Below are 576,716 nucleotides of genomic sequence, written 5' to 3'. Positions count from 1 at the left end.
AGCGAGATGTCCGGATGTAAGTTGTCCTAAGGTTGATTCTGCACCTTAACAACGTCATCCAGCACCCCGGCTCTTCCCATCTGTGTCAGTCAGCTCAGGCGGCTATGACAAAGTCCCATAGACTGGGTGGCTTATAACAACAGTCTGGAGGCTGGAAGTCTAAGACCAGGGTGCCAGCATGGTCGAGCTCTGGTGAGAGCCCTCTTCCAGGGGGCAGACCACCGACTTCTCCTTGTATCCTCATATGGCAGAAAGAGGGCAAGAGATCTCTTGGGCCCCTTTTGTAAGGGCACTAATCCCATTCATGAGGGCTCTACCCTCATGATCTAATTACCCCCAAAGACCCCACTTCCTAATATCATCATCTGGGGGTTTATGATTTCAACATCTGAAATTTAGGGGGACAGGAACATTCAGTTCATTGCACAATCTTCCACTCCAGGATGCTCAAAATGTTGGTACTTGTCCCTAGGCTTGACATCTCATGATCGAAAGACGGCTGCCACAGCTCCAGGCATCACATGCTTACACAACAGTGTCCAAAATAGGAAGAGAGGGAAGGGAGCAGAGGAGCCTTCTCCTCATGTGGCTTTCTCTCCCATCAGAGAGGGAAATCTTTACCTGGAAGCATACCGCCACTCACCACACCCTCCGGAGATTCCCCTTTATATTATCATCACTCTGAACTGGACCACAGGCCCCTCAAGACCAACGAGTGGTAAAGAACAGAGACTGCCATGATCGCCTTAAACCAATTGGGATTCATCTCCCAGTGCTCTCCTGGATTGTGTGCAGTTCAACCCAACGAGCTTCTCTTAGTGAGGAAGAGGGCAGACAATGGCTGTGCTGCTCCATCGTCTCCTGGGAGCCTCCCAGCGCCCTGTGGGAAGGCAGGGCTACCTATCCAAGGCCCCAGGGCTTTTTATTTTTCTGGTCATTTGGGGAAGCAAGGCTCAGAGAGGCTAAGAGACGTGCTAAACCTCACACAGAAAACTAGACGGAAGTAGAACTCAGGCCCCGTCTCTCCCCTCATCCCAGAACCTGGGTTCACCCGGGCGCCTGTGCTGCCCACTCTGTCACCCTTCACTGTGAGTGCTTTATTTGGCATCTTTCCCACCAGACTTCCTGCGTCCCAAGTGCAGGGACCTTGGGTCTGCCCACCACGATATCCCCAGCACCGAGAGCAGGGCCTGGTGAATGGAGGAATGAACAGGTTTTTTATTTTTATTTTTAAAATTTTTTTATTGAGGTCACACTGGTTTATAACATTATGTAAATTTCAGGTGTACATCATTACATTTTGGCTTCTGTATAGATTACATCATGTTCACCAAAAGTCTAGTTTCCATCCGTCACTGTACACATGTGCCCCTTTACCCTTTCGCCCTCCCTCCACTCCTTCCCCTCTGGTAACCACTAATCTGTTCTCTGTATCTACGTGTTTGTTGTTGTTGCTGTTGTTTTTTTATCTTCCACATGTTTGTGGGATCATATGGATTTGTCTTTCTCCATCTGGCTTACTTTCTTTAGCATAATGCCCTCAAGGTCCATCCACGTTGTCAAAATGGAAAGGTTTCATTTTTTTATGGCTGAGTAGTATTCCATTGTATATATACACCACATCTTCTTTATCCATTCATCATCAATGAGCAGTTAAGTTGTTTCCAAGTCTTTGCTATTGTGAATAATAGCAATGAACATATAGACGCATACATCTTTTCAAATTCGTGTTTTCACATTCTTTGGATAAATACCCAGCAGTGGAATAGCTGAATCATAGGGTATTTCTATTCTTAATTTTTTTTGTGTGTGTGTGAGGAGGATCAGCCCTGAGCTAACATCATGCCAATCCTCCTCTTTTTGCTGAGGAAGACCAGCCCTGAGCTAACATCTATTGCCAATCCTCCTCCTTTTTTTTTTGTTTTCCCTTTTTCCCCCCAAAGTGCCAGTAGATAGTTGTATGTCATAGTTGCACATCCTTCTAGTTGCTGTATGTGGGATGCCGCCCCAGCATGGCCGGACAAGCGGTGCGTCGGTGCGCACCCAGGATCCGAACCTGGGCAGCCAGTAACGCAGTGCGTGCACTTAACCGCTAAGCCACGGGGCCGGCCCCTCTATTCTTAATTTTTTGAGGAACCTCCATACTGTTTTCCATAGTGGCTGCACCAGTTTGCACTCCCACCAGCAGTGTATGAGGGTTCCCTTTTCCCCACATCCTCTCCAACACTTGTTATTTCTTGTCTTGTTAGTTATAGCTGTTCTGATGGGTGTGAGGTGATATCTCATTGTAGTTTTGATTTGGATTTCCCGAATAATTAGTGATGTTGAACATCTTTTCATGTGCATGTTGGCCATCTGTGTATCTTCTTTGGAAAAATGACTGTTCACATCCTCAGCCCATTTTTAATTTGGGTTTTTTGTTTTTTTTTGTGAGGAAGATCAGCCCTGAGCTAACATCCATGCCAATCCTCCTCTTTTGTCGCTGAGGAAGACTGGCCCTGGGCTAACATCCGTGCCCATCTTCCTCCACTTTATATGGGACGCCGCCACAGCATGGCTTGCCAAGCAGTGTGTTGGTGCGCGCCTGGGATCCAAACCAGCAAACCCTGAGCCGCTGCAGCGGAGCGCGTGCACTTAACCACTTGCACCACCGGGCCGGCCCCTGTTTGTTTCCTTGTTGTTGAGTTGGATGGGTCTTGAGTGTGTGTAATGGAGGGCACCCTTGCCCGCAGTTGAACAGCCCTGGCAGCAAACATGTCGTGCGGAGCCCGTGGGCCCTTAGATGGTGCGGGTTGATGGCACTGGGGATGAATTCTACTTGCACGTCTGCCCTGTGGGAGATTACACAGGTCAAACTCATCCTCAGTGCCCAGCAGTCCCCAAGGTGGTAGAAGAAGGCCTCAGCTCTCAATTAGAGCTATTTCAAAGTGGAATTGGCTGCTTTGTGAGATGGTCAATGCTACTTTCAGAGGCGATATACATCCTTGGGTGTGCTCTAGAAGAGATGCACACAATGAAGAGTGAGTGAGAATCAAAAACCCCTTGAAGTCTTTTTGCTTCTAAGATATGTTGGCTTAAGAGCATGTAATAACAGCATTCACAGAACCCTCGTGACAGCCCTACTTTGATTTTACAGCAGGGGAAACTGAGAAACAGAGAAGTTAAGTAACTTGCCCCAAGTCACACAGCTAATCCAGTGGAGACAGGATCAGAACCTAGGCGTTTAAGTTCTCTCTTAATCACCGAGCTGACTGCCTCTCAATGTCCCTTAGAGATCAAGGCTCTGTGATTCCAAGACTTTTGCCTCTAGCACTGTAAGAGTGTGTTTCTCTCAGATTCTGTAACTCCGAGCCTGCTCTGGGATTCTGAGATGCTCTGAGTCTCTGAGGTTCTGAGAGCCGACTGCGCTGCCCTGTTTTGCAGAGAGCCAGCACGGTTCTTCTCGTCAGCTGTCTTTAAGCCTGGGTTAATTAAAAATTATTGGCTTTTTTTGATGTCTTTGTTACTTTGTATGGGAAAAAAACCCCAAACCTCAGCAGCGTCTGGCCCTGTCCCCCTGCCTGCGGGCCTGGCCATCCATCCCGGAACCGGCTGCAAGCAACCTGCCCAGTTTCATAACAGTGACGCAGGGGAGACGCCAGCATCACAAAGGACTCGACCAGCCTCCAGCCAGTGCTGCCCTGGGTGGGGGCCGGGGGGCCTCCCTCGCAGCTGCCCAGCCAAGCAGTGACTGATAGGGGGGTGCTCCTCTGCGGGTGAGGAAGGGGTGGGAGCAGAGAGGCCCGGAATAAGCAAGACCGCTGGCACACAGCAGTCTCTTCCGTGTCCACTCCTCAGACCCCGTAGGAGGCCCGCAGAACTGAACCAACTTTAGGTTCCTGGTGAGGAGCCTCTCCTGGGAGGCCTCACAGGCAGCCGATGGAAGAGAACAGACTAACTGGGACCCTTCTACGCGCCAACACTGGGCTAGGGCCTCTACATGTATTGATCATTCTAATCAACACTTCTGTTTCTAGGCAGCAGCACTCCATGCCCCACGCTCCTGCAAGACAGCCAGACTCCGCATATGGGCTGGGTCCCTCCCATCCGCCGCCCAAGAGCATCACCTCCTGGCTCCTGCATCATCAATCTCTCCCTCTCTATCACGGTTCCCACGAGCCCACAAAGGAGATCTGATCTCCCCCAACGAGAGAGACAGAGACAGAGACAGAGAGGGGCCTCGTGTCCTGAGGCGCCTCCGGAGAACGCTCGATTTTCAATCCTGCTTCTTAGCAAAACTCCTTGGCAGCTCGACAACCCCCTTTTCTACCTCCTTTGCTTTCTTCAGCCTGTGCCCGTCTGGCTAATGTTTTCGGTCATTGGTGACCTCCTGCCGAATTCTAGTGTCGCCCGTTGAGACAGCCCCGCACGGTGATTCCTCGTCTGTCCTCAGACACGTCCCTCTCCTGACTTGGGTGGCATCCACTCTCCTGGTCTCCTCCTGCTGCTCCTTCTCGGTCTCTCTCCCAGAGCCTCCTCCTCAGGCCCATGTCTAAGTGTCAGCATTGCAACCAGCCTAGGGCCCCTTCCCCCCTCCCCTCCTTCACACTCTCTCCCTTGCTGATTTCATGCACCTCTTGACTTTTAATTTCGCTTCTAAGCTGACGTTCCCACATCCCCAGCCCAGCCCAGCCCTCCCGCGTCCCACGCAGTCGCATACTTGACATCTCCCCGAGGCCGTCTTGCAGGCAACTCCATCTCAACTCGTGCACATCCGAACCCCTGCCTCCCCCCGCGTCCACATGGTATCTGAGTCCCTGTGTGCACCACCAGTGGCCTCGGCAGTCACAGGCCCTCGCCCTTTAGGAGACTCTTTTCCACGTGCTGAGACAAAAAGTAAAAGTTTGATTAAAAGCATTACTGAACTTCTAGAAGCCTGGTGATATCATTATTATTATATTATATTATGATTTTCTCCACTAATGAATACTTGAAGTGAAACTTATCATACGGGAGTCCTTAAAATCCTTTAAAATTATGAAGTGTTCTAAAACTGGAAATTTTTGGAAGCACTTCCCTACATCACTTATAGTTTATTCAGTCAATAACTATTTATTGGCTCATAGCAGTGCTGCGAGTAGGGGATTTTATTGGCCTATTTGACAGATAAAGAAATGGAAGCACAGAGAGATGGAATAACTTGGCCAAGGCCACACAGCTCATGCAAGGTAAAACCTCTGTAAACCTAGGCAGTCTGACTGAGAGGCTGCACTCTTGGCCGCGGCTCTCTCAGGATGCAAACAATGTTATAAATAAAATGTGCAATTACCGACTGTGATACGTGCTATGGAAGAAAAGCTTGAGATGCTGGGGGAGCAAAGAGAGGAAGCTCAGCCTAGTCCCAGGGGCCAGGGAGGGCATCTTGGAAGACGTGATCGTTTCCATGGACAGAGAGAATGAGTAGACATAAACCAAGCAAAGAGGTGAGGAAAGGACATCATAGGCAAAGGAAAGAGCCTGTGCAAAGGCCCTGAGGCAGGAAAGTTCAGCTAAAGCCAGTGTAGCAAGAATAAAATAAGAGAATGTGTGGTGGGGAGTGGGGGCAGCAGGAGGAAGGAGACTTGGGGCAGATGGGGCTGAGCTGGCACACACTGGAGTTTAGACTTTATCCATCCTGCAGCAGGAAGGGTTTATAGCAGCGCAGGGTCCAGATGATACACTCCTGCCCCCCTGCCCCCGGGGAACACGCAGCTGTTGGCAGGGTGGGACTTAGGCTGGTCTCAACATCTCTTCCCCTCACTCTATCACGCGTCCTGCAAGTCCACCGCTGCTGATTCTGTCTTTGGGGTTGTGAAAAGCAATTCCTGACTTCAGTTTCCTGTGCAGAGTCAGACATCTCTGAGAGGGGTAAAGCTGGGAGCCTTTGTCGTCTGTGACCTCAATGACCGGCCTCTTCATCAAAAATGAGCCCCTGCTTGGGCCAGACACCCTGCCAGGCACAGCGGCTCCGGGGAGAGGATTTTGCTGGGATTTTTCGCTCTCTGGGGGCCACGGTGTGATGGAGAGGCAGCCAAGTGAAAGATCCTGTGATGGGGGACTTAAGCGGTGACCCAGGGGTGGCTAAGGCCAGGTGGTATTTCCAAATTAGGAGTGATATGCCTCGTGTAGCAACATGAGGGTCAGGGAAGGTTTCCTGGTGGAAGTGATATTTGCCCTGGAGCCCAGGGCTTACCAGGTGAAGGGGGGAACGGCATTCCACATAGAAGGCACAGCGTGGGGAGGGGAAGACGCATGTGGGTCACGGAGAGGAAATAGAGGAGGGCAGGGAGGTTCTGCATCCCTCTGAGACCCTGACCCAGGCGTGGATCTGGGGAGGTGGGCTTCTGAATCCAGGAGATGACTAGGATCACCATCCCCATTCACCAGATGGGGAAACTGAGCCTCAGAGGTGAACTCATTTTCCCAAGGGCGCTCTGAGTGGCAGAGCTGGGATTCAAACTCCCTGATCCAGAGGTAGAACTCAGGACCTCCAAGCTACGTTGCTCCCTGAGTTATTGCAAATACCCCTGCAGAGCTGGACAGATGTTGACAGGCAGTAAAAGAGCATGAGATCGGGGAACTGGAAGGTTCTAGTCCAGCACAGCCACTCGCTCTGTAGGTCTCTTCCCCTCTCGGGGCTGCATGTCCCTCGTCTGCGAACAGCCCCCTGCCCTTGCTCCACCGCAGGCTGCTTTGAGGGGCGGAGGAGATGACAGAGGCAGCAAGCCTCCAGCACGGAAACCCTGGGGGCCCCTGGGAGGGCTGAGATGCCAGACAAGGTGGCCTGAAGGAGTCTGGGAGGAGGGCTCCGAAATGGACGGGTGGCTGCTGCTCCCCCCACACCCCCGCGCCGGGCCAGCGTAATCAGGGCTATCCATCACCCTCCCTGGGGGGTGCCAGACTTCTCAGCAGCGACACCACTGCCAGCTCCTCCATATTTCATCAGCCTGGAGAGAGAGAAGCAAGGGAGCAAGGGAGGGGGAGATGGAGCCAAAGGGAACCAGCCCCCTCACCCCAGCCAGCCCCCCAACACAGGCTCAGTCAACCAGCTCAGGCTACAGGCCAGGTACCCTTAGTGGGGGCTCTGTGATGGGGGTTAGGGAGACGAGGCACAGTAGAAATAATGGCGATGATGGTGATGGTGATGATGGTGATGATGGTGATGATGATGATGGTGATGGTGATGATGGTGATGATGGTGATGATGATGATGGTGATGGTGATGATGGTGATGACGATGATGACAACGGTGATGATGATGGTGCAGATGGTGATGACAATGGTGATGATGATGGTGATGACAATGATGCTGATTATGATGATGATGGTGGTGATGGTGATGATGGTGATGGTGATGACGGTGATGGTGATGACAATGATGGTGGTGATGAGGATGGTGATGATGATTTGTCATCACTGTGGAGCCCTTGCCTGGTGCCAGGTGCTGTGCAGGCACTCTCTGTGCACTACATCCTCTCAACTACTCCACACAGAGGGCTCTGTCGTGACCCCCACTTTATAGATGAGGAAACTGAGGCCCAGAGTGGTAAGTAGGCTGCTGAGGCTCAGCTAAGATGTGGCCAAGCTGAGGCTTGACTCTCAGTCACCCAGGCTCCAGTTTCCTCGCTATAACCCCAACCATTATGCTTCCCTGTGTGGGTTCAGAATCAGCGGACTTGGGTTTGAATCCTGTGTCCACCACTTACTGGCGAGCACCTTGGGCTGTACCTTCACCCTCTGAGCCTCAGTTTCCTCATTTGCACAGTAGCTGACTCTCGGGGCTGCTGTGAGCTTTGGGTAAATTATTGTGGCTTGGAGTCAGCCCCCCAAAATCCTTCAAGTCTTTGCTCAAACGTCACCTTCTCAACAAGGCTCAGCCTGGCCTCCCTATTTAGAATGGCAGCCGCCCTGTTCCTCTTGCCCTGCGTGACTCTGTCTTGTCTTCTGTGTCACATGTCACTTCTCTTCTGTTCCATCTATTGTCTGCCTCTGCCGTTGGCATGCAGCCTCGGGAGGCGGGATTCCCCACTCGCTTGTACCCCAAGTGCCTAGAACAGGACCAAGGTGAGCAGGTAACGTGCATTTTGTCAGGGCAGGAATACGTGGATGGGTGTTCTCTTCCCTTCCTCAGGGCCTCTTGGAGACGAGAGGACCCAGGGTGAGATTTAGCTGGCTGGAGAGGCTGGGAGGAAGGTGTCTACAGAGGGAGAAAGAAAACACTGGATTCTGGAGGTGAAGCGAGGCGCAGGTAGGGACGGGCATCTGCAGGGTGGGGGCTGCCATTTCAGGGCTGTCTCCCAGCACCACCCCCACTGCGATGGTCCATCCTCCTGGGTCAGCTGGTCCAGAGCTGGCCTCTCCCCTCCTCTGCACTCCCAGTCCCCTCCTCTCCCAGGCGGACATCCTGAGGCCCTCAGGGCCCTTGCTGTCCCCACACCTGGCCTCTCCCTGGCCTCACGCTCAGCCCCTGATGATTTAGGGAAGGTCATTCCAACCCTGAGTCATAGTGTCAGAACTTCATGGACATTTGGAGATTCCGATCCTCTGAGGAGGGAAAGAGCTCAGAAAGGAAAAGTGACGGCTCAAGTCAAACAGCGCGGTCAGCGATCCTCTGTCCTGGACTCGGGGGATGAGCAGTCCGGGCATACCTCCCACACTGCGCCCTGCGGCCTCCCCAGCTCCCGTCTGCTGTGAATGCAGCCTGGCTTACAGGCCCCTGTGAGAGCCAGGTGCCTCCCATCCTGATCCCCAGCCCCTCCCCTTCCCCTGCCCTGGGTGTGCCCCGAGCCCCTGGTGTGCCCCTGCCCTGAATGTGCCCCCGCCCTGAGTGTGCCCCCTGCCCCGAGGTGTGCCCCCTGCCCCAGCTGTACTCCTGGCTCCAACCACTGCTCAGGAACTCACTCTGCCCCTGGGCCTCTGCACATGTGATTCCTCCGCCTGGGATGCCTGCTCTGCTCCAGCCAATTGTCTCCCCATTCTTAGGACCCTGCACGAGTCCCCTCCTTGAGGAGGCCTTTTGTATCTGCCCTGTGGTTGACTCTGCCAGCTTTGACTCACAGGGTACCACATGTTGTGTTTTTTCAGATCTCTGAGTTTTAAGGGATTTGGAGGGGGTGTGGAAGGAGACAAGGCAATAGGCTGGCTTGTATCTTCCTGTTCCTACAAAGCTCTGTGACCTCGGACCAGCTACTTCACTCCTCTGAGCCGTGGTTGTGTCCTTGTCTACAAAACGAGCCCACTGAAGGATCCCTCCCTTGGCCGACATGTGGGGCCCACGTGAGGGCCGGGGGATGATGAAGGACAGTGCACATGTGAGGCTCACCCTCATTCTTAGGGGTCAGGAGCTGCGGTGGGCCCCCATTGGCCTCCATCAAGAGGACAGCCCCCTTGGTTGGGGTCCGTGTTCTTCATCATCTCCCCTCGGGCCTGGCCCTGGGCGGGGCGCCCGGGAGGACTCAACACGTACGGGAGCACTCACCTCGTGGTACTGGGACCATCCCTGTGACTGTCCGTCCGCCACAGCCCGCACCCTCCGTGAGGACAGGGGCTGAGTCTTCTCTGGCTTCCTCTCCTCAGCGCCCAGCACGGGGCCTGGCACGGGGCAGGTGCTCTGCTCCTGACCCCAGAACTGAAGAGCGATGTGTGTGACTCTGGGAGTGTGCTCCACACCAGGACAAACTGTAGAGATCGTCTCATCAAACAGCATCCCTGTACAGATGGCGAAACCGAGGCCCAGGGAGGAGGAGGAGCATGCTGAGCTCAGGTAGTGGCACCTACTTTGGGGACAGACAGATCTGGGTTTGGATCCAGTTCTTCAATTCCTGGCAGTGGGACCTTGGGCAAGTCATTTGTCTCTCCGAGACTCGGTTTCCCCATCTGTAAATAGGGCTAGTAATGAGGGTTGTCGTGGGGATAACGTGAGATGGGGTCTATGAAAGCGTGTAGACAGCGCCCCACATGTGTGAGGTCTCCAGTAAAGGCATGTTCTCTTGCCCACAGTCCTGCATGTTAGGGGCAGATCTGGGGGGAGTGTGTGGGGAGTTGAGGGGGGTGGAGAACCAGGTCACCTGTTCCCCCCTCAGCTACTTTCCACCCCTTTGATGAGGAGAAGCTGGCTGGTTTCCCCTCTCAGCTGGCCCAGCCCGTCAACCAATACCTGATTCTGCCCCGCGCACCTTATCTAAGGAAAGGAGCTACTGGATCTTCCCAGGAGGTTCTAATCAACACAGCTACAGACCTTTTCTGCCAAGATCTAGATCCGGTTTCCACACCTTCTCCATTACACTGGCACCACCACCACCTCTCAAGTCACTTCCAGCTCCGAAACTCTGCTCATTGAAGGTCAGGTCACCTCACTCCCCAATCCCCAAACAGGTCCCTGCCTCCCTCCTTCCCAGAGAGGGCTCCCCTCCCACTCTAGGCATCCTTGGGAGAAGGAAGAGACACATTCTAGGGACCACAGCTGGATCAGTCGAGCCCGGATGACAGTGCCCCAGCAGTGGATGCCACCATACCTGGGGGCAGCAATGTGGTGGAGGGGAAGGCACTTTGCAGCCAGATAGACCTGGGCTCGAACCCCAGCCCTGGCCTCACCAGCTGCACAACTCTAGCCCAGTCACTCCACCTTCCCTTGATGGGGACCAGAATCTCTGCTTTGCATTTTGTAGATGAAAACACCCAGCACACACCTTCTTCCCTTTTGGCTACTCTTGCCCCGTGTTTGGCAGCCCCATCCTCCTTTGAGGAGGCCCCACTCTCTGGCCCTGTCCTCTCTGGCTGCCCCAGGCCCTGCCTGTACCGACCACCTCCACTGGCCTTCTCCATCCTGCATCCACGCTCTCCAGGGTCAGACTGTCTGGTTATATTGACAGGAATGATTATTTAAGTAATGTATATATCTCACTCTAAACTCTATGCTCCATGAATATAGGGACATTATCTCTCTGTTGTCATTATAGCCCCAGCATCTAGCACAGGCCTTGGCACATACCAGGTACTCAAGAACTGTTGAGCGAATAATGAATGAATGATCCAGGCTAGAGTTTGGGCGGCTCGTTGGATCCCTGGATACAAGGTTCCCTGGGGAGGGGCTACCAATTTCTAGAGCTTGGAGGCCAAGTTTAGCAGTTTAGATCAGAACCCCAATTCCCAATTCCCACTTTGAGGTGTATCCACGGAAAAATAATTTTTAGGAATTCTAAAATACTAAATGGGCTGAAAAAAACCAACAGGTGTCCCAGAGGAAAGCTGGCAGGGCTCAGGGGCTGCCCATTTTTGGGAATTACTCATCAGGTGCCAGCCGCTCTCTGTTGGCACAAAGACCTGAGCCACAGCCCTGGCTGTTTTGTACGCAGGGCCTGGATCTGAACCGTATGTTAAATAAAGGCTGGAACGAAATGTACCACATTTCCAACCCCGAATGCATCTCAGAGTTGACAATAATATCTATGATTTTTTTTTTACTAAAGTACAAAGCTAACAAGATTTTCTCTTGAACACCCAGGGAACCAGCTGAAACTAGAAGCCTGATGTGATGGAGAGAGCTTCCACCCAAAGCTGGTCTTAACTTTCATGCCAGCTTCCCTCCAGGACCGCTCTGGGATCACCTTAAGTCACTTTGCTCCATGAACCTGTTTTATCATCAGTAAAAGGAGGTGAGTATCCTCTCTCCCTTCAGCTCACAGGTGTGGCGGAATGTTGGATGTGAAAGTGCATTGCAGACTGAATGGCACTGGATAAAAAAGTGGCATGGCTTAATTAGGCAAAAGGATGTACCTTTCAAAGCTAGGAAATTGAAGCATCTGTATATCCTCCCAAGCTTTGTGCGTACAGGTGAATACTGTTTCTGTTCTGCTCCAGCCCCATTCTCTGCATTTCCCAGTTCACAGAGAGAATCTGATGGGCTCAGCTCATCTTCTCGCCTCTGGTCACATCATAAGCCCCTGGCCAATGGGCTGGCCGCTTATGTGGGGGCACCCGTCTCTCCTCCAATCAGCTGCAACCAAGGGCTCATCTGACACTTAGGCGGCCACGCTTTCCAACACGCCTTCTAATAGTCCTGGGTCGGTGCTGTTACGTCCATTTTATAGATGAGGAGTGTGAGGCACAGAGAGGTAACTGGTTCATCTCTGTTATCTCCAGCGCTTAGCAGAGAGCCTTGCACATAATAAGCACTCTGTATGTGTTTGCCAAGTGAGAGTTTAGGAAGAATAAAATTACGGGCTTATTATGAAAATTAAAGAAGTTAGTAATAGTGAAAGCCATCTGGCACACACCCTGGGACTGAGCGGTGGTGAATAAATATTGGTTTAATTCACTCGTGGATGCATTCATTCATCCTTCCTTATGGCTTGGGGCCCTTGCTCCTGGAAAACAGGCGAAGAGGGCAAACCCAGTGTTTCCTCCCTCAGCCCCGCGTTCCGCGGACTGCCTCGGCTTCAGAGCCTGGGGCTCCTTCTTTCCCTCTGATCATCCTGAGCATCTGCAAAACCTACTCGCCAGGCGAGTTCATGGTCACAGTAAGCTCCTCGCTGACCAGCCTCCCCAGGCCCGCCTCCCTCCCGTCCCAGGCGACCTTCCCGGGCCCCCGCCAACACTCCAGCCACAGGACTCGCTCCGGGCTCTCTCTCTCCTGTGCTCGCTCACACGGCCCTGCTCCTGTCCAGCCTTCAAGGGTCTTTTCTTCTGGCCAGAAATCCCCTCTCCCACTCACCGCCCGCTGCCGCTTTATCCGCACCTCTCTTAGGGCACTTGGCACTGGGGGCGCCAGATTGCCCCAGACAGCTCACGGATGCTGGGGTGCGCATGCGCGGCTGGGGGTCCGCCCTGGCTGTGCGTCTTGGGTAAATCCCTGCTCCTCTCTGAGAGCACCTTTCCGACAGATAAAAACGGAGTTGAATCATCCCCACCTCGCAGGGCTGCTGTGAGGGTTAAATTAAATGATTAAATTGGAACAAACAATAAATATTAATTCCCTTCTACATATTGTGCTGTAGAATGTCAGACCTGAAAGGGACTTGAAAGGAATATCAGAGCCAGTGGTTTTCAAACTTCTTTTTCGCTCAGCGAAGCCACTGTTTCCCAGCGAAGTTGAGCAGAAGCTCAGTGTTTAGAAACAGATCAACTGGGACTGCTCTGGGGGGGCAGGGCCCGGAGCTCCGCCCACTCGGCTTCCCCGCCCTGGACCCCCGCCCCGCAGGACCCCAAGGCGCCTCTTGCGAGGCTCCAGGACTCTCAGCGCTGTCTGGAGGCGGCTCCAGAAGGCTAACGTGTGACTGGCTGTTCCCAGCCTTCCCACCCAGACCGTGCCTTTGGGGAGGTTACGATGTGGGATCAGCAGGCTCAGAACGGGGAGATGGGGGGCGGTGCTCCAGCTGGGGGGAAGTTTCTTTTCTGTTGCTGGGAGACTACATGTCCACAGAGTTTGAGAAAAACAAGTGAAGGACCTGCAGGGATTTTTTTCCCCCCAAGTCAGGTTTATTGAGATATAATTTACAGGGTGTAAAATTCACTTTTTAAAGTAAACAGTTTAGTTAGTTCAGTGGGTTTTAACAAATGTGTACAGTCATGTAACCACCATCACAGTCGAGATATAGAACATTTCCATCCTCTTAAAATAATACTTGTTCCTGTTGCTTGCTGAGTAATATTCCGTTGTGTGGATGTACTACAATTTATTTATCCGTTTACCAGTTGACGGATGGTTGAGTTGTTTCAAATAATGCTGCTATGAACATTCCTATAAAAGTCTTTGTAGACTTTTATACAGATACGACAGATAGTGTCGTTTCTCTCGAATAATTACCTAAGAGTGTGATCGTTGGTTCAGATGATAAGTGTATATTTAACTTGATAACAAACTGCCCAACTGGAATTACCTTTTTGTTAGTGAACTGTGTTCCTTTGTCTGTGACCATGGGGCTCACAGCTTTATAAGGGTTGCTTTGCACTTTTGCTGAATGAGTAATAACTTTCTGTGTTGTCTGTCCCAAGGACATTTGCATTTTAACCAGAAGTCAGCTGCCACCCCCCCATAGCCTAAGTCAGGGGATTCGCTTCTTCCTCCATGAGGAAGTGTTGCCCATGAGCTGGCCAGTAGGAGGCGATCACCTAGGCAAGGGAGATGGGACTGCCATGTGGGATGCCAATCAACCGTGTGTTCATCTAGAATACAGGTAGATGGGTCCCCTAAGGACTGACATCCAGAATTCTGCAGGGGAAGGTGACCAGTGAGGAGAAAGTTCCAGAAGGAAGAGGGCTGCCGGAGTGGTCCTCCCCTCCTAACACTGTCCCTTGCTCTGTATGCTCAGCTCCTAGGGTTGTCCCTCTCAGAGTCCACTTCTGCCGCCAAGTGCAAAACAACCACCTTTTAGACAAAGCAGGGATGGAGGGGAGCTCTCTGGGGCACAGTCTCTCCTGCCTCAGATTCTCCCCATCCATTCACTCAGGGGCAGAATCAGAGCAGAACGCGTCGTCAAGAGGATTCAGTTTTACTTCGTGCATGTCTCTGATTCCATCCGCTTCTCTCCCCTTGCGCAGTCTGAGCCACCAGCTCCTGGTTGATGACTCACTGACCAGCTGACGTTGACGCTCGGCCCATCGGCCCGTTCTCCAACAGCAGCCAGAGGAATGCTTTATTCGTAAACTTTTGTTTTATTTATTTATATCAAGAAATACATGATTCAGAATGAAAAAGGTACAAAAGGGTATGCAGAGAAAGCCTCCTTCCCATCTCTCCTCCCAGCCACCGGCTTCCCTCTCTGGAGACAGCTAATGTACTAGCTTCTTAAGAATTCTTCCAGAGTGTTCTGTGCACATATGAATATATGGATGTCTATGTATTCTTTCTCTTCTTGCTGCCTCACGCAGATGGGAGCCTATGATAAACACCATTGTACTCTGGCTCAGTTAATGTATCTTGGAGGCTGTCCCCTCTCCAAACATGAAGAGCATGCTTCCTGCCCTTTTTAAAATAGCTGTAAGTCTCCCATTGTGTGGATGTATCATAATTTCTTTACTTGGGACCCTGTCAATGGACCTTGAGGTTGCCTCCAATCTTTTGAGAGATTTCTTCTTAAATTGCAACAGTGATCGTGTTATTCCCCTGCTGATAGCAGTTGAATGGCTTCCCATTTCTCTGAGGATAAAATACGAAGTCAGTGCGGCTCCAGGGTCAGGCCTGCTCTGTCCCCCCACTCCCTCGTGGGGATCTCTCCTTCCCACTCAGAGTTCAGACCCACAAGCCTTCCTTTGGTTTCTCCAGCGTGCCATGCTCCACCCCACCTCAGGCTTTGTACACACTCTCCCTTTGCCTGGAATGTTCCCCCACATCACCTAGTTAACACCCCTCGTCCTTCAGATCTTGGCCTGAAAACTGCTTCCTCCGGGAAGCCTCCCGTGAACCCCACACCTGGCCAGGTCCTGTGATTCTGCTTCCGATCTCTTCCCACCATTTATTACTGTTCTGTTTCAAGTGGTTATTTGATCAATGTCTGTATCCCCCACTGGACTGGAAGTGCCAGGGTAGTAATTCTCCTGTTTTACTCCTCAGCACACCCCCAGGGTCCTGCACGTTTCCACGGCACATGAAGACAGTAGCTAACATTGACCGAGCACTCACGGTGGGCCAGGCCCTGCTGTGAGCACTTGACATGTAGTAATTCTTTCCATTCACGTGAACACCGGTGAGGTAGGTACAGTGATCGACTCCACTTTACAGACAGGAAAGCTGACGCCCCTCTAGAGAGGAGCAGCCCAACCAGGTCATTCAGTGAGGCCGCGGTGGGGCTGGGGGGCAGCGCAGGTGCCTGGCTGGGGGGCTGGATTCTCCCCCTGCCGCACCTGGCCTCCCAACCCCTCGCTTCTCTCACTGGGAGCCCCAGAGTCAGCCCTGCTCAGCCCAGACCTCACTGCCTGTTGCCTCCTTCCTCCGTGTGGCTGTCCTCGCACTTTCCCTAGAGCTTTCCGAGGCTTCATCCCGGGCGCCCCTTCCAGAAAGCCAGCAGGCAGCTTCTGAATCCCCCGGGGCCCCCGCTCCTGCTCTGACAAGCCCGAGCACCAACCCCCACAGCCAGGGCTGCAGGCTCAGCCCACGGGTCAAGCCACACCTCCATCCCCCCATCTTTTCAGTTCTTCCCATTTATTCTCGTCCTCTCTTCAACACTTAAGTCTCTGTGTGATTCTGGGAACTCCCTCCTCGGATTTATTCCACCAAAGAAGCTTTGTCTGTGTTAAGTACAAATGTCTCTTAGCAACATCTTGTAGCTCATCTTTTCATAGAGGGCATTTGTCTAATGATCAAAGGTCTATTTTTATAGACTTTTGTCTTCTCAGGATTGCAAGAATAACATTCCCACCTCACATCGGTACAGAGGGTTTTGTTCAATGATCCTCATTGTAGCCATATGTGGAGGCTGTGAATTATCCCCATTTTACAGTTGAGGGGCTGCAAAGAGAACCCTGCAACCTGTCTAGCTTCAGAGGTGAATCCTGATTGGTCTAAACCAAGCCTGACGATCTCATTCCCCTTTGCCAGTGATTGAGGTGGGGGGCATGTGACCCAGTTCTGGCCACTGAGATGTAAGGAAAGTTTTTCTTCCCTCAAAGAAGAGAGGGCTACCCAGGGAGAAGGCAGCCTTTCTTTTGTTTTTTCTGGTAGCTCCTTCTAGCTTTGGATACTATTTATGAAGACTTGATATCCAGAGCTGTGGCAACTATTTTGTGACATGAGGCATTAAGCTTGAGGATGAAGTCAAACTGCTCAGAACAACAGAGTGGAGTCTGGATCCTTTTTGACAATGCTGAGCCAACAGCCCAACCCTGGGACTACCTCCTTCTAGAGTAGCATTAAGTAAACACTCATGTCCTTACAGTTGAGCGGCCATCGATCTGGTTTTCTGTAACTTGAAGCTGAAAGCATTCTTTACTGATAACAGTGAGGATGCCCTCACTGACCCCTCTGAGATGCCTATGCCTCCCTGGGATGTGCCAGAGGAATTGTAGACACCAGGTACAGGAGGAAAAGCGCTGACCTGGGAGGGAGCCGGTCATGGGCTCCAGGCCCGCTCCACCACTAATTAGTGTAGCCCAGGGCAAACTCACTTCCCCTCTCGCCCCTCTGTTTTCTCCTTAGTAAAATGAGGGATTGCATGACATCAGGGGCATCCCCTAACAATGACCCACAAGCCCCCAGAGCCACACGGGACTGCTCGCCCTTGTCTGGATGACAGTGATGAGTGGAGAGGGTCCAGGTTCAGCTCAGTGGTGAGAGCTTGGCGGTGACTCAGTGGGGAGTCAGACGGCCTCAGTCTTTATTCATCCCTCTGCCCCATTTGTCAGCAATCCTTCATCGTGCCCCAGTTTCCGGGTGTATTTTTAGTGGAAACAAACTCGAGTGGCTCAGGGTGACACCATTTCTTGAGGAATTTCAGCATTACCTGCTGATGAAGCCCAGCTGGCGAGCAGGCCCTGTGGCGGTGGGGAGGCCTGCTGACCCAGCGGTTCAGGCCGGTGGGATAACTAGGGAAATCACCTAATTTTGCCATAAAAACAAAAGGTCTCCCATGGCTGCTAGCCTGGGGTGAAGGAGCGCATTTCTTCTGGGCTCCAGAATCACTGCCTTCAAGGTACCCGCCGTCTAGCTAGGGCGACAGCTGCTGTTTGAAACCCTGTTTGCCTTCTAAATTCGGGGCTGAGTGCTGCTTGTGTTTTGCTGAGCACATTGCTAAGTTTGGAAAAGCATGTTTAGGGGAGTTTAAATCCTCTGCCTAAATAAGGGAGGAGAATTTAGAGTTTCTAGAGGCCATGCAGAAGGCAGAGGGTCAGAGACACTGTTGGTGACCTGCCCAGACCCCCTTTGCCGGATGGTTCAGCCAGGCCCTCCCACTGCGGGTGTAGACGATACCCTTCAACTGAGAACTGCCCCCATCACAGACGCCTGGAGTCATCCTGCCCACCCTCAGCCAATGAATGACCGACCCATACAGGGGTCTAAAGGGCCACGTCCCTTGGCTCAAGGTGGGATAATTCTGGAGCCTTCCACACTCCCGAGCTCCCCGTGGGACTGGGCTAAGGCTAAGCTTCCACCGAACCCACATCTCTGCTCAGCCCTTTCCTCTGCTCTGTCTTGCTCCCCCACTCCCTAACAGTTCCTCTGAAGCAGTCACTCAATAGATCATTCATGCAAGATCCTTATCTCAGATGCTACTTCTGCAGAATGAGACCTGCGATCCTGGACATGAGGAGAGAGGGGCCACTGGGCTGCCCCTCGCGTGGGACAAAATGGCCAGAGTCCAAAGCCTTTTCGGCACGTGAATATTTAACGTTCTATTTGAATCGCTACTTTTTAGGTGGGCAGGCACGTGCAAGTTTTGTAATCTCTTGCTGTGATGTAACCTCTTAGCCTACCCTCTCCAATCTTGTGTGCAATCTACTATACACAGAACTGCCTCGAACGTACGGATTTGTGTGTGTGTGAACATGGGGTAAGGGATTGGGTTCCACAACTGGATTGACCCAAAACAGAGACTGAACAGGCAAGACAGTGAGGCGATCCATAAGTGGAATTAACTCAGCGGAAACAGGAGCCAGAGGTGGCTATGAGGATGTAGAAACTTTGGGGATTTGCATAAATGTTGGGAAGGGTTTGGGACTTCCTTGGGGAAAAGAATGGGGTTTGGAATCATTCTTATCTAGATCTGAAGGAGCAGAAAGGCCCTGGCTGGGGTGGAGGACACTACCAGTTATATGAACAACATCCATTCTCTCTTTCTTGCTTGGTAACAGAGCATTTGCTTTTATTCTGGACAGCAATGTGCCCAGCTAAAAGAATACATTTCCTAGAGCAGTTGGGGTGGCCTATGAGACGTGAATACAAGTTTTTGAGTGGGACTGCTCAGAAGTCTCCTTAAGAAGAGCACAGCATGAGCCCTTTTTGTCTTTTTCCTTCCTCCTCCTTCCTGCCTGAAACATAGATGTGATGACTGGAGCTCCAGCAGCCATCTGGAGCCATGATGTGACCTTGAAGATGAAAGCCAGAAAATGAGGATGGCAGAGCAGAAAAATCCAAGGATCCTGAGTTTCTGAAGACCTCAGGGAGGTGCCATGCCAGCCTCTTTGGGTTTAAACTACTGAAGTTGGAACTCTGGTACTTGTGGCTGCACCCGATTCCTGATGAATATAGGTTTTCATGAGCAGAGCCTTTGCCAGGTCTCCCTTTTTCCAGGATCATCACTATTGCTTATTACCATGTTTTCCATGGAAATGACTTTGGGAAGCAGCAGGGTGAAGGGGAAAGAGCATGGGCGGTGGAGTCAGACGGTGCTGGTTTGCGTCTCAGGCCTCCTGCTTCCCCCCTGCTTGACTTTCGACAAGTCAGTCTCCTTGATGGTCATTCATCTTCTGTAAACTGGGTATAAGTTTTTAGGGTATTGATTCCTTTTCATTAAATGCAGTTGCAATTTTGCAGTAGAGATTATAGGGGATTGCATATATATATAAGGCACCTATCTCATGGTCTGGCACATAGTAGGTACTCAAAAAATGTTAGCTACCTTGATCCACCAGTCCTTCCATCTGTCTGCCCTGATGAAGTCTGAATGAAACAGACTGAGAATGTTGCAGAAAAATAAAGTGTCCAGACCATTGTGATGGGGGCTTGGGGCTGGGAGTTGGGTTAAGTGAGTGGTTCTTAAGACCCTTTTGGTTCTAACACAATGAGCACCAGAGCTGAGGGGGTGGAGCGGGGGGAAAGAAGGTGAGGGACTGGTTTTCCTCTCTTCATCGGCATGAATACAGCTCCCTGCCTCGCTTGTTCAGCAGCTGCTCTCGAAAGAGCCGCGATAACTGGAGAATTCTCCCTCATGGCTCCAGGCGGTTGGGCAACAAACAGAGGCCCCACAGCTGGAGACCCCGAGTGTGTTGATGTAAAGTGGGCGTTACTCTTCTCCAGGGACTGGGGGTGGGGAAGCCCAAGGGTTGTAGCCATCGCTTGGGTTTCGCCTCGGTCAGCCAAGGCTCGGTGAGCTCCATGAGCTTCCGCCATCTTGAATTAGCAACAGCAGGGCAGGACCATGTCAAATCCTTCTATTATAATCACAGCAAAGACTTATATAGTGCTAGCTCAGTTCTTGATGCTTTATAAATATAGACTCATTTAATCCTTATAACACCCTGTAAACAGGTGCTGCTGTTATCCCATTTTATCATTGGGTCCATCAACCAAGACAGAGCGGTAAGTGACTTTCCCAAGGTTACGCAGCTCTGAGGGCCACAGCTGGCTCCCGAGAGGTGGCCCCTAGTCTCTGTGCTGTCCTTTCCCAGGGCTGGAAGGGGGCGCTCTGGAGAGTACCAATCCAGCCCCCTTGCTTTATGCCTGGGGAGACCTGGCTGAATGCACCTCCCTCCTCCGCCATGCAGGTGCAACTTGCTCACTAAGAACCTCAGCACAAGGTCAGACTCAGGAATAGTCAGATCACCCTTGACATTTCCATAGGCATCGTCGTCACAAGGCAGCCCCGCAGACTGTCTCTAATCAGACCTGTTTTTCCTCCAGTGCTGGCTCTGATACCCGCCTCCTCACCTCTGTCCAGATGTCCGGACTGGAGTGCGTTTAGGGTCCAGGTAGCATGAAAAATGTGGATCTCAAAACACTGGATTCCAGCCCCAGGAGGCGCGCAGGAACAGAGGCTGAGGGAGAGAATGTTCGAGAGGTGCAGGCGCTCTGGGGGCATGTTGCTCGAAGGGGGAGGGGCCGTGGCCTTTGAGGTGGGCAGGTCTTTGCTGTGTGGGTCTGTCCTGCAGCTGCAGAATGTTCAGAACATCTGCTCCCACTCGCTAAACGCCAGTAGCACCTCCATCCTGGAACAACAAAAATGTCCTCACACATTTCTAAACGTGCCTTGGGGCTGGTGGTGGGGGTAGGGGACCCCCGACCTGGGCTTATGCTCACTGAATGACCCTGGGTGGAATTGCCATCATCCTCTCTCTCTCTCTCTCTGCCCATAGGGTTAAGTGCTGTAACTCCATCCGACGTGGGGTTGCCTACTGTCACCCACACGAGTAATAGCAAAGGAACATTTATTTGACTTTCTCGAGGGCTAATTTGCACTGATTGTTTGTGCAGTTTTTATAATATTTTGATTTTGAAAATTCTTCTTACTTCAGAACAGCTGTTCAGAACGTTGAGGAACACGCCAGCTTCCTTCGCACCATGCCACACACATTCTGTTTTGGTCTTTGGTCCACGCATTACTCACTACGCTAAGATTATTTCTACGCCGGCATTTGGGATGGAACTTAGTGCTTCCCAAAGAAAATCATTTCAGCAGTCAACTCGGAGGAAACAACCTGAGTGCGTGGTGGAAGTTGAATGCTCCGTGCAGGGCAGTTCTCAACCCCCGGAGCGCGCATCCAAATCTCCGGGGGGCTTGTTGAAATGCAGGTGTCTGGGCTTGCCCCCGCAGGTGCTGATTCTGTAGGTCTGTGGGGGGGCCAGTGGATGAGCATCTCTAACAAGCTTCCAAATTATGCTGATGCTGCTGGTCTGGGGCCACCTCATTCTCATAGCAACCATGCCACCCTAATTATAAAGTCTCTTTCCTGTCAATAACTTGAAACCTATGTGCTTCATATGTGTATTCATTTCAACACATGGTTCCTTCATTCGTTTGACAAGTAATTATGGAGCAGCCGCTGTGTGCCAAGGTCTAGGCACTGGGGGTTCAGCCGTGGAGACAGCAAAGCCCCTGCCATCAGCTAGGAAGCTGACATCCTAGTGTGAGAGGGGGCAGTGACAGACTGTCGATTAAAAATATGATAAAGCAACAGGCAGTGAAAAATACTACAAAGCAAAATAAAACAGGGTAACGGGCTGGGAGTAATGGGAGATGCTGGTTTAGAGAGGATGGTCAGAGGAGGACTTTTTAAAGAGGTGACATTTGCAAAGACTCAGATAAAAAGATTATGAGCAATGCAGACATCTGGGGAAAGAATATTCCAGGCAGAGGGAACAGCAGGTGCCAAGGCCTGGGGCAGGGAAGCGTTTGGTGTGTTCAGGGACCAGCAAGGCCATCTGCAGGGCTGGAAGAGCGGGAGCAAGGGGGAGACATGGGAAAGAGGGCCGAGGGGTGGGTGGGGCCCAGCACATGGAGGGTCTTCCAGGGCACGGGAAGGACTTGGGGTTTCCGTGGAAGGAGAAACCGCTCTATGCAGAATAGAATGTGGAGAGCCAAGAGTGGAGGCAGGGAGACCAGTTAGGGGCTGCTACTGCCACCCAGGCAAGAAATGACGGTGGCTGGGCTGGGACAGGAGGTGGCTAGGCAATGGAGGTGGTGATGAGTGGACAGATTTAGGTGGGCAGGGCCAGTAGGGTTTGCTGACAACGTGGATGCGTGGAGTGAGAGCCAGGTTGGAGTCAAGGGCCTCTTGTAGGTTTCCAGCTCCGGCAGCCAGGTCCGTGGTGGTTGTTCAACAGTTCTTAGGAGCCAGGTCTGGTTCCTGGAACGGCCACCAGGGAAAGACGACGAAGAGATGGTGTCTACCCTCAGTATCTCACACCGAGTGAAATACTCAACATCCATCAAGGGTCTGGGTGAGATGATTGCCCAGAGCAGGGGCCATCCTGTGTGGGCCAACTTTTGTCTGTGTATCTGATTAGATCCCTCTCTGGGCTCCCCTTGTGGAATGGACATCATGGGGGAAGCTGCCTTGGCATCAAGAACTCAGCTGGTTGGGCATTCTCATGGGTTAGAGATGTCTGGTTTATAAACTCGCTAGAATTAGAAAGAACCAAAGAAATTAGTTGAGGAGAATCAAAACAGCATTCTGGATGGACTCTATATAGGCTTACTATAATAACACAGTGCCTGTAGAACTAATTAGAGCCGAGACATCACAGGTATGGTATGCTCTAGCAGATTAGTAAACACTTCTGGCCGTGAGTAGCCAGAGGCTGTGTTTTAGTCTTGATTATTCATCAGTTGCCAGCTGGCAAGAGAGAGGATGGGGAGCTCAGATTTTCTTGGCATTTTTTCTGGTAGTCAATTATTTCTGTGTAATTCAAATGTCAGATAGAGCCTTCCCACCCTTTGAGAGCTTCAAAAATATTAGTAGGAACTCTCCAATTCCATGCCCACTGAAAGTCTAAGTAAAAATTTCTGCAAATTTGGGGGGAAGGTAGGGACTGCTGTTATCAAGCTCACTGCTGTCTCCAGGCTATTTCTTCCGTAGTATTGTCCTCATCCTGCACCAAACTGATGAGACGTGAAGCTCATTTCCTTCCTTATTTTCTACTGTAAACTGTTGATAAGCAAGGGTCCCATGTGGCCCAGTGTCTGGATGGAGTTGTATTTGGTGCACAGCCCAGCAAACAAAGGTAATTAAAGAGTCATTCCAGAGCCAGCCCTGATGGCCTAGCGGTGGTCAAAGTTCGGTACTCTCCACATGTGTGGCATGGGTTCGGTTCCTGGTCGGGGAACCACACCACTTGTCTGTCAGTAGCCATCTTGTGGTGGTGGCTCACATAGAAGAACTAGAAGGACACACAACTAAAATATACAACTATGTACTGGGGCGTTGGGGAGAAAAAAATAGAAGATTGGCAACAGATGTCAGCTCAGAGTGAATCTTTCCCAGCCAAAAAAAATTTTAATTTGTTTAAAAAAAAAGTCATTCCAGTCTTTATTTTCATCTTTCCCATCAAACTGAAAAGGATCTCAATCAGATTCCATGGTTTCCTTTCTCAAGACTGCCCTCGTTGTCTTAGCAGTTCTTGTTCACATTCCCATGTGCTCCTCTACTTTTCACCTGCCAAACATTTCCGACTTTCTCCTAAGTCTTCCCCCTTCTCTTTGGCCTCTGTAGTCCCTGTTTCTTTATTGCTGACCATTCTTCAAATTAAGTATCACAAAAGGCTGTAAAAGAGGATGCAAAGATGAAACTTGCATTAGAGGGTGTGTGTGTGTGTGTGATAGAGGCAAGCTTCATTGATGTTTTTCATACCCATCTCCTCTCCCCTAAGCTGCCTACTAAAGTACTAAAGATAATTGTCTCTGTGCACTTAATCTCTCCCCTCTCCTGCCACCCTCACTGTAAGCAGTCGTTAGTGTAGAACACTTCGCTGGAGATGTGGTGGGAGAAGGGGAGCGGGAAGAAAGCAAGGATTTCTATCACAGAAACGCAAAGAACCTCAAAATGCACACTCGGCCTCTGTGCTCTTAAAAGACCTTCCAGCCACCTGCCACTGGGGGCTCCCCCCACATTAGCCCATGTCGACCCATTTTGATGGCTTCTTTGTGTCGCTTGTCTGTACTGATCTCCGGTGTCTCTCCTCTGCTTCTCCCAGGAGCAAAACCGAGAATTACATTCCTTGTCTGAGGCAAAATATTTGAGCTTGTGAACAAAGCAGGTGAAAGCATGGACCCTGGAGCCGGTCCTCCTGGGTTTGAATCTCGCCTCTGCTTATTAGCTGTGTGGCCTTGGAAGAGCTTCATAACATCTTGCCCCTTAGTTTCTCCATCTGCAAAATGGAACTAATACGCATACCTTCCTCATAGAGTTGTTGGGAGGGTTAACTGAGTTAATCACTCTAAGTACTTAAGGAAGTACCTGGAGCACAGCGGGTGCTCCTGGAGCGTCAGCTCATATGACTCAGTTTCCTGGGCTCTTGGGCTCATGTGTCACCTTCTAACAGAGAGACTTGTCCAAGTCTTTTCCAAACAAAGGCCTTTTCCTTTTCCTCCCTGGGAAAGATTTTAGTGCCATCTGTTAATGCTGTTTCACCTTGTTGCTTCTGTGAAGGGCTTTGGGTTCGAATCCTGACTCTGCCATTTCTAGCTCTGTGAACTTGGGCAGACCCTTCAACCTCTGTGAGCCTCAGTTTCCCCTTTAAAATGGGGATAACCATGGTACCTGTTTCCCGTGATTGTTAGGAGATTGTATGTGAAGCATCAATGATAATAATGGTTTATTGAGTATCAGCTACAGGCTGGGGGCTGGGTGCTCTCCTGTTTGTTAGTTCTTAGCACAGTGAACAGCACCCAGCACATGGCCAACCAATGTTATTGCAGCCAGCCCAAAAGAGCTGTGGGATGGTAGTTCCTGACAAAGGACAGGCGCTCCCAGGTAACCTACGGTTAGGGTTGGGGTCAAGGAACAAGGTGAGCTCAAAGAAGGGCAAGATCCCTGTGGGCTGGGAAGATTTCCCCAGGGAGGGAGTCCTTGGGTCGGGCCATGGGATCTGGGAGATTTGAACAGGGGAACATGTGGAAGGACCTTCAGACGGAGCGAGCACATGAGCAATGGCTCGGGGGTGGGACCGAGCTTTGGTACGATGCTGGCTCCCCAGAACCACTGTGCCCTTCTGATTCAGCTAAGTGCACAGACAGGGAGCTGAGCAGACGGCTCTCGTAGGGGCTGGGTGCGTGTCAAGAGCAGAACAGAGGGCTGTGGAAGGTTCCCTGGCAGGCTGAGGTGTTTGGCCTTCAATGTTATTGTTAACAATAATAACAAAGCAATAAGAACGAGCATCATTTGTTGCACTTCGAGATACCAAGCACTGCATCACAGGGGCTGGATTCTCTCATTACCCCCATTTTGCAGATGAATGAACTCAGGTTCAGAGAGCAAAGGCCACACGTGGAATCAGTGCCAGGGCCTGGACTGAAGCTCAGGTCCACCTGACCCCAAGGCCAGGCCCTTGGCTGCAGTGACAGCTGGCATCGTCCCGGGGTAGCCAGCAGCCTCTGTGTATTCACAGGGGTCACCCTTTATGGACAGTCCTCTCCCAGCACGGGGGATGTGTGACAGTCTTGTCCTCTCTTCCCTCCCCCTTTTTCTCTCCCCGACTCCTTCTACACAAAGTTGCAACCGACTGAGGACCCCCTCAGGCATCCTCAGCCCCCGGTGGGTCTGTCATCCGCAGAGTCAAGTTTAATGGCCTCTGCAGGTCCAAGTGTCCCAGAGCCCCCTCCTCCCGCCCCCAGCTTTCTTCGTCTAGATGGGACCAAGCAAGTGGAGATGTCGGGGCAGGGGAGGGAGGAGAGCATCTTCTCCAGTGGGGAGGACTGCACCTCTCCAACCCTGGTTTGGCATTTTATGTGCCAGGAATGAGAAACTCAGTGTTGCCATGGAAACTGCCATCCCCTGCTCCCTCTGTCATTCTCTGTGGGAAGTTCCTTGCGTAACAGGGGTAGATGTGTAGGGGGCACCCCTGCTGCACAGAGCGTTGGCATGCAGAAGGATCATCTCTGGGGGGGGATGCGGGGTAGATGGGAGCTGGGACAGGGGCGCCTGGGCAGCCCTGCTCCTAGGAGGGGCTTCAGGGCTTCCGACTTCACGGCAAGGCGAGGGGCAGCCCTGGAGCTCGCTTGCTTCTCCGGAGCAGTCCTGGTAACTGTCATTCACACTTGAAGGCAGAGAGCAGTTTGCAAAGTGCAGCCAGATGGGCTGTTTGGAAAGAGCTTGGGCCCTAGAGTTACTGAGACTGAGGCTTGAATACCTCACAGCTGGCTTCCCTGAGCTTCCGTCTCTCCACATCTAGAAGATGTGCCAAGTGACAGCAGCCTCATCGAGTGGTCACACGGGACCGTGACTCTATGCACCTGTCCCCTGCGTGGTGTCTATATCGGAGGCAGCATCCGATTAAGGGGGTCCCTTCTCCTCCCTTCTCCATCTCGCCTGATCCTGCTCAGATAGGCAGTATGAGCCCCACTTTACAGGTGAGGAGACTGAGGCCCAGCCAGGGGAAGGGAGGGGCTCACAGTCCACAGGGAGTCAGGGCAGGACAAGGGACCGAACCAGGGGCCTTGAGCTCTCCCTGCTTCCGGCAGCCGGGTCGGCCCCACGGCCTCTTGACGCTGTCATAGGGGGACCAGGCCTGTGGCAGAAACAACTCCCTTCTGGCTTTAATATTAAAATAGAATAAAGTACTGTGCTTTCTCTGTGGGAAAGAAAAGATGGAGGTGGGGAGAAAAACAGCCCTCTGAGCCCTGACACCCCCTGCCGGCACCCGTCTCAGCTCCCAGAAAGGAAAGAGTTTCTTCCAGGTGATTTGTTAGCTCTTTCTGGGGCAGAAGAAGGTGGAAAACTAATTTTAACTTCTCAGGGATTTTTTTTTAGCTTTCATGTTTTTCAGACCAGGGGTAGGGCGTCAGTGCCCCCTGAATCCGATGAGTTGGGGGAGGAATTGAAGCAGGTGGGAATGTTGCCTCCACCAGCCGGGGCAGCAAGTCCCAGCAGGGAGAGATGCCACGCAGAGCAAAGACCTGCTGGTGCTCACCATCCCCCCTCCCCAGAGAAGCTCCTGCTCCTCCCTCCCCAAAACCAGGGAAAGTGTCACCCTAGGAGTTAGGAGGCTGAAGCCAGACGCGTGAAGCTGTGAAACCTGGATTTGCTGTGTGGCCTTGGGCAAGTCACTTCCCGTCTCTGGGCCTCAGTGGCCTCATCCGTCACAGGGAGACGATAATTGCTGTCTTGCCCACTTCCCAGGGTAGCTGTGGAGGCTCAAAGCAGTACTGGGCTGACTTCTCGGCCCCAGCATTTAGAGGGACATAGCAAAACTGGAGGGGGTCCCATGAGGAGTGATCAGATCTAGGCAGGAAGCCCTTGTCTGGCCACTGGAGGGGAGGCCCAAGAGATCAGGCTCCATTTTGTGCCCAGCCCAGTGCCTGGCATGTGGAGGGTCGTCAATGCATATTTATAAATGACAAATCAATGAGAGTTCCCACTGGGAATGGTGATGAAGGTTAGCCTGAAGAAGAGGTTCATGAGAAACTGGCTAATTGATCTTGAAGCAGCAGAATAGCTGTGACGAGACACAAGGAAGAGATGGTTAGAGACAGGTGCTGGGGATGAATGAGGGCAGATTTCAATCCCATACGAGGGCCATGGAGTAGGAGTGGGGGAAAGGAGCTTGCATTAAGCTTTTGTGATGCGTCTGGGTACTGAAGAGAAACAGCTCAGTTTTATTAAGTCTTTGTTGAGAGGCTGTAGAGATTAGGGTGAAGACCCAGGGTCTGGAGCCACGTGACCTGGGTTCGAATCTTGGCTCTGCCACTAATGAGCTGTGTGATCCTGGGAGAGTTACTTCCCATCTCTGAGTCTCGGTTTCCTCATCTGTAAACTGGGGATGATAATGTTACCTAACTCAGGAGTTGCTGTGGGGATTACGGCATAGGTACAGATATACGTACAAATGTCAACCCTAGAACAGAGCCTGGCAGATGGTAAGTGTTTAGTAAGTGCTGTGTGAGTGCTGGTCAGTATCATTACTTTCCCTTGGTCCCAAGCTACTTGGCTTTATTTAATTTTCGTGATGATCCTAGAAGAGGTGCTTGTTATTATCCCTATTATCCAGATGGGGAAACTGAGGCTCAGGCAGATTCAGCGATGTGCCCAAGGTCACCTGTCTTGAAAGTGCCAACACCAGAACTTGAGCCCAGCTCTGCTCACTCTGCATTCCTGGTCACTGTAATGCTCCTCTCAGCCCTCTGAGGAAGATGCCTCCATCCCTCACTTCCCAGCCCAGGAGGCGGAGGCCCAGAAAGAGTGCGCACATAACTCAAAGTCACAGAGCTGTCTAGAGGCAGAACTCAGGTTTGGCTCCAAAGCCCACAGGCTTGCTTTCCACTGCACCACACCTTCTACCCCTGGGTGCCATCTATGGCTGGACCGGGCTGCCCCGGGTGGAGCGAGGAGCTGCCTGTCCCCACCACAGGCCAGCACAGTGAGATGGGCCCTTCGGGAGAATGCCAAGATTCGAGATGGCACAGGGTGACCTTTCTGCTCTCTTGCAGCTTGAGGTTGGATGATCAGATGAGATGATGGATGTCGAAGCTCTCGAGAGGGTGAAAATGTGACCCACGTGTGAGAGAGGAGGGCAGGCCCACTACTGTTGCTCTTGATACTATTGCCAGAACGCCCAGATTCATGGGGGAGCAGGAAGTCCCAAACATCATCCTGATCATCCTCCCCCCACACCCCATACCTTGTCTCTCTCTGTCTCTTTGTCTGTGTTTCTGTCCCTCTATCTCTCCATCTCTCTGTCTCCCATCTTCCATCCCTCCCTCTCCAGAAAATGAATCGCCCCCAACCTCACCAGCAGCACTCAACCAAGATGAGTCATTAATCCTCGAAGCTCCGTCTTTCTTATCTGGTGCTCTCAGATTTTGTTACTTTTGGCCGAAGAATATTCAAAGACATGTGATATCCAGAGTAAGTTACAGAGTTTCACTGAATTTCTCTGGATGGAAATGTGTAGCATTTGAAAGATCATTTTCTAAAGGAATTACTGGGTCAATGCAACGCCACGTCAGCTTGATGGCTGTGTCAACGTAAGAAACCAGGGCAAAAATAGATCATCTAAGAGTTATTGACTCGTCTGTGTCAGGCATAAGCTATTTATCTTTTCTGGAATTGAGTTAAAACTGTTCCCAAGGCATTTCAGACAAGGATCCTGATATAAAGAGTGGGATAAGAGATGATAATTGGAAGATGCGCTGGCTTGGGGGTTTCTTAGAGATTCCATGAACTGGAGGAGTCTGGAGACTTCCGGCTTTCATCAAGACAAATAATACGCCTATTCATTCCTTCTCTCTTTGATTCAGGATGGAGGGTTTACTCTGTTCCAGGCCCTGGGAATAGAAAGGAGATGGAGATAGACGCTGACGGGCAATGGGGACGTGTCCCTGCTCTCCTGGAAATTCGGGCCTGGGGGAGGACAAGGCAGGTCAACAATTTATTTGGATGGAGGGCATGGAGAGCTGTGATGGGGGCATGTGGGGGCCGTGGGGGCTGCGGGACCCGTGTGCTGGCACTGGGCCCGTAGGCACTGCCCTAGAGAGGCGCATCAATGGGACCAATAGCATATGGGGTTCAGCTGACAAAACCCAGCCCTGTGGGTGCAGCCCTTGGAATGGCCCAGAACCAGGGTGGGCTTTAGACATGAGAAGGAGACCATTGTGGGAGTGGATGGCATAAACAAAGCCACAGAGGTGCACACGCGTGTGGAAGGGCTGTCAGAAGGCTACGTGACTCCAGCAGAGGTTCGTTTAGGAGAGTAGTGGGAGAAGGGGTTGGTGAGGATGGGGGGCCACCTTCTGCGAGTGGTCGGCGGCCTGGGGGGCTTCTGAGCAGGGAGCAGCATGGACAGAGCAGCTGTCTGCAGGGCGTTGTGTGGATCACTGCAAAGGCTGCTTCCAGCTCGAGCAACGCAAGCCTGACCAGGTGGAAGGCATTCCCCTGCTCGCCATCTGTTGAAGAAGGGTCACGTAAGTGCCACCTGGCTTCCTGAGGGGAGACGGCATCTGGGAGGCAGAGAGCACTCCTCTGAGGGAAGATGCTTGATTGGGCCTGACCATGAATTATTCAGCGGTGTCAGACACCTGCAGCCTGGGGCCGGCGCTGGCCTTGGTCCTTCTCCGGGACTCGCTCTGGGTGCACACGCCTGTCTCTTTGGATGACCAGAGCACGGCGGGGTGGGAGACAGAGGCCAGCCCAGAGGGAGCAGTCTCCTCTGTCTTTAGCTGGCTGGTGGTGATGGTGCGGCTCACCTGGTGGCCAGTGCTGCCAGCAGCAAGGGGCCCCGTGCCAGTTCTGTTCCCTTGGGAGTCGTCCTTCTCAGCTCACCACGGGACTCGCCATTCCGCGAAGCCACCTCCAAGGCCTCCTAGACAGAACTCACTGGCACCAGCACCCTGCAGACACCTTCCATGTTGTGTGTCTGTGCTCGTGCCCACACACGTGTGCATACACGTGCACACTGTGTGCTTGCAAACCAGAGGTGTGCCAGGTTTCCATAAATCCGAACTAGCGTCATGTCAACATTGACTGAGTAATGGTACATCGTCACTGATAAACAATAGCTAGCATTTGCAGGCCACATTGTGTTTTTCCAGAACCTGCTCACATCCGTATTTTCCACGTTGGTCTCGTCGTAATCCTGAGCGGTAGAGAGGGCAGGGAGTAGGTGGCCCAGAGAAAGGTTGCGCAGCTGGTTAATGACTGATCACGGAGAAGCCAAATCTCCTTGACCCCATGTTAATAGTACAGCTTGAAGAAACAAGAGTCTCTCTTTATCTGCCCGCAGAGGTATGGCATGTAGTTCCCCAGGCCATCCCAGCAGTTTTGAACACTGCTAATTTAATGATAATTTTGTTTAAAAAATTGTTTTTATTTGGCTAATGGTTTAACAGTAACCTGGGAACTGAGTAGCTGGTTAGTGTTATGATCAGTCACCTAATGTTGACATTAGCCAAAGTTTGAATTTTCACCCTGTACAACAAAACCCAGCACTCTTTCCCTTTTATGCCCCACCCTCTTTGGATGTGTGGCTGTGAAGGCCCAGCTGGGCCACTCACTTCCCCTAATGACAATCACCTTTTTTGGTAAAGCAGGCTCTGAACTAAGTACTTTGTAGGCATGATCTCAATGAATTGTGAAAACAAACCTGTAAAGTGGGCATCAGTATTATTTCCATTTTGCAGACGAGGAAACTGAGGTTCAGAGAGGCTCAGGGACGTACTCACAGTTACACAGGTAGGAAGTGTGGTGCTGAGGTCCACATCCAGGCTGTCTGTCCCCAGCGCCTGGGGGAGTAACCATTAGGCTTTACTGCCTCCCTCTACTCCAGCTTCTGTGCACAGCGGGGTCCCTCCTCCACTGCCAAGACCCCAGGGTGGGGGAGGACCATGGACTTAGGAAGTGGACGGGGAGGGAGGGTGAGCTCTGACTTGCAGCAGTGACCAGCCAAGACCGTGGCAACTGGGCGATTAACCGCATTAGGCTCCCACCACGGCTGCCCCCTCCAGCTCCTCATTACGGTCCTCCATTACGAAGTAACAGAGGTCCCCAGCGGAGGGAGAGGGGGAAGAGTGGCAGAGCGAGCATCCAGATGGCCCCTCTGGCGTGCGTGGGCTTCCTCTGCTCTTTATGTAAGTTACCCGCTTCCCAGATTGCCTTCGAGGCAGACGTTTAAACACTTGTTTTGTGTTTATGATACAGAGGAAGAAATTAAAAGGCCCCCAGGGGAAAATGTGAAGAAAAAAACCAGGAATGATTCTGGGGGCTTGTCAGGCAAGACAGAGAGAGAAACCAGGTCTGGGACTCGTTTCAAGACTCTGGTGTGCAGGTGGTTTCCCTGGGCTTGGGCGGCGAGATGCAGGATTCCACCGCTGAGAGCGGGGAGGTGGGGAGCACCCTTCTGGTGACAAAGCAGAAGAGACTGCCAAGGATTGAGGGCCTGCTGTGCGAAGCTCCGTGCTGGACTTTATGCCCTTTCTCTCACATTCTCTCCACATCCCTGTGTTACAGATGGGGAAACTGAGGCTGGGAGGCTTCAGTGACTTGGCCGATGTCAGATTGTCTGACAGCCAGACCTGACTGGGACGGCTGGAAGGTTTTCCCACTTGGAAGGCCCTCCCCTGTTCAATCCCTCCTCCTGCAGGAAGCCTCCCAGACATCCTAGCCCAGCGCACAGGCCTCTCCTCCAACTTCCCGTCGTCACAGCTTCTGAACCGGTATCTTACTGTGTCTGGCCTTTGCTTGCTCTAGAACTGTTCACAGCCTCCTGGAATCTGTTGGAAGAGGCCTCAATGGCCATCACTCCAAGCCACCACTGGGATTCTAAGTTCTCTCTAAGGCACCCGGACCTCTGCTTGCATGAACACGGATGAGCCCACTGCACCTTTGGACGGAGCTGGCTGTTTGAACTTCTCCGTTATACAATCTTCTAACGGACAGCACCAAGGCTTTTCTTTGCTTGTCTACACCCTTCGGGCGAGAACAGCTGGATGCACTCAAGAGTTGGCAGAAGCACGGATGGGAGATCACCATCTCTTTACAGATGGGGAAACTGAGGCCCAATGCTGGGGTTTGCCCAGGTCACACAGCAAGTAGGGACTGAACTGGAACTAGAATGCAGGCCCAATTCCTAGCCCGTTCTCTCTCCACTCCTTGCCCAGCCCCAGGTCTGCTCCTCCAGGCAGACTGAGATGCTTTGTCCGCAGTGCCGTCCAGAGAACTTGCGGGGACCCCCCTGAAAAGCACCACCCAGGCTCTCTTGTCCGACCTGTGGGCAGACTGTTTTCACGATGGACTCAAGGATTTCTCACACAGGGCTGGCCCCAAGAGGCAGCGGGAAATGTTGGAGAAATGCAGGTGGGGAGAGACGGGGTGGGGAGGATGGAGGGGTAGCAGGGGACGGCAGGGCCTCCACCGTGAAGGTTCTCCCGAGACAGCCTGTCATCAGGGGAGAGTCAGAAAGGGCTGTTTCCCGGCTGACTGTGAGCAGGAAGTTGTCTGAACGCGGCTTTGTAATAATCACAGCAATACTGAATCCACAAATATAATCCGCTTTATGTAATTCCAAGTGCTTGTTGCGTCTGATTCACACAACAAAGTAGGCAGGAGCTGGTATCATCCCAATCTTGTCGATGAGAAAGCTGACACTCAATGAGGGCCTGCTGTTACCAGAGACAGAGCTTGGACTCGAACTACTGGAACTCACAGTTGCCAGTGTGCAGCCCAGGATTGCTTCTACCGTGACCTATTTTATCCACTCTTCACGTATTCATTCTTCCCTTTTCTCCTTTATTTACTTGTTCACGCTCCCCTGAGCCTCCTTGCTTTTCCTTGAACGCACCAAGCACACACCCACCTCAGATCATCTGCACCTGCTGTTCCCCCTGCTGTTCCTGAAGATGTCTGCCTGTCTCGCCCCCTTGCCTCATTCTGCTGCAAGTCACCTCCCAGAACACCTGTCTACAGTAGCCCCCCATCAGTGTCTCACACACCTGGCCTGTGTCATTTTCTTCATAGCACCAAGCACTACCTGACCTTTTATTATATTACATATTTACTGTATTATAGTGACTATGTGATATCCTACTTTATAACTATTGATCATCCCCTCTCCACCCATGACATCATTTCCTTGAGAGCAGGAGTTTTGTCTGTTTGGTTCACCATTCTACCCCCAGCAGCTAGATCAGTGCCTGACACATAGTAGGTGCTTTAATATATTTCTATTAACTGGATGTCTGAGAACCTATTACGTGCCAGACCCTCCTCTGGATGTTGAGAACACTCACATGACTAAGACTGTTTCCTGCTCTTAAGAAGCTCATAGCAGGTACACAAAACTGGGCCACCAGGACAGGAATGGTGGGCTGAAGTGGGATCCCCAAATACGAGGGTTCCCTTAACTGTTGAGGCAGAACCTGCTGGATGACTCTCCAGCATCAGTTCTCCCCTTTTTCCTTATTTGGGAGGAATTCCTATAATACTTCCCGAATTTAGCTGGACACAACGTCATTCACTCAGAATAAAGGCCACCCTCCCCAGCTTCCCTTGCAGCCTGTGTGGCCATGTGACTCAGTTCTGGCCAATTTCCAGGAAGTATCCTTAGAGAAAGGGGGTGTGCCCTTCTTCACCCCTTCCTCTGCTTATCAGATTGTGAAGTGATGGCTAGCCTTGAGCAGCCATCTTGCACCATGAGGATGAGCTCACACCCCAGGGATGGTGGAGCAGAAAGCTAGAAGAAGCCTAAATCTCTGACCCTGTGGAACATCAGCCCCCTCGCCTCCAGAATCGATTTAGCTGAATGAGAAATAAACCCTCAGCTTTAATCCACTTTTATTTGGCTTACAGTTGAATAGTCCTAATCCTAACTGACACAGCCTTGGATGGAAAGAGGAGAAAGGGTCTAGGAGACTCGTTTCTCCACACAGATAGAGATGACCCCATCGCCCATCAGGGGCAGAAGTTGTGGCTGCAAGGTGTCTGGGTCTGGGCTGTGGCATGGGACAGGACCTGCTGGCCTGAGGGGTAAATTAGCCATGGTAGCATTCATTTAGCTCCACTCATTCATTTACCTTTCCATTCATTTATTCAATCATCCTACCACATTCACTTGTATGGCTCATTCACTCATCTACGCATCCATCAAAACATTCTGCGAGGCAGGTGCCCACAGGGTTGGGGCTTGAGTGCGCTGGGCAGGGAAACAGTTTGCAAGAGAACCTCCACCTGGAGACTGGAGCAGGCCCTGGGGTCTGGAGCCCCCTCTCTGAGGCAGAGCAGGGCTTGCTCGTTCCCCACTCCTCAGCCCTGACTGGAGGTGTCTTTGAGGGGTGGTCACAGCCTGGATCGCGGGACCATGCAGTCCTGGGGGCAGGGCACAGGGCCCTCCAGCACCAGGCCGTCCCCTCATTCATCCTGTGGCTGGGCAGGCTGTTCCCCTCTGGCCCTCATCCCGTAAGAGAGAAGGAGAAAGACTTTTTAAGCACAACCGCGCATTTGTTATGTCCTGGTAGGTGGCAAGAGAATGGTTCATGTTTCTTGCAACGTCTGAAAAATCTATAAGGCATAAGGCCTCTGCTTAGGACACAATGCTAAGAATATTCTAGAAGAGAGTCAGAAACTCATAGGCTTTGTACATTTTTTCCAGAATTGAGCCAGGATCCCAGGGGAGTATGTGGTTAAAAAGATCGTAGGATTTGTTGGTGTGAGTAAGGAGAAGGAGCTGAGAGGCAGAGGGATACTCTTCGGAGGCATATTTGATATGAAACCAAATATGTCAAGAAAATATAAGACTTGGTGAGAAAAATAAGGACTCACTGCTTGTTCACGGTTGGCTCAGAATAAGCCAGTTTTCTTTCTAGTATTCGATGGGCCTGTACATCCTTGCAGACACTGTGGTCAAAATTGAGGGTTACACGACAGAGACAAAGCAAATGGATCTATTTCTGTTGTCTTTTGTTATATCACAAACCATCCCCAAACTTAGTGGCTTACAAGAGGAATGGTTTTGTGATTTCTCATGCTTCTCTGGTAGGCAGGGCAGGGCTCCTGCTCCACACTGCCATGGCTGGAGGCATGCACCTGCACTGAGCTGGTGGCTGGAAGGTTCTAGAATGGTGTGTCAGTTTTCCTCCACATGGTGTCTCATCCTCCATAAGGCCTTTCTTTCCACCTGCTGTCTCCGTCCCCTAGGACAGCCTGGATTTCCTTACTACACGGTGACTGGATTCTGAGAGAGCGAAGGCGGAAGCTTCCAGGCCTCTTGAAGCCCAGGCTTGGAACCGGCACAGCATCACTTCCACCACGTTCTGTTGGTCAAAGTAAGTCACACAGTGTCCCAGACTCCAGTGGGAGGAAACGAACTCCACCTCTTGAGGGGGGGATTTGTGCGTGGCCATATCTGCAGACAAATTCCACAGGAAGTCGACAGGGATTGTGGAACCCAGAAGGAAAGATGTGATTCACACAGATTCGACTCAGGCACAACTTTGTGGAAGCACGTTTGGTGCGTAAAGCGAGGCTCACCGTCGTCTGCACGGACTGGAGCTGGGGTTCTGCGCGGCTGGCTCTGCCTCTCTTCCGCTCCCCTCTTCCCTCTTCTTCAAACAGCCCGGGCGGCTGGAGACCACTAACGGGAGGGAGAACTACACCGAGGCCACAGTCATTAGCATCCGGAACATCGCACTCTATTTCTGGCGGATCCGAGGTAGTTGGCAAACCTCTACCCCCCGCTCCCCCAGCTCAGCACTCGGAGGTAATGAGCCCACTGTATCATGTGGCGTTAGCAGAAGTGCCGGGAGCCGACCAGGAGAGGAAATAGACTCCCGCACTCTGCGAGGATCGGCCCGCACCTGGGGCCTGGGGTTCGGCTCTGGGCTCAGGGGAAGGCAACTCACACTGATTGGGAGCCCACTGTGCGCCAAGTGCTGCTGGGCACGTCTGGTCCCCGCTTCCCTCTTGAGCCTCATCTTGTACTATTTTCCCTCTCCCTGATTTCCAGCCAACCTGGGTATATTTCAGTTCTTCAAATGGGCCACTCTTTCTCTTCCAGGCCTTTGCCTGTCCTGTTCCCTCTGCTTGAAACACTCGTTCTCTGGTTAACTCAAATCTTGGGCCCTCTGCCTTCTCTGCTAGACTGTAGGCCCCTCCAGGGCGTGGCCATGCTTGGCTCCTAGCCCTGTGTTCTCTAAGTGTTGGTTGAATGACTGAATGATGGAATGAATTAATTCTCACCACAGCCCATTTGACAGATGAGGCAACTGAGGCTCAGAGAAAATTAGCTTGTCCAAGGCCAAGATATGCTGAGAAGCAGAGCCAGGATTTGAATCCAGGTCTCTTTGTGCCCTTTCTACCAAACCTGGCTCATGAGGGTAAAGGAAGGGGTGGAGAATGGTGATGGGGAGGTGGGGGAGGATGCTGGAGGAAGAAGTGAGAGCCAAGGCACCTCTCTGCCCCATTGCTTGCAGGGAGGTGGAGCCCGGGGCCAGGCTGCTGAGTCACACAGTGTTTGGCTGAGCCTCCATGAGTCTGGCCTCCCTCAGTCTCCCTTGAATTGAGGGTACAGGCACCTACCCCGTAGAAGAGAGGTGCTAGGCTGGTGCTCAGCTGGCTGTCAGAATCCGGAGAGTTGTGCTAACTCCCAGGGTCTTTGGGGCCCTCTGGTTAAAGGGGGCCAGGGCAGATTCCAGGTCCGAATCGGGAGGTGTTACCCCCAGAGGGGCAGTCAGAATGCTGCCCCAGAGGTGCCTTCCTGCAGTGGAGAGAGCACTGACTTCAGAGTCCCAGACAGACTCAGGATCCCAGCTCCACCAATCAGAGCAGAGTGACCTTGGCCCAGTTACTTCACCTCTCTGAGCCTCAGTCCTTGTCTAGAGAAGGAGGATAATAAGACACTTGTTGTAGAGCTGTTGAGCAAGTTAAACGAGGTAATTGTGTAGCACGCTTAGCACAGGGCCTGCCTCCCCAGCTTGAGCCTCACACAAGGGAAGCAGCTGATAAATGTTGGGCTGGGAGGCCTGTTGTCCTCCCACTGCCTGAACCTCTCCTGCCGCAGCCTCTCTTCCATGTAACGCTTTGCTCTGCGCATTGCCTGGGGCTGTGGGAGATCAGATGTGGTGGAGGGTGGAGAAGACACCTGTCAAGTCCTGCCCAAAGGGCCAGACGAAAGGAAGTTGCATTGCCCTTGTCTCCACCTGGACCACACCAGGCCAAGGCCAAGGGGCCCGATAAACATCTAGAGAGGAGCAGAAGTTCCACGAGCTTGGAGATGATGATGATGATGATGATGGTGGTGGTGATGACGGACATGATGATGATGATGATGACAGTGGTGGTGGTGGTGATGATGGAGATGATGATGAGAATGATGACAGTGATTGGTGGTGATGATGATGGAGATGATGATGATGATGATGATGATAGTGATTGGTGGTGATGATGATGGAGATGATGATGATGATGATAGTGATTGGTGGTGATGATGATGGTGATGGAGGAGATGGTGATGATGATGATGGTGGTGGTGGTGGTGGTGGTGATGATGGAGATGATGATGAGAATGATGATAGTGATTGGTGGTGATGATGCTGGTGATGGAGGAGATGATGATGATGATGGTGGTGGTGGTGATCATGATGGAGATGATGATGACAGAGATGCTGATGGAGATAAGCAGATGATGATGATGATGGCGGTGGTGGTGAAGGATGGATGGATGGATGAGAGGCCCTATAATAGTATGCGCAGGCCAAGCCTTAAGAAGACAACAGAGTGTCATAAAAAGATTACAGGACTAGTTGTTCAAAGACCCAGATATTTTTCAGTCCAGGCTCTGCCTCTTACTAGTCAAGTGACTTTGGGCGAGTCACTGAGCATCTCTGACCTTCAGTTCTGTCACGTGTACAATGGGGACAAAAGCCCTGCCCTGCTTACCTCACAGGGAGCATCCATGGAGAATATGGCCATGATCATTTTCACACACACAAGCAGCTGTGGTTGTTGCTGCTGCAGGCTCTGAGAACAAATCCTAGCCCTGGGCAGCCATTGCCATCAAGCCGACTTAGTTCCAGTGCAAGCTCTGTCAGCTCCTTGCCCAGCTGTCTTTAAGCCAGTTAGGTCCACCCCAGCCTCAGTTTCCTCATCTACGAATAAGGCTAATAGTGCCACCCCCACATAGGGTTGTGGCCTGGCTAAAATGGGAGCCAATTCCCGTTAGCTACAGGGACCAACTCAGTGCCTGAGAGGAACAGGGGCTGCATGAACAGTCCTCATTATAATTAAAAGCCTCTGGTCCATTCGTGCTGTTTCTTTTCTGGCCACACCCTCAGCTTGGCCCAACCTGGTGTACGGATCACACCCTCCTGGTCATCACTGCTCCCTGCAAAACCATCCTGTGGTACATTCTTCAAGGACTAGATGAGGTCATGCAGGGCTGTCCTGTATGGTTGTTCAGGTTGCTTACTGTTCAAGGGCACTCAGCTAAGGAAATTCAGCTTGTGCTTCCCCCTCAAAGCTGTGAGACTTAGAGTGGGGCTGCCTCTGCCTGGAGCACCTTTTTCTAATGTGAATAAAAATTGCCTATGGGCTAGAAGGCACCTGAGTCACCGGTAGTCGGATTCATCCAGCTTAGAAATGTGGAATCGGATGGGGCCTCCGAGAGGATCTGACCCAACATTCTTGTTGCAAAGAAGAGGAAACTGACGACTATTCATTCATTCATTCATTCATGGAACTTTTACTGAACACCTGCTATGTGACAGCTACCATCTCTATGCTAAAGAAGGTGAGGACACACAGACAGACCATTAAACCGCACGCTTTCCAAATCTATTTGGATATTGATTCTGGACATTAGAGTTTAGACTGCAAGTTCAGAGAGTGAGGGATGCTGCGCTAGCCTCATCTATTTGGATGCTGAGTTTCGGATATGAGTAGCAAGAGTTCTGACACTGAGGGTTGCATACAGAAATATATCTGAATTTGGATGGCACGACTCTGGAGAGTGAGGAATCCCTGCAGAGCAGCTCCGTGGAGCACAGATGAAGGAGCAGCCAGGGCTTCCCAGAGGCAGAGATGCTTGATTCCAGAAAGAAAACTAGGAGTCTGCGTGGCAGCTCAGAGAGAAGAGGGCCTCCCAGGCAGAGACACAGGCGTGTGCAGAGGCCTGGAGGTGCAGACGTCTGGCAAGCTTAGGGAGCTTCAAGCCGGTCTTTTTGGCTAGAGCATAAGAGGTGAGAAGGAAGAGTGCTGGGAAATGGGGATCAGAGAGGTTAAGAGCCCATTCAAAGGTCACACAGCAAACTTCTGGTCTAGCTGGGATTAGAACGTAGGCTCCTGACCGAAGTTGGGTAATGAGGCTCCGAGGATGGAGAGGGGGACCGCAGTGCAGGCAGCAGGAGGCAGAAGCGGCCGAATGAGGGGAAGCGCACAGGGCATGGCTGGTTCCACTGCGCTCCTGCTGACCTTTGGCCTGGGTCACCGTCCTTGTCACTCTGCCTCTGGGGATGTGTGGCGAGGCCCTGTGATGCCAGGCACGGTGCCAGTCTATTCCAGCTAACTGTTCTCTGCCCTTGCCGGTGCCTGACCCTGTGCTCCTCAACCAGCTGGGCTTGTGCAGCTGGTGACCCACTGACCTCCACCCAGATGCCTGGGCCTACCGAGGCTGGAGACCCAGTGAGGGGCCGTGCAGCCCTGGATGGTGCAGTCAGCAGGAAAGAGCACTGTGCTGGGAGTCAGGACCTGGGCTCTGGGCCTAGCCTGCCATTAACAAATGTTGAACTTGGTCAAGCCAAAAACCATCTGTTTGTCTGCAAAACAGGAAGGTTGGGCCACATGACCGCTAAGGTTTTGCTAAGTCTACTCTTCCAGTCAGTAGTTCTCAAACTCTGGCGTCATCAGAATCACCAGGAGGGCTGGTTAAAACCCAGATAGCTGGGCCCCGCCCCAGAGCTGCAGATTCAGTGGTCTGGGCTGGGACCTGTATTTGTAACAAGTCTCAGAAGACGTTGATGCTGCTGGTCCAGGGGCCACACTTGGAGAACCACTGCTCTGGCAACTCTGGCTGCACATTAGAAACACTTGGAGGAGCTTTAAACAGTGTGGGTATCAGGCCTGCCCCCAGAGCAATTAAATCAGCATCTCTGAGTGGGAACCTGGGCTTTGTTATCATTTAAAAGCTCCCCAAGGTGATTCTTATGCTCACCAGGGATGGGAATCACTGTTCCAGAAAAGCTGCCGGGGATGTGACAGGACATCGATTGGGCAAATACCTTATTTCCCTTCGGAGAAATGTCTTTCAGATCCCAGCTCACCTTCTATGAGCTGCCTGGCTTTCAACAGCCTCCCTGAGCCTCAGCTTTCCCTTCTGTAAGTGGGGCTGTGAGGAGGACTGAATGCAACTTGGCCTCGCTGTGTCTGCCCTCCCCTTCCTCTTGTCTCCAAGGAGAGCTTGTGCATTTCTTCTGCTCCGAGGCTGTTCAGCCGAGCACAATTCAATAAGCATGTATTAAAAACTCACCATGTGCAAGACGCTGCCCTTAATAACGTGGGAACACGAAGATGAATCAGGCTTGGTCCCCACTCCAAGGAGCTCACGTGCCAGTGGGTGTGACAAGGCATGTGTCCAAAGCGCGAGGCAGGATGTGACACGGGCCACAGAGGAAGTAATCATGACGAAGGCCACTGTCTGCAGGGCCCCCAATGCGAGGCACTTTACCGTATATTTTAATCCTCCCGACAACCCAAGAGGTAGCTACTATTATAACACCCACTTTACAGGTGGAGAAACTGAGCTTAAAGGGGTGGTGAGTTACCCACAGAGCAAGAGCCAGGTTTTGTTGTCATGGGAGCCAGAGGATGCGATTCACACCGAAAGACTAGGAGGCTTTGGGGGAAAAGCGCGGACACTGCTTTGAAGGATGTGTGGAAGTTCAATGGGTAAAGATAGAACAAAAGTTATCCCAGACAGAGGCATCGGCACACACAAAGGCCCGGAGGAGGGAAGTGCCAGCTTCTTTAGGGTCCCGGCAGTGGTTTGATTTAGCTGAAATGCAGGCTGATGGTGGATGGTATGGTCCTGGCTGGAGACCTTGTATACTGAGCTAAGGACTTTAGATTTTACATCTTAAGCAACGGGGAGCCATTGAAATTCTCAAGCAGAGGGTGGCACGTTTAGAAAAAGATGAAAGTGGTCACAGGTTATGGGAGAGGGGGGTGACAGGGAGCCCAGTCAGGAAGGAGATGGCGACAACAAAGGGTCCATGTGAGATGAGAGGCTAATGAGGGGAGGATAGAAAAGCGGGCACAGGGAGGTGCACTCTTGCCACGTGGAGCTTCCTCGGGCATCAGTCCTTCATGTGCATCTGCTTACTGACTGCGCCATTCTGCCTGGGGGGCGGGCAGGGGCAGGTGAGTCTCCTGGGGCCCCACAGCTCCACGTGCAGCTCCCCTCAAGTGGGGATATGGTCAGTGGAGCGTGACCCAGTCAGGGTGGAGGACTCGGCTGAAGCAGCAGGTAATGGGTTCCTGCGCCGGCTTGGAGCTGGCCGCCTGCCACGTTTCTGGGGTGGAGGTGGGGGAACCTGCCCAGTGGCCTGAGTCCTCCTGACCCCAGCCCTCCAGGTGAAGCATGCCACCCTTTCTGCCTCCCGCTGCCAAGTTCACAGCCAGCTCAAGGCTCACAGCCTCTGTGCATCAAGCTGAGCACAAACCCTCCTGGGCTGAAGCCAGTTCCTAGAAGCAAAGTCTGCATGTGGAAAGAGCGCTGGGCTGGAATCCTGCCACTTGCCGGCTGGGCGACCTAGGGCAGGTCCCTTAGCCCCTCTGAGGCCTAGATTTCACATCCTGCGGTTAGGAGATTAAGCAAAGTAGAGCAGGCAGGTGCTGTGCCCCCCACCTCTACCTGCCCAATCTTCTCTAACTTCCCTGGAGAATCTCAGGACCTCACCGGGACAAGCAGAGCAAGCCACTTTCTACAAAGTCCAAGGCCATTTTAGCACTTCCGTCACTCTGTGGACTAGCATATCATGCCCATTTTACAGATGACACAGCCAAGGCCCAGAGACTTTCCATGACAGGCCCAGGGCCAAATCTTTGGGTGGATACAGAGGGAGAACTTGAATGCCAATCTCTTACCCAAAGGAGCTGGACCCTCAGCTTGGTGTCCCCTAGACCCCCACTGCCTGTCACCAAGAGGGGAGGATAGGTCTGGGGGCGGGAAGAGATTGGCAGACTTCCCCGGGGAACCAGGTTTCTGGAAGTGAGGAACAGTTCCCCAGCTGGTACAAAATATGTTTGACAGACACAGTATTGCATCCCTTTACTGCATCACACAGTGAGAACATGCTCTTTTAAGCCTCCTGATACCCTGAAGGAGAAAGTCTCTGTTGGGTGCCAATAGGTCTTTAACGCCTCACCCAACCTTGCCAATCTCCCTTTTCCACCAAGGGCACATCTCAAGCCTTGGCAGGTCACAGCTTCCAGCTAGAGCTTAATAATCTTGCTTTGTTTTCCTTGTGCTTATTTTTATTCTTACCTTCTATTTATGGCAAGTGATACTGGTTTCCCATTTAAGGCAGTGATATAACGATTCTCTAAAAAAAGCGTTTAAGGGGGAAAAAGTGGGTCCTGGATTTAAAGAAAATACGTATCAAGTAATAAGAGGTGTCTAGATATGGCACAAGAAGAAGGACTGATGCCTGCCCTGGTTCAAGGTGGGGAGAATGGAGGCAGAGAGGCGCTGTCCAAGGGAACCAGGTCCGTCCGGGCAGGGCTTCTCTGCAGTGCTCTCCCAGACCTGCACACCACGCAGACCTCCACCCAGGCGCGCCAGGCCAAGGTGACTCCGCGGCCCCTCCTGGCGGCACGTGGGCGGTCCATGTGCCAGGCCATGGGGTTCCGCGGGCACCGAGACCTCGGGAGGGAAGCGGCGGGTCGGGGCGGGCAGGCTGGGCACCTGGGAGGGCGCCCAGGGGTTTCCGCGAAGGAGGAGAGCGCGGAGCCGTGCGCGCGGGCTGCGAGCCCACCCACCGCGAGCGGCTGGGGCCCGGGCGTCTGGTGGGGACACCCTCGCGGGACACCTGCGGCCGAGGCGGTGTGCGTGCGAGTGCATGCGCAGATGTCAGTCTCCCAGGGCCGTGCCGCCTTCCGGCCACGGTGCGCGCGCCCCGCACCCCGGCCGCCCCCGCCCCTAGCGGCCCCGGCCCCACGCGCCCGGGCACGCGGAGCTCCAGACTGCGGCGCCCGGCGGCCGCGGGTGGGCGGGGTCAGGCCTTGGGACCCGCTGCCCATTGGCCGAGCGCCGTGAGGGGCGGGGCTCCGGGAGGCAGAGGCGGGCGCGGGGCGGCGGGACCCGCTGCTAGCTGGCCGCGGGGGGAGCCGTGCGGGCGACGGGCCACGGGGCTGCGGGGGGCCGCTCGCTGGGGCGGCAGAGGGCGCCCAGGCCTGAGCTGGGCTTCTGTCGCTAGGACCGCCATCGGGAGGTTGGGCTCCCACCACTTTTGGGAGGGACCCTTGACCTCGCTCTGCGGGAGAAGGAGAGGCGTTCGCCTCCGGGAGAGAGAAGGAGGGAGGAGGCGGGGCCCCGCAGAAAGTTCGCTTTCTCCGGGGGCCAGAGGGGGCACAGGGGGAGGAGGAGCCGGTGTGAGGCTAACTCGGAGCTGCGAAGCCTTGGGGCGGCGTTCAAGGCCCCCTCCCACACGCGCGCGGAGCTGAGCGCCCTGCTCCTCCTTCTGCTGGCGTCGCCTCGCAGGGAGAAAGGAGCCTTCCCTGTCGCGGGGCGAGCTGCAGAGCTGCGGGCAGAGGAGGAGGCCGCGGCTGAACCCCCCCCAACCCGAGCGACTCCCTTTGGGGCGGGCAGAGAAGGGAGCATAGGCGGCCAGGGTGGGTTCGCCCGCCCGGGACACGCACACACGCACGCACACACAGTCACCTCCAAAGGACCCTCCAGGAGTCTCTGAGGACCCTCTTTAAGCCCCGGAGTCGCCCCTACCGCCCTCCCCCCCGCCCCAGAGCCCCAGGCGGGGACCCCAGCATCGGACGTCCCCGCTCCTCTGGGCACCTGGCGCAGCGGGAGTCCCCCGGGTCGGGGCAGGGCCGGGCCGGCGGCGGCGAGCCGGAGCCCGCCCGGCGCCCGGGCCCTGCCGAGCCCTCGGAACCCACCCATGGGGCTCCGGCTCCTCGTGCCCCCTCGCCCGGCCGCGCCCAGCCCGGCGCCCCGAGCCGCGCAGAGGAGAAGCCCGGCGCAGTGACTCGGGAGCCGCCGCAGACCCCGGAAAGCTCGGCGGCGGCTGCCGGAGAGGCAGGCGGTTCCTCGCACCTCCAGGCGCTTCCAGGCAGCCCTCCGAGCCGTGCCAGAGGCCCGGGCCGCCGTTCCCAGGTAGGAGCGAGACACCCCGCCAGAAGTGGGGAGCGGGGTGAAGTGGGAAAGCCGGGAACAGAGGTTTGAGGCTTGTCGGAGGAAGGCTAGGTGACGCTTTACATGGCGAGGGAAAGTTAAACTGATGCAGCACCTACTACGTGCCGGGATCATCCGGGACCTCTGCATGTCTAGAGAAAATTAAGTTCGTTGAGCACTTACTGTGTCAGGCTGGGGGCTAGGCCCTTTACTTATCCCAGGCGAGAAAGACTTACTGAGCTTCTGCCGTGCACCAGATTTGCTGCTGGGAGCTTTCCATTTAAGAGATCTGGAGTAATAGCCCATTTAAGTGTGTGGAAACTGAGGCTCCGGAGGAAGAGACACCTCGCTTCCCCGAACACCCCCACCCCGCTTCCTGAGCCAGCTGCAGCCTGCAAACCTGGACTGGGGGTGGGCTGGGATGGGGCCAGCTGGTGGCCCCCCAGCCCTGGTGAGCACCTCCTTTGAGGAGGGAAGATTAAGGAGCGCCTTCCTTGTCCACAGTTCCTTGAGCTTTTTTCTGGGTTGGTGCAAGGAGTAAGGTTTCCTTCCCAGGAAGGGTTTCCTGTGCTCAGCTGGTCAGAGGGCCCCCGCCTCTGAGGGGCTGTCTCTGACCTCTCCTCCCTCTGCCCACAGCACCGGGAGGATGACAAAGGATGTTGTCCAAGACATCATGGGAGATAGGAGGCCGGGCTGGGAGGGCGCTGCCAGCTCAGGAGCCCATGATTCAGGCTTCCCCTGGCGTCAGAGAGACAAGACGGGGTCCCCCAAGACCTCTGCCTGCGCTCCAGGCCCGCCCCACCTGGCGGCCCCGGACAGCCCCTTGATGCCAAGAGGAAGTGCCACAAAGAAAGGAGCCTGCTTGCTGGGTGCCAGGGGCTGTATGAGCCTCTTGACTTCCCCCTGAACTTTCAGGGCCGCGCTGTGGGGTTGTTTTGACTGTCACGTGTGATAGATGACCAGCCCCGTCAGGCCAGGCCGTTTCCCCAAGGTGGCTGAGCTGGCGAGAGGCAGAGCTGGTCTGCCGAAAGCTGATGCCTGCCTGCTTTCTACCATCCCGTGCCGTCAAGGGTGGTGAGGTTGGTTTTGCAAAGCCCCCAGGACTGCCCTCAGTGTGGGCCTGGAAGCCGGTGAATACAAGTGTGTGCAGAGAGGCTGGAGTGTGGGCTGATGGAGGAGGCTTGAGGTGTGTGGGAGGGAGGGAGGGAAAGGGGGCCAGTGCCGGGAAACTAGCTCTGGGGCACTCACGGGGAGGAGGACGCGTCCACTCTCGTCCTGCCGTCCTCGACCATCTCACCCTTCTGTATTCCAGGCAAGCCCTGGGGGAGGGGCTCGAGGGCGGAGAAGCAGGTAAACCCACAGATGCATTTGCTGGGAGCTGGTGGGCAGGGTTTGGGGGAGAGTCCTGGGCAGGGTGCCGCCCCCAGCTGCTTGCAGGGAGAGAGAGGGAATGAGCGTGGAATAGGCCTCAGGGGTCCCTCCCTGCCTGACACCAGCTGAGGCTCACTGAGTCAGACACTGTTTTGAAAAAGACTCTGGTTTTGGCCAGGGGGTGGGTTTTCATTGAGGTAGGAGCCCAGACTTTGAAGCCGGCCTGATTCTAATCCTGGCCCAGCCAGTCATCTGTGACCTGGGCCAGTGACTCAGCCTCTCGGAGCTTCAGTGTCCCCATCGGTCCAGAGGGTCGATGGCGGTCCGCTCTTGATGGGGCTGTTGTGAAGTCATTGGAATGAGGGACACAAAGCACCCAGCATGATGGAAGCTGCCTGGCTGTGGCTACTCTTCGCCCAGGGTGGCCCCACTACATCTCTGCTCCAGGACTTTCTGCCTCCCAGGTGCCCTTAGAATGGCCCTGGGGTCCCCGTTAACCACTCTCTGGGCCTCCAGGGTGGACTCTATACTCTCCAAGGGCTCTTTGAACTCTGATGCCTGTCTGCTCCTCACTGTGGGGTCAGCCTGGCTGAGGATGGAGAGAGGAGAGCAGGCAGCAGAGGAGGAGGGAAGTTGTGCCCACAGCGCTGCCCACAGGGCCTCCTCTGGGGGAGGAGAGGGAAGAAAGATGTGGGGGTGGGAGGCGGAACCCACGGTGGCGCTGTCACCTGGTGTCCAGGTGTCTGGGCGCCTCACACAGCCCCACGTGGCTGGGGCCATGTGAAACTCACAGTCCTCTCAGAGATGAAAGCCGCATATTTTTTTTTCTCCTTTGCCTCTCTTTGCCTTCCTGCTTCCTCTCTCTGACTGGCTGCCTCCTCTCTCTGACTGGCTGCCTCCTCTCTCGGACTCCCGGTCTCTTCTCTCTGGCTCCCTGCCTCCTCTCTGACTTCCTCAGGCCCCTTCAGTCACTGGTATTAGCACGTCTGTCCCAGAGGCTCTTGGCTAGAGGCTGGGGCAGGCGGTGATGGAGACAAACACTGTCCCTGGGGGCTGCTGGTCTCCTCCTCTCTCTGTCTAGACAGAGGGGACCAGCAGCAGAGTGAAGCTCCCTGCTGAGGGACCTGGGGATGGGGCTGTCATGGCGTGGGGCTACTTTTCCCCATCTCTGCTGGAGGCCCAGGCCAGCTTGCCCAGCCCCGAAGGAGACTGAGAAGGGTTCCCTGGTGATGATCTTACAGCCCCCTCTCCCCACTGCCTGCCCATGGGTGTGCCCAGGGTGCCGAGACCCTCCTCAGCACAGCTCCTGGGCCAGCAGGCAGGGCTGGGATCGAGGGAGAAGGCCCCAGAAGGAGGCTTCGGGCAAGCTCCAAAGGCAGAGCCACTTGTTCCATTCATTCATAGATCATTTATTGAGCGCCTGCTGTGTGTACGGCACTGAAACCCTGTGGGATAAAGTGAGAGATGGCTTCAAGCATAAACTGGGAGGGGATGTGGAGGTCTTAGTCTTGGCGTGGCTGTCCCTGCTCCCTTGTTAACTAAATGGGCCAGTCACGTAGACTTCTAAGCATCAGGGTCTTTATTTGTGACAAGAGAGGATGATATGTACCCGGTAGGGAGGTGGTGGGGAGACTCCATAGCACGGGGCTGACTGCCTGGGCTCAAATCCCTCCTTTGCTGGTTACTGGCTGTGTGACCGTGAGCAAGTCACTAAACTTCTCTGGTCCTCAGTTTCCTCATCTGTGAATTGGCATAACTCCACCTACCTTCTAGGGTTACTGAAGGGTGAAGTGGGTTATTACATGTTCGGCACTTAGAGGACTCTGGCATCTATTAGCTGCGAAATAAATGTCAGCTTTTATTACTGTCCTATCCTTAGCACAGTGCTTGGCACGTGGCACAGGCTTGGTCAATGGTGACTGTTGTCACGACTCCAGGCCAGGGTCCACGGGGTGCTGAGCGGGCTCATGGCATGCGTCCCTTCATTCACGGAGGTCATCCTGGTAGCTGGGAGCTGGCCGTGGTGGGAGGATGTAAGCTATGGAAATTGACAAGCACTACTGATCAGAGCTTTCTAGAAATGTGTTTTTGAGAGCTGGTTTACTGCACAGCGGCTCTCAATGGGGCAGGGCAAGCAGGTGTGGAGGCCTGAGTGCCCTGAACAGGACTCGCCCGCAGAAGGTATCGCCACCTCAAGTCTCTTAGCCTCATGGCAGACATACAACATTATGGTGTTGGAGAGAGCCTTGAGGTGAACGGGGGAGGCACTCCAGGCTCCTGACCTGGGGCCTCCAGGCGTGGGGACCAGTCGTGGTTAGCACAGCCCTTTGTGCAAATTGAAATAAAGTGCCTTCTCTGAGCAGATGAACTCTGCAAAGACGGCCCCCACTTTCCCACCCAACCAAGTGCCTGGTGCAGTGCCCAGCCCACACAACCACGTATGGCAGCCCGCTGAGAGCAGAGGGGATGGATATTTCAGCAGGCCTCTACCCATATGTGGTTCCTCTTCTCTAGAGAGGGGAGAGATTCTTGCTGGGGCGGGGTAGGAAGTCAGGGAAGCCTTCAGGGAGGAGGCGGCATTTGAGCCAGGGCCTGAAACATGAACGGAAGAGGGTGTTTCGGGAGGTAGACTGGCATAAGCTAAGGAGCAGGGGCAGGTTTCAGCAGAGCTCACGCTAACTAGGGCAACTGGGGCTCAGGGGTGGTGGTTCTGGTGGGTGCTGAAATGGGAAAGGGGGCTGGGCTGTGAATGGCCTTTGGGGAGGGCCTGCTGGAGCCTCCGGAGCTTTGCTTTGTCTCCACTTGGGGTTTGGAGCTTGGATCCATTTCAGCTCTTCCGCAAGGCCAGGAGGCTCTCATGGAAAGTTCTGGGTGTGCTCCAGAACCATAAACCGTTGGAGCTATGAAGGACTTGAGTCACTCACGGATCATTTCTCTGACCCACATCCCCTAGCCCAGGTCTCTGGGTCTCCTGGAGGTGGGCAAACTCCCAGGGCCTGGGGGGCGAAAATCGTGGGGCAGCCCAGGCCCTGGGCGTGGAGGAGGTGGTCTGGACATGGCCTTTCCCTTCTTCCTGGGGGGGCTAAAGGGCCTTGGCACCCACGCTCGTGCTGAAGGCAAGCTCTCTGGTGCCGTCCCTGGGTGGTGTCCTGCAGGCACGGGCTCCCGGGAGGCCAGAGCTGGAAAGGATGGAGACACCAGGGAGAGAACGGGTTCTACTAGAGTTAGCATTTTTGAGACCTTGCCGTACACTGAACGTTTTACCACAGCCCCGTGAGTTGAGTCCATTTGACAGACGAGAAGAGTGACTCCCAGGGAAGTTAAGCACTTGCCCAAGAGCAATAGGGAGTTAGGGGTAAAGTGAGGAGCTGAGCCCCAGAAGTCCCGTGCTGGGGTGAATAAGGGAGTGAATGAATGAGTGGGTGAGGGAGAAAAGCAACAAGAGAGGGCATGAAGGAATGAGCGGGCAGAACTGCAGGCCCCTTGGAGAGCCCCTAGTGCAGCGTTCCCATTTTACAGCCAGAAAACTGAGCCCCAGACAGGAGCCGTGCAGAGGAGGCGGAGGCCTCCAGCGATCCAGGGCCTCCTGACACCTGCTCCCGCTCTCTGTTGCAGCCCCGAGCCATGATGAAGACCTTGTCCAGCGGGAACTGCGCGCTCAGCGTGCCTGCCAAGAACTCCTACCGCATGGTGGTGCTGGGCGCCTCGAGAGTGGGCAAGAGCTCCATCGTCTCCCGCTTCCTCAACGGCCGCTTCGAGGACCAGTACACACCCACCATCGAGGACTTCCACCGCAAGGTCTACAACATCCGTGGCGACATGTACCAGCTGGACATCCTGGACACGTCTGGCAACCACCCCTTCCCCGCCATGCGCAGGCTCTCCATCCTCACAGGTGGGTGCCTGGGGTGGGGGTGTGTGCTCGGCACTTTACAGTTTGCAGAGCACTTGTGTATCTGTCGTCTGAGATGAAGTGTTGCTGCTTGGCCAGGCAAATGGTGGAGTTGGGGCCCGGAGTCCATTCTGTCTTCCTGGATCGGTTACTCATGATGCACGTGCTGCCTTCCGGATCAGGAATGCTGCAGAGGTGCACTGGAGACAGTCCTCTCTGGGAAACCCAGGGGCTGCTGCTTCCTCCTGTGGGAGGTGACTCAGCAGAGCTCCGGGGCCTGTGGTCAGTCTGCTGGGCTCAGGTCTCTTGACATCCCAGACCTTTGCCACCTCTCAGAGAGGTAGGGGCAGGACCGGGCAGTGGTCAGCCAAAGGGCAGCCAGGGGCTCTGCCCGTGCTGGGGGCTCGGTAGTAATCACAGTAGCTAACACTTATCAAGAGCCATGTGCCCAGCCTGTTCTTGGAGCTGGGCATGTGCTTATGTAATCCTCACGACCAACCAAGGAGATAGGTTTTTGCCTGCATTTTACAAGTGGGGAGGCTGAGGCCCAGAGAGGTTAAGTTACTCCAGGTGGTAACACAGCTGGTAGATGGCAGTCTGGCTCTCATGCTTTACCACCAAGCTTTCCTGTAGCCTCTTGGTCCTGCTGGGAGGGGGGCAATGGGGAGGGAGAGGGAGACTGTCTGGATTGAGGGAGCAGGGGGAGACTTGGGACTGGGCCATCCTTACATTACTCCAGCACCTCCACGTGGAGCTAAGAGACCCGCGGTCTGCATGGGTCCTGTCGTGGTTCCACTGCTCCCTGGTTTTGTACCCCTGGGCAAGTGGCTTTATCTCTTTGTGCCTCAGTGTTCTCGTCTGTACATTGGCATCACACTGGCACCCATCCCAGAGGTCACTGTGAGAGTGAAATGGTCACTATCTGTAAAGAGCGTGGTGAGCACATAGGAGTGCTCAGTAGCTGTTGGTCCAAAGGTAACCAGCATTTACAGTGTGCCTGCTACGGCCATGCAGGGTCCTTTCCCAGCTGTCCCCTCCCACTGCTGGGCAGTGATGGAGGGAAGGAAGAGTGAGTAACCCTCCAGCCGTCACAAAACAACCCCCCAAATAGAGATACTTCTGCACCGAGAAACTCATGCCATGCCTGCCCCACCCCCACCCCAGCCCAGGCCCTCATTGAGTGTCCCAGGGAAGACACTTCCTCTCCAGGCTGTCCTTGCTGACCTCTGACCCAGATTGCACTTGGACCTCCCCCAGCCCCACCCCGTATTTTGGAGAGGGAGTGTGTGGGTAGGAGCCCTGGGATGACCTGGGTTCCAGTCCTGGCTTCACTGCGTGGTGGTTCAGACGTGTGACCAGAGGTCTGGCTCTCAGTCTCCCCAGCTGCACGCCTGGCATGGCCCTGCTCCTCCCCAGTGCAGCCTCGAGGACTGAAAGGAAGGGCGTGGGGGGTGCTTCCAGCACGTGGTGGGTGTTAGAGGGATGTCAGCTCTCCCTGCCTCGGGGAGGGGACTGGGCGCCCACCATATAAACTAGGCTAATGTCAGAGGGAGGGGAAGGAGAGGTGGGAAGGGACCATGTGCATACTTCCAAAATTAATTATTATCATTTTTTTTTGCTGAGGAAGATTGGCCCTGAGCTAACATCTGTGCCCATCTTCATCTATTTTGTATGTGGGACACTTCCACAGCATGGCTTGATGAGCAGTGTGTAGGTCCGCACCCCGAGATCCGAACCAGCGAACCCTGGGCTGCCGAAGTGGAGTGTGCAAATTTATCCACTACGCCACTGGGCCGGCCCCCCAAAATTAGTTTCTAATTACACAAATAATACACTCACACCTTCCTTTAAACATACAGATGAGGCTATAAAGCCCGCTTGCCCCATGCCCCCAACCCCGGGCTCCTGCCCCGTCCTGGGAGGTGGCCACCCCGTCTGTCTGGTGTGGACTCTCTGGACCCCCCATGAGCACACTGACAGTGGTATTTGTATCCTCATAATAGAGCGTTTTCGTCTGTCTTTCTTAACATGCGCACATCCTTCTGAGCACATCTGTCAGCTGCCTGCTTTCTTCCTTCCCCGACCCCGGGCCTCATTTTCCAGCCTGGTGCTGGTGCACAGGAGATTCTGAGAGCCATCAATTCTGCCGCCAGCTTTCCTTCCAGCTGCCAGCCAGCCGTCTCTGCAGCTTGGCATCGCGGTCTTGCATTTGAATATGTCAAGGCCACCGAGTCCTCAGGGGCCCAGGATTAGCCTATCGGGATAGGGTTTGGCAGCCCGAGCAGAAACAGTTGCCAGGCTGGCACTGCCTTTCTAAACAGCTCACCCTGTCATTCATTCCCCCCCATCCTGTCCATTCATCTGGCTTTGTGAGCACCTACTGTGCGCTGGGCTCTGGGAGGCAAGGAGGGGTGATGAAGTCTCCCTTTGCCCCAGATCTGACTGTTTGGAGCACACCATTGGCCAGACACAGTGCTGAATGTGGCATGTGCTACTATGGGGGACAAATGGCGTGTTCTGGGGGCCCAGAGGAATGGGCAGCTTGCTTCCCCTTTTGAGAACTAGGGCCAGTCACCAACGCCACTGAGCCTTAGTTTCCTTGTCTGTGAAACGGATCTTGACATCTCCCCACAGGTGCTTAAGAGTTTAAGCTAAAGTGTGGAAGGTGCTTTGAGCATGAGGCTATGCTCACTGTAGTAAGATCTGGAAATTGGGTGGGGGCACCAGCCCTCTCTTGCCCTCCCCGCCGCCTCTGCCACCTCTGCAAATTGTCCCTGTTTCAGAGTCAAAGCCCCGTCTTGACAGATGCAGTGAGCTGTAGCAGGGATAGCGTGGGCCTTGGAGGCCAGCGTTCACTTATTCATCCGTGATTTATGCAAGAAGCAGAGAGCACCCACTGTGTGCCTGGCACGAGCTAGGTGAAGACAGAATCGGGTCCAAATCTCGGCCTGGCCACGTCCGAGCTGTGTGATCTTGGGCAGGTTGCTCGCCCTTTCTGAGCCTCAGATTGCTCACCTATAACAGGAGGGTAATGAAGTCTTCCTCTCAGGGGTTTTGGGAGGAGTCAGGGGAAAAAGTGGGCACACAGCCCGTGACCCATGCGGGCGCTCACAGGGGCTCATTCTCATCGTCATTGTTGAGACCTAATATCGCTGAGCATGCCTCGGCCCATTTGTTATCTTGTGAAACCATCAAAATCATCCTGCAAGGCAGGATTTCATCCACATGGGACAGATGGGGAAACTGAGGTTTAGAGAGGTTGTGTGACCCACTCAAGGCCGCGTGGCTACTAAGTGGAGGAGGCAGGACATAAACCTAGCCTGCCTGATGCCAACGCTCTGAGGTCCTCCCATGCGGTAGGTGCTATTCCAGGCCCTGGGGATGTGCATTGAACAAGACACCCAAGACCCCTGCCCTCATGGAAATAGTCTTTATTATTATTCAGACACACTGTGCACAAGTGCACAGCTCACTCACCCGTCTCCAGCCCTGCAGGGGAGTGTAGGGTGAATTAACTGTGTTTGAACCAGGCTGTGCCCCATACTAGCTACGTGACAGGGGATTTAATGCTCTGGGCGTCAGTCTCCTGCTCTGGAAAATGGGAGAATAACGCACCTCTTCCCTAGAGCCACTGGAGGATTAAGTGACGCCATGTGAAGGGCTCAGCGCATCCGTGAACATCAGCTGTCAGGACGATCGGTCAGGCAGAGCGGGCAGTCGAGAGAGTGGGGAGGGGCGGTCCGGAGCCGGCTGTGGACTCACTGCCTGGGTTTCTCTCCCGCAGGCGACGTCTTCATCCTGGTGTTCAGCCTGGATAACCGGGAGTCCTTCGATGAGGTCAAGCGCCTCCAGAAGCAGATCCTGGAGGTCAAGTCCTGCCTGAAGAACAAGACCAAGGAGGCGGCCGAGCTGCCCATGGTCATCTGCGGCAACAAGAACGACCACGGCGAGCTGTGCCGCCAGGTGCCCGCCACGGAGGCTGAGCTGCTGGTGTCGGGCGACGAGAACTGCGCCTACTTCGAGGTTTCGGCCAAGAAGAACACCAACGTGGACGAGATGTTCTATGTGCTCTTCAGCATGGCCAAGCTGCCACACGAGATGAGCCCCGCCCTGCACCGCAAGATCTCCGTGCAGTACGGTGAGGCCTTCCACCCCCGGCCCTTCTGCATGCGCCGCGTCAAGGAGATGGACGCCTATGGCATGGTGTCGCCCTTCGCCCGCCGCCCCAGCGTCAACAGTGACCTCAAGTACATCAAGGCCAAAGTCCTTCGGGAGGGCCAGGCCCGAGAGCGGGACAAATGCACCATCCAGTGAGCGGGAGGGAGGCCAGGCAGTGCCTTACGAGAGGTGGCTCCAGATGCCCACTGCCCGCGTCCTCCCAATGAGACCCCACGGCAGTCGTGTTCAAAGACCTTTGGTGCCAGGCCAGAGGACCCCAGCCTCTAACCTCTGTACATTCTCCTGCCTTCTCTCCACTTCCCTTGGATCCCTCTTCTCCACGGCGGCCCCGCGGTTTCATCTCCTCCATGGGGAGATGGGTCTCTGCGGGGCGGGAGACAAGGTCGGGAGACATCTGGGCTTAGGCAGGGACCCCAGTCTGAGCCTTCCTGTCCTTGGGTTGTAAGAAATGCCGATGCCAGAGGGGCCGTGATTCCTGCATCCAACAGAACCTCCTGGAACAGTCACAGAATAAAAACAATGCCCAGAGCCAGATGGGGGAGGTCGCTGCTGTCCTGGTGTAAGACCCAGCTTAGTTTAGGTGGCAGCTGGGAGACACCCCCCATCCTGAAAATCTTGCCCTCTGACTCAGCTGTTTCTACCCCCACCCCACAAGTTGGCCCCTAGCCATCCCTGACATTGAGCAGGGGCGTTTGTGTGTCTGAAGGGAGGCGGGGCCACGTCTCCTGGACCTCATCCATCTCCTGGACCGCCTCCCTCAGCCTCTCCCAGTTTCCTCTCGTCTGCTGGTTGTGCTTTGTGGTTGCAGCTGTTCTCATGTCGTGTGTAGCGGTAGAGATGGAGATCGTTGTCTTGTGAAAGCCCAGTGACCCCTCGTTCAGATCCACGGCCTCCCCTGGGGACACCTTCCTCCCCACTCCCAGGTGGGGTTCCCGTGGCCTGTCTGCAGCTGGACCGAGCTTCACAGTTTACACTGGCACGGGCGGGGCAGGCAGGCTGGGCTCCTCCTCCTCCTGCCCCCATTTCAGAGGAGGCAGCTGGACTCAGGGGACAGTGACGAGCCCCAGCCCCGGCTCCGCTGAGACTTATGCTGTCCTCCACTGTGCTTGTTCCTCAAGCATTTATTGAGCACCTGCTGGGCGCGGGGCCCGCCGTGTGCTGAGAAACAAAGACGGTGAGCGACGCACTTTATGCCCCCAAGCCCAGGGCCCTCCCTAGCCCTGCCTCTGCCCCTTCACTCACCTGGCCTCTGCCCGTCCCTGCTGTCCACTGCCTTCTGCACACCAGCTGTTGGGAGGCGTGGAGGAACAGCTGAGCACCAGAGCTGAGCCTGGGAGAGGGAGGTGAGAAAAGCTCCCCGTGTCTTTCCCTCGTGCCTGGGATTGGGCTGTGCTGGGCACCAGGCACAGGGATTTGAACCTGTAGACCAAAATCTCTTGTCATCAGCTCTTAAACACATTTTATATCTTAATCTCCTTGAAAATATTGAAGTTTAGGGCTACAAGGAACCTTAGTGTGCATCTAGTGAATATTTCTGAGGCCCAGAGAGGGTAAGTAACTTGCCCCAGATCACACAGCGAGTCTGTGAGTGGCAGAAGCAGGGCCGGGTCTGAGCATTCACACACACCGTGATGTGCCCCCTCTCCTGAGGCTGCCTCAGCCCCTGGGGCCTTCAGAGATTTGAGGCATCTTCTCCTTGCCACTCTCCCTAGATCTGGCTTTGAGGGCTCCTGTGGGTCCTGTGTACGTTGTGCCCAGGTATATACATGTACACACACGTGAACACACAGATATGCACACGCCCCAGCCCCAGCTCTGCACACCTTGCACCCCTGCCCTGGTGCCTGTTGCTCAAGGTAGCCCCCCTGCCCCTGCTTCTGTGTCCCCGCCCGGCCCCAGCCTGAACCCTGGAAGCAGACCAGGTACCTTGGCCAGGACAGGTGTGTGGCCTGGTCTCACCCAGCCACGCCCTCCCTGCCCTGGAGCTCTGTGTACACTACTAATTAAAGTGGGTTTGTTTCTAAGCTGTGTCCTCGACCGTGTGTATTTTCTGTATTTCCAAGAGGAGGTGTGCCCCCTGCCCCAACCAAAGCTGGCCTTTCCCTCCCTGGGTTACACCTGCCTGGTGCCCTCACCCTGTGTGTCAACACTGGGTCTTCAAGGTTCGCTGTGTGGAGGAGGGGGCACCCCAAGATAGGAGGTTGTGCCCCTCTAGGCCCTGGCCCTTCTGGGCCGTCCAGGGGTTATGTGTGCTGAGCTGTCTGTGTCCCTCTGGAGGGGGGGCCAGGTCACACCAGAAAGGCCCCCCACGGACTGTCAGCCCTTTGGGCTCACCATGTGTCGAGTTCTGTGTGGCTCCTGGAGAGCATCGCTTTTTTTCCCCCAGGGGACATTTGGCAATGCCTGGAGACATTTTTGGTTGTTAAGATTTGAGGGGTGGTTCTACTAGCATCTGGTGGGTAGAGGCAAGGGATGCTGCTGAACCCCCTCCAGATCCCAGGAGAGCCCCCACAATGAAGAATGATCTGGCCCAAATGTCGCTAGTGGGCAGCCTCACTTGAACTGTTGACCCTCAGGGTCGGAACACAGCTCACGTCTGTGCATGGCTGATGCAACGCACAACTTTCCAAACAGTATTTAATAAACACTGGAGAAGCAGAGTGTGCCCTCCTGTGAAGTCAGAGGATGTGGGTGGGGACGGCAGGTGGAGGTAGAGGGAGAAGTTCTTGTCCCTGAGCGTCCCTGAACATGCCACCTCGGCCGAGGTCCTCCCTGGGTGGGGGGAGGGGAAGGGAATCAGCGCACACCTGCTGCGTACTTTACACGTCGCATCTGTGCCGTCCTCCTATCTTCCAGCTCCACAAGAAACATGCTCCTCAAGTTCACCCTGTTTTCAGTATCTGTCCAAGATGGCATGGCTGGTGAAGTGCCAGACGGGGGATTCGAAACCAGAGGCTGTCTTAGCTCCATGTGGATGAGGAAGGGGTTTGGCATCTGGGAGATGGAGATGGGTCTGTGCTTCTGATCAGTCAGCAAATGCCACTGAGCATGTAGATGCTAGGCCTGGAGATGGACCAGTTCAGAGATAAGTCCATGCCTGCCAGGAGCTCGTGACCCTCCCAGAGGGAGAAGCCTTTGCATGCACCTTCACAAAACAAGATGAGTCTGGCGATGGTGGAGGCACAACCAGGTGGGGCTGGGGTGCCGGGGAGCTGGGCTCCCCAGCTCCTCCCTCTTCCTACCTGGGAGCCCAGCTCTTTCCTCTGCCTACCTGGGAGCCCGGCCCCTCCCCCTGCCCACGTGGGAGCCCAGCTTTGCCTCCCATCTTTTGTCCACACCAGCCAGAGAAGGTCAGTGTGGGAGGCAAGTCACTCTGATGCTGTCCCAGTCCTGGTTTCCGTTGTCGTGGGATGTGGAGGCGAACACTCCCTTCCGCACTGCAGGCCAGCGCTGCACCATAAGAAGGGCTGACCAGGGAGGCAGCTGGGGGCACCAAAGCAAGCCTTCCGCGAAGTGTCAGAGGTGAGTCCAGGCCCGCCTCTGCCGCCCACTTCCTCCAGGTGGGACTGTGAATAAGTCATGTCTTCTTCCCGGCTTCAGTTTCTTCACCTCTACATGGGAGATGGGGAGGAGGGCAGCTGGACCAGACAACACAAGAATGGCCCCTTGCAGGCCTATGTTCTCTGCAAGAAGGAATTAATATTCCTATTACATAACCCACAGCATTCCGATCGTTACTAAACAGAACACGCTCGCCCCAGCCCCGGCCCCAGCCCCACTCCCTGCATCACACAGACTTGGCCTGGAATGGGGTGAACGAACAAAGGGCGTCGGCAGAGGAGGAAGACTTCTCCGACAAGTCTCTTCTTAGCCTGGGATGGAGGGTGGAATAAGATTGTAGGAATCTTCCTCACGGGGAGACCATTCAGAGACAAGCCCAGGACAGCCAGCTTCATTCCCGACCCCACACAGGGAGCGTTGGGAATCTGATTTCAGAGAATTCTGTGCTGCGAACTCTAAGTACTTGTTCTGTTCCACCTCTCTGAACCTGTCACTTACTCAAAAGAAAAACTAGCCTGCGTCAGGGCTTGGTGGGGGCTGACGGGAGGCCAGCCGGGGCTCAGCGGCAAAGGCTGCTGGAAACGGGGGAAGGGAAAGAGAGCTGATCTCTGTTGAGGACCTACTGTGCACCAAGCAGTGCACTGGGCCTGTTACCTGCATCCTCTCCTCGGATCCTCACGGCAAAGCTATGTGGAAGGATTATGAATCCCTTTTTACATATGAGGGGACTGAGCCTCAGAGAGGTAAAGCCACTTGCCCGAGGTTGCACAGCCAGTAAGTGGCAGAGCTGGGCTAGAATCCACGCCAGATTGCAAAGCAGGTTTTCTCCCCAGAGCTTTCATAACTGAGCCAGCTGAGGGGCTGCTACCTGGAGGGAGAGGCCAGCCAGGTTGTGGTGTGATGTCTGAACATGGGTCAGAGAACTTGGGCGGGTGTGATTCACAGGAGTGAGATGCCCTACCGCTCATAGCAAAAGGCTTGGCCACTGTAACAGGAGAACTTGGCTTCTTTCTCGTGGAAAAGTCCGAGATGAACATCCTGGGCCAAAGGGTGGCTCTGCTCTGCCTGGTCATTCAGGCATCCAGGTTTCAGGCTCCTCCATCTCTAGGACCTTGTCACCACCTGCAAGGTCGAAGCCACCACCACATTCAGGTTCAGCCAGAGGGGTAGGGGAAGAGAGGGCAGAGGATGCGTATCTGCTGTTTTCAGGGCCCCAGACACATCCCTTCCACTCACTTTCCACTGGCAAGACTCAGTCTCATATCTCCCTATGAGAAGGGCTGGCAAGTGTAGTTCCTTGCCAGGTGGCCCCATGCCCAATGGCGACTGGTTACGGGAAAAAGAGGAGGCACAGTCTGGCTGGCCATCTCTCGATCTCCACCCAGTCACCCTCATACATCCGGTCCAGGCTTCAGGACACCATATGCAACCTGACTTCGGCTCAGTAGATGCAATCAGAAAGCAGCTCTGACCTCCCACTGCTTCTTTAAAACAGCCCTGGGCTTTACTTTCCCCTGCCCTTCGATGAAAACTTGGACTGTCCCATGATTTTTCTCACCTCTACCAAAGGCACTTCAGGTGGCAAATGCAGCCTCAATTAAAAATCCTTGGCCTGTGTGACGATCGACATTTCCATCTTCATTCGAAGGAAAGCCTTTCCCTCCTTCCACCAGCTGAGGTCTACTGTGCACACAAAGCTAGAATCAGGGGAAGACAAGAGCTGGCAGATTCTTTTTGTTCACTCTCTGTCTTCCCTTTTAGCTAATTCCAGTTTCTCTCTCCTCCATTCTTGGGAGGTGGGTCTGGTGGTGGAGGGGAAGAGGGCAGCGGAGCAGGGACGTTCTTACCCGCCTGGTACCATGGCATTGCAGTGAGATGGCGTCGTGCTCGGAGCATAGTAGATGTTTAAGGATGACGTTAAAAGCTCAGGGGTAATTCCGTAGATTTTTCAGAGAATCCCTCACTGGGATCACTGGGAATCCCTCACCTGTAGGCGTCTTGATGAAGTTCTATGCATCTCTATTTGGGTTGCTCACTTAGTCCTTCCGCAGCCCCTAGGAACGTTCCGGTACCTGTAGATTCCCTGTGCTGGGGCTTCTTGCCTCTCTTGGATAGGCATCCCCATGGCAGCTTTCTCTCATGGTTGTCCCACATCTGGTCCGTATGAAACTCACATCCTTTGCCCCAGTCATCTCTAAGAGTATAATCTGATCTGAGTTCAGTAAGGATCTTTAGCATCTAACGCAGTCTTCACCCATTAGATTTATCAGGCCGAGGACAAACAGAGGTCCACAGAGCCCTCGGCTACAGGAACATGCGTCAAGCACTCTAGGCTTGAGATTAGGGACAGACACTCTCACAGCACACCATGGCACTTTCCAAAAATTCTCTTTCCCAAGAAATTCTCTTTCTACTTTGACTCTTTTATGTCTTTGACATGGGTGAGAAGTATGAGGGTTTTTGGCCACATACGTTGAAAATTTTGTCTTTGGTTTGGCACCTTGCTTTGGAATCTGAGATCAGTCTCATTAGGGTCTCAGCCAAAATGAAGGAGAGAGAGCCAGGATAGTCTGCCAGGTAGAAGCGGGATGGAGAATGGCACTGAGGGAGAGACCCCAGCCTCATCTAGGAAATGGAACACTGAACAGGAAAGTGAGTCAGAGCCCAGTGTAAGGACTGAACTAACCCAGGATGGATTGAGTTCCCAAAGGATGTGAGTTTCATATGGACCAGATATGGTGGACACATCCCATAATATGGATCTCAACAGGAGAGGTAGAGCATTTTAACTGTTAATAACATAGACGCTGGTCTGAGACAGCCTGGATCCAAATGTGAGCTCTGCTATTTGCAGGTTGAATGTCCTTAGGCAAATTACTTTTTGTAGCAGTCAGCTATTGCTGCAATAATGCTGTGTAACAAACCACTCCCAAATTCAGGGGCTCGCAGCAAGCATTTCTTCTTATGCTTACCAGACTCCAGGTCAATTCCAGTTTGAGTGGTCTAGGCTGGACATTGCTACTCTTGACTTCAATACTGATCCTGTCTTTATCTAAAATTTTGATATTTTGTTCATTGTGGATGTCTTATTCTGTTTCAGCTGCTATAACAAAAATACCATAAAGTGGGTATTAACAACATGCTCATATGACAACATAAGCTGGCTTACATAAAAAACAGAAATTTATTTCTCAGAGTTCTGGAGGCTGGAAAGTCCAAGAACAAGGTACCAGCAGATTCGATGTCTGGTGACGGCCCACTTCCTGGTTCATAGATGGCCATCTTCTTGCTGTGTCCTCACATGTTGGAAGGGACAAGGGAGCTCTCTGGGGTCTCTTTTGTAAGGGCAATAATCCCATTCATGAGGGCTTCACCCCCACAACCTAATCACCTCCCAAAGGCCCCCTCCTAATACCATCACACTGGGGGTTAGGATTCAACATATGAATTTGGGGGGACACAAACATTCAGTCTATAGCAGGGGATTTTTTGCATTACCTTTTTTTTTTTTTTTTTTGCTGAGGAAGACTGGCCCTGAGCTAACATCTGTGCCCATCTTCCTCTTCTTTATATGTGGGACACCACCACAGCACGGCTTGACAAGCAGTGCACAGGTCCATGCTCAGGATCTGAACTTGCAAAGCCTGGGCTGCAGAAGCGGAGCACATGAACTTCACCACTACACCACTGGGCCAGCTCTGCATTACTTTTTATCTTTAAAATATTACACAAAAGTATTATTTAGCTTGATTCCTGAGTTTTTTGGCATCTCCTTAAATTTTTGCCCTAGAGGCAATTACTACACTCGCTTCACCCTGGTCTTGGCCCTGGCTCCAGGCTAGGTATGGATTGGGTTCTGGTCTGTTCCACGGGTTTGTTCTGGGAACCCCACAGGCTGGAGAGCCTGCAGCTGCCCAGGGTACTCACCTCTCATGATGAATCATTGGAACACAAAAGGGTGGGCGGAGACACGAGATGCCTCCTGAGACCTCGGCCCAGGTCTGTCTGTCACTTCTGCCACATTTCGTTGGCCAAAGCAAGTCACCCAGCCAGCCCACAATCCATGGGGTTGGCAAAATACACTCTGTCCACTTTAGGGGAAGGTACCGTGGGCTCACACGGCAAAGGGCTTGCATGGACGTTCTAACGTAGGAAAGGCGTGAGGATTGTGAACGTGGCAATCTAACACTCCCAGCTTCTCTGTGACTCAGTTTCTTCTTTTGTAAGACAGGGATAATAACACTGCCATCTCGTTGGAGTGCAATGAGGATTAAATGAATTAATACTTGTAAAATGCTTAGAACGGTGCCTGGCATATAATAAGTGCAGCCCTAGTTGTTTCTGTGTCAGCGAGACCCACTGCGGGCCCACTGGGGGGCACGCTCCCGATGTGGCCCTGCCCTTCAGCATCTGCTCGGGCCATGCGCCTCTTAGGAGCCCACCTTGGATGCATCAGCTCTCTGCACCTCCGTGTCTTCATCCTGAATCTCAGTGAGGACCACACGAGAAGGGGCACGTGAAAACACTCGGCAATTTGTAACACAGGCGCAAACCTCGATCATTTGACACGTGTTCATTGCAGGGTTTTAAGCCAAGGTGCCCAAATTCTTTGACACACCTCCGTCTGAGAGGTGGGGTCTATGTCCTCTCAATCTGGACAAGTTTCTGACTGCTTCAACCAACAGAGCGTGCTGGAGTGACGCTATGTGCCTTCCAAGGCCAGCTCAGAAAATGCCATGTGGCTCTGCCTGGTTTTCTTGGAACGTTCTCTTGCTCTCGGGGTGCTCCCTCCCAGAACCCAGCCGCTGTGCTGAGAAGCCCGATCCATGTGGAGAGGCCACGTGCGGGTGCTCTGGGCACGGTCCTAGCTGAGTCTGCTCCAGAGGCCAGACATGTGCGTGCAGGAGCCTCCAGGTGGCCCCAGCTCTGGGGCCATTCGAGTCTGCTGGACATAATGAAGCAGAGACAAGCCATTCCCACTGTGCTCTGCCCGAACTCCTGACCACAGGAGCCGAGAGCAGACTAAAGTAGTCACTGTCTTACGCCACTAAATATGGAGTGGTTTGTTAGGCAGCAAGACATAGTTAAAACATTCACCAAACCCCTCTTCACTCTCCGGGTCTCAGGGCACAGAAATGAATCAGACGCTGTCACCTGCTATGATAGGGGCTCAGAGCAGGGGCCCCTCACCCAGCCTGAGTGAGCTTCTGGACTGACCTCTCCAGGGGAGATGGCGATGGAGTTGAAGCTAACGGATGAATAAAAGCTAACCAGGAGAACCAGGGAGCAGCTTTCCAGACGGAGTGTGCAAGGGACTTGAGCTCAGTGTAGCTCTGGAGTGCAGAGGGCAAAAGCCTGCTATTCTTTGAAATGCCCTAAATACCCAGCTGCCACTGGGCCTTTGTATGTGCAGTTATCTCTGCCTGGAATGTGCTTCCTCTACAGACCCCACTGGCTCACTTGGTCACTTCATTGATCTCTCTGCTCCAATGTCACCTACTCAAAGAAGCTTTTCCTGACCTCTCTACTTAAGATCCCCACCCCCTGCCCCCCATCCATCACTCTTCATCCCCTTTCCTTGCCTTATCTTTCCTGATAGCATTTGTTACCACTTGACTCTTGGTAACATGTTCGTTTATTGTAGGTCTCTTCCACTAGAATGTGAACCACACAGACTAAGGCACAGTCCTCCCAGCGAGGCATAGTTCCTGTCACACAGTTGGTATATCAGGAGTGATGAATGAATGAAGAGAAAGGCATAATCAGTGACACCGTTTGGAAGCCCACACTGGCTGCAGGGAATGGGTTGGAGGGCCAGGACAGCAGACAAGGAGAGCAGGTAAGAGGGGTGCAGTGGCCCGGGTGGAACTGAGGGACTGAGACGTGGTGTGGGGATGGTGAGGAGAGGGCAGCTTCCAGGGGGTGGAACTGAAGACCGGGGATCCGCCGGGCGTGGGGTGTTGATTGGAGGGAGAGTCAGGACTGGCAGTGGGGCAGCTGAGTGGTCAGCAGTGCCAGTCACCAAAATGGGGCTCCAGGAGGAGAGGGTGCTGGTGGGAAGGCCATGTGTGGTGGGAAACGGGAGGGGGAAGACGAGCTGAGTTTGAGTTGTGCAGAGTTTGAGGCGCCCGTGGGACCTTCAGGTGCAACTGAGCAGCAGGATCCCGGATGTGAGCCACTGAAGCTTAGGAGAGAAGCCCGGCCTCGAGCGATAGATCCGAGGCTCCTGCCAGCCGTGGGGAGAATGTCGACTACGCAGACCAGGCAGTAAGAAGAGGACCCAGGGGAACACTACAGTTTAGGAAAAGACAGAGAGTGGAGGATGGAGAGGGAAGAAAGGAGAGGTGGGCGGAAAGCCGGTGTGGGGCCGTGGAAGCCAGAGAACGGGACGATTTGAGAAGGCGTAGGTGGGTCCCGCTGCCAGACACGGCCAAGAAGGGCTGAAGAGCGTCCGAGGGACGCCGGAAGACGCCCAACCCGGGCACAGACCGCGTGTGAGGAGGCGGCGCGCCGTGCAAATGGCGAGGGTAACTCTTTCTCTTCCTTTTTCATTTTTCAATGAGCACGGCTGTAATATGGTGCAAAACCAGAGGGGCTGAGGGGTTCTGGAAGGATTGTTGTGAGTATTATCATCATTTTTTGAGATGGAGACGCTTGAACTCACTGAAATGCTCTTGAGAAAGTTCTAGAAAAGGAGGATGATGGGGCCAGCCTGGTGGCGTAGTGGTTAAGAGCGTGCGCTCCACTGCAGTGGCCCAGGGTTTGCACGCAGGTTCCGATCCCAGGCGCACACCTATGCGCCACTTGTCAGGCCGTGCTCTGGCGGCGTCCCATATAAAGCAGAGGAGGATGGGCACAGATGTTAGCCCAGGGCCAGTCTTCCTCAGCAAAAAAAGGAGGATAGGCATCGGATGTTAGCTCAGGGCTAATCCTCCTCACAAAAAAAAAAAAAAAGGAGGATGACACAGGAGAGATGGAAGGGATGATTGCTGGAGGGGGGTCTCTGACAACGTGGGAAGGGTGGGGATCCAGGGCACAGGCGGACGCATTGGCTTCAATCAAGAGAGAGGATGACCTCCGAGGGCTGGGCAGAGAGGTGAGCAGAGCCTGCGATGGGGGTGATGGGGCCTGGGGCCGAGGGGAGCTGCGGGGCAGTCTTTGTCCTGCCCTCCAGAGCAACTGGCGTCCTGATGTGCTGCCTGCTGGGGACGGAAGCCTGTCCCAAGAGAGAAGTTCTCAGCTCCCTAATGTTTTTACAAGAAATTAAACCTGAAGTAGAAAAGCCTGAATCAATTTTATCCAAAATGAGCAAATGAGCAGAGATGATGGCTGCAGTCCAGGAGGGTGGGAGCAGAGTTCCCAGAGACAGCTGAAAGGCAGGAGCCCCTGTGACACTGAATATGCACCAGCCCAGGCCCCGGCGCTAGGGGCTGGGGACAGACGGATGCGGTTCTCAGGGACAGGGGACAGACAGGAACGGTAATTCCGGGAAGTAATTGCTGACACGGGTGGGCAAGGTTTCTCAGAGGAGATAACAATTTTAGCTGCTTCTGAAGGATTTATAGAATTTTACCTGGAGGTGGAGAATTATATTATTCTACTGAATATAAGTGTAATTATACTTAATATGAAAGTTCTTAGCTCAGTGCCTACGATATCGTAAGCTCTTGATATAGACGAGCCATTAAAATATTATTACTAATAAGTTTCATGCATTTATAGGTTTGACTCCACCCAACTCGCCCCAGTTTTTTTCTGATGCTTACAGTTACTGAGGTCCCTTAACGTGCACAAGAAGTAAGATGAGAGATCTTTAAGAATCCCCCACTGGGAAGCACGGTCTCCAGCCTAAACTCTCTCTCTGAAGAGGAGCAAAGTGAAAGCAACATCTTAAGCTTCTGTCTGGGCGGTTTAGTGACTGTGGAGTCGGGACTAAAGCGGTTTCTGCGGTTATTAGCGTGTCATCTCTCACTTGAGCTGTTCTCCACGCTGGCGCAGGGGCTTCAGAGCCCGGTGGGGAATCCCTTTTCCTGGTTTCCACTGAGACAGCATATGGTGCGCTCGCCCGGAGCCCCAGATCTAAGCCGGGCCTGAATTCAACTCTCCACTCTTTAATCCACTCCTCGCTTCTGCTTTTCAGACTAAAAGCCAGTGTCTCAGATGTCTCCGTCTTTCTTTCCATGATTAGCTTGAGCAATTGGAATTCTTTTGAGGCCATTTTCCTGAAAGAAGCAGTGTTTATTCCTGGGTAGCCAGGCAGGCTCTTTCACTAGCTCAGTTCCAGGCTGACATTTTTGCCTCATCAAAAATATAAACTCTGACAAGCCATGGGCCTTTGGGTCACTGGAAATGAGCCCAAACTTCGTGCTAAACCTTTGAATGTCAAGGACTTTTGGGCTTTCCAATCTCCCTTCCCTCTCCTGAATACAGCGTTTAAGCCACCTAATGTTTCACACTGCCTAACACACATGCACACACACATGAGCACACAGGCACACGAGCACGCACACATACACAAGCACACAAATGCACATACAATGCACACGTAGTGCATGCATGCACACACAGGCATATGTGTTTGCTCATGTACACGTGAGCACACACATGCACATACGCACACCACAAGGCACATGTGGCACACACAGGCTCACATGCATGCTTGCACACACAGACACTTGTACTCACTCACATAAGCAGACATTCATGCATGTGGCACACAGGCATGCAAACATCTACCACCGCTCATGCATGCATAAACACAATGGCACAACACCACACACAGAAACACATACAATTATAACCATGCACGAAAGCACACACACAGACACACAAATGCTTGCACACACAACATGCATGCACGGATACACCCTCATATACATGCACTCATGCACACACAACATGCATGCATACAAGGCACACACTTGCACATGCACACATGCACACACACACATGTACAGGCACACCCTTACATGCAAAGCACGCACACGCACACACATGCATGGGCACAGCAGGCACAGGCATGCACAACACTCTGCCAAGAACAAGTGAGGAGGAGGAAGAGAAGGAGGGTAGACACATCATTCTTTTCCCTCTAGTTCAAATGACTTGTCTTCCTTGGCACCAACTTTTGTTTTGATACCTTTTGTTATTTTTTTAGATGACAAAGACATGGGACTGCAACCAAATTCCCAAGTTTTACAGATGGGAGATACAATTTCTAGCGATGACTGCTTGAACAAAATGACACATCAGAAGAAGAGCTTGGAGACCCCTTGGAGCATTTGTTATATCTGCAGCAGTCCCGGTCCCCCCGCGAGGAGGCAACACAGCGGAGGGAGAGACACGGGGCTAGAAGCCTTGCTCTTGCTTCTAGCAGCTCATCCCCTCTTTTGCTGTGTGCACTTGGTTAATTTGCTCCCCATCTCTGGTCCTTCCAGCTTCGACATTTGAAGGTTTGAGTATCCCCGTATAACAGATGGAGAGGAGCGTGGCTGAGAAAAGTTAAAAGAACTTTCCTAGGGTCACGTAACTAGAACTCAAGTGTTGCAGCTTCTATCCCAGGGTCGTTACTAGCAGGCTTCCCAAATTTGAACATGCATGCAAATCACCTGGGGGTCTTGTTAAAATGCAGCTTCTGAGTCAGTAGGTCTGGGGTGGCCCTGAGATTCTTTCTAACAAGCTACCAGGTGACGCCGATGCTGCTGGCCCGTGATGACACCTTTACTAGAAAGGCCTCACTCTTCCACACTTTTTTTTTTTTTTTGGTGAGGAAGATTGGCCTTGAGCTAACATCTGTTGCCAGTCTTCCTCTTTTTGCTTTGAGGAGGACTGTCCCCGAGCTAACATCTGTGCCCATCTTCCTCTGCTGTATATGTGGGATGCCGCCACAGCATGGCTCCACCAATGACTGTATGTCTGCGCCTGGGATCCAAACCCACGAACTCTGGGCCTCTGAAGCGAAGCACATGAAATTAACCACTATGCCACCAGGCTGGCCCCTCTTCCACACTTTTTTAAAAGGTAGCGGTCCCCCCAGGTGCCACCGCCTTTCCCAGCCAGCTCCTCATGCCACCCCCACCTCTGGAGCTGTGGGGTGTCAGAGGGATGGAGAAGATCTGCATTGTGCCGGCCTCGGAGCTCCTTACCACCTGGGAGGCCCAGGGCAAGTCTCTCCTCCTCTTGGAGCCTCAGTTTCCCCATCTGTATGGAGAAGGGGGTGCACTTGTTCTCAGCCCTGGCTGCACTTCAGCTCTGCAGAGCTCTTACCATGTACCCTGGCGTGGGTGCCACTCTCAAAGATTGTATGTAATTGGACAGGGGTGAGGCCCAGATGTGGGTGTTTTTTTGTGTTTTTGTTTTTGTTTTTTTGGTGAGGAAGATTAGCCCTGAGCTAACATCCATTGCCAATCCTCCTCTTTTTGCTGAGGAAGACTGACCCTGAGCTAACATCTGTGCCCATCTTCCTCTACTTTATATGTGGGACACCTGCCACAGCATGGCTTGACAAGCGCTGCATAGGTCTGTGCCAGGGATCCGAACCTGCCAAACCTGGGCCGCCGAAGCGGAGCGTGTGAACTTAACCGATACACCACAGGGCCGGCCCCTGGAGGTGGGTGTTTTTAAAAAGCTGCCCCTGTGGTTCTAACGGACGCCAGGGTTGAGAACCACAGGTCTGGTGCTCACTAAAGGTGAGCCCAGCGCCGATTGTCTGTGTGGGTCCAACGGCCGGGTCTGCACACTGACCCCACATGGTCAGACGCAGGGCTTGGGAACAGATCAGCAAAGCCTCAGGGGGATTTCAGCCCAACTGTTAGACAAGGTCACAGTTGGGAAATGGGAAGAGCTCTTGAAAGGATGCTCAGGATAACGACCCTGGCTTCGAGTTAAACTTTCTTTTCTTCTGACTGGCACATGATGCACGGTTTAATTAAAGACTCAACCCCACACGTCAATCACCCACAGCCCTGCCCCACCAACGCACCTTCCCACGAGAGGGCTGGAAACAGCACCTCTGGGTGTGCAAGGCAGGGGGTAGGACTGGTCCAAGGCTGCTGCTGCGCACCAGGAGTTAACCTGACGTCCTGGCCAGACAGGGGGCCCAATTAGCTAGAGCCCCCTTGGCCGCCTCACAGCAGAGCCCCAGATGGAGCCGTGAAAAGGCTTCCTTGAAGCCAGCCGCTGGTACAGCTGTAGAGTCCTGTGGTTTCCATAGTAACCTGTCTCTTTCTTAGAGCTGACAATGGGCTCTATCACCAGGGGGATGCTTTTGGGGTTGGAGAAGCCCAGCCCGGAGTGGGTCAGCCAGGCCTGTCTGATCTCGGCTCCATGATGCCTGCTGGTGGCTCAGGGCACATTCTTGCAGCAAAGGATGGAGATGTCAGGTGGGCAGCAGCCCCGTCCCGTCGGCCCCCCAGAGGATGGGAAAGCAGTCATTAGGATAAGGACAGTAAGTGGTTACCCCTCCACAGTCACTGGCAGTGTAGGGTGGTGGCCCGGCACCGGATGCCGGAGCCAGACTCCCTGGGGTTCAAATCCTGGCTCTGCCACCAAGGAACTGGGTAACTGTGCAAGTTACTTGATAGCTCTGTGCCTCAGTCTCCCCATCTGTGAAGTGGGGATAATAATACCATCCTTTTCATGGGCCTCTTCTGAGGATTACGTGAGTTGATTAAAGGAAGACCTTACAACAGTATCTGGCACATCATAGCCCCTGGGTTTTCTCCCACTATTTTTAGCCCCATTGTCCTAGACAGTGAGACAGTCTCCAGTGTCCAGGTTAGCAGGGCTCTGCCAGGGCCCCAGTCTCCCCACCGGCCAGGACAGTGGTTCTGAGGCTTGGCCTGGGGGACTTTTAATTATCCTGATGTCCAGCGCACCCCAGATCTACACCAGAAGCTCTGAGAGTGGGACTCAGGCATCAGCTTTTTGGAAAACTCTACAGATAGTGCTGATGCTGAGCCAAAGTTGAGAACCAATAGAAATCTGGAACATTTACCCCTGCAAGTTTACTCAGCTTGAGTCCTGAGTCCCCGGGGGAACTCCTGAAGTCAGAATGGAATTCGGGGATGGGAGGAAGGGATGGAAGCTAATATTCGCACAGTCATAGGCACCCTCTGCTCATTCACTCATTCCACACAAGCACTTAAGCTCCCACACTGAGTCTGTGCTGCGCATACAGCCAGGAATACAGTGCATACAGGTGGGCCCCTGCCCTTGCGGTGCTTACCGACATGTGGGGAGGCAGACATGTATCTACTTATTACACAAACACACCTGTGATTACAGACGATGGTGAGGGCCGTGACGTGTGGTCAGGGAAGGCTTCCCATTAGAATTGAGAGCTGAAGGTTACAGCGGCCGGCCCAGTGGTGCAAGCGGTTAAGTGAGCGCGCTCCGCTGTGGCAGCCCAGGGTTGAGCGGTTCGGATCCCAGTCGCGCACCAATGCACTGCTTGGCAAGCCATGCTGTGGCGGCGTCCCATATAAAGTGGAGGAAGATGGGCACAGATGTTAGCCCAGGGCCAGTCTTCCTCAGCAAAAAAAGAGGAGGATTGGCAGATGTTAGCTCAGGGCCGAGCTTCCTCACAAAAAAAAAAAAAAAAAGAAGAGAGCTGAAGGTTACAGAGAAGTTAGCAAGTCGAAGCGGGGCATATTCCAAGTGGAAAAATCCAACACGTGCCACAGGTCCGGTGGGCGGATGGAACATGGCACGTACAAGAAACCGGAGGACAGCGGTGTGGTTAAAGCTGGGAGAGGGAGGGCAAGTAGGATGAAGGAGACACTGCATGCTGGGCAGGGGCCGGTGCAGGCCAGCTGGGGCTGTGCGCCTTCATCCTGGCAATGCGAGGCCACTAATAGGTCTTAGGCAAAGGATGACATGATCGGATTTGCAATTTAAAAAGATCCAGTCTGGGGAGCAGACTGTCAACCTCACAACGGCGCTGTCAGCTAAGTCAATTAGATGAACAATGAACTGGAGGCCTAGGAGGCCGAGTCACCTGTCAGGGTCACGAGACTGGCAAGTGACAGAGGCCGGACTCCAGCCCAGGTCTTCACACTCAAGTCTGGGATCTTTCCACTCCCCCGCCCCCCACTGCTCCCCCTTCTGTCCTTCACAGCCCTTTCATCCCCACAATCTCATTAGAACTCCAAACTCCCCATGAGACCAGCCTGTTAACCCACGTTGGATGACATTGTTTCCCAAAGCCACGGTGAGGGTGAGTCTTCATTCTTTGGGGATCGATCTGATTTTGAGAAGCAGCCAAAGCCAGCAGCAGCCACATTGGGCAGGATAAGGTGGGTGATTATATGAGCCATCTATTGCTGTGTAACAAATTACCCCAAAACTTAGGGGCTTAAAACAACAATAAACATTTATTATCTCACACAGTCTCTGTGGGTCAGGAATCCGGGAGCAGCTTAGCTGGGTGGTTCTGGCTCAGAGTCTCTCATGAGGTTGTAATCAAGATGTTGCCAGGGCTGCCGTCATCTGAAGGCTGGACTGGGGCTGGAGGCTTCACTTCCTAGATGGCTCCCTCATGTAGCTGACAGTTGACGCTGGCCGTTGCCTGGAGGCCCCAGTCCTTGCCATGTGGGCCTCTTCAAGGCTGCTTGAGCATCCTTACAACATGGCAGCCAGCTTGTCCCAGAGTGAGCCATCCAAGAGAGAGCAAGGAAGAAGCCACAATATTGTTTATGACTCACCTCAGAGGTCACATACATCATTTCTGCAATATCCTGTGGGTCATTCAGTGTGGAAAGAGACTACATAACAGGTGAATACCAGGAGGCAAGGATCATCGGAGGCCCTGTTGGAGGCTGCTACCATGGTGACCCTCTTGGGGATGTGGTTTGGGTTCTAAAACTACAGAGACTGGTTTCTTGGGCATCGACACAAACTATTTCATCTTTTTCTTGTGGAGGACTCAGAGTGTCACTCAGGAAATCAAGCAGTCACTTTTGATTCAGTTCAGATCCACCAGCATTGATTGGGCACCTACTGTATGCCGACCCACATTTGGTACCTCGTCTCATCCTCACAGCCCTGCTTGCAGTAGGCATTTTGATTTCCCCTTTTTCACAAATGGGTCTGAGGCCCAGTGGGGACACTGGTCAGGGACCAGGTGCCCCCCTTAGGAGCACAGTGGCCAGGACTGCCCATGCTTGGAACCCATGCTCAGAAGGCAGAGAGAGAGAGAGATCCCCAGGCACCAGACTATGGGGGAGGAGAGAGCGGGAGCTCAGTGCTGTTTTCTCCCACAACCATGGGACAGGGTGGGACTCCTCCAGGCTGCTGGGCCGACAGCTGGGGTCCTGACGGAGGCAGAGGGTGCACAAATGGGCTCACTGGGCAGCATTCAGTAGAGACTCTTCTGAGGTGTAGACAGGGTTAAGGGAAATTGACAAGGGATGGCGAAGCACCCAGGGTCCAGCAACAGCTGGGAGCCATTATCAGCCCAGCACTGGAGGGGCCAGGGAGGGAACAGGTCCCATATCCAGAGGGAGTTGTCATTGTCAGAGAGGACTGCCCGGCAGGAGCCGTGGCCTTGTAGCTGATGGCTGGGCCCTTTATACTTACCTGCTGGAAAATGCTAGACATGAGACCCCATACCTGAGGTAAGTTCAGAACAAAACCCCAAAACAACATCACCCAAGACCAAGCCTGTAAGTGGTGTCCGTGCGTCACAGACGCTGTTGCGAATCTGCTGCAAATTTACTGACTGCTCTTTGGTGTCTTTTCTTCAGATGCTTTGAAGCTCCGAGTATCTAATAAAGAACATTGCAGAACGAGTCAGCAATGGATGGATGGAGAGCAGCCAGTCACATCTGCTGCCCTGTGACCCATCCTGGCAAGGGGCTCTCAAGAATGAGGTCTTCCCTGTATGAACGGCCAGTCAGCACATGAAAAGATGCTCAACATCATTGATCATTAGGGAAATGCAAATCAAAACCACAATGAGACACCACCACTCATTAGGAGGGCACTGTCAAGAAAACAGAAATAATAAGCATTGGTGAGGATGTGAGGAAATCGGAACCCCTGTGCACTGTTGGTGAGAGTGTAAAATGGTGCAGCCACCGTAGAAAACAGTATGGTGGTTCCTCAAAAAATTAAAATAGAATTACCATATGATCCAGAAATTTTCACTTCTGGGTATATACCCAGAAGAATTGGAAGTAGAGTCTGGAACAGATATCTGTTCATCCATGTTTAGGCAGCATTATACAGAATAGTTAAAACCAAGTGTCTGTTGATGGATGAATGGATAAGCAAAATGTGGTACATCCATACAATGGAATATTATTCAGCCTAACAAAGGGAGGAAATTCTGACATGTGCTACAACACGGACAGACCTTGAAGACATCGTGCTGAGTGAAGTAAGCCAGTCACAAAAAAAACAAACAGTGTAATCCACCTATATGAGGTGCCTAGAGTAGTCAACTTCGTAGACACAGAAAGTAGAATGGTGGCTGCCAGGGGCTCAGGGGAGGAGGAAGGGGGAACCATTGTTTAATGGGTATAGAGTGTCGGTTTCACAGGACGAAAAGAGTTCTGGAAACGGATAGTGGTGATGGTCGCACAATGATTTGAATGTACTTAATGCTACCGAACTGTACACTTAAAAATAGTTAAAATGATAAATTTTATGTTATATTTTACCACAATAAAAAAAATTGGGAAAAAAAAATCTCCCCAGGACCCCAATTCCAAGACAGCTCCTGGCCATCAGGTCCTGATCCTTGGAGGAGACAGGACTTGAAAACACCCCAGAGGCAAGAAACTCGTGTTTACTGAGTTATTATGTATCCGGGACTTGCAGGAGTGGGGAAGACAACGGTGACCCTCCAGCTCACCCCCAAAATGAAAGAGCCCTTGCAGAGCTCATAACTGAGTGGGACAGATGGACATCAATCAAATAACCACAGAGGAAAAGGGAAGCTTGCAACCCCCAAAAAGGCTATGGGAGGACATAATGGGGGGATAAGAAAGTGGGGGACGCTTGGGAAGGCTTCCCCGGGGAAAGGACCGTTCACTGAGGTTATAAGGAGATAATTGTGTAAAAATAAATGAGGAAGAGAATATCTACCCATCCAAGGACCTCATTTACTTTTTCATGGGAGGAAGTGGGCGAGGAGGTTGAAGGAAAGAGGAAAGATCGGGATGAAGTAGGTGGCAGCTGGGTCCCGAGCGTGGTTAGAATCACAGATCAGTGGTCCCCTCACCTGGGTGATTTTCCTGCGAGGCCAGCGCCTGGGAGGCATCCCCAGCTCAGCCGGCGGCCGGGGCAAGATTCCAGCCAATGGGAGCTCGCAGAGCCTTGGCACCACCGCGGGAAATGCGCTCTTCCGCTGTCAATCACTCCTGGAGGCGGGCCCCGCGCCGCTCATCGGTTCCAGCCCCCGCCTGCTGCCCCTGGGGATGGACGTGCGATGTCCTGGCTCTCTCCCCGGGCTCTGCCGTCTGTGAAGTGGGGTGAAGAGTGGGACTGTCTTGGCCACACGCAGAAACCGCCCGCAGCCCCTCTGGGCCGCCAGCAGACAGTGGCAAGAGCCCCCTTCTTAGGTCTCCCTGCCCTGGGTTCTTCATACCGTGTGCGCCTGGACAACGCGGCAGATCTGACCTCTCCTCTGGTACAAACCATCCGGAGGCTCCCCACCTCATCAGCAAAAGACTCAGTCCCTTCCTGGGGCCTCTGAGATTCCAGCCACATCTCCGGCCTCGTGCCCCTCCACACCCCCACTCAGGCCTCTGCTGCCCTCCAATGCCCCAGGTGTGCGCCCACCTCAGGGCCTTTGTACCTGCTCTGTCCACCGCCTCTTTTTCCAGACATATGTGGCCTCATCTCTCACTTCACCCAGGTCTCTGCTCAGATCTCATCTATTCAAAGACACCTTTGCTGGCCACTCTGTCCAAAATGACCTCTCTGGCACTCTTTACTCCTTCTCTCTGCTTTTTTTTCCTTCATAGTACTTACCACATTTTGTATATATATAGTTTATTTGATTTATTATCTGTGTCTCCGCTAGAACGCAAATTCCACGGGGTCAGAAAATTGATTTTGTTCACCGCTGTATCCCCAGTGCCTATAGCATGGCCTGGTGTAGAGCAGGCCCTCAGAAAATAGTTGTTGAATGAATGAATGAATTAGGCACCCACTAAGTTGTCAGAATATAGACCGAATGAAAGACAATGCTATGATTCCCAAAATTTGACCAAGAGTTACTGGGTGGTAAATGTTTGCTGAATGAATATATGAATACGTATTGACCTGGGTGCTGTCTGAAGACTTCTCTTGCTGGTTATGTGTCCCAGCTCTGCCACAGATCAGCTTCATATATGTCTCCTTTTGAGATCTCAGTCCCCTCTCAGTAATATGGAGGACTTGTATTAGACCAATGATTTTTTTTTTAAATGTATCTTTTTTAAAGCAGCTTTCAAATGAATATGTAAGTGGCAACCCAGCAGACACAGTGGAGGTGGTGTTGCTGAAGGTGGCGGTCCTCGAGCCCTGTCCCCTTGCACCCCTTACTTCCCCTCATTCACTGTGGCCCAAGGGATTGGAGAGTGCTTCTGAGAACAGTTTAAAGTCCACCGGACTCAGGGGACCCTAATCCCAGTAGTGAATTATACTGTTGTTTAGCAAATATTCATCACCAGCCCTGCCCGTCGCTCTTGGTTTGGGCCATGTGACTTGATTTACCCCCAAAATGTGGGCCTAAGTGACCGTGTGATAGTTTGCAGTGGGGGCTTTAAGAACCATTGTGAGTTGTCCCCGTCCCTCTCGAGCTCCTCCCTTCTGCCGTGAGAACATAACAGCCCAGATCAGAGCTGCTTCTTCAGTCTGGGTCCTGGGACGACAGATGTGGAGCCAACCTGACCCTGACCCTAGCCTGGACCAGAGCTGCAGCACTGGGCCCCCTGTCACTGACATGCAACGAGAGTGACAAATAAATCGTTGCTGTTGTAAGGACCTGAGATTTGGGTTTGCTTGTTATGCAGCATAACCCGGTGACAACTGACTCATACAGGTCCCTTCTAGCAATGATGTACTGGGATCTTAGCTCTGGACGGGGGATCCCAAATTAGGAATTTCTTTTCTCAACCTTTTGGCTGTTTCCTGGCCTCACGATCTTCCCCTAGAAATACGACTTCTCCTCATTACCCTAATGCAGAGGTCTCAAACTGGTGATTCCTGGCTACATGTAACCTGCAAACATGCCTTTTTGGACCCAAATTCATTCGTTCATTCATTCATTCAACAAATACACCATATGCTGATCCACCTGCATGTGAATAGAGAGGACCACACAATTATAGGTTTCTGAGGGGCCGCTCAGGAAAACTTCCTCTCCCAGGGCTGCAGAGATGAAAAAGAAACAGTCCTTGCCTCCCTGAAATTTAGGATATTACACTCAGGGTAGGAAAAGAGTCTGATATGAGTAAACCACCAGCGACAACACAAAAAACCCCTCTTCATCTCAAATTCAGAAAGTATCCGTCATTTCTCGTTAGGGAGGCTGGATAATTTCGGAAATTGATGGATGCTTATAGCATACACAAGAAGAGCATTTTTGCAAAAACAGAACCTTTTATCTGGCTTACAGGCAGCTAAAAACATCTCCAGCTCATGCTTTTTAGCTGTCTTTACTGAGACTAATTTGCACAAACATCATTTTGAAAGAGGGCTGAAGCATGCTACAATGGGAAGCGTGCGTCTCGGGATACAGGCACACTTGGTGGCTGGGTGTCCCCGGGGGAAGTCATTTCTCCTCTCCGAGCCTCAGTTTCTTTATCTGCAATGTGGGCTTGTGTGAACAAAGGGGGCTGGACCAGACGACCTCTTATTGCTTTAAGGCTCTTAGGCTGAACCCAGAATTTCCAGAGCATGTTCTTGCCCAGGTGCTAGGTCCAAGTGGCTTACTGCAGGGAGAGGGGTCTCAGAGGAGTAAGCCCCAAAAATGCCCCCTCCTCCCAGCCCGGTGAGGCAAGGCTGGGCCTGCAGGCCTCCTCACCAGCCCCTCAAGCTCAGGACCCCAAACCAGCTTTCATGTCACCTCCCCTGACCCCACCTTTTCCTCTCTAACCACATCCACTCTCCTGGCTCACTGCACGCAGCCCCAGTGCCTTCTTGATGATTCTCAATCCTGACAAGCAGATCAGAGCCTCAGGGCTTTGCACTTGCCCTGCCCTCTGCCCAGAAGGCACATGCCCCAGATATCCACATGGCCCCCTCCTGACCCCTCAGGTCCGGCTCAAATGTCTCCCCCAGAAGAGGCCTTCTCTGACCCTCTACCTGACGAGCACCCTGGTCACTCCACGTCTCCTCCCTCTGCTTTATTTTCCTTCATAGGACTCACCACCAGCCAGCCCTGGTGCTCTAGTGGTTAAGATCCAGCCCTCTCACTGCTATGGCCCGGATTAGTTTCCCAGTCAGGGAACCACATCACCCAATCTGTCTGTAGGTTGTCATACTGTGGGAGCTGCGTGTTGTTGTGATGCTGAAAGCTACGCCACCACTATTTCAAATACCAGCAGGGTCACCCCTGGTGGACAGATTTCAGTGAAGCTTCCAGACTAAGACAGACTAGGAAGAAGGACCTGGCCACCCACTTCTGAATAAATTGGCCATGAAAACCCTGTGAACAGCAGCAGAGCATCGTCTGATACAGCACTGGAAGGTGAGAGGATGGGGCAAAAAGCCTGGGCAGGGTTCCGCCCTGCTGTCCACAGGGGCACGAGGAGTCGGAATTGATTTGACAGCACTAACCACAAACTCATCACTACCCGCCACGTGGAGTCTGACTACCCGCACCAGAATAGCAGCTTCCTAGGATCTGGTCTTGTTCATTGCTGTGCCCCCAGCACCTAGAACCTACCACACAGTAGGTGCTCAAAAAGTAATTGTTGGAAAAACAAATATGCAGAGTAGGGAGAAGGCTTTGAGATGCCCGCCAGCCCACAGGATGATCAAGCTGGTAGAGTCCTTGGAGACCCAGCTGAACAAAGGGGAGACTGAGGCCTGGAGTGGAGAAAGGGGCTCATTTACTCAGCTCCTCAAGGTCGCAGAGCAAGGTGTCCTGACCCAGTTTCCTGACGTCCAGTACCCATGGCTCCGTCACCTGCACAGGCCACTGCAGCCCACACCGGGTCTCCAGCCATTGCCTCAGCTAAACTCTTGTCCCCCAGACAAGATGCTAAAGGATCCACTTCCGGTCTCAGACCAGGAGTCCGTCTTAGCCTCCAGAGGGCACAGGACGGAAAGGACGTGACAGTGTTGAGTGTGCTTGGGGCTGGGTATTTTACATCCATGCCCATTCTCCTGTCATCTTCCCACAGCCCGGTGGGGTAGGAGCAACTGTCCCCATTTTATGGATGAACAAAGCAAGAAATGAAGAAGCCTTCCCAGGTCCCGCTGAGTTAGGAAGTGGTCCAGCAAAGCACATCTCTGTTTCTCGCCTAATAAAAGCCATCTGGGGTAGGGCTGCAGCCCCGGGAGCTCCCTGCGCCGGAGGGAAAGCCGTCAGTCAGGGAGAAGCTGTCTCCTCCTCCCTCCCACACCACCCACAGGTGTCACACGGCTCCGGGAGGGAGCACAGCCTGTGGGGGCGCCTCTCCTGGGAGGCTGTGCAGGGAGCCCTGGGAGCTGCACCCTGTGGGAGGCTGGGGCGGGGGCAGGGATGTGCACACGTTCAGGTGTACGCACGTGCTCTCTGCGCTCTCGCTCTTTCTCTGCGGCTCCTCTGGAGGCATGTCAGCCAGCGAGGTCAATGGCCCGCAGACGGGGGGCTTGCATGGAGAAGTCTCCAATGTCAGAATGTCAGGGAACCTTGGAGACCAGCCAGGCCAGCCCCCCTCCCCTGTCAATAAAATCTAGAGCCTTGTATGTCAGAATTAGGGCTGGCATAGGGTGAGGTCAGGGTCCTTTCAAGAACATACACTGAGCATATCTGTTAAATGCGAGGGCCCCAGTGTCAGACCACCTGGCTTAGAATCTGGGCTTTTTCCTCGTTGGTTGACCACAGACAAGTTCCTTGACCATTCTGAGCCTCCATTTCCTCATCTACTTTAAGGCAATATTTACTGAGCTCTTGCTTAGTGACAGGCATGGTTCTAAGCTCTAAGCTTTTGTCATCTAATTTAGATCTGAAGAAACTGAGGCACAGAGTGGTTAGGTAACTTGCTCAAGGTCACACAGCTGGGAAGCAGTGGAGCCAGGATTTGATCCCAGACAATGAAGCTCCAGAGTCCCTGAGCTCAATCGCTATTCCATCTACCGTCTACTGAGGATTAAGTGAGGTGAGGTGTACTGAGCGCCTAGCACTTACAGGTACTGGCTCTGAGTCAGCACTCAATAAATGATTATTATTATCATTAGCAACAAAGTCATGGACCTTTTGAGAATCTGATGAAAGATGCACACCTTCTTGGTAGAAGACTGCACATGTACACACCAAACATTGCCTATGATTTCAGGAGGTTCCTGCTCCTGAATTCCGCCACAAGCCCACCTTGGGAACCTCTGCTTGAGCCCAGCCCTGTCATTTACACGCCAGGGAGGGAGAGGAGAGGGCATGTCGAGTGTGTTCACATCACATTACTTCATTTGCTCCTCTAAGGTGGGTATTGCTAGCCCATTGGGCAGATGAGAAAACTGAGGGGAATGTTGAGATCTCACAGCAAGCTGGAGGCAGACAGGACTCTCCTCTTCTCAGGGGGCCGCCCCCTTCTCCCTGGCTGCGTTGCCTGGCCCTGAAGCCAAGGTAAGGCGTGGAGTCCCGGGGGCCATGCCCTGAAGGGGTACACACTCAATGGAGGATATTTGTGGAGCGAGTGAGTGAAACGGGGTCATGAGAGGGTCCACACTGGGCCAAGCCATGTCCAAGGCCAGGGTCTCAGAGCTCCCCCTGGCCCAGCTTCTCTCCCGGTCCTTCACGGCTCTTCAAGAGGAGAAGGAGACAGAGGAGGAAATGAAGGGAGGCTCGGAGGAATCCTGGTGTGTCAGAAGTCACTCCCACAGCCCCTTCTATTACAGGCAAGAGAACTGAGCCTGAGGCTGACTTGACACACAGTCACACACCGGGGTGGCAGCCAGGACTGGACGTCCGGTCTCCTGACGCCCAGGCCAGAGCCCAGGCAGTGGTGGTCAGAAGGAAGGAGGACTGAACTCAGAGTCAGAACACTTAGGTCCAAGTCCTGTCATTCATTAGTGCTGTGACTTAAGGCAAATTGCATGGCCGCAGTTTCTACATTTGCAAAATGACAATAGTATCTACCTTATAAAGCTGCTCTCAGAGTAAAGCAATTTGACGATTGTCTAGTTGAGGTCGTCCAGCATGTTCCCTCATTTGTCAAATGAGGATAGGTGGTTGGGAGGATTAAGTGAGAATAGAGGCCGAGTGTCTGGGATAAAACAAGTGTCCAGTCAGTGGTAGCTATTACCATGAGTGTTATTGTTACCATACTGAGTACACAGGATGTGCCTCCATGAATGCTGCATGAATGGATGGATAGACCAATAGACAGGCCGACAAGTTGGTTGGCAGAGCAGTGGGAAGTGGGGTGGAGAGACGGACGGATGGGAGGAAGGTGAGTGAATGGATGGATGGGTGGGAAAGTTGGTAAGGGGATAGGTGGATGGACGGATGGGTAGACCAATCAACAGGTAGAAAGATAGGTTTTTGGGCAAAGAATAGGTGGATGAGAGAGAGCATAAGATGGCTGGGTGGATGGATGGATGGATGGAGTGGATGGATGAAAGGATAGACCAATAGCAATCAGACAGAGACTGGTGGCTGTTCAGACCAGTGGATAGACGGATAGACATGTGAGTGGGGTAATTGGGTACGTGAGTCTAAAGATGAATCATGGACCAATGGGCAGTGAGATAGAGAGATGGATGGATGGAAGACCAGAGAGTGGATGGATGGTGAATGTTCCTGCCCCTGGAACTGAAGGTGAGGAGCTGGTAGTGGCAGATACAGAACTACCATGAACATCCATGGGATGGGGAAGAAAGAGAGGTCAGGAGCTTCTTGCTCCAACAGGACAACCCCGGAAGTGGGCAGTGAGCAGTTGCTTATTGTATCCCAATGTCTGGGCTTGGGATGGAAGCCCTGGGAGCAAGGTGAGTGGGAGGAGGGCAGGCACAGGGGCCCGACCCTCATGTGCATACACACTCTTCAATGTGGTGCTGGTGGGAGGCCTGCCCTAGGAGGGCACAGCTTCTACTATACATGGCGGCAGCACCACAGCCTAGAAGGGACCCTTAGCTAGAGAGGCCTTTGGCAAAGGCAAACCCGCAGTGTGTCCCTGGGGACTCCTTGGATCTGGGCCAGAAGAACAAAACGTCCTGTTCACTGAGGGTTCTGCAGCAGGAGGGGGCCTGCTCTGGGAGGGAGGAGACTTGGCCTATATAGCTGGCACAGCCCAGGATGCCCTGAGTGGCCTTGGACAAGCCCCTTCTCCTCCTCCACCAGCCTCCTTTCTTCATCTGTAAATGGAGCCAAATGGCCTCCAAGGTCCCTCTGAGAGCCGATGCCTTATGACTACCTGCTTCTCAGGTTTACGGAGCATCCTAGGGAGGGGTCCTGGGTGGAGGAGTGTGGTCAGGGAGTGGCCATTCCACTCCTCAGATGGTGACCCAGGGTCTGAGGGCCTATTTTAGGCTTTGAGGGTTTGGTTGACAACGAGGACACTTGCGATGGCTCCCACCTCGCTCAAGGAAAGCGGAAGTCCGCCCAGTGGCCACACGGTCGGCGTCTCTGCCCTACCCCCACCACCTCTCTGGTTTCTCCTCCTGCCACCGCCTCATCGCTCCCCCACTCGGCCACACTGGCCTCTTCGGTGTTGCTTGAACATGCAAGGCAGCCCCCTCCTTGCTCTCGTGATCACTCCCTCACATCCTGCATGACCTGTTTAAATGACACCACTTGCCCCCCCACCACCCCAGTATGCCCAACTGCCCACCCCCCCCCCCCCCACTGGCACTTATTACTTTCTTAATGTGTGTTTATTGGCTGTCTTCCCCCAGCCCCGAGGGCAGGGGCTTTTGTTCTGGGCTCCTGGCACCCAGGGCACACGCAGTGTTATTTGCAGTTATCCACTAACTGTAGGCTGATCATGATGGGGGTGAGCAATGGTGGAGCGCTTACCATGTGCCAGGCAGGGCTCACTCGATTATTTTCCATGGCGCCCCCATGAGGTGGACACTGTTATTACCTCCTAGTTTATGGAGAGAGTCAAGGCTCAGAGAGGAAGGAGATTGCTCAAGGCCCCATCGCAAGGCTGGGACCAGAACGTGTCATAGTCAAGTCCAGGGTCATCCCACGAGAGCTCATGGAGTTAGTGGAGTCCCAGTGCTGCCACCATGGGACCTTGACCTGGGGCAAGTCCCTTCCTCTCTCTGAGCCTCAGTTTCTCCATCTGTAAAATGGGACAGTAGCAGCCTCACCCTCACAGGGCTGTTGTGAGGACTGAGGGTGCCAGGGGGTGTGAATGCTTTATGTAAGAACTCTGCCTGTGCCACTGGGTGTTATGGCGCCACCCGAGCCCCCATGTGCCCTGGTGGGGAGTGCCGTGGTCCCCCAGACAAGCCCAGGGCCCCGGCTTGGTTTAGGATAACCCAGGATAATGCCGCTAACTGGCTCAGGATCAGGGGTCAAGCCCCTCCTTTCTGGCGGCTCTTCCCTCCCCTCCACTGGACATCGCCTCCAGGCCACTTCTCACAGCTGTCCCCACAGGGCTGGCGGGAGCGGCAAGGAGGGCGGAGACAGGAAGGCCTCGGAGCTTTCCCAGGCTGAAGGCCACCAAGGAGCTGCTCTCGAATTCCTGCCCCACAGCTGGGCTGCTCCTGCCGTGGCTTTCCCAGACCCCGCTGGCCTGTCTGCTGGGGATACACATGGAGGACTGTGCTCAGAAGCGGGAGGGAAGGGCCTTGCGGAGAGGAGACCCCCCTGGGGGCTCGGAGCCTGCACATGCCCTGTCAGCTTGGGGCTCGGGTGCAACTCTCAGGCAACTCCAGGCCTCAGCTTCCTCACCTGGAAAATGGGTTTGGACTGGAGGATGTCGCCCAGGCTGCCTAGTGTTGCAGTCCAGAAGAACAGAGACAGTAGCCCCAGGACCTGCCAGGAGACAGCGCCCTCCCCCACTCTTCTCGGTGAGATGCCGGCAAGTGGTTCCTAACTCCGGCCTTGGGCTCCACGTCATTAAAATGGGCTGCTTGAGCTGGAAGATCCGGGAAGTCCTGTCCCCCTTCGTTATAGCTGGAAGAGGAAAGAGGGTTAGGGCTGGGAAGGAAAGAGCATTTAGTGAGCACCAATTGTGTGCCAGGGGCTTTTTGCACATTATCTCATTGGTCTGTTTATTGGTTTCCTGTGGACGCTGTAAATAATTACCACAAACTTAGTAGCTTAAAACGACACACATTTATTACCTGACAGTTCTGGAGGTCGGAAGTCCAGAATCAGTCTCACTGGGTGAAAGGTGTCAGCAGGGCTGGCTCCTTCTGGGGGCTCCAGGGGTGAATCCTTTTCCTTGCCTTTTCTAGAATGGATGCTGTCTTCACTCCCGCATCACACAGCCTTTCCTGCCTCTGCTTCCGCTGTCCCATCTCCTTCTTCCCACTCTGACACTCCCACCTCCCTCCTAGAAGGATTCCTGCAATGACATTAGGCCGCCCTGGATCATCCGGGATAATGTCCCAGTCCCAAGATCCTTAACTTAATCACCTCTGCAGAGTCCCTTTGCCATCAGAAGGTAACATTCACTGGTGTTTGAGGGATGAGGACGTGCATCTCTTTGGAGGGCCAGTGTTCAGCTTCTACATCTATCAACAAATCTGTCGTGGAGCTCAGTTTCTGCCACTCTGTATTGGCGTGACCTTGGACAAGGATCCGACTTCTCTGGGCCTGTTTTCTCACCTGTAAAATAGAATAATGACAGGCTCGTTAGAGATAAGACAGGGAAAACTCTGAACACAGTGCCTGCTACTGTTGTTGGGTGAATGTAGGTAGTAATCGCAATAGTCATAATAATGGCTCTCGTTTACTGAGGACTGACTTTGTGCCCAACCCTGAGCTGAGTGATGAGTTTAGTAGGTAAGCTAAACAAACATGATCCTGGCCCTCCTGGAACTTACAATAGAGCCGAGAAGACAGACTTAGAACAAATAATCACAAACAATTAGGTAATTACCAGAGAGGCCCAAGGTCACACAGCTGGGAAGAGAAGTGGGCGGATTCACACCAAGTCTGCCTGATTCCCAAGCCCCTATTTCTCCATGGCACTCCCAGTCTCTCCTGGTTGAGGCCAACAGAGGACTGGAGACGAGAAGGGACTTGCTAAATCCAGCCCCGGATCTCTGGGCTTCCTGCCCAAGGTTCTTCCCTGAGGAGACTCTGAGATGTAAAGTAGTAATGGCTGGTGACAGACGTGCTCACTGAGGCTTGCTCTGGGCCAGGAGGCGGGATGGACATATTATGTGACTGAGGTCATTTGGTCTCCAGGATGCCCCAAGAGAAGAGACTTGTTATCTTGTTTCCCAGGTGAAGAACCTGATGTCTCAGGTCGTATGACATGCCGAGGGTCACCAGGCAAGTTAATTGCCAAGCGGAGATCCAGGACACTCACCAAAAGGAGGGCCTGGAGTAGAACCTCCAGGTTCAAGTTTGCCTGACCCTAAAACCCGTCCGTAACCCCACACACCCTGCCTCTGCCAGCTGGCCAGTCTGCAGGGTGAGGAGGTAGGTGGCTGTGGTCCTGTGGGCTTAATCCTGGGTGGAATTCCTCCTGACAGCCTTCAGGGAGACCGGTGACCCGCTGGCACCACCTAGTGGCTTTAAAGAGACATGCCGCTTCCCCCTGGGAGCCTCAAGGACCCAGAGGCACTGGGAGAGAGATTAACAGAATTTCCTCATCCTCCATCCTGCTGGATCCTTGTAGCAAATTGACGAGACTGAGTGATCAAAATGACTGTGCTCATCTTGTTGTTGAGGAAACTGAGGCCCAGACACACCAGCTAGTCAGAGGCAGACACAGGTGTCCAGAGAGACTGGCAGGGTGGTAAGGCTTGTCCTGCGCCTGTCCAGACTCTGCGACATCAGAACAAATGAACTCTTCATGGTGCCTCTGTGGAGGGTGTAGACACCGAGGCCCAGAGGGGACAGGGGCCTGCCCAGGCTCCCACCAAAAACCAGAGGCCAGGCTGGGACCCCAGGGGGCCTGTCCCCCTTCCCTTGCTCCATGCAGACACAGGGGCTCCAGGCCCACTGGTGGGTAGGCCGCGGCCGACCACAGTGGGGGGATGTGCGCCTCCGGATTTGGCCAAGGAGGGCAATAGCCTAGGACTAGGGGGAGGATGGCGCTGGCAGGAGCTGATCGTGGGCTGCTTCCTGAGGATGGCGGAAGGAAGGCGGGTAAGAGAAGTGGACTGTCTTGGCTGAAGTGATGACCAAGGCTCCTCTCAGAGAAACATCTCATGATTCTTAGGGGCAACCACGGCTGGAGGAATCCCATGATTCTCAGGGACAACCACGGCTGGAGGAATCCCATGATTCTCAGGGACAACCACGGCTGGAGGAATCCCATGATTCTCAGGGACAACCACGGCTGGAGGAATCCCATGATTCTCAGGGACAACCACGGCTGGAGGAATGCCATGATTCTTAGAGAAACATAGTCCTTGCCCTCAAGGAGCTTGATATCTCCTTCATTCATTCAGCAATCACAGAGCACCTACTCTGTGCCTGCCCCATGAGGGGTGCTAGGGACCCACAGACAGACCCAACCTGGTTCCTGCTCTGCAGGATCCCAGAGCCCAGCGGAGCAGACAGAGAGATACCAGACCATGAGAACTGAAGAAGATGAGTCAGCGAGGCCCCCGGGGGGATATGGGCTCTGCAGCCAGGCAGATCTAGCTGATGGTAATAACAAAAGTGGTGGCTAGCACTTATTGAGTGCCTACTAGCGCCAAGCCTTGGTGTAAGCACTTTCCGGATATCAGCTAATTTGGTGAGATCCTGACTCTTACTAGCTGTGTGACTTTGGGCAAGTTACTTAACTTTTCTGATCTTTGATGTTCTCATCTACAAAATGGGAGCCATAATGTCCACCTTGCTAGGTCATTGTGGGATTTAAATGAGATGGAGTGTGTGTGTGTGTGTGTGTGTGTGTGTGTGTGGTGCCTGGAATACAGCAGGTACTCCACAAATGGTAGTCACCATCAAAATAATAAGTACTATAATGGAGGGATGCTGAAGAGGCCTCACACAACCTCGTGCTTATACTAGGTGTTATCTTAGGGTTGGAGACAGTTGTGGCTGAGGTCGGGGAAAGCAGATTAGGACAGACCCCCTGGAGAGGAGGGGAGACTTGCCAGGGCCTGAAAAGGGTGGGGGCCCTGCTCTCTCCTCCTCCTCCTTATCCTCCTTGGCTCCCTCTGCCCTTCTGGGGCTCCCTCCCTCCCCTCCATTCCCACGCCCACTGCCGTGGGCCAGGCCTCACCATTTCCACTGGCCTCTCCTCCCGGCAGCCAGAGGGAGCTTCTAGAACACAATCTGTCTGTCCCTGTCTCTCTCCTGCTGATTGATCCCCACCCCACAGGAAAGCCCATTTGAATGTGATGTTCCAGACTCACTTCCCTCCTCAGCGGGCCAGTTTCCCTCACCTTCTTCCTTGTGTCCAGAGAGACCCAGAGTTTCAGTGACCTGAAGCCACACCGAGCTACGTGCTGTTCCCTAACAGACCCTGCCGGCTCCGTCCCGGTGGTGTCCCATGCCTAGAATACGCTCGCCTCCGCTCTTTGTCGCCAGCCTCCTCTTTCCAGACTCCCGTGTGCTCCTGGGGGAAGCTTCCCCATGCACCCCTCCTCTGTAGTTTCAGAGAGAGCACCCCCCACACACCAGCTTTGCTCCCACCCCCCAGGCCACAGGGTACTGCATGCTGGCTCATTAGTCCCTCTCCCTTCCTAGATGGTGACATTAAATGAAGCGAGACCCTCATCACGAAATGCTCAGGAGAGCACCTCAATCAACATTAGACATTACAGTTTCAACTGGGGCCAGGTCTTGTAACGATCCTGACACTCATGTTCCAAGCACTCACTCAGTGCCAGGCCCTGCGCTAAGGGCTTCCCTTGTAGGAACACCCATAGGAGGTAAGAGCTGTTATTACCTGCTTTTATGGATGAGAAAACTGAGGTCAAACAGGGACGCACGTGAGCATTAGAGTCAGGTGGGCAGGCCCAGTGGCCTCTCGTGGCACACAGGCGCTGTTCCCTCTGCCTGGGACGCCCTTCCCCCTGCCCTGCCTGTGGCTGGCTGGGTTGACCCTAGGCCTCAACCCTATCCCTCCTCCTGAAGAGGCCTCCCCTCTGACCACTCTGTTACACGCCACCCCATTCGATTTCTTCATAGAATGTGTCTCCACGTGTTTCTGTGGGTTTGCTGTGCTGTTTTTTGCATTCACCCCCACACACACACACATGCACACATAGTTGTGGGAGCAACAACTGTGATTTTGCTTTCTGTTCGTCCCTGAAGCACAGCATAGTCCAGCCGGCCTCCACGATGGCTCCCCAGAGACCCTCGCCTCCTGGTAGTCACACCTGTGTCACACCCTCCCACACCGAGCAGGGCAGACCTGTGTCACCAATAAGATATTGCATAAGTGACAAAGTGTCATTTCCAGGCCTGGGTCATAGGAGACATGGCAGCTTCCACCTAGTTCTTGTGGGTCACTAACTCTAGGGAAGCCAGCTGCCGTGTCTCGAGGACACTCAAGTGGCCCTGGGGAGAGGCCCACGAGGCAAGGGACTGAGGCATCCACCACAAGCCAGCCTGCACCTGCCCACCAGGTGAGGGAGCCACCTTGGAAGTGCCCCCGTGTCTTGATTCACAGTAAATCATCACAGCAACCTTATGAGACCACCACCACCCTGTGCCCATTTTGTGGATAAAGGACCAGGCACAGCAAGGTTGAATAACTCACCATCACCCCAGCAGGGCCCGGGACTTGCTCCCTGGATTCGCTGCTGCACCACACTGCCTGGGTGGCTCTAGCCCCATCCAGTCCTCCTCGTCAACCCACGGGGCCAGGGGGGTCCCACCTGCAGGTCGTGGGGTTCTACAGAGGCCAACCCTGGAGCTGAGTGGACGCGGGAGGCAGAGCCGGGAAAGGCAGAGCTCATGACCTGGAGCCGGCTCCTCTCGTCCAGCTGCTGGGGGCCCTGTCCTGTCCCCACCTGTGGATGCCAGCTGGAAGGGACAGGTGGGGGAGGGCAGCTTCTGTCGAGTCACTCCCAGTGGAACAGAGTCGCTGTGGCGGTGGGGTGGGGGTCGGAGAGCTCAGGTTCCAGCCAACTTGTCATCGCTGCACTCCTTACCAAACTCGCTAAGGTTACCCCCTCCCAGGCGCTGGCTGGGCACACAGAGGACCTCGGAGGCTCCCTTCTCTGGATCCAAAACAATATTCCGGGTTCAGAGCTAAAAACAACAGTGGAAAACCACCGGCCCCGCTTGCCCCCTAAGAAAAGGATCTGCCGGCTTCTGGAGAGCATGGACCGCTCATGCCCACACCATCGTGGGAAGGGAACTGGGCTGCACTGAACCCCTTGTGAGAGGTGTCAAGTTCAAGGTGGACAGGGGACCTGGGCATAGGCAGCCAGGGTCCAGGTCGGGCTCCACCTGTCATGCTCACTGTGTGACCTCAGGCTAGTTCCTGCACCTCTCTGTGCCTCTGAAAAGTTCATCTGAAAAAATTGAGATGACAGCAGTAAGAGTGCTCCCCAAGAGTGATGAGCCTGGCAGGAGACGAACGCTCCCATGCCCCAGGATCTTCTGCTTGCCTGGGTGTTGTCTTTCCAATGACCTTACAACATGGGTGCCGTGACTGCCATTGGTAGATGAAGGAACTGAGGTCAGGACTCTCTCAGGGGCCACACAGAGCTAGTAAGAGGTGGAAACAGTCAGGGTTCAAACCTGAACAATGTCCTTGCCTCTATGTCATCTTGCCCCTATTTATTTTTGAGCCTTCAGCGCCTGTCAGTGTGTGTGGCACCTGTTAGATGCAGTCACTGTTGTCAAGCAAATGGATAGAGGGGTCGGGGGGTAGGTAGTGAGCTCCCCGTCACTCCAGAGGTATGCAAGCACAGCCTGGGAGTGGTAGGAGTCCTCAAGTGTTGGGTTTGGGGTTGAACCCAGCGCCATTTAAGGTCCCTCCCCGCCCCTAGATGCTAGAGTTCATCACCATCCTCCCCAGGAAGACAAAGGGATTAGTAGGCTTGTTTTACAGTGGGGGAAACAGAGACCCAGAGCCAGCTTTTCCCAATGTCACTCATTCAGCCCAAGGTGAATCTGGGTTGGGGCCTCAGTCAAGGCAGATGCTCAGTTGAGCCCACCCTGCACCACACCAGCAGAAAGGTGGGCTCCGGCCTCTGAGGGACTCGAGAGGCAGGCGGGTGACATGAGGACACAGGACACGGGGAAGGCAAGGGCGAATCCTAGGGCCAAAGGCAGGCGCTCGGGGGCATCTGGGCCAGGGGGTAGGCGAGGCCATCAGAACCAGGGACCTTAGACTTCTTTGATCCAGTCCCCTCATCTGACAGACGAACAGATCAGGAGGCCAAGAGGAGATTCCCTTGCCCAGACCTGTCACATCGCGCGGGAGCAGGACGGCTGAGAAAGGGGAAGTCGGAGGTCTGGGCTAGGCAAAGCCTGATGCCCTAGCAAAGGAGGGGATCATTCACGTGGGCAGGAGCAGGAGTGGATTGAGAGTCATCTGGCCTCACTCAGCCGCCAACCCCGCCTGCTCCTCCCTCCCACAGGACAGTAGAAACAGCCATTATTTTCCAAGCACTCAGGATGTGCTAAGCCCTATTCCAGACGTTCTGCACAGATCACCTCATTTATCCTAACAACAGCCCTGTGGTAAAGACCGGGAATTTCATCACCGCCATTTCTTCAGAAGAGGAAACTGTGGCCAGAGAGGTTAAGTAACTTGCCCAAGGCCACAGTGCCAGGGAGTGGCAGACCTAGGAAGGAAAATCTTGACAGTGGTTGCTGAGTCCCAGGTCTTTGTTCCTGGCTCTGGTGGCCTCCTTCTGAGGCTGGAGGATGGACCACCCTTCTTTCCCTCCAAGGTCATCTCACCTGACCTTCAGGGTGAGACTCTCTCAAGCTCAGCGTCCATCACGCGTGCTCTGGCCAACACACCACAGCCCGTGCCCAGGACGGGGGCAGGTGGCACAGCAGCCAACAGGGTGGGCGCTGTAAGCCTGGAGCACCCACATGTGCCAGCCACCCAAAGCCACCTCCTTTGTCACCAGCATTTTGGGGCTATAACTCACATTCTGTACACTTACCCATTTAAAGTGCACAACTCAGTGGTTTTAGTATATTCCCAGAGTATCCATTTTGGAACATATTCATCACCCCAAAAGAAGCCCTGCACCTCTCAGCAGTGGCTCCCCATTCCCCCCTCCCCCCTGCCCTAGGCAACCACTTGTCTCCTTTCTGTCTCTATGGATTTGCCTATCGTGGACAGTTCTGTATATGGAATCACACAATGCACGACCCCTCCTTTTGAAGCCTCATGCAGTAAGACGGTGTTCTCTCCATTTTATAGCAAGGGAACTGCAGCTCAGAGTGGTCAAACAACCAGCCTGAGGTCACCCAGCTCAGAAATGGTAGGCGGATTTGGACCATGTCTGTCTTGCTCCAGAGACCCCGGGCTACACTCTGAGGCCTGCAACCTGGAGTGGCCTGACAGCTTTGGGAGTCTGGGGTCAGGGGCTTGGGGGTGGGAGGGAGGCTGAGAGAGTGGAGGAGTTTGTGGGTCTGGAGGGCCCCGAGGAGGCACTGGGTCTGGCCAGCAGATAACAGGGTCACGGGAGAGGAAAGAAATGTGCAGGGCAGGGGGTGGGGAGGGCGGTGGGGCAGGTGGACAGGGGAAGGGGCGACAGTCTGGCCCTGGCTCTCAGTCCTTCCCCGTTGACTGGTCCAGTCACTTCTCCAGGATGACTTCCCTGGGGATGCCTCCTCTCCCTCTGGAAACAGCCCTCTCCCCTCACGCCCCCAGACCCCAGCCCTGTAGGATGACTCAGCCTGAGCCCAGGAGCCAGCTGCCGCCCTGCCGCCTCCTCCTCCTCCCCACCTGTCCCTCTCTGGCGGAAGTTCCCAGGACGTGAATTATCACCAACACCAGGGTGGCTGTGCCAGGACAGCCTCGGCCAGCACCCGAGGGCGGGGCAGCTCTGCCCGCACGTCCTCTGGGCCAGCCTCAGGCCCGGGCATGTATGCCCTTTTAGTTAGGGGGCTCCGCTCACCTCCTTACTGGCCAGCCCCCTCTGGATAAACATAAGAACCTCGGATCCTCCTGTGATGCTCTTTGTATTTTTAAAGTGATTTCTACATCTCTATCCAATTTTAGCATATTCTCTTTCAAGCTGCTCTCAGCTTTGGACCCCAGTCTGGTCCATCCCGCCAGCCTTCTCGGGAATCATCAATTTACTGAACCCCTGATGCATAGGCAAAGTTTCCCCTTTGATGAGCAGGGAAACTGAGGCTCAGAGGGGGAAGGGCCTTGCCCAGGGTAACCCAGTGGGGAAGGGGCAGGCTTGGGGGTGAGGCCACCAGCACCAAGGTCCCCAGGAAATGGAATTTGGAGGGTCTAGGTGTGGGCCCGGCCTGCCAGGGCAGGGAGGCGGGACTCTGTGACCCTGGGTGGCCCAAGACTCAAACGATAGCAGCAGCTACTTAGGGTGCTCGAGTCCCAAACCTTTATCCCCTTTTTCATCCACTAATTCATTTAGAGCCTGGGTTGGAATAGCAGCTCCACTAGACCTAGTGCTCTGTGACTTTGGTCAAGTCAGTTAACCTCTCTGAGCCTCGGTCTCCTCATCTATAAGATGGGTGTGATGATCATAGTCCTGCCTCCCGGGGCTGGAGGGAAGGGTGAATGAGTCACCGTGTACACAGGGCGTGGAAAGCGCCCAGCAGTGTTGGGGGCCCGATGAACGTGAGCTGTGCTTGTGGTTGCTATCCCTGGTGAGGGCATTAGGTGGCAGAGCCAATGCCTTTCCCCTGGCCTCCAGGAGCTCACAGGGAAGTGTGGGAGACAATAAGAAAGTGGGGCTGCTATGGACCAGAGAGCTGAGGGCCGGGATGCAGTTCCTCTGTAACTGGGACCCCGCCCAGCCTGGGGCCCCTGGGGAGGCCCGCGGTGCTGCGAGGGCGCTGGCTGGAGTCAGAGGCCGGGTTCCGGCTCAGCTCTGCTGCCCGCCTGCTCCGTGACCTTGGGCAGGTCCTTGCAGGTCCCGGCTCAGGTCCTTGCTTTGCCTGCTGGAGGCGCTGGGCTGTCTCTCTCGAGACCCGGGCAGCCAGGCGTCCGGGAGGCCAGCCACGGCTCCCTGGGCTATTTTTACAGTCACGCCACGCCTCTTGGAATCAGAACCAGGGCAGGTGCAAGGAGGCCCAAGGTCATGCAGCCCGACCCTTCCTGTGTCTGAGGCCGGGCTCACCCCTCAGCGGCCTCCTCGGGCCCAGTCTCGTCCCTCCTGCAGGACTTGAGGTTGGGGCATAGCTGGACTCCACCTCAAGTCCCCGATGATTGCAACCCATTCCCATCCCCACTCCGGGCTCATTAACATTTTTATTTTTATTTGAAGCTCTTTAGAAAATCACAGGAAAGTTATGGGATTGGAGATGGGGAGAAAGGGAGGGATATAGACTGGCTGCTGAGTGACAGAGGGGTAGAGATACAGGGACAGAGATGGAAAAAGACAGACAGACAGACAGAAACAGAGAGAGAGAGAAATGGAAAAGAGATGGATAGTCAAATGCAAGGAGACAGAGAAAGACAAATAGACAAGGATTTAAAGAGAGAGAAGACAGACTCAGGGAAAGAAAGAGTGAGAAGAAAGAGCAAGATGGAGGAGATAGAGAGACAGACAGACAGAGGGCGGTGGCCAGGAGGGGCCAGGAGCGGGGGCCTGACCCAGGTTTATCTTCTCTGAACCTCTGTTTTCTCATCCGTAACACCAAATCTGAGCTAAGTGACCCCCAGGGGCTCCCTGGACTCTGATGTGCAGATGCTCTGGTGGGAGGCGTCTTGAGAAGGGGTAGGGGAATGGTCCCAGCAGCCTCATGATTCTCCGGAGTCGGATAACGCTTTAATATCCAATGCCCCTCTCTGGCCCTCCAGCCTTGGCGGACGAGCGCAGAGGTGACCCAGCCGCACCCGCGCTCTTCCCATGCGTTCGGTGGCCCCTCTCCCGGCAAAGAGCAAGGCAGACACGTGTGCTCCTCACCCGAGCCCCTCTCCTCCCTTCCTCAGGGAGGAGCTGCAGCCTGGGCCCCCTTCACCAAGGAAGGAAAGCAATTCAGGGAGATGGGGCCCGGTTCCTGCTCCAGCCCCCGGCGAGGCTGTTCCCGTACTCACGGGTCACGGGTGACGGCGAAGGCCAGGCAGGAACTGGGGCTCTTCCGCATGCTCGATGTGCGTTAACTCACTTGATCCGCATGAAGACTTCTGGGGCGAGGAATAAGAAAGTTATCATTTTCATTTCACAGACGAGGAAACTGAGGCACGGAGAGGTGGAATAACTTGCCCCCAAACCACACCCGGGAGGAGGCGGGGCTGACTCGAGAGCCTGAGCTGAAGATGACTACGGTTGTGTGACACCGTCTGCTGTTCGTACATGACATGAGGCTCTTCAAGCGTGACGGCTCACCCCCTGGAATGTCCCCACGTCCCAGTGCTGGGCCACGTGCTTCCTGTGGATCACCTGGTTTCAGCCTCATGGCCAACACTGTTGTCTCATTCTCCTTGTCTCAAGAGTCTCATGTTGGTTTGAGGGTTCACCCTCAATAGTGCTCAGGGAAGATGACTCCAGCCCTGGCCCCAGAGGGGAGTTACAATTGCTCTCGGCTCATAATAGTGGTCTTGCCCGTGATTGGCTTAGGCATGGGCATGTGACTCAGTCCTAGAAAGTGGGAGCTGAGAGAGAATCTGTCAGAGTGGAGGGAGAGGGGCTCCTAGGAAGTTCTTCCTTACTTTCCAAAGGGAACATGAAGCAGAGACTTGCTTTTTCCTGCTTTTGTATGTTGGGTAAGGATGTGATGCTTGGAGTGGTGGCAACCATCTTGTGACCCTGAGGGGAAGGTGAATTGTAGAGAAGCTGACCTAGAGCCTAACACCTTTGAATTGTAAATCCCCAACTCTAGGGCCTCCCTACCTCCAGATTTTTTGCATGACATTAAATATCCGTATTGCTTAAGCCAATTTTAGTTGGGTTTTCTGTTATCTGAGGCTGAAAGCATCCTAACTGATATGACCCTCATAATCCCATGAGGTGGATGCTATTAGTGTGTCCATTTTACTGAAGAGTAAACTGAGGCCACATGAATAGTAAGTAACTCACCAGTTAGGAATGGGCAGGGCCATGATTTGAACTGGGTAATTCTGACTCTAAGCCTACACTCTGGACTATTTGCAATCTTGTTCAAATCACTGCCTGGTGAGTGTCTTTCAATGGCTCCCCATTGCTCGAAGGATAAAAGTTCAAATAACGCGGCCTGACCTCTCCCCTGCTTTTGCCTCCTGACACCTGCTTCTAGGCTCGCCCTGCAGTGGTTGTGCCCAACCATTTGCTGTTATATCTTGGGCTCTCCCATGTCTTCATCACTTTGCATGCTTTGGTCCGTCTTTCCTTCCCAAAAGAGGGACTTCTTAGGCAGCTCTGACTCACTCTTGAAGTCCCACTTTGGGGAACATGTCCTTACCTCCCTGCCAGCCCAGCCTGGGACAGGCCCTGCTCTTGCTGGCACGACCCCCCTTAGGGTACCACTCACGTGGTGCTCTCTCCTTGGTGCCGTGTCAGCCGGGGCCCCAGCAACAAGGACTGTGCACAAAGTGTGGGCAGAGGCATGGGATCCACGGCCAGCCACAGAGTGCAGCTGATTCCGCCTCCACATGCAAGGGGGGGGGCAGCTGCGGGAACGGGAAAGGGGAGCCCCGCAGAGAGGCCCCTGCGGGAGACGTGGGCTTCCCTGGAGGGATGGAGCCCACCTGCAGCCACACAGGGGCTCAGGGGGTCAGGGAATAGGCAGTTCAGCTCCATCCTTCCCCAACTCCAGCCCCCAGGCCTTCCCCAGCGGAGCCCGAGGGCAGGGAGCCCGTTGGTGCTGTCCAGCGGTCGCCCGTCCAGGGGGAGCAGCGGAGGGAGGCGAGCGGGTCTGGGGGGCGGACAGCAGGCCCTGAGCTCTCGTGTCTGTCTCCCCCTACCCCGTGAGGCCCAGCGCCGGGCAGAGAGCAAGTGTGGAGGCTTTAACGTGTGTCTGCACGTTCTCGGGCTGCCCTCCCATCAAGGAACAGACCCAGTTCTCCTCCCCTTGAAGATGCCTGGCCTCAGAGACCCGCTCCTCAGGAACAGAATGTGGGGGAGCTCACTCTGCGTGACTCCCTGAGGGTAGGTCACAAAAGCGAGGCAGCATCTGCCTGGCTCTTTCTCTTGGGTCCCTTGCCCTTGGCACCCAGTTGCCGTGTCCTGAGGGAGAGGAGTGACCACGTGGGGGTCTTCCAGCCCACAGCGGGACGTGTGTGGATGAGCCTTGAGACGACAGCTGTGGCCCAGCCCCGTGAGCGACCTGAGCCAGTGCCCCCGGCTGAGGCCCATCAACCCCAGAGCCAGGAGAGGCCATAATAAAATACTGAACTGTTGTGTTTTAAACGATTACATTTTGGAGTGAGTTCTTATGCAGCATGAAAATCAGAATAGTAGGTGTTTCATAGATATTTGGTGAATGAAATGTATTGGGTACCTGATTAGGTGGGTTTTTTTTTTGTACGAGAAGCTGCCATGTAAAAGCATCAAGAGTTTCCATCAAGTGGTGGTGACCTCAGGTGCCCTGGAATGGTTCACCTCTGCTCCAGAGAGTCCCCCGGTGACCTCTCAGAAACATTCTCACGAGGTGAGAGGTGACATACGAGTGACCTGGATCTGGCCAAGCCAGTAGCCTCTGGAACAGCACCCCTGCTTAGGATCCCCGCCAGCCCAGCCTGCAGACACTTAGCGGGGATTCGGTCGCTTGGCATCAACTGGCAGATGAGTGAATCCTGCCTGGAGGACATCATCAAATGTCATCGGCTCTGCCTCAGGGCGCCTGCAGGATGGAGGGCGGGACTCTGGACGGAGGAGCGTCAGCCTGCCCAGGAGAGCTATCAAGAAAATATCTGTCGCCAGGCTGATGAGGCATGCCACCTGGTTACGTCCCATGTCCCACGAGGCCGGGATCCACAGAGAGTACAGACCCCCGGTGCAAACCCCAACACTTCTCAGTTGGGTGATCTTAGGCAAGTTGCTTAAACTCTCTCTGCCTTAGTTTCCCCATCTGTAAAATAGAAATGACGATGGCATTAGTCAGGGGCCTCCAGAGAAACAGAACCAATAGGACGTATAGAGAGAGATTTAGTTTAAAGAATCGGCTCACGAGATTATGGAGTCCGGCAAGTCTAAGACGTTCAGGGCAGGCTGGGAGCTTAGAGAATGCCACCCCCACTCCATCCCCACCACCTGCATCCTTCCATCTATGCAGTGCTTAACATCTCTTCTGAACACGAGGGCGTCTCAGCCTGGCACAGAAGTCACCCGACTCCCAGGATGAGCTAAAACCACCGCTCAGTTCGCCTTCATGCTACGGGCTCCAGCTCCACCGAGGTCTCCAAGTGGGACCTGCTCCATCCCGGCTGGGCACCATCCCACACGCTCATCTCTCCTACCCACTCCCCGCTATGGGGCGATAGACTCCTGCCCACCCTCCAAGACCCAGCCTTCCCAACCCCCTCAACACTGATCACGTCTCCCCTCTCTGCTTACCCCTGTCCCCTGTAGACACCTTCTCTCTCTCCTGCCCTAGATTGCAAATTGTCTGAAGCTGGAGGTTTTGCCGTGTTCATCATTTTGTTTCTTCTCGTCTAGCTGTGCCTGACACAGAGGCATTTGGTGGCTGAGTGATTTGAACGGTCCCAGCAAGTGATCATTCAGCCCATTCTTGTTTGTGTCTGACGGGGAGCTCACTTCTCTCCAGGCAGCCAGTTCCATTTTCAGAAAGTCTGACCCATTGTGATGGTAAGAACAGTGTGAAGGTGGGACATTGACAGAATCTCCCTCTCAGACCTGACGGAAGACTCTCTCTCTCGCTCTCTCTTTTTTTTTTTTTTTAATATTTATTTATTTATTTTGTGTGTGTGTGTGTGTGTGTGAGGAAGATCAGCCCTGAGCTAACATCCATGCCAATCCTCCTCTTTTTGCTGAGGAAGACTGGCCCTGGGCTAATATCCGTGCCCATCTTCCTGCACTTTATGTGGGATGCGGCCTCAGCATGGCCTGACAAGCGGTGTGTTGGTGCGCGCCTGGGATCTGAACCCCGGCTGCCAGCAGCGGAGCGTGCACACTTAACTGCTATGCCATGGGGCTGGCCCCCGAAGACTCTCTTTTTAATAATAGTCCATTTTTTGCCCTCTCTCTCCTTCTCCTAAAGAGGAAGGCCGTTTTTTAATTGCTAGGAGAGAAGCTAATTTGATGTATATAATAAAGTCGTGGGGGATGGAGAGGAAGAGGGGAAAAAGCTGTGTTGGCAAGGAGTTTTAGGAAGAGAAGTTCTCCAGCAGCATTGAGGCTCGAGGGAAGTAGGTAAGAAAGGGAAGACAATTCTAAAAAATACTGATGTGGACTATGTATTGGGGGCTCCTTTGATATCCTTCAAGAAACCCAAGAATGGAATTTCTCCTTATTTACTCTTGTTTCTTGAGCTGTCTTCTTTAGACATGACGTTGCTCTGAGACTGAGCCACGTGAGTCTCTGAGTTTCATAGGGTTATGCACTATATGCCCAGTTAGTGGGAGATTAGTTTGTGCTCAGATACAGGTTTCTCTTTGATGCTATGACCTTTCCTTGTGTCAATGCAGGATCACGTGGATGAGCATCTAGCTTAGAACCAGTCCATGCACTTTCTGAAGTTTAATTATTATCTCAGTATCTTGAGACTTTTCTGAATATTCTCCCCCACACCTCTCACCCCCGCCCCCTATACTGTTTGAGCACCAGAATAGGAGCAGCACCAAAGCAGAAACCCCTAGATCAGTAATTATCAATGCCATCAGACAGTGCCCCCTCTTTATAAAAAATACTTGGTGACACCCCTTTACTACCCTGAAATGAAGCTCACTGATAATGTAACCTACTCCCATCTATAATTTGAAAATCCATCACGTCCTAACTATAATATGTATAAAGATAAAAAGAAAGTTTTTTTTATAATAAAATAAAATGTTTTCCTATATTTCAGTGCTCGGGCATGATGGCACTAGAGGACACGTGGAGAGGTTGGCTGCTCGCACCCATTCACAGACTCGCCGAGTCTGCCACGCCCGCCAGCACAGGTGTGTGGGGCCCGTGACCGCACGGTCGGGACAGGCTGGGTTACGCTGAAGGGATGTGGAGAATATTCACTGGCTCTTAAAACCTCCACTGGAAGGGACACACGTCCGCTCACATTTCTTCGGCCCCCTCAAGCCATAGGGCCACACCAACTTCAAAGGATCTGGAGAAATGCCGACCTACGTGTGCCTGAATGGAGTGGACACCGAGTACTTACAGACACCCACGACGGCCACGGCCACTGAGGTCCCAGGTGGCGCTGCCTGAGGGCTGCCGTTCTCTGAAATGGTGAACAAGTCTTGTAAAGTAAAAAAATCTTTTTTTCCCCCAATAATACAACATATTTTTAAATAGTTCAAATATAATGTATTCATAAGTAATATTTATAAGTTCTAGAGTTAGGGTCTAGAACATGGGATAGATCTCTATTACGTGTTTTTTTCCCGAGTATTCTAGAACACCCAGCATCCCTTTCTCCCCCACCCCCCACTAAATTTCAGCATCCTCATCACTGCAGCAAATCACTCCCAGGGATATCCAAAACACTCCCTCAGGGGATGATACGAGCCCCAATGAGAGCCACCAATCTAGGCTAGTGGTTGGAGCAAACCTCTTCCAGCAGAATTGCCCCATTTGGCCTCTTTCTAATGAAATATCATGCAGAACCCCAATATACACATTGACTAAAATCACCACTGCTCTGGTTGAAGCAGGGACACCCATTCTGCCCAGCCCTCCTCCCCCATATTCCACCCCCGACATTTGTCAGAAGACCCCTGAGTCCCCAGTGCCCAAAACCTGAGGCTCCCAATAACTCCGTTTCATAATCCACTAGGTTCACAAAGTCACCTCCTCTCTCTAAAGCGTGTGGGAGCGAGGGGGCAGTGTGCCCTCCGAGGGTTTTGAGTCTGGTAAATTCTGTGAAAACTTTTGATGAGCTGGTTCAAGTCTACACTCACCACGTGGGGGAAAGGCCACCGGCCAGACTACGAGAGCCCCGGGCCTCGGCCAAGACGTTCATTTTCCTTGAGAAAACAGCATCTTTTGATGAGTAGCAATATTTTCAGCAAAGACTCTGCCCTTCTAAATATGTTAACACAGGTTCAATATTTTGTTTCTGTTTCTGTACAAAATGCCAGCACAGAAAGAATTTTTATATTTGGGGGTCATTTTTGGTCGGACAAAAGCAGCAGAATTGATGCGGGTCCATAGGCGAAGGTTTTGTGGCTATTTTTGAAAAAGATATACCTTTCACTTGGCTGGGAACACAAAATAAATGGGGTGTGTGTGCGTGTGAGGGAGAGAGAGAAAGAAAGACCACATTGAAATATAAAATACAAGATATAATTTAAATTATCAATAAAATGGGAAATTTGTGCGTGCGTTGTGTGGTATGCTTTGTGAAGCTCGTCCTATCTTTTTTTTTTTGACATCACCTGACACCTCCAGCTCTGCTTGGCTAAAGGTTTGCCAGGTCAAGAGCTCAAACGAGTGGCCACGCACACAGCTCTTCATGATTTATCGCTTGTGCTGTCTCAGATATTCTCTGAGCCTGGGTCTCTTTCATGTCCTTCCAAGTTCTCAGCCTGTCTCCACTCAGAAAGCCACAATCCCGTCAGAGCCATTAGGGCTGGCTTGTAGAGGCCCCAAAGAGGTCACCTCGGCTGGCCTGGGGGCATGACGATCGTGGATTTCAGAGTAGCGGGTAAAATGGACTGAAAGCTGAGCTCAGACCCAACAGTGGAGGAGTTAGATGTTCACGCACTGTATCTCACACACACACACACACACACGCGCCCACACGCACACGCGCGCGCGCACGCACACGTAGAGCCCAAATCAGGAACCAGATATTCAGAGCCAGGCTCCACTGGGGCCTCCTGAATCACTTAATTTTTAAATGTTCTACAGTTTACAGCATGCTTGTATGTCCACAGGAGGAACAGTGTGGTGTAACTCGTGTATTCAGCTAACACTGATTGAGCTGCTGTGATGGACTGGGCATTGGGCCAGGGGCCAGGTACACGATGACAAGAAGAACAGAGAGGACCCTCGCCCTCTCTGTCCAGTAGGGGAGAAACAAACAAACAGGGCCCGCCAGGTGGTGCAGTGGTTAAGTGTGCGCGCTCCGCTTCGGCAGCCCGGGGTTCGCGGGTTCAGATCCTGGGTGTGCACTGACGCACCACTTGTCAACCCATGCTGTGGCGGCATCCCATATAAAGTAGAGGAAGACGGGCATGGATGTTAGCCCAGGGCCAATCTTCCTCAGCAAAAAGAGGAGGATTGGCAACAGATGTTAGCTCAGGGCTGATCTTCCTCACCAAAAAAAAAAAAAAAAAAGAAGAAGAAGAAACAAACAAACAAAACAGGTAAAAAAAAAAACAACAAATTTTGGGGCCGGCCCCATGGCCTAGTGGTTAAGTTCAGTACTCTCTGCTTCAGTGGCCCAGGTTCGGATCCCAGGCGTGGACCTACACCACAAGGTGGCGGCCGTGCACTGGTGGCAACCCAGATACAAAATAGGGAAAGATCAGCACAGATGTTAGCTCAGGGCTAATGTTCCTCAGGAAAAAAAAAAATTTATAATTATAACTTGTGATAAAGATTTCTATTTCTAGAAGTAGAGCAGATCAGATATTGTGAAATACGCTCCACTCTTAATATCATAAAAATTATGGATCAAAAACATTAAAAATGTATAACTGTGCAAGCAAAAAGTGAGGAAAATCCTTCCCAGAATGCAAAATAGCAAAGAGGTGGAAAATCGGAAAGAGTCACGGAGGACAGTGTGAGTCAATCTAAAACATCTTCCACGAATTCCAGAAGGAGATGACAGCATAGATGTAGGAAGGTCAGTATCTGAAGAGGTATTTTATAGATATGAAACATTATATACATATAATATTACACATTGCATTATATATTGTATATAATATATTTTTATAAAATATGTATTACCAATATTATATATAATATATATTATTTTATATATAGAATATATAATATGTCTTCTATAATATTTAACACATATATAATATGTAAACTATATAATATATGTATTATGTAATATATAGTACAATATATAATATTTTATATAAAAATATATGTATTATATTATAGATATATATTTATATGTATTATGCCACATATTTTATGTATATAATATATATTATATAAGATCATATACTATGTATAATAATTCATATATAAAATATACATATTATATATGTATTATATTATATATATTTATATATAAATATGTATACATATAAATATATAAATATATAAAATATATATAAATATATGTATTATATTTATATATTACTTATATAATATGTAATATTTAACATATACAATGTATTATATATGTATTGTATTATATACATTTATGTATCTAATATATATTATATATCTATATAAATCCCATTGGCTCTGTGTCTCTGGAGAACCCTGACTAGCACACCCCCATCTCTGTGACTTTAGCCCCCATGGCTGGGCCCCCGTCCCCCCTGACTCCTCAGGACTCAGCCTCCCCCGTCTCCCTCCTCCCAGAGCCCTGAACCTTTGAGCTCCGGGTTGTCAGGGCCCAGTGACAGCTTCCTCATGAAGCTGTACAGGCCTTCCTCATGTACAGGCCTCGGTACAGCTCAGTCTGACAAATGCATCGCTGCACTGCTGGGCGAGTAGGTTCTGAGAGCTGCTCTTCGGGCAGTTCTCTGCCCCTGAACCCCTCTTCTTCTTTTGCCACTTCTCAAAATCCCCACTGTCCCTGAGGCCTAGCACAGACCCTTTCCTCTTCATCCCCACACCTGGAAGCTTCATGAGGGCAGAGATCATGTTGGCCTTACTCTCGGCTGGGACCCTAGTCCCAACCTGGGGCCTGGCCCCTAGTATTTTCTCAATAAATATTTGTTACATTGATGCAGAATAAACACCGTCGCAGGATCACATTTTAAAAATATTAGCCTGTCTGCCTGTATTTTCCCTCAGGATTTCCTTTCTTCTTTTTCTTTTTCCTTTTCAGACAGCAAGGCATTTCTGTGAAAGGATGTGACAGCTGAACGCGAGAAAAACACGTTTCTTTGCAGATTTGCAGATTCAAAACCTTAGGCCCTAAGAGGACCCAAAAGAACACACAGAACGAGCAAAAAATTCGGAGGAAATCTCAAGGAGTCCCTGCTTCCCAGGCCGGAAAGTCATTTTCAGAACTGTCGGAAAGAAGTCGAAAAGGAAACAATAAGTTTGCAGGTGGTGGTGGTTCCCAGACAAAGTGGTTCTGTCCCTGCTTGAGGCCACTGCTAGCTCAGAGAGTACCCTCGTGTGAATTAGGAAAGGGCACCCCTTTTGGGCGCACAGCTTGGAAACTGGAGCACAGACTGGATCCCGCCCTTAATAGCCCCCTCTGCTAGGCACCCATGTGCAGTGCACATCCCATACCACCATACAGGGTAGCCCTGCACAAGCCCTGCCAAACCCTGGAGGAGGCTGCAAAAGCTCAGACAGGCCCGTGGGGTCTGAACACAGAGGAAACTGTGCCTCACGTCCCAGATGGAGCCCGCAGGAACAGGGGGGTCCCTGAGAAGAAGTGGTCCCAGGCAGAAGGAGCCTTGGGCAGCCTCAGAGTTTCAAGCGCCTGAGGAGGTCAATTACTGAAGACCAGGTGGAGTGTGGCATCCCTGAGGACACCCCTGGGGACAGATGACAGCAACAACCAGGTTGCCACCTCCCCGCCCATACACACTGTAATTTGGACACGTAAGCCCCTTGGAATTAGCCAAAACCCCAGGGAATTCTGGAACTAGGGAAAAACCTCAAAGAGACTGAGATTAAGTATCTGCCACCCAGCCACAACAAGGATTCAGACAAAAATTCAGCTGAGTTATAGAAAAAAAAAAAAGTTGTATTTTGTGCACACCAAAGGTATAAACTGAGATTTTTTTCACCTGCTGTCCTCAACAAATATTTGCTGAATGAATGAGGAATGAAGGGTAAATGACTGGCACTCCTCTTCTGCAGTAATTTTATTCTGCCCTGATTTAATTATCAGAGCACATGTCTCCCCGTCGAGACTGTCAATGGCTTGAGGGCAGGGACCGGCTGACTCAACTTTAAATCCTGCACACGTCTCCTGTACAGAAGCGTTCATTGCCCGGGTATTCAGCTGCATTACTACAGAAATGCCTGGAATTTTTCTCCAGGCTCCAAGATCAAAAAGCTCCCCCCTCCTAGACTCTCCTCCCCTTCTCTCCCACCTTCTCAGATAGCCTAAGAATTCCCAAAGCCTGGAGCGGCCTGGGAGGAGGTGGACACATTCAAGCCATCCTCGGATGCTGCAGCAGGGCCTGATAAATGAGCCTGTTAGGATCTGGGACGTGTCCACATTCAGTGGATGAGCTCTGCCCTGTTCAGCGGCCGTGAACCTTGGCATAATCGGAGGTTTGGGGCAGTGAGGACGGCTCATCCCAGGGGCCTGAGCCCCAGGACAGACACTTGAGGGCAGGGGGCACTTGGGAGCCCCTGGAGATTTATGAGGCTGAGGACATCGGCTTCCCAGAGATGGTGCCCTGAGTCTTGGGTGCTGTTCATGGCCCTCATGGCTTGGGCGCCCAGACCGACCCAGACCCCCAGATCCTTTTCCGTGGTCCCGTTCCATGGCCTCTGCGCCAACCTGCTTCCTGGCTGCCGTGGTCACACGCCGATGTTCTATTCTGGATCCTCGCGGCAATACTGGCACATTCCGCCCATGCGCTCGGCCCTTGTAGATACGGATTGTGTCCCTGGTCTGTGTTTGTAAGCTATTCCCCATGTGTCTGTCCTTGCTGTACGGCCAGAAGGTCAGGGCCTGCCACCAGCTGGCCACCTAGCTGTTTCCCCAGCTGGAGTCTCTGCTGCCTTCCAGGCCACAGTTTGAGCCCAGCTCTGCCACTTACTAGCTGGTGTCCTTGGGCATGTTAAATAAATTGCTGAAACCACGTGACAATCTCCCCTGGTTCTGGGCCCCCACAGCCCCGTGCTCCTGGCACCGATCACCCCAGGTGGCAAAGGTCTTGACCTGCCCGCTCCCCCACCAGACGAGGCCCTCCCCTCCACTCCTCCTGCCCAGCGCCATCCCTGCCACTAAGTAGTGGCCCAAAGGAGGTGGTTCCGTCCCTCTCTCCCTCCTGCTCTCCTCCTCCCCACTTCTGCCTGCTTCCTCCTCCCCTCCTCTCCCTCCTCCTCCTCCTCCCACAGGCTCTCACACACACAGGCCCAGCATCTGCCTTCCCACCATTTCTCCCTCGGAGCCCTTCACTTGCCCTTGGGGATGCAAATCACCAGGCCGAGACTGCGATGTTGCAGGGTCTTTATTAAAACCAGGTAAGTCACTCCACTACCCAAGAGGGCACACTTATGTTCCAGACGCCCGACACCTCCCTTGGTCTGGGTCTGGCTGTCCTCCCCCGTCCAGACCTCCTTCTCATTGCAAAGGGACATTCTGCTGTCTCCAAGGGGCAGGGTGATGCGTCCGAGAATTATTGTGGCTGGGGCTTACTTTACGGTTTAGATTTGGGGTGAAAGGTGAGGGTGCAGGTGTGGGTCAGTTTGGAGGTTGGAAGGAATTTGGTTGGCATTTAGGAGAGAGGAGAATTAAGTATGACCCAAACTCTGCAGGCCACTGTGAGCATAGGATCACGATTCTCCTGTTTCCCAAGGGGATGACCCTCCACGGGGAGCCCGGTCCCCAGGCGTGTGAAGCCGTCTTGAACATCCTGCCCCCTCAGCCCCTCTGCCTCTCCTACCCACCTCTCATGAACAAAGCAGACACTCAAGCAAACTCTACATGGCTACACAAGATTCAGTCCCCAGCCTCCCCCGCGTCCCGGGCCCAGGTGGGTGGGGGTGGAGGCTGTGGGGGGCTTAGCCCTGGAATCCCAGCTCCTTGTACTGGGCCGCGATGTCGTTCCGGAACAGCTCCAGGGCCTTCTTCATGGCTCCCTGGGCGTCAGCACCAAAGTCCCCAGGGTGCTTGCTCTGCAGAACGTGGATGATGGCGTCTGAGATGAACTGCAGAGACAGGAACAAGAGGGGAGCTGGTCACGGGGCGGGACAGGCCAGGAGCCAGAAGGGAATCAAACCGAGTCCCACCTCTTCATTCCAGGGCTGTTTTTTGAGCCCTTACTGTACACCAGGCACACTTCTGACTGATCTCCATGGATTAACTCCTTTAATCCCCACTATCTCGTGAGACAGGTACAGACGGGAAAACTGAGGCCCGTCTTGGTACAGACAAGGAAAGGTTAAGCCATGTGCCCAAGGCCATGCAGCCAGGTGGGCTGGCTCACCCACCACCCTCCTCAGAGGCTGCTCAAGACGTGGACCCAACGCAGCCAGGCAAGAGGTCAGGGCACGGCCACCACAGGGGCAGCGGAAAGGAGGAGAAAAGCTCGCATTCCATGGTTTTATCCAGGATTTTTCAATCACGAAATCTAGAAGGAAACTATTTCCATGTGTGTGTACTTAATTTTTACATTTTAATGGCTTAGTATGGTTATTGCTTTAAATAGCCTATTGGAGAGCTGGGGGAGAAGAGCATCATGTTTTCTGTGCCAAGCACAGAGCTGGTGCTCAGAAACATCAGTTGGAGGGGAGGAGAGAGAGGAAGAAGAAAGGGACGAGGCAGTGGGCTTTCTCCCGGGACAGTAACCCCTGACGTCAGCCTCACGGAGCAGTTTGCCCTTATGTCCGCAGTTTCATTCCAGGAAAATGGAGACAAGAATGTGCACAGCACGGGGCTGCGTTAGGGGCTGCAAGAGCTCATGGATGTAAAAAGCCGCTGGGCTTTTTCAACGGTTCATCAGGATTTGGTGCCAACCACATCCCTGGCCAGTGGACCAAGTGGTGACATTTTGCAGAGGCCCAGACGGGAAAGTAGCCAGACTGAGGTCACGTAGCAAGGGAACAGCAGAGCTGGAATTTGCACCCAGGGGACTGTGGACAAACAGCGGCCAGAGCCAGGGGCAGAGGCAGAGACTGTGCCACGGCTGGGTTTTCCCATGTTCTCAGGGTGCCCGGGGTGCAAGAGACAGAAGGCAGGTGGGGGTGGTGTGTGCTGAGGGAGCCGTCAAGAAGCCCAAGTGTCTACACCCAAGAAACACCACGGGGCTCAGAGACAGGCACAGCTCCACGAACACCCACCTCTGGGCATTGATTTGGACATATGCTTAAATTCACCTTTAATTTCCTAAAAGCAACAAAACAAGGTGGGGGCGCGGGCGCCGTGAAGCAGTCCTGCCCTCAGAGAACTTGGGGGACCCGAGTTCCAGCCCAGCTCTGCCCTGACCCCCCTGGGGGACTTCACCTGTAAGATGGGGCTTTGATGACCCCATCGGGCCCCCACTCAGCTTTCCTGGGTCTACGGCAGAGCCACTAATATCTTGAAAACTGTGGAATGAGGCAGCTGGGCGACTGAGAAGAGACTGGGGCCCCTCGCTCGCAGGTGAGAAGGAACCATTTCTCATGCAGAGCGTGGAAGGAGGTTCCACAGTGAGGGAAGAGCAGACACGGGGCTTGGTTTTAATGTTTTGCAAGGATTTGACAGTAAATTGCACTTGTTTTATTAAACCTGGCTCTCATCTACTAGCTGGTGGCGCTCCCTTGCCTACATCGTTTCCTCTCTCCGAGCCTCAGTTTCCCCATCCCTAGAGAGGGCATCGGTCATTCGGATTGTATGGTGATTCCACTGCGCGCCCCTGGGGATCAGAAACGGGAGAGAGCCAGGGTCTGCCCTTGAGGAGCTGTGTCCCAGCCTGGAGACAGCTGGGTAAAGAGATCAATTACACGACGGCCGGGCAGGCGCCATGACAGGGATGAGGATGAGGTGCCTTTGCGCGGGGAGGGCTGGCGGGTTGAGCAGCTGACTGCCCCGTGGCTGGGGCTGGAACAGAGGAGGTGGCTTCTGAGCTGGGCCTTGCAGGATGAAGAGGGATTTGCCAAGAGAAGACGAGGAGGGCAGGGACCACAGCACTGGGGGCAGGTGCGGGGAGGTAAGGCAGAAGGGGGTGGTGGTGGTGGTTGTTGATGGGAGATACTGTACTACAGGGATTAAGAATTTGGGTTCCAGAGTACCATAGGTTGGACTGTATCTTCTGGCTTATTAACTGGGTCACCTTGGGCAAGCTACTTAACCTCTCTGAGCCCTCAGTTTCCAAATCTGTAAAATGGTGATGAGAAGTGTAACTGTCTGGGGCAGAGACTGCTAATTGCCCGCCCAATGTCCATTTCTCCTTCTTCCTCAGTAACTGAACGCTAGTTGTATTCGGAGTGCCAATAGACTGCATTTCCCAGTTTCCCACGCAGATAGGTTTGGTCTTGAACTAACTTCTGGCCAATGAGTTGTAAACAAAATTCTTGGATGAGATTTTTGGGACTCCTTAAAAGAGAGCCTTCCTCTCTTCCTCCTGCTGCCTGTTTGGAATATGGACCAGATGGCTGGAGCTCTAGCAGCCATCTTGGGCCATGAGTCAACTTTGAGAATGGACACCACATGCCAAAGACATGGCAGAAAGAGGAAGAGCCTGCATCCCTGGGGCTCCCACACCAGCTCTGGACTCCCTTCCTCTGAACTCGTGTGAGAGGAAAAGAAAACACTGAATTCCTAACCTCCTGGGGTAATTTTGAGAATTCTGTGCAGTGACTCAGGCAAATACTGTCACCATTATCCTTATCCTCATTGCTGGACCAGCCAGCCTGCTTTATCCCTCAGCTCCTTAGTGCTCCTTGTCACCACATCCCGTCCCCCCATGACAACTGAGCTTCTGTCCCTTCATCTCTAAAAATGCTGAAACCACTAGAACCAGCCTGCTGGCCACCCTCACCCCGGAATCGAGCCCCAGCTGCTGAACTCCTGCATGTCTCAGACTCCCAATGGCACGGGGTTAGGACCCAGGTGCCAGACCATAGAGACCTAGTCTGAATCCTGGCTCTGCCATTTGCTATCTTTGTGACCACGGACAAGCTGCTTACCCTCTCTGCACCTCAGTTTCCTCATCCGTCAAGTGGGTGTGATGATGGTACCCACTTGTGGAGAGAAGGCAAGTCGTGCACCCATATCCACTCTCACCCTTCTTCCTTGGTAACGAGGTACGAATTTTGGGAACAAATATGTTTACTGTCAATGACCCCAGGAGGAAGGCAAAGTGGGTGACAGCCCACTTTACAGATGGGGAAACTGGGGCACGGAGAGGAGTGACATAGGTTGCCCAGCAAGTCCGCGGCTGAGCAGGGCCTGGAACCCAAGTCACATCCCTCCGAGGCCTCTCCTTCACCCCCGCCCGCCCCGGCCTGGCCGCCCACCTCCAGGTACTTGATGGGGATCTTGTGCTTGGTGGCGTGCGAGTGGGCCAGGGGCTTCAGCTCCGCCTCGTGATGCCCCTTCTTCTTGAGGATGCCCCCCAGGGCGGTGAGCACGGTGTTGCCGTGCTTCTTCAGGTCCTCGGAGGCCTTCATCTCCGCCTCTGTCTTCAGGTGCTTGAACTTGTCGAACTTCTCCAGGGTCTCGGGGTGGCCCGTGAAGAGCCTGTGGGCACACGGAGGGCTGGAGTGAGACGCGGGCACGCGCGGTGGGGTGTGGAGGTGGCCGGCCTCCCCCCAGCGCTTCCCAGCTGTGTGAACTTGGGCAGTTCACTTCACCTCTCTGTGCCTCAGCTTTCTCATCCAAGGAATGGGGATAACTAGTCCCTACCTGTGGAGGCTGTGGGGATTAAGTGAGATGGTCTATGCCGAGTGCCAGCAGGGCGTCTGGCCCACAGTATGTGTTGTATAAATGCTTGCTATTGTTATTTTTATCGTCATCATCGTCACCTTCCTCTTCTTCATTGTCACCGTGAGAGGCAGGAAGGAAAGACAGCCGTGCACTGCACCCTGGCTGCACCCCACATTTCTCTACGCTGTTGGACAGTAGATGACAGAGTGGCATCAAGGGTACAGCAGGGAAGGGGGGAGCACAGGAGCTGAAGGCCCCTAGAGTTGTTGAGCACCTACTGTGTGCCAAGCTCTGCACCTGCACTTCCCTTTAGGGGCATAGTATCCCCATTTCACAGATGAGGGAACAGAGGCCCAGAGCTGTGAAGTTCTAGCTCAGTGTTACAGGGCTGGCATGCAGAAGAGCCAGACTGAAATCAGGTCTCAGAAAGTAGTCCAGTCCGGGGACCACAGCTGCAGCTTCCTGCCTAGGAATTATCCTTCAGCTGATTAAATACTCCCAGCAACAGGAGGCTCATGACCACCTCTGAGAGCCAGTCCACTCCAGAGCAGCTCTGAGGCTCAGAAAGCTCTCGCTTATTTTGAGCCCACGCTCCAGCTCCCTGCACCTCGCAGCCCCACACGGTACAGATGGCGAGGGCACTGGTGGGAGGCTCCTGCCAAAGACCAGGTCCCCACTCCTGCCAGGGACCAGGGAGCTGGCCGCAGAGGGACTCTGCCTGTGAGTCTGAGCCACCACCTCCATGGACCTCATCTTTCCTGCTGTGAAAAGGGGGTGTGGTTACAGGGAGTCCTGGGAGGGAGGGATGTTCCCCATCTTCTTAGAGGTAGGTGACCAGCCCAGGGTCACACGGCCTGTTGGTGGCAGAGTTCAGACCTAAACCCAAGACTGGACGGTTCCATAACTCAGGCCCTCTCCCCTGGGTCACCCCCTGAAGTGTTTGCAGAGCTGACCCTGTCTGCCCGGGCTTTCTCTCCTTCCATCTAACAGCTTCAATTCCTCGAAAGCCTCCTCTTCTGTAGCTTCCCGGCTCTGCGACACCCTTAAAGCCGACTGTGGACACACGCCAGTTTGTGTAAGTGTCTCGCAGCACACACCTGTACTTGTGCACGCAAACACAGACACACATACGACCATGCGCCATGTAGCACGGACAGGGAACACTCCCGTCCCCTGGGAGCACATGCCTCCTGCTTCCCCAGAACACCCAGGCCTGTCCACAGCCACGTCCAATGTCACCACCTCGCCCTGGGGCCCTGGCCAAGCCTTGTGTGTCACTGACAGCTCATCTCTGGCACCCTTCACCCAAGGGTCCCTGGGCTCCTGACTATTATTATCTGGTGACAATGATCCTTGAACTCTTGCCTGACAGCTGCGAGACCTAGCACCCACAGGCAAAGGCCCGAGGTCGGGATGCTGGAAGGGGACTATCTGCGGCAGAAGAGAGCCAAGGGCCTGGGACCCAAGGGAGCCAGTGATCTGAGACATTTTGGGAGCCTCTTAGATGTATGGGAGAAAGAACGTGGGACTGAGAATTACCCAAGCTGAGTTCTGGCCCCAGCTCTGTCTCCAATGTGCTGTGTGACATTGAAGAAGTCACTCTACCTCTCTGGGTCTTGGTTCACTCACCTGTAAACCAAAATGGTTGGTCTAGTTGATTTCTCAGCCTCCAAATTCTAAGGCTTTCCCCTGCCACTCTCAGCCCCAGTCAGCCAGAGAAGGGGCCCAGATTTACTTTAAACAGCGTAGGAAAATTGGGGTAATTAGTGCCAACCAGACCATTCTGGTGCCACATGGCTGTCACCCTCCCTTGGCCCTAAGTCCTGCAGTTGGGAGCCCCAGGGCAGCCACAGAAGGCCATACCCAGATTTGCCTGACAGCACCAACCTGGAAAAAGAGCAGACGAAGCCCCTCACCCTGCGGAAATGAGTGGAGGGATTTCTCCAGTGTTCCAGAAACCCTCAATGCCTCGTGTTTTCATCTTCAATCCTATTTGTCAGCCTGCCTAGTTTATCACAGGCCTACAGGCAAGTCAGAGAGAAAGGAGGCCATTTCCCAGCTGTCCTCTGAACTGAGGCCCAATCGGACACCCACACAGAAGACTGGGGACTCTCTCAGATCTGTAAAAATCCTTTTCTGCTCTAGAACAAAAGAACCAGACTGAAGATGGGAACTCATCTCTAATGTGCCAAGATGGTGGGGCGATATAGCTTAGCAGTCAAGAGCAGGCACGCTGGATCCAAGCTGCCTGGATTTGAATTCCAGCTGTGTGACTTTGGGCAAGTTACTTCCCCTCTCTGTTAAATGTGGTGATAATCATATCTACCTCATAAGGTTGTTGTGAGGCTTAAATGAGTTAATATAAGTGAAACACTTAACACAGGGCCTGGCAATCAGTGTGTACTGTATAAATATTTGCTGTCCTCCTCCTCCTCCTCATCATCATCTCTACCACCATTATCACCATCACCATCTCCATCACCACCTCCATCACCATCTCCATCACCTCCATCACCATCTCTATCACCACCTCCATCACAATCTCCATCACCACCTCCATCACCATCTCCATCATCACCTCCATCACCATCTCCATCACCACCTCCATCACCATCTCCATCACCTCCATCACCATCTGCATCACCTCCATCACCATCTCCATCATCACCACCACCTCTATCATCATCATCACCTCCATCATCATCACCATCATCTCCATCAGTGGCAGCAGCATAATCGTTAGGATAGGGAATTTTCGGTTCTGCCTGTAGCCGCCATTGGCTGGCTAAGACTCTTGGGCCATGTCTGCCTGTAACATGAGAAGTATTGGCCACCAGCAGTGATTTTCAAACTTTTCATGGCCTCGAAATCCTCTGTTCAAATGCAGAAGTAAACAAAGCAGAAAAGGTTTGAGCAAGAGAAGGAGAGGCAGGGGCCTGGAGCGCACTCAGCAGCCCCTCCCTCCTGAACGCCACTCCTGGAACCAGAATCTCCAAATGACCTTGCAGCTTTTATGCTCTAGAACTTTATGATCATGTTGTTACAGTGAAGCCTCGGCACTTTATTAACAGACTCAGCTGAACAGTTTGCCCTCTTTTGTCATCAGAGGCGAGGGAGCAATGACCTTTCCAAGGTCAGGAAGGAAGCCCAGGTTCGGCATCTGGAACAGAACCAAGAGGCCAGCTCCTGACAGGGGCATTTGCAGCCCTGGGAGTCAGCATCCTCTTCCCCTACCCCAGCCAGGGAGGCCGTCCTCCCCAGACCCTAAACACGGAGAGCACAGAATCAGTTGGCGTGATCCCTGCACGTCCTACAGCCAGAGAGGTGACAGGGCATTGGGCTCTCTGGGCCTTCCAGGGGCCAGCCGTCTCAGGGATCACATCTCATCCCTGGCCCCTGGCCCCTGGCAGCTCTCTCTGGTCCACCCTGGGAAGGGAGGAAATATCTCTCCTGATGACGCAATACCCCAAGTCCCCTTCAAGACATCCAGGTCACTGCCTTAGGGCTGGCAGCCCCCAGATCACCTTGGAATGACTTCTGTTCTACAAACTGGTCTCCCACCCAACCACCTGCCTCCTCTCCAACAACAAGGGAGGATCATGGACTCAGAGAATGCCAAGGAATGGGAGCAGGAGGGGATCACAGAGACCATGGCAGACAATCCCTTCATTCAACCAAAAGGCAAATAGGATCCAGAGAGGGGCAGTGACTTGTCCAAGGTCAGACAGCAAATTGGCAGCTGAGGAGTTGATGTCACCTTGGGGGGAGACTTTCATCCAATCAGACAGGACCTGTTGCAGCCCCCGCTGCTAGCTGACAGGGACAGGAGGAGAAAGACCTAAGGGAACACCCAAAGATGGCAGTTAGAGTCAACAAGAACTTGACTGTCCTTCCTCAAGTGTTTCTAGCGTGGACCACTAGGGGCTCGAACTTCAGATAACAGAGCTCACAGGACTGGCCGTTCTCCCCAGACACAGGAGCCAGGAATGGGTGACGCCCAAGGCAGACCGAAAGGGCATCTGAGGGAGAGAGGAAAACCTGCCCCGGCTCATAAAGAAGGAGAAATTCATCTGTAAAGTAAAGTGTGAAGGACACTCGGTTCACTCGAGGCAGCCCTGGGGCCCGCCTCCCCCCTGGAGCGGGAATGTTGACTTACATCCCATTTGATACCTGACCCGCGCTGGCCTGGCGCCTGAGAGAAGGGGAGAGTCTGTCACCCTTTGGGGTAGAGGGCAGTGGGAAAATAAGATTCTATTTACAAGCCACAAGCCATCCTCTATTTACAAAACTCAGAATTTTGTTTTGCTTTATTCAGGAACCCCTTGCTATAGAAGGCACCACACCATTCTGAGCTCTCAAACTCAAGACACACACAGCGTCAAAAGTCGCTGATGGGCCTCTGTCTTGTTTTCTATTTATAATACTTTAAAGGTCTCTAGTCTGGGCTTCATCTACAACGGTGACTAACGTCTTCTAGAACTCACTATATGCCAGGAAATCTGCCGGGCCCCTTCCATGCCTCATCTTATTTAATTCTCACTTCCCCTCTATAATGTAGATATTAGGAATTTCCCCCATTGTGTAGGAGAGGAAATTGAGGCCCAGAGAGGTTGTGTGCCTTCCCAGAGGTCACGCAGCTCCTCATGGCAGACCCGGGTCTAAAGCTACACATGTCATCTTGAAGGCATGTCTTAGCCTTGACACTTTACAGACTTTAATGGGCTTGTGATTCCTTCCCCTCTCAGGTCCTTTCTGGCCACCTGCATTAGGTGAGGTGGCTGGACAAGATCTCTCAGGACCCTGGTTGACTCTGACTGTCTACAACTCCAGGACATCTCCAGGTGCCCAGAGTTTGGTCGTCAAGCTCTCCCAGCCGCTGACACAGGTGTGAGATGGACCCCTTTCCGTCTCCTGACTCCAATCCTGGACACTCACAAGCAAAGGAGATCTGAGCGGGGGTTTTAACAAACTCAACGAATGCAGCCAACTGGTCAACCCGGGGTGAGCAGTCCACCTCGCCAGCAAACACCCTTGACCTTTGGGAAGAAGGTGACAGGGACAACGGGATCTCTTCCCTTTACCTGATGAGGACCTCCTGCCCATGGCCCGGGACGTCAGCCTCCACCTTCCCCCAGACGTTCAGCACCAACTGCCACTCTGCATCGCTGAGCCCCATGGCGCCGTCTGAAGAACAGAGAGAGCAAGTGCGGGCTGACTGGGTGTCCTGGCCCTGACAGCTGAGGTGTGAGGCCGCCTGGCCCCAGAGGGGTTTTATACCTTCCCGGATGCTTGACACAGATCACTTGACGGCTGGCTCACTCCCCTCGCCCGTTTCAGGCAGGGGTCTAATCTTTTCCTTTTCCAGCCCTCACATGGGAGCTATTTTGGGGCAGGTGTCATTGTGGGGAGGTAGGATGCCACAGGGGGTGGGGGTGGCTGTGTGTGTGGAAAGAGTGGGGAGGAGGCTGGGCCACCATCTGGACTTTCCGAGGCCAACAGAAAGGGCACCACCAAGGCTGATGCCAGCAGCTTGAAATCCAAGCTCTCTGCTGTCAGCCACCCCAAGAGGAATTGTCATGTTTCTAAGCTTGGGCAGCAGGCGCCCCGCTGGCCCTGGGATGGTCCTGGCCCTTAGCCGCCTCCTCGTCCACATTGTGCCCACTTTGCCCTAATGCCCCTCTGCCATCCAGAAGTGGTGGGAAGGAGCCTAGACGGTTTCCTGCTAATAGCTGGGGGAACCCAGGCAAATCAGTAACCTCCTGGACTCTGAATTTTCCCACTCCACCCAGAAAACCCCTAGCTTTGTGGCCTTGCTCACATATTTCCCTCTGAAAAGCTTTGCTTGACGTACCCCCTCAAGGCACCATTAAGTGCCTACTCCCTCCACGTATCTGCATGTGCTCCTGTTGTATGCCTTAGCTAGTTGCACCATGTTTCTTTGCCGGCTCCTCCATTGGTATAACAGCAGCCGATGCTCACAGGGACCTTGCTGGGAGCCTTGCCCTATTCCAGCACTTTACATTGGGTAACCGTTTTAATCCCCCAATAGCCCCATAGGATAGATCCTGACATTATCCCCATCTAATTGAGGGGAAGTTAGGGAAACTTGCCACGGTCGCACAGCCAGTTGATGGCAGAGCTGGGATTTGAACCCGGAAAGTCAGGCCCCTGAGTCCATGCTCCTGAACAGCTTATTTTGATTTTCATGTGGGCGGGGGCTCTGTTTTATTCATCTGTGTATCTCTTGGACCTCGCATAGTGCCCTGTACCAAGTTTGAACAGAATAAATGTTCATGAATAAAAAGATGGATGGCCTTGCACGGAAGGCAAGTGGAGGAGGATTGCCTTTATTTTATATCCATCCATCACCCATCCATCCGTCCATCATCCATCCATCCATCCTCCCACCTACTTACCCACCCATCCATCCATCATTCCCTCTACTGAACCACTCGTTCATCCTCTATCCATTATCCATCCATCCATCCACCCACCCATCCTCCATCTACCTGTCCATCATCTATCCACCCACCTACTCACCCACTCATTCATCCATCCATCCGTCCATCATCCATCCACCCACCCATCCATCCATCCATCCACTCATCCCCTGTCCATCCAACCACTATCCAAACATCCATTCCTCCACCACACAGTTATATGAGTACCTACTCTGTGTCGGAAACTGTGCTAACATGCTGAAGACAACAAAACCAAGTAAAACACATCCCTGTGTTTGAGAAACTCATAGTCTCCTTGGGGAGATAAGCAAGAGGAATAAAATTACAGTAGTTTATTTAGTGCTACGATCAAGGTACACACAGGCCCTTCCTCCCATCTACACGGCACTTTAGTTTACAATGTGCCTCCTTGGGCAGGAACACGTCTTCACAATGCCCCTGCGAGGAGTGAGCATCACCCCATTTTACAGCTGTGGACGATGAGACTGAGAAAGGATCCGCAAGTGTCCTGGCTGTCCTGCGTCTGTGTTGGATATGTCAGTTATGACTCCCCACGTCTGTAGCTCTTCCCAAAGGGAACCGCCCCGTCCCAGTCCCTGCTGAGCAGCAAGTGTAGGAGGTCATGCTCTCCACCCCCACCTGCTGCTGGTCACCGCTGATGGACCAGGGCTGGCACCTAACCTGACGCAGCCAATGGCAGGGCTCTGTCCAACAGCCAGTGTCTATTAGCCACACCAATCAGATCCCCGCTTCAAAATGTGAAACAGGGACATTTGGTGAGAATTGGCTAGGTGGTAGAAATGGAGAGCCAAAGATAGTCTGTTTCAAGGCCAGCGCTGGGTAAGCGGCCCAAACTTAGAGGCCCAGTGCAGCCTTGGGTCTGGAACGCCCTCCATTCTCATCACTGTAAAGCCCGCCCCAGTGACCACTCAGACATTACTGCGAGCTGCCACTCCCCATATGACCCCTTGTGTACCCTTTTAGTGAGCCCCATTTATTGAGTCAGCTGATTCCTAATGACCACAAGGGTCAGAGGCACACAGGTTGCGTGTTGGGTGCCCCTTCCTGACAATGGGCCCCAGGAGTCACGCACGAGGCTCCACGTTAACCCAGGATGCCGAGCCGGGAGCCTCGGAGCCCATCCAGCTTTACCAGTGGAGGATGAGTAGCTAGAAATGTCATAGGGATTTTCAGGGGGCCTGCCTTCGTCCCTCTCTCCCTCCCTTCCTTCCCCTTCCTTCCTTCCTTCCTTCCCTCCTTTCGTCCTTTCTTCCTTCCTTCCTCCCTCCCTCTCTCCCTTCCTTCCTTCCTCTCCTCCTCCTTTCCTTCCTTCCACAGCCTGGTACTGAGGGCCTGCTCTGTGCCAGGCCCAGGATCAGAGGGGCAGGCAACTCTGGGGGCCACAGCAGCTTCAGCCCCACTCTGGTCACTCGCTGAAGGGCAAGCCCGGCGGTGTGGGAGGGGAGGGCAGAGGAAGACAGGAGGCAGCAGCGAGCTGCCCCAGGCCTGGCTGGCCGCTGGGCACATGGCTGACACCACCGAAAGCATCAGCATCATGAGGTCCCGACTTAAATCTCAGCACTGGCAATGCGGGTTTCCAAACTCTCTCCTGCCTGTGCCTTCCTGAGAGCCTCAGAACAATGCTGAGGGGTCACAGGGCAGGGCCGATGGCTACCCCACCGGGCTGTGAGCAAACAAAGACGTGGAGAGCTTACCCACCGCTGCCCAAGGCTGTTAATCGGCAGAGCTGGAACCCACACCGAATCCACGGCTCTTCTCTCATCTCTAGGCTCCTCAGTTGTCTGGGGACAGCCTGAGTATTTAAAATCTCATCAACTCATTACTGATGCTAAAGTATTTAATACGAAGCTGTCACCCCTTGGCAGGCACTCCATTAACAGACATCTCATGGAAACCTGTGCTTTGAAGTTGATGCACCTTTCAAGTTTTGCCATTTAAGCTAATAGGAGGGAACTGACACCTGTTTGTACTTACACATCTCTACGACAGTGCAGGCGGTAACCAACCGTTGCTATGGCTACCTCCAGTCGCCGGCTTTGTTTGGGGGCTATAATTATCCCTGTGACAGCCTTCCAATGGCCGGAGCAGGGAAGCTGGAGACACAGGAAATAGGAAAACCAGGCTGCCTTTGCGAGCAAAACTTTCTGCAACTTTACACTTTCGTGTCACACACACAAGCACACACATGCCCGCACACGCACACACACAGAGGTGGGTTAGTTTGACACCCGATGGGCAGAACTGGATCCCACCAACTGAGACCTGTCCCCTCCTCTCTTCCCTTTCATATCACAGAATCATTTGAATGTGAAAATCTGAGACTCGTAGAATCATCCTGAAGTCTTCAAATTCTGGAGTCTCTGTTTTTTTTTCCGGTGAGGAAGATTGGCTCTGAGATAACATTTGTGCCCATCTTCCTCTATTTTGTATGTGGGACGCCACCACAGCATGGCTTGATGAGCAGTGTGTAGGTCCGCGCCTGGGATCCAAACCTGCGAACCCCGGGCCACCGAAGTGGAGTGCATGAACTTAACCACGACGCCACCAGGCTGGCTCCCAAATTCTGGAGTCTTGAGATCCCAGAATTCAAACTCTCAAGTGCCAAAGTTTTCAACTTTCAGCTCTCTGGAAACTGGGGTTCTAGGTTTCCGAATCACAGAGAGCTAGAGATAGAGAAGTCTAGAACAATAGGGCCACAGTATCTTGAAGCTAAAAGAGGCCTTCAGTGGTCCATTGTCCAAGTTCCCAGTAAACGCAGGAATTCTCCCTACAGATCATCACCCAGCATCTGCTTGAATACTCCTAGGAACAGAGAGCTCATTACCCAAAGCTTTAAAGATTCTCCTTTAAACAGAACCTAACACTCCTTCTTGTCACGCTCAGTCCCTTGTCCTGGCTCTGCTGGCCCCCTCGAGATATAGAGGGCAGGCCGAGTCTCTCTCACGAGGGAAGCTGCAGGCTCTCGTCCAGACTAAACATCCCCAGGACTTTAATCAAGCACCGTCCCCTGGCAAGGCGAGCCAGGAGCCTGTCAGGTGGCAAAAGACCAATTCTGCCATCTTCAGTGCCTGGTGACTCTCGCCTCTCGTCGCACACACACACAGAGAACTCTCTAGCAAGGGGGTTCCAGCACCCCCACCCCCACCACCAGTTTGAGTCCCCAGGTGGCTGTACACTTGGCCCCTGTCTTTCAAAGGCCGCAAATTCAGTCTCGGTGACCTGGGAATCTGCTGGCCCCTGGCAGCTCACAGTGCCCTCTGGTGACTCCAGAGGTCTGCTTTCAGACTCTACAGAGGGGGACCAAAGATGGAAAGAGAGACTTGTTCTTTGGCTCTTCAAAGCCGGGGGTCCCCTCAACCTTGACGCCCTCCCTTCCTCCTCCTCCTGGGAGCCGCCCCTTTGGGACCAGCCCAGGCAGCGCCTCCCCCTCACCCGGCTCAGCTCACTCTTTCCTGGCAGAGTCTGCCCCCTGGACCAGCGCCAGGCCAGACGGAGCAGGGCTGGGGCCTGGAGCTCACAGGACTAGGCGGCAGGACCTCCGAGCTTGCCCCAGATCCCATCGGACCCACCAGCCCCTCCATCCCAGCCCCCGCGCAGCCACCGTACCCACCCGTCTCCCCTCCTGCCCAGCCATCCTCCTGGAGCCTCCAGCCAAGTTGGGGCTGGGGGTAGGGAGGGGTGTCTTATAGCAGCTGGGGCGAGGCCCAGGGAACTAAAAATACAGTTTACAGGTGGGGCCCCTCCTCTCGCTGGAGGCCCAGGGGGGCTCAGTAGGGGAGGGCTGCCAGAGACACATGAGTCCCACATTCCAGTCAACAGGTGTAGCCGGGGGACACCAGCCTTCCTCCCCTCCCCTCCCTCCCCAGCCTCAGAGTGGCTCCTCCAGCCCCACCTTACACCTGTCACCTGTCACCTGGACAGAGCCCAACCCCACCTCCACAGCCGTCCTCCCTCCCTCCCGCTGGCCCTGTCTCACAGACACAGCTCCCCCTCCAGGAATCTCTCCCTCCCAACTCTACCCCCTTCCCAGCAGGTATGCTAGGAAGCCCTCCGGGCTCCAACACGGGTGCAGCCTTCTCGTCTCTCTCTGCTTTGGGGTGCAGCTCCCCATTTCTGCCCTGTGAGCTCCTCAGAGGCAGGAAGAGAAAAGCCACAGACACTAGCAGTGCACCCCAGGGCCACTGCCCCTCCCAGCAGCCCTTTTCGATAGACACTTTGATAAGCCCCACTTTACACATGAGGAGACGGAGGCACAGAGAGGTTAAGTAACTTGCCTGAGGTCACACAGCTAGGAAATGCCAAGAATGAAATTCGAACCTGGGCAGTCTGGTTTCAGAGTCTGCTTCACAGCTAGGAATTGAGCTAACTTTTGGATCCTTCCGTCTGCCATTCTCACCTTTCTGACAGCACCTAGCAAACCAGGTCAATAAGATCTTTGAATTTTTATTTTATTGAACTGAGTCCATCCCCGGTCTCTGTTTCTGGAGGTTAATGCAGTTGGCAGCTCTCCGGGAGGGCTGACAATCGGGAGGCCCTGCTGCCATCTAGTGGCGGCAAGGAGAAGCGCCTCCCGCTCTGGCCCTGCCCCTTGCATCCGCGTTCCTTCATCCCCTCGACCAGCCCCTCATCCGGCGCGGGGTCGTTTCCGTCCCCAGGGACGGTTTTCCACATTATTAAAAGATGAGTAAGCCATGGTCCCTGCTCTCAAGGACTCAAAGTCGAGTGGAGGAAACACCCCGGGGGATGCGGAACACAACAGAGATTTGAGCCCAGGGCTATGGGAGGGTGAGAAGGCAGCCCCAGGACCACGTGGAGACCTGTCTGCAGAGGTGACAATTGGGCTGGATCTTGACGTAGGAGGGAGGTTCGCAGGGTCTCCTCAGCAGAGGTAACACTGTGTGTGCACAGCCCAAGGGATTCGGGGGACATGTGGGGAGAGGGTGCCGTGGGAGGTGAGACCCCCTGGGTAGGGCCTCCTGTGCCAGGACCAGGATGAGGGGACTTAGCACTCACAGCTCAGTCCACAACACTCGTGCTCACCAGGTGGAGGCCCTGGGCTGGGCCCCAGGGAGACCAAGGGGAACCCCACACAGTCCCTGAGCTTTAGGGGTGATGGGAGGGAGGGGCGTGTAAACAGATGGTGGCAACACTTGTGATGAGGGCAAACACAGAGGCGGTTCAGCCTGGGGTTAAAGGCTCTGGAATGAGACACCTGGATTCGACGCTTGGCTACATCACCTATTACTTTTGTGATCCAGGGACAGTATCATCCCTTTCCAAGCCCTTTGTGTTTCTATCTGTAAACTGGGAACTTTGAAAATAATTACCTATCTCAAATGTCATCATGAGGATTAAAAGAGGGAGTGTGCGTACAGGACTCAGCATGGTGCCTGGTACACAGTGAGTGCTCAATAACTGCTCACTGTGACATAAGGCACAAAGAAATCATAACAAAGGAAGTGGTTAATTATACCAAGGAATGTGTAACAGAGAAGGTGATGCCTGAGTAGGAATTTGAAGGATCACTAGGGGTTTGCTAGGAGCAAACTGAGGACAGGATAGTCCAAACACAAGGACCAAGACATGCAAGGACACAGAAGTTGGTGTGTTAGGACTAGGTTTGGTTGTGGGTGAATATTCATCTCTCTTTCATATAGAAATCCAGAGGTAGTGGTCCAGGGCTGGTATGGCATACAACAGTGTCAGGGACCCAGCCTCAGTCAACTTTAGTGCTCTGCATGGCCTCCACCTCCTGATCCAAGATGGCTGCATGAGCTCCAGCCATCACATCATCACTCTAACCATCAGGAGGGCAGAAAGGGTGAAGACAGTTTGTGCCCCTTACCTTTAGGGACACTTTCCAGAAGCTGTAATCAACACTTCCTCTCACAGCCACATCTCTCTGCAAAGGAGGCTGGGAAATGCAGTGTTTATTTCTATATGGTCATATCTCCAGATAAAAATCAGGAGTTCTATTACTTAGGAAGAAGGGAAGAATGTAAATTGGATGAAAACTAGAAATTTCTGCCATGGGAGTTGTAAAGAGCAGGAAATATGCAGGGAAGTACAAATATTTTAATGTTTCTGTGGTGGAAAAACGGAGGGAGGGAGTAACAGAAGACGCAGCCGGGGAAATGGACAGAGGCCACCACGATGGCCCTGGGAGCCACAGGAGTCAGGTTCCTCCCCAGGAGAGAGCCACGGAAGGGCTCCGAGCAGAGGGGGGCCGTGGTCTGATTTCCTGTCCTGGAAACACCACACTGGTTGCAGGTGGAAATAACACAATGGAGGGGACGCGTCTGGAGGCAGGAGATGTTTCTCCCCGACATTTCATTCTGAAAATTTTCAAACATGCAGCAAAGTGGAAAGAATTTTAGAGTGAACACCGTCTACCCACCACCTAAATTCTACCAGTGACATTTTACTAAACTAGTTTTATCGCATTTCTATCCACGTATCCATGCATTCTCATTTTTGTGGCATTTCAAAGTAAATTGCAGACATCCGTCCACTTCCCCCTAAATATTTCAGCATGCACATCATCAACTAAAGTTCAAAATTTGTTTGCATTTTTTTCTTTAATCTAAAATTGACATCCAGTGAAATGCACATGTCTGAAGCGTACGCTCTCTGAGTTTGGACAGATGCATAAACCTGTGTAACTCAAACCCCCATCAGGATACAGAACACTATCGTCACCCCAAAAGGTTCCCACATGCCCCTTCCTGGTCAACCCCCACCCCCACCGCCTCCCAGAGGCCACCAGTGTCCTGATGTTTTGGTGTTTTTCAACCACAGATTGGTGTGGGGAAGGGAGACATTTAAGAGCCTGCTGTGGAGCCCACGTCCAGGGTGGAGGTGGGGGCTCTGAGCTGAGCGAGAGGCAGGGCAGAGGGACCAAGAGCAGAGGGGACAGGCTCTGCAGGGGAGGCTGGGGGGGGGGGGCGTGAGTTGAGCCCAGCACTGTGCCAGCAGTGGGAGTTGAGTTTCTGGCTGAGTGACTGGGCAGACGGTGGCGCCATTTGCTAAGGTGGGCAGGGCACCCGGCGTGGGGCGGGGAATGAGTCTGTCTCGGGACAGCAGCATCTGGACTGTCTGTGGGACATCTGTCTGGCAGGCGTAGGGAGACACGTGCCCCGCTGAGGCTTGCCCTGTCTTCTGTCCAGGTGGTGTCGGGGAAGGGACGTTTCTCCAGCTTCTGCACCCTCCCCCAGCCCAGCCCCAGTGTCCACAAGTCTTCCACCACTAGGAAGGCAGAGGGCCCCTCCTCCACTTTATCTGAAGGCTGCTCCCCAGGTTTCCCCAAGGCAGCCAGTGGGCGTGGAGATGGCACAGGGTTTGCAGGACGCAGAGAGAAGCCCTCACTCCCTGCGGGGGCCGGGGCGGGGCAGGGCCCACCATGGCAGGACTCCCCACGCTCCTTCCTTCCTCTCTCATTAGCATCCTACAGCTGTGTACCCTTCTCTCTCCCGCTACACTGCCCACCCATTTCTTAATGCCTCCTCCCTTCCCTTTAAAAACAATCAAACCAGGTCTTAGCTACTGAAAGCCCCTCCAGGGAGGAGGGCGTCAGGTCTGCCCCAGAGAGGGCGGCGGAAGCACAGAGACAAAGCGGAACATCGACCCACCGCCCCAGGCTGTAGTCATGCTCTCTCTGGTCTATCTGAAATCAAACACAACTCACCACAGCAGAGAGTAATTTCTTTCTTAAAAACCCATTTGGTCCACGGGAGACATTTCTACTCTTCCCCTTAGCATGGCTTCGACTTATTCCTCGGGAATTAACGCCCTGACCTGGTTCTGCTAAGAGAGGACTTGCCCCCCACCCCCACCTGGAGTTGTAGCACGGAACACCCTGAATTTATCTGGCAATTTGGAGAAGTCTCAGTTTACCCCATCAGACACAGGACCAGAGCGTGAGTGAGTTGTCATGCAGGGGAAATGGAGAGATCGCCCCGGGGAAGGATGTCGAGGGAAGAAGGACCCTGAGGAACACCCCAACATTTAAGAATTGGGAAGAGAAGAGGAGGTGGAGAAAGTAACTTCCACAGACAATGGGGAGCTCTGAAGGTTATAAGGAGGGAGTGAGAGGGAAGCCGTGTGGAAAGTGAGGAGAAACACTAAGGACTTCTGTACTGGGCTGAGTGATGGCTGGAATACACATACGGTTGCGTTAGTGTGTTAGTTAGAACACCGGCTGCTGTAACAAACAACACCCCATCTCTTTAGTTCTTAACAGTGGCTTCATGAGTTTAGGTCTCATTTAGCCCACAATCCAATGCAAGCTGGGGAGAGGGCTCCACTCCACACAGTGACGCAGAGACCCAGCTCCGTCCCAAGGACTTCCGAGTCCTCTGACCCCTCCGTATCCGGAAGGCAAACAACAAGACAGAAATGAGTGAGGGGTTTCAGAGCCCACGCCTGAGAGAGGTGCTCATCATTTCCGCCATATTCCATCAGCCGATCGCAGCCACGTGGTAACGCTGATTTCCAGGGAGACTGGGCGTGAAATCTCTGTGTGTCCAGGAGGAAGTGACACAAGGCTTGGGGAACACACACACTGTGTCTGCCGAAGTCCTGGCCTGAGATGATGAAATGGTTTATAAACTAGTGGAAAGATGAGAAAAAGGATCTGGAAATAAAACGTTCATTGAAGTAATACCTTAGTATTAAGTAACGTCTTAGCACCCCACAGAGCACGTGGTGGGTGTGCGATATTTGTTAAGGTTGCTCAGATCCTCCTCCCCCAGGTGAGTTTACCACCCCTGATAAACTACTTGGCAGGTGGGGAGAGGGCAGTGATGATGAGAAAGGATCTTCAAAAGGGAGCGTTTGAATATGGACTTGAAAGATGGTCACAGAGAGTTAGGGAAGCAGGAATGTACATGGAATATTCAGGAAACCCTGAGAACACCAGTTTGGCCAAGTCAGAAGTTTTGTGGAGCGGATTGCTCATGGAGGAGGTTGGAACTCGGGCTCGGGGCGGAGGAGGAATGACTCTGAACTTGAAGACTTCTGCCGGTTCTTCAGCAGGCCCTGAGGAGTGGCTGAGGTTGCGGCTTGCGGTGGGGCTGGGGATGGGGGTTTCCAGCCACCTCCGATGAATCAGCAGGGTCAGTTAAAATTAGTCACGAGGGCCCAGCGGTGAGGAGCCGACAGGGAAACAGTGGTGCTGGCTCACGTGGCAGCGAGGGTCCAAGTCTCGGGGGAACCCTGGCCTTCCTGGTCTGGACTGGGGGGAGCTCGGGGGTCAAGGTGATGTCCTGGCCTGTCCCAGGGACCCTGCTTTGGGCTTTGGGGCAGCACCTCCAGGTTGGAAGCAGGTTGGACCTTGGAAGCAGAAGGGGAGGTGGGGGCTAGTTTGGCCCCACTCCCCGGACCACCTTGGCCTGGAGTGGTCATCCCTTCACCGTGCCAACCGCTCCTTCAGGGAAATGCCTGCCCCCCAGGACCAGGTAGATAAGGGATGGAAAAACGCTTTGTAAACTGTAAAGTGCGCAACTTGTGAGGATGTAGCTCTCTTCCCCGAGGGCCTAGAGTCCCATTCTACGTTTGGTTTAGCTGGAGTGCCTTGGGGAACATACCCTGTGTTCTAGAACTTTCCCTCCACTTGCACCTCTATCAAAATGTAGTTGTCTTGGCAAAAGATAACAAGTGCTGGAGAGGATGTGGAGAAGAGGGCACCCTCCTACACTGCTGGTAGGAGTGCAAACTGGTGCAGCCTCTATGGACAACAGTATGGAGATTTCTCAAAAAATTAAAACTAGAAATACCACAGGATCCAGCTATCCCACTACTGGGTATTTATCCAAAGAACATGAAATCAACAATACAAACAAACTTATGCACCCCTATGTTCATTGCAGCATTATTCACAATAGCCAAGACACGGAGGCAACCCAAGTGCCCATCGACTGATGAATGGATAAAGAAGATGTGGTGTATATATATACAATGGAATACTACTCAGCCATAAAAAAAGACAGAATCATCTCATTTGCAACAGCATGAATGGACCTTGAGGATATGATGTTGAGTGAAATAAGCCAGATAGAGAAAGACAAACAGTGCATGATTTCACTCATATGTGGAAGATAAACAAACTCATGGATAAGGAGAACAGATTAGTGGTTACCAGAGTGGGAGGGGGTGGGGGGCACAGTGAAAGGGGTAAAGGGGCACATGTGTATGGTGACGGGTAAAAACTAGACTATTGGGACAGCAGCTAGAAGGATGTGCAGCAATGACATACAACTATCTCCTGGGGCTTTGGGGGGAAATAAATAAATAAATAAATAAATAAATAAATAAATAAATAAATAAATAAATAAATAAAACTAGACTATTGGGGGTGAGCACGAGGCAGTCTATACAGAAACTGATAAATAATAATCAGAAATTACACAATGTTATAAACAATTATGACCTCAATAAAAAAAAATTAAGCAACAATAAAAAAAATAATGTAGTTGTCTTGGGTATCATTTTCCCTCATGACCTGTCTTTAAGGTCACTGGGGGAGTTCCACCCCCCCACCTGAGGGACTTTATTTCAACAAAAGCCAGCACACGCTTGATCCCTGACCCCAAAGAAAGGCTCTTTACTCCCGTTCTGCCCTAGACTGGACTCCGTGACGTTCTTGTATCGTGCTTTGTGGTCTCATTCGCCTCCACCCATCCCCGGCTGTGCTAAGCCCACCCTTCTCACGTGGCGCCTCCTCCAGAAAGGCCTCCATGCAGAGCCCTGGCACCGTGTAGTCACCTCCCTCCAGGCCCCATCCCATTCTTCCTAGCAGAATACTAAATCTGGCCCTTATTATAGCTCCGTGGGAAGAAAGATTTTACCCATTGATTGACTGATTGATGAAGCAATTCATTCATTAATTCACACCTCTTCCATATCAGCTACTGTAGCTTTTTTTTTTTTTTCCTCCCCAAAGAACCCAGCACAGCGGCTGGCACACTGCACGGGAAGAAACAACACCTGAATTTCAGGTACTGAGGCCAAAACGTGGAGGAGATATGTAGGGAGTTGGGGATTCTTTCTGACTCTGCTGATGCATATGTTGCCCAGGGGGAAGGTGGTGGTGCTGCTTTCTGGTTTATAAGGAAGGGAGGGAGGGAGGGAGAGATGAGGGGTGTGTGTGGGTGTGTGTGTGTGGACACGCTTATGTGAGCATGTGCGTGGGATTGTGCATGTGTCTGTGTAAGGGTGTGACACTTCAAGGGTGTAGAGAATTCCCCAGGTTTCTGAAGAAAACGGGAGAATTGACTATAGGGAAGAAGATGAGCAAAGTCCTAGTGCTGTGAAAACTTGGACTGGGTTTAGGGAGCAGGGAGAGCCTGGATCATAGGGCGCAGGGTGGTGAGGAGAAGGAGATGAGGCTGGATAGGTGGGCAGGATCCAGTTGTAGAAAGCTCTCACATCATGGCCAAGTCCTACCCATCCTCCAAGGTCTGACTCCAAGGCCACCTCCTCCAGGAAGTCCTCCATTGTAGATCTTTGTTATTCTCCCTGGCACCCTCCCCTTTCTTTTCTATTGGGAATTCATTGCATTTGGCTGACCTTGCCTCTGGACTACAGCAACTGGTTCAAAGATAGGCATGAGATCCAAGCTAGACAAATCAGATTCTCCTCAGGGACCTTTCTGCCAGACCTCTTGGAAGGACATTGCCAAGTAAGGAGGATGTGAATCTGGGGCTGCTGGTGGCCTCTGGCCTGAAGAACAAAATCAGGTCTAAGAGAGCCAAGAGATATAGTGAGGCAGAGCCCTGATGAATTTTTCTGAGCCCCTGGATCCAGCTATGCCTGAAGCCAGTTATACCCTGGAACTCCCAGTTACATGTATTCAATCATTTGTTCATTCAACAAATAGTTATTGAATGCCTACTATGTTAGTCAGGGCTCTCCAGAGAGACAGAACCAATAGGAGATACATAGATGTGTATATATGAAGAGATTTATTATAAGGAATTGGCTCGTGTGATTATGGGCTGTGAAGTCCCATGATCTACAGCTGGCAAACTGGAGAGCCAGGAAAGCCAGGGGTGGAGTTCCATTTGGAGACCGAAGGCCTGAAAACCAGGAGAACTGGTGGTGTAAGTCCCAGTGCAGGGGCAGGAGAAGACCAACGTCCCAGCACCGTCAGTCAGGCAGAGAGTCAGTTCCCCCTTCCTCCACTGTTTGTTCCATCCAGGCCCCCAGTGATTTGGATGAGACCCACCCACGCTGCGGAGGGCCGTCCGCTTGACTCAGTCTGTGAATTCAAATGCTGATCTCATCTGGAAACACCCTCACAGACACACCCAGAAATCATGTTTAACCAAATATCTGGGCACCCTGTGGCCCTGTCAAGTTGACACATGAAATTAACCATCACACCTACTATGAGAAGGGCACAGTTCTAGGTAGTGGAAATACAGCAGTTAAAGAAAAGACAAAATTCGGACTAGTCAAGCTTACCTGGTGGTGGGGGAGGGGGTGCGGGTAGAAAGATAATAAATAAAATAAATAATAAAAATAGTGTATTAAATGATGATAAATGCCATAGAGAAAAACAAAGCAATAAAGCCAAAAAGAGTCATAGAGTGTTGGGAGGGAAGTGGGGGATAAATTTTTAAATTTCATTTTAAAATGTAATTTAAACTTATTTGATACAGATTTAAAGAGGTAAAGGAGAGAACCGTGGAAATATCTGGGGGGAAAGTGTTCCAGCACCAGGAACAGCCAGTGCAAAGGCCCTGAGGTAGGAGTATGTTTGCATATTCAAGATATGGCAGGTGTTACATGAGCCAAAACATTCTGACTTGTGCACAAAACAGTTTGAGTTGTATTTCTGTCACTTGCAATAAGAAGATTCTACTAATGCAGCTTCCTTGATCACCCTCCAAACGGCAAACGCTCCCTCTCCTGGCTCCACTGCCTGTTGTCTGTACCTCTCACCACCTTCACCATCAGCGCTCATGCCTCCCTCGGCCGCCTTTCTTTTAATTCACGTGTTATTCAGAAACGTCCTCAAACATCTGCTGTTTGCCACCAGCTCACACCCTGGTGTCGATATGATCTCCCATTTATGGGTTCGGTCAGGGAAGTTCAGAGAGGGTAAGTAATTCTTCCCGGGGCCACACTCCCAGGAAAGGGCAGAGCTGGGATTCGAACGTAGCTGTGCACCTCCAAGTCCTGCGTTCATAGCCCTGCGTCCTCAGGGAGAGAGTGAACTGCCCCTTTGGAGCTCGTCCGCCATCATCCAAGCAGCTGCTCCTGAGAGGCCAGTGATGCCTTGAATAATAAATGAAATAAAGGGCTTCATTTCATAAAGCCCTTGTGAGGCAAGGATTGCTGTGCCCATTCTCAGGTGAAGAAAGTGAGGCTCCGGCCACCCCGCTGAGGCTCACCGCCGCCTGGCTGGTCTTTCCTTGGCTCCTGGTTCCCATGATCTCTTAACTCCCTCCTCTGAGGCCTGCAAAGCCCATTGCCCTGGGTTAGGCCCTGCTGTCAGCACCCCCTGCTCTGAGCTGGGCAGACTGGCACCTCCTGCGCTGAGACCCTGCAGCCCAGAAGCCCCTCCACAGAGCCACTGCAGGCCCTAGAAAAGATGCTGGCCCAGGGGGACTTCAGCCCGGCTCCCACCCTGACTGGGAGTTCCCTGGAGGTGGCCCTGCCAGGGCTGACACCGCCCCGCCCTGCTCTGCGCCCTGTGGTTCCCTGGGGCCAATCCTTCTCTGTGGTTTGAATGTCCGCCCTCCGCTGGGCCTGGCCGGGAGCCCCTCAGCCTGGGCAGCCTGGATTCTACGTGCAGAAGGTGCATCAAGTCAGAGTTTGAAATGTGGTGATTTGGTGCAGGTTTTGGCTTCTCCACTCAACTGTGAGCTTCTCAGGGCAGGGGCCAAGTTTGAGTCTCGTATTTACCTTTCTCACCCCTGGAGACCTCCTGGCCCAGTCGATACTCTCAGAGGTGATGTGTTGGCTTCCTAGAGTTGCTGTGACAAGTTACCATAACTTGGTGGCTTAGAACAATAGAAATTTATTCCCTCCCAGTTCTGGAGGCCACAATCCGAAATCAGGGCATCGGCAGGGATGGTTCTTCCAGAGGCTCCAAGGGAGAATCTGTTCCCTGCCTCTCTCCCAGCTTCTGGTGGCTGCTGGCAACCCTTGGCTTACGGCTGCATCACTGCCATCTTTGCCTCTGTCTTCACCTGGCCTCCCCCCTGTGTGTCTCTGTCTTCTTTTCTGTCTCTTTTAAGGACACTGTCATTGGATTTGGGGCCCGCCCAAAATCCAGTATGATCTCATCCCGAGATCTTTAATTTAATTACATTGGCAAAGACCCTGTTAGGGCTCCATTCGGGAAAGACCCGAATAAGGTTGCATTCACAGGTACCGGGGGTTGGGACTTCAACATGTCTTTTCGGGATCAACAGTCAACCCAGTGCAGGTGGAAAACGCAGGCCCAGAGGAGAAGGGATTTTTCGGGATCCCACAGTGCCTAGGGCAGCCAAGGGCCTGCTGCTCTCCCGACGCGGGCCAGACTCTGTCCCAGCCCACACTGCCCAGGTTCCCAAGATTCCCCAGGAGAGTCTTCAGTGGAAAACCATCTGGAGACTGTCTGGGTTTCGGGGGCCTGCCCTTGCCTGCGCAGAATGGCCCAGAATGTGGTCATGGGACGGAGTTTCCTTTCTCGGTTGGCTCCGTGCCTGGGCCCCTGGCTGGCGTGCAGGTCTCGCTCCAGTGAGGAGTCCCCGTCATGCCTGATCGAGAGCCACTGCTCCCGACCCCTTCTCTGTGGAGGCCAGAGGTAGTGCTGGACACAGCGGGGATGGGGGGAAGAGTGGGGTCCCCCTGACCTCAGGGTCGCTTTCTTTCCAGGAGACGACTCCTGCCTCTTTGGAGAAAGTCAGAGGACATTGCCTGGGATTTAAACTGATGAACCCACTCTAAGTCCTAAGAGGCTAAAGAACCTAGTGATTAGGATTCTGACCCCAGAACCCAGACGCAGGCTCAGGCCCCAGCTCTGTCATTTGCTGAGCGTGTGGCCTTGGGCACACTATTTTCCTCCCCAAGTCTCCGTGCTCTTGTTGGTAAAATTGGTGCCACAGCAGACCGCCGACCTCATGGAGTTATTAAAAGGATCGACCTCAGTGTCTGAAGCCGTCATCACAGGGCCCCTAGGAAGATGAGAGACGGCTGTGGTCATTGTGTGTGATCGTGGGTGCCACCGACCACAAGCTCAGGCCACAGATGAAGTCAAATGTCAACTGTGATCACGCGACTAGGACCTCTAGCCCCAGCTCTTCCAGCATGGAAGATTCTCTCCTCCTCCCAGGCATCAGCTAGCGCCGCTCAGCCCCCGGGTTTGCTCTTCTGTGCACAGCACAGTTCAGGTCCACACCTGGGGAATGGCCGCAGGCTGTGTTGAGCCAGTCCCGGTTTTGAGAACTTCTAAGAGAAAAAGGCGGAGAGCCATCAGCAGTCTGGTGTCCTGTGCGTTCAGTGCCGCTCAGGACTGTGAGACAAAAGAGGGCTTTTCTTGCCGTAATAATATAACCTAAGATCAGGCCCTAATACGTGTCACCAAGACAGAAGCCTTCTTCGAATGCACGATCCCCTCCACATGGTGGTCTGAGCACAGGTCAGCAGCCCAGATCTGAGGGCCGAGCTGCTGGCGGGGGCCGTGGGGGTCCGGTCTCCTCACGAGCAATGTACTCGTGGAGCTGATCACGGGCAGGAAGGAGCGAGGGGCCCGCTCCCTTCTCCCACAAGACTGCTTGGTCTCTGCAAATTCGCCCCACCCCTCGCCAGCAACCCTTGTGCTCTGCGTGGCCCAGGATGAGATGTGAGTTTGTATTGTCCTGGGTCAAGCCAAACACTTGCCTTCTTTCCCATAGAATTTTAGAACCTAAGGTTTAAGAGAAAGAATCTAGAACCTAAGCACTAAGCGTGGGGGACCCCTCATCAGCCCAGCTTTGGCCTTTTCCAGATGGGGCCGTGGGCCTCACCCTACCAGCGCTTCCTCACGGCCACATTAGAGAATCCAAACTCATAGACAGACAGAGCTGGTGGCGTCATCCTTACTGACGAGGTCACGGGGACCAGGAGGACATGGTCTCAACTGCACACCAGGTGGCAATAACCCGTTAAACCCCATTCGCCCTATTTGTTCTGCCGCAGTCCCACACCTAGCCAGTCCTTCCTCTCTGTCCCCTCCCACCTCTCCCTGGCTCTACACCTCCTACCTTGCCCGATCCCACGAGCTTCCCCTCCTGCCCCAAAATATGCTTCCCCCAAGGACCAAGTCTAGTGCTCCGCCCTGCCTGCTTTGCTCACGGAGAACCGGCCAGTCTATCACCGGGCCTACTCCATCCTCTCGGGAGTTCTGGTGTATTACGTTTTCTCCATGTCGCTTGATTGGAACCACATGTACTGTGAGCTGTGGAATTTAGGTCACTTGGGGCCAACAGGGGTTCACTGTGCTAGGAGCTAATTGCTATGGAGAAAAGAAGTCACAGACGCTGGCCCAGCCCTGGCATCACCTAGTGATGGGTATAAAAATAGGAGCCCTCACAGCCACCGCAAGAGTCCCGTCTCCTCTGAAGCTGAGTCCCATGTAGAAGTGTGTCCTCCCTTAGATGCGGTGGGGGCCTCATGGGAGAGCGCAGGAGAGACCAACATACGTTTTCTGTGGATGGCCTTCTTGGGTGCAATGGGCAGTCTGAAAAGGTAAATCAGTGGGGTTGGAGACAGAATAAGGCTTGGATCCAACGCAACAGTCAAGGACGTAAAATCATTGAGATTTTTCAATTCTAGGATCTCAGAATCACAGAATTTTAGATTCCAAAGGCCAAGGAATCATAGCCAAGAAAAGGACCCCAGCTCATCCAGTGGATTCCCTTGTTTTACAGATATGGGTGGGGATGTGGCGGTTTCGGTGGGGAGCCAGTCACATTCCGCACTCATTCCTGAATGCTGGGGCTCCTCCCTGTGGAAGATGTTCCCTGTGGTGATGAGGTCACAGGGGACCCCTGGCCAGCCAGCTAGAACCCAATCACCCACCAGCTCGGGGGAAGTGGTGCGCCCACAGCCACTGTAGAAAGGAGGCAGAACTGAGTCCACTGGTCCCCAGACAGGCTCTGTGGACTCTGGACTTTCATTCTTGGCCACAGCAGCACTTCCTGGCCACCCCCAACAGTTCCTTGGATATGTAAATAAACACTCCCGGTGAGACGTCACCACCTCCGGCCAAGCAGGAGGGCAAGTTCTGATGCCAGAGGGACCGACTTTCTGCAAGAGACATGGAAAGATGCCCACTGGGCATCTTTTCCCAAAGCCCAAGTCCAGAGAGGCCAGCAGACATCCTGAAATGGATTCTGTGGGAGCAGAGTGGAGGGCTCAGCCAGGGGGTCTGCAGACCCACAGGGGGCCCAGATCCCCCCACCCTAGAGGATCAGCTGCTTGGGAAACAAGCCACTTTGCAAAATGCTACCCAGATGGTCCCTGAGCCAAGTCAGCAGCAGCCAGCTTTTTGACACCTGAGCCCCTTGGAGAGGACAATCATCGGTTGACTTGTCCAGAAGAGCAGCCCCTTTATTTGGGCCTTGTTTCTTCCTTCTTCCAACCTGATGGTTCCAGTGAGGACTTCCAGAAACAGTACACTATTTTATCGCAGGAGAGGGAACGTAACCGAGGCTGGGGAATCAGAGAAACACATTCCCCTGGCCACAGGGACCAGTGGGACGTGGGACACAGGTTAGCCCAGAGAGATCTTCCCAAGGAATCTTCTTACTGGGTCTAGTGGGAAAAAGGCTCTCACAGCTCCAGTCCAGGAACCAGAAGGACATGAATTGGAATAGGCTTGAGGCTCTGTTCTCTCTGTTATGGAAGAAGCCTGCTTACGCTGGGACTGAATGAGGCTGGTACCCCGAGAGGAGCACAGAGTTTGGGGGAAAAGAGAGAGAAATTGGGACCTAGGACCTATGACGGGGTCCCTAATCTCAGGACCTCAAGTTCACGTGTGTATGTGTGTTATGATTATATGTATATGATTTTCATGAAACAATACTTATACCCTCCTTATGTATGATGCATTCTGATCTTTCCGTTCTATTTCATGTCACTTTCTTTGACTACCACTTGAGACCCACTACGTTGATTTCATGACACACGGAAGGGTTGTGACCTGCACTATAAAAACAACCGAGCTGGATTAATAGCCTTCCAATAAATCCTTGTTTTTGCCAACACTAGTTCAAGTTGGGTTTGTCACTTGCAACCCAAGAAAATGCTCGTGAAATTCACCCCTTGCTGCTCTTTGCCTTCAGTACCAGCCCTGCCCACCCCCACGCCTGGCCAGGGTCCACAAGGAGTGCAGTTAGCAAACTCGCTTGTTCGTACAAGTGTGCTGGGGGCTTCTGGGATGGGCTTTAGTGGAAGGAGAACAGGGAGTTAGACAGATCTCGGTTCTAACCCCAAACCTAGCACCTACTAGCAGGTCAGACACTGCGTCCTTGGGTAAGGTACTCAAACCCGTGAGCCTCAGTCTTGGCAACTATAAGTTGGGCTTCTGTTCCTGCCTCTTGGGAGGACCATGTGGAAGAAATGAGACCTTGCATGAAACTGCCCAGCACAGGGCTCCAAGTGGAACGTTCTGCACTTGGCAGTTCCCCTCCCTTCAACCCCACAGTCACAAGAATCTTCCTTTTAGTGGGGGCAGGAGGAGGGGGAAACACGCCTCGAGAGTCTCTCAGATCTCCCATGAAAGGCGAGTCCTGTGTATATAGAAATAGTAACGATGCCAAGAGTCCCTGGTGACAATCTTTACCGTTGTCAAAATAAACTCATTCGATCCTTACAAGAACTTCTGGGAAGTGGGTGAAATGGTGCTGGAGGATTATCAGGACAAGCAGCAGGGGCCTGGACCCAGGGGTCACTTCTCTCCCCAGTGACCACTGCTTCCGCTCCAAGGTGGACTGGGCTCCTGGATCCAGGGGCTGCTTCCAGGCAAAGCTACGGAGCAGGGATGGAACTTTCGCTACATTTGGCAAATCATGCTCTCTGGGCAGCATTTGTTCAAACGTCCCCTAAATGCTGTAGCCAGGGAGAAGGGAAAAGATTCCTGGTATCCAGGAATTTCAGCGTCAGAGTTCCTCAAGGCCACTTCTACACCCCTCATGACCGTCACTGCCTGAGCCGGGTTTCTGAGATGGAGCAACACAGAACGCCTTCTGGGCCGGTGAGCGTGGTTTGGGGTTATTATAACCATGGGCGTAGAGCGCCCTGCTCTGAGCAGCCCAGCTGGATTTTGTGCTGACTTTCCAGCTGCCTCAGGGTCAGAGGAGCCAGGCAACAGCTTGGCTGTCTTCCATGTGCCATCCTGGCAGCTCTGGGAGGGGAGGGGGTGCCCGTGTGCAGCTGGGCCCTTACTAAACAAGGGATCTCAGAGAGCAGAGGGCAGCATGTCCTATGGGAGGTCCACATAAAATTTACCATCCTTACCATTTTTAAGCGTGCAGTTCAACAGCATTAAGTACATTCACGTAGTTGTGCAGCCAGTACCACCATCCAACTCTAGAACTCTTCATCCTGAAAACTGAAACTCTGTAACTCTGTATCCATTAAACACTCACTCCCCATTCCCCCTCCCTCCAGTCTCCTGGCGACCACCAATCTGCTTTCTGTCTCTATGAATTTACCTGTTATAGACTTTTCACATAAATGAAATCATGCAATATGTGACTTTTTGTGTCTGGCTTCTTTCATTTAGTGTAATGTCTTTGGCTATTGTGAATAAGGTGCTATGAACGTGGTTGTACAAATACCTCTGAGACCCTGCTTTCAACTCTTTTGGGTGTGTACCCAGAAGTGAGATTGTAGCATGTATCAGTACTTTATTCCTTTTTATAGCTGAATAATATTCCATCAAATGGATATGCCATGATTTATTTATCCATTCATCCATTGATGGTATGTTTATCTTTTTGAGGAACTACCAGACTGTTTTCCAGAGTGGCTGCCCCATTTTACTTTGAGCTGGCCTTTCTTTTTTTTTAATTTTTAAAGATTGTGGTAAAATACACATAACATAAAATTTACCGTCTTGACAAAGTTCAATAGCACTACGTACACTCACGTTGCTGGTGAGCTGCCCTTTTTGAGCTCCTGAGTCATGAGTCAAATAGGTAAAAAGAGGATTACGTTGTTGGCAAAAGTGGCTGGCCACATTCATCAAAGGGAAGCAGCCTTGCCAATACACACCAGGTGCAGGGAGGGCGATCCGTGCCTGGTTGCCCCACCATGGCCAGGGGGAAAGGCTGCCGGAAGGCTACCACCACTCGATTCTGGACGACGTGAAGCTTAGGGTCTTCTCTGTGAAAAGGACTCCAACCTGCTGAGGAGCTGGCTGAGGCTAAGGGGACAAGGTGATGGGTAATCTAGGAAGAAGTCATGAAGACCCGCTACGACCTTGAACTAATACTTGTAAAGCCCTTGGAACAGTACCTGGCACATGGCACACACTCAGTAAATTCTAGCTATAATGATAACTACTAACATTATCACTAATATCTTCCCAAAACTGGTAATGATAACATGAATACTAGTTTCAGAAAAAGATTATAACCAAAAGATTGTAACTCCTTGCTTGCTGTGCTGTGGAATAATTTTTCAGAATTTTCCATCCCTCTCCTCTTCATTCCCTTTACTATCTATGAGTGGTGGTTAACTTTGCCCCGTAGGCCATAGATTCAAGAATGTCAGTCAGGGTTGTGACAGAAGGAGAGAAGGCCAGAGATCCTGGATTCAGAGCCCAGCGGCTCCAGTGGGGATCCACTGCCTTTGGATACACTCACTGCTCATGACTGCAGGACACCGACTCCTGGAGAGGAGTGGGGACATTCAGTGCTTTCTCTTGGTTGTTACATCTCATAAGAAGGCATTATTTAATCGTATACCTGGAAGAAGGGGTGTGTGTGTGTGTGTGTGTGTGTGTGTGTGTGTGTGTGTGTGTGATGGGCAAAGGATGGGATGCAGTGGCCACCTGTTGCTTCCACCTGCCCAACACCCTCTCTTGGCCTTTTCTAGGAACAGCGCCCCCTTCCTTTGGTAGCTGCCTCTCCTCCGCCCATGTGGTTCTGGTGGGTGTACCAACCAACAACCCTCACCTTCCCTCCCACCACCTTGCTAGGTCTGAATGTTTGTGTCCCTCCAAAACTCACATGTTGGAATCCTGCCCCCCGGTGATGATATTAGGAGGTGGGGCCTTTGGGAGGTAATGAGGTCATGAGGCTGGAGCCCTCGTGAATGGGATTAGTGCTTTTGTAAAAGAGACCCCACAGAGCTCCCTGGCCCCTTTCATTGTGTGAGGACACAGCGAGAAGCCGACAGTCTGCACCCCAGAGGAGGGCCTTCACCAGAGCCCACCCATCAGACAGCCTGACCTGGGACTTCCAGCCTCCAGAACCGTGAGAAATAAACTTTTGTTGTTTATAAGCCACCCCGTCTGTGGCATTTTGTTACGGCAGCCCAAATGGACTAAGACACATCCCCAAAACAGAGGTGGGCACGTGACCTCAGCTAGGCCAATCAGATTCACAGGAATACTTAGCTAGAGGGGCCGAGAAGGGACAGCGGCTGAGCCACCTGATGGAAGCAGCCTCGTGAGTCGTCCCCGGAGCTCCTGGCCAGCTGCCAGCCTCCTGCTTCCAGATCTTTCCCAGGCCTGCGGTCCCGCCATACCTCTGAGGCTGGAGCTGCTGCACGGGCTTCCCAAACAATTCTTAAGTTTAAATTAGCCCGAATCAATCTCTATCGCTTGTGTCCAAAGAACTTAATACCATCACAACTCAGCGCAGCCCAAGCGGGGTGATGAGGAGAGGGCAGGGGTGACGCGGAGATTCTGACTTCCCGCAATCAGACTGATGAAACGGATACTCCTGCATACGCATTCAGGTGATGAAAGTGAAAATGCTGTTGGTTTGTTTGTTAACGGTACAAATTCTCTAAGCCTTGGACAAATGTGACAGAGATGTTTTTGAAACACCTGCCAATGAATAGTTCCCTTTACAGTATTTGCAAATTGCGCCCTCTCCTCCATTGGCTAAACCATGGCGCCCAGTCTCCCCAGGAACAAGAACAAAGGGCAAGTCCTTCATGGCGCTGGTGGGTGTGTCATGGAGCGTGGTAATGCGCTACAATGAGCGTATAATGAGCTTCGGGGTCAACAGCACGTCAAGTCAGACTGCCATGTTGCCTTCAACTGGCGTTAACTGGTGTTGACTATATGTCGTAGCCATCTCCTCCTTCCTCTCGTGGTTTCCTGTAAGTTAAAGAAAATACGTCAGGCTTGTTGTTCTGAGCAGGGCTGCGGTGCCTGGCTTATGGGGTGAGTGGGCCAGGTAACACTTAGGGGAGGGGAGGTGGGGATAGGACCCGTGGAAGTCCCCACCAGAGAAGGGTGTAGGAGAAGCCTTCCAGGATGGGGAGGGACAAGAAGAAAGTCAGAGGGTGGCGTTCCAACCGCGGCTCCTCCCCATCCTGGTCAAACTCTGTGGCAGGAGCGGTGAAGAAGGCAGCGAGGGGCAGCCTCCTGAGAACCTGGCCTTCTGAGAGCCGAGAAGACCGTGTGGTTGTTTGGGTGGAGAAAGCGGCTGAGACACCACCTCCGTCCCCTGCCGCTGTCCACGGGCTGAGGGCTGAGGGCACGGGGACCTCACGGAGAAGTGAGAGCCTGTTCCCAGGGCGGGTGGGATGCAGGTGTGGCTGAAACCAGGCACCTGCAGCTCCTCAGAGCCGAGGTGGCACCACCAGCTCAGCAGAAAGATGAGGCCAGGTGGGCTTCAACAGCAGGAGGCAGGGCCGCCCAGTGGGAGGGTGGGACGAAGGAGGCCTCCGTGCAGGCCGGTGAGACCCAGAGCATCCACATGGGCACCCACACCCAGACGCCATCTTGGAGCACAGCAAACCTCTAAGGGGAGAGAAAAAGCTCTGACAGAAACTTTGAACCTGAATTTGCCTAAATATTCAGCCCTTAAATGACTGACTTTACCTGAAAGAGTGCTTTAGATGGCAGGAGACTGAGGTCTCTTAAGGCCATCTTGTTTCCTTTCAGCAGGGTGGGGCCCTGAGGAAGGTGGGTGGGCTAGGAAATGAAACAACTCCATCCTTGTGCTCATCTGAGGTACAGGGCCCTCAGGTATAGGCCCGTTTTCCATCTCCCCACATAGGCGGCCTTCCCTGCATGTGACAGATTATTTTGTCACCCAGCATCTCTTGGGGCTATGGTCTCACCAGAGCCACTGTAGTAGAAACCACCCCTAGTCCAGTGGCCGGCGGGTCCCCAAGGCTCCTGGATCTGAGTAGATGCCATGAGCTCTGGATCTGTTGCCGGGAAGACAGTGGGGAGGCCCAGGTGGCACGGCTGCCCAGGTTGGCCAGGTCCACCTCAACAACAGCCTCTGTTCAGGGCAACCCCAAGTTCAGGAGGCCAGGATGCCAGGGCTGAAAGGCTCCTGTGAGTCCCCGCTCCGAGACCCACCAGCCTCTCATTCCTGCTCGTAGGGCCTGGGGGACATTAGTCAGCTCCTAACCCCCACAGAAGACTGACTGAGTGGGCCACACCTTCTGCTAGGCAACAGCCCCCGGTGTGGCCTCAGAGAGGACTGGGCGAGAACCTGCAGACTTCCGGGCATGTAAATACGAAAAAACTACACGGCCCCCGCTCCCGGCTTGCACACACATGGAGAGACACAACCTCAACCCAAACTGCACTGTAGGCTCATTCCCACAGATGTGGAGTCTAGAACCGGTTCTGCCATTTCTTAGCTGTGTGACCAAAGGCAGGTCACTAACCCTCATGAGGTCTCAGTTTCTCATCTGCAAAATGGGACAGTCAGGACCACAATCCTGTATCTCCCATCACTGGGGCCAGATGTGTTTCCTAGTTTCCAATTTTTTGGATTTTTGGAAAGGTGCAGATATTAGATCTTATGTAACATCCCCAGCAGCTCTCCTTAGTTAAACACTATTTATATTTCTGCAGTGAAATTATGAATATTCACATTCAGTGGAATACCTAAAAACTACAAACTTGCACCAGTTCAGGTCAGGTTCTACCACCAAATGAATTATGGAAAATGCTTCAGTTTGCAGAGCATTTTGCATTTCAGAATTACAGATAGGAGGTTTTAGACCTTTAATGCCATCCACCTCATAGGGTAGGAAAAGGACTAGACAACAATCATTGCAGCCAGCGCTGATGCATTTGTTGGGTGCTCGTTCCACGCCAGGCACTGCATCACTTGCTCATGGGCTCCTCACGACAGCTCTATGCCACAGAAGCTATTCTAATACCCATTTCACAGATGGGGAATCGAGGCCAAGGGCAGTTGAGGAACCGGCTCACGGTGACACAGCTCCAAGTGGTCTGCTCCACTTGGGAGGCCTTGCATGATGTAACCACCCTTGCTGTGCCCATGACACAGCTACGAAAGGGGGAGGAGAGCCTCAGCCCTCTGACTTTGAATCGGCTGCCCATTTCACTGCACATTTATTAGAAAAAGAAGCAAAAAGGACAGTAAAAATGAAAGCTGTTTCTCAATAAGCTCCTGAATTCCCAGAAAAGTTGTGATGGGTATTGGCATTTTTGGTCTGCAGCAGTTAGCGGAGAGCCAGTTGTGCAATCCCTGCACAGAAGAAGCCAGCAGAGCCTCGGGCCTTTTCGCTGGGCAGCAAAACCAGCTGGAGACTCCACACTTTGTGTTTGTCGTCCTGTAGCCCGGACGCTCACAGCCCCTGACGGAGCAGAGCCCCCGGGAGAGGTGAGAACAGAAGGCGGGGAGTCCTCCTCTCCCTCGGGACCTGAGGCCACAGGGAGAGCTTCCCTGAGAGCGGGTGGGACAGCGGGCAGTGGAGGGAGGGCTTCAGGGCCCCAGGAGGACAAGGTGCCCAAGGGGTTGGCTACAGGCACTTGGTTCAGGAAAAAGAGCTGCTGTCAGGGCCACCAGGGTTCAAAGCCCCGTCCAGCCAGTTACTAACTCCGTGAGCTTGGTAAGTGTCTGAAGATCAACTTCTTTCCATGATAAATCAGGACAGGAATCACTTCCCCTGAAGGCTGGAGCAGAGAATCAGTCCTCCCTGCCCCTTGCAGCTTCTGGTGGTCCCAGGCAATCCTTGGCTTGTGACACTCTAACTCCAGTCACTGCTCAGTCATCACATCACCTTCTTTTCTGTGTTTCTCTGTGTCCTCTCCTCTTCTTGGAAGGACACCAGTCATTGGATTGTGAGCCCACCTGAAACCTAGGATGAGTTCATCTCGAGATCCTTAACTAATTCCATCTGCAAAGACGGTATTTCCAAATAAGGGCATGTTCTGAGGTTCCAAGTGGACATGAATTTTGGGGCACACTAGTCAATCCACTACAGGGGACAAACAGTCTTTAAAATTTTTTACGGTCTCACAGGCAGGGCATGGCAAAAAACATTGATACAAAAAGTATCAAAGGGAACAGAGTGAAAAGAAAGCTTCCTTCTCATCACCCTTCATCCAATCAGTGGCACTGGCTTCTTGTCTGTACAAACACATGTATCTTTTTTGTAACAAATGGAAGCATCTCTCTGGTGTTCTGTACTCTGCCTTTTTACTTACCATTGTATATAGGAGAGCCTTTCACATCTGCTCATATAGATTTGCCTCATTTAGCTTAATGGTTACATATTATTTCATTGTTAGATAAACCACTATTTATTTGACAAGTTCACTTCAAATGAAAATCTAGGTGGTTTTCAGACTTTTTTTTGCTATGAATAATGCTGCAATGCTTCTTTTTTCTTTTTTCTTTTTTTTTTTTTTTTTTGGTGTTTGCCTGCTATGACTTTTTTAAAAAAATATGCTTTTATTTTTTAGAGCAGTTTTAGGTTCACAACAAAATTGAGGGGAATGTACCGGGATTTCCCATCCATTCCCGCCCCCACACATGCGTAGCCTCCCCCATTATCAACATCCCCACCACAGTGGAAACATTTGTTACAATTGATAAACCTATATGGACACATCATTATCACCCAAAGTCCACAGTTTACATTAGAGTTCTTGGTGTTGCATATTCTATGAGTTTGGACAGATTTATCATGACATGTATCCATCATTATGGTATCATACAGAACAGTTTCACCGCCCTGAAAATCCTCTGTGCTCCGCCTCTTCATCCTCACCTCCCACCCGCCCTCCACCCCACCTCCCATCAACCCCTGGCAACCACTGATATTTGTACTGTCTCTACAGTGTTGCCTTTTCCAGAATGTCATATAGTATGTAGCCTTTTCAGACTGGCTTCTTTCACTTAGTAATATGCATTTAAGTTTCCTCCATGTATTTTCATGGCTTGATAGCCCATTTCTGTTTAGCACGGAGTAATATTCAGTTATCCAACTGCACCACAGTTTATTTATTCCTTTACCCACTGAAAGACATCTTGATTGCTTCCAAGTTTTGGCAATTATAAAGCTGCTATAAACAACTGTGTGCAGATTTTTGTGTGAACACAAGTTTTCAATTCCTTTGGGTACATGCCAAGCAGCACAATTGCTGGACTGTATGCTAAGAGTATGTTTAACTTTGTAAGAAACCTCCAAACTGTCTTCCAAAGTGGCTGTACCATTTTGCGTCCTCACCAGCAGTGAATGAGAGTTCCTGTTGCTCCACATCCTTACCAGCATTTGGTGGTGTCAGTATTCTGGATTTTGGCTATTCTATTAGGTGTATGCTATGGTTTTTTTGTTTGTTTGTTTGTTTTAATTTTGAGATAATTGTAGATTCACAAGCAGTTGTAAAAAATAGTACAGAGAGATCCCATGTTCCCCCTTTGCCCAGTTTCCCAAGTGGTAATATTTTGCAAAGCTATAGTACAATATCACAACCAGGAAATTGACATTGGTACAAACCCCCGACCTTATTCAGATTTCACCAGCTTTACTCACACTCATATGTGTGTGTGTGTGTGTGCACGTGTGTGCATTAAGTTCTATGCAATTTTTTCACATATGTAGATTTGTGTGGTCACCACCACAATTAAGAATCACAACAGCTTCATTACAAGGATCCCTTGTACTCCCCTTTTTGAACCACAGCCACTCCCTTGCCTGCTATGATTTTGTTCACCCTTTTAGTGCCAACTTTTCTGAGTCACTATGTTTCAGCTGATTCTCTTGTGAGAAATATATATGATTGGGTTCTGCTTTCTGACCCAATTCGAGAGTCTTTTCCTTTTAATAGAGGATTTTTATCCTGTTTATAATTATGGAGAATACAGAAACTACTGTTCCTTAACATTTATTGAGGTAGACATTTTACTAGCTATTTCACAGGAAAGGGAAACAGAGCCATGAGTTAATTTTCTTGAAATCACAGAACTGGTGACAGAGGTGGCTGAATCCACTTTACCATACAGTTGCCATACTAATTATAGGGCCTGTTTTCTCCTCTAAAAGGGTAAAACAACATCTCTTCCCAGCCAGACAGGCTGTCATTCTGAATATGGAAAAGAGCAGAGACACCCTTTGGAACATTGCAACAACAGAGACATCTCAAATCTGCCAAGGTAAGCTTTCTTCCATCCCGGCCATTTTCATTGGAGGGTAAAGCAGAATCCAGCGATGTCTTTGTAAGAGAAAGATGGAAAGCAGAATGACCCAGAACATTTCAGGATACACAAAGACGTGACCGTCATACTCAAACATTTCGTTATCAGACCAAACATGGGTCCCTTCTTGGGAGTCAATCGAATTGCACCATAAGAAGCTGTTTCACAAAGTAGAATTTTTATTTGCAGCATGCAGCAAAGAAAATGGAGACCCTAGGGAATAATTTCACAAAGCTATGGCCCCCTGAGCTCAGAGAAGTGGATATCTTTATTTGGGGGAGGCAATGAATATTCAAAGGGGAAGTTTCATCGTGGCATGGAAGGGTGGGCATAAGCTTGCACATGCGTGGTTTGAAATCATGCTTCTACATACATCACATGACTTAAAAATGGCTGCTTCACCCATCCTAGAGGAGGGGAATTTACGATGTTAATGAGAGCAGGTTACTTTAGTACAACTCTCTGCCTATCTGTGCCGGTGCCAGTCCTGTTGTTGTGGTCTGGGCGAGTCTGGGACGGTTCAGAGCAACTGGGTCCAGGGCAGTTGTTGCTTAGAGCTTCTTTCTGGAACATAGCTGAAAACCACATAAGCTCAAGGCCCCAAGGTGTTAGATAAAGGAACACCTGCACCTTTCAAGAAGACGAAAGAATTAGTCAAACACAAAGATTAGAGTTTAGACAGGACAAGAGAAGTGGGTTAGGGTCCACGTCTGGTGACAATTTCACTTGGATTCCACAGTGTCATTCTCTGCTCTCCTTGTACTTCACCAGCTGGTCCTTCTCCACCTCTTGGTGCTTTCTTCTCTTGTTCCTGGGCTTAACTGTTGGAGTGCTCCAGGGCTCAGTCTTGGACCATCCTTGGCCTCTATGATTACTCTCTCCCTGGGGTGACCCCATTTTAAGGGCTTTAACTACTTTCTACACTGATGACTCCCAAATTTTAATCTCCTGGCCAAAACAAGACTCTTATATCCCCTGCCTACTCAACATCACTTGGACGTCTAACTGGTATCTCAAATGTAACCTGCCCCAAACTGAACTCTATTACCCACCCAGAAACCATTCGACTCTCCCCATAGCAGTAAATGGAATCTTTGCTGTAACAGTCGTTCAGGCCCCAAACCTGACTCATCTTGAAGTCATCCTTGACTCTGCCCTCTCACCTCCCACATCCACTGGTAAATCCTATGGATTCCTGCAAATCTAATCATTCTCGTCACCCCTGCCAACCGGGTCCAGGCGGCCATCACCTCTTGCTCCAACTACTGCAATAATTTCCTAACTGGTCTCCCTGCCTCCTCTCTTGCAAACCTAGAGTCTATTTTTCAGCCTGAGTGATCATTTTAATAGACAAGTTAAATCAGGGCCACTGCTAGCCCAGATGGTGCCTTAGGGCTTATTAGAAAAAGCCCAGCCACGCCCCCACCCCCAGGGGACAGAGCTCTATGGACACCTGGCTCTACAAACGGATGGCAGCTTTGTGCAATCAAAGTGTCCTTTCTCCAGATAGACACAGCACCTCCCCCACCCTTGGCCCCTAGGGCTCACCACTCGGAGAGTAGATTCTGGATGGACTCCAGACCCCACCTGTATGCTCAGACAGGGCCTCTTGCATTTCTCGTAATAGTAATATGTCCTTGGAGGTATAATTTGTACAAAGGAGCCTTATAAACTGTTGCCTCATCCTGTGAAGGTGATCTTTTGATCATTATAATCAATTGGTTCATCATAGCCAATGATTGGAAACAAACCAAACATAGTCAATCAACAGAGGTATAGATAAATTATAATGTATTTATATAATGAAATACTACATAGCAATCATTTTTAAAACTACTGATGCCCACAACAACACGAATGAATGTCCCCGACATTATATTGCGTGAAAGAAGCCAAACAAAGGAATTCATTTATATGAAGTTCAAGACTAGGCAAACCAGGGCCGGCCCCGTGGCTTAGCGGTTAAGTGCGTGCGCTCCGCTACTGGCGGCCAGGGTTCGGATCCCGGGCGCGCACCGACGCACCGCTTCTCCGGCCATGCTGAGGCCGCGTCCCACATACAGCAACTAGACGGATGTGCAGCTATGACATACAGCTATCTACTGGGGCTTTGGGGGGAAAATAAATAAATAAATAAATGAAATTAAAAAAAAAAAAAGACTAGGCAAACCAATCAATGGTTATAGAAGTCAGAATAGTGGTTACCTCTGGGTGGGGGGGTGAGTCTTGACTGGGAAGGGGTAAAGGAAACCTTCTGTTCCATATCTCGATCTGGGTGGTGATTACTCAGGTGTGTGTGTATGTGTCAAAATTTTTGAGCTGAGGAGTTCATTTTGTGCATTTATCGAACGTAAGCTACACCTCAATATGAAAGGTAAACACAATAGTTTGCAAATATTTAGTACATTCAAAGTGTTTCATTATTATTTTGATTCCGCATAATCTAAAATCCCTCCGCACTTGGATTTCATAAGGTTTCGTGGCACCCTCAGTGAACTTCTTTCCCATGTTCCCAACCAGAAAATCATTTGACTCCTGGGGTCACCTCTTTTCCTCCCACAGACACGGGCACGGATTTGGTGCCAGAGAAGCTGCCAGACAACCAGATGGGGAAGGAATGCAAGGCTGGTGTTGGTTTGCAAAGGCACCCCAGAGAGCTTTGTCCCTGGGGAAAGGACTACTTCTGTGGAAATGTTCTCAGCATCCTCATGATACGCAACAAATGTATTCCACTAGCATTAACCATAAAGTGGGCTCTGTCTTCCCGCTGGTCTTCATTATGCATAGCAAGATATGTTCTCCTTGGAAAAAAAAATATTCCACGGGCTAAACTAAATATTTTGGAGAGCAAGTTAGGATCTAGCCAGATGCACGGCATTGGGCAATGGGATTCTAAGGACAGAAACTGCCCCACCTGAAGGCCTCACAGAGGTCTATGAAGCAGGAACTCAGTCTTTTTGGCTCACATATCATCAAAAAGCCCTTTAGTGTTACTGCGTTGATGAATTTAAGCCCGATTTTCTGTTAATCAGCAGATGTGGAGTCACCAGCCTCCAGCACAATGTGGACAATCAACAAGTGTTCTCTGAGTGAAGGAGGTGGACTGTGTGTGTTGTACCTCGTAGAACTAGACCGCAATTTCACACTATGTCGCTGTGTTGCTGCCTAATGCAGGACGTGCTGCGACAGAAACGACCATAGCTGAGGCATTTGGTTTAATTAAAAAACACACGAAGCCAAGCTTCCTTAGCGCTCCACCCTGTTCAAGACAAACTTTGTAGTTAACGCAAAGTGGAGTTGTCAGTCTTTGCAGCTACATATCTATCTATCGTTTCTCTTTGGCCCTACAAGCCTAAAGGAATAGAGATGGGGGGTGCTGGATGTGGCATCTGTAAATTTGGGGTTCCTCAGCAGGGTCTCCCTCCTCACCTTCATCCCTCCCCTTCCCCACTGCAAGCCCCTGGCAACCGTCTGCTCTGTCAGTTGATTTACAGCTGCTGATTAACTGATAACTGGGCCTAACTTCACTAATTCATTAACACTAAAGGGTTTCCTCGGTGGTACATTTGGTTTTTAACTTTTTCCGTTGAGGAATTCTGTGTGTGTGTGAAGGGAGAGAGAGAGAGAGATTTATTAAAAGGCATGCATAGATATACCTCAGTGAGGAATTCCTGACATCAACTGACAGACGAGAGAGGAATAGCTGAGAGTACCGATGGTCTTGGAGCTCCCAGTCTCCCTTCAAAGCTCCACGTCTACCTCACTTGTTCCTTTGGGTGAGTCCCCTTTCCTCTCTGGGCTTCCATTTTCTCTATAGAAAAGTGAGGGCAGCAGCCCCGATCCTCTCCAAGGCTCCTTCCAGCTGATACTCTCCTTTGGGCAGGGAAGCTCTGTCATCCCAGGCCTCCTCAGCTCGCCCCGAAGGAAGTGCACCGATGGCACTTGGCATAAGGAAAGTGCCTGAAGGGGGAGGCTTGGCTCGTCCCCTGATACTGCTCTCCCATGAAGGCCACACTCAGCCGGGCTGGCAAAGATTCCTTAATACTTCCCTACTGTGAGAAACTGGGGGGGGGGGGGTGCGTGGGTCCCTTTATCCCTGACTTCTTCTATGAAGGACCAATCTCATCTGCTGAGGGGGGTCAAGTAATGCTGGCCAAGTGCCAAGGAAAATGTTCAGAACATTAGTGATAATTTGTCTCGGCCCTCTCGGTGTGTGACACCTGAGAGAAGCAAAGGCAGCCCACAGTAGCCAAACTCAAGGTCGTCGAAGTGGAGGATGCATTATACAATATGGTGCCTCCTTCCTCTGACTCATCCCTACGTATACTGGACTCCCAACCTCCCGTCCAACACCTGGTCTCCTCTTTCTCCTACTTTTCCCGGACCACTCCCTCCATTGTCCCAGTCTCCTTATCTTGACTAGAATGTTAGCATTTCCCCACTGCTCTCCTCCATGACAGTTCCACAGTCTCTCTGAGCAAGGCTGAAAACGTCCCTCAGGACTAGTTTACCTTCTCCATCTCTTTGGCCAAGGCTGCATTTCTCCCATTTGTCCCTCCAGATGCCCTTCTTATATGTTTCTTGTCTTCCTGGAACTAGCAGCTCCCAACAAGGCTCTGGGGCTTTTCGAGGTCAGGTCAGAGGTAATGGAGGTGTTAGAGAGATGCAGGGACGATTCAAATTTGGGAGTGGCAAGCACATCCAGAAACTACATGGGCCTGACTAAGAATCTGGCTTTCCCATCTGGGACATGGAAGCAAAATCTTTATTTCACTCATCCACAGGGACAGGGATGACATTCTTCTGTGTGAAGAAGTGGAGGAACAAGATCTGTCAGCTGAAGAAAGAACATTTTTGGAAGAGTTTCTCATCTTGAAGGAGGAGCTAGAAGAATACATCAGGAAGTTACATGCCCTTGCAGACCACATCGACAAAACCCACGAAACACTCACCAAGGCCAGCGTGGGGACCAACTCCGTGGCCGTCATGTCAGGAGCCCTGACCTTCCTGGGCTTAGCTCTTGCCCCAGCAACAGCAGGAGGAAGCGTGGTGCTCTCCACTATTGGTACAGGTTTGGGGACAGCAGCTGGGGTCACCACCGCCTTGACCAACTTTTGGGAACAAGATCACAATCAAAAAGCCCAAGATCAGGCTAGCAGCCTAGGGCTAACACAAGATCAACAGGTCGAGGAAGCTGGGGGAGATGGTCAGAAGCCATCCTACTTCAAGCTTGTCGGCAAGATTGCCTATTGTTTTGGAAGTGCCATCAGGAATATTAAGAAGCACATCCATGACTTTAAGACAGCCAGAGTTCAGCCACACCTAGCCCCTGCTGACAAGGCTCTCCTGACCACTGGCCAAGTCTCGGCCCAAAGGAGCAGGCAGGTGCAAAATGCCTTTGTGGGTACAATAGGAGCGGTGACCAGAAATGCTCACTTGCTGAGTAGTGCGGTGACTGGCCTCTACCTCGGGAAGGACTTGGCCGCCCTCCTGAAGGTCTGGAAGCAACTGAAGGAGGGAGCAAAGTCAGAGTTTGCAAAAGAGCTGAGGGCCAAGGCTGGGGAGCAGGAAAAGAAGCTGACAGAACTCACGCAGTGCCATGAGAGCCTGCAGCAGAAGGTGACGCTGTGATTTCCCTCTTGGGTGGGGCTGGAGGGAGGGGGAAGCTTTAACTGGGGCTTACAGGCACCAAGGTTCACGGGAAGGATGTTAAGGAAACCAGTGTGTGTGTGAAGTTTACATGGATCTTCCTCAGGACGTGGGGCATATGGTGGCCCTGGAGGTCCGAATGGTCTCTAGTACATCTTGGAGATTACGGCACCTGTCCTGGACCCACCTGGGCATGCCTTCTGTTTCTCCATTGATGCTTCTTGAGGTCCATGTGCCAGGAAGAGGCTCTTCCTGGTTGTACAGAAGAGAACACTGAGCCACAGGGAGTGTTATGGACTGAAATGTGTCCCCCGAACATTCATATGTTGAAGCTCTAAGGCCCAATGTGACCCTTTGGAGATGGGGTCTTGGGAGGTAATTGGGGTTGAATGCAGTCATGGGGTGGGGCTGTAATCCTATGGGACTGGTGTCCCTATAGGAGGAGAAAGATGCACAAGAGGACTCCCTCTCTGCCTGCGCTGGCTCAGAGGAAAGGCCGTGTGAGGACACAGCCGGAAAGTGGCCAGCTGCAAGCCAGGAAGAGAGTCCTCACCAGGAACCACAATCAGCACCTTGATCTGAGACTTGCAGCCTCCAGAACTATGAGAAAACACATCCTGCTGTCTAAGCCACCCAGCCTGGGGTATTTTGTTCTGGTGGCCCAAGCTGACCGAGACAGGAGGCTTATGTAATTCGCCAAGTCTCGCAGCCAGGTGGTGGCAGAGTCGGGAAGACAAAGCCAGGACGCCTGGCTGCAGAGCCTGGCCCGGGTCCCCCCGCCGCGCTGCACGGAGCCCTCTGTCGCCTCCCTCGGATTGGTGCTTTTGTTCCTTTACAGAAACTCTTGCAAGAAAAAAGGCTTATGAGCTCCTCTTCGGAGGGAGCCGTGGAGACTCTGCCCCAGCCCCCAGACGGGCGCGCGGAAGCAGGATCCCAAGAGGCAGGAAAGAGCAACACAACTGAGCCCAGGGACCTCTGAGCGAAATCAAAGGGGCCAGGGTGGGGGTGGGCAAGGTTGGCAGAGGAGATGCCTGGAGACTTACCAACCGGGAGCACACTGTCAGAGAAGGAGTGTTGGGAAGGTCAATCCATCTCCTCCCTTGTTCTTTCACTGGGGCACAAACTCATTCCCTCCACTTCTTCAGTCCCCCATTCATTCTCACACACACAGCCAGTCCGTGTCAAACACGTGTTGACTCATGCTGGGCTGGATATTAAGTGCTGAGGATAAGTCCCCTGGGTAAAGGGATGTTGTGCTCTCTCTTCTACATCAACTCAGCTTCAGCTGCCTCTCTGCTCTCTTCCTCCCCCTCCTGGGTTTGCACACAAAATGGTGTCACTGGAACCTGCTCAACCAGATTCCATCAGGAAGGAGAGAGGCCCGAGCCCCTCTCTCCTCCCCGCGACCGTCTCCTGGCTTCCCTGTTCACCTACCTTAAACATACTTTTTCTTCTCTATATTTTAGCTGCTATTTTGAAAGTAGCACATGAAGCTTAAACACAATTTTTTAAAAATTCAGGAAAGTAAAAAATAGGGGGAAAAATAATGTACCAGCCATGAGTGACAACTGTCGGTATTTTGACGTGGAACTTTCTCCCGTGCTTTTCATGCTTTGGGTGGTAAAGTCGTGGCTTCGAGTCCTTGTCTAGATCACTTGCCGGGGACCCTCCCTCAAGGCGGCATTATAAAATAGGTTTTTTTTCCTGCAATCCACTGGGTTTTCTTTCTTTCCCATTCTCCATTCCCTCCTTTGCCAACAGACCTGTAACTTTCCATTTTGCTGTTTTCACTTAGCAATATTTTCTACCATTCCATGTTTCACTTCATTTTTATAGACACTGTTTCTTATGTTGCAAAATATTCTCTTGACTGTATGTACAGTCTTTTTTTTTAATTTTATTTATTTATTATTTATTTTTCCCCCAAAGACCCAGTAGATAGTTGTATGTCATAGCTGCACGTCCTTCTAGTTGCTGTATGTGGGACGCCGCCTCAGTGTGGCCGGAGAAGCAGTGCATCGGTGCGCGCCCAGGATCCGAACCCGGGCCGCCAGCAGTGGAGTGCACGCACTTAACCGCTAAGCCATGGGGCCGGCCCTGTACAGTCTTTTAATTAGACATATATTAGTCATCACTCTTTCTGTTTCAAGTGGCCAAAACCAACTCTAACTGGCTAATGCAAAAAAAAGGAATTTATTGTCTCACATGCTTAAAAAGCTTAGAGGTGCAGTGGGCTTCAGGTGTGTCTGGATCCAGAGGATAAAAATGATGTCATCAGGGGCCGGCCCAGTGGCGTAGCGGTTAAGTTCATGCACTCCGCTTCCGTGGCCCGGGGTTCACAGGTTTGAATCCTGGGCACAGACCCTCACACTGCTTATTAAGCCACGTGTGGGGGCGTCCCATACAAAGTAGAGGAAGATGGGCATGGATGTTAGCCCATGGCCAATCTTCCTCAGCAAAAAGAGGAGGATTGGCAACAGATGTTAGGTCAGGGCTAATCTTCCTCAAAAAAAAAAAAAAAGATGTCATCAGGTGTCTGTCTTTCCATGTCTCAGACAGGCTTCTGCCACCTGCAGGAAAGACGGCCCCAGCATCCCCAGGTGTGCCCCTCCCAGCTGAGGGCTCCCAAGTGGAAAGGGGCAGAGCAAAGGTCCAGGGACCACTCTGATTGGTCAGGACGGGGTCACATGCCTTTGCCTGCGCCAATTGCTGGGATGGGCTATGGGAACTACATGGTAGATGAATGAAGAAAGGAGCTAGAAGAAGAAAAGGCAACAAATGGTGTGCTAGTTGCCCGTCCTCTTTCAGCAACATTTAGATTGTTTCAAATTTCTCATTCAACATAGTGGTAAAATGAATATCTGTGTGCGGAAAGCTTGTTGCATTATTATTAGAATTGTTTTCTTAAAATAGATCCCTGAACTGGGATATCTAAGGTTAAAACACAACCTTGTGAAGGGAAAGGAGGAATTCCCGCACTCCCACACATCACCATAGTAAGATATATCTTAGGAAATTTGGGAAAGATTTAAAAGTTGGAGTGGAGAGAGAGCCACTGTCAACACTTTGGACCACAGCCTGCCAGTCCTTGTTTTATAAATATTATGACCTAGGCGTTTTAGAGAGTTGTAATCTCTCACCTAGGCCATTGTGTTTCCTGCTTTTATCATGCTCATTTCCTTGTTATAATTTTTTCATGAGCAAATTGTAAGTAAACAGTTTTCTCCACATTTAATATTGTTCTCTTAGGGTATGCACATCCTTCAAGTTTTGAATAAACATTATCAATAAAAATATGTGACACAAAATAAGTAGTCACTAAGCTTGGAGCTTTGTTTGTTTTGAGGACTCTCTGGAAGAACAATAAAGAAGGCGTCAGAGAATGGAGATGTGAGAATCATCTCTGACACTTACTTGCCTGGGCCCGTTTCTGAGTTTTCCTGTTTTCAGCCATGAAATAATCGTAACCCAGATGAACCCCAGAACTCCATCTGGAGGCAGATTTGTAGTGCCCACTCACAGAACGACAGTCTGGGAGAAAATACCCTTGACAGAAATTCCCGTCCTCACTGAAGTTCTTGAGCCAATATCAAAGGGGAGGGAGAGGTTCGTTCTTCACTCTTCACCTACTTCTCTCTCCTTCTAGACTCTCTTCCATGAAGGCAGAGGCTCCTCAACAGGCTCTTCCTCTTTCCTCTCCCTCTGGCTTCCTGACTCAGCCCAGCAGCTCTCAGCTCTCTCCCTCTCTGCAATGCCTTCCACCCCAAGATTCTCTCCGTACCACAGTCTACTTCTGTGAAGCATGATCGCCTATACCATCTGGAATTCTGGTGAGCAAATGCTGTCATCTCATGACCTCTCCCCACTAGTTCATCTTTGTGCTCCTCACCGGGAAGCCTGTTAACTATCCGTGCTACTCAGGGCAACCCAACCCCTGCCACTGTTGTCCTCTCTCTTCTGGGTTGAGCGAGGTTCTTCATGGGTACCCCTGAGGTGGTGCCAGACCCTCCACCATGATCAGTCAGGAGTTCTGAGAAATTTATTAGTTCTGAGATGTGAACTTTATTTGAGTAAGGTGAGGAAGATGCACACATTCACATGCCCCAAGGAGAATGGAGTAATCAGCCATCATATAAATGCCCCCTGATACCACAACCAACACAAGTGCAAGGCGTTTCCAAAGTCTTGGGCCTTCCAAAGTGGCTAGTGAATTTGTTGCGCCCATGCTGAGGTCTGTGACCGCAGCAAACAGGTGGTCAACAGTCCTGCTCAAGACCTGCCCTCCCATAGTAGAATCCGGTTAGGGATTCTCAGTCATTAAGCTGAACGCCAGGATGGCTGCGGAAGGGGGAGAGTCCCTAATTAGGTTTGAGAAACCTCACTTACCCAGGTCCATCAGCACCTGACTAGCTATGAGTGGCCTCAAGGGACCTTCATGTGTCATTTGAGCTTGTCCAGGTCCACCCTCACCACCCTTGAGCTTCAGGTGGCCCTTGAATTTGTGATGAAATATAAGCTCTTGTCAGCTATAAATCACACTCCCTTGGTTCTAAAATCTAACTTTCAACCAAAAGAACACTGAAAGGCCATTGTGTTCTAGTCAATGCACAATACTACATTTGAAGAAATTGCTGTCCAAGGAAAAGTATATTGGAAAGCAATTTGAACCCTTTCTTGGTCCCTCAAGAAAACTAAAAAGGTGAGTGTTGGAGGTGGGGGTGGGGTGGAGGGAGATAATTCGTCTCGACAAAATCTCAGTGGAAAACTAGCCTTCCTGTCTCTGATGGGCAAGATCATGTAGATCTACACTATTCAATATGGTAGCCACTAGCCATGTTGCTATTGAGCACTTGAAATGTGGCAAGTCCAAATTGAGATGTGCTATAAGTGTAAAATACACACTGGATTTCAAAGACTTTTGCTATGAAAAAATATACAAAATACCTAATTAATAAGTTTAATTGATCACATGTTGAAATGATAAGATTTTGGACATATTGCATTAAATAAAATACATTATTAAAATGTTTCACCTATTTATCTTTATTTTTTTAATGTGACTATAGAAAATTTATAATTACATATGTGACTGCATTAGATCCTGTTGGACAGCACTGATGCAGACAATACAATAAAAAAGATGAAGATAATTTGAACGATGAGTTGGGGTTTGTGGGGCTAATAAATAGCACTTCTTTTCTCCCACCCAAGTTCAGAACCAGTGAAGAAGTAAACCAGGAGTCAGGCAGGTGGAGATGCAAGTATCAACTTGATTCAAGTTGTTGGAGGAAGTGGCTTTGGGTTGGTTGATCAAGTTGGCTTAATAATACTTCACTCCTGCATTAGGTGGTCTTAACCACCCCCCCGGCCACATGCAGTATTGGACAACCTCGGGCCAGCCCTGTAAAGCTTAGGAGCATAGCCTACTGAGTGTTCTTGGAAGGCCACCAGATCCTGAATCAACGCCAGTTACTTCTGGCCAACTTGCCCACCATGTAACTCTCTCATCCTTCCTTGGAGTTGGTAAGCAAGAGGACGGAGAGAGGCCAGGAGTGTTACCTGGATGGACTCCCTCCATGTGGAAACAGGTGTGGGGAATAAGTGGTCTTTCCACCACTTCCTGACGTTCTTTTAATTAAGCATTGGATTTAACCATCAAGTCCATGATCAGCAGGTGGCAAGCAACCGTCTAGCAGAACAGCCCTGCTTGAAACTCTGCCCAGCTGTTCCCTCCGTTCCAATCACTCTCTGAATAATGTTGGCTCTGCTGTTGGGCAGTATCAAGTTTGCTGCCAAGAGGTTTTGAAATGGGTCAGACCAGAACATTAACTAACCCCAAGTCTTGCTATTACTCTCTTCTCCCATAACCCAACTCAAATGATATCAAGCCATGTCCAATACAGCTCTTCAGAGATTTTTCAGTGAGATCCAGATTTAGCATAAAGATAGTCCAATGGTAAAAGGCCAAACATAAGAAGCCCCATATTGCATAGAAAACCCCTTTCCATTGCAAATTTCCCCTGAAGAAATACAAAAATTTGATTTCTTTGCAAATTAAAATTTAAAGGAATTAGTCTGAAATCAAATTGTGTCGCCCTCATGAGTGAAAAATTCAAAGAAATCAAAATCTTTTAAAGTCTCAAAGAATCAAAGTCCCACATCAAATTCTCTTCTAGAGTCTCATGCAATTTTTAAAGTCAAAAAAATAATCCTCCAAACATCTTGTTTTGGCCATTTTTGGCCAAAGGGGTTCTTTTATTTAAGTTTTTCAACTTAGGAATAATTCCAAACAGACAGAAGAGTTCAAGAATAGTACAAAGATCTCCTGGATACTTTCACCCAGATTCACAACTGTGAACCTTTTGTCCCTGTGCCAGTAATAATTTACTGCGTCTCAGCTCCAAATCCACTGTTGAGTGCACTGCTGGTGATCCAGGAGCTGGACCCTCTTGACTTTTCTCCTTTGCCAGCTGGCTCCAGGGTAAGCTTTGTCAGTAGATTGCAGGCTTCTCCTCCTGGCTCTGGTGTTAGGGGCTTTCCTCGTTTTTATGGAGCTCAGCCATCAGGTGGAACACTGTGGGGATCACCCCAAGTGAGTTCAAGAGGCAGCTTCCTGGTGAGTTCCATGGCTGCCCCAGCCATCTTCCCAGCTGAGGCTTTCCCTGAAGGTGGCTTCTGCCCAGCTGGATTCCCCATGAGGTCAACAGCACCCTCTCCATCTTGTGAGTTCTGTTGGAACCCCAGTTGGTGGGTTCCTGCTGACAGCCTTGGCCTGCAACACCACAGCAAACTTCTTTGCCTCTGTTCCTTTTTAAAAATTATTATTCATAAAATCGACCACCCTTCTCTGGGTGAAGCCACAGTTTGGGTATCTGAATTCTAAAATCGTAAGAGAGCTTCTGTGATGAACACATCCAGCCAGTGAAGCATGCCTTAGAACTCCTAGACAAGTCGGAGGAATTCAGTGTTGGTCCCTCCATGGTCTCTTGGTCCTGAAGGTGGATCAAAATAGTGTTTTAAGACAAAAGGAACAGAATTTGGGGGCCGGCCCAGTGGCGCAAGCGGTTAAGTGCACGCGCTCCAGTGCGGCGGCCCAGGGTTCGCCGGTTCGGATCCTGGGCGCGCACCAACGCACTGCTTGTCGAGCCATGCTGTGGCAGTGTCCCATATAAAGTAGAGGAAGATGGGCATGGATGTTAGCCCAGGGACAGTCTTCCTCAGCAAAAACAGAGGAGGATTGGCAGATGTTAGCTCAGGGCCGATCTTCCACACACACACACACACACACACACACAAAGGAACAGAATTAGGGGCAGCTGAATGAACACAGCTTACCCATGCATGGCACCAACAATTTTTTTTTAACTGGGTAAATGCAATTCTGTTTCTCTTTTTTTTAATTGAGGTGAAATGTACACAACATAAAATTTACCATTTAAACCATTTCTAAGTGTACAGTTCAGTGACTTTAAAGTACATTCACATTGTTGTGTAACCATCACCACTATCCATCTCCAGAACTTTTTCATCATCCCAAACTGAAACTCTGTACCCGTTAAACGTTAACTCACCAGTTCCCTCTCCCCAGCCGATGGCAACCAATGTTCTACTTTCTATCTCTATGTATTTGACTACTCTAGGAACCTTATTTAAGTGGAATCGTACAATATTTGTCTTTTTGTGACTGACTAATTTCACTTAGCATAATGTCCTCAAGGTTCATCCATGTTGTAGCATATGTCAGAATTTCCTTCCTTTTAAATCCTAAATGACATTCCATCAGACGTATACACCATGTTTTGTTGACTCATTCATCCATCATTGGTCATTTGGGTTGTTTCCCCCTTTTGGCTATTGTGGAAAAACGCTGCTATAAACATTGGTGTACAAATATCAGTTGGAGTCCTTGCTTTCAATTCTCTTGAGTATATTCCCAGAAGTGGAATTGCTGGGTCAAACAGTAATTCTATCTTTAATTTTCTGAGAAACCACCATACTGTTTTCCACAGCAGCTGTAGCATTTTACATTCCCACCAACAGTGCACAAGGGTTCTAATTTCTCTATATCCTTGCCAACACTTGCTGTTTTCTGGTGTTTTGTTTTGTTTTTGTGTGTGCGTGTGTGAGGAAGATTAGCCCTGAGCTAACATTTGTTGCCAATCCTCCTCTTTCTGCTGAGGAAGACTGTCCCTGGGCTAACATCCATGCCCACCTTCCTCTACTTTATATGGGATGCTGCCACAGCATGGCTTGACAAGCAGTGTGTTGGTCCACACCCGGGATCTGAACCTGCAAACCCCGGGCCACCTAACTGCTACAAGCAGAGCGAGCGAACCTAACCGCTACGCCACGGGACTGGCCCCTGGTGTTTTTTGTTTTTTATAGTCGCCATCCTAACGGGTGTGAGGTGGTGTCTCATCATGGTCTTGATTTGCATTTCCCTAGTAAGTAGTGATGCTCAGCATCTCTTCTTGTGCTTATTGGCCATTTGTATAACTTCTTTGGAGAAATGTCTATTCAAATTCATTGCCCAATTATTAATTGGTCTTTGGGTTTTTGTTGTTGAGTTTTAAGAATTCTCTACATATCCTGGATGTCAAACCCTTATCAGATATATGGTTGGCAAATATTTTCTCCTATTCCGTAGGTTGCCTTTTAACTCTGTTGATAGTGTCCTTGGAGGGACAGAAGTTTTTAATTTTCATGAAGTTCAATTTGTCTATTTTTTTCTTTTGTTGATTGTGCCTGTGTGTGGATATGATTTCGTATCCAAGAAATCATAGCCAAATTCAATGTTGTGAAGATTTGCCCTATGTTTTCTTTTAAGAGTTTTATAGTTTTAGCTCTTATGTTGGGTCCTTGATCCATTTTGAATTAATTTTTGTATATGGTGTGAGGTAAGGGTCTAACTTTATTATTTTGCAATGGATATCCAGTTTTTCTAACACCATTTGTTTAAAAGACTGGGCTTTCCCCTACTAATGGTCTTGGCATCCTTGTTGGAAATCATCTGACCCTATATGGGTTTGTTTCTGGGATTTCTATTCCATTCCATTGGTTGATATGTCTGTCTTTATGCCAGTACTGCACTGTTTTGATTACTGTAGCTTTGTAGCAAATTTTGAAATCAGGAAGTGTGATTCCTTCAACTTTGTTCTTCTTTTTCAAGATTGTTTTGGCTATCCACAGTCTCTTGGGATTCCATATGAAGTTTAGAATGTATTTTTCTATTTCTGCAAAAAATGTCATTGGGATTTTGATTAGGATTGCAAGGAATCTGTAGATCTCTTTAGGTAGTATTAATGTCTTAACAATATTAAATGTTTCCCATCCATGAACATGGGATATCTTTCCATTTATTTACGTCTTTGATTTCTTTCAGCAATGGTTTGTAGTTTTCAGTATACAAGTCTTTTGTCTCCTTGCTTAAGTGGCACTAGCAATTTAAAGGTTGTCCCTATACACTAGTGCCCTACAGCAAATGTAGAACATTTAATACTTACATTAAATATGTGGAATACATTTAATGTTCCACACACATTAAACTTTAAAGGTGCTGTGTGCAGCCCTGCGTGAGAAACTCCATGATAGAAGGGAAAAAAAGGATTTCCTGATCCCATCTGTTAGTATCTAAAGACCTCTAGACAGAGTTTCTTTTTCCTATAATTGATTCATTTCCTTTGCTGCACTGCTTACTGCGGTCAAAGTGTCTGGCATCAGCCAAGACCTAGTCCTGTAAACAAACTGAAAAAAAGCAGCCACTCATGAGGACAAGCCAACTGGCTCTGCGAGCTGCCGAGTTCATAACCCCTCCAAACCAAAGGCCTGAATTTAAGCTCAGGCAACACAACCTCCAGGTATTACTTTGCCCCTTAAATTACACTCTTTGCCTACTTTTCAAAGTTCTTGGCCCCCTGCAGCAACCCAGAGATAGACACAAGAATGAGGCAGATGGAGATCAAAATATCACTTATTTACTGATGTAGCTGTTGGAGAATGAAGTTACCCTTCTCTGCAAGCCACTTAGGCAGGCGTGTGAGTATTTCACCTCATGATTGGGCATTTTTACTTCCAAGGTGCAGGCATGCTGGACAACTGCCTGCCTCCACTGTGGGCTTCCCTCTCCACCATCTCCAGCTTGGAGGAACAGAACAATACACTTGCTCTCTTGCAAGCAGGCTGATCCTAAGGAGAGTTTCGAGGGAAGGGCTGAACTATGCATGTCCCTACTCCTGCAAAAATTAACGGATAAACTTCTCCTTCTCCCTGAGAAGATGAGGAGTGGTCAGGGTGTTACTCCAATGGAGTTCCCTCCACATAGAAATAGGAAAAGGGGAAATAAGCATTTCCTCCTGCATAATGCAATTTTAAAACTTGATATGCACCCATAAATTTGTTCCTAATGAGCTGAGAATGAATTTTTTCAAATGCTTAGGGAACATTTGCAAAAATACATCAAGCACTGTCTACAAAGAAAATCATAATAAATTAGGGAAAAAAAGAAATTTTACAGGCTACATTCTGTGACCATGTTGCAGTAAAACTATAACTTAACAACTAAAGGTAATGAATTGTTTACCGATTTTCTATTTTTAATTGGGTTTTAAAATATTAAGTGTACAGCTTAATTAATTTTCACATATATATATACACCACGTAACTTCCCCCTGATCAAGATATGGAATTTTCTAGCACCTCAAAATTCTCCGTTATTCTCCCTCCCCATCAATAGTCACTGTATTAGTTTTCTGTGGCTGCCATAATAAACTACCACAAATTCTGCAACTGAAAACAACACCCATTTATTATCTCACAGTTCTGCAGGTGACAAGTCCAGGTAGCTCGACTTGGTTCTCTGCTTAGGGTCTCACAAGGCCAAGGTCAAGGTGTTGGCTGGCCATCTGATGGGTCCACGGGAGAATCCACTTCCAGGCTCATTCACATTGTTGACAGAATTCATTTCTTTCTCATGCTCTCCACAACTGTGGCTCCAGCCCTTCTCACACTTTGGATCTCTCTAACTTCTTCTGCCTCCAGCCATGGAAAGTTCTCTGCTTCTAAGGGCTCATGTGATTAGATTAGTGCCACCTGGATCATCTTTCAACGTCAACTGATTAGTAACTTTAATCACATTTGCAAAGTCCCTTTTGCCATGTAACATAGCATTTTCATAGTTTCTGGGAATTATTAAGATTGGACATTTGTGGGGAGGGGAATTATTCTGCCTGCTACATCCCCGTTCTGATTTCCATCACTATTGATTAGTTTTGCAGGCTCTTGAAAGTCATGTAAATGAAATCATACAGTGTGTATTCTCTTATATTCAGAGGTATACCTGTGAGATTCATCCATGTAGTTGCATGTAGCTATAGTTCATTATTTTTTACTCCAGTGATTATTCCATTACATGAATATATCACAATGTTTTTATCCATTCTAATGGTGATGGACACATTTGGGGCTATTGTAAATAAAGCTGTTATGTACATCCTTGATAATACGTATTTTGGTTGGCTGTATACTAATTTCTCTTACATGTCTACTCTTAGATTGCGTCCATTTTCCTTCCTGTCAGTAACGTATTAGAGTTCCAGTTGCTCCATATCCTTGTCATCTCTTGGTGTTGTCACTTTTTAAAATGTTAGCCATTTTGCTAAGCATGTAGTGATATCATTGTGATTGTGACTTTAACGTACATTTCTTTGAATACAAATAATGTTGAGTATATAGTCACGTGCTTATTCGCCACTTGAATATCCCTTTTTGTGAAGTCCCTGTCCAAGCTTTTTGCCTGTTTTTATTGTGTTATTTTTCTTATTGATTTGTAGGAGTTCTTTATATTTTATACATATAAATCTTTCTTAGCTGTATTTATCACAAATATCTTCTCTCAGGTTGTAGTTTTGTAACCAAACTCAACAGGTCTGTCCCTTGGTCTGTGCAGAGCTGAAAAGCACAACCAAGGCTAAGCGGGTGAAGAAAAAAGGCTTGCACAAGCAATGGAAGACACCTGGGATAGCTCCCAAAGCAGCGCCCCCTGCCCCAGCTTACTGCAGTTGGAGACTTTATACATTAGTGTGCAGAGGATATGTTACAACTGTGTAACAGCTGGGCCTAATCCGGGCGCATCTGCAGGTCATTACATAATGAGTTCAATGCCATTACATGGCGAGCTCGATACAACATGCCATTACATCACAGGTCCAAGGTAACCTTTGGACGCTTGGAGCTGGAGCAATTTGCAGGGGTCTTGCTGCAACCATGTAAGTTTCACTGTAGGATGGCAACATCTGCAAAAACCAGGACATCAACTTCTGAAAAACAGCACCTTTGGTTTTCTCCTTGTCTGGAAAACATTTGACAGGGCTCTGTTTAGCTATGGATCAGATTTTCATTAACCCTTTCCTTGCCTGGTTTCTGGTCACAGCTTGACTTTCCCTCTCTTATTGGTATATATATATGTATTTTTTTTTTAATTTAGTTTTTCAAATGTCAAATATACATAACATGAAATTCACCATTTTAACCATTTTTAAGTGTACATTAAGTACATTCATAATACTGTGCAACCATCACCACATCTACCTCCAGAACTCTTTTATCTTGCTAAAGCGAAACTCTGTGCTAATGAAACACTGACGCCCCATTCCTTCATCTCCCCAGCCCCTGGCAACCACCATTCTACTTTCCGTCCATGAATTTGGCTACTTTAGGTACCTGATATGAGTGGATTCATACAGTATTTGTCCTTTTGTGATTGGCTAATTTTACTTAGCATAATGTCTTCAAGGTTCATTTACATGTAGCATGTGCTAGAATTTTATTTCTTCTTAAAGCTAAATAATATTGTATGTGTATACCACATTGTATCTATCCATTCATCTGTCGATGGACACTTGGATCGCCTCCACTTTTTGGTTACTGTGAATAACACCACTGTGAACATTGGATGTCCTCTTACTGGTATATTTTAATGTTCAGAAGTTCCTAATGTTAGTCAAGTCCAAGTTATACATTTTTTCTTTTATTATCTGTGGTTTTTATGTCATATATAATATTTGTGTATACCAAGGTCGTAAGCAATCTCCTATGATTTTTTTCCTACAAGTTTTATTGTTTTACTTTTAACACTGAAGTCTGTAATTCTTCAGGTATGATGTAAGGAACAGATCAAGATTCACTTTTCTTTCCATATGGATATTCAATAGCTCATCACCATTTGTTGAAAAGATCACCCTTTACCTACAGCATTTCAGTGTGCCTCTATTGTACGTGACCAATGGGACTGACCGAAGGTTAGAGAAACAGACCAACGGAACTTACACAACCTGTCCCTGGATCCTCTGTTTCGTTTCATGAGTCTGTTTGCCCAGCCCTGTGCAATACCACACTGTTGTAATTACTGTAACTTTATGATAAATCTTGATATCTGGTAGTGTAAGTCTTCCAACTCATTATTCTTCAAGATTATCTTTATTATTCTAGGTCCTTTGCATTTCCATGTAAATTTTAGAATCAGCTTGTCAATTTCAACAAAAACGCCTGCGGGGATTTTTATTAGGATGGCATTGAATCTCCAGACCAAGTTAGAAAGAATTGGCTTCTTAACAATACTGAATTTTTCAATCCGTGGTATCTCTCCATTTATTAGGTCTTTCATTTCTTTCAGTAATGCTCTATAGTTTCAGTGTAGGGATCTTGAAATTTTTGCTGTATATCTTCTGAGGTGTTTTATGCATTCTAATATGATTGTAAATTGTTTGTTTCACTTCTTACTGTTTGTTTCTTTTTCTATTGCAGTAACCTTGGCTTGTAACATTGTATAAACTTCAGGTGTACATCGTTATACTTCTATTTCTGCAGATTACATCATGTTCACCACCCAGATACTAATTACAATCCATCACCACACACACACGTGCCTAATCATCCCTTTCACCCTCCTCCCTCCCCCCTTCCCCTCTGGTAACTGCCAATCCAATCTCTGTCTCTGTGTGTTTGTTTGTTGTTGTTTTCATTTTCCACTTACGAGTGAGATGATACGGTATTTGACCTTCTCCCTCTGACTTATTTTGCTTAGCATAATACCCTCAAGGTCCATCCATGTTGTCAAAAATGGCTGCATTTCATTGTTTCTTATGGCTGAGTAGTATTCCATTGTGTGTATATATATGTTTATTTCTTAATATAAAGAAATATAATTGATGTATATTGATCTTAAATCCAGTAACCTTATTAAATTCATTATTAATTCTAATAGTTTACCTGTAGATTCTTTTGGATTTTCTACATATGTATCAATATCATATTGTGATATGATGATATGCTGTCAATATCATGTCATATCATCTGCAAATAATGAAAATTATTTGCTACAACTGGAAATTCACTCCTGGGCTATTCACTGCCCCAGCCTGGAAGTGACCCATGTATTTTCAGCTCACATTTCATTGGCCAGCACTAGCCACATGGCCCCATCCAACTGCAGGGGGCTGGGAAATGTGGGGGGCCAGTGAACTGTTTGTTGAGCATTTCTATTACTAGAATGAGAACTTCAATGTACTTAGAGGAACTGTCAACCTAGGATATGATACCCTGTGAAAATATCTTTTGAAAATGAAGACTTAAAGAGATATTCTGAAACAAAAACTGACTCTTCCCATGGCCTGTGTGATTCACCACCACCAAGCCCACCTCCATGTTATCAGTGGGGGTCCTCCCATGGAGCAGGCCCTAAATCAGAGAGGGGCCATCATCTGTCCCTCCCAGTCCAGGGAAACTTATTGAAGCCACATGGGGGAATGAAGCACAGGGGACCCGGGAATTCCTTGTCTCTCAATTCCTGGAGATGAGAAACAGAAATGAATGAGTTGCTGACAGTCAGATCGGCAGGAGATTGTTTTTGTTTGTTGAGATATTTTGTGTCTCGCCTTCTTGAGCAGGACACAGTTCTCTGATATCCCTAAGAAAGCAGAGGTGATCACACTGGGGAGGGAGGGAGAGAGAGGAAAAGAGAGAGAGGAGAGGAGAGAAACTGAGATTGACTCTGGCAGACATTTGTAAAACAGTTTGGCCCCCCTGCACTTGAAATACAGACTCGACCGGTGATCTCTGGATTGGAATTGGAAGCTGGCTTGGAGCTGGACGCAGTAACAGATTGTCTTGATCACTTTTTGAAAAGAGAGCATTTTTGTTTGTATGTGGGATAAGAGCCATACATAAAGGAAAAACATTTAACATTTTTTTCTGTTCGTTTATTTAAAAGCGTGTGTGTGTGTGTGTGTGTGTGTGTGTGTGTGTGTTGACGTTGGGCAGCCAAAGGGTTTGACTGTAATGAACATTTGTTATTCTTTTTACTCCTTAAACACTTTTCCTCTGTTGGGGGGTTCCCTGCATTATAACTCTTGAGGTGGAGAGACTGCCCCCCACCATAGAAATCAGATACTCCTTCCCAGCCTCTTTTGATGCAGGGTCTACCAAACAGATGGACTCGCACTAGACTTCAAATAGTAAGACCCATCCAGAATCAAGTTTGGAGATAACAGCAGCAGCTCCCTCCAGCGTCCACAGCCACAGGGGATGAGGCCCCCGCACTGGTGATGGTGGCACTGCAGCTTCTCACCTGCTTCTCAGGGTGTTTCACAGTGTTCCTGGAAGTGCTGTCCTGGATACAGATTGCATCAAGACCTGATTTCCTTCTCTCCTAGAGAGTCTCTGAGATATCTAATAGATCACTTTCCTGAGTTAACTAGTTTGGGTTCATTTAAGTTGTTAGAAGCTAGGCATGCTGACGGATTCAGGCATGCATTGGTTCATAGAACAGATCAGTCCAAGGGTGGATCTGCTTCAGGCATGGCTGGTTCTAGGAGCTCTAGCACTTATTACCAGAACTCTTTCTCTCTTCCTCTCAGGTCGGCTTCTCTCGGAGTAGGCTTCATTCTCAGGCAAGACCTTCATACGTAGTGGAGAAGATGACCACCCGAGACCTAGGTTTACACTGTCCTTAAAGCTAGCACATTAGAGAGAAGGAAATGCATCTTCCCAATTTCTCCAGCAGAAGTCCTAGGGGTGACTCTGATTGGTCTGATTTGGGTCACATGCTTCTGTCTGAAGCATCTAGATATGGCAGAGGTCCCCAGATTAGCCTGTTAGAGCCTTAGTGTCTCAGTAACTTTTTCTCCGCGTCCCTAGGTCAAAGAAATACCTAATAGTTCAATCGACTAAGCAGTTAGGTCTATACACTGTGTGAACCACTGCAAAATGGTCATGGGATGGGCCAGCCTGAGCCGGGCGCCCACCTGCAGCAAAGGAGGTGGGGCCAAATGGTTGACAGTGTCATTGAGCGGTGAAGCCACAGTTCCAGAAAGAAAATTCTGCTGGGCAGATGTCCAAATGATGTGGTGGACATCCTGATGGAATGGTCTTAGCAGGCCCAAGTCTGACGGGTATGTGAGGATGTGACTGTGTGGGAGTGGGAGGTGAGTCAGCAAGAGGACGGGACCAGGTGGTGGGGCTCTGTGGAGTACATGTTGTTTATTTATATGGTAATTGGACCCCCATACCTGACTCCAATGACTTCCCCTGCAAAACCAAGCCACGCCACCCAAAATGGAGGCCCAACAGTAGCCGATTCATGACCCAGCAGTGCTCCAGCCTGAGGGAGAGTGCCCACGACATGAGAATACTTTACTTTGGACAAAGGATGTGAAGCTATGGAAATGGATGATTGAGTTACATCTATCTTTCCTTTCTTTGTCCACAAAACCCAACGAGCAGACCACTTCCTTCTTTAGTTCCTGGGCTATGAGGGTGATTCCAGCAGGCCCAGAATTTAACTGAGCTGTTTTGCAGAAGCGCCTGGCGCTGACTTTGGTCAAGGCCTAAAACATACCGATGAATAGTGTCGCTTTGTGAACATGGGTCCAAGGAGGAGTTTGGGGGTGGTTTGTCCCAACTTGTCAGCATCGTTTATTGCTAACAATGAGACTGATCATTTGTTCTCAGTGAGACCCCCAGGTTCTGCTGATGAGGCTGGTTATGTAGGAGGAATTTGCCTGTGTGACCAGTGAGACATAAGACTCTATCTCGGTCTTCTCTGAAATGATGGCTTCTTCACACCATGTGCAGAGACCACCAGACTTCAGGCCACCTCCCTGAGAAACCAAGGGAGGTGGGTAAGCTATGTCCACTCCCTAACATCCTTGATGTTGTCAAGTACAAATTCAAACAACACCAATGTTTCATCTCTCAGGTTGGCACAAATGCAGAGGACAGAGTGCCTCATTTTTTGATGATGGTGTGGTGCAAAGGGCCTTTCCACACACGGCTGGTGCAAGTGTGGATTTGGCAAGATCTATACAAATTTTTAATGTAAATCCTCTATAAGCAGAATGGCACCCAGATTAGCTTGAGAAGTTACAGACTAACATACCTGTGTTCTCTCCAGCCCAATTAGAGGGAATTGAGCCACTTTAACATCACGAATTGCACTAAACGGAGTTTGACTGCTAAAGATTTACAAGACCCCAAAGACAATGTTTACAAATCTGCAGTTTATTCTATAGCAGCAGCATTAAAGTGAGGCTGTGCGTCTACACCACGGGAGCATTCTTGTGCATTCTCCCTCTCTCTGCATCATTGCACCTACTGGAGGTTTCAGTGCAGCAAGCCTGGCTGTGCCCACCATGCCTCTTCAGAGTCTTGGTCCATTTTCTTTCTGATTGCTTAGATTTTTCTTGTTGATTCGTAGAAGCTGTTTACATATTAGGCATATTCCCCCATGGTCTGTTACACGTGCTGCAAATATATTCTTCAGTCAGTCGTTTGTCATTTAACTTTGCTTATACTGATTTTCTCTTTTCAGAGTTTTAAAATTTTACATACTCAGATATATTCCTTTCAGGTAACTGGATTTCATGCCATGCTAAGAAAGGCCTTTATCAATCCAACATTATAAAAAATATTCTTCTATATTTTTTTGATATTTTACACTTTTATATGTTATGTTAAAGTGTGATTTTGCTGGTGGTTTCTGATAACCTTTATTTGATAGTTATTTCTTGTATTTCTAGCTTACTATGGATTTTTATTTGGATTTTAATAAACAACTTTAAATATTTGTTCTGTAGAGACTCATGGCAAGGAGGCCCATTGGGAAGGGGAGGAGGGCAGGGGAACTCCAGGAGGAGAGAGAGGAGGGCGTGGGGAGGGGGCTGGCATGTCTGGGTGACAGCAACAGGTGGGGTCTCTGGGTCAGAGAACTCCAAAGAGCAGCGGTATGCAGCCTTATAACAGCAAAGCCCTGTGTGGTCAATAGATAACAGCTGTCCCGCGAGGTTTCACAGGGTATGCAAAGTAGGCAGGCCCTATGTGGCTAAAAATCTGCTTCTCTGGGCTGTTTTAAAATCATTGGATGTGTGAAAATTTGAGTTTGGAGCCAGCGGGCTTTTGAGCTAACAGGTCTCAGCCTTGGGGAAGAAATAAACAAGCCAGGGGCCAATATTCAAGGGTGACCTTTGGTCCATTTACATGACAGGAGCTTAGAGACAAGCCCCGGTCTGAAGAGTTTAATCAACAAGGGGAGGAAAGGTTGCTCCTTACTCTGCCACGCACTGTGTGGTAGACAGAGGTGCTCTGCTTGAGGATGAAGAGAGGCAGGGTGAACTAGCATGGCCTTGACTGGTGATAAAGAGCTGATGGAAACCATGAAGGAGGATGCACTATGTGGGGTTACACATACTGTGACCAGTGGTGGCTGAATGACCCAGACAGTGCACATTCCATGTTGAAATTCCCTTCTGTGAAAGCCCAGAGGAAGATGCAGGGCTTGGAGAAAGGCCTAAGACGGCTGTAATAAAACAACCATAACCAAAATAATGCGGGCGATAGCTAACAATTATCTCATGCTTTCCATGTATTAACTCAGTTCTCCCTCTCAACAAATTGCTGAGGTGTCCTCCCATTTTGAAGATGAACCTGCAGGTTCAGAAAGGTTGATTCACTTTCCCAAGGTCACACAGCAAGTAAATGGTAAAGCCTGAATTTGAACCCAGGCAATCTACCTTAGAGCCAGTGCTCCTAACTCTACACAATCCACAAAATCAGGGCTGGGGGCGAAGAGATTCTGGGAAAAAAGAAAACGTAGACAGGGGATTAGGCAAGTGCTCTTGCTGGTGTCATCAAACAGGTTCCAAAAGAAGGTATCCTGACAAGTGGGATGCATTCTGCACTGTTGCTGGTGTATGGGGTCTGGAGAGACTGATGATGGGGAGGGCGGAACAAGGGAGGGACACTCGCAGGTGCTTAAGAAGGGAGGTTAATCCATCTCCACGTCTCTCTGTCCTCCTCCCCTAGCTTCGCCTTTTCCCCCTCACTTCGCCCCATCTGCAAAAATAAGTCACCTTTCCTTGGAGAAGAGCTCGCTCTGCTAAGCGAGAGAGCAAGAAGGGAAGCTCGGGCCGGGGCGGCCAGATGACCTCCGGGTTCACTCAGGCGGTCCCAGGACCAAGTCTCCAGGACCACTGGGCCCACGACTACCCTGCTGCTGCAGCGCCGAGTCCGGGGTGGGCGCCGGGGCAGGCGCCCGCCAAGCAGAGGCCGGGCCTCAGGGTTGCGCATCTCCGGGGGCTCCTCCCGGGCGCTCCCCTTCCCTCTCCCGGACCCTTCCGGTCGTCCTGGCTCTGCCTGGGGACCGACCACGCGGACGCCTCTCTCTGCTGTCCGAGCCCAGGGCTCCGCGGGGCGTCCAGGAGGAGGCCGGCCTGAGGGGCGGCAGCCCGGGGCGGGCCGGGCGGGCTGGGTCGGCCTAGTGGAGGAGGGCGGGTCTTCACCACCGGGGCCAGGGCGCGCGTGTCGCCCGCAGCCGGGACAGGCGTCCGTCGTGTCTTGCATCTGCATTTGCCTGATGGCTAACGAGGTCGAGCGCCTTTTCGTCTGTCTGCTGGCCGTGAGCGTCCTCTTCTGTGAGCTTCCTGTTCAAGCTTCTCATCCCCTTTTCGATTGGACTATTCGTCTTTTCTCGTTAATTTGTCAGGGTTCTGCGTGTTTTCTGGATGCGGGCCTTTTGTTAATGAAGGGGCGGTGCGGCGACGAAAGCAGAAGCAGAGGCCGCAGCTCGCGGGCTCCAGTCACGCAGCCGGGAAGCCGCGGTCAAACCTGGGCTTGAACTTGGCCGCCCGGGGAAGGCGCCAGCCCGCCTGGGGCCAGCAGCACCCGCGCCTCTTGGGCGTCTGGTCAGAAATGCAGAATTTCAGGCCTTGTCCAAGGTCCGCCGAAGCCCGGTGGCAGTGCGGCAGGTCCCCGGGGGCTCACGCCCACAGAAGTCTGGAAGCGCCCATCTGCGAGGACGCCTCGGGGCCACGCTGTACCTCGTGAAAGTCGCTGCGATGGAGAAGGAGGAAGGGGTGGAGCTGTGCATGCAGAAGGAGGAAGGGGTGGAGCTGTGCATGGAGAAGGAGGAAGGGGTGGAGCTGTGCATGCAGAAAGAGGAAGGGGTGGAGCTGTGCATGCAGAAGGAGGAAGGGGTGGAGCTGTGCATGGAGAAGGAGGAAGGGGTGGAGCTGTGCATGCAGAAGGAGGAAGGGGTGGGGCTGTGCGAGGACGCGGGTCTGTTCCAAGGTAAACACACTCTTTCCGCTAGAAAAGGTTTTTTCCAGATGCGAAGGCCAAAATAGTTCTCCACGCCCCCCCCCCGCCCCCGACCTGGTGACAGTGGCTATTTATTTACCGAGCTCTTTGTCCACTGCCCGGGGGGCACAGCAGACAGCCGGCAGCTGTGGCCTGGACCCTGGGAAACTCGGCTCAAAGCCACCTCATCTCATCTGCCTGAAATCCCAGTTAGAGACACATTCCTTTAAGTCGTGGGGACCCAGCGTGGGAGCAGCAAGTGGACCGATTACAGAGCCGGTGACCCTGCGTCCCCACGCTGCACCCAGGGGCACCCGAGTGAGTACTGCACCGCCCGACCGGGCTTCCCTGGGCTGTAAAATGCGGGAAACACAAATGCACTTCCCTGGTGAGGCTGTTTGGGTCAATATGGGAGAAAACGGATGGAAAGTCCTTTATAAGTAATATGCCAGTCAAATATTAGTCTGTCTGGTGATTATCATGGGTGGTGGAATCAAAAGGGATGTGTCCTCTTTTGTTTATCTGAACTATCTGCGTTTCTTCTAATGAACGTGTAAAAAGTGTGTAGGATTTGAATAAAATGCTAAAAAGATATGACCTTTATCAGTTTCCAGATAAATTCTAAAAAGTAAGTCTAAGATACTATGAATCCAAATGTCTTTTTTTTTATATAATTTTATTTATTTATTTCTTTTTCCCCAAAGCCCCACTAGATAGTTGTATGTCATAGTTGCACATCCTTCTAGTTGCTGTATGTGGGACGCCGCCTCAGCATGGCCGGAGAAGCGGTGCGTCGGTGCGCGCCCGGGATCCGAACCCGGGCCGCCAGCAGCGGAGCGCACGCGCTTAACCGCTAAGCCACGGGGCTGCCCCCCAAATGTCTTTTCTTCTATGCTGCTAAGAACCAGGAGCATGCCAAAATAATATCCTAGGACTTAAAAATTACACAATTATCTTACACACTCACGGATCCTCCGAGGGTGACCATCCTCACAGCTCTGGAGGCGCTGCCCCATTGTTCCCTTGGAGGGTGGTTCTCAGAAGTCTGAAGCCACGTGCTGGGTGCCCCACGATCCCTTTGTTCCATGTGGAATCTGGTAACTTTGCCAGAGTATGACCACTGTGTGACCATTTTTCCTGGGACGTGGTGTGCTTCTTTTTCTTTCTTTCTTCCTTTCTTGCTTCCTTCCTTCCTTCCTTCCTTGCTTGCTTCCTTTCTTCCTTCCTTTCTTTCTTTCTTCCTTCCTTTCTTCCTTTCTTTTTCTTTCTTTCTTCCTTCCTCCCTTCCTCTCTCCCTCCCTCCCTCCCTCCCTCCCTCCCTTTCTTTCTTTCTTCCTTCCTTCCTTTCTTCCTTTCTTTTTCTTTCTTCCTTCCTTCCTTCCTCCCTCCCTCCCTTCCTTCCTTCCTTCCTTTCTTTCTTTCCCCTGAGCTGACATCTGTGCCCATCTTCCTCTATTTTCTACGCGGGATGCCACCACAGCATGGCTTGATGAGCGGTGCCTAGGTCCGCGCCCAGGATTCAAACCCGCAAACCCCAGGCTGCCAAAGCAGAGTGTGAAAACTTAACCACTATACCACCAGGCTGGGCCTCATGATGTGCGTCTTGATTACTAGAAAGATGTCTTGAATTTTATCGTTAAATATTTGTTCTGTTCACATATTTCAGTTTTCTGCTTAGGGTATTCCAATTAGCATATGTTGGAGTTTGGTCTTTATTCCATTTATTTTTCCTGAACCTTTTTAGCACTTTGTTTCCATTTCATTTTGCTCACTTTCCTCATCTTTGTCTTTGGTGTCCCTTATTTTTTATTTCCGTTTTTTAAATAGTGTCCTCCTTCCCGTGTATGAATTCCAGTAAGCATGTATCTTTGCGACGGCTTTCCTTTTCTCTTCTCTTCTTTCCTGAGCTCCAGTTTCTACGTAATTTCCTCCTGTGGTCTTGCTGTGTCTTCCCCGAGCCCTCAGATCTCTGCTTTTTGCCCTTGCTTTGTAAAGGAAATTGCTTCGCTAACTTTTAAAAAATTAATTGCAAAATAATTGTTTGCGATTTTCATCAGCTTTTTGGCAACACTTTTCTGGTGAGTGTTCTTTATCTGCCATTTGTTTTTGTTGTTTTTGCTGTCTTCCTTTTTGTCTTGTAATACATATTTTTTTATTATGGTGAAATATATATAACATAAAATTAACCATTTTTAGGTGTACAGTTCAGCGGCATTAAGTACACTAACAGTGTTGTGCAACTATCAGCACCATCCATCTCCAGAACTTTCTCATCTTCCCAAACTGAAACTCTGTACCCATTAAACGATAACTCCCCGCTTCCCCTCCGCTCGGCTCCTGGTAACCAGCCTTCTACTTTCTGTCTCTATGAACTTGGCTACTCTAGGGACCTCATATAAATGAAATCATACAATATTTGTCTTTTGTGCCTGGCTTATTTCACTTAGCATAATGTCTTCATGGTTCATCCTTGTAGCATGTGTCAGAATTTCCTTCCTTCTTAAGGCTGAATAATATTTCATGGTATATATACCATATTTTGTTTATCCATTCATCCATCAATGGGCACTTGGGTTGTTTCTGCCTTTTGGCTCTTGTGAATAGTGCTGATATGACCACTGGTGTACAAATATCTGTTGGAGGCCCTGCTTTCAATTCTTTTGAGTATATACCCCAAAGTGGAATTGCTGGATCACATGGTGATTCTATTTTTAATTATTTGAGTAACTGACATGCTGTTGGCAGCGGCTGCACCATTTTACATTCCCTCCAGCAATGCATAACTGTTCCAATTTCTCCACAATCTCACCAACGCTTATTTACTGTGGTTTTTGTTTTTTTATAATAGTCATCTTCACGGGTGTGAGGTGGTATTTCATTGTGGTTTTGATTTGCATTGCCCTTAGTGATCAGTGGCGCTGAGCATCTTTTCCTGGACTTATTGGCCATTTGTGTGCCTTTCGAGAAATGTCGCTTCAAGTCCTCTGCCCATTTTGCTGTTGGGTTGGTTGTTTTTTGTTGTTGTTGAGTTAATATTTTTTGTGTAGACCTTGCATTGGTGGCTTTTTTTATGGACCAGCTGTTTCTGGGCGATTCCAATAGGGAAGAAGCCAGGACTGTGTTCTACACTGGAGAACTGTTTTTTCTGATCTACAGCCTTCTACGTGCGTTTTCAGTCTTTATTTCTCCCCAGGCAGTGGGATCGGGCGGTTTTCAGACTATTCACAGTGCAGATTCTTTTCTCCTCTCTGTCTCAAGGACAAACTGCTTCCTGCCAATGGCTCGTCTCACTCTGCGTCCTCCTTTAGTCGTGTCTTCACTGCTTCTCGGAACCCACCCAGATTTGGTGCCAAACTGTACGCCTTATTCTCACTATTTTAAACAAGGGATTTTACTTTTGCATTTTGGGAATGCCGTTCACCTTGAAGAGGGGCATTTTTTTCTGGAACCTGCAGTCATTGCCTGCTTTTTCTGAAATCTGCAATTATCGACCTCCTCTCTCCTTTTCTTTGCAAAGCCCTGCTCATTCCCATTGCTTTTGACATCTTTTTAATCTATTTTACCTATTTTCTCTAATTTCTAATGATGGTGTTTGTATCATTTTTCTTGTTGCTTTTGGATAATTGCCAAGGGCAGAGAAACTGATAACATGATCCATTCATCTTCACACCGGAAGTCCCTGCAGAAAGCTCTGAGCGTCACCATATTGTGATGGAGAGAGGACGGAGACTTGACATCAGAGGACACAGAGCTCTGCTTTCCTCTCTTTGCTTCTGCCTCTTGGGCAACTTTCTCTGAGAGTCTCTCAAGTGTTTCGTTTCTTTTTTTTTTTTTAAAGATTTATTTATTTATTTATTTTTCCCCCAAAGCCCCAGTAGACAGTTGTATGTCATAGTTGCACGTCCTTCTAGTTGCTGTATGTGGGACGCGGCCTCAGCATGGCCAGAGAAGCGGTGCGTCTGTGCGCGCCCGGGATCCGAACCCGGGCCGCCAGCAGCGGAGCGCACACACTTAAGCGCTAAGCCACGGGGCCGGCCCTCTGAAGTGTTTCTTTTATTCCTCAATTCCCCATATAATATTGGCATTTCCCAGGGTTCCATCCTCGGCTCTCTTCTCCCCTTCTAAGCTCACCATCTTCCGTAGATTTCATGTGTTTACGAATTCCCAGGTCTGAGTCACTAGGTCTCAGCTCTATATGAAGCCACTGCCTCTCTGGATGACTGTGGGGTCTGTTTTCTTCTTTACGAGGTGAAGCTGCATCTCTTCCGGCCCAGGAGCCATTGTCACCAGTGGAGAGGGAAGCACCAAGGAGAGCTGAGAGGCACCATGACTACAGCATGAACTGGAATCCACCCCGGTAACCCTCCCTTCCCTTGGTTAATTGTTTTGACCACAGCGTGCTGTCTTGACCTACAACGGGTGACACTGGAGATTGGGCCCTGAATGTGGGTAATCCCGGTTCCTAAGGTGAAGGCAAGGATCTAAAGTACCACTCCTGCCCTATTTCCCACAAGACCCTGCTCACACTCCCTCCTACAATTAGAGGCATCTCATCCTGGGCGCCTTAGCTACAGGGACCGTATTTTGTGAACCTAAATCAGAACATGTATTCAGATCAGGACACAACATCTGCGTTAGCCCCTCCCTCTGGCCCCTGCAACTCTCAACTGTAGGCTTTTGGGGTCAGGTTGGAGGTCATCGTCTGGCTGTGCAGTCAGGAACCCCAGAGGTGCCTGAACTCGGCCTTGGTCCAGCCCCTCCTCCTCACTCGCTGGTCCTTGAGGGAGAGGTGAGGACAAGAGACAATGTGAAGGGGAAAGCAGAGCAGCACCTCTATTCTCCTGGCTTGGGCCTGAATCTCCAGAGCAGAGTTCTCCAGCAAAATGGGTTTAATTATGGGGTTTAATCCAAGACAGCCTCTCCCTCCCTCTAAACCCAGACCCCAATCTCAGGAGCTCTCTGGCCTCCAGCCAGGAGCTGAGAGGGCCCGAGTGAGGAGAGATGAGGGAGCGAGAGAGGTGAGCTCGGGCCAGCTCATCGCTTCTCGTGAGTGGAGAGAGGAAGCAGAGGGAGGAGAGGGCTCCGTGCGATTGTGTGGCCCTTGAACAGAGGGTGACCGCAGCCTGTGCTGGATGTGGTCCCTCAGGGTCGGGGAACTGGAACCAGAGGAGGAGTATAACGCCCTCTTGGGGAGAAATGAGGCAAAGCGAGGTGCGAAGGGCTGTTATTTCTTTTTCCCAGGTAGAGTGATATTCTAAAATTTCCCGGCAAAAGATACATTTTTAACCACAGAAATGTGATGGAATATGAAATAGGATCATTCGTGAAACTAGCTGTGAAAGCAATGAAACCCAAGTCAGGGTTCTATTTGACCTCTAATTCTGTGTATAAATCTCGTCTCAGGGAGTATTTCCTAAAACTGGGAGGAGACAGGCCATCTCATGGAGACCCAGCACCACGCGTCCGTCCTATGGATCTCCCACCCCCACCATTTGATTTCACTCTGCTTCTGCCGTGCCTTACCCCGGTTCACGCCCTCCCCACGCCCTCCCCAAAATGAAGTACAGTCATCTCCCCAAGATCTATTCTAGACCAGGACTGGGGAGATAGTCAGCCACAATTTTAAACATTAAAACTTAGGATCATGAACTATTAGCCCTTATTCTAATGTGTCCCCAGTGTCTGTCCTTTACCACGTACAGTGTAGATAAGAAAGCAAAGACATTTCTGCCTTGAAGGATCTGTCCCGGGCAGCCACTCTAAACCCTCAGTGACTCGCCGTGAAACCTGCTCGCCGTGACTGTCTGTGTAGAGTGGAAGAGAGCGAAGTGCCTAAAATAATGTGACTCGAATCCAAGTGGAACAACTATGACAATAAGTAGTAATAATTAACATTAATAGCATTAATAAGTAAAGAGTATCACATTCGGTAAAAATCAGACTTGAATAATTTTCTTTCTTTTTTTTTTAAATTTTATTTTTTATTATTATTTTTCCCCCCCAAAGCCCCAGTAGATAGTTGCACATCCTTCTAGTTGCTGTATGGGGGACGCGGCCTCAGCGTGGCCGGAGAAGCGGTGAGACGGTGTGAGCCCAGGATCCGAACCCGGGCCGCCAGCAGCGGAGCGCGCACACTTAACCACTAAGCCACAGGCCGGCCCTGAATAATTTTCTGCATACAAGAGATATTCTGAAATACAAGTGATGCAAAAGGCCAAAATAACAGGCTACAAGAACTTGTCACATCTAAATTTTTAAAAACACGACAATATTCCGGGGTGGGCTCAGTAGCGAGTGGTTAAGTTCACGCGCTCCGCTGCGGAGGCCCGGGGTTCGCAGGATTGGATCCTGGGCGCGCACCAACGCACTGCTTGTCAGGCCATGCTGTGGCGGCCTCCCATATAAATTAGAGGAAGATGGGCATGGATGTTAGCCCAGGGCCAATCTTCCTCAGCAAAAAGAGAGGAGGATTGGCAGATGTTAAGCTCAGGGCTGGTCTTCCTCAAAAAAAAAGATGACAATATTTAACAACATTAATTTATTTGACTTTTGCTGGTCATACTATGCGATCAGCAGCATTACTGCTTAATGACTTACTATATAAGTTGGAGATTTTATAATGATAAAAAGATGAATAATATTGTTTTATTTTACTGGTTTTTATTGTCAAAATAGCACGTGATTCTTGCAACAAATTTCACTAAGACAGATGAATGAAGGGTACAAGTGTGGGTCTTCCCTCCCCTCAACCTTAACGTCTCCCTCCCCCAGGCTAAGCCTTGGTGTATTTCCTCCCAGAATTTTTCCCTAGTCCTATACCACATATATAATACTTTAAAAATATCAAGATCATGTTCTTCAACTTTTCTTCTTTTACTTAATATATCCCGGATCTCTTTTGAGGTCAGTTCATATGGATTTGCCTGGTTCTTTTTCACGTCCGTAAGCCTTTATTTTATATTAATGTATTTTTTTTGGTGAGGAAGATTAGCCCTGAGCTAACATCTGTTGCCAATCTTCCTCTTTTTGCTGAGGAAGGTTAGCCCTGAGCTAACATCTGTGCCCATCTTCCTCTAGACATGGCCACAGCATGGCTTGACAAGTGGTGTGTAGGTCCGCGCCTGTGGTCGGAAGCCACAGACCCGGGCTGCCGAAGCAGAGCGAGCGAACTTACCCACTACACCACCAGGCTGGCCCCTATATTGGCCTGTTTTAATGTCAACAGTCCCCCTACGTGGATATTTTGAATTGTTTCCATTTCTTTTTACCATTTCAAGGAACTGGTGAACATGCTCACACATGTTTCTCTGTGTACATACCATTGCGTCTGTGTAGGATGAATTTCTGGCGGTGGGGGGGGCGCAGGAATGCTGAGATTAAGATGTGTGTCCTGTTTATGTTGTGACTTACTCAAATCACCCTTTCAAAAACTCTGTCACTTTACGCTCCAACCCAGCATCTGAGAGTGCACGTTCCCCTCCTTCTTTCTCAGCAACATGGGATGCTTCCATTCTTTTTATTTTTGCCAAAGTGGTCAATGAAATGGTATTCTGCTTTGGTCTAAGTTTACATTTTTTGGCTACTAATGACGTTAAGCATCTTTTCATATATTTATTGGCCATTGTGTTTCTTTCTTCAAAGAACACGAGAAATACCTGTTTACCAAAAATGAGAACCAAGTGCAGCTGGAAATATCAAGGATTTTGTTGTTGCTTCTTTTTTTTTTTTTTTTTGTGAGGAAGATCAGCCCTGAGCTAACATCCATGCCAGTCCTCCTCTTTTTGCTGAGGAAGACCAGCTCTGAGCTAACATCTATTGCCAATCCTCCTCCTTTTTTTTCCCCAAAGCCCCAGTAGATAGTTGTATGTCATAGTTGCACATCCTTCTAGTTGCTGTATGTGGGACGCGGCCTCAGCATGGCCGGAGAAGCAGTGTGTCGGTGCGCGCCCGGGATCCGAACCCGGCTCGCCAGTAGTGGAGCATGCGCACTTAACCACTAAGCCACGGGGCCGGCCCTGTTGTTACTTCTTAACTCTTCAAAAAAGAATAGGCGTGGGGGAGAGGTGGGAGAGCCAGGTTTCAGGTGTGGGGAAGAGAAATGGAGTCATGTTCATTCATCACATTAAAAACTTTAAAAAATCAGAAGCATCCCATGAAGATGAGGCAAACATATGGAAAGCTGCAAGTTCTTTTAAGCCTTCAGAAAACAGGCAATTCTTGTGTCATATAAATTGTCCCAGAAACAGAAATCACAGTATGCTATTGAGTGTATTCTACGAAGCAAATATAACGCTAATAATAAAGCTTGATTATAGTGAAAGAAAACTATAGCTGAATATCATTTATGACTCTAAGATAACATATTGAATACAGTACTAGAGAATATAAATCTATATAACATATTGATACAAAAATCTGCAATGATCAAGTTGGGGTTTTCATGGAATATAAGGATAATTCGATACATGGAAATTTATGCACATAATATACTATATTCCTGGGATAAATAAAAAACGAAAATTATGGTCATCTGGAAATTCAGCACCTAACCCTAATAAAAATAATTAAATATAGGAATAGAACATACTGCCTTATCAGGATGAAGAGTGGCTTTTGTAAACCAGCTGCCAACAGTGAAATACTAGAGTCAATTTCATAAAATTAAATAATTTAAGAATTCAAGCTAATGCAATAAGGCGTGGAACCAAATAAGAAAAATAAGTGTTGAAAAAATAGGAAAGAAAATCAGTATTATGTATTCATGAATTATTCATTCAATAACTATTACAATTAGTAAAATTTCAGTGAAGCTCAGAGGAGTGTTAAAAGTGAATAATATTTCGATAGAGTAACAAAACAAGTCAGAAAACATTAAACAACATTAAAAGGTACTATTCATAACAGCATCAAAACAATTTCAAGTACCACGGAAACAAAGTTAGCACGAAGTGTAAAGAAGCAATAAATCTTACTTAAAAGAAAACTGAAAACTGGAACCCCTGGGAGGCCACACCATGCCTCTGGGTAGGAATATAGCAGATCCCTGGATTTAAGGGGGGATGCATCCTGAGACCTTCTCAATGGCCCGTGTTTGCCAACACTACAACAGCAAATAACTTCCTTGGTCATGTTTAACAGGAAATATAAGCCGCTCCCCAGCCCCTGCGTGGGAGTCCTGCACACAGACCTCCAAGAGGCCAGAAGGCAGAGGGGGACATGGGAGCCAATCACGGTCCAGTCCCTGGGCAGAGTGGAGGCAGCCAGGACAGGGTCGGGGCCGTTATATGAAGGACTCCTATGGGTGACAAAAACATGAGGACCCCAATGTGCCACAATAGGGGAGTGTGTCTACAAACATGAAGGTACGTCCCCGCTTGATGAAATAACATAGAGTCATCAAAAATAATCGTTATGACAACTATGAGGCAATATGGAAAACACTTGTATAATATTACATTTTAAAAATAACACACACTATGTTATAAAAGTTTGTTATAAAAACCATGTGAAAAAGAACATGCATTTGAAAAATAACTGGAAGTAAATGAATAAAATCAATGGTTATGTTGTGGCAGTATTCGGAGTGATTTTAGTCAAATTGTATTGAAAATAGACTTAAAGTGATTTTTGAGCAACAAAAGAATCTATACCATAAAAGTCTTTAAACAAGGGTAACTGAAACATTGCCTGGGTAGGGGAGGAAATGTAATTTTCCCGCTACCCTTCTGAGTTCTTAGCTGAGACACCTGTAATAAAAGGCAGATTAAGAAGAGAAAAACAAACATAGGTTTATTAACACGTGCACATGGGAGATACCCAGGGGAAAATGAGTAACTCACATGGGTGGCTTAGAATTCAGTCTTAAATACTATCTTAATAGGGAAAGAGGGGTAGGGAGATAGACCCCTTAGGGGGGAGTCGTGGATTTTTAGGAAAGATGAATGGGCCCTTAGAAGAGTAGATGGGAGGCATGGTAGTTTGTGACAAAGTTTGTCTGAGTGAGGTGTCGACTTCTAGTCTTCTCTTCTGTAGTAAGAGTCAACTTCCCTGGTTGATGGACCTCTCGGGGAGGGGATCTATGACCCTTGAGTTCCCTTTGGAGGATCTGTCTGTAGGCTGATAAGAGGGGTTCAGAGAAAGCACCTCTCTGCGTAGGCTGTTTTTCAAGTGCCTTCAGCTCAAAATAATCAATATATCAAAGCAGCATATTTATGGGGTAGTATGTTCTGCTAACCTTCACCTACCTGGTTAAAACAAACAACTCACCAACCAATGAACTCATCTCTAGGAGGGCTTAAGCAGAGACCTGACAATCCAGCCAGGATTGTGTAGATTGTAGAGGGCTCACTTGCTTTTGAGTTTACAGTATTATAAATAACGTGGCCCTGATCATCTTTGTGCCTATCGTTGGGTTATTGGATGATTATCTGAAGACTCTTGTGACTTAATATCAAAATTTCAAACGTCTTTCACCAATCTATTTTGCCACCAGAAACCTAAGAGATCACCAGTTTTACTACATGCCAGTTAGCATTGGGTATCATTATAGTTGAATTGTTTGGTTAAAATCATTAGGGAATAATGATGCGAAATTTTTGAGACCTTAAGATTTTTGATGTATTCTAACTTTGCTTTTTTTATTCCCGGATATTATAATTAGATAGTCCACTTTACCAGAGCATCGTTAACCCTTTTTGGGCCAAGATGACTAGAGAAGAAATGTGCTGGCTACTCTTTCATCCACAGGCTTGGGAGGAGATGGCGGAGATGACTGGCTTGGAAAGGTAATCCTAGAAAAATGATGTCTGGGGAAGAAATTACCAGAATGTGAGTTCTGTGAGGGCAGAGATTGGGCTGATATGCTCACAGCCATAATCCCAGCATCGAGAACCATGTGTGGCACAGACCTGGCCCTCGGTATTTGAGTGAAGGAATGAAGGGAACAAATCTGAGTGTTAATATCCGAATTTTGTTGCTGTGCTGTCGCCATCTGCATAGTATGAAACATACAAACGTGTTCCAACAAAGTTGGGGGAGGAGTTGATCACGCTCTCTCATTTACCTCCCTTTGCAATTAGAGATGTGCACAAAGGAAGAAAAAAGGATTTACACATCCTCATAAAAAAATTTCTTAGGAAAGTAAATTTAAAACCTTTGGTAAGCACATGACTAGATGCCTAGGCATGTGGCTTATTGGACAATAGAATCCTAGAAGCAGAATTCGCTCCATTTCCCCCAATCCAGGAACATTCCTTCCCAGCCTTTCTCCACCCTTGCTCAAGCCACGAAAATGCCTAGGTCTTGCCTTGAGGTCCAGACTCCTGAGGTGTACCTTTCTGTGGCGTTTGGCTGGGCACTCAGACTCTCCGACAGCTCGGCTGAAGTGTTATACTCATAATGATTCTGCTCCCTGACATAGGCTGTACTCGCTCTTGTTCAGTGCCCATAAGGTTCTGTAAAATGAGTTGCAGTGCCATCCCAAGCTCTTAGATTATAAAATCTTCCTCAGTCGTGCAAACTAAATTGCCTGCCCTTTCAGGACAGGAACAACCCATTCTACGTATCCCTGTCCTTGGCCCAGCCTCTCTGCACTGTCATCCCTCCCTCTTCCACCCTTTAGATTCCTCCCCACAGCTCCCATCAATCCTGAGATAGCTCAAAACAAAACCCTTTACCTTTGCTGCTGGCTGATGAAGCCGACTTGGACTAAGTTAACTGGGTCACTTCCAATGTGCCTGTGCACACATTTATCTTCCCTCCTTTGGTGAAGGCAGAGAGATGGTTTTTCCTTTCTTCTGGGAAGCTGGAGTTCTAGATTCTTACCCTAATTCCATCACTAACTGGATTGTAATCCAGGGCAAGTCACCCCCACCCTCCACCTTGGGGCCAGCTTTCTCCTCTGTGAAAGAGGGGGTTGGGCTCATTGATGGTGAAAATGTGGCAGATCACCACTTACCTTCTGTGCCGGGCCTACAGAACATCACGGGTCAACGGCAGCATTCTTTCTCAAAGAGCCTAGATGAGGCATCACACTTCTCCTTGTGAAAGTGGTCTAGACACGCTTACCAACAATGGCAGGGAGTTTACGCCTCTTTGCCATCCATGTACCAGATGATCCTGGTGAGGCTTCCAATTCTGACATCCCATAGCTCTAAGATTGAAGTTGGAGGGGACTGAGCTCCTGGGGTACAGAGACATCTCAAAGAAAACTCTGACTAAGCCTTAAGAGTGAATTGTCGCTGGAGAAGGATGTCAGAAGGCCCCTCCTTCTTCCCCAGGGAGGGGTCAGTTGGCTCATGTGCCTGAGGCTGCTGATGGCCTTGCTCAGGGAGCAGAGGGCTCTAAAGCCACTGTCAGCTGTTCCTCTGAGGCCTTGGGGCTGCTTGGTTCCAGTGTAGTGATCCCACAAGCCCTGCCTTCTTTCCCATCGATCCACTCTCCAATATCCCTTAAACGCATGCCCAGTCCGTTGTACATGCTCAATTAGGAGATAAAAAGGAACAAGCTTAAGGGTTATACAAGTCAGACTCTGTCACGGGCTGCAGGAGGTTGACTGCGGCATCCTGCACTGTCCAGTGGTGTCCACTTTGGAAGCCCAAATCCTGTAAGACAAATTTACTTAGAACAGTGATTCTCAAACAAAGACCCTGCAGAACTCTCGTGTTCCAGGAGCTGGAGGAAGTTGATTCCACAAAAAAATGAATAATGGTGGTCTTTTTCCCAAAATATAGGGAAAATTTGAGCTCATGGAGAGACTTTTCTCAGTTGTACATTTTTTCTTCTTCATCACTTTTTCTTAAGACTATGTGCTTCTCCTACTTGCCTGTTCACAAGTGAACAGAGTAAAACCCGCTGTTTCTACGTGTGACCACCCTTTCGTTAGAAATCGAGTTTCAGTTTCCAAAATACACAACACCATCACACTGAACAACAAACACTGAGCCCTCCCCTATGGAACAGGTGACATTTTGGTGTCTCATTGGAGGTCCCCCCAGCTTTTTCTTTGGAAGTGTAGGTTATTTTATTAACTTTTTTGGAATAATTCTAATACATGCACATGATGCAAAACTTTAAAGGAACAAAAGGGCAAACGGTGAAAAGTCAGTCTCCCTCAAATCTTTTTTCCCAGCTTCCTAGATTCTCTCCCAGAAGCAACCACAATTTCCAGGTAGGTCCCTTTTTAACATAAAAAAGGAAAACCAAGACATCTCCTCTGTAGGCTCTTAGTACTTTTATTCCCCAAATAGAATTGCTCACAATCTGTTGTATATGTGTAAATTATATATATATGCACATATATATTTATTAAGAAAAGATTTGGTGACAAAGGTCAGTAACACTTTTAAGTCATATTTTATTCATCACATCAGTATCCACATACAGTTAGAAGAGAGCTGGCTATGGGTGAATGGACCCGTAAGCCAGTCTTGATGAGCAGAGGGGTTGCTGGAACTATGCTCGGCCACCTGGGGGTCCAGGCCACAGGGAGGGACCCTCTGTCCTGCTGCTCCCCAATTGTACCTTGATTCCCAGGGTCCTGCTCCCTGAGTGTGTTCAAAAACTCAGATGACCTAGAAGCTTTTAGCCTCACTGGGGAACCTGTCCCAGAATTGGAAAAATAATCATGTGATATGGACTGTCCCCAGGGATGAGGCCAATGTGCTGTATCAGATCCTGTTTGAAGAGCTGACGCGACGTGAGCAAGTGTCCGTGCTAGATGGAAATCTGTCAGAGGAGGAAAAAATATTTCTCCTATGTTTTCCCTCGCAGAAGCATAAGCTGGAAAAGAGTATCAAAGAGCTTAACACCATTGCAGACCAAGTTGACTCAACCCACAAGATGTTCACCAAGACCAACCTGGTGGCTAGCTCCTCAAGCGCTGTCTGTGGAGTCATGAGCATCCTGGGCTTGGCCCTGGCACCTGTGACAGCAGGAGGGAGTCTGATGCTCTCAGCGGTTGGACAGGGCCTGGGGGCAGCTGCCGCCATCACCACCATTTTCACAAATGTCTTAGAAAATAGAAGCAATTCGGCAGCAAGAGACAGAGCCAGGATACTGGTGTCTATTCCAGCGACAGAGGAGAATGAAGCTCTTGGAGGAATAAAGTTGTCTGAGGTCTATGCTGCTGGGTTGTGTGTTAATAAATGTGCCAGCATCATCAAGAGCATCAGGCAACTTCATGCCTACCGGATGGCCAAAGCCAACTCTGGCTTCACGGCTATGGTTAAGAATTTCATGGCCACAGGCCGTGTCCCCTTCTGGAGGGCCACAGGGGTGCAGAGAACCATTGAGGGCCCAGCTCAGGCCATGACCAGGGGTGCCCGGGTGATGGGTGCTGCTGGAGCTGGCTTCCTTCTTATGCAGGATGTGAACAGCCTTCTGCAGAACTGGAGGCACCTGGAGGAGGGAGCGAAGGCCGGGACGGCAGAGGAACTGAGAACATGCGCCAAGGAGCTGGAGCAGCGGCTGGGCCAGCTCACCCGGCGCTACGAGCTGATCATCTGGAGGCAGCACTCTCTGAGGAGTTAGAAGGTAGGAAGGGGATGCGTAAGGCAGATGTGGTTGTGGTCTTCATAAACGTCCCACGGCGGGGAGGGGGGAATGCTAAAGAGGTAGACATATTAATAGACACATACAACTGTTCTTACTTCAGAGAGAGGACTCTCCCCACTCCCCCCACCTGAATGAGGTCCCTCCCATTCTTTCCGGCATCTCATTCTTTTCTCTCAGAGCACTGACCACACAGTTTTGAGATCACGTATTTGTACGTAGGTGCTCACTGTCGTTCTTCTGTCATGTACCCTCTGGGAGGGCAGGGACGTGTCCCCAGCATCTAGCAGGGCTTGGCACGTGGTAGGTGTGCCATAAATATGTGTTGAATGACATGAGCATGGCATTTCGTGATCAAGGGGATGTTTCAAATGAGTTGAAAAAGGATATTGATTTGAAAAATAGTTTCTATTTCTTGACTCTCTTATTTAAAGGCATTATATATCTAGATGGAAAAACTGAAATGAAAACTCCTACCAGGAAAATAAAGAATTTCAAAACTCCTTTTTCTTGTGTGAGGAAGATTAGCCCTGAGCTAACATCCGATGCCAATCCTCCTCGTTTTTGCTGAGGAAGACTGGCCCTGGGCTAACATCTGTGCCCATCTTCCTCTACTTTATATGGGATGCTGCCACAGCACGGCTTAATGAGTGGTGTGTCAGTGTGCGCCCGGGATCCGAATCTGCGAATCCCGGGCCGCCGAAGCGGAGCGTATGCACTTAACCACTACGCCACCAGACAGGCCCCTCAAAACTCCTCTTTAATTTTACAGAGAGGACAGAATGTGATTGGGGAGGAAGGCCACTGCCTGAGACCCCAGAAAGGGACACATAAGCCTTTGCTGAAGGTGTGAAGGTTCATCATTCTTCATTCATTTGATAGATTTTAATTCAGTGAGGCCTGTGATGAGGCCAAAGATTTAAGGAAGTGTTACCAAACTTGTCTGTATGTTGGGATGACCTAGGAAGCTTCAAAAAATAGTGATGAGTGGGTGGGTCCTACCCCCAGGGACTGGGATTTAATTGATCTGGGGTATAACCCCAACTCTGGAAGTTTTAAAGGATCACCAAGTAATTCTGTTGAGCAGCAGAGTTTGGGGATGACTGCTCTAAGGCGTGAGGTGCTTTCTTCTTACTTGACAGTATCAATACGCTTTTACCCTCTGGGTACAAAGTCTAGCTTCTTAATAACCAGGTGCAGATTTCGGGTGGTCAACTAGGAGACACTAGGATTCCTTTTCTAAAGGGTCTTGCCCACCTCTTCCCTTGCCCGTCATGGAGCACAAGCTTAGGCCAAGTCCCGGCAGGGCACTGAAAAACTGGTGTGAAAAGACACGGTTTCTGCTCTAATGGCACTTGGTGCCCAGGAGGGGGACAGACGCCAGATCAGCATTAACGAGGAGGAGAGGTAAATGGTATGACATTAGCGAGCAGGACAGGGTGCTGTGGGAGCCCTTGAAGGTGCACTTACTCCTGGGGTGGGCGGGCTGTGGAGAGAGGGGAGGGAGCACCTGGTGGTGAGAGAGGCTGGTGCCACGATTCTGCTCCACGCCACAAGCCCCGTGCATTCCTGGGCTGTGCCTCTGCCTCACCTCACTGAGCCCTCTGCACACTGCCTCTGTGCATTTCCAGCCAGAGGGGCCATTCGTGAAGTTATTCAGTGCACCTCACACCAGGCACGGCTGCGAACAAGCCACACAAGGCCTGGGTGCGTCCAGTGAGAGGACGACCTCGCCCAGCCCTGTGATGTCTGGGCGCTCAGGAGAACCTTCTGTGAGACCCCAATTATGCTGCAGAAGTGACTAAATGCCTTCCTTTTCCTTTTTGCCCTAGGTGGTCAGGCTGTCTCCACGGAACCTTGGTTTACGAGAGGCAAAATACAGGATCTCAGTTAAGAAAACTCGGGGTAGGGAAATTTCTGCTTGCCACGAGGCACCCAGCAATGATGACAGAAAGGGGACCTGCAGCGGTTGGTGGTAACCCTTGGGGACTCCGGAAATACCTGGGATGGAAGGGGAATTTGTCAGAGAGAGACCAGATTTTCTGTGTGTACTGGTGGGGTCGGAGACCAACAAGACTTAAATATTCATGTTAAGTTCAACTGAGGTCAGAACACATTTAGAATGTGTGTATTTCCAAATTGTAGATAACTACACAGTACCTTTATAATTAAAGTGAAAAAAATATCCTTTATTTTAAAATAAACTATGCTCTGTGACTCCTCCATTCCCCTTCTTGTGCTGCCCCCCCCACCCATCTCTCATTATGGTCATGCCTTGCCAGAATCATTGTCGTGGAGCCTATTGCTCAAGCTTAGATCTGATCTGCATTCCCAGTGCCCTGCAAGGTGAAAGTCAGTGATTTGAGAAAAGCTGTTACGGAGAGAAAGTTATCCTTTTATTGCTGCAGAATTTATAATCGTGAAAAATTGGACACCATTAAAATGTTCCAACACGAGGAAACTGGTTAAACACCAACTCTGCATCCACTTGAGAGAACATTATGTCGCTATCAAAATGATGTTCACGAGAGTCAATAATTGGATTGGCATGGAAAATGTTTATTTTATCAAATTAGGTGAAAAAAAAGCAGGATGAGAATTGTATATGCACTTTCTCACCTTTAACCTAACTGGGGGAAATCACATCTTTCAAACCTGTGTGTAGAAAAAAAGCTCCGAGGAAATACAGCAAGGTCACACTGCAGCTATCTTTATTTAGAGATAATTTTGGTTACTTTTTCCTTCTTCCTTTTACCTTTCTGTATTTTTCAAGTTTTTATTATGTGAATTACTGTTTTATGAAACAGAAAGGATAATAAATACTTACGTCAAAATTAAAGAACTTTAAAAAAAGACCAACTTATAGTCTGCTGGTCTTAATTTAGCTTCTTAAATCACTTGAATGAATACAGTCTCCTCCTCACTACTGAATGAAGCCACGGTGGGAGGAGAACGAGGGTGTTTTCATGGAAGACCATTCCCATGATGTTAGCAATGGCTGAAAACCAAAGAAGCCTAGTCTTTTTGGTTCCTGGACCCAATTCGTGTGTGTATGTGTGTGTGTGTCTGTGTGTGTCTGTCTGTCTGTGTGTCTGTGTGTGTAGGCTTCCCCACACCAATGAGCAATTCTCAGACGCCAACAGGGTGTCGGAGAATTCAACTCAATTCTGACACCGTCTACCCAGAGATAGCACCAGCTTCCACAGTTTAAGGGATGAGTCCTACAAGACTGCTCTCCCTTTCAGAAGCCAATTGCAAGCCCAGGTTGTTACCTGGGCTTCTGACCCACTGGATATAGATCAGAGGTTCCCATGACCCCTTCCTTGGATTCGATTATTGCTAGAGAAGCTGATAGAACTCAGGAAAACTTGTTTACTCACTAGATTATCAATTTATTACAAAAGATATTAAAGGCTCCCAATCAACAGCCAGATAAAGAGATACATAGGGTGAGGTCCTGAACAAAGGAGCTTCTGCCCTAGTGGAGTCTGGGGCTCTGCACGGTGGCACATAAAGTGTTCTGGTTCCCCAACCTGGAAGCTCTCCGATCCCCCTCCTCTTGGGGTTTTTATGGAGGCTTCATTACATAGACATGATTGATAACTCATTGGCCATTGGTGATTGATTCAACCTCTAACCCTCCTCCCTTCCCCAGAAATCAGGAGGTAGGACTGAAATTTCCACCCCTCTATTCAAGGTTGGTTCTCCTGGCAACAGCCCCCATCCTTACGTGATTTCCAAGTCACCTCGTTAACATAAATCCAGTAGCCTGCAATGGGGCTTGTTAAGAATAACAAGACACCCATTCCACCTTTATGGCTCCAAAGTGAGATAAGAGACCAAATATTATAACAAAAAGATGCTCCCACTGCTCTTATCACTCAGGAATTCCAAGGGTTTTGGGACCTGAGAGTCAGGAACTGTGGATGAAGACTATATATATATGACAAATATATTTTGGTCATCTGAATGACCAAATATATGTATTTATTATAAATCACAATATTGCACCCATGTAGCCTCCAACCTGTCTGTGCATCCATCCATCCACCCAGCTCTCCGATTCTGCAGGAGTTTCTACAAGAGCAGCACTGGAAACACTAGAGTTCAGACGTCAAAGGGCACAGACTGGGGCGCCAGAGTGCCGCGGAATCCTAGTTCTGCCACTTCTGCATCTGCGACTTTGGCAGGTTATTTCCTCTCTGTGCTTCCGCTTCCTCATGCTTAATGTGGAACAACACCGTTCAGTCTGGAATTTGAATTCTCCCTCCTCAGAAGCGAGGTTAGCCTGTTCTGTTTCATGGATTCTGGCAGAAGACACAAGACTGAGCCAGAAACAAAGGACTTTAGTCCTCATGGCCCAGCGGGCAGCATGAGCATTGACATATGGGACGGTACCCCTGGCGCCCAAGTCCCATGGTGGGGGTGACACAGGCCCGAGTGGATGCTGTATGTGCAGTAGGTCTGCGTTGCAGCTGACAAACACTGAGGATCCTCTTCTTTCTTAGCAGGCAATAAGTAAGCTTGTTCTTTATCCCGGAGGGACACATTACCCCTTCCTCAAGGTTACTAGCTGCAACAACCCCAGAAATGGCCTGGGGAAAGAGCAGCCAGGACTTTGCTCACGTGGCATACTCAGTGAGAAGCTTAGGAGCCAAAAAGCCCCCAGGAGGGGTGCGGCCCAAGCACCCGCCTCAGGGCCGCAGGGAAGACAGAATGGAACAATGTCATAAAGCAATGTTACTGCAATAAACAAACAAGGAAAAAAAAAAAAAAAAGACAGAATGGAGATATGTGAAGGGCTCCCACAGTGCTCGGGAAGTGCCTGCTACTATGACAAAGGGTGGCAATATGGACGAAGGCAGGGTGGAAACTGTGTCACTTTACATAAAAAATTAAAGAAAGTATTAACAAATACTTATTGACTGCTTACTGTGTGCCAGGCATTGGAGACACAGCAGTGAACAGGACAGAGCTGCTGACCTCCAGGTGCTTATACTCTAGTACAGGAGACAGAGCACAAACTGGGAGGGGAGCACATTACCTAGGGCCTCACAGACAGGGACAGGACTTGGAACCGACCAGGGGATGTTTTGGACACAAACACACCATGATCCAATTTACATTCCAACAGGCAGCTGTAGAGAACAGACTCGGGTGGGGGGGTGCTGCTGGGGAAAAGATGGAGGTGGGGGGACCACTTAAGGAGACGAGGCCAGCCAGGCTAGCTTCTCCTGGGGGCGGTGGTGGAGGAACTCACGCCCCTGGCCTGTCACAGTCCGACATGCAAGTGGAAGGGTCTTGGGAATACTTGGCAGTGCTATGCTATGGAGGCCAGTGCACCGGGAAGTGTCCATCTGCTGTCGTCATGGGGGGTTGCTTCAGGGTCCTGGAGGGAAAAGCAGAAGGCAGCAGGGTGAAGAGCAAGTAACTGGAGTCAGCAGGCAGGAATTTATTCCAGAAGTTCGTCATGAAGGAGAGGACTTGGGGTCTTGCAAAATTATTTTTTTAATGTGTTAAAAGATTGAAGCATGTTTAGATGCCATAGGGACTAGCAGAGAGGAAAAGGTTAACCACACAGGAGGGGACAACGAAGCAAGGTCCCTGAGAAGGTGGGAAGGGACGAGATGCAGACCAAAGACAGGGGTCAGCTTGTGACATGAGGAACGCCTCTTCCAGTAGAATAGGACAGAAAGGGAAAGAATGGTGTGAACTCAGGTAGCAGTCGAGATTTGGTAGCAAAAAATTCATTCAGGGAGATCCCGTGTGATAGCCTCCTTCTTCCAAAAAACTGGAAGCAAGATGACCCGAGGAGCGAAGTTAAGGGAGTTGGAGATGTATGGGGAATTTCGGAGATTTGGGAATTACCGGCAGAGAAACCAACACAGGAGGGATGGCTGAGAAGCACAGGTAAGAAAGAAAAGGGCCAGGCAGGAGCCTTTGAGGAACATTCCCCACAGGAGCCTTGGGGGTGGCTGAGCCAGGGGAAAGGAGTGATGGAGGCAGCGAGATGATGGGGCCAAACGCTTCAGGAAGGTCAAGTGAGTGGTCTGGGCCGGGGGCTGGGGGGTGAGGAGAGGCAGTTTCCGAGGCACCGGCAGGGTAGGAGCTAGGAGTCTGGAGATGATGAAAGGTGAAATGAAGCTGAAAGGAGATTTCAGAAGCAGGAGCACAAAAGACAGCTTCTGCAAAGACTGGAGATGATGAGCTGGAGGAGCCACAGACAGCAGGTCGCCCAGAGCCAGCCTTTGGCCTCACTTACCTCTCACTTACCATGGTTCAGAGTGCCTTACGTTTAGGACGTGTTGCGGTTTGCCTTCTTTCTTCCCATCTTAAGAAGTCAAATCCAAATTCTGCGCCTCAGGAGGCGGCACTGGGGATGGGGGATCAACACACACAGGCCAAAGAATGGTGTTTCTCTCTTTTATTTAAAAACAGTGCTTCATTACCATTTGCAAAGGCAGAGGCAGACCTCCTCCTTCGCTTAGAGTTTATAAAAGCCAGCAACATGATCAATAATTTATACACATGGATAGTAATACAAAAAAATAAGGAATAAAAGCTAAAGATCTAACTACTCCGACCTTCACAATTCCAGCTACTTGATAATAATAGGAGTAACCCAATGAATACTGTATGGTCTGAAAGCTACTATACAATATGATTCTTAATGAGAAGGGGAGGGAAGTAGAGACTGTCACAAAGCCCTGGGGTGCTTCTCTGGAGTTCGCAGGGAAACAGGACCCTGGGCAAGCAGCTCGGGTGTCCTAGGAAGTGATTCTGGGGAGGAGGCAGGGAGGAGAAAAGGCGAGGTGGTCAATTATACAAGCATCCCATGTGATGCCCCCATGCCCCAAAGGTACCTGTTTGCCACGGCAATGGGCGGGGCCAGAGAAACTGCATGTTGCATGTAGGGATGGTTCAGTCCCGGCCACGGGGAGTGGGGAGCAGAGGAGAGGTTCTGTGGCATTTTCAGCCTTGCAAAGATCTGGACTGAAAAGCTCAGAGACTCAGGTAGGTCAGCCTGTCAGGGACAAGTCAACCCCACTGGCTCTCAGCCCTCTGCAGCCCTAGCTTACGTGTGTCAGCCCCAGGTTTGCTCCAGCTATTCACAAGCAGAATTATAACACAAGAAAAAAACAATTCATACCCCGTAGGGAAAAAAGGGGGATCAATTCATCACTCGATATATAATACAGCCAAAATGAGCTGCCAAAACGAGCACACACACACCAAAATACTGTGAACAGAAAAAGAGAGGAGAACGACTAAGCTGGGAGGCTTGAAGGGGTGCAGACACTGCTTACAGCACTCAGCAGTCCCTGGAAAAACCAAACCAAAAAACAATTCAAAAACTCACGTTCCCCCTGGGAATCTGGTGTTGGTAACAGGGGCCGGGGGTGGGGAGAAAAGAGAATCCACGATCCCTTTTTGCTTGCCAGTGGGAGCTGAGCCCTCACAACACCGGCACATATGTGATGACCAGACCGAGGGGCCGAGTCCCTCGCTGGCAGTCTCCTTAAAGGCAAGGTTTGAGTTTGGCTGACGAGCAGTTCTCTCAGTTACCAATCCCTGCCAACCAGCACTACCATGGCTGAATTGATCTACCGTTTTCCTGAGTAAACTGTAACTGGCTACAGTTCTGGTAACACGGATAGGAACTCAGCTGCTACAGCCAACTGCAATATTTGAGGAATGCCCTCCACCCTCGGCTCCTCATTCCTAGCGCATCTGACTGAGGAATTTGATAGTCACTGGAATCTGGTCTGTAAGCCTTATTTTAAAGACAGGTGCCAGGGACTCGGCTGCACTCCCTAACCCAGAAGGCGCACGCTGGCTTAGGACACCTGAGCCAGCCTGGGAAGGGCTCTAGCTCTTGCATGGCTATGGCCTGCCCCATCAGTAAAGCAAGTATGAAGGAAGTACAGAGAAGGGAAAGGGAGGGAAGAGGCTTCTGGACAGTAACATTTCCAAAAAAATAGTGTTTTATGCAACAGAGAATCAAGTTTCACTGGTGTACACTACACATGGTCAAACAGTTTCAAGAGCATGACAAAATAAAAACACACAAATTTACGTCTGATGTTCACCTTGCCCACTATTTTTTTCCTATCTTAAAACAGTGCAAACAGGTGACTTATGCTTTTAAAACACCACTACCCCTTCCCCACCCCCCAAAGTCCTTTTCTTCCTATTATCTGGGGGAATAAAAACCTGCAATTCTGCAAATGTTACTGTGCTAGAGGGTTGCAAGCAGCAGAGAAGCGGCTGGACTGGGCGAAAGGGGAGGGTTCAATCAGCTCCCCTTTCCCTCCTTCCACGTCCCAGCCTTCCAGACTGTCCCTCGCTCGTGCTCCCCTGGAGAGGGAAGCGGGCCAGCAAGCCCTTCGTGCAGACCCTCGGGGTTGCTTCCACCCCGAGTTTACACCGCCCTCGTGTGGCAGCTCCGTGACCAGTTAGAGGGTGATGGGGATTCACTGACTTGTCTGCTGTCTCTAGGAAAGTGTAATCTAAATGAGAGCAGGTCACCCCTGAGGAGTCACTGTGAGGAAAAGCCACTGTCTTTGATTTCTATTGAGTAGCTCTCCCCTAGCCCCCCTTAAACTGAGAGTTGAGCCCCAGTCCCCTTCTTTTTCAAGGAAAAATAAAATTGGCTCAATTCTGACCGTGGCTGTTGGAGGATGATGGTGATAGGTTTTGTAAAACCTGAGAGCCTTAAAAATGATGAATCACAATGGTTGATCTGGGTTAATGGAAGGTGAACTACATAACACAAGGAATTCTGGAAAAGACCTAAGGGCAGCTTTCTGGGCTGAAGGAGAGATATTCAGATAAAGGTTTTCACTACAGGTCTCCTTAAAAGAGCCCAGCGTCTAAGAGTAAGACGCTTGCTACAGAAAGTCCATGTCGTGAGATACTGTAAAGCTGTTGAAATCATTCACGTACTGTGATTCAGCATTAATAAGTTTTTTGGATTTATCAACCAGCATCCTCTAACGAACTCACAAGGCGCCAAACTCTCTTCTGATGCTCTTTCTTAGTCCAGTGGGAACTAGAGTCAGGAACATACAAGCATTAATGCTTTGAGGAACCTGCCTTTGATGAAGTCGACTGTATGGAGTCTCAACGTTCAAAAGCTGCTGGGAGGTTGATACCATCAAATCTAGGTGCTTACGAGAGCTCCAATTCTTAGTGCTGACACCGAAAACCAAAGGCCCTTTAATAAAGCAGAACTTGATTCTGTCTTCCTTAGAAAGGGGAGCTGGAGGAAGCAATATTAAAACCATCCCTGGAAATGCAGCAGAAGCCCACTGGAAACACAGAGCTTGCCCATGGAGTCCTCAGCCAGAGCCAGCTGAACTGAAATGCACAAAAGGTATCTCAAGCTCATGCTTCTGCCTCTTTGAAAAGGGCTGTGGGAGCCGTCTTCTCTACCTTTCCCATCATCCTTATCTCTTTCTGGAAAAAAGGAGAGAGAATTCTTAACCTCATTGCCCTATTCTCTTCCTCTGCTACGAATACAACCCTTTAGAATCTGGCCTTGTGTCCACTGAGTGGTGGCTCGCCATTTTGTGAGAATGGTCTCTATTTAAACATGACATGAAATTTCTCTCAGTTTCTTTAGTCAACAAAAGCTCTGCCTCAAAACAAAAGAGAAGAAAGAAAAAAAAAAAATCCTCCTTGCCCCCATTCCCTAGAACTGCGAAACCCCACATCCCATTCCCCCCTCCTCTAACTAAAATATTTATATACATACAACAAAAATTGTCTTAACAGCAACAAACCAAACTTTGGTTTGGGGAGGGGAACCCTTAAAAAATGGCCAATGGACCGGCAGTCTGGTGTCCCCTATTCTATGCACTGCTTCCCAGAATCAATAAGAATTGCATCGAGGCCTCTAGCTTCCTTGATGTCTCCCCTAGTTTCAAGGACAGCCTCTCTCCCAGTTATTAGACAAGAGACGATTCTGAAGGGGGAGAAGATATGTATTATTCATGACAGGCCAGTCCCTCCCAGATATATCACTCTGCTTACAAAGAAAGCTTGATGCTGTCATATGTCAGTCATTTTAATTCAGGGACATGAATCAGTCACCAGTCAAGAACAAGTGTGGAGGCAGGAGTAAAAAAAACAAAGCAAAACCAAACCCACAACCAACCAGAAGCTCCATGTCTCTGAATTACTCCCTTTAGCAGCTATCCTTGGGTGAAAGGTCACCCAGTACCAATGTGAATAGACCAGGGAGCCAAACAGACCGTGCTTCTCTAAATGCCTTCATTTTGGAAATGCTGCAGGACCCTTGCCCTTATCATTAACAGCTAATAGCTAGAAAAGAAACACTTTCTCCCCCATCGTGGTAATATAGAAAATTGAAGCCAGGGAGCAACAGCAGCAACTCACTGCTGTGGCCACCACACGACTCTTTCTGGCAATATATAAAATCCTTGCCATTTCAGACCCTCCTTCCAACACAGGAGGGGAGCAACCTCAGGGGCTCTGTATTTCATGTCCTGTAGTGTTCATGTATACCAAGTGGTCCGGGTGCTCAGCTGGGCATCTTTGGAGGAGAATGAGAAGCTGGGTAGAATGGCCACGAGGGCTCAAGGCTGTGGACAGAGAAGTGACTCATAAAGGCTCTGGAGGATGAAAATTCCTATGGCTTTGGAACTAGTACAAAGTGCCTCTGCCTGCCCTCACATGCCCTCATCACCAGAACTTCCAGGGACAGCTGGCCTAGGACTCCGGCACTTCATCTGTTGCCAACAGAGCCTTGAAGGTATGCTCTACACTGTGTACTGACTTTCGACGCAAGAGAAAGATCAAGAATACCAGAGTGCCCTGCCAGACATCACCTCATATCCCTTTCGCTTCCTCACCCTCTTTATCGCCTCTCAACAATTAGTACCTCTAATCCTCAAGCTGTGCCCAAACACCTGGGGAAATACGGCCACTGCCAATTTATTCTTCTGTCCCTGGGTCCTAAATTCCTGAATCTTGAGGACACAGGAGCAGAGTGTTAATAAAAGGATAGACGAGCTACGCTGCGGTTCAATTACAGGTGAAGAAGCCCAGCAGGAATGCTAGGATTACAGGAAAGAAAAGAATGATCTTTTTCATACTCCAGAGTTCATTCTGAGATTGGTTTCCTAATGAGGTGTTTATTATCCACAGTCTGAGAGCATGTTTGGAAATATTAACACTATAATTCCAAAAACTATGCCAACTGTCTCAGGCTGTGCATATTAAGATGATTGTAAAAAGAATGGAGAAGACAGGAGAGAAGAGAAGAGGAAAGTGTCTTTTTAATTCTCCTGCTTTGCAAGCACAAATTCCTATCATCTATCAGCATGTGGATTCCAGCCACAGCCAATCAGAATTGCCTGCCAAAGACCAGAAACTCAGAAGACTAGAAGAATATCCTGTGGCAGAAAGATCTCTTCCACTTCTGCTTGTCCCCCAGCCATTCAGCACCAGACACACTTTGGTAATTCTGTCTGCTGATTTCTGATCAGCTGTGTTTATCAGCTCCTAATGTCTCTTCTTCCTCATTAACTGCCTCTTCCGTGATTGATATAATAAGCTAAGCACGGACATACAGACATGGAAATGCATTATTTTTTTTTTTTTTACCACAGTTAAAAAAAAAAGGAAAAAAAAAAAAGAAAAAAATGCACAATCTTTGGAACAAAAGAATTAAAGGCAGAAATTTAAAGGAAAAATACATATTCAAAGAACATAGTGAGGTATAAAAAAGTATTCTCTTTTTTTGTGTTTTTTTTTTGTTTGTTTGTTTGTTTTTCCTCTTCATCTTGCTATAGAGTTCCTCTACTAGTAAATATTGCAATAGCCAGGCCTCATGAACTGGGGGGCTGTCCCATTTGCAGGGGTCTCACGTCACTTCAGTAGGGGGCAAATCGGCTGTAGCCACCTCGGTATAAACTCGCCTGCAGTAATTAAAGACACAAAAATCATAAAAAGGTTGATGAGTGAGAGAAGCATTAAAAATGAAGAAAAATGCCCTGAGAAGGGATTTGGAAAAATAGCTTCCTTAGAAGCTTCAAAGCATCTGATTAGATGTTGTCTGGTGCAGTGAAGTCAGGAAGCCAACTTCTGTCTCTGAGATGCTCAAACCAGAGCACAAAACATTACTGCCGATCTGACATCTCAAGGAGAGTATGATAATGGTTCATTTCATTATTTACAGGAATTAGCACAGAAGGTAAATAATACCGTAAATAGTTTGATTTTTAAAAGCATGGGTCTTTACCTTGATTACATCATCACAGTTGTGACCTAAGGCAGACTGCTGATTTTACCTTCTTACCACATGACCTGTCAATGGAGAACATGCTACCTCTGACCACTGTCTCTGTCGTATCTCACTTTTGAGATGGTGCTGGATTTAAACCTGAGTCAATCCTTCAACTGATAAAGCCTGTTTCCTCTGTAACGTAGAAAATACACCAGCTAGGCTGTTTCTTGACATATCCCAATTTATATATATAACTGGGGTTTTAACTGGGCTTTATTCCTTTGTTTTATCTTTATCTAATGGCTTATCTTTTCCAATTAAAAGTTCCCTAGGAACACATCTCTCCTCGCATCATTCTTTTAGTATAGGACTTGGTCATTGGCACTAAATAAAACCTTAGCAACTCCCATCACTTTCTTTATACTGTATGTCTCTACCTCAATTCTAAGCATATGCTCCCCCAGGACCCTATTACTTCCTCCCACAAGTCTTCATCAGTAGAGATTTGGTGTGAGAAATGATGGGCTCTCTCCTATTCCTCTAAGTCTTAAGTCTTGACCCATCATTCTGCCTCCCTCTCCAACACCCTCGTCTATGTTCCCAGGCTGCTGCCCAGTGCATGCTGGATTGCAAACAATGCCTGGCATTAGGAGGTGTCACTGTGGAACGGCCTGTCTTTGCTGCAGCCAGTGAGTCCCAATCACTGGACCTGGAGGCGTCTGGGCCAACACAAAAATACTGCAGTGAGGATTGGAGTTCGATTAGGGTGGATGACTCTAGATGAGCTCTAAGGACTTTCTCTATGCTGCTAGGAAAATATCATATTTTCCCATAAATGTTACTAATAAAATATGTTTGTAAGGCATTCACTTGGCAATTTCTAGTACTATCTACCAGAAGGCTTAGGAAGAACAGGGACATCCTTTGGTATCTGCCTTTGAAACTTATACACATTAAGTTTTCTGAAAAGCTTACTGTGAAAACTAGAGAGTCTTATGCCCCCAAGTCTTGGTAACCCCTATCAGTAAAACTGTGACACAGGTATGCATCCAATTTTTGAGCCAATATAAAACATCAACCTCTTCCCTTCTTTCTCTCTCAAACAATGCTGTTACTCAGAGCAGACTGTCACTATTCATTCCTTTCTGCTGTCCTTAACCAGGCCACGTGGTTCACACCTGAACACACAGATAAAAAAGGTGATATGAAATTTCCAGATAGTCTCATGTGGTTTTAATATTTTGGCAACGGAAGAAGGGCTGAATTTATTCCCTAGATCTTTTGTAGTCTGCAGGTAAAAGTTAGAAGGAGTAAAATGTTTTAAAAAAATGGTCCATATACTCACCACAGCGCCAACTCCATAGCTAGCGGCAGGGGCAAGGGCATGGTAGGGGTCGGCTGTGTACACCCTGCCATAACTGGAAAGAAGAAATACAATCAGGGAGATAAAGTTTCGAAAGACAGTGATCCAAAAAAAGTAAAGGGTTTACTGTGCTAAGGACTTGTGAGTAACTTGATCTTGGAATGTTGTTAGGAAACTGGCAGAATGGAAAAAACCTTTCCATTTCTAGTCCTAAAGGCAGTAACTCTGAAAGATTCTGAAGTACTTCTATAAAATAGAAAAGAAGTGAGTTGGAGATGAGGCAGCGGGAGATCGGGGCCAAAGCCAACAAAGAGAGACAACAACAAGAGAGAGGGAGCGGAGGAGTCAGTGCCACTGTGCTTTCAACGTGACGGAGGGCACAAGGAGCAAGCCTGTGAAAACCCAGGCTTCAGGCAGCCCCATGTACTAAGTGCCGCTGGAAACGGTGACGGGAGGAGAGGGGGTGACGTCGTGGGCCGGGGCCGTGCTCCCTCTCCCTTTGGGTACGTACCCATCGCTGTAAGCGGCTGCAGCGGCTGCAGCAGCTGTGGCCGCGGTTGCAGTAGCAGGCTGTGCATATCTGTAGGCTGCATATCCACCCTACAGGAGAGAAGAAAACTGACTTTACAGATACCTCTCCCCATGAATGGACAGATGAACATACCCACCCACACGCAGACAGACACAGGGACAGACACGAACACAGACACACACGTAGGAAGAGAATGTTTCAAACTGCATCGGTCTACATGTTATTCCTCTGGTCCAAAATTGAGCTCCGCCCAATGCAGGGATGTGCTTTCCAATTTATGATAGTAGCAAAAATAAACTATATTGGCAGTACCTGTTCTCAAATTTAAGAAATGGAGATATGATTTTGGATGTCTTACTGTATCACAGTCTTTGTTGGAACTTTCAACAGGGAAAATATTTACAGGAAGTTTGGAGAACTTTACCTGAGTGACAGGAAATATAAATTATAGAATTAAAACATTGAATTTTTATGTGTTAACTTCAGATTCTCTGATGTGTCCTCAGATTGATTTACTGCTAAGAGACTACAGTATATAACAGAAAGGTCCCACACAGTGCTCTCTTCCATCCGGCCCAGGACGTTTGCCCCAATTATTTGTCCTGAAATAATCAGGCCATATTCAGAAAGAAAAACCAGTGCAGACCTGGGGCTGGCAGACTTCAGTCTGTGAGTCAATGCCGCTCCCACCCCTTGTTGAAAGGAGTTGTGACAGCGCCCGTATGGCCCACAAAGCTGAAAATATTTACCACCTGGCCTTTTACAGAAAATGTTTGCCAACTCCAATCTATATTTCAGACTCAGCCAAATCAGATCGCCAATGGCTGTGGATTCTTTGGCTGGATTCAAATAGATTAGGAAGCCCCCTTCCCCCAAGCACTTAACTGCATTCATTTTCCTTCCTTAAAAGATTCCGAGATTCCCACCTCCTAACCTCACAGCAGCTCTGGAGCTTTTCTTCCAATGGTTCAAGTACCCTCAGTCCTAGAGTTTCAAACTCTCATATCCCGCTATTTCAGCTCAGTTAAGATGAACCAAATACTCAGAAGGTTTTCACTGTCAGGGTGAAGCATACGTACTCCTTTATCAAGGATTTCAGAGACTATCACAACAGATGCCACGTGAGACAGGCTATTTAAAACAGTGGCAAGCTCTACTTTTTCTTTATTCTAGAATTCATGTTACCTAAACCTAATTCAGGTGTGAAATTTATTATTTTTTTTCCATCAAATATAACTATGTTCAACTGGTCCATTTTGACACCATTTCAGTAGTGGAACAGCATGTTTTGTTTCTGTAGATTAGTGTGTCCATTTCTTACGGAATCTAAAGCTTTCCGCCCTGTGCTTTCTGCTTTCTAATCCTTCAAATGCTCAATTTTTGCTAAATCCACAAAAGAAATTTCAAATTTACTTCTGTATCCTTTCTTAGGATTGAAAACAAGTATTTTCTAATGGGATCCTTGCTCTTCTTAGCCATCAGATAGGGCAGCTTCTAGCTTGTTGCTTTCATTTCTGTTCAAATCTTATTTTGAAAATACCTGTAATCTCTTATAGGCTTCTAAAGCTTTTTGCTTCTTTCTTATATCATTTATGCTTTCTCTAACTAAAGAAACTGCATTGTGGAGGGAAACTGACTCTTGCTCTTTAAATTTATGCTCCTTGAAAGTCATCAGAAGTGGCTTCAAACGTACATTTAAAAAAATCCATGACTGGTTTTCAGCGGTTATGTATTATTCCTTCTTTGTTCTTCAAGTGAATGACTTAGAAAAGTAAACATTTCTTTCTCAATGACAAATTTCTCTACAGATATTCATATAAATAAGAAATTCTACTTAATATTACCAAACACTGGCAATGAAATGGTAATGGATAAGGACATGGCAGGAGGCATCTCAGGGGCTATTCGTGATCAACTTGTTTCCTCTGAATTCTAGCCAGGTCCGCAGGAATGTGCAGGCCAGGCTGATGTGGGCAAAGCTGTGTACCCAGGCTGCAACACAGACACTGCTCTCTGCGTACACAGGCACGTACACATCATATATATATCAAGTGTCTCTTCACCTTATTTCTTTGTTTAAACTTCTAAAGAGTAAATGAAGCAGTAAAAGCATTTGTTAAACAAAACAAGCTAATCATTATAGTTGAAATTTTAAGCTTTACATGAACCTTAAAGACTCAATTTTTCATTAGGATCAGAGACAGTTCCATTAGTTAAGAATTAAAGTTTGCTAGCGTGACAGCTACAGCAGGGTTATCTTTAGTAAACTTCTCTGTAAACAAGGATAATATGGTAAACAGGCATTAAGTGGTTTGTCTCTTCAGCATTCCTTCAGACACCAAAAATAATCTTTAAAAATTTAAAAAGTCAAGGTAATAAAAGCAGGTAAAGCCACTTTATGTTTACCTCAGCAAAACATTTAGAAACTGAAGTTCTGTACCGCAGGGCAGAGGTATACATTCTCATTAGGGATTCTGAGGCTCAAAAGTACTGACCAGACTTGCAGAAAGTCTCAGCAAGTCAGAGATATTGGGGACTGTAGCAAATCACGGCTTTAAGCTGTACTACACTAATTCTGGGAAAAAGAGGTTCTGAATGAGGTTACCATTTCCCCTCACTTTCCTCAGCCTGCAAGAAGCCATCAGGACCTCAGTGATTTTGGGGTAATGTTATTGCTAATCAAAAGAATTAAAAATGGATCAGACTGTAAGAAAGCAGCTTCCTTCCAAGCCAGAAGGAAATGGAGAGAATCTATCTGTGGTAGTTTTCTTCTGTTATAAGTCAACTCTGACTTTGGAGTTTGAATCTGATGAGGCTCTCTGCTATTTAAATTCAGGAAAATAGGACACAGATGCAAATATTTTTATTGACAACAAAAGGCTCAAGAAGAATATCAGCATTAAGAAAAACTACATTATTTTTTTTAAAGCAGATAATATTTCAACATGACTACTCTCCTAATGACTTGATGATAATGGTGCTACAGAGGGGCCCTTTAAAGGGGTCTATGTTTAGGATGGGCAGGTAATATCCTAATAAACTAATTTGCTAATTCATTAATGACTATCCCCCAAATTAGAAAAATTAAATTATATATCATGGATTTACTCCTCTTAGATGTATTCTTACTTCAAAGTATTACTCCTGCTGCTTTAAACTGGTTATTCAACAAAATATATCACATAATCTAAAACAAAGAAAATTCAGATATATTTATTTCTATTCCAGATTTTGGAGTGCACAAAAATTCCAGGCTGAGAAACTGTTTTCTCAATTTTCACTTCTACTAGCAAATCTGGAGTCTTTTATAGAAACATGAGAACAAAGTGCAGTTTGAAACACCAAAGTTTTCATTACTGTTTCTTAAGTTTTTCAGAAAGAACAAGGGTGGGGAAGGGGTAGGAGAGACAGGGCTCAGGCGTGGGAAGGGGAGATGGGGCCACATTTATTAATCACATTAAAAACTAAGCATGCCAACATCTGGAGCTAAAACAACCAGCAAAATCACCACGTTCAGACTCGTATTGGCTAACTCTATCTATCCCAGCATTCTCTTGGGACAGCGGTTCGCCCTAGGCTCTACCACAAGCTCGGTGAAGTACACAGCCTCAATTACTAGAGCGTGCAGCCACAACGACCTGGTATTACGGAAACAGTCAGTCACCACTTGAGTTAACATTCCATATCCTAACGACTGGCCCCTCCCCAGCCCAAAGAAATAGTAAATCTTGCCCACCCTAGCCCTGGCCCACACCACAATGTTAATAATTATAACAAGCAGTAACCCATCTGTTATATCAGAGAAGGGAACAGAGACTCCACTGAGAGATTTAGAGTGAGATGTTAACATTTCTTCAGCTGACTGCACAAACAAACAAACAAAAAAAGAGGAGAAATAATTCATTTGGAGATATGAAGTCATGAAATAGCTGATGTGTATTGCTTTTAACCATGCACTGATGCAAAACTGAAGCAACCATTAATAATAAAAATTAAAAAGGACATATGTATTTACACACAATCAGACCTGTTTGATCTGAAGCAGTTTGCAGATTCTATCTGTGTGTGATTTGAAATAAAACAAAAAATGGGGATTAGCATGGCCACAGCACACCCTAATGTAGGAGGGCACACACGGACAGCTTTTTGGAACCCTGATAGCTGGATAAATTTGGCAGGCTAAGCCTGATCCACATATACACATGCCCCTTTAAAAATAATTACTTTCTTATTCCTTTTGTAATTCATTCTGAATGACTACTAAAGTTCCCAACTGGGGCAGCCCAATGCTCCATCACTCCTGTATTCCATCTTCCTGACCCTGACAACACGATTCGGTCCTGACCCGTGGCCCTCACTTGTATGCTTGCCCTCTGTCAACACCCATACATTCTATCCAGCGTTCTTCTAAAAAGTTGCGTGAGTTTAAGCAATATATCTTTTCACATACCCATACGATATCCCTGCCTTCAACGTCCAGCTTTTTCAAATGAAAATGCTGTTACCTTTAAGATCTTTTTGTTGTTGCTAGAGTCTCAGTTTTCCGTGGCTCAATGTCACCTCCTAGAGACTTTCTACTCCACTTTGAATCCATTTTATTATCTAATTAACTTTATAACATTGCCACACTGACCACATGATTTTTCTGCACAGTTCTCTAGCTGTGTTTTAACTAGAACAAAATCTAAGGGTTCTATGTCATCCCTCCTGTATCTTATCTATACCTGAACATTTATTAGTTTAATCTCACACTGGCAGAATTCCTCCTTGTCTTGATTTTAACTTAGCCCTTAATTTTATTATATTTTTGTTTTAGGTTTACATTAAAACAGGACTTTGGTGAGCATGTGATGTCAAGACACCTTCTTTCTACCCGGAAGACAATGACATTATGTGACACTGAGGAGAAGAGTGTATTTCAAGACCAGCAGACAAAATGAAAGCTTGTTCCCTATGTGTGGTGTATAGATTTACAGAGCAAGGGGAATGGGGACGGGGGGGGGGGGGGGTGCGGTGTGGGAGAAGGGCAGGTGCGATGTTTAAAATCATAGACCAGCGGAGAGATGTACTCCAACTGGCTTGGGTTTAACACTGTGCCTCTGGGCATCACTTTATTTGTCCCTAGATGAGTCTAACTCCCTCCCTTCCCTACCTCCTCCCCACTCTAGCTGAGGACCACTGCTCTAGTCTGAACTTGTATGAGGGGCTCTTTAGAAGACACAGGTTCTTACGTGGCAATATGGCACCTTTGATTAAATGCGAATAACACAGATGTGAATACAAAAACTTATAATGATAATATTGTTACTGCTTTTGATTGAGAGACCTATCAACTTTGAAAAGTAGATATAAAAAGTTTTTTAAAAAGTATTTAAATTTTATCTTATTAATATTTAAAATTGGGGATAAGGGAAGAAATTGTGATCTACTTGCTATCTTCCACTAATTACTTCTATGATGGATGAGATATGGTCTTCACTGAATTAAACCTTTCAAGAACTCTACTATTCCACATCTCCCCAAAGTAGTTCATTTCCAAAATCTTGCTGGGTAGCCACATAACTAAACTAACTGAATTGTAAAAAGCTATCTACTGTTTTCTTTTTCCTAACATCCAGCTACCAGTAAACCTTCTAACATATTATTATCCAAATGAACTCACTGATCTTGTTTTAAGGTGAAAGGAAAGAGGGCAAGGGAAACAGATGTTTCAATTTTATAGTCCCAATATGTCTAGATTTTTAAGGCAACTTCAAACTTATGTAGTAGCAAAGTCCAATTACTATGATTTCACTACAGGTCCCAATTTGGGATTCAGCGGTCCTGTTTGGACAGATTCTACTTCCTCCCTTTTCTCATTTCTTTCACAGTAGTAAGAAAATGACCCCAACTGTTAAGATCTCCAAATATAAAAGCCCAGTTTAAACACCATGGATAAATGTGATTGACAAACTAAAAGAGGTGGCAGTGATGGGACAGTGTATGTAACATGCCTGGTGTGGATATGTGGCAATGGGACAGGAGCACTTAATTTTGGAGGAAGTGCCCTCATGTATGGAACTCGACTCTGTGCACTGCTGAGGTAGCAGGGCTTAGATCACACGCTCACAAGTCTTGATTGTCCAAAAAAGCCTCTGTTCCCATCTCTAACGTGGAGCTGGAATGGTTAGTATAATTCAATTTTTTCACTGCAATCCACAATCTGATTGATTGGCAGGTCACACTGGCACTCCTACCTGAGGTATTTTAGCGCTAATGATTGGTTCCTGTAAGACTATTCTATAACAGAACACAGGAAGAGCAGTTCAAAAAACACAGCTGTGGAAGGAAAACAATCATACAAAAAGCCCGCTAAGGGGCCACCAGCCTTTTCTTTCCTTCAGATGCAAGCATGCTTTTCACAGGATGAGAATTAGGAGCAGTTTGTTATCCCAGTTAAAAAGTGAATTAGGGTGAACTATGCCTTTTCTACTGGCCAAAAAGGAGGGGTGGGCAGACATGTCGTCTATCTGCTACACTCCTGAGTCTTACCACGGGGCTCTCTACAAACCACGGCACGACTGCTAGAGCAGTTCTCCAGAGAGGAGTGTGCATGAAAGAAACAGAAAGGAAGAAGACGGCTAGCAGGAATTATGGCTAAGAACAGAATAGGGAGAGAGATTAAAAAAAAACAACACTCCACAATTAACAGCCTAAATTAATATAACTTAAACAAAACTAGCAACTTTTTTCCCTCCTGTCGCCTCTTCAAGCTCTGGTTCAGTGCCCTTTTTATACTAGATAAACCCTCCTCTCTTTCTATTTCTAATCTGATTTCTGAAGAAACAAGAACTAAACGTATACTGTTAGATTTCCACAGATTGGAAAATGTACAGAGAGAAGAGAACACACTCAAGGTAAAACATTAGAGTCTTTTTTCCTGTTTGTGTGTTTTTTAAGAAGCATCCTTTGTTCCCTCACATATGGACTAGGGAATATAAAGTTTTAAAAGCTATAGCTAACACTACGCCTCACTCAGCAGTTACCTCATAATGTATTCCCGTTTTTCATCAGTGGGTTCGGGGGTTTGGATGTTATTTCAGCACTAGTGACCAACTTTTTCCTCCAAGTAACTGCTTTAGGATAGGAACTAAGAAATGATAATGACATTACTATTAATTTTTCATCAACAGGGGGCCACTGGTCAAAAAAATATTTCAGCAAGGTCACTGAATTACTTCTGTTTAGCTTGAGAAGGTGATCCGTTTAGTAGACAAGAGTATTTTCTCAACAAGTATAGAAAAATCATTTCTCTTAATAAAATCATATATGTGAACTAAGGCTATGAGAGAACTATAAACAAATATTTGGTTGGCTGACTTAGCAAGGTAAAAGTAGGCAAATCTTAATCAAGTGGAAGTAGGCCATACTTAAAAAAATCCCCAAATAAGGAAGATATTAGAGGAAAAAAAACTTGACTTAAGAAATAATTAAGTGGAAAAGCGTGCTCTAATAGACCAGATTTCAAGAGAACAACTTAAATAACATAAAGATGAGTTTCATGAGAATATGGATACTAATGTATATGGCAGAATGTACATGCTAAGATCATATGCAAATATGTATATTTAGAAAAGTGTAATTTGGTGTGAAAGTAGGATATATATCCCTAACCCTCAAGTTTCATTGTAAACACAGGAAAAAGATATCTGTCATTACTTCTTGAAAACCATCTGAGGAAAGACGTGGAATTTAATTAAAGTACTAAGAGAAGTAACGAAATATGGACTAGTTGGATTTTATGCTTGGCTATACAAATAATTTACGTAATCTGGGTAAGTGACAATCTCTCTAAGAAACATGCCCACAAAGTAAGAGAGTTGGACCAAATCATGGCTTAAGGTTTCTTTAAACATCTGTTAAATTAAAGCGTACTCTGAAGGTCTCCTCTAAATAGGATAGGTGTGTACAGTGACTACAGCACCTCAGAGGATTGTTCTATCCTGTCTCTACTTCCTGCAACACAAGGAGCCTCTAAGTGCATTCTGAAAGTTCATTAACATTTTTGGATTGCCAGAGAATCGCTGACTGGAAATAGTTCACTAAAAAGGTACCCTTATTCATTTTGGGAGCTAAGGGTGGAGAAAGCATTTCTAGACAATTCTAACCTATGCCCAAAGAATAATTTCATGCTGACAAGTTTTTCTTATGAAATTGTTTCTTAATGATTTGAGTGGTTAGACCAAGCTTGCATTCAGAAAAAGATCATTTGGAGAGGTCCTGATAAAAGACTTCAAAATTCAAAAATGTTGTCAGATCACTTTGTCCATATTGTAAAGAAATGTGACAAACCAATCACAGAACTTTCGCTATAGCTAGAGAGTTTAAATAATGGATAATAATAATGATGTTAACATGGCTAGTAGAATGAACAGATCTTGTATGATAGTCAAATGTTTGTAAGAAGAGTCTAGGTTGCTAATTATGCCACTCATTTCCCTCTAGATGGCTCTTAAGAAAAGAGACCCTCTGGTTGTGGACTTTTTGATAAAGAAAGGCCTTAAGCACTGAATATTTGGTTTCCTCTCATTATCACCTACTCTTCACTGGCATCAGCTCCTTTTTTACTTTCACAAGATAATGCTCTCTCAAAGTACGTAAAATAGGAAAACACACAGTTCAGAAAGCTTATTGCCATCTATGTAAATCAAAGCTCTAATGATCTAAAGAGGGATGTGAAATGAGAAGGAAAAGCAGAAAAGGGACAGAGTTGCTTTAAAGCTAAGCTAGTCCTGTTATTTATGTATGCACACAATATGACAGTAATAAAAGACTTTAAACCTGCTGATCATCTCGCAAATATATTAGTGATACACAGAACATCTGTGGGCAGAGGGAAGGGAAAAGAATATGTCCAGTAGACTGACTCTAGCAATGATCAGGAAACCCAAAGGCTTAGTTTTTGCACCCAGGGGCAAGCGCAGTGGCAGAGAAGCATGCTTGCATTCTTAAATATATAAATATATATATATATATCCACAAGGAAAAAGAAAACAAAAATTAAATAAATTATATTTTTAAAAAATCAAACCAAACCAAAGAAACAGAAAAAAAAAGGCTGGCTTGTCAGGGGATGGGGTCAAGAAGGCCCCGGTGTGTGTACTTACATAGAGGTCAGCACCGTAAAATCCGTCCTGGTAAACCACACTGCAGAAAATCCACACAAAACAAAAACAAAAAACAAAAGAACAGAAACACATTCCGGTTATTGAGGACGGCAGCATGCACATGCGCTCTACACAGGCAGGTGATGTATGAACACATAACCTGGGCTTGGGGCCACGGCAAGTCATGAGAACGTGAGGTGCACCGCGCGTCACACAGCTCCAGGACATGCAAAGTGGGGGAGGGAGGCCAAACTGGAGGCAACGCCCTATATATCTGGTCATTAAAGTAAGATCAAAACAGTAATGAGTATTCCCAGAGGGTCTAACACAGCTATCAAAAATCTGCTGGATTGGAAACATCAACTTTTCATACTTGAAGTATTTTTTTTAAAGCTTGCCCTAGGAGGAAGTTCTTCTTTAAAAAGGTTCAAAAGGGGTGTGTGTGTGTGGGAGGGGGGCATGTAGAGATGGGTTTAACATGAAAAAAATGAACCCAAAGAATTCCATTAGGGCAGGACCTGTATGCAAAGTATGTTTCAAAATTATGTTTAGTATTTTGTTTTCAGTTTCGTAACAATATGTAAATTTTTTTCTGATATCCATACATCACCTGCTTTTTACCCTGCACATTAGACATGCGATAAGATTTGGCTGATCACACAAGCATGCAAAGTATTATTATTCAGCATTTTAAGAACCAATGCAACACCTCGGAAAAACAAGTCAATCAATTCTGACCAAAGTAAACAGAGAAATGTAATTAAAAAAAAAAAAACACAACCAAAAATACCCACAATGCATTGCTTTCACAAGCAGAGATCATGAGCTAAAGGTTAAGGTGATTGGTCCAAGGTCCAAGAATTGAAAGGTGCAGTGGGGATCCCAGATAGTAACAATATAATCCAGAGTGGGAAGGAGTAACTGGAAGATTTTAAGGGTTCTTTTTTGACCATAAGAATATTCATGGAATTCTGAAAAACACAATGGATAACTGACGTTCTGGGCATGACCTGTTTTATTTAAAAGAATAAAACTGAGAAGGTAGCTGATTAAGAACAGAAGTGTTTATTTTTGTGTTTAGAAAACAATTTGTATCAAAAAAAATACATGACTCTCTCTTTTTTCTAATTCTGAGCAACACTAAACTATTATAATTAAAATATAGATTTCAAACCTTCTGAGGTATTTTGTGCATTTAATTTCCTCAAAACATTACTTTGGGACCAAAAGATATGAACAGCAGTAGAGATAAAAGATAAGACTTTCTTCTTCATATTCGTTAAATCAAAATTTGGCTATTTTAAATTAGAAGATCTGTTTGTTTATTCAACTAAACAAGCTGGGAATTTTCACTACTACCTTCTCTGTTACAATAAATAAGCTAGCAAGTGAGGTCGTCAAATCACATTTTTAACTTGGATATGAAATAACTTATTTCTTATAGGTAGCTGGAAAGTTTCTGAATTCTACTTCCAACGACATTTTGCTGTGTTTACAGGATAGTATGGTCACGCTTTGCAATGCCCCAAATATGATGTGCCTTTGTATTATACAACAAATTAAATTCATTTGTGATGTTCATTTAGCTAAGTTCTACCCATTTTTATAGTTTCCAATGGCAGGTAAAGTCTGATATTAGAAAGTAATCTGCCTCTCAACTGCATTTTAGTAAAAAAGAGACTTGTTCATAATGAGAAGGCTGATAAACTGCAAAGCATTGATGCCAAGTGGTGATTAATTAACTTTCAACTATTTCAGTAAGGGGATATAGGCAAAGATTAAAAAATATTTCTTCTATAAAGAAGAGTGGTGGCATTAAAAACATGAATAAATTTTATGCTAAGCTGCATCACTCACTGGGAATATTCACCTAAATTCTACAAGAATTCCAATATTCCCTGTATCAAATGCCACAAGGAGGCTGGAACACAATGATTAACAATGAAATTAATTCACTAAGCTGAAAAGCAACTTTAGGTCATTCTCCATAAAATACTGGACTTATTCCTTGCCATCTTCCATGTAAACAGGCGGTTTAGTTAATAAAAAAGAAAACATGGGAAATTAGCGTTCAATGTAATGCACAGAAATTGATGTGATTAGACATAAAGATAAAATATCTTTGAGCAAATATATACCTGAAACAGACTTGGTAGAGAATGGGTTCTCAAGTTTGGCCAATCTACTGAAATGACCTACATTGAATAGGAACGAATTCAACCACTGTATAAAGTAACTCAGGAATATTACAGAATAAAGTCCCATGTTTCTGGTGAGCAGTATCTCTTTACAAACATGACAGTAAATTCTCTTGGATTGAAATGGAAGACACTTCATGAACAATTTTCCTAGTGTGTAGAACTTCCAAAAGGTTTGTTTTTATGTTTTACTTGAATATTTCTTGATAAAACAATACTGAATCTTTATTCACGTCTTTAAAGAGATGTCAGAGGTTGAAGGTCAAAGGTCAAGTTGAGAGAAAAAAGGATAAAATTAAAAGTAAGTAATGGCAGAAGATGGAGATGATGGAATGTATGGGATTTAAACACCTATAAACTGCAAACAAAAGTTTATTTCTAAAGCAGTTCCCTTCCAGTGGCTTTTGGAGCCTGCCCATTTCAACATGCATACTTGTCTTGTCTAATAAAAATGCTTTAATTCTGTGCAATGGAGGACTCCTAATGGCATGTCCATTTGGTCTATGAATGAATGTTAAATTAGCACACCTCAAAGCCAATTTTGCTGTCAGAAAAGGACCTACAAAAGAGGCTCTTTCTCTTTACATTTTAACTAAGTAGAAATGAATAGGCTCCTCTGTCACTATATTTATTCCTCAGTAAGAATATGGGAAATAACCTGTCATAGGCAGAGAAAAGATGAAGAACACAAATGTCACATCTTTGAAGAAAGAAAGTCCTTGATACTACTAACTTATAAAAGTCCACTCTTCATAAAAATATACATTTTTAGGCTGACAGTGAGCAACAACTAAAAACAAAACCTGACATCTTCACTCCTTCTCCCTTATTCAATAACAAAGGATTTATTTGTTGCTATGGAATCATTCCACTGCATGAGACACCCTCCATACAAAAATCAAAGGGTGAAGGATGCTCAGCTACATTAGTTATTTTACCATCACTCAGAAGCCAACTGTAGTTTAATTCTTCCTACTTCTCCCTTTCTCCCTTGATTCAATTGGACTTGGTTCATCTTTGAATTAAACTCTTTTAATCCGTTTCCTACAAAGAAAGCAAATCCATTGTGGGTAACTAGCTCTGCTGCTCACCACCCAGGCAGTGAAACCAAAAAGGAAGGCACATGTGATAGCCTCAGCCCCAACACAGGGTGGTGACAGGGGTGAACACAGCAGATGCAGTCTTGTACTACAATCTTGAGCTCCTATTTTGGTTCTCTGCAGTAGTGTTAATCCATATTCGTGCGATGCTGAGTGAACTCCATGCCAACACACTGCTAGTAAACACAAGACGGTCTGGCTACTGTCTTAAGCCACTACCACGAGGGCTTAAGGTGGCCAAAATGAAGATTTATCTAATGAATTGATATTTTGTTACATTCTGATGATGGTATATTTTGGTTCTTGCCATCTAATCCATTAATTTGCAAATATTCATAGAACCTCTACTATGTGGCACGGCAATGTCCCAGAAGTTATGAGGGCCATGGTATTCCTTTTCTGTCCTACTGCTTATTTTGGAATCGAATGCTTACCCTGGATAGGCGGGAATGGCTGTTGGAGGTACCGCTCGGACTGCACCGTATACTGTCCGCCCTCTGCCTCTCAGATGGGCTCCTCTGAAAGCAGCCGCCGTGGTGGCTGCAGTTGGGTAAGGGAAGCCAGGAACTAAAGGGAGACCCAAAATATGACAGAAATGTCAACTTGCATTCAACGGCAGGTGTATAACCACAACTCCCTTTGAACCAATAACAGGAAAGATTAAAAGATATGCACAACTTTTCTGAAAAAGAAATGGAAAGAGAGACCCAATATGCAAAAGCTAATGATTCCACGCCTCACTCATCACAAGTCTTGAGTGAGTTTTCTCTGCTCCTTCCCAATTTTGGCATTATAGTGCAAGCTGGTGAGAAACAGGTCAAGAAGCTCTGAGAACTACTGCCATAACAAGAGATCAGACTTTTAATTTCTGTGGGCAGTTTAAATTGACTGATATAAACTCCTTAACTGGCCCATTATTAATCTTGTTTCCAAACATTATTATGTACATATAATAATTATTCCTCATAAGAACAGTCTTTTGTGTTTTCACATCGTGCCAAACTCCTAGGCACACAATAGTCTTTAGACATTTCACTAGTCAACTTGACTCCTTTATGTAAAGTATTTTAATCTAGAACCGTGAGGCGAGAGGGGAGGTGCCGCTCCGCTGTGGCCTTGCAGGCTTGAAAGAGGCAGACATTCTCTAAGGGTCTATCTTAAGTGCGCTAGCCTCTGCAAAGCACACAGAGACACTGATTCCACATCCACTGAACTCTGTTTAATTATGCCTTTTGCTGGAACAAAATGGCTCAGGTCAAAATGACTTTAGAATGTCCGCAGAGCTGAGAATAATCAGTAACACTGGAGGTGCTTTTAAGTGGTACTCTACTACAGAGCCCAAGCTGACTTGCAGAAAACACGCATAATATATTCCACAAATACTTATTCTTTTGTTTTCTTTATTATCAAGTGCAGACTAAAGTGTTCTTTACATGCCCTCCCTCCCCTCTACCTTTTCCAACTATTTATGCTTTGTGGCAATCTTAGTATTTGGTCGGAAAGATTCTAGCACAGGCTAAGCAGAACAGAGCATTGTGATGGTATTCATCTCTCTCGAGAATGCCTCCTTTTCAGTTATGTATTATACTTCGGGAGAAAAAAAAGACTAGCACATCACTGTTTACTCACAACAGTCAAAATCCATGCTAGGCCAACATAGGCTACTTACTGATTAAAGGAATGTAAGTGTTAATACCCCCTCTTCCAGATAGGGGCACTGCCGCATCATTGCCTAGGGACACATCTGCTTGAAAGCTGGATGCTGATTGCATTTAAAAAAAATTAAAAAATGCAAAAAGATTACAAAGGAATAGCAAATTGAAAAACAACAGATGTTGTTACAGTTAAATAGCACAAATGGAAAAATTAAACACTACCTGCATATAACTCAGGGCCATACACAGCTCCAACTACTGGGCTTAATTTCCAACCTGAAATGAAAGAGAGGACAGTGAGCATTTAAGATGACATGAGGAATACAGGGAAAAGGAGGGATGTGCAAGTCGGCTTCAGACATCGCTGGGTTTATTTTTGCCTATTACCAACTTCTCTTTAGAATGCCAGTTGGGGGTTTACATGAGAAGGTGATGACATTTCCAGACCTGATTATCTTTAAGTAGGACTAGCACAGTGAAGGGATAATGAGGGGCTGGGGTAGGGGGTAAGGATAAAGAAGGGAGAGAAAAAAATTGGGAGGGAGGTAGGAAGATGAAGAGGAAATGAGAAAAGAAATATAAATAGATCCTGGGGTTTGGTATAGTCTCTCTCATAGAACTGCCTAATGACCTATCCTTTGTTTAGAAAAAGGAAAAAAGGCAGAAAAATGTCATTCTATACCACACTGTGATGTACTTTCTTATATGTCATCTTAACACTGTTTACTACTCTATTTGTTTTATAAAGGTATCCTCTGACTGAATTCAAATTTGACCTGGATCTTTGAAGTCCCTGTTCAATTATACCATGCTGATGGTATTCTGGGTAAACTGAGATCGCCTTTGATTGGGATTTACCGCTGGGATTTCATTGGAGCTAACCAAGTCAACAAGGAGAGATATGCAATAATAAAATTCATTGTACATTCCCAACATCAGTGCACGTCTTCTGAGATTTTAATTTGTAATCAACATATTTAAATTAATCAGACATTTTAGCTCAAGGATATGAGACTGCTGTTATTAATTAAACACTTATAAATTTTAAGTATTTCCAAACATTAGGTTTGACGTCAATTTTATTTTTTCATTCTCTTTTTTATACTTATAAGAATTTATATTTGTAGGAATGGTAAATGCCAAAAAAAGAAAAATGTATTAGTGCCCACTGATAGTTAAAGAGTAGTAGAACTCTATATGAAGACTTTAATCAATAAATATTTATTGAATTTTATACATGAATAAGCAAACACGCCTATTATTCGTCTGCAAGACTGGCTCTTCGGTTTACTTCTTTTATATTATTTAGGGCTAACATTGTGCCACTGTCACTCTATAAATAAACGATTGGAAAGAAGAAAAGGCCAATTACCAGATTTAAATGGCTAAAAGCAAAGACAATATTCAAGAGAAAACCCATTCATTCTCAATCATTCCAATCCCCCACTCATTATTTTATGTGTTTATAGACATGCCTCTTCATTATTCTACACAAAAAATTTGGCAAAACCTGGGGTCAAATCCTACTGGAGTTGTAAGAGCACAAATGTTCTGCAATGTCAGATAAATCAAGTGATAAACTAAACTAAAAGGCTGAGAATTCACTGGAAGGCACTTAGCACATTCTTCTCAGAACCTTGAACACGGCAGCTGCAGGTTTCTCAACTTTGGCTCCATTAGGCTTGAATATTGATTTAGAATAATATTTTTAAATGGCCTTTTACTTTTCTTGTGTTATTTATGTATTTATTTTTTGTGAGGAGGACTAGCCCTGAGCCAACACCCGATGCCAATCCTCCTCTTTTTTGCTGAGGAAGACTGGCCCTGGGCTAACATCCGTGCCCATCTTCCTCTACTTTATATGGGATGCCACCACAGCATGGCTTGACAAGCGGTGTGTAGGTGCATGTCTGCGATCTGAACCTGCGAACCCTGGACTGCTGAAGCGGAGCGCGAGTATTTAACCGCTGCGCCACCAGGCCAGCCGCCTTTCACTTTTCTAATACAGGCACTATTACTTAATTAAGCAGGCACTCCCTTTAACTGCATATAAAGGATGCACGTTATAATAATGGTATGCTGTCAATAATACTTTGAATATGTTTAGTTTTGTACAATTTACAATGTATTTTCACAGATGTTTATGTCATTTGACCTTCACAAAACCTGAAGAGAAAGATAAGACAGGTACCACATCTGGGCTTCATTTCCTAAATAATAAGCTAAAAGGGTTGGGTTTTGATGACATCTAAAGGACCTTCTGGTGCTAAAATTCTGTGACTGCTAATTTACAGATGAAAACAGAACCAGATAGGTTAGAAAACTGGCCCACTGTCACAGAGTAAAATAAAGAGTCAAATCTAGAAGTAGAATTTCTGTCTTCTGAATTCCAGTCAGCGGCTCTTTCTGCCACACCATTCTCCCTGGATCCAAAGGAAATTTGACATAGTTTGCCTCGCCTTCCTATTTTGTTTACATTGGGTTTCTATCAAAATTGCAGAAACTTCTGTTTTTGTGATAGCAGTGAAAAGAAGAAACAAGAGGTAAAGAGGGAGGTGGTGGTACCACATGATATGCCACTGATAAAATGAGTAGGGACAACACCAGTTATGCTGCACTGCATCATCTGTTTGAAGAGAGGCTCAATGCACACACTGCAGACTCCGTGGGATATACTCAACACTAATATACTTCTGCTTGATTCACGACATTACCAGCACACACCATCATACTCCAGCAGTGGGTTCAAACTTCTACAAAGCAATAAAGAGGTAGAAACCCCTCCTTCCATTCTAGATAAATCTTATGCAGAACTCTAAAATATACAACAGAGAATGAGGAGTTGTTCAGACCAAAGTAGAGCTGGAGGCCTCAGGATCCAAACCATTTAGTTTCCTCTTTTCTCCCCCCAGATGCCCTGTAGAACAATCTGCAAAACTACTGTTGTACTGCAGATTAAAATTATATTCCACCTCATTTAGAGAACATGAGTCTAGATGAAATACGACAATTGATGTGAAAATTCACAGAAAATTTCCTTCTCAGTGAGAAACATCTATAAAACTCACTATATAACATGTAGTCACAGAACAGAAAATAGAAAATACACCCCCCCCCATGGCTGTTACCTCTAGAGCATACCATTAAAAGGAGAGCAAGGGGTCAAGAATTATTCCACTCATGCTCACATGAGTAGGAATCACTAGTAAAAGTGAGCGTTGGCAGGCATCCAGGGGTATTATGGACAAGCCTAATATATTACAAAGAACTAGAGCAGCTAAAAAAAGAGGGTGCCCTAGTGGGACCTCACTTGGGTTAACAGGTAACCTCAAGTGACATGTTCACATATGTATAACATGAAGTTTACTGAGACCATAAAACTTTAATAACTGAAAAACAGCTTCATTCTAAGAAAAAGGTAATTTGTAAAAATAAAATACTCTCCTAGGTAAAGAAAATGCTTCAGTGTAAAAGAAACAAACTGTCTTAAGACTGAAATTAGGAGATTCTTTGATGTTTATGAAAAGTCCATATATTTACACAAGAATAAATGACATCCTTCTGAAGATGATTTGTAACCACTTACCATTTGCATATGGTGTGACCATCTTCTTATTGGTCATTACACGTGCCGTAGCATTATTCACCTAAAGATACAAAGTAGAAAGAAGGGGCAGGGAGGAAGTAGACCACATTAGGGAACATGGAGTTGCTCATCCAATAATATAGTACTCAGTTTAAAATGTAAATTTCAGAGAGCATTGATTTAAATAATTAATACACAATATTAATATATAGTATTTTAATTAAAGTGTTTATAAATGAGGCTAACAAGAGTAAATTGCAGTTTCTTGGTCTCCAAATGGAAAACTAGGGCTACTTTACCATCCAGTATTCCAAAGAAAAAATACATTTGCAAGTTTTTTTGGAGATCTCTTAAACAGAGAAGTCTCTGCATTAAGGAAAATATGGAAAAAAGTAAATTGGAAACAACTCTGTTTGCACATGAACTTTGAAGTTCATTAATAAAACAGAGGCTTGTCACATTGGTGAGGAAGCAGATTTATAGGAAGAGAAGAAAATAAATCTATGGATTTCACCTGTTCTAATGTTCAGCATTTTGGATTTCACCTGTTCTAATGTTCAGCATTTTTGATATGTTTGTATAGATTTTATGGTTTGAGGTTAGTGAACAAATATAAGAACTTAGATTCCCATGTTGAGAGTCTTCAGAACCATTCTGAATTTTCTAAGACTATGTGTTCTATCCATTTAAGAATGAAGTTTTCAGAAGAATTTTAAATTAGGCTCTTAATTGAAAAAAGAAAGCTTGTGTTTCTTTTGTTTTATGGTACTCTCCACCCTCATTACAACTGCATAATTGAACGCATTCTCAATGCTAGGGTAAGCAGGTGTTACAAAGATGGTGCTGATGGAGAAAAGGTGAATGGAGCTTGGAAGCCAGGACACTGCAGCCCAGCATCAGAACCAGCCTCAAAGCTCTTGCAAGGAGGGTAAAGCCCTACCACAGAACTTGATTATATACTGTGCTGTCAGGTCATAAAAAAGGCCAGTTTTTAAAAGAATTATAAAACATATGAAATATAAATATGTCCTATTTCGCCTTTGGGGATTTACATTATGTTAAATTTGTATAGTGATAAATTTGTGTTATGAAAAGACCAATTTTGGGTAGAATTGGAATTAAAAAATGTCTTAATATGTCTTGTAGGATTTGTACAGAGATAATCTTCCCATGTGAGGAAATGAGCTTGAAACTACATTTACTCTAGTTTGACCCACCAAATAATATCAACATTTCACATTTAAAAAGAAAGAATGGGATACAACAATGATGAGACTGAGAGCATGCAGTTAAAAAACACACACACACAAATAAAAGAAAGAAAAAAACAATCACTTTTGGAAAGGGAGAAAGTGAGGAGCGAGGCTCTCACAGAGGAGGATTAGAATGGGGCAGGAGCTTACAGAAGCTGCTAGAGCAGAATGCACCCAAGCACTTAAAGGGAAATGGCCAGAACCAACCAGAAACCACCCATCAGCAAGAGATCAACAGCTGCATGTAACAGAGAGAAGGGGGAGAGGGGGAGGAAGAGGGGAAAGGAGAGGAAAAGGACTGGGTGGAGAACAAAAAGGCGGGGCAAAGAGAAGAGGACGTCAGGACGGGTGTCACGGGCAGGAAGGAGAGCTGTCAAGGGCAAAGAAGGAACAGTCAGCTACAAACAGACTGGGAAAGAGGAAAGTAGGAGAGGCGGTAGGGGCAGGAAGTGCATTATTAAAACCAGCCAAACTGGAGTTCAGTAACTCTGAGTAAGATGTGCAAGGGGGAAAATCACCATGACGTCAGTAATCAAACAGCTCAGACTGCTACAAAACAATATGTACATCCCAAGTCCAGGCGGCATTACTCAACAGCATTGAAAATAAAAGGAGGAAAGGAAAAGGAAGAGGAACAACAAGTCAAATCACATTTTGTAGTGTTAATGTGAGATGGCAGATGGACTTTTTCTTTCTTATTTAATTGTTTTGTAATTACATTTTAAAAAGCTTCTTCTCTAGTGCTTTTGTTTCACTTACCGCCAACGGGCACCATCGCCAGCATTGTGTATAGTTACCATGGAAAGAGTGAGTCAAGTGAAGGGCCCTAAATGCTAAACCATTGGAAAGGGAGGGGGAAAAAAAGCAAAATATGCAGACATCTTACTCAAAATGGCGGCTTGTATATTTCATACTTATAAAAACTGGGAAAGGGGAAAGGAGCCAGTTAACCTTCACTGCGTTATTAAAAAGGGCTGGTGAACGCCAGATGGCACATTTGCCAGGCAGCCATCAAACCCTCTGTTTGAGGATTTTCTCCATTAACTGTTGAAATTCTTGATATTAAATATATTTAAAGACTACATGAGTTTCGGATTCTTTCCTCCCTCCCCACAACCTCTACAATCTTCTTTTCTTTGCTTATCACACGCACATGGAGGCGAACTGGCCTCTCAAAAGAGAGAGGGTATTGGCTGGCCCCTTGATTCATTACAGGACACAATGTTATAAACTGGATAGTTTTTAGACATTTTTTAAGTTAGTTTTATTTTGGCCTGATCACAAGAATTCGGAGTCTCGCAAACTGAAGCAAAGGAAAAAAATCAAAAGAGCAGAAGGATGAACATTTTGGAGGAAAAAGTAAATGAAAAACAAATACACATACATACACAGAAGTAAATCAAAATTATAACCCCCAAACAACCAAAACATGGGGGGGGAGGAGGACAGAAGTGTTACTTTTATATATTTTAGTGCAAGAAGGTGAAGGACACAGGGACACAAACACACACACACACACAAACAAGACAGGGTTCCAAATGTGAAATAAGTGAGGCAATACACAAAAAGAGAAATAAAAATATAAACCAGAAATTGAATTATTGAAGACATGCACCTCGATTTTACGGCCCTCTACCACGGTGCCGTGTAATTTCTCCCTGGCCCTGTCTGCATCAGCACTATTCTCGAAAGTTACGAACCCGAATCCCTGCATGCAGCGGGAGAAGGGGGGAAAACATGCACAACGTTATATTGAAATACTGATCTCTTGGTAAATAGAGAAAAAATATCACAGTATGAAACTGACATCAGCAACAACTCAGCAATACTCTCCCAAAGTCACATTTTTGGTCCATGCATATTTTGTAAAGGGAAATTAAATCCAATAAAAGAATAAAGAACTGTAGTAGTAGTAGTAATTATAATAGTAATAATAATAATAATAATAATGTAATTAATAACAATAATAAAACATAAAGCTTGTGAGGCCAGACCAAAATTAAGGTATAGAGTTACTCGGGTCAAACTATTCAACCAGGAATCTGAACTTTTTTTTATATCCTACCTTTCTCTCTCAGTTCATGCTGTTAATACACATGTCCCTTTATACAATACTAAAAAGTACTTTATTAAATCTATTGTTCTCCAGTAACTTCTACATGAAACCTTATCTTTAGGTGCAGTCATTGTATAACGAGATTTTTTAGGAGGTCTAATCAGTTTAGCTCCACTCTGGCTGTTGCTTGTATCACTAACTCCTTTCGGAACAGGATACTTTCAGATACAGTCTTGATGTATAATTCCGTAGGTACTGGGTATGGAAGAGGAGAGTACTCATGTTCGTCTAAGCAAATGAAAAGATCACTAAGCAGTGGTCAGTCAATTGTGACTTTTTTTCAATGCCAATTTTAAATGACCAGACTGGCACTTAAGAGTAAAAGTATGTTCAGCTGAATTTCAGAAAACTACTTTTCCAAATTTGCCTAAATTATACATCTGTTGAAGCCTACACCTACTACTAAATGTATTAGTAATTTTCCATATAGAGAAAGAAGCAACAGTCAAAAGGCAATGGGAATGAGATCTGCATTAGTGACATCAGTTGCATACTATTCAACAGGAAAAGAATACCATAAAACAGCAATACAGTTGCTACTACGAGGTAGGATTAATTTGTGCATTGTAGATGCTGCAAAAAAACCACAGAGCTTTAATTCATTAAGTAGACAAACCAGGAGACCAGGGAGTTAACCCACTTTACTCCTTTGTTCACATGATATCTGAAAAAACTGTCTGGGTCATAATCATACTACCAATTTCAACATCAGCAGGATCCAGTATATATTTATATGACTATTTCATAAAACATTATATTATGTTCATTCTAGGTGCTTTATCCTTATCTTTCCACTCTGCAACTATAAAACTTTCTCAAGCTATTTATATCTTAGAGTGCTAAATTCTTAGGATTTTCTGGGAAAGTCCTCATTTCTCAACAGCTTCACTGTCCCTCTCGCATTCTTTGAGTATTCCATTGTAGGATAACCTGGCACCTTTATTTTTACTGAAGTTCTGCTTTGCTGCTTAATACCATGGGTACTCCTATATGTACGAAACATGCTCCTAACTGAGCTGGTAAACTGTGCATTGCTCATTAAGATTTTATAAAACAGCTCCTTTGTTTTGAAGGATCTGATTACCTAGCACTCTAAATGATTATATAGTCGGGTGGTGATCCATGGAGGAGACCAATGGATTATCTCTACCTTCAATTTGGATATCACCACAAATACTCCAGATGCTATGTTGACAGTGCAATGCTAAGCTGACAGAAAATTTTAAATGTATGTTCTTGGAATGGAACACTATGGGTAATTTTAGTCAGTACTTTCCTTAAAAACGTAAACGTGTTGAAAATATCGATGGGAACACATTTTCAGGAGCAAATTTTGATATCAGCATGTTATAGCCACTTTGACAATTCAAGGTATACAAGGGCAAGTTACTAATTAGTTACATCATTTATTATCTATACTAGCATCTGCTGAAGACAGGAAGCTAGTTTCTCCAATCCTGGAGAATCCTCCAATAGGAAAGGTAAACCTTTTAAGAAAGGTCACAGATAGTGTTGAGTTTTTATATCACATCTTAGAAGTATTATAAGCGTATTCCAACTGATTCTCACAGCCTCATACATTTTATGCCTTGGGTTAAATTAATAAATTATAAATTAGTAATCGGATAACATATTATGTGAAGACTAATACTTAGGTTCTTAATTTTAGTATTATGACTATCAATATCTACACACGCACATACATACATACTTGTTTAAATACAACCATGAGGTAGAAAGGACAAATCTGTTAATTTCATTTTGAAGGTAAAGAAACTGAGTCAAAGTGAGGTTAAGCACCCAAGCATCAACAAGGACCAAAGCCATCAATAAGGTCTTCTTCCTTCCGTGTAGCTTCTTCCTTCAGCTAATGGTGAGAAAATCAGAAATTAAGCTTTGAAATCTAAGTATTCTGTTTACTAAATTACATTAATCCTAAAATCGTTCTAATTTTCCTTTTCAACTCTAATTGCTAAATGTGTTCTATGATTCTCCTTTCTGGAATGTGTTGATAAAACATCTGTGACACAATAGCCGCATCCAGAAGAATGCAGGCTGGTATCACAAGCATTGACATTTTACAGTCAGCAAGTGACCAAGTTTAACATTCAAGTCTGCTTGTATAAGGTTTTCTCAATAATGACTTTCATATTCTGGAACAAAATTTCACTTTCAAATGCTTTAAAATTGTTTTATAAAGAAAAGTGCTTATACTCCAAAGGAAATGCTAATCAAGATACCAAAGATATAAAAGTAAAGCAATCTTTACAGGCATCTTCACCTAGGGTAGCAGGAGTAAGAAGGCCTTGTTGATACTTTGAGACTTCCTGATGTGAAATACAGAGGTAAGAGGTTCTTTCTCTCCTTTGAAGATAAACAGACCTTGTGGGCAGGCAGAATAACGGCCTCCCAGAGTTGTCCATGTCCTAATCCCCAGAACCTGTGAATATGTTACCTTACATGGCAAAAGGGATTTTGCAGATGTGATTAAACTAATGATCTTGCGATAGGGAGATTATCCAGGATTATCCAGGTGAACCCAATGTAATCACAGAGTGCTTATAAGTGAAAGAGGGAAACGGGAGTGTCAGAATCGAGTGTAGCAGCCCGAGAACGACTGGACTGGCCATTGTTGGCTTTGAAGACGGAAGGGGGCTATAGGTCAAGGAAGGTGGACCGCCTCCAGAGCTGGAAAAGGCAAGAAAGTGGATTATCTCTTAGAGCCACCTGAAAGAATGCAGCCCTCCGACACTTTGATTTTAGGCTAGTGAGACCCTCTTTGGACTTCTGACATCCAGAACTGTAAGATAATAAATGTGTGGGAGTAAGCCACCAAATTTGTAGGTAATTTGTTCAGAAACAGCAGGAAATTAATATATACCTCAGAATTAAAGTCTGTGATTAGGAAGGTGAGAAGTATAACCAGCATTTTTAGAGTATTGTTCTTAAATACTTTTCTCTCATGAAAATTTAAACAGGTGATTTTCCATCAATGCATCTTCACGCTTGCTTATTGATCACATTTACAATTTGGTTTCAAGACTATTGACTCAAAGCTTGAAAAAAAATTTTAATTGTACTGTTTCTTCAATAAAATGTAGCATTTTTGAAAATGTGCCAGGAACTGAGCTAAGGATATTCACAGATTATCCAGGCTTAAAAAGTTACTAAGAGGAAAATATGCTTACATGAAATTATGTTTTAATGTTCCTTCATTCTTGGAAATCTAATTCACATTAAGTTTAGTCATTTGGATCTCTTGCTTTGAAAAAAAAATTTAATAAAATTATGTCTAAAACTAACACATTTTCCTTAGAAGAGCTTCGATATGACCATACAATGTATCAAACAGGGAAACACCTACAAAATCAAACTGAGATTTAATCTCAAACTCTTAACATGAGTAAATATTTCAGGTACGTAAGAAGATAAAAAACAGATAAACAAAAAGTAAACTTTTATTTTTAATTTTAAAAAATGATGTTGATGTTTGTCTACACTAGTGCTGACAGAAATATAACACAAGCCACATATGTAATTTAAAATTTTCTACTAGCCACATTAAAAAAGTAAAAACAGGTGAAATTAATTTCAATAATGTATTTTATTTAACCCAATATACACAACATATTATCATTTCAACATGGCATCAATAGAAAAACAGTATTAGTGAGATGTTTAACATTCCTTTTTTGTGCTAAGTCTTTGAAATTGGTGTGTATTTTATACTTAAAGCTTCAAGCGCTCCACGTGGCCACCGTACTGGACAACGCAGGTCTATATGCTTTATACTCTTATACACGGTTCTCAGTTCCCCACGATCTTCTACATTAACTTACATACACCAGTGTTACATCAGTGATTTACCAGCTATCTTAGCTGTCTTTTGGAAATCGAGGAATGCTGTGTTCATCAGGTAAACACAGTTGTGGTCAAAACTTCTATCAAGTGTGACAAAAATTTTATCACCTGCCTTGACATCCATTTATCATCAAGGGTATACAGGAGCCGAATAACTGTCACCTTTTTAGTCTGGCCTCAGACTGCAATAAATAACAAGCAATAGGATAAGCATTGTAAAAATATTTTTTAATTTGTATAATCTTTGAATTTTTCCATCTCAGAAGAATGAGAAAGAAAATTTACCATGTAACTTTTAAGGGAGAAATCAAAAGCAGACGGTTCTCCTGGGTATGGCCAGAACACAGAAATTAAAAAATAAATAAAAGAAAAATAAAACTAAAACCCATAAAATGGTAACAAAAGAAAATAAACTAAGCCCTTTGTAAATACATGCACTGTTAATTCTGTTTTAAGTATAATGAAAAACATTTCACCTCAGCATTACCTATCAAAGTTTACTGAAAATCACAAAGTCCTTCTTAAGTGCAATTTCAAAGACAGTCTTTCGACCATATTTGAAAGACATAAATAATTTCCCCTTGCACAAAATCAAAAGCCAGGGAAATAGGCCAGAAATTACAGCACATTACTTGTGCCTGAAGAATGGGAATAAGAGGTTTTATCTTCCCTAACTCCAGCCTAAACTTAAGCCTAATCCAAACCCAGATCCTCCTCATTCCAGAAATCCACCTGAGAGAAGTAATGAGAACACATTAACTAAGAATTTGCTAGACATCTCAGTAATTGTTGCTGTGCTCTATTCTGTAGCCCTTTAATGGACTTAATAATTGGCACTGTCTGAAGAGGTGAAGAGCTTTTACACATTCAGTGTTTCTAACACATGTCCCTTCAAGCAACAACTACCCCAACAGTATGTTGACAAAACTTTATGGAAGATATAAATGTTAGAATCTGTGTATTTCTTTATTTAATAAGCTTGATAATTATCACAAACAAATTATAATGGGACTGAGTGATAGTGAACAGGATGGTGGAAAGTCTGAATTTCAATAATGGAGTAAACTTTTGAAAAGCAGCAAGTTCTCAATCACCAAAAGTATCTAGCAGAGAATGCCAGGCCCAGAGTACTGGGGATTGAACTAGGTGACCATCATTCTAGAGTTCTGTTTAAGATTCTACGTGATGGGGTCGGCCCCATGGCTTAGCGGTTAAGTGCGTGCGCTCCGCTACTGGCGGCCCAGGTTCGGATCCCGGGCGTGCACTGACGCACCGCTTCTCCAGCCATGCTGAGGCCGCGTCCCACATACAGCAACTAGAAGGATGTGCAACTATGACATACAACTATCTACTGGGGCTTTGGGGAAAAAAAAGGAGGAGGATTGGCAATAGATGTTAGCTCAGAGCCAGTCTTCTTCAGCAAAAAGAGGAGGATTGGCATGGATGTTAGCTCAGGGCTGATCTTCCTCACACACACACACAAAAAAGATTCTATATGAGGAAAAGACTGGAAGGAAAGGAGAATATTAGTGAATATTCTCTTTAATGAACTATGTATGCTCTTTTTTCTTTCTACTTCTCATTAAACATCATGTTTTCCTTTCATAATGGTTTTTAAAAGGGTGCTTTTTAAAAGTTGTTACTCAAAAAATCTATAAGGAGAGTGACAATATAACTTATTGTTCAAACTGGACACTTTGAGGGAGAAAGGAGACATTATTAATAATTATGCTAAGATAATAGGTATAAACTGGGCCTATCCTGGATAAACCAGAACATATGGCCACTCTACCTAGATATTATGTTTCTATTGTTTGTATTAATACTTTGTCATGACTAGTGAAATCTGGATATAAATAAAGCTGTACATATCCATATAATACTTTTCTAGATTCGATTTGAATACATTAGTTAATTTTTTGACAGGGGTGCTATTTTTCATCATGTATCCTAATTGAACATTTTTAAAAAGATAGTACTCAGTTAATCACAGAAAATTAGATACAGCTGACTTTATGTTTTTACAAAGGAGAAGGGAGTAAAAAGATTTTTAAAAATCACATGAAATAATTTAAATATGTATGTATGCATGTAAATGATATATGTTCATTCTGTAATCTAGGTAAACTAAATCCAGAGTATAAACATCAAAGAAGAAAAAAGGAAAATAGTCAACAACAAAGAAACAGTTACTTCTGGGAGCACTAAAATTCTACTCTTCCGGCAAGCTGAAAAGGTAGAATATTGTCAGGCCAGAGCCTAACAGTGTTCACTTATGTTTTTACGTGGGTATATCTTAAAACCCTGGGCTGATGTCTCGTTATAAAAAATAAGACATGGTAAAGAGTTGCTTGTTGTTTTGGAGCTATTTGGTTAAATACTGTTTTATACGTAAGAAGTATTTTGTGACTAGTTTTTCCATTACTGCTTCAAAAAAAAAATTCAATAAAGCTAATTTCTGTACAGAAAACTACTCTGTTAAAAGACTGAGCAACTCCTAACTAAACAATAGGACCACATACGTCTCCTTTTCTCTGGTTCCTTTCAAGACATGTTGTAATTTTATAGTCAATCTCAAACATAAAAGAAATGAGAAATTAAACTTAATTTACAAAAAGACAAGTTCTCATTAATTTATCTCAGGTGGATCCCAGAAGCAGCATCTAGGTTTTGACTCCAAAATAAATTTCTATTAACAAGCCTCAGAACAGTTCCAGGGGAACCATTCCAGCAAGGAACTTTAGGTAACAGGTAAGAAGGGCAAAAGATGAAGGCAGATTTTGTATCAGTCCTTGAAGGCAGATCCAGGGCAATTCCGAATTCTGTGCTTTGTTTTAAAAACATTTATCAATTAGTACATAGTGTCTACCCTTTGGCAGCCCAAAGAAAAAGGGGCAGTGAGGACACAGCATGAAGCTGAGAGAAACGGCATGTGCTTTTAGATTCCCCAGAGAAAAGGAAGCTTGTGTCATTTTAAAATGAAAATTACAGGGGAGAAGCAACTGAATCGGGTAAATTAAAAAATTTTTGGTAGTAGGCAAATCCTTGAAGTCAATGAAAGAAGCCCTCAGAAAGATCAATTTCCTTTGCTTCACAAGAATTCAATCAAATTATTTTCTTGGTAAGGAGCAAGTCCTCAACAGCTGATGAAATGATACTGGGCTTCCAGTTGTTAGAGTCCAGTTAAGAATATTTTAAAGCGCATACACTTAAAACCAAAAACATTTAAATTACTACTTTAGATAAACTGTGGTCAATAATCTTCACATATTTATTTTACATTCACGTGCTTCTCATATCTAAACCATTGTCATTTTTCCACCTTGTATCTAAAAACGTAACAAAAAATAAAAGCAAACTTAAAGGAATAGAAATCCATTGTGAGGATATTACAAGCATAAATAGTTTTACTGGTTACAGTTTGAATAGATTTCACTTTAAAAATACTTACCAAGTTAAGTGCTGGAGAAAATTCTGTATAGGGATATTAATCTTTTTTGTTTTAACTGAAAACTGGAAGCTTAAAGTACAATTACCTCTTTAATAATTAACAAATAATTATTATAGTCAGAATTAAATACTGTTAATGTTGATGCATTCTATAAAGGAATGGACTAATAATCAGGAGCATTAAAAGAGTAGATACATTTGTATTAGTACAGATGGGGCAGGATGCATATATAACTCTGGAGATATATGGTATTCATTCCCAAAGTATGGTCAACTTGGAGCAGGGAATTGAAAAGAGGTAAATATTAACTCATTTATTTGCTTTATTTAGCTTTTCTCAAACTACAGTCTTAGAGATTTAATCATAGCCAAGGGCTATTTTCAAAGTTCAGTAGGGATGACCCAACAAAAATTAATTCAAAAATTGGTCTAACCTAAAAATGCAAGTAGAACTGAATACAGCAAGGTAAATATTTACAAGCTGGGCCCCAGCTGATTGTGTCTGCGGCGTATATTTCATTTGTTGAGGAGGAAGAAAACTTCAAATGAAACTTTCCCAAATTCAATTCATCAAATATTTTTTCACAACACCATTTTAAGACTTTACCATTCCCTCGTTCCTAAAAACACTGCTGCTTATCTTAATGCATAACAATTCTAAATCATATAGATTGGGAATTTAAAACAGTAAATTATTAGGGGAAAATAAGTTTCAATCAAAATTTTCAATTCTTATATAGAACACATTTAGAAGTGAATACACATATCAAACTGTACACTGTCACTACTTTCATTCCTATGCAAAAAACCATCTCGCTCTATTTGTAACTGAAGGGACTCGACATCCTGAAGCCTGCCTCCCCGGGGGTAACTTAAAGGAGGAAATCAGCTCATAGTGAATTCCTGAGTCACCACTCCCTGTATTTAAGCCTTGTCAAAATTTACTCAAAAGAGGGCAAGTCAACTGAATACCTGAAATATTAAATTTGTTCTAAGTATGTCATTTTGAAGTTCAATTTTTAAAAGCTGAATTGTTCTGAGAGAATTTAGAAGAGAATTCTCATAGAATTTCACTTTGTCCATTGTGCTCTCTCTTCCTTTAAAATAAGAAGCTTAGGCCAAATGTAAGTCTCATAAGGGATGGCATCTCCCACATCCCATCTTCCTCACCGCTACACTCTCCCCTCAAACTTCCCCGTTTAAGTATTAGGATAGAGTTTGGCCATGTGGTAGCTTATTTTTAGAGATAATCTAATCCAAGCTAGATAGTTGGGATACTTTTTGCAGGCTCGAGAAACAGGTTAAGTTCTCTGATTACTTACTATTTAAAATAAAACAAAACTAAAAAGAAACCAAGCACACTTAATACTGAAATGGAGCTTACCTTAGAGCCACGTTCATTAAAGATTATTTCTACATCTAGGATTTTGCCAAACTGCTGCAGAGACAAAAAAAAAACACATTTATTTATGGTCAGCTTTTTATCCACGCACTTTACTTTCTTCTGAAAAAGGAACAGTGTTTTGTTTTTTTTTTCTTTAAAATACTTATTTAACTTCTATGTTTCTATTTGTTGGTAGGTCCCAATACCAGTTTCTGATTTTTCCTCATCACTGAGCTGGTAAGTTCTCCTTTTTCACTTCAGCCACTCACGCATTGCCCACCTCTACCTGGTGGAAGCTGTTTGCAGAAGATATTCACAGTGTTACCCTATTACATGCTTCTTCACACGGACAAGAACTGGAGATTTTCCTCACTACATCTCTAACTGTTCAAATGTCTCAATTTTAAGAAGTAAATCCTAAGTAGAAAGATATACTATTGAAGGCTCTTCTTCTTGCCCTTCTTTTTTTTTTATTTTTATAAGTAAACCATGTTCACTGTAAAAATTAGAAAATATAGATAAATAAAAAGGAAAAGGGAAAACAGAAAATGAAGACCATCTGCAGTCTCACCATCTTTAACATTCTGGTACACACCCTTCCCGGCTTTTCCTTACGCGTATATATATATATAACAAGACACATCTGACACACTACATATACTGCTTTTTAAAAAAAATTTTTAACTTAATATACTACACACAACTTTCCAAGTCAATAAATACATATCTGTTATCATTTTTATAGGCTACGTGCTATTTTCCATCATACCAAACATTCATGGACATTATGGATGATTCCATTTATTTGCTACTTTAATATTTCTGCAATGAACATCATCAAGAATACTTTAAATAATAACTTTGTTTTGTAATTAATTAAATATCTTAACATTTGGAAAATCTAACAAAGCTAAAAACACAAAGCCTGAGTAACTCTATTGTTAGGTAGCTAAATAGCTGGCTAGAGAGGGGCCAACACAAAATGTGGTAACTATCTGGAGGAGAGCTTATGTAAGGTGACAAAACTACCTGTTTTAATTACTACTTGGATGAAATGAATTGACAGGGACATGCAATAAATCTCCAGAGCTCTCTTTGGCTCACACTTCCCTCCAAGTACTGGACTCACATACCATTTATCTACTTCACTTGGATTTCAAACCAGACTTTGGGAAATGGAAAAAACTAAACAGTGAAAAGAGCACAAGAGAAATCATGCTTTCTCACCGGGTTGAATCATTACTATCTTTATCAAAAAAACATGTACTAAGAGCCACGTTTTCTACAGTAAGACTTCTGGGCTTGATTCCAGTTTCATCACTGAATAGAAAATTAGGAAAATCAAGGAAAGAGGAAAATGTTTTATTTTAGGGAGGAGGGCATTTAATTTTATTTCTATGCCTCTCCAAAAAACTAAGATTTGTATGGTGTCTATTTTAGAGTTTGAGGTTTTTTTTGGTGAGGAAGATCAGCCCTGAGCTAACATCTGCCAATCCCCCTCTTTTTGCTGAGGAAGACTGGCCCTGGGCTAACTCCGTGCCCATCTTCCTCCACGTTATATGGGACGCCGCCACAGCATGGCCCTACAAGTGCGCCCGGGATCTGCACCGGCGAACCCCGGGCTGCCACAGTGGAGCGCGCACACTCAACTGCTTGCGCCACCGGGCGGGGCCCCTTGTTTTGTTTTTTTTTTTACATTTTCTAATGTATACTTAAAACATCCTTCTAGAGTAAGGATTGCCTTTATTTTTTTTATTTTTTTATTTTTTTAAAGATTTTATTTATTTATTTATTTTCCCCCCAAAGCCCCAGTAGATAGTTGTATGTCATAGCTGCACATCCTTCTAGTTGCTGTATGTGGGACGTGGCCTCAGCATGGCCGGAGAAGCGGTGCGTCGGTGCGCGCCCGGGATCCAAACCTGGGCCGCCAGCAGCGGAGCTCGCGCACTTAACCACTAAGCCACGGGGCCGGCCCCATGCCTTTCTTTAATGGTTAAGGAAAATGAGGCTGAAAGAAGCTAGTCGTCAAGTTTACAGAGCTAATAAAAAAATGGAGCATGAAATCCCTACTCTTTACCATTGCTACTGTCCTTCTAAGTAATAGGTACTAATCACGAAGAAGAAGACAGAACGACCAGGTATTCCTTGCAAGGAAAATTTAATTTTTTTGCACTTATTGCCTTGTGGGAAGGGCATAATACATTTCAAGAAATCACTGATAACTGGCCAAGGCACATCTTCAACGGACACTATTTTTCTGATGCAAGAGAAAATGCACTTCTGACAGAAGAGAATGTACTCCATTTTCACAGACCTCCAGAGAGTAAAATTCTATATTATCTCTGATAATTCAGTACAGAACCTAATAACTCGCAGTCCCAGGAAGTTTCTTCTTAAATGTAACCTAAATTCTTTATGCTGCCCTTTATATTTTCTGTCGCTCTCTTCTCTGTAGAGATGAAGAACAGTTGGCTACCATTTCCTGTGTAAAAACTCTTCAAATACTTCAAAAACATCATTAAATCTCAACCCTGGCCTTGCCTTCAGAGTAGAAAACACATCCAGTAAGTGACAGAACTTTGCTCCAGGGCCTTGTCACCATGAAGTGGCCACAGCCAAGACTTAAAGAAGGGCGTGTGCTTTCCTGACAAAGTACTAGGCAGCTATACTAATAAAACTTTTTAAAAAACAATTTTCTCTTAGTCCTAGCTCAAGTTAAGAGTTTGGTCAGATTAAAACGGGCAAAAACACATCTGCCCAGAAAAAAATTAAGATTCTAGTAGTCATTCACTTCCCAATAACTTAAAGCTTTGCTATTACCCTTTGCTTTCGTGACCGTGATTTCAGGAGGAAGAAGACAGCGGGAAGAGCACATCAGAGGCGGCACACCACCCACACCTGACTGTAGACAGCGGCCTCGGCACTGTAGAGTTATGAGCAAAGAAGTGAAGACAGAATACAGGTGCCATCTGCTCGCAGCTATTATTCCATTTAATTCATAACACTCGGAAAGGTAGGGATTACTATCTTGTCCCGATTTTAGCTCTGAAAGTTTCACGTCCCAAGACCCCCCCAGTCCCAGGCAAACCGGGTTGGACAGTCACCTTCAGTATGTGAGAACTTCAAGGCTAATGTCTAGAATAGACTAGGTGGTAGGAAAAGTTTCTAAAGACTAATGAAAATATTGATTTACCTCAGGATCTTTCTTAATCTATTTGTTTTATCCTAAAGTACCAACGACTAATAATACATCTGGTGGATTAAATTATATTTTAACTGTAAAACCCAGAGAAGGACTTCAGAGACTTACCCCAAACATCTGCCGGAGGTCCGGGTCCCGGAAGCGGAAAGGAATATTAGAGACATGGAGTCGTTTGGGGGTAGATTTACTCTCTGAATTTTCACTACTTTGTGTCTGTGACTGCTGGCCGTCTGTCTGTGCTCCCCCTTCTGTCTGCTAAGCAAAGAAATAAACAACCATGAATGAAAAATTAGTACAGTTACTTCACAAGAACTATGTAAAATAATTAATGTCCTCCCCACTCCAACTGTTCTCAAACAGTGTCCATAAGCAAAAATTACAGCTATCCTTTCAAAGAGAAAACAAAGATGTTATCTATGGTCAAAATGCTGTAGTTTACAAACAAAATTTGTGTCTTCTGAATATTCTCAGAGTCTTATAGAGCTTTCCATTTTTGAGATCTTCCCATGTCAAAAATGAAGAGTCTGTCGTACTTAGTTGTGGAGATCACTGCCTTTTTTGTCTATTATTTCAGGAAACAAGGAAATATTTTTATATTTCCTTCCCTCTATTAGTTGCAGAGGTGATGACTACTAGGTTACCAAAGTATTATAATATTATTTATAAAGAGGAGACACCTACTGACAATGGGCACTTTGCTTAAAAACTGAAGCTTCTTAACTCTGAAACCAATCTATACTCTCCTCCCTAATTTACATAATTCCAGCTAACTTTAGCACAGGGGAACCCAACCTTTACAGCCCAGAGCAAGCTGCATTTAGAAAATCTGCTGGGAAAGGCTTTATGGGCCCCTGACTAATCTACTACACACGTATAAATGCTAGTTTGTATACATCCATAGTGAGGGAGAAGAAGAGAATGTGGGTGTGCATTTTTAATATGAATCTCTTTTGCAACATCCCAGGCATGCGTTCCTTTAGTTTTTTTTTTCAATAAATCCTCAAAAAAAGTTGCTGTGTTGAGAAATACTTTTGACAAACATCTAACAGGTGTGATACATTCTAGGCATTCAAAAAACATTTATTTTGAAGTATTCATCTGGCTATTTAAGAACCTTATGTTTTTACTATTCCCTATGAAGTGCATGCCAAACCAGATGGCTCACTGAGCTGATTAAACCAACATACTTTTAAAACAGGAGTGGAACTTGCTGTTCTTATTATCTCGATTGAGTTAGAACTGAGTCCGTAACAGATTCTTCAGGGTGACACACAACGGATCCCCTCCCTTTGACCCAATGTTCAGCTAAAAGAAACTGTGAATCAGAGATACTTTTGGCTCAGCGGTGTTAGCAACCATCTTGAAATGAAATTTGAGACTTTAAAATATAAAAGATAATTAGGAATAAACTCTAAATGAATATCAGCTTTTCAAGTGTCAATCTAAATGATGGCAGCTTTTATCGCATGCCATTCAGGCCTTGCAGATGGCTTAAATGTGCAATGATTCATGTGATATAAAAATAGCAGAAAAAGGAAGAACTATGAAGCAATGTTCTGCGAAAGTGTAAGGTTTTCAATCACCAATCTGGGCACAATGCAGATTAAACAAAACAAATTCCATTCAAAGATGAAACTCACTAAGTTACTAAAACAGAAACATGGACACCAAAGCAATAAGCATAAGCATCAATTACAACTAACGCTCATTCAAGCACCTCAAACTCGCCTCTTACATCTCACAGCTGGATCACATAAAACTACTTCTTCAATCAAACTTTAAAACCACTAGATCTGATCTGCAGGATGACAGTGTACCACTCTAAGAACAGTTAAAAAGACTGATTCTAGCTCCAAACCACTGTTTTATTATATAACTTATATATGTAGTCCATGTAATCTGTAATATTGTATGTGAGGTGGCAGGATAAATGAAAACTAATGATTACTTCAAAGTATGTTGCCTGAGGTACTCCTTTATGCTCTTGAGAGTTTTTTACAGCCTTGAAGACACAATTTAAGAAGGTTGGAAGCCAGACTGGTTAATTGTTCGGCCTTGTAGCGAACATCTACATTTTTTAAAATATGAAATCTTTAATTCTAGGGAGACTTGGCAAGCGGAAAAAGTGAACTATCATTTCTAAAATTCTCAAGACTTCTGATTTAACACAAATTTTAAAATTGAAGTTTAACATACAAATGTACGAACCATAAGCATACAACTGAACGAATTTTCACAAAGAAAACACATCCATGTAACCATCAAATTAGATCAAACAGCAGAACTCCAGGAGCACCTGTGGGCCCCACTCCAGTCACTGCTCCCCGTCATCACTGCCCTGATCTAACTCCAGAGATTAGTTTTGCCGTTTCTGAACATAACAAAAAAAGGAATCATACAGTATGACTCTTTTGTGTCTGGCTTCTTTTACACATTGTATTTGTGTAATACACACACAACACACTGTTCAAATTCATCATTCTTCCATTTTATAAACATACAGAATTTATTTGAGCTGCTTCCAGTTTGTGGCTATTAAGGATAATGTTCCTACAAATGTTGCCGTTACATGTCTTTTGGTGCATACAAGCAGGCATTTCCCTTGGGTGTATACACATCCAGAAGTGGACCTGCCGGGTTAAGGATATGTGTAAGTTCAGCCTTACAGATACTGCCTGTTTTCCAAAGTGGGTGCACTCACTCCTACTGCCACCAACTGTGTATGAGAGGTCTAGCTGCACTTAGGATTGTCATTTTCATTTCAACTATTCTAGTGGGAGGTAGTGGCATCATATTGTGGCTTTAATTTGCTGTCCTCTCTTTAAAACTAAGATCCTTTCTTCTTTTCACTTACAGCATTTTGTTGAAAAATGGGAATTCCCTGTAAAATAGCAACTATTTCTTGACTGCATGCTCTATGACAGCCTTATGTAAGCCTTTTAATAATAATTAGTACTTAAATAGTGTTTAGTATTTGCCAGACATTGGCCTAAGTATTTTATATATTTTAATTAATGTAATTCATTCAACAACCCTAACAGTAGGCACAATTTTTTTTTAACTGAGAACACAGTACGTACTATTTTTTACCCCACTTTTCAGATGAGGAGTCTGAGGAACAGAAAGACTACCTAAGTAATGCAGCAGGGATTTGAACAGAGGCAGTCTGCCTCTAGAGTATATGTTCTTAACCACTATATGATATTGTAGTTTACATATATTATTCTCTTCAATCCTCCTAATGATCTGAGGCAAGTACTCTTATTATCTCCAATTGACCAAGGCAGAAAGTAAGGCATAGAGAGAGGTTAAGTTAGTTGCCCAAGGTCACATCTTAAGTGGCAGAGTAGGAATTCAAAACGAGGCAGCCCAATTTCATGTGCTAGCTTTTCTTTCTAGCCCTGTACCCATGCTCTCCTCCTTGCTTCTCATTAGGAGGGAGAACATGTGTAGATCCCATTCTCTCAGTTTTTCAGGACCCTCACCTGAAGGAGCAAGACTTCTCCTGGGGTGGAAATAGACATGGGGGTAAGGGAAAGGGACAGCTATACAGGAGGTGACATATATTCTATAGCCTGAAGGAAGAGAAGCAGGTCAGGCCACAAAGGGGAGGAAAAGGGGAGGAGAGAAGACCAGCCAAGGCACACTGACATTTACGAAGGAAAAAAGCCAGAGAACTGAAAAACTGATACTCCAAGGGGCCGAAAACCAGGTTTCTGTACATAGTAGACACAGGAATAAGAAATACACATTGAATGTAGTTAAATGAGATCATATTTCCCATTTGACATTCTCAACTTTAAGTTTACCTCAATATAGACTACTAACTGTTGAAACAGACAAATCGGAGAGAAAAAGTAAATAAAAGTTTTCAGGCTATATCTTTGTGAAAAGTGGACAGTTAAGCTGTTCTGAGAAAAATCTTGGTCAGTACAGCATTGGTTTGCTTTCTTTTCCATTGTTAACTGCTGAGCAACTTTACTGACTGTATCAACAACGTTCCAAGGTTCTGTTGTTCCCTTCTGTGGTCATTTTGTGACCTAATGTCTTCGCTGGGCAGGGGATGAAACAGAAGAGGCTGGAGTCTGTGTCCCAAGAGTTTACAGTGAGGACTGGCAGCAGCACTGCTCGATGCACTAGAGGACTCAAGTCCACATGTCCACACTGTCAACAACTCGGCTTCCCCAGTGAGGTGCAGCTGCAGTCAACACTGCAAAGGGACCCAGGGCTTTTTACACTGATGAGCAAATCAGACTTTTTGCAAATCAGACTTTTTTTTTTTCCTATAACTTTCTTTATTTTTGTCCCCCAAAGCCCCAGTAGATAGTTGTACGTCATAGCTGCACATCCTTCTAGTTGCTGTATGTGGGACGTGGCCTCAGCATGGCCGGAGAAGCAGTGCGTCGGTGCGCGCCCGGGATCCGAACCCGGGCTGCCTGCAGCGGAGCGCGTGCACGTAACCGCTAAGCCACGGGGCCAGCCCGCAAATCAGACTCTTAAGTCTCAAAAACGCATCCTAGAAATGAGCACTAAAAATGTTTTGCTTTGATGAACTCAAACTTTTAAAATTCTTATAACTGGGAAATGGATTAATTTTTGACTCCCCTATGAAACAATGGGAATATTTTATTTATACATTGTGAACAAATGTTCTGTTATGTTCTGAAAGTGAACTCTGGGCAATACAAGATGAAGTATTACTTTCCAAGTCTTTATCATAATAAGACAACATATAATCTGAGATACTAAGGAATCTCTTAATTCAGGAACAATATTTTGATTTATGGATTATCCATTTTCTTCAATATTTATTTTTCCCTTTGGTTTTCTGAGATGTCTTCATTTCTTATTTTCACCTCTGTGAGGCTAAAGGGGAAAAAGAGGAAGAGGAAATTCAATTTAGCACAGTAAATTTCTTGAGAATCTGATTCATGTCTGAAAACATCTACTAAACCAACCCATTTAGTGATAGTCTGGGTACAGAAATCTGGGTTGAAAAAAAATTCCTTTAGAATTTTGAAGGCAACTCTCAACTGTTATCTAGCTTCCAGTGTTGGTGCTGAGAAACCCAAAGGCATTATGATTCCTGTCTCCTTAGATGTGACTTTTTCCCCATTCTCTCTGGTTTGTAGACTGTCCAAATATGTCCAGTGTCCTAATTTCATATGTGCTATATGACATGCCTTAATGTTGGTTTATTTTATTTTGATCTATTTTGCTGGGAATTCTGTGGTCTCTTTTAAGTTGGAAATTAATGTCTTTCAGTCCTGGAACATTTTCCTGAATTATTTCACTGACGATTCCTACCCTATATACATTTTGTCTTTCTCTCTTTATGAAACTTGTATTACTAGATATTAAATCTTCTGGACTGGTCCTCTAATTTCCTTATTTCTTTCTTGTATTTTCCATCTCTCTGCCTTTTGGCTCTATTTTCTAGGATATAGGCTCTTAATCCCTTATGTGAAAACTTGGGGGCCAAATGTATATCAGAATTCACAATTCTAGGATTTTAGAAATGCAATAATGGTGCATAACCCATAATATAACACCCTCAGTGAGACCTGAGGCAGAGATATTTCTTTAGCAAAATATATGCATGTTCACATAAATGGGATAGAGACTACATACAGGTTGTGAGTTTTGCTATAAACTTAGGAAAAAATCATTTGGTTTTCAGAACTTTTTGGATTTTAGAATTGTGGATAAGAGACTGTAGACCTCTATTTCTTCAATCTCATCTTCCAGCCCTCCCATGAAGCTTTTTCATTTTGTTGCTATATTTTTAACTTCACGGGCTTGTTTTTCTTCTCTGAATCCCTCACTCTCCACCCCTTTTAAACTACCATTTCATTCTTGTTTAGTGGATGCAACATATTCTCTTATCTCTCTGAGGATATAAATTATTGTTTTGGTAGTTTTGGGCAGAAAGGGGTTCTTTTTCTTCCCAATTTTTTTTTGGCTGTTTTTGTCCCGTCTTCCACACTGTAGGCTTTCCTCAGGTATCTAGTAATCCTTGGTTGTCTGTTCATAATTAAGAATTGAGGGGAGAGGGTAGCTGAAAACTGACTGGAAGTTCTGAGTGGGTGCAATGGAGGGGTTTGATGACTTTGTGATTCTTCTAGGTTCAGTGAGGTAAGCAATCTGTTGGGGACACTCCTGATTTGTACATCTTTAAGTCTTTCCTCTTGAGTTAGTCAAGTTCTCCAAAGAAGAGTTTTCCAACCTTCTAACTGGAGCCATCAAGTTTCTGAAACTTTTGAAATTTTTGTCGTGTAAACTGAATTTTTCAGCTTTCCCCCACTATTGGCTTAGGGATAAACTCATTTGGGTCTGCTAAGTTAGTTACTAATTGGCCATCCAGTTTCTAGCTTCCAAAATTATTAATTCCCCTGTTCTTATTGGTTTATATTCCTAAAAGCACACACATACAAAAACTATTTACTGCATTTCTGGAAGAAGCAAAATTAGATGGGTGTATTCAAAAGTAACCTGCAACTAATAGTAAGTGTTTAAATAAAATCTTATAATACTGTACGTACACATTTTAATTAAGGCAGCAAAATAGGGCAACATGACCTATGTTTGTTTTGAGCTAACATGTATAAGATATTTTGAGAAATATTGCTTGCTTTGAAAACAACCTTTGTGTCTCGAGAGCAGAGTCTGTGTTACAGCCCTTCTCAACGCATCATTACAGGCTGAGGTAGAACAGGCAGAGACCGCGGAACGAGACACAGTTATCAGTTAACAGCAAGTGTATGGATACAAAATTTTCTCCTTTCTCTGCTCTTTAGAGCCTGGAACTACTTCAGATATAAGTTGAGGATGATTAAAATATTTTGGGATAAGGAGACACGACAACTAACTGCAACATGGGATCCTGGACTGGATTCAGAACAGAAAACAAGGACATTAGTGAAAACACTGGTGAAATCTGATTAAGGTCTGTATTTTACCGAACGGTATTATACCAACAGTTCTTCTTGCCTCGCTTTGAAAACTGTACTATGTCTATGTAAGATGTTGACGTTAGGGGAAGTTAGGTGAAGGGTATGAAGAAACTTTCTGTCCTGTTTTTGCAACTCTACTATAAGTCTAAAATTATTTCAAAATAAAAAATTTTTAAAAAGGAAAAAGTATTTTGGGATATAAGATTCTAAACCCTATAGAATATTAAAACACAAAGAATGTTTAGTTCGTTTAATGACTACATCCAGGCACAACTGTAGGCAACTATTTATGTTTGTATTCAAAATGTGAGTTGGACCACTTATAAAAGTCAGAAATGGGCTCAAAAGTCCATTCATTTCAAATTATTGGCATGGGGGAAAAAAAAACCCATTTAATATAACATTATTCTTATCTATTCCCAAATTAGAAACAGTTTAATTTGTAAGTTTCTTTTATTTACAAAAGGTCAGTCACATAAAGCTTCATCTCCTACAGCATTTTCCCTGAAGATCTCATCATTTTAAGAACAAAAGTATAAATGATTCCTAGTTGGATTCAATTTCTTCTGGATAGGGTTGGTCTTCAGTTAAGGTTTAAGTGAATCCTCCTCATTGGATGAATTAGATATTTTCACAATGTTACAAAGCCAGTCACAAATAGTGCAAAGGACATGGTTCTGAAAACTGCAAAACTCAAGACTAAACTTATCAAAGGATAGTAGATATTTCTATTAACAGCTAAAGTAGAGCTGCCAGGTGAATTTCCATACAATTCATATAGACTTGAAATTAGGTAATTATTAACAAAGTTTTCATTTGGGAAAATTCACATTGGTTCTGTTAAAGGAACCAGATTGGGCTCAAGATGGAGTTGCTCATGTTAAGCCCCACATCAGCAAACCGAAACTTAACTAAGTGTCTTTGCTCGGCTCTTCCAGAAAAGAAAGGCCTAGGTCAACCAATCAGCACTTGCTCACTGAGCATAAGTTACCCGACCGAGCTCCAAGACTTCTTTTCGCTCCATATAAGGAAACGAACCCTGCTTTAACCAACCAGCAAATGCCCAGTATAATTTCTTTGTTCCTACTCCCTTCTACCTATAAAATCTCTTGCCTTGTACAGCTCTTTGGAGCTCCTTTCTATCTGCTAGATTGGATGGTATCCAATTCATGAATCACTGAATAAAGCCAATAAGATCTTTTTACTCAGTTGAATTTTGCTCTTTAACAATTTAAAATCTGCATGAAAATGAAATGTCATTTATTTTTCTATATCACACTATTCCAATTATGAATGATTCAAATTTGTATAAAATAAGACTGTGATGTATTTTATACCCAAGAAAATCTAATGGAAAGACTGTTGTCCAAAATAGCTTTAAGTGCATCTAAAGGATATGTGTGTGTATATGCTTCAAAACTCATAGAGCAACACATCCCAAAGGGCAGAATGCCAGTTCTGCAGAATGTTAACTGGTATTTTGTAGAAAATGGGTTTCACAGTCAAATAAATTTGTGAAATACAGGCATACCTCAGAGATATTGTGGGTTCGGTTCCAGACCACTGCAATAAAGTGAATATTGCAATAAAGCAAGTCACACAAATTTCTTGGTTTCCCACCTCATATAAAAGTTAAGTTTACACTATACTGCAGTCTATTAGGTGTACAATAGCATTGTGTCTAAAAAAATAATGTACATACCTCAATTAAAAAAAACTTTATTGCTAAAAAATGCTAACCATCACCTGAGCCTTCAGCAAGTCATAATCTTTTTGCTGGTGGAGAGTCTTGCCTTGATGTTTGATGGCTGCTGACTGATCAGGGTCGTGGTGGCTGTGGCAATTTCTTAAAATAAGACAACAATGAATTCTGCAGCATTAATCGACTCTATTTCACGAACGATTTCTCTGTAGCATGCGATACTATTTGGTAGCATTTTACGCACAGAACTTCTTTCCAAATTGGAGTCAATCCTCTCAAACCCTGCTGCTGCTTTATCAATTAGGTTCATGTAATATTCTAAATACTTTGCTGTCATTTCAACAATCTTCACAGCATCTTCACCAAGAGTAAATTCCATCTCAAGAAACCTTGTTTGCTCATCCATAAGAAACAACTCCTCATCCATTAGTTTTATCATGAGATTGTAGCAACTCAGTCACATCTTCAGGTTCCACTTCTAATTGTAGTTCTCTTGCTATTTCTGCCACGTCTGCAGTTACTTCCTCCACTGAAGTCTTGAACCCCTCAAAGTCATCCATGAGGATTGGAATCAACTTCTTCCAAACTCCTGTTAATGTTGGTATTTTGACCTCTTCCCATGAATCATGAATGTTCTTAATGGCATTTAGAATAGTGAACCCTTTCCAGAAGGTTTTCAATTTACTTTGGCCAGATCCATCAGAGGAATCACTATCTATGGCAGCTATAGTCTTACAAAATGTATTTCTCAAATAGTAAGACTTGAAAGTCGAAAGTACTCCTTGATCCATGGGCTGCAGAATGGTCGTTGTGTTAGCAGGCGTGAAAACAATATTAATCTCAATGCACATCTCCATTAGAGCTTTTGGGTGACCAGGTGCATTGTCAATGAGCACTAATATTTTGAAGGCAGTAGGTCTTTTTTTCTGAGCAGTAGGTCTCAACAGTGGGCTTAAAATATTCAGTAAACCATATTGTAAACAGATGTGCTGTCATCCAGGCTTTGTTGTTCCATTTATAGAGCACAGGCAGAGTGGATTTAGCATAATTCTTAAGGGCCCTAAGATTTTTGGAATGCTAAATGAGCATTGGCTTCAACTTAAAGTCACCAGCTGCACTAGCCCCTAAAAGAGAGTCAGCCTGTCCTTTGAAGCTTTGAATCCAGGCATTGACTTCTCCTCTCCAGCTATGAAAGTCCTGTATGGCATCTTTTTCCAATATAAGGCTGTTTCATCCACATTGAAAATCTGTTCTTTAGTGCAGCCACCTTCATTAACTATCTTAGCTAGATTTTCAGGATAACTTGCTGCGGCTTCTATATCAGCACTTGCTGCTTCACCTTGCACTTTTATGTTATGGAGATGGCTTCTTTCCTTAAACCTCATGAACCAACGTCTGCTAGCTTCAAATTTTTCTTCTGCAGCTTCCTCACCTCTCTCAGCCTTCACAGAAATGAAGAGAGTTAGGGCCTTGCTCTGGATTAGGCTTTGGCATAAGGGAACCTTGTGGCTGATTTGATTTTCTATCCAGACCACTAAAACTTTCTCCATAACAGCAATAAGGCTGTTTCACTTTCTTATCATTCATGCGTTCACTGGAGCAGCACTTTTAATTTCCTTCAAGAAATTTTCCTTTGCATTCACCACTTGGCTAACTGTTTGGCACAAGAGGCCTAGCTTTCCACCACCCATCTCAGCTTTTGACATGCCTTCCTCACTACCCTTAATCATTTCTAGCTTTTCATTTAAAGTGAGCGATGTGCGACTCTTCCTTTCACTTGAACATTTTCAGGTCATTGGAGGGTTATTAACTAGCCTAACTTCAATACTGTTGTATCTTAGGGAATAGGGAGGCCCAAAGAGAGGGAGAAAGACAGCGGAATGGCTGTTCCGTGGGGCAGTCAGAACACACAACCTTTATCGATTAAGTTCGCTGTGTTATACAAGCGTGGTTCATGGCGCCCCAAAACAATTACAATGGTAATGTCAAAGATCACTGATCACAGATCTTCATAAAAAATATAATAATAATGAAAAAATTTGAAATATTGTGAGAATTACCAAAATGTGACACAGAGACAAGAAGTGAGCAAATGCTGTTGGAAAAATGGTGTCGATAGACTTGGTTGACGCAGGGTTGCCACAAACCTTCAATTTGTAAAAAATGCAATATCTGCGGAGCGCAATAAAACGAGGGATGCTTGTACTGGACTAAACAAAGTTAACAGATTTCTTGTGAATTTTGAAGAGGGAGAACTAACTCACCTTTCTCCCCAAACACATATTACACATATCATTCATTCATTCACTCATTCATTTTTGTAGAGCAGGCTATAAAATTCACTTTGAAAAATACTGCTCTTATCAGAACGGCTCCTAGGGCAGAATGGCTCCTAGCTCCCAAGGGTGTGAGGGATGAAAACAGCAAAAGAGAAAAGACATATAATTGAATGGCCTGTTAATTTGTAACATTTTATAAGTCAAGGGCTGCCTATAACACTTTCTTTGAAATGAAATAACTATATATTAATAATATTATAGTTAATATTTATTGAACATTCACTATGTGCCAGGCATTATACTAAGTATTTGCTATTCATTTTCTCATTTAATCCTAAAAACAACCCTATAAGGTAGGAACTATTATCACCATTTTTATAGGTGGGGAAAAAGAGCATTAGTTATAATTCTCTCATGGTTATCTATTTAGCAAATGGAAGGAGCTGGGAGCTAAATCCAACTCAACATGATTTCCAGGGCTCAAGCTCCCTAACCACAATACTATATAATAAAAACAGCTTTTTTTTTTTTTAATTCAGTTTTTCCTGATAGTATTTTAGAAAGTTGGTTGGATACTTTTTATTATACCATTTTACAGTGCCTAAAAAAAAAAATTAGGAACCACAATCCATATTGATCCATCAACTAGATTTGTTAGCATTTAAACATTTTTATAAATGTTTATAATGGAGTACATGATGGATAAAACCCGGTGGAATCAGATTATATGAACTGCTTCTGAAAGAGTAAAAGTGTCCAACATGATGGAATACTTTTCTAATAAGTGAAATCTTGGCCCATGTGCTTTATTTACTGAAAATCAGGGTATCTCACAGTGCTAAAATAACACACTAAAAACTTCTGATATATTGAATATAAAATTCACTTTATCTAAGGCCACCACCAAACACAATTTCTGAGGCATAGAAAATTGAATTTATATCTGTATAGAGCAATTCTCTATTTGAGGAAAATTACTTGTAGATTTAGTCATTTCAAAGAAAAACGCTTAAGTATTTCTTCTGTGTATTTGAATACTGCTACAACAACTTAAATTCTGAGAATCTAGTCCTATTTGGGCATTTAAAGGTAAGCTAACACTTTTTCAATAAACTAGGAATTCAATTTTCTTCAGAAGATATCTAGTCCCATTTTCTCAGTGGCTCAAAGTGCTATAAAAATGAATTACAAAAGGCATCATTTGTATGTAATATCATTATATACTGATCACCAATATCACACCATGTAACAAAAACCAATATCACTCTGTTAAACAAAAACCATAGCAAGTCACTCATTTTTTTTAACCCAGGAGTAAGAATTATGTAAAAATTATATATAATAGTGAAACACACAAAGATGATCACCTCAATTTTTGAAAACTTTATACTTAACTGAATGATTCTTTAATATTTTAATGTACATTTTAGAATGAAAGAAATCTGTTAATATATCTAGTTGGAGTTCTTAGCTTTAAAGTTGAAGAGTAAGTGGAAGCTAAGAAGATAAGACCATCTCCACGGATGCCTTTTATTTTTTATAATTTACATTGGGAAGCAGAAAAAAAAAGCACGACTTAAAGCAGATTTCCTGAGTCCCAGCTCTGTTACTAGCTAGTGTAACCTTTTTCAAGACATTTGAAACTGCTGACCTCTGCTGTAAAAGAAGGGTATAAGATAATTTCTAAAGTTTCTCAACTTCAAAAGATACTACAAAATATTTATGGAAAATATACAACTTGTAGACAGGTTAAGAAAAATCATGCCCCCCTAATTAATCATTAGTGCTTTTTTATCCTTGCCCTAACACAGGAGAGCAGTAAGGGTCAGTAGAGCACAGGACGATTGTTCCTAGCAACTTTGTCCTTCTATCTTCTTTTGGGGGGTGAGGGTAAGAAAATAAATACATGAAAGCATGCAAAGGAAAGGAGGAGCAATAATCACTAAGTTAACAATATTAACAACATGCTGAAAGAGTGTCTTGAGTCTTGAGTCTTACACGAACCAAAAGGCAATATTCTCTATTCAAAAATATCCATGCCTGGCTCTGTGTGTGGTTTTTCCGTAGCAACTTGCATTTTCAGACCAGGCTATAGTTTCCTCAGGGATTCAGCTTTGAAACTGCCAAGCTGCTCACAAGCATCAAAACTCTGGAGCTGGAGGGTACAAGTAATTATTTTTAAGGGTAAATTGATGAGTGTAGATAGTTTGTATAGGGTCATTGTCCTCTACCTTTTCTTACTTTGGGGGGAAAATGAGGGTTTCTCTTGGAAAAGTGGTTGGCTAGATGAATGAATTCCTTTGTAGTCCCTGGCCTCTAACTCTAGCCTGGAAATAGAAGATCTTAATGATAATATCTATGCTGTATGCTGAAGGTAATATGGCCCAACAATACACAACGTGATAGAAGGATTTGGACCCCATTTTTACCATTATGTTCCAGAAGTCCTCATTTGGGCAAATGGACCCACTGTTAAGGGCTATAACTTCTTGGCTATGTTTTAGTGGGTCACCAATCCACAAGGCACCTTCAAATAAAGGAGTCAGTGAGTAATTCCAAGGGAGGATGGTTAGACTGACCTTCCGATAGTAGAGAAGTACAAGAAAATCTAGCTTCAACTCCAGAGAAAGGGTGCGCAAAAAAGAGAGGACACTAAGGATTATGGACAATATGGGGTCTGAGTTCTCTTTATTTAGAGGTATACTTGAAGGTCCACCAATGAGGAGAGTTGTAAAATCTACTGCTGATTAATACAGAAAGGCAGGCCACTCAGCTATTCCCTCAAATTGCTGCTTTAGATGCACCAACAACGCTGTTCAAATACTTCAAATGATGTTACTAACATCTTACTCTGCCTTTCTAAGCTTCCTTTTTTCATTCAAAAAACACCTACTAAACATCTATTATATACCAATGGGAGTAATAAAAAGAGGGCAAGTAATAGTTCCTGCCCTCAAGAAAAGTATAATCCAATAGGTAGGCAGAATATGTATACAAATATAAACCTCGTATCTGAAGATTATTCACCAAAGCTTGTCTACTTCAAATACTCTGCTTATTCATGCCTGCTGGTATGTGGAAAAATATCTAAGCATATGGGAACTGAGGTCCTTTCTTCTCTGCAGGCAGGCTCAGAGATAATCAAGCCTCTGCAGACCCAGGTGGGAGACCCCTAACTGCTATCTCTTTTGCTGATGCACAGTATGGGATGAACTGACTGTCAAAACAAGCTCTCATCCTAAGAGCACAAGAAACTTTTAGCCCAATGTTAAAATCAATTTCTAAAATACATTTTAGATATAAGAATTCCAGATTTCATTGCTTATTTCTCATTTTTGTATAAAGAGTCCTTTCCTTTCGTTCTCTCCATCAACAAGATGGGACTATCCATCCAACATAAACACGATCTATATTAAAATATAGCTCACAATAATAAAAAGCACAAATAAATGACATTAATTGGGACAACTGATTTTAAAAGATGATTAAAAGCAATGATCTTGAATGATTTAAACAAGTAATTTACAAAGCATCTCTAATTTATTCTCACTACAGTCCTGTCAGGTAGGCATTATTAGCTTCATCTGACAGATGAGGCAACTGAAACTTGGGAGGTAAAATGATTCCTTCAAGATACAGTTATTGCAATAAGGATGACACAATCTTTGACTCTGATCTCCTTATGAGACTCATCCAATCAGCTGTCAAATCCTGAATATTCTACCTCCATAATTTCTCTTCAATTCACCCCTCCTCTACATAACCACTGCACCTCCCAGTCCAGAACCTCATGATCAACTCCAAGCATAAGACTCTTTCCTAAACAGTCTCCCTGCTTCTCTACTCATTTTGTATATGCAACAGATTAATCTTGGGAAGCTTAGTTCTGCTCACAAACCTTTAATCAAGTTATTTCTCAGTTGGGCATTCAAATGCTCTTTCCAGTTTGTACTCAAGCCACCTTTCTCCCAGCTTATTTCCCACTACTCTCCACCAAACACCCAAAACTTCATCCAAATGGAAACCCATGCTTTAATTCAAAGACATTTTGATCTTTCCCATCTCTCCAACTTTGCTTTGAGAAATGACCTTCCTAATTCTTCCCACTACCTTCTATGAATGTTTGAATTCTAATCACTTTTTGTGTGTGTGTGAGGGAGATCAGCCCTGAGCTAACATCCCATGCCAATCTTCCTCTTTTTCTTGAGGAAGACCCGCCCTGAGCTAACATCTATTGCCAATCCTCCTCCTTTTTTTCTCTTTTTCTCCTCACAGCCCCAGTAGATAGTTGTATGTCATAGTTGCACATCCTTCTAGTTGCTGTATGTGGGACGCCGCCTCAGCATGGCGGGACAAGTCGTAGGTTGATGTGCGCCCGGGATCCAAACCTGGGCTGCCAATAGCGGAGCGCGCACACTTAACCGCTAAGCCACGGGGCCGGCCCCTCTAATCACTCTTAACACAAGGCTCAGATCAATGCCATCTCCACCAAGAAGCCTCAGCTTCTCTCCCCTCAGACCTCCCAAGGCACACCTGTATCTTCTTTCATTTTTCTCCCAAGAAATAGTTACTGAGTAACTATTAAGCACCAACCACTGTGATGTCAGGGAATGCAAAGATGAACAAAAAGAACATTTTCTTTAAAAGCTTACAGTTGAGTTAGAGAGACAAAAGTGAACAAAAAATCACACCTTGTAAGTTCCACAAAAAGTGGTCAGCTCAGGAGTCTCGTTGAGCCTCAATGAAGGACATATAAGTTTAGCTTTGTCTAGGAAAGTCAAGCAGGGCTTCCCAGCAAAGCTGACACTTGGACTGAGTGGGAAAAGATGCAAAAGTGCCTGCAAAGAGGATTACTGCATATATACACTATCTCCTTCTGCTGAGTTGGAGATGGGGCGTCAGAGTGGTGGACTGGAGAGTACAGACTTTAAATTCTCCAACTGTACAAACTCTAACATACCACGAAGGGCTATTTTATGAACAACAATAAAATACTGTTTGTGGAAGCAACTTTTAAACTGAAAAGTGTTAAACAAATGTACGATATAATTTATTTATACATAATAATGCTTCCTATCTATCTTTTGAATTTAATTGTCCACAGGAATTACAAGACTCATTTTAAGAAACATATACATAGACAGTAAAAGTTTGACAGAATAATCTATAACGTTGTCAAATCTAGGTTTTATGATATACTGCTCTCCTGCTCAATCTCTCTCTATACACACACACACACCCCCAGAAACACACACATATATAACTTCCAAAGGTAAATGGCTTAAGAGCAGTGAATTCATATTTACATTTAAAATGCACACATAAATATAAGAAGTATCTTCAACCAGAGCTTCCTAATAAATTCCCATTTTATTGTCAGCAACTTCCTAAAATTATAGAACCTGTGCTATCTCTGTTTGTAGGCACAATTCAAAGAATTTTCCATGTTCTCCTCAGCATCAATAAATTCACCATCTATACACACAGATTCCTAATCTTAATTCAATACTTCTTTAGGAACTCAAATTGGTCAATATAATGCAAAACTATATAGTGAACAGTATCCAAGATGGATAAGGAACAGAAGTCTTAACTGTATATACTTATATTAAGGAGCAGAGCTCGCCCTTAATGTTGTCATTAGAAACACACAATCTGGGAGTCTGAAACAATGGGCAATGGTGGCAATAAGGAAAAAAAGGAGAAAGAGAAATGGGCAGTGGTGAGAAGTTCGGTAACTGTCAAATACCATGCAATGATTCACGGAAAAGACTTCTGGCTATGATGGCGTGAACGAGTCAGTGAATCCTCTCCTCAAAACAAAGCAACATTAAAAAAACGGGACAAACAGTCATTTCAGCGCTTTGGAAATCGATCAAAGGCAGATAATAAATAGAGAAATTTCTTGAAAAATTGCTAGAGCTTTAAGGTAAGACCAGCAGGAGTCTACAAATTTATTGCCTGGGGCTACTCCAACCTGCTAATGCCACTCTCCTCCCATCCCTCAGCTCTGCTGGGGAGAACTAAGTTTTATCAGGACAGGGCTGGGGCCACAAAAACCAGTAGCTTTGCTGCCAGAGGAGGCAGACTCAACTTGGAGCATTTTGCGGGGAAAGAGGGCCAGTAGAAAACCCACAGCTTTGTTAGCTAAAAGCGGCAAACTTGGTAGGAACCTAACGGGGCAAATACAGTTCTAGCTTGAGGTTGTGGTCTGACTGGAGAGAGTGGTGGGCCAGCCAGAAATCTGCAGGGAAGTTCCTGGGTGAGAGAACCATAGCAGAGCTAGATATGCTCTCCTCACATCCCTGGCTGACTGCAACTACATATGAGGAGAGGAGACATGAGAGGGCTCAAGAGGAAGACAAAGCCAAAGAAGACTTGACACCTGGCTGAGCTCTGAATGTACTTCCCAACCCACAAACGGATCGACAGAGGGTAGAAGCTTTACAAGCTTGAGGTGCTTAAGCACAACCTCTGCCCAAATCATTGGCTGACCACTAAGCTACGGAGACACAGGGCTGACTCCTAGCCAGGCTAAAAAGTAAAAATGAGAGTGAAAATCACTAAGCAGAAATATCCACGGCTACACACCATGCAAGAGTCACATTCCACAGTTTAAGTCCAGGCAAATTACTTAACACACACACACACACACACACACACACACACACCCCTACATCTCTCAAAAAAATAAGTACACTTCAAAGTTGCTAAAATAAATTACTGAAATGTATAGTTTATTAAAAAATTATAAGACATGGAAAGAAACAGGAAAGTTTACCCCTTACTCAAGAAAACAAGCAGTAACTATAAACAGACTCTGAGTGGGCTGGATGTTGGATTGAGCAGATGAACTCAAAGCAGCAATTACAAATGTATTCAAAGAATTAAAGGAAATATGATGACATATCTCGATAAAAAAACAGAAATCATAAATGAAAATTCTAGAGTTGAAAAGTACAATAACTGAAATAAAAAGATTCACTAGATGGGCTCAACAGCTGATTTGATATGGCAGAACAAAGAATGAGTGAACTGAAAGAGAGATCAATGGAAATTATCCGATCTAAAGAACAGAAAGAAAAAAGATTGAAGAAAAATCAATAGAACTTTAGATTCTGTTTAGATTCAGCTTAAAAACAAACAAACCAATGGAACCTGAATCTGTGAGAGAACATCAAGTGTCCCAAAATACCTGTTAAAGTCTCAGGAGGAGAAGAGAAAGGGAAAGAACAAAGATTTGAAGAAATTATATTCAAAAGCTCCCCAAATTTGATGAAAAACATTCATCTACAGATCCAAAAATCTCAACGGACTCCAAGCATGATAAAAACAAAAAGATCCACCCTAGACACATCTGAGTCAAACTGCTCAAAGCCAAAGGTAAACAAAAAATCTTAAAAGCAGCAAGAGAAAAACAACTCATCACATAAAGGGGAACAACAGGATTAACAGCTGACTTTTCATCAGAATCAGCTGACTCTCATCAGAGGCCAGAGGGCAATGAGATGACAGATTTCAAGTACTGGGGAGTGCAGGAGAAACGTCAACCAAGCACAACTATCCTTCAAAAATGAAGACAAAAGAAAGACATTCCTAGATAAACCAAAACAAAAAATTTGTTTCAAGCGGACATGGTCTACAGAAAATACTAAAAGATGTCCTACAGGCTGAAAGGAAATGACATAGGCAAATAACTCAAATCCACAAGGAAGATATGAAGATCACTGAAAATGGTAAATTTCTTTAAAAATATAGGATTCTTTAAAGTAATAATTATAATATAGTATTGTTGCACTTCTAAGATATATATATAGGTGTAATATATATGACAATAACAGCCAAAAAGATGGTGAAGAATGGAGCTATATTGGATCAAAGCTGCTATATTTTACCAGAATAACACACACACATCCATCAGTAGGTTGTGATAAGTCAAAGATGTAATCTTTGATCAGGAACTAAGAAAATACAAAAATAACAACACAAATAACTAACTAAAAAAATCACAAAGGGATTTAAAATGTACAGTAAGAATTATTTAACAGAAACCAATAAAGAAGGACTAGAGGAACAAGAAAAGATATTAGACATATACAAACACAGAGTAAAATGGCAGACATAAATCTACCCATACTAACAATTACAAGTATACCTTGTTTTATTGCACTTTACTTTATTGCACTTCACAGATACTGCATTTTCCACAAGACCCTCCACCAGCAGAAAAGATCACAGCTTGCTGAAGTCTCAGAAAATGGTTAGCATTTTTAAGCAATAAAATATTTTTAAATTAAGGTATGTACCATTGCTTTTTTACACATAATTCTATTGCATACTTAACAGACTACAGTATAGTGTAAACATAACTTTTATGTGCACTGGGAAACCAAAAAATTCGTGTGACTCGCTTTATTGCAACATTCGCTTTATTGCAGTGGTCTGGAACCAAACCGGCAATATCTCCAGGGTATGCGTGTATATTAAATGTAAACAGACTAAATGCTCTGATAAAAAGGCAGTAATTTTCAGACTCAATAAAAAAGTAAGATCCAGTTGTATGTTTTTTACAAAAGACACACCTTAGATTCAAAGAGTTTGAAACAAAATGAAGGAAAAACATGTTGTGCAAATAGTAATCATGAGAGAGCTGAAGTTGTTATATTAATATCAGACACAATAGACTTAAGAAATATTAATAGAGACAAAAAAATTTCATTTTGATAAAAGGGCCAATTGGTTAGGAACATTCTGTTGGATAGACCACCCACTAAGCCATAAAACAAGTCTCAATAAATTTAAAAAGACTGAAATCATACAAACTATGTTCTCTGACCATGACGGGATTAAATTATAATCAACAAAATAAAGAAACTTGGGAAATCCTCAAACATTTGGAAATTAACACACTTTTGTGTAACCCAAGATCGAAGAAGAAATCATAAGAAAAATTTTAAAAATATCTTGAACTGAATGAAAATGAAAACACAATATATCACATTTTATGGGATGCAGCTTAAGGGAAACTTAAAGGGAAATATATAGCTTTAAACACATATGAGAAAGGAAAAAAATCTAAAATTAACGATCTAAGGTTACAACTCAAGAAACTAGGAAAATAAGACCAATCAAACCCAAAGCTAGTAGAAAGAAGGAAATAATAAAGTTCAGAATGGAAATCAATGAAATACGAAACAGAAAAACAATAGATAAAGAAACCAATGCAAACAGAAGCTAGTTTTTCTGGAAAGAGCTGCACAATTAATAAACCTTAGCTAGACTGACCAAGGGAAAAAGAGAGAAGACATAATTACCAAAACCAAGAATGAAAGAGAGATATCACTACAGATGCTATATAAATTAAAAGAATTACGTGGGATTATTATTAAGCATAACTTTATACCAACAAAATAGACAATTTAGATGAAATAGAAAAATTCCTAGAAAGACACAAATTACCAAAATTGACTTAACAAGAAACAGAAAATAGAAATAAAAATAGAAAAAAAAGGACTCATAACTAGTAAAAAAATAGATTTAGTAATTAAAATACTTTGATAAAGCCTTAGATTTATATTTTATTCCTTCTTTTTCTTTCTTTTCACAGTTATTCTGGTAAGTCTGTGAGTTCATAACTATTTGAAAGTGATTTGGAAATGCAGCCCTAACAGAGCAGCCTGTATATTCATGATTTTAGAAGAAACGCTATGGAAAGCCTCATTTGTTACCATCATGCCTAGACTTTACAAATAAATTGTCTACTGTGTCCATTACTTACGAAGTACAAAATTATGTGCTTATATATAACTGATCAACACTGGAAAGATAACATGTTTTCAAAGAAATAATGGACTTCTGGTGGTCTAATACCTAATAAAAGAAAATGGAAAGTATTTGCAGGTTAAATCCCTCCTTATTCAACAAAAGCTTCCACTATAAGGCTTTTGATTGGGAGGTAAATCTTATCAAGTGGCTTAAAAGCTGAATAAAGCTCTCCTTCTGATAATCTGATACAGGAAAGGCAAAAAGAAGTCTAAAAACTAGAGACAGATCTTTCTATGCAGAGTATAGTACATTTTTATCTTTGGAAATGTACAGACAACATGATTTGCTGTATGATGATATATATGTGATACACATCTATTGTTAATTTATGACATTTCTTTTACTTTATCAAGTTAGTAGTAAGAGGCGAGGTCAAAGAGATAGGTTGGGACCAGGGATTAATAAACCAGGCAGAGTTTGGATTTTATTCTAAGTATGTTAGGGAATCACTAGAGTTAAGCAGGAAAACAGCATTATTTGCATTTTAAAAAACCACAAAAACTATCTTGGCTGCTATGTGGAGAACGGATAAGTTAGGCAGCAGTAACATAGGAAATAAGTGATGAGGTTTGGACTATAGTGGTAACAATGATGATAAACATCTTAGATGAATTAAACTTTTTTAAATCTCCTAATAGCCACTTGAGGTAGATATTACTGTCTTCATTTTACAGATGAGCAAGCCAAGGCAGAAAGAGATTAAATAATTGGCCCAAGGTCATACTGCTAAGTAGGGACCACAGTGGGACTCAAACCCAAGAGATCTGGCAGAGGAGCTGAGCTCTGAATCATGTACACTACCCAGCTATAGTATTAAGATAAAGAAAAGAGGCTGAAGTGAGAAAAGGTTTTAGAGTTATAGTTGCCAAGACTTGCTAATGGATTGGATGTGGAGACGAAGGAAAGAAAGAAGGAAAAAATGACTCATAGATTTTGCTTGAGCAACTAGGTGATACTACAATTGCATATAGAGAGGATATAAAATAAGAAGGAAATGGGTCCTAGGATCCAGGCCTTACAACATTTAAAAAGTTGAACAGAGAAAGAACCAGCAAAAGAGAGCAGGAAAGAACTTCCAGGGCTTAGGAGGAAAATAGGGAGTGTCACGAAAGCAAGAGACTAAGTATTTAAAGGAGGAGGGGGCGGTAATGTGTAGAATGTTGCTGAGAGATTGCGTACGAGAGAACAGAGACGTGACCGTGAGATTTTGCAAAATGAAGGTTACTGGTGAAGCTGAAAAGAGCAGCATCCCCCTAAGTTTATTCTCATCATTGCACCTTACCTTGTTATATTGTCTGTCCCATCTCTAGATTGAAAGCTCCTGGGCAGTGACTGTTGAGTTTTAATTCTAAATCTTTATCTTCTAATTACAATGCTTGGAGTAGAACTGAAATTACATAAATGCTATATAGTGTAACATAAATGCTAAATTAATTCAAAAGACTTTCTGATATGATGATTAAGGTGAAGATTTCAACGTGATGACACGCATCCTTCCATTTTCTACTCCATAATCACATACCGTAAGAGATCCGTTTTGTGTGCTGGGTGAGTTGCTGCTCTGCTCTCCGTGGGCTTGCGTACTTCCATAGAGTGTCAGGTTATGCTCACTGGTCTGGCCGGCATAGTCCTGAGTGTGTGGCACTCCATATTCTGTGGGAATTCCATTCTGTGGAGGTGGTGGAAACGGGATGGTAGTAAAAGGCTGAACCATTGCATCAGGAGTTGTTGCTGGCTCCTGGTTACCCTAAAACAAATAGTGAAAAAGAGAAAATAAGGAGAAAAGTGGCTTTAAATTCTCATTACATAATTACTTTTAAGGTGAGTATACAAAATTCTTTTGTATAAGAATGTTCATGGAAGCCCTATTCATAATAGCCCCAAATTGAAAACGATTGTACTGAAATCAACGGATAAACAAATTGTGGTCTCACTCACAAAACGGAATGCTACACAGCAAAAAAAACCAAAACAAAAAAAAACAATTACCTTACAACAACATGGATGAAGCTTAACATTGCATTTGATAAAAGAAGCCAGACACACAAAAATATGTACTATATAATTCCATTCATATGAAATATAAGAAAAAACTAATCTGTGGTAACATAAGTAAGAAAATAGCTGTCTCTCTTTTGGGTGGGGATAGCAGTGATGGAAATTTGGTACTATGAAACATTCTAGGATGATGGAAATGTCATATATTTTGTTATGCGTGATGGTATCAAATTGTTAAAATTCATTAAACTGAACACTTGGTAAGTATGTTATTACATGTTAATTATAACAAAAGAAAAATAAGACAAAAAATCATCAACATCACATTAAACTGTGAAATACTTATCAATATTATTAAAAATCAGAAGTTAATTGCACCTATCACTATTATTCCTTCTACATACAGAAAGACAGTAAAAATGAAATGGAGACAAAAGTAATAAAGATAAGTTATCCTTCCAAATATGGCTGTATACTTGGAAAAGCCAAGAGAATTAACTACAAACTAGGAGATCTAATAATAAAAATGTCAGATTTATACTAGTAACTATTTTAAAACTAGCAATAACCAGTTATTGAAAAAAGTAACAAAATTTATATTATAAAACATACAATATATAAAATAGAATAAGACCTGAATAAACAGAAAGATACACTTTGTTTCTGGAGGAAAAGTGTTTCTGGAGGAATATTTAACATAAAAACGTTAAACTTTCCTAAAATAAAATGTATACCTAATGTCATTTCCAATCAGAAGCAAATGGTGTCTAGGGCAGGAAATAGGACTAAATACTTGTCTAATTTGTGTATGAAAAACTAAGAAAGTTCGGAAAAGGAAAAACTACGAAGTGGGGCATACTTTATCATATATTAAAACTTGCCATAAACTACTGTGATTAAACAGTAAGAACATATAAAGTGATTAATGGAATACTGATAATCCTAAAACAGATAAGTTTATATGGAAACAATAGAAGATAAAGGTGTCATTTCAATTCGGTGGGGGAAAAACGGTTTATTTATCATATGGTATTAATAAAAGCTGGCTACCCACCAGAAAGAAAATAAAATGAGCTCCTCAGCTCATATACTCCATACCAAAAAATTCCAGAAGGAATAAAATCTAACATAACAACTAAAACTATGAAAATATAAGAAAACTAGGGAGTATTACTGGCGTGTATGGGATTCTTAATTAAGACGGAAACTTAAAAACCAGAAAGGAAAAAAGAAAAAAAGATTTGGCCATGTAAGTCAGGAAGGAAAGAAGAGAGGAAAGACAGGAGGCTGGGGAAAAGAAAGGAGGAGAAACGAACTCCAAAAGTCAAAAGAAAAACCAACTGGGAGAAAATATTTGACACAGGTAAGACAGACACACTGGGTTATCACCACTAATGAAAGAGTAAGTTATACAAATTGATAAGAAACCCACACAACAACAGAAAAAGAGGCAAAGAATGTAACTGAACAATTCACAGAAGATGAAATACAAATGGCTGATATGCCAAAAACACTCAATCTCACTAACAAATGGAAATACCTATTAATAACAAAATAAGTCTAATTTTTTGTCATTGAATCAAGAAAAAAATTTTAAAAGTTTCATTGAGGTATAACTGACATACACAATAACTGCATCTATTTATCTATAGTGTACAATTTGGTAAGTTTTCACATATATACATGTACACTCATGAAATCACCACCACAATCAAAACAGTAAATATATCTATCCAAAATTCCCCAAAGTTCTTGTAATAAAGCCTGCAAAGGGTGGGCCTCGTGGCTTAGCGGTTAAGCGCTCGCGCTCCACTACTGGCGGCCCGGGTTCGGATCCCGGGTGCGCACCAACGCACCGCTTGTCTGGCCATGCTGAGGCCGTGTCCCACATACAGCAACTAGAAGGATGTGCAGCTATGATATACAACTATCTACTGGGGCTTTGGGGGAAAAATAAATAAATAAAATTATTAAAAAAAAAAAAGGCAACAAGAATTAAAAAAAAAAAAAAAAGCCTGCAAAATGTTTTTTTTTTTTTTTTGTGAGGAGATCAGCCCTGTGCTAACATCCGCCAATCCTCCTCTTTTTTTGCTGAGGAAGACGGCCCTGGGCTAACATCTGTGCCTATCTTCCTCCACTTTATATGGGACGCCGCCACAGCATGGCTTACCAAGCAGTGCGTCGGTGCGCGCCCGGGATCCGAACCAGCGAACCCCAGGCCGCCGCAGCGGAGCGCGCGCACTTAACCGCTTGCGCCACCGGGCCGGCCCCAGCAAAATGTTTTTTAATATAAGAGACTGACAAAAAATGTAATCAATAAGAGTAAGCCAATATGCCAAAGCACTGAATTATTGTGCCATTCTTAAGAAAATGGTAGTGACATTATCTAGAGACAAAAATTCATAACTGTCTTTCATTCTCAAGTTACACAGCATCAAAATTCAGCTGTCTCCAGTGTCCAAGAATGATTTCTACATGGTACTAAGGATTGCTTTACATAAAAATCTTCCCTTTGTTTAGTTCTTAGAAACTATGCTATGAAAACCTTCAATTTTTATCCATAATTTCTCAGGGGAAAAAACTATCTTTGTCACCTATCACTATTTAAGTCTTTTTCATTATCTCTAGGTTGAGGTATTGTATGCTTTCTCCTTAGCTATTCTGGGCATCCTAAAAGAGAAATAAAATTATTCCCTCCCTTCTTCAAATCATTCAGTGCTACCTACCTACCTACCTACCTACCTACTTGCATGAAGCATACTACTGCAGAAGCCCTCAGAGGATTTATGGGCCTGAAGATAGATATGAAAGAGAAAATTCAAATTCAAATGGATTGGTGAATGAAAGAGAATAAAAGCACCAAAGGTCTTCATAGATCTATACTCCAACTGCAGGCATAAATATAATCTTATAGGACACAGGAAGGGTCTACTAAAAACTTGATAAAGGCTAAAAGATACTGTTTCCCAGTTATGATTAATATGGCAAAAGGACTTCTAATGCTCTGAGTTTGCTCCTCTCAGACTCACCTCTTACTCCAGCCTCCACCTCGGCCCTGCTGGGAATGACACTCTGGCACACAAGTACACAATATTAACTCTCCCACAGGGGTAGTCCTGATGAAGCTGGCTCAGACAACTGAATAAATACATCAATTAGCAGTGGGAGATGGAGGAAGAAACGTAAAAACATTTTGTAGGATCCACTTGTAGCCTTGGCACTATGTGTTTCAAAGAAATGCAAGACAGGCAGAGGCTGAACTGTTTTTCGAAAAGAAGGGAAATGTGAACCTCTGTTAGGAGGTCAAGAAGAAATTCTTGGTAGATTATTTTGTTACTTACAGGAATGTTTTTAATTTTTGTTAAACAAAAACAACCATTACAATTACATACTAAGCAAATAAAATTGGGATAGGAGTGAGTTCACATTTCATCTCATATATTCTTCAACGTGTGAAAATTTCCCCAAGTGTATATTATTATTATTATTTAACATGTTAAATGGTTTCAGATTTCTATTAAATTTCCAGGCCACATTCCAGAGTTATAAGTTCAGAAGAGAAGTACTATAGCCCCCAGACAAACTATGAGATAACAGTTCGCATGATTATTTCTAGGGGAGAATTTACCTCTATGTTTGTATGAAAATGTTTTGTTTTTAATACCTTATACTAAGCAGCTTAAGTATAACTCATCTAAGAAAATGAATTAACTACTTCTTGTAGTCCACAAGATTAGACACAATTTCTCTTTTCCCTAATTTCACAGTCTATAAACTTTCTCTTCCATGAGATTAAGACAATAAAGAGTTCTATGCAAATAAAATTTCTACCTCACCTAACAAGAATGTAATAAAGATTTAACTATAACTCCTTTCTTCCCTAGAATATAAATTATGACTTTATATGAAAGATGAGAGGAAAAATAAACTATAGTTACCTTTTAGTTCTTATCAGTGTATCCCAATAAAATGAAAGTTCTCTGAAAGCAGGGCTAGTTTTTATTCTTTCCGTGTGCCCAGCACAGAACTGTGCCATAGGTATTCCAATGTTTGCTGCCTTGTACACCTCCCTCGTGTCTTTGCTCAGATGTTGACTACCCTGACCTCTAAAATTTCAACCCCAATACTGTCTTCATTTATTTTGTCTCCTCTACTAGAACGCAAGCTTCCCGAGGCAGGAGGTTTTGCTCAGCTCTTGGAACAATGCTGGCATACAGTCATATAGTACTACTCTTGCTTTAGGGTTTCGCACCAGCAGAATAATAAAGCAGAGCATCTAAGATGAACGGTGTTCCCATCTTGTAGAAAGCTAACTGTGAGGATAGAAAGAGCAGGTTGCACCTAATCCTCCTAGTATCCACATGAATTCACTACAGGAAATTACAAACAAAGCAATTCTTTGATTAACTGCATTCCCATCAGCAATATAATTTACAACTATACTAAAAAGTCAGATCTTCCAAATTTCCAAAAAAGCTGCCTACTTTTCTAATCCTCTGGTTTAAAAAGTAAGAAGACACAAATGAATGAGAAAGCTGCTTTTCTAAAGTTATTTTTGAATAACTGGAAAAAAAAAATAAAACCCCGAAGAGAGCTACATGAAACAGACAAATCTGAGTTGTAGTATTACTTGATATTTCAATAATTATTCAACAAACCAATTCAATATCCTGTCATTTCATCATTATATTACCTACAAAAAGGTTTAAGAAGAGAAATTAAATATTAAGAGGACAAAAAATAGTATTTTATTTCATACAGAATGCAGCCCCTGTGACTTAATTTGCCATCTTTGATTAAAGCCCAAGATGATACCCACATAGGAAAGGAATGTGTGGGTTATCAAGACTGGTAACAATTTTTTAAATGTATTATTCTTCAATACAAACAAATCTGTTTATTCCATTACTTAGACACTACCTAAAATATTATCAAATCTATCTGAGACCCAATGAACTTCATATTTTACCAAAGACAATGCTGGACTGTATGGTTAGAACAGAATTTGAATCTCAGCTTTGCCTCTTACTATAGCTATAAAAACTTAAGTATACTTCAATACTACCTACCTTCTCTGTGCTTCAATTTCTTCATCTACTCTGTTTTGTACCAGTGTTAACGCCATTCTGTTGCTGTGAAGAACTGGTAAGATAACATGTATGAAGTGACTAAAACCCTATACTGCCAATAAAAGTTGTTCTTAACCACTACAATCACCAGGTAGATCATGGGGCCAAACTTCCACAAATTAGCAAATATTAAAATCCTACTAGATGCCACTGTAATGGACGTTATATGAAATAAAAAAACCTTAATGACCATATATATGGAACAATATTTAAGAAAACAATCTACACAGATACAAAATTATAGTGGTATGGAAACGAACTAGCAAAAAAGAAAAATCCACTAAAGAAGTTTCTAGAATGATCAATCAGCTGAAAAGGCAATGGCAAGAGATATTTGAGATTCTATTTCAATTCTAAGACATGCACTAAAACCTACCATGGGTCCAGAACTGTCACAGGCACTGAAGACATCATAACAAAAGGCAGAAATCTGCCTCTCAGGAGTTTACAATCACATTAGGGAGGCTACCGTAAACATAGGCAAAACTCCAACACAAGTCAGAGCAACAGGTATGAGTACCAAATCGGTGACATAAGCGTCACCATCGTCCACTAAACACATTCTAAACTCCTCTACATCCTCCCTTACCTGTATTAGCAGCTTACATTTAATGAACGTTTATTATGTATCTGGCAATACACTAAGCACTTGATATATATTAACTCATTAAATTCTCACAACCCCATAAAATAGGTATTCCCATTACTCTCCTTTTACAAATAAGGAAAGTGACATTTATAAAGGTTAAGTATCTTATCAAAAACCACTCAGCTACTAACTGTCATAAGCAGACTCAAATTTAAATCCAAGCCAATTCTAAAGCCGGTGTTCTTAGTCACTCCTCTACGTGGCATCTCCAGCGAGATCTTCAACCATTTTCTCCCCAGTCATATCATACACAACTCCTAACTATAATTCTGTGTTGCAATGAATCTAGACTATTCAATATTTCCCAAATACGGCACTTTCCCAAATCACAGCCAGACTGCTATAGCACGGATCAGTGCCTTTCCCCATGCTGTATCCTATATCAAGAACATTCATGTATAACGAAATTTAGCTGGCCATAAAGGATCAACTCAAATAATCCCTTCTCCATGAAGCTATTTCTAGAAAGGAAGTATGGCATAAAGCAGGGGTCAGCATAGTTTTTCTGTAAGGGGCCAGATAGTAATCCTTAGTCCTTGCTGGCTCTGATACAACTACTTGACTCTGCTGTTACAACAAGAAAGCAGCCACAGATAATATGTAAACGGATGAGCATGGCTGTGGTCCAGTAAAACTTTATTCATGGACACTGAAATATAAATTTCATATAATTTTCACATCTCAAAAGATGGTTTTTCTTTTGATTTTTTCTAAGCATTTAAAAAGGCAAAAATCATTCTTAATTTGCGGGCCTTACAAAAACAGGCAGTGGCCAGATTTGGGTGCAGGCCATAGTTTGTTTACCCATGGTATAAAGGAAAGAGATTAAGCTTTAGAACCAAATAAACCTGGGGTTGAATCCTGATTCAGTGACCTCTTAGTTGTGTAACTCTGAACAAGAAACTAAGCCTCAGTTTTGTCAACTATACAACGGACATAACAGCTATCTACTGTGAAGTTGAGATGAGATAAACAACCAAAAGTACCTAGTACAGTGTCTAATATAGCAGACTTTGAGCAAGTGTGTGCATTCCCCAATTCCAGTTAGAAGTAATTCCTTCCTCTCTTGTATTTTCATAGCATTTAGCTTCCACTACTAATGTGCACAAGACATTTAAATTCAAAGCCTTACACTTAACATAGTGTGTCTTATCTCTACTAAAAGCTTCATTATGATGAGTGGGGACGGTTTGTGCATTGTAGAATCCCATATGATGTCTAATAAATATTGTGTTAAATAAACATTTATTAAATTAAGGAAGATTAAGATGGAAAGTTACATGTATGCATACTACAGCAAACTGCTATGTTTGGCTAGAGCAGACAGCATTACAAGGGATAATAAATAATGAAACAAATGTTATCCTGGGTTGATATCACATCAGAGCAGAGAGCTGGGGCAGGCAGAGAGAACCTGTAGAACACCGTTAGGAAAGAAAAGAACCAACATTTTTGTGCTTGTGCTTTAGGTACACGATTTCCTTGAATCTTGCAAACATAGGAGCTAAGAAGGATGTCTTTCTCCTTTAAATCACACGTAGTAATGGAGGCGACACATTACCATATATGGTCTTCCAGTGTACAATGTGAAAAATGCAAAAGGGTTTCATTCTAAATTCAAATATACTAGCACAGTAAATAGTTCCCAGCAAACAGGAAACAGGTATAACCCAAGGACCATGTCTCAACTCTTTTATCAGTCTATTCCCTCACCCACAGCACTCTCAGAGCTTCAGCCATTACCTACCTATGGGTGACTTCTGAATATTTTTAGGTCCATTCATGTCCTTTCTCCCCAGCTTTCACATGAAGTGGAGTAAAAGGAAGAAAGAGCATGAGCCTGAAAGACAGACCTGAGTTTAAATCTCAACTATTCCTCTTACCAGAGATGGATGAGTTACTTAACCCTTTCTAGCCTGTTTCTTCATCTGCAAAACAGATGGCTTCCTTAAGAGGGCTGTTGTGAGGATTAAATGATAGTAAGCGAAACTCATTAACATGGTGCCAGGCATCCTAGCTGATTAGGTCTCTGTGCGTGCTTCCAGCTCTTCCAGGTGCTCCTCTCCAACTCAGACCGCATCCTTCCACCTCAGTGTCCCACGGATACTACAAACTCTGCATGTCTAAAAAGTGAATTTATTACCCTCTTTCCTTATTTCTGCTGATTGAGTTAACCATCTTTCCAGTCAACTAGACTTATTTGTAACCTCTCCCTTATCCTTTAGATTTTGCTCTATGTATTTTTCTTTTTTTTGTGAGGAAGATCAGCCCTGAGCTAACATCCGTGCTAATCCTCCTCTTTTTGCTGAGGAAGGCCGGCTCTGAGCTAACATCTATTGCCAATCCTCCTCCTTTTTTTTCCCCAAAGCCCCAGTAGACAGTTGTATGTCATAGCTGCACATCCTTCTAGTTGCTGTACATGGGACGCGGCCTCAGCATGGCCGGAGAAGTGGTGCGTTGGTGCGCGCCCAGATCCGAACCCGGGCCGCCAGTAGTGGAGTGCACGTACTTAACCACTAAGCCACGGGGCCGGCCCTGCTCTATGTATTAAGTATCCCAATATCCAAATCAGTTAGATAGTGATGATTTTAACTACTATTTCTTGACAATGAAGAACCATCGAAATAAGGGAATAACAGAATCATAGCTTATGTGATGTTAACAGTATGTGGGATATATTAGAGAGGGGACAATCAGGAGGCAGAAGGAAGAGGCTTTTGCAACATACTGGAGAAGACATGTGGGCCTAAACAAGTGTAGTAGGGCAAAGGAAACAGAATCTAGAGATGTTGTGTGGGGGAACTGAAAGAATCTGGTAACCAACCTTGTTACCAGTTACAGAGAACAAGGCAAAACAAGACAATTTTTTCAGACTTACAGTTGTGAACCATTCAGGACCTATTCACCTACTCACCTTTACCAATACTTTAAAGAAAAGTTTTCTCATTATTTACAAGTCATACTGCTTGGGGTTAATGACTCTGTTGTGTCATTGTTTCTTAAGCATATTCTCTTTCCTAGTGAATTATTCTGAGTATTATTTGAATCAATTACTTACTGACATTTAAACATCTACAACATGCTAGTCTTTAACATGGGGGGGGGGGAGGACCAGGGCAAAAATAAGATTTTGCTTTTGTAGGACCAAATTTAAATGGTGAAAAAGGCATGTAAATTAATAATTACATCAATGTTATTTGTGCTACAAATAAAGCTAAGCATAAAGTACTATATGAGAACACAGCAAGAATGGCCCAAAATATAACTGTCTTCATTTTTCTAGGATAAAGTTTATGTAATCTTAGAGATAGAAGGGTATTTCTGTTTTTTTATATCTTTCCATTTATTTTTCAACTTCATTCTAATTTTTTCAGTTTGGGAATTTTGGTCCCACTAATAGACCTAATCTGCAAATGTGCTGTTTCTAATCAACAGACTACAAATCTTATCTTAAGAGAAAAGTCTCCCAATTCCTATATTACATCTATGATCAGAACAGATCATCAACAGAAACAGATCAATATCGATTTTATTCACACCATCATAAAAAGAATCACTTTGTTATTTAGGAAGAGCATCTTCTCACCCGTTCACCACCTTCACCACCACTGCCAACGTCACCAATCCTTTTCCTAATGCTGTAGATAAATGGAAACTAATTCTCTAGGTTTGTAGGTTTGTAATAGAAAGGAAACATTTTTGCCTTTAAGTATTTTACAAAATATATCATTTTTATCCCCTGGGATTTGCTTAGACAGGCTTGGATTTCAAACTCTACCTGCCTTTGTAACAAAGAGCTTACAAAAAGCTCTCAGTTGCGAGTGCCTAAGCAAAGGTCTATCATTCTTCTCAGTTCTTGTACTAAAAGCAGTGACTTCTGTCCAGATGTCTGTGCCCAAAGGAAAAAAGAGCTACATAACTGTTATCACAGAAAGATAAGGACAGAACATTGGATTTAAGATAATCTAGAATCAATTAAAATAATTTTTAAAAATTTTGGAGAAAAATGATAGACCAAGAAGAAAACCCAGGGAAATAAAATGGATGAATAAGCATGTACAAAGACAAAATAAGGCCCATTTACTAGACATAAGGCAAAATTCATTCTAGAGTTTCAGTTTACCTACATACTTAAATTTAACAGTAGCAAAAGTAAGTGAGATAAAAGTAATGTATTTTCTCTTACACAATGAATATAAATTATGCACAGGGCCACAAGATGTCAGACAACCTGTAGGTAAATTAGAAATTGGGAGGAAAAACCTATACATGAAGTTTCTATGTAGTCTCCAATTTTTATGTTCAAGTTGAACTCTAACAGTTCACTTTTCACTTGGGTTGTCAGTAACTTGGTAGATGGCTGGGATCCCAAGGAAGCTTACAAAAACAGATTTAATGATTACAAGATAATGATTATAGTAATAAAAAGACAATTACCAATCGAAATATTAAATTTAAGGGAAAGTATTATCTGATTCCTAGAAAGGAGTCCAGGGACACATCTATTCCTGATGCAGTCTCAACAATATCATCACTAAGCCCATACAGTATGGACCCACTTCCACTATACCCAGCCCCCTATACCCACAAACTCATCTGTTACCTGGTTCCTTGAGGGCAGAGATTCTCATATGTTACTGTGTATAACAATCACTCTGGGAACATATTTTTTTTAAAAAACAAGATCCTTTCCCCAGATTATGATTCAGTGTGCTAGAGTAGGGCCCTGGTAGTCTAGGTTTAGGTGGTTTGGCTAAAGCACTGAGAAGCACTGGCTTTAGAGGCTTTGGCTGGGCAGAATGGGAGAGAAGTACGGTGGTGGCAGGTGTCTCCAGAAAATGCTCTGAAGCATTTATACCTCCAGAAGAAGGACAGAGATTAGGGAGGGAGAAGGTTATGAAAGGAAGGTAATTGTGGCCATAAATGTAAACTACCTGAATGTAGAGAATTACCTTCTTCTATGAAAGCCACAAATAAGAGAATAAACATGTTTTCTAAAAATACAAACCTACTGAAATGCATGCCTGATAATGGGTCCTTCTTTTGGAGTGGGTATAATCGAAGGACCAGGACCCAAAGTATGAGTGTGCTACAGCCACAAGAAGGGGTGATGGAGTGCAGGAGGGGTCTAAGTGCACTCTCAAGCTCTTGCAAACAGACAATAAATAAAAATAAAAGAGGATCTGGTATATACAACTCTAAGGACAGGTATAGGCCTGGTCAACAAGAATACTGCAAACTCGCCACCAAATCACTCAAAGACAGACAGACACACACACACACACAGACACACACACACACACCTCTTTCAAATTACTCAGAGAGAAACGCCAGCCTGACCTCTCCCCTGAGGCTGAGTTCTGCCATCTCAAAGCAATGAATATTTAAACAGAAAAATAAATATTTCAGAACAAAGTCATGCAAACCAATAGTCTATTAGGTTAAAAATGACAAACTCTATAATGGTCTTAAAATCTCCAACCTCTTAAAAGCTCTTTCTTTCACATCTCCTTAAAGCAGTATTTAGAACCTCAAACACCCATGAATCATGGCCTCCATTTGCAACAAGAAACCACAAGAGAGACTCTGGGTCAGCTACCTGCTTCCTTGGAAACGGACGGCCCCTATATACAATTAATGGTTTGCTGTCTATTCTATGCAATGTAATTAGTGATTTATACAATGCATAGATGACTATTCTTTTCCTCAACCGAACTTTTCACTACAATTTAAATTAATTTATTCTTTATTTTGTCTTCACGGACAATTAAGTTTGCGTCTTCTATATGTTAAATTGGAATATCCTTGAAAATAGCCAGAACTCAGGTTCAGAATAAAACATTAGCAAGATTTTGTAGTGCCCCCTGAATCATAAAATATTTAATTATTCTTTATAGATTGTGCATTGGATGTTCTATTATAGTCCCCTCTTTAAAATGAGTAATTCATATGATCTATATGTATATGCAGTAACAAACAAAATTTTTCCCTATACTCTTCCTAGAACCAAACTGCATTTTCTCTACAACCATAGTTACATGATGGTTACATTATATTTCCTCTGTTCATTTCACAAGCCCCTAAACAGACTGGGGACTGAATCAGATACTTCTTCGTCATAGCTTCCTCACCAAATGATAAGCACATAATAGTGGATCTTTAGAAAATGCTTGCTAAATTGAATTAACCAGGTAGATGAATACCTGATTCTGAAGTAGTAAGTCTGTGAAAAAGACAGGAACCCTTCTTTGAATAGCTTTAAGGAACTCTGCAGAAAGCTTACCACAATATAATCATTCATATGTATTTACCACAGGAAATGAGTTATTACAGTTCTAATAAATACATATATTAATTGAAAGGCTACATGTGAGAGTCCATGTTATGTACTATGTGAAACGGAAAGAAAAATGAGAATCTCTGTTCTCAGCAACTCTCACCCAGGCTATCCCAAGAATCTTTAATAGTTTCCCTTTCTAACTTAACCTCAACCTAACCAATTTTCCAAGCAGCTGCCAGAATGATCTTTCTAAAATAAAATCTCAATCAGACATTGGTGGGTTTTTTTGTTTTTCTTTTTGGTGAGGAAGATTAGCCCTGAACTAACATCTGATGCCAATCCTCCTCTTTTTGCTGAGGAAGATTGGCTCTGGGCTAACATCCGTGCCCATCCTCCTCTACTTTATATGGGACGCCACCACAGCATGGCTCGACAAGTGGTGTGTCAGTGTGCACCCGGGATCTAAACCTGCGAACCCCAGGCCGCCAAAGTGGAGCGCACGCACTTAACCACTACGCCACCAGGCCGGTCCCTCAGATATTGTTATTAATTCTCTTCTTAAAACCCTAGACTCCTGGGCCGGCTCCGTGGCTTAGCGGTTAAGTGCGTGCGCTCCACTACTGGCGGCCCAGGTTTGGATCCTGGGCGCGCACTGACGCACTGCTTCTCCGGCTATGCTGAGGCCGCGTCCCACATACAGCAATTAGAAGGATGTGCAGCTATGACATACAACTATCTACTGGGGCTTTGGGGGAAAAAAAAAAGGAGGAGGATTGGCAATAGATATTAGCTCAGAGCCGGTCTTCCTCAGCAAGAAGAGGATTAGCCTGGATGTTAGCTCAGGGCTGATCTTCCTCACACACACACACAAAAAAATCCTAGACTCCTCAACGCCTACAGTCTCAAGTCTAAACACCTTTGTAAGGAAGTCATGCCCCTTGGATCCTTCGTCTATTCAGCTTCAGTTCTTGCCATCAAATATTTACTGAGTAGCTACCATGCGTTAGACACTTTATTCTAGATGCTGGGGAAACAGTGATGACAGACAAAGTTCCTGCCCTTATGGAGTTTACATTCTAGTAGGGAGAGACAAACAATAAACAGGCAAGCAAAACAAGAAAAAGATGGTGTGCTACGGAGAAAAATAAAGCAAGAAAGAGGGTATGAGAGTATTGGGGTTGGAGAGATCGCTTTTGATACAGGGGGGTCAGGGAAGGTAACATTTGAGCAGACACCTGAAGAAATTCAGGGAGCAAGCCATGTGTCTATCTGGGGGAAGAGCACTCCAGACAAAGGGAACACAAATGCAAAGGCTCAGAGGTGAAAACATGCTTAGCTTACTCTAGGAACTAGGAGCGAGGAGGCCCATGTGATTGAACTGGGATAACCAAGGAACAGAGCAGCAGGAGGCGAAGTGAGAAAGATGGCAGCGGGGAAAGAGCAGTGTCAGGTAGAAATCTTGGAAAGCTTATGGCCCCTACAGGGATTTTGGCTTTACTCTCCAGTGAGAGTTCTGAGCAGAGAAGAGGTGTGGTCAGATTTAGGTTTTAAATGGATCACTCAGCAAAGACAGAAGCAGGGAGACCAGTAAGGAGGCTATCGTAACGACCCACTTGAGAGATGACAGTGGCTCAGCCCAGGTGGTACTCTTGTGTGAATCAAATCCTGAAAGACACCTTGTGCTGTTTCACCCTCCAGTTTCTTTGCACCTACTATTCTTTCTGCTTAGAAAGCCTTTCTCCTTCCTACCCTTCTGGCTAACTCTTACACACTCTTTAATATTTACTTCAATCATCTACTGCTCTCTGAGGTTTCTCTGATTCACTCAAATAGGAAAAAAAATCATTCCCTCCTCTCATCCCTCCTGAACCAAATATGTAACTCTATTGTAGCACTTATATTCTATTACAGTTATTTGTTAACATATCTATCACCTCTACAGAACATGGACTCTTTGAGGGCAGGTAACTGTCCAGGTCTAATTCATCTTTGCATCCCCAGTGACTGCCTTAAAAGCACTCAGTAAATAATTGTTAAAGGAGAAAAACAGATATGTTGAATCTAACAGAATATATAAATAACTACAGACTTTTGTTATTTCTTTTAAAGTTATAACCAAAATTAGTAGAGAGAGACTAAAACCCACTCAGCATGGGGAAACAAAGGTGACATGAGGAAGAGAAGAGAGAGAGAGATCTGTTAGAAGGGTACTACAAACTTTGAAGGGACTAATAATAAGACTACGACTACAGTCGAGGCACAGGGAAGCAGATGAGGGCACAAGTGCCAGGACAAGCCAAAGGCAGACTCAGCAGAGCCTGGCAGTGGGCAGGGGAGGAGCAGAAGACTCCCAGACCTCAGACCCGTAGGGTAATGGGGAGTGAGGCAAGAATGGGAGGGAAAAGAGAAAGGATCAATTCTAGAAGTCCAATTTTCTTTAAAAAGATGATCCTGATGCAAACTACTAATCGGATTTTATCTGTCAATATTGGAAGTACCTTTTTTTTTTTTCCCAAATGCATTCTAAAAGATCTTTGATAGTTATTTCTAGGGTGTTTCTGGTAATTTATGTTCCCTTTTTAAATTTAATTTTTATCAAATTAATAAACGTACATGATAGCAAATTGAATGCGTACAGAAGAGCTTATGATAAAATACGGCAGCCTCTTACCCTTCCCTTTGCCAGCCCTCTTGGGAGAGACTCTCTTTTTATTTATTTATTTATTTTTTGCTGGGAAGATTCACCCTGAGCTAATATCTATTGCCAACCTTCCTTCTTTTTTTTCCCCCTCCTCAAAGCCCCAGTACACAGTTATATATTCTAGTTGTAGGTCCTTCTAGTTCTTCTATGTGAGCCGCCACCACAGCGTGATTATTGACAGACGAGTGGTGTGGTTCTGCGGCTGGGAACCAAACCTGGATCACCAAGGCAGAGCGTGCCAAACTTTAACCACTAGGCCATCATGGCTGGCTCTGGAGAGACCTTCTTTTAATTGTTTCTTAAAAGGCAGATGTTCCAAGGCCACACTAAGAGTTGCTGACCCCTCCCATCTCTCCAGGCTTAGATGACATGTCACTCTGCAGATCTGCGCATACAGTGTATAGGACCTGGCCTCCCGCTGGAGCCCCTGAAGGGGTCAGGCGAGTAACTGTGCGGGATCAGAACAGGGAGGAGCAGGAGACGAGAGGAAACCAGCAGATGAAACACCTCTCCACACTCTCTCTGGATGGACTGGCCAGAGGAGTGATGGCTCTCTACAACCTCTTTCAAGGCTTCTACTGAAACTATGTAGTCCGCCACGCCTGTAACAAGCTTTGGCCAGCCTTTCTTCCTCGTTTCAGCCCTCTTTCCTCACCCCTGCTTTCCTGAGATTCCACTCCCCAATAAAGTGTCAGCAGGGAAGGTTTTGTCTCAGGCTCCTAGAAAACGGTATATGGGCTAAGGAAACCATCTGTGTCTTATATCTTGTATTTTCCATCTCCTTGTCTTAAAGCTCTACATTTTGGGAGATATCTTCAACTCTATTTTCTATCCTCCTGTGGCATGCTTCTTTTGACAACGACATTCCTAATCTCTAACTCTCTCTCACATTCCCAAATTGTTCCCTTTTCATTACACCCAGTACTGGTTTTAAGAATGTATTATCTTCTTGAATCTGACTATATTAGTTAGAATCCTTAAATTTTCCTCTGTTCCCTGGATTATCTGTTTCCCTTTGGGTCAGATTTTCTTTTTGTTTCTTCTGGTCTCTTTCATGTTGAAAATTCTTTTCATATGGCTAATGATCCTCATATATTGGTGATCCAGGGATAAGGAATTGGTAAGCTGGTGTGGGTTTCCTCTGCTACTGTGGAAGTAAATCTGTTGTCTGATTAGGTCTCTCCCTGGACTTAAAATTCTAACTGGGAATTCAGTACGAGATAAGGAACAGCATGTCATGTGGCAGGCTTCATTTTAGTGTATGCTGCTAGGAAAGTGTGGACTGACCTCCTCCCCAAATATCAGACTAAAAAAGGGGGTGCTAATATTTAATACAAAAAGAATTAAATTTCCCCAAACATACTGATCAATTCCTTTGGAGTCCAACAGTCTGGGGTTTTTGGTTTTCCTTTTTTTATTGCTGGAAAAAGGGGGCAGCACAGTAAATGCTGGCTACTTCCACTGGGAAGGTGTTGGAAAAGCTAGGGCAATGCCAAGTAGTTGAGTTATCCCTCTATAATATACTGGAATCCCGGTTTTCCATCCCTTCTTCACTCCTGCTCTGAGCCCGGAGCCTCTTTGGGGTTCCTGCTGGGCAGGCTGGCTTCCATACCCCTAGCAGCCTCCTTGTACTAATTGTCAGGCTTTAGTTTCTTCATCCCTCCATTGGTTCCCATTTGCTTTAATTTTTCCAGAAATCTGTTTAACTCCCTTGCTTATTAGTAATATCACTCTTCATCCTTTTCTATTTGCTGCTATTGGTTTATTTCTTTTTGTACTTCTATATTATCAGTGCAGTGGAGTGTTACAAGAATGGGAGGCAAGTGAAAGTATCTATCATCGTGACCCCGAAGTCATGATTTATTTTCTGCAAAAGTTTTCAACCGTAAGTTCGTTCTAGAATTCCAGGCTAATTTTTATTTTGAGAAAGGACATGGGTTAATGAACTTCTGCGTTTCCTTAAAATAATCCTTTAACAACACTAAGATTTATTAAAAGCAAATTAGAGAAGCTTAAAGGAAAATGAAAAGTGTTTACAATTCTTGAAACAGCACTCGTACTTATGCTTTAGTAAATTAGACCCATTTAGATTACAGGAAGCAAAGCAACTCAACAAAGAATCAGAACTTAATGCATACTGTAAGTCATAGTCCAAGTGCCATCTACAACTACATCCAGCACTATGCGCTAAACATTATTCTAAATCCTGACAAACACAAAAGACTTCCAAGGGTCTAATCACTCTCAGAAAACAAAACAAAAATCAAGTATTCATCAATTAGAATGCCTAACTCTTCATCTCCTCCTTCTCCACAAATGCAATAGTGGCCAAGATCAGAAGGCAGTATTTCCTGTTACCCTACTGACCTCTAACACACGGATCAACAAGGTACGCCACAGTCTCTGACCCTTCAGTCAGGAATGGCAATGAAATATAAACTAGTGACTGCAATATTTAATCCTTTATCACAATGAGACAAATAAACCTAGAGAAGAAATTAGAGTCCTGTGTTGGAAGAAGTCATCAAAAAAGCTATCATAAATAGGAGTTATTCCTAAACAGGAAAACCTGTCTCAGGGTAAGGGAGGATATTCAACTTAAGAAAGGTGGCATGCAGAAAACTGAGAATAGAGATCTAAAAGCAGGTCCCAAGAACACCAGAAAGAAGCTGGCTATACTTCAACGGTTGCTTAGTAATGAAAACAATCCCAGACTTCACCCCACATTTCCTATTTTTCCATGTAAAGTCAAATGCCCAAAAAGCAAACAAATCTTCAAACGTGCACACAAAAAAATCAAAGGGCATATCTGTTTTTTTCCTACTTGCCATCTTCACCTAGACCTTCAAGATTATCATTATCACATCAACTAGACTATACAGCTTCACTCAAGAATAATTTTCCAGTAAAGAATGTCCAAGATAGATTTTTACTCATTTTAAGATTTTCCCTTTTAGGAATGAGGAGCATAAGAACTTCATATTTTAGCCTCTACAGACTAAACATCTTTTGTTAAAGGTCTGAACTTCCTAGGAGGATGTTCTGACAAGGGAAAGAACACCAGACGGAGACTATGGGAAAATGAGTTCTGGCTGCAGTTCTGCCATAACCTTGCCATGTGACCACAGACAACTCACTTTCTCTCTGGATCTGTATCCTGACTTGTAAAATAAAGTTCATTCTAGTTCTAAGAATCCATGATTCTGTGATAAAGAGGCCTTACCCAAGGGACAGAATGTAGTAAAAAAGAAGAAACATTAGGTAAATGTTTCTTCTAAGTATTTTCTTCTGTAACAGATAATCAACAAAGTGCCATTAAGTAGTTTATCTGTTCCCCTGCCCAAAGTGGCTAAGAGCTACTCTAAAGAGCCAATACTTTGATTGCTCTCTTATCTGCACAAATGCTCCCATATGAAATACTAAACCACCAAACTCTAAAACGTCGGTGCTGAGATAAAATTTCAGGAAACTAAAGCCATGTACAGAATAGTCAAATTGATCAATTTATCACTTATCCCATAGGAATCAAACATTCCAAGCAAATTAGCAAGCATTTCTCAAGGTTTTAGCTAAAGGTGAGTTACAGAGACTTTCCTTTCTTTTCTTAAAGAAAAAGTTAAATAAATATTAAGACCTGTATTCTTCATATTATACTTAATGTAATGGCTAGCATCAAAAAAAGGGTAGAAATAGCATAAACTTTGGAATAAGATAAACGTGGGTTCAAACCCAGGCTTTGCCATGTACAGTTGTGTGACTCCGAATAAGTCACTTAAATCTCGCAATGCCTCAATATTTTTATTTGTAAAATGAGAAGAATAGACACCTAATGGGATATCTATAAGAATTAACTGAGATTATATGTAACAAATTTCTTTGCTTCTGGCTTAAAAAAAAATAGTTGAGATAATAACCACCATTATTGTGACGGAAGAAGAAAAAAGGGGAAGAGTATATATGGCGCACAATTTAAGACCTAACATTTGAGTTATAACCTTAGAGTTCTTCACATTCGTTTTCATATAAATAGTCACATCAATACAAACACGGCGGGGGGGGGGGGGAGTCACATTCTTCTTAACTAAAGGTTTTATATAAAACATAGGCTAAATGAAATTAACCCAAACAAAATATATACATTCCCAGTTTCTTAAAAATGTCTCCTGGTTCCTCAAGAGAGAAACTTTTAAAGCATATACTTGGATGAACTTTGGTTCATGGTTGCTGTGCAAGCAAATGACAGTCAGGCAATCATTTTAACTGAAGTTAAGAAAGCTCTGGGGCCGGCCCGGTGGCTTAGCGGTTGGGTGCGCGCGCTCCGCTGCTGGCGGCCCGGGTTCGGATCCCGGACGTGCACCGACGCACCGCTTCTCCGGCCATGCTGAGGCCGCGTCCCACATACAGCAACTAGAGGGATGTGCAGCTATGACATACAACTATCTGCTGGGGCTTTGGGGGAAAAAATAAATAAATAAAATCTTTAAAAAAAAAAAAAAAAGAAAGCTCTAAACAGTGCCACCCACATTCTTTAACATGTACAACATGTTAATTCCATAGCACCCTCCCTCCATTGAAATTTCTAGATAACCTGAAAACCATTTAAATAGCAATGGCTGAAAGTCTAAATATTGCTTACTGAGGCTTTCTAAAGTTCCACAAATTTTACAACAATGATCATTATTTTCCCAGTTCAAGGACCAGATTTATCTTGCTGCCTCAAACAACTAAAAAGACAGTACTAAATCTATGAAACAACAGCACTCAGGACATTGCACAGTAGGCAAAGAAGGACAGGGATCCCTGAGGCAGCAAAAACCAAGGTGAGCTTTTCATCTGCTCTAGCTTATGGCCTGGAGAAAGCAACCGGGCTGTAGCACAGAGAGGAGGAAGCCAGGCAGGGCCTGGTGGTCTCCATCAGTTGAGGAGATAGAGCTAGAAGTCTAGGGAAGCCAGGCCAGCTAGAGTTCACAGGGGAGACTATCACAGAAGAGAAAGCTGCACAGAGAGGGAACTCTGAAGATCTACAGAGGGTTCCCCTCAAGTACTAAGTCAAGTAATGATCACTGCAGGTACGTGAGAAACTACCGGAGGCTGAGAAAGACCACCTTAAAGAGCTGGAGGGAAAGTGCCGGGACCTCACACAGCACGAGGAATGGAGCCTGTTCCCAACAACAAGAGTGGAAAACCTGATAATTTAAGAAGCATCAGTCAGGGTACTAAGAAGAATCTTGCCTCAAAAGTGGGCAAAAATTAGCCAGAGTCTAAACACAGCTCTGGTCTTATCTAACAAAACTTAAAAACAAGACCTGAAAGGATCAAACTATTTCTAAGAAACTCAGCTGTGCTGTAGACAAAGCTCAAGAATATTTACAGATATAAACAAAATATCTAGCATCCAACAACGTAAAATTCACAATGTCTGCATCCAATCAAAAATTATCAGGCATGGGGGCTGGCCCTGTGGTGGTTAACTTTGGTGTGCTCTGCTTCGGTGGCCTGGGTTCAGTTCCTGGGCACAGACCTACACCACTCATCAGCAGCTATGTGGTGGCAGCAACCTACATACAAAATAGAGGAAGACTGGCAACAGATGTTAGCTCAGGGCAAATCTTCCTCAAGCAAAAAGAGGAAGATTGGCAACAGATGTTAGCTCAGGGCCAATCTTCCTCAGCAAAAAAAAAAAAAAAAAAAAAACCAGGCATGTAAAGAAGCAGGAAAATACAATCCATAACGACGACAAAAATCAATTAACTGCAACTGATCCAGAACTAACATAGATGTTAGAATTAGCAGATAAGGACATAAAAACATCTGTATTTCATACGTTCAAGAGAAACTGTGTGTAAAAGAAAATTGAGCACGTTAAGAGACATGGGAGATATAAAAAAGATCCACATCAAAATTCTAGAGATGAAAACTACAGTGTCTGAGATTTAAATTAAAAAACCAAAACCCACATTGGATTGGATTAATGACAAATTAGACACTGCAGAAGAAAAGATTAATACGCTTGATAACACCAGAATAGCAACTATCCAAAAGGCAATACACAAAGAGAAAGAGACTTAAAAAGCCAATGACGGGGCCGGCCTGACGGCGCAGTGGTTAAGTTTGCACACCCCACTTCGGCAGCCCAGATTTTGCAGGTTTGGATCCTGGGTGTGGACCTACACACTGCTTGTCAAGCCATGCTGTGGCAGGCGTCCTACATATAAAGTAGAGGAAGATGGGCACAGATGTTAGTCCAGGGCCAATATTCCTCAGCAGAAAGAGGATTGGCAACAGATGTTAGCTCAGGGCTAATATTCCTCACCAAAAAACAAACAAACAAACAAAAAACAGTGAACAGCGAGCCTTGACAACGACACAAAATAGTTATGGTCTAATATATATCTGTGTTGATGGATTTTCAAAAGTAGCATGCAAAGAATCTAACTCTTGGTCATCTTGAGCGGAAGGAAAAGGAGAGAGGGAGATGGCTGCACTTAATACACCATATCTGGTATACTTACTATGGGTTGCCAATCCCTAAAATGTCATTGTCACCTTTCCACTTCTCTTTGCCCTTCCACACTTGTTGGGGTCATGCTGTTCTTCCCTCTTTCCTGACTTCCCAGGAGGTTAGAGCTCTTATGCCACTTACCCACATGCTGTCTTCTGGATACACACAGCCTTCCACTGGAACATCTACAAAAGATTTGTGTATTCCCCAAATAGCTGTTTACTCCAAAATCCTCCTTTCTTTTAGCCAAATAAAGCATCCATTTCCAAAATGACATTATATTTTAAGTATTAACTGATTTAAGTAATAAGCACTAGGATATGTGTAATTACCCTAATTTAACTCTCTTGTTTTGCATTTCAAAAGAGAACTCTGGTAATGAATTAACAAGGAAAAATTCATTAATTCTATCAAGAAGTATTAACTGGATACTAAATGGAACCAGATATGGTAATAAACACTGGTGATATAGTCCCCATCCTGAAAGAAAACTACAGTTTGATGGAAAAAACAGACAAATATACTCACAATTACAGTACTACATAATATGGGCTAAGAGAGCAATATATACACAAAGCCAATGAAGCACAAAAAGGGACAACTCTACGGGCTAGGGCAAGCTTTCTGAAGTAGGTGAAGTCTAAGCTGAACTTTTAAGGCAAGAAATTAATCATGTGAGAGAAAAAGGTATTCCGGCCCAAAGTAATAATACATAAAAAATAATATATAAAAAAATAGATGAAAAGCAGAAAGGTATAAAATATGGCATATTTGGGTACTTGCAAACAGTTCAGATTTGGGGGTGGTATGGAGGGAGAAACAAAGTGAGGAAAAGAGAAGAATCTTCATATTTTCTGCGGGGAAAAATGAGAGAGCAAGTCAGGCGTTTCACTCTAACAGGGATCCAAGATGACCTGTCAAAACTGCTAGGAACTGTGTCCCTGTCATGAAGGTATACGGGAAAACGTCCCCTATACTAAAAAAGTAGGAAGGACTTGCATGCCTCTAAGTCAGAGGCTGGCAAACTATGGCTTTGGTCCAAAGCTGGTTCACCACCCGTTTTTCTACAACCCGAAAGCTAAGCATGCTTTTTACATTTTTAAATAGTTGAAAAACTCAAAAGAAGAATATTTCGTGACACATAGAAATTATGTGAAATTCAAATTTCAGTGTCCATAAATAAAGTTTTACTGGAACATAGCCACTCTTATTCATTTATGCATCGTCCAAGTTCTTTCATTCTACAACAGCAGGGTTGAATAGTTGTGACAGAGACCCACAAAGCCAAAAATATTTACTATCTAGCCATTAACAGAGAAAATTTGTGGATCTCTGCTCTAAGTTAAGAGTCCTTTAAAATCTCATCTCCTTCACTTAAGCGTCAGTTTGTCTCTTCAAAACTTCTTACAAGGGATTTCATAATCAATATTAGATAAAAGAATATAATTACATTATTTCTAGACATGAAAATATTCTTTCATAATTTCATAAAATAATTACTGATTACCATATTTTCTGCTTAAATATTCCTTTATATATGATACATCAAATTTTGGTTGCAGAACTTTATCCTGTGATTTTAAATGAATTAAATATCTTGTTATGTAACTTCAAGTTACAATTTTAAAAATTGTATTTCCAGAGACCGGCCCAGCGGCACAGTGGTTAAGTTGGTGTGCTCTGCTTTGGTGGCCCGGGGTTCCTGGGTTCAGATCCAAGGCGTGGACCTATACACTGCTCATCAAACCATGCTCTGGAGGCGTCCCATATACAAAATAGAGGAAGATTGGCACAGATGTTAGCTCAGGGCCAACCTTCCTCACCAAAAAATAACAAAAAGAAAACCTAAAAAACCCTGTATTTCCTTTTGTTAACAGTAGTCTAGCCATACCCACTTCCAGAGCCATTAATTAAATAAGAAATGTTATCCTAAAACTGATAGCCCTTTGAAAAAATTCAAGAGGCATGATAAAAAGAATAAATAGGCCAAAATAAACTAATCTAAGAATATTTGTATGGTATTCGATTTATAATAAGTATTATTAAATCAGAACATTTTTCAAGGGCTTAATTTTTTGGTTGTGTTTTACTTCTATTCTCAATAGAAAATAAGAATGTTCTACTATTGCTACTGATTTAAAAGACTCTATAATTTCCATCACTCTACTTAAGAGTTGAGGGTAATATCCCCTTATTTTTGAAGTTATAAATTGCTGATAACACTACATGATCAATAAGCTATGAAAACTGAGCAAAGTCAAAGATGTCAAAAAACAAAACTTATAACAAAGATATGATACTTAATACTCACAATTGATATTTTACTTAGTAATTAGATATAAATGATAGATCATTCATATAAATTGACACAATTAGTCCAGGACAGTAAAGAAGCTGAAAACTGTATGTTTTCATGTCTACGAGGAATAATTCAGGGAAGTAGATAAGATGAGCCTAGAGAAAAGAAGATTAAAGGGAACACTTAGCAGTTATCTTCAAATACTTGGTTTTTATGAAGAAGAGAGATTAAGCCACTCTGTGTGACTCCAGATGACACAACTAGGAAGAGTGAGAAAACAATAATGAAAACAGATTTTAGCTCACCATAAGGAAAACTTTTCTCCTTTTTAATGTCCACCAGCAGAACTATTTATCTTATGAAGCTGTAGTATAACAGAAGAGTACACAAATTTGGAATTAAATAGATCTCAAGTTTGAAATCTAGCTCTGTATGTACCTAGAGCCACCAGGTTGCCTGACCTCTTGAATCCCAAACACCACTTACCTCAAAAGTGACTGACAAGTGATATATGATACAAATGTAATTGTTATATACGTAAATGTGATTTGTATGTAAAACTGGTGCAAAGTAGGTATGAAAAAACAAAAAGTTATTTCAATAACAGTCATTATTAGTGGTGGTTAAGAAGAGGGAAGCTGGAGCCAAACTCCTTGGGTTTAAATCCGGGCGCTGCCACCTTGGGCAAGCTACTTAACCTCTTTGTATTCCTGTTTCCTAATTTCTACAATATGGACATTAATAGTACTTATAAGGCTGCTGAAAGGAATAAATGACATAATATATAAGGCATATATTACCTTATATATATATATCATAATATATATATATTATGACAATAGTGCCTAATGCATAATATGCACTCTATAATGTTACCTATTATTATATAACATTATTATAATGAATTCATTTTATTCAATAGTGAATTCTCTGTTATTGCAAGTATTCCATCAAAGCCTTGAACAAGCCAGAGATGGAAATTCCAGAAGTGAATCAGAGAGTCTCAACTAAATTAATTCATTGACACAGTAGACAAATATCTACTGAATATGCAATACCTACAAGGAGCATTAGAGTACAGTGGTTAAGAGTATGGATTCCCAAGCCAGTCTGTGTCATCCAGATATTTTGAATTCCTACATCTCTTAGTAGCTGTATAAACTTGGGCAAGTTACCTAACCATTATATGCCTCAGTTTCCTCTTTTGTACTATGGAGATAATTATAGAATTGTTGAGAGGACTCAATGAGCTAATGTATGTAAAGTGCTTAGAACAGTACCTTATAACCATATATAAAGATTAGCTGGTTAGCTCTTACATGACCATGTGCCAGGCACAGCTCTATAGACACCGTGAGTACAACAGACTGCTGACAAAGTCCCTGACCTCACAAAGCTTATATTCTTTTGGGATGGGGGGGGGGACTGGAAGGACACAGATAATAAATAAACAAACATATAACAAGTAATGATAAGGACTAAAATCAGTGAAGAAAAAGCAGGAAAGGGATAAGGAGTGATTGGAGAGTTCAAATTGAGATAGGAAGGTCAAAGAAGAGCTCTCCTTGGAGAAGCCATGTGGATATCTAAGGGGATGCGCATTTTGGGTTGAGAGAAAAACAAAAGGAAAGGCCCTGGGCATGAGGATGCAAAGGTGTTCAGGAAACAGCAAAGAGGCCAGCGTCACTGGAGTTAAATATGGGAAGAGAAGGGGAACAGGAGATAAGGTTGGAGACAGCCACGTTCCTGATCACGGAGGGCCTTAGAGGCTGGAGTAAGGATACTGGATTTTATTCTGAGTCTGAAGGGAAACCACTGGAAGATTTTAAGCACAAGCGTAACAAAATCAGACCCGCATTTTAAATGATTCACTATGGCAATGACCTCCAATGAATTATTTGACTCCAAGGTTTCCTGAATTTAATCATTCTAATAGTAACAGAAGAACATTTAAGTATCTGGGAAATGGAAACAATGCATCATGATGGCAGACTGCAGCATTTCTGACTGCTTAGAGGAGGTTGAGCATGGAGCCGGATAATAAAGTTGCTACACTCAAAACAGCAAAGCACGTACCGCAGGGGGGCATTCCATTTGTGTTTACTGATTTCACATATGAAGTGTTGTGAAGAAATGTTTAAGAAAGAATTGACAGTGATTTTGGAATGTTGAAAAAAAAACCAGTGAGGAATTATGACTCCAGAAGGGAATGCTTGGGACACCAACAATGTCCGATTCTAGAGAGGAATGGAACACCGAAAGGAGGCTGGTGGGTACAGGGGGCGGTAACATCACTGTGACTGGTTCCTAGTGAAGATCTGTCTGAATACCACATATAGATGTTCCAGAAACACCCAAGGTTCCATTAAACACCAAGGGAAGGAATTACATGAACAGAAGTAAATAATGTGAGTACTCTATGAACCAAAAGTCAAAAGAGAGATGAAATTGTTTCCACATGGCAATCTGTGTAGATATGAGCTTGAAATTTTTCAGGGAAGAACGGAAAACCGGAGGAACAAAACCAGGACTTTGAGCCATGTCCTATCACTGAGAGTGACGAGGAGTGTCATTTACTTTTCAACATGGAGACATCCTCTGTAGCAATACAAACTGGAATAGCAGACTGTCAAACTCTAAGTTTACCTAGTCTCAACTGCAAAACTAAGGAGAAAGATAAAGGGAAAAACAAAGGGAGGGGGCAAAAAATGGTGTGTGTTTGGGGGGTGGTGGTGATAGGGAAGAAAAACCATTTAATCAGTCAAAATTGCTTCAATTTAATCACATTTATGGAAATCTAGGTTTCTTTTCAGGAAAGCTAAGTAATTTTTAGAATAGCAATATTTTTCAAGTGCCAGTCTTAGCCTTGGCAAGGAAATGGTTATAACTGAAGATACAGAGCAGTGTAGAAGAATTCAGAAAGAAACCAAATCTCTGGAAAAAGTGAGGCTTTTTTTGGTTCATTGTAAAGGAACATAAACTGGTCTCCAACCCACAATCCCCGCCTACCCCCGGACTTCCCAGAGTCCTGTGCAGCCCATAGAAAGTGGAAAGTGTGCCAAAACAAACAGTGTGGGCTGAAGCTCTGTGGATGAAGGGTGGGATGAGGTTTGGGTGGAACTGGCAGGCAACCGAATGGAATCACTTTAAAGCAATGCCACAAAATGGAGACTAAAGAATCACCCAGGACTTCCAAAATTCACAGAAAATGGGACACGCTTAGCTAAATCACGGAATAGAGTTCCTACTTCAACTCATTTCAAAAAAAAAAACAAGACAGCAAAGATAGGAGAAAATGAACAAAGCAAAACATACCTGCTCTCTTATCTGTCTTTAATTAAAGCATAAAATACCCTCCCTCTTCTCTTCTCCCAACCACCCTGGAACAGAAGAGCGAACTGGCAGCACCTCAGGTGAAAGACTTCAGCCTTCCAGCTACAAGGAGGGGAGATAGCAGACAATGGAACTGGTGATTCATTACAAAAGAATACACTCCAGAGCGGCCTGCTGCCACAAGGGCTCACTGCACTATTTAAAGGAACAGCAACCCCCTTTCCAATCTCCCTTCTTCTTAACACCTTCCCTCCTCTTGGTCCTGATGGAAAACAGATTTTGAAGAAAATGCCAGCAAAGCACTGAGCTGTCCAAGAAAGGGAGGGCTTTGTGTTCCACAGAAGCTGGCAGTCTTACACTATAGCAGAGTACAAAAATTTTCTTTCACATCCATAGGGTAAAATCTTTCCCTCTCTGTCTAGTATACTTTCCCTTACAACAACAAATAGTATAACTGAGTCTGAGTCCGGCTAAACATTTTTTTATTAATTGGAGCTGAAGTCATTTGCAATTGTTTTCCAATTTTACACATATTATGAGAATGATTTCTCCTCTTTTCCTTCCTTTTATTCCACATTGTTACTTTCATAGATGTGAGGAGATAGAATAATGTGGTTCACATGTTCAGAAACAAGAAAGTATCTCAGTGAAATACTCCTACAACAAATGCATAAACAACAGATAAATCTAAAGTTATTTTAAAAAGTCACATGAGCATGTCTGTCTACTATGTTAGAATTTTGTGATTAAACTGCCATTTGCTGTTTTTTTTTTAAAGCAAAGCAGCGATTACTTATTGCAAATGATGGAGCAGTTTGTTAATTAAACCAAAAACAGCCCTTATAGAACTAGAGCATATATAATAATAAAGAGCACACACTGGGCAACTACTGATATGGATCTAATATGGTATGATGAAAATGTCATCCACTGAAAGCCCTTCGCCCTTCTTCCACTAAGTGAGCAATGGAAATTAAGGGATATCCAGATGTTAAGATCAGAGATGCGAAGAACCTAGGTGACAAAATGGTGATAACATATCTAATTATCTTTCTTAATATACTAGTCAAGACACTAAATACCACTCAACTTTGATAACCAAACTCTAAACAGTGTAGACATTCTATATTCACAAAGCTTACGTGACAGATCATTATCCAATATTGGGATTAGATGCCTAGCTCAGAAAACAAAAAACCAAAAAAACAAAACAAAACCCATAAGACAAATAAAGATTTGGCCCATCTAGTTATTTCCTTTTCTTCCCCCCCAGATTACTAACAACTACGTATGTTATATCAACATAGAAAGTGTACACACCAAAACAAATATGCTGGAATACTGAAAATTCACAAGTTTGATATTCTGTACTTTCCAGTTGTATAAATTCAGGATGGGCAAGAATGAGTTACTTCTTTCCTTCAGCATTCAGCACATCCTGAGAAAGCCATAATGATTTTAATTTATCTATCAGAATTCTTAACCACCAAGAAATTCCTCTTTCCAGTTTCTATCTCTTCAGCTTCAATCCTAAAATTATAGTTTCCTTAAATACCAATATTAAGACCACAATATTAAGTATTTATATGCATGTGCATTCTAACTTGTGCTCACACATGCTTAACCAGCTCCTCTAGAAACTAAAGGGACATGTTCCAAAAGGCTGAAAAACCTCTGATTATAAAAAGTCCTAACTTGGGTAACTCTTTCACTGATTTAAAAATATATATAATGAAAAGTCAAGTAGTTGAAAAGCCCTCAGTAATAGCTGAGACAGAAGAGAGCTGACACCCTCTAATATTGCCAGTTAATGAAAATTGAATGAAGGCTCCAAGGTTAAGAAGTATCACCTCCCAAGCAACAAAGAGAGTCCAGAAATAGGTTTTCTCTTTTATGGAAATCTTTTAAAAGTAAAGCAATATTTCAAGAGTTAATCAGGCTGACGATGCAGGGATAAGCAGTGGAAGAGAAAATATTTCAAGGGTTTCTCTATTTCTCAAAAGAGGGAAGGTTTTCTTGATAATCTCCAAACTCAGATCTGGTGAAAAATTACTTTGGAAAGATATATTCTTTGAAACTTCCCTTCCCTCTAGGTCACGTTGGGAAAAATCTCCCTAACGCTTTCCCTCTTTCCAAACAGCACTGCAGGGCATTATATAACATGGAATGGAACAGGGTTCCAGCTCCTAAAACGATGTCTCCATCCAGATAAGCTAGACGACTCTCTCGCCCTCCGGTGGTGACTTGGAGAGAAGAGAAGAGAGAATACAAAAAAAGCGCAACCTCCTTAAAAGGAAAGCACTGTCCAGTGATGAAATTTCCCTACAGAGCATAAAAGCCTGGAGTGAAACTGATCCTAAGTCTGAGACTAAAAGACACGAATGTTCTACAGTGCAAATAATTTCTCATTGACAAATCACAGCCTCATCATTCCCTCTCAATCTACACATAAAGAAAAAAGGGTAAAGGAACCTACGGAAGGGTGCCAACAAGAAAAATAGCACTGCCGGGGAAACCATGGAAGAGTATTCACCTTTCCATTTGTCAGGAATGACTTGCTAAAATGCTGATTAGATATTGCCTGGCATAACCAAAGACAGGCAGAGAGAGAGCTCGAGAGCGAGAGAGATCTTTCATTTCCTACTCCCTCTCCTTCAAATGCCTTTTAATGCCCCTGTGATTGCCATTTATACATTCAGATCTGTTCTCCTATCAGGGAGGGCTCTACCTGCCTTTGCTGCACCTGGATGCTCCTATGGTTCCTACTGAAAACATTCTTTGCCAATAACAAAGTCATGAAAATGAAATATATTACCCTAGCCTTCATTTTTAATAAGGCATTTAAAGCAAAGGCAGCAAAACTGCAATTCCATAGCCAATCCTGAGAAACCAAAGTGAATCAGGAATCAGATGTCCCTACAACACAAATTCTTCTGCAATTCTTAAAAGGAAGTCAATCCCTTGTCCCTCCTTTTGGCAGTCTACAAGAATCTCTTCCTACCTCTGCAGTCTCTCTCCCTCCCTCTTCTCAGAACCAAGACAAAGAGGTAGACAAATCCCCACAGGGTCTTTCCTGAGCTACAGCTGCACAGTACAGGAAACAGGAATCTGCTACAGAGCGAGGGAGGGGGTGAAAAAAAGGATACGGATACATCTCTCTCTCTCTCTCTCTCTCTCTCTCTCTCTCTCTCTCACACACACACACACACACGGACTCACAACAGACACAGACTAACACTTTTCAGCTGATAACAATAAATCTGGCCTTTTCTAAGAAGACAGTAACAATTAAAACTCTGCTTACTATACCCCGCCCCTATATGTTTATTTAGATCCCAGGAACGACAAAAGAAACACAGCGAGGCAACACCAGTCTTACCTGAGTTACCATGTTCTTTTTCTCCATAAACCGAACGGAATAGCTGATGAGCCCGTCACGGCGGTCGTGCCGGGGCACGCCTCCACAGCCTTCTCGTCCACCCCCCTCCCCCCCCAGTCTAGCTATTTAAGGGTGGGTAATTGGTCTCCCTTTATCCCGTTTTCCTTCCTTTTTCTTTCTAGTGTTTCTTCCTTTCTTTTCTCTTCCTCTCTGGCAGTCTCTCCCCCTCCTTCCTTCTCCAGCTCCCTCCCATATCTCAGGCAGATGGCTGAAGGAAGCCCCACCCCTGAATGCCTAAGGTAATTAATCAGAGGAGAGCCCCACCTCTTCCTCCTCCCCCCACCCCCTCCCAGCAGGCTGACATCTCCCAACTCCAGAAACGGACCTGCTGGAGAACGGCAGTGTGGTGTGTGCTTTGCGCACGCGTGTGTGTGTTTGTGTGAGAGAGAGAGAGAGGAAGGGGGAGAGGGGGAGAGGGAGACAGCGAGAGAGGGAGAAAGCGAGAGAGGGAGAGAGGAGGAGGGAAGAAGTGGGAGCGAGAGGGAGGAGCAGGCGCCATGTGCAGGCATATTTTAAAGAGTGAGTATCTGCCATGGTGGCATTAATTATATAGCACTGGAAGCATTCACAGCAGCTTACCATAGTTAATACAGATCTAAAATATTCCATCCATGAATACCTGATAATAAATAAGAAACGAAACAAAAATTATTTTAAAAAAAATTTCCATTGATGTCCAGTTTATAGGTGTAGGGGATTTAATGAAAGACGAGAAAAGCTGCTGAATGACCACTGACCGGAAGGTTTTCAAGGAAGCAGGAATATGCGAGAACCTGCTTGTCCTAAACCAGTCTAATGACTGCAAAGGACTAAAAGAGAAGAGGAAGGTAATTTAAGTGCTTGTTTTTTTCTACTATAAAAAACCTAGGGACTCTGAAAAAGGTGTCTAAAAACATGACTGCTTAAGCAACTTCAAGTTTATATAAAGGTAGATAAAAGGTGCTTAAGGCTTCCAGCTTCCTTAAAAATTCTGGTTAACTGAGAATTCCCCCTTTGTGTTCCCTAGCCTTCTGTATTTCAGCTTCTATTGAAAACATAATCCCTTTCTTATATATGCACTGACTGTGTCATTACTGTAATACTGTAATGTATCTGTGTCATTACTGTAAATAGTAATCGTTACTACAGAGTGCAACAGGTATAGAAGGTTTGGGAGAATGTTTACTGAACATAAGAGTTTCTTTCAAGTTCTCTTATTTAAAAGACATAATGAAAAAAAGCATCAAAGATGTGATTCAGTCCAGAAGTCCTGGTCTAAGTCCTAATTCTGACCTTTACAAGTGATCTTGGAAAAGTTTTTAACCTCTGAATATAAATTTCATAATCTCCCTACTTTATATTATTATTCAAATAAAATAATCTATGTGAATGTGTGAGTTTATGTTTGTCTCATAAAAATGAAGATTTTCTAATTTTTTTAAGTTTTCTAATAAATAAGATCCTATTCTAAAGGATTTTATTATATATTTTAGTTATGCTATATTTATTATGTTATAACCTCTAACACATTGCCCAAAGGGCAAAGAGATTAATTCCAAAATTAAGCTTCCTATTTTTAAAATAAACACATAAAGAAATCAAAATTAAAAATCACAAATCACATTGAGGATACACAGTTTTTGCTGTCTCTAAGAGGACTGTTTGGCAAAATGTATAACCAGGGTTTTTACTGAGTACCTACAATATGTCAGGTACTATTCTGGGCATTTTACAGATATCTGTATGCTTTTGGTATAATCCATAATATGCAAAGAAATATGTACAAAAGAATGGGATCTTTAAATATTAGCAAAAACATCATGAGAAAAGGAATAAATCAGTACCAGGCTTGTTCTTATTTAACATTTTCAGAAATGATCTGGAAGACAGAATATATTGCGTTCTCTGAACTTGCAACTGAAAAGCCAACTTGAAGGAGATAAAATGCAGTCGCTTTTTTAAAGACCAAGTGAGTAAGCATAAAAGAGGTAGGTGAGTGTCACCGGAAGCAAGGGCAACCCAGTGTACTTTTGGAAAAATCTAAACCATGTTTATGGGATAATTATTTATGTTTTTAGTTCTAATATCAGAAATAAACCTGAGAATCACTGTATACCATTCTCTGAATCTACTGGTCCATGATAGTGCTAGGGGCAAAAAGCCTTGAGCACCAAGAAATTAGACTGCCCCCTCTCCCAACCACACCCATTACCCTTAGGAAAGCCACAGCTATCCTGAAGCTTGTGTGTGACTGCAGCCTCCACACATGCAGAAAGACAACAAGACCTCAAGGTTTTTTTTTTTTATAAAAAGGCAAATGAGGGATCCCCACAGGCAAAAAGTCTAGGACTAGCACTAGGATAAAGGCTTCCTTAGGCCTGATTCATGCCTCTTTCCTACATGTAGGACCAACATTTTATACCGCAAATAATACGCTTATAAAAGTCATCACAAGAAAGAATTAGTATGAGCTAAAAGTAAAAATAAATATTGAGATGATTTTCATAAACTCACTGAATAACAGGATCACAGTGAGCATTGGACAAATTCAAGGCTATTTTACAAGTGTGTCCTGACTTTAAAGGCTGGCATTATAGAGGACGATTTGCTCGCTGGTGCCCAAGAGAGAAGAGCAATTGAACAGCCTGGATCTGACCCAGCAAAACAACTGGAGTCCCCTGGTGGCTGAATGTGCCCAGTAGTGCACCAAGGAGAAACTCATTTCAGGACATTTCGCGGGGCAGGGGTTGCAAGGGAGGGGGTTGCAGTTGAGGGGTGTGGGGAGGTGGGCAGGCAAATACACAATAACAATGTTAGCTAAGAGAGGAGACCAAGTCCACCTTTGTGGATCAATGCCCAGCTTCCAGCACAGTGTCTGGTATACGGTGGGTATACAATAAATATTTGTTAAACAAACAAATGAAGGAACTTCTCCTAGTTGTCCCAATTTCTTGTTTCCTCAGTGTTTCATGCAGTCCCCAGAACTCCAGCTTCCTTTCCCCCTATCACTCAATGGAAATTTATCTTATTGAAGTCACCGAAGACCTCCGGATGGCCAAATTCAATGGACATTTTATATCTTCTTTGACTATCTGTGGCATTTGGCACTCCCTCCTTTAGGAAATGCTCATTCTCAGCTTCAAGCAATACCAGTCTTTCCTGATTTTCCTCTTTCCCTGTTCGCTCACTTCCCCATCTTACTCTTCTTCCTCTGCCTACCCTTCTAAATGTTGGTATTGCTTGAGGTGCCATCCTCAGACCTCTTTTTACTGCATGCCACTGGTTCTTAACCCAACATGTATAGTTCATGACACAGGCACCCCAATGGAAATTTTTCTTACGTGCATTTCTATGCAGAGAGGATCCACAGTATTCATCAGATTCTCAAAAGGTTACAAATCTCAAAAAAGTTAAACACTACTGAACACGCTTGCTCTAGATGATGTAATCCATCCCACTGCTTCAATTACCACCCATTTACCCTGATGACCTCCACATTTCTATGTCGGGTCCAGATCTCTCTCCTGAACTGCAGATCAAAATATCCAACTGCCAAATCACGGTCAACTCCATTTAGATATCCTACAAATTTATCTAATTTTAAAAAGTCCAAAACTAAACTAAATTCTCAAAATCAAATCATTAATTCAATTAACAAATGTATGAGTGCCTACTACGTACCACGCACTGTTCTAGGCATTGGGAGAAAACAGTAATGGACAAAAATCCCATATGTATGAAGCTTGGGTTCTAGTACTCATTCTATCATGTTCCAGGAAAATAGCTACCACTTCTTGAGGACTTACTCTGCAGCGGCTTCTTATCAAGCAACTACATATATCACTAGTTCATTTCAACCTATGATGATATTTTAATCTCCTTTTTGAAGAGGAAGCAACTAAGACTAGGTGAGGCTAAGTATCTTGCCCAAAGTCACCCAAGCTAGCAAGCTGAAGAGCTCTGATTCAAATCCAAATCTGATGGAAAGTCTGGAGTCCTTCCAAGACTCCTCCTTCTCACTCAATACCACACCAAACCAGAAGCAAGTCCTTTTGATTTCTCTGAAATCTGCCCTTTCTTTCCATCCCTATCACCACGAATTCAGTTCTGACCTTATTATTTTATATCTTGTCTCCTACTTGTCTCTCTGCCTCCAGTGGGCCACTCTTCCATCCAAGCTTCTCACTACTGCCAGAGCGATCTTTCCAAATGCAAATCTCATCATGCTACTCCTCTAATTAAAATCCTCAAATACTCCCCACAGCCTAAAAAGGGAAAAATTCTAATTCTTTTTTTTTTTTTTTGGTGGGGAAGATTAGCCCCGAGCTAACATCTGTTGCCAATCCTCCTCTTTTTGCCGAGGAAGATTGGCCCTGGGCGAACATCCGTGCTTATTTTCCTCTACTTTATATGTGGGACGCCTGCCACAGCATGGCTTGATGAGCACCACATAGGTCCGTGCCCGGAATCTGAACCTGCGAACCCCGGGCCAGCGAAGCAGAGCGCGCGAACTTAACCACCACGCCACTGGGCTGGCCTCGAAAAATCCTAATTCTTAAGTAGGCGCCTAACACATAATGTGGCTTCAGCACAACTGTCAGAGTCACTGCTTCCCTTCCCCCCACCCTCCCCTTTCCCTGCCCCTACCACAGACTTGCAGCTAGTTCCTCAAGGATACCACGTCCCTGTTCCTTTCTGTTTTCTCTCCTTACTCCCTTGAATATGGCCTTCTATCTGGCTAATTCATCCTTCAAGCCTCACTTCAGGGATCTTTGAAAGCCTTTCCTGACCTTACCTGCTCCCACATCTGGGTTAGGTACCCCTTATTCCTGTGCCTTAGCGCCTAACCCATGGTTCATAATTGTTGGGGTTATTGCTTCTGCATAACTATGACTGCACTGTGTGCAACTGGAGGGTAGGAATTGTGTGTTTCATACCACATCCCCAGTTCCTAATCCAGTGCCTGAATACATAGTAAATGAATAAAGGTTTGTTTAAATCAAACAATAATGCCTTGATTTCTATCTCTAGCCATTTATTTATCCATACACAGGTATCTAAGAATGAAGAGTATCTGTGCGGTTACCAAAATAACCACCAAATACCAAAATATAAAAGTATTCTTTTCTTCCAAAAGAATACTTGGAAATATCTTCAAATTTATAAATTTACTTCAGTATCTTAGAAATCTGAAGCTGAAAGGAAGATGTACAAAAAGAAAGAGTGGGAGAAGGGCCTTATTTTCAACTTTATTAGAAGAGCTCAGATTCTAGACAAAATAATACTGATTTAAAAAAAACGACTCACCATGGTGTGAAATGATGAGTAAATGCTAATGCGTATGGGTTCCTTTTGGGGATCATGAAATGTTCTAAAATTCATTGTGGTGATGGTTGTACAACTCTGTGAATATGCTAAAAACCAGTGAATTGTATGCTTTAAATGGGTGAATTGTATGGTGTGTGAATTATATTGCAATGAAGCTGTTATATAAAAACAAACAAAAACAAAAAGTACCACAATATTTATTGTTCTCCGGACTCTGGATTCTCCATACCATCTGAACATGGCATTAATGAACACTAGATAAAAAGTTGTAATGTTAAAAAAAAAAAATAACCACAACTCGGGGCAGGCCTGGTGGCGTAGTAGTTAAGTTCACGTGTTCACTTCGGTGGCTGGGGTTCACTGGTTCGGATCCTGGGCGCGGACCTACTCACTGCTAATCAAGCCATGCTGAGGCCACGTCCCACATAGAAGAGCTACAACTCTACAACTATGATACACAACTATGTACTGGGACTTCGGGGAGAAAAAAGAAAAAGAGGAAGATTGGCAACAGATGTTAGTTAGTGCAGGGCCAATCTTCCTCAAAAAAAAAAAAAAGCTAATTGTTAAATATTTTTAAAAAAAAGGCAGAATCTGCTTGAAGAAAGGGTTATGAGAAAAAAAACCTCACCACTTTAGGTGCTCTTGCTCTTCACAATTTTACATACATGTGACTCCACTTCCCTACCTTCTACCCACCAGCAATGCTATAAAAGCAGATCCAAGAGTCCCTGACTAGAAGGCAGGTCTTGCTCATCCTTTCCCAGGCTGACTCTGACACCCAAGTGAAAAGCAACATTAAAGGGACGGCATTTCCTGCAATAATAAAAACTTGTTAGTATAAAAGCTCTTCACAGTACGCCCCCACACAATAACCCTAACTAATTTACACCTAAAAGATATTAAATACCTTCCCAGATGCTTCTCTAACACAATACCACTTTAATATCCTTTGCCTCAATATTCCCTTTAATGTAAATGAAGCCAAAATATAGCTAACTATTATTTCCTAGCTTCTTTTCTCTAGTTTAGGCAGGGTTCAGTTACGTAGAACCCATTCTAGAAAAAAAAGGTGAGAGCAGAATTTGAAATCAACTGCTTTAGGCCTTATATGCTTATAAAAACCAAATAACCCTCATATTTATTTCTTATTCCCCCAAATCAAACTTTTAGAACAAGACCACAAATAACATACACTAAGACATAGGTGATGCCAGAGAAATTAGAAAACATGACTTTATAAATTATTATCTAGATTTGGGTAACATACTCTTACATCTTTAAAATATCCCGAACTCTAGACAACTGGAGTCATATATACAATAGAAATTATGTATACATTCTCTGTATTCTGTGAGAGATCAAGGAAAAAGTTCCTAGACAAATATTAAAAGGCATAGGATGTAAACAAATTTATCAATAACTACATTATCAAGAAAATAATACTTGATTAAGCTGTGAAAACTGAAGTTTGTGGTTTCTCCAATACTACAATACGCTGTGTCTCTGTTACTAAATTACTAGCGAGTCTGCTATCGTTCACCACCAAAGCCCTGTGCCTGGCATAGTATGACATGCAGTAGGTACTCAAAAAGCATTCTCAAAATGAGAAATTAAAGAATATATATATCCCTCTACTTCAAGGTCATCTTCCCACAAAGAAATGGAGAGCCTATGGGCTAACTCACTTTACAGCATTCCGCATACCTAGGCATACAGGGGTTCGAAGGGTGACAGGTTAAGTAAAATTGCCTCAGGAAAACCTGTGAGACTCAATAATAGACAAACCCCTAACTTGCAACAACAGTTACATTTTTTCCCCCTATTTTATTTTTACTGTGGTAAAACACACATAATATAAAATTTACCGTCTTAGCCATTTTCAAAGATACAGTTCAATGGTACTATATATATTCATAACATGCTATCATCACCACCATCCATTTCCAGAACTCTTCTCATCTTTTAAAACTGAAACACTATACCCATTGAGCAATAACTCCCCATTCTTCCTGTCCCCAGAGCCCCTGGCAACCACCATTCTACTTTCTGTCTCTATGATTCTGACTACTCTAGGCACCTTATATAAGTGGATCATACAGTATTTGTCTTTTTGTGACTGGCTTGTTTCACTTAGCATGATATCCTCAAGGTTCATCCATGTTGAAACTTATGTCAGCATTTTCTGCCTTTTTAAGGCTGAACAATATTCCACTGTATGTATATACCATAGTTTGGTTATCCATTCATCCCTTGATGGACACTTCAGTTGTTGCCTCTACCTTTCGGCTATTGTGAATAACGTTACTATGAACATGGGTATACAAACTCTCTTCAAGACTCTGCTTTCAATTCTTTTGGGTTATATACACCCAGAAGTAGAACTGCTAGGTCATATGGTAATTCTATTTTTAATTTTTTGAGGAACCACCATACTGTTTTCCACAGCAGCTGTACCATTTTACATTCCCATCGACAGTGCACAAGGGTTCCAATTTCTCCACATCCTTGCCAACACATTATTCTGTTTTTTTGACAGTAGCCATACTAACAAGTTATATTTTAACCATCCAGTCAGCCGCAGTAAATGTTTAATCCAGAACAGTAATTTCAGGAACAGTTTCTCAAACAGATTTTTTCTGGGCAGGGAGACTATACTCATTGTCCTTTAAATCATATCTAGCAATCCCCTATCTACTTACTCTCCTTGTATTTTAAACTGATTTGGCCTAGATTTGGTTCTGCAAAAATTATAACTAATAAAATAACAGATCTCGACTGCATGCGCTTAAGACAGGCATGATTTTAACAATAAGAGCAATGAAAGGTCAAGTACCTAAAATACTTCACTGCCTTATACTGAGGAGAACTCACTTTGTTTCCTTATCTTAACACTAGCAATTCTAGAAATACTTAATTTAAAAGATAAGTGCAAAACCTTTAATTTTTTAAAAATACTATTCAATCACATCCTCAATAATTTCCAGTTGCACAATGCGTTGGTATAGAAGCACACGTGTTATGCAACAAGGAGCTGTGATTTAACTAAGGATAAGAATATAACAGAAGCTAAAAATCAAATTTTATAACCACAGTTGAGATAAGAGTTTGAGTAGCAAATAATTATCTAATACCCATCTATACTGCACTGAAAGAAAATTGTTACTTTAATAGAATTAATAAATAAGACTGTAAAATAGTTTTGGATCCTTCAACTTAAAATTGTCTTTTTAATCCCATTAATTTCCCTGATGTGGTGGAATGGAGAGTGTACTCTTAAATTTTAACATCCTATTACCTGCATTTCTAAGCTACCTTAATTTCAGATAGAATAAACCTACTAAATAGAGCAAAGCCAGGAAAGTGTTGTTTCAAATACTGAGCACTCATTTATCAGCACTAAATCTTAATGACCAAAAAGATTTTAAACTTTTTGGCAAAAAGTTAACACTTAATACTCTAGACTCTTGTGTGATGGGATTAGTGGCATCTTAGTTATTAACTTGTTGAAATCTAGAATCAGAAAATTTTAGGCCATCAAGCCCCCATTCCTGAATATCTATTTGCCTTTAACTTAATAGCACTACAAAACTCATTTTATCATAAATGAATAAAATTTTATTGCAAAAGACTTTATCAAACATATAATTTTTAAACAGGAACTCTTTAATCCACCCCACAACTTTTATTTTTTGGGGGGTGGCCAATTTTATACCTCAAAAAATTCATTTACACATTATAATTATTTCTTTTTCACATATCTCCAATACCTCAATCTTCTTTGGAAACACTTACTTTTTCAGTTTTGTTCCTCAGACAATTTTCCTCAGACAATTTTACTTATATTGTAGTTATTACAAGTCCCTTACTTTGCTAGTTTGTTCTTAGAAATTTACTGTTCACAGAAGTTTCCTTTCAAAAGCACATTAATATTTACTTGTAAGAAGCTTTGCTTCTTAATCTATTCTCATGACACTTACAGCATTATACTGTCACATAGACTGATCTATTGTTTTATGCCAGTAGAGGAATAGTTCATAGATAAACAAGACTCACAAATATATCAAAATCTTATTATGGTAAATATAATATACTCAATTTGAATAACTCAAAATAATGGAAATTGTTTTATAGAAATATATTTTATAGTTATAGAGTTAATCTAAAACATATAGTATAGACCAATGTGTTAGAATATAAAGAAACATAACCACATCCCCTCCCATATGACTTCAATACTGGTAGCTTAAGACTTGAATGAGTTGTGAGTTACTCTGAAGAGCTTACCCAACAGGTCCAATTAAAAATAGCTTGGTTTAGCCTTTAGGCCCTGATCCCTAATAAGACGTACTGGTTAGTTTGTCACTTCCTTTAACCCTATTGGGAGCTAATTATTAAAGAAATGGCCATTTGGAAGAAAAAAATAATTAAGTGCCACGAAAACACAAATAAATTAAAACAAACTGAGAAACCAAGTAGTATCTGTAATTCAGAATTAATTGTATTAACCGTTTTTATTTTCATATTCTAGGTTTTCAGCACAATCAATTAATATTTCAAAGAATCATGACATAGGAAAGATCGTCTACTTCAACCCCTTCATTTTATATATAAGGAAAGTAAAGCCAAGGAAAACAAAGCTATTTGAGCACGAACACAGAGGTGGTTAACACTACAGCTTGAATCAGAATCCAGGATTCTTAACTTCAACTTTACTCACTATACTGCTGCTAAGTTAAAGGCAAATAGATAGCCAGGAATATGCTTGATAAATCATAGCCTAAAATTTTCTGATTCTAGATTTCAACAAGTTAATAACTAAGATGCCACTAATCCCATCACACAAGAGTCTAGAGTGTTATGTTAACTGTGGAGAGAGTGCCCTCTACTGAATATTACCTTTCCGAAAAATACAGCAACAACTTCTGGAAACTGCCATCTGTGCTGCTCATCTACTCAAAACGAAGCCTAAAGTTACGATAATATGGTGGCTTAGTTATGCTACATTTATAATGCCAAGATGGAATCTCTCTGAAGTTTCAGAACTTCTAGAGTTGAAAGAAACCACCCTTGCCCAGCCCTCAACACTATAAAACTCAAATCTCCCGTTACAGCAAATTAGCAAAAAACTTTGGGAAATCTATACCCTGGATGGTACCAGGTCAAAAGAGAAAACTTGTAAGCATTTCATCCCACCATAAAACCTTCACATCAGTCAAACAGTATCTAGAAAATAAGTTATAACTCTTAGCTTACCTGGACAACAGGATATTGATAATCCATACAATATACACCATACATAGCAAAGGGGAAAAAAAATCTTCAGATAAAGACTACAAAAAGTGTCTAAGTTTTTGCCTTGTTTGGTCCGGCTGTCCTGTCCAAAGGAACTAGGTAGCACCAAAAACTCCTTGGCTGACTTCTAGTCTACGCAGATAGGTATGCTGGCTCAGATGATGAAGTTGGAGCTTGGTTCAGCCCAGGCTTCTACCCTAATAAAATTCAACACTACACAGAAGAAATGTTCAGGGAAACGCAAAAAGCTCCAACTGAGTTACTAGTTATAGACTGAAAACGCACTAGAGATTTGCTGTTACTGTTGGTTTTAAACTGACAACTCCACCAGAAGCTCAGCTGACAGAGAATGACAGCCAGAGAAGGGAACACCGGCTCACACAAAAACGGTAGGAAGCACAAGGTATCCAGGATCCACAATGATATATATGTTCCAGGCTTTAAGTGCGTCAGAGGGAACACTCCCAATCCAGGACATGGAAAGGCAGATGGGACTGGTGTTATTTCTCTATTCCTTCTTGGGCGGGACCACGAGCACGCGCACACACACGCAGCCTTCTCACTGTCTCCGGCAGAGACAGGTGTTAGGATTAACAGTATAAAATCCTTCTGCCGTGGAAAGGAATGGGAGAAAAAAGAAGTCACACAGCTACATGCAGTAAAGGGATCCCTTTCATGACACCGTATGTTTGTGTATCATTTAACACCTCCTTCGCTGTGCTTTAACAGAGGCTAGGACAGCTGGCAGGATCAGCACTAGAAAAGAGGAAGGTGGCCCCAGCTCTGAGGCAACATGAGTCCACTGGAGACCTTCAGATATGCAAGCTACTCTCTCAGCTGTTCCAGTCAAACATGTAAGGATTAACTCTGGCTGCCTGCAAAAAGGTGGGGGTGGAAAGGTCTTTTTAGAAAAGCCAGTTGCTTTTCCCCTTTTAGGAAGCTGCTATAACCACCCTATCATTACACACAAACACACATGTGCACACATATTTCTATAACAGATATTAAAAGCGGTAACAAACACAGACAGGTGTTAAGTCAGTCTGACACGGCATAGCAGGTTAGAGTCGGCTTTCATAGCCTAAACAGCCCATCTAAAACCAGAGAACTGCTAAGTAATTCTTAGAAAATAGGACCTAGAGTGAGAAGAAAGTGAAAATAAATGCTTCTTAGTAAGAGACACATCATTTCTAACTATTGCTCCTAAGAAATCGCCTACTTGGGGGATACATTCAAAAGTTCAAAATGATAAATAATTCTGAATTAGTTTCAGGGGCTACGATGTCCCTAATCTTGGAGAGCCAGTACTATTATAACATGTTTTAGTAAGATTAAACTGTGAGGATCTGTGAGAGTTTATCTATTACCCTGCCTACTGCCCCGCCCAGTGCAATTTTTCTCCTTTTATGGCCATTGTAATTTATTTTAGGACTGTTCAGAAGAAATTGTTTTTTAAGAGTCAAAATGGCCTTAGTACATCTAAGATAGTTCTCTTGGTTAAACATTTACCTTAAATTGGTTCTAAGAGATTAGGGGGACCACTACAATGTACTAGATTATCTTCAGATTGCTCGTAGTGAGTCTGTGTATTACACACGAGGGACAATAATAAATCAATTCAGTATAATTAAAAAAAACATTTACTGAGCACCTATTACACGCAGGGTATTATGCTAAGCACTGGAGAAATGAATAGACACAGTCTTGTTGTCGAGGACTTTATGGGAGAAACAGGTAAAACCAAAAGGCAAAATGATGCTACAGCACAGAATTAAACATTGTAGGCAACTTCTCATACAGGGAATAACATTTTTTAAAAGCTGCTCTTAATGAACACTTCCATGGTGTCACTTTCTCGACACTAAAACTATGAGACTCTGCTTTGTCAATTCTTAACAGAGATTATCTGAGCCTCATAACATTTTTATCTGATTTGCCACACCTTAAGGGCCCGTAATATGCATTCTAACTGTCCCCTATATAGCTATTAACATGGTAATTAAGAAATAACAGGGGCTGGCCTGGTGGCATAGTGCTTAAGTTCTGCGCATTCTGCTTTCGCGGCCCAGGGTCCGCAGGTTTGGATCCCGGGCGTGGACCTACATCACTCATCAAGCCATGTTTGGTGGCGACCTACATAAAAAATAGAGGAAGACTGGCACAGATGTTAGCTCAGGGCCAATCTTCCTCAGCAAAAAAATAAAATAAAATAATTAAAATAATAATAATAATAAGAGGAATGTTTCTATAAAAAAACTTACACTAAATTACCTCTTCTAATCAAATCAAACAATTCTCCAATCCTTCTTTCTTCCTGTACACTATGCCATTCCGCCTTCACTCTACTTCATTTCATATACAGCAGTACAGCAGCACTGACCACACACACTTGTAAACTAACATCTTACATCACTATTGCATTCTTGATGTGATTGATATCAAGACTCCTCTTGATATGGAGACTGGAAAATGATGATACTTCTTATAAACCATCGAGGGCCATGATAATGAACTATGGCTGACAAACTTAAACTTCATGAGTTAACTCAGTTTAATATCTAGTGAATTAATTACAGAAGATGAAATTCCCAGAAGGTATTGTAATTTAAGATGACAGACTGTAATTCAAATTCTAGAACAACTGATATAATTTAAGCCTGAAAGTGGTCCCCAAATATGTTAATTATTAAGGGCCTAGTCAACTTCTGGAATTTTAAATTCTTCTTGAGGATAGATCTACACATACAAGGTGAAAACATGTGACTGATACATTATTAAGTGAAAAAATTACATTAAGTGAAAAAAATTAAATAATGTATAGAGTGTAATTCCATATTTGTAAATGCACATATGTATCTGTGTGTATGTCAATCAATAAATTATGTATGTAATTTGTAAGTTTTACATATCTTATATATTTATGTATACACACAAATATATACCATACATAGTATATATTATACTTATACACACACACATCTATATATATTATAGGCATAAGACAAAACCAACCTCTAGGGGGTGAGATGGTGGGGAGATAGTTGGTTTTCATTTATTACTTTGAAGATAAACTTCTAATTTGTTCAAATACGTTTAAATCAGCATTTATTGCCCCTAGAATTTATCTTTTAATAAGTTTAAGGGAATCAAAACAGGTTTTACTTTGAGTACAAGTACTCTAAAAATTAGTAATACTCTGTCTCTAACGTATCACATTTGCTTTACTTAACATGATAGTATAACTATAAACTCTCATTTAAGACTGGAAGATATAGACGATAATCTTTATCATGTCTTACCTAGATTCTGCCCAAACTGTGCCCAGGTCTAGTTTAAATAACTAACCCTTCAGAAAAATGTCAAAATAATTCAATATTTGAATTATAACTCCCTGTACTTCTTCTCACCTTTTTATCCACCTCTTTCTGTAAAAATTTTTAAATTGTTATAATTTAAGACCAGTAATTTAGTCAAATTAAAATTCTAAATAATACTTACAGAAAGAAACGCGAACCTTCCATGGGGAAGACAAAGCATACTACAAAAGATCAAGTTACATATGTTAGGGTTAAAGGGTTTCTCTCCTTTCCTGACATAGTGTCTGTCTGCAGACTACTGGAGCCTTAGTTATTAAGAGAAAGAGATTCTATGCATGGGTCAGAAGCTCACCACCATTGTTTCAATATCTTTTCCCATTTTCAAAGTGATTTAAAAAATAGAAACCAAAAATGAAAACATTTTCAACTCAGAAATTACCACTAAGTGATCCTCTCCCTCAGAACAGACCAGTATTTCCTTTAAATTTTAAATACTATTGTATTCATTCAAATAAAAATTCCAGAAGTAAAAAGACTGACACGCCACATAAGCTCAGTTATTTCCTGACAATGCCAATTTATACCATTTGAAAAAGTACACACTATACAATATTATGAATGCTTTTATAGTATTAAAGTTTTTGTGTACTGATCAATTAGAAACATGCATAGAGAAAATAGTCTTTCATTACATATTTCTATACATTTCATTAGCAGAGATATGCAGACCATAAGTTTCAACACTTGGCACATCTAGGATGTGTCTGTTAAATAGAATGTCATGATACCAGAGAGAAATAGACCTAGTGATATTTAAGAGTGAGATATCTAGAAATTATCTTCAGATTTGTGAAATTTAAGCTTTGCTAAGGATAAAGGAGACAATTTACCATATCAGTCCCATGCCAGAGGACATGGTTGGTGACACCGCAGTGTAATCTGTACCATCTACAACCCTAGGGATCTCAAGACTTACCAAGTACTGGATGACCGAAAATATTTGAGATTCTTCTCTTTTCTACCCTCTCATTCTTGCTTTCTTCTCTCCTTTCCCTCCCCTCTGCCTATGCCACAATCCTACCAAGAGCGTTCAAAGACACTAGTTAGGCCTCAGGGTAGAATGCTTTAGCAAAGACTGCAAAGACCTCTGCTCTAAGGTATAAAACTGGTTTTAGTCAAAGATTGTTGAGTACTGGGATAAGACAGAAGTTCAGAAAGAGAGGGCTTCAGATAGACAGATGAGGATGGAGGGGATATGGGAAAGACAGATAAATATGTAGGCAAAATATGTAGTTAGAAATATGCAAGACTTACTTAGGGATTAGTGTGACCAGTCTACTTGACTATGGGTGAATAGTGGCAAATGGCAAGAAAAGGTTGGAATCACTGCAAAGAGCCTAGGATACCAAGCTTTGTATTTCAGACCTTATCTTTAAAGATTGTTTGAGAGGAAAAGAGTGCTATAAAAATAACGTTTGGTGAAAATGGCTCTGGTGGCTGCAGAAACAATAGAAAAGGAAACAATCTGAAGGTGGCGAGGCCAATTAGAGGCTACTATTACAATAGTCTACAGATTATTAATGCAAAATCACATGTTAGCAGTAGGAATAATGAAGGTATAGATGTCAGAGAATCAGGAAACATTACAAAGACAGCATCCACAGGAAATGGAGACTGTTCAGATACAGTATAAGAGAAAGGGTGATTAAATCTGACACTGAAGTTCTATGTCTAGTTGACTGGCCAAAGAATTTCTCTCCCACACTGATTTAGTCCAGAATATCTATTGAACACCAACCATGTACTTCAAAAGAGAAAAGATAAATAGAGAAAATGAAAGCAAGAAAGAAAGACAGAAAGAAAAGAAAGAATGAACAAAATAAAGAAAGAGAAAGAAAGCGAGCACAAGATACAAGGCAAGGGGCTGAAAATAGAACCTTAAGGAATACTCACTTCTAGAAGGCAGAAATAGCAGCAAAGGATAAAAAGATTAAGCAGGATCATGTACTATTCATAAAAGCCAGGACAGAGAGGACATCTGTTCCTTTTCTATCCTGCATCCCTTACACCACGGAAAGTATTTCATAAATTGATACCAGAGATGAGTATATAACAATGTCAAGTAGAAATACAGAAAGGTGAAAGGGAATGAGAATTCAGAAAAGACAAGTGAATTTAGCAAACAGGAGATCAAGAGAAATTTTGAGAGAGAGCTGTTTTAGTAATATCAGTAAAAGGATGGCAGCAAAATTGATAAATTTATGATCAGAACAAAAAATAGACACAATGCCTGTGTATAAATTTTAACAAAACTTTCTATCTTGGGATAGAAAATTTTCGATCTTGTCTTCCAAGTGGCAATAAAGTACCAAAATAATTATTGATACATCCAACTACCCACTGCTGCTTCTATCAAGGTGGATTTTTATCTTGTTTTGTTTTTTCCTTCTGCGTCTTTAACCATATTGTTTTCTTACCCGTTTCAAAATGTCCAAATCTTAAAATGGATCCCTTCAAGGCCTACCTTAAATGCTGTCTGCTCTATGAAGCTCTTCCTGATTACTTCCAGGTAGAAGTAATTTCTCTTTTGTCTGAAATTCATGGTACTTTATCTAGCTGACTTACAGCACTTACCACTTTCTAAATGTTTTTAAGCATAGTTGTTTTATCTACTAGATCATTTCTTTAAGGGTAGGACCTGTCTCTTCATCTTTGTATTTCTCTCAAAGATTTAAGCCAATACCTTTTACACAGCATATGCCCATCAGTATATGAAAAAAGAGGGTCTGCAATTACTTGAAACTACAAATCAGAGGTAAATGAATTAACTACCATGCAAAGACCATCTCTTATTTGTTCATTCAGTCAACACTCATTCATTCAACCAAGATATCCCAAACCTTGTATGAAGTTCTAGGAATAGAAAAAGCTCACAAAGAGTTGACAGTAGAGGAGAGAAAGAAAATAATAGACATCTAATACCATTTGATAAATGCCATACCTATTCCAATGTGGCTTGGGAGAAAAGTAAAGTAACAACCACTGCTGCTGCCACCACTGCTGCAGCCACCACTGCTGTCATCTAATTTCCAGGGTGAAGGAAACCAGGAATGTTTCACAAGCAGTTAACGCTTGAAATGAATGGTGAAAAACTAGTAAGAGTGTTCCAGATGGATTGGGATAGGTGGGGGTGGGCTGGGGGTGGGGTGGGGTGGTTAGAGGCAGGGGAACAGCATTCCAAATCAGCCTGGAAAGCCATACTAAGGGTGCTCACAGAAAGGCAAGCAGGTAAATATATGCAAATAAGTCAAAAGCCTCTTCAAAAATATTTACATAAGAGTTCTATTGGTTCTAAGGTACTTTGAGAATTTTCTACTCCAATGGAAATGCTTTAAATTATACCTACCAGAAAACAGCAAGTCACAGTTAAGTACAGAAACATTCCTTTGTATGACACATGGGACAAAAGGAGGTACAGGTAATAACAGGATAAGCCATGCTATGGCTGAAATGCACTATTCTATGTGGAGTGAGACACTAGCATGCAAACTGTGAGGCCAGGAATTAGCATTTTTGTTAGAAGTGTCTTTCATTCTACATCAGTACTACTAAGAAGTAGAACGTATCCATAAATAATAATGCAACACTCACTTTAAATCCTGAAAGATAGATAGTATATAAAGGGTAAGGGTAAAGATATAACTTTTAAAGTGGAAAATAACTGTAAATATTCTAATACTCTTAGGACAATACATCCACAAATGATTTCACATACATTATCTTACATAATAGAGCCTTTTACCCTCCACAGAAACTTTTATCTCGACTTGCTCGTAATACCTCTGTGGTAGATTACAAAAATGGTCACAATATTTCATAGTCCCTTCACCAAGTGGTGGAATTTCTCTCTATCCCTTGAATTTGGTCTTGGCCTTGTGACTTGCATTGGCCATTGGGACATTAGCAAATGTGATGCAAGCAGAGGCTTGGCAGGTGCTTGTTCACTGGGGCTTGCCCTCCCTTGCTACTCTCTGGAACCCTGAGACTACCATGTGAAGAACCAGGAAGGATGGATGACAAACCAAGTGGAATAGAGGTGAGCTGTTCCAGTTGAGCCCCCAGACCAATCAGCTTGCCAACTGCCAGACGTGAAAGTGATGCCATCCTAGACCACCCAAGCCCAGCTCACACAGAACAGAAGAACCACCCAAATTCCTGACCCATAGCATTGTGAGCAGATAAATGATTAACACTGTTTTAAGCCATTAAGTTTTGAGGAGGTTTTTTATGCAGCAAAACATAACTGACACAATTTCATTGAAAAACATTAAGAGATATACAATACTACACTGTTTTAATTACTGTAGCCTGAAATCAGGCTGTGTTAGTCCTCCAACTTTGTTTTTCTTTTTCAAGGTTGTTTTAGCTATTCTAAGTCCTTGGCATTTCCATATGAACTTTAAAATCAGCTTGTCAATTTCTATAAAAATCTTGCTTGGATTTTGATTAGAATTACACTGAATCTAAAGATCAGTGTGGAGGGAATTAACATCCTAAGACTACTGAGTCTTCCCGTCCATGAACATAGTATATCTCTCTACTTCATTCCACTATTCAAAAATAAGTTTTTAAAAATGATGACAGTCTTTTCTCTAGGCATGTACTGAAATCAACTGCTATACCTTAAGTTTATGATACCTCACTATCACTTTTCTGAAGTCCACTAGATCCCACAATACTCAGATCACTACAAGACAAAGTGGTATTCGTGTCAAGATAGAAAAATAGATCAATGGAACAGAATAGAAAGTAAAAAAACAAATCCACAGGTGCAAAGGCAATTCAGTGGAGAAAGAATGGTCTTTTCAACAAATGGTATCAGAACAACTAGGATATCCATATGCAATAAAAATTAACATATATCCATACCCTATGCCATATACAACATTTAACTCAAAATGGACCCACAGACCTAAAGACATAAAACATGAAACTATGAAACTTCTAGGAGAAAACTTTTGTGACTTTGGATTAGGCAAAAGTTTCTAAGATATGACACGAAAAGCACAATTCATAAAAGAACAAATGAATAAAATGGACTTAATTAAAAACTTCTGCTCTACAAAAGACACTGTGAAGACAATAAAAAAACAAGCTACAACTGAGAGAAAATATTTGCAAAGCATATATCTGATAAAGGACTTATATCCAAAATATATAAGAACTCTCCAAGCTCAACCATAAGAAAACAAGTCACCCAATTAAAAAAAAAAATGGGCAAAAGATTTGGACACTTGACCAAAGAAAATATAGGAATTGTAGATAAGTACTTGAAAAGGTGCTCAATGCCATTATTTATTTGGAAATTAAAACCGCAATGATACCACTACATACCTATTAGAATGACAAAAATTAAAAAGACTGACAATACCAAGTGTTGGCAAGGCTATGAAGGAACAGAAAGTCTCAAATACTGCTGGTGGAAATTTAAAATGGTACAATACCATGGAAATAGTTTAGCAATTTCTTAAAAAGTTAAATATACACCCACCATATGATCCATCCATTCCACTTCTAAGCATTTACCCAAGAGAAATGAAAACATATATCCATATAAAAATTTGTACATGAATACTCATAGCAGCCCTATTTGTCATAGCCTAAAACTGAAAACAACCCAAATATCTATCAACAGATAAATAAGGAACAAATTATAATATATCCACAATAGACTATTACTTAGCAATAAAAATGAATGAACCATTGGTATATACAATAATATGAATGAATCTCAAAATAATTACACTGGGTGAAAGAAGCCAGGCAGAAAAGAGTATTTATTGTATGACCCTATTTTTATAAAATAGTAGAAAATGCAAACTAACCTATAGTGACAGAAAGCCTATCAGTGGTTGCTTGGAGATGTGAGGGGAGAGCTGGAAGGATGGCAAAAGGGTACGAAGAAACTTTTGGAGATGACTCATATATTGTTTGCTTGCGGTGATGATTTCATGGGTGTATACATATGTCAAAACTTAATCAATTAAGTTTAATTATATGTGCAATTTATAGTATATCAATTATACCTCAACAGACCTGTTAAAAAATTAAAATAAATGAAATCCTGCCCTACTTACTGCAATGAGTTTGCGGAGGGCTAGTTATATTCTTTGGGGAGGGAGGTGGACTGGTAAAGGGAGATAGAGGAAAGTCACCAGCATGCCCTAAAACATTGCAGAAAGTCTTATAAAAAGGAAGATTATGGGTATGTTGGCAAATTAGGTATGAGATTTAAGCAGAAGTAAAAATGCACATTTTCCTGAAAATTATTTCTGATTAGTCTAGGCTAGATCTCTGCTACATACCCCCTTAGCTCTTGCACATAGGCTTTTCAACTTGTCATACATGTAATTTCTGCCTCTCCCCACCCCTGGAGGGCAGGGACTCTACAGTCTATCTTACTCTTTAAAGTATCCCTAACACCTAGCAGAATGCCTGCTTGGTGTACATAAGCAACACAGTGTGTGGGTAAGAGTTCAGGGTTCTGAAGCTAGAGGACTTGGATTCAAATTGTAGCTCCAACACTTCCTGTAACTTTGGAAAAATTAAACATTTTTCGGGGCCAGCCCCGTGGCTTAGTGGTTAAGTGCGTGCGCTCCGCTGCTGGCGGCCCGGGTTCGGCTCCCGGGCGTGCACCAACGCACCGCTTCTCCGGCCATGCTGAGGCCGCGTCCCACATGCAGCAGCTAGAAGGATGTGCAGCTATGACATACAGCTATCTACTGGGGCTTTGGGGGGAAAAATAAATAAAATCTTTAAAAAAAAAAAACATCTCTCTGCCTCAGGTCCTTCATCTGGAAAAAGATAATAATAATACCTACCTCATAGGGTTGCTGTGATGATTATCAGTCAACATATGAACAGGCCTGGCATATAGTGAATATTAAATTATAGCTGCCGTTATCATCATTGCTGTCATCCTCATCATCATCTCCAATAATTTAAGAAGGGCATTTAAAGGAGATTCAGAATTATCTGATTTATGAAGTCAGATCTACAGCTGAGGAATAAGTGGCCTCGATAGCAAGCAGAAAGTATGTAAAGAGCTATGTCATTGTGTTAGGAGGAGGAAAGGTGGTGGGGGGAGGTGCGGGAGGAAACTCCTACACACACCCAGTGTAGGACAATACATTTTTGTCGAATGAATTACTCCAAGTGAGAAGACCATGCTTGAGCAAGAAGGAAATATTTATACGTAAAGGAGCAGAGACAGAGTGATTTTTATCCCAAAGCAAATCTCCTAAGGTAACATGTTCTCTCTTTTCAACTAATAGTACTGAAAAACAATGAGAAACCATTCCCTTGTATTCAAAATAAAAAGCTAACCAAAAGGCGAGGCCATGGGGTCTTGAACGCGTAACCGTCTCTCTTCTGGGATTGTGTTCGCCATTCTCGTGCCTTACAGGTGAAGTGTCAGGCATCACCTGACCGATCCCTCCTGGGGACAGGGACAGGGCTCTGAGAGCAGCAACGCAGCAGTGTGGGAATCCTTGGTTGGCACCAGCCCCTTGCTCCATTCAGACCTGTAATCTCTTCTGACTTTGATTTAATGCTGCAATTACTGGTAATGTGGTTTGAAGGAGATAAATGCCCAGTGTAGCCGGCTGTCGCTTATTCTGCTCACGATGCAAGAACATTTTTTAATTAAAATTCTCTTTATGATAAAGGAGCTGCTTCACTGAATGTTTCTGTGCAGCCCTGATATGGAGCTTCCCCCCAAAGCGGATTAGAAATCAAAGTTGCCCCTCCTCACTTCAGGCAAAGCATGCACATACGAGATCACTCCATCACCTAAAGTGAGCTCCTTAACCCTAAATTCTTCCCATTTACGTAAGTAGATCCTGGTAACAACTTCTTTCCACTTCTCACAATCACAGCGTCAGCATTACAGTATTGCCAATAATGAAGACATCTCTCGGTTTTTGCAAAGAAGTTCCCTTAATTTCCTTTTAAGTAAATATGCAAAGTAAACATTCATAAACATAAAAAGACTCTGTACTCATTACATTTGGAAAAAATAAAGGATAGCTGAATATAAAATATCAATAGTTCTAAAGGTCAGTTTATTTTAGTTCATAATACAATGGTTTGCTATACCTTTTATATTTAGGAATCCTTGAGTAATTGTCGTAAGTGAAATAATCATACAAAGATTAACATAGAGTCTACCAGGGTTTTTTTCCCCATGACATGAAACCATCATATTCTAGTAGTTTAAGGAATCTACATTAGGTACTCCAACTGTTAGTTAAAAACAACAATAGCAACAACCACCCAAAACTAGAGTGAGAATAGTAATTACCCGGGGCCTCAAGAGAGAGTATTTGGTATAGGTTCACTGGTTTCTGAATCAATCAATAAAACTTTTGATCCAATTACAAAACTTCCACCCCTAAAAGTAGAAATAAGAAAAAATAATAATTTATGGTCAGCTAGGATCTATTATTTTGATTGCTTGGAGAGGACAGTCATTGACAATTATCCTTTAAAAAAAAAGAAAGAAACAGCACAAGGTCCAAATCAGTTATATTCTGCAAAGTGGAAGCAAAGGGACCCAAGACCAAACGTGTACTTTCTCTTCCTAGGGCACACAGTACAATTTCAGTGTGAGGGTCAGAAGTTAAGAACTGATTTTCTGTTCCACGAAAGGAGAGTAGTGTCTCAAGTATAATCAATCCAGCTAATAGTTTTTGACTAAGAGCCTCTAAACTCAAATAACACCCCCTCTTTTGGAAGAGTCCCATATGCCTTCTCAGGAAATCCGAGACGACTAGATCCCCTCTCAGGAGGCCTTGCAGAGACTTACTTTAATCTTAGGAGCAAGAATACAGAACTGATGTCATCCTCGCAATACCAATGCTACACTGGAGAAGTATGTGTGGCTCTATGGTTCTCTGTGAGAAAACTATCTTCTTTTTCAGAGAGAGAGAGAGAGAAAGACATCTTTGGAGAAAACAACTATATGAATATATACAATATATATAAATACTCTGGCCCTTAGGAAAACGGTCTGGCATAATTAACAAGATTAAAGAGGGATTTAGGATAAATAAGATGAAAGTCTGATCCTTACAGGATTAAACCCAAAATCCTAATATGAATCCCACGATTTTTAAGATCAACACCATATAACCGGATTAGACCAATAGCTGCTTTTGTTTTCACAGTGGACACAATCACAGCTGGCAGATCCAGGCCCAGAGCACCACCTCAGCAGTTAAACAGTGAGCAGTTCAGGGCTAAAAACAGGGCCCGACTCCAGCTCGGCGTGCTGACTGCCCTACTTCCACACGTCCAGAAGCCCTTATGTGTAATCCAAAGTCCAAGAAGCTTTGACAACTAAATTTCTTTCTTTCCTCTCCCTCCCCCTGCCTTTTTTGTGTGTGTGTGGTGGTGCAAGAGGGACTCATTTGGTGATAAAATGTGACCTAAACACTATAATTGGTGTGAATATTCAAAAACATTTAGCTGCATACATATGAGTGTGATTACAGGTGTTACCCATACCCAGCTAGGGGTGTGACCCTAATATAGAGTATATGTACTGCATTTCCTTTCTAAAATACAAACAACTCCAAATTACGATAGATATCTGGCCCTACGGGTTTCAGAAAAGGGACTCTGGAACTGTATTAACTTTCCAAATGTGTAGTTCTTTAGCTTAAAGAAGGTAACAGTGACATAAATAATGGCAAATCAGGAAAACAAATTTAAACTGCTGACACAAGAAACAACAACGTGCAAAATAATGACTATCAAACTGCAGCCAGTGTCTAAAATGGACATGCCCTGGAGATGGATTAGAAAGCCAGAGACACAGCCATATATGTTGCAGATTGATAATTACATTTTAATAATGGCCAGAAAAGCAGTATACTTTTAAGGAAAATTTCTCAAAAATCTGGTTTAGGAGTAAGTTTTTAAAACTTTGTCATCAATCAAAAGCAAAGAAAAAAACTTTTGGGGGGTACAACAGAAAAGATATCATGAAGGGTCTACTCAAATACCTATTTCCTAAAAACCTTTGGAGCCCTATGATTCCCAGAATTTTAATTTAAAAAAAAAATTTAACACAGAAAGGCCATTTGGAAGATAGCACGTGTATCATTTATTTCTCTTGGAACATTCGTATTAATAAACTAATTTTCAAACTCACATTTATATTTACAAATTAATTCTCAAACACCATTTGTTTCTCTTGGAACATTTATATTTCTACATTAATTCACACACATTTCTCTTTGACAAAAATGCTACCAATTAACATAAAACAAAACCATTGACTTCTGCTTCCAGGAAAGAGTATATATACTTTTCCCTATTCCTCCCACTAAGTACAATTTAAAATCCTAGACATTTTCCACATTAAACAAATATAAGAAGACCCTTAAAGGTAGAAAGAAGAAAGCAAACTGGATTGGGACCTCAGGACATGGTGGTAAGTTCCCTGGGTTTCTTTTCGCCTCATATAGCCTAGACTCAGAGCTAAAGAACCTGGACATGCCAATGGGCACAGACAAAAAAGGCCCCAGTGAAAGCCTGCTCTCTGCAACCAAAGGACAAGGAAAGGGGCAGCCTAGCAAGACAGACATTTTAGACTTCTCTACGCCAGTCAACCCCACCTCACTCCTACCCACGTCTGCACAGGGCAAGTGGGGAGCCTAAACTTCTCCTCTCGCCAGGCTATAGCCAGGCATCTCAACTCCTGCCAAGCCAAGTAATACTAGAGAAGGAGGAGGAGGGAGTCCACATGTTCATCCCCACAAAACTATAAAATTTTTAGAAAAAAATATAGAAGATAATCTTCAGGACCTAGGGCTAGCCAAAGAGTTTTAGACTTGACATGAAAACATGATTCATAAAAGGAAAAATTGATAAATTGGACTTCATCAAAATTAAAAACTTTTCTTCCATTAAAGACCTTGATAAGAAAAGGAAAAGACAAGCTACAGAGTGGGAGAAAATATTTGCAAACCACATCTGACAAAGGACTAGTATCTAGAATACAGAAAGAACTCTCAAAACTCAACAGTAAAGAAACAATCTACTTAGAACATGGGCAAGAAACACTGACATTTCAGCAAAGATATATAAATAGTAAATAAGCACACAGAAAGATGTTCAACATCACTAGCCTTTAGGGAAATGCAAATTAAAACTCTAATGAGATCCCCCTACATATCTACCGGAATGGCTAAAAAAAAAAAAAAAGTAACAACATCAAATACTAGTGAGGATGCAGAAAAACTAAATAAGTCATATATTGCTGGTGGGAATGTAAATGGTACAACCACTCTGGAAAACAATTTTGCAGTTTCCTAAAAAAGTAAACATGCAATTACCATAGGATCCAGCAACTATACTCCTAGGCATTTATCCAAGAGAAATGTTCATACAAAAATCTACATACAAATGTTTATAGCAGCTTTATTCATAATAGGCAAAAACTGGAAAGGACCCAGATGTCTTTCAGCATGTGACTGTTTAAACAGACTATGGTATATCCAAACCACAGAATACTACTAAGCAATAAAAAGGAACGAATGATTGATACATGCAACAACCAGGATGAATCTCCAGAGAATTATGCTGAGTTTAAAAATGCAATCCCAAAAGGTTATATGCTGTATGATTCCATTTATATAACATTCTTAAAATGATAAAATTATAGAAACGGAGAACAGATTAGTGGTCACCATGAGTCAAGGAGAAGTGGAGGCAGGTGGGAAGTGCCTGCGGCTATAAACAGGCAACATGAGGGATCCTTGTGGTGATGGAATGTTCTGTATCTTGACAGCGTAACTGTCAATTTCCTGGTTGGGATATTGTACCATAGTTTTGCAAGATGTTACCACTGGGGGAAACTGGGTAAAGGGCGTACATGGGATCTTTCCGTACTGCTTCTTACAACTGCAGGCTAATCTACAATTATCCTAAAATGAAAAGTTTTAGGGCCAGCCCAGTGGCTTAGCGGTTAAGTGCTCGCGCTCCGCTGCTGGCGGCCCAGGTTCGGATCCGGACGCACACGGACGCACCACTTCTCCGGCCATGCTGAGGCCGCATCCCACATACAACAACTAGAAGGATGTGCAGCTATGACATACAACTATCTACTGGGGCTTTGGGGGAAAAATAAATAAATAAAATTATTTTTTTAAAAAAGTTTTAATAAAAGGGAAAGTCTATCTGTTGCGATAAAGGACATTTTTGGGACAACTGACAAACCGGAATGGGGGCTGCAGATGAGATAACAGTATCTATATAAAATGTCCTGGTTTTGATAACTGTACTGTGGTTATGTAAGAGCAGTTTTTGTTTTTAAAAAATAAATATGGAAGTATTTTGGACTAAAAGAACATGATGTATATGTGTGTACACCCATCTACATAAATATTTTTTAAATTTATTCTCAAAGGTTCAGGAAAAAAATTACAGAAAGAGAATAGTAAAGCAAATGTGGCAAAACGGTAAGGAAAAAAACATTTGAGGGGCAAGGAATATATTCATTATCGTGATTGTGTCACAGGTGTTTACCTACGTCAAAACCCCATCAAATGCCACTTTAAATATGCGTAGTGAATCTACAATTATCTAAAAATAAAAAGTTTAATTAAAAAAAAACTACTTAGCCCTGAAATCCAGAATAATCTGAATACATCCACCAGCAGCTTCATATTTTGATGTCACCCAGAACATCACAAAATGATTATGCCTAACGTTTATAATTTTTATATCATGTGTTTCTTCCTACGGAGTTACCAAAACATTTTATGAACTTTACAATGTATTCTTTGTGTGTACTGGACACACAGTTGCCCACATCACAGGACAAAATCAGTATGCAGATACCTCCTCATAATAGCCTTTTATTTATTACTAGTACTTCTTAAATATATTAACTAAAGATTGTTGCTTTGGTAAGGGCTATTAGAACTTGAGAGATGTTTCCTCTACTTATATGTTTGATTAGCTTTTTTAAATTAGCATTCTTTGAAAATTATTTTATGAAGGAAAAAATAAGGTGATAAACTCCCATTTGATCACCAGTTTCAGAGTAAAAAGCTTTTTTAATTACCTCTAGAATAAGTTCCCTTCAATCACCTTAGCCAAAAACAAAATATGAATATCAAACAAAAGACACAAACACTTTAGATATGATTATTCTGCCAATTTAATATACAACACTGCGTATCACACCACTTATTAAAAATTCGTTTTTATATTACCTATATGAACTATTAAAACTGGAAGGAAGGAAGGAAAGAGGGAAGGGGGGGTTGATTAAGACAGAAGTTCTGGTTCAAATCAATTAAGGACCAATAATAATGTGTAGAATCTTTCTAGAAAGTCTGCGTTAATACTACAGTACTTGTTACTTCCTACTTAACCACAATGGCAAAGGATCTATCACAGATACTTTGGAGTCACCTTTTAAAACTAAGATAATACACACAAGATTCCTGAAAAACCAATCATTAAAATCATGTTTCTTATGAAACTGTATCCAAAAGCATAATATTATTCACCATCAAAAGAATCTAGGAAAATCAATCCCTAAGTTCTCAAACACTTGTGAGGGCAGGAAGGAGTAACTGTGTTATTTGCAATCTCCTTCCTTTCAGTCCAGCCAGGTTGCCTCACACTCTGCCAGGCTTCAGGCTAACCAGTTTAGGAATTCATTCCTACCTTCACTAAAAGCATATAAAAGTAGCTCTGTAATGAGGCAATGGACTGATTCAGCATCCAAATCAAGCCTGCCATGTAACCCTAGCACCTACAACAGTGCTTGGTGGTGCAGTGGTTATCATTCAGGGCTCTCACCAGTGCGGCCCAGTTCGTTTCCAGAGAACCACACCACCCGTCTGTCAGTTGTCATACTGTGGCAGCTGCGTGTTGCTGTGATGCTGAAAGCTATGTCACGGGTATTTCAAATACCAGCAGGGTCACCCGTGGATGACAGGTTTCAGCAGAGCTGACAGACTAAGACAGACTTCAACTAGGAAGAAGGATCTGGCTACCTACTTTTGAAAAAATTGTTCATGAAAATCCTATGAATAGCAGCTGAGCATTGTCTGATTATAGCACCAGAAAGTGAGAGGATGGCGCAGAAAGGCCAGGGAGGGTTCCACTCTGCTGTCCACAGCAGTGCTATGAGTTGGAATCGATTCGATGTCACTAACAACAACAAACAACAGTACTTGGCCCACAGTAGGTTTGCAATGTATTTGCTGAATAAAAGAAAAATAAATACACGAATTGGTGTCCAAAACCTATTTACTAGAGAGGCCTTGAATAGTGCTCAGGCACCTTATCTAAGAATCATATCTCTACAATACTCCCTGGGCTATTTGCCTCAGCATCAAAATTCACCTGCCTAGACTAGTATCCTTGGATTCTAGACTCTGGCCCATCAATCTTCAATATTGCCTGACCTTTTGGTTCTTACTCAGCTCCAGTGAGTAAGCACACCCTGGCTCTAATTTTCTTACACATACAGGCCCTCGCTCTAAATATATCACCTGAATTCAGCCTGCTTTCTCCACCTTAACTACAAGCTGCCATATGTGGAAACATTCAGTTTCACATGAGCCTCTGTGATCTTGATTCCCTGTCTTGTAGTTCTACTCTACCTGTGGTTTTCGAGTGGAAGTTATGCGACTTGGAGCAATTCTGTATTTGTTGCTTGTAAGCATCCTACAATTTAGTGTGCTAGCATATCTTTTTATGATGTATCCTTTTATACAACAGAATAAAAGACTTGTTCAGAGTCACAGTGAATGACAAAGCCTGGATTGCATTTGGTTTTCCAGGATCTTCTATCCAGCCATTAAATAACATATCTCATATGTCAGCTTTATCAATTAGCTTCAACTAAAAAAAAGTACTAAATAAAGAGACATGAAAAGAAATTAAGTTCTTTAAAATCCAGATTCTATTATTGTCTGGCACAAAAGAACAGGTCTAACACACATATACATTTTTACCTTGAATTTAGTCCATTCTTCATCTACATGTCAAGCAACCTTGATCATTTTTAGCCACCTAATAACTTCCTGCAGCACCAAGTTCACTATATTTTGGCTAAGTCTAGGCAGTAGTAGATGACAGAAGAGTTAATGCATTCTTAATATGGTTGGGCTTCACAGGGCTCATGATCCTCTGAAAACTGTGTGCAAAATGTTATAAATATGTACGTTGTTCTGGGTAGCTGGTCCAGAGCTTTCATTAGATTCTCAATAAGGTTCAAGACCCAAAATAAAGGTTAAGAACAAATAGGCCAGTAAATTAATAGGGTTATGGGATAATTCCTTCTTTAAGGAGCTGTTCCATTCAAGTACTCCTATATTTTCCTTGGCACATAACTACTATTTCTAGTTTAGGTATTTCCCCCAAGCTCACTTCCTAATCCTACCTCTTTTGAATGTTTCCCTTTGATTAAGGGGCCTTTACTTTCACTTCTAATCCTAACCTTCTTTCACAAAAACCCCAATCCCCTTCTCTTCTAAGAGCTAGGCCAGAGATCCAAATCCTAGCCCCACTGTAATTCTTTCAAGTCAGGGACCAACTGACAAGATACATTCCAGCTCCAACATTCCAACTGCCTTACTAAGGGCTAGTCCACTAAGAGAGATCTTTGTTTTATGTGTGTGTGCGTTTTGTTTTTTATTAAACAGTTGTTTAAGCCAATCTGGCTTCAAATCCTCAAGAGAAAATCTAAGGTCAAGAATCTATTGCCCTTTTTGGTCATGCCTGAATTTTCCTCAAGTCATCCCACATCTTTTAGTCTCAACAAGCTCTAATAACACAGTTCTACTGCAGACTTACCAAAGTGGAAAGTCTTTTAGTCACTCGAAGAAAATTAGAGACTCTAAACCAGTGTTTCTTAACTATTTTTAAAATCCTTGTTCTAAACATTTACTCACTTTTAGCTTCTGAATCTTCCATCAGCCCAGAGTAGCACATATAGCCTTACTTTCTGAAATGTTCATGATGACTTAGAAGTTTAAATATTCTTTTTTGAACTGTACAGTCTCTCATTCCAACCCCGAGATTCTGATTTATACCCCCTTCTCATTCCTGACTGAGATCATGGCTCTAAACATACAGAATGTAAATATGGACTTGTGTGGCAAGGTTCCTTCAAAAGGTTCAACATAGTAATCTATACGATAACATAAAAGGAGTTTTCAACAACTTTGGTGCCAAGAAAGAAACGATAAAATTGAATTAAAAAAAAAAAAAACAGGAGTTTCTGGTTAACTGAAAACTGTCATACGTGAGAATCAACAAAATAACAGAACTATACTGAAAATATCTGGCACATTATGATCATCAAGTATATTGCAGAGTACATGCAGACGGTGTAGGAGACTTGGCTGGATTTATACAGAACACATGCTTTTTTTGATAAAAGGCTGGTAAAAGCAGGCCTTGATTTCCTCTCAAAATAGTAGGGTATAACTGACTTCCAGTTATTTCAACTTTCAGCATCTGTTTGGAGGCAACAGGAGTGTAATGAACTATGTTCTTTTGACCTTTCATTCAAAGATGTGCAAAGAAACATGGTTTAGTCTACTTACCAACGCAATGGGAGAGACAGGGCTACATAGAATGTGAAATTTAAAGAAAACTCACTGGGGCTCTCAGTGGATTCTGGATTGCCTTCACTATTTTTTTTTTTTTTAATCATTTCCAGGGGCCGGCCCCGTGGTTTAGCGGTTAAGTGCGCACGCTCCGCTACTGGTGGCCCGGGTTTGGATCCCGGGTGCGCATCGATGCACCACTTCTCCGGCCATGCTGAGGCGGCGTCCCACATACAGCAACTAGAAGGATGTGCAACTACGACACACAACAATCTACTGGGGCTTTGGGGAAAAAAAGGAGGAGGATTGGCAATAGATGTTAGCTCAGGGCTGGTCTTCCTCAGCAAAAAGAGGAGGATTGGCATGGATGTTAGCTCAGGGCTGATCTTCCTCACACACACAAAAAAAAGTCATTTCCATATTAGAATCAGCATCACTTCCCCCTCTCCTTGCTTTTCTTTCTTCCCTAATTTTGAAACTGTTCATTTTAAAGCTTTCTTCTTCTTGCCCTTACTTCTCTATGCCAGTTGGCTTCTACTCAACAGTATCCTGGGGGAGGTGGTATGTTGCTACTTCCTTTGAAAGCTATTCTAAAAGGTCACTATTTTCATTTGTGTTAATTACCTGGGGAGAGACAGATGAACAGAAACTGAACTTTGGCAGTGCATAAACATATTCCCAAGACCCAAGCTCTGAAATGTAACTCGGTTTCCCTAAGTAATGTGTGTTGTATAGTTGGAGGGGAGGGGAACAAAAGAAACATAAAGGTGAGAGAAGGAAATAAAGAAAAAGTAGGAAGCTGTGAAGGTCCAGGGCAGAAGGAAAGGCGTTCTGAACAACAGTTAGGAGGAGCTTCAGACTGAATGTAACATCAATATGCAACAACTGAAATGCAGGTAAATGGTGAAGTCCTGGGAGCAAAGAATTAGTAAATTGAAATAAAGACTGGTCAAGGTGGAAACTGGGAAAAGACTGATCTCCTATAGAGAGAGATCAAGATTCAAATGATCCATTCTTAAAGATATATCAAACTAGCCTAATCTGAGCTGTCCTTATTCAAAGAGTTCAGTGTGAGAGGATAAGGCAAAGTCTCACTTTTCCTAGTCACATGGGAAGGAATGCCATCAAACTCAAAGCAAGAGAAAAGTAATCAGAATCCAACAAGTTCAAAACAGGCACTAGTCAGAAATGGTTGAGGGTGGGCCGGCCCCGTGGCGTAGCGGTTAGGTGAATGCACTCCACTGCTGGCAGCCCTGGTTCATATCCTGCGCGCAAACCGACGCACTGCTTCTCTGGCCATGCTGAGGCCGCGTCCCACATACAGCAACTAGAAGGATGTTCAGCTATGACACACAACTATCTACTGGACCTTTGGGGGAAAAAAATAAATAAATAAAATTAAAAAAAAAAAAGAAATGGTTGAGGGAGTCCTTTGTTAACTGAATTGGGGTTCAGTCATTGGGCTCAGGTCCCAAAAGAAACTAGAGTGCCACCAGGCACCCAAACAAAAAGACCAGGTGAGGAGACTAGCCAACCTAATAAGGGTAATGTTTAACCCCTGGCACATGGGTAATGAGGCATCACGTTATTTAAACACCACGCTGACTAGAGGGAAAGTGGCTCCTTAACACAAAGCCAGACTAAACTCTCTAATTCAGGGTAGAGAATTGAACTTGCAAGTCTTCTGTATCCATAGCTGGGCATGGCAAGGGCAGGCAGAGACTGACAACTCGAAGCAAGAAGGTGTGGTACATGCAAATCAGTCAACATCTACTGAGGACCTGATACGTGTTGAGCACTGTTCTAGGTGCTGGAACAGAATGAATTCCTCCCTACATTTAAAGAGTTTACAGAAGAAACCAGAATGGCCTGTCCATGACCAATTACCATAGGGTTGCTGTTAGCAGTCGATGTGTTAACGACTATAAAACACTTAATATAAAGTCTGGCAAATAGCAGGCATTCAAAAATCAGTAGGTGCTAATCAGTATCTTTATAATGACTACTATTATGACAATACCTGTTACCATGTTGTAAGGAAAACAGATTTTTAAATTCTAGAAGAAACAGCTTTAAAATGTGCAAAATTTGGTTCTGAATGGTTTGCTTCTTAAGATGTGCCCATCAGACTAAGGATTTACATTAAAACTAGGGCAAGACCTCTCCTCACTCATAATCTAGTTCCTATAATCATCCTAGGGACACTGTTTCTGGCAAACTTTCTCAATCAGTCATGCAAATGTTAGCACCAACATAGTCTTGCACCCATGTTACCTAAATTTTTTTTACATCCTGTGAAGCTGACTTCATAGTTTGTTGTTGATATTCACAAAAGGACAAAAGCCACTGAGACTGTAGAACAACTACCTTCAAATGTCACAGATCAAAAGTGAAAAATTAGAAGGAATAGCACAAGGTCTTTTCTTCTCTCAAGAGTGAAAAACACATCATTGCCATCATCAATTCATAATTACTGATCTCCCATAATGAATTAGGAGCTTTAGTAAAAGCATACATGAAAGACAATATCCCTAGCCTCTTCAGGCTAAATTCTAAGAAATAATGCAGTGAGAAAACAAACCAAATGTGTTCTAAAGTGACTAAAAAGCAATTTAATTTAGAGTAAATTTAGTTTAAAGGTTTGCAGTATGTTTAACAGAAAGAAACATAAAACATTCCATCTACTTGCTCACCTTTTAAAGAGCTAATAAATATAGTAAACTTATAAGTGCTTAGAAAATATGCCCAATTCAGGAAAGGGGTGGATGGAGACAGAGGGCAGAACCAGAGACATAAAAACATACAAAGAAACAAAAGGAGAGAAAAAGAAGGGTAAAAACAGAGAGGAAATCTGACACAATCTTAAATACATTAGAGAAAGAGGAAAATAAGGGAGGGAAATGAAAACAGAACTAATATTGCTTGAGTTAGAATGAATCAGCTATGACCGGTTCAACACCCTTGTTTTACTGACCAAGTAATTGTGGCCTAGTGAGGTTGAGTGATTTCTTTGAGTTCACACAGCTACATAGTGGTAGGTCAATAAAGGTGGTCAGTGCCCAGTGAATACTCAAATTTTTGATGAATTAAAAAGACAAGTGTTATGGTCTGAATGTTTGTGTGTCTCTCCCCCTAAAATTCATATGGTGAAACCCTAATCCCCAGAGTGGCTATATTAGGAGATGGGGCCTGTAAGGAAGTACTTAAGGTTAAATGAGGTCATGGGGGGTGGGGGTGGGAGGCTGATTTGATAGGATTAGTGTCCTTATAAGAAGAGACATCAGAGAGCTTGCCCACGTGTGCACACACTCCCCAACCCAGGCACACACACAGAGGGCATGTGAGCACATAGGGAGACGGCCTTGGCCTACAAGCCATGAGAAGAGGCCACAGAATGAAACCTGCCTTGCTGGCACTTTGATCTGGGACTTCCCAGCCTCCAGAACTGTGAGAGAGAAATTTCTGTTGTTTAAGCCACCTGGTCTGTGGTAACTTGCTATAGCAGACTAAGATAACAAGCATTGAAGTCTTCTGGCAAAGTACTCAAAAGGAAAGTTTTAACTTATTTATTAAACCTAAAATATAAACACACAATACCTTAGCCCCCTTTTCTTTTCCTTCTGTTAGAGAATGAGAATGGGGCCACTGGCTAGGCTTAGTTTAAGCCAAAATCAGCTAACATTTCAAAAGGCAAAGCTTCCCTACAAGATACCTACACATAGTAGAAACTCAAGAAACTTTCATTCCAATAATGAGTCATCAAAAACTGATTCTTTACTTAGGAAAGGAACATATCCTTTACCCAGTCCCCAAACTATGCACCACCAACTGCAAATAACAAATGTTCAAAGGGGTGTGTGTGTGTATTTTGCAGCTCATGCCATAAAGAAGTAGATGGTGACTGCCATTTTCAGAATCTGGCCAAGTCCCCAGCCTTGTTCACTTGCCTACCCTACTAGCCCCTCTTTATCACCTTAGGAGTTTATGCCTTGACATTTAAAATTTTATATTTTATTGGGAAAACAAAGATGAATTTTCCCCTAGCAAATTTTAAGAAATCTGCCTGATATATTTTGTTTGGTGAAACAGTAAAACGAAAAGAGCTTTATTGCCCAACTCCAACGTGAATTTTAAAAGTTGTAGTTAAAAATTAGTTTACTTCGCAGTGAAAAGAGGGTCAAAGGAAAATAAAAGTTACTGAGAAAATGCAAATTACCAATAAAATCTCTTTAAATGCACACCTAAATGAGTCCATCTCATCTGTTCTGAAAAGAATATTATAGCCAATATATAATCTGTCTAAAATTTACAAAATGGAAAATATTCTAAACATTCACTTTTATTAGTTATTTAGAACTCCGATCACATTTCTCCATTAAAAGAAACACACACATACACAGAGAGTTATAAATGGTGGCTGAGTTTCCAGACCAGATCAGCTCACAAGAGCCTAGTAATGTAATGGTGGGGAGGGGGAGGGGAGAACATTTGAGTTCACTGAACCAGTAATATACCTGAACTACCATACATCTGAAATAAAAATAAACAGAAAACAAGATAGTTAAAATAGCAACACATTACAAATAATGCTAATGTAATTAAATAAGAAATGATTTTTTTTTCCCAAATCATCTTGCATAGTTCATGGAAGACAAATTTTATTCACTGACTAAGAAAGTGAAGACTTCTGTGGAGATTTAGAGGAAGGGGTAGGAGTACTTTCAAGGGTTTTGGTGACACTACAACCATTTTTTGGGTGCAATTTTTTAAAATATAATTTCAATTTTACTTCAACATCTATAACACTTTCGTTTTCTCTGATACAAATATAGTAATTCTAGTCAGTCAACTACAATGAAGCTAACTTTTTTTATTTCATAAATGGAACAAAGAGATGGAGAAAAGGAAACATAGCAAGATTTAGAACAGAATGGACAAGGGAAAATTCAGTGCTTAATAAATACCTGCTGAAAGGAGCGGAAGGGAAGGGGAAAGACAGAGAAGAATGTGAACACCTAACAGAGTGTGGAGAGGGGAAATAACTGAAGTTGAAACAGTAAAAGAGAGAGACAGGGGTGAAACAGAGAAAGAAGGACCCAACACACCCATCATATTTTTAAAGGGGGAAGAAAACAGGTGGTAAGGAGACCCTGAATCAGACAGTTCTCAATACCGCCACTCAGGAGAAGAGTGGACTCAGAACAGCTAGGATGGGTCCAGAAAGGTAACAATCATAACAACTAACATAATATTGAACATTTACTATGTACCAGGAACTGTTCTGAGAGATTTACATGGCTCAAAACAACCCTCTATGTTGTAATTTTATAGATGAGAAAGCAGAGTAACATGCCCAATGTCATTAAGACAGAATGCAGCAGAGCCAGGTCTGAAACCTAGTCAATTTGGTTCTAAAGCCTGCACCATGAAGCACTACGGCCTCTATAGTATAAACCATCACACACACACAGGAACAAGTGGTCCCCAGTAAATGAGAGAGAATGACTGAAGACAACTACAAAGAGAGTTCCACACTATAAATTCCTAGAGTTACCAAGTATTCCCTTGTTAATGAAAAAGTAACAAGTAGAAAACCTCTGGAATTTAGCACCCATTTGACAAATATTTATTGACCATCATTCACTACTCTAGACACTGGGGATACAGCAGTAAACAAACCAGACAAAAATCTTGATAGGAGAGACAAGTAGTAAAAAAGATGTTTTTATAATGTACTAGAAGATGGTTAGGGCTATGGAGAATTTAAAATAGAATGACCAAAAAATGACTAACTGAAAAGGTAACATTTGAGCACAAATGTGAAGGAGATGAAGAAGTAAGACAATAGGATATCTGGAGAAGAGCATTACAAGCAGAGGAAACAAGTACGAAGTGCCTGGCAAGTTTGAGGAACAGCAAGAAGGCCAGTGTGGCTGGGGGAGGCTGAGAAACGGGAAGGGAGGAGACAGAAGTCAAAGAGATACTTAGGAGCCAGCTCCACCAGAGCTTTGTAGGAATTCTGGCTTTTTCTCTGAGTGAACCACATTAGTGGATTTTCGAGGTGATCAGATTTATATTTTGAAAGGATCATGTCAGATGCTGTGTTCAGAATAAATTATTTGGAGTCCATGGTGGAAGCAGGGAGACCAGGTAGGAAACTATGACAATAATCCAGGCAAGAAAGGATGGTGTACTGACCCAGGATAGAAGTAGCAGAGCTAGTGAGAAGAGATCGGATTTAGGTTATTTTCGAAAGGCAGAGCCTAAAGGATTAGCTGATTAATAAGACTGGAGTGGGGGAAAAAGAAGAGTCCAGGATGACTCCAAGTTTTCCCCGGCCCAAGCAATAGAAAGATGTCATTTTCTGAGACGGGGAAAACTGTAGGTTTTCCCACAGGTCTGAGAGTGGGAGAAGGCAGGTGAAGACCAGGAATTCAGCTTGGAGAAGTTAAGCATGAGGTAACTATCACACATGGAAATGTCAAGTGGACAGTTGGATATAAACTTCCAGGAAGAGGTCTGGCCTGTAGGTATACATTTGAGAGTCATCAGCATACAGATTGTATTTAACCCGTGGTATACCATCAGAGTCCACTGGGCCAAACTTTTCTTTTTTGAGCAATTCTATATGTAAGGATTTATATTTTATGACATTCTTTCTTAGAGGTATTCTCACCCCCACCCCCAAAAAACAAAGAAAATGTTACTTTAAAAAAATAATAAACTCATTCTATCCTCAATTAACAAATGGGTTCCATGGACCTTTTTATAAATCTAAGATGCATTATGAGATTTTAGGAATCTTATTTTTCCTGTATCTTGAAAGCTTCTGATTTTTCATCAACCTTTACTCATTAATTATTCCCTACCATGTAAAAAACAAAAAGACTAAAATAATAAAATAACAGACCAATGGCATACTAATTTAGAATAATGATGCAATAGCGAAATAAATCATCACTAACACATCATCCTTCAGTTTTCTTATTGCATTGTGCAAAGCACTGCATCATCTAAACCATCACTGACACATCATCCTTCAGATTTCTTACTGCATTGTGCAAAGCACTGCATCATCTAAATCATCCCTGACACATCATCCTTCAGTTTTCTTACTGCATTGTGCAAGGTATTGCATTATCTTTCAAGACGGCATTAAAGAAGATTGGAGACCATCTTTATAGTTTGCTTAGTTTTCACTGAATACAGTTAAGAATTCAGTTTTTCACTTTCTACCCATAATGACAAAGAAAAGAAACTAACAGAGGAAAATGTTTCACAATTATTAGATGAATCAAAAGATGAATGCAAACACAGGTGTACTCTAAACTCTAAGGATGATGGTGAAATTTGACAGGTAAGTGAAATCTTGAGACTATGATTCTTTAGACGATTATATCCTAACCTAGGACATAATCTTGATCAAAGTCAAGAATCAATAAGTGAATAATATACTTCTAAGGACAAAAAGGAACTATGGTATTCTCATTCAGTTCAACAGAAAGAATGTCTTCATGCAGTATTTTACAACAAGAACTGGGATCATCCTGTTTTGCTAAAGGACATGTGACAGTATTCTTTCCTCTCTTAGAACGTGACAAAATTTACTTGATACAGTTCATAGGTGGACAAATGCTGAAGGTAGGTAAATACATAAAAGTAACTGGAAGGAAACTGATGATACAGAAATGAAAAAATTCTTTGATCATTCTAAACAGTGTTTATAAATCTAAAAATAAAAATGTTTTGTAATTATAGAGCAAAGAAGAAATCTATCGTCTCTTCAACAAAATTATGCATTGTCAAAGGTTTTAAAAAAACGTCAAACACTGCATTTAGACTAGGTAAGTGCAAGAAGAAGAGCCAGAAGTAATAATAAGCTAGAACCTATTAGAGATGTATTTAGAATCTGGAATCAGAATTTACAAGATGGATATGTTCCAGGTTGATGCATGACAGTTCATAAACAATTAAATTACATTCAAAAGAAGCTGCCTTTTGAGGTATATATGCTTTCAAAACCAGGAAAATAGACAATAAAAATTTGGACAGTATGTATCAACAAAACATCCTATATGCGGAAGATTCAGATCTACACAGGCAGAGATCTACAAAAGCAGCAAGAGCAGAACAAAGGGTCAAAAGCAGTACAAGCACTGACATAGAACTTAAAACTCAAGCCATAAATATAACTTGTGACAATTTTAGAACAAGTTTGGGATTGGCTTGAGTACTACTCAGCAAAACACTTGCCTTAGTTTGCACTATTAGGAAGAATAGGGTTGAATTTCAATGTATTTTCACAGATGGAAAAGGAAAAGAAATCAAGAGCACATTATTTGGATTTCAAATAGATTCAATGATTTTTTTCTGTCCTAAGAAAAACTATCATTGCTCTTCTCAGCTCAATGTATTCTCAACTATTAATAGATTCAAAAACCACTGCTAAAAAAAAAAAAAGACATGAAGTGATCTTGTACTACTAATAAGGCTAAAGGAGGGGTAGACACATTGATAAGAGAGTCAGAATCCATACTTGCAAAAGAATGACTGGAGGACAGCCTATGTCTACTTTCTTTAGTATGACTGATATTAGTACAGTGAATGCTTTCATTTCACACAAGATTGCAAATTAATAAGACAATTCCTCACACAACTAGGAAATGAACTTGCAGGAATAAATACAGAACTAGGAAGAGAATGTCTACCCTCTCAACCATCAGCTTAAGTCTCGGAGACTAGGAAGAAAAAAAAAGAGAGTACCAAAAGGATGGAAAAACATAAAGTAGTGCAAAAAAGATTTAAAAAAAAAAAATCATTCAAAGATGATTTGTAGTCAATGTAGGGGAGATATGTAATCAGTTACATGAATGTATTTTTTTCTTATTTCTAATAAAGCTGTTTTTCACTATCACTTCTTATTTCTTAAATTAGTCATAAGAGTTAAACAATATAAAAAGATTAGAGAGTCGACTGACCCAGACGATAAATGGTTTTGGCTATTTGTCCTGGTTAACTGAGAGCTAAAGCCATGAGACTAGAAGAAATCACTAAATGAAACAATCAAAAGAAGAGGTCCAAAGACTTGGCCCAGAGTATTACAGCTTTACAAGTGAGACATAACCGCCCATGAGGCAGGAAGAAAACTAGGAGAGCATGATGTCCTGGAAGTCAAGTACCCAAAAAAGTATACCACAGAGGAGGGATGATCAGCGATGTTATGTTCCACAGACAGGTTGGGTAAGACAAGGACTGAGACCCGACCACTGGACTGAGCAGCACGGAGGCTACTGGTAATCTCGACAAAAGCCTTTTCAGTGGTGTGGTGGTGATAAAAACCTGAGCGAGTTCAAGAGGGAACAAGAGGAGAAGAACTGGTGTGAGCAAATATGGGCAACAATATTGAGTTTTGCTCTAATGGAAAAGAAGTTGAGCAGCTGCTGGCAGAAAAAGGAAGTCAAGAGTATTAGTATATATATTTTTTTGGTGAGGAAGATTAGCCCTGAGCTAACATCTTTTGCCAATCCTCCAATTTTTGCAGAGGAAGACTGACCCTGGGCTAACATCTGTGCCCATCTTCCTCTGCTTTATATGAGATACCACCACAGCATGGCTTGATAAGCAGTGCACAGATCCATGCCCGGGATCCAAACCTGCGAACCCCGGGATGCCGAAGCAGAGCACTTGAACTTAACCACTACACCATCAGGCCGGCCCCCAAGAGTATTATTATTTAAATGGGTGAAAGAACAGCTTAATTGCACGTTAATGGGTCTAATCTAGTACAGAGAGAAAACTTGATCCCAGAGAGAGAGGAGAGAATTGCTGGGTCCAGGTTAAATAGGCTAGCAGAGATGGGATCTAGTATGCAGCTGGAGGGTGGCCTTATACGTACAGAAATGCAATTGCTTCAAGTACAGTAATAGCAGAGAGGAAAAGTTTACTGATAATGATGGTAGAAGGTGGGTAAATGCGGTAGTAGGAAATCTCCTGATTGCTTCAGTTTCTCACATATACTCTGGTAACTATAAGATCTGTAAACAAAAGCCAAAAGAAGTGGACAATTTAGAAGTAGGTGTGGCATTCTGGGCAGCGTGGCTTAAATGGCATGGTATCAGGGCACCTTTCTCACTCTCTCTCTCGGTTTCTGTTAGTCTGAAATCTCTTGTAATCACCAAATGGCATAACTTCTTCAAGCGGGGGCGGGGGAAGTCATGGTGGTGTAATAGGAGGCACAAAGGAGTCACTGGTCCACAGTGATTCTGAAATCTAGCTGGGCAAATGTTAGGAGTTCCTTGATTAGGTCTCAAGGCTGGGGTCATAATTCTCCATGGCTCGTGCCTCTGTCATCCTTCCTTTTTCATGAAAGGTACCACGTGTTAGTAGCTAAGTAGTTTTCTCAGCCTGCTTTCTGCCAGAATTTTGGGGGTTCAACAGTCTCTTTTCATTTTCAACTCTTTCTTTTCCTTTTCAGTCCTGGCTGCAGTGGGTCTCCTGTGAATCTCACTGAGATTCATTCCATTAGACAAGCTATACCCACAAATATCTTCATATTTTCTACTTGATACTCTTGCTAAAATGGCTAGAAGCCCTATTGTTTGATTGAGAGGGCTTTTGTGTGACTCATAAGGCGCTGCCTTTCATTTTTCTCAGGTCTCAACCAAAGGTTTTACAGCCACACCCTCAGATTCCTCTTTAGACTACCCTTCTCCTGGCAGTGCCCTTAAATGGATCTTTGCTAGGAGCCTATGTCTTTGTTTTACCATCACCTGCCATGCAGAAAGGCTGAACTTCCAACACCATCGAGTCCTGGCTCCTTTTTTGTTTAGCAGTCCTTCCCTCAGTTTATTTCTCTCCTCTCACACTTCACTATCAGCAGCAAGAAGAAACCAGGGGGCACCTTCAATGTTTTGCTTGGAAATTTACTTAACTAGATCTCCCAGCACATGAGGCACATTTTCTGCTTTCTACATAACTACAAACAACAGTGTTGCTAAACTTTCTGCCACTGACCAACAAGGATCCCCTTTCCTCCAGTTTCCTTTCCTTTGAGCCCTCATGGCAACCTCCTCAAAGGCCCAAATTTTACAAACAACATGTTCACTCTAATCTTTCACTAACACTCTCCTCAAAGTCCCCTGCCCAGTCCCAAAATCACTCCCAACATTTTAGATTTCTGCTACAGAAGCACCCCATTTTTGGTACCAAAATCTGTAGTTATCTATTTCTATGTAACAAATCACCCTCAAAAACAGCAGCTTAAAACAACATTTATTATCTCACAGTTTATGTGGATCAGGAATCCAGGAGAGGCTCAGCCAGGTGCCTCTAGCTCAGGGTCTCTCACAAGCTGCAGTCAAGGTGTTGGCTAGGGCCACAATCATCTCAAGGTGAGACTGGCAAGGATCCACTGCCAAGCTCCCTCACCTGGCTGTTGGCAGGCTCAGGCCCTCACTGGCTATTGGTCCTAGACATCAACTCCTTACCACGTGGACCTCTCCCATAGGGCTACTCACGGCATGACAGTTTGTTTCTCCCAAGGTTTGAGAGAGAGCGCTAGAGAGGGAAAGCATCCGAGATGAAAGCCATAGTCTCTTTGTAACCAAATCTTGCAAGTGACATCCCATCACTTTTGCCACATTCTGGTTGGTTCAAAGTGAGTCACTAGGTCCAGTCTACACTCAAAGGCAAGAACACCAGGCAAGAGCACCAGGAGGAGGGAATCACTGGGGACCATCTTAGAGGTTGTCTATCACAGACTAGTTGAAAGCATTATAGCCTATTGGTTAAGAGTACCAACTCTGAAGCAAGACTACTGGGTTTGACTCCACATCCTTAAGATGAAATAAGGAACACAAAATAAGATAATATCTGTGAAAGGACCTGAGCCAGTGCCGGGGAATTTCTGTTCCCTTCTCCCTTCCAATCCCAATTGTCTTGAACAATCTTGAGAATTTCTCTGGTACTGGTGAAATCTGCAAACACCCAGAACTAAAAAAACATGGTACTGAGCAACATGTAAAAATATGATTTTGACTTTCAATGAGTCCAGGAAACTTATTTTTAATAAACTTAATAAAATTAAATAAGAAAACAAAAGGATAAAAATAAGCATCACAAATTAATGAAATATAGCACAGGGGAATATACAAACAACAGCAATTGTTCCCCCCCAAACATGTTCCCCCCCATCTTGGCATGCTTTTAAATTGTAATGTTTAGTGAGACTTGCAATCTATCTTGGCAAAAAATATCATACTGCTTTTTATCTAATTGGCAACTACAAGTACAATAAACAAAATAAATCATTAAGAATGTTTTTATTTTGGGGCCAGCCTGGTGGTGTAGTGGTTAAGTTCGTGTGCTCTGCTTTGGCCGCCCAGGGTTCACAGGTTTGAATCCCAGGCACACACCGATGCACCACTCATCAAGCCGTGCTGTGGCGACATCCCACATACACAATAGAGGAAGATGGGCACACATGCTAGCTCAGAGCCAGCAAAAAGAGGAAGATTGGCAATAGATGTTAGCTCAGGGCCACTCTCCCTCACCAAAAAAAAATAAAATAAAATAAAAGAAAGAACGTTTTTGTTTAGATGTCAGTTTACCTGAGGAACAGAATTCAACAATGCGACTGGGAATTAATATCATCCCCATTTTACAGATGAGACACAAAAGCATAAAGATCATGTGACTTATCATAATCACATAGCAGGTTAATGACTGAGGCAGGAACAGAACTGTAACCAGCATACCATGTAATACACAATGAAGCTATAATCAGTTATTTCTGATTTTCATGGATATGGCAATCTGGCTAAACAGCCAGTGATCAAAGGGTTCATCTCACACTCAGAAAAAATAACTTGACAGTTATTTAAAGAATAAAAGATAGGCTTTGATTTATTTAACCTCTGAATTAATGATCTAGATTCATATAAGCAAGTAAGACACCGTATGAGTTAATACACAAATAAGATAGTACAGAACCTATAGATTTGAGTTAAGTGGAATCAAAACCCAATATTTTAGTTGGATACTCTGCTACACAGACAGTTCATTACACTAAGAATATCTAATTAACCTTTCAACCAATATTTGTGGAGTGCCTATCTATGCCGGCCTTACATTACAAGCACTATATGCCATCTCATTTAACAGTAGTGAAGGATGCTGAAAACGCATTTGTGAAGAGGAGTAGCAGGCTCACACTCAGAGAAGGACGTCAACTCTAAACATGAATGCAGTGCTGGAAAACAGATCACAAGTTTCAAAAGCAGCACCTATTTCCAGAAACAAGAAGAGAAAAAGGGGGCTAATGAAGGAAGACTAGAGCTCCTAAAATGTACTTTACTCACTGCAAGAAGAAACTAGAGACCTGAGGAAATGGGTCTCGGGCTTTGTGGCCCCCTCCTTTCCCCTCCTCACCAACACGAGTGCCTCTGACCACACTGATTTTCTCACTCTCCAAACACACAATTTAAAATCTATGAAAATGCATATTTGCTTAATTGGTTCCAAATTTATTCCCTAGTTTATAAATTTTACAACAAGAAAATTCCATATTCTGGTTTGAAACATAACAAAGGATGATTGTTTAAGGCTAAAAGCCATATTAAAACAAACATATTAAACAATGCAGCTTTGTTGCACAACTGGAAGCTTACCCCCTCTAGCATTCATGCCTCAGGCTTTCATCTCTACTTGAAATTTATTCCAGCTTCCCAACCCTGACCCCAAGGCCTTTTCCCTCACACCTGAGCAACCTGTAGTTGCTACCCAACGACTGCCCAATAGTAATTGATCTCCCTGCTTCTAGTCCCTCCCAAACCATTCTATCCACAGAACTCAATTACAACACACTATTTCAAGATGGTTCAATATTGCTGTACCGAAAAATTTTTAAAGAATTCCTCATTCTCTACAGAGGGGTGATCTAGTAGCCAGAGCTGGTGGTCTAGTGGTCAAAATTCAGCGCTCTCACTGCCACGGCCCGGGGTTCATTTCCAGTCAGGGAACCACACCCGTCTGTCGGCTGTCATACTGTGGTGGCTGCGTGTTGCTGTGATGCTGAAAGCTATGCCACCGGTGTTTTAAATACCAGCAGGGTCACCCCTGGTGGACAGGTTTCAGCAGAGCTTCCAGACTAAGACACACTAGGAAGGAGGACCTGGCCACCCACTTCTGAAAAAATTAGCCATGAAAATCCTATGAATAGTAGTGGAGCATTGTCTGATGTAGCGCCGGAAGGTGAGAGGATGGTGCAAAAAGACCGGGCAGGGTTCTGCTCTGCTGTCCACAGGGCCTCCAGGAGCTGGAACTGATTTGACAGCACTAACAACAAAGTGATCTAGTGTTTAAGATTCTCCAATTTATCCATCAAATCATTTCTTCCATTCCTGTCTCTTCCAATAATACTGTTCTCTTCACTATTCCCCAAACTTTCCTTCCTCCCTTCTTTTCACTCCACAAACGTCCAATCAGTACCTACTACGTGTCAGGTACCTTCCAAGGCACAGAGGATACACCAGTGCCTTAATGGAGCTTACATTCCAGTTAGAGGAGCAAGACAATAAACAAATATACAGCAAATCAAGTGGTGGTAGGTGCTATGGAGAAAAATAAAGATGGGGAAAAGAGGATGGGAAATGCTGGACAAAGAGGTAGGGATTACCATTTTTACAGGGTGCTCATGATAACATGACAGTTGAGTAGCGATCTCAGGCAAACAAGGGAGTCACGCTGATATCTGGAGGTGGGGGGAGGCAAGTGCTAAGTCCCTGAGGCAAGGGTGTGTTTGGTATGTTCAAAGAATGGCCAGGAGTGTAGAAGAACATGAAGTCAAAGACTTAGCCAGGTGAACAAGTCATAGGGCCTTATAGGCCAGTATAGGGTATTTGACTTTTATGCTGAGTGAGATATGAAGCCACTGGAGAGTTCTGGGCAGAGGAGCAATATAATGTGACATTTCAAAGGATTACTCTGGCTACTGGGTTGAGGACAGACTTCGGGGAGGGGGCTGGGGAGAGGAAGAGAAGCAGGGATGCTAGTTAGAAAATTATTATAATATAGGCAAAAGATAATGGTGGCTTGGGCCAGGATGAAAGCAATAGCACTCATGAGTAGTCGTCAAGTTTCATGTTCATGCTTGACACTATACCTTTGCTTATGTCAGTTCTCCATCTGGCTTGTCTCTACCTCTGCCAGAATCTAGCTTAAATTGTACCTCCTTCAAGAAACCTCCCCCAACCAATCCCATCTTCAGTGATGGCCCATTTTTCTGAACTCCTATTGACAACTGCCCATACTACCTACTAAATGGCATGTAGTTTTTGCTACAGTATATGGTTATTTATCTATTTAACTTCTGTGTCCTTTTACCCATTATCCGTGAGAAAGAAAATACTTTACAACTCTTGGTATCCTCATTTTGCTGTATAAAATATTCAATAAATGTTTACTGATAATGAAATAATCACTTAGGAATTACTACCCCTCAAAAAAAATGATCATTTACTCACTTTCTCCTTAAATTGCCAAAGTCAAAGAGACGCCTGACATAGATGTCCAGAGGAAACCTCTGCCTATCACCCAGGCCACACATCATCTTGTGCTACAGTTCACAATAGCTGCTTACTTAGCCACAACTAGTTTCTCTGGACCTGTGGTTTCCAAAGCGTGGTCTCTGGACCAGCAGCACCACCATCGCTTGGGAATTTATTTAGAAATGTAAATTCCCAGCTCTACCCAGATCTAATGGATCTAAAACTGGAGATGGGTTTCAACAATCTGTATGTTCTGATGCACTACAAACTTTGAGAACCATTGCTCTGGCTTAAAGGTTTAACTAATTACCCTGTGTTTTTTCATGAGCTTTCTGGAACAATTCCATCCTGGCTCATATCTACATTCATGTCAGTCATCATCAGAAGTCCAAGCCTTCCAGATGGCTCCTCCCCTACAGCTCTGTACTTCCACTCTCCTAATCCCATCTCCTGCTCTTCCTTGCCCTCCCAAGCCCTAGAAGTCATGAGCTATCCTCAGCAAAATCTTCTATATACTAGCTCGCTCTCTTTTTTCTCATGTTCCCTTCACCTTTTTTGCTCAAAGGATACCTGACTGCCCCTGAGAATACTGCTTCTTCTGCAGTAGGAGCTTTTCTCCCACCCATCACATACCTCAGCAGGGGCAAGCATCCTCCCTGTTCCCCATTACCATATAGTGTTGTACAGTTATCCTCCTTGCTTTCCAATACCACTTCCAAACCACTTCTCTTCCCTCCAAAATGCAGATCCTTTGAAACACATCACCTGCTGACCTCTTCAAGTCTTAGCACAGGGCTCCCTATCTTCATCTCCTTTATTAGTCTTATCATTCTTGACCACTTCAACATCCACACAGACGGCTCATCCAACACTTTGGCTTCCTAGTTGTTGTTTTAATGTGTTTATTGCACCATCTATATTTTTTCACTTCACCTAAGCTACCTACCTAACGTCATATCCTAGCATTGTCATCACCAATAGCCGCACCAACTCCAAAAATCTCAAGCATTTTACACTCACACTATCAAGTTTGCTTGTCTAGCAGTTTTCCCACTCCAGCAATTCTCCAACCTCCTTGAGATCTCTAATCTGCAAGTTGATCCTACCACTTTTTCACTACTCCTACTCCTCCTCATGTTCAATTCTAGGATCCAACACTAAACATAGTCCTTTTCCAAAAGTCTTAATTCCCTTGCCCCTTTTTCTCTTAGTCTAACTCATCTGGTAAAATCTCATCTCCTGGTTAAATCCAACTATCTACTTTTTCCTCTCTCGCATCTATATAACAGAAGATGGATGGATAAAAATCACACAACTGACTTGCCACACTCACATCAAGTTTATGACCACAGATCTTAAGCCTATTGTATCTCTCTAGTAAGTTCACCTCCTATTTTTTGAGGTGACAACTATTTCACACCTTGTCCTCTCTCCTCAAATCTGCAGTACTACTTCTCCACTCCCAACGCTTCCATGTTCAGCTACATTCATCTTACATGTATAAAGAACGAAGACACAATCAGGACTCCCTCTTCTCCCTCCAACCAATGCCACCAGCCTACCTGGCTCTAAATCCACACACCCTGCCCTCCTTCCTATTAAAAACAAAAAAGTCTTTCTGGCTCTATCTAAGGCCAATCCCTCTTGTGTGTGCTGGATATAGCACACTTTGCTCCTACAATTAGCTTCTTTTTTTTTTTTTCAGCATCCTCAATTTCTTCCCCTCTACCGGATCTTTCCTGTTGACACAAAACATGCCTTAACATCACCTATCTTTTAAAAATCCTCCCTTGAACCCACACTCCCATCCAGTTACCGCCCCAGTTCTTTGCTCTGCTCCACAACTAAACAAAATTCATTGTCTCAGCATTCCAATTCCAATTGGCTTTTTATTCTCATCATTCCACCTGAAATGGCTCTTACCAAGTTCACCAATGACCAACATCCTACCAAGGCCAATGACCAAATTACTTGGTCTAAAATTATCCAAACCTAGCACTTTCTTCTCCAGAGTCTGTGATACCACATACTTGCCTTGTTTCCCTCCTACATTACACAATTCTCAGTATCTTCAGATCTTTACTGAAATGTCTTAGGGCTTCGACCTCAGCCCTATTCTCTAGTTACATTTTCTCCCAAGGCTTTAAATACACACTGATGAATCTCAACTTTACATCTCTACCTCACATCTCTCTTCTAAGTTCTAAACTCTTACTAAATTGCCACTGAACTTCTCCACTTGGATGTTTAATAGATATCTCAAACTGAACAAGTCCAAACCTTAAATGTTGTTTTTTCTGTGTACTCTGTTCTGCTGTCCTTTCTATCCTGATTCCTCAAGCCGAAAGTGAATAACCCAGATTCCTCTTTCATCTCACTACACGTGAAAATCGTCTTTAGTCCTATCAAATTGCCCTCCAGAGTCTAAGCCATCACCTCTTGCTTAGACTGCAGCAACAGCTTCTGGACCTCCCTTACCTATTTTCCTAAAGAAAGTCACTCTCCTGCTTAAAATCTCCCAATACCTTCTCAATTTCACCAGAACAAAATTCAAATCTCTACTACGGGGAATGATCCGGCCCTCGCCTACCTCTCCAGCCTTATCTTCCTACATTTGTTCTCTATACTCCAACCATACCAGCTCTCTTTCTGTCCTTTGAATACCCCAAACTTGTTCCTATCTGAGGACTTTGTATTGCTACTCCTTCTGCTTGTAATGCTTTCCTCTCATATTTTAACAGGACGGTGTTTCTTATCATTCAGGTCTTTTTCACCCTCGCTAAAGCATTCAAGGTCATATTACTCTGTCTTCTCTATAGCACTTACTAGTTCCTGAAATTATCTTGTTTGTTTATATGTTTATAATTTTCTTTTCCTAGTTAAAAAATACAAACTCTTTATGGGAAAGAATTTTGTCTTGTTCGTGCTCTTTTCCCAACCCTTAGAAAGTGATCAGCACACAGTAGTCATCAATAATGTGTTAACTGCTTGAGTCTCATATTATTAATATAATCATTGGTTTAGGTTCTTACAGTTCTGAGCTTTTAAAATATGCATCAAACCAATTTCACCCAAAGTATAAATATAAGTTCTGCAATAATAATAGAACCCTCTTGTTATCTTTCTAATATGCAAATCTAATCATACCTAACCCTGCTTAAAATCCATCAATGGCTCCTTACTGGAATAAACAAACAAACGAAAATCTTAAACTCTTCGATAATCTGGCCTCTAAAATTTTAAATTTTCATCCACCACTACTCCACTCATCCCACATATACAGCCACAAGAAATTATGTGTGGTTCCCAAACACACATACTGTTTCACCAGACTATTCCTTTTTGGAAAATTAATAACCCTTTCTACTCCTCACCCACTCTACTTACCTACCTCCTCCCCTATAAAGACTTTTTTGAACTCCTAGATGCCATTAGTTCTTCTGCCTCTACCTGCTTTGCCTCTTGTTAAACAGGAGAGTTCCCCCTACTCCTAAAGCCAATCTTACCTTCTCAAAGCATTAAGGCAATGACTCCCTGCATCTTCCCTCCTACAAAAAAACTTGGTCCTCTTTAAAATCATGACAATATCCATTCAATTTTACTTTCTGAATATCTCTCATACAGTTTTACTTCTCTCTGGCATATGTTACCATTACCATTTCTCCATCACTTAGACTATTTATTACACAACAATCACCTAACTTCTCTCTGAACTTTTACTCCCCTCTAATCTGTGTAGATATCTTTTTAAAAAACAAATCTAATTATAAACTCCACTTCAGCCAATCCTACTTAAAATCTTTTAATGGCTTTTCACTGCCAAGTGTCTATTCACAGTATCTGGCCTCCCATGTTATCTGAACTGAACTGTTTCTACATTTTGTGATAACTCAATTTCCTATTAAGTCTAGTTCTCTAACTATATAGACCAATTAGAATGGCAAAATAGTGATAAAAAGATTAGCTTGACTGTAACCTGAATAATAAGCCATTATTATTATTATTACCTTATATTTGTTTAGCAAAACATAGCTTCCAAAAAACTTTAACATAATTATCTCAATAATCTGGTACGTATTAGTAACCCCATTTTAAAGATTAGACAAACTACTGCTACAAATGTCATACATGGACAGATGGTACCACTGAGACCAAAAACTATGTCTTTTGACTCACAGTCCATGATTTCCATGTTTTATGATACAGCCATCCGTTACTCACTACTTTATTTCTAAAACGGCTGATATGCATTTTGCTAAGATTACTCCACTAATGTTCCCAAGAACTATCGCATCCTTTTCACAACCTGGAAAATCAAGGCATATACAGTTAAGTAACTTGTCATCTAATTCATGGAGACTGGAAACAATTCAGGTTACCTTATTTTCATTTCTCTACCCTAGTCTGTATCATGCTGAATGGTAGCAGGGATAAACTGGACACTGCTGAACAAATAAAAGAAGATGTTAGTGTGGTGTAATAAGCTCTGAGGTTAGACAGACCAGAGTTCAAATCTGACCTCTGCAAGTTCTAAATTGTGTGACTTTAGCAAGTTACTGAAATTTCTGCTTTCTCCTCTGTAAAACGAAGACAATAGCTAACTCCCAGGTGTGCTGAGGACTAAGTGAGGTATATGCCTAACACACACGTTATCACTCAATAAACAGTTTAAAGTCAACAAAACAAAAACCTCAGCTTCTTCCAAAAAAGGATGGTATGAAAAGAAATAAGAGCCATAGAATTAAATAAGATGGGATTGAGATTCCAGCTCTGCCATTTACTAACTGTCATGTACTCTCTCTCGGTCTCCTTCCTCACTTGTACAATAGAGGTAATGATACTTAGCCCTTAGTACTGCTGTCAGGATGAAATAAGATAACGTATAAAAGCACTTTCTAATGATAGCATCATACAAAAATCATTATTATCTGTGTACACATACTCTCTACCACTATGTCATAAACTCTTTAAAGGCATGGGAAGTCTTTAATCATCTTTGTATTTATAATAGCTGGTAGTACAGTCCTCTACCCATTATAGGCATTCATTAAATGTTGGCTGAACTGATCTATTAAGAAGACAGGATTGAACTATGACAAAACAACAGTTCAAAATGAAATCCAGAAATTCATCCATATAGAATATGAGTAAGAGAGAGCTTGGTACAGTCTAGCTAAGATCAACTCAGACAGGGAGAACACAACCTGACTTCTGGGAATTTAAATAAGTGGTCTATAATTTTGTTTACTGGATGTACACTGTATAATCATCAAACAAGTAAGTTCCCTCAGTACAGGAATCATGAGTCTCCCTTCCTCCCTCCCCCCTCTCGGCCCCCCACCATGTTTTGACAATGAAGAGGAGAGGGGGAGAATAAATGACATAATGAATGCTTAATAGTATTGATCTCCTGCAAAAAAAACTTTAGAAAAAACAATGGGAATGTTCTCCATCAGGAGGCAACTTTAATGAGGGTTCTCTAGTTGCAAGTACTTAAAATATTGATTATGGAGAGACGTTTCACATAAAACTAGTTTGGGGGGTAGGCTTGGTGGCACAAGAAGTTAAGTGTGCACACTATGCTGTGGCGGCCCGGGGTTCGCCGGTTCGGATCTCGGGCACGCACTGACTCACCACTTGTCAAGCCACGCTGTGGCGGCGTCTCATATAAAGTAGAGGAAGATGGGCACGGACATTAACCCAGGGCCAGTCTTCTTCAGCAAAAAAGAGGAGGATTGGCAGATGTTAGCACAGGGCTGGTCGTCCTCACAAAAAAAAAAAAAAAAAACTAGTTTGTGTTTATCAAAGTTCTCCCTACATGAATTCAAAGACATCCTTAACATGCTAGAGCGCCTGCTCTGAGATGGTGAGTAGTCCGTCTATGCGAATGTTCGAAGCAAAAAGCTGGGGGGGCTGGCCCCGTGGCATAGTGGTTAAGCGCGCTCGCTCGACTGCTGGCGGCAGGGGGTCGGATCCCAGGCACTCACCGACACACTGCTTGTCAAGCCACGCTGTGGTGGCGTCCCATATAAAGTGGAGGAAGATGGGCACAGATGTTAGCCCAGGGCTAGTCTTCCTCAGCAAAAAAGAGGAGGATTGGCAGCTGTTAGCACAGGGCTGATCTTCCTCACAAAAAAAAAAAAAAAGCTGGCTTGCACCAGTTACTTACTGAGCATTTGCTATGTGCCATACGCTATGTGAAGCATGTTTCATAGATTATCCCAAAACTTCACAACAATCCCACGAATTAGGCATTATTTTTCCTATGTGAAGAAGAAAAAAACTGAGGTTCAAAGAGGTTTAAGTGATTTGTTCACCGCCACACAACTGGAAATGACAGAGATGGGATTTAGGCCTAGCAAAGTCTTTAAAACTCGTAGGCTTTGTACCTACCATGCTGTCCCCTGATGCTACCAAATTCACTAGAAAGGAGGGTGACTCAATAGGAAAGTCGGAGAAGATCTGGAAAAGAGGCATATATAGAACACAGATGGCATTCTATCTCAGAGTTCTAGACACACAGGAATAATTAATGAGCCACATTTAACTACACAACCAAAATGCTTGGATGAGCTGTAACTTTTAGTCTGCAGCTCTACAGGTTCTAAGAATGTCCATACTACTCAGACGTACTGACAAATGAACACAGTTCAGTAATTTTTCTAGAACACTCACAACAGTGCCTTCACTCACTGCTCGTACCAAACCAAGCAGGCAATGGAGGTGATGTATGTTTCACAGCTTTCACCTAAGCATCCTTGCACGATTGAGTGTCTTCCTGGCATACGTACTGCTACACAAAATTCGCTTTATAGAATTTTAGACCTAGAAGATGTATCTTATGGATGCAGAAACTGAGGTCAGAACAGTTAAATGATTGCCCTGTGTCCCCTGGCTGGGTACCGGCCTACACAAAACTCTAATTTCCTATTCCTCATCCAGTAAGTTTTCTCCACAGCACCTCCTCAGTGCCTCCCCTTAATGCTTGATCACTTAGATTTCCTTCTCGATATCTGGGTGTTATCCAGCTACCAGTTATCCTTCTGGACATTTTCAATGAATCCAATAAATGTGTGCAGCATTGGGCAAGATGATGTGGATAACAGAGAGAGCTGACACACTTTCTGCCCTCTAGACAGTGCTACCCAAACTTTCAGGTGTCACGGCACACACAGAAAATGGTAATATTTTTATGGCACAAAGTTGCACACTAGAAAGCCGTGGTCCCAGTGACCAGAGGAATCCTAGGCCCTGCCTGGCTGGCTGCTCCAAGGGTTGAGGGGAAGTGTTATCTTGGCATACACGTATCTCAATCCAACATGTGGTACTTTGGTTGGGAAGCTCTGTTCTGGGGATAACAAGTAAAGGGGACAAGGCAAATTTACAAATAAATGTAATAAAAGCACAAAGGAAAAAACTGAGCAGACTATCACTGTCTGCTTTCACCAAACATAAATGAGTGGAAATGAGACTAATTTAACTTGCTTCCTTTTATAACTCCTCTTCCAAACAAATCAAAAGATAGAATAACCCACCCTCTGGTCAACAGATAGCTGATCAGTCTCACCGACATGGCTCCCAAGACCCTCGACACAGATGCCTAGTTCAAGGGGAGATGAAAACTACTTAAAGCACATGAGGGTGCCAGAAAAGTTCTTTGACTTCTTACAAATACTACAATAAATCAATATAGGAGAGGAAACTACATTTCAAGGTCATGCTCAAATATGAAGGAAGAAGCAGGAAAGAAGCTTTTCCTCTCTCTCTCTCTCTCTCACTCTCTCTGTGACCAAGCTCCATCTCCACAAACCTAGTTAAAATTCTGCCGTCTGATATTTATAAATTTAGCCTGCCTGAGCCAAGTAGGTTTCTGCAATTCCAGACATCTAGGCTGAAGGGCAAAGGGCAAAGTGAAACTTTCAAAAGCTGGCTAGTAGCCAAAGGCATCACATCTAGGAGACTCCCTTAGCAACACACAACAGCTGTCTGCTCAAGAGGATACCGCCATCTTTGCAAGAACTATAGATGTTCTTGTTTTCACAACTAAAAAAGCAGGATTTATTTTCCTGTATTATTTTTCCTGTCATTCTCCTAAAAGTTACTGCATTTCATAACTTAAAAAGCTCTCCAATCACAGTATGTTTCCCTCCATCCCAAATTACAAAGCCATAGTTAACAATAAATTAAAATAATGTAAGGTATTAAGTTCTTGGCTAATATAAAATGCTTTACTAATCTCTGGTTATTAATTACTATTCTAGCTGCTATAGACTTGGTTTCTAACTATATATATATATATGTATAAAGAGTGATGGACAAATCACTCTTTGTGACTTAATTACTTTCCTCATAAAATTTTAATAACAACAGTGACCTACTTCACAAGACTATTGTGAAGGACAATAAAAATTATTTGATAAAAACTTATAAAAGCTTATCCCTAATTAAGAATCATGCCACCTATTGGCTCTCAGTACCTATAGTCATGGTTTGATTATCAACATCAGTGCCCCCAAAACAAAACACAGGTGGATCCTGACCCCCCAGAAGACTGAAGTTCCTAAAGCGACTGGCTCACTTCACTCGCCCCATCTGCCTCCTCCAAACCTACCAAGCCCAGGGGATGGCACTGCACTGGGAGCTCAGCCCTTACGCCTAAGTCTAACAAGATAAACAACATTAAAAAAAAAAAAAAAAACAACAACCAATGTCACAATCACTGCTAGGTTTTAAAAATCTAACACCTGTGAGTAGAAGGGGATGTGGCAGTCTGTGCTCTGTAGGGAAGGCCATTTGTGCAAGAGCAGAATCTCGCAGCTTTCCATTCCTTATATGTGCAAGTGCAAACCCTCACCCACAGCACTCTGTACTCACCCAGAGGTACATCATGTCAGACCGGGCTGCTCAAACTCAGCGGTCAGTTGATCCGGGACTGCAAAAAGGCACTTCAGTGAACTGTAGGAAAGGAGGTGCCAGAATGGGGGGCAAGGGTTCGGGGTGGGGAGAAACCCCCCCCCCAAATCACTTGAGTTTAAAAATCTAAAACAACCAGTCTTCTCCCCCCTCCTCCCTCCTCTCCAGCTGACTGTTCTGTTGTTCTCTCTCCTCCCTCTCACCCTCCCTCTCTCTCTCTCTGGGAGTTCCCAGCCCTGTGTGTCTGAACTGGAGTGTACAGCACACTCTCTCTGTATTTGCCTTCAGGGAATCTCTCTCTGTCATTCTAATTCTAGAAACACAACCATCACTCACAGAGATTATTGCAAAAGGCGGGGATGGGTGGGGTTGGTAATAAACCACCAGCACCAGTTTCTAGTGCTAGACATAAACTAGTTTAAAATGGGTTCTTTAAACACGAATGAAGCAATCAAAAACCCTCCCCTCCAAGATCAAGGGGAGTGAGCCAAACTTCCCCTCTGCCCCAATTCTTCCGGAACCCCTTGCAGAAGCCACACATGAACACAGAACCAGCTCAGACCCTCATTCCCTCCCTGCCATGTCGGCCTTACACTGCTATTCTTTCTATAGTTTCACCACTAATAATTCTGAATCTTAGAAGATTTTAAAACATATGAAAAATTATAAACTCAAATAGGTCTTCATCTTTTTTATTACTATCACCATATTTCAGATCAACATAGCCTCCCTTCTGAAGAGAGAAAGGACAAGGATTTTAGAGTCAAGTGGATTTTGAGCCCCTACCATGCTGTAGATTCTTTACTAAGCATGAAAACAAGGCAGGGTACGAAGCCTGAGTTTGAAATCTGGGTCTACAATTACTATCATTATGGCCTGGGGAAAGTTATTTAGCCTGTCTAAGGCTTCTGTTTCCTCAACCAAAAACTGGGTATAACATTCTTTTTGGAGTTGTTGTAATTAGATCAAATGATATAACTACGTAAAGTATCTGCCATGTCCCTGGTGACCACGTTTTCTAATTTAGTTCAGTTCAAACATTTATTAAGTGCCCCCACTATACCAGGCATATTTTTATCCATTATATGCTCAATGGTGAACAACAAGTATTATCAAATCATCTGTCCTAGTGGTTTTTACTCAGAAAACAACTAACTTCTCCTCCATACGCCAGTGCCCCTGCTCTTTCCTTACTGCCCTACCCATTTTTCCATGTTTAAATCCAAAAGCCTAGCCTAGCTATAAGAGATCTCTCCCTCCTCTATAAGCCTGGTGTGTGTAACATAGCATTCCCCACCTGTGCTAGTTACTACTACAGGTATTTGTATACAGTCTTTTGTATAACACCTAGTACACAGTAGGTGCACAATACATTCTCAAAGGGTTGTATGTTTTAAGAAATATTTCACTTCTTCAACTTATTAAAGGAAAAACAAAATAAAACAAAAACAAAAACAAGAGGCCTACCACCTTCCAGCTGCCTCACGGTTCTGTTCCTCTCAGACAAGTTGAAACAGCTCTCTCCTGCTTATAAAATCTCCAAGTAAGGTCTGCAAGTCTCACACTCAAGGCAGGCCCTGCCCAGGTGCTGTACACTGGCCCTACCTAATGCTTGCTGCTGGAGGGCTCCGGTCTTAGTTACCTGCTACAGTGGAGCTGCTTTTTCTCCTAGGGTAGAAGTCAAGTCACTTTTCCCTTTCTTCCACACTTTAGTGTGCCTTCCACAAGCGAGCTTCTAACACCTTTTCTCTCCTCCCACTTTAAACTCCAGGGTCATTTAAGCTCGGAGAGGTGGGGCAAGTATTCTTCTCAGCCTCACCCAAACCTTTTCTTGTTCTTTATGCAGAACCTCTCAGCTTCCTCTGAAGGCAAGATCACCTCATTTTCAGTACAAAAGAGGAGTAAGAACCTCCAAGTCTAAAACTAAGACAGCCTTTTTTTTTTGAATGGGAAAACAAATCTTGACTTTCTATAAACTGTTACTGAGAATCTTTTGTATGTCCATAATCAATTTTTATATGCAACTTTCCTCTCTAGTCTCATAGCCCACGTCCTGAATCTTAAGTCACCAGACCTCACTATACTCCATTCTAAACAACTGTATTAAAATCACACTGTTAAGTGTCTGTAGTCCATTTAAACTCTTTGAAGACACAAAATTGTTAATACTCATTCATTCTTAACCAAGTATCAAAAAACAAATACAAAAAACATTACACATTGTCACTTTATGGTGTTATCCTTTAATGAAGTTCGAGATGGGATAAAGATATCCCTGATCTCCTGGAGCAAAGGAAGAGAAAAAAGATCCTTGAAATAAAATAAGAAAAGTTTAAATATGTCACAAAAATTCTGAAAACTACCTCCAAAACTCCCACGAGTGGAACCATTATAAACTTCTTTGGCACCACAGGGAGAATCTGTAAACTCCTACTCTAAATGCATCTCTTCCTTTTCTCATCATAATTTTAAAAACTGAGTGGATAGTCTGGTCAGAAATCAAGCTCTTCTGTGTGTTTTCTTCACACATACACAAAATCCCCAAAAACCCACAGGCAAGCTAAGTGAATCTTTTTTTTCCCCCCCTAAAGCCCCAGTAGATAGTTGTATGTCATAGTTGCACAGCCTTCTAGTTGCCATATGTGGGACGTGGCCTCAGCATGGCCGGAGAAGCGGTGCGTTGGTGTGCGCCCGGGATCCGAACCCGGGCCGCCAGCAGCGGAGCGCACGCACTTAACCGCTAAGCCACGGGGCCGGCCCTAAGTGAATCTTTTTTATTCATGCTCCTGCATGTCCACATTTCCCTACCTTAAAAAAAAAAAAAAAGGGAAGAAAAGGAAACAAAGAGGTCGGAGAAAAAAAATATTTCAAATCATCAAAGTCAAATAAGGAAACCTATGCTTTACTGCTGTGCGGGATTCAGATGAAGAGACACACAGGTATATTAATTCTTCCCTAGGAAGACACTCTGAAAAAGATCACAGTCCGATACCCAGGATTAAGATGCACACATACTTCACTCTATCAGAAGAACATTTTATCAGACTGTGTGACTGTACTCCGAAGCTTAGCAGCCTCCATATTAGTTCAGAGGAGAGAACGTGTGAATCTGAGCATCAGAGAAGGAACTCTTCTAGGGAGGGCACACAGAGGAAGTCTGGCACGCTTGCTTCTGAGAAAGAAAAATCAGATTATCTGGGACAGCAACATGGGTGGCTGCCAGTCATTCTAACCCTATATTGCATCCTGAATTCCTGCTTTCATGCTGGATTTTGTAATGTTAAGAGTCTGGTGGGCAGAAAGGGTCTGGAGCCACATTTTAGATTCTCTACCTCTAAGTCTAATAATTCAAGAGACTGCATGTTTTATTCAAGTTTCTCTGTGGGTATGAAAGGCTGGCGGGGGAAGTGTGTACATCTGAGGAGCCAACACAATTTCGAAAAAATATACCTGAGAAATCAGGCACCGAAAGTTTTCAAAAGAAATTCGAGGCAACCCTCTGTACATAATTTATACTCCTTTCACTTTCAGGACTGGTGGAGACAATACAAACTCACCACAACAATGAGCTATAGAAATGGGCCATATGAGGTCCAACTGAATTTGACTTGAAAAAAAAAAAAAGTTCAAAGAAGGGGGCTCTGTTAACCTCATTTCCTCTCAGCTTAAAATAGCAAGGATTCCCACAGAGCAGTTCTCTAACAGAATTTTGCCCCTCAAAATGTGACCCATGGACCAGCATCAGCAGCCTTAGCATCAACTGGGAGCTTCTCAGATATGAAGAATCTCAGGCCCCATCCTACAGTTACAGAATCAAAAACAACATTCTAAGAAAAGCCCCAGGTGATCCTATGCACATTAAAATCTGAGAAGCTGGTCTCGATAGAGTACTGTCATCCTGCAGCAGCAGACTCATGGAAGAAAGCGGTAGATATGGGTGCGCTTTCCAGTTAGGGGATCGAAACCACTCTGGAAGACTAACTAGTGAGGCAGTATTCCACCCCTGCTTGCTGATTTCAGTATAACACCACCAGCTACCATCTACTCAGAATGTATTATCTCATTGCATCTTCACAGTATCTCTGTAAGGTAGGCCCTCTTTATCTTCTTCACACATGAAGGGAAATGGAGGCTAAAAGTGGTTAAATAATTTGCCCCTGGTCTCGTAGCTAGTAAGTAAAGGAGCTAAAAGTTGAAGACAAATTTGTAAGACTCGAAGATCATTTCAACTATACCACACTTATTTACTGATAAAATCAAATCAAAACTGCCAAAGTCATTAGAAATTTTACCCTGGATATAACCCTGCGCTCTATCTCTGCCCATTACCAAGACTTCAAACAACAAATGAATAGAGATGAGGTTTGGAACTCGGTGTACACACACTGTATGTTAGTTTCCGAAGGCTGTGGCTCTGGGCAAGTACTGTTGCTATGATTGACATTGTTAAGAGAATGGTTCTGGAAACCTCTTGTGAACTATGGTTACCTTCTACGATGTCTACAGTGACCTCTGGATGCGTACATGGAGAAAAAGGTAGATCTTCAAGCTCACCTCGTGGAAAAACCATAGGCAAATAGATTTGTTAGAGCTCTTACCTCCAGTTTTTAAAGAACCCAGAGTGACCATCCCTGAAAGAGGAAAATGTATTGTCTTAAGAGCTCTGTTTTTCCTTATTATGTTTCAATCATAGTCTCAAATAACCTCGCATACTTCCAACTAACTTGCTCTGGTATCCCCTCCACCTCAATTGTTGACCTCATGAAGTCCCATCCCAACCACTTTTTCATTATCTACCCACTCCAGTCCTGTCTTCCACTCCCTATGTCCAACTTTGACTCCATGGTCCATAATTATAATCCCTTCCTTGCAAATACCTTCAAATCATTTGCCTTCTCCACCACTGCCACTTGGCAAAACTCCAATCCTGGTTAAATACCATTTTCTGCTCTCTCTGTGCCTATGCCCAATCAGCTAAACGTTGTTGGAGAAAAAATCACATAACCAAGCTGACTGACTTCACTATATATTCATGATCACAAACCTCAACTGGGCACTTGACAATGCCAAGCAATCCTACTAAAGCTGCCTTCGTGAGCTTTCCTACTCTCCAAAATGACTATGTCTTACCTTTTCCTCAAACCTACTTCATCCTCTTCCTACCACCCAACTTTTAGCTGTCGCTCTATCCAAATATTTCATTTTAAAAGAGAAGCATTCAGATAGTCTCTTCTGTTCACCAAACCTACAATCCTACCTAGAAATGCATACATCCCCTCCTCCTTACATTCTGTTACATCGAAGGAAGAATCCTCGCATCAAAGGCCCATTTCACTACTTGTGTTCACACCCCATCCCCCAGTGCTTTTGTAAGGACTGTGCTGCTCTGTTAATCATCCACTCTTCTCCTACATCATCATCCATCTCTCCTCTCTCTACTCATCACTGTCATGCCAGCAAATAAACATATGTCTATCTTCAGAAAACCTCCCCTCTGCTCTCATACACTGATGGGGAAAGTGTACCTTGGTATCACCATTTTGGAAGTTGGTTTGGCAATATCTATTAAATTCTGCAATATGCATGGCCTGTGGCTCAGCAATTCCACCTCCAAGGAACCTATCTTAGAAAACCCCCACAAGCATAGAAGGAAGCTCACTGTAGCAATTTGTAAGAGCAAAAAACTTTAAAAACATAAATGGCCAATAACAGGTAAGTGACTAAACATAGAAACTATGGTTTTAAAAAAATTCTCCTTCAACTCTTCACGTCCTTCCAGCTACCTACCATTTCCCTGTTCACCACTCCACAGCAAAACATCTCAAAAAAGTTGTCTATATCTGTTTCCACTTCTTCACCTCTCATTTCTTCTTCAATCTACTCAAAGTTTCTAAGCCCTCCACTCCATTAAACCAACTGGTCAATGTCAACTACTCCCATGCTACCTAATCCAATGGACATTTTGCTGTCCTCAACTTATCTGACCACTTGGCAGGATTCAACAAAGTTGGCAACCTTCTTAAAACATTCTCTTCTTCCAGCTTCTGAGATAACTACTACCCTGGTTTTTTTCCTACATCACTGATTACTTCCTTCTCTATCTTTTTCTGGCCTCTCCTTCAACAGACCTCTAAATGGAAGTATTCCTTGAGGCTTAATCTTGAGTCATCCTCTTCTCTCTCGGAGTGTCTCATCCATTCCCACTGCTTCAAATACCGTCAACATGCTAATAATTACCAAGTTATATCCCTAGCCTAGACCTCTTCTCATGCTCCAATATGACTACTTAGCTGTCTCACAAGCATGTCAAACATAACGTGCCCAAAACTGGGCTCTTAATTCTCTACCACCACCAGCCCTGAAATCTGGCATACCCTTGGTGTTCCCTACCTCAATAAGAATACTACCTGGCAATTACGAAAGACAGAGACCCTTCCCTTATCCTTTACCCCTCACATCATATCCATTAGCAAGTCCTATGTGACTTCTCTTGATCTCCACTGCCACCACCTTAACCCAAACTACAATCATCTCTTTCCTGGACATCGCAATAGTTGCTCCAGTTCCACTGTTGCTCCCCGTCAACAGATTCATCACACAGCAGCCAGAAGGACTTTCTAAAACAAAAATAAGACCATATCATATCCCTCCTCTAATTCTATAGTCATATTACACTTAAAAATTTTTTCTATCCAAAGTCCTTATAATGGTCTTTAAGGTCCCATATGATCTGCTGAGTACCTGCCTCTCAAACCTCATTTTATATCATTATCTCCCCTTCAATCACTAAGCTCTAAATAAACTGATCTTATGTCAGCTGGTGATCCAGAGCAAGTACATCCCTCTCCCCAGTACCCTTTTAGCCCCCTCATTCCCCGTTCTTGAAATCTCTCATCCTGCCTTCATTCTTTGCAAGGCTGGCTCCTTCTTACCTTTCAGATCTCAGCCTAAATAACACCTCCTCAAATAGAACTCCCCAGACCACTCTATCTAGTTGGAGGTCCTTCTCCACAAGCTCATATTCTCTATTACTGCACTGTTTATTTTCTTCCTAGCAGTTATCAAAATCTATAATTAATTTATGTATTTATTCATTTGCTTTCTTACTTGTCATAGATTTCTTCATTAGAAAGTAGTATTTTGTGTATATCATATACAACTGAGAGACCTTTTACTATGGAACATTTTATCCCTTGACTTTTTGTTAGCGAAGGTCAAAGTTATTTGTAGGAGTTTCTGGCACTCGGGCAACTGTCTAACCAAGTCCTATAAATAAAGTTAGAGCGCAACTAATTTCATCCTAGTTACCAAAAGGACTCCAAATTTTATCATAGCTACAAACCATAAATACATGCCAGCAATGGCTTTAGAATGTTAGTTTGAAATAATCATAAAAGTAATATGAAAGGGCAGTTCTAATTTAATCACTTACTTTAAGCTAATTTGAGTATCATATTCCAAATGGTCTCCCTTCTAATACTGTTATCAATATTTTCTGCTCTGTCCAATTAAATAATTGCATCCCAATCCAAGCACCACTATAATCAAGCTTGCTGAATAGAATTTGAGTATCTAGAGTCTAGAAGCATGCATCCAACACAGCAGCCACTAGTTAAGTCACATGCAGCTATCTGAATTTAATTAAATGAATTAATCTTAAATTTTCAGTTCCTCAGTCACACCAGCCACATTTCAAGTGCTCAAGAGCCACATGAGGCTAGTGGCTATTATACTGGACAGGGCAGATATAAAACATTTCCATTGTCACAGAAAGTTCCATTGGACAGAGCTGTTCTAGAACATGGTAATAACAAGGAAAGCAAAGGCCCTCTAAGTACCCAGAATATCAAAATGTTCATGCACTTTCATCAGCAGGAAAGCTCTGCCAGGCCTTCTCTCCGAATGTATTTATTTTTATTTTAGAAATATTTCTATCCTGATTATCTGGCTACTTGCCCATTGAAAATTTAAAAAGCAAATTAGGAAAGAGAGCTAGGGAGCAGTAGGGAATAAGTACCAGGGGAAAGAGGAATATTACGTTAGAGGCAGCCACATCAGAAACAAGGGAGACCAAGAGAAAAAAATCTAAAAAGCAGATATCAAAAAGTAGACAGATATCAAAATGGGGCCATTTAGTAAGGCAAAACCAGCAAACGTTCCTGAAATATCACTCTCTTATAGCCCTAAACAATTGTTGTCAACAAATGCTGACAACTTTGTTAAAACCATTAAGTACCTACTATTATACTGTTTAGAAGAAATAAATTGTAGAGTTATGTAACACATTTTAGAAGGATTTATTTCCGAAACAGCTAAATCTTAAACATCTTGGTGCTTAAAGAAGGGAAAATCCTCTCAGCTAGTTAGAATACTCGACCACCAAAAATAACTCATTCCTAAAATATTCTGCATACTCAAATTCAATTCAGGGATGTTACTTACAGAGCAGGTGCAGATATGAGAATAAGATCCTCCTGTTTAATGAATTATGGTTCATCCATACAATGGAATACTATAGGCTTGAGGGGTGGGGAGGGAATGAGGAAGCTCTTAAAATACTATTATGAAACACTCTACTATATATCTTTAAGTGATAAAAGAAAGGTTCAGAACAATGTATAGCACGCTACCATTGAATTAATAAGGAAAAAAACGAGGAATTCTACACAAAAAGGTAAAATACCCATTGCCTCTAAGGGAAAGACACTGGGGGACTCAAAACAGGAATCGGGGAGCAACTTTTCACTATGTGACTATTTTGTACCTTTTGAATATTGAATCATGTAAATGTATTATTTACAAACAATAACAATCTTAAGATTTTTTTAAAAAAATTAAGTTCTTTATCCCCAAGAAACGTATAATGTAATGGCTTATCCAGGCTTCAAAAAACTGAAGGAAAAATGCTTTTGCTTTTACCAATGACTAGACATCTAAATATTGAACACATTTTATTCTTAGTAAAAAGCTCACTCTATACAATTTGAAATCCCAATAAACTGACTGATTTTGAAAAACTCAAAGTTGAACTTAGAAACTGCAGTGATCCTACCACCTCACATTAACTTTCAAAAAAAATGTTTACATAAATATGTATACATCTCAAGAAAAAAATCATTTTATTAGATAACACAGCAGAGATTGGCTGAAAAGCTCCCAAGGAAGCTACAGAATGGTCTTCTGTACCACAGGGAGGCAAGGTCAGGTCACTCTGATAATCCCTGAGGTTGAGAATGCAGCTAGGTGTGGCCGTAAGACTAAGTTCCGGCCAATGAGATATTAATAGAAATGTTATGTGGGACTCCCTGGAAGTCTTCTTAAGTAGGGGAGGGGGCCTCTTTTCCTCCTCCAAACTGCTTCGTGGTAATGCGGTAATGATGGCTGGAGCCGTAGCAACCATCTGGGCCACATCCTACAGACAGAGAAGCAAAGAGCAGTAAGGATCCTGGATCCTTGACAACCATGGAGCACCACATCAGCCTGGAACTGCCTACTTCCAGACTTCTTTTTTGTGAAAGACAAAAAAAACTGTCTCTTGTTTAAGCCAGTTTGGCGGGGGGGGGGGGGGGGGTGGGGGGGTGGGGGGTGGTTCTGTTACATGCAGCTGAATTTAATCCTAAGTGATGCTTTCAAGAGTAAACTATTTTACTGTAACTTACAAATCAAAATTCAATTTCTTTTGAAACAACAGAAAGCTCTATACACATTAATAGTGTGCCGGCCTGATGACTAAGATAGAGATTCTCAAAGAATCCTGGAAGTCTAGGCCAAAAAGTCAACTAGTCTATCCTCCTAATCTACTGTCCCTAACCATTCCACACCAAAATGATAGAAATAAAATTTTAACTTAACAATTCCTGAATTCTAGTAATGAACATATAATCTCACATTCGTCATCTGTAAAATGGGGGTAATAATGCCTACTTCACAGGGATGTTGTCAGACCCAAATAAAATAGAGTATATTAACTATTCCGTAAACAGAGCACTATATACTGTTATTACCGTGACAATTACCACTATAACAGCCAATTGGTGTGAGTCACAAAACCAAAATTAGATGAAAGCAATTAAATAGAGAGAAACTTGGGTATGGGGCCCAAGGAATTCTGTGAACTTCCCAAACTTCTTTCACAAACTTCTCTCTTTATCTTTCAGAAAATACTACATCAAGAACTTCAGTTTCCTTCTCTAAAGAAGGAAACGAAGGCAGTTGAGCGGTTGTAAGGGGAGAAAAAGAACAACAGTAGCAAAAGGTTTAAAGCAATTAGTGATCATGATGCATTTGAAGTATATGACCCTGTTTTAGCATTTCACAAGCTGTCAATAGGTAGTCCAACAATTTTTAAATCAATGCCAACAATATTTTTCTTCTACAATTTATTCATTCAAAAGAAAAATACTAGGGCTGGCCTGGTAGTGTAGTGGTTAAGTTCATGCGCTCTGCTTTGGCGGCCTGGGGTTGGCGGGTTCAGATCCCAGGTGCGGACCTATGCACCACTTATCAAGCCATGCTGTGGCAGGCATCCCACATATTAAGTAGAGGAAGATGGGCACGGATATCAGCCCAGATTGGCCCAGGGCCAATCTTTCTCAGCAAAAAGCAGAGGACTGGCAACAGATGTTAATCAGGGTTAATCTTCCTCACCAAAAAAAGAACAGAAAAATACTAAATACATGTATATGGTTTCTACTGAGTATGCAAAAACATATCATTTAAAAGTTGGATGCCATCTTTGAGAAATAAGTATATGTGAGGTCCTGTGCCACTGGAAGAGGATTTTTAACCTGTGCACTAAGGCATAGGCAGTATATTTACAACAAAAATAGCTTAATCTCTTTCATTTTTGCACTTAAAAATGATTTAACTTCTCCAAAACATGTTTCAACGTATGAAAAAAAGCAAATGAATTCACTTCTTAAAGCCATCAACTCGTCTGTGAGACCATTTCTGGTGACTACTTGAATCCACACATACATTGTACATGAGTCATACTGTGCTGTTGTTCAATTAATTATATTTTGAAAAGTATTCCAAATAACTTTGAGAAATATACTTTAAGCAATATTACAACTTGCTAAATTTCAGCTTTTCATAGTCTTCTAACAGGGTTCTGAAATTAATAGATGCTTTTTGCTAACTTCAAATGTGCTCATAGGAAGAAAGCAAGCTATTCAGGGGTGTCAGAGATGAGCTGACAGGCAGATAGATGCCAAGAATTTGCTACACAATTTAAAGGGCTACAATCAGGATAATGGGAGTGTGAGAAACAAACTCAGACAGCTTGAAGGTTTTTGTTCCCGAGAAGGGATACCAAGGGTATTGGCAACTCCCTTCTGCTCTGAATGGCCATCTCCAAGTAGCTTTAACTAAGCAGTAAGATTTCTGGAGAAGACTACTCTACCTTTCCTAGATGATACATTTATCTTATAATGCCTATTTATGAGTCTGAATGTAAGACGGAGGGTTGAGACTCTTCCGAACTAGGAGAAAAAACTGAAATAAGTTATCTTCTGAGAAAGTAATCCATCTAAACCATGCTAGACTGGACCAGACATTCCTCCCCAGATCTACTGGCTTCAATATCAAAGTTCTCCCAAACATTAGTACATATCAAACTCTATAAGCTTATTTTCAGGCTATGACTACACTTTTAATAACATAAATGAGTTCAGTGGGGCTTACTTTAATCATTTCTGAAACACAGTTTATTTTTAGTAAATATAATAGTCCCCCACATGGGAAGCTACAACCATGCCAAAAATTTTCTATGAGGAGATAAAATCCTATTTATAGACCTATCAGTTGCCCCTTGCTTAGGTTGTAACATAGTTTCCACTTTAAGCCTGATATGACCTCCCCTGACTCTTCTGGTCTCTAATGTTCTTTTCATCCTGAAGTTTCTCACATTTATCTTTATCTCCACAAGGTACTTAAATTAAGCTACTATGGAGTGGGGGGAAGGGAGAAGGAAAGAATCTCCTTTCCCTAAGCCTTCTCCCATCGGGGAGTTTTAGCTAAGTTTCAGGAACCTAAAAGGGGGAAGAGGGGAGTTCTTCATTTGGTGGGCTTTTGAGGGGGGAACCTCATAAATACTCAGCAATCATTAAGAATACTGCTACACAAGTGAGCCTTGCATTTGGCAAATGGGCCTTTTGATGTCTTTATCAGTGTATGATTTAGCTTAGTTTTCCATCTTTTAAAAACCCAACAAGAATAAACGTACAGGGGTTTCTAACATAGAGAATATTGTACTCAAAAGCTAACCAGGGAACCATAAGATAAATATAAGAGATTTATTAAATTTTTCATAAAAATTGTGATCTCCTCAAGGATTAAGTTGTTGCTGTTGTTGGTTTTATTGTTTTGGGTTTTTTTTTTGAGGAAGATTAGCTAGCCTTGAGTTAACATCCGTTGCCAATCCTCCTCTTTTTGCTGAGAAAGACTGGCCCTGGGCTAACATTCATGCCCATCTTCCTCTACTTTATATGGGACGCTGCCACAGCATGGCTTGACAAGCGGTGCGTCGTCGCGCACCCGGGATCCAAACCCATGTGCCCGGGGCCCCAGACCGCTGGCAGCGGAGTGCGTGAACTGAACCACTCCACCACTGGGCTGGCCCCTGCTGCTGTTTTAACATTAGCTGCTGCCTTCTTTACGTTCCCCACTTAAAATGCTAACTGATGCAGTCTTCCTCCCCCAATCTCGGGCTACGTCCATCAACAGTTCTAGAAGGGTAAGTACCTGACCCTAATTCAGTGAACTATTTTCACTGTTTTCTTTTAGTAGCAGTGGCATGACCCATACTCCATCTCACCCCTACCCTGTCCCACCCCATACCCTGGATGAAATTGTAAATGAACCCTGCCTTCACTGCTCTGGCAAACCCTAACCTCTTTCAATTTCTGAACTCCAGTAAAATTTACAGTCCCTGGTTCACTTTTTTTTTTTTTAATAATTTTATTTATTTATTTTTTCCCCCAAAGCCCCAGTAGATAGTTGTATGTCATAGCTGCACATCCTTCTAGTTGCTGTATGTGAGACGTGGCCTCAGCGTGGCCGGAGAAGCGGTGCGTCGGCGCACGCCCGGGATCCGAACCCGGGCCGCCAGCAGCAGAGCGCGGGCACTTAACCGCTAAGCCACGGGGCCGGCCCCCCTGGTTCACTTATTTTTTTACAGTCTTAAGCATATATTCGCTTTTTGCTATTAATTCCGCGTTTGTAGGTCTTGTATCCTGAATGAGACTACAAATTCCACTCAATTATGAGCTGCTAAAGGGCAATGACCACATCTTATTATTCATCTCAGTACCATCAGAGTCATGCCAAGTGATTGGCATATAATAGGCACACAGTGAATAGTGTTGAAGTATTTGTTAGGCTGATCTGGATGGTGGAGACAGTGTAGTGAGTACACTTCTCTTAAGTGAATCTCTCATTGCACACAACTGGGAAAGTGCAACATAACTGTAGTAGAATTGAATCAGAAGCAATTCCGGAAAAGAGGCCATTAAGTAATATAAACCCATCTTTCACTGGATTCCCATCATACTCTCAGGTGCTCAAACAGAGCCGCCTTCAAGCACATTTGGGTATCAGATGTTTTAGGTGAATTTCCTACTGGGAGTGCAGGAAATTCAGTCTTGGTTTAATTTTAAGTTAATTTCAGAGCCCTTTTGCTTGTATTATCAAATGTTCTAATGCATATTTATAAGAGAAGGGTTAAGGTGAACACAGGATATACCAAATGATGGTGCAAATGATAACATTTCCTTATCTCCAAGAAAATTCTATCTGCTTTTCTCCACCTATCTAAATATTACTCATCCTCTCAGGCCTACCTCTTTCTGCCGACCCTAATCCACAATGAAATCCCTAACTCTGTAGTACCTGATGATGAGCAGCTAGCTACTTAGCATTTTCATTTATAACAAGAAGGGATGGATTCAAATTTCAGTAAAAATAATTCCAACTAAACATCAGTAAAAGTTACCCGATTGTAAAAGGTGGAAAAGACCAGAAAATACTTCCCTTAAAAATTTTTTTTCAATTGTAAAGTTTATCATATAAAACGGTATTTCCCTTTTTAAAAGAAGACATAGAGGGGCCAGTCCGGTGGCGCGCGGTTAAGTGTGCATGCTCCGCTGTGGCGGCCCTGGGTTCGCAGGTCTGGATCCCAGACGTGCACCGATGCACTGCTTGTCAAGCCATGCTGTGGCGGTGTCCCATATAAAGTAGAGGAAGATGGGCACGGATGTTAGCCCAGGGCCAACCTTTCTCAGCAAAAAAGAGGAGGATTGGCACCAAATGTTAGCTCAGGGCTGATCTTCCTCACAAAAAATAAAAAATAAAAGGAGACATGGATTTTCTGGGGTGATCAGAGCTGAGGCATGGGCATGGATGATTAAATGAACGCCCAAGATCATTTTCCAGAGGCAGCATGGTACTGAAGAAAGAACTTAGGTTTGGAAGTGAAACAGACCTGGAATCAAATTGCCAAATCATCACTCATTTCATTAACTGTGACCTTGAGCAAGTACTTTAACCTCTCTTAACCTCTGTTTCTTCATCTACAAATTCAGGGTTATTATGAAAATTAGAAACAATGTACATAAAACATCTAGGTCAGTGCCTGGCTTAATAAGTTACGACTGTTAATAGATTTGCTTATTGCCATTTTTCTTAGCTTGCAACAAAAGACAGAAAATGACTCCTTGGCAAATCTGACATTTTAGGGCTACTCCTATAATTTATTTATTTATCTACTTTCTGTGTGTGTGAGGAAGATCAGCCCTGAGCTAACATCCATGCCAATCCTCCTCTTTTTTGCTGAAGAAGACCAGCCCTGAGCTAACATCTATTGCCAATCCTCCTCCTTTTTTTTTTTCTCCCCAAAGCCCCAGCAGATAGTTGTATGTCATAGTTGCACAAGCTTCTAGTTGCTGTATGTGGGACACCACCTCAGCATGGCAGGAGAAGTGGTGCATCGGTGGACGCCCGGGATCCGAACCTGGGCCGCCAGTAGCAGAGCGTGTGCACTTAACCGCTAAGCCACGGGGCCGGCCCCTACTATAATTTATTTTAAATTGGTAGCAATAGAATATCAGTAAGAACTCATCTAAAGAAAGCTATTTTCTCTGTGAATTTAAAAGTAAAATCTGCAGCAAGAGAAACACAAAGTGTTCCACTGAGCAACATGTCCCTATTAAATCAGATGGCTAAGATCATTTATAAGGACTGTAGTGAAAAAACAAAGCTCTTAGAAAGAAGGAGCTTCTAAAGGGGGGAGGGACGCCATTCTGGGTAGGAGTAAACCCAATATTGCAGTGTTTAAGTCATAGAAAAGCTCTGAGTAAATGAGATTTTTTTTTGTAATCTCAAAATTCCACCCCTCCCTTAAACCAGAGATACCTGACAATCACAAACAAGGCCAAGAGAAAAGGAAATACATGCACCTGCACCAGGAAAGGGGGATGCTGAGGAAGCAGGAGATACTGGCTATAAAGGATGACAACTTTTCTACAGAGGAAAGAGAAAATTGATTGCTGCACCATCTTCTTTTGCTGCTTTCAGGAGATGGCAGGAATGTCTAAGTCATTCACCTGCTCTAGTAACAGGGCTGTGAAAGGGAAGACAGTAGTGTTTGGTCCTTCTCCAGGGCTGGACTAAAAGCTATTAAGGAGTTAAAAGCTTTCAGAGTATTAGAATGAAAATGCTGGAAGGACTTTTAGGGCTCTTCTAGCCAGCCCAGTGGAATGGAAGAAAAGTCTGGGCATTAGAGCCAGATGGGGCTTCCTAGCTATTTGACCTTGAGCAAGTTGGGCAGCCTCTCTAGCCTTCACTCTTCTCATCTATAAAATTGGATGAACAGCATTTGCCCTGCAGAGGGCAAACTGTAAAAAGCAAACTGCTTCAAAATAGCTACTAAATACAGGTTAAATGCTTTTCCCCAAACCTCAGGCTAGCCATACATAAAACGCTGTTGGCTGGCATATACAGCTATATCAAAATGTTCATTCTCTCCCTTTCCTTTCCCTCTAACTTAGGGAATCAAGTCCAAGAAGGGAAAGTAACTTTCCCAAGGTTACACTGCTGGTTATTGGCAGAATTAGGGCTTAAAATCAGTTTCTTCAAGCTCAATGCATTGCACCTTGCCTCATCAGGAACATTCCCTCGGGGACACAGCAAGCTTAGCTTAACATTATATGGGCTCAAAGAATCAGTGAGAACAAGGGAACAAGCTAACTGCAATGTCAGCAGTTTCCTGCTATTCAGACACCCAAGAGTTAAACACTCAGCCTCGGCGAAGGCTCCAGAGAGCTGCAGTTGGGCAGACTCCTTATGGGAGGAGGCCAGAGAGGCACTGAAATCCATTCCTCGGTGTGATTGGTTGGTTCCCAAAGGGGTGGGGAAGAGGAAAAGGGAGAAGAATGTCACCCGATCCCCACGGGTAAACAACAGCAGGAGCATCTGCTCAGGTTTTCAACTAAATCTGTAAAATATTTCTGAACACTTGACCACCAAACTTGAAAGACTGTAACCTCTGACCTTCATGAACAAGAGACCCTGTGCTCTTTAATCACCAGAGTCTTAGTAATACAATCTGGACGAATGAATGCAAAAACACAGTTTAATATTTCTCTAGCACAAAATTAGTACTGAACGCTCCTGCTCCAGGGGCTTGAAATCAACACCGCCACCATCCCTCCACCCCACCCCTTGCCATTACAGAGAGGAACCAGCCTGCTTGCTTCTGCTCTACCATTCTTCTCAAACTCTGCCATTTTAAAAACAAGACGAGACTACACAATCACATTCCCTCCTCTGAATTTCTCTCCATCCTCTTTACGAGGAGCCCCTCCTTTTTAAAAAGGATATCTTATTGCAAGATGCAACCTCTCTGTAATTATGTTAGCACACATGTGCAAGCAGAGAGAAGGGAGGGTTTGGAGAGACAGAAACCCAATATCTTGCCAAATCCATTGGGAAGTCTGCCCAAGTTATTAATCCAGGACAGGGCCACTTAACTGAATTGGTTGAGGCAATGCCCTTCAATCCTGGCTACATTCTTTCCCCCAGGGGAGAATGCAGGAAGGGTCTGTCTCCTCAAAATCTTATTATCCTCAACAACTCTTCCTTCCTAGAAGTTTCTCTCTCCCATTTCAAGGATACACACAAAATATTTCAGTTCTGAGCAGAGAATCAGCGAGGCAGCCCCTCCTCTCCAATCCACTACAGGGCCTCCACAAGACTGATCACTGAAGAGCCACGGAAAACTGCATTCCCTTTGTTCCTATGTATGACCACAACTCAATTCTCAAGTCCCAAGAGTTGAAATCCAGGGTCGAGGGGAAAAACTAAAACTGAAGAGAAAGTCTCCTACCAAACGACTAAAACCTGAGGACCCTTCAGAAACCAAGTCAATCCAGGGACCAACTCGACCCCACCTTAGTGTGGCCCAGGGAACCAGGACTAGGCCCACCCAACACAATCCGGAATTGCTGGGCAGACCCATCTCTCCGGAATTGTGTAGACTAGGAATGACCTGAAACTACTGTGGACTCAAAGAGTAAGGATACCTCAACACTGAGCCAAAGCAAATCAGCTTCAGGAAGCGGCAGAAGCTCCTTATGTCTCCCCTTTGTTTCTGCTCTATAATCCCAAAGCCAAATTTAATCTAAACTATGCTACTAATGCCCTTTGCCAACACAGATGTCTCATTTATAAATCCCAGCAAACATAAGTGCCTCGGCTCTCTTTCACAGGAATGTTTAGCAAATTAACTACTCAAGGAGGTTCTGCATGGTTATTATAAACATAGACTTCCGTGTCCGACAGGCCTAGGTTTAAATACCTGTTCTACTACTTTTTAGCTCTGTGACCTAAACCTCTCCAAAGCTCAGTTTCTTTATCTGTCATATATGGCTTCTACCATCTACCTTATAGGGAGAGTTGTTAAGAATAATGAGGAATTGGGGCCGGCCTGGTGGCACAGTAGTTAAGTTTGCAGGCTCCGCTTTGGCGGCCCAGGGTTCACAGGTTCGATCCCGGGCGTGGACCTATGCACCGCTTATCAAGCCATGCTGTGGCAGGCGTCCCACATATAAAGTAGAGGAAGATGGGCACGGATGTTAGCCCAGGGCCAATCTTCCTCAACAAAAAAGAGGAGGATTGGCAACAGATGTTAGCTCACGGCTAATCTTCCTCACCAAAAATAATAATAATAATAATAATAATGAGGAATTGAGAGTGTGTATGTGTGTACTTACTTAGCACAGTACTTGATGCACAGTAAGCATTCAATAAATAGTAGCTGTCACTATAAATTATAACTGAGGACTATAAAACAACTTCTATAAAGAAGTAACACTGCCAGCAGACAACTGTATTAGCATTCCTGCCTCTTACCCACCCCATCTGAGAGTGGTAAACAGCATGAGAATGCCCAAGATCATTTACTAACGATCTACTGAGCATTGTGCTAGGTGATGGGGTGAGACAGTGAAGGACACAACGTCTCCCTGTAAAGCAGCTCACACTGGTGAGGGAGGACACGATGGAAAGAAATGAGGAGGAAGGGAACAGACTGAAGGTGGTCTCAGTAGGGAACTACTACTCAGTTCACGTGAAGGGGTTGCTTTTAAGTCTAGTCCCAGCAGTTAGGGTCACGTTGAACAGATCTATTAGGGTCACGGGGCAGGGGAGCACTGGAGAGCAAGGCCCATTCTGGAGTTCTATACACTACGAGAGAGAGGAGGGGAGAGTGGGAACACGTACAGTGCAGAAGGATTTTGGTCTTTTCTCTTCACGTTACACCGGGCAAAAATTATACCAAGCCTGAGGCTGGCAACCAGGACCAAACAGTTTCGGGCAGACACTATGAGATTACTGCTTGTTGGGTTAGCGCAGCAGCACATATATATTTTTTAGCAAAGAGACATGGGGCCCCTCAAAGAATTACAACTGAGTAACCAAAAACACGTAAACTCGCTGGAAACCGTGCACTGGGGAAGGCCAGAAGGGGCTGGGTTCTATTAGTCAGTGGCCCCCAAACTCACAAACCAGTGCTCTCGCTCTCTGTCTCTCTTACAAATTTTCATCCTCACAATCCCAGTCTGTCAAACTCTCTCACACACACCTTAGAGCCTGCCCTGTTGACGGAGTGGCACAGGGCTAGGCCACTCTTTGGTCACGAGAGCACATGTCCATCAGGGAATGGCATTACACTGGGCAAAAAGCACTGAACTGAGAATGAAGGCTGTATACCACAGACCAACTCCACCACTAGCAAGAGCTCTAGAAATATAAGACTACAGCCTCGGGTAAGTCATCTAACCTCTGGGACTCAGTTTCCCCATCTGCAGAACAAGGGCGATGTGATGAAATCCAGCTCTGACATTCAACAATTTAGGACCTGAGGGCCACACTGATGTTCCCTGCCCTGGTTCTTGTGTCAGCGCTAGGGCAGACATGACATAGAAGAGCCAGGGTATTAAGACAAGTGATTACAATCCACTCTCTAAACCGGACCAAAAGTTCAGGCACAGCAGAAAGCCAGCCACAACATTTCTGGAACTCAAACTAAATGGTTCTGGGACTTAGAGTCTTGGCCCAGATCATTCATTTTATCAAGGTCAGGATTCTCTGTTCCCTGGATAGTAAACCAGGAAAGAAAGCAACAGAAAGCAATGAGACAACAGTCAAGTTACCTGACACCTGGAAGGGCACATCGTTTGCTTGCTAAAGGAGCCCTCCAACACTACACTGAGAGGACATACAGGGGCCTTAGAGTAAGCATTCATTCCAAACATACGGAAATGACAGCTGCTATTTCTGGCCAATGGATCAGGACCTGAAAGACGGGTGTATTCTCCACTGAACAAATCAGATAGTCAGAAATAATCTTGGAACTGCCAGCACTCAACAAACTGGCAGCTCTTTAGAGAGGACTCTCTGGGGACGCAGAGCTGCAGTAACCAAGGGAAATGTATCCAGATTAGATCAGCAAAGGCCTCTCCAGTTCCACATGAGGTGTTGCGGGGGGCAATGGCACTGGCCAACACACAAGATTTACACAATGAGCTCCCTGAATGCCGCACGTGTTCAGGTCAGAAGAGCTGCCGCTTTGCTACAAACGACTCATGAAGCAGCAGATGCCACGAGTCCTGTTTACCTACGCCTCTGGTTACAATTCCTAAAGAGGAATTGCCCGACAGGTTTGTTTCTCACAGTAGCTGCACATTCTGTCCATTTTAAATTAGGAGGAAGAATTCTTATTTATTGTCCCATTCCCTTTACCTTTCTCTTCCCAACATAAAAACAAAAATAAGATGTGGTGTGTCCATACAACAGAATATCATTTAGCAACAAAAAAGAGTGAAGTACTGACACATGCTACAACACGGAGGAAATCTGCAAACATTACACTAAGTGAAGGAAGCCAGGCACAAAGGACCACATGAGTCCATTTATATGAAATATCCAGAATAGGCAAAAATGTTAGAGACAAAAAGTAGACTAGTGGTAGCCTAGGGCTTCGGGAGCATGGGGGATGGAGGAATTGGGAAATGATGACTAAGGGATACATGGTGTCTTTTTGGAGTGATGAAAATGTTCTAAAATTGATTGTGGTGATGGTTGATCAACTCTGTGAACATACACTAAAAGCCACTGAACTATATATTTTAAACGGGTGAATTGTGTAGTATCAAATTATATCTCAGTGAAGCTGTAAAAAAAAATGCCTCAAAGGAATTACAGCCTCCTTTAGGAAGGGAAATTTAATAAGAGCGATCCGACTCCTCTGGCCATCTCTTGTTTCCAAGTGCCTGCCCTCATTCCCTCCTGTAAACTACTCAGTTTGCTATTCCTGCTATGCCCATCCTCTGCTCCACTGCAGTATCCAGTGCAGGCTTACAGCTTTCCCAAGAGAAATGGGCTGGATGGTAGCTTTGCTGGGTCTTAAAAGTCCATCCCTCTCTATCTTGACTTTAGTGACCTTTGTTCCACATCTAGTTTCCCTCTGTCCCTGAAGAGACAGTAAAATCACTCCCCCAACCCCAGCAGTGGCTAATGACCTGCTACATCATGAAAAAGGAATAAAGATAAATGATACTATAAAAACAGGTTTGAGAGTTTCAACAAATCTGGGTTCCAATCAAAGCACTTGAACAAGTTACTTTAATTCTTACTCTCCGTTGCCACTTCTGTTAAAATGGGGAAAACATTATGTAATGCATGTGGTTATTATAAAAATTAAATGGGAAAATTGATGTAAATGATTAATCTGATGCCTGGCACACAGAAGGCACTCAATAAATAACAACCATTATTTATAGAAGCCTTATGCCCATTTTTTTCATGCTGTCATCCAGCAGATCTATCTCTACGTCAAAAAGGCAGCAATAAAAGCAGACCATTGGCACCATCAAATTGTTTATAATCGTTTTTTTGACTATTTGTTCCAATCTATCTCACTCACAGATCTCTAGTCCATTCCTAATATCTCTGGATTTTTTACTTCTATTTTGTTTTCCTGCTTCTGCACTCACTTTCACCTCAAATTTTAGGCTCAGTATTGCCTCTCCAGCCCCATGTTCCCTCCTCAAGCATAATTTGTATTTACCACCTTAATTATAATACTTTAAGCTACTCAGGGTAAACTGTTCACTCGGAGTGGCACAGCACTCAGTATCCCTATTCCTCCTAAAAGCCTATCATGGAATCAAAACAACTTAAGATAGACTTTAGGAAGAATTATGATGGAACCTTACAATGGAATACTAGGCAGCCATGGAATATGATGCTGTACAAACAGTTAATGGCATGAAAAGATGTTTACAATAGAACAGGAAGGAGCTGGAAGCATATTACAAAAGTTTATATCATATGATGACATTTTGTAAGGAATTTAAAAATGTGGGTATAGGCAAAAACAGCTGGAAACAAGATTAAGGCAACAAACAATAAAAATTTGAGATAAAGTTAAATATATGAAGGCAATTTTTATTTTATTCTTTTGGCTGCTGTATCTTCTAAATTTTCTTTGATGAATATGTATTACTTTTGAGAAAAAGATTTTAAGAACTTAAAAAAAGGAATTTATATAATACAAAGCCTCTTAGCATTTTCTTTTTTTTTAATTGGCTCTGCACTAACATCTGTTGCCAATCTTCCTCTTTTTCTTTTTTCTTCCCAAAGCCTCAGTACATAGTTGTGTATCATAGTTGTAGAGATATAGCTCTTCTATGTGGGATGCTGCCTCAGCATGGCTTGATGAGTGGTTGGGTAGGTCCACGCGAAGGATCCAAACCAGCAAACCCCAGGGCCGCCAAAGCAGAACGCACGAACTCAACCACTACGCCACCAGGTCGGCCTGCATTTTCTTAGCAGACACAATAGCGTGGCCCTGGAGTCAGAAGGACCAGGATCCAAATCCCTAGTCTACTAATTATGTTTGACCTTGGCAGTCAATGAAAACTTTTAGGCTTAGTGTTCTCATCTGGAAAATGAAGATGAAGATGAACGTCCTAGTGGAGTGCTTGGCACATGATCTTCAGTTTCAGTGTCTTTACTCTCTGGCAGTGGTTCTCAGCTTGAGTGTGTATCAGAATCACCTGAAGAGCATGTTGAAACAGGTGGCTAGGCCGCATCCCAGAGTTTCTGATTCTGTAGGTCTGGAGAGAGGGGAGGATCATGAATTGCGTTAAGTTCCTAGGTGCTGATGCTGATGCTGCTGGCCTGGGAACCACACTTGAAGGACCACTGTTCTATCTAGGTAATAAGAATCTTACAATATGCTACAGAGATATTAAGTACTCTTTCAGAACAGTAATATTTCAGGAATATTTGCTCAGTGGATACTGAATTATATTAAAGCCTAACACTGCACATTCACCCAGAAGCCCAGGCTTTATAACATGGAATCATTCACTCCAAGACATTGAGGGAACTGGTTTTCCACTAAAAGTGAAAGCAAATAACAATTATCAGGACTGCACTTAGAATATCTGACTTCAGCATGGGAGAACACATCTGAGAATGTGGACCAGGATCAAACAAATACAAGTGACGGACACACTGTGAATCCACTGCACATTACCCTGTGCCTGTCTGGGGAGAAGAGCAGAGTCTACAGTGTGTCACAGAGCACTTGCTTTGCTCTGGGTGCCCTCTGTTGACAAAAACCAACATAGCCACTTGCTCTATTGCTCCCTCCCTTCTCTCCTCCCACCCCAAGAGAGCCAAGAGTCCTTCCAGTGTGACTCAGATTTGAGGAAAGGTTTCCAGTTATGAAATTTTCCTAAGCCCATACACAGTCAGGATAGACCTTCTCTTCTTCCAGTTTTCATAGTCCCCTTCTCTTTGTGTCTGCAGCTTATCTCCAAACAGGTTTAACTACTTCAGGATAGCAGAACAAGAAGTGAACAGCATTTATCATAATGGTATGTGGAATGGAATTTAAATTACAATTGCGTTTCACTTCAGAAATGGCTAGCATTAGCAGTGGGAATAAAGTGCTTTTGTAAATAGTTTCCAATACTACGTGAAATCCTGTTGGTACTAAAAAAAATACTAACTGGTGGACTACTTAGAGTTTCTATAGATGAAAACTGCTTAACAGCACCATTCCAGACAACGAACAGCAGACAGACAAATTTAGAACTGGCAAAGATCTCTAATATTATGGTCTCCAACTTCCTCATTTATATAGGGAAACTGAAGGACCCAAAGAGGTAAAGCAATATATACAAAGTCTCAAAATTAGTGACAAAGCCAAGTTTCCTGACTCCCTCATGACTCATGGTCTTTCCACTATACTATCGTCTTTATTTAGAAACTTTTTTCATTTAGTCATTACCAAGACAAGGATTAGTGCATTTTAACCACTTCACAGAGGGTAAAGAAACTAATGAACATGCAACAATTCCTGAGAGGAGAGTAAGGAAAAAATCCTACCTTTTCCTATTGTGAAAATTAAGCCTTTCCTAATAACAATACTTCCTTACCAGCAATCATTTTTAAATTATTCTACACAGGGTCAAAAACTGCACTGATGATCAACAAGCAGTGTCTAAATCAGGAGTCAGCAAACTATGGTCCGCGGGCCAAATTCAGCCTGCCACTTGTGTACAACCCATGTACAGACCACGAGCTAAGATGGTTTTTACATTTATTTCATAGTTGAAAAAAATCAAAAGAAACATAATATTTCATGTCATGTGAAAATTATATGAAATTCAAATTTCAGTGTCCACAAATAAAGTTTTATTAGAATATAGCCACACTCATTTGTTTACATATTATCTATGGCTGCCTATGGGCTAAAGCAGCAGAGATGAGTAGCTGCAACAGAAACTGTATGGCCCAAAAAGCCTAAAATATTTACTCTCTGATCCTTTACAGAAAATATTTGCCCATCCCTGTTCTAAACTTGATAAACGTGATACATAAAGCTTTAGTCAAGCACAAAGGACAGTTATGTCCCACCTAACGACATTTCAGTCAAGGATGGACCGCATATATGACAGTGGTTCCCTAAAATTAGTACCATAGAACCTAGGTGTGTAGTAGGCTATACCATCTAGGTTTGTGTAAGCACACTCTATGACGTTCACACGACGATAAATCACCAGACAACACATTTCTCAGAAGGTGTTCCTGTTGTTCAGTGACGCATATACCGGATTACAAGTTCTACAGAAGCCAGCCTCAGTAGCGAGCTCCCCACACCATTTAGCAGGAGTCCTTCACAGGGTTGGTGTGATAACCTGGTCTCTCCTCCAGAGAAACCCAGGGCACTGTGCTAGGCTTTGGCATGTTTTTTAGTTAATATTTATCAGCAATCCTATAAAAGCATACTTATTTTACAAATAAGGAACCACGCCTAAGAGAGGTTAAATATCAGGCCCAAACTAGAATTTGAATCCAGATCTGACAGCAAAGTGCCTTGATCATTCCCCAGTGGTTTTCAAACTGTGTTCCAGTCAGCTGAGGGGCCTCATGGGCAAAAGCAAGAAGCTCAGAAGGTGGGGCTCCAGGTCTTCCATATCTTTTCTAGGACCACCCCACTTACATTTTTTTCATATTGTCCATGTAATTTGTTTGAAAAAGAGAATTTGCTGCTAAATAAATTTAGCCTGAAGGTCAGTGTACCTCTTCAAAACAAAAGCTAAATTCTATGCCACTTACTACTATCACCTTAGGCAAATCTCTCACAAAAGTGCAATTTTAGTTTCCTTTTCTGCCAGTGGAGATTAAAACCATGCCCTCCTGCATGCAGACCTCACTAGAGTCTCACCAAGATCAAGTGAGACTGGATATGAAGGTGATATGTAAACTATACAGGACTACAGAAATATAATACAGAATTATCATCCCCTCAGTAAAGGGCTGGGGGGAGGAGCGAGGAGGGAAATAACATCGTTTGCTGCTGACCAAAGAAAAGTCACACATACAAGTAAAATGCAAAAAAATAAACATTCAATTAGAAGTAAATAAGTAAAAGACATGTGCACAGTAGAAATATCATAAACTCTGAAATCTAACACATTTAGATTTAAAACTCAGCATCCCTAATTAACAGCTACATAGCCTTTGGCAATGACTTAAATCTCCTTGAGCTTTGGTGTCTTCACCTACAAAAGGGATGAAATAAAATAATACTTGCTAAATGCTTTATACAGGGCCTGCACAGAATCAGTGTTCCATACATGTTAGCTCTTTCTTCATGGGGACCCCCCACTTGTTATTCTGAAATTAAGACACACTTGCTAGAATTAATGTATGGGTTCCCTGTACCAATAGTGAAATAAAAGAATTAAGGAGCTAGAATCATCTGATTCTATGATCCACACGACATCACAAAGCTTCTGAGAGCACAGGCTGAAGGCGCTCTAAAGGAACAATGAAAGATCCTAATAATAGGAGATACACAGTCCCCTGTTGAAAAGTTCTACTAATTCAATAAGGATATTTATTGAGTGTTTTAAGAGCCTTCTATGGCTCCATAAAATGACAGATTTACATTTAATATCCATTTTCCCAAACCCATTAAACTTGTAAGAGGCACTCTCTTGCTGAAGATCAGATATCTAGCTTCTTAAGTATTAATTTTTCATATCGCTCTGGCAAGGCAAAGGCAATAAAAACCAAGTGAAAGTCTGAACCAAGTTGGTTTTTTTTCCTTTGTCGATAGGAAAAAAATCCCAAGAGTAGTCTCTCTATATCAAGAAAGCTGAAGATGAGTTTACTTTTCAATCTATCCCTTTACCAAATTCGTATTGGGCACTTACTTTGTGCAAAGTATTCAAGAATATCAAGGAGTATGATAGGGTCCTTGTTCTCACAGAACTGTATGGGTCATCAAACCTGTTCACCATAAATAACAGGCAGTGATAAAGTGCCATTACAAAGTAGAAACAACGTGCCTTGGGAGTTCAGTGGACATTACGAGTCTGTTCCCAAATAAGTGCACAGAGAAGGTAGCATCTGCAGAGGGATTTGAAGGGTGGACTGTATTTAAACATGGCAAATACCATAAGTAAAGAAATTAGAATTAAAACCCAGATCTGATTTCAGAGCTACACTACTGCACCCCATAGTGGGGCTAGAACAGACTACCTTACATGACTCAGAAGGAAAAAGGCTGGGACCACATCATGGAAGGCCCAGAATATCCACTAACGAGTTTTCAGCAGATAACAGCTAAGCAGAGTAATGAGACTCCAGTGAGATCAGAGCTGTGTCTTGGTTTAAATGCATGATTACATAGAACTTGCTGAAATCATTTTCTGGTGGCACCAAATTTTCTAACGTAAGATCTTAAGTCCTCTGTTGTATTCTCCTGCCTCTCTAAGTCAGCCCTAAACCAGCTCAGTATAATGGTATACAGCTAATGCTGCTAAGAAAATAAAAATATTTAATCCATAACTGAAACACGTAACTATATTGTCCACCAACTATGAGGCCTTTTGCCTCATCTTATACTTAAACTAGTTGGTTTCATTCTAAATCATCCGCCAGCCGTTGTCTGTTGAAGAACAAAGGGTTGAGGCGATATACCAAGCTTCTTAAAAGTAACTCACAAAACGGTAGCCAGGGTTAGTTGTGAGAAGACCATCTGCTGCTTGGTGGTACTAACCACTACAGCAAGAATATGCCTACTAACTACTTGGCTGCCCTAAGCAATTCTAGACAGATGAATTTCCTAATTTTGAAAATTGATAATAAAGGAAGTTCTATAATTTTCCTTTGTAAATAGCCTCAGTGATTAATAATCGTTAGTCAGATCATTCTTTTTGATGGCTACATTAAATCTCTCATTACAATACAAATCAATTGCCTATATACAAAGTCAATCTACTAAAAAGCCAAGCAGTGCAGTTATGAGCTATCCACTTACAAAATACTTAATAAGCAATTGGGTCAAGAGTTGAATACAAACTGTTCTGACAGCCTAAAATCACGGCAACCATAAACTGAGCAAAATGAGATAAAGCTGGGGAAAGAAGTCAAACTGTGGCATAACAGACAGGATGTGACAAAGAAACATGGTACACAGGAGAAATGAGAAGAAAAGCCAGCCATACTTTCTATGTTTCGGGCTCAAGTTACTCACCTATCCACAGATCCACAGCAGCCCTGCTGGATTCAGAAGTAAATTAAGTGATAAAAGCTCTCATCATTTCCACAACAGAGTGACACTCCCAAGAACCACAAAATCAAACCCATTAGAGCCAAAAGAGGCCTTAAAGGAAAAAGAAGAAACTTGGGCCCAGAGATGAGAAACTTTCTAGATTACTATAGAAAAGGTAGAGAAAAGGAGAGAAAGCTAAAGGCAGAGATTAGTGCAAAATCACAATATCAACCATTAAGTCATTCTTGACCTGGGAAATTTTAAAGAATTTAACCTTTACAACCACCTTACACCTACTTCTGTAGGTCCTCTTGTCTCCACTTTCACACATCATGAGAAAACTGAGTCTCAGAGAAGTTAAATAATTTGCTCAAATCTTCACAATATTTCTCAAACTTACTTCACCTGAACCTTATGGAAATACTCATAGAGACAATGTGTTAAATGAGTATAAATGATTAGAGGCAATTATTCATTAAAGACATTAAGCTGTGGCCAGGGAGCCTGAAGGATACTTAGGACTCTGCTGGAAAAAGGAGAAACATTTCAAGCAAAAGGCACTAGGAAGAAATAAATATCCAAGACAGATACTTGAAGGACTGTGAAGAGACACACAGAGCAAAAGAAATACAGGGATAGTGTAACACGAGCAAGATGGTTGTAGAGAGCCTTGAATATCTGGCTCAGTTCGGACCAGATTTTGTTCAAGTCATAAAAGTCTCAAAAATGACTCCCTCTTTCTGTTGACACTGCCAAGACTCAATGAGTTAGGTAAGTAACTTACACAGATTTCATTTCCCTCACACAGACATATTTTTCTTGGAAATATGGCAAAGCTATGTTCCTGAGCTAAAAATTCCAAATCTACAGATATAATTCATTTCACATGGTGAATAACTAAGAGTCAAAAAGAAAAGGAGAAAAGAGACTTAAATCAGAGACTGAGAGAACTAATCATTTCCTTATCTTCTGTAAGGCCTCTTTTCCATAAAATACATGAGAAAAATGATTTACTGACCCTATTATGTCAGGAAATTTACATGTTATCTCTAATCCTACAACAACCTTTCAGAGCAGATACTATTTCTATTTTATACGTGAAGAAATTGAGTCTCAGAGAAGGAAAAAATTTGCCCCAAGTCATATAGTCTGCAATGGCAGAGCCGATATTTGAACCTAAAGCGAGGGTGTGGTTTGTGTGCACGTTTGTGTGTGTCTACGGGAGATAGCCTTACACAGACGCTACAGTGTCCTGGTTAAAGAAAAAAAAGCCAATGAACCTGGCTGCTCCTCTATCATACCACATCCCCTAGGACATACAGAAAGCAGCATAATTCTCTTCACTACACAAAGAGCTTTTTTGCCCAAACATACCTGCCACTAAGGATCTGGAGAAGACTGTCAGCCAAACACAAAGCCACCATAAACCTGCCAATCATCCTTGGAGCCATCACCAGGCCTGAACAGAGACAGTCAAATGCCCATTTTCACAGTCTCTTTCATACGATAGTTATGCGAAGTTTATCTAAACTTAGCAAATAAGGATGACAACCTAGTTTTGTTTTGTTTTATTGGGGGGAGGGGGAAGAATTACCTTGTGAAATCCCATAACTGAGAAAAAACTACAAATTGTAAATCTGACAAAGAACTTATAACCAGAATATATACAGAACTCTTACAATTCAATAAGAGGACAAACCAACCAAATAAAAAGTGGGCAACAGAACAGACATCTCAACAAGGAAGACATACCAACGGCTAACAAGCACATGAAAAGGTGCTCTACATCATTAATCACCAGGGAAACGCAAATTAAAACCACAATGAGATACCAATACACACTCAGTATAATCAAAAAAGTGGATAAAACCAAGCCACTTTGGACAACCATTTGGCAGTTTCTTAAAAAGTTAAGCGGGAGCTTACCATAAAACCCAGCAATTCCACTCCTAGAAATCTACTCAAGAGAAATTAAAACATATCTCCACACAAAGACTTGTATTTGAATGTTTATAACAGCATTATTCATAATAGCCAAACAGCAAACAATCCAACTATCTATCAACTGGTAAATGGATTAACAAAATGTGGTACATCAGTACATGGAATACTATTCAGCAAGAAAAAGTAATGATATACTAATACATACTACATGGATGAACCTCAAAAACATTATGCTATTATTTACAATAGCCAAAACACGAAAACAACCTAATTATCCATTGACAGATGAATGGATAAAGAAGCTGTAGTGTGTATATATATATATACACACACACAATGGAATACTATTCAGCCATAAAGAATGAGGAAATCTTGCCATTTGAGACAATATGGATGGACTTTGAGCACGTTATCCTAAGGGAACTAAGTCAGACAGAGAAAGACAAATACCATATGATCTCACCTACAGGTGGATTCTAAAAAAAACCAAACTCACAGAAAAAGAGATCAGATTTGTGGTTACCAGAAGTAGGGGGTTGGGGGAGGAAGGAATGGGAGAAAGGTGGTCGAAAGGCACAAACTTCTAGTTACAATATAAATAAGTACTAGGGATGTAATGTACAGCATGATATAATGTACAACAGTTAACACTGTTGTATAATATATATGAAAGTTGTTAAGAGAGTAAATCCTAAGAGTCCTCATGACAAGGAAATTTTTTTTTTCTTTTTTTGCTTACACCTTTTATTCTATCTATAGGAGATGATGGAAGCTAACTAAACTTTTTCCAGTAATCATTTCACAATAAACATAAGTCAAAGCATTATGCTGTACACCTTAAACTTATACAGTGATGTATGTCAATTATACCTCAGTAAAAATGGAAAAAAATCATTATGTTAAATGAAAGAAGTCATACACAAAAGACTACATACACGGTGTATGATTCCATTTATATGAAATGTCCAGAAAAGACAATTTTATAGAGTCAGAAAACAGAACAGTGGTTGCCTCAGGCTGGAGTGGGAGTGGGGATTGACTGCAAAAGAATTCAAGAGAAATTTGGAGGGATGATGGAAATGTTCTAAAACCGAACTGTGGTGGTGGTGGCACAACTCTATAAATTTAACAAAATCATTGAATAAGTAAACTTATATTGAGTGAATTTTATGGTATGGAAATTATATCCAATAGTGCTTTTTTAAAAGTAATTACTAAATATATACACTTATTTCCTAAATATATATTCCTGTATATATTTAAATAAACTCCGGGGAAACAAAAAGTATATAACAAAGGGAATGTAATCATAACACTTTACGATTTGGCTATACTTACACAGTCATAATAATGTAATTAATATGTAATCATAAATCAATAAAATGAACATTGATTTAACTCAAAAAAATGGCTTTATTAGAGGAAAGGGGAGAGTGTCTATGAAACTGTTAATTTGTCACTTTCAACAGTAGGAAGCCAAAGGATAGTGTCTAAAATTGATGAGTCAAGAAAGAGCAGAATAAGCATGTTATTTAGGTACATGGCAGTAAGCAGCAGAAGAAATAAAATGGTCTTCCTCAGGAGGGAAAAGCTTATGAACTATGTGCAGAATGAAATGACCTAAAATGCAATAGTAGGTCTGAAGCTGATTACAGGGTTTGAGAAAAGCGCTCCAGGAACACTAGATGCTGCAACATCTACCAGTCCTTCATCCACTAGAGGGTGTAAGGCAACACCACAGAAGCACCTAAACCACTGATGGGTGACCTGATGTCACATACTGGGGAGAAGCAACCCCTTGGACAACCTTGCACGAAGGCTGCAAATGGCTTCCAGACAACCTAGTAGGAAGGGACAAAAGCAATTTCATATTTTCCATAATTTAAAAGCAAAGCAGAAGTATTTTTAGTTAAAAAAGGGCCAGTAAGAAAATTATAGATTGTGAGATACAGAAGGGGAATGAAACATTTTACTTCTGAACCAGTCATTTGAATCCAGTCTCCAGCTGGGGGGGACAGGGGTGAGATAAAATTTCTCATTCAACAAATAAGTACTAGCTGGAATTGATATTAAACATAGCAAAGGAGAAAGCTGTTGCCTAAATAGTTCTAAGGTTGCATTTTTTTTTTCTTTTGGTCCTCCTAAAATTCATTCTTCACAGCAACCAGAATGTTGTTCTTAAAAATGTAAAATAAGATCATATCACTTCCTTGTTTAAAACCTTTCAAAGGCTTCACATTAAATTGAGGATAATTTTCATTTATTCATTCAACAAATATTTATTGATCTCCTCCTACAGGTGAGGCTCTGCTCTAAGCAAGGTCACAACTTGCACAAAACTTTTATTTTAGTGGGCGAGACAGACAATAACGTACAGGCACTAGATAATTTCAGGTAATGAGAGATTTGAAGAAGATAAGACCGAACAGTCAGGTTATGTATGTGGAAAATACAATTAGATTGGTGTGGTCAGGGAAGGCTTCTCTGAGAAGTAAACTTTGTACTTCTGACCTGAATGAGAAGAAGGTAAGGATCCGGGTGAAGGGCACTGCAGATTTGAAGGGGGAGGAGACAGCTATTCCACAGGCGTGAGGCTGCGATCAAACTTGACGAGGTAAAGAATGGCAAGAATGCCCAATGAGGCTGATGCCAATTTTAAGTAAGAGAGCCCTAGGAGATGGAATTACACAGGTAAGCAGTAGGCTCACGTTAAGAACACTCCTATATCCATACAATGGGATATTATTCCACCAAAAAAAGAAATGAAGCGCTGACATATGCCACAACGTAGATGAACCTTGAAAACATTATGCCAAGTGAAAGAAGCCAGTCACAAAAGACCAGATATTGTATGATTCCATTTATATGAAATGTCCAGAACAGGCAAATCCACAGAGACAGAAAGTAGATTAGTGGTTGCTCAGGGCTGGGATGGAGGGATGGGGAATAGGGTAAAGGGTATGGGGTTTCTTTAAGGTTGCTTTTTTTTTTTTTTTGCTAGGAAAGTCACCCTGAGCTAACATCTGTTGTCAATCTTCTCTTTTTTTTTTTTTTTCCTCCCTAGTACATAGTTGTATATTCTAGTTGTAAGTCTTTCTAGTTCTTCTATGTAAGCCACTGCCACAGCATGGCTACTGACAGATGAGTGGTGTGGTTCCGCGCCTGGGAACCAAACGTGGGCCGCTGAAGTGGAGCGCGCCAAACTTGAACCACTAGGCTACCTGGGCTGGCTCTTTAATGTTGCATTTTTAAGGACAACAATTATTACAATTTTGTTTTTCAAAACTACACATCACGGGGCTGGCCTGGTGGCATAGTGGTTAAGTTTGCATGCTCTGCTTCGGCAGCCCAGGGTTCACAGGTTCAGATCCCAGACGTGGACCTATGCATCGCTTATCAAGCCATGCTATGGCAGGTGTCCCACATACAAAGTAGAGGAAGATGGGCACAGATGTCAGCCCAGGGCCAATCTTCCTGAGCAAAAAAAAAAAGAGGATTGGCAACAGATGTTAGCTCAGGCCTAATCTTCCTCACCAAAAAAAAAAAAAAAAACCCTACACATTGCAATTCATTAGTGGGTCCAGGGAACCAATTTTGGTCAATCAATTGTTGATCATAACCAACAATTTTCTGAATGGAATGAAATAAAATGGAAAATATCACAGTGCTTAGAACATAGTACGGGTATTATCTGATAAGATTAATTCTAAGTTATATTCACATAGGGGTGTGTGTGTGTGTGAGCGAGCAAGAGTACGGGGTCACAACGTAAAAGGTACTGCTTACTAGGCATTGCCATCTTTTTTTAAGCTTGAAAGCACTGAGCTAGAACTTGAACATCCTCACTATGTCCTCCATTCCAACTCTCTCCAAGAGAAGAAAAGTAGCCATCATTTCTTTGCCACGAAACCAGATGAGTATGACAGAAAATGCATTTGCTATTGTCCATGGCTCTCAATCAAAATAACTAAAAGCCCTAAAAGTTTATTTGCAAAAAACTGAACTAAAATAAAGTCCATTCCAGGGATAAAGGGAGAACTGGTTAGGAAAGAGAAATTAAACAAAAAAAATTCTTAAGAAAATACTTTTGAAAAAAAATCCCTTAAGCCATTTTTAATCTATCCCCTAAATTAAAAGTAAGGCTCCGAATTTAAATCTCTAATTTCTAAGTCACATCTATCAACTTAAATATCTCCTTTGATATTTCCACTTTGTTTTTGTGAATCATCTGAACGTGTCCATATCGTCGCTTTTCATTCGAATTTTTAAAAATTGGAAAAAAATTTTAAGGAGCCACTGGCTAGCCTTTAAAAAAATCAGATAAAGAGCCTGACCATGACATTAATTTTTTCTTTACATTTAAAATACAAAGAGATAAATTGTGAACCATAAGTTATTTTAACAAACAAGACAGGAAGAAAACTTGACAGAAATAAGTTATTCAAAGGACCTCCAGGTCATATGAAGACTCTTCACGCTGCTACATCCTCCAGAGACTCCATATTATCTTATCTTGTCACACTAGCAAGAGAACATCCCCATTCACAGAGAACACTGACAGAAGAGCACAGGAGGGAAATACAAGACAGGGGGCTGAAAACCCAAGATTCAACTCCAATTGTGCCACTTATTATCTATGTGACAGTGGGAAATTCATTTAAAAATCTCTGCTTGGGTTTTCTTATCTATAAAATAGAGATAATGAAGCCCAACCTACCTGGCAGAGCTACTGTGAAGATCAAAACTGAATATACACGGAAGCACACAGTAAACTGCAAAGTACTTAACAAACATTAATTTTTATAATTTACTAATATTCCCACTTTCATGACTGACTCAACACCTGAACCCAACCAAGAGTCTATGCTATCTCTCTTCTCAAATGTGAATGGCAATGTTTCATTCCCACACAGGTCAAGTGTTAGGCAATGCACTGTGCCATAATCCAAAATCCTGATCACATCAGGTAAGAGGACGTTCACTGTATTTCTTTAATTGTAGCTAGGATGACCATACATCCTATTCATGCTGGTTTGCCTGGGACTGTTTGAACATTAGCATCCCTCTTCACTCTCAAAAGTGCCCCAACGTGAATGATAAATTATATGGTCACCCTAATTACAGCAGACACAAAGCTGTGGCAACAAGAGGTAGCAAGGGACTAGCCTTAAGACTCCCACTGTACTTTCCAGGAGCCCCCTGAAAGCCATCCCAAATAAATAAACAATGTTAGCAAAAACAGTAAGCTTACTGTGCAGAACTAAGCCCCCTTCTAATCAGATTGCTGCTCCCAAGCCTCTCCTATATAAAAACTCTAGAGCTTATGCACACAAATATGCTCATCTAAAACATATTACAAATCCACAAAATATTCCAGCCTTAATCAACACCTGGGAACTTGCATTAAGTACATGAATACACACACAAATCACAGAGAAACAGTCAGCCCAGGAATCTAAACCACTACACTGTATCATCAACCTAAAATCCCACATGGCCTGAGATGAAACATTCAGCCTTTCTGAACTGGTTTTCACTTCTGTAAATCTGGAAAAATGTTTGTCTCCTCCACTTCCATAGAGAGACCACATTAGCCAGCTCAGAGAAGTGCTCGGAGTGCTTTATAAAAGCAATGGATTGCCAATCCGTAAAGCTTGTTCTCTGACTGGGAAAGGAAGCTGAGGTGACCTTGCATAAAAAGCAAAACCTCTACAGGGTGGCAGGTATTTTTTTAACTCCTTTCCTTCACAGGTTTTTAATTCAAATGTGTTGCCTGAGGCTTATATAACAGGATGAAAGGGTCACTAAAACAGTGAAATGCTGGTCCACTTAGTCCTAAGGAACTTAGTTGTGATAAACCTTAACCAGGGGCACAGACTCCTAGAACTCTGATTGAGCTTCAACGGGTCTAGGAAGCCCTCAAAAGGTAAATAAGTAGGGTGAGTGAGCAGGTACATGGGAACATGCCCACATTTTTCCTTGCGTGAGTCAATACAGAGGAAAAGGCTCTCAAAACAGAAGACAACTTTCAGTTCTTATTCAGCTACTAACTTGTACTATTATCTTGGATAAGTCACTGTGTGCCTCAGTATCCTTATCTTTCCAAAGGGAATATTTGCCTTATCTACTTCAAAAGGTGGTTGTGAGGATGAGATGAGAAAACACTGATGAAAGTGCTCGGCAACAATCAAAAGGTTGTAATTTTCATCTTTTAAAAATCACCATTAGATACTGGTAAAAATCCTGTCTGGGGCTGGTTCCTACTTAAAAAGGAACAGCAAAAAGAATAAGGAAAGCAAATAAAGACACACAATTAAAATTCACTTTCACCCCACTCCCTGGCTCCTGGATTTGCTGAGCTAAATCACTCTGGGGAGATGTAAAGATCAGAAGTTCAGTTTCTGCTCAGCTCAGGCTGCTCAGTGACCAGTGTTTCACACTGATAAACGCCTCCCAAATCTCAAAGCACAAAGTGAGAGTTCACAAGGTCAGGAGCATTAATTAGCAGTACTCATTTGGATTCTGTATTCATCAAATACAACAAGCAGCTATTCAATATTTGCCTATTTGCACAACTCTAAGATCTCCAATTCAAAGATCCAGCCAGAGAACAAAATAAAGCCCAAGAAAATAAACTAAAATAAACCTGTCACCATCAGAATGTGCCTCAAAGTAAATCAGCAGCTTTAAACCATGGCAAACGGTCTGCACAGGCCTACAGCAGAGGCAGTATGAGTAATATATGTGCAGGTTATAGAAGTAGGTCCCTGCTGCAAAAGAAAGGAAAAATAAAGCAGTTCCAAGTAAAGAGATTATTTACTTTGTGTGCTTTAACAAATTTCTCCTAATTCCTTTTACTTAGTTCCTTATTGATCTGTAATCCCCACGGGAAGAACAGAGCATTATACAGTATCCTTTCAGATTCTTTTAAAATTCAGTAAATCTATTCCCATACTTTACTTCAGTTAGTTTTATCTTACTATATCTAAAATAAGCCTATACCTAAAATAAGCAACATTTCATAAATAAATATTTACATTAGTATGCAAGACTAGATTAAGAGACTGACCATGATCCCTTATATTTTAAGGGTCCTAGATGAAAAGTACAGGATGAAACAGAAAACGTCATTCCTTTTAAAGCAGTTCATAGGACTGTTGTAGTTCTCAACCTTGGCTGCACCACAGAATCACCTGTGGGGATTTCTAAATATTTGAATGGCTAAGCCCAATCTTAGACCTACTCAATCAGAATCTGCAGGGGCCAGACCTCCATGCAACATATTTTTTCCGATGTATGGCCAGATTATGGAGCTACTATCAAAGGGCACAAATTTCACAGCTTACAGAAGCTCTAGGACACACCCAAAGAAGAAAGAAAGAAAAAAAATCCTCTATATTCTCTTTAGATTTGGGATAAATGACTATATCCTTCACCAAAAGCTTCCATAGGGACAATCTTCAATTCCAAGGGTGATGATCCCACTGGGAGATGAACACAGAGATGAACAACATTTTTTCTCTCCCTTTTTCTCCATACCCCATCTGGGGCCAGTCTGATGCCAATCCAGCACCAAAAGTGCAAGAACTGGGCAAATACTCTCAAATCTGGAAGACCCCCAAATAGGAGAGTATTGATTATGGGGCCATCCTAGTTTTTAAGATTAGCTTCAGGGGCTTTGATGAGATTCAATTAATTTCTAGAAAGGGGAACTATGTCACACCTTTGGTTTAGCATTCTGATGACACATATCCCTTAGAAAAGCCTAATAATGGTGGCTTTTTTTTGACAATCCTATAAGGAGTGGTGAATAGGCATTCAAAGATATTTCTAGGAGCTACTCTTTCAAATTTTCTGAAGAATGTCACAATTCTCAAACGGCAAGGAGGTAAATTTCAGAGGCGAGGTGTCTTAAGCCACACCATTTCTCTGAGGCAGCCTGACCTGTTCCTCTACCCTAACTCTGCTTCAGCCTCATGTGCTTAAGGCTTCAAATAGCAAAAAGACAGGGAAGGCAGTTCATACCCTCACCTAAACCACACAGAAGCGGTCTCATAGGAAGCAGCTCTGCTCTAACCCACCACAGGGCCTGGGCTTTTTCCAATCATCCTCCCTGTCTAACAAAGAAAGGCAGCAGAAACTTCCCTCTCTCAAGCAAGCCTTCCCTGATTAAAACCATAAGGCTGAATTCCCCCAGGGAGGAGAATGGAATTTTCTTGTTGCAGACTACTGTAGGACTCAAAAAATCTGTGCAGGCAGGGGCTAAGTGGCAGACAATAAAGAGACAAGTCCAGCATTTAGAATTATGAGGCATCAAGAAAACCCAGTTAAAAATTATTATACAGACCAAAGAAGAAAACACAAAAGCAATTATGACTGTGCTCGAGTGATTTTTTTCCCCTATAATATCCACAATTTCAATAATGTGATTACAATACTTTTAGGATTAAGAAATATATTGTATTTATATCTCTAAATGTAAATTCACTGCTGAAACTAACCATTTCACTCTCCAAAATAAATAATTTCAGGAAATGCTCTCCACCATAGCACCCTTAGATAAAACACACAGACTCATCATCTAATTTATAAATAGCAGACACCAACCTGGCTGTCCCGTGCTGGGAATCCATGATAACCTGGGGTCAGAGGCTCGTTCTAAGAGAAAGAAAAGAAAATCAAACTGTAAGACAAAAGAAAATGTTAAGAATAATCAAAATCATCCAAATTGATCAAATAGAAATTCCTGCCCAGTTCTAAGATGTTCCATTGCTATATTTCACTCTACCTAACTACATATATCTCCTAACAAACAAAAGTATTTGCTTAGGAACACTATTCATAAACACTATTTTCCTCTTGGTACAGCTAAATCTGTTTCTGTACCAGTATATTCTCAAACAGGGAGTTACTGGGATTTGGGGCAGAACAATTTAACTTCACACTGCGGACTTGAGCATCCCCAGCTCCTAACCACTAAAAGCCCATAGCACTCCTAAACACTAGAACAACCAAAAACATCCACACATCTCTAAAAGTCCCCTGATTGGAAAGGGGACAGTACTACTCCTGTTGAGAACTTCCTCTTGACCTGGAAAAGCCCCTTCCCTCTATCAATCAGCTTTCCTTCCCTTCTTTTAAACCTAGATGAAATTCCACCTCTGTTCAAGACGTCCTCAACCACTCTATATCATCCTATGGACTCAAGTAATTCCTAACATGTATATATGTTAAAATTTATTTAGGTTGTTTGTACAATTTACTTTTCATATTACTTATGACTCAATAAATCTTATTTTTGTAAAGGTGTATCATATTGAGTGTCTCACTTCACATTAATCATTAAATCAAGATCCTTGAGGACAAGAATGATAGCTAATAAAAGCTATGCAAACCCTAATTTAGTATAAGGCCATACAACATGAGCACTCGTTTATGGATTACTTAACTCATTCAACCATTCAACAAACATATATTGAATTTCTAATATTTTCAAAGTACTGGTAGATGACTGGCAGAGTAAGAAAGATGAATAAAACAAGGCCCTTGTCTTCAAGGGCCTTAAATGGGAGTATATCGCCTCCTTAAATGGGAGGAGATAAACGTGCACACAAAGGTGTAAATGAGAACATATAGTGCTTCTGTAATTTTTTCAAAGTGCCCAACACTGCTACCTGAGAGAGATTCATCTTCTTCTTCCATCCATTTGTACTTTCATTCCTACTAGCAGAATAACAAGTTAAAAAGAATTTTCTTGGATAGGACTTTCACATCCTAGGTGAGAGTAAACTTTGCACCTAACGATACATCTGCTTTGATTATATCCATATCTTTGATAATCAAAAGTCCACACTCCTTTCAAAAACACGAAAGCCAGGAGTCAACTTAAGCTCACTACAGAGACCCTGTGTCTTATTCATCATGCTTTCCCTGCAACCCAGTACAGTGTTAACATATGGTGCACACCCAAAAGAATGCGTAAATAAATAAATGGAGTTCAATAACCAGAAATTATTTAGGTATTCCGTCACTGACTCAATCATAGACAATTTAAGTTCTCCTTTTTTATTCCTAAGTCTCTATTTTGGACATTTACAGATTAAGTCGCCAAAGAAAGCACACCAAAGATAACTGCCTTAAAAAATTATAGGTGCCAAAACAATCTTGAGAAAGAAGAACAAAGTTGAAGGACTCATATTTCCTGATTTCAGAGTTTACTACAAAGCTACAGTAATCAAGATAGTGTAATACTGGCATAAGGACAGACATATAGAGCAATGGAATATAATTGAGAGTCCAGAAATAAATCCTTACAGTTATGATAAACTGATTTTTGAAAAGGTGCTAAGAAAATCAATGGGGGAAGGAACAGTCTTTTCAACAAATGGTGCTGGGACAACTGGATACCCACACATAAAAGAATGAAGTTGGAACTCTGTCTTATACCAGATACAAAATTAACTCAAAATAGGTCATTGACCTAAAACCAAAAAACTCTTAGAAGAAAAGAGAGGAGTAAATCTTCATGACCTTTTGTTAGACAATAGTTTCTTCAATATGACACCAAAACACAAGTGACAAAGGAAAAAAACTAGACTTCATCAAAATTAAAAACTTTTGTGTCTCAAAGGACACCATCAATTCTGGGGATCTAATGTACAGCACAGTGCTTACAGTCAATAACACCGTATTACATACTTGAAAGTTGCTAAGAGAGTAGATCGTAAATGTTCTCACCACAAAAAAAGAAATGGTAATTATGAGACATGATACAGGTGTTAGCTAATGCTATGGTGATAATTACTTTGCAATATATAAGTGTATTAAATCAACTTGCTGTACACCTTAAACTTGCACAATGTTGTATGTCAATTATATCTCAATAAAGCGGGGGCGGGGGAAGACACCATCAAGTAAATGAAAAGACAACCCACAGAATGGGAGGAAATATTTGCAAATCATATGTCTGATAAGTGACTTGGACTCAGAATATATAAAGGACTCTTACAACTCAACAACAAAGAGACAACCCAAATCCTAAAATGGGCAAAGGATCTGAATAGGAAGTTCTCCTAAGAAGATAGACAAACGGCCCATAAGCACGTGAAAAGATGCTCAACGCGTCATTAGTCATTAGGGAAATGCAAATCAAAACCACAATGAGATAACACTTCACATCCACTAGGATGGCTATAATCAAAAAGTCAAACAATAACAAGTGTTGGCAAGGATATAGAGCAATTGGAATCCCGTACACTGCTGAGGGGAATGTAAAAGGATACAGCCATTGAAAAAGTTCGGCAGTCCCTCAAAATGTTAAAAAAGAGTTACCATATGACCCAGCAATTCCACACCTAGGTGTAACCAAGAAAACTGAAAACATACGTCCACACAAAACCCTGTACACAAATGTTCTCAGCACCATTACTTCGTATATGAAAGATAACATGAGTGGAGTCCTATTACAACAGAGCCGGAGCAGTCATTTCAGAGGAATTGCCTTGCACATCTTCTTTTCTTTATCTTCCAAACTGGACCAAACCGCCAACATTCCAAGAAGGCAGTAAGGACAGGAATAGCCTGTTTGTAAGGACTGATGAAACTGGACTTGGCTGATGACCGAATTGCTAACCAACCTATGAAGTACAAGTCTAGCCTTACCTCATCTAGCACCAACGAACCCTTCTTAAATACCACTTACCTCATCTTCCTCCCTTTCTCCCAGTAAAACCCTGAGCCCCTCTACTGTAATCAGGACATTAGATTTGGGTTTCTATCTGAATCTGTGCTCCCCCAATTGCAATTCTTTGATCCCAAAATAAATGCCTCTCTGCCTCTCATTTTGGATCTTTATTTTAACACACAATAGCCAAAAAGTGGAAAGAATCCAAACATCCATTAATTGATGAATGGATAAACAAAGTGTGGTTTATCCATAATTGAACATTATTTGGCAATAAAAAGGAATGAAGTACTGATACAACATGGATAAATCTTGAAAACATCATGCTAAGTGGAAAAAGCCACAGATGAAAGGCCACAAATTATATAATTCCATTTATATGAAATATCCAGAATGGGCAAATCCATAGGGAAAGAAAGTTGACTAGTAGCTCCAGGGACTAACGGGGAGGAATGAGGAGTGACTCCTAACAGATGCTGGGTTTATTTTTGGTGATGAAATGTTCTGGAATTAGATAGTGATGATGGTTGCACAACTCTATGATTATACTAAAAGCACCAATAACACTTTAAAAGGGTAAGACTTATGGTCTGTGAATTGTATATCAATAAACCTGTTATTTAAAAATAGTAATAATTACAGGCAATGTTGGCTATTTTCACACTAATTTTTACAGGGGAGACATTTACAGCTTAGACTATAGCCAAAGAACAGGGCTCCTTCTGAAATCCACAAGTGCCTTGTTTGTTCTGGATTCTACAAATTTATTTCAACACCATTGCAAACATTTTAACAATCATGATGACAACCACTAGATACTGAGCAACTAATCAGGTATAGCTTCAGGATGGAGGGAAGGAGGAAGAGAAAGCAGCAAAGAGAAGGAGATAATAAAGCACAGGTATTAGGTGGCAAAGTCAAACTTCCAACCCAGGTCTGTTGGAATCCAAAGCCCTCGTTCTCTCCATTTTATCAAGTTCTCTTCTCTAATAACCATTTCTAATAACCATTCCGAAGTACAGTGAATATTTCAAGATTATCTGAGAAGGGAATTACATGATTAAGAAAGTAATCAAAAACACCCAAAAGCATAATTAGAGATTCATCACTACCAGAGAATAGCTCATATATAAACTATGTTCTTGAGTTCAACAATGCAGAAAACTTTTTATAAGGAAAAAGTCACATTCCTATAAGCCAGTATTGTCAAAAACTTTAATAGCAAAGACAGATGTAACAGGTTGCACAGAGACGTGTCAGAGGAAATGGATGTACTCCTCCACTGCCTTAGCAAAGCCACACTCTTCTTTCTTCCCCATCTCTCAGAGAAGGCTATTTGGAACTCTCCAGCCCTCAGAAACTCCCTGCCTCTCTGAAAGTGGCCTATACTTAGTGACAAAGGCTTGCTTTCCTTTTTAATTTTACCATGGATATATCTGTCCCTTCAAAACGCATTAACTCTGCATGTTTTTGGATTTTATAGAAACGAAATGCATTCATTCATCCTATTGTATGCATTCTTTAGCAATTTCCTTTATTTGCTCGATACTATGCGAGTCATCTCCGCATATGCATGTCACTATATTTCACTAATTTGACTACTACTGTTTAGTATTCTATCTTACGAATATGTCATAATTCATTTATTTGTCTTATTTTCCTGTTAATAGATATTTAGATTGTTTCCAGTTATGCTTTTTGTTCGCACTCACAAACCGTGCTGCCTATGAACATTCTTTTAAGATTTGAGATATCATTTTTCACTCATGAGACTCACAAAAATGAAGAAGAGTAAACAGATACCTTCACATCTAATAGTAGGAATATAAGTATATTGGGACCAGTTTTGGAAAGCAAATTGACAATAATTATTAAAATATTAAATGCACATACCTTCTTGTAATTTCATCTCTGATCTCTGTATCTACTCTAGAGAATCACTCGCACATGTGCTCAAAGAAGCATGTGAAAAGATTTTCAATGCAATGTTGTTTGTAATAGTGAAAACCCAGACAGAACCCCAGCGTCCATTAATAATAGGGAAACAGTGTTATCAACTATTGTATTATTTCAGCATCCTCTGTGCAAGTTTTTAAAAAGGTAAAATCTCGGGGCCAGCCTGGTGGTATAGTGGTTAAGTTCGTGTGCTCTGCTTTGGCAGCCTGGGGTTTGCAGGTTCAGATCCTGGACGCGGACCTATGCACTGCTATCAGGCCATGCTGTGGCAGGCATCCCACATATAAAGTAGAAGAAGATGGGCAGGCATGTTAGCCAGGGCCAATCTTCCTCAACAAAAAGAGGAGGATTGGCAACGGATGTTAGCTCAGGGCTAATCTTCCTCACCAAAAAAATAAATAAAGTGTAAAATCTCTATGAACTATCTCAAGTCATATTAAATGACAGCAGAACAGTCAGTGTGCTATTTTTTTAAGTCACAATACAAAAAGAGGTATTTCTGCATGCATAAAAAAAGTAAATAAATGCACAGAGAAGACCTAGAAGAATATACAACAAACTTCTAACAGTGGTTACCTCTAGGGAGAAGAATAAGATTTGTGGAAGGTCAAGAGGGCATGCTTTATCTGAACTGTTTGAATTTTACAAAATGTAAAATTCATGTATTACTTAGAGTATTAAAAAGAATCAAAAAAGTCACTATTACCAGTGTTTCATAATGTTTTATAACTTACAAAAACACCTTCACATAATCTTTAGTCCTCACAACGCAGAAAATAGGTTTTATAACTCTCATTTTACAGATGACAAAACTGAATTTCAGAAAAATTAAGTGATTTGCTCAAGGCCAAATAGCTACTGATAGTGGCTGAGCTGCCTTCAGACTTGGTCTTAACTCTATACCCAGTACTTCTGCTACTTCATAACAACTAGCAAAAACCTCCTTCTGGTCCTGGTAAGGATGACTATAATTATCTAAAGACATGCAGATCTGAGTTTTTAATCAGTGCAGAAATAATAACTGATATTTAAAGCAGAGATGGAATTACAAGGCAAGCTAATGGAACAGATGGGAGAGATCTCTGATGTGTTCAACTCCAAAGAGGAAAGGCTTTAGCAGCTACGCACCTATAAGCAAGAGTTATTGGCCTAGTAAGACTGAAAGAGTTAGAAACTGACTCTGCCTAGGCACAGAGGCTGCTCAAAAATAAAAAGAATATATAAGAAATAAAATATCAACCACAAGAATCCTTATTGACTAGAGGTCAGCAATTAAACCTATTTAGAAGCTGCTGGTTAGTGGACAAGTGGAAGAGGAACAACAGAAGGGTCCTTAAGTAACTGTCAACCAGAGCAACTACAACGGATTGCACAGGTACAGTGGACACTGAGAGAGGTAAAGAAAAATATCACCTGACTTCTGAATTCTTCAGCAGTTGCTTAGAAGCTCCCATGTGCACCTATGTTTGAAAAATCCATTTAAGCAGAAGAATCCCTCATTTATTCAGCAGAAGTGGACTGAACAATTGCTTTAAGACAAGAGCAGTGCTGTTATCCTTGTCCTTGAGGAGCTCAGATTCATAATAATTACAAGATAATGTGACTGACACTATAGCTAACATCTACAAAAGAACTACAGGACTCCAGAAGATCTTTTGAAAAAGTGTGTGCAGGAGTCGGGGGTGGGTAATAACCTCTAACCTCTTACTGGAGGACAAGACATCCAGTACTGTGATGGATTAATGCATGCTGAAAAGACACAATGGTTTCTAAAGCCACTTTTCTAAATGCATTCTGAAAATCATCACTATCATTTCTGAATGATTAGCCAATATATTTTCCTATTTCAAATAAAAATTAACCAGAATACTGCACCTGAGAGGAAAAGCAAAAGTACTATTTCCTTAGCATTTGTAAAATACAGTCAAAAGAGAGGGGCTAAGAGGACTTAACAACACTGAAGATCAAAAAGCCCTGCTTTCAGTGCAGAAATAAAGTAGTGATATAATAAACTAGCCATAAATCCTAAGCAATGATCAACTAAGCACTAACTGAGGAGCCTAAGGAAGACACCACTCAGCCAATCGCTCCTGGTTTCACCTGCTTAACAGATCATGTGTTCCCCATCCAGAGATTTATTACAGGAGTATCTCTTACTGGCTTCTATCACTGACGAGGGTTGTCTAGGAGCAGGGTGCAGAAAACTGGAAATGCAAAGTTACACTAAGCAATTAAAGAAACAAATTTAAAAATCCACCAGTTGTCCTTTGTGTTTAACAAAATAAAACCCTTTTCACAAAATGGAAGGAGAAGAAAAATACTGAGAATGGAGCAAAATAAATTCTTGCTGCCATGCAATTTTGGAGAGAGGAAAGTAAAAGGAAGCAAAGGCAAGGAAGAAATAAAGCTGTCCTCTACAAATAAAACTTGGGCAATAGTACAAGCCCAGATTTGTATTTGACTTATTCTCTGTTGAAAATGAATTTCACATTACCTTACACACATTTAACAACGGCAGGGAAGATTGATTTAGACCATACTGGCTGGGAAAAAAGGCAAATCAAGTTTCCCAGGATATTTCACTACCTTGTTCTGCAGCCAAAGTTACTGTTTTTCAAGTATTAAGCCTATTTTTGAATTGGGACATGGAAGGGAACACCACCGGAACTGAAGCTGTACCTATGTTTCAAATGCTTTACATGCAAAAAACCAATCCCAGAAACAAGCACCTTTGCTCAGGAAGAGCGCGCACTAAGCGACCACAACGTATCAGTCAGCTTCCAAACCATACAGGGTTCAAGGCACCCAAAGAGAAAATGACGGCTTCTAAGGGATATGAACCTGGTAGTATCTAACAACATAGTTCTAACATAAAGTCCAATTGGTAACTGGTAAACTAAGCTTTCATGCTACAATAAAATAAAACGTAACTCATTCGACCCCCCATCAAGACAACTGATGGTAGTTCTTTGTTACATTCACCACTCCCACCCCAAACACTCTCTTTTGTTTTAAGTTAAAAATGCTCTAGTATAAGCAGTATGTTTCATGTTAAAATCTGACACAGGGATTAACTGGGTCCTCACAGCCAATCTGGAACACACTAAAATTTCCTCTTTTCAATAACAGTCACAGGTTTCTAAGAGATAACCAATCAAACTCCTTTTCTTTATAAGTGAGGAAACTCAGAGAGAAGTGCCCTGTCCATAGTCATTCAACTAAGCAGACATAAAAGAGGACCTAAAACGTAGAACTCTTGACTCTCAAATCACGTAAGCTATTCATGCCTCAGACTCTGCTAATTGCAGATATGACTAGCTCCTTTCATGATGCAATAGAGAAAGCATGGACTTTGGGAGTCAAAGAGATGTAGACTCAAATACTGGCTGGGTCACTTTCTAACTATGAGATTCTGACCCTCAATTTTCTCAATTGTGTAACAGATAATCTCTACCTCATAAAGTTGTGATGATTAAATGAGATAATTCAGGTGAAGCTTATCTGGCACAGTACTTAACATACAGGAGAAGCTCCAAAAGAAGTCCTTCCCCACTCCCATGTCTTACCAGTTGCAAATGACTTAGAGAGAAATTGCATCAGTCTACAGGACTCATTCTCACAAAGTAACACATTTCCAAATAACCAATCTTCAACTTTTCTTAGCTTACTCTAACATCAGCCCTTTAGGAATATGCGCCAAATGGCCACCCAGCCTCATTGAAGGGTTCAAAAACTACATAAAAATTAATGATATTGTAAATCGATTCCAGCATTCAATGAGAGAATGAACGAAATTACCTCTAAGGTGACCAAAGCAACTATGCCTTTTGTGACATACACACGCTTAATTAAAGCTTCATACAGCTAAGCAGTCCACTCAGCTGGGATCAATTTCTGATGGGCTAACACTCCCAGTTCTTTAAATTTCCTTTCAAATCCATTCTTTTATTTATTTTTTTAATTAACATTCAATCATGGTAACATAAAGTGCATAAATAATAAACAAAATTCTCCTTCAATCTATCCTTTCCAGTACTGAAGTTTGAGAGCATACTATAAATATTCTTCAGCAGTTTCCTTTTTTCTTTAAAAACTGTGGTTACATATAAATAACATAAAATTGACCATTTTAACCATTTTCAAGTTTACAGTTCTGTGGTATTACGTACATTCACATTGTTGTGTAACCATCACCACTAACCACCTCTAGAACTTTCTCCAACTGAAACTCCACACCCATTAAACTCCCCTCTCCCACCTTCCCCACCTCCTGGCAACCACCATGCTACTTTCTGTCTCTATGAATCTGACTACTCTACTACCTCACATAAATGGAATCACACACTGTTTGTCCTTTGTGACTGGCTTATCTCACTTGGCATAATGTCTTCATGGTTCATCCACATTTTAGCATGAGTCAGAACTTCCTTCTTTCCGGCTGAATAATATCCCATTGTAGGTATATACCACATTTTGTTTATCCAGTCATCTGTTCATTTACACTTGAGTGGCTTCCACTTTTTGGCTATTTTGAATAACGCTGCCATGAACACGGATGTACAAATATCTGTTGGAGTCTCTGCTTTCAATTCTTCTGGGTACATACCCAGAAGTAGAATTGCTGGATTATTGGTAATTCTATGTTTAATTTTTTGAGGAATCACCATACCCTTTTCCACAGCAGTTAGACCATTTTACATTCCCACCAGCCAGGGACAGGGTTCCAATTTCTCCACATCTTCAACAACACTTGTTATTTTCTGTTTTTTGTTTTTTTACAATAACAATTCTGAGTGTGAAGTGTTATCTCATTGTGGTCTTGATATGCATTTCCCCTATGATTAGTGATGTTGAGTGTCATTTCATGTGCTTATTGGCCATTTGTATATCCTCTTGGAGAAATGTCTATTCAAATCCTGTGCCCATTTTTTAAAAGGGCTGTTTTTCTGTTGTTGAGTTGTAGGAGTTCTTTATATATTTTGGATATTAATCTCTCATCAGATATATGATTTGTAAATATTTTCTCCCATCCATGGGCTACCTTTTCACTCTGTTGATAGAGTCGTTTGATGCACAAAAGTTTTTAATTTTCAAATTGAAGTTCAATTTATCTATTTTTCCTTTTGTTATATGTGCTTTTGGTGTCATATCCAAGAATCCATTGCCAAATCCAAGGTCATGAAGATTTACTTCTATGTTTTCTTCTAAGAATTTTATAGTTCTAGCTCCTATATATATATAGGTCTTTGATCCATTCTGAGTTAATTTCTGTATATGTTATAAGGTAAGGGTCCAACTTCAGGTTTTTTTACAAGTGTCTTATTTATATTTGAAGTTCCTTAGATCTATTTGCCATATTCTTCCTGGTTTCTGAACATCTGGAATTAAATATACATTCTACTCATACGCTGGTTATCAATTAACGCTCAGCTCCCAATTCACCCTTTTTGCCTGCTCTGTGAAAAGGGATCTGGGCCCTTTAAATAGTTTTCCTTTGACAGCAGGCAGGATCTCAAGCTTTGTCAGTAGAGAGCACAGGAGGGGCATTTTAGGAGAAAAGGGTTTTGCTTCTTGGTCCCAGTGTGCTTTCTCAGCAGTCTTCTACAAGGGGGTTTCCTCATTCCCAGCTCCTGCAGTGCACAGCAGCCAGCAGCACCCAGCAGGCAGTACCCTCCCCCAGTAACCCTCTCTGGGCTATTATATAGCACAGTGCCTCTGGTAAGACAACTCCCTGTGAACAGCTTTCCCCAGTACCCTAGAGGGTAGATTTCTGGAAACTTTAAAAAGGCAGATTTCCAACAAGTTCTGCAGGTCTGGCATCACAGGGACTTACTTCTCTACCACTCAGAAAGCCACAGCCATGCGCTCTCCAACATGGTCTAGATCTGAGCCCCTGGTGCAGGGGATAGGAGGTAGGGGAGACAGCTTTTCTTTTGGGTGCTTTATCTCAGCTCTAGGGGTAGTTGCTATTACATATTAATTATATTAATGATATTTTATCATATAGCAATCATATTATGATGTTACATTATATCTGTTATTACATCTCCTATTCTTTAGAGTTCTCTTTGTTTCTTACAAACCAATCCCTCATTACTTCAATCTTCTGCTGTGGTAAATAATTCGTTACACTAAATTCTCTGTCCAAATTACTTACAGTCTCTCTCTTGATTGGACCTAGACTGACACAGGTGAGCTGAAACAAAACATTAACAGCCACTTACTATACACAGGACAGACATTATGCCTAGCGTTTTCTATACATTATTACTTTGTAGTCTCCCTAAAACTGTGTTGTCGCTCTATAGTAAGAAAATTGAGGCTCAGAAAGCTATGCAATTTGCCTATAGTAACACAAATCCAGATCTGTCTGACATTCAAGTCCCTGCTGGTTCTCTACTATGGCATTTATTTTTCTTCACAGAACATAGCAACACTTTTTAAGGAACTAAACATCCATGTTCAGGAAAAGAATGAATATAGCAGGCCTGACTGCTATCCTTAGAAAGCGTAGCTTGCAAAGCTGGCCTTGGCTGGTGTCTGGGAACTTAGATTTTGGGTGGGTTCTATTCCCAAAACTGTTAAGAGTGGCTCACTGTGCCTAGAGTATGCCAACAATATGGTTTATGCTGAACACCTGCTTTCTTTCTGGGAGTCTGGAATTTTGGTATATGCTAGGCAGAGGGTGAACTAGGGTGCTAGGCCTCTGTGAACAACCCTTCCCATCCACCCCCAAAAAAGACAAATCTCAGGGGCTGACCCAGTGGCGCAAGCGGTTAAGTGCACGCACTCTGCTGCGGCAGCTCGGGGTTCGCCGGTTCAGATCCCGGGCGTGCACTGACGCACTGCTTGTCGAGCCGTGCTGTGGTGGCGTCCCATATAAAGTAGAGGAAGATGGGCACGGATGTTAGCTCAGAGCCAGTCTTCCTCAGGAAAAAAAAAAAAAAGAGGAGGATTGGCATCAGATGTTAGCTCAGGGCTGATCTTCCTCACAAAAAAAAACAAAAAGAAAAAAAAAGAAAAATCTCGGCACCGTGTCTCTAACGAGCTTCTCTGATAGACAACAGTGTCACAACTCGCTGCTGAAGGAAATAAGCACATCCTGTTTGACTCCGCTGGGAGGGAACCCTTGGAAGCCTGGACCTGATTTCTGCGGGACTTCACCACATGCACTTCTCCCCCTGCTGATTTTGCTTTACACCCTTTCACTGTTATAAATCACAGCCAGGAGTATGACTATATGCTGAGTTCTGTAAATCCTAGGCCGTCACTGGACTTAGAGTAGTCTTGGGGACCCCCAACACTACGACATGCTAAGCATTTTATTAAATGCAGAGGACACAAAGATAAATAGGGCCTTTGCCCTCAAGGAATTTTACAGTCTATTTAAATTTCCCTTCTTTCACTTCTCTGATCTTCACTTCTTAGTCTGTTCACCACTTAAAATAGATTAGATACATTTCTCTGAGCTAAATTTCATTCTTAGTGCTAAAGTGATGTTAAATATTTAATAAGTCCATCAGGCAAAATCTGAGATACAAAGCTCTAATAAACTCAAAGGCCACACATATTTTCTCTTTACTTTCCCCATCTTATTGTGTTCTTCATTAAAAATAAATTGAAAAACCCTTGTACATTGCTGGTGAGAATATAAAATGGTGCAGCTGCTACAGAAAACAGTTTGGCGGTTCCTCAAAAAGTTAAATACAGAGCTACCACATGGCCCACCAATTCCACTCCCAGGTATATTCCCAAGAGAACTGAAAACAGGTACTCAAATAAATTCTGGTACACACGTGTTCTGAGCAGCACTATGCACAATACCTAAATAGTGGAAACACCAATGTTCATCAACAAATGAACAGATAAACAAATTGTGGTATATACATACAAAGGAATACTATTCAGCTATAAAAATGAATAAAGTACTGATATATGCTACAACATGGATAAACCTTGAAAACATTATGCTAAATGAAAGAAGCCAGACACAAAAGGTCACATATTGTATGATTCCACTTATGAAATATCCAGAATAGGTAAATTCATAGAGACAAAAAGCAGATTGGTGGTTGTCAGGGGTTGGAAGGAAGTGGAAATGGAGGGTGACTGCTTAATGGGAATGGGGTTCTTTCAGGGTTGATGAAATGTCTGGAACTAGATAGGTGTGGTGGCTGCACAACATTGGGAATGCACTAAATACCACCAGATTGTTCACTTTAAAAAGGTTAATTTTATGTTATGTGATTTTCATCTCAATAAAAAAATTTTTTGAAAAGCAATGCAGTATTCAATGTGGTGTAAATGAAGAAAACCAACCTTCCTGATGTTATCTGAATGGATACTTGTAGCTTGAAATAAAATCATCAGTGACTACAACAGACAAAGGTTTTAAGAAGTGCTACATCTCAGTATACAGCCTGGAAAATGTCTGAAGATAGATGAGTTTCGGTTTATGAGTGATGTACATTTTTTTTCTTTTGCCTGTCTGTATTTTCTAATTTTTCACCAATGAATATGTATTATTCTTACTCGACCATCAAAAAATGGAGATAACACTACCTCCTCAAGTATGCTGTGAAGATTAAATGAGATAATACATATAAAGCCCTTAACACAGTATTCAGGGTATCATAAGTACACAACAAATGTTAGGTAGTAGGGGCATTATGATGTTTATGGTTTTGTAAATATTCCTCAGGATACATCTTTCATTATCTATAGCTAAGGCATTCACCTCAATCCAAGCCTGGGTCATCAGAGCCAAGCCTAAATTACTATAAAAATAGTTTCTTAGCTGGTCCAGCAGCCTCCATCCAACTCTTCCCAGTTTTCTTACCAGGGCCAGGGTTAATTTCATAAAACACCACACATCACTCCCATGCTAATGGCCCTCCCTCCACTGCTTATGTGATCAAGTTCCAAACATCCTAAATCTGCCCTCACCTGGTCATTACCTTTCTCTCCCCAATTATTTATTCCTCCCACATTTAGTAAAGGACTGTCATATGTTTGGTACTATGGTAGAAATAGAAAGATAAATAACTTACTAATTCTTCTCTTAAGGAACTCATAATCTAGTAAGACAGAGAGGCATGTACACAAATACAACATGAATCATACAATAAAACGTAAGTAAAAGGCCCAGAGGGAACAAGTGTATATGGTTGATAATGGAGTGAGAAAGGCATAAAGGAATCAAAGAAGGGAACTCATGGGAGGCAAGATCTGAATGAGGTTTGGAGGATGATTGCAAATAGCTAATTTCCAGATACAAACTTGACTCAATTTACTTCACACCTTAGGGCATTCTCCCACATCAACTCAAGTAAAATCTAGCAAAGCCCTACTCCCCTTCACAAAGCAATCCCTATAACTCTAGCTTAGTACTTTTTCAAATTGTGGGTCAAGACCCACTCATGACTTATTTAAGAGGTCTCAACTGCTCTAAAAAAATTAGAGCAGCAGTTCCCAAACTTTTTGGTCTTAGAATTTCTTTATACTCTTAAAAATTAATAAAGATCCCAAAGAACTTTTGTTTATGTGAGTTATAAGTTTTGATATTTGCCTATTAGAAACTAAAACCGAGCAATTTTTAAAATGTGTTAATTCATTTTAAAATATCAATAATAAACCATTATGCTAACATATAAATATTTTATAAAAATTAACTATATTTTATAAAACAAAAAAATTTAATGAGTGTCACTGTCTTACATTTTTGCAAATATCTTTCACATCCAACGTAACAGAATATGGCTAGATTCTCATATCTGCTTCTGCATTTGATCTGTTGTGATGTTATTTTGGTTGAAGTATATGAAGAAAATCTGCCCTTCCACAAATACATATCTGGGAAAGGTAGGACTATTTTAATAATCTTTTCACATATTCTTCCTTAATACTGTACCAAAACTCGAAAACTGACAGTTTCCTAAAAGTTAGCTACAATGTGCCATCTGAAACCATATCAATGAATTTTCATACTCTGTTATATTAAAATCCATTGGTCTGTCTTGCATTTTGAATGAATTTTCAACTATCATGATTATGTAATATTATGCGCTGTTCATTTACAAACTCATTCACTAAGTTATAAAGATCTTCTATATGTTGACACATTTTATTATATACTATCAAAAAAATCACATTCACTAATATCACTGCCAATCTCTTCAAAAAAGTCTTTAAGTACTGGGGCTATCAAGTCCATTGTCCAGGACACAAGTTTTCCAAAATTCTAATTTTTGCTTGAAAGCTCAAATTTTATCTTTGGCAACAAATACCGTCATTTTCCTTGACAGGCTGACTTCATTCATTTTTAATAAAATGTCTGCCAAATACCCGAATCTGAATAACCATAGTCTGTCAGTTTATTTTCCAAGTAAAAATGGTATTCCATGAAAAAAGTGGCTAGTTCAGCTGGCACCTCCATCACAAAAGTGGTTTTCCTTGAGATAACTGTCATACTCAGTATGCAGAAGTGCCTAATGTGTATTACCCATTTTGTCACACAGAACATTAAAAAGATGCATAATGAGGGTTGAGATTTAATAACGGTAATAATTTTTACTGTTTCATCAAGGACATTCTCAAGTGAAACTGGCTTTTTTTTTCTTCTTTAACTGCAAGTACATGGTGGTGAAGAACATAACGACTACTAGCACAGTTTGGTGCCACTGTCTTGATTCATGCAAGGGTACATCATTACCTATGCAACATCAGTGCAAATGTCAACACAGTGGAAAAGGCAAATAACTCCTTAGTGTTATTATGAAAATAGTTTTGACCTTAAAGACCCCCTAAAAGGGTCTTGGGTTCCTTGAGAGGTCCATGGACCACACTTTAAGAATCATTGTACTAGACTACAATAGAATTTTTAAAAAGAAATCATTTAGTAAGGGTAAGAATTATTTCATGAAACTTGTTTTAGTCTCATATATACATATAAATATTGAACTATATACTAGGTTGTCACATAAAATGGATATGGTCAAAAAAGCCTGCAAAACTACTCCTCTAGCCATACTAATTCACCCTTCTTAAAACTGCTATAGCCTTTATTGAGCACTTAAGTTTACTGCACCATAGACTGATTTCTAAATGTAGCATGTATATGCCTAGGCCTCCTATTTCCAAATACATCATAAGCTCTCAAACTACATCTTACATATCTTTATATATTCCCCAAATGATACTACATATATCATAGGTTCTCAACAATTTTTTTTAATTGAATTTCCTCATTAGTATATAATGGGCCTGAAAAGCAATTAGTCTGTGACATAATAAGCCCATAAATACTTCCCAGTTTTGACATGTCGCAAATAGTTCCATGCATAGTGAAGTATAGAGGGGAAAGCACAGTTGTTGGTATCACATTCACCTGAGATATGTCCCTGACACTTACTAACTCCATGATCCTGGGAAGTTACTTCATTTCTGAGCCTCAAATTGTTCTCCTTCTAAATGAGAATACCACTTACCTCATAGGGTTGTTACAAGGAATAAGTGAGATAATACAAACAAAGTGACTTGTACAGTACCTGCTCCTTGATGGGATGGCACTGCTAAAGAACAATAGTGATAATAAGAAACAATGCCTTATTTGTACATAACACTTCACCACACACAACACAGGCAGGTCTGACAATTATAGGATCACAGATTTTGAGGGAACCACATACATCATCTAATTCTAACCCAGCTCCTTTACCTGCACTCTCCTCACCTCACCCCATGCTCTCTCTCATACACACACACACACACGACTTTACAGATGAGAAAACCAAAGTAGCACAAGGGTGTAAACGTCTTTCTCACGGTTACAAAGCCAGTGAGGGGCAGAACTTGGTGTCAAACACATCCTCTTATTCATAACAATCCCGCTAAACACGTAACATTATTCCTTTTTGATTGATAAGGGAAACTCAGCTTCAGACTTACCGAGGTTAAGTGACACTGCCAAGGTCTCACAGGCAGTAAACAACAAAAGGGGGCAGGGAACCCAAGTCTTCCGATTGCAAGTTTGGGGTTCTTCCGATTATAACTTAGAAAGCTATCTAAGAATATGAATTTTACTTTGCGCAATCATTGATAATTATCTGCAATTGGATCTGAATGGAATAATAGACATGATTATGCAAATACTTATTACGACTAAATATGCCAACTGATAACCACCAACAAATTAGTTTGTGTTGTGATATTCAATTGAAACTGGTGTTTCACTGAAGACTTCACACACTTTGGCATTTAAAAAAAGATACCTCTTAATTAGGGTCAGAGTATAAAGAAAATATATCCCAAAAGGATAATTCTGCAACATTCAAAAAATCCCTCTGAGATAGGCTAACATGTTGAATATCATAGTCTTAATTTAATACTTTCACCAAAAAGGTCAATATAGACAAAATAAATTTTACTTTAACTGCTGTATATTAGCTATATCAATTTAGCTTTTGTAACAGTCTTATCACTCACACTGCTATTCAACACGATGTCAAACCAGCTCTGTTGCTTATTAACAGAGTGAGAGGCAAGTTACTCAACCTTTCTGATTTGTAAAATATAGGTGATTATGCCTAAACTTTGCAAGGACGTTAAGATTAGACATAATGTATACAAAGCATCTAAGAGTATACCCTATAAAGGAAAGCTATTATTAAAACAATTTTAATTATATGCTTTGAGTTCATAAGTCCTGCCTTATCTCTCCGTCCCCTAAGATTTGTATGGCTGAGCGAAAATGTGCCTTTCTACTTCCTACTTCTGCTGCTGCTTACAATGCCCTACTGGCAACAACTGCCAATCCTCTGACCTAAAGTCTCTGCCATCTACTTCTGGTGTCTCCAGAGCAAGTCCCTGAACTTCTTCTTATTGATTAATTCTCTGGTCAGAAAAAAGATAATACTCATTACTTAACAATTCAATGATCTTCTGATATTAACTCTTGATTGGAACTAGTCTAAAAGACTTCAAATGAAACATCTGAATTTATGGGGTTTTTTATGCCAATTTTAAAAAAACACCAACTTTTTTTTAAACATATGGTCAAATAATAAGAATTCATAAAAGAGCTGCGTTTATCAGATCTCATCATACCTTGATTTCTGTACCAGCTCAACTATTCAAATCCTACAGTTTCACTTCTAGCCCTTTTGGATAATAAGTCTCCACTAAATAAAAAGCACTTAGTAGCAAAAGGCAGCAAAGAAAACTACACATTGAGTACAATTAGATGCTCAAGATAGCTGGGAGAAGGGCAAGAGGCAAGGAACCTACACAGACAGGATGGTGTTGGCCCTCTCTGAGGGAACAGAACTACTCTACAGATCATCATTGAAAGGCTGAAGAGGAAGGGAGAGGGAAGGCACTAACATATGCAGGCACTGCATGTACTAGATACTTTACACACACTATTTCAGGGTCTAGGTATTATCTCCATTATCAGGGAAGGAGACTAAGACTCAGAGGAGTCAAATGACTGGCAAAGCCAAACAGCTGGTACACTGTAAAGCCGGAGCTGCAAGTATAACTCTGCTCCTTCCATTACATGATACACCAATGCATAGTCCAGAAAAGCATTTATCCCTGGGCCAAGCAATAGGCAAGGTGAGTGCACGCTCATCTACACACTGGCTCAGCCAGACTGCTTCTCTTCCACCAGCGGGAATAATTGAGAGAGAACTCATCTTTAACCTGTAGTTATCACCCAATTACTCCACTGGTAGAAGAAAAGCAGTGTTTCTTAAATTTTAACATGCATACAGGTCGCTGTAGGATATCTTGTTAAAAATGCAGATTCTGATTCAGTGGGTTTGGGGTGGCACCTGAGATTCTGCATTTCTAACAAGCTCCCTGGAGATGATGAAGCTTCTGGTGCTTGGGCCATACTCAAAATAGATTATACTCAGGGGTTCCCAAACCTGGCTGATCATTAGAATCATCCGGGAATCATTTAAAAACTACAGACTCCTGGGCCCCTCCCACCTGGACATTCAGTGGTGTCTGGAACCTCATAATTCTGTACTCAAAGAAATGTATAATTATTCATGACAATAACCAAAGCAAGCATTGATTGAGAACATACCAAACGTCTAAGTGCTTTACATATTAGCTTACTTACCCCTCAGCACCACACTATAAGGCTGACTATAAGGCGGGTACATACAGCACGATCATTCCCATTTTATACATGAGGAAACCCACGCACCAAGAGACTGTTACTCATCCAAGGTCAGTCAGTGACAGACAGAGAACAGGGGTTCAGACTTGAGCCAATCTGATGAGTCTGTGCTCTCACACACACCACATAACGCTGCTTCCCACATTACCCAGTGGTAATGTCACAGATTTTAACAGACACACTTGAACAAATAAATCCAAATGGGTCACCTCAGAAGATGTCGCCCTGAGAAGGCTATGCTCTTATTCCTCAGACACTGCAATCATTCAAAACACTGCCACTGCTAAACAATAAAAGAGCTCTTGATCTGAAAATGAAAATGCCTTCAGAACCTAAACCTATGACTCTAAACACCTTTAATTGGGATAAAAGCTCATCATTTGAGCATAGATTTGATTTTTTGAGAAGCCAAAATCAGGAAAAGCCAAGTCAAAGAAACCTTGTGTAATCAAGCTAGGTATTTGTTTTTAATAACAAATTCAGTGTTAGGTATTGAAAATTTTTTCCTCGTCACTCATCTCTAAGGCCGATTCCAAACGAGAGTTCCTTATGTTTTGCGCAATGGCTGTATCACCAGAGCCAAAGTGACCGTTTTGGAGGACAGTACTCATTTGGATGCACAGATTCTGTTATATTTGTTTAAAAAAAAATTTTAGCCCCTCAGTCATTCCAAAATAAACCCATTTGCCCTTCACTATCAATACAAACAGGCATGCATATGTTCAGAACGACTGTCTTACAGCATGCAGTTTTCCTTTCTGCTGCAAAAGCAACTGCTTTTTCTTTCAGATTTTTTAAATAAAAAGTGTGTTTTATTTGTACACACTCATCCTTCAAAAAATAAATATGATAATCAGGCATTACTGAAGCATTTAACTGCATGCAGCACCATAAAAGGCATCACACAAAGGTAACTATATATCCAAAATACGTGCACAAATACCCTCACATACAAGGGTTAAAGGCACACACAAATACTACAGGGAATACAACTATAAAAAGATATAACATTTCTACATCTAGATCAGCTCCTTTGTTAAATGAAAATGCTCTTTTTCAACAAAGAAAATACTCTGCAAATTCAGAATGATTTACAGATTTTTAAAAAGCAGGCATTAATGCAGATCAGCACAAATCCACACAACCAACCTCTCTGCTTGAACTGGACTCCCCACACCTTACTGAAGCCACAATTCCCCTGCACAAACTCCCACTCCACCACCCCCCACGCACACCCAACTCCCCACCAACCTCACAGGGGTTCCTGGGCTGGTCCATGGAATCTGATGACATCACTCTCTCTTCCTTCCTGGAATTCTAAACCCTGCTGCTCTCCCCTTGCACACAGCTACCATCTCCATGGCAACCTCACCTCCTCCTGCTTCCCTATTGGCTTCATAGAGCAGGATACACAAAAAGGTTTTCCGTTCTCCCCCACAACCCGCCCCCAAAAAATGATGCTTTCAACAGGAACCTGAGCTAAATTTAGCTACTTGGGATTCAGAGTCCTATGACTAAGAAACACAGAGAAATGTCCTCCTTCCTACATTCCACCTTCCTCTCAACCCCACCCCAAAGAGGCTGCTTCACCTCCTTCTCTCTAGCCCCCAACCAAAAGCAAGTGGCAATATCTGCTGAGCATTAAAACAGCTGGACTGGCACACATATAAGGCTGGCACACAGAAAATTCTCACACCCACCTCTCCTCCCAACAAGAGGGAAAAAAGAGAACAGAAATAAAAGCATGCACCAGTCAAAAAACAGTTGGGACATTTCGTGTGCTGAGCATCAGTCTTCTGCTGCTTCCTTCCAAACCAAGCCAAGGATTGGGAACTCCATGCCTAAAGGCAGAACAGTCTCTAACCTCTTAGAAAACCAGATTCTCTTGCTATTTGCTTGGTATTATTTCCCCCACCAGAGGAAGAAAACGAGGAGGAAAAGGGGAGAGAAGTGAGGTAGAAATACTGCATACTTCAGCGACCGAACATGCTAAGCCTGAAACCACAAATCTTGGCTCCAATTTTCCATTACAGGGACTGACCTGCTATGTAAATTGGAGCAAGTTCTTACATCCCTCATCTAAAAAGCAGCTCACACACAGGGATGTTATAAGAATTACTGACAAAATTAATGTAAAGTAGTTTAAGTCCCTGGGCCAAAGGAACTGAATAAATAGAGAGTAAGCTGACATCATTAGTAGTGAAACTCCTGTGGATATTAACAGAAATTAATAATCTGCAGATGAAGAACATGAACTTCTAGAAAATTATCCTTTCATAATCATAAATATACTACAAAATATGCATAATTTCTTCAACCACAGACAGTTCCCCAAAAGGTATCTACTTCTAGTAAAATCCAGCTATACTCACCTCATACATCAGCCAATTTTTGACTAGGACTCAATTTTGCAGCTGGCCCTACTTTTTCTTTGCTTAGTCCTAACTCTAATTTTGAAATTGGTAAATTGCTACTCACTCTCCCTAAATGATGCCTGAATATGGACCAGGGCTTCGTTTTCCAGCTCAGCTGTCCACTTCTCATTCTAGGGAAGTAATTTTTTCTCAGAGCCATATTTGATAGCTGAACACTGAATCAAGCCAGCGGCCACGTCCTATATGACTTGGAAGGACAAAGCATCAATTGTAACCAAGTAGGAAAGGCTCCAAGCAGGTCAGAGCCTTGTAGTATGAGAGGGAGTGGATTAAAATAAGACACACCCAGGAAAATTGTGTTTTCAGTTTGCAGGGCAGAGACTCAGCTCTAGGGCACCAACTCTCCAGTGAAAAAATAGACATAAAAGGAAAATTATTAAGTGTAACAATAAATAGTCATTTGCCCCAAACAGAATTTAAACAATTTGGAACATTTAGCAAAGTCAAAATGCCCCACTAGTTAATACAAAGGCATTCAGAATAAGCTTCACAACTGCTGTGGAAAACAGCAAGATGCTGTATTTGCTAATAAACAACTGAAACTCACATTCCGGGTGAAGGAGAGGGAGGAGGGCCACAACACGATTAGCCCATCTCTGAGATTTGTGCTTCCTTATCTCCCCGCTTATGGACACCTAACAAGCCACGCCTTGTGTGAAACCTCTCCTGTGTATACCACTGGTCAGATGGTTCCACAGGCTAACTATGATGAGCACTCTTCTAATAGATCTCCTTAATACTCTTAAAAACAAACAGAAGGTCAGTCACCTTATTCCACTATGAAACGACGGAAGCACAGTTTCCAAGATCGTCCATCAAATCAATTACTGGGCTTGACTTACATTAGTTATCATTATGAAATCTATCAAAAATGGTCTGGACTAAGTGGACTACCGCAAATAAAGCTCTATTTATCTACGCCTCTCATTCAAATGTGCATTAAGCGTACTTAACATGTGCCAGGGATTTTATAAGGGTTGTCATTAATTTTCAAAAATAAAACCAAAACATTGCAAATTGTACATATTCTTGCCTCATTTTACAGACAGACAGCAAGAGTTTCAGAGATGTGAACGTGACCAATGTTATATAACTCATTATTTAACTTTTTAAAAAGCCAAGATTCGAACTGAGATCTGTTTGGACTCCAAAGCCTGTGCTTTTTCTACTTGGCCTCCCATTTACAGACAGTTGGGGGTGGAAAGAAACATTCAGAAGCCATTTTGCATCCGTGTTTTCTTCTGTCATCAATAAAATATAGGCTGCTTGACATCAAGGTCAAAGTCATATTTTCTACGTATTACTAACAGTATTAAATCCTAAGCAGGCACTCAATACTTACTAATTTATTAATCTAATCCTATTATTCTAAACTTCTGGACAAATGGCAATGATTCTACTCAGATCTTTTTAAATTAAAATTGGCTTGAGAAATTACATGCTGAAGTGAAATAAAACTCCAGATAACATATTCTGGAATTTAATTTTATAATATTTGAGATGAACAAAATTATCACTGCAATAATGCCTGGCCCAATCATAATGTCCTAATGTCTACACACTCTCATCTGCTGGTTTTAATCTATAAACCCTAATGCAGTCAGGATCTATACATTAGATTTATGATTTCTAAATTCTGCATAAGGAACCAGAGCATTTCAAAGTATTTCTCCAGGGATTCCACTAAAATTAAATCAGCTTATTAGAGGACCATACTAAACAGGCCAAGGTCACATGTCTGATACCCATGTGAACCAGTTAGCATCACCCTCTTCTATCGCCACAATATGCACCCTGTTGTAAATATACAGCACTGGTTTTACTGAGAAATTAATGCAAAATATCACCTCTTCTGAAAAGAAATTAAAACATGTATCTCCTGAGGTCAAATATTATAATTGGCTTTTATTCCTTAGAAAATAGCTACTGTCTGTCAGAAAATGTGCCCAATCGTTCATCCTGTCTTTCAATAGTTATTGAACACCTACCACATGCCAGTTGATAGTCTCAAAAGGCTAGCACTAGAGGACAAATAAAGCCAGTTAGTGCGATATGTGACACAGCAGAGATGTAAGAGGTATGGTGAGAGCACACAAGAGGGAATGGCTACCTCGAGAAGGTGTCATGGAGAATGAGCTCCAGGAGCTCATTTAGGTAAAGGAGGCAGTGAGGGCCTTCCAGGGAGAGAGAACGAAGACTTAGGAAGGCATAGTAGTAGGACATGTGGCAAACTTCAGAGAACTTTCAAGTCTTTTACTAAGGCCAGGTTGAGAATTGAGATATGACCAGCCGAGAGAAAGTAAGGCAACATCTTTTAGATTTTCTACCTCACTCAGTTTAGGTTTTCCTAAAATGCCTTACTTTGAGTTAGATTTCCATAGAGTAAGGGGAAAAACATTTTTAATACCATGTGGAGAGTTCTTCTCTTTATCGTTTCCATGATAAGAATAAAGGTCAATAAAAAGCTTCTGCACAGCAAAAGAAACCATCAACAAAATGAAAAGGCAATCTATGGGATGGGAGAAAATACCTGCAAATCATCTATCTGATAAGGGGTTAATATCCAAAATATATAAAGAACTCATACAACTCAATAGCAAAATAACAATCAATCTGATTATAAAATTGGTAGAGGATCTGAATAGACAGTTTTCCAAAGAAGACATACAGATGGCCAACAGGTACATGAAAAGGTGCTCAGCATCACTCATCATCAGGGAAATAAAAATCAAAACACAGGAAATCCTGGGGTGTGCAACAACATGGATGGACCTTGAGGGCATTATGCTAAGTGAAATAAGTCAGACAGAGAAAGACATATAACGTATGATCTCATTTACATGTGGAATCTAAAACCGAACTCATAGATACAGAGAACAAACTGGTAGTTGCCAGAGGCGGGGGGTGAGGGAGCGTGGGGTGAAATGGGTGAAGGGAGTCAAAAGGTACAAACTTTCAATTATAAAATAAGTAAGACATGGGGCAGGCCTGGTGGTGTAGTAGTAAAGTCTGCGCGCTCCGCTTCAGCAGCCCAGGGTTCACAAATTCGGATCCCGGGCTCGGACTGACCCATCACTCATCAAACCATGCTGTGGCGGTGTCCCACATACAAAATAGAGGAAGATGGGCACAGATGTTAGCTCAGGGCCAGTCTTCCTCACCAAAAAATAAAATAAAATAAATAAGACGTGGGGATGTAATGTACAGCTCAGTGACTATAGTCAAAAATACTGCATTGTATATTTGAAAGTTGCTAAGAGAGTAGATCTTAAAAGTTCTCATCACAAGAAAAAAAATTGTTAACCATGTGTGGTAATGGATGTTAACTAGACATACTGCAGTGATCATGTCACTATATATATATATATATAATGTCTATATATATATATATATATATATAATATCAAACCATTATGCTGTATACCTGAAACTAATATAATGTTATTCAATTATGTCTCAATTAAAAAAAAAGAACAAAGGTCAAGAGGTACATTCTTCTGAAAATGAAGCCTTTAGTAGCTAAGGACTCTTAATGAAGAGGTTCTTCTGTCTGTACAGCAAAATTCAAATTTGCTGCCTGGTGAGACAGAGTGAAAGTTTCCTTATTCTTCTCAGAGAATTGATTTAAAAAGTGATCAGTGGAGTTTATTCATCAATTTTCCTTTCTCACGGCTGTTTGAAACTCTTAGTGTGTTGAATATTTCACATGCAAATTTAGATTAATAAAAGAAGCAGCTTCATGCCCACAAAACACCCCTAAAGTATAAACACATAAAAGTATGTGCACACCCACATCCTACCAACTTTGACAGGCAAAGGATTAGTAGATGTATGAGGAACAAAGCTATCTGTCAGCCGTAGCAATCAATGGACAAAAGTAGAATCTAATTTTTAAGCAAACTTTTTACTGACGTGACTATACAGAAACTGGCAAAAATTTTAAGTATACAATTGGATGAATTTCCATAAAGTGAACCCACCCACGTAACCAGCATCTAGGCAAAAAAAATAGAACACTACCAGCACTCTAGAAGCCCAACTTACACATCTGCAAAGTCACTCCTACCAGCCCGCAACAAGGACTTTACCACCATAGATTCATTCTGCCTGTTTTTGAACCACATACAAACGGAATCACACATTATGTACTCTTTTGTGCTGGCTTCTTTCACTCCACATTATATTTGTGAAACTGATCCATTTGTTGAGTATAGCAATAGTTCATTCATTGTCATTACTGGGAAGAATTCCATTTTATAAATATACCATAATTTACTGAAAAACATTTCAGTAATGTTGAAAGGTATCTGTGTTATTTCCAGCTTCGGGCTATTACTAAAAAAGCTGCTATGTACATTCTTGTACACGTCTTTTGGTGCATATATGTACATATTTCTGTTGGATATATCTAAAAGTGGAATTGCCGGTTGTAGGATACACTTATGTTCAGCTTTGATAGATACTGCCGACTGCCAGTTTTCCAAAGCTGTACCAATTTACACTCTTACTAGCAGTGCATGAGGGTTCCTGATGCTGAAGCACCTCGCTAACACTTGGTAATGTCTGCCTTTTTCACTTTAGTCATTCTGGAGTTAGTGTAGCATCTCACTGTGGTTATTTGCTTTACCCTAACGATAATGATGGTGACCACTTTTGGGGCATCTGGAGATCATCTTCCATGAAGTACCTATTCAAATCTTTCACCCATTTTTTTACTGGGTTGTTCAAAGATTGATTCATAGGACTTTTTTTATAAATTTATTTGTAGGAGTTATTTATATATTCTGGATACCAGCCAGATACTTATACTGCAAATATCTTCTCTGTGGTTTGCCTTTTTACTTTCTTAATGTTCATTTTAATGAACAGATAACTCCTAATTTCAATGTAGTCAATCTATCATTTTTTCCTTTATAGTTAGTATTTATGTCCTGGTTCAAGTAAAGAATATCATGAAGATATTCTCATATGTCTCCTTCTAGAAACTTTAGTAAAGTAGCATTTAAAATGTATATTTTTAAAATTCCCAGGCACATCGTGTATGTGTATATAAAACAAAGTGAAGTTTTCTTCCACCAAACAGATCAACCAACTCAATCTGTGAATTAAGCAAGATCAACTAAATTAAATTCATTAAGCACTTCTTATGTGCCCAGGACTGTGTTAGGTGATAGAAGAGATAAAAGTGACATGTAAGAGGTAACTCCTGACCTAAGTGAATATTAACCTTAGCTGACAGCATGACACTCAAATATTAGTTGCGAGGATTCTGACATCAGAGCTCAAAAATAATAAAAAATCCTCCACTATCTTCAGCTCTCCAAGCAAATTTCTACTTCAAAAAGGAATAGCAGAACAAAGGCATTACTTTATCATTGCCACTATTTTTTCAATACTCACATCTAAAAACCACATCATTTACCAATTTTCAAGAGTACACCAAAGATCTTAATAACGTAACAGCTACAAATTCTGTATTTTAGAGCTCAACTACCTAAAAGAAACAGCTGAATCCAGAAATTATGCATTTTCCCAGAATAAAAAAATCTCATTCTAGCTAGAGAAGAGTGGGGCAGAAAAGGGAAAAAATATAGATGTATACACATGCAGTCACACATCCTACATTTTTTTCCTAAATGTTTTCCAATTTTCTTGCCCATAATTACTTATCCTTTTCTTCCTGGTCTTGGGGAGAAAGGTGACCTAGGAAAAAAAAAAAGAATACCCAAGCTTAAGAAAGAGTCCCAGTGAGTCAGGGATCAAATATATATATGACCCCTTTATAAAAGATAAATTTAGGGAAGGTCAGTTCTAGGATGAGAAGTTGAAGGGGTAAAGGAAAGAATAGTCAACCAATTTAGATGAGCGGAGAGTTTTTAAATCAAACAGAGTCATCGAGTTTTCTTTATTCTCCTGTTTTGTAACAAGCCTCAAAATAGAATTGTGCTACTCTTCTACACATGTAGAACATGAGGGAAAAGAACAAGTCTGCTAATTTTAAAGGTCAAGGTGGACCAGATGCTTCATAGCCTGGGCTTCCAGGCCTTAAGCACACTTTCTGAAATAATGCAAGAATCCATTAGCAGAGCTTAAGGGATGACCTCAAGTTCAGGTAGTTTACTAACTTGTTTACAAGAAAAGAAAAGAAGCCTATGGATTAAAACTCTTTTATCTAGAAAATTTTCAAAGTTAGTACTCTGACCCAAAATAATAGGCAAAGGCTTGACCAGCTAAGAATGAGGCTCTTCAACAGGAACCATTATTTCCCTTGGTATTCATTTCCTCAACAAAATTTTAGGATATGCACACCTACTATAGTGCCATAGTCTAAGCACCCAGTATACAGTGTGAAAAAAGAAAGAGTCCCTGCCCTCATGAAGTTTAGTAAAATTGGGAAGACATTATACCAACTAAATAAACAAATATTTAATTACAAATCACAATAAATGGTAAAGAAAACTGGGGTAAATGTTTGCTTATTAAAAAGAAGGCCTTATTAAAGAAGGCCTCCTTAGGAAGATGTCATCTAAGCTAATGGGAAAATCATGAAAGAAGTGTTCTTAGTGATCTCAACCAAAGATGCCTAGTTGATTCACCCCTATCAATTCCAACTCATTTCTTCCAAGGTGGACTATTGTCTCCACCGAATGCTGCCTCTGCTCAAGCAAACCAGCAAGATGTCATGGTACGGCCTGCCTGAACTAGGAACTGCAGGTGGGGGCCTCTGGCATACAGCACTGACAGTCTTTGACAAGCGTGCGTCCCAAAGACAGCAGACAGATGCTAAGGTGAAGCGGAGGTCTCAAGAGCCCCTCATACAACCTCCTTCCACACCGCCTTAGAAGATGAGGAAAGGCATCTGTCTGCCTCTAAATCCGCCTTCCTGCCATTTCAAAAGCAGCTTTTGTACAACTGCATGTGAATCTACAATTATCCTAATAAAAATTTCAATTAAAAGAAAAAGAGCAGCTTCTGGAGCCTCCAAGCCTCTCTATAAACAGTAACTAAATAGTTCACGTCCTTCCTCTCTCCAGTATCAGTTTTTTATATATCAGAGGCATGAAAGTTAGCACGCCTAACAAGGGAAGAGGATGACAAAAATAAGTTAAAAATTACCTTAAAAATTTTTTTTAGTCACTACATTCCCCTTTGAAAAGAATTTCTTTCTGAGAAGAGTTCAGGATTTATATATAACTCAGAGTGTGGGAGAACATATATCATCTTTGCGTCCAGAATATAATGGGCTGAACATGTCTCTCTGACACTTACTAGCTGTGTGACACTGGGCAAGTGCAGTTTCCTCATCTGCAAATGGAAGTAAGACCACTTCATATGAAATGAGATAAGATGAGTCTGATATCTGGAAAATAATAGCCACTCAAAAAACAAACAAACACATCTTAGCTGTCTTCTCTGCCTCACACCTAAAGGGGGATTTTAAAAAAGAAAGGTGAGAAAAAAGAGCCTACTGGTAAATTGAGAATGTTATTACAAGCAGCTGATGGTTAAAAATATCAGGTAATTCTCCATTAGCTCCAATGCTATATTGCTAAGATTCACTCATAAGAAGTGCACATATGACCTATCGTAAGAAATTGTAATTTCAAACACTCTGACCCATTATTCCCACTAACATCAAAATATCTCATAAATTCAAATTTTTTCATTTCCAAACTATATCTCCCAGACAACCTCGCTACCTAGAAACAGCACAAAAATTTTTCATCAGACAATATAATCCACACTCAAGAAAAAATGTGATCATCATACTTACCAGAGGACAAAAGGGACACTAAAGTATGGACAGGTCAGGAAAACAAACCAGTGTTGCTGAGAACTTTATGCTTACAGAGTATTTTTAAACATTCTATCCTAATAAATTCACATTTATGCAACAACATGAATACAATAGCCAAATGGATCACAATGAAATTGTAAAGACCCAGATGAACCCCTGGGAACGCAGAGTTTCTGCAATCATTAACAGCTAGATCCAGAAAATGGAGATTCAAACACCAAGCATACCCTTGGCCTAACAGGCATCTGAACCAAAATAGAAAATCAAGTTTATACATAAAATATATCCCTGGTGGAATCTGGAAGGCCCATAAGAATGATTCACAGTCCCTGCAGCTGAGCATCACCACAAAATCCTCTTTCAACCCCATGCAGAGCACCTGAGATACACTGCAGGCGTTGAGAAGCTGGCCAACTCAAGCCTACATCAGAGCACAGAAGGCAGCTCTCTTGGAAACAATGCTACATGGGGTCTGAGTGCAGAACACCTTTCTACCTCTATTGGGTTTAAAGTCACTGTCCAACTCACCCTTTGGCACACAGCCAGAAAAGGCCAGTGATAATCAGAGTATAATGTAAATAAACCATCCCTGTGCAATATTCTGAGCCCTTTGGAAAGGGTGCTGAGATTGAAAAAACAAAACAGTGGCTTGGTTTTCCAAGTCTGCTTCGCATTCTCGTGTTCCCAATACCCACTTCCAGCAAATATCTCCCAGGTCCAGAAAAAAAGCCTTTCAGCATCTGCCTTTAATTTAGGCATTCCACCCTCCTCCCTCCCTCCGCCTCCTCCCTGCTCTCACTCCACAAGGAATAGGGAGAAATACATGTATGTCATACATATATACATATATATATTTTTAATGTTTCCTGAAAACAAACGGAGAAGAGATTAGAGAGGAAGGGAGACTAGAACAGGGAGGTGAACCAGGCAGGAGAAAAGGGCAGGTCACAGAATGAGGCACAAAGAGAACCCGAGATGGCTACTCTTGAGCTCCAGCAGTAAGGGCTGTTTCTGATTAGGTGACTACAACTGCAGAGCTGCACAGGAAGTGCTCAGGGGGCCCTCTTGGTCTGCCCCATCCCAAACACACTGAAAACCTTTGTACTATAGCAGGCCCATCTGGAATCAGTTAAGACCAGGCTCCTCGCAGGCCTTTCCTTTAAAAAAAAAAAACAAACCCTCTGTAAAACCACTAGGCTGAGCTTTCCCGCCTGCAACTTTCTCATCCCTTCCCCCCAAATCACCCTTCAGAGCACATCTCTCCATCTCCCGCTCTGGGGCCACCACAAACAAAAGAGTTGTATAAGAACATAAAGCATTCAGACAGCTAGCATCCTCCCCAGGCCCAGGAACACCCAGAAAATTATAGCATTCATGCAACTAAAATCCCTTTTTACACAATTTTGGGATTTTTTTAAATGTTATTTTTAGAAATTTGAAGTGTCCTACTTCTCTCTTTAAGCATTTAAACGAAGCATATCCTTATGAAACTTTTTTCATTTTATTCTGTCTTCTAAATCATGCAAAAAGTAGAAAAAAAGAAATTTTGGGATAGTTCTAGCATTCAAAAGGGAAAATGTTTTTCCACTTACATTCCCAAGTTAAATTGCCAATATTTGTTTCTGCAGGAAATCGATTTTTACTGATGCTTTCTATAAAAAACAGGACTTCTCTAGTAGTGTAGCAAATGCCTGGAACTAAGACTCAGGAGACCTGGAAAATAGTCTTGATGGCCATTAATTAGCCATGGGGCTAGGAAAAAAAACTACTAATCTTTCTGGGTCTCTGTTTTTTCACTGGTAAAATGTGGGGGTGAGGCAGATTCTCTAAGATTATTTCCAGCACCACTACCCTCTCAAATTCCACACACCTAAAAAAATAAGAGAACATACACAACTAGCCTCCAGCTTTACCTGGGAATCATCACTTTAAGGCAATTTTCTTATTGCCCCCAAAGACCGTACACAAAGGAGTTAGGTGTGTGGTGGGGGAAAAGGGGTAGAGCCTGTCAGCTACTACGACTCTTCTCTAAGCCACATTCCCTGTCTTCATATTGCTTACTGATAGCATAACACCAAGGCAGGGGTAAAATGTTTAAGGACAGGTACCAGGCTAGTCATCTGGGCCCACCAACCTGATCAGAGAAGTACAGCATGAAGAGCTGTAGACTTAAATTCACAAATAAAGTACTGAAATATAACTCTGTCCTTGGCGCTCAGTTTAGAAGCTTCATATTTATTTAGTTGATCTCAGCAAATATTTAGTGAATCTACGAAGAAGGCCAGATTCTCTGGGGAATACAAAAAAAGAATCAGAAACTGCCCTATCCTCAGGAAATATATAACCTACAGGAGAGACAGAGATGCTCAAATGTAATTTTAGTTCAAGACTTGACAACAATGAGGTAATTATAAAGCATTGTGAGAGACCCCAGACTGCTGCTTCTTCCACGTGCCTCATCCTCTTATCTCTTATCTCCCTCATTCTGTTACACCGTTAAGAGGGTTCTAATAAATCTGAAAATTATCAAAGTTATTTCACCATGAAATTTAAAGGCCAGCATTATAAACTGCCTAAACTTATCACAGGGTGCAAGAAATGTTAAACAAGTACTTTATATCCAGAGAGACAGGGGCAGACCTACATGAACCATCCCCCAGCCCGCAGCTGTCACCAGAGCAGGAGCACTGAAAGCTGTCGCAACAGTTGTACCTGTGGCAATCGGGAACCAATTCTTGACCGGAGGCTGGGTTCTGGGGATTAAGAACCAGTCGAGCAAGTAAAAGGTCTGTGATTAGAACTGTCCTTTGTCCGCAGCCTTGCCCTCGGCCACCACCAGAATGGCAGTAATTACTGTAGACCACACATAAGGTTCTCGGCAAGAGGTGCGTACCACACAATACTGCCTTTATCTCAGATCAACGTGATGGATGTTTCCCTCATAACTAAAATTGGCCAAACAAGGATCTAGTTCTTTGAGGGCCTATTTTGCCATTTCACATCCGGAAGTAGAGAAAAATAATCCTATAAAACTGAGACCTCTTTCCTTAATCTCATATCCTAGGTAATCTGACAGATGAGTGGGCTCCTTTTCCTGGGCCACTGCATAGGGTACCCCATTCTGAGTAAGCTCCCTAAAAACACATTCCCTTCAGTGAGTTAAACTTCCCCCCTCAACTGGCAAGACTTCAAATGCATTCAGAGAGAAGAATCTTCTAACATGGGGTTCCAGAAACAGCAGGGTCACATTTCCTCCTGGAACATGGAAAGTTGAACTGTAGGAGGTGCATCCGAGGGACCTGGCCCCCGCCCTAAACATTAATACATTTCAAATTAGGTACGGAGAACTTGGCAGCTCACCCGACTCCCAAACCAGCTCTGAACAAAACTGGACTGGTCAGGATTCTTCGTGGCAAACAGCAGTGGAGGGGGCCAATCAAAACTCTCGGCCCTGCCAAAGAATTGCAGCCTTTTCCTTAAAGGGAAAACACTTTCAAGGTGCATGTTCATGTGTGTGTAGCTGTGAGGAGAGAAAAGGAGGTTTTAAATTTTTTGAATTCCTTACCTTCAGTTAACTTGATTTCTATAAATTCCTTTTCCTATATTTGTTCCTCTCTATAACAACACCAGCATTGCCATGGAGTGTAACAAACAGTAGGTTGGGACTCAGTAGAAAGGTGGCCACGATCCAAACCCTCCCTCCTCATCTTAGGAGAGGACTGGATTCACCCTTACTGCTACCACTCGAGGGCAAACTCTGCAGACTTCTCCCAAAGATTTTTCCCCTAGATTTTCACCTTTCCCTACTGCCTCTTTCCCCTTCTCTGACCCTGTCTCCCCGCCATTCAGAACTCAGAGCAGCTGAAACACCCGGGTGAACTGCATCTGATGCAAGTATCTCAACAGTCAAGAGGCAGCAAGGTACAGTGCACAGCTTCTCAAACTAACTGCAGCAACCCTTTTCTTTTTACATGTCCAATGCATCGTGGAATGGCACTTCCATAAAATGCAATAAAATTACTAGAAAAAATGAAATTTAAAAAAACAGACATAGAAAATACAAACCTCAACTTTTCACTGTTACTCATAAAATCTCTCTTTCAAATTGCTATAAAAGTTTCTAAGTGCTTACAATCAATTTCTGTACCCATCTTGCAGTGAATTGTCAGTAATCAGTGAGCGAACTAACACCAGTCTACAAATGACACTACGATTAGCACCAGTATAGTGAAAAGAGAATAAGCTTTGATGCCACACAGTCCCAGGGATGAATCCCAGCTTAATCACTTACTAGTTATATGACTTTGGACACATCAGTTAATTTTTCGGAATCTCAATTTCTGTATTTATAAAATAGGAATGTAATATCACCAAATTCTTTGCAGGGTTATGGAAGGATCAGGAAAATGTAATGGCAAGGAGCCTAGCACAGTGCCTGATTTAGACTAGGAATCGAATAAAATAATAACGATTATTATGAGGTTTTTCCAGATATTCCTTTTCATCATTCTCTTTTAATCCAAAGGTAATTCCAATTCCAGTAAATCCTAACCTTGTGAGTTAGTATTTTCATAGCTAAGTATAACTAGCAAAAGCCAGATCTATGATCTCTTATCGTCTTTAGCATCCTTTCCCTTTTGGTGTCAGGAAGAACCAAACATTTCGTTATGCCAAAAATGCATTCCCATTTGATTTCTAGCGTTTTCTGTTTAACCCAAAATATATTCCAATTTGATTTATAGTCAAATTCTTACCAGTTCTATCACCAATTCTGCTGTCATTCCAGTTTTGTTATTATGTTTTACTAAATATTGAGTAGATACAAGACGAATATTTATAAATTAGGTAAAGGATATAAAGAATAACAAAAACATGTAACCCCAGCTTAGAATTCTAGTTTTTCCTCTCTCTTTCTCTCTCTAATGCTGCTGAGGCCCTTCTTCACAACTGTTCTTAAAGATCTTAACCGAAGTCCCGGCTCTGCCACTTCATGACCCATATAATCTTCAGGAAGTCGCATGCCATCTCTAAGCCTCTCTCTTACCTACCAAATGAAGCTCCCTGCCTGATTTCATCGGGGTTCAACACTTTCAATGTGTTCCACTGTCAAATCCCCCAGCCCCTCTCTTGCTCCTGACCTTTCTATTTTAGACAACTGGCTACAGTGAATTCTCCCACCAAAGACTCTGGCCACCACCATCACCTGTCTTACTTTTCCCTCAGTCCTGTTTCTCAACAAGTACCTTCAGTCACTGGGGAGAGGCAATTCCACCTGATCCTCCAAGATCTCCACCTCCCCTCAAGCCTAGATTCATCCTCTTACAAATATTTCTCTTGGGTAGTCACAGCATAAAGGCTTTACGGAAAGCCCCAAAGAATCCAATCCAAAATGTTTATATACTAAAGAAGCTACATTTATAATTTAAAATAACAGAATGGGAGAAGATATTTGCAAACACATATTTGATAAAAGACTGGTAACCAGAATATATAAAGAGTTCTCAAAACTCATTAAGAAAACAAACAACCAAATTTTAAAAATGAGCAAAAGATTTAACAGACCCATCATCAAAGAGATATGGATGGCAAATATGCAAATGAAAAGCTGCTCAACACCATTAGTATTTAGGGAAAAAGCAATTAAAACCACAAAAAGATACCACCACCTATCATTGGAATGACTCAGATTTTTTTTAAAAAACCGACAATACCAGATAGTGGAAAGGATGTGGAGCAACTGGACCTCGCTCATACATTCACTGCTGATGGGAATGCAAAAATGGTAAGCCACTTCGGAATACAGTTTGGCAGTTTCTTATGAAGTTAAACATATACTTAAGATATGACCCAGCAATCCCACCCCTAGGTATTTACCCAAGAGAAATGAAGACATATGTCCACACATACACAAATATTTATCGCAGCCTTATTTATAACTCAAAAGCTGGAAACAACCCAAATGTCCATCAACTAGTGAAAAGAAAAATAAATTATGGTACATGCATAAATAAATAACTACCAATAATAAGAAGGAATGAATTACTAATACATAAAATAGCATGGATGAATGTCAAAAGAACACAAAGTGAAGGAAGCCAGACTCGAAAAGCTACATAGTATGTGATTCCAATTATATGACATTTTAGAAAAGGCAAAACCAGAGGAACAGAAATCAGATGAATGATTGCCAGCAGCTGGGGATGGGAAGAAGGAGTGACTAGAAAGCGACCCAACAGAACTTTCTGTGGTAAAGTATTCTATATCTTGATTGTGGTAGTCATTATACGACTGTATTATGTTTGTCAAAATTCATACAAATGTATACCTTAAAAGGATGAATTTTACTTCATGTAAATTATACCTCAATAAACAAATAAAAATATATAAAGTCCCGCAAAAAATAATAGTCCCATTCCTCTTCCATCATAAAGGAGTTAGCACAACAGCTAAGGATACAGGCAGGGCAAGGAGTTGGGGAATTATAAGGAGGCACAGGCCAGCAGGCCCAGGGACCAAGGACATACAGTGGTTGGGGGAGCTGAGGGACTATGGGGAAGGTTGGAGAACCGTGGGGAGGTGGGGAGGCCATATAGAACAAAAGGCCAGAGGGCCTAGTGGCTGAGGATTCTAGGCCATGAAGAGTGCAGTACACAGGTGGAGGAAACAGCCATCATGGTTGGAAAATTGGTCACATTGAGCAAATAAGTAAAATGAAACAAGTAAATAATACTGAGGATAAAAGGAGCCAAGTTTCTCCCTACTTGAGAATATATTTACAAAAATGGAAAGAAGTTGACTGGTTTTAAGTATGAACTCTGATTTTATATTATAAAACTCACGGTTTTATAATATAAAATATATATTCACATACATATAAACATCATACATATACTTGTACATACATCTATACATATATGTACATACAGAGCTACAGATGTACATGTGTGATGTGTGTACACGTGTGTGTGTGTGTACATTTTATATTTTCCAGTTCTGACTGCTGAGAGAACCTAAAGACAATGACACCCCAGTAGCCTAGCACCCAGATTTTGATTTATAATTACTATCCTCCATTTAAAAGAACCAAAGCTCCTTGGAAATGGCTGATTCCAGGGCTAAGGCAGGAAAAGAACAAGCTAAGCTTGGAAAATCTTGTGCCAGAAAGTCAAGAAATGTCCCATGAATGATGGGGACAGGTCAACATACCAAAGAAGCCAGCATAAAGCAGGTCCCACTGGCCAAACTGGGAACAGTTTGAGGATCAAAATAATTATAGAAATGGATTACAACCCACTGAATAAAACAGGAATCCATGAGTTCATACTGACAGAAATAAACAAACAAACGAATGAGAAGGGAAAACTCTTCCTTACAGCAGAATGGCAACTAATAAATAGAGACAGACTGATAGAAATAGAGAATCACCATTTGGCAACTATCACTGAAGTGGCTGGTTCAGGAAGGAGTTGTCAATGGATGCTAAGGCCATTAGGCAGACGTCTGGTGATTATACCACAAGAAAGTGGTATAATCTCAGAATATCTTTCTACAAGATAATAATCAATTACAAAAGGAAGAATGGTGAATTTAATGTAGAGAAACCTGGTAAACATGAACTTAACCAGGTGATCAAGGTTAACATCACTGGGGGTGGAATAGGTAGACATCATTTGCCTCCAGGTCTGACGCACTGAGAAGAGCACAGCAACACCTCTGTGACATTCCTGACAAAACTGATATGACTGTTGTCATGAATAAACAGATGGACCCAGATCTAGACATTTCAAAAACATCAAGGACTTGAAAGAAAGGCAAAGGCTGAAGAACTGTTCCAGACTGAAGGAGTCTGAACACACATGCAACGAAATGGAACACATATTCCTAGAGAGGATCCTGGACCAAAATGGAAAAAGAGACATTCCAGGTACAGCTGGCAAAATGTTAAAGAGGTCTGTGGATGGACGGTAATGTTGTACCAATACCGATTTCCTGATTTGGAGAGCTGTATGCTGGTTACATGGGAAAGTCCTATATGGGGGAATACACACCGGTATGTTTAGGGGTGAAGGGATATAATATCTGTAGCTTGCTCTCAAAAAAATTCAGGAAAGTAATAATGATAAAGACTATGTATGTACACACACACACAGAGTGGACAACAGAACAAATGCAATAAAATATCAACGACTGGGAAATCTGAGTGAAGGGAATATAGGAGTTTTTAGAGGTTTTTTTGTTTTGGGGAGTTTTTTTTAGTTGTTCTAGCAACTTTTCTCTAACTGTGAATTATTTCAAAATAAATTATTGGGGAAAAAATAATAGTTATGCACTGCCAGGAATTGTGCAGGGCACAGTATCTTTCAGTTTCACAACAAAAGCTGATCCTCAAGCTCAGAAGGGTTAAAATTTGGTCCGAAGTCATCCAGCTAACAAGGGCTGAACCCCTCTGAACTGAGCCGGGTAGAGCCTGAAAGCCTTCATCTGCTCCACCATGCTGCCTCATCCAGCAAACAGGCGACCTGTTCACGGAGGGCCATGCCAACATCTGCACTGACCACTGAGGAGGTAAAAGGGATCAGACCACCCTTGCCCTCAAGGAACTCGGTCTGACAGACAGACTTATAAAGGAGTAAAAGGCTAGAAGTGCTATGGTTTGCCTTTACTTTGACAGAAATGTTGGCCCTCTCTACCACAAACTCAGTACGACCCATTAGAGGGTGGAAGATAACTTCTGAGACGTAGAGGGCAAAGAGACCAAGGGCCACGATGGAATGTGCTTAGGTCATGTCAGAGAGAGGTCCCCGTCTGATCAAAACACACACACACACACACACACACACACACACACACACACACACACTCCTCCAAGGTTCGAACAGCCCTAAAGAAAAAAAGGGGTGGGGATGGGTATACGAGTATATTTGAGGAGTCTCACAAACTATTCTTCTCTTTAGGTTTTCATCTTCCCCAGAGATATTCTATGTTTTGTTTAAAGGAGGCCGTTTCTAAAAAGTAGTGGTTGTGGTGGGATTACACCTGTTTGGCCCAATTACTAAACTGGATAACTGCCAGAAGTCATACTCTTGTTTTCTAGTGGTTTTCTACTCAGAGCAAAACAACAACTCTTGTCTATGAAAGACAGCACAAGTCTGAATCTCCACCAAAGAACCAAGAATCAGGTTTACTAGGCTCCCTGCTTCAATGACTTTGAAAACCAAATTTACCTCCAGAGGAAGTGGGTTTTACCATCAATTATCTGCAAATTAAGTGGTTTTCTTCTGGTTATAAAGCAATCAGGGACAGAGGGGATGCTGCACCTCTTGGTGTCATCCCTAGTTTTGCAACTAGCTTGAGTTCACACCATACATCAGCTAAGTGACGGGAAGAAGGAAGGCACAGGCTACACTGGTAACACAACAGTACACACCCCAGTCACTGCCCTCAGAGAACACACAGTTTAGCAGGGGAAAGAGAGAAATAAAAAGAGTGCAATGGAACATCTAGAAAGGACTCCTCCTAGATTGGAGTGGGACCCAGGAAAGGCTTCCTTGAAAAGGGAACACCATTTAGCTGAGATAAGGCACAAGAGAGCATTAACCTAAATTTGCCAGGTTTGGGTGTTTATGTTTTATTTGGTGGAGAATTTTCTGAGCAGGCGGATAAAAAGCAATACAAGAAAAAATACATACAAAGGCAAGGAGGGGAAAGAAATAGCAAGTGATTCCACCTTGCTGGGACATAAACACTAAGAAAGAACCCTGTGAAAGGCTGTCAGTAGTGGAACAATAAACATTTAAGCATCACAACAATTCTATGGTAGTTATTACTAGCTCCAGCTTACTAATGAGAAAACTGAGGCGTGAGAAAAGATAAACCGATTGGACAAGGTCACACAGCAAATAAACGGCAGCTCAGCTGTAAAACTCGTTCTCTTTCTGTACCATTCCCCTCAGAGTTTTACCCAGAACACGACTAGTTCCTTGGATTGCCAGAAAAGTCACCTTTGCCCTGGATACTCAACCCTTGGTATTTAACACTTTCAAAATCCAGAGTCACCAAAGTTAATTTTAGCTCCATTTAGGGGACAATCTCTCACTAAAATCTAGTATACTCATTTTTATGTTTTCACCAAGGTGGATTTCAATACAAAAAAATCAAAACATTTTTCCCCTTATGCTGCAGAGGCCCCAAAAGTTTAAGGCAGCAGTAAGAAGACAGGCCACACAGAATTCATTGTATACTCTGTAATGCATAACACATCAGCATCTATTTTATCTGGCAGCAGGAAGAGACAGAAGTTAGGACCCCACGATTATCCCTGTAGAGAGGCACACCAAAGGGAATGCAGGCCTAACAGCTACAATAATGTAACACAAATAGCCATCTGTCCTTATAGCTGGTCATGCCAAGAGCTTTTAAACACCCACACCCCCTAATGCCTCCCTCTCCCCCCCATGCAGGTGGGCCAATTCCTTTCCATTCTTCTCCAACACATAATTCCACAGGAATAGATAACCTGCTGTCAGGAGTGGGAAGCAAAGAAAGCTGTTGTACTCTTGAACACAAAAGACCAAACAGGAAGGGTCCTAACTCCCCACCCTATGTTCCATCCATTAAACCAGTATTTCCCTACTTCTACTGTCTAAAACACACAGAAGGAGCTCCTGTTACATCCCCCAGGTCCCGTTCCCTGCCCCAGCTAGATTAGGCACCCTCTCCCCCATCTCAACATTTACTCACCTCTCTCATAGCACTTACCACATTATACATCTGCTTGGTATCAGTCTCCCCACTATACTGAGAGCTCCTGAGGACAAGGACTGTCTCTCTGCCTCCCTCCACATCCTCAATACCCAGCAAAGTGCTGGGCATATGGATGCTGAATTAAGATTCACTGGGTGAATACAAAAACTGCAGAATGAAACAGGAAGTGGGCAGTGGAAAAAGAAATGGTTGGACAGTAATTTGAGGTCTGAGGATCCAGGACATCTAAATAGAAATCACAGTACAGTCTCTACACTAGACCAATATTTTGAGTGCAACATTTACGTAAAAAAATCATCCTTTAATAGTCGCTAACAGATTTAGAACAAAAGACAAGCTAAAAATATTATTTTAAAAAAAACAAAACTAATGGGGCCGGCCCGGTGGCGCAGCAGTTAAGTGTGCGCACTCCGCTTCAGCGGTGTGGGGTTCGCAGGTTGGGATCCCGGGCGCACACCGACGCACCGCTTGTCAAGCCATGCTGTGGCAGCATACCACGTAAAGTAGAAGAAAATGGGCACAGATGTTAGCCCAGGGCCAGTCTTCCTCAGCAAAAAGAGAAGGATGGGCATCGGATGTTAGCTCAGGGCTGATCTTCCTCACAAAAAAAAGAAAACTAACCATAATTATTAGTGTTAAGTCCCCACAAGCAAAACAGCAACAAGAGAGGGTAGTCTACAAAACTACCAGAGCCCTACCACCCAGCTCCAGTTCCAACACAAACGGCTTTTGAGGGCTCCTTTTCATGGGGGGAAGCTTTTCTGCCTACCACTTCCACTTCCTTTTACCTTCCTCACTCTCCCCTCCCGCTACAACCTACCAAAAAACCCCACAATGAATGTCTTGTAATACCCAAGAATCCTCAGAAACATATCTCCCCAGTTCTCCTAAGTCTATCCTGAGAGCTGCTGGCAGAGGCAGTGCTTTGTTCCCAATTACAGCAGACTTCATCTGGGGGATGAACGCAGTCAGCAACTCCTCAAGAAGGTGCTGGAAAACAATGGAAGATCTCAAACACATACCTTGGGAGTGCACTTGCCCAATCTGCCCGCAGCTCTGCAACTCTGAGGTTTGTACCAGGCTCTTCCTTGGTCCTAATCCATCAGCTACTTCTTCCCTAAGGACGTCTACTCTCCAATCTTCCTTTACCAACTATACTCGTCAAAATCAAACAGAACCTGACAGAAGGTGAGACGGGAAAGGATCTGATAAGGTCCTAGGATTGTTCCCATTTAAACTCATGGCCATTCTTTTTCTTGGGTTTTTTTTCTACTGAAGAAAACTACAATAATTACTTTGGAGAGGTGATTTTTACTAGATTTTACTTGGAATCGTAATAAGATGTCAGAGCTGAAAACCACCTCAGAAATAACCTCATCACATCCCCACACTTCAAAAATGGACAAAGGCACAGAAAAGAACCCCCTACCCACAGTTACACAAAGGAATTCCCTAGAATGTCAGATCCTAAATGGCAACAGTTGTATCTAATTCATCTCCAGAGTCCAACAGTGTTCAGCACTTAAAATGTTGGTGAACTGAACTAATGAGTGGAGAAGCAAGGACTATGACCCATGATGTTGTACTTCAAGTACAGTGTTTTTCCACCACATGTGACTAGAAAGACTATCATCTATGGATGATAACTAATGTGTCCAGCAGACCTCATGGAATTCAGGCTCGCTCTCTCCCCTCAACAACTAGGTACACTCCCTTTATCTCTGACACCATCTACAAGATTTCCAACCTCTTTATGTTCCAACTACTGTAAAAATCATACAGTACTTCTAAACTGATTTCCTAAAATATCTCCTCTCTTCCATCCAGATAATCTTTTAATAATTATCTTCAATTTTCTTCTTAATGACTGTCCTCTTTGGGATCCTCCTTATACCTCAACTTACCACAATCTATAACAACAGATCTCCCTTCCCCTGCTTGTGTCTCCCTAAACCAACAGTTCTCAACCTCAGCTGCATACTGGAATCACCTGGGGAAGTTAAAAACAATACTGATTCCCGGGTCCTACCCCAGAGCTCCTGATTTAATTGGCCTCAGTGGAGTATGGCCAAGGAATGAAATTTTTCAAAGCTCCCTAGGTGATTCTAAGGCACAGCTACCTAACATTGAGAACCCTGCCCTACGCCCTCAGAAATTCACTGCAGGTGTGCTGCTGGACCAAAGGCACATTAGATATACCCCTGATTAACACCTGTCATATAATACTTTGGTAAATATGTCAGTAAAGCTCTATAAATCATTAATTATAATGAATGGTCAGCATCCTGCTAAAAGACTACAGAGGGGAAAAGCTGTCCTGGAGCTTTCTGACTCAGAAACACATTTAGTTTCTGTTATTTTTTACGAAGGATCCAGAGTCCTTCAAATCCAGATGGTCTTTCTGTATCAAAAATAGCTTTTTGGGGCCAACCCCAAAGAAGCCATATTCCCTTTACCATGTATTTTCATGCCTCCACGCCTCGCTCATACCAATATCTCTGTCTGGAACACCCTTCCTCTGTCTGCCTGGAACACTCCTATTCGTCATTCAAAGCCCAGTTCTACCTATCGCCTCCTTCAGTCATTCATTCATCAAAAACTGAGAATCTACTAAGTGTCAGGAATTGTTCTAGGCACTGGAGATACAACGTTGAACAAGACATAGTCACTGGTCTCACAATGCTTACTTTCCATGTGGGAAGCCAGATGGTAAACAAGGAGACAAATTAAAATAATTCCAGATGGTGGTTAAGTGATATGAATAAAATAAAACAACCTAACATGACAGAGTAATGGTGGGTGATAACTTTCCCCAAAGGCAGACTCATTTGGTCCCTCAAAACCAAATCAAGAACAGGGAGCTTTACCATATTCCTTTTTACATTCCCAGCATTTACTCTTAGTACTTACACAATATTGTGAACGAATAAAAAACATAAGGGTAAGAAAAAAAGTAGACAAATTATAATGTTGTACACCTGAAACTTATACAATGTTATATACCAATTCTACCTCAATTAAAAAAAAAGATTTTAAAAGAAAAAAGATAGAACTAAAAAAATTGTAGAAATAATCATCATAATCAACTAAGAGTCAAGAGACATGAATCTTCACCTAAGTTTTTCCCACTACTACAAGATTTGGAGCCAATCCCTTCTTCTCTTCTGTAAAATAAGTAGACTGAATTAGACTGGGACTGTAATGCTCACCAGAGGTAACATAAATAGTGAGGTGTGCAGGTAGAGACTATAGTACTGGAGTGAACAGGCCACTCCTAAATGGAACAGCCACTATTCCACTCCAAAGTGTACCATGCAGGAATGTGGGTCCAGTGTTGCTGAGAGAAGCTAGAAATCTAGATTTTATGTGAGCTTTCCTAGCGTTTAAATGTTAAATCCAAATGTCTTCAAAACACTGTTAGCCAAACAAAACCTCATGTGTAAGGGCCAGACCATAGGCCAATAGTTTGCAACCTCTGGACTAGATCATCTCTAAGTCCTTCCTAGTTCTGACAGTTCATTGCTCTAGAATAAAATGTCGTCTTAAACAAAAAAACTGAAGAAGAGACAACAAGATTAGAGAACAATAAGAGAAAAGAACAGTCTCCTTCCCCAGTGTTCCAATCAGATCACAGAACAGTCGTCTTTATAATTCATCAGGCAGTACATTCTTGTTATCTGGAAAGAAAATTTTGTATGCTGCACAATAAAAAGACCAATTCCTATCTCTCCTTTAGATTATAAAAGCAGCAAGTCCACTATATTGTTAGTGATCTGGAGCTGAACTGTTGTGCTTTTGCCTACATGTGCTTAATAAATATTCCTATCCTAGGCAATCAGGAACGCTTAAACAGAGGCACAACACATGCACCTGCATGTGCACGCGCACACACCCCCCCCCACAAAGCAAGGTAATCAATTACGCTGAAGACTGGCAAGACGCCCTGAAGACGCAGCAGGAATTTGATATGAACAGCAGGATGAGGAAGGAGAATGAATAATTCAGACTCCCTGATTCACTTAACAAAGTTCTGTCAAGCACAAGCTGAGAGACATGGTTTGTGGGCTGAGCTCCTTCATCCAAAAGGCAACATGAGCTCACCGAAAGGCAACATGAGCTCACCGTCTGAACGGAAAGCCAACTGCCCCTGCTCTGAAGGTGGGAGAGGGAAGAAACGACAAACTTCCACCAAGTGTATGTCAAGTCATTTTTCTGAGAGCCAATTCATCACAGAAGACCAAACTTGAAAGCAGACAATGTTTCCATACTGTCATTAGCAAAGGAAAAAGAACATGCATATTTTATATGCCCACCCTCTTTAAGGAGACCTCCAGTAGACTAGGAAGCCAAAGTCAACAAGATAATGGGGAAGGTAAAAGAAAACGTATTAGCCAAAACAGCTGAAAGTATCCAGACATCTCCCCAACCCCTGCCTACTTCCAAGGTTGAAGAAAGTTACCAACATTAACTATCTTTAAACTAGTAATGATGACTGATTTATGAACTATTCATCAATTGCTTAACCTAAATTTCACATTATTTTTAGACACAGGCAATTCTGAAAACAGATCCAGATCTATCCCGAGTATTAATCAGTCATCATAAATTTTCAGTTTGTTGGAAACCAGAGTTTTGCATATAGATTAAAAAAAAAAAAGCTGCTACATAGATGACTTAGGGAAGAAAAAAAGAGATAAAACAGCCCCACCTGTTTTCATGTGCCTCTATATCTATAAGAAGAGTAAAACATTTGTAATCATTCAGCATTTAAATCTCTCAAATCTATGATACCCACTGATACAAGTAATTCTTTCAGTCTTGCGTTTGTGAAATGTTACTGTAAATAACACATCAAGAATGTATTAACTTCTGAACGCCACAGTACTGCCACAGTACTAAAATCCTGTTGGTACAAAAATCAAGGGAAGAGAACAAATTTGAGGTACTCCTCAAAGCTTTCTAAGGCTATGAAGATACAGAGGCTCTACGCAATAAACAGATTCTAAATATTATAGTAGTTGAGTAGCAGAAAACAGATTTTATCAAGCAATTGTTACCACAAATAAGTACACTCAAGAGCGAGCTCACACTTAAAAACCATTTTAAAAATTAACCTGATTCCTCAAAGTTACCAAAAGCAACCAACACTTCTCCAAAATTCAAATGGCTGAAGAGATGTTTCAGCACTAAAAGCAAAGGAGAAATAGCATTTAAAAAAGTAATTAAAAACAACCTGCTCCTTCTGGTGATACTAACCAAATTTCCCTATTTACATCAGGTCAGGCTGCAGGGAATTAATCTGTCAGCCTGTCATGAAGAGGCGTGTGATACAACAGCAGTGACTCAAACCAGAGACCCTATTAGGGGAGACAGCGACTACACCAGATGGAAACTTTTTGCTCACATTCTATATTACAGATCATGATCCAAGGGTGCACAAGGCAAGTTTCCAAGGGTCACAGACAGAAAAGTGCCCCTAATTTCCAAAGGCTTAATGACTGGCGCTTCTAGAAATTAGATAACACCAAGTCTTACCTGTCTTTTCTTTTGTCAAAGAGCAATAAGGCTGCTGTCGATCAATTTTAACAAGCTGGAAATGGAAATTCTTCCCAGGATAAGAATAAAATGTATTCTCTTATTTGGAGAGGTTGGGGCAACGAGATTTTTTTTTTAAGCTCCCCAGACGATGCTAATGAGCAGCCAGCATTGAGAAGCACTGGTCTACCCAAGTTTTGCAACAAGCTAGCTAGGGCTACTCAACTAGTGAAGTCAAGGGGAAGACATTAGAAGGAGGTTTGGGCCTTTGAATAAGACTTTGTTTGAAATGATTATCTCCAGCAAAAGAACCAAACGCCACTCAGCGATCCCTTACCCTGAAAATGTGGAACATGTATTCTATACAGATAAGGTTCTTTCAGTTCTAAAATCCTATAATCTAGCCAATCATTAATTATTGGGCCTACTATATATCAGGCACTGTGCTAGATAACGGGAATTTATTTATTTATTTATTTATTTTTATTTTTTTTTTTTTGTGAGGAGATCAGCCCTGAGCTAACATCCGCCAATCCTCCTCTTTTTTCGCTGAGGAAGACGGCCCTGGGCTAACATCGGTGCCTATCTTCCTCCACTTTATATGGGACGCCGCCACAGCATGGCTTACCAAGCAGTGCGTCGGTGCGCGCCCGGGATCCGAACCAGCGAACCCCGGGCCGCCACAGCGGAGCGCGCGCACTTAACCGCTTGCGCCACCGGGCCGGCCCCTAGATAACGGGAATTTAAAAAGAAAAAAAGATCAAAGCATAGGGGCCGGCCCTGTGGCACAGCGGTTAAGTGCGCGTGCTCTGCTTTGCTGGCCCGGGGTTCACAGGTTCGGATCCCAGACGCACACCAACACACCACTTGTCAAGCCAGGCTGTGGCAGCATCCCATATAAAGCAGAGGAAGATGAGCACAGATGTTAGCCTAGGGCCAATCTTCCTCAGCAGAAAAAAAAAAAAAAAAAGGAGGATTGGCATCGGATGTTAGCTCTGGGCTGATCTTCCTCAAAAAAAAAAAAAAAAGATCAAAGATAAGTCCCTACCCTCAAGAAACTTACAGTTCTGTAGGAGAGCAAAGTAAACAGGCACTTATAATACAGTGAGATAAATGCTAGAAAGGGGTGAGTAGAAGGTGCTCTGACAGCAGTCAGGAGAGTTCCTAACCCTATCTTAGGCATTCAGCAAAAGGTTCCCAAAGAAAACTGACCTCTAAACTAAGATCTCAAAGACGAGGGACAGTGCAGTAAAAAGGGGAAAGAGAACTATTATAGAGGTAACTTCAAGGAGAGGTGCATGGTCTATGTGTGAGTGGGTCAAGGATTTGGGAGATGAGGTAGAAGCCGATCACCGACATCACTTAATGGGACTAAAGGGCACTGATACGATCAGAGCTGTTTCAGAAGGATCACTCTAAGAAAGATCACTGCAGTGCAGTGACGTGGGATGGGAGGGACAAAACTAAAGGCAGAAAGACCACTGGGTAAACAGTGGTGCCCGTCACTGAGTTACACAAGGGCAGAGTTTTGCAGAAAGAGCAGAAGAGGAGAGGTCTGTTTTAGACACGCTGGGTTTGCAGTAACGACGGGGCATCCAAGTGCAGATGCACACCAAGCAGGTGGACAAGACATCTGAAGTGCAGGAGAGAGATCTAGGCTAGAGACAGCAATTTGGAAGTCGTCAGCATATAGATGATAAATAAAGTCTTAGCAATGGATGAGCTTGCCCAAGGAGAGCATGTCTAATAAAGAGGGAAAAAGGTCTAGAGCAGAATCCTGAATAATTTGTGTGTGTGTGTGTGTGTGTGTGTGTGTGTGTGTGTGTGAGGAAGATCAGCCCTGAGCTAACATCCATGCTAATCCTCCTCTTTTTTTGCTGAGGAAGACCGGCTCTGAGCTAGCATCTATTGCCAATCCTCCTCCTTTTTTTCCCCAAAGCCCCAGTAGATTGTTGTATGTCATAGCTGCACAACGTTCTAGTTGCTGTATGTGGGACGCGGCCCCAGCATGGCCAGAGAAGCGGTGCGGCGGTGCGCACCCGTGATCCGAACCCGGCCCGCCGGCAGCGGAGCGTGCGCACTTAACTGCTAAGCCACGGGGCCAGCCCTGAATAACAGTAACTTTTAAGTGGTGGGCTGAGGAAGGGACTAACAAAGGGCGCTGGCAGAGAGAGGGAAAAATTTTTACAGCCTGGTCCCACAGAAGCCAGGGGAGGAGGGGCATTTCAAGGACAGAGAAGACAGAAAAGGATATTCATTGGATTTAGCCACAAGGGGGTTAATGGTGACACTGGGGAAGAGTTTCAATGTCGCAGTTGAGGAAGAAACCAGACTGCAATGGGTTCACAAAGGGTATAGACAATTCTTTCAAGAAGCTGGTTTGTAGAAGAGAAAAGAATGAAAAGGAGCTGGAGGGTGAAGGAGACTAAAGGACTAAATATGCTAGATTTTATTTTTAATAAGATAAGCATGTATAAAGTGGATAAGAAAAGATATAGAAGGGCAGATTTAAAAATCTGGGAAAGAGATCTAAGTAGGATTCACCACAGGAAGAAAGATACATCTTTCACTGTAACGTATGAAATTTGTAGGTTTTGTGGCAGGAAGTAAAAAGAGTTCCAATTTGGTAGCTTCTATTCCATCTACAAATTAAGAGTCAAGATTTCTCGCTATAAGTGAACGGAAAGTAAACATAGGACAAGGAACGTTTCAAACAGCCATTGTGGCAAATCCCCAAAAGAGGTCACTTAAAAACCAGAAAGACTGCCAGGCAGGAAGGAGTCAAGGATCTGGGAAAGGTTGGAAACCATGAAGGCAGCCAGTTGTATTGATCTAGGCCTGGGGTTTTGCTAAGTAAGTAAAACAAAATGAAAATAAAGAGAGGATATTGGCCAAAGAGCTGTTTAAGCAAAGGACCGTGAAATCTGAACAAGACAGGTAAGGAAGCAAAGACAGGAGTTAACAGAAACGGAGCGAGCAGAGAGACGACCGGTGCAGTGGATTTCACAAGGACACTGGAGAAAAGCTGCAGTGGGGTAAATGAATGAGAGAACTGGAAGAGTCTTAACGAGAAAATGAGACGCCTATCTAAATTTTCAGAAATGAAGCAGTTCCAGATTGACAAAACCCAGCTTGTGTCCGCGGAACAGGTGGTGAAAGTGAGACTTAAGGCATGGAAGCTGACTGATTAAAGAACTGAGAGACAGGGGCCTAGCTAAGGTTCTGGATCAGTCATCCGCAAGACACTGGAGTCTCCTATGATATGGCAATGCTGAAGGCAGGAAGAAAGCCCACGATCCAAGGGCCAAAGTTGGTTGTTTTTTTTTTAAACGAGGGAGAGAGGCAAGGCCATCAATAAACAACAGCACTGAGTAAGGGACGAGGGGAGATTAGCCAGACTACAAGAGCGTTAAAAAGGCAGGGAATTTCACCCAAGGGTAGAAGATCACATAGGAGTATTGCAGAGGGGAGCGAGAGGACAGGATACTGACCTCCCTAATGTAGGAGAACAAAAAGCACCCACATGGGGCGGGATGTGACATCCTCAGAAAGAAACCAAATGTAGTTAAGAGAAAGGGGTAGAAATAACCCACCGTTAAAAGGCTAAGGACGAAGAAGTTTGTTTACTATGCAACAGGGAAAATGGGATAGTGTATGAGGGAAGGAGCCACTGGAAGGTCAGGTCAGGAGAGAAAAAGCATCAACTCAGGCTGAGATCACAGGAATACACAGATGGCCATAGCTGCTTACATTCTGGATGCTGACCAAGGAGTGCAGAGCTGAAAAGCATGATCTGTGTGACTGCTGCAAGGTTTCTAAAAAAAAAAAAAAAAAGAGTCCCAACAATTCCTTAATAGAAAATTGAAGGGGTAGAGAAGGGCGTGGCCCTTTTGATAGGAGTCAGCATTAGCCAGGTTTAAGTGAGCTTCTGGAGGAGTCAAAGATGCAGACCAAAACAGTTATTTGAACTCCACATGACCTACCCTATATTAAAAACAATGGCAGCCGCTGGTCACCGGAGAGTGTGCCCTCAGGCTCTACAAGGAAGAAACCATGGCCTAGAATATCTACTTGGCCACAGCAGACAAGAAAACTCTCTGGGTAGAGTCAGTTACGACCAGGAGGCATTCAGGCTAACAAGAACAGACACCAGATTCAGGCTTCTGGTACCTCCACTAACAGTGATTGATCAACCAATAAATAATGTCAAACAAGGAGAGGCTCAAAACTGAAGAATCTGATGCCTCTAATTAAAAAAATTAATAAGCTAAACAATTAATTTTTTACAAATCTCACATGTGTAACTGCTCCTGTGCTAAGTGCTTTACTTGCAATATCTCATTAGTTTTCACAACTCTATGAGGTGGAAACTATTATTAACATTTTACAGATGAAGGAACTGAGCCTCTGAGAAATTAAGAAACTTGCCCAATGTTACAAATTTATTAAGCAGCAGAAACCGCAGGACTCCAAATCCCAAACTGTTAACTACTGAGTTCTATGCTGGACTCTCAACCACAACAGTGGATGGTGCCAATATATCCACATATTACATACTACATATTACACACATTACTACATATCTACAAGTACAGATCTTCTTGAATATACAACTCAAAATATAGTTATTAGGGAAAACACAGAGAAATACAAGGCATGGCCCTCAAGAAAATTAAGTCTGGTTAGAGAGATACGAAATAACCACACACACACAAAAAGAAAAGCAACAATTCAAAACTATACTTAAGTACCAAAACGATGATAATGATAAGAAGGATTTAGAAGACAGCTAGATTCAACAGATTTTTAATTCTCCGTCCAAGGCAACAAAGTTTTTTTTCTTCTGGGAAAGATTTGCCCTGAGCTAACACCTGTTGCCAATCTTCCTCTTTTTTTTTTCCCTCTCCAAAGCCCCAGTACATAGTTGTATATTCTAGCTGTAAATCCCTCTAGTTCTTTTATGTGAGCCACTGCCACAGCATGGCTACTGACAGACGAGTGGTGTGGTTTCGAAACTGACAACCGAACCCGGGATGCTGAAGCAGAGCACACCGAACTTTAACCATGAGGCCATCAGGGCTGGCTCTAAGGCAACAAACTTTCCAACAACCCATTCATCTAAACTTTCAGACTTCTCAAACAGAAGAGATAATGTTAAATTCCTTAGGAAATACTTGAGTAAATCATACCAACACACCAGAAAAAAATAAAGTCAAGCGGTTTGAAATGAAGACCTGCTCTCCTGAAACTTGAACCCTATCCTAATCCAACCACTTCCCCCAGTACACCTACTTTCCTTGTATTAAAGCTCCATTTTGACCCAGAGCAGACAAAAGTTGACCCTCACTGATTATGTCTACTGGGCTATTTATCCTATAGGTCTTACCTCTTGCCTCAACCTAAACTTCAAAAGTTTGAGGCTGAGCCAAAAAACAAAACAGCTACAAGGAGGGAGGCATGCATGAATCACCTTTGGAGACTCTGCAGCGTGCTTTAACACACTTATTCATACAGTATCTTAGCTTCCATACTACATTTAAGCTACCTCAGAGCACCATCAGTGTTTCTACCTAATACACCTCTATACCCCTCAGACCACCTTCATTCAGCCTCACACGTAAATGAACTCACTTCCATTTCCCTACTTGTAGACTAGAAAACAGAATGATACCTTGCTTTACTTTCAAACCTCTGAGGTAGAATGAGATACTGAATGGTTCTTAAGTGCTCTGAATTTTAATTAAGAGAAATGTGATATATACAAGTACATAATAACAACACATTTACCATGTAATGTCCAAACAGCCTAGCCCATTACAAAAACCAACTAAGGCAGACACAATACACATAAACATAGGCACATACCAGAGTTCAAAGCTCAAGCAAAGCTAAATTCATCTTTCCCTCTCCCTCCCCAAAGGACCATTCTGATTATACGTCCGAGTTTGCATCCTCAAAATGAACAGAACTGTTCCAAGTAATACTGCTCAAGTAGCAGTTAAGGGTAAAATGGACTTCAACCACTGGACTCTGACCATGGTCAGAGGCAGTCAGTGAAATACAGGTATGCCAATGGGAGAAAACAGCAGAAAAACAGGTAGGTGTAGTGGTTTTAAAATATGTCCACAAATTCTCTGATACTACACCCTTCAAGAGGTAGAGCCTAATTCTCCTCCCTTGAGAGGAACCAGACTTAGACACTTGCTTCTAACAGATAAAATAACACAGAAATGACAGTGTATCCTTCAGGCACTAGATCATAAAAGGCTCTGCAACTTCCTCTTCACTTGCTCTCTCTCTTACTTGATCTCTCACTTGATCACTCACTCTAGGGAAGTTAACCATCAAGTAAGAAAGATAGTCACGGAGCCTAAGGAGAGGTCCATGTCAGAAGGAACTAAGGCCTCCTGCCAATAGCCAGCGAGGAACCGACAACATGCCAACAGCTGTGAAATGAGCCATCTTGGAAGCAGATCCTCCAGCCCCAGGCAAGCCTTCAGATGACTGCAACCCCAGGTAACAACTTAACTGAAACCTCCTGAGAGATCCTGAGCCAGAACCACACAGCTAAATTATTCACAAATTTCTGACCCACAAAAACTATGAGGTAATAAATGTTTGTTGTTTTAAGTCAGTAAGTTTAGGAGTGATTTGTTACGCAGCAATTGATAACTAATATAGAGGGCATGTTGCAGCACACTGGGTTGTGAATCCCAAACTATCACGGAAGGTCCCTCTGAGGTTCTGGAAACAGATACTACCAGAGAGGAGCACACCACTACTTCAGTAACTTCCTCTTCTGCTTAGTGCAGTGATGTCTAACAGAAACATAATGAGAGCCAGAAATATGGGCTATTTATGTAATTTAAAATTTTCCAGTAGCCACACTAAAAAGGGCAAAAAGAAATAGGTGAGATTAATTTTAAACAATATACTTTATCGAATCCGACACATTTAAAATATTAGCATTTCAACATGTCAATAACACAGTCAATATTTTTAAAATTTCAATGAAATTTTTTTGTACTAAGTCTTTAAAATCCAGTGTATATTTTACACTTACAGAGCATCTCAATTCGGACTAGCCATATTTCAAGTCCTTGATGGTCACAGGTGGCTAATAGCTACTGTATTAGATAGTCTAGAGGATTTCTTCTGCAGCTTGTGACCCTTTTAGAAACATGAGTGTAAGAGGTAAAAGTAAAGAATTTTTTAAATAGCTAAAGGATCCTTTTTATTTTCTTTACTGAGATATCTCATTTGTATAGGTTCCCAAGCTGGGAAGGAGTGGCCTTCATGGAAGGAAAGAGGGAGGGAAAGGGTGGTGCTCACTTGTTAGGAAGAGGAGGCACCACTTTGAAAAACTGAAAAGAAACTAATTCTACCTGCAAAACATCAACACCAAGAATCAGAGTGAGAGGGCCGGCCCCGTGGCCTAGTGGTTAAGTTCAGCGTGCTCTGCTTCGGCGGCCTGGGTTCAGTTCCCAGGCAGAGACCTACACCACTCACCCGCGGCCGTGCTGAGGCGGCAACCCACATACAAAATAGAGGAAGACTGGCACAGATGTTAGCTCAGGGTGAATCTCCTTCAGCAAATAAAAAAAGAATCAGAGTGAGTACAGAGAACATCATCCACATCTTTGTGTGTGTGTGTGTGTGTGTGTGTGTGTGTGTGTGGAAGACCAGCCCTGAGCTGACATCCATGCCAATCCTTCTCTTTTTTTTTTTTTCTTCTTCTGCTAAGGAAGACTGGCCCTGGGCTAACATCCCTGCCCATCTTCCTCCACTTTATATGGGACGCCGCCACAGCATGGCCTGACAAACGGTGCATCGGTGCGCACCCGGGATCCAAACCCGGGCCACCAGAAGTGCAGTGCGCGCACTTAACCGCTACACCACAGGGCCGGCCCCACCACATCTTTAACTGATGTTTCCCTCAGCATTCATTCATCTACCCACTTCACACACAACCCTACATCCATTTGAAAAGGAAAGATGCAGTTTGTTCTGAAGCAGGAGGTCTGGAAGAAAAAAAAAAAAGGCAAAGTAAAAGAACACTTGGCTTTCTCCAAAAACGTTCTCCAGCTAACACACCGCCTCCCCTCCCCCAGCAATGTTATCTTCTAGGATCACTGCTTTAAAGGAGGACAAATCAAACGCAGAGCCCTCAGCAGACAGTAACTCAACAAGAAAATCGACTCCAGTGCAACCAGAATCACCCTTTTCCTCCTCTCGCTCCTACTTCTTGAGAAGCAAGATTCAGACCATTATGGAAACAAGCCCAGTTGTGTGAGTCACTGCAGCCATCCCAAGAGGCCTGGGCAAAATCCAGAGGACAGCTGGAAACAGCTGTTGTGAGATCAACTGCAACTGGGAGGGAAGAGGACAAAGAGGATGGATTCATAGTTTATTACACATGATCCCATTCTGGCCTCAGAAAAGCTGGTTTTTATTTTCTCTCCCAAACAAAAAGCTTCTTCTCCCTTCTTACTTAAGATTCTTCTCCTAATGAAGGAAGCAACAACCGATTTACCACCTGAGACGATTATCCAATGTGGGACACCACTTCCACCACGTGTCTCCCACAATACAGGGTAAACAAGAATCCATCAGGTAAGGAAAGAACTACTAAAAAGTAACTGTAAAGGGAAGACACCTTGACTTGAATTAAACTTAAAATTTTTTTAAAAATTGCTAGGAACTATGAGACTGCTGAAATCTAGCAGAGAAACAGCCCCAGGGAAAGAGGAGGCCCACTCTCGTTCCTTACATGATGATGATGTTATAAACACTGGTGACTAAGGAAACAGGAAGAAGCGCCAGAAGAGTGTTTCTCTGCACAACTAGAAGGCAGTCAGCCTCTGGACGCCTGACCCACTTCCCTACCAGCCAAAAGATGCAGATCTTCACCTATCAGTCCTTGAGGGCCTGAAGAACAGCTGGCTGACCCATGGTCCGGATTCTACACTAAAATGAGCAGTGTAACAACAGGTACCTTTCCTAAGCAAGAACTTTTCAGGGTTTGATAGGGAAGAGAAAAATAGGGATCTACTGGCACCTGACAGACTAAAATGAATGGGCTCTAGTAACATGAGACATAGGGAACTAATGTGCATGCTCTTCTACCCAGTCTCAGTACACCCGGACAGCCATCTTTCAAAACCCTTGTGCCTACAGCTCAAATGGTTTTGATCAACACACACTCACACACTCCAGGGTGGTCAGTCTTGGATTTTTCAGTCATTTTAAACATTCACATGGTAGAAGCATATGCTTCAAATTCACCAGCCAAACCATCTGTGAGAACAGAGGAACTGCTGCCTTCAGAAGAATCTCTAGAGAGATTTTTAAAAAATGAAAAGCCCCTTCCAAAAGCCCCTTCTGCTCTCCCAGGTGCCCAGCTGCCATCAGTAACACTGTTCCTAAAGCAAGATATGAAGATTCAGACTATCTCTACACATCCCCTTCTCCTGAGTGGTGGCTTTCACTACAGAACGTTAGTTATTTCTTCCACAACTATTTTTTTAAGTATTTACTATATTACATCATGTATAGGACCTCTTGCAACTAATTTCCAAAGCCAGCTTTTGGAGATCCTGTAAATACTGGAAGGAACTGAGATGGGAAGGGAGTATAGAGGAAAGTCTGAGTCAGCTTCCAGGGCTGAGGAAAATTTCCCTTAGCCTTAGCCTCCCAGGTTTAAGATTAAAATGACTAACGACAACTTCGTTAAAAAGAATATAAAAGTCGTAAAAACTTTTCCAGTTGCCGTGGCGTACACTCTGGATTCCCTTTTGTCCTCCTTGATGTTTCACCTTTCCAAGTGTACAGCAAATCTAGAAAAACAACTGGGGTACAACATTGTACTAAATATAGTCTTTCTCACCAACAAATTGGCATGGTATATGAACCTTCCCCATAGTTTACATCACCAACTTAAACTGTTATTTAATTTTGGCTGAGTTTGTATATCATCTACCCAACTACATCAAAAGCCTTTACAGAACATCCCCTGGATCTCACTCTTCCTGCCCACGCTATCTCGCAGAGAGGAGAACCTCAAACAACACCTCTTGATTAGGTTTTATTTTCTGTAAAATGAGTGCAGGGATGAGTTGCGGAGACTGGATCTAAAATGCACAAAATGAAGAAGCAACAAAGGTGATTCTTTCCAAAGAAGCCATCCTCAAGAAATGGAGAAGAAAGCTTCAGACCAAATCTTATGAGAGGATGACATCTGAGGCCTCCACATCTCCCCACCACAGCCAATCTCTCAGTAACACAGTTAAGCAGCCAAAGCCACTTACGTTTCAGTCCCCTTCTCCTTTGGTATGTATTTCTGATAACCACAATAACTTCCTTTCCAATTAGCCCACAGTGACGGTCACTGCCACGATAACCAGCAATGATTTTAATAAGTCTAGTCGTCTGTTTTCAAGGGCAACTAGAGGAAGCCAACAGATAAAAATGTCCCAGGCCAGCTCTGGGGGTTCATGAGGCTGAAAAGGTAAAATGGGGTTTGTGAGAGGAAATTACCATCAGCTAAAAGGTCACAGTGTATTCAACTCAAATATGTACGCGGCAGTAATCACAGGATTTTTTTTTCCAACCAAGGCAACAAGAAAAAGGAATCATAATTAGCGTCCAAGGGCAAAGTACAAATTGATTTTTAAAAAATAAATGATGTAAATAATTGAACACTATACTTTGGAGAGATCTGTCACCTAAGAATTTTGGTTAACTATACATTGTTGGATGGGTACTATTATCCATGCTTAGCAGACAAAGAAACAGGGAAGAAGTTAAACATCTCAAGGTTTCACAGAAGACAGGTGTCCACAGACAGAAAACTGGATTTCTTAAAGGCATAATTTATGGGGAGAATTTCTGTCTTAGACATGAAATACAAAACATATAGGAATGCATCATTAATCTTACACATTTAATATCTAAAAGCAGGAAATGCAAAAGTTATAGTTCTTACAACAATACTAAAACACATACACTATATTTAAACACTGAATTTTAGAGCTGAAAGGGATTGCTAGACAATAAATCAATATAATAACAATTCCAACACACTCTTGTGTCCAAGGAGTTCAAAACACTTGGCTTTAAATACTATCTACGTGCAGCATGAGTAAGACTTTGAAGCTTTAACTTTTGCACTTTATGATTTGTGTTAATTCACAACCTTTGTATTATACTTAACTTTATTCTAAGAAAAAGAAAGGAAGGGAGGCATGGAAGGACGAAAGGAAAAAAAGGGAGGGAGACTGAATGAACAAAGGCACCCAAAGTGTTTTTTAACTCCTGTGATTTGAAAAGTGCTCTCACTGAGTTCTCAGTCTACCTTCCTTGCATCTGTTCTCCTTTGTTTTTCCTCTATCCTCTTTGGACTTGTTGGTTTTGGTTCACAGTCCTGGTTCCTCTCTCCATCCTCCTGTGTGCTTTTGCCTGTCTTCCTTCCATGTCCGCCTGCCTCTGCCTCTTTACATCTTTCCCTTTACCTGCCTCCGACGCCGCATCTCCACACGACGCACAAGTAAATCCCATTCAAAAGCAAACAAGAAATTTTAGAACTGAAAGTTCTTTACAATGTTACAAAGCATCTGATCTAATCCTTCCAGTTCAGGAAAGTGAGGCTCTTCAGAGATTACATGATTTGCCCAACGTCACAAAACTAATAAATGATAGAACCGAAACTAAAATCCAGGTTTTCCCATTAAAGTACTAAAAGAAAGCACAGGAAGTTATTTTTAAATCTCAGAGTAGAGAAGGTCTTTCTCAGAAAGAAACAAGATCCAACAGTTCAAAAATAAATACCTTATGTATCTGATTACATTAAAAGTTTCTGTCTGGCACCAACACACACACAAGCACATAAACTTATATACTATAAACAATTCAAAAGACAAACTGAAAGAGAAATTTTGCAACATGAATGATAAAGGCTAATTTCCTTAATTTATAAAAATTCTTACTTATCAATAAGAAAAAAACAATTCTTTCAAACCTGAGTTCATGACAAAAATGATTTTTAGACATACAAAAAAAAAGATCCCCTTATATTACAGAAATACAAAAGATCAAGATATCATTTTTCACTTATCAGACTGGTGAAAATCAAAGTAACATACAGTTTGCCAAGACAGGAAAAAGTCATTTTACTTTGCTGTTCATAGTAATTTTCAGCACAATTTTGGAGGCTGCTTGGCAATACTTATCAAAGGTTTAAATGCACATACCCTTAGAAACCCTCAGAATCTGTCCTCATGTACTTACCTATGTGCATAAGAACATATATACAAGCAGCACTGCTTACAGCAGCAAAAGCTGGAAACAACTTAAATGTCTAGCAATAGGAAATGTTGAAACAAATCATGATTTAAAAAAAAAAAAACCTTACTACGGAATACTATGTGGTCATTTCAAAAGAATGAGGTTGATCTGCCTAAACTGAAACAAAATGTTCCCCAAGGTGTTTTGTTCAGTGCAAAACAATGAACAGCCTCTAGGTATATAAAGGGGCATATGTCTATATGTACATACATGCAGAGAGTTTCTCCAGAACAGAAACTACTAAGGTTTCTATCACACCAACACCCCAAAAGGAACTTTAGGACTCTTCTAGTTCTAAAAGGCTCCTGCATTAGTAAGTTCTTCCCAACTGCTAACCTGCAATAAGCTTCTTCAAAAGACTCATCCCCTACTATCCCTCCTTAATCTCTTGAACCCAAACAATGAAGATCTCTGTTCCATCTCAACACCTTCTCTGTCTACCAGCTCAGCAACTGAGCCCCTTGGTACCCCCCTTTCTAGACACTTCTACAGCTTTGAATTTTTCTTCACTCTTTCAATAGTTCTTCTACATCCTAACATTGTTAACTCATGTTACCAATAAACGTACCTCACAGCCTTTCAAAGCCTAAAGGCCATTACTAGAAGCTGGCATTCTTTTTTGCCCCATTGCTGCTTTTCTATCAATTCACTTCATTCATTATTCAGGAAACATTTATTAGCTGACAACTGCACACCATGTATCATAATAAGAAGTCAAAAAGAGAAACCTAACACCTAGACCCTGTTTACCCTATCCTTGCAGCTAGGATAAATGTTCAAAAGTAAACCTCTTGGCATGGCATCTAAGGGAGGCAACCTTCTAATATTCAGCTACACACTCCAAACTGATAGCTCTGGGTACCTCGAGGGAAGGAACAGAGACTGGAGGCAGTAGTCAAAGTAGCCACCGGATATACATGTTTAGAGTTTTTGGTTTTTTATTTGGAAGAATATATTTGCATATTAATTTATAATTAAAAACAGACTTTAGGGGTCCACGCGGTGGCATAGTGGTTAAGTTCACGCACTCAGCTTTGGTGGCCCAGGGTTGCAGGTTCAGATCCCAGGTGTGGACCTACGCACCGCTCATCAAGCCATGCTGTGGCAGGCGTCCCACATATAAAGTAGAGGAAGATGGGCACAGATGTTAGCCCAGGGCCAATCTTCCTCAGCAAAAAGAGATAGATTGGTGACAGACATTAGCTCAGGGCTAGTCTTCCTCACCAAAAAAAAAAAAACAAAACAAAATCAGACTGTAGAAAGGAGGTGACGTCTAACTAATCTTTATAGTCCTAATGCCTATCTAGCATGGTGTGCTATCCTGACACATAAATGGAGCTCAATAAATGATCACTAAATGAAAGAACAAATGGATGTGCAGAGCTCTACAGGGCAGAGTGGAAAGGGAGAGAAACAATCATATTCTGTTGCCTTTACTCAACACCTATTCTTTTAAAGTTAATGCAAGGTTTCTCAATCTCAGCACTATTGACATTTTGGGCCGTATCATTCTTCACTGTAGGGGACTGCCCCATGCATTTTCAGGTGTTAAAGCAACATCCCTGGTCTCTGCCTACTAGGTGCCAGCAGCATCTCCACAGTTATGAAAAGGAAAAATGTCTTCAGACGTTGTCAAATGTCCCCTGGGGGGCAAAACCTCCCCCAGTTGAGAACCACTGAATTAATGCTTATACATCCTTCTCTCCACTTTCTCAACGACCATGACTTTCTCTCCACTTGCCCAGTGATTTCAATGCTTAATCCTCAATTATTTCAACACTCAAGTTGACAACCCTTCCAAAGCCTCCAAGTTCTTCAATCTACTTATATCCAGAATGCTTGACGTCTAGTACAATCATCCATTTGATAACCATACCTTAGGAATCATCACTACTCAAACTCTTCTAGCATCAAGATCTACCACTCATATCACAAGCTCCTGTCCCGTGTCTTTGCCCACCCCCTTATTCCACCTGTTTGTCCCAGTTCACCAATGCTCAGCCCAGGGTAATGTGCACTTGGCACACTCGTGGGCTTCTGAGTACTGTTTGAGAAAGTTAAGAAACCATGAGGACCACCTCAATCCAAGCAGGCACTTAACTGAGACTTAGCAATTCTTTTATTCTACTTTTTAATAAATCCTTATCACCCTGGAACAGCACCTACTTCTAAAATTTCTCTACTCTCCTCAGAGTGTCAATACCACCCCTGCCTGCAGGCTACTATTCTTCTCTAACTGAATGAAGATGGAGGTCCTCTGACATGAGCTGCCCCGACGTCTCTTCTCACTACCTTATACACATTAGGTGGTCAATGCGTGTTAACAAATGTGTTAAATCCAGGAAGGAAAACATCATGGCTTATTTATATTGGATCTATTTTAAAAAGAGATTTTTATGAGGAAAAAAAGCTCTAAATTTCATTCCAATTCAAGATTTTATTCTATAATACTAAGCAACCTTAAGGAAAATCAGCATGCCTCCCCAGTTTCTCAGGGCTACCACCACCAACCCATGGCACATACTGCTGGTGCAAAGGGACCCTCCAGGTAATCATAAGGCATACTGAGGTTTTAGAATGAACCACAAAATATAAACTCCACTGATAACTGACTGTACTGCAAACAAAAAGTGCTGCCCGTAACTGTGCTTTTTTTTTTTTTTTTTTGGTGAGGAAGACTAGCCCTGAGCTAACGTCTGTTGCCAATCCTCCCCTTTTCGCTGAGGAAGATTGGCCCTGGGCTAACATCCATGCCCCACTTCCTCTACTTTATATGTGGGACACCTGCTACAGCATGGCTTGATAAGCAGTGCATAGGTCCGCGCCAGGGATCCGAACCTGGAAACCCTGGGCCGTTGAAGCGGAGTGTGCGAACTTAACTGCTACACCACTAGGCAGGCCCTGTGAGTGATTTTTTTTTTTAATTCCACAATTCAACAAGATGCACAGAAGTATCTTAACAGGATGACAGAGCATCCACGACAATTCCACATGCTAAAGACCCATCATTTGGCTCTCTGTGGAGACTGACGAATACTCCCTGAGAAGAAAAATTGCTCTGCAACAAGAGATAAGGGCTTTAAATAATTAATTAGCACAGGCAATTGTACAATATCTTTAGAATTAAATGCCCCATTTTCACCTAACCCTAATGTCTTCCACAGGTAGAAGTTTACTGTCACAAGAAACAGGCAGTATACATGTCCCACTTAAAGACTCTCTAGGTCCCTACTGAGTCTAAGGCATAACCCTTTGCACCAGCTTTTGTCTCATGAGGTAATTATGGAACAAGAAGCTTGGCAAAATAGAGCCAATCATTTCTCAAAAAGTGTTCTAAACTTTCTTCTTGACCTCAGCTTATGGTAGCTTAGACAAGTATCTTAAAAGCACTTCTAGTCAGCCATTTTTGGTAACTTGTGAGCAAAATTATTTTTAGCTGAAAAAGTTTATTTCAATCCCTCTCTCATAACTCAGAAGCATCTGACCAGGTTTGGTTCAAGCTTTCCAGAATAATTTGTCTTTGAGTGGATTCAAAGCACAGAACATTTCAGCTTCAAAGGAAAAACTTTCTCCTTAAGAGGCAGGAACAACCAAAATGTGCTAATATACAAGACACGTGAAAAAATATCACTTGCCTACCTGCCACCTACCCTGGTATACTGTGGAGATTAAGCACTTAAACGTTCATAAAATTTTTTGAAAGCTTCTGATGGACAAAACATTGTTGTTACAGCATTCCGTGCTATGAAGAGCAAAATGTATGCCTGCGTGGTAGAAAGTGCTTCACATAAATTTAAATATAATGAAATGGAACATAAGGTTCAAGTTGTTTCCATGCAGCACTCAAACTGTGATTCTAAATAGAGGGAAAGCTTCTTCTAGGATGAAGACAGCTGAAAAAAAATAAGTAATTCTGCTAGAAGGCCACACAACTATATATACACAACATAGTCAAATACAGGTTTTCTTTGTTCTCTCTTACTCTTTTTTTTTCTTTTTCTCTTTGATGAACAAAGACTGCCACTACTCCACCTACCACTATGAGGCCATGCTACTTGAGTGGCAGGAGAATCCAGTCACCATCATCCAGCCAGCATCGTGCACAATGGTACACGATTGCCAGGGTATGGCAGTCTGTGGATGAACTAACTACCAAAGACACTCTGGGAAAATCCCCTGCCCTCACGCCCTCCATTCCAACCCCACTGACCCACCTGCAGTTCCTCTCATACCTCGTCCTGGTACAGACTGCTGCTTCTGCCTGGAATGGCCTGCCCCTCCCTCTCCTTTGCCTATCTAACCCCTTCTCCCTCACTCGATACTCAGCAATAGCTCCTGCAGAATGTTCTCCCTGTGCCCATCCAACCCCAGCTGGGGAAGAATCCCTCTCTCATGCTCCCACAGAAACACTATACTCACTCCTATGAGGGTACAGAAGCTCCTCTACTTACTATCAGGTTAGGCCTGGAATGAAAGGCTGCTCCTAAGTCCATCAGTTCATAAAATTCCAATGTGGAAAAATCCAAGTAACCCACGCATGCATATTTAGTGAGGGAACATTTCTTAAGAAAACCACAGAGGCTTATGGTAGCGGTTCTGACTTGTTTTGTTTCTTCTCAACTCACTTTATGATTTGCACTTGACCCTTTGTAATTGTCTGCATTGCTGAAGGATCCATCCCATACACATATTCAACATTTATCATTTTCTAACATTACTTCCATTTTTAATCATCTCTACATTTATCCACCCCTTCATATTAGCAGTTTTGTTATAATCAGAGGTTTACCCTTACTGAATAAGAGACAGTTAACAATAAATATACTAAGATATCGTTAATAATAAATATAAGCACTAGAAATACCCTATACAACAATAAACGATGTGACAGACAAAATTAAAATGACCATGTGCCACCACTAGCACTATGTTTTCTTTGTTTCTGGTAAGCAGAATTGGCACACTTTTGTTCTAACACATAACTTTATTTTTCTATGAATATTAGCAAGTTCAAAGATCATAAGTAAAATAGTTCCTGTACTTATTCCTATGTAATTTTAATAAATTAATTTATTTTTAAAACAACACATGCATGTAATACAAAATTCAAAAGGCACAAAATGTATACAATGAAAATTAAGTCTTCGCCTATACCTCTATTCCTCCATCACTCAATAACCCTCCCCAAAGGCAACCACTGTTACCAGAATCTTGCATTTCTTGGCAAAAAGAGTCTAGATGTACATGGATATATACTTTTTCTCATTACACAAATTATACACTTTTCTGCATCTTGACTTTTTACACTTGATGTATTTTAGAGTCTTCTACGTTCATTCATACAGAGCTAATTGTTTTTAATGGCTGTATGATATTCCATTTTATGAATGAATGTGCCTTATTTTAGTTCATAGATTTCCTGTCAAAGAGCATTTTAGTTTTTTCAACCTTCTGCTATGTCAAATAATGCTGTAATGTATATTCTTACACACAGATACAAGAGTATCTGTAGGATCAATTCCCAGAGATGGAACCGCTGGGTCAAAGAATATATGCATTTTACATTTTAACTGATGTCGCTAAATAGCTCTTCATGGAAGTTATGCGACTTTTCACCCCACCAGCAATATTGAGTACCCATTTCTCTACCTACACCATTATCAATACATTGTGTTATCAAATTTATATCCTAACATATAGTTGTTCCAGAAACCTGCCCCAACAAACCTTATAGCTTCCATAAGAACACTTCTTTAATTCTGTAACCCCAGGATCTAGCATGTTGTAAGCACGCAAATGTTGTTAAATGAATGAATGACCAAGCAAAAGGGTAAGAGATTTTTTGCACAATATGAGAGGTTTACTTTTAATATAAAGAACAATGAAAGTGATTTAAATATCAGCAATTTTTCCCTTTTAGAGAGGGAGAGACAGAGGGAAGTAAGAAAGGATGGGCAGATGGACTGATTCTGATCTAACATGGTTTCTCCCAGAGGTTTTAAAAAAGCAAAAAAGATTCCTACCTGCTTAAAATAGTTAAGAATTGTCCTACCTTAGAGTAAGGTATATAGCCTATCTTCAAAATGTCAAGAAAGCTGAAGGGCCTCCAATGCATCTCCCAAAGGAACAGCAAGATTCCTTCTCTGAAACTACCATAGGATACCAAACTTCTCACATCAATACTCTTTCTACACAACTTTCCATAAAACCGACTCTCATCGTGTACTGTACACAATCACACAGTCAGTTAACATTTCATTCATTTACTTCTGTACAGTACCTGGCATAATGCATGCTAAAAATCTTTCAGTGAATACAATAAATACTGAACTCTGCATGCCACTGGCCGACATGTGTTTGCCATGGTCTCTGGTGCCCCTGCTTTTGCTACAATAATAGATAACACTTAACATAGCACTTACCATGGACAATGCACTCTTCCAAGCACACTGTATTTACTATATTAACTCACTGAATACTCACAACAACCTTGTGAGGTAGAAACTATTATTATCCCCATTTTACAGATGAAAAACTGAAGCAGATGGGGGAGGTAAGTAACTCGCCCAAAGGACACACAGCTAAGCAAGTACCGAGACAGAATCTGAATCCAGGCAGTCTAACAGCAGAATGGCTCCTCTTAACCCAGTATCTTAATACAGTGTGGTAACTGCTCTGACAGAGTTGTCCACAGAGTGTATGTTACCAAAGCTCTAGGCTTTGACACATACTCAGCATATACCTCTACAGAGCAATTATCACATAGTATTAAAATTATCTGTGTACATATCCACTTGCCCACTGTAAACTCAAGTCTTAATCATTACTGTGCCTAGTACTACTGGATTCAATAAATGCTTCAACTGGGTTTTAGGTTAAGAGGTGGAATCACAAAATACCACCTCTATTCCTCGAGTTTGCACTTCATATTTTCAATGTGGTGCTTCTTCCGCTCCCATGTGCCACTGTTTCCTAAGACCCATCTCCTCTAAGGCAAGATCTGCTTCTCAGATTGTGCTGCTTCCCTAGAGATGCTGGCCAGACCTCTCAAGCTGCCTTGGCTACATTCCTGAAGTCCAAAACACCACAGAGACCCACACCACATTCCTGCTGGGTAGGACGCTAGCAGTACAGCTCCCACCCCCCAGCAGCCACCAGCCTGGATCAATGGCTCTTATCAGGAACACGGAGTAACTTGAGCCACCTGCCAACCCCTCTCTCGACTGCTAAGACAGGCACTTTCTGCTATCAGGTTGCACAAATGCCTGGAAACCTTATACCAGGTGTGGAGGAAGAAGCAATAGGGAAAACGACACAGCATCTGGTGCCCTGCCTGCTTCCATTCACCGCCTGGGGCCGCAGAGACCCAGGAGGCCTAATTCCCTCACTGCAACTCCTTGGGACCATGAAGACTATATGGTGAGACCAGCATCAGTGCACAATGGAGGTCAGCATTCATCTACAGTGCAAGACACATCCCCACTGGCCTCATTCTCCAAACAGCTGGAATGCTACCTCCTCTATAATATTCTGTGTAGACAAAGGTCCACTGCAAAAGCCAACTCTGAAAAGCACTGTTTTTCATCTCATATCTTTAAATGCAGAAGTATGTCAAGGTGAACTGAGCTAGAGTCAAGCCTAAGCTTGAAATCCTTAATTCTGTGTCTGAATCAGAATCTACTACTATTCAGTAAACACAAGAAAACTATTCCCTGTTTGTTGAACCATATCTCTTTACTTCCCATCAAGCCTCAGTCGCAGTGGTCATATGCCAGACATGAAGAGCATTCACTCAATCCCAGGCTTTCCACAAACACAGGGGTTAAGTGAAACTAATGGCAAATATGGCTCCCAAGATGCAAACACCTATTCAGCACCAAATGTGGTTCACTGAACAGCCTGCTGACAGCAGTGACATTCAATTAGGATGAACCTGGGTGTTTCAGATATGTCTGGTAGAGAGGCTGTCATACTGAATAAAATCACACTGCGGTTAAGATTCTATGTGCAACGACTCAAGGCAGATCCTGAGTACCATTACTAACTCAACGACAAAAAGGGTATCTGACTCAAGATGGGCCCTACTAGCACACAAAGACAAGACCAGGAGCAGCTGTCTGGGCAGGTGGAGAGCTGAGGATGCCTATCTTTTCCTCAAACATCTCTAAAAGGTATCATCAGTCAGGGATTTGTAGGGTATTCAGGTGAAAGAATAGAGATGCAGATGAGGTCTCCGACCCTGCAATTCCACGATTCCATAAAAACGTAGACTCATACTTTATGAGATCCCGTACTAACCAGAGTCATCCTTACCAGAGACATTTAGATACCTCAGTAGACCAGAAAAGAATAATCCTAATTCCAGAAACCTAATAAATAGAGAAAAAATGTCTACAAACTGATATGAAGTGATCTCCAAATACAGAGAAAAGCAAAGTACAGAGCAGCATGCATATTAATACTACCATGTGAGTTTTTAAAGATGGTAGAGAAAATATGTAGGTACTACCTCTGGAAGGATACCTAGGTAACTAAGCACACTGGTTACTTCCAAGGAGAGAAACTAGGTGGCTGGGAGAAAGCAGAGACTTTTTATTCTTCAACCTTTTGCATATTCTGAATCATTAACCATGTGAATATATTATATGCTTAAAAAATATATCAAGTTTTTTTCCCCCTTTTACATTTAAGAAACTCTCAGAGAAATCACTCCAGAATAATAAAAGAGACTAAGAAATGAACGATTCTACTTAGCTCTGAAGTCACAAGTTTGAGCTTACTGCTTGCTCTCACATACTCTCTCTGAGCCTGAGATAACCTGTCCATAAAAATGAGCACATCATCTACTTTACTGACTGAAGCAAAGCGCTGGTCCAGATAACTCCTAGATGATCTTTGCTCTCATGATCTCATTCTACCCTCCACTATCAATCCATTCATTTATCTATTGCTGATCCATTATTTGATCAATAAGAAAATTAGAGATGGGATAACTTTGAGGCAAAAAACAAAGAACAATAACAAACTACCACACACACAGCAACCAATTATCCCATTTAACTCCCCCAAATACGAACTACAGGCAAGTGAGATAAACCCATAAAGTCTCTAATACAATGCTTAGCACATACAAGTACACAATAAATCTTAGCAAAATCCCAATTCAAAACACTGGCTGGATCCAAATTACTGAAGAAGGAAACTGGAGTTCAGTGTTAACTTCAAGTTCTACATGAAACAGCTGTCAAGTAATGGGTAAGATGTTTTCAGTATTAACCACATGGCATGCAAAGACAGTGAGGTACGTATTCGCTCCATTCCTTATCAGTCACACCCTTTGGTCTGAGGGGCATGAGACCCAAAGGAAAAGGCACTGGATAAAGAACCACAAGTGCTAGGTAGAGGCATCAGTTTTGCCACTTCCCAGTCAGAAGGCTTAGAGAGGAGCATTTTCACCCCCCGAAAAACGGGAAGAATCCCCTATCTTTGGGGTTGTTGTAGGGAATAAATAAGGACCTGTGTCAAAGCATTTTATAAACTATAAAACATAATATAAATTTAATTGTTGAGTATTATGTGCAATTTTAGTCATCATGCTTCAAACCCAGAGATGGTGATTACAGAAAAAGCAACAAACATTTTTAAGATTTTAAAAAACAGACTGTATAAAAGTTGATTTTTTTTAACATTTACTGAGTTCTTATCATAATCTATCCCTGGCACTGATGGAGGAGCCAAGGATACAAAGATTCAGAGACTGCTCCTGCCTTTAAGAAGTCAAACGCATTGGAGTACAAGACAACAGGGCTTGGTAATGATAATAAAACGGCCATTATGTATTGAATACCTACTAAGTGTCAGACCCTGAACCAAGCACATTGCATACATTATCTCTTCTAATTCTTACACTAATCCTATAACATGTTTTACAAGGGAAGAAGCTGAGGCTTAGAAAGGTTAAGTAACTTAACCAAGATCACACAGCTGTGATGTGGAAAAGCTAGGGCTCCAACTTAAGTCTGTCTATCTGCAAGCCCATTCTATTTTTTGTAATCTTGGAGTGGAAAATACTTTTCTAATCATGACACAAAAAACAGAAACCATTAATGAAAACATTAATAAACTCTGTTACATTAAAAACAATTAACCTCTGATGCAGTAAATGAAAAAGCAAGGTGCAAAAGAATGTGGAGAGTGTGATAGCGTTTGTGTAAAAAAGAGGGGAGGAATAACACAAGAAACTAACAACAGGGGTTAGCGGTTTGGTGAAGGGGGTACACGGCAGATGGGAAACAGGGGTAAGAGGGAGACGCTTCACTAAATACATTTTATGAATTTAGAGTCACAACATCTGCTTATGAAAAGTAAAATGCAATAGTTCAAAGTCTGGTTTACTCTATTCCAAAGTTATTTGACTTTTTTTGTTTTGGAATGATACCTACTGTAATTTCTCAAAGAGCAATCAATGGAAAACAGCTTGGGATACTCTGAATTAGACAATGTCCTTGCTTAAAACAGGACGCTGGACCAGTCAAATTGTTTAGGTTTCTTCAGACTCTGGGATACTGTTAAACCAACAAGTATTTACTATTTGCCTAAAACTAACACTGCAGAAAACAATTAAAAGTGCAGCTAAAATCCAATCAGGGTAAATGATCCCCATAGCAAACTCAGGAAAATCAAACATAAAGGTTTCTTGAATCAGGCTGCCCAGGACTATAAAGCAAAGCCTAGATGATAACACTCGCTCTAAACACTCTAAACCGCTCCTAGAGCAAGAGATGCCAAGTGAGGAGAAATGAAAACTGTACACACACACAGACACATGGGTGTCTGTTCAACATAGCATTTTTATACAGCCTATGAAATCACGAATGGTCTGTGATAAGCACTTTTCTGAAAGGCTTCTGCTGTATGTATGCAACAAGCCAAAGTTAACAACTGATCTCCCACATTGTAAACACAGCCAGCTCAAAGCCAAAATGCTGCAGCCAAAGGAGCTATTTAGTATCACAATAAGCAACTGAAGATGTTTACCATAAAGCAGGGGCACAAAAGATGTGTCTATAATGCATAATGAGCAGCAGCTGGGGATGGGGAGGAGTTAGCCAACAGAAATAACCCTAAGCCCCGACAGAGAACTTTTAAATATGACCAGCATCACTTCAAAGTCCGAGAGGATATCAAAATTAGCCAAATCAGCTTATTGAAAGAAACGAGTCAGACTATGCTTCAAGTATGAAGACAACATACAAGACATACAGGAAAATGTGTATGTTAGTAGAGCAACAAAGACACATGTTAAAAGGACCACATAAGTGACAGCTGTACAGCATGATTCTCCATTCTTTAAACAAGTCCACCCCTGCTTCTCTCTGAGATGGACAGCAGAAGACCAGAGTCAGACTTCAAAGCAAGCACTACGACTTCGCCAAAGCTCCCACTGTGAGAGGCAGCCAGTGTGGAGACCTCCTGAAGTTCCAACAAAGTCCTCAAACCCACTGTGCCAGTCACTGACAGTGACAGTGTTCCTGGAAGTTTGTACGAGGTGCAAGCCAATGAGCTAAGCTTTGTGGGTGCTGGGAGTCACCACAAAACATCTCCCAATTTTGCCAGTTCTTGCTTTGAAATCACAGTCCCACGACCCCATTCCCTAGAAACTAAGAAATAGCAGGTGAAAGCTGTCAAAGCCACATATTCAGGCTGATCAGGGGATAAGCCAGTCTGATCGGGGATAAGCGACCTCATTTGCAGATTCTTTTGCAAAGGTTGGAGGGGCGGGGGTTGCGTAAGTAAGAAAGCTGGCGAGGGAGTTAAACAATCCTGCCTTCTACCCAAAATTATTACCACCCTCCTCAGAATTTTTGTGGAGCAGTGAACTGCGGAAGGAAAAAAAAGGGAAAAGAAAACTTAAGGCTGTAAATGTGACTGTATAAAAATCCCCAAGAGAGGATGACCTATGAAATTATGCTCCGAGCAACAAGGGCTAACTATGCAGCTGCTGCTCCACTTGCCTGACAGTCCAAGAGAAATAGAGCAGGCTCAGAAAAGCCCACCAACTTCCAGGAAAATGGAACCCAAGTCCTCTTGACTCAGGACAAACCACACACCCCTGAAATAAATCCCTAAATCAAATCCATATACATCTGCTTTGGAAATCATTCCGGCTGACAGCAATTAACGCCCCCTCCTCCAAACAGCTGCCAATTTGCAGAGGAAAAGCTGCTCAAAATAAAGCAACTGGGAGAGCTTCCCATGGGCCTCTGTTCCAAGTGCTCCAACTCAAGCAGGAGCTGCAGCCCACGTTCACACCCCACAGCGCCCCCACGCCACGTCTGCAGGTCCTCTAGCCTACTAGAGCCGCTTCTGCCCCCACCCCAAATCCCAGAGCCGAGAGTCCCACAGCTTCCCCCGCCCATCCCCCCCAATAAATTATGCTTTGCTTGTGGTATTTACAATAAGGATCCGACAAAATCAATGTAGCCAAAAAGAAAAATAAACAGTGTACCTCCTCAAAAACCACATGCCTGGAATAAAATATCCAATACTTAGTGCAAGATCTTCCTCAGCAAAGGAGAAACCAAGGAACTAGCCTTCACATGGGAAAAATCCCACAGACCAGAGTATTTTCTGGGGACTCAGGTCCCTAAAAAAACCAAGTATTATGCTTGAGCACACCCACGTGGAAGTCTAAACTTCAAAGGCTCAGTTTCCAGCCTTGGGAAAATAGGTTTTAAGCAGTTACCCAACCATTATCATTTGGCAATTCAAAATCATCATCTCCTTCATAAGTGGTATTTATCATGTGTCCTGTGCTTTGAATCCTCAGCTGAATTTCTAAACGCCACATATGTGCAGGACACGTCAGAAGGAAGTGATATTACTGCTTGGTCTCTCTCTCATCCCCTTCTTAGAACCTGCTTTATCCATTCAGAATCCAAAAAAACCAGAGGCACTAACGGAGTATACACATTCACCTTTAAAGGGGCCCCAACTAAACTAGCAAGGGAAGGCTCGAGCCTGCAGAACAGGTCAGGATTACACAGGAGCACAAATCAGAAGGGAAGGAGGCAGGGAGAACAAAGGCCAGGGAGAGACGGTTCCTGTAAAATACTTCCATGACTCTAACTCCAAAGCTGAGACTTCTAAGAACTGTATCAAGTTTCCTCATTTTCCAGCATATCAAGGAGAGATCTGAAAAACAACATGTATTGTGTGAGGTGTCTCAGTTTGGTATTTTTCCTGCATCCATAAAAACAAGCTACAGTATAAGAGCTTATGAAATTCACTGGTTGGGAATGGAAAGGTTGAGGTCTATAGTTGATCAAACAGGTTTAGTCCCAAATGCTGGTAATACATCCGAAGCGCAACACTCCAGAATCTCTCAGCAGCACTGTAAAAGGCAGATCAACAGACTGCTCCAATGAACTGGAACAGGTTAGCTCTAATTGCTCCTCACTCGTGTGGTTCCTCTACTTTCCTTAACTACACCATCACAAAGGCTCTTTTCACACATACACACGTGCACTCAATTAATATCTGAGCACAGGAAACTAAACATCAGGTTGCCATGCCCACCCAACACATTCGGCAGTTCAGTTCCACCCCACCTTCTGTTTTCAAAGACCCCTCTCTCACCTTTAACCCCAATATCAATGAAAAGACCAGGTACCATTCACAAATCACACAACACCCAGTCTTCACATGAGCTAGAAAGCCGACCAAGGGCCAGACACCCCAGGGAAAACCTGGAGAAACAATTAAAGCCATCTGCAGGACCCCCCTGAGGAGCAGGGAGACAAAGTTCAACTCAACAAGAACGATAGTTTCTTGACTACTTGGGCCCCCAGGCACGGTGCTAAATCCTGTGGATCCCAAAGGATCCCCTGATCTCACAGTCTGGGTAGGGGTGGAAGGGCAGACATCTGAACAAATGTTAAGCTAAAAAGTGCTGAAGTAGAGCTATGGGCATGACGTTTTGGAAACCAGCAGGAATGTGGGACGGATGGGAGCTGACACAAAAGGCATCCAGGAGGACTCAAGATCCCAACTGATTCTTGAAGATTGAGCCTTACAAATGAGAGAGAGATGTGTAGCAGGAATTTCAGGTAGAAGGAAGAGAAACAAAAGCACAGAGGTATGACCGAGCCTGGTGGCACAGTACGCTCAGGAAACTACAAGCCCCTTAACAGGGCCTTGGAGGTGGAGTGTACAAAGACATGAGGCTGGAGAGGCAGGCAGAAGACAGGCCAGAAGACCTGGTAGGCCAAACAAGAGAACGGACCTGATCTGGAAGTCAAAGACAAGCTATCAAATGATTTTAAGCTCTGTTAGATGGATGACTCTGTTGGTAGTCTGGAGGGCGGGTGTGAAGAGACTGGAAAGAGACCACAAGAGACATAGGCATCCCAGCTCAATTTCCACAAACCAAAATGAGAACAAAAGGAGCCATCTATTTGATGCAATATATGTACCCAACAAACCTTATAAAATTTGAAACACAAACGGCATTTTCACGGCTCCTGCATCCATGTACCACCAAAACAGCCAGTGCATCTGTCACCCACACTCCCAGCAGAGATCCCACAGGTTCCATGAAACATCCACATGCCCCATGCGGGCACTCAGATACTTCCGTAGTCCTTTTAGTCCTTAGCACAGAAGTAAATGTCTCCTCTTCCTCTAACTAGAGCGACCACAATGACCAGATCCATTCACCTCCTCCACCCAGATGACAAGCAAATTAGGTTTCCTGGTTGAACACACTGCTCATCTCCAGTAGTTCCCAACTCTGGCATTTAATCAACCAGACGTGTTAACCACTCCATGCTGATCAAGCAGTAAGCAGGAATTCACTGAGTGCTGTACAGCAGGTTATAAGGGAGGCAAGAAATAAACATTTACTGCTGGGTTCCATGACAGGCACTTTAAATAATCTCAGTTACTCATTAGAGCAGCTCATTAGAGTATGGATTAATTCACCCAGTTCACAGATGTGTAAACAGGAGCTCAGATGTTAAATACCTTGCCAGAGGTCATTCAGTTGTTAAATGGAGGAGCCAGGATTCAAATCCAATTATGAGAAACTCTAAAAAGTGCTTCTTTCACGACACCATACTCCAAGTATACACGGATACAAGTATAATTACACATTAAAGTTGGTAATAATAATAATATCTCCCCTTTAAAAATTGAGAGGGGACCCATATTGCACAGTCTCGAATTAAGGCATCACTCAGAGACGTCACAATTGAGTGATCACAACTGGAATCTCCAAACGCCACTAAAAAAGGTCACTCTTGAGCATCAGTGACCAAAAAATGTTCAGACTCAGATCATCAAAGCAATCTCGCTACACTCCAGAGAAACAGATGAAATCCTCCATACACTTTCCCCTCAGACTCCCTGAGACAGCGTTTGAAAAAACTCATGGCTGATTGCTCACTGGCTGGCGCTCGCTCCCGCTCTCTCTCTCTCTCAAGTGATTTCCCAAACTACCTTACCCACCCAAATTACAGAAATACGTCCAGGATTCACATGTCAGTTCTGATCCGATTTGCCCCAATCCTGGCTCAAGCAGCTTTGCACTACCCTCCTAACCAGATCAGCACCAGCCAATGGGTTTATTCAAGCTGATCTAGGATGGATTAGATAATGAAACCTTACCCATGTAAGCTGCCTGCCTGTATTAGGGCTGTAGGAGAGAAGAATGAGAAACTCAATACTCCTAGGGGCCACCTAAAACACCAAATGCAGTCGCCTTCCTCGCTCCATCTGTTTGCTCATGCTCCAGTTATTCCCATTTCCTTTCCATCATCTCTGACGCTCTTCCCTCCTGTCTTTGAAGGACGTGTACATTTGCCCCAGAATAAAGACATTTACTACACTTTACAAATGCATAAACAAAAATTCAAACAAATCCACTCACTAAAACGACCCTCTTTATTGCTTCTACAAATTATTAAAGCCTGACATCAAATTGACGGCCTGAGAGATGTCCAAGTAGAGATTCACTAGTGAATTTCGTCCTCCACAGTCCTGTAATCTCGAGGCCTGTCTGCACCAGTCTGCTTTATATCAAAATGAAAGTTAAATCTCTAGTTAGCTTCTGTTGTGTTCACATGTCAGTGTGATAGAGAAAAAAATGACAAGGTGGCTAGAAAATGGGAGAGGGAGTTGGGAGACAAATTCAACTCAGGCTAATCCCTTGAGTCAACCTAAAGAACAATGCGCAATGTGAATTCAGATGTGACTTTCTCCTTCTCAAAGACATTTCCAGTTTTACATTCCCAGTCTTCCTTGTGAGGTTTGAAAAACACGAATGATTTTTATGTGACTGTGCTTCAGTTTCTCCATCTACAATATTCACCACTCTGGTAGTGTCATGGGCTGAATGTCTATGTCCCCCAAAATTAACATGTTGAAGCTCTAGCCCACAATGTGATGATATTTGGAGGTGGGGCCTTTGGGAGGTAATTAGGTTTAGATTAGATCATGAGGGTAGGACCCTCAGGATGGGATTAGTGCCTTCAGAAGAGATGTGTGTGTCTCTCTCTCTCTCTCTCTCTCTCTCTCTCTCTCTCTCTCTCTCCAGGAGCAGACACCCAAGGAATGCCATGTCAGCACACAGCCAGAAGGCAGCTGTCTGTAAGCCAGGGAGAGAGCCCTCACCAGACACCGAATCTGCCAGCACCTTGATGTTGGACTTCCAGCCTCCAGAACTGTGAGAAATAAATTTCTGTTGTTTAAGCAACCCAGTCTATGCTTTTCTGTTACGGCAGCCCACGTAGACTAAGACAGGTAGAAATGAAAAATTCAATAATTTCACTGAGTTATTGCTCATGAAATTACTTGGAAGGAAAGTACATTATTTTTATAACTCTACTAAAATGGTAGCACCATATTCCATTTCAGTATCAAATACCCAAATGAGAGTCCAAAGAGACATCCACCTAGGAGGAAAGAATCTCAGAAAAAAGCAAATGAGAAGATAAACTACTTCAAGAAATACAGCATCCATACAGCACTTACAAGTTACCCAGAGCCCCTTCCCTGAGACCAGGTAGAAAGTCTTCCCACTATTAGAATCAACCGCTAATATGAACAACTGCTGAACCCACTGGGCTAAACTAGATTTATGACTCCATGGTCAGAAAAGGTTGGTCAGCCATATAATAATCACATACAAACATTTCACTGCCATAAAGAATTTTGCTGAAAGCTCTAAGTAATAATTAAGGTGCACCTTGCCTTATACAGGAGCTAAGTTCCTAGAAAGTTACACAAAAATTGAATTTCTGTTAAATTGTTTATATTCACTAGAAAAGCTGACCAAAAGAATTCATTCTCAATATGTTTTATAAAGCCCAATTTTCATACATATCAGACTCGCTTAAAGTGAAATGAACCTCTAATATCTATCCATGTAACTCATTTAACTTTCCAGCAGGTTAGAGTATAATATCTCCAAGTACCTTCTTTAACAACTAACCTCATTTCTCAAATCATATTCCAGTTTTCAGTTGAATTTGTCTCTTCCTTCCTCCTCCATGGTTCACAGTTCTCTATTTCCATACTATTTCCAGGGCTGGACTGACTCCTCTTTCATCCACATAAAGCTTCTAGATGCTGCCCTTGAAAGAATCGCCCCTTCTTCTCTCCCCTAGGATTCCTTGTGAGCCTAAGGACTTTAACATAAGCACCACAGATACTCTCGTGTCCCCTATGCTGCACTTTGGGAAGAAATGACTTACTCTAAAAGCTTAGCAGCTGTAACTCAACAGGGTCCAGCTTTAGAATCCTCAGCTCAGAGCTGCAGCTCCATTGAGTAAGTAGCCTTGGGAAATCCACTCCAGCAAAATACTCTCTTCTGTAAAAAAGGGTTCATCCTTTGAAAAGATTGGGGAATTTCATAAAGGTACTCTCACTCCTGAATTTCATGGTTTTTTCTACCCCTTAATGACTTTTAAAAGGTAAATTTCAACTTGAACTTAACAGGCATTGAGCACTTACTATGTACCCAAAAGCACTAGGTATTATGAACAGTATCCTAAACCATTAGGATAAACACAAAGAAAATACAGTGTCTGTCTTCTAGAAGCTAACAGCCTCACTAAGGAAACAAAAACAATAAAACAATGAACAATACAAATGATGTATAATTAAGCATCAATATAATAAGAGGCAAGAGGGTCTGACTGGTGTGAACTAACTCGTCAGGGGAGGTTTCCCAGAAGGAGCTATGACCCTGGAAAACTCCATGTGTGTTAACATATAAGAAAAAACCACGTGCTTTAAGATAAACCCATATACCAAAAAGGTAGCTACTCCAGATTTTTAAAGTGTATACTTACAGAGGGCGTACAGGCATTTCTACCCCGCTGATATGATCTCCTAAGACTGCCTCACCCCTGCTCGGTTGCCTCCAGCCACACTGGTCTCTTGTTCTCAGACACATCACATGCACTTCAGTCTCAGGGCCTCTGCACCCACAGTTTCGCTACCTGAACCCTCTTCCCTCAAATATCTGAAGGGCCCATTCCCTCACTTCCTTCCAAGGTCACCTGTCAGGGAAGCCTTCCCTGACCATCTTCTTCATCACTCTCTGTCCTTTCCCTGCTTTTTCTTCTTCTTAGCACTTACTACCACCTAATAGCTGTTGATTTCTTTACTGTCTACCTCTTTCAGTTAGAATACTAGTTCCATGAGAGCAGAGTCTTTGTTTTGTTCACCACCATATCTCCTAGGCTCTAAAACAGTGCCTGGCACATAGCAGCTGCTCGATAAACATTAGTTAAATGAATATGAAATATTCTATCATTATTATCAGAATGATACAGCAAAGTCCTAGAGGTGTAAATCACCTCAGCTTAAATTTTATCTTTACATGAACATTATTTATCCTTTATTCCCGATTACACCTCAAATTTCAACCTCCCTGTAACACCTTCCTGGACCATTTCAGTAGGAATGTCCATCTCCCTCTTTTTGGTGAAGAAAATTGGCCCTGAGCTAACATCTGTTGCCAATCTTCCTCTTTTTGCTGAGGAAGACTGGCTCTGAGCTAACATTTGTGCCCATCCTCCTCTATTTTGTATGTGGGATGCCGCCACAGCATGGCTTGATGAGCGGTGTGTCAGTCCATGCCCAGGATTCGAACCTGCGAACCCTGGGCTCCCGAAGCGGAGCGCACAAACTTAAAACACTACGCCTCTGGGCCGGCCCCTCCACCTCCTTCTTCTGGACTCCGTGGCACAAGTCCTCTGCATACTTTGGCTCTAAATTATGCAATGCCTTGTGACATGCATCTACCCTGTGGTATCTCCTCTCCTCTTCCTCTGGAACTTACAAAAAAAATCACATATATATATACACACACACACACCTTTTTTAACTTTTCACCCTTTTGTCTGGCCACCTAGATTGTAAGCACCAAGTACCTTAAGGTCAGGGAACTTGACGTATTTTTTAGAAGGTAACTTAGAAATCATCCTGTACAAACTTTATTTTACAACTAAGGAAGCAGAAGCCCAAAAAGAAGGGATTTTCCCAGAAACATACAGCTAGTTGAAGGCAGGGGGCTAAATCAATGATGATTTGAATACCTGTGTGACATGGAGCGTTAGAACTGCGACAATGAGAATGCACAAAGTGAAAAATAAATAAAGATCCCCAAAAACACAGAGTGAAAAAAGGATTCTCTGTGGGATAGTTCTAAGTTGCCCATTTGTACCCAAAGGACCTAATCCACTCCTTCCTCTGCATACTCCAAAGTCCCCATACACTGCTCCATTTCCAAATAGTACTATCCTTAGCCAATTTGAAGGCAACCAGCAAATAATGGGCCCCAGGAGGAAAGAGGGGGGTAAGAGAGGCAGAGTCTCACTATTAACCATGATTGACAGAAACAATACATGAACACATAGATATATATGCACACGCCAAGCGGAACATGCTCACTAGCACCCACATCCACTCTTCTCTCCTTATCATCCAATGTTAACCCACCTCACCTGAAGTCTCCCCATATTCTCTCTCTTTTCTCCATGGCCCTGAGTTTTACTTCTCACAATCCCTCTGTCTGACAGAGTTCTAATGGAGAACAAAAGCAGGCCAACAAAACAAAAGAATTCAAAAATAAACACCAAGAGGGTCACTTTACCCAAATCAACACAAGTAACAGAGTGGCCTCTGCCAGGAGACCAAGAAGAACACAGCAAACATGCCAGGCTTCCATAGAGCTCCCTCTCTAACACAGGAAGTCAGGCAGAGCCTTCCAGAGCAGGGAGCAGAGCACAGGAAGTCTTTTAGCGCTGCAGAGATTTCCAAGAGCGGTGTAATGGAGAGAGCACAGGAGTAGGAATTAGAAGACTCGGCTTCTAGTTCTAGTTTTACTACCAGCTCACTGGGTAGTCTTTGGCAAGTCACTAGTCTTCTCTGGACTTTGCATTCCCCCTCTAAAAAAGGAGGTGGTTAAAACATTTGGGGACTTGAATCCCCTCCAAAAACAAACCAAAAAGATGATGACAACTCTTGCCTTTCCCCCACCAAAAAGTGCACGTAAACTATTTTTGCACAAGAATCTTCCAAGTCTATCCAGGCTAAGAACCCCTGGAAAAGATGAGGTCTCTGGTCTCTTCTGTCTCTAACATTCTCTGATTTGAAGAATTAGGCAGATGTCTACACAATTGCTGGTAGGTGAGCCCCACCACTTCATAGCAAGTATTTTCTGAACAGAGATCAAATCCTAAAATCTACAAAGGTTTCACGCTCTTCCTCAAACTACAAAGTCAACTGACATCATAACTCCGTTTCCCATTCCCTGCCCAATCAACCAGATCATGCTTGGGTTCACGACTCAGAATCCAGTCCTCTAACAGCCCTATAAATTTTCTTTTACACCCCAGGACATTAAAGAGCTGGGCTAAGATACAACTGGCACAGTACAGGAGGGGCATGTTCTGTGTCTCTCTTCAGACTCATTAGCAGGCTCCATAAAGTTAATGAGACCGAGCACCACGGTGTCCCCACAGCACTACCCAACTCCTTGTACTTCCCACCCTCCTCTGTAACTAATTTAACCCACAATCTAAGCCACATCCCCTTTGGGCTCTCGAGGAGTTTTCTCGCTTTCCACGCCTCTCCTTTATATGCCGCTCCTTCCCCATGCCAGCGGGTGTCGAGAGTGCCAAAGGTACTCCTCCTTCTTGGGAGGTTTCCCACCACTGTCCCCCCGTCCTCCACTCAGTCCCGCGCCTCTCTGGGCAACAGACCCAGGATCTCCCGGCTTCCACTCCCCGCCAAGTAACCCAGGAAGGGTTGGGACAAATGGAATCCATCTCAACCATGTTCGATTTCCCCCCAAAACCCAGTCACGCGTCGTGCCCCTCGTCCTCTCTGGAATCAGGACCCTGGCGGGCACACCGGGGTCCCTGCACCCTCTGCCTCCACGCCGGAGGGCGCCCCACCTCCCAACCAGGCCCCGACCCGCCCCTCCCACCTCCGAGCCGGGACCCCGGGAAGCCCGCCCCCGTCCAGCCCCGGAGCCCCGCGCCACCCTCACGGCCCCGGCCGCACCCCCGCGGTCACCTGCATCCCGCCGCCGCCGTCGGCCGCCGCCTCCTCGGTGCGCGGCCGCTTGCTCAGGCCGGGCTCGGCTCCGTCTCCTCCCGCTCCGGGCGCCGGCAGCTCCAGCTCCGACTCCCGCTTCATCCCCCGGGCAGCGGCGCCGGGCCCGAGCTGAGGCGGCTGCTGCGGCTGGGCGCCTTCCGCCATCCGCCCGCGCCCCCCTCGCCTCCGGGAGCCGGGCGACCCGCGACAGGCCACCTCCCCCTGGGCCTCGGCCCCGACTGTCGCGACAGGCGGCCGCGCGCCTGCCCCCGCCCCCGCCTGCGTGCGTGCGTGCGCGCGCGCGCGGGCCCGGCGCCCCTCCGCGCTCGGCGGTCGCCGCTCGTCGCTCGCCGGCTCCTCGGCTCCGGGCCGCCGGCGGGTCGCGACGGGCTCTCGCTCGCGCCCCACGCGCACACGCGGCCCCCGGCCCGCCCGCCGCGCGCCCCGCCTCTCGCCCTCACGGAGCCCGCCCGCCCGCGCTGGCTCCCTCACACCGGCCCTCACCCCACGCCGGCCGAGGGAGGAAGGGGGCGGTCCCGCTCCCGAGGCGTGGGGAGGGGTGTTGATGTGGGGGGAGGAGGGGCCCGAGGCAGGACCGAGCTGACTGGCCGGGATCCTCCGACCCGCCACTCTGGCAGCACCGGGAAGGCGGGGAGAGAGAAAGGACGAGGGAGGGACCGGGATCTGGGACTCCAGCCCGCGCCGGAGGCGGTGGCGGGGCGGGAGGGGGAGTGAGGGGGCGGGGCCAGCGCCCCTCGGCCATCTCCGCCGCCTCCGCTCCGGGCGCCCGAAAGAGGCCGGGAAGAGATCGGGAGAGTTCGGGAATCTCCGGCACGGGCGACGGATTGTCTTGGAGGCCTGGCGCCGCCGGAGTTCCAGCCAGCGCGGAGGGGGCGGGGTCTGTTTCCTTTAAGGGCGGGGCCGCAGCCTGCGGCGGGCGGAGCTTGAGAGGCCTGAGGGCAGGGTGGCAGAGTTGTACGGAGTTCAAGGGCCACGTTGGTTTCAGGCGAAGGAAGAGGCTCTCTGTGGGAGGGAACTCTGCCTGTTCCTTCTCCCGCAGAAGAATGGGGATCTCCGGTTGGAAGGTCCAGGAATGAAGCCACCACTACATGGCTCTCCTCATTTCTGAAAGCTTTTACTCTAATCATAATTATTATTATCATCACATTCCTGATCATCTTAATAATACCTGATGTTTGTAGGAGCTTTACGGTTTACACAGTGCGTTCACAGACCCGTTTTGAAGCTGATGGTATAGATACCAGGGTCTCCGTTTCACTAATGATGTACCTGAAGCTTAGTTAAGTCCGGCAGCTGAAAAGTGGCAGATCCAGATCTCAGGACACCAGATCATATTCTTTTTCTCTACATCTTGCTGCCTGTACAGCTTATCAACTTCATGCAAGTAGAGATGTTCGTGTAATAGCTTCTGTCTCCTACCAGACTGTAAGGACCAAGAGGGCATCTGTTTTCTCTGGGTTCCGCATTGTTCCCTGTACTTTATAGGGAGATATGATGTTGCATGAGCCACTTGGGTTCTACTAACTAGCTTACACGAGTTACTTCATCTCTTTGAACCCCTGCTGCATCATTTGAAAAATGAGGAGATGGTTCAGATCAGTGGTTCACTACCAGGGATGATTTTGCCCCCTTCCCTCTCCCTCTCCCCCCAAAAATGTCTCCAGGCTGGAGGTTGCTGCCAGCATCTAGTGGGTAGAGGCCAGAAATGTTGTTCACTAGCCTGTGATGAACAGGGCAGTCCCCACAACAGTTATCCAGCCCCAAATGTCAATAGTGCTGAGGTTGAGAAACCCTGGGTTAGATGATTTCTAGGGCCATTTCCAGATGGGTCAACAATTTGTCTTTTGAACTTGGATTTAACCTGACTGGTGCTGGAACAGTACAGTGGTAAAGATCCCTGCTTTGGAGTCAGACCAAGCCAGGTTTGAATCCAAGCTTTACCACCTGCTATGTGATGTTGGACCAGTGATGAGTTAGGAATTTCTATATAGAAGGGGTTTAGGGCCTGCAGGCTAGTTGGAAAGGAAGACAAGAGGATTTGTCTTGAAGCTGAGTTTTCATAGTGAGCACGCTGTTTTTACCTAGGCTGTGTTATAGATCAATAAAAATAGCCAAGTTTTAGCTCTGCCGCTTACAAGTCATGGTGCCTTGTGAAAGCTACTTAGCCTCTCTATGCCTCAGTTTCTTCATCTGAAAATTAGGATAATAATAGTACTTTCCTGAAAGGATTGTTTGAGGATATCTAAGAATATCATTATCACTACTATTGGGTTTTTGAATTACATAAGGTGGCTTCTGTGGGGCTGCTAGAGATTAGGATGGGCAGACAAAGCTCCCCAAGTCACCCTTTGCTGCAACCACTATGTGGGGCAAATCATTTATTTTCACTAAGCCTTATATTCCTTGTCGGTAAGATGACAATAATAGTCACAGTATTGTTCTAAGGATTAAATGGGACAAAATAAAGCGCTTAGCACAGCACCTAACATATAGTAACTGCTTAATAAGTGGTAAATATTTATCATCTAATGTGTTTAATGATAGTAAGCTACTGGTTAGGGGGCAATGCAGTGGAAAGAGAAGCCCAGGCATCTCTTAATCTGCTGTTTGGGCCAGTAAGTTGGAAGTCCAAGTGCCTGCAAGCTTGTTCTTCAGCTGAATTAGGCAGCCCCAGCTGAAGTCAGGAGTCCCTGTGGGCAGTACCCCACAGCAGATGGGCTTGATTCTGTCCAACCAAGCATCATGGCTTTGAAGAAAAATCAGGATTTTCCAGGTGGCCTACAGAACAACAATGACTTTTTTTTTTAACCTAAGGACATCAGTGGTTGGTTTTCTAAAAATTTTACATTCCAAACTAGTGTCTTAAGAATTCTCCTCTCCTCCCTACCTGCCTTGCCAAAATACTGGAATCCAACTGGTCCTTTTTGGGCTGCTCCATGACCCAGCAAGAGATGATATTTGGGGTCGGGACTGCTTGTGACTCAAATTATTGTTACTCAAGTAGCACACATGTCCCTAAGAAATAGAGCGATGGGATATAGCAATGTTTGAATGACCAGGCAGAACAAAGAAAAACTGGACCCTGCCCTGTAAACAAGCTTTAAGCACTTAGGGAGAGAGAGCATAGAAGCCTATGAATAGTAGAAGAGGCCAAATGTGCCCATGGCACAAAGATCAGGGTCATTGCTTTCACATACTTCTGCAGCTACCTGTTTGGGAACAGGTGGTTATAAAACATCACAGAGGAGGAGGACAATTGAATATTTTCCTAGAAAGAATTTTTAGCTACAGAAACTACTGAAGTCCTAACATTTATTCATTTCTCCATTTGACAAACCATGGGCACCAGTCTGGGGTACCAAGGTGAATAAAATTGATTCCTAGCACCGAGAAGCTCACAGTCTAGGGAAGGGATGATCAAATAAAAAGACAATTGTAATGCATCATGATCAGGAGGTCATCTCTCTTAGTGGACAGGAGCATGGAATCTGGTGTCAAGTAGACATGGTTTTGAGTCTAACTTGGCCATCTGTCTGACCTTGGACAAGATCATTAGCATTCTAAGGCCCAGTTTCTTCATTTGTGTGACAAGCACTGGTAGTTCCCAATGTAGTATCCATTCTCCTCTAATTCCTTACTAGCAGAACCCCAATTTTGTTCAGGGCACAAATCTGCCCAGCTTTAATAAGAGGGAAAAAAAAAAGAATTCTCGGGCTCCCTGGCAGCTAAGGGTGGCTATGTAACCCCATTCTGGCCAGTGAGATGTAGGTAGGGGACAGCATTCCTTCCCAACTAGTAAGACAAAACCACAAGAAGAAAAGGCACTCTGCCCTTCATCCTTTGCCCTTTGTCTCTAGCCTTCCTCCCTCCTGGAACACAGATTGGGAAAACAGCAGACGTCTTGTGTCCACAGTAACAAAAGCTACGTTCTAGGAATGGTATTGTGGAGCCACCATACCAGCCCTAGCCCGTCTACCTCTAATGTATTGTTATTTGAGCAAAATAAGTTCCCATTTGGTGAAGCCTCTGTGGACAGGTTTCTACATGCAGCCAAACTCAACTCCTGCCTGATACAATCTGTAAACCGAGGATTATCATAGTATGGCCCCTGGGGTTCTTCTGAGCGTTGAATAATGCATGCAAAGCACTTAGCATGACACCTGGCTCATAGACACACTCAATAAATGGTAACTTAGACCTTTTTACTACTATTATTACTCCTATTATGTTTATTAATATGACTATTCTATGTGCCACAAGCTATAGGAGCTATAGGAAGATGGAGCTCCCCGTGCCGGAGGGAGACAGGACAAGCTTCACCCAGAATGTTATGTTTGATCTGGGTCTTTAAAAATGAGGGGGAGTTTCCCAGGATATGGTTTCTGATAAAAAGTGAGCAAGTTCTTGTGTGCCTGCGAGGGCTTAGGAGGAGTTCAGCACTGTTCACCAGGAGAAACCCCGATAAAGACCCCTAGCACGGGGTTTGGAGTCAGGACCAGCTGTGGTCCCCAAACTGAGACTGAGAGGTGAGTGGGTGCTGGAGCACCTAGCCACAGGGCTATTATGGGACCTTAGGAGATAATAGATCTTATGACAGATCTAGTCAAAAGCCAGTCATTGTTAACCCAGTACTCTGGTTACCAGCAGCCATCAGACAAGCTGGTGGTACAAATCTTTGTATCTATAAGCTCTTTGAGAAAATGAGCACTTTCTTAATCCCTTACTCAATTTCTGTTTCCCTAACATTGCGAACAGAGCTTGACACAAAATATGTGGCTATTCCAACAATCCTGAAAATATTCAAAAAGTCAACCCTATATCTCTCATGGCCCCTGGAAGAACAGATAAAGACCCAGAGCAGAGCAGATGATCTTAGAAATGCTATCTTAACCATGCCCTCTTCTAAATAAAGAAGAGTGCATTCAGGGCCTGAGTCCTTCCCCCAAATGTATCATCTCTCTAATCAGCGAGAGAAGAGCAGATATAAATAGAAGAGAGCATTTTCTACTCCAAAGCTTTCTTTTCCCAAAAAAGAAAGGCGGAGAATACCCTTGATAATTCATCGGCCAGAGGAAGTGGAAGCCACTCCTGCCATGTGGCTGGCTGATCCAGGAGCAGATACAGAGCCCCATGAGAAACTGAGTTCAGCCAAAGAGGACCCTGTGATGTTTAAGCCTCATTAGGACTATAAAGCCAGCTGCTCTGACACAAACCCCGCTATTGACTTTGACCTCTCTTTCCTACCTCCCTCTGCTCATGGCGTTATTGAACCTGGGTTTTTCCTATAGGCCAGAACCTTGCCAACCCTTTTGCCCTTCACATAATGTGTTTGTCTGGTTTCTATTTCTGTAGTTTGATGAAGGATGATAGCAGGGTATTGAGTTGTTGTTTTTCATTTAGTGCCGTCACCGCCCTCACCCTGGCCCCTGGCCCCCACCCTGCTCTCAAGTCAAGTTTTCATTGTCTGTTTTGTGCTTTGTCCTCGGTTTTTCTTGCTTCCTTACAGAATGGAGGAAGGTGTTTTATTTTATTGTATTTTCCAGGCCCTGGTATACATAACCTGGTGTATCCATCTTTCCTGCAAAGAATCATGATGTTTTAAAAGTGGAAATGACCTCAGAAGGGAAAGGCAGGGAAGGTTCAGATATTTACAGAGCCCCTAATGCATGCCAGGCCCTGAACTGGGAGCTTGTTTTGCATTGAATCCTCACAATGCGTCCGGGAAGGAGGTAGTGTTACATCTCATTTTACAGATGAGAAAACTGAGATCCAGAGAGGTGACAGGACAGGCTCAAGGTCACACAGATGGTTACTGACAAAGGAACTCCCATCCCCCTACTCCAGGTCCACTGGCCCTTCCATGTCTCACCCTGTCCTTGGGGACTTTTTAGGGTGTTTTAGTTTGCGTGGGTATAAATCTCACGGGGAAGGGGGAACAAGAAAAGTTTAACTTTAGAACATAAGTATCTTGATCCTGCATTCCGCCCCGGGCACAAGCTCCTGGACCTTTGTTGCATCAAGGCATTGGGTCTTCTTTGTCCCTTCTAGCACCTGCTCGGGTATCTTCCTCTGAGTCCCTGTCTGGCTGTCGGTATCCATCCTGGCTGGCCTCCACTGAGCTGCCCTGTGTGCTCCTCAGTCACTGATCCCCCCAGAGTGCAACTTAATGAGGGCCTCTCCAGGGAAGGCTCTGTCTTATTGGCTTCACACCTCTGCCAAGGGCATGGGGAAACCCTGGCTGCTCCTACACAGCTGCAGGGCCTTGGAGTCTCTAAGAGGCTACCTTTGGCCCCTGCTGTGTAGACACATGAGGAGGCATCCCCACTCCTCATATGCTTGCTGGAGGGGAACGCTACAAATGTGCCCCCTCCAGGGCCTCCGACGGGAGGTGAGGCTCAGCCACCTCTCAGTCCAGATGCCCCTCCCACCTGGAGCTCTGTTTCTCCCTCTCTCCTCCCAGAGGCTCCAACTAGGAGGAGGCAGGAGGCAGGGGTCCTCCAGAGACCCACTGGAGGCTGCAGCTCTGTTGTTCTCTGTGGCTTGCCTCTCGCTCTCTCCTCAGCCCTTGCCACGTCTGCCTTTCCTGGGTGGCGGGGGGGGGGGGGGGGTGTGTGAGACTGGTCCCAGCTGATTCTGCTTCTGGGAAAAATCTCTAAATTTTGTAGGGTGTAGATTTCATGACCAGAGTCATGCAGAGTTTAGACTTTGGGAGTCAAAAATACCAGGCTTTCAAAACGCAGAGACTGTTCTCTCAAGCCAGCGAGTTTCAAAAGTCTATTTTGAAATTCACAAGCTGAGTCCTGACTCTCCTTTCTCTTTGCATTTTCACTGTAACAGCTTTATTCCTGAGGGGAAGGGAGGGTGGGAATTCTGGAAGATACCTGGGAAAGGGAGGAAGACAGAACATAAGTTAATATTTCTGTGGCAAAGACGATCTCTACACCGTTTCTTCCTCCTGCGAACACAGGGAGACAGTTCTCAGCTTCCTTCGCAGTCAGGATGGGGACGTGTGACAACGTTCTGACCAATGGAATATGGGTAAAAGTGATAGAGGGCACTTTCAGGCCTGGCCCCTAAAAACATCCCTGCCCATCCTCTAGCCGTCTCTTTCCTCCTAACAGCAGCTGTGGAGACCGTGAGCTAAAAACAGTAACCTCACAAGCGGAAAGGGGCCTGGATGCCTGAGTCATCAGCTGGAGGAGAGATGGGTAGGAAGCTGCCCCGCACACAGGCAACAGACTGTGATGTGAGCAGGAAATGAATCTTCATTGTGTGAACCACTGAGGTTTAGGTTTGTGGGGGTGTGTTTTACAGCAGTTTACGTGACTTACTCTGACCAGTAAAATACCTAAATACTGTTCTTCCTCATCATCAACAAATAAAAGATCAGATATTGGGAATCAGAACCTTGACCATTTTGATTAAAATCTATGAGATTGAAGGTGCATTAAATGACACCAATTCTAAGAAAATACTAAGCATTAACTTTGGACAATATTCAAAGCTTGATGTTGAAGGAGAGTGATGGGAAAGAAAAGAAGAATGACATCTCCAATCTCTTCTTTCAACCAGCCTGACATAATACCTGGCATATTGAGATGCTTAATACGTAATGATTGCATGAATGAAAAATCCGTTAACCTATCAACCCTGATTAAACCCGAGACATTTACTATTTTAGGCTTTATGTGGAAGAGCAAAGGAGGTAGAGATGAAGAAAAGAGAAGAAGAAAAGATAGTAGGAAATGGTGAGAAGATGAGATGGAAATAATTTTCCAGAAGGCATGCATCCTTCCCCATTCTCACCTTTGTGACTTAAAACAGCACTTATCAGCCAGAACCCCCTGGAATTTTGCACTCTACATGCTCACCAACACACAAAGGTAAGGTTACAATTCATGTTTATTATTGATATTAACATACAAAATGAAGCTGAGCGTGGAAAATGCCACGAAGAGAGGTTGGCCGAAGTCAATGAGTTGGAAAAAAACATTCTATCCCGAGGACTTGGAATCATGCAGAAAGACGTTTGGGGTTTGAAGGGGCTCAATAAATAGCACTTCTCTTCCCTATCGAGTCAGGATCCGATGTAGAGACAGACACCAAAGGCATAGAGAGGACATAAAAATGTTTGATTTATTACTGATAAACGCTAGGTTTGAGCGTGCAGCCAAAGGGATGTGGCGTGAACCTCCGTTCTTGAATTACACAGACTCAACCACTGAGCCACTGGCCTAGCTGGAGAGCCACAAGCTGCCCCCAGCAGGGATAGGGTCCCTCCTGCACGGCAGAAAGCTAAGCAGAAATCCCCCTCTCAGAGTCAAGCCGACTTGAAGAAAGAGTAAGGAAGGAGCTGAGCCCAGCCATGTCTACTTCTTCTTCCCAAATCACCAATCAGATAAGTCACTCCTCTGTCAGTTAGCTTTGGCTAGGGTCCGTGGCAAGAACAAACACCTCTAAATTCTCAGTGGCTTACAACCACAAAGATTTCTTGTTCACATATCTGTTGTGGGTTGGCTGTATGCCGTCTTCACTCTGGGACGCAGGCGGAGGGATTGGTCCATATCCTGGTCATTACTGGTCTGTGGCAGAAGGAAAGGGTGGAGGGTGGTGGACCACATGATGGAAGGGGCACACCTCTATTCTCCTCTCATTCTATTGGCTAAAGCAAGTTACATGGCCAAGCCTGCCTTCGATGGGGTGGGGATGTCTAATCCTCCGGAAGGGAGAGACAGTGAATATTTTGAAATAATAATACAATTTACTACACTCCTTCTCCCAGGGGGGAAATGAAGATGTGGGATTCACTTTTCCCAATCTGTACCCAAAGGCCAAAGGAGAAGTAGCAGATGCTGTTATTGCCATACGCATATCCCCTTGGCCTACGGTGGAAGTCACCCATGGGTTCCCACACATTCCACACATGTCACCTGCTTCCTAACTCGGACACCTGCCAGAAGGGCTTTCTCTGGCTGCAGGAGCATGCTTGGCCCATGGAGCCAAGGGTTCCAGGAGCACCCCCAAGAGCACACTTAACCAAGGAGGGGTAGAAGTTGGTGTATAAAGTTCCCATCTTCCTCACCTCTTAGTGGGACAATTATGACGTATTTCTACACCATCTCTCAGAGGACCCACAATGGGAATGAACCCCAGTTGCCCACAATGGTAACTGGCTCATAAATGTACCTTTTCCTCTCTTTTCTTTCTTCCCTGTCTTCCTTCTCCACTGCCTCACTGTGCTTCCTGGGACCACGACCCAAATAAACCATTGCACTTCAATTCCTGGATCAGGGTGTGTTTTGAAGAAACTCAACTACAAGAAGCATGGAAGATTCTCCTATCAAAGACCTATTTCCTAATCTCTCATCGTTCTCCAGCAGTTCTTCTTCTGCCTGCTCAGATTCACAGCACAAAACAGACAGTGTGGATGCAAAATTAATCTTAATCAATAACTAACACCTTCCTTTCAGCCGGAACCTCCACCTTCAATTTGCCAAATTGGTCAATTTGCCAAAATGACCAACACAAGGGGAAAGAGGAGAGGGACCCTCTGTGTGGTCTCTAGGCCTTTTAGAAAACATGGAGTTGTTCCTTTGGCCAAATATACACGAATCTACAAGAAAGGTGATGCTGTAGACAACCAGGGAATGGGCGCTGTTCAAAAAGGAATGCCCAACAAATGTTACCATGCAAAACAGGAAGAGTCCACAATGTTACCCAGCATGCTGCTGGCATCAAACAAGTGAAGGGCAAGAGTCTTGCCAAGAGAATTAGTGTACATTTTGAGCATATTCAGCACTCTAAGAGCCGAGATAGCTCCCTGAAATGTGTGAAGGAAAATGATCAGAAAAAGAAGGAAGCCAAAGAGAAAGTACTTGGATCAACTGAAGCACCAGCCTGCTCCTCCCAGAGAAGCAGACTTTGTGAGAACCAATGGAAAGGAGCCTGAGCTGCTGCAACCCTTTCCCTATGAATTCATGGCATCATAGTTATAGATAGATAAATAAATAAATAAATAACAGACCTCTGGACTGCAAAAAATAAATAAATAAAATAACTAACATTTATATACTACGCACTTTCCTATACTGAACCTCACTATTTAATTCTCAAAATAACCGTGTGAGGTTGGTATCATTACCATCCCTATTTTGTGGATGAGGAAACTGAGGCTCGGAGAGGAGTCTCCTCTAGGCACTGATGCCTCTGGCCATCTAGTGCCAGCTCCCCCAGCACTGGGGAGGCTTCTGGCTGCTTGTCAAACCACCTTGACTTTGTGGCCATCACTACTGGTGTCAGCCCGTCTCCCCCTTAGACCTCTTGGTGCCTCTCTTTCTTCCCAGCCTGTAATTTAGGATTTCTCAATGTCCCTTTGTATCCATCGTCATGCCTCATACACCGTTCATTCACATTCAACAAAGTTGAGCGGTTCCTAAGTGGCGGGATTGTTGGAGGCTCAGGGAGTATGACAGTGAAGACAGATCAGGTCCCTGCTCTCATAGAACTTATTTTCTGTTGACGAGAGAGGAAAAATAAGCAATACAAATGTTAGGTGGTGATAGGTGCTAATCAGAAGAGGGTAATGGGATTGAAGGGCAGTGGGTGACCATTTTTCATTTAACTTCATTTCATTTCATTTTTCAAGGCTTCTCTGAGGGTCACTTTTAAGCTAAGAGCTGAATAACAAGAACGTGCCAGGCCTGGAAAGATACGGGGGAAGAACGTTCCACACAGAGAGAGCATACAGGAAGGCCCTAAAGAGAGTACTGGCTTGAGGAGCTAAAACTAGGAGGGTGTTGATAATGACACTCGCCTTCAGGTGATCCACATTTATTACAGGCAGGCCACACTGAGTCCTGTGCTTCGAAGACTCAGTACAAAGAGGGTGGGCTCCCAGCTTGATCTCCCTCACAACCCCTCCTCACCCCCTGTCTATTTTAGCTTATCCTCTCTCCACACTGCTGTGACTCTGGAATCTGCACCCACTCCCAACCTCGGTGAGATGAATGCTCCTTCAAGACCCCACTGTGGCACTGTAGCACATCCACCACATTGTACTGGAATTCGACATCAGCTCTCTGCCTCCTGCCTAAACAGGGGCTCCAAGGGAGCTGGAATCTCTCTCTCTCCTTCTCTCTCTCCTCCCCTCTAGCCTTTAGGAAAGTGTAGGACACACAGTAGATGTGCTAAGCATGCTCTCTTAGCACTTTGCAACAGTTCCAGTGAAGTATTTAGCATATTGTTACTTATTAACATGTCTATCTTCCCCTCTGACTGCACATCAGGGGCGACAAATTCAAGTGCCCACAGGGGCCAGGCAGAGAAGGCACATGTCTGTAGCAAGTGATGGCAAGTGGGGGGTAATGGCAAACTAATTTTCATGTAATTCTGGAAGTTTGGATTTTTACATGATATCTACAGATATTTAAAATGTTGGCAGTTAATTATTTGGAAAATTTAAATAAGCCTTCAAGTGCATTTTAAGTGCATTTAAAATAAAATGCATCATAAGTGCCTTGTATTCATAATGGTATTCTCAGTATCTCACATAACGAATGACAAATAATAGCTGCTCAATAATATTTGTTGAATGAATGAATGAATAAAACAAGATTTATGGGAATTAATCAGACCAGCTCTTCTCACTGGAGTCCATCTAAGACTTAAATTGTCATCATTTGGCTCAGCCAAAATTGGGTTCCAGATGAAATGTATGGTAGGCTTGGTTTTCTTTGTTACATCATGTGATGGGATTCCAGTTTGTTTTCTTTATTGCTCCACTATCCCAAATGACTCCAGTGGCCCTAGGGTTTTCTGGGCAGGAGATCAAATGTCTCCAAAGCAGCCTAATTTCCACAGGTGGCTCAGCTGGGTTCATACACTAATCAGACAGATAACTCATGACGAAGTGCTCAGAATCCAGAAATGTTGCATTGACATTAGTAGAATCGCAGAATGTTAATGCTGGAAGCACTCTTCGCCATGACCTAGGGACTAGTTGCATAGCTCCCATTAGCAGAGGAAGAAACTGACTTGGAAAGTGACCCCCTCAAGATCACATGATTCTTGGACCCGAGCCATCTCTCCTCCTCTCACTGATTTCTTTGGCTCTGCTCAGAGGGGAGCCATATGTACTCATCTCTCACCATTTCTAAGGCAGTGACCAGTCTTTGTGAGAAACACCCACCTGTGTCATAATGCCCTGCAGACTGGTCAACAGTGTGGGCTGGCTGTGGACTCTTCTTGGCCTAACACCAGGACTGCTGCCCTGAAAGCGTTTCTCGAGAAACAGAATCAGGCTGAAGGGCTTCTGGGAGATGTGATTCAAAGGGAGGGATGGGGTCTTTCCTATTTTGTGTCACCAGTAGCACTCAGCAGAGTCTTTCTGTGTAGCAGACACTAAGTACATGTTTGTCGAGTAGCGCCGACTATGTGCTGGGCATCGTTCTAAACAGTGGTTCTCAAAGCAGAGTTCTGGGTACTCCTGGAAGCTCCTGAGGCCCTGTCCAGGGGTCCTCAAGGTCAAAAATATTTTCACAACATTACCAAATGTTTTTTACCCTTTTCCCTCTCATCTCTCATGAGTGAACAGTGGAGTTTTCCAAAGGCTAAGTGATGCCTGTCGGCTTATAGAATGTGTGCTTGCGATCCTTGTGTTTTGAAAATTTCTCAGTTTTAATTTCAAATATGGTAAATGTCAATAGATACAACCCACATAACAAGTTTTTTGAAGTCTTATTTAAGAGCTATATTCAAGAGTGTAAAAGGGGTCTCAGAACCCAATATTTTGTGACCCACTATTCTAGAGGATGTAAGAAGCTAATAAATACCATGAAAAAAAGAAAAAGTAGAGAGGGATAAGAGGGACTGGGAGGGTCTGAGGATGGGGTCAGGTGATGGATGCAGGGGAAGGGTGGTAGCTTGTGGGAGGGGAGGGGCAGCTTGTGGTATTAAGTAGGGTGATACAAGTTTGGCCTAATTGAGAAATAAACCCACAAATCCAATATCTGATATGTCTGAGTTGCCATTTAAAATCTCCTCATTTATCCTAAATTTAAAAATTTTATTGTGAATCGAATTACAAATATATAAGAATCTATAATTATGTGTGTGCCATTTCAAGAAAGTGGTTAAGAAAGAAGATTGTTTCTGAAAGCTTAAAAATTCTGCTGTGAGCCCCTCCAAAGTAGCATCACTCTCCTCACAAAGGCAGCCCTAGTCTGAATTTTAAGTATTCCCTCCCACTTCTTTGCAGTTTTGCCATCTGCACATGGATATGCGTGTATCCATAAACAGTACATTGTTTCATTTTGGAACACTGAGAAGCAAGTTTAAGCCTTTGTAAGGAAGGGGCAATATCACTACTAATAGATGAAGTCTCCCAGGAGAAAGCGAACTGGACAGAGTGTGGGATGGCAGTGTGCCTCCAGCTGTTTACAAGGGCTGCTTCCAGGAAAGTCGGTGAGTGTTGTCAGGGCATCTGAAAGGGCTGCAGGGTGAACCATGTACTGCATGGCAGAGGTACGTTCATGGGGAAAGGGCCACTCTGCGTTGCTTTTGTTTTTGCTCCGTGACCTCAGTCTAGGTCTCAGGAATGGGTCAAAGCTGCACACTTATATGGAGATGAAACAATTGCAGGGCACCGTTGGGAGAGCAAAACCTCCACCAGCACCTGGTCAAGGCAAGTCAGATCTAGAAAAGAATCAGAGCTCTGCCTATCTGGGCATTCTCTTCTCCGAGCTGGGATCCTGGTGATAATACCCAAAACACGTCTGTCTATATGCTGAGTCCCAGGACTCTCTGGACTGGTTGAACTGGTTGCTCTCTGAGTCTGGAGAACGACTATCGCTCTGTACTAGATTTCCAGTTTACTGAACCCACATCTTCTTACTTAGTGACTGTCCCTGTTTGTTTTACTGGAGCTTCACCTTTAGTAGCTTGCTGAGAAAGGCTACACAGGAAAGTATTTGGGATCTTGGAATACCTGAGAATGTTTTTGTGAAAACTTCATACCCAGTTGACAGCTTGACTGAGACTAGAGTTCTAGATTAAAGATGATTTTCATTCAGACTTGTGAAGGCACTGGGTCATCTTCTAGCCCTCGGTGTTGCTATGAGAAGTTTGAAGCTATTCTAATTGTTTTTTTCTCTCTGGAAGATAGTAGTGTTTTCCTTTTTTTCCCTCACTGTTCTGAAATTTCAGTGCACCTTTATTTGGGTCTATTTTCATCCATCATGGGGCACTTGGCCCTTTCAGTTTGGAAACTTGCATTCTGCAGAATTTCTTAAGGTTTTCATGAACAATTTCCTCCCCTCCATCTTCTCTGTTCTCTTCTTCTGGAACTCCTACTATTCTGATGTTGGATCTCCTGATCTGGACTTCCATTTATTTTTCTTCTTTCCTGTCTTCAATTTCTTTGTCTTTTTGCTCTAATTTCTAAAGTGTCTCCTTATTCTAACCATCATATCTTTAATTTCTAAAGCTCTTTCTAAATCTTTGAATGTTTTCTAAAGGTATCCCATTTAGGTTCCAGTTCAGGAATGCAATGTTTTCTTTTCTCTCTGAAGACACAATGTTTTTTAAAAAACTCCCTGCACCTGTTCATTCCAGGTTGCTTTTATCCTGTTTGTTTTGGTCTCTGTCTTCCATGTTCAAGGTTTTTCTCAGATGTGAGCTATTCCTTAGCTCTATTGTCAATGAAATACTAAAAAGCTAACTGGAAGCTTTGAGCGCATGGGGACTGTCCACTTAGAGCTTCACAGCAGAGTGATCTGGGGGAATATTTGTTGGGAAACCCAGTATGTCAGTGCTTTTAAGTCTTTACTTGAAGCTAGATGTCTTCCAAACCCGTCTCTGGAGGGGAAGGGTTTAGTGGCCAGAGCTCAAGAAACCAACCTGAGGGGTGAGGGTTGGGGCAGTGGGGGTGTGGTGTTTCCACATTCAGCATTAAAATACATTTGTTCCTTTATCCCTCATTTTCTGTGCAATACCCATGTCCTCACTGTACCGGGCACACCACAATCCAGAGAAGCTCTGTTTTACCCTCTGCTGAAGTAATCTTCCAGACTTCTTCCAGCGTGGGGGAGGATCAGGTGCAGGGGAGTGTGGGGGAGTGTGGAGTGGGAGAGGGGCTCTAGGATCTAACTGCTTCCTAGAAAGCTCTCCCAGTGCTTCTTATTTTAGCACCCACCCCCCCCCCGCCTTCACTCCCGGAGGGGCCTGGTGCTGCCGGTTTCTTTGTCTTGGGCTAAGTCTGCTGTGTCAACTGGGTTTGTGCTCAGCCCTTCCCACCGGGCTTCTCTTGGCTTTCCCAGGCCTGCCAAATTAGTTACCACTGTCCTTCTCCTCTTGTGGCTGTGGTTTCCCATCCTGTTTTCTCAACATTGTGGGTTTATTTATTTTTTTAAAAATCTCTCTTCCAGAAGTCCTAGTGGGGTTTCAGGAAGGAGCAAAATTAGACGCATGTATCCAATCTGTTGTTGTAACCTGAACGCTACCCTAAAATTCTGAGATTCAATCTGCTCCTTAAAATTTGGCATGGGAGTTCTTCATAGAGTTATGGAAAATCATAAATTCAATAGATTATTATTCCGCAGACTTGGCTGCATGTGACCACACATGAGGCATTCTGCTGGAAGCTGTTTAGGACATGGTGACCTGTCTTCACGGATATCGGTTAAGCAGAAGAGGTGGACATACTCAATGGAACATGATACAAGTCCACAATCCCTCATCCTAAACCCTTGGAGGTCAAATGGGTTTTGGATTTCAGAACTTATCAGATTTTAGAAAGAGAATATGGGGCATATACCATTATTCTCATAGCATTCCGGTGGGGCCTGCGGCAACACCTGAGGTTCAAACACATTTATGTTGCTGCAGTGAAATGAATGGATATTCACATTTGATAGGGTTAAAAAAAAAAAAAAAAGGACTATAAATAGCCTCACATTGATCCAGAGCAGGTTTTAAAAACAGATGATTTAACAAACCAAAGTCCAGTTTTCAGTTTGGGGATTTCTGAGTCGTTGATAAGGCCGTGTGAACCTGTACAATGTATTAAGTTCTAAAAATGAAGTTTGTACAAAGTCCGGTGGGTATAGACTGGAGGGAGAGGGAAGGCTTCACAGAGGAGGTGATGTTTGAGCTGGACCTTGAAGAATGACTAGAGCTCCCCAGAAAGGAAAGGGAGTTCTGGGCAGAGTGAACAGCTCAAGCAAAGGCCCAGAAGTCTGAAGCATGAAAGAATGTCACTGTTCCCTGTTCCTGCAGAAAATGAGCAGCTAGGCAGCTTGGTCTGGGTTCTGGAGCCAGTTCTCTTTCCCCACAGGATGAATCCATTCTTTCCAGCTGAAGAATGAACTTCAGTATGGAAGGAATGGTATGAGAGATGGGGCTGAGGAGGTTGGCAAAGGCAGATCATGGAGAGCCATCTGGACCACACCAAGAAGTTGGGGTCTCACCCTGTAACACAGCATTTCTTAAAGTGTGGTCCCCAAACCTTTCAAGGAGTCCAAGAGGTCAAAAGCATTATCACAGTAACGCTAACACACTATTTGCTTTTCAAAACTTTGTTGACATAGGCAATGATGCAAAAGCAAGGTTGAGTAAAACTCTTGGCACCTTAGCGGGAATCAAGGGCCTAAACTGTACAGGTAGTTGTTATATGCTTCACTCACAGTTTACAAGAAAGAAAGCTTGCTTTACTTAAGAATCTCCTTGACAAAACAGTAAAATTATTATTTTTATTAAGACTTGACCCTTGTGACCGACAACAATTGGATTACTTGGGATGACCACGATGAAGTCTACTCCGGAAATGATAAACGATAATGTACACCTGAATTTTCACAATGTTATAAACCATTATTATCTCAATCAAGTTACTGGGAATAAAAAACATAAAAAAATAAAGAAATGTTTTCTTGTGAAAAAAACATATATAAATTTGGGAATGAAACAAAAAATAAAGAGTTGGCCCTTAAGTACATGACTTTCTAATATTCTGTATGCTGGAACGGGGTAGATGTCTAAAGCAATTCTGTTCAATATCAAGTTACCATGGTTACCTCTAGGAAAAGTCCTTGTGCCATTGTTTGAGTTGCAGGTGAAACCAGCCATTTTTCACGGAACATCATTCTCACTTGAAAGAACAACTGCCAAAATTATGATGATTCAGATTTGGGTATTTGGCAGGCATTTTCTCAAAAATGGATGTAGTGAGCCTGTCACTTCAGGGGAAAACAACTGACAGTGTTTGTTGCCAATGACAAAATTCAAGCTTTTGAGCAAAAATTAAAATGTTGGAAATTTCACATCATGGATTTGACAGCTTCCCAATACTAAAAGAATTTTCTGATGAGGTCAATGGTGATATCAGTGGTGATATTAACTAATGAGATTTTTCATTATCGTAATGAAATGTGTCAATGTTTCAAAGATTTGCATAAGTCAGTGACCCAATATTTTTCACAGGACCAACGCATGATGTTACAAAATCAAGCATGGATAAAAGATCTACTGAAAACGCAAGATAGATCAATGGATTTTAACGTAACAGAGTCAGAAAAGTTCATTGATATGGTTTCAGATTCCACATTGCAGCTAACCTTTAAGAAACTACCACTTGTTGAGTTTTGGTGTAGTATTAAAGAATATTCACACTATCTGGAAGGGCTATTAAAATACTCTTCCTTTTCCCAAGTACATATTTGTGTGAGGTCTGATTTTCTTCACAAACTTCCCCGAAACAATGTACTGCAACAGCTTGATTGTGGAAGCAAAGATGTGAGTCGAGCTATTTCTTATTTAAGCCAGACAACAAAAAGATTGGCAAAACTGTAAAACGATGCCACATCACTTACTGATTATTTTTGTTTTGGAAAATTTAGCTATTTTTCACAAAAATATTCACATGTAATGGGTTTATTATTTTCACTTTTTAATTACTAAATAAATATTTAAAATATTCTCACTTTTCGCTTCTAATATGGTAAATGTTGATAGATATAAACCACATAAACAAAAGTTGTTTGGGGTTCTCAATAACTGTTAAGACTGCAAAGAAGTCCTAAGACTAAAACGTTTGAGAACTATTGCTGCAGGCAAAGAGAAGTCAGTGGCAGATTTGAACAAGAGGAGAGAATTTGCTCTAGAAAGATCCTTCTAAAAGCAGTGTGGAAGCCACACTAGAGTGGAACCAGGTTGCAGGCAGATGCCCCAGTCAAGGAGCGAGGCGTGACGAGGAGGGAATGGAAGTGGCAATGGGGATGGGAGAGGAAAGGATTTTTGCAAGGAACATTCCAGAAGTAGAAATGCTGAGACTTGTTGATTATCCGCTTACCCTCACCCACCCCTTGCTCCCACCACAGAGAGCACCACTTTCATCTATATTCCTCTTAGTCTCGGCTGCTCTGTCTAATGCACATCAAGCTTAATGTGTCCCCAAATAGACTCCTGATTTCCCCCAACCCAAACCTGCTCCTTACAGTCTTCCCATCTTGATAAGTAACAGCACCATTCTTCCAGGTGCCTAGGCCAAAAATCTTGGAGCCCTTAAATCCAGCAGCAAATCCTATCAGCTCCACATTTAAAATATTTCCACAATCCAACACTTCTCACCATCCTCTGCTACCTCTCTGACTTCATCTTCTACCACTCGCTCCCTTGCTCATTGTCCTCCAATCATGCTGCTCTTCTTGCTGACTCTTGGCCATGCTAAGCACACTCCTACCTCAGGGCCTTTGCACTGGCTATTCCCTCTGTCTGGATTGCTATTTCCCTGGATATCCACATGGCTCACTCTCCTCCTGGATTCAGGTCTCTGCTCCAATGTCTCCTATCAGAGAGGACTTCCCTAACCCCATATACAAATGTCTTCCTCGCATCTCTCTGTAACTCCCTTACCCAGCTTTATTCTTTGGTTTAGCCCTTGTCACCACTGGGTGTCTGATAGATTTATTTTTGTTTGTTTGTTTGTATATTTTATGCTTCTCTTCAATAACACATATGCTTTTTGATAGCAGAGATGCTTGAAGTCTGTATCCTCAACACCTAGATGAGGCCTGGACCAGAGCAGACACTCAATATTTCTTTGTTGAACAAATGAATGAATGAATGATTTGACATCTACATAAATTTTTGTTTTGAAAAATGTTTTTGGAAACCACTCCTCTCTGGATGAGATCCTTTGTGTCTGGTGCAATCCTTGATAGTAACTGATAAACAGCTGATATTCGCTGAGCCTTACTGTGTGCTGCCTTAAATGCTTTTCAGGTATTCTCTCATTAACCTTTGCAGCAACCTATGAAGTAGACACCATTATCCCCATTTTATAGACGAGGACGCTGAGGCAAAGAGAGATGAATCAACTTGCCCAAGATCACACATCTACTCAGTGTCTCAGCTAGAGTTTTAACAAGTGGTTTAACTCCATTGTCCACATTCTTAACCACTCTGCCACAGAAATGAATCTGGGAAGGCCCTCAACATCTCGTATGAAGGAGTTGGGCCATGATCTCTAAGGTGCTTCCAGTTCTATGGGTCTGTGACATTGAGATTCTACTTATCTACAATATTAATTACTTAATTTATATATAAATAAATATATTATGAATTAAATACCTATTTTTATATAAATAAATTACTCATCTATTCAACAAATATTTATTGGCCGTGTGCTACATGACAGGTTCTGTGTTAGGCATTTCACATGCATCTTCTTTAATTCTAAGAAGTAGGTATTATGATGCCCATTTTGTAGAGGAGGAAACCGAGGCTCATAGAACTTAAGAACTAGCCAGGGTCAGAAACAAGATTCCAGCCCTGGTCTCAGGTCTGCTTGTTTCCAAAGCGCAAGCTCCTTCCCAGACCCCAGCCTGCCTCTCTTCACGCACGGAGGGGGCCTTCCGGGCCTGATTTGCATGAAGTCTTGATGAACTTATTGAGAGGCCTGTAGTGTCGGGGGACAGGGGCAGGCCTGGAGTCTGAGGGCACCAGCTTGGTCCAGAAACCCCGGCTGAGGAGTTAGCAAAGGAGGAGAAATTTTTAACAAAGCCCCATGAGGTGTCACTTTTTACCCTGATCCTCTCCTTTCCCTTAGCCTGCTCTGGCCAGTGTCAGTCACCGCGACATAATTCCGCCTCACTAGCAGAAGTCCAGGCTGCGGGATCCCCGGGTAATGTAACAGCGGGGTCCTTTAACCAAAGGCCCCTGCGTCCTCACAAGGGCTGCCTTCCAATCAGGCATCCCACAGTGTCTGCAGAGGCTCAATAAAGCTCCCTCAGCTCCATCAGGGGAAAGGCAGACAAGGCCAACCCAATCTAAACACGTGCTTATTCAGGGACTAACGCGAGGGAGGCGGAGACACCACGAGCCTGGCTCCAAGGAACTCCCAGCCCCCCTGGGGAACGAGACAGGGTCACGTGACTGGTGTCCCCCAAGCAAATGAAGTCACCACCACAGTAATACCCTGAATCACACACTCCCGAGGTCCCCACCCATCTCATTACAGGAAGCGCAGTGATTCCCTAGGAGGGTCCAGACCGCGCAAGGCACGCGCCGGAGCCTGGGCAGCGCGGCTCGCCCGCCCAGCGCAGCCGCAGCTCCGTGGCGCCCCCTGGAGGCGGGCGGGCTGCAGGCGCCTCCCGCCCGGGGAAGCCGTGCTGGGCCCCCACCTCTGTGCAGAACGCCGTGGTGGCCCAGGAGGTGCCTTCAGAAGTCTCTTCTGAAGTGAGAGGGAGATGAAAACCTCGTCCCTTTGTGTTCCTCTCTGTCCCACAGCAAAGTGGCCAGGGTCCCTAACGATTATTTCCTGTTATTTCCTCTACTGCCTCTGGGGGGCGCGCGCGCACTGCCAGGACAGGTTTGGAGTGGGCTGGCCACGTGCTTAACTGTCCCTTCTCCAGGCCACTGGGCTTGCCTTGTGATGCGCTTAGGACAGGGAAATGATACAGCCCCCTCTTAAAGCTGGAGATCTGAGAGCAGCCATCTCGAGGATGCCAGAAGACCCCAGGGTTCCTGCGTCCAACATGGGGCGAGAGCAGGATAGAGAACATTTACCGAACCTTCTGTGTCAGCCACTGTCCTGAGTACTTTTTACATGTTCTTGCCCATTTAGCCCCACAACAACCATATGAGGTGGATACTGTTATTATACCCACTGCACAGTCAGGCACAGGGAGGGGAAGTAACGCGCCCAGGGTCCCACGGCTACTGATGGCAGACCAGGATTCAAATCCAGGCTATCTGGCCCTACACGCTGCGCTCTTCCCACCACACTGTGCTGCGCTGTCAGGAGGCCGGCTGGCCTGAGATACCCAGTAGGCAGGGTGGGGAGCACAGCAGAGACTGGAATACTGATTCTGATGGTCAGTTTTACGTGTCCATTGGAGTAGGCTATAGTCCACCGTTACTCAGTCAAACACTGGGTGTTGCTGTGAAGGTATTTTGTGGATGTGATTAGACTATAATTAGTTTACTTTAAGTAAGGGAGATTATCCTAGATAATCTGGGTGGGTCTGATTCAATCAGTTGAAGGACTCTAAGAGCAGAACTGAAGCTCCTGCTCAGAAGAAATTCTGCTTGTGGATGACAGTTTCAGCTCATGCTTGGGAGTTCCAGCCTTCCTGACAGCCTGCCCTACAGATTTTGGATTTACCTGGCCAGCTCCCACAACTGCATAAACCAATTACTTGCAATAAGTCTCTTACTATATCTGACTGCTTCTGTTTCTCCAGTTAAACCCTGACTGATACATGACTGGAGACCAGGCAGATGCCTGCAAGGTGGGGTGAGACACCGCTTCCCAGGACTTGGCTCACTGTGAGTCCCCTCCAAAGGCTGGCTGCCACCTGGGGGAGAGCTGGAAAGTCCCAAATTCACTGAGAGAAGATATTCGTTCAGAGACTGAAAAAGGAAGAAAGAGACATTTTTGTGCTCCCAAGTTTATGGGCTGAGTAGATTCACACCTGCTACACCACTTTAACACCCTGTACCTGCTTCAGGGTGCAACAGAAGGACAGAGACTCACTAACACTAACCAAACTGTAATAATAATAATACTGCCGTATGGTAAGAGATTATCTGGTGTCTGGTATTCTGCTTTAGTTACATCATCTAACTGAATCCCCACAACAACCATGTGAAGGAGGGATGGGTATCAGCCCCATATACAAAGAGGAACTGAGACCTGGAAAGATGAAATGATGCCCCAATGTTCAGTGGCTGGTGAGTGAGAGTCAGGATTCAGCCTGGCCTGTCTGCCCCCAAAGCTGTACTTTAACAACTGTGCTATCCTGTCTCTGGCAAAGTGACTGGAATTCTCCCTTCAGATGCACTATTTCTCCTTCAGAGCTCCCAGAGACGCACATGTGCTCCTCAGCTACCACAACAGACCTCTTCTCCCTCCTGGCACTTGTCCCGTGTCCTTTGATCACCCCCAGAACTCCTTAGGAGGCTCCCAGACTCTGTTGGTCTCTCTGCTCCAGGCTGAAGATGCTGCCTGTGTCATCGTCTCAGGACTGGGTCATTGCTGCTGCCCCACTGGTCTCCAACAGTCCTACCCAAGGGTCACTCCCTCCTTCTTCTTCCTGGCCAGCAGCACTATCACAATAGCCAAAAGGAGGAGACAACCCAAATGTCCATCAACTGATGAATGGATGAACAAAAAGTGGTATATCCATACAATGGAATATTAGGCAACCATAAAAAGGAATGAAGTATTGATATATGCTACAACATGGACGAACCTCAAAAACGTTATGATAAGTGAAACAAGCCACACACACAATGTCACATACTGTATGATTCTATTTATGCAAAATATCCAGAAAAAGTAAATCCATAGTGAAAGAAAGCAGATTAGTGGTTGCTAGGGACTAGAGGGAAGGAGAAATGGGGAGTGACTGCTTAGTGGGTACAGGGTGTCCTTTAGGGGTGATGAAAATGTTTGGAACTAGATAGAGATGATGGTTGAACAACATTGTGAATATACTAAATGCCACTGAATTGTACATTTTACATGTTAATCTTGCTTCAATAAAAATGAATACGTACATGCATAAATAAATAAGTCAAGCTAGGTCATCCGTGTACATCCAGTCATGTTGCTTTTCCATCTCACTCAGTTGTGTCTTCATGTCAGCCGTCCTCTCCCCAGGAACTAGGCACCAGATCCTGAGCTGGGCCTAGGCTAGCAGGCGATTTCACAGCATTGCCCGGGCCTGCCTGAAGTTCCCCTGCCCTCTGATCCCGATTGGGTCTTCCCTGGCAAGTGGGGAAACCTGCCCCTCCAGGGGAGTGCTCCCATCCGGTCCCTGCCAGGGAGAATTAGGGTATCCATTGATCAGGGCTCCTCACTGCAAGTTACAGAAACACACTCTGGCTGAGGAAGGAGAAAAGGAGCTTATCAAAAGGACGTGAACTCGCAGAACTGGTTGAGGGGCTGGCGGACCTGGCTCAAGGCTAAGCTTCCAGGATCAGTGCCCCGAAACGGCCACAGAAATAGCTGGATCAGCAAAACACCACCCCGGCTGCTGCTCTTCTAGACATTCCTGCACCAAGACTTCCATCCTAAAGCCGAGCGCCCAAAGCTGCCCTCACCACACAGAGCTTCTTCCCTCAGTTCTCACTTCCTCATCCTAGTCGCCCTGGCTGAGTCTGATTGGTGGAACAGGGTCACGTGCCAGTGCCTTGGCTGCAAGGAAGGCTGGGAAGCCAACATTTCTGTGTGGTAGGCATATGGAAACCAGGACAAAGAGCAGATACCACCTTTATTATTCCTCAGCTGTTTGAGGGACCATGTGACAGCCCTAGCTCCTGTGACGTTGTCTCTCTCATGAGGCAACCTGGGACTTCTGCAGAGACCCAGCCTGGCCAGCTCTGGTTTCAGACTGTCCAAAACGTTCACACCCGCCCCTCCTGTGCCCCAGACATGTAGGGCTCATGGAGCTGTCAGTCATGAAGTCCATCGCCTTACCCACCCCTCGTTATGGGATAGGTAAGGAACTCAGACTGGATCATCCCCTGTATTTCATTTCCTGACAATAGTCATTGGTCCAAGGTGGGCCCATGACCTACACAGTGCCATCTAGAATTTTCCCTGGGGTTGGTATGATGATATATATTGGTGGGGGTGGAAAAATTCTCTTTTGCCCTGGAGTTGTTAAATCGGGAAGAAATTTATTTATTGCAGCTGGTGGCCATCTTCCCTGGCCGCGTGGAAGAAACTATACGCAGTAGGAGAAAACTAGGTCAGCCTAGAGTGAAGTAGAGGTGAAAGATGGTGAGACAGCCAGGAAAATATGGTTTCATCTCCTGGATCCAGCTAAGTCTGAAGCCATTCCACCTCTGGTTTTTAATTACAAGAGCCAATAAATTTATACAGCTTCAGCTAGTTGAAATTCAATTTCTGTCGTAACTGAGTCTTTGTAATAAACCACCCACTCTGTAGCGGGAAATTTACTGTGAAGCACTTTTCTATCTGTGGTCTCACTTCATAGTGGATTTTAAAGTAAGGAGGGAGCTTTAATAATAAAAAATAATGAGTATTAATATCCCAATTTCATGTAGAAGAAAATTAGGGCTCAGAGGGGTGAAGGGACTTGGCCAGGGTCACACAGCTAATTGTGGTCTGGCTTGAATTTGAACTCAGTTCTGCCTGCCTTCAAGTTCAGCACTTGTTCTAGAACTCTATAGTCAAATTTTGTTTTCAGAGCTAATTCCATTCATTATCATTTTCCCCAATCCTTGGTATACTCTGGCCTTTCAAAGCTAGCCCTCAGCTCCTGATAACGTAATAAATAACTGAAATAGATTATGGAGTTCCTCTTCCTAGGGTGTTTTCATTTTCAAAATGTGTAAAGGCCAAGGTATGAAGCTTTGAAGGAGAAATTTCAGTCACTGATTGTAGAGTGAGGGACTCGGAGCTCCGGGACCCTCCATCCCCGCACCTACTGTTACGGGAAACCCTGACCCTCTGGGGAGTCTTTCTCTAGCCTGAACGCTTTTTCTTGGAACCCCAAGAATTTCTGGATGGTAGGGGACACAGTACCAGCAAGTCTTTGGAGCCCTAAATAATTCATGGGGCCCAATTTGAGCACAGCCTCTTCCCAGTTGAAACACTCACCAAACCAGGTCAGCACCTGGAGGTTAGTTATTTGGGAAGGAAAGGTGATAGAGAAGGATCATGGGAATTCATTTTCTTTGAGCACATGCTAAGGATGGTGAATCAAGTTCATCTCCACTCCCAGCCTCACTCCTGCATTGACAAGAATGCTGAGGCAGCATTGGGGCTCAATTGGTAATGTCTGCCCTGGGTGCAGGAGAGGCCTGGCCCCATGGCTACCAGCTCTCTGCCCTTTCTGGCTATGAGCCCGGCACTTTGTGTCATTAACCCCAAGTTCTCACAACAACCTCTGAGATTGGAATTACTCATCTCATTTTCTAGAGGAGGAAACTGAAGTTTAGAGAGGGTGTAACTTGCCCCTTGTGAAAGCTGCCAAGTGGATGAGTCTTTAAGAATTAATGAACAGAATAAACAGCACAGCACAACAAAAACAGCTACATTACTTGTCATTTATTGTGTGCTTTCTGCACACAAGACACTGTACTGAGCCTGTTGTGTGTATTATCTTAGTTCATTTCCCAGAGGCCCAGGGAGGTAATTTGCCATTTTACAGACGAGGAAACCGAGGAGCTGAGAGTCCAAGTGTCCTGTCCGATGTCACCAGGTGACAGGAAGCAGAGTGGAGGTGAAGCCAGGCGTGTCCAGGACTCGAGGGCATGCTGTTCTATGACTTCACACGGGTTTATTTCCATCATGATTGCTGCTTGGCGGGGGAGGAGGATTCTGAGAAAGAGCTGGGCCAAAATATGACGATACTGACAAAGACTGGCTTCAGCACTTCTGGAGAGGCTTTCTAATAAATCCTTCTGCAAGGAACGTGTGATGGGGTTTCCACACATCTGGCTTGTTCGGAGGAGGGCTGGCCTGTCCCTGGTGGCCAGCCACCCCTCTTAGGCTTTTTGAGCACCCGCCCCTGTGGCGTCAGCCCACAGCTCCCTCAGCCCCGCCCACCCTGGCCTTCTCCATCTGGGTGAGTCAGAGGCACACAGAATGTTCTGCATGAGAAGGACGCCCTGGGAAAAGTCCACGGTTGTTTTGTACCCAAAACACGAGGCAGCTTGGTGCTGTGACAGGAGTGCTGCCCCTGTTCCTGACTGGGTTTCCTGAGCCAGCAAAGGTTTCCTCTTCTGGAAAGCAAGAGGGACGCCCATGTGACATCCAAGTCACTTAGTTGCTCTAAATTCTGTAAAATGCCTGAGGCCGTGGATGGTCTCTGTGGTCTCTCTCTTCCTCTCTCTCATTCTTGTTCTCTCTTTCTTCCCCTTGGCTAATAGTTTTTCCAACATCTTATTACGAAAATTTTCAAACAAGCAGCAAAACTGAATTAACTTGACAGTGAGCACCCAGACACCCATCTGCTAGAGTCCACCTGGTTCTCTTCAGTCTCTGGAGACCACTGAGGCAGACAGCCCCCACCCACACCTCCCTGAGGATACCAGGGTGGGATTCAGTCAGAACCCCCTTCTTCCTCCCTCAGTTCACATCCCTCATGCACCCCGGCCCCCCACTCCTTTGTCTGTGTTGGTAGCCACCTTTCTGGCCACACAAATGTCCAGGACCTGCTGTGGTGACCCCGGGTCCGTCCCTCGGTGCCTTCCTCCCAGGATGTCACAGTGGGAAGGACTTGCTGGGTGGGGTGGGGCAGGGCACCCAGTTTCTCCAGAGGTCACTTGGTGTCAGGCACTTGCCCTGTACTCCTATTTGCACAACATTTCTCCCCAGAGAAGTGGAAGGAATACACGATCAATGTAGAAACTTTGGGAAATTCCACAAAAGCCTCATGAAAACCTGGAAATCATCCATGAGCACCATCTAGACAGCAGTAGTGTTTACTGAGCGTCTACTACTTGTGGGATTGTGCATGTTACATGGATTTCCTCGGCCACCATATTTGGTAGGTGGGTATTTATTATGATTCCCGCCCATTTCCAGCTGAGGACACTGAGGGATAGAGAAGTCAGGTGACTCACTCATGTCCACACAGCTGGGTGGGGGTGGAACTGGGGTTTACACCCAGCCTGGTTCTAGCACAGGCTTTTCATCACTGGCCTCCACCGCGTCCCTGATCCTCCTGTACATGGTTTAGGTATTTTCTGTGCAGTAACATTGGAACAGGCATGTGTATATTTATTTTAATAAAAATGAGATCATGGTGTTTGGTAACCGACTTCTTTCGTTTAAAATATTTAACCATTTCTATTCACATATTAATCCCAAAATAACACTGTCAAATACTTATTATTCACATTTATAAATGAGGCAACTGAACACTATGAAATCAAAGATGCAAAATGGAAGCTCAGAGAGGGAAACGACTTGCCCAAGGTCATGCTGAGTGGTGAGGCTGGGATTCAAAGGCCTGTCTGAAGCTGGTGCACCCCCCCGCCGTGTCCTGCATACCCGGGGTGGGGGTTGGGGTGTGGGTGCTGTCGGCCTTGGGGAGAGGAAGACAACAGCAAAACATTTTCTTCCAACCTCCCTAAATCAGACCACGCTTAGTTGGCAACTGAGAGCTGGCTGCTTGCTTTCTCCTCCTCCCTGGAACCCGGGCTACCTTACCTGAGGTCTGCATGCAGATGTCCCATCCAATGGGGACACTTGCCTGTCTTTCAAGATGAAGAATTGGTCAGTTCCCAGCAGAGAACCCGTGGTCAGCCCACGGAAGCCAAGAGGGTGCAGGGAAGGAATTCCAGAGTTCTCCAGCCTGGGGTAGTGGTGGGCTGGGTGCCACTGGCTTGTGTGGGACCTTGGGCAAGTCCTTCCCCTCTCTGAGCTTCCGTGTTCTGACCTTTAATTCTGTGGCTGCTCTGAAGTCGGCCCCAGTCCCTGCTGCTCCGCAGATGGCAACATCTCCAGGTCTAGAGGAAACAGCACGTATCAGAAAAGAGGGTAGGTATCGACTCGGCGAGAATCCCAATGACCTCAACCTCTTTCCCAGTCTCCAAAACACAACATAGGAAGAGCCCAGTAGAGGTATTCATGGCTAACCTTTAGTGAGTGTGTATCAGACACGGCTTTAGATGCTTTCTATCTATTTACCCATTTGTTCCCATCAACAACCTTATGAGGCAGGTACTATTATTATGCCCATTTTACAAATGAGGAAACTGAGGCACAGGGAGGTGAATTAATTTGCCTGAAGTCACTCAGCTAGTTTGTGGCAGAGCCAGGATCCATTGAGCCTTTGGCCTCAATGCGCATACACCCAATCACTCACGCATGCCACCTTTCGGGTCACAGGGTGATCGCTTAGGTCACCCCTCCTTATAGAATCGGAGTCTGAGGCCCAGGGAGAGAGGGTGACTTGCCCACAGTCACACAGGGAGTGGGAGCAGAGCCTGGTCTCCCAAAACCCAGGACCCCAGAGACACTGGGCCCCCCACCAGCCTCATCCCTCTTCCCTAGAGAATGGAACACTCACATTTGGTTTCTTCTTCCCCATGGCTCAGGAAGCGAGGGAAGGAGGGGATGTCCGGTTTCTGTGTTAGACCATCCAAGGATGGGCCTGGAGGGGACCTTCCACCAATGCCAGACATTGTACATTATTTCTCCAGCCAGTGCGGGCAGACAGACCTCTCTCCCTCTTCTGGATGTCTGAGTTTGCTGTATTTGCTGTGTAACAGGCAAGTGACACGTTGTTCTTGGGGAACCCCAGGTCCCGGTGATGTGGGGGGGTGTTCTAACACATCAGGGAACCCAGCCATGTGAATTATCTTGGTAATCAATGTACATGTGTATACACAGAGTTAAGTGAGAATTATCTATCACAGCAAAAGCTGTGAATAACAGCTTCTAACTGGCTACTGTGATTTAGATATTTAATGAAATTATGAGATCCTTTAGTGTAGTAATAATTAGTAAAATAACATTTATCTGGCACCATAAAGAACTATGTGCCAGGCACTGTTCTAAGTGCCTTATAAGTAATTATAATCCTTACAGACTTGTTATCTCCACTTTACAGAGGAAACTGAAGCCCAGAGAGATGAAGTAACTTGCCCAAAGTCACACAGCTGGGAAGGGGCAGAGCCTGTAAACAAACCCAAGCCATCTGGCTCCAAAGTCTGGGCTCTTAACCACTAGATGATACTGATCTTCTTACATCATTCTTTGTCCTTATCTCATGCCTAACATGTATGTACAGCTTCACAAACGCCATCTAACTTGATTAACAAAACTTGTGAGGTAGACATGACAAGAGTAGTGAATTCTCTCTCTCCTGTTACATAACAAATTACTCCAAATAGCAAACATCTATTATCTCGTAGCTTCTGTGGGTCAGGAACCCGGGTGCAGCTTAGGTGAGCCCTCCAGCTCAGGGTCTCCATCGAGGTGTCAGCTGGGGCCCAGTCACCTCAAGAGTCACCTGGGGTGGAATCCACTCTCAGTCTCATTTGGTGGCAGGATTCAGCTGGACTGAGGGCCTCAGTTACTTGCCACGTGGGCTTCCCCATGGGACAGCTCCCAACATGGCAGCTGCCTCATCAGAGGGAGCAAGTGAGAGAGAGTGAGAGAGGGTCAGCAAGACAGAAGTCACGGGCTTTAAAGATGATTATTAATTGTTTTATGATTGTGCTAAAATGTGCATAACACAAAATTTACCATTTTAACCATCTTTAAGTGTACAACTCAGTGGCATTAAACATATTCACAATGTAGCACAACCATCACCATCATCCATCTCTAAAACTTTTTCATCATCCCAAACAGAAACTCTGCCCCACTAAACGCTAACTCCCCATTCCCCCCTCCCACAGCTCCTAGCAACCACCATTCTACTTTCTGTCTCTATGCACTTGACTACTCTAGGGTCCTCATATAAGTGGAATCACACAATATCTTTCATTTGCAACTGAATTATTACCCTTAGCATAATGTTGTCAAGGTTCCTCCATGTTGTAGCACGAGTCAGAATTTTCTTCATTTAAAAAAAAATTATGGTAAAATACATACAAGATAAAATTTACCTTCTTCTTCTTCTTCTTCTTCTTTTTTTTTGTGAGGAAGATCAGCCCTGAGCTAACATCCGATGCCAATCTTCCTCTGCTTTATATGGGATGCCACCATAGCATGGCTTGATAAGCGGTGTGTCAGTGTGTGCCCGGGATCCGAACTTGTGAACCCCGGGCCGCCAAAGCGGAGCACGCACACTTAACCTCTATGCCAGCGGATTGGCCCCCTAAAATTTACCTTCTTAACCCATTTTTAAGTATACAGTTCAGTAGTGTTAAATACCTTCACATTGTTATGCAACCCATCTCTAGAACTCTTTTCATCTTGCAAAACTAAAAGTTTTCACCCATTAAACAACAACTCTCTGTTCCCCCCTCCTCTCCACCCCCTGGCAACCACCATTCTACTTTCTGTCTCTATGAAGTTGACCATTCTAGGTACCCCATATACGTGGAATCATGCAATACTTGTCTTTTTGTGACTGACTTACTTCACTTACCATAACATCTTCCTGTTTCATCCACGTCATAGCGTGTATCAGAATTTCCTTCATTTTTAAGGCTGAATAATATTCTCTTGTATGCATATACCACATTTTATCTATTCATCCATTGATGGATATTTGGATTGTTTCCACCTTTTGGCTATCGTGAATAATGCTGCTATGAACATTGGTGTACAGATATGTGTTTGAGTTCCTGCTCTCAATTCCTTTGGATCTGTACGGTCATATGGTACATAACGATGTTTTGATCAATGACAGACTGCATGTACAATGGTGGTCCCATAAGACCATAACGGAGCTGAAAAATTCCTATTGCTTAGTGATGTCGTAGCCATTGCAACATCAATGCAATGCATTACTCACATGTTTGTGGTGATTCTGGTGTAAACAAACCTACTGCACTGCCAGTTGTATCAAAGTATAGCATACGCAATTATGTACAGTATATAATACTTGATAATGGTAATACAACTATGTTACTGGTTCAGGTATTTACTATACTATACTTTTTATCATTATTTTAGCATGTACACTTTCTACTAAAAGGAAAAAAGTTTACTGTAAAACAGTATGCCATGTTACACTGGCAGCAGCCTAATACATCTTGTGTTTACCACATCTCTTGATTGTATCATTTTCTTTTGTGCTTTATTTAATCCTGTGTTGTTCTGTTCATCATGGCCCCTAATTATAGAAAGTCCACTGCTAAGGTTTCCAGTAAGAGGCCACATCGAGTGGTTGAGCTGGAAATGAAATTAAAATTGATTAAGGACTACGAAAGTGGAAAATCCGTGATGGTTATTGCTCCCCAGTCAGGCATGTCCCCTTCCACGATAGCTGTGATCTTGAAGAACAAGAACAGAGTGACAGAAGCTGTTAAAGAATCTGCTTCATTGAAGGCAACAAAATTAACAAAAATTCGAGAAAGACCTATATTAGACATGGAAAAGCATCTAACGACCTGGATTGAAGACCAGACACAGAAGCATATCCCTCTTAGCACCATGATGATCGCGGCCAAAGCAAAAATTTTATTTGCAATGTTGAAAGAAAAGGCTGGACCCAATTACTGTATTGAATTTACTGCTAGCTCTGGGTAGTTTAAACGATATAAGAATCATTACTCATTACGTAATGTAAAAGTGAGTGGTGAGTCTTTGATTCCTGATGTGAAGGCAGCTGAGGAATTTTTGGACACTTTAGATAAACTGATTGTGGAGGAAAATTACTTGCCAGAGCAAATATTCAATAAGGATGAAAACTTCCAATTCTGGAAATGGATGGCTGAAAGGACTTTCATCTATAAGGAAACCAAGTCAATGCCAGGTTTCAAGGCTTTTAAGGACAGGATAACAATCTTGCTTGGGTGCAATGTTGCATGCTGTAAATTGAAACTCTTTGTGATCTGGCACAGTGAGAACCCCAGGGCCTTCAGGCATATCAATAAGCACACACTGCCAGTGTACTATGGAGCAACAAGAAGTCATGGATGGGGGCCAGCCCTGCAGCTTAGCAGTTAAGTGCACGTGCTCCGCTTCTGGCAGCTTGGGTTCAGATCCCAGGTGTGCACCGACGCGCCGCTTCTCCAGCCATGCTGAGGCCTCGTCCCACATACAGCAACTAGAAGGATGTGCAACTATGACCTACAACTATCTACTGGGGCCTTGGGGAGAAAAAGGGAAAAAAAGGAGGAGGATTTGCAATAGATGTTAGCTCAGGGCTGGTCTTCCTCAGCAAAAAGAGGAGGATTAGCATGGATGTTAGCTCAGGGCTGATCTTCCTCACACACACACACACACACACACACACACACACACACAAAAGAAGTCATGGATGACCCAGCTCCTCTTCCAAGATGCCCCTCTGAATTGAATCCCAGCAAAATGGAGAAGTACGCTTTGGAGAATAACATAGCTTTCAATATTTTTCTTATTGCTGATGATGCTCCCAGACATCCTCCTTTTATTGGTGGTCTTCATCGCAATATCAAAGCAGAATGTTTCCCTCCAAACACCACCTCTTTGATCCAACCAATAAATCAAGGAGTGATAGCAGCTTTTAAGGCACACCATATGAGGAGGACCTTTGCCAAGGCTATTAATGCAGCTGAGGAAGACACTGAGAAGACACCAATGCAATTCTGGAAAGATTACAATACAACATCTATGACTGCATCAAGAACCTTACTTGGGCTTGGGGTGATGTCACCAAGAAGTATATGAATGGCATCTGGAAGAAGACACTCAAGAGATTCATCCATGACTTCAAAGTATTTGCCAAAGATGAAGGGGTTGCAAAAATCAACAAGGCTGTGGTTGAGATGGCAAACAACATTAACTTGGGTGTGGATGAGGATGACATTGAAGGGTTCCTAGAGGTGGTTCCTGAGGAATTGACTAATGAGGAGTTGTTGAAACTGGAACAAGAATGCATAGCTGAAGAAGAGGCAAGAGAAAAGGAAACTGCAGGAGAAGAAAAAGAAGAGTCTCCAAGAATTTTCACAGTGGTAGATTTAGTAGAAGCTTTTGCAGACCTCAAAACCTTCTTAAAAAAATTGAAAACACGGATCCCAACACTGAAAGATTTTCATTAATAGAGAGGAACGTTTATAGTGCATTATTTGCTTATAAGCAAATCTTTGATGAAAAAAAAAATAATTGGGAGTGACATCAGCATCATGGCAGATTGAGTTGTTCCCTTTGTCTCTCCCCTCTAAGTTTCAACTAAACGGACATTCATTACCCAACAGAGGATTCCCTAGACAGCATAACAGGATGCCTGAGAGATCCATGCAGCCATACCTCTGAAGGTCGGTGGACTGGATCTCTGGGAAGTGGTAGAACAAGGTGAGCAGAACCTTCACCCTCCCCAGTGGCAGCAATCCGGGTTGTGCATCCTCACACAGTGGCTGGTGTGACTGTAAGAGAAGGCAGGGGCAGCCCGGCCTGCATGTGAATGCTTTTAGAGTGGTAGTCTGGCCTGCAAGAGTGCCCACTGTGCCATGGCAGCCACACCCATGGGAACACTCCTCACTAGGTGGTGGCAGCTCAGCCCCTGTGAAGGAGCCACACCCACCAAGCGCAGCAGCTCAGCCTAACCACCCACGAGCACAGCACCGGCCTGTGTGAAAGAAAGCTCCTCTCCTGTCTAGTGCAGCAGGTCAGCTGGTCCCCTACTGAGCACAGCAGCCCCACCCACAAAAGAGTGACCAGCCTGCTGAGAACAGAGACTCCACCTGTGCATGCATGCGTGACCAGCCGAGTGGCTGCAGCCAGCCCACACAAATGCAGAGCAGCCCTACTGGCACAACTTCCAGCTGATGGGGCAGGATCAGAAAACATAGCTCCTGCCCCCCCCCCCGTGGGGGCCAGTGGAATCTGTGCCCTGATACTACCACAAATGCACCAGCAAAGGACCAATTCATCAAACACCATGAACAACTATAGTAATACTTCAGAGCAGAAGGAAAATGACAAGTCTCCAGAAACCAATACTGAAGTCACAGAAATTTACAATCTAAATGACAGAGAACTAAAAATAGTTGTCATAAAGAAACTCAATGAGTTACAAGAAAACTCAGAAAGACAGTTCAATGTGCTCAGGAATAAAAATAATGAACAGAAGGAATACTTCACCAACGAGATGGAAGCCCATCAATAAAACTATACAGAAATTCTGGACATGAAGGACACAATTAATGAGATAAAAAATAATCTAGAAACAACAAAAAATAGAGCAGACCTTATGGAGGAGAGAATAAATTATCTAGAACATACAAATCTAGAAATGCTTCAGGTGGAGGAGGAGAGAGAACTAAGATTTTTAAAAAATGAAGAAATTCTTTGAGAAATATCTGACTCAATTAGGGAAAGCAACATAAGGATTATAGGTATTCCAGAGAGAGAGGAGAGGGAGAAAGGAGCAGAGAGCTTGTTGAAAGAAATAATAGCTGAGAACTTCCAATCCTGGAAGGAGCTGTACTTAAAAGTACATGAAGTCAATAGAACTCCTAATTACATCAATGCAAAAAGACCTTCTCCAAGACATGTAATATTAAAACTGGCAAAAGTCGATGACAAAGAAAAAATATTGAGGGCAGCAAGGCAGAAGAAAGTAACCTACAAAGGAACTCCTATCAGGCTTTCAGTGGATTTCTCAGCAGAAACCTTACAGGCTAGGAGAGAATGGAATGATATATTCAAAATACTGAAAGACAAAAACTTTCAGCCAAGAATACTCTATCCAGTGAAACTATCCTTCAGATATGATGGAGAAATAAAAGCTTTCCCAGATAAACAAAAGCTGGGGGAGTTCATTGCCACAAGACCTCCCCTACAAGAAGTGATGAAGGAAGCCCTCCTACCTGAAACAAAATGGCAAAGGTTTATAAAGCTTTGAGCAAGGAGATAAATAGACAGACAAAAATCAGAAAACTGCAGCTCTCTATCAGAACAGGTTAGCAAACACTTAATTGTAACATTAAAGATGAAGAGAAGGAAAGCATCAAAAATAACTATAAACACTTGAATTTAGTCACAAACTCACAACACAAAAAAGAATAATTTGTGACAACAATAACTCAGAATGGGAAAAGATAAGGGATGGAACCTGCTAAGGCTACTGGAGATATGAGGCTATCAGAAAATGGACTATCTCATCTATGAGATCTTTTATACAAACCTCATGGTAACCACTAAATGAAAAATCAGAGCATAGCTAAAAATCATAAAGAGAAAACTGAGAAAAACATCACAGAAAACCACCAAACTGAAAAGACAGTCAGAAATACACAGGATGAGAAACAAGGGAAATACAGAATGACCTGAAAACAAGAGATAAAATGGCAGTATTAAGCCCTCATGTATCAATAATAACTATAAATGTCAATGGATTGAATTCTCCAATCAAAAGACACAGAGTGAGTAGATGGATGGAAAAACAAGACCCAACAATATGCTGCTCCCAGGAAACACATCTTAGGTCTAAAGAGAAACATAGGCTCTGAGTGAAGGGGTAGAAGATGATACTCCAAGAAGATGGCAAGCAAAAGAAAGCAGATGTTGCCATACTTATATTGGAGAAAGCAGACTTCAAGATAAAAAAGACAATGAGAGACAAAGAGGGGTAGAATATAATGACAAAAGAGACATCCCATCAAGAGGACATAACACTTATGAATATATATGCACCTAACACAGGAGCACCAAAGTATATAAAGCAACTGTTACCAGACCTAAAGTGAGAAATTGATAGCAACACAATAATAGTAGAGGACCTTAAAACCCCACTTACATCAATGGATAGATCATCCAGACAGAAAGTCAACAAGGAAACAGTGGCCTTAAATGCAACACTAGACCAGATGGACTTAATGGATATATATAGAACACTCCATCCAAAAACAGCAGAATACACACTCTTCTCAAGTGTACATGGAACATTCTCAAAGATAAAAACCATATGCTATATGTTGGCAAACAAGGTAAGCCCTAATAAATTTAAGAAGATTGAAATCATGTCAAGTATCTTTTCAGACCACAATGCTATGAAACTAGAAATCAACTACAAGAAAAAAGCTATTGAAGTCACAAATACATGGAGACTAAACAACATGCTACTGAACAACCATTGGATCAATGAAGAAATCAAAGGAGAAATAAAAAAATACCTGGAGACAAATGAAAATGAAAACACAACCTACAAACTCTTATGAGATGCAGCAAAAGCGATACTAAGAGGGAAATCTATAGCAATACTGGTCTACCTCAAAAAACAAGAAGAATATCAAATAAGTAATCTTAAACTACACCTAAGAGAACTAGAAAAAGAACAACAAACAAAGCTCAAAGTCAGCAGAAGGAAGGAAATAATAAAAATTACAGCAGAAACAAAAGAAATAGAGACTGAAAAACAATAGAAAGGATCAATGAAACTAAGAGCTGGTTCTTCAATAAGATAAATGAAAAGTGACAAATTCTTAACCAGACTAACTAAGAAAGAAAGAGAGAAGGCTCAAATAAATAAAATTAAAAACAAAAGAGGAGAAATTATAATGCATACCACAGAAATACAAAGGATTATAAGAGAATATTCTGAAAAACTATATGCCAACAAATTGGATAACCTAGAAAAAATGGATAAATTCATAGACTCATACAATCTCCTAAAACTGAATAAAGAAGAAATGGAGACTCTGAGTAGACCAATTACAAGTAAAGAGATTGAAACAGTAATCAAAAACCTCCCCAAAAACAAGAGTCCAGGACCAGATGTCTTCTCTGGAGAATTCTGCCAAACATTCTAAGAATATTTAATACCTATCCTTCTCAAATTATTCCAAAAACTTGAAGAAGATGGAGTACTTCCTAACTCGTTCTATGAGGCCAGCATCACCCTGATCTCAAAACCAGACAAGGACAACACAAAGAAGGAAAATTACAGGTCAATATTACTGATGAACATAGATGCAAAAGTGCTCAAAAAATATTGGCAAACCGAATTCAGCAATACATTAAAAGGATCATACATCATGATTAAGTGGGATTTATACCAGGGATGCAGGGATGGTTCAACATCCGCAAATCAATCAATGTGATACATCACATTAACAAAATGAGGAATAAAAATCACAATCATCTAATAGATGCAGAGAAAGCATTTGATAAGATCCAATATTCATTTATGATTTAAAAAACTCTCAATAAAATAGGTATAGAAGGAAAGTACCTCAACATAATAAAGGCCATATATGACAAACCCACAGCCAACATCATACCTAATGGTGAAAAACTGAAAGCCATCCCTTTGAGAACAGGAACAAGACAAGGGTGCCCACTCTCACCACTCCTATTCAATATAGTACTGGAGATTTTGGCCAGAGCAATTAGGCAAAAAAAAGAAATAAAAGGTATCCAAGTTGGAAAGGAAGAAGTAAAACTCTTGCTGTTTGGGGATGACATGATTCTATATATAGAAAATCCTAAAGAATACACAAGAAAACTATTAGAAATAATTAACAACTACAGCAAAGTTGCAGGGTACAAAATCAACTTGAAAAATCAGTTGCATTTCTATACACTAACAATGAACTAGCAGAAAGAGAATTCCGGAATACAATCCTATTTACAATCACAACAAAAAGAATAAAATATCTAGGAATAAATTTAACCAAGGAGGTGAAAGACCTATACACCAAAAACTGTAAGGCATTATTGAAAGAAATTGAAGAAGACATGAAATGGAAAGCAATTCCATGCTCATGGATTGGAAAAATAAACAGGGTTAAAATGTCCATATTACCTAAGGCAATCTAAAGATCCAATGCAATTTCAATCAGAATCCCAATGACATTCTTCATGGAAATAGAACGAATAATCCTAAAATTTATATGAAACAACAAAAGACCCCAAATAGCTAAAGGAATCCTGGGAAAAAAGAACAAAGCTGGGGGCATCACAATCTCTGACTTGAAAATATACTACAAAGCTATAGTAATTATAGGCAGTACACTCTTTGAAATCAGTCTTAGCAGCATCTTTTCGAATACCATGTCTACTCAGGCAAGGGAAACAAAAGAAAAAATAAACAAATGGGACTATGTCAGACTAAAAAGCTTCTGCAAGGCAAAGGAAACCACGAACAAAATGAAAAGACAACCCACCCACTGGGAGAAAATATCTGCAAACCATATATCCGACAGCAGTTAATTTCCAAAAAATATAAAGAACTCATACAACTCAATGACAAAAAAGAAACAACCTGATCAAAAAATAGGTGTAGGATGTGAACACACATTTTTCCAAAGAAGATATTCAGATGGCTATCAGGCACATGAAAAGATGTTCAACATCACTAATTATTAGAGAAATGCAGATCAAAACTACACTGAGATATCACCTCCCACCCCATCAGAATGGCCATAATTACCAAGACAAAAGTAACACATGTTGGAGAGGATGTGAAGAAAAGGGAACCCTCACACACTGCTGGCGGGATTGCAAACTGGTGCAGCCACTATGGAAAACAGTATGGAGATTTCCTAAAAAATTAAAAATAGAAATACCACGCTACCCAGCTATCCTACCACTGGGTATTTATCCGAAGAACATGAAACAAACAATATAAAGAGATTTATGCACCCCTATGTTCATTGCAGCATTATTCACAATAGCCAAGCCTTGGAAACAACCCAAGTGCCCATCCACTGATGAATGGATAAAGAATATGTGGTATATATATACAATGGAGTACTACTCAGCCATAAAAAACACAAAATCGTCCTTTTTGCAACAACTTGGATGGACCTTGAGGGTATTATGCTAGGGGAAATAAGCCAAAGGGAGAAAGACAAATACCGTATAATTTCACTCATATGTGGAGGATAAGCAAACATGTGGATAAAGAGAACAGATTAGTGGTTACCGGAGGGGAAGGAGGTGGGTGTGGGTGAAAGGGGTAAAGGGGCACGTATGTATGGTGACAGATAAAAACTAGACTATCGATGGTAAGCCCAATGCAGTCTATACAGAAACTGATATATGATAATGTACACCTGAAATTGTACAATGTTATAAACCAATATGACCTCAATTAAAAAAAAAAAAAAAAAGGAACACAAACCAAGCAAACCACCACCGACATATTTCTGAAAAGAGTGACACTTCCTTAAGAGGAGCTTCAGGCAGGTCCTCCAGGAGGTGTTCCAGAAGAAGTTATTGTTATCATAGGAGATGACAGCTCCATGCGTGTTACTGCCCCTGAAGACCCTCTAGTGGGACAGATAGAGGGGGAAGACAGTGGTGTTGATGATCCTGACCCTGTGTGGGCCTAGGCTAATGTGTGTGTTTGTGTCTTAGTTTTTAATGAAAATGTTTAAAAACAAAAAAAAAATTTTAAATAAAAAAAAGCTTATAGAATAAGGATATAAAGAAAGAAAATATTTTTGTATAACTGAACAATGTGTTTGTGTTTTAAACTGTTACTATAAGACTATAGAGTCAAAAAGTTAAAAAGTTTATAACGTAAAAAAGTGACAGTAAGCTAAGGTTAATTTATTATTGAAGAAAGAAAAATGTTTTTTATAAATTTAGTGTAGGCTAAGTGTACAGTGTTTATAAGTCTACGGGAGTGTCCAGTAATGTTCTAGGCCTTCACATTCACTCGCCACTCACTCACTGACTCACGCAGAGCAACTCCCAGTCCTGCAAACTCCATTCATGGTAAGTGCCCTATACAGGTGTACCATTTTTTTCTCTTTTATGTCATAGTTTTACTGTGCCTTTTGTACGTTTAGATATGTTTAGATACACAAATATTTACTATCGTGTTACAATTGCCTACGGTATTGAGTACAGTTAACATGCCGTACAGGTTTGTAGCCTAAGAGCGATAGGCTATACCATTATAGCCTAGATGTGCAGTATGCTATACTGTCCAGGTTTGCGTAAGTACACTCCATGATGTTCACACAACAAAATCACCTAATGATGCATTTCTCAAAATGTATCCCCATCCTTAAGTGACACATGACTGTACCCAGAAGTGGAATTGCTGGATCATATAATAATTCTATATTTAACGTTTTGAGGCACTGCTTTCCACAGCGGCTGCACCATTTTACATTCTCACAGCAATGTGCAAGGGTTCCAACTTCTCCAAATCCTTGCCAATATTTATTATTTTCCATTTTTCTTTTTTTTATAATAGCCATCTCAATGGATGTGAAGTGGTATCTCATTAATGGTATTTTTTTAATAATCTGGTTTCAGAAATACATGATGTTAGTTTTGCTGTATTTTATTTATAAGAAGCAAGTCACTAAGTCTAGCCCACACACAAGGGGAGGGGACTATACAAGGGCCCAAAGGCCATGAGGTGGGGATCATTGGGGACCATTTTAGAGGGCTGCCTATCACAAATTTATTACCCTTTTTATATATGTTATTACATATTTATGTTATTTTAAGTGTAAGGACGCATATTCATGGATTTGGCCCCATTGTGTAGTGGCAAATACATGGGCTTTGTGGCCAGAAAGATCTGGGTTCAAAGCCTGGATCCTTGTCTTCCCAGCTGTGTGACCTTGAGCAAGTTACTTGACCTCTTTGAGGCTTGGTTTTTTCATCTGTTAAATGGGAACAAAAATACCTACCTTGAAAGATTATTGCAAGAGTTAAATGCAGTAATGTGTGTAATGTTTCCTACACTTTGCAGGAGCTCAATAAACGATATCTAATCGTCATCATCATCCCTGTGGCAATAACAAAACCAGCGATCAAAGGTAAGCCTGGGGGTTTTCCCTGAGGGTGTCTTTATAAACATCACCACAAGGTGGCAGCTGCTACCAGACTGAGTATTTACCTCTCCTCCTGGAGACAAAAATAATAAAAAGTTATTTGTTGTTTATCTGAAGTTCAAAGTTAACTGGGCATCCTGGGTTCCTGTTGTTGTTTTTTGGTTTGGTTTGGCTTTTGATAAATCCAGCACAAGGCTTGGTTGACGCAGTGGGAGTACAACGTGGCAGTGTGCTCGCATCTCCACCACAAGCCCGTGAGGCACACGTCTGGTCCTAGCGAGACCAAAGGTATTTGGAAGTTTGATGGGCTGTTATTTTTTAACCAGAAATCCCTCTTTCCAGCTGATGATATGTTTTCTGACCTTCTTGGTGGACCCCTCTTTAGAATTTAGACTCTCACCCCAGAAACATTTGGTGTAATTTATGGAAAAAGCTTTGGTCTTAAAGCAGAGTCACGCAGGGAGTAGGCCGGGGGAGGTGGGGGAGAGGGTTCTTTCTTTTGTTCCCCTCAGACAGGTGAGAAGATTGAGACCAGTCAATCTTGACGGTCTTCAGTGATGGAGGCTGGTACAGGATGCTCCTCTCTGGCCTTGAAGGCTGCGTCCCGGGTGGGCCGCCATTGCCCTGATTTCATGGATGAATTGAGCCAATCAGAGGCTCCTCAGAGGACGCGCACAAACTATCCCACCAGGTGGGCCGTCAGCTGATTCTGGACACTCCCCTGGGCAGTGCAGGGGAAAGAGCACTGGACGTGGAGTCCAAGACACCGATCTGAGTTCTGGCTCTGCCACCTGCCGGCTGGGTGACACTCATTCTAAAGTCATTTGCTAGTCTATTAATCAACAATTAGACTCCATGCTAGGTACTGCGGTGTGAACAGTGCTAACGAGTCATTCCTCTTCACTTAAAGTCCCAGAAGTCAACTGATGTTGAGTAACTCACTTTACCTCTTTGAGCCTCCATTTCCTAATCTGGAAAATGGGGATAATAACATGGGCCTACAACCTTTTATCTAAAAACCGTGGGGCCAAATATGCTTCCTAATTCAGAATGTTTCAGTTTTTAGGAAGGTAATATAGTGTGTATATCAAGTATTCCATAATAAGTAATTACAACATATGCCTAATAAAACAGAGGACTATTCACACTGGGTGGGATAAATTCCTCCCTTCCCTGTATGTGCTTCCTGCCCCTTCCATTCTGAAGCAGAGTTTATTTTCCCTCCCCTTCAGTCTGGCCTGGCCTGTGACTGCACTGACCAATAGAACTTGGCAGAAGTGACAATGCCTTCAAGATGACTTGCAGTTCTGCCTTGGTTTCTTGGATCCCGAGTTACCACGTGAAGTTCTGACTATCCTGCTGGAGAGACCACATGGAGAGGCCCTGAGACCACACAGAGAGGAAAAGGGGCTCAGCTGAGCCCAGTCCAGCAGACGTTCTCGTCAAGGCACCAGACATGTGAATGAAGCCAGGCTAGACCCTCCAGCCCAGCCAGCAGCTGAATACCATCAACACCGTGGCTGTTGATGCCATGTGCAGCAGAGGAATCACCCAGCTGAGCCCTGCCCAAATTCCTGACCCAAAATATCATGAAATATGATAAAATGGTGGTTGCCTTAAGCAAGTAAGTCTTGAGGTAGTTTATTACACAGCAATACAAAATTGGAATTCCCTGACAGTTCAATCTGCCTCCTATACTCTGGGGCTGGTCTCATCTGGAAGCTCTAGAGAGGGGCAGAAGGCCAAGAGGAAGGAGGGAAGTAAGTGTAAAGATCCAGGGAAGATTACAAAAGTTAAAAAGAAATAATATGCCCTTTAAGCCAGAAATTTCATTTCTAGGAATCCCTCCCACTGAAATACTTGCCCCAAGTGCTTGCTAGGATGTGCAACCAAGAATGCTCACTGCAGTGGTGTTTGTGATCATGAACAATGGAGGCAACCCCATGTCCACCAATAGGAGAAGGATTAAATAAATTAAGGTACATCTAAACAAGGGAACGGTATGGAGGCATTTAAAAAGAATGAGGTAGATCTGTGTGTACCGATAAGGAGGGACCAGCAAACTCATCAGACACATAGCAACATGCCCTCAATATATTGTTGAGGAAAACAAAGTAGTTTTTATTGTATATTATTGTAAAATATATTATTTTATATATTATTATTGTATAATATTGTATATATATTGTATATTATTGTAAAATAAAGATATTTCTGTGTACATGTACAGATGTATTTATTCTCTCTCTATATATTTATATCTGTATCCAGCTCCAGTTCCATATCTATCTGTCTGTCTATCTATCTATCTATCTATCTATCTACCTACCTACCTACCTACCTATCTATCTACCTATCTCTCTCTCTCTCTCTCTCTCTCTCTCTCTCTCTCTCTCTGTCTATTTATCTATCTAATCTGTCTATCTGGAAGGATACTATAATGGACATTAGCCTCTTCTCCTTGTCCAGGGACATTCAATCCAGCTTCTTCTGGAAATAAGACACAGATCTCCTTTGGGGAACTATTTCTTCGCCATATTCTGTGCCAGAGTTTTGGGTAGGACTCTATTCTTCCCACCGGCCCCCCCCCCCAGGGCTGGAGCATGGGACTCAGGCCTGGCCAATCAGAGCGCAGACTTTTCTCAGCCACAGCGATTGGTTCTGGACAACCAATCTTGTCCAATCACAAGTCAGGGCTTGAGTGAGCACTACAGGAGGAGTCCATCTGCCTTGGGGAGCTCTGACTCTGGGATGCAGTGGCTCAGTGACTGAGGAGAAATGATTAGAGCTGCCTCTTCCAACTGCGGTGCCCTCGTGAGGCCGCAGGTCACCTTCTGACCTTGGACCTCCAAGATGTCGGAATTGAGGCAAGTTGCGCCCTTCCAGCGAGCTCCATTGCTGCTCCAGTCGCCAAGAGCTGGTGTCTGTGCTTGAGACCAAATCACCCTGAGGGATACAGAGGCTCACAATATCTCAGCAGTTGTTACCTCTGGGGAGTGAGAGTTAGGGGACTTTTAGGTTCTATCTCTTTACTGTTTATAACTTTTGATTAACTTATAGAACTTTTACAATTTTTTTTAAAGATTTTATTTATTTATTTTTTCCCCCCAAAGCCCCAGTAGATAGTTGTATGTCATAGCTGCACATCCTTCTGGTTGCTGTATGTGGGACGCGGCCTCAGCGTGGCTGGAGCAGCGGTGCGTCGGTGCACGCCCAGCATCCGAACCTGGGCCGCCAGCAGCGGAGAGTGCGCACTTAACCGCTAAGCCACAGCGCCGGCCCTAGAACTCTTATAATTTAAAAGTACATTGTTAAGGCATTGGCCTTGGAGTGTCTTTTATACCATCCTTTTATACCAGGATGTCGTAATTTCCCGTTATCCTGGCTTCCTTCAAATGAGTCTCTTTAGTTATTAGTTATGTAAAGCAAATCAAGGTGTGCTACAGGTTTTTTATAACAGCTTTATTGAGATATAATTCCCATACCATAAAATTCATCTTTTTAAAGTGTACAATTCAGTGGTTTTTAGTACAGTCACAGAGCTGTGCACCCGTCACCACTGTCTACCTCCAGGACATTTTCATCCCAGAGAAACCTGGTACCCACTAGCAGTCACTCTCCATTCCCCTTCTTCAGCCCCTGGCAACCACCAATCTGTTTTCTGTCTCTATGGATTCACCTATTCTGGATGTGTCATATAAATGGAATTATACAATATGTAATCCTTTGTGACTGGCTTCTTTCACTGAGCATGTGTTTAAGGTTCATCCATGTTGTAGTGTTTATCAGTACTTCATTCACTTTTCTGTGTTCTTTTTAAAACTCTTTTTTATTGTGGTAAATGCACATAACATTTACCATTTTAGCCATTTTTAAGCGTACTGTTCAGCAGAATCAAGTATATTTATATTGTTGGGCAACCATCACCACCATCCGTTTCCAGAACTTTTTCATCATCCCATACTGAAATTCTATGCTTTAAACACCAACTCCCCATTCCTCCCTCCCCCATCCCCTGGGAACCATCGTTCAGCCCTCTGGTCTATGTATTTGACTATTCCACATAACTCATATAAGTGGACTCATACAATAAATATTATATATAAATGTCCTTTTGTGTCTGGTTTATTTCACTTAGCATAATGTCTCAAAGGTTCATCCATGTTGTAGCATGTATCAGGATTTCATTCCTTTTTAAGGCTAAATAATATTCCATTGTATGTATATACCACATTTTATTTATTCATTCATCAGTTGATGGACATTTGGGTTGTTTCCACTTTGGGGCTATTATGAATAACAGTGCCATGAGCATTCATGTACAAGTTTTCGTACAGACATATGTTTGCATTTCTCTTGAGTTTATACCTAGGAGTGGAATTGGTAAGTCATACGGAAACTCTATGTTTAACTTTTTGAACAACTGCCAAATTGCCTTCCAAAACAACTGTATCACTTCACATTCCCACCAACAATGTAAGAGAACTCCAATTTCTCCACATTCTCACGAACACTTGTTATTATTTATTTTTTCCTAATGGGTGTGAAGTGTTATCTCATTGTGGTTTTGATTTGAATTTCCCTAATGGCTGATGATGTTGAGCATCTTTTCATGTGCTTATTGGCTATTTTCTAGTAAACCATTTTTAATTCCCTTGTTTTTTGTTTTGCTATATTTAAAAAATTATTTTCTTAGTAGTTGCTCTGAGGATTAAAATTAACATCTTAACTGAAAACAATCTAGTTCAGATTAGTAGTAACTTAATCTCAAATTACTCCAGTATAGCTCTTCTCTCTCTCCTCCTTTGTGCTATTATTGTCATACAGACGCATCTTTATGAAATTTAGGTCTATCAACACAATTTCAGCATGATAGCTTTTGCAGTAGCTTTTTAAGTCAGATAGGAGAAGAAAAGACTTACAAATAAAAAGGACAATAAGGGCCGGCCCCGTGGCTTAGTGGTTAAGTGCACGCGCTCTGCTGCTGGCGGCCCGGGTTCAGATCCCAGGTGCGCACCGACGCACTGCTTCTCCGGCCGTGCTGAGGCCGCGTCCCACATACAGCAACTGGAAGGATGTGCAGCTGTGACATACAACTATCTACTGGGCAAAAGATAGTTGGGGGAAAAAATAAAAAAATAAAATTAAAAAAAAAAGGACAATAAGAGGTTAATTTCCAAAATATATAAAGAACTCATACAACTCAACAACAAAACAACAAACAACCCGATCAAAAAATGGATATGAACAGACATTTTTCCAGAGAAGATATACAGATGGCTAACAGGCACATGAAAAGATGCTCAACATCACTAATCATTAGGGAAATGCAAATTAAAACTACAATGAGATATAACCTCACACCTGTCAGAATGGTATTATTAAAAAGACAAGAAATAACAAGTGTTAGAGAGGATGTGGAGAAGGGGGAACCCTCATATACTGTTGGTGGAAATGCAAACTGGTGCAGCCACTATGGAAAACAGTATGGAGATTCCTCAAAAGATTAAAAATAGAAATACCATATGATGCAGCTATTCCACTTCTGGATATTTATCCAGAGAACATGAAAACACTAATTCAAAAAGATGTATACACCCCTATGTTCATTGCAGCATTATTCACAGTAGCCAAGACTTGGAGGCAACCCAAGTGGCCATCAACAGATGAATGGATAAAGAAGATGTGGTATATATATATGCAATGGAATACTACTCAGCCAAAAAAAAAAAAACAGAATTGTGCCATTTGTGACAACATGGATGGACCTTGTGGGTATTATGCTAAGTAAAATAAGTCAAAGAAACACAAATACTGTATGATTCCATTCATATGTGGAAGATCAAAAAACAAACAAACACATAGATACAGAGAACAGATTGGCGGTTACCAGAGGGGAAGGAGTGGGGGGAGGTTGAAAGGGGTAAAGGGGCACATGTGTATGATGACATATGGCAACTAGACTTTTGGTGGTGAACACAATGCAGTCTATACAGAAGCTGAAATATAATGATAGACACCTGAAATTTACACAGTTATAAACCAATGTGACCTCAATAAAGTATTTTTTTAAATGGCATGTATACTGTCTCTTATATTTACTTTTGTAGTTATTTTACTAATGCTCTTAATTTCTCCTGCCTTCTCAAATCTGCTGCTGAGCCTCTCTAGTGAATTTTTCATTTCAGTTATTATCCTTGTCAACTCCATAATTTCTATTTCATTCTTTTAAAAATATAATTTCTATCTCTTTAGTTGCTATTCTCTATGGGTGAGAAATAATTCTCATCCTTCCCTTTAATCTTTGGACATAGTTTCCTTTAGTTCTTTGAACATATTTATAATGGCTGATTTAAAACTGACAGTAACTCCAACATCTGGGCTTCCTCAGGGACTGTTTCTATTGATGGCATTTTTTCCTGTGTATGGGCTATGCTTTCCTGTTTGTTGGATTATTTGCAAGTCTCATAATTTTTTTGTTGTTGAAGACTGGACATTTAATATAATATAGCGTGGCAACTCTGGAAATCAGATTCCCTCCCACTCCATAGGGTTTGTTGTCATTACTGTGTGTTGTTGTCATTGATTTTGTTGCAGTTGCTGCTGTTTATTTAGTGACTTTCCTGGATGATTCTGTAAAGACTGTATTCTTTGTTATGTGCAGCAACAGAAGTTTCTGCTGGGTAGTTAACCTAATAGCTAGAAGTGGTCAGCTAATGATTAGATAGAGATTTCCTTAAGTGCTTTAAACCAGTAAGTCTCCCATCCTTTGTTGACGGGCTCTCTGCTGTGTATGTTGGGTATACCTTCGATGCTCCAGCAGGCAACTCTGCCTTAGCATTCACTTCTTGCTTGGTCAGCTAGAGGTGAAACATGAGGGCCTTCTCAGGTCTTTTCTGGGAATGCATACAGTTCTGCACATGCCCATGGCCTTCCAGATTCCCAGGATCATGCCAGAGCTTTTCAAAGCCCCTATGAACTTCTCGTTCTCTCTAAATTTTCCTTTAAAGTTTTTTGACCAGCCTCTTGTTTACCCCAACTGGTATCACCACTTCAGGCAGCTGTGATGTTAAACAATCGCCACTGATTGTTTCAACAACAATATCTCCCAGAGCACAGGGCTTTTCTCACTTAGTGAGCTCTGAGTCAGATCAAATAAAGACAAACTTTCTGAAGGGGGCTTTTCCTGGAAGCTGCCAGACAGGTTGGGCAACAGTTCTCTGGGTAGATCCAAACCCATTCTGCCCCTGGCAGCGGCTGCTCACCTGCTGTTTTTCACAACTATTGTGGTTATGAGCTGCTAGTTTTCAAGGCTATCATGGAGCTGAGGGAGGTAAATAGGAATAGGACAAGTTAAAACAGCACAGAGGTTATTGTTCTTACTGAGATTCAGCTGTTTTTCTTGAATAAACACATAGCAAATTGTTACAAGCCTTTGATTAATTTCCAGAGTTCTAAAAATGTTGATTTTTGACAATTCTTGCCAGTGTTCTCAATGTATTTATGGAGAAGCAGACTTTCAGAGATCTTTACTCTGCCATTCTGGAAGTGCTTTTCAGGCTATACATTTTAAATACATTAAACTCCTTAGCTGTCACTGAGCTAATTTCCTAAGAGTAATTTTCTCTGACTCGCAAGGAAATAGGTAATAGTAATATCTACTCCATAAGTGGCTTGAAGGCAGGACCTCTGTCTTATTATCTCCTATTAATAAGGCCTAGGACAGTGGCTGGTATAGAGTAAGTAATCATTAAAAGTTTAAATGAATAACTACAGATCTCACGTTTGAATTGTGATTTGCAATTTATAAAGTGCTTTCTCATGATCTTATTCCACAGAGTGTAATTTAATTCAGCAACATTTCCTGTTCGTTAAGTACACGCCAGTCAGTGTGTCAAGTGTCAAGGATAGAAAGAGAAATAAGACAAAGCTTTCCTCTGGAAGGTATTTTCAGGCTAGTTGGAGACACAAGATGCACATGCATATAACAAAACAAATAATAATATGGAGGATAAATCCCGTGAGAGTGGGCACCATGTTACGTCTTGTATACACTGTATCTGCAGAGCATAGAAGAGTACCTGATACCTAGAAGATGTTTCTGGCATATTAAACATGGACACAATTTCCTTTATACTCCTTCTGTTGAGAGGTAGGGCCTATGTTCTTTCCTCTTGGATTGGATGACCCTTGTGACTGCTTTGACCAATAGAATACAGCAGAAGTGACACTGTGCTGGTTTCTGGGCCCAACTCTGAAGACACCATCAGTTTCCGTTTTTGGTTTCTTAGAACTCACTCTTGAAACTCAGCTTCCAGGCCAAAAAGAAACCCAAGTAGCCCTAAGGAGAGGCTCATATGTAGAGGAACTGAGGCCCTGGTAGATAGCCCCAGCCAACAGCCTACATCAACTTGCCAGCCACGTGAGTAAACCATCTTGGAACTGGATCTTGCCTTCCATCCAGGCAAGTCCCTCCAGCTGACACTGCATGGAGCAGAGATGGGCTGTCCCGCTGAACTCTGCCCAAATGGAAGTTTCAAGAGTGAAATAAGTGATTATTGTTATTTCAAGCCACTGAGTTTTTCGGTGGAGTGTTACACAGCACTAGATATTCACAACAATGTTCAATAAATATTTTGACTGCCTACGATTGTTGACAATCTGAGATTGTTGAGGGGGAGTAACATCCATTATCTCATTTAATCTCAAGAATTCTGTTGATGAAGTAACTTGCCCAAGATCAGACAGCTGGCAGTGGTAGAGCTTGGATTAGATCCCAGATATTTCTGATGTCGAAACTAGATTTCCACACCTATTTCCACTATACCATGCTACCTCTCTCTAGAGAACTAGAAAGATGTTTACCAGAGTCCAAGGGAGGATGAGATCCCCATGGGCAGGACTGGTCAAAGAAAGCTTTTGGAGATGGAGCTTGAGCTAATTCTTGAGTATGGGGAAGAATTATCCAGGTTAAGAAGAAAATAAAGAACACTCCAGGGAGGGAGAACAATATGAGCATGGTCTTCATGAAGCTGAACCATCTGTGGCTCTTGTTCCAGTTACTATTTTGGGTTGTTTTATCTTGAAATTTAGAAGTGTGAAGCAACAATTTTATTATGTTCATGGAGTCTGTGGGTCAGGAATTTGGACAGGACACAGCTGGGACAGCTTGTGTGTGTCTCACAATGTTTGGGGCCTCAGCTGGGAAGACTCAAAAGCTGGGGATGACTTGGCAGGTGGGGTCTGGAATCATCTGGATGTGTCTTCACTCACATGTATGGCAGCTGAAGCTGCCTGCCAGCTGGAATGTCAGCTGGGCTGCACGTGGCCTCTCCTTGTGTCTCTTCGTGGGCAGAGTAGGGTGGCTGGGTTTCAAGAGTGAGGGTCCCAAGATAGCAAGGAGTAAATGCATGGCATTTTTATAATCCAGCCTCAGAAGTTACATAGTGAGCTCTGCCACAAGGCAGTCACAGATGTCTGCCCCAGCTCAAGGGGAGAAGCCATAGATCCTATCACCCAATGGGAGGAGTCTCAAGGTTACATAAAGGATGCAGGATGGCAGATACGGCTGCAGCCATTGTTGGAAAATACAACCTGCCCCAATGCATCTCATCAACATGTCACTTAAAAGGAAACACTAGTCTGACATCCAAATCCTTACTGTGGGCTCTTGATAAAATGTCATGGCTGGGCAGTGGTGGTGGGGGATTAATTTTACAACACTCAGTAATACTTCTTTAAATTGTCTTTCTTGAGGTTGGATAAAGATGGTAGACTACTTTCATTTTCAATCCCTGGCAATGACAGAAAAGAAATATTATAGATGATAGACTCATAATAGAGCTGGAAAACTGAGTGGCATTAGTGGACCACTAATGTTGAGGAATCTCAGAAGGAAAGAAAGCATATAGAATCAATCTGGAAGAATCACAGCCTAAACAGTGTGCAGAAGAGGAAGGCTGTGAATAGTGGGAGTTTTCCTGGGAGTTTTCCAAATCAGAGGCAATGGATCTGAGGAGCAGGATGAGGTCTTGGGTCATCATCAGGGTGGTTGTTTGAGAACCAGCACCTAGAGCAGCAGGCAGGTTGACCCTTTCCTTTGCCCGTGGTGCCAGGCAGCAGGCAGCAAAAGCACTGGGCCCCAGATCAGAGCAATGTGTCCAAGACTTGGGTGAGAAAAGCAAGAGACAGGGCAGTGCCCTAGGCACTGGTAGAACACACGAGTAACCTGAGGCCCCCGACTCCCAAAAGACAGCTTCTAGAACATACTCCCAACTTCTCTCTGCCACACCGTTGGCCTCAGTCATGCAACAAATTTCCCTCAAATCAATAAAAGAAAACCATTAAAGAGAAGCACCAAATTCTACAGAAGATGGGCCAGCATTTATGGAAATAGGAGGACATTTAACAGAAGTTTTTCAACGTCCTCAGAGGAATATGAGACGAATACTGCACCCGTGAAACAAGACGTAGTAGATGTCCTGCCCATGGCTCCACCCCTTTCCCACTTTGGTTCACTGTGAACTGATCCCAACTGTCAGTATCCACATTTCTTTGCCTGGGGTTTGTTTTTGTTTTTATTTTTTTCCCTTTCTGGCCTCCAAAGTCCTCTTTGCCAACTGTGTGGTGTGCTTGAAGTGCTGAGGAATTAACTAACACTCCCTGTGCAAGAAGCAGCCCTCAACCAATGACCACAGGGGTTGGTATAAACTCCCCAGCTCCCTCACCCCTTGTGTGGAATGACTCTGAGACATGTGTGTGACCCTGGCTTCCAGGCTGCCCAGCAGGATAACTGTGATAACTGGCTCGATAGTGCCCCCTTCACTGGCTGTCTTCCCTCCCCTGTCTCACGTCCCCACTCCTCTACAGGTGGTTCCTGGTATCATCTCCCAAATAAGCCACTTGAACTCAAATCATTTTTAAGGGTTTGCTTATTAGAGAACCCATATTAAGCCTGAGAAACAGGCAGTTATGAAAAAGCAAGTGGGTAGATGGGCTGGATAACATAATGAGCATAAATGGATAAAGTATCAGCAGAATATGGAAAATATGAAAGAAAAGTTAAGTGACATGGATGATAGATCCAGAGATTTCAATACCCTTCTTAAAGAGCAGACATAATTCAAAGGAAGAAATAATCCGATAAATAATAGAAGAAAATCTCCCCAGGCTGAAAGAACCCAAAAATGTTCAGATTGAATGGACTATGAAGAACCACTCATCCTGATGAAATTTGTGAACACCAGGGGTAAGAGAAATTCCTAAAAAGATTTTAAAGACAAAAAGAGGTTACCTACAAGAACTGAGTTTTGATAGGGCCAGAAATTGCATCAGCAGCACTGAGTGCTAAAAGTCTGTGGGACGACCCCTTTAAAGTTCTGTGGGAAAGTATTTGGAGCTTAGAATGCTATGCCAACTAAAAATCATTTGTAAGAGAGGGGAAAATAAAGATATTTATAAACTTGCCAGAGCCCAGACCCAGAGTCACTTTCAAGCAAAATGAAAAGTGAATCCAAGAGCAGGGTCTGCGGTACAAAAAGCAGGGAGCCGAGTCCTAACCGTTCCCCAGGATTCTACTCAGCTTGTATCTCCCTGTGCTGGTGGCTTCTGCTGGGTCCACAGAGGTCTCGCCATCCTCTGAATGTTCCCTTTTGATTTCCTGTATCGCTCGTTTGTCGATCAATCAGGCACGACCTCGAGAGATGGCGTACAGTGCTACAGCAAACCATTTCCCTCCTGCATTGCAGCTTCGCTATCCACATGTTTGCTTTGCCTTTCCGTCTAGATTATGAACTTTCAATAACAAGGACCACGTCTTGTGCTTAATCGATAAATATTCACTGAGCTCTAACACAATCAATCTCACTCTCATTTCACATCGTGTAGCCTCCTGCTGCTCCCAGCCTCTCCTTCCCTATCCAAATTGCTCTCAACACCTTCTCAAAACCCAGTCTGCTGGTTTTTCTCCTCTCCTCCCCTCACCATCCCTTTCCAGCTCCATTGTTCCCTCCCCGCCCCTCAGCCCCTTCCGCATTCCACGCACGTCCATCTCTGTGCTTTGCTGCATGTTCTTCTATGCTCATCTCCTGATCAATGCAATCAAAGCCGAGAGCCAGGAGGTAAAGTGTTTATCAAGAGCCCACCACGTGCCAGGCAGTGTTCTAAGCCCTTTGTGTGGATTAACGAGTTCCCTTCTCCAAGCTGTCCTATGGGACAATAACTATTATTCATCCCATTTTTCAGATGGGGAAACCAAGACCCAGAGAGGGGGAGTGACCTGCTCAAGGACTCACAGCAGTCGATGGGTGGAACTGGGATTCTAACCCGGGCAGCCTTGTTCTTCCTCTCGACGGTAACAAACTTCCGAGACATGGCGACGTCTCACCCCTTGTCAACCAGTAAAGGCCCAGAGATGAAAAAACAATCAGGATATATTCAGGGGACAGGGGGTGGGTGGGGGGTGCACAACAGAGCAGAATTGGAAAATTAGGATTGGAGCTAATGGGAGACAAGTGAAAATTAGCGCGGAAGGTGGGCTACACAACAGCGTGGTGATATGTGACGTGTGACACGTATGTAGTTGTAGAGTTTACAAAGCACGTCTGTGTGCTCATTTCACATTTCACTTCATCCTGATAGCAATGCTTGGAGAGAGGACTGAAGGGAATCGTTGCTGTTGATATTTTACAGATGAGGCGTCTGATGCTCAGAGAGGTGAAGTGACTTGGTCAAGGTCACACAGCCCAGAAGTGGCAGAGCAGGCGCTTGAACTCTAGGGCTACCTGACTCCAGGCACAAGTAACTGGAGCACGAGTTGCTGAGTGGAGGCACAAAATGCCAGTCTGTGCTTAAGCGATATCTGTGAACCGATTCTCTGCAGTTAAAAGACCTGCGGTTTCTAAGACACCTACTGTTTGTCTTCTGGAAAAAGACTAGTAGTATTTTTGGTTAAGTTTCCAAGGGGCAGGATTTCCTCCTCCACCCATTCCAGTCAAAGCACTCCTGCCCATGCAGCTCCCCCCATCGCCCCCCAACCAACATTTGGAACAGAGACCAAGCGGGTGAGGACGGGACAAGGGAAGGAGCAGGAAATTAGGAATAGTCTTTGGAGAACTTTTATTTTCCATGTCACAGGAGTGACTTCCATTCCACTTCATTAGATATTCTTAAGATGCTCTACGTCATTTTCTCTAATTACCTGGTGGTTAGCGTAGGCGGGAGGGGAGGAGGGAGACGGTGTGCTGGAGATCTAGGCAGGGGCCCACCTTGGCGCCTCTCAACACACTGAGGAGGCTGGTGTTTCGCAGAGACGTTGCTGGAAAACAAACCGTGACCTGCAGCCCACTGGAGCCAGAACGCCCGCACCCAGGGCGCAGCTTGGCCTTCTGTTCCCCGCTGGGCTGTGGGGCAAGGACCATACACAGGATGGCCCCTGGGGGCCAAGCAGCTTCCCTGCCCCACTTCCCTTCTGAGAATGCTGGAAGGTTCCTGCAGCTAGTGCTTTCTGAGTGTCCAGTCCTTGCCTGGCCTTGGGAGGAGAAGATGAATATGCTTGGTCCTCATTCTCCAGGACGTCGCCATTGACGAGGGAGCCACGCGTGCGTCTCACGCCTCTGATCCGGCCACACGCCTGAAGGGGGGCTCCCAGGGCCTGCGGGGCACACGGAGCTAGTGCCGCGCCACGGGACAGAGACCTGTGCGTCGCCGGGGGGCTGGAATCAGCTCCACAGCCTGCTCGCTATGTGACCCCAGGCCAGTGATGTGACTTCTCCAGGTCTCAGCTCCCCCTGTTGCGAAATGGGAAACGTAGTAATACTCACCTTGCAGGGTTGTTGAGAGGAGAAGCCGCACCATAGGGACAGGGCAGCTGTTCACTACTCAGAGCAGAAAGCAGGAGCCTTGGAGGAAAGGGGGGACTGGGAGCTCGGGGAGGTGGCAGTGCAGAGGCGGGCTGAGATCCACAGGGGGAGGGAGGGAAGGGTTAAGACAACAGAAGCGCCCCTCCCCCCAGTGGCTGGGAGCCAGAGAAAAGGTTTGCAAGGGAGGGAAGGTAGGACAGGCCCCGAGGAGGGGGGTTGGGGAGCCTGTGGACCCTTCTGCGGGGCTCAACTCCCTGCCCAGGCAGGCAGCTTCCTGCCAGGTTGGGAAATTGCTTTGGCCTGGAAGTTTTCTGCTAGGGGGTGTGTTTTTGGAGGCTGGTTCAGCTTTAAGAATCTCCAGGTGCCAACATTCCTGAAACAGACCCAGAAGGGGCAGACAAGGATTGCACAGTCTACAGAGGCAAGAGGGGAGGAGACAGAGGAGCGGCGGGGCAGGTAGCTGTGCCAGACACCCTTGCCCAGCTCTGGAGCCAACCCTGGGGCCCTTCTCTGGGCCTCCGCCTCTCCTCTCACTGAGCCTGCTGGTGAGGACATACTCAGACATAAGAGGAGCTCACGTGTGAATCTTCGGCCTCGAAGGGCCCTGAGTCCTGGAGCTGGGGTTGGGAGAGGGCCCTGTGGGGCCCACTCACTTTACAGGTGAGGAAGACAGAAAGGACTACTCGAGGTCACGCACCCCACCGTGCCCGAGAGTCCCCACTGAGAGTCCCCACTGAGAGCTGATCTCACCATTGTGTTCTGCCAGGGGACAGAGAGAGCCAGCCACCTGCCACCATCCCTCAGCAAGCTGGCTGGACATCCCAAGAGCTTCCTGCAATCTGACACCTCACCTTTGGGGACTCTGCTAGACTCAGGACAATGCCGACCCATAGGATAGGGAATATTGTCTTCCCCATTTTCCCGATGAAGGAATGGAGAAGCAGAGAGGCTGGTGACCTCTCCAAGGGACCAGGGGACGGGGGACCCAGATCATATTATCCCAGGGACTGTGTCCACCACCAGCTCAGGGAGTCTCTCTGAGGAGTGTCACCATGCTCCAACCTTAGAGATTTTGCTGCCTTTTGAAAACAGCTCAAGGCCCAGCAGGCCCCTGAGACTGTCATTCTGTGCCACAGGTGCAGGCATCTGTGTCTTCCCTCAGACTTCAGCTACGTCTTCCATGTCCCGGCAGTGCCCAAGTGGATCCATTTAGGTGAAAACAGCGGATTTGCATGACCTCCTGTGATGTTGGGAGATGAGCTCAGGCTCACGGCGGCGGGTCTGGTTGAGTCCTGTCTTTGCCTCTTGCTACTGTATGACCTTGGTCAGGTCAATTACAAAATAGATATTTTTGACCAAGTAACAAAAGTCCATGTTACAAAATTGAAAAGTATATAAAATGAAAAATAAATCTCTCCCCCAGCCTTGCTCCCTAGGCCCCTCAGTTTTCCTTCCAAGATGCAGCACCTTATTAATTTCTGTGTCTTCCACAGATGCTCAATGAATATGCAGGTATTTTGTCCTCATTTCTAGGAGGAAGGGCAAAGCCTCTTCGAGGATCAAGGCCTCAGTGAACATCTAGTTTCCAGTGTGATGGGAAGAAAGAGACATTGTAGCCCCTTGGGTCTCTATCCTATTGTCTCTCCTCCCCTTCTGCCTCCTGGGATGGCTGCGAGGGAAGGTAGGGGGAGTCTCCAAAGGGCCCACCAACAATTTGCCCCCTCCCTGAGGTGCATGCTGCTCCTCCCATCAAAAGGCAGAGTCTATTTCCGGGTCTAGTCATGTGACTTATTTGACCAATCACATGCAGCATAAGTGTTGCAGTGCCAGTTCCAGACCTACCCCTTAAGATGCCTGGAGGTTTCCATTGTGCCCACTTGGAACCCAGCTGCCCTGCACTAAGGAAGTCCAGGCTATCCTGGTGGAGAGAGAGGCCACATGGAGAATGGACAGAGGGCCCCGGAGGATGAGACACCATGTGGTGAGGGAGGTCATATGGAGAAGAAGCTATACTCCACAGTAACAGCTGGCATCAGTGTCCCAGACATGTTGAGAGAGGCCTTCTCAGACCTTCCAGCTCAGCCAAGCCCAACCCCCAGCTGAATGCAGCTGCTTAAGTGACCCCCCTGAGCTCTGCTCAATTCCTATCCATAAAATCATGAGAAAGTATAAATCGTTATTGTTTTAATCCACTAAGTTTTGGAGTATTTGTTATGCAGCAATAGGTAACTGATACACAATTATCTGTGGGAGAAGTACAACTATGCTAACCTTGGTATCCACTCTGCTACAAATTTGGGCTGAGACATATTAAAGAAAAAGAAATTGCAAAGCTTTGTTTTGAGCTAATCCAGTTACCAACTCCTCTTCCCCCTAACAGAACCCTAATTTTGTTCAGAAAGCTGTGCTCCTGTTTAGGGGCAGTGTGATTCAGAGACAACTGGCCCCAACTCCATGCCCAGGGCATGAAAACTGATTAATCTAAACCAATCATGGTAACACTCTTTCCAATGATTGGCTTATGAAGGGACATGTGTCCAAATTATGCAAATGAACCATGAGTCGGCTGTGGGTGCTGCTTCTGGGATGGGTTTCTTAGTTCTTTGAGAGAGATGCAAGGAAGAGCAACCCCTTTGTTGTCCCTGGACATTGGTCTGTGAGGCTGATAACTGGTGGAATGTCTGCAGCTACCCTGTGTCCACCAGGAGAGTAGCTGACAACGAAGATGGTGAGGATGACAGAGCACAAAGAAAGAATCCTGGTGATGTTGTGGTGCTGCTGAATTAACCAACCTCGAGCTGCCCTACCTCAGAACTCATTTTGTGAGATAAGTAACCCCATAAGTGATTTAACCAGTTGAGCTGAGGTTCCTGTTACTTGGCACTGGAGGACATTCTTATACACACATACACACTTGTTATTTCTTCCAGCCCAGCATCCATTTCTTCTGCTAAAATAACCTATATTTTCAGTGGGGAATCACCCTGCCCCTACTTTCATTTTATTTTGTTCAGCTGAGCTCACTCTATTCTTGACTCTAGGCTCCAGAACTGAGCCTGGTCAATCAGAGCATTAAATTCCCTGGCCACAGTGAATGGTTTGACACAATGGGTTGACACAAGACCCAGGCCTTAGCCTATCTGCTATCTCATCCCCTCTCTACCCTCTGCTCCCAGCTGGAGTGATTGGTTCAGGGACAGACAAATAACCCTCATCCTATTCCTGGACCTCTCAGGGGCAGAGCTGACTAGAAGGATTCCCATTGGTGGGCAAGCAGACCTGAAAGGCAGGGGGGAGTGAGGGCTGCATGGCCACAAGAAGTATCCCTTCAGTGATTTCTTCTGGAGAGTGTGTGTGTGTGTTTGTGTGTGTGTTGAGGGGAGGGGGCCCTTGGGAGGATTCTCTTTACGGAGACATGGAGATTGTTTTCTCCTAATAAGGATTAGTAACACGAGCTTTCTTTTTTAAACTTTTTTTTGAGAAACATAGCAGACAAAAATGTGTGCATAATATTAAAAATAGTTTAAAGAATAACACAATGTGCTCCTATATACACATTACAGTTTAAGAAAGAAAACATTTCAACATCTTTAAGCACGCGGATGTCCCTCCATGATGGACACGCCTCTCCACACCAGCGGTAACAACCTCTGTAAATTGCACGTTAACTATACCTCGCCTTTTTTGCTGTATTGCCATTTATGTATATATCCCTAAATATGTGTTCAGTTTTATCTATTTTGATCTTTATGTAAAGGAATCGTGCTGAATACATTCTTCCATAATTTTATGTTCCAGCTCAATATTATGGTTTTTAGGTTCATAAATGTTGATGCCTGTTAGCTGTAATCATTCTTCTAACTTGCTGTGTACTGTTCGATTTTTGTAATATACCTTTAATCTATTTATCCATTTGATTGTTCATGAATATTTGGATTGTTTCTAATTTTTCTTATGAAAAATATGAACTCTTTTACACGTTTCCTTATGTATGTAGGAAAGCATTTGCTAGGGTAAGTATTTAGGACTAGGATGATGGGTCAGAGACTACGCTACCATTAACTTTCCTAGGTAACACAAATTGTTCTCCAGAGCGGTTGCGCCAACTTACACTCCCACCACCAGCTGGAGGAGTTCCTGTCACTCCACACTGAGGCTGACGCCAGGCATTGTTAGACTTAATTTCTGCCAGTTGGGTGAAGGGGTGTCATACTGTGTGCGCATTGATGCTGCTGGTGGTGGTGTTTTGCAGTGTATCAGCCTTTGCTGAACCACAGATTCCAGGAAGAGATTCTGTTCTCTGATTCTGCACTGGGATCGGTTGCCGTGTGGGTTCAGAGAGCGTGTTCATTCACTTTGAAGGGACAGTGTCTCTGCTGTCCCTCGAATGGTTCCTTGGAAGATGGCCCTGCTCACTCCCCTGAAGCTGCGTCACTGCTGGCAAGAGCCACAGCCTGACCTCGGAGGGGTCTGTGATCTGCTGGAGAGGGCAGTCCTTTCCTCTCCAGTTGAGGGCGGTTCAGAGGCGGGCTGCTCTAGATCCGCAGGACCTAGGTCATCTACCTGGGATGACTGCTGTCTGCTCTTTAGGGCACATTCTCTCTGCTAATGGGCAGTTTTTCCCCTTCAGTGTTTGGGCTGGGAAGCAGTTCGCCTACTGCTTTTTGCAGCTGCTGTCAATTGAGGACAGACTAGGTGGTCCAGCTCCCTTAGGTGCTGGGGTACTCAGCTTGAAGTCCTCCCAGATGTGGAAGGTGGACCTCACACTCATTGTGGGCAGTGCTCTCATGAAGACAAACCCATGGCCAGCACCACCCCTCCCAAAAGGCTCACGGTGCCCCCGGCTGCGCCCCGCCCTCCCCCCCCCCCACCGCCCCCGCTCTCCCCTTACTCTACCCCCATGCTTAGACCTTGTTGTGCAATGGTTCCTCGGTTACCCTACCCAGGCAGGATTATCTCAGACAGCTGTAGCTGGGTCTCCATAATCCTAGAAAAAGCATAATGGTCAATACCAGATATCCAAAGCTGGCTTAGGAGCAACACAGCAACTAAACACAATATGTGATCCTGGATTGGAGAAAAAGTTGCTCTAAATGACATTATGGGGACAAGTAGCAAAATTCAAATAGCAACTGTACATTAGATAATAATATAAGGTTGCCAGATAAAATAGAAATCCATGAAATATTTGGGACATACTGATACTAAAAATTTTTTTGTTGTTTATCTGAGAGCCACATTTAACTGGGTGTCTTATATTTTAATTTACTAAATCAAGCAACTCTGTAATATTATTACATAATGTAAAATATCCTGAATTGATAACAGTACTGGAGTTATCCAAGAGAGTGCCCATCTTTCCAGAAGACACACATGGAAGCATTTAGCGGTAAAGGGTCAAAATGCCTGTAATTTACTCTCAAATGGTTCAGCAAAAATATTAAGGGTAATAATAAAATTAGTAATAAAGAATGACAAAGAAAATGGGGGAAAATGTTAACCAATGATGATTGTAGGGCAAAGGTATACAAGGATTTATTGTACCATTCTTTCAAATTTTCCTCAAGCTTGACAGTTTTTCCAAATGAAAATTTGGGGAAAAAACAAGAGCTGATTTAGGAAGCCAGGAAAGCCGAGTCTGGGCAGCAAAGAGCAGGAATGGAATAAATGCCTGAGGGGTTGGGCAGCTGCTCGGCTCAACGTTCCAGGAAGGGCGTGGGGTGTGGAACAGCTAGGATACAAGCCAGCCCAGTGCTGAAACCTTTTCAGTAAATCCATCTCTAGGTCACTGACAGCAGCCAGGGCAGCTGTGAGAGACCAGACCCAGGGGGAGCAAGGTCATATCATGGTTTTAATGAAGATTTCCCACTTTCTGATGATGTTGATTGGCCATTGTCTCTGAAAGCCTGCTCGTGCCTTTTGTCCATCTCGCAATCAGGTTGTCTTTTTCTCAATGATTTGAGGAATGCCTTGTATAATCTAGATATTAATCCTATGTCACTTATGTGTTGAAAATATCTTCACCTAGTTTATGATTTGTTTTTTCCCCCTCCCTTTATGGTGGGAAATTCATCTTTTGATGAATTTTTGTGTAGTCAAATTTATCAATCTTTTTTCTTGAATGATTTTTGCTTTTTTTTTTGAAATCTGGAACTCACAGTTTTTTCTTAAACTTCTCTAGTTTGTTTTTTTTATTCGTAGGGGAAGATTTGCCCTACGCTAACATCTGTGCCAATCTTCTTCCTTTTTTCTTCCCCCCCAAAGCCCCAGTAGATAGTTGTGTATAGTTGTAAGTTCTTCTAGTTCTTCTATGTGAGCCGCTGCCATAGCATGGCTACTGACAGATGAGTGGTGTGGTTCCGCTCCCAGAAACCAAACCTGGGCTGCTGAAATGGAGTGCATGGAACTTAAAGTTTAGGGCTGGCTGGATTTGTGCTTTTTATGTCTTAAGAAATCCTTCCCTGCCCTAATGTCAGAGAGGTATTATTCCATATTTTTATTCTAAAAGTCTTAAAGTTTTGCCTTTCACATTTACATCTGGAATTGAGTTTGTTATGATGTGAGGTAAGGATCTATTTTTAAAAATTATTTTATTGAGGTCATAATAGTTTATAACATTGTGAAATTTCAGTTGTACATTATTATTTGTCAGTCACCATATATATGTGCCCCTTTACCCCTTATGCCCACCCCCAACCCCCTTCCCCTCGGCTAACCACTAATCTGTTCTCTTTGTCCATGTGTTTGTTTAGCTTCCATGTATGAGTGAAATCATGAGGTGTTTGTCTTTGTCTGGCTTATTTCACTTAACCTAGTACCCTCAAGGTCCATCCATGTTGTTGGAAATGGGATGATTTTGTCTTTTTTTATGTTTGAGTAGTATTCCATTGTATATCTATACCACATCTTCTTTATCCATTCACCAGTTGGTGATGGGCACTTGGGTTGCTTCCACATCTTGGGTATTGTGAGTAATGCTGCAATGAACATAGGCGTGCATAAGTCTCTTTGAATTGTTGATTTCAAGTGCTTTGGATAAATACCCAGTAGCGGGATAGCTGGGTCATATGGTATTTCTATTTTTAATTTTTTGAGAAATCTCTGTACTGTTTTCCGTAGTGGCTGCACCAGTTTGCATTCCCACCAGCAGTGTATGAGGGTTCCCTTTTCTCCACATCTTCTCCAACATTTGTTACTTTTTGTCTTGGTGTTTATAGCCATTCTAAGAGGTGTAAGGTGATATCTCATTGTAGTTTTGATTTGCATTTCCCTGATGATTAGTGGTGTTGAACATATTTTCAAGTGCCTGTTGGCCATCTGTATATCTCTTTTGGAAAAATATCTATTCATATCCTCTGCCCATTTTTTGATCAGGTTGTTTGTTTTTGTGTTGTTGAGTTGTCTGAGTTCTTTGTATATTTCGGAGATTAACCCCTTGTCAGATATATGATTTGCAAATATTTTCTCCCAGTTGGTGGGTTGTCTTTTCATTTTGTTCATGGTTTCCTTTGCCTTGCGGAAGATTTTTAGTCTGATGTAGTCCCATTTGTTTATTTTTTCTTTCCTTTCCCTTGCCTGAGTAGACATGGAATTCGAAAAGATGCTTCAAAGTCCAAAGAGTATACTGCCTATATTTTCTTCTAGGATTTTTATGATTTCACATCTTACCTTCAAGTTTTTAATCCATTTTGAGTTAATTTTTGTGTGGTGTAAGACAATGGTCTACTTCCCTTCCTTACATGTGGCTGTCCAGTTTTACCAACTCCATTTATTGAAGAGAATTTCCTTTCTCCATTGTATGTTCTTGGCTCCTTTGTCAAAGATTAGCTGTCCATATATGTGTGGTTTATATCTGGGTTTTCAATTCTGTTCCATTGATCTGTGTGTCTGTTTTTGTGCCAGTACCAGGCTGTTTTGATTACTATAACTTTGTAGTATATTTTGAACTCAAGGATTGTGATGGCTCCAGCTTGGGTCTTTTTTCTCAGGATTGCTTTAGCTATTCAGGGTCTTTGTTGTCCCATATGAGTTTTGCGATTCTTTGTTCTATTTCTATGAAGAATGTCATTGGGATTCCAATTGAAATTGCATTGAATCTGTAGATTGCTTTAGGTAATATGGACATTTTAACTATGTTTATTCTTCCAATCCACGTGCATGAAATATCTTTCCCTTTCTTTATATCATCATCAATTTCTTTCAATAATGTCTTATATTTTCATTATATTGGTCTTTCACCTCCTTGGTTAAATTTATTCCTAGATATTTTATTCTTTTTGTTGTGATTGTAAATGGGACTGTATTCTTGAGTTCTCTTTCTGTTAGTTCATTATTAGTGTATAGAAATGCAACTGATTTTTGTAAGTTGATTTTGTACCCTGTAACTTTGCTGTAGTTGCCAATATTTTGTTCAGGATTTTGGCATCTATGTTCATCAGTGATATTGGCTTGTAATTTTCCTTCTTTGTGTTGTCCTTTTCTGGCTGTGGGATCAGCGTTATGTTGGCCTCATAGAAAGAGTTAGAAAGTGTTCCATATTCTTCAATTTTTTGAAGTAGTTTGAAAAAGATAGGTTTTAAATCTGCTTTGAATGTTTGGTAAAATTCTACAGAGAAGGCATCTGGTCCTGGACTTTTATTTTGGGGGAGGTTTTTGATTACTGTTTCAATCTCTACTTGTTACTGGTCTACTCAGATTTTCTATTTCTTCTTGGTTCAGTTTTGGGAGGTTGTATGAGTCTAATAATTTATCCATTTCTTCTAGATTGTCCAATTTGTTGGCATATAGTTTTTCATAGTATGCTCTTATAATCCTTTGTATTTCTGCGGTTTTCACTGTAATTTCTCCTCTTTCATTTCTAATTTTATTTATTTGAGCCTTCTCTCTTTTTCTCTTGCTGAGTCTGGCTAAGGGTTTGTCCATTTTGTTTATCTTCTCAAAGGACCTGCTATTAGTTTCACTGATCGTTTCTACTGTTTTTTTGGTTTCTATTTCATTTATTTCTGCTCTAATTTTTATTATTTCCCTCCTTCTGCTGACTTTGGGTTTTGTTTGTTCTTCTTTTTCTAGTTCTGTTAAGGTGTCATTTAAGATTACTTATTTAAGATTTTTCTTGTTTGGTAAGGTAGGCCTGTAAATTTCCCTCTTAGCACTGCTTTTGCTGCATCCCATATGAGTTGGTATGATATATTTTCATTTTCATTTGTCTCCAGATATTTTTTTATTTCTCTTTTAATTTCATCATTGATCCGTGGTTGTTCAGTAGCTTGTCGTTTAGTCTCCACATGGCGGTGACTTTCTCAGGTTTTTTTTAGTTGATTTCTAGTTTCATAGCATTGTTGTCAGAAAAGATGCTTGATATGATTTCAATCTTCTCAAATTAAAAAAAAAAATTTTTTTTTTGAGGAAGGTTGGCCCTGCGCTAACATCTGTTGCCAATTTTCCTCTTTATTTTTCTTTTTTCTCCTCAAAGCCCCAGTACCTAGTTGTATATCATAGTTGTATAGTTGTATCTCTTCTATATGGGACACTGCCTCAGCATGGCTTTATGAGCGGTGAGTATGTCTGGGCCCAGGATCCAAAGAGGGGAACCTCGGGCTGCTGATGCGGAATGTGCGAACTTAACTGCTATGCCACCGGCCCGGCCCCTCAATCTTCTTAAATTTATTGAGGGTTGCCTTGTTTCCCAACATATGGTCTATCTTTGAGAATGTTCCATGTGCACTTGAGAAGAATGTGTATTCTGCTGTTTTTTGGTAGAGTGTTCTATATATATCTATTAAGTCCATCTTGTCTAGTTTTTCATCTAATTCCACTATTTCCTTGTTGACTACCTGTCTGGATATCTATCCATTGATGTAAGTGGGAGTCTTGAGGTCCCCAACTATTATTGTTTTGCTGTTAATTTCTCCTTTTAGATCTGTTAATAGTTGCTTTATGTACTTTGGCGCTGCTGTGTTAGGTGCATATATAAGTGTTATGTCCTCTTGGGGAGTGTTTCTTATATCATTGTATACTGCCCCTCTTTGTCTCTCATTGCTTTTTTTATCTTGAAGTCTGCTTTGTCTGATGGAAATATGGCATCACCTGCTTTATTTTGTTTGCCATTAGCTTGGAGTATCATCTTCCATCCCTTCACTCTGAGCCTATGTTTGTCTTTAGAGCTGAGATGTGTTTCCTGGAGGCAGCATACTATTGGATATTGTTTTTTGTGGTGATGTGTTGTGATTAGCATTTGGGTGGCGAACATGATGTAATCTATGCAGAAATAGAAGTATAATGATGTACACCTGAAATGTATACAATGTTATAAACCAATGTTACTGCAATAAACAAAAAATTAAAAAAAAATAGGAAAAAAAAATAAACTGACACATATTTCAAGGCCAAAAAAAAAAATCCATCCAGCCACTTTGTGTCTATTGCTTGAAGATTTGAAAGCATTTACATTTAGAGTGATTATTGATATATGAAGGCTTCATAGTGCCATTTTATCACTTGTTTTCTGGTTGTTCTGTATTTCTCTTGTTTCTTGTCTTGTGTATTTCTGATTACCGATTCAGTTTGGTGATTCTCTATGATGGTTTCCTCTTTATTTATCATTTGTGTCTCTGTTTGGATTTTTTGTTTAGTGGTTACTGTGAGGTTTGTATAGAAGATCTTGTGGATGAGATAGTCCATTTTCTGATAGCCTCTTATCTCCTTAATCTAAGCAGGTTCCATCCCTTTCCTCTTCCCCATCTAAGTTATTGTTGTCACAACTTATTCCGTTTTGTGTGGTGAGTTTGTGACTAAATTGAAATGATTACAGTTATTTTTGTATGCTTTCCTTCCCTTTATCTTTAATGTAATAATTAAGTATCTGCTAACATGTTCTGTTAGAGAGCTGCAATTTTCTGATTTTGTCTGTCTATTTATCTCCTTGCTCAAGGCTTTGTAAACCCTTTCTTTTTTTTTCAGGTATGAGGGCCTTCTTGATCATTTCTTGTAGGGAGGGTCTTGTGGTGATGAACTCCCACAGCTTTTGTTTATCTGGGAAATTTTTTATTTCTCCATTGTATCTGAAGGATAGTTTTGCTGGATAGAGTATTCTTGGCTGAAAGTTTTTGTCTTTCAGAATTTTGAATATATCATTCCCACTCTCTCCTTGTCTGTAAGTTTTCTGCTGAGAAATCTGCTGAAAGCCTAATAGGGATTCCTTTGTAGGTTATTTTCTTCTGCCTTCCTGCCCTTAATATTTTTTCTCTGTCATTGACTTTTGCCTGTTTTACTAATATATGCCTTGGAGAAAGTCTTTTTACATTGGTGTAATTAGCCATTCTATTAGCTTCATGTATTTGTAAATGTGGTTCCTTTCCCATATTTGGGAAGTTTTCAGCTTTTGTTTCTTTGAACAAGCTCTCTGCTCCTTTCTCACTCTCTTCTCCCTCTGGAATACCTGTAATCCTTATGTTGCATTTCCTAATTGAGACAGCTATTTCTTGGGGGAATTCCTTCATTTCTTTTTAGTCTTAGTTCTCTCTCCTCCTCTATCTGACGCTATTCTATATTTCTTTCCTCTAAATTACTAATTCTGTCCTCCATAATATCAGCTCTGTTTTTTAAGGATACCAGATTTTTTTCTTGTCTCATTCATTGTGTTCTTCATCTCCAACATTTCTGATTTTTTTTTGTTTTTAGAGTTTCAATCTGTTTTGTGAAGAATTCCCTCTGCTCGTTGATTTTATCCTGAGTTAATTGAACTGTCTTTCTGAGTTTTGTTGTAACTCATTGAGTTTCTTTATGCTAACAATTTTGAATTTTCTGTCATTTAGATTGTAATTTTCTGTGACTTCAGGATTTGTTTCTGGATACTTGTCATTTTCCTTCTGGTCTGGAGGGTTAATATACTTCTTCATGCTATTTGATGGGGTGGACTTTTGCCATTGCATAGTGATGGTATCTGGTCACAGATTCCACCTGCCACCACTGGGGGGGCAGGAGCTGTGTTTTCTGACTCTCCACAACCCCTGGCTATTGTGCCCTTCCATTGGAAGCTGTGCTGATCAGGCTCTCTGCGTCTGGCTTCTGCTGCTTTACACACATAGACGCAGGTGCTCTGGTGGGGATCCCCTGTCCTGGCTGACTGGCTGAACTGATGCGCCAGGTGGAAGTGGGGGAGGGGGCGCCTTCTTTCCCCCATGTGCTCCTGCTCTGCACTCGCAGGCGGCCTGCTTGGGCTGCTTGGCTTGGTGAGGGTGCCCCTGTGGTTGCTTAGCTGCCTCGGTGTGGAGCATTCCTGCATGTTGGGAGGCAACTCTGAGAGTGAAAGTGTTCCCACAGAGGGCTGGCTTTTTCCCCTTCTCCTCTCAGAGTCCCACACCGGCCACCACGTGAGGTTCCATGCCCTAGATCACTGACACTGGGGAGAGAGAGGAGATCTGCTTACCTCCTTCCACTGCCTCCCAGGAGGTCAAGCACCCCCATCTTCAGATGTGAGGCTGCGTGAATCTCTCAGACATCTATTGTGTTGTGTGGATGTCCTCTGTGGGTTTATGAATGTCCTCTTTATTGTATCTTGCAGGGAGAGACTCAGGGAAGAGCTCACTCTGCCATGATGATGACGTCCTATTTTCACTTTTTCTTTGGGTACTCACCCCCATTTACAGACCTGTTGGGAGAGAGACTCATGCTGAGAAACTCACCCAGGGCAGGCTGGGACACTCCAGCAACGAGTCACGGGAGGAGAGGTAGAACTCATAAGAAGTGGTCCTGATGCAAAGGCTAATGTAGGCATCTTCCCACCACACACAAAATCAGTGGGTTTGACTAAGTCAGAGGTGGTCCTTAGGTGAGGCTGCAGGGAGGGAGGAGGGCCTTAGTGAGTCATGGAAGACCCATGCAGGAGGGAGTATGGTCTTAGTAACCATGGTGCTCCCATAGTGGTCCCATAGACACTCAAGATGGTTGGTGAATTGGGCTGCTTTCCAAAGGTGGCCAGGAGTCAGGCTGGACAATGACTGGGGTCTGAGCAGAGACCCCAGCCCTCTACTGCCTGCTCCTGCCCCAGCTTAGCACTGCCTGGACTAACAGGCCCTCAGTATCAACAAGGCCCCCACATTGCCCTGAGCCTGAGCTCATCCATGCTGCCTGGAGCCCCCTGGGTCCTGGGGAAGTGTGGCTGGAAGCATGGAGAAGGATCTGATCACAGAGAAGTAGCAATCAGAGAAGGCAGCAGTGGGAGGGGGCTTGATACTTCCTGCAGAAGGAAGCCCAGACCTCCCACTGCATGTGGTACAGAATGTGGGCTCTGGGCCTCATTCCTTGGCCCTACTAGCGGTATGACCTGGGGGAACTAACTTCATCTCTAGGCTTCACTGTAAATGGGATTCTAATGGTAATCTGCCCGAGCAACTTATTATAAGGGTACAGATAATGAGACAAACAGTTGGTACTCAACACATGAGTGAACTGTATCATTTGCATGAAGCTGCATAGCTGATAATCAATGTCAATTTTCCCACAGCCTGTTTTTGTGGCCTGATTTTGTATGACTCCATCCATCTCAGCTGCATGGACCACTCCGTGTGCTGTGGCCATCTACTCTTGGGATCTGGTTAAATACATTATGGCCCATTCATAAGATGGAATACCATGTAGCCATTAAAATAAGGGGATGCTTCTGAACAAACTGATAAAAAAAGATGTCCAGATATGTTATTCATTGGATGAGACAAGACGCAGAACCTGTATCAAATAGGAGGCTTTAATGCCATGTTTGCAAGGATATTGCTCAGCACACATGGTGCACACACACATATGTGCTGGTGGATGCATGAGTTCTCTCCTGGAGGGATCCACAGGGAGCTGTTAACACAGATTCCTTTGGGAGCAAGAGTGCAGTTGACATTCCCTAACAACCCTGATTCCGAGCGGTTCTGTGGTGGCCCTGGGTCGCAGTGGTTTTCATGGATGAGCTCCCCCTGATGCCACCACCACGTGGCAGGCTCCACTGTTCTCCCCATTTTACAGGTGAGGGAAGCAAAGGACAGAGAGGTAAGGTAACTCACGTAAAGATACACAGCAAGTAAGGAGTGGAGCTGGAATTCCAGCCCAGGCAGTGGAGTTCCAGAGTCCCCACTTTCACCTACCAGGTGACACTGTCCGCTAATGTGTTATTTTTTGTCTATTGAAAAAATTCACAGCAGTTTTCTGTGTTACAGGCCGTTTTTTACTTCTTTATATGCTTTCTTTATTTTTTCAACAGAACAATGGTCTGTGAAGAATTGTTCCAGTATCTGTAATTCTAATTGTTCCTCCCACCCTGACCACAGCCTGATGGGAGACATAGGTGAGGGAAGAACTTGGGAGTCAGGTGACCCCCATTCTTACCCCAGCACTGTGCCAACTGCAGCATGACCTTGGCCAGGCCCCTTCCCCTCCCTGGCTCGGCCTCCATCTGCAGAGCTAGGACGATGCTGGAGCCGATGACCTCCTCGGGCCCTCCTGCTCAAGGATTCTCTGGCTCTCTGGTCTATTTTTGCCTGCCACCTCTCCCAGGGGCCTGTGGGCCTGAGCTAATTTCCCTTGCTGGCCCTGATCCAGGCAGCTCAGGTGGAGAGTGCCAAGCTAATGAGGCCAAGGTCATGGGCCAGTTAGTGGCTGTTGGAGGAAATCATGGCTCTGCAGCCAGACGACAGCTCCTCCACCAGTCCACTGGGCCCGGGCAGGCAGGCCCCGGGGGAGAACAAAGCTGGCTCCTGCAAGTCATCACTTCCAGTAGGGGCCGCTCAGAACCCAGGTCCCAGTTACTCTGTGTGACTGCAGCGCAGCGTGTCTCCAAGTCACGTGGATATCAGGGGGACTCAGGAATATGTGGGGCGGGGGTGAGGAGAGGACCAGATGGTTTATCGAGTGCATCCCCCTGCCTGCAAGCAGACCCACACCTGGTCAAGTCTGGAGGATGAAAAGCAATCCAGTTTCTTTAAAGCTAAAGCAGAGGGCATGTCCACATTCTCTCGGGGCCGCCCGCTGCCTGGCTTCCCTACCTCTCTCTCTGTGCATTGTGTTCATGCCTCCTAATCAGGGGTGCGGTAGGGAAGGGTTTCCTTTTCTACCTCATTACCCACCATGAGGACAAGGGGTTGTCTCTTCTGTTCACTGCTGCTTCCCTGGCACCTAGATCAGTGCCTGGCATGCATACAGTAGGAGCTCAATAAATATCGTTTGAGTGAATCAACTCACCTTTGTCCCTGAGAAAGGCTGTGGACTGTGTTTGAAAGAAAACAGCATCACCGATGGATTCTACTTGGTTGTTCTCAAACATTCCTATTTCAAAGAGTCAGGGGAAGCTTGATCTTTAGAGAAAAACTGTGTGAAGGCTCTAGGAAGATAGACTAATTCCTTCTACAGTGTGCCACCACCCCCTAATTTGAACATTTGGCAAATTTGAATTTTCTTATTCCAGGTTTTTCAATTCAGTTCAGTGAATGTTTATTATTGATTATTATCTTGTATTATTAATTTTTAGTTGAGTTCTTACCATCAGCCAGGCTTTGGATGAAGCACATAACAAGTATGCATTCATTTAATTTTCATCACAACAGTATAAGATGGGCACTACCACTATTCCCATTTTATAGATGAGAAAACTGATTCAGACGGAGATTAAGTAATTTGCTCAAACTCACATAGATGGTAAGTTCTGGAGCCAGGAGTCAAGCTCCAGATCCCACGCTCCTACTCACAACTGAGGCTGCTCTTCAGGACTTACTTTGCCTTCAAGAGTCTGTCTATGAGACACTGGTGATTAAAAAATGAATGAAGCCTTAACAGGTGAGAGGTTAGATAAACTGTGGTCCCTCCATGCCCAGCAATAAAAAGGAATGGACCATGGATGCATGCAGCAACCTGAATGACTCTCCAGAGAATCATGCTGAGTGGCGGAAGGAAATCCCCAAAGTTTCATACTGTATGATTCCATTTACAGAATCTTCTTGAAAGGACAAAATCATAGAAATAAAGAATAGATTAGTAATGCCAGGGACTAAGGAGCAGTGTGGGGGGCGGGGAAGGGAAGTGGGTGTGGCTATAAAAGGTCAACATGAGGGATCCTGGGGGTGGTGGAAATGTTCTGTATCTTGACTGTGTCAGTGTCCCTATCCTGATTGTGATATTGAAGAGGAGACAAAAGAGGCAGCATTTGGTGCAATGAAATACGATGAGCAGCCTCTAACCCCAAAGGAAAAAACTGGCTGGGTGTATGCTAAATCTCTGTGAGTGTGTGTGTGTGTTTGCATATATAATATTTAAATGTTTAGTATATTTGCTAACATTCAAAATTTTTGCAAGATATCACCATTGAGAAAAACTGGGTAAACGGTACATGGGATCTTTCTGTATCATTTTGTACAACTGCAAAAGAAAAGGTTTAATTAAAAAAAAAGAGTGGAGCATGCTCCTGGCCTCAAGGAGCTTGTGTCTAGGGAATGAGACCCCACCCCACATGCCCAAGTCACGTCCACACATCACAGTGGGGGGACGGAGGGGAGCCCAGCCTGGCAGGACAGGGAAAGCCTACAACGCAGCGACAGTGGAGCTGGGTCCTCCAGGGTTAGCAGGTCAGAGGTGAGAGGAAGGGCGTCCGAGGCAGGCAGGGCAGCCTGAGCAAGCGGGTGCTCGGGTCTTCTTTCCCAAAGTCATCCCCTGGGCCAAAAGATCTCAGACCATTCCATTGTGAAAACGCATACAGGCTATTTCCTAACTTGTACATAACAATTTCAAGGGAGGAAAAAGTGATCCTCTTTACATTTTTCTTCCACCTTTGGGTGGCTGCTGCTGCGTGTCTGGCGGAGAGCTGGATCAGAGGAGAAGACAAAGGCAGATCCCGGGTCAACATCACACAGAGAGCGGGCATCTTTGTTTAGCTCATCAAGACCATCATTTGTGTTCAATTTAGTAAAAAGGCAGATGTTAGTGTTTTTCCTATTAAGAGATAACTTCTTTTTTTAAATGCATGGGTTTTTTCTTGATAGGCCTAGTCCTGCTTCATATGTAATAGCAGCTTAGTGGTGGAAAGAGTGAGGGTTTGGAGGGTAACAGGACCCTGCATTTGAATCTCATTTCTACCAGTTACTAGCTATGGCCTTGACCTTCAGGCTCCCTGAGCCTCCGTCCCTTGACCTCTACGAGGAGAGGAATGATACTCAACAGGCCAGTAATAACAAATTCACAGGGCTGTGGTGGGATTAATGAGGAAACATTTGCCAAAGAACTTAGTATAATGCCTGACTTGTAGTTAGCACTCAATAAGTGATACTCATTATTGTTAATAATAACTCTGGTTCATATAAGAAATTAAAGACATGCACCTTTCATGGTGCTCTACAAATAGAACCATGATTTCCAGCCGCTTTGCTCGATCAGCCAGGATGGTCAAGTTTACGCTGTGGTAACAAACAGCCCCAGACCTCAATGGTTTACAACAACAGAGTTCATTTCTGCTCACACCACACGTCCATCATGGGTCAGGTGCAGCTCTGCTCCTGTTGTCTTCCCTCCTGGACCCAGGATAAGGGAGCAGCCAGTCTCTGGAATGTTGCTGGTAGAGGGAAAGGGTCTTACATCAGTATTCAATGCTGTGGCTTAGAAATCACACCCATTATTTCCATTCAAAACTCATTGGTCAGGACTGATTACACATTCCCTCCCACCATAAGGAGAACAGGAAGAATAATCCTACTGTGTGTTTGGAAGGTGTTGGGGGAACCAGAAAAAAGTCGCCAACAGTCCTACTGACTAACACAATGCTTTTGAGAACCACTGCCAACCCAGAGGGATGTCTGGACAGTGGGAGGGAGGCAGGAGACAGAGGGGGCAAGGTGGACAGAGAGGGGCCCCGTGTGGAGCGCGATCCTAGGTCAATGTGCAGGGCTGAGCCAGAAGAACACTGGGCAATTTTCTCATCTGGACCCAAACCAAACATCCAGGCCCCTTCTGTTCTGCAGGCAAACGGGCTAGCCCTGCTAGAAGGAGGGAGTCTTGCGCTCTCAACATGGATGGGGAGGCTGGATGGCACCTGCTGCCCTGGCCCCACAGGTGACGGACAAAGAGGAGTCACAAAGCAGTATTTCTCTGGCTTCACCCCTCCTGCTCTGCTGGATTCTAGGACCTGCTGGATTCTTCTCATAGTTTTCAGAGCCCCAGGCAGTGTCTCCAGTGTGTTCTCACCCTGGCCCCTTGGCTCTTTCCTGGTGCCAGCCATCGGCCCCTCCCTGCTCTGGCTTGTGGGTCTCCTGTTACTGCTGACGTCAAAAGCAGCAGCTCTGCCAGTATTGTCCTCCAAGGCCCCCCCGAAGCTGCAGTTGTGCGGCCTCAGCAGCAGTGATGTCTGTACCAACAGTGCCACCTCCTGTCCCTGCAGAGGCTGCCGGCAACGTCCAGTGCTCGCAATACCCCAGATCTCACACTGCAGCCCTTGCTAGAGGATCCAGCATGAGTCCTGGCACAGGAAGCTTGAGCGGCCGACACTGTAGTTTGTCGGTTTCCTTTCCGCCCCGTGCTGGCCTTCTTCCAGATTCTGGACCTCAGTTCTTCTCTGGACCTCCCTCCCAGCCACAGGCCTTTGCAGATGCGGATCCTCTGCCTCGAGTATTTTACCCCCACTTTCCTCCCCATGCTCCTCAACCCTTAGTCAACCTTCAAACGTGAGCTCAAATGCCACTTCTTCAGGGAAGCCTTCCTTGACTCCTCAAACTAAGCCAAGTCCCCTGACATGAAATCTCCCTCCTTAATGTTGGATTGGAAGTAATGATGGAGGATCCAGAAGAAGAGACACCCACTGGTCAAAAGCATTCCCCAACAGCACACAAATTCTTCATACTCCTCGTGAGAATTGATACCCCGCCCCTGACAAGCTGCTCACACATCCTTTGTGGTGTTCAGGGGGAGAGATGCAGGCCTGGAAGACAGTTGGCCTTGGTGAGTAGCCTCTGTGGGTTTCCATTGCCCCAGGAAGCTGATGTAGGTAAATGTACGTGTTGACCCGAGTGGCTAGGAAAGGAACTTTCTTCCTTGTTCTCTGTTTACCACGGTTGATTCACACCTTTCTGGTATCAAGGAGAGCAAACAGTTCCTTGTCAGTGTGGATCTGGTCCTCACTGGAGGCAGGGAAGGCAAAACCAACGAGCGTTCTGGGCCAGGGCAGTTTCCCAAGAGGCCTGTTGTCCTAAGACCTGGTCATCAGCCCTAATATATAAAAAAAAAATTGAGGAAACTCAGTAACAGCACGCCCATTCAAGCACGGTAGGTAATTAGGATCCATTCTTCCTAGGGAATACTACGCAGGTGTTGAAAAGAAAGAGGAGGCGAAGGAAGCCGCATTTGGTGCAATAAAACACAATTGGCGGCCCAAATGGCAAAGGAGAAAACTGGCTGGATGCTTGTGCACTTAATCTGACCAGCCGTTGTGTGTGTGTGTGTGTGTCTGCATATATATCATTTAAACATTTAATTTATTGGCCCACATTTAAATTTCAGGAAATTTCACAATGATCTATAATTCTAGGATCTCTTTAACCATGAGACGGGCAACACAAGGCCCTCACTCCTCCTCGGTAACTGTCCTGGCTGGATCTGAGTAGCCAGCTTGCATTTCCAGTTCACCCCAGTTACTGTCTGGACTCCTTGGGCATCTAGGTTTGCAATCCCCACTTCCCCTCACTCCACCTCTGCTGCCTGCCGCCTCCTTCTCCCACCAGCACTCAGGACCTCCTCAGATGCTCACAGCCCTGTGGGGTCAGCAGGGCAGGAGACCTAACCTCACTTGTCAGGTGAAAAAACTGAGGCCCAGAGAGGGGAAGTGACTTACCCAGGGTCACACAGCTCTTGTTGGGCAAAGTAGAGGCCAACCTCAGGCTTTCCAACTCTGGGGTTTAAGAAAAAAAGTGTTAATAATAATTTAAATTGTTAAATTTAATAATTTAATAATCCAAAAGTTTCTAAAGTAAGAAATGGGCTTCTATCCCATCCCCAACTATTGTCACCCATACAGGTAATGATGGCTGGTAACAGCCTGGCTTGTGTCCTTCTGGGTTTGTCTCTGCTTCTGCAAACATGGAGATCTAAGCTCACACTCCTACAGTTATATACAGTTACACAGTTTTTTTTTTTTTTGATGAGGAAGATTAGCCCTGGGCTAACATCTGTTACCAATCTTCCTCTTTTTGCTTGAGGAAGATTGTGCCTGAGCTAACATCTGTGTCAATCTTCCTCTATTTTGTATGTGGGTCACTGCCACAGCATGGTTTGATGAGTGGTGTGTAGGTCTGCGTCTGGGATCTGAACCTGTGAACTACGGGCCACCAAAGAGGAGTGAGAACTTAACCACTACACGGCTGGGGCAGCCCCACAGTTATCAAGTTTTTTATTTTAAGATTACAAAGCTGCAGATATTCAGTGACGTGCCCCTCTCACTCCCCACGTCTGGGCCGTCTTTCTGATTTGGGGAACACAGGACCACCTCTTACTTCTCCACACCCCCAATCCAGAACACAGGGCCAGGCAGAGGGGAAGCAGAGCCCTGCCATCTCCCTGCTTGGTCTTCCGTCATGGGATCCCGGGCAAGTCACTCCCCTCTCAGGGTCTCAGTTTCCCCACCGGGCCTGGCACAGGGACAGGGTGTGTGAAACAACTGCTCAATTCCCTGTATTTTGAAAGAAATCTTCTTCCCCTGTCAGGCCTTGGGAGCAGCACCCTGAGGCCATAGTTGAGGGGGGCAGGTTCCTGGGGGAAGTTCTGACACAGGCCACATTAATGATGTCCCCAAGTCCATTCCCGTGGGGCTAGGCCACTTGGACAAAGGGCCAGGGCTCTGGCCTTCCAAGTCCCACCTCCACCTCCTCTGCTTCCTCCAAAGTCACCTAGAGAAGAGCACAGGCCCCACAGCAGCTGCCTACTGGGGTCACCTGGCCGTGCCCCAGGCGGTCTGGGGACGCACGCAGAGCCTGGGGAACCCTACATATCCCACCTATCCCCCCCCAATTCATGGGCACAGGGACGCAGAAAGACCAGGCTGATGAAGTTTCAATCCAGGCTCTGCTCCCTTGGATGAGTTACCTAAACTTCTTGTGCCTCAGTTTCTCCATTTGTCAAATGGGGATGATGATCCTGTTTTCAAAGGGTTATTTTGAGGATGAGGTGAGAGGAAGACCATGCTCCTCCCCACTCTGTCCCCACGCCCCAGGATCACTGACCAATGAGGCCCAACTGTTACCATCTCTGCAGATGCTGATCGCCCATCTGAGGACCTGTGTTACTGTGTGAGAACCACACTTTCCCTCTGGAATCCAAAAAACACTGAAAGGGGAACTGAAATCACACAGAAGTAAGTTGTCCAGGCACCACCCTCAACCTCAGTGCCACCCTCCGCCGGCCAACTCAGAGGACGGCCAAGTCCAGGCCCGCTGGGCTCTCCCGGGGTCACACAGGCCCTGGCTGTAACCGGCTGTGTGAGCTTAGTAACTTCTCCACTCTGGGTTCATCTCCTGCCACTCCTTCTCCACCCCAAACCCAAGTGCAGCCCCGCTCTGAGCATGCACCTGGAATATAATGGGTGCTTAGCGAACACTGTACGTGACTTTTGCTGGTTTGGGTTTTGTGTTTGACTCAAATACCTCTAGTAGAGTGATGTCAGTATAATGCAGGTTTCCCAGCACATGGAAGTTTTGAAACAAATCTGGGGCAGGTTTTCACACAATCAAACAGAGAGCCTTCTTACTGTATGAAGACTTGGCAACAGCTGACAATCTGCAGGACACTCAGGGCCACCTTTTCTTCTCCCATCACCCACGTTCCCCAGTAGCTTCCAGTTGCTCCCTTCTGTGCAAGTCACGGCTGGTTTAGTGGCTCCAAGAATTCAGCTGTCCACAATGTTAAACTTTCGGTGAAGCTGTGAGGACCAATGAGCAAGCCGCAAAGACATTCCCGCTGTATTAAAATGATGGGTTAATAGAGAAGGCTACGCACTGGCTCTGATTTTTATTTTGATGAAAATACTTTCTATTAAAAGCAAAAGCTCACCAGGATTTACATGTTGAAGGAAGAGTCAGGAGCCCCAGGGCTTAAGGCCACAGAGCGCTGACTGGCTGTGATGCCAGGTACAAATGTTGGTGGAGGTTTAACTAGGCAGGAATTTTTATCAGGATCTTTATGGTTTGGGTTGGTGCACTAGTGACGAAGTTCCATAGGCTTTGAGGGGTCTTTCCCGGCCCTGTTTTCTCATAAGCCCTATTAGTCGTGGTTTAGGATCTTGCAGAGCATGAGGCTTCAGGAACACACATGTGGTGTCAGATGGGAAACAGCTGAACTGGTTGCTATTGTTGACTACCCTGTACCTACCTGTGCGCATCCAGGTGTTTGCTTATGCTATTCCCTCCTCTGTGGACACTTGATTCCATCACCTGGAAAGATCTAGGTCATCCTCCAAAGCCCAAAGCAGGCAAAAACTCCTTGGAGAAACCCTCCAAGTCCTCCCTGGCAGAGCTGACTGTCACCAGCTCGGTGCTTCCATGAGACCTGTGGGTGCTGAAATCTAGCCACATGCCCCTCTCCTTGTCTGTCTCCTTCTACTAGACTATGGTGACTAGACTGTGGGTTTCCCAAATGCATCTGTGGCCCCAGTGTCCTGTACAAGACCCACGCTCAGGTTGGCACAGGCTAATTGCTTTTTGAATAAAAGTAGAAATTAAAAAGCACGAGTTGGTAGAAAACGATGCTTGGATGGACACAGAAGACTGTGGGAGCCTGTTTACAGAAAATCTGGATTGTCTGCAGTGGCTTATGTCTTCTTGGCTACACGTCCTTTCTCTTGAAACAGAGGAAGCTCAGGGAGTGTGAAGTATTACAGTAACTCAGAAGCGACTGAGGAAGGGAAGCAAATCCTGTTTCCTGCCTGATAGCTGTGGAGCGCGGCCATCTACTGCTGAAGGCTTCTTCTGCGGAGGTCTTTACATGCAGTTTCATATTTAATTCTCACATCCACTCTAGGAGGAAGGTGCACATTTTATAAATGAAGGAATCAAGGCTCAGAGGGGAAAACAAGTTACCCAAGATCTCAGAGATAGAGAGAGGAGTAGAAATCCAGGTCTGACTCCCAAGTTGGTGATCTTTTCTGATGTACCTCCAAGGGGAAGGAGATGGGAGTGGGGCTGCAACACAGAGGTCCAGGCTCACCCTCCCCACAAGGGCATGTTTCACTAGGATAAATGTCATGGGGCAGCCTGGACCCTTGATCGCCTGTGGAGGAACAGAAGGAGGGATGGGTGTTATTGTATCAGAAGAGCACTCTACAATTTGCAGTTCACTTCTTTATCATGGACTTCTGAAGAGGGACAGAATGATTATTTCCTTATGTAGGTAGGGAAACTGAAGCAAAGGCAGGGGCAGTGGCTTGCTCAAGATCGTGGAGCCAGTTACTGGAGGAACTAAGGCTCAAAAATAATTTTAAGTAAGCTCCTAACAAACAGACTCTCCTGCAGGGAACAACCATACGCTCTGGACAAAATACAAAACAAGCACTTCAGGGCTCAGGGCAAGGAAGAGAAGCAGGAAGATTTGAGGGGAGTCAAAATATGGATTAAATGATGGGCAAAGAGTGAGCTCTCCATTTTTGCGATTTGCCTTGGAGGCAGCTGCAGTTGTGGCACAGCTCCAAGTGGCTAAAACTCTGGCAGAAAGCTCACCATCTTTCTGGTCTGAAAAAACCAGAGGGCAGAGCCCAGGAACCATGACTGCTGGAGAGGGAGGGGAAATTGTTAAAGGAGAAAGCCACAGAAGGGAAACTCCAAATTCTGTGCATAATCTCTACCTCAGTGTCTGACCGATCCTCAACCCTACATGCATTAAGCAGACTAAAAGCAGTCTGAAATGAGACGTTAGCTGCCTCTCATCACAGACAAGGCAGATTTGCAATTTGTCTAACCAAGTTAATTGCCTGCTAATAATAATAATAAAAAACGTCCTTTAGGAATATAACACAATCCATAGTCTCTTCACTGTAACATTGATAATGTCCAGGATATAATAAAAAATTACTTGACAGAGAAAGAGCAAGGGAAATGTAACCCATTCTCAAAAGGAAAGACAATCAACAGAGGCCAATGCTAAAATGATCTAGATGTTGGAATTAATAAACAAACACTCAAAGGCAGTTATTATAGCTGTGCTTGATGAGGTAAGGAAAATACCCTTTTGTGAAAAGGTAGGAATCTCAGCAGAAGAACAGAAAATACAAAAAAGAAGCAAAAGAAAATTTTAGAAGTGAAATACACAGTATCTGAAATTAAAAACTGGAATGTTTGTGTTTCATAGCAGAATGGAGATGGCAGAGGAAGAGTGAACTTAAACACACATTTTTAGAACTTATCCAACCTTATCCAAGGAAACAAGAGAAAAAGTTTAAAAAAAATAAACAGAGTCTCATGGACCTGTGGGAAAATATGAAAAGGTCTAAAGGTAATGGGTAGTTTGAAAATTGGAACCCCAGGAGGAAAAAAGAGAGAATAGAGGAAAAATTTTTGAAGAAATAATGGCTGAAAACTTCACAAATTTGGTGAAAGAGATAAATTTACATGTTCAAGAAGTTCTGTGAACCTCCAACATAATAAATTTAAGACAATCCCACCTACACCCATAACAGTAAAACTGCTGAAAACCAAAAATAAAGAGAAAACCTTGAAAAAAAATTATATATTTCATATAAGGAACAAGCAACATAGAGCATCATATCAGAAACTGAGGAGGCCAGAAGACACTGGAACAACATCTTTAAAGGGCTGAAAGAAAATACTATCAACCTGGTATTCTATGTCCTGAAAAGATATCCTTCAAAAAGGAAAGCAAAATAAAGACATTTCTAGATAAAGGAAAGCTAACAGAATTCATTGCCTACAGAAATGTACTAAAGGAATGCCAACCAAATTCCTCAGCTGAAGAGAAATGATAACAAAGGAGAGTCAAATCTCCAGAAACCAATGAAAACCATCAGAAATGGTAAATATCTGAAAAGGCTTTTTTTTCACAATTTCTTTGAAATACATGTGACTATTTAAAGCAAAAATTGAAATACTGTCTTGTAGGGTTTATAATTTACATATGACAGTAATAACGTGAAGGCTAGAGGAGGTGGTAAATGGACTATACAGAGGCAAGGTTTTCTAAAACAGTAACTGTGAGTAAACTGTAACAAGTTAAAGATGTATATGGTAATCTCTAGAGCATTACTAAAAAAAATAAAGAAAAGAGGTATGGCTAAAATGTCAATAGACAAATTAAAACGGAATTCTAAAAAGTATTCTACCAACCTAAAGGAGGCAGGAAAAGTGGAACAGAGGAATAGAAAGATAGAAAACAAGTAATAAAATGATAGACTTAAATCTAACCATATCAATAACTACATTAAATATTAATGGGCTAAACAATCCTATCAAAAGGCAGAGATAATCAGAATAGATGAGAAAGCAACATGTAACTACATGTTGTCTATTACAGACATTTAAGATTATATAAACATATGTAAACATTAAACATAAAGACACAGATAGGTTGAAAGTAAATGGATGGAAAAATATATACCATGCAAATAGTTATCATAAGAAAACAGAGGTTTCTATCTTAATATCAGATAAAATAGATCTCAAGACAAAGTATATACCAAAGATAACAAAGGACATTTCATAATATCATACGTAAAATTTTATGTCAACATTATTGATAAAAAACAAACTGAATCAGTCCTTTTTCTGTTCCACACATTCCAGTTTGGTTCAATGGTGTTCACAGCCACATCCCCTGCAGCCAGGGGGTGCCGAGAATGCGAGCTGGTCCCTGCAGAAGGAGGGGGAGCCCATGAAACAGCCAATGAGAAGAAGCTGTGCCAAGGCTGCAACAGATGGAGCCCACAGGATTATGGGAGCCCAGAGGAGGAGCTCCCATAATCTGAGGGTGTGGGGAGGTCCAGGGAGGAAGTTACTCTGTGCAGGCAGTCGTGAAGGACAAACATCAGGTTGCCAGGTGAAGGAAGGGCCAAGTGTGCACGATGGCAGAGGGGAGGGCACATGTAGAGGAACAGAGGAGGAACATCCTGGAGGTGTGGGGAAGCTAAGATCGTTTCAGTGATGCTGGAGCACAAGGGGCGAGGGAGGCACGGGGACAGATGACCATGGAGAGGCTGTGGATGGAAGCCTTTATCCCATCTATGTACCCCATCTGGACTCTGAACTCCAGACAGGACAGGAGCCTGTCTGATCTTTATGTCCCCAGAACCTCGCAAGTGCTAGGCACACAGAAGGGGAGGGGGTGTCAGTGAGTGTTTGATGAATGAATGGTGTAGTGAATGAATGAATGGTGTAATGAATGAATGAATGAGGGGGGCTGCCTTCCAGATCCATTTCTCCACCCCCATTCTGTGGTCTCCTGCCAACACTGACTTTAATGCTCACCCCTCTTTAGGTTTTTTGGGGGGCAACACATTCTCATAGTTCTTTCTATCATTTGCTAGACTTTAGCTCTGTAACCTTAGGGACAGACATGGCTATGGGAGAGAGGCAGATCCCAACTGGACATCATTTAAATATTCATAAGAGCTGAGGCTATGGCAAGCTGGACAAACATGAAGAGAATTCAGAAAAGACTCGAGCAGTAGATTCCTCAAATTCAAGCTCGAGGTGTAGCAAACTGGAAGTGGGGTGCAACTCCAGTTAGGAGACCAACACGCCCCATCAACTGCTCCTTCCCAAAGCCACATTTCCCTGTGCCTTTGAGCTTTCAGGCCTCGGGAAAATTGTGTGGCTTCTGTGGCAGCAGGAACATTCCTTCCTGCAACCTCTTTCCAGGTGGTGGGGAGATAAGCCTCTGACAGCTGTTTGCCTCAGTCGCTCCTCATCTCATCTCACGTAGGCCCAGAGATCATTTTACCTGGTTTCTTAAGTTGGACCTGCTCCTTCCCAAGCTTGGATAGGGCTCACACTATTTTCTGGGTCAGAGCACCTTCCTTCCCTGTCCTTTATGTTTACTTCAGGGTGTAGGCGGGGGTTTCCTGATACACACCTCTGGAGTCCATCTTGTGGGGCCCACCATGTTGAGTGATAGGAAGCCAAGAAGTTCTGGATCTGCAGGAGGCTTCCACTGTGGAAACAAATCCAGCCTCCCTCACTTCCCAGAGTGGGGTGATTCCATCAAGGAGGTCTTGTCCCACCAGCCTAGCATGCAATTCTGCTCCAAACTCCACCCATGGCTCCCATGCCCGAGCCCCATGAGTATGTCCTCTCTTCTTTGACCTCTTTCCCTTGAGTCCCATCTCAGCATCCTCCTGCATATGCTTCTCAAGGTACAACCAGTCTTACTTCCCATGCGCATCTTTGTCACCAGGAAACTCAAGAATTAACTTCTGAAATACTCTACTCTGATCTCCCTACTCAGATCTGCTCAGAGCTTAGCTGCCCCTCTGTGGTTCTTATTAAACCCTTATCTGCAGCTTCTAGAAAGTGCCTTTGGGTCTCTTGGTCCATCCCTGCTCCCTTAGTGGGAGATAGACGTACCCCTTCATCCTCTCTGGGCCCTGTCCCTTCCAAGATCTGGCAGCGATTCACACCCCTGTCTTTCCTGATCCCAGCTCAAGAGCAGCTGCGCGAAGATGGCTTGATTTTTGCCTGTTCCATCTGTCCAATCTGGCTTACAGGCCTCAGCCTTTTCTCTCAGGAAATCTTCATTTCTCCAGCTCGATCAACATGTCGTCCTTTAATGTTCAAGTGTTAGACATTCCCAACGTTTCCTGTTCTGACAGCAAGTCCAAACTCTGGCTTTAAAACCAGTCTACTTCCTTCCTGATCTTCTGAGCAACCAGATTCCTAGATCTGGGCCTTTTCATTTCTTCTTAGCTGCTGGGATTTTGATAATCCCACTGAGACTTTTCTCTATCTGAAGGATGGTGGGGATGGCACAGCGCTGGAATAATTAGGGTCCCCATCCTCCTGGTCTGTTCATTGATACAACCCACCAGTCCCTGAGCTCCACTGTCCTGTGGCTGAGGCCAATACAATGAGCTATCTAGATCCATGTTCACCATGGGGTGGGGAAAGGGTGGTTCCAGCATCCCCTCATCTTCAATCTTCACTATGGACCCTGGAATCCCCACATTGTCCCTCGATCCCCAAATCCTCACCCATGAGTGTGCATCTTCTCTGCCTAATACGTGCTCTAATGCGTGGGGTTTCCTAGTGTGGCTTGTTCCTTGAATTCTTCCAGGCACCCCCTCCTCCCTTCCTCACCAGGCACAAGAACAATAGGCACATGGAAAGAAATTAATGTTACTAACGCTGGAGAAACATTCAATGAATTCTTCTCTTCCAGCCCCAGTGCAGAAATCCTTTGGTAATTAGTCCTGGAGTGAAAACCAGGCCCGGAAGCTAGGTGAGGCTTTTCTCTCTTTACTCCAGAATCTAATGGCTGGGCCGGTGAAGCCGTATGACAACCATTCATCCAACCAAACATATGAGAAGGATGGTCAGTGAGGCACCCTCCCCACCCACTACCAGAAACTGGCAGAGAGCTGAAACAGGGCAAGATGAATGGGAGCAGAGAGTAGCTGGGAGGAAGGGAAATCAGGTGGGGTCTGGAAAGAGGGAAGGAAGAGAGACTCATTGGAATCCTTGCTGGGGAAGAGGAAGGCCTTGATATGCTCCTCATTCCATGTGATAGGGAGCGAGGAGGAAGTCTGGGGCTGTTAAGGCTCAGCCCGCCTTCCCACTAGTAAAGCACCGCCACCCATCAATTCAGGGGCTGGCCCAGCAGATAGCAGCTCCCCTCCCGTAAGGAGATAGTACTCATGAGGGAGGTGGGCAGAGGGTCCATGCTCCTGCTCCTCCAAGCCCCAGGGGATGAGGAGGGAGCTCCTGCAAAGGCCTAATTAGGGAGTCTGCCTGTGCAGGATGGTGCCCCCTGGTGCTACAGTCCCTTACTTACCCTGTCCCCTAGCCACGGATGATGGCTCTAAGGCCCCTTTGAGCCAATCAGAATCCGGCTCCAGAAAATCAGAAAACCACAAGGAAAACCCTCAGAGGCAGAAGGCTGTGGAGCTGAGGCCTGGAGGGAAGCATGCTCCTCCTGCTGAGATCCCTAAGGCTTTCCAGGCCTTGTGTGTGTGTGCACACACCCGTTTCGGTAATTCTGTGAACATTCTGGATCATTCCAAGAAATACCTCTGTTCTTGAGTTGGAGTTTTTTTTTAATTAGTTTTTTTTTTGTTCTTGCATTTGCTTTTATCTTTATTGCTTTGTTGCTATTGTTTTGCTTGCAACCAAAGAATCTTAACTGACACAGAATTTGGAACCCAAGGGTTGGTTGCAGTCCAGAGACCCTTAGGAGGGTTGACATATTTGGAACTGGTTTTCTGGCTGAGGGTGAGGGACAGGGCCGAGGTAAAGCCCCTCCCCTCAACATTCCAGGTGGTGGCTGCTGTCAGCCAGTGTAGACAGGACAAGAAATACTGGGACCTGGAGTAGGACAGAGACTTCTGATGCTTCCGACAAACGCATAACTGAAATCTTGAAAGTTCTCCTCAATGCTTGAAATAAATTCCAGCTTTTTATGTTTTCAGCTGAAAAACTTTCCTATGAAAACTAGATTCAGAGATGGATTCTGTAGGTTTCTGATTCACATGGTGAATTCAATCCCCACTAGAACTTTCAGGGAAAATTAAGACACTGATGGGGAAAGAATTGCATGCTAAGTTCCTATGGCTGCTGCAACAAATGACCACAACTCAGTAGCTTAAAACATCTCAGATTTATTCTCTCACAGTTCTGGTGGTCAGAAGTGCTAAAATCAGAGTGTCAGAGGGCTGTGTTCCTTCTGGAGGCTCCGGCACACAATGCACTTCCTTGTCTTTTCCAGCTTCTGGAGCCACCTGCATTCCTTGGCTCCTGGCCCCTCCCTCCATCTTCAAAGCTAGCAGTGTAGCATCTTCTAATCCGTCTCTGTGCTTCTATCAACATATCTCTTTTTCTTCCCTTTGATCTTCTTGCCTCCTTCTTATGAGGACTTTGTGATTACATTGAGTCCACCCCAATAATCCCAGATAATGTCCCCATCTCAGCATCCTTACTTGAATCACATCTGCAAGGTCCCTTTTATTATGTAAATTAACATATTCTCTGGTTCCAGGAATTAGGACACGGGCATATTTGAGGGGTCGCTATCAGCCCACCGCAAGTTGCATCTAGAAAACTGCAATAGGGACATCTGATGGGATTTGCAGGATCTCAATTACAAACCAAGTATCTAAGGGCACTTGGGCACACTTTGCCCATGACACACTCTTTCTTTCTTGTCAGCAATCATTCGAAGTCAGCATGGTCCGAGGGTGAAATGCAGAATGCAAAAGAGTTAGACACCAAAGCAAGAGAGGGACTTCACTATAAAAGCTCCATACATCTGGAGAAAATGTGTGATGTGAATCTAAAGTGTTCACCAAGGGAGGTGGAACATGATTCTGTATTTATTGCTGTTGTTGTCCTCAGGTGACACCATTTGCCCCAGCAGCGGGCTGTGATTCTAACTGTGCCCAGGGTTGGTCAACCTTCACTAAGTGCTGGCCACCTCACTGTGACACTGAAAAGACAACGCACTTGGCATGGAGAAGAAGGAGAAGGAATCAAAGTGTGCAGGAAACTGGAATATTAGACTGGCTGTCTCATGGAGTTCCCACCTACGCTGTGTCTCCTGCCAGGGCCCAGGAGACCTCTCACTCCTTTGACATGAGGAATAAATGGATGACTAGGAACTCTCTAGACTCAAGGGTTGGGCTGGGACCCTGATCTCTTTAGGTGGGAGAGATCCCAAGAGGTCAACCCTAGGGAAGGCAGTTCACAGCCAGAAGAAAATAGAGTGTAGGTTTCATGTCAGGCAGCAGGGAGGGTAAAAATTGGGGCTCACATTTGACACACAGAGCTTCCCAGCAATAGAACTGATGGACAGTTAAGGTACTTTCTAAAACCAAAAACCCTGTGAGCAAAGAAGAGACACAGGTCAACACGCTGGACAGTCTCTGCTTGTCACCCAATTCTCCGACCTGAGTCATGGGACAGACCCAGAGCCCTTGAAGGGAAAGGCAGCCAGGAGTTTGAGAAAGAGCCTGTCCTACACCATACATGCAACCTGCGAACATTCCTCCTATCTGTTCTCTAGGGACTGGGAGCATCCCCTCAGGTAACCATGGACTAGTTGAAGGAAACACGACATACTTAGGATGGTTGGTAATTAGCTCCAAGGTTACACTAACTACTGGGCCCCAGAAGAATGCAGAAGGCCTCAGACCATGGTCTACTGGTGAGAGGGATGCTTACGGGGGTAAGTAGTAAGTGAATGTCTGATTTGAGTTCGTCTCACAATAGGTCCATTGGGACCCAACCCTCACCTGGTCATCATTTACTAGGTTCCTGAGTGGATACCTGGAACAGGTACTCTTGGAAGCCACAGATTGTTCACCCAGACCCATGGATAGGGGCTATTATGGTGAGATAAATCAGTGGAGGCCATTGGGTCTTACATCTCTACCAAAATATTTAATGATATAGCTTTTTTTTTGTTTGCGGAAGGTTGGCCCTGAGCTAACATCTGTTGCCAATCTTCCTCTTTTTTTTCTCCCCAAAGCCCCAGAACATAGTTGTGTATCATAGTTGTAGAGTTGTAGCTCTTCTATGTGGGATGCTGCCTCAGCATGGCTTGATGAGCAGTCAGTAGGTACACGCCCAGGATCCGAACCGCCGAACCCCGGGCGGCCAAAACGGAAAGCATGAACTTAACTGCTCCGCCACCAGGCCAGCCCTCTACCAAAATATTTAAATCAAAATAGACACCAAATTCTTGGAGGAATTACAGAGATTGGTGCCATCATCAAAGCTCAAAGGAGGCAAGAGTAGTGGTTCCTACGACACCCTATTCACCTCTCCAGTTGGCCAGTGCCAACCAGTGATATTTCTTGTAAAACAGTGGCAGGGAGCTCACAAACCTACTCCGGTGGAAACTCCAATGGAAGTTGCCATTCCTAGGACGTTATTGTTAATGTAGGAAATAAATACAGCCTCTAGCTCTTGGTATGTATCAATCAGTCTTGGTTGCAAACAAAGATATCAACTCTGGTTTCTTAGTGAAAAAAGGGAAATCTATTAGAACAATGTCAGAGTTCCCTCAAATCTTCAGGAGGCTGGAGACCAGGCTTGAAAAATAAGTGTAAACCAAGGCGTCTCTATGGTGTCACAGGCAGGGAGCAAAAGAATCATCTTTTGGCAGGAACAATACGGTCAGGGCACTGCCTCTGCCACCCTGACATATTATCCCTGTTGGTGCAGGACAGTCTCCTCCATAGCCATTACCCCCTTGGGCGGTCACCAAGAATTGGTTCTAAGCACCCTTGGTCTTTGCTTCACTTGTTTCAGATTCTGGATCCCATGTGGAAGCAGCCAATAAATCAAGCTAAGTCTTGGGTATGAGCCCTGGATTCCAGAGAAGGAATAATCTGGTCTCTCTGGTTTCTACATACAGAGAATGTCATGACTACACATGGTGGGAAATCTCCCCAACTAAGAAGAAGACAACAGTTCCCTGTGAAACAAGTCCATTACATTCAGGGGCCCCAAAAGTTGACATTTTTGATTGCAGGAGACAGAAACCTAACTCTAATTTTCAAAAACTAAATAGAGACGCCACTGAAAAGTCCAGAAATGTCCAGAAAGAAAATTCAGGTGCTTCAGCCATGTCATCAGTATGCATCCTGTCTCAAATTTTGCTAGGCTTTCTGCCTGACACAGTGGCTTCAACCAGTACTGGGCTGCTGTGGAACACTTCTTAAGGGTGTTCCTGAAGAACAACAGAGAACATCTGGTAGTCTACTCTGCGTGTGAGGAGAGGTGTCCTCAGGCCAGGATCTGCATTGTTTCTTGGGTAACTGCTAAGGGTCTGGCTGGAATGTCAGAATTTTAGAAAGAATAAATCTGGAGGCTTGATGACAATATACTTGGGGAAGAGGTATATGGATGGAGCTCCCAGAATGAGGCCAGAGCTGGAAACTACTCCTCTCCCATGTGAATGTTCACTAGAAGGTCTCCACTATCAGAGACTTAATAATCGACGATGACAGCTTTTGTGACTGCAAGTCTTCCCCCTTCCCCAGGCAGGCCAGTGCTTTCAAAATGGGCTCTGTGACAAAGTGGCTGCTAGAGAGGCTATGTCTAACCACACAATATGGACTGTTCTTCATCAAGGTTGATTTGGAATCTCAAGAATCTCAGCCCCAGAAGTGATGGTCTTAAATATAATTGAAATGGCCTGAAGGGAACTCAGCTGGGAGAAAATACCTTGGTAGGTTGAATACTGCCTCATAGGTTGTGTTTTGCTCTAAATCCATACTCAGTATTTATACATTTTCTCCCAAAGCCATAATTTATGGATCTACGAATTAAGAAGTTATGATGAGGGTGCTAGCTCTCATTGGTACACATAATAAACCACTTTGAAAAATTTGTTTTCAAAACCCATGGCCCTGGGACCTTCTGGTCTAGAGGTGTTAGTACCTAAGAGGGGAATATCTCCCTCAGGGCAGACACAAATGGTTTCGCTGAACTGGCCATATCTGATTCCTCATACTCCTCCTTGATGTGTGGATAATGGTGAGGTCACTGGGTTGGGTGTGGTAGTTGATCTTGATTCTCAAGAGAAATTCACATGGTTGCTACACAGTAGGGCAGGAGGAATATGAGTAGAACTTGAGGAGTCCCCTAGGATTCCTTCTTGTACTGCCAAAGCAAATATTAAAGCTTAACAGAAAATTCCACAACCTTACTGAGGTAACATCACCAAGAGGTTCAGGCTCTACAAGAATGAATTTCCCATATGGAAGGGGAACATTGGGCAGAATAACCAGTTAAAGGCTTGTATCAGGGGCAGCAATAGTCAACGGTGGTTGTAGCTTCTATTGCACCTCTTTGTTTCCTACAAAAGTTTGTATATGTACATAAACATAAATATATATATATATACATGTATGCAAAATATTGAGAGAGGAATATTTTCAATGGAGCAACAGAAACACTGATGACGTACTGAGGTCCTCCACACCATGACACAACTTAAGATGCAGTATGTGGAGATCATTTATGTTTGTCTCCAATCGGAGATGGGGTGAGTGCACTAGCTGTTGTATACAGGATCATTGGATCCATAACAGGTCAAGGAGAGTCATGTTTATTTGAGAAGAAGAGTGCATGTGTGTCTGGTAGCCAAGGGGTTGACTGTATGTAGTATGCACAAAATCAGGTAGCTTCTTGACCTGAGACTCCCCATAAAGTTTGTGTCCCTATAACCCAGTCCCTTTCCTCATCCTTTGACCTGACTGGCCCAAGAATGTAGTCACCCAACTCGAGCTGTTCTGTCTCCTGGGAATTGGAAACTTTAATCAGAGACACAAGGATTCCAGGTGTTTGGATCTAAGCTATCTGATGGCAGGGTCCTCAAAGGGCAGACTATAAATTTCTAAAGTTGGACACTCCCTGGTTCCTATCCTCCTGAACTGTGTAGATTTTGTGCTTCTTTCCATTCTCTGAACTGCCCTAGCCCCCTTCCAATGGATCCACTTATGTTAGCCAAACTCAGTTTCTGTTGCTTATAACCAAAGGAATCTCAACTGCTACAAGTATTACAGTGGAATTGCATCAAATGCACATTTAGCAAAATAGAATTCCACCATAAGGTTAAGGGGGAAAAGGATTGGTGGATTGCTGAATGACTCAACTACTCAATGCCTGAAAGACTCAATGCCCAAGTGAAATCTACGCAAGACAGGGAATTATACGAGAACTGATGAAGAATTGACAAAGAACTGAAACACATTGTTCAGGTGATCAGGCAAGTGGGTGGTCATGACTTTGTTGACTTCTTCAGGAAGAAATGGGAGAATCAACGGAAGGCCTCAGGTAAACATTGCCTGATAGAGAATTAGAGGGACTGAGAAAAGTCTTCTGCAAGGTGGTATATACAAAAGGACGTATAAGGCACTGGATGAACTTTGTGAGTGATTTAGGAGACTTTCTGGGATAACTTTGCATGTCTCGTGCCTCTTGCTTCCTGCCCTGGGCTCCAGTCATGGAAACCTGTTTGACACTTACATGCTCCACACGTGGAAATACAGAGAATTAATGTCCACTGGAGCAAGCCCATGGGGGATGGGAGCAATGGTCAAATGCTTCCCTCTTCCTCCTTGGAGAGGATGATTCTGAGGCCATTCCATGAAGGCTCTGCAGACTCAATTTCCCACATGGGTGACCACATCAAGAACATATCTTTGTATCGATTTCCCGTCCTTCTGTGCCTTACTTCCCCCAGTCCCTCAGTCCTGCTCCTGGGTATCACTTCCCATCTGAGAGATGCTTGCCTCTGGCTCTGCCTTCAGGGGACCCAAGTCTACTTTAGGCTGCATGGAGGCTTTAGGCTTTTGTGCTGAGTAATGAGAAGGCATTGAAGGGTTGGAAACAGGTGCTTGATAAGATCTATATTCTTTTTTTTCCCTTTTTTGGAGGCAGATTAGCCCTGAGCTAACATCCGTTGCCAATCCTCTGCTTTTTGCTGAGGAAGATGGGCCCTGGGCTAACATCCGTGCCCAGCTTCCTCTACTTTATATGGGACACTGCCACAGCATGGCTTGACACATGGTGCATCGGTCTGCGCCTGGGATCCGAACCTGCGAACACTGGGCCACCAAAGCGAAGTGTGTGAACTTAACTGCTATGCCAGCTGGCTGGTAGATGTTGTGGGTCTATAAGGGTCATTCCAGCCCAGTGTGGAGAATGGGCAGAAGCAGAGCCAGAAGAGTCAACACAAGAAGACCTTTCTGGAAGTTCTGGCAGGAGTCTAGGTGAAATGTGAGGGTAGCTTGGGCGAGGCTGCTTGCTGTCTGGCTGTCTCTCTCTGTCCCTTTATTTATCGCTGACCATCTCTCACACCTGCACATACGCCCTTCTGATCCTAATCAGCCTCATGTGCCACATGTCAGTCCTGGGTCTCAGCCGTTCAATAAGAAACATGCCTGTGCTCAGCCCAAGTCAGATGTGTGCAAGCTTCCCCTAGTTGTCCCAGTGGGGCCTGCGGGGCGCTGAGGTCTGAGGGAAATGACCAGATGGGAGAACGAGAGCCCAGTGAACTAGCAGGAGGAGCAATGGAGGACTGGACCCCTGAGATCCTGGAAGACAGGCTCATGGGGAAGAGAAGTCAAGCATCCAGAGCCCAGGTGAGCCCATCAATCACAAAGCAAAGGCTCAGTGTATCAGTCAGTATTTATTGAACCAGTCTACAGAACACAAGAAGGGGAGAGCCAGACAGCTGTGAAATATCATCTTGTCCAGCACCGCCCCCCAAACTAATGAGGAAACTTAGGCTCAGAGAGGCCACATGTCTTGATTCCAAGCTGGTTGGTCTCCTCAACACATCACTAGGTTCCTTAACCTGATGTCGGCATCTGGTTTCACTTTGTTTTTTCAAATAAACCTCTATTACAAAACAGCATTTGCAATTTCATTGGAACTTCATTGATCTCTCTGTGTACCCTGGCCCCAAAGAGCACCAGTGACTTGCCAAATGTTCCACGTACTCTGCTGTCATCACCACCAAAATCATCATCACAACCATCACCACCACCATGGCTCCCATCATCATCACCAGAATCATCATCATCGTCATCATAAAGAAGTCACTACTTAACTAAGGTGAAGCTGCTGAAAGACTAAGGTGAGTCGATAATGAAAAGGTAGGGCAGAAGACCACCACCAAGGAAAGACTCCATTCTTGCTGGGACATCAAAGGATGGGGAGGGTCAGTAGATGAGCCATGTTACTTTTCCATATTCCATCAATTCTAACTCTCTAGCTTTCTCCTATTTTCAATTCTGTAGTATTCCTAGCTTTCTCATTGCTTGTTACTCCACGCCTCTCTATCCATGCCTTCAATGTCTTCTTTAGTCCAAAATAAATAGTTTCTCCCAATTCCCCTCACTCCTAAGACCCTCTCCTCCCTTATTATAGGCTCCACTTTCTTCCTTTGAAGAAAGGAATTCTTTCTTCAAAGGAGAGGAATTGAAATTCCTCCAATTCCTTCTCTTTGACTCACCTGCCATCTGCATTAACCATTCCCTTGTTGTGTTCAGCTACAGAAATGCCAAGCTCCTTAACACCCACTCCCATAAACTTTACCTTGCCCTCTTTTTCCCTCTAATAAGATATCTCCATGCCTTTGTCCAGAACACGTCCCCACTCCCTGCAGTGCTCTGGGGGTCATGGAATGAGGCCCTACTGCAGCCTCTCATGGATCTGGGTGAGCTCCTCCAACACCCTCTCCAGCTCCTGAGCCTGCTGCCTCAGCCCTTCAGCCGACTCTGCCTTTGCCCCCTCATGCAAATGAAGTGACTCTTCCACAAGGCTGATCACATCCATCAGAAGGAAGACACCTGCAGTGGCCGCACCCATAATCCGGGCTCCTTTGGCCATTGCCAGCGTGGTGCCTCCAAAAGCTTTCTGTATCTGCTTGCCTCTTTGGACCGAGATTCTCCCAATGGCCATGAGGAATTTGGTATAGGCTGCTAAGTGAGGTTTGGCTTTGGCTAGCTTGATAGCATGGACGTTCTTCTTAATATTTACCACGACTTGGGTGGAATTCTTTGATCAAGAAAGACTATGCGGGGGGCCGGCCCGGTGGCGCAAGCGGTTAAGTGCGCGCGCTCCGCTGCGGCGGCCCGGGGGTTCGCTGGTTCGGGTCCCGGGCGCGCACCGAAGTACTGCTTGGTAAGCCATGCTGTGGCGGCGTCCCATATAAAGTGGAGGAAGATGGGCACCGATGTTAGCCCAGGGCCGTCTTCCTCAGCAAAAAAAGAGGAGGATTGGCGGATGTTAGCTCAGGGCTGATCTCCTCACAAAAAAAAAAAAAAAAAAAAAAAAAAAAAAAAAGAAAGACTATGCGGTGTGCTGTGACGTAGAGTTTCCTCTACCACCTCCCTTTTGTCACTGTCAATTAATGCCAGGCGACTGGCTTCAGCTTTTGCTGACAACATGCTTGAGGAGTCCACAATGCTGGTGGACACACTGGTCACAGCAGCTGCTGCTCCCAGCCCTATCCCAGTTGCCAAGAGTGCCAGACTGACCCCTGCTGTCACGGGTGCCAGAGCCAGGCCAAGGATGGTCAGGATGCCAGACACAGTGCCAGTGGAGGCTGCCACAACGTTGGAGATGGTGCAGTCCCTGTGCACCTTGTCAACCTTGTCTGCAAGTGCGTGGAGCTTTCCTATGCGCTCCTCAAGCTCCCGTTTCACCCGAGGAAACTCGTCCATGATCTTCTTCCTATACAGTTGGTCTTTTTGGATCATGTCTGTGTTCCATGGCCATGTCTGTGTTCAGCTCATTCAGACCTTCATGTAGTGCACATGCGTCTTCGCTGTAACAGTGAAGGTCAAGTGATTAAGAAAGGCAGTTTGCTTATCTGTAAAATGGACTTGATAAGATCTCTCCTGCATAAATTACAGAACTTTTACGATAAATCAAATGGAAAAGAATTTTACAAATGTAAAGAATTTTTCTTTCAATGTTAAACACATGTTTTGTACATTGTAGATGCTCCGCGGTACTTATTCCATCAGTGAATATATAAGTAAAAGTCGTCTTAAGATGCTGTTAAGTAGTAAGTATTTGAAGAAGATGACTTCTCACTCTAAGGCAGGTCTGCACCATCACCACCAAAGTGTTTGTAGAGTGAAACTCCATAGATGAACAAAGAGAAGTAGGATTGGAGCAGAAAAACCTTCATTCAGAGACTCTTAGTGTGTAGTGAATAATTAACCTCCCCCACAGAGAGGTCTGCCCTTTGCGCTTGGCTACTGGGAATTCATCTCTGGCCCCTAGAATGTTCTGGCTGATAGGAGTATCTTTGTTTGCCTGGGCCTTTGGCCACTGGACAGTCTGACAGGGTGATGTAAGATGGGGACTTTGGGTCAAGTGGTCTAACCTTTGGAGGAACTGGAAACTAAAGGCATTAGTTTGGCCTCCAGGAGGGGCTGGAGACTACAGTTCAGCCATGTGGGCATGTGATTGAGTCCCAATAAAAACTCTGCATATTGAGGCTCAGGTTGACAAAGACTCTTCATGATCAAACTTTAGTCAGGCTCTTCTGAACCCTTTACCCAAGTCCTGTCATTGCCAGGCTATGTCTCCCTGGCTTAGGTAGAATCTTGCCAAGTCAGTTTAGTGAGAATCTCCCCACTCTTGACATATCATCACCCTTGATATCTCATCATGTTCCTCACCCTCTACCTTTGTCGTGTAAGTCCTTGACCTGCCATTAGTAAGAATCCCCTTACTGTTAATGTCTCTTCTTACTAATTTTCCATCCATCAACCCACTCATTCTGCTCACTGGCTATAAATCCCCAGCTGTCTCTGCTGAATTCAGAGTTGAGCCCTGTCTCTCTCTCCTTTATTGTGATAGTCTTGACATCTACTGCAACAGTCCTGAGGAAAGTCTTCCTGACCATTTTAAGTGTCAGGATAATTTTTTTCTTTCACAGAGTGAGCTTCCCTGGTTGGCAATGCTCCATGTGCAGTGTCACACATTGAATACAGAAGAGTCATGCGTCCTGAGGACAATGGAAGCTTCACGTTTGAAACCCGCCCAGACTCTGCCCTATGTGTCTCTCCCTTTGGCTGACTGTAACCTGTGTCCCTCCTCTATAATAAAGTGTAACGTGAGTATAACAGCTTTCAGTGAGCTCTGAGAGTCCTTCTATGGAATTATCAAATCTGAGAGTGGTTTTGGGAACCCCGCAAATTTGCAGTTGTTCTCAAACGTAAGGGTGGTCTAGGGACTGTGCTTCCAGACTTTGCAATTCGGCTAATTCTGTGTACTTAGATTTAAACAAAACCCAAAAAATGCAGAGCTAGAAGGGACCTTACTGATCATTTTGCCTGGCATCAGCTCTCCTCCAAGCCTGATGCCCTTTGACCTTCTCAGCTGAAGGTCACTGGGTCCAGCCACTGCCCCAATTGAGTGGGAAGCGGTAGATCTGCTGTTACCCTTCATTCCCCTCAGACTCTCCAGCCCCCTCCCTGACTCCTGACCCACCATCCAGCACCCCACCCTCTGAGGTGTCACCAGCCTAGCTCACACCTTAGCTGGTGACAACTTCACATGCATGCACACCAAGGACATGTGTAACTTCATGGAACCTCTTCAAGACTCAAGAGGCTTTAAGAACCTTTTGTGTGACTCACTAAGCCTGAAAAGACCTGCATTTGGACAAACTAGTGGAGAAAATACTTTCCTCCTTGGTGGGGACTTGTGAGTCTCCTTAGAGTCCCTCAAGTTACACAAAATGGGCAGCCACCCACTCTGAGGTTGGGAGTTATCACTAAGCAACACTGCCTTCCCACTGGTAAGGGGCTACTCTGTGTAAACTAGAAGAGGGTCCCAAATAGCAGTTGAGAAACCCCCAGCTCCCAGGTAGGGCGTGGAGGAAACGGTCACCCACGGCCCTCTGCCCAGCAGTGAGGGAAACAAATCAGGGAGGGAAGAATTGTCTCGTCTCCCACTCACTGGACCTCTGCTACATCCATTGTCTCTTCAAGTTTGTGCCCTGGGCACCTCAGTCACCTCACTCTAGTCCTGCCCTGCTGCCTAAGCCTTCCTACTAGTCCTCCAACCTGGACCCACCCGTGTTGCATGCTGACCCCCAGCTCTGACCCTGGTCCAGGCCACCCTGGGGCTTTGGAGAGGATGATTGCACTTGGTAGCCATCTTTGGCCCTGCAGTTCACCCTAAGGCCTTCTACACAAGCCTATCAGATTGAATTGCTGCTCCCACTGAACAGATGACGAATCTGAGACTCCAAGACATAAGCCCAGAGCCCCAGAGCTGGGCAGAGAGAGAGTCTGGATCCAACCCTGCTCGGTCCAACTCCACTCCAGCCTCTCCACCTTATGAGCTAGCAGGATCCTGAAGTGTTTGTACAGTTTCTTAGTTAGGGAGAGAAAGGGCTCTAGCCAGAATCCCCGGGGACACAAACTGATTGTGTCAGGATTTTTCTGACTTTTCCCAAAGGAAGACCTGCTTGGCTCTCATTTCCAGGAAGAAGACCCTTGGCTCCTGTCTCTTCCCAGCAATCTTTTTAAAAGTTAACATTAACTGAGCACCTACTATGTGTCAGCCATTATACTAAGCACTTTACATGCATTGTCTTATTTTCCTCATAATAACATTGAACAGATGAAAAAACTAAGGCAGAGAGTAGTTATGTAACCTACCCAAGGTCACATTACCTGCCCCCTGCAGGTTTCATCTCTTCTCAACCCAAGGCCATTCACTGTCAGCACATGACATGGAGGAACCAGTCCTCATGGATTTTTGAGAAGGGATATACTCAACCTCAACCACAGGAGACCGCCTGGAGGAGGTGTGCCTGCCAGAAGGAAACTAGCCCTGGGGGGAGATCTGGGTAACATTCCTGGGGCACCCTGTGAAGGTTACCTGGACAAACCATCCTCAGCCACAAGTTGCTCCCAGGCCTCAACATCAGTCAGCAGGAGCTGCAGTTCCTCTCTGCTCACTCTGTTCTGGAAATACTCAATGGCATCCTGAAGACAGCTTTTGCTTTCTGGATGGAAAGACAAAGCAATAAGCTTAGAAGAGATTGTGGTAGAGCATAAATGGTATTCCATATAAGGGGTTAAGTGTTAATCTTCTTCCATAGCTGTCACCTTGGGTATTTTTGATGGAGTCACCTGGTGTCATGGACTGACATGTGTCCTCCCAAAATTCATATGTTGAAGCCCTGACCCCCACCAATGTGACTGTATTTGAAGATAGGGCCTTTAAGGAGATGATGAAGGTTAAATTAGGTCATAAGTGTAGGGCTTAATCCGATAGACTTGTCTCCTTATAAGAAGATGAAGAAACACCAGAGAGCTCTCTCTCAATCTTTCTCTCTCTGCACACACAGAGGAAAAGCCATGTGAGGAGAGAGCAAGAAGGCGGCCGTCTGCAAACCAGGAAGAGAGTCCTCACCAGAAACCAACCTGCCAGCACCTTGATCTTGGACTTCCAGCCTCCAGAACTAATTATCTAATTCCTGGGATCCAGATGTGTGTAGGAATTCAGAATTTTATACCTTTAGAAAGAGAATACAGGGCAGATATAGTATATTACTTAACACTTCCAGCAGGGTCTGGGAAGAATCCTGAAAACAAATGCATTTGTGTTTCAACAGGGAAACAAATGAATATTCACATTAAATGGGATAGATAATGTCTATATGGCTATAAATAGTCTCAGCTCAGAACAAGGCAAGATTACTGCCCAAATGAGTCACCAAAAAACGTGTGCTTTTCAAGGATTTGGAGATTATGGAATTGCAGATAAGACACTGGGAATAGTATATATATGAGCATGTACTGAACATGATATAAAATATGTGTCCTGCCATATACACACACAAAGGGCATTATTCTTACTCCCCCAGAAGAAGAAAGGGAGACTCAGACAGGACAAGTGACGGCCAAAGCCAGCAAGCAGAAAGGTCAGGAGCTGAATCCAAGGCCAACTCACAGATGTTTCTCTGATATTACTTTGAAGCCTCCTTATGTTTTAAAAATTCCTGTGATTTTTGCATTCTACCCTAGAGTATATCTACTTTTTTTAAATATGAAAATAGTATGTCAGACTACCGACTGTTGAGTAAAACAACCATGCAAAGAGGATTCCTCCTGCTAATCACGGGTGCATTAGATGGGCAGTGGAGGGGGACTCTTCAGGTGGATGGGGGCTGGACTCAGCTCGCATCCTGGTGATCAATCTGTATCACCACCTTCCCCCCAGGCTGGTCTCCGGGGACACAGCTCCCCATTGGCACCTCTGACCCCAGGCTGGCCCATTTGTTAAACAAGAGATCGTCTTGTTTCCGAGGGAGAGTTTGTCCTCAGGGATCCACCAGCCTGAGCCCTCCGTCCAGGATCCCAGAGCCTGCTGGGGAGCTCCTGGCATCTGATCTCTCCTCCCCTCCGTTGTCCTTCACGGTGCCCAAGTAAAGCACAATTCCCTATTCTAGGTGGCTGCTGGGAGAGTTTGATTTGGTTGCCAGGGTGACACAGTGACGGGAAAGAAAGCAGTTCTGAGAAAACTGGACTTGAGGAATCCTAGTGTGGATGTGGGTGGCTGGATGGTTGTTTCATTTTTTTCTTCTCCTGATTCACTCCAGGGAGAGAGGAAAGCAGGACTGAGATAGACAGAACCCCCAGCAGTAAATCTGCGGATTTATTGATTGGTGTGGGGGTCGGGGGGATAACTGACAGCTGGGCCTCTGCAGTGGTATTGGAGATCAACAGAATCAGTACCTGCCCAAGGCAGTCACACCCGGTAAGTAGGTGCTTATTAGTGGGAGCACAGGGCAGGTGCCCTGACACCGCCACGAGGGGAGGGGATAATGGGGGAGGGGGAAGGTTTCTACCTGGAACTAACTGGTTCCAGGGAGAGGGGACAGCAACAACCCTTTGGGAGGACCTACTGTGTGGCAGGCACTGGCCCAGGCCACATGCACACATTATATTCGATCCCCATGACAACACAAGGAAATGTTCTCATTTTACAGGTGAGGTTAGGTAAGGAGTGCTCCAGGTCACACAGATGGGAGGGCGCAAATGCCAGACTGGGGTCCAGTTTAGTGGCCTGCTGCCCCTCACAAAGCAGTTGGGCTGACAGCAGGGCAAGAGTTGGAGGGAACGGCCTCCGTTGGTAACACCTCAGTGTCAGCCAGAGTGAGGAGGGACGCTGGACGGGGCGGGAAGGTAGGAGAAGCCTCCAGGGTTGCTGGTCACCTCTTCTCCCTCTCCCGCCTTGGGACTCCATCTCTCCTCCCCCATCTGCTGTCCCCCTCAGCCGGCAGTCCTGGCCTCACTCTGAGTCATCTGATGGACTGCAAGGTAGGGAGGAAGTGGGCACCTGGGCCATGGCACCCTGAGGAGAGGACCTGGAAGGAGATGCCCCCATGATCCCCAGGGGGAGCTCCCCTAAGAGGGGCTCGAGGATGCTCATCAATTCCCTTCTTGATTCCTCGGTAGGTTAACTCAGCCTAGAGGTGCCACCCTCAATACTAGGTTGTCAGGAGGAACCAGCAGAGAAGAGGAAGCTGACTACCTGGGCTGACCCCGCAGGCTTCTGAGGTCATGGTGTCAGCAGCAGAATCTCAGAGTTTTCTCTGACAGCTCACCAGTCTGCGTCCAGGTTGGAAGGAGGTGTTGCTTCACCCTTGGGGAAGAGAAAACAAATTGTGGGGTCAAACGTGTGCCAGTTGTGGCAACAGGGTGCAGTGAGGGGCAGGTCTCCAGTGGTTCCCTCTGGGATGACCGGAAATGCCAAAATGGACTTAACCCAATGTGTTTCTCTGTCTCCTGGGCTCTGCAGGCTGCTATTTAAGGAGAGTTACTCATCTCCCTTCTGCTTGCTCTTGAGACAAGTCAGAGTCCTGCCGTCCTTTGGGGGCACAAGGAGAAGATAATCAGACAAGGAGACTGCCATCTGAGAAGTTGTAGAAGTAATAAAACCAAACACAGAAGAAAAGACAGGAAGGAATGTTCTGGAAATTACTTGAGCTTGGGAACACTTGTGTTTACTGATTGATAGTAGCTAATATTGATGGAGTACCTACGATGTGCCAGGCTCCTCATGTGTTCCCTCATTGAATACTCTCACACACTCCATGAGGTGGGTGTTACTCTGGCTCCCATTTTAAAGTGGAGGAAACCATCACACAGTTTAGGTTTTCACCTCAACTCAGGTTAGCCCAAGTTTTCACAGTAGTGCCAGAGCCAGGGCTTGAACCCAAGTCTTTTTGGTCCAAATCCCGTGTTCATGACAACTATGCTCTACTTTCTTTAATAGACAAAAATACTTAGTCACGGGTATATGTTTAATTGTAAACAATGCTTCTCATTCCAAAATGATGTCCTGCACCTGTGCACCATTCTCTGTCTTGATAAATTTCCTGGTGCTGCATCTTCCCAAAGCCTGTAGCCTCCTTGCTTCTGCAAGATCCTTCTCCCCATAAGGTCCTGGAGTCCTGCTGGGCCCTGGCCTGTTCCCCACACCCAGCTGTGGACTGCTGAGCCCTTCTGATGGTGCCCAGGCCCATCTACTGTCCTCCTTAACTCCTGGACCTTAGGTTGTTCCTAATTCTTTATGTAAATACTAGTGCAAGGAACACTCTCCTCACATAAAACTTTGCCTGCATTTGAGATTGTTTCTTTCACAAATTTCTAGAAGTAGAATGACCAGGTCTGAGGGCATCAACTGTAAACATTTTTTCATATCTGGAACTCCACTGTTATGCAAAAAATTATACTAATTCACAGTTACAGTATATGAGGGTGTCCATCTTTTCAGTTTTATGAGTTCTCAGTGGTCTTTTTTTTAAAAAAAAACAGATCTTTATATACAGAGAATTTCTTTTGATTCTGCTTGTCATTATCTTGCTTTGGGAGATGAGGAAAGAAAGCAAATGTTGATTATGTTTAGGCACTATTTTAAGAAAGCAAAAGAGCATCGGTCACCTACCTGCCTTGAGACCGGACTGAAACGACAGTAAAGGTATTTATAGGTATAATAATAGCTCATGCAAGTGTGGTTTACATTTGTGGTCTTTGCTCTGCACCAAATTGCTCTAAGACTTTACAAATAATAACTCGTATTCTTCTAGTAACCATTGAGGTGTGTACTATTTCTATCCCCATTTACAGATAAGGAAACTGAAGCACAGATGTTACATGACTTGCCCAAGTTCAGAAATCTTGTAAGTGGTAGACCTGGGTCAAGGTTCAAATCTGCCTGCTGGACTCAAGAACCCACACACTGCCTCTCCTCACTCTGCTGCCAATGAGAAATGGGAATGGGGTCAACAGGAGACAGGAGACCTCAACAGATTTTTGAAGACTGACTGGATGGAGAAGCGATAGCTGAATAAAGAGGAGAGGAGGGAGCTGCTATCAGAGAAACAGAGAGAGGGCGTGTGGGCAAGAAGAATGGTCTGCCAGGCAGAGCCTCAGAGAGGGAGACTGAAGATGAGAGGGAGGCAGAGGGGGAAAGCAGGGGATAAGTTCACCATCCCCACATCCCATCCTATGTTCACAGCAGCCTTAGGTCTACACTAGAGGGAAAAAATCAGAATTGAGAGACTCCAGGAAAAATATGTCTGTATTTTGGCATTTATAGGTCCTCTTCTAATTCTACAGGGAAACCTGCCAGTCAACCTACCTCCCACATAAATACTAATGGGCATCTAGGGTCAGATATGTGAGAAAGACAACAACATGGAAAAGGGTAATTAAGATAAAGAAAACGAGACCAGAAGAAATGGATAAATTTGAAAATAGAAAATAATCTTTTAAAACTTGAACCCATGTCTTCAGGGAGATGAGAAAGTTATTTTATTCATAAAATGAGAACAAGCACTGAAAGGGAAAAAAATAATGCAACAAAAAAAGAGATCATGGAATGAAAAGGTGGTTGACAAACTGACAAAATAAAGAACTCTAAAGAAAGGTTGGGAGAGAAGGTCAAGGAAGCCTGCCAGATAACTAAACTCAAAGATGACAGAAGAAATGGAGCTAAGTGGGGAATAGAAAAGTTTCCATCCACAATCGTTCCTTAGAAAGTCACTTGAGAATGAGTTGCAGCAAAAAAGAAATAAAAAAGGAAACCACAAAATGAAAAACAAAACTGTGTATGTGTGTTTAAGGGGTGGGATGAAGGATATCCAAGAGAGAGAGATTCCAGGAATCAGGAAAATCAACCCTGAGAGAAGGGAATCTGAGGATTACAGCTGGGCAGGCAGCAGCCCTAGCGAGCATCCAGTCCAAAATGGAATAAGAAGTGGAGAAGGTCAAATACCGTATGATTTCCTTCATTAAGTAGTAGATAATAACAACAATAAACAAACACATAGGGACAGAGATTGGATTGGTGGTTACCAGAGGGGAAGGGAGGAGGGAGGGAGGAGGGTGAAAGGGATAATTCGGTACATGTGTGTGGTGATGGGTTGTAATTAGTGTTTGGTGGTGAACATGATGTAATCTATGCAGAAATAGAAGTATAATGATGTACTCCTGAAATTTTTACAATGTTATAAACCAATGTTACTGCAATAAACAAAAAATTAAAAAAAAAAAAAAAAAAAAGAAGAGAAGAGTTCCGTGGGGAAACGGGACTTGATATAGCACCTCACACGGTGTGCAGTTTGAAAGAAATTGAGGAAATATTGAAGACAGACAGTAAAAGGGGTAAAAACGAAGGCAATTAGAAACATCAGGAGAAACTGAAGCGGCTCAAGAAACCACGAGCAGCTGTCCTGTACGTGTTAGCTCTACGGTAAGAACGTTTAAAATATCACAAAAATGTAAACACGCCTGTTTGATTTTTAACTTTTAGGACAAAACAGAGCATTTAAATATGAGAACTAAATATACCTGTTGCCAATCATTATGGAAATTAAAGTACAATGAAAGAAGTTGGGTGGTGAAACCCTGAGGCGGAAGAAGGAGAATTAATATCCTCATTTTACAAAGTGAGGAGTCAAGAAATACTGGCTGCAGTTGAGGGCACGAGAAATAAAGGTGTAAGTGAATTATGTACAACTACAAAATTTTCTCATAGAGGATATAAAATAAATGATAAAATGATATTGGAAGAAGGTGGAGAGGGAGTATAAGAAAAAGTTTAAATATAAGTGAAATTCTTATCTATCCTGGTAGGAAATAAATAAATAATATCAGATTTTAAGAATTGAGAAAAAGAAAAATGCAATAGCTAGTATTTATTAGCTATTGTGGTTGATGACCCCTTGCTTTGCACCAGGCACCGTTCTTAGTGCTTGGTTTGCATTAACTCATATTTAACTCTCGCAATGAGTGTGTAAGAAAGGAAACCGAAGCTCAGAGAGGTTGAATAATTTATCCAAAGCACCCAGCTAATGCGAGAGCCAGAATTCAAATCTAGGCTTCCTGTTCCCGGAGCACAAACCCTCACACTATTGTATCTCCCAATGTAAGAATATTATTTAAAGACACTGATTAACTACCAAAAGAAGAAGTTAAAAATTAAAAGCAATAGCTTTTAATTGGGAAGGAGGTGACCAGTGTCCTCTGTACCAACCGATTTGTTTTAACCATATGCACTTAATACTTTGATTTTTGTTTTATTTTTAAGAAAGCAAAAGTCCCTTTATAGTAGTTAGTAAATGCTAGTCACAATAATGGGTTGGTTTCTGGCATGACCACCTTACAGATTATGGAAGCAGTTGGATCAAGTGCCAGTAAGAAATAAGCCTGACTCCTGGGGTGACAACGGTCAGGGTAGGAGAAACTTTGGTGGTTGGTGACACTAAGTTCTCTAAGTAAAGTAGGGATGATGACATGTTTTAAACTAGAATAATCAGAGTGAACTCTAACCTTAAACAGATGTATTTTCTAGCAACACCTTGCCCACTCACATATGCACCGTGGGCTTTTCTCTCCTCAAAGGAAGCAGGACTCCTTGAAGGGGAGCTGGATTCCATGGGTCTGCAATATCTGCTACTCCAGAGGCAAGGATGCTTTCAAAGATGTTCAGAGCAGGGCTCAAAGGAGCACCCACTGGTAAGTCCTAACAAATTACATAGAACCATAACAATAATTGGTAATGATTATATGATCATGTTTAATTGGGTCAAGTTGAGTCTATGAAAGGCCATGAGTTCATAATAATACCCAAATGAGAAGAGTTGAGGCAAAGTATACAGAAAAGGTAAATGGGTAAATGTAAAGGTTTAAAAAAGGAGGTTGTAATGCAAAGAGGAGTTAGTATAATGGGGAATGTTTAATTGTGAATTGATTTTAATAAGAAGGGGAATCTTAATATATATGGGCATTTTTCTTATATTTGCTTATGAAACTGTTGATAAGGGACTGAGAAAGAAAAAAAGAACAACCCCTGGCATCCGGAAGCTGACCTGGCACTCACAACTAGGTGATGCTCTTCTTCTATTGGACATCAATGATCTCACAGACACCAGCCCCAGACAGGGCTACTCTGAGACCATGACAACATGAGACAGAGCAAGGCCACTTCATAATTCTGTCTACACAAAGACGAAAACAAGGTCTCTGTGCCACCCACAAGACACCAAACACTCCCTCCCTTGGCTGAAAAGAACGACTGTTTCCTCTTTACCAATTATAACTTTATCCTCGTTCTGGTCTCTCCTCTCTATAGACAAGATTATTGAGACACCAACTGATAGAACTGCCCCCACTTTCTGCAGCACCCCATCTAGAGTGTGCCTCGTTTCCTCAGAGCCTCCCCCAAATCACCCGACTAAAGCCCAAATCCTAGAATCGGTTCTGTCTAACACCCTCCTACTGAGATGCTCGTGGGTCTTCCTCACCAGGAGTAATAAACCCAACTTGTTCACTACAGGAGTGTCCCTGGTGGCCTAAGGCTGGAGGGCACTGACAGGATGGATGCGGGTATATACTGCTTCTATCACGTGAGGAGGAAAGAATAAACAGAGGCAGCTGTCAGGTAACCAAGGCAGGAACAGGAAGGGTGGGGATGGCCCCAAGCAGGATCCTTTCTCTTTCCCTGCCCTGTCACTGGGTCATTCCCTGGCCCTGATCCATTTCTGGCTGCTGATCTTTGCTCTTGAACTTGATCTTAACAACACAAATGTTCCCATGGTCTTTGACACTTTTCTGCCCACCAGCTCCACTGCAATTCCACCCTCCTCCAAAGGCTCTGGCCTCCCCCTTGACTTGGCTGCCTCTCATCTTTGGGCCTCAACATCGAGCATGTGTTTCCTGGGCCCCTCTGCAGCGAGGGGTGACTGTGTGACCCAGTTCTGGCCAAGAACACACAGGGGAAGTCAGCTGAGAGGGTCTTGGGGGCTTCCAGCTATAAGAGAAGGTGTGAGAGGAGAGCTAGCTGGCCCCTTCCTCCTTCTCCTGCTTTGAATGCTGCATGACACCAGGAGCCGGGGCAGCCTATGGACATCCTGAAACACGAGGCCCAAGAGCTGACACAGAGAGCCAAAGGAGGAGTGTGCAGGCAGAAAGAGCTGGATCCTGGATGATGCCAAACATTTGTAAACGGGTCTGCACCCTCCATCTCATCCTTCCCGTCCTTCTCTGCCATTCTTGGCCTGGCCCTCACCCTTGTCTTGGGCCTCAGCTGGGTGTTGATGCTGACATTTTTCCCTCCTGCTTGATTAGCACACAGGGTGTCCTCCTTGGTAGCCGCTGGCTGCTCAATTACCAGAAAGGCTGTTGGTGGGGGAAGGGAGGACCCTGGAGGAAGCCTGCCCCTGCCCAAATGCATGGCCCACATAGGGAGCCCTCTATCCCCATCATCTCTTAAGATCTCAGGACACAGCAGGGCAGAGATTCTCACCAAAGCATCTCCTCCAAGTGGCTGCAGGGAAAGGAAAGGAGGGGTTAAAACAGGATCAAGTTCAAACTCCTTAGCCCAGAGCAGTCAGGGGGGCCTGGCTGACTGCCCTGAACTCCTGTCTTCCTCCCCTCTCCCTGCCTCCACATTGGCTTGGTCCTGGCACGTCCGAGGACTCCCAACTTCCGCCTCTGACTACACCCAGCCTCCAGGCCTCTGCTCAGGCTGCTCCCTCCCCCTGGCGTGCCTTCCCCACCTTCCTCACCAGGTGAAAGTTGACCTGTCCTTAGAGGCCCAGCTCCAAAGCTGCCTCCTCCTGTTGGCTCCCCCAAGAACTCTCCAGGCTCTCTGGAATATTCCACTTTGCTGGTTGTAGTTCTATGTCTGTTAAGGTTCTTCAGCTCTCTGTCTCCTCCATTGGACTCTGAGCACCCCAGCAGGGGCCCCATCTATTCTTGCTGCACCTCCTGTCCCAGTGCCTCTAGGGGTTCCCTCCACCTCCCGGGCACAGCCTGGCTAAAATCTGAGGTAGGCGCCATTACTCGGACATAAAAAACCAGCCTCTGCACAACACAGCACAGCCCCAATTTCACTCGCAGTTGAGTAGTTCCATTTGTTTTTCTTGGTTATCTTGGTGAAAGCTCTTTCTGGCTGAGAACAAACAAGACCAAGACTCAGATTTCAGGCAAATTACCTCCTCATGTAATGCACTTTCGACAGTTGTATTAGATTTCTGAGTTTCCATTTATCCATGGCTCCTACTGCAGCCATGACATTTTTACATGAGGAGAAAGAGTAAGAGAGAATTGCAGAAAAACGTGGGTCCCAGCTACAATCTGAATCATGCCCAAGCCTTTAGCAGGATAGTCCAAAGCCTCCCCTCCTCCACGAGGCAGGGCCCAGGTCTGGACATCTGCCCGGCACCCTGCAGCCTCCTCCCACCCTTGTTCACTAGCTGCTGCAGGAGCTTTGGGGGGACATGGTGGGGGGTCATTTCCTTACTGCACTGGGGGATCCTTTGAAGGCACAACAAAAAGTCTTGTTCCTCTTTGAGTGCAGTAGGTACCCACTAAAAATGTCCTGTATTAAAAAGGAGGAGGAGGACGGGAAGGGGAAGAGGAGGGAGGGGAGGAGGAGGAGGAGGAGCAGGAGAAACAAAAAGCTTCTACCAAAAAATAAGTAAATAAATCCTAAAAGGATCTAAATATAAACCAGAAAGAAAAACCAGAAACGCACTGGAAGAAATGTTAAAAATAAAGTTGAGTTGAGGAATCCTTTCTAATTAAGACACAAGTCCCAGAAGCCACAAGGGGAAGGTTTCATCTATTTGACCTCTTAACAATGAAAAATTGCATGAGCCAGCCCTAGTGGTTTGATGGTTAAGATTTGATGCTCTCACCGCCATGGCCCAGGTTCATTTCCAGGTCATGGAAACACACCATCCTTCTGTGGTCATACTGTGGCAGCGGCTCACATAGAGAACTAAACTAACAACTAGGGTGCACAACAATGCACTGAAGCTTTAAAAAAAACAAACAAACTAAAGGTTGCAAAGGGCACCATAAACCAAGTCAGAGTACAACGAGAGGCCAGGAGACGCTATTGGCCATACTTACAGCAGACACAAGGAGAAGATCCACAACACACTAGAGATCCTACAAATCAACATGACAAGGCTGAAGCCAATTTTAAAAAATGGATAAGAGATATCAACAAATCACTCCTGGGGAAGTGACTTGCCCAGCATCACACAGCTCTTGGTGGGCAGAGTGGAGGCCAACACCAGCCCTTCTGACACTGGTATTTAAGGGGGGAAATGTGATATTAATAGTTCAAAAGTTTCTAGGTTTGAATCCACCTGTACAGACACAGAGATCTGGGCTCACACCCTACAGTTACACTCACACGTCTACAGCTTGGTTTTTTATTTTAAGATTACAAAACTGCAGATATTCTGCAACGTGCCCCTCTCACTCCCTACGTCTGGGCTGTCATTTCTGATTCGGGGCACACAAGACCCCCTCTTACTTCTGCATCACCCCCCAGTTCTGAGCAGAGGGCCAGGCAGAGGGGAGGCAAAGCTCTGCCATCTCCCTTCTTGGTCTCTGTCGTGGGATCCTGGGCAAGGTACTCCCCTCTCAGGGCCTCAGTTTCCCCACAGGCCCTGGCACTGAGCAGGCACTCAGAGACGGGGGCGGGTGAAACAAGTCTGATCCCCTGTATCTCAGAAGAAATCCTCGGCCCCCTCAGCCTCAGCAGCAGCACTCTGGGGGCAGCTCAGGGCGGCCAGGCCACAAGCAGGAGAGGCTCTGACTCACCTGCCCTCTCCACCTCCTCTGCTTCCTCCAAATTTCCCAAAGGGACGAGCACCCCCAACATCCACCTCTTTCTGGGGTCACCTGCTCATGTCTCAGCTACTCCAGAACCGGAGCTGAGTCGGGGGAGCTGTGTGGACTTATCTGAGCAGTTTCCCCTCCCTCTCCACTGTTTAGGGGCTCAGGGGGAGGGAGGAAGCAGTCAGACAAACCTGGGTTCAAATCTGGGCTCTGCCCTTGCTTAACCTGTGACCTTGGGCCCATGACTCAACCTCTCTGAGCTTTTACTTTCCCTTATCTATAAAATGGTGAAAATAGTCCTTTCCTTAGAGAGTTGTTGTGAGGATGGGGAGATGGTTGGGGGGTCCTACCCTCCCCAGCTTACCAAGGAGTCCTCCTCTGGCTGAGTGAGGACAAGATCCAGTTCTTCTCAGCTGTGCAGATCCAGTCGTCAGCTGTGTGGCTGTGCAGTAACCAGACACATCCTCTAGGCGCAGATATACTTGGGGAACCGAAATGGAAACTGCAAGTCACTCCTCTGAGGAGATCTTGATCAAGCAAGCCCGGCACCACCCTAGTTATTCCCGCCCTCCTTGCTGAACTCCTTATAGGAGAAACCCCTACCTGACATTCCAGGGCCTTCTTGGCTCAGCTCTCCTGCCTTGGGCTTCTGGAAGGAAGACCTGCCACGGTAGACTGCGGCACCCTCCACAAATTACTCCCCCAACCCGTGGGTTTCTTCCTAGTCTCCTCCTCCCTTGTCCCTCCCACACTCCCCAGAAAGCCTGCCCATGCCTCTTTGTGTCACCAGCAATTAGCGCACACCAGATGCTCATTGTGTACTTGTGGCATTGGTGCTGTTGAATGCCACGCCCACCCGGTGTCTAGACTTCACTTACATTGGTCCTTCTGCTACAGGGACCTGTTTCTTTTTGTTGTCGTTAGTGCTGTTGAGTGGATTCTGACTCTTATGGAGACTGTGTACAGCAGAGGGGAACCTTGCCCAGTCTTTTTGCTCCATCCTCTCACCTTCGGCTCTACATCAGACGATGCTCTGTTGCGATTCATAGGGTTCACATGGCCAACGTTTTCGGGAGTTGGTGGCCAGGGCCTTCTTCCTAGTCTGTCTAGTCTGGAAGCTCTGCTGAAACCTGTCCACCATGGGTGACCCTTCCAGTAATTGAAATACCGGTGGCATAGCTGTCAGCATCACAGCAACACACAGCCGCCACAGTATGACAACTGGTGGATGGGTGGGGTGGTTTCCTGACAGGAAATGAACCCAGGCCGCAGCAGTAGGTGCCGAATCTTCAGCACTAGACCACCAGAGCTGGCTGCTTCCTGCTCTGAGAAGCCCTCCAGCATCCTCCCTGGCAGAGTCCACTGTCCCCTGCTCTGTTCGCACGGCACCTGGAGGAGGGGCGTAAGCCCACTGCTCAGCCACTGTGTCCATGTCTCCCCCAGCCTTTTGCTCAGGTCTCTCTCTAGACTTGTCCCTGATGGCAGGGACAGCACCAGTGCCTTTGGGTCCTGGTGACGCATCTGAGAAGGCCCATCTTTGGTGGTCAATGCCGTTTGGATGGATGCAGAACTTCGTGGGAGTGAGATGAGAGAATGCTACTGTTTTCTATGCTGGTTTATTTCTGCTGATGATAGATCAGTTTCTCTCCAAATGGAAGACTTTTATAGGAAGGCCAGTATCACGGCAACTCAGAAAAGTCTGAAAACAGAAAACAAATCCTGTTTCCCGCTTGGTTCCTGAGCAGAGCAGCCACCATCGATGCAGGGCTGAGTGTGAGCCAGCACTGTGCTGGCACCTTCTGCTCCTCTCCTATGTAATTCTCACAGCAGCTCCAGGAGCTATCAACTCCATTTTACAGATAAAGAAATTGAGAGGAAAAGGTCTCACACTTGTAAGTCATGCAGCTGGACTGCTGTTGGACTTTCCTGCTTTGCCCCAGGCAGAAGGGACTGGGAGGGGCCCACACCACAGAGGCCAACCTGACCCTTCCATCGGGGCCTGTTTCCTCCCAGACAGATGTCCATGGGGCATCATGGCCACCTCCCCGCCAGCTTTAGAGGAGGGACAGAAGACTGCTGGGTATTATGACAAGAATCACACACTACAGTGTGGTCTTATAATCACCCGGTAAAGTGGGCCAGGAACATGATCTGATTTTGCAGATGAGGAAGCCGAGATGAGGGGAGAGGCCGTGGCTTCCATCCAGCAGCTCAGGGGAGGAGCCAAGACCCAAACCAACTTTGACCTTTGACAGTTGCTTAAAGTTATTTTTTGTCATCTTTTCTGTAACCTCCCGGCCTCTTGATTCCTCTCCTTTTCGTTAGCATGACTTTGCAAGACAGACAAACGAGACCATGATGAGATGCTGAACTCAAATATCCACACGAGCTGTGGCTCTGTTATCACAAGGATCCTCTGTAAAGAATGAGAATGGACTCCAGATGGACATTCGTGACTCGCTGAGCACAATCTCATGGTGTAACATCGAGGATGGAGGCTGCAGACTCAAATTGGGGTGAGAAATAGGCATCATTTGACTCCAGGGACCTGAACTGACATACCATTTGGAGATTGTAAAGATCTAGTGACTATAAACTAGTGACCCCCAATATCACATGAAAAGTCACCCAGGATGCCTACATAGCTCCAGAGCTGGGGTCTTGGCCATAATCTTTGGTCAATAAGCAATTTCAGCCTTCTGTGAAGGCAATACTCACTCAACGGGAAAGTAACCTGAAAATTGCTTGGGGTGTTGTCTGGCTGATGCCACCAGCATCACTTGGTGGAGGCTGGAAGATTCAGTAGCCAGAGGCACAGGGCCACCACCCCCACCCCACCGCTGCCCACCCAGTCTCTCTCCATCCCATGGGGAGGTGTGCTTTGCTCAGACATGCTGGACATTATAAGTTGTCAGTTCCAGAACAGGGACCCTGCCTGCTTGTTGTGTTCCCGTTTTATAGGGACAGTGGTAGTGGGTAGAGAGATTCAAATTGAGTGCGTGACAATGCGGACTTCTGAAATTTTCAGAGTGGCTAGAGGAGACAGACGTCTTAGGACTGCAGAGCACAGGGCAATTGCACTCCATGCAGACGCACCTGGTGACCTCATGGGACATGGAAGGGGGAGCCACTGGTCTCAGCCACTCATTGCCAGGCTGCCAGCATCATCCAGTGGACAATCCTATCTGTCCTTCCTCAGGTGGTAATATTGGGCTCTGAATGAGGAACTATCAACTTCAGGAAGGTTTAGAACTAAGTATAAAAATGACAGATGAAAACAAACCCAGAATCTTAATAGTTTTATGTTGAAGTCAAGACAAATATGTTTTTAGCTTTAATGTACAGGTATCCCCCGCCTTCGGAAAGTTTCCATTATGCCACTTCATTTTTATGAAAAACATACATTAGTACAATAAAGACTTTTTTCATAATAGTCAAAATTCTCTTCAGAATTCTCTTGGTTTCAAAAACGGATACTAACATAGGTCTTTTGTAAAGGTCAAGTGGCATAACGAGACCTTTGCAAAGACAAGGGATGCTCCACATTATGCCATTTCGGTTTACGAAGGTTTCATAGGAACGCTCTACTTTCTGATAGTGGGAGTAACCTGTACATATAATGTTTAGGAGAATTGGACACATTCTCAGAGTTAACAGATTTTTGATTCCAATTTAAAACAGGTAATTAAGTATTTGATTTAAATTAACGATTTTAAGTTGAAAGACACTCTACTAAATACTAAGGGTGTTGCAATAAGTTTTAGCCCAGACAGAGGAAGCAGCCTCAAGTTCAGCAGATTCCAAAATAGGAGGGGTGAGGAGTGATGGGTAGCGGTGAAGGGGGGCTGTGAGAGCCACACCACCAGACATCTCTGGGGCATATGCCAGGGGTATCACCAACCTCTAACCCCCTTGCAGTCAGGACACCAAAGAGATTCTTGTCTGGCGTCACTGTTGTGCTAAAGTATGGCCTTAAAAATAATAGTATCTATTCACTATGGAAAACAGTATGACAGTTCCTCAACAACTTAAATGTAGAATTACCATATGATTCAGCAATTCCACCTGTGGGTATATATCCAAAGGAATTGAAAGCTGGGTCTCGAAGAGACACTTGTACACCCATATTCATTGCAGCATTATTCACTCAGCATAATGCCCTTGAGATTCATCCAGATTGCTACATGTATCAATAGTGTGTTCCTTTTTGTGGCTGAGTAATCCTAGACTAATACAGCAGGAAAGGATCTTGGAGACCCCTCCCGGTTGTGCCAAGATGCCCTCTAGAACCCCCAAATCTGGTTCACCTCCAGGAACCAGCGGCTCTAGGCATGATGCCTGTTACATGTCACTTTGCTTTCTTCAGGAAGACACCTGGGCATGGCTTCCTCCCCTCTGCCTTGTCCTTCCTCCATCTGGACCCCTGCTACCCCCCTTCCTGCCTCTTTTCAGGATGCACTATCTGAACCTCTTTCCCTATCTCCCAGCACAGCTTCTTCTTTTTTCTTTTTTTAGGAAGATCAGCCCTGAGCTAACATCCATGGCCATCTTCTTCCACTTTATATGAGATGATGCCACAGCATGGCATGACAAGCAGTGCATCGGTGCACTCCTGGGATCTGAACCTGTGAACTCCACAGCTTCTTTTTTTTAAATAATATTTAAAAAAATTGAGATATACATCATATAACATAAAATTCACCGTTTTAAAGTGGTTTTTAGTATATTCACTATGTTGTGGAAGCATCATCACTACCTGATTCCAGAACATTTTCCTTAACATTTCCTTAACCTGTTATGGATCCAATGATCCCCTATACAACACCAAGTGCACTCACCACTTCCCCAGCTGGAGACAAACACAAATAATTTCCACCTACTACATCTTGAAGTTATGTCATGGGGTTGAGGGGCCTCAGCATGATATCAATGTTTCTCTTGCTCCATTGGCCTCCTCTCTCAATATTAGGCATAAGTGTATATTTGTATTTAGGTACATATATAGATATTGGTAGGAGACAAAGAGGTACAACACAGGCTACAACCACCATTGACCACGGCTGCCACTGACATAAGCCTTTAAGTGGTTATTCCACTCAATGTTCCTCTTCCCTATGGGAAATTCATTCTTGTGGAGCCTGAACTTCTTGGTGGTCCTGCCTCAGGAAGGTTTTGGAATTTTTTATTAACATTTGCTACTTTTTTTGGTAGTACAAGAAGGAATCCTAGGGGATCCCTCGAGTTCTACTCATATTCCCCCTGCCCTGCTGTGTAACAACAATGCGAATATCTCTTGAGAATCAAGATCAACTACCACATCCAACCCAGTGACCTCATCGTTATCCATACATTGAGGAGCATGAGGAATCAGATATGGCCAGTTCAGTGAAACAAGTTTTGTCTGCCCTGAGGGAAGTAGTCCCCTATTAGGTACTGACACCTCTAGACCAGAAGGGCCCAGAGTCATGGGTTTTGAAAACAAAATTTTTGAGAGTGGTTTACTATGTGTACTCATGATAGCTATCACCCTCCTTTTTTTTTTTTTTTGTGAGGAAGATCAGCCCTGGCTAACATCCATCCCAATCCTCCTCTTTTTGCTGAGGAAGACCGGATCTGAACTAATATCTATTGCCAATCCTCCTCCTTTTTTTTTTCCCTTTTTCTCCCCAAAGCCCCAGTAGATAGTTGTATGTCATAGTTGCATATCCTTCCAGTTGCTGTATGTAGGATGCCACCTCAGCATGGCCAGAGAGGCGGTGCGTTGGTGCACGCCCAGGATCCGAACCCGGGCCGCCAGTAGGGGAGTGTGTGCACTCAACCGCTAAGTCACGGGGCCGGCCCCTCACCCTCATCTTAACTTGTTAATTGCCAGATCCATAAATTATGGCTATGGGAGAAAATGCACTAAATACTCAGTATGGATTTAGAGCAAAACACATCCTATGAGGCAGTATTCAACCTCTCAAGGTAGTTTCTCCCAGCTGAGTCCCCTTCAGGCCATTTCAATGATATCTAAGGCCATCACTTCTGGGGGCTGAGATTCATTAGGTTTCAAGTCAACCTTGATGAGGGACAGTCCATATTGTGTGGTTAGACATGGCCTCTCTATCAGCCACTTTGTCACAGAGCACACTTTGAAAGCAGTAGGCTGCCTGGGGATGGGGGATGACTTGCAGCCAAAAAGGATGTCTTCATCAATTATTAACTCACTCTGGATTCTGAATTCCTTTAAAATACATGTGACTGTTTAAAGCAAAAATTAAAATACTGTCTTGTAGGGTTTATAATGTATGTATATATGACAAAAATAACATGAAGGATAGATGATGTGGTAAATGGACCTATCCAGCAGCAAGGTTTCAATGTTTTACATAAAGTGGTAAAATAGTAATCTAAGTAAACTGTAAAAAGTTAAGGATGTATGTGGTAATCTCCACAGCACCACTAAAAAAATAATGCCCAGAGGTGTGGCTAAAATGTCAAGAGATAAATTAAAACAGAAGTCTAAAAAGTATTCAATAACCTAAAGTGGAAGAGAGGAATGGAAAAACAGAAAACAAGTAATAAAATGGTAGACTTAAATGCAATCATATAAATAACTGCACTAAATGTTAATGGACTAAACACTCCAATTCAAAGGCAGAGATTATCATAATAGATAAGAAAGCAACATGCAACTATATACTGTTTCTCTGAGACATTTAAGGATTATATAAATAACACAAACATTAAATATAAAGACACAGATAGGTTGAAACTAAATGGGTGGAGAAATATATACCATGCAAACAGCATAAGAAAGAAAGGATGGCTATCTTAATTCCAGATACAGTAGACTTCAAGACAAAGGCAAAGGATATACCAAAGATAACAAGGGACATTTTGTAATGATTAAAGGGTCAACACATTAGGAAGACATAATAAGAAACAATGTGTATGCATCTGTAAAAGAACCTAAAAACACAGATGCAAAAATAGATAGAAATAAAAGGAGAAATAGAATTAGAAAATTCTAACTCTTAGTCGGAATATTTAATATCCTCCTTCTCAACTATTGACAGATAAATAAAAAATCAGTAAAGTCATGGAGAAGCTGAACACCACCACTAATTATCTCCAACTAACTGATATTTGCAGAAACCTACGTGCACCAAATGCTGAATACATATTCTTTTCAGGGGCACATGGTATGGTCACTGAAGTAAATTATTTGCTGGGCCATTAAGTCTCAATAAATCTAAAAGGCTGAAATCATGCAGAATATGCTCTGTGATCAAAATTGAATTATATTTAAAATCAATAAAAATAAGATATCTAGGAGAATCCCAAATATTTGAAATTAAAAGATATACTTCTAAATAATCCATAAGTCAAAGAAGAATTCTCAAGGGTAATTTAAAATAACATACATCAAACTGAATTAAAATGAAACATTTGCCTCTTTCCAGGAGCCGGGGAGACAAGCCTCTCACAGCTGTTTGCCTCAGTCCCTCCTCATCTCATTTCACACAGGCCCAGAGATCATCTAATCTGGTTTCTCAAGTTGGACCTGCTCCTTCCCAAGCTTGGATAGGGTTTACACTATTTTCTGGGTCAGAGACCTTCCTTCCTTGTCTTTTACTTTTACTTTGGGGTGTAGGTGTTTGGCTCCCGATACGTGCCTCTGGAGTCCACCTTGTGGGGCCCAACACATTGAGAGATAGGAAGTCAAGAATTTCGGGATCTGCCAGAGGCTTCCAATGTGGAAACAAATCCAGCCCTCCTCACTTCCTGAGTGGGGTGATTCCATCAAGGAGGTCTTCTCCCACCAGCCTAACATGTAACTTTGCCCCAAACTCCACCCATGGTTCCCTTGCCCAGGCCCCATGAGTGTGTCCTATCTTCTTTGACCTCTTTCCCTCGAGTCCCATCTCAGCATCCTCCTGCATATGCTTCTCAAGGTACAGGCCAGTCTTACTTCCCATGTGCATCTTTGTCACCAGGAAACTCAAGAATGAACTTCTGAAATACTCTATTCTGATCTCCCTACTCAAATCTGCTCAGAGCTTAGCTGTCTCTCTGTGGTTCTTATTAAAGCCTTATCTGCAGCTTCTAGAAAGTGCCTTGGGATCATTTCCTCCATCTCTGCTCCCTTAGTAGAAGGTAGATGTACCCTTTCATCCTCTTTGGGCCCTGTCCCTTCCGAGATCTGGCAGCGATTCACACCCCTGTCTTTCCTGATCTCAGCTGAAGAGCAGCTGGGTGAGGACAGCTCAATTTTTGTCTGGTCCATCTTTCCACACTGGCTTGCAGACCTCAAACTTTTTTTCTCAGGAAGTCTTCCTTTCTCCAGCTCAATCAACCTGTCATCCTTCGATGTTCCAGTATTACACATTCCCAATGTTCCTGTTTGGACAGCAAATCCAAACTGTCTTTTAAGCCAATCTTATTCCTTTCTGATCCTCTGAGCAACAGGATTCCTACATATGGGCCTTTTCATTTCTTCTTAGCTGCTGGGTTTTTAGTAATCACACTGACACTTTTCTCTACCTGAAGGATGCTGTGGATGGCTCAGCGTTGGAATGATTAGGGTCCCATCCTCTTGGTCTGTACACTGATACAACCCCCCAGTCCCTGAGGTCCACCATCTTGAACTACCCAGATCCACATTCACTGTGGGGTGGGGTAGGGGTGGTTCCAGCATCCCCTGATCTTCAATCTTCACTATGGACCCTGGAATTTCCTCATTGTTGCTCAGTCCCCAAATCCTAGCCTGTGGGTGTTCATCTTCTCAGACTAAAATGTGCTCCAATATGTGGGGGTTCTGGAGATGGTGGGGAGTAGGAGCTGTGTTTTCTGATCCCGTCCCATCTACTGGAAGTTGTGCCGGTATGGCTACTCTTCATTTGCCCGGGTTGGCCGTAGCTGCTCTGCATGTTGTGCTTACGTGAGAAGGGCCTCTGCACTGGGTAGGTGTGCCAAGCACCATAGGTGTTTCCTCTGTTCTTGGCAAGGGACCTGCTGAGTTGTTGCACATTGGGCAGGAGGGGCGCCTGCACTGGGACTGAGTCGCCACTTGGTGGATCCCATGAGCTGCTGTGCTCCACGTGCTGGGGCACCTTCCGAGTAGGCGGCGTGCCTTCTTGTCTGTACTGTACTAGGGACGAGGGGCCCCCATGTGAGGGCTGAGCTGCTACTCGGTGGAACCCCTGGGCTGCTGTGCTCCACAGGTGGGGGTGCCTTCTGAGTGGGCGGGGTGTTTTCTCACCGATGCTGTGCTTAGCGGCCGGGTACCTTTGCAGGGGCTGAGCCGCCCCCATGTGATGTAGAGCATTCCCACGGTAGGGCCGCTGTGGCACGGTGGGCGCACTCACGGGTGGGCTGCAACTCTGAAAGCACTCATGCAGGCTGAGCTGTCCCTCGCCTCCTCTTACAGTCACAGGAGCCACTGTGTGAGGATCCACAACCTGGGTCACTGCCGCTGGGGAGTGGGAGGGGTGCATTCACTAGTTCCACTGCCTCCTGGGGATCCAGTCCAGCCACCTTGAGATGTATAGCTGGATCTCTCAGACATCCTGTTGTGCTATGAGGGAATCCTCTACTGGTTCATGAATGTCTATTTAGTTGTAACTCAAAGGGGAGAGACTAAGGGAACAGCTCACTCCACCATGATGCAGACATCACTCCAATGGCACCAGTTTTTAACTTCAGATATTCTGTATTTCAGTTCTAAAATTTTCTTTTACTTCTTTTTTGTATTTTCTGCTCTTCTGCTGAGATTCCTACCTTTTCATAAAAGGGTATTTTTCCTTTCCTCATCAAGCATAGTTATAATAACAGCCTTTAAATTTCATTTATTAATTGCAACATTTGGATCATTTTAGTATTGGCCTCTGTTGATTGTCTTTCCTTTTGAGAATGCTCTCATTCTCAAAAAGGAAATCCATGGGATTCTTTTCAGAATGGGTTACATTTTCCTTGTTCTTTCTCTGTCAAATAATTTTTTATTATATCCTGGACATTATCAATGTTACATTGAGGAGACTATCAATTCTGTTATATTCTTAGAAAGACTTTTTTCATTAGCAGGCATTTAACTTGGTTAGACATATTTCAGACTGTCTTGTCTGTGATGAGAGGCAGCTAAGATCTCATTTCAGGCTGCTTTTAGTCTGCTTAATGCATGTATGTTTGAGGATTCGTCAGACACTGAGGTAGAGATTATGCACAGAATTTGGAGTTTCCCTTCTGTGGCTTTCTCCTTTAAAAATTTGGTTGGTGGCATTAGAGACCTCCTCATCCCTAATTCTGTCTAATTTTTCCAAAGACTCCAAATCTTGCTCTCAGACTGTGGTTGTGAGCACAAAAGTGTAAAATTTCTGTCTTTGTTTTCTGGCTGTGGTCTTCTTGGGGTAATGGAGGCCTCACATGAAATGCTCAAAGAAGCTCCATCAAGGGATTAAAATATATATAGAAAAAGTGAGAGACATCACACCTGGTGATATGTCACAGCATGTCCCCTCTACATGCCAACAATGGCATTTAGAGAGAATGAAGATGAGGCGGGGTCTGGTCAATGAGCTTTGCTCCCTGGTAATGTGACTGCAGGACAAATAAAAGGTTTTAGATTCCTCTTGAAGAGTTTAAAACTACCACAGTGGAAAGGGGTCTAGAAGGATGAACACCAAAAAGTTACACTTATTCCGTATTTTTTGAAAATAATTTCGAACAGTAACCAGGTAATATTTTATTTTATTTTTTTCCCCCAAAAGATGCCATGGCTTTTCTGGATTGGTAACTGTGGAAGACACCAATAATTGTCCCCAAATTATTATTCTTCTCATCTTTTTTCCCCACTTTTTTCTTATTGTGGTAAAATATACATAAGATAAAATTGACCATATTAACCATTTTTATCCTCCTTGTTTTTCATCATAGAAGATGCTGAGTTTTAGCCGGGCACATGGCTGCCCAGCCTCCCTTGGAGCTCCATGTGGCCTCATTACTAAATTCTGGCTAATCAAAGGTGCATAGAATCATTTGTGCAACTTCTAGATTCTGTCCTTAAAGGGAAAATACACAAAAATGAATCTGTGACCTGATACTACCACAAACGAGGCTGGCAAAGGATCAATTCATTGAACACCACGAAGAACTACAGCAATACTTAGAGCAGAAGGAAAATGACAAGTCTCCAGAAACCAATGCTGAAGTCACATAAATGACAAAGAATTCAAAATAGTTGTCATGAAGAAACTCAATGAGTTACAAAAGAAACTCAGAAAGACTGTTCAATGAGCTCAGGAATAAAATTAATAAGCAGAAGGAACACTTCACCAAAGAGATTGAAACTCTAAAAAAAAAAAAAAAACCAAACAGATTTATGGATATGAAGAACACACTTAATGAGATAAAAAATAATCTAGAAACCATAAAAAATAGAACTCATATTACGGAGGACAGAATTAGTGAATTAGAGGACAGAAACAGAAATGCTACAGGTAGAGGAGGAAAGACTTTTCAAGAGTGAAGAAATTCTTCAAGAAATAACTGACTCAATTAGGAAAAGCAATATAAGGATTATAGTTATTCCAGAAGGAGAAGAGAGGGAGAAAGGAGCAGAGAGCTTGTTCAAAGAAATAATATCTGAGAATTTCCCTAACCTGGGGAAGGACCTGGACTTACAAGTACATGAAGCCAGTAAACTAATTAC

General features: G+C 44.3%; 5 protein-coding genes, 1 long non-coding RNA gene and 1 pseudogene across 16 annotated transcripts; 3 read left to right on the top strand and 4 right to left on the bottom strand.

Annotated features, from left to right (window-relative positions):
- Positions 1–50,182: 50,182 nt before the first annotated feature.
- RASD2 (RASD family member 2) lies at positions 50,183–54,965 on the top strand. The gene is made up of 2 exons (XM_058568824.1): positions 50,183–50,468; positions 54,250–54,965. Exons 1-2 carry the CDS (start codon positions 50,198–50,200, stop codon positions 54,777–54,779), a joined length of 801 nt encoding a protein of 266 aa, XP_058424807.1. The 5' UTR covers positions 50,183–50,197; the 3' UTR covers positions 54,780–54,965.
- Positions 54,966–105,467: 50,502 nt separating this feature from the next.
- MB (myoglobin) lies at positions 105,468–114,556 on the bottom strand. Its single transcript, XM_058568822.1, has 3 exons — positions 114,462–114,556; positions 108,972–109,194; positions 105,468–105,683 (listed from the first exon to the last, which is right to left on the bottom strand). The coding sequence occupies exons 1-3, from the start codon at positions 114,554–114,556 to the stop codon at positions 105,537–105,539; spliced, it is 465 nt and encodes a 154-aa protein (XP_058424805.1). The 3' UTR covers positions 105,468–105,536.
- Positions 114,557–169,701: 55,145 nt separating this feature from the next.
- Positions 169,702–187,162, top strand: LOC131421696 (apolipoprotein L5-like). 2 transcript variants are annotated; one of them, XM_058568462.1, is made up of 5 exons: positions 169,702–169,753; positions 174,011–174,119; positions 180,423–180,546; positions 183,409–184,294; positions 186,145–187,162. In XM_058568462.1, the coding sequence occupies exons 3-4, from the start codon at positions 180,467–180,469 to the stop codon at positions 184,289–184,291; spliced, it is 963 nt and encodes a 320-aa protein (XP_058424445.1). In that variant the 5' UTR covers positions 169,702–169,753; positions 174,011–174,119; positions 180,423–180,466; the 3' UTR covers positions 184,292–184,294; positions 186,145–187,162. The 2 variants fall into 2 exon arrangements, with proteins under 2 accessions (XP_058424445.1, XP_058424444.1); XM_058568461.1 differs by lacking the exon at positions 169,702–169,753 and adding an exon at positions 169,911–170,080.
- A 3,559-nt stretch (positions 187,163–190,721) lies between these two features.
- RBFOX2 (RNA binding fox-1 homolog 2) lies at positions 190,722–458,028 on the bottom strand. 10 transcript variants are annotated; one of them, XM_058568451.1, is made up of 14 exons: positions 457,391–458,026; positions 377,709–377,759; positions 253,693–253,917; positions 231,520–231,666; positions 228,210–228,263; positions 219,014–219,106; positions 216,146–216,206; positions 212,782–212,835; positions 212,574–212,666; positions 211,339–211,471; positions 207,607–207,646; positions 198,440–198,528; positions 197,911–197,983; positions 190,722–196,257 (listed from the first exon to the last, which is right to left on the bottom strand). In XM_058568451.1, exons 1-14 carry the CDS (start codon positions 457,574–457,576, stop codon positions 196,213–196,215), a joined length of 1,344 nt encoding a protein of 447 aa, XP_058424434.1. In that variant the 5' UTR covers positions 457,577–458,026; the 3' UTR covers positions 190,722–196,212. The 10 variants fall into 10 exon arrangements, with proteins under 10 accessions (XP_058424434.1, XP_058424435.1, XP_058424442.1 ...); XM_058568452.1 differs by having other exon boundaries at positions 231,520–231,663; XM_058568459.1 differs by lacking the exons at positions 377,709–377,759; positions 457,391–458,026 and adding exons at positions 339,482–339,562; positions 341,163–341,255.
- An 8,916-nt stretch (positions 458,029–466,944) lies between these two features.
- LOC131421430 (large ribosomal subunit protein eL21-like) lies at positions 466,945–467,421 on the top strand (annotated as a pseudogene).
- An 82,097-nt stretch (positions 467,422–549,518) lies between these two features.
- LOC131421429 (apolipoprotein L2-like) lies at positions 549,519–556,519 on the bottom strand. The gene is given in 5 exon segments (XM_058567997.1): positions 549,519–549,906; positions 550,185–550,604; positions 550,606–550,671; positions 553,752–553,878; positions 556,413–556,519. Coding segments are annotated over 5 exon segments (1,032 nt in total). The 5' UTR covers positions 556,444–556,519.
- Positions 556,520–562,585: 6,066 nt separating this feature from the next.
- Positions 562,586–565,722, bottom strand: LOC131421693 (uncharacterized). Its single transcript, XR_009223931.1, has 3 exons — positions 565,628–565,722; positions 565,389–565,505; positions 562,586–562,712 (listed from the first exon to the last, which is right to left on the bottom strand). It is a non-coding gene; the product is annotated as an uncharacterized LOC131421693 (long non-coding RNA).
- Positions 565,723–576,716: the final 10,994 nt, after the last annotated feature.

The sequence above is a fragment of the Diceros bicornis genome, chromosome 25, assembly GCF_020826845.1.
Source record: "Diceros bicornis minor isolate mBicDic1 chromosome 25, mDicBic1.mat.cur, whole genome shotgun sequence".
Taxonomy (NCBI): Eukaryota; Metazoa; Chordata; class Mammalia; order Perissodactyla; family Rhinocerotidae; genus Diceros; species Diceros bicornis.
Note: the sequence above shows the minus strand (reverse complement) of the source record. Positions and strands in the feature narration are given on the sequence as shown.

Excerpts from the sequence above, each read along its gene's own strand:
- RBFOX2 (XM_058568451.1), bottom strand. The coding sequence starts at position 457,576 with ATGGCGGAAGGCGCCCAGCCGCAGCAGCCGCCTCAGCTCGGGCCCGGC. Across the intron at positions 377,760-457,390 it reads ACGGCGGCGGCGGGATGCAG|AACGAGCCTCTGACCCCAGG; the intron begins GTGACCGCGGGG and ends TCTTTCTCTTAG. Across the intron at positions 253,918-377,708 it reads TCCCAGCACGGGACAGCCAG|GGTAACCAGGAGCCAGCAAC; the intron begins GTTGGTGTCTGC and ends TATTTGTTTTAG.
- RASD2 (XM_058568824.1), top strand. The coding sequence starts at position 50,198 with ATGATGAAGACCTTGTCCAGCGGGAACTGCGCGCTCAGCGTGCCTGCC. Across the intron at positions 50,469-54,249 it reads CAGGCTCTCCATCCTCACAG|GCGACGTCTTCATCCTGGTG; the intron begins GTGGGTGCCTGG and ends TCTCTCCCGCAG.
- LOC131421696 (XM_058568462.1), top strand. The coding sequence starts at position 180,467 with ATGACTAGAGAAGAAATGTGCTGGCTACTCTTTCATCCACAGGCTTGG. Across the intron at positions 180,547-183,408 it reads GAGATGACTGGCTTGGAAAG|GGATGAGGCCAATGTGCTGT; the intron begins GTAATCCTAGAA and ends GACTGTCCCCAG.
- MB (XM_058568822.1), bottom strand. The coding sequence starts at position 114,556 with ATGGGGCTCAGCGATGCAGAGTGGCAGTTGGTGCTGAACGTCTGGGGG. Across the intron at positions 109,195-114,461 it reads GGGCAGGAGGTCCTCATCAG|GCTCTTCACGGGCCACCCCG; the intron begins GTAAAGGGAAGA and ends GTGTGCCCACAG. Across the intron at positions 105,684-108,971 it reads TCCCCATCAAGTACCTGGAG|TTCATCTCAGACGCCATCAT; the intron begins GTGGGCGGCCAG and ends CTGTCTCTGCAG.